This window comes from Xiphophorus couchianus, chromosome 10, assembly GCF_001444195.1.
Source record: "Xiphophorus couchianus chromosome 10, X_couchianus-1.0, whole genome shotgun sequence".
NCBI classification, from domain to species: Eukaryota; Metazoa; Chordata; class Actinopteri; order Cyprinodontiformes; family Poeciliidae; genus Xiphophorus; species Xiphophorus couchianus.
Genome location: NC_040237.1, coordinates 9,364,578 through 9,839,901, shown reverse-complemented (window position 1 = coordinate 9,839,901; position 475,324 = coordinate 9,364,578). Strand labels below are relative to the sequence as shown.

Sequence of the window (475,324 nt, the reverse complement as noted above, 5' to 3'; positions counted from 1 at the left end):
CAGCCACACTGGAAGGCTTTCAAGCATGAGTGGCCTGTTTAAGGTCACAGCAGCTTAATCGCAATCAACTTTGGCCTCTGACTATTCTACTTCACGGTCTGAATGATAATTTATTTTAGCCATTTGGAGCTGGACATGCTGGCGTGCTTTGGATCATTGGCCTGCTACAAAGGTCATTAAGGCATGAAGAAGTTTTTGTTTTTCCTTTTGACCTGTACAATCTATCACTGTTAAAGTATTCTTTTAAAAAATAACCACATTGCAACAAACATTTTGAGTTTCATAAATATTCACTAAATATTTTATGGTTTAGAGCTCACTATTCCAGTGAGAAAATTGGTGCGGTTTGCCATTTATTGCAGTGGAACACGTTTAAGGAGGTAAGGTGTTCTGGTAAAGTCATTAGGGAACTACAGCAAACAGCAGATGTTATCAGATGCAACAATTTTAAAAGCTATGTTGATGTAATTTAAATAATTAGTTCAATTTATTAAAGCTAAATAAGTAGTAATATGTAGAAACAACAGAAAAATACTAGGAGACTAACATTGTGGTCTTGAACAACATGATTCTATTCCTTTTGGCATCTAACTAAGCTTCGCCCTACAGAGGGCATTCCCCCGTGAACTCATTTCCTTCACATAACAGGTGAATGTGTATGTGTGTGCATGCAAGCATGCAAGCAGATAAAAGAGATAGAAGAAAGACACAGAATCATATATCCATATCAATATATATAGACTACTTATTATCTGCAATCATTTGCAGTTTATCCAAAGCAGAAAGACATGTTCTACCTAAATATTTAGTTGCTTATTGGAATTCATACAGTCATATTCAACGGCATTCATCAACTTCACCTGCCATATATCACATTGCACATTTTATTGATATTGTGCGCTCCTGTTTCCTTTCAGCATTTCCTGACAGAGAGCAGATTCTGGTCAGCCAAATAATGATCTGAACCAGTTTAGCACAGTTCTGGACAATCCCACCCTCTTCTCTATCTGTTACCAGCAGCATGAGGTATCCAGGCACCATGTCCTCCATGGATACCTCCTCTTCTTCCTCCCCCCAAAAGTTTTTAAAATTAAAACAAAGTATTGTTGCCAGGGTCCTGAACAAGAACACCAACCCCTGACATGCGGCCAGTCCAAATATCACATGTAAGTAATTGAGAATCCCATAATCATCAGAGAACTATTTACTAAGGAACTAAGCAAGGGAAGGCAGCATCTATTATTTATGCTTAAAAGTTGGGAGCTATTATCAGTTTTTTAAATCAGCTATTTTTGTGATACATTATCATTTTACTGCTTCTTTCGAGCCATGCTTGGATTATTTGTATATAAGTTTGCCTTGTGTATGAATGCTAGCATAGAAACAGGCTTGCCTGAAAACTGGTAGGCTTGTTATGCAAGAGCCATAACCAGTCAAGAGTGAAGTTTTCAAATCAGCCAAGCTGATCACATTTCCCTAATTCTGTGCTCTGTGTAGCACCAGTCCAGTTTTTATCCACTGCATTAGCTTTATCAGTTTTTACAATATGGCAACACCAGATAAATCAATTTAAATGCTGCACCCTCCTCAAAGATGGACTTGCATTTCAGCTTCACAGTAGCTTTACTAAATCTAATGTTTGTAAATGTAAATATGAAGTTTTACACTTATGTTTTTAGGGTGACTTTTTTGAAAAAGAGCCTTCTGTCTAATTGGGCATAAGAAATGTTAATATGCGTTGTCACTGTAAAAAACTAAATTCAAATTTCTACAAAGAAATTGGCTGCCAGCAGCTATGCTTCAGCTCATTAGACGAACGGCTGTTTGAGCAACAGATTTCTTTTAGGGGGGTATAAAATGGCTGAAACAGGAAAATGAACAATGCACCCTGATTGTAACCCAACTCTTCTGACATTATAAACTTTATCATTCTGTTTTTATCAAACTGTTTTGTGGGACTCTCCTGTATAACAGAAAACAAGGGATTATATTATTTGTTTTTCCCCATTTTTAATTCCATTAATCTTAATACATTAATTTCAATACATTATACTTTGAGGCAAAAATCTACTGTTTTCAGAGTGTCAGGGAGCCACATAGAGGCTCACTGCCTGTACCATGAGTAATAAAAAGGCACTGCTCATTTTGCTGTTTTGCCATTTCATTTGTACTCAATCACACATCAGTTTGTTCAGTCCAGCTGGACGTTTCTGACCCACTTTAATAATTGCTAATTTGAAGCTATCATTTTATTGATCTAATGTCTGCTTTATGGAAGTTATTTTTGTGTTGTTTTGATTTGATCAGGGTTCAGAATTGAATTACAGTACAGTACAGAGTGAAATATAAATTTTCATATACAGTCCAGAGATTAGTTGAAAACAGAACTTTGCCAGTCTTTAGGTGCACCATTAAACTTCCACTACAGTTTAACAATTGACCTTTAAATGAAAATATTTCCTGATATTCTAATATACTTAAAAAACAGACTAACACAAAATCAGTAAGTCCGTGCCTTAACCTTAACAGCACTTCATGTAGTTGATTGATGTCTAAGCCATAATGAATAAGATCATTAATATAGCACCAAATATAAACATTATATGAAATTATTGGATTAACTTTAATTTATCTTGAGTTCATATATATTTTTCAAGAGTTTTTCTCATATGTGTAATGCGTATATAGCCTAAATATCTATTCAAGTTGTCAAGCTTACAACCACTAGAGGGCAGCAAAATATCGGATGGATTTCTCACAAAAAACTTAAAATAGTCCTGGCAACACGAGCCCACAGCCTGGTTTAACCTAAAAGAAACTTTTTATTCTAACAGTGTAGTGACACTTTTTACAATAAGAAAATAAAAATATACAGAAGAAGAAAGAAAAGAAATTAGTAAACGCACTGATTGATTTTGGGTGTAGCTGTAAAATTTACCATGAGATTGTTTTTTATCTCTCGGTAGAAATGTAAACAGAGGCCACAGCGAATGACACCAAATCATCACGGAAGACTACGGGGTCAAGCTGCAGCAGAGTCTCAGCTTCAAAGAGCAAAGCTTGGGGTCACATTTCAAAGCTTAAATGTTGCAGATAGCGTATCACAGTAGGCCCCTCAAAGGAAAAACTATACCCTTTGCTTATTCTGATTTTCTACCAAGCCTTAACATTAAACAAGCTAAACACTTAAACAAAATAAATAAATAAATACATAAAATAAAAATAAGAACATGTGGGGATTTGTGTGGTGTACTGTAACAACAAAAGTTATAAACTCTGAAAGTGCATAGTTTAGTCATGTTTACACAACACTGGAGAACGTCTTAGGCACAACAGACAACTAGAGAAATAGCCACGTTTACAATACTTCGGGACATTTTGTAATATGTCTACATTTAAAAACATCTTTTACTGTTTTTTTGTTGTTTTTTTTGGTTACAATTGCATTTTTTTGTATTTTATGTGTTGAATAAAAATTATTTACAGCAGTACTTTACTCACAGTGTCTAAGATTTCTGCACAGAGACAAATGTTTGCAGTAAGACATTTGAAACTCAGTTAAGACTTACACAAGTGACATTTTCACATTAGGACAGACATGAGGACAGATCCTTTAAAGACACAGATAAGTACATAAAATTGTAGATTTGGGCTTAGTATGGCAAAAAGATCTGGAAAACTATTTATTGAGATCACTTTTTCAAAAATTATAAGAAAGTTTGTCCTTTTCATTTGAAGAAAAAACAAAGAACCAATAAAGGGAAGCTGAAGACCTTTGCTCAGATCTTAATTTTAGTGTTTCTAATATTTACATATATTTCTCTGTGGCTGTAATTTTTAACCAATGTATTCTTTTAATTTTAGAGTCAAAATTTGACTAAGCCAAACATTGACTGCATGTTTTGCATGAAAGGTTTCATAACTCTAAAAATATCAAGTTTTATAGACAAAGTCTGCAGCTGAGGGTATTTACAAATGTACAACAGATACTAAAGTATCTTCATAAAAGTATTGCTCATAAACACTGAATGGGTTTAAATGAATAGCAGTTTAAACACTGTGTAAACATAGCTAGCATCACAATTACAGACAGTTTCTAAACCTTTATCCTGCCATAAGTTCAATTGCTTTTTGGATAAGTACAGATCAAACAAAAGCAATACAGCATTTTATAAGACAGATGCATATGTCTGAAGAATTTAAGAAAACATTTTTCTTTTTAGTTTAAGACAACTGTAATAAGTTCAACATGTAAAGAATTTAAATAGTGCATAGCTTTTTTTCTTACATACTAATTTACAAATATACAAAAGAATTTGAGATTTTTTCTTGCAGATTTTGATGACCAGAAGCTTGTAAAATTAAAACTTCCAATCTGAAACAATGCAATAATCGCCTTTATTCTAAGCAGGAAAAACATGGATCTGTCAACTATTGGACATTAGCAGTTCTCACACTGAAGTTGTCTTGTGTTGTTTTAAGGCAAGAGTATGAACCTTAATAGTTGATGAATAGAAACTTAGAAAGTCTAAGGTTTCTAAAAGTTGAAAGTGGTGGGAATAAACATTAAGATTTAGGGGACCTAACCATTTCTGGATATGCAAGTATTGCAAAGAAGATAGGGGCATAAAGAAAAGCAAAACAGCCTTAATAACGATTGAATCATTTCATCCATTCATGACGGCAGTTTTAAACTTTCTGTGAAAGCATAATTTTAACAATCTTAGAGTTAAATTTGATATGGAAAACAATTGAGACCATACCATGGTGTACAATCCTGGTTATTTAGACAACAGCTTTTTAAGATTTAAAATTATTTAGTATAATTAAATGTGAGATTTATGGTCCAGACTGGTGTCACAGAGATAACTAAAAATATTTTAAGTCTAAAGGTAAAGATACATTTAATAAACTTGTTGATTTCCTTTAGAAGTTCAGAACTTAATTTTGAATGACTTTATTGTTCTCCTTCACTGATTATTGTCACAAGAAACTTCAGTTGTGTTTTTAACCTGAATAAGTCTTTAATAAACCAGAACCAGTATTTAAGTGGTAGGTAGCAGGAAGGTCTAAGCTGTTATAAGTATTTATAAAGTGGGAAATTTGTGAACATTTTTGTCAATATTGTTGCTTTGTTCATTGATATAAAATAGGGGGAAACACCTACTTCATCAGTTTGTCATACAAGCGGCTCTCTCAGATTTGCCTGTAAGGTTAAGGGATGTTGGTAGGGGGCAGAATGCAATAACTCCTCACTGGTTATTTCAGCAGGAACCACAATCATATTCTGCACAGGAGGCTCCTGAAGACAGTCTGTATTAAAAGGTTCTTGGCTTGTCAGAGTTTCTAAAGCCTCAAGCTCCATTTCATCAGCAAGGTCTATATTACTTCCATAGAGAACTCCTAGTCTTCGTACAAGCAGCCCCTCTTTTTCAGGTGGATCATCATTGTTGTAATTTCTACCAATTCTTTTCAATCTGTGCATGAAAGCAGCATGGCGTATGCAGCGCTTCAGAAGATGATTACGATAAGCTCGTTGAAGGACCACAGCAGCTTGTTGCTCTTCCTTGTGGCGTACCGTTGTGGTAATTGGTGCAAAGGAGTCTTTTGTGGGGTTGCTAAGAATGAACTTAGCCTCAATGCTATCCCGCATTGCTGCCATCTCCACTGTGTCTCCCAGTACCATCTGTGTAACAGCCATCAAAACATCCAAGCAGTGGATCCTATCCCCAATAACTAGGGGCAGATCCATTCCAATCAGACGAAGCCGATTGGGTTTGGCGACCCTGAGAGGCTCCTGCAAAGTGTCACAAAAATCTGAAAGTCGACTGTACTCAATAAACATTGTTCCATCCAAGTCAAACTTCTCCCAAGTTTCGTTGAACATCTCAAAGTCTTCCTCACAAAGTGGGTCACCGCTCTCTTCTTGAGCCACATTGAAGTTCTCCAGGATGATGGCAATGTACATGTTGACCACCACTAAGAACGAAACGATAATGTAGCTGCAGAAGAACATCATACCCATCCCCGGGTTTCCACAGTTACCCTTCACATCTGTGCCTGGATTCTCAAATTCAGGGTCACAGTCTGGAGGTTCCCTGTTCAGCATTGGAAGTAGAAGCCCATCCCAACCAGCAGAGGTTGTAATCTGAAACAAGCAGATAATGCTGCCACCAAAGGTCTCAAAGTTAAAAATGTCATCAATTCCAGCTTCTTTCTTGACATAGGCAAAATTTGACATGCCAAATATGGAAAAGATGAACATAATCAGGAAAAGCAGGAGACCAATGTTGAACAGGGCAGGAAGGGACATCATTAGGGCAAAGAGAAGTGTCCGAATACCCTTCGCTCCTTTAATGAGGCGCAGAATCCTGCCAATCCTGGCTAGTCTGATCACTCTGAAGAGAGTTGGGGATACAAAGTACTTCTCAATTATGTCTGAGAGCATTGTACCTGAAATCAGAAAAAAACAAATATGTAATATACTAGTACAAGTTTTTTTTTAGTAAAACAATTGTAAGACATTGTACCCACCAGCTATTGACAAGATGACCACAATGAAATCAAAAACATTCCATCCATTGGTGAAGAAGTACTGCCGCAACGCAAAGAGCTTCAATACACACTCTCCAGAGAAGACAACAATGAAGGCCACGTTTAATTTAAAGAGAAAGTCCTCTTTTTCTGGGCTTTGGTCATCTGTTTCCACCATCATGGTCACCATATTGAGGCAGATTAGAACCATAATGAAGATGTCAAAAAACTGCTGGCTGATGAAATCGAACACAATGCCCTGGACCGGATTCTGTCAGAGAGATACGGAGAAGGTCAGTGAACTTTTCCAAACCATGTAATGAAAATGTTGTTCTTTGGATACTAAGCTCCTCTGTCATAAATTAAACTCAGGCAATCTTCAAGCTAAGCTTTTAATAATCTCTAATAGCGGTTTTTGAAATCACTTTTTACTCAGGAAATTAGATTTTAAGAATGCATCGTCCTGCGAGCTTCTGTTTCCTATTATAACACAGTGACACCTACTGGCCCTATTAGGGTCTTACATATCCCTACAGAAAAAAAAGCCCTTTTTTGATAAATGTATTAGAATTTATTTCAACAGTTGTTTCCTGCTGACCATTAAAAACGGGTGGAATCCTCTTATGTTTGTTAAGGGTCCATGATTTTCATAAACTGCAAAATTAGTAACATACCGTTGGTCGTGGAATTGGCTTTTGTGGCTTCTTGGAACCGAGTTTCTTCATGGCCTCATAGTATTTTTTCTGTTCATCAGTCATAAAAATGTCTTGGTCTCCAAAGTGCACACATAAGACAAGACAAGAATTATTTGGTTGCTTAAAGTGCCAAATTGCTTTTTTTCTCAAGAAAACCATGAAATAAAATTTTATTTTTACAAACTGTTTTCTTGAAAGTACTTATCTTTTTCTTTTGTTGGTTGAAATTGTCAATAATGACACCGATGAAGAGGTTTAGGGTGAAGAAGGAACCAAAGATGATGAAGATCACAAAATATATGTACATGTAAAGATTGATTTCGTAGGATGGTTGCTCCTCAACCTAAATTGAAAAAACAGAAAATGTTGGCCTGAAACACAAACATTTTTTAAATCTAAATTCTTTCATTTAGTCTCATAGTAATGCCTTATTAAATTACCATCAATCTCTGAAATAAATCTCAGTCTACTCTCATATTTATTGAAAATACTACTAAAGGAGGAATTATTTGAATCAGCCAGTTAATCCTATTAATTTAAACAAGGACAGAGTGATTAAAATTGATAGATTTTTCAAAAATAATTTATTTTACATAAGACTGCACATAATCTAGTATTCTATGAGCTACTATTCCCACTAAAGTCTATAATATGTTATCAAATGAAGATTTTTTTGGCCCTCTTCTGAAAACCAAAATTAAGGGGCAAAATGTTCAGGGTTAAACAAACATTTTATCCCTCTACTTATGGATAGTTTTTATCATATTTGAAGGTGCCATTTTCAAAAGCTTACACTGGAAGCAACTGAAAAACATCAAATCTGAGGTGCACTTCCCATGTAAGCAAAAGAAACGGAGATGAATACCTCTCTTGAGTCCACGGCAGCATACATTATGTCCATCCAACCTTTAAAAGTTGCCTGTAATCATTAAGAATATTCTCAAAATATTGGCATCCAAAGAAAAAGACAATAACTAAATAAATAAATCAACTAAATATCTCAGCATACAATAAAAGGAATCCTCACCACTTGAAGCAGAGAGAGGTAGCCTGTCCCAACATTGTCATAGTTGATTTTGACGTTAATCCAGCGAGCCTCCTGTGTGGCTTCTTCAAGTGCCAAGCACTCAGTTCGATTGTTGACCTCAGTCATGGGGAATAGCTCCTCTGTGGTGGTGTTGATGCAACGGTAGAACTTCCCCGCAAACAAATTGACTCCCATGATGCTGAAGATGAGCCAGAAAATCAGACACACCAGCAGGACATTGAAGATGGAGGGAATCGCTCCAACAAGAGCATTCACCACCACCTGCCCAAAAGAAAGAATCCTATTTCAATTACCTAAAAATATACTGTAGATTGTTAAGACAGAAAAAAAAAAAATAATAATGTTTTGTTGATAAGGTCAAGAAAAAAAAATCTTTTAAATTGTTTCAAACTGACTTAAAATTACTTACTTCTACAATAGCAGACAGCCATGTTGTGAGTATGGAATCAACAAGCGAAAAGGGGCAGCCAATCAGTGCAGTCAATATAAAGTTATTTTTAGACATGCAAATAACTAAAATAGTACTGTTCAAAGGAAATGTACGTACCCTCATGCCTTCAAATCTTGATAGCGCTCGAAGAGGCCTCAGTGCTCTGAGGGTTCTCAACGACTTTATCGGACCAAGGTCAGAATAGCCCATCCAATTTGCAACTAAGCTAATCAAGGAAACCTGCCAGAAAATAACAAAATTTCCTATTCAGGGGTTAGCATAGACTTTAGCTAATGTAAGACATGTCAATCTGTCTTTTTCTGTTGCATATTGTGCAGGCCAGCTTTGGAACTTGACAGCTACACTTACATCCACAATGAAAAAGTCCAACCAACACCAAGCGTTGGTGAAGTAGGTCTTGAAACCATATGCAACCCATTTCAGGAGCATCTCAATGACAAAAATGTAGGTGAAAACCTTGTCTGCAAACTCAAGAATTATTTTGATGGTTCGTCGTCTTTCTATGTATATGTCTTCAAAGGCCTGCAAAAGAAAGAGGAAAAAAAAGTCAAATGTTTAAGAAACAATTTTGAATTAGTTGTAGTAATGACTGGCCTCACCAGAGCCCCACTGCTAAGGAGGATCATGAAAATGATGAAGGTTTCAAACCAGTCGTGTTCCACTATGGTGAAGCAAGTTTTTCTAAGATTCCACCATTTTTTGCCTTTGTCACTCGTGGTATCCACCGTCAAACATGGCCATTTGGTCACACAGTCTGCGAAAAAAGAGAAGGCACCCTTGGAATAATACACTTTGGCACTTTTAAGGTAATGCATAACAGTGAGGGATCATGTTAAATATATTTTCTGCATTTTTGTTAATACCATCAGTGAAGCAGGCCTCTGGTTCTTCAGGTTCCGGTTCCTCTTCTTCCTTCTTTTCTGGTTCAGGCTCAGGAGGCTGATAATCAGCTGTGCTGCATACTGAAGAATCCCCGTCATCATACTCATTTGTAATAAAATGAAATATAACCATAAAATTAGTATCGGCTTTGGGCTTCTGCTGAAAACACCAGTGAAAAGTGCTACTCATAAAGACTTACTCACTTTTACTTTCTCTGGGATACTACTTTCATCTTCAAGGTTTTTCTGGAAAGGTTTTTAAAAAAAAAAAGTTTTATGCTTGTGTAAGGGGTTATTTATCAGTTAGTGAGACTGTAATGTGTTTGTAATTGCATCACCAGCACAATATCCAATGCTGGTGGACTGATGGCAGGTCGCCAGTTTATTTTTCTCTAAATCAAGCTTGCTAGCCAGCTTATTGAGTTACCTAACAAGTATTAGGTAGATATCTACTTAGCTAATTTCTTGTGACACAGATCTTCACTTTTTTTTTTTTTACCGTGTTTTGTTCATCATCTCTCCGCAGTGCACTCTTTGGAAGTTCATTATCTTCTTCATCATCATCCTGCTCACCATCATCTTCATCATCTTCATCGTCAACATTATCACTCAGATTATCATAATCTGATTCTCCTTCAGCGATTGGGACTTTCAGATTGAGCTCTCCATCCACCGTGAATCCAGAGGGTTGGCTTTGCACCGGGCCATCTGAAATCCCATCTGCTACTTTAAGAGTCAGACAGGCGTCCAAATGATTCATTTCCATTTCCTCGGTTTTAGGCTTTCCATCGTCCGCCATGTCCTTATCCGGCTCTTCGGGCTTTTTACCAAGTATTTGCTGGATTCGCTGTATGAGAAATGCTTTTAACCAATTGATGCCTCGTGTGATTCTCCCAATAGCAATCTGCAGATTGTTCATGTCTCCATCGTCATCCCCTGCTGATAGGTTGTCTCCGCTGAATGAGCTGAGCAGCAACGCCAAGAAGAGGTTCAATACCTGAGTAAAAAGATTGACGGAGGTAATGCTTTAAATTATACTTTAAATATTTTACAGATGTGAAAAGCACAAAAATGAATATGATTTGGAGCTAATTAATTAGTTTTTATAGTCCCTGCTGCTATGCAAGTCCCTTTGAAGGGACTGAAGCAAATAGGAAACATGTCACATTAATAAACATTATGTTGACAGCCTGCTATTGCGTATGCAGCTATATTTAGATTCTTAAGTCTAGTGATCAATTTCTCACTTCCCGTTTGCCAGGTTTGGCCGGTTATCATGGTTACATCGACTAGTTGATCTCTCTCATTCTGGAACAAGAGCTGTGAATCAGTAAAGACAGCTAGCGGATAAACAGAGCTACACAAAGGCAGAACCAACAATAAAGGAGTAGAAAAGAACAGGCTATGATTAGAAGGACATACAAGTGAAGCACAAATTGATTTTCAAACTCACCACACACTGTTTTAGATACAAACACAATAATCAGACGACCTCAAGGCAACAACTTCAAGGGGGAAAAAAGGGAGGTGTGACTTTGGCCACGGGGTGGTTTAATAGTGTCAGACGGGTTTGTCTGAGTATTTCAAATGTCAGATATGAATGGGCCGACTTGTTCCAGATGCCAGGAATGCAACAGAAATTCAAATAACCATTTGTTACATGCGACATATGAGGAATACCATCTCTTAACGCTGCTGATGGTGTAGCGTTGGTGTGAGGGACTTGTTTTTGGGCCCACTTTCAGCATTGTTGAAACATCATAGCACTGTACACATCTTCTGATTGCTACACCACGATGATGCACCACGTTGCATCATCTCAAACCAGACTGTGTCAACTGGGATCAAGTTGTTGAGACAATGCAATGAAAATAAGGCGGTTCTGAAGACCCAAGGGTAGTTAAAACCAGCAATAGCAGGGTGTAATAAAGTGACCAATGAGTAAGAAGTAAGAATTCCACAAGCTTGTAAGAAATACTACAGAAAGGGGCGTGCTGTGGTGGCGCAGGGGGTTAGCACGCCCCACATTTGGAGGCCCTAGTCCTCGACGCGGACGTCGCAGGTTCGACTCCCGGTCCCGACGACCTTTACCGCTTGTCTTCCCCCCTCTCCTCACCCTCCTTCCTGTCTGCCTACTGTACAAAAAAAAAATACGAGCCACTAGCGCTGCAAAAACTCTTCGGAGAAATACTACAAAAATATTATGAAATCATTCATGTATTATTTCAATCTGATCCACTAATTTGACTCTTTTAAAGACATCAACTTAGCTCTTTTTCCTGCTCATGGGGGAGCATAATTTATCTCTGCATCAGTTACTATCAACTCTCCTATCAAATGACTTTCACTGTGCACCCGGTAAGTCTCTTTGCTACCTGAGCTTTGCTTGCTCAGCTGTCTGTGTTTCTTCCTGAAACAGTAGCTAGCTTACTAGAATCAGATCTAAGCACGCGTAGAGTCAAAACTTCTGTTTGCTGGTTTCACGTGATTTGATCCACATAGAAAACCTGTATTTACCAACATTATTTGCCTTAATTTCAATTTGCATTTTGTATTAAATCACCAGCTTTACGAGATTGTAGGATATAAGCAAACTACATTTAGCGTGACGTAGTTCACACAATATTTCAGTTAGGACTTAATGATGAGTCATTTCCCTTTTATTTCTATGAATAACCTGACAGGAAACCGTTTTGGCTCTTGCAATTAAATATGATCCTGAAATAATGTCTGTCAGTGATCCTCCATCAGGCCTTGTTCCCTAATGCAAATATAAAAGGTCATGGCTAGTATTTTTATGCTGTCAACATTCACAATACCTCTCAATGAATTACAAAGAACATCTTTTTTTACATAAATTAAATTTGAGTTTGACTGGCTGTTAGCTTACATACCTTCAATATGTTAAAATATGCAACTAAAGAACTATTTTATCAAATAAGGACTTTTGTGCACAAACTGTGTGTGTGTCCTGGCTGGCTGAGGGGTTAACTATACACCATAAAGACAAGCTGTTCACAAAATCTTGATCCTGACACCAATCAATTAGATAACTATATTAGGAAATGGATTAAATAATTTGATTAAACATTGTCTTATCCAATGAAAAAGTCAAATTGAAGGGTGAAACACACTTAAAGTCTTGTAAAATATCTGATTGATATTTTGTTCAAATTCCCCATCACTGCAGCATAAAAAGTAATTATTCCACTTGCAAATCTGAATATTTTAAACTTAAAACAGAATTAGAATTAGAATCAAGGACCTTTAAACTCACCACTAGATTTCCAATGACCATGACCATCATGAAGACGATTAAGCACATCGCAGGTCCAGCCACCTCCATGCAGTCCCACATCGTCTCGATCCACTCGCCACACAGAATGCGGAAAACGATGAGGAAGGAGTGGAAGAAGTCATTCATGTGCCACCGTGGCAGCTCACAGTCTGAGGAGATCTTGCATACGCAGTCCTTGTAGTTCTTTCCAAAGAGTTGCATGCCCACTACAGCGAAAATGAAGACGATGATGGCCAGCACCAAGGTCAGGTTCCCCAAAGCTCCCACTGAGTTACCAATAATCTTAATGAGCATGTTGAGTGTGGGCCAAGACTTTGCCAGTTTGAAGACACGAAGCTATCACCATCACAAAAGAGAGATAAAGACATGCCATGAAGAAAAACAGAGGAACTTTCAGGCAAGTAATTGTTTTTAATTTGAGGGGTGCTGAATAGTTATGAGCAGTTAACATTGTATCCACAGTAAACAGCAGTCAGCGACATCTCAGTTTGAACAATAAGAGAAACGTTATCAGCGTTGATTTAAAATAACGTTAAGCCAAACATGGCCCATTCAATTAAAACTTGAACTTAAACAACGCCGCTAGCTTCTAAAGGATGAACTAAGTCAATCATAATTATTTTCTCTCTCTTACCAACTACTTTTCCTTTATCTATTGTACAGATATCCTCTTCTCTCCTCAGCATAAACATGTTCCCTTAGGTTTTGTGAAACGAGTTGCAACTAATCTGGTTCCAAAAGAGTGAACAGCAGAGATGTTGACCAAAATTAAGATGCCTTTCACCATCTGAGGGCTGATTTGGTCTAACATTACAAGCTGTCAGAATGACCTGTTGGTTCTGAAACCGTTGGCTTAACTCTTTTTTGCTTCTAGTTTTCCCTTCTTGGATTTAAATAGGTTATGAAAGTCCAAATTAGACTAATTTCATACATTTTCTCTCAACATCTGAGACTGCAACAGATTCTTAATAACAGTTCATCAAGAAATAGCATGTTGCTAAAAACCACCAATTGTTTGTCTCAAGGCTCTTATTTTTTGGCTGTCTGGTTTTTACTCAATCAGCAGCAAATAGACAATGATTGATTAGTACTAGATGTGATTTTCAGTACTAATGAAAGTATTCAACACAACTTTACTTGAAAAAAACATAGCAATAATTTTTGATCAACATTGTTTCTTACCAAACGGAATGACCTTAGGACTGATAGACCCTGGACATTTGCCAGACCCAACTCCACCAAGCTGAGAGTTACAATAATGCTGTCGAAAATGTTCCATCCAACTTGGAAATAGTAATAGGGATCCATGGCGATAAGCTTGAAAAACATTTCAGCTGCAAAGATCCCAGTGAAAACCTAGAAAGCATAAATAAAACTCAAAAGGTCTGAGATCTTGGCACATTTCCCTGCTAGATTGAATGTAGTAAATACATACCAGATTTCCTACTGAGAGCATGTTGTCAAACTCTGGGGTCATGGGGTAGTGCTCCATTGCCATAAAAAGGGTGTTGAGCACAATGCATATGGTAATAGCGAGGTCAACAAAGGGATCCATGACCACAAAGTGCATCCACTTTTTAAAAACAATCCAGGTGGGGCAGCAATCCCACTTCAAAAACATGTCGGCAAATTTGTACCAGCAAGGTGGACAGGGTCTCTGAGCCTCCTCCAACTCTAGACAAAAACAAACAAGAGAAGAAGACATATTGTACTCCAACAATCTTTAACATGGTTATAATGCTAATCTTTGCATGTCTGTTGCAACATCCTTTGTGTGACAGATATGTTCATGTCATTGCTGTTTCACTTTGTTTACTAGGCTAAAATAGTCCAAGCTTAACACCACAAGGGCACGACATCAAATGTTGACAGGGATTTGCAAGGGATTCAGCATGATTAGCCTCACCGCGGGAAGCCAAAGAGAATGGTAATGTTCTCTTTAAATAAAATACTGGTCACTAATTGTATCTGGTTACTACTAAGGTGAGTGTAGAGATCTTAGGATGTCAAGTTAAATGTAATTGTTACAGAGGTAAAAACAGTAGTTGTAATGGATGAAATTGTGAAACTTTTAAGGCTGTTTTAATAGTCATTAAGTCCTTGTTAGTAGACTTGATTGTTAATATGTTTCAGTCAACATTGGTTATGATTCCAAATGTCTGGGACTGTTATTTTGTGGGTCAGCTCCAAGGTTAGAAAGGAACTTCAAATACTCCCACAGACTTACAACAAAGTCTGTGACTAATCTCACTCAAATTATTGACAGAAATTAAATATTATATTTAGGAATTGTGTGTGGCAGTTGTTAGTGGCACTCTACCTTCCATGGCAACTGCAGACAGCACTGTCGCAGCACTAGCAGATCTCTTTTTCAAGCCAGGTTCTTCCAGATGAAGTGTGCTGTGAATCGAGCCCAGTGACTTCTCTTTAACTTCATAATCTACAGCAGACTATGGGATACGTTTAGAAATTTTTTGAATGATGTGAAATAAACAATATTTTCGCAGACCACAATATGTCTTCTCCTTTTATGGGGTAAATGTAAGAGCAACCAACCTCCTGCATAGTGGGTGCTCGAATCATCAAGCGAGGAACAACTCTTCCATTGCAGTCATTCACAGCCTCACCCTGTTTGAGACCATGTCCATTATCTTCCGTCTCAGATAATGTGTGTTGACTCACAGACTTCTTACTGGTCAGGGTGGCTTGGCTTCCGTGAAATTGTGCCTGCCAATTAAAACATTGCAATGTTGACTGAAAATATGCTATTTAAATATGGGTATCCATCCTGTTCGTAATAAAAAGAACTATGCTTGTGTGAAGATAGAATTAAAACAAAGACCAGCCAGTATTTTTCTTGTCATGAGGTTTTGGACTTTGGTTTTGTGTTTTGCTTTATTTTGCTGTTTGTATTTGGCTCCTTTGTTCTCTGTGTTCTATCTAATCCATTTCCTAAGTTTAACGTTATATCCTTGCCTTATACTTCTATGTCAACTTGTTGCTCACACCAACATTTCCCTGTGGTTCTCTTGTGAAGTATTTATTAAGATGGGTTACCAGTGGATCTTAGCTTTTTTTCTAGGTTTTTAAATTAAAATTTTAAGGTAAAAGTGTTCATTTTGCCTGCCTGTCTTTGCAAGTTGAAAAAAACCAAGCTGGAAGACTTTAAATTAACTATTATTATCATTATTATTAATTATTATTATTAATAATAATAATCATCTTGTGACGTTTGTCTCATTAATCAAAAAAATTACGCCATGTTTGAAATCTTGAATGAGATCAAATAAAGTGTCCAAAAGAAATTTAGAAACAGTTTACTGGGAAATAGACATGTAATTGTATTGATCTACTTTCAATTTCATAAGAAAAGTCTTTTTAACTAAGAGTTTATAATTTATGGATGAATATGACTTGCTGTAATTACCTGCTCTTGATTTTTTAGTTGTTCTAAAAGCCGCTGGAATTCTTCCTCTTTTTCGATGGCCTCCAGTTGAGTTGCTTGATTCTGTTCATAATAAGCCATGGCTACCACAGCTAGGATCAGGTTGATGAGGTAGAAGGAGCCCAGGAAGATGACCACCACGAAGAACAGCATGTATGTCCTCCCAGCTGCTCGCAGAGTCTTTATAAGAGAAAAGAAGCTGCAAGAACTTAGGACAATTTTCTCACTATAAATGTACTCACCAAAACAGACAAATCACAAAGAAACACAGAAGAAATTAAGTTCCAACCAGCTGGAAAAGATTCTCCCAGAAGTCCTGTGTCATGAGCCTGAAAAGAGCAAGGAAGGCCCATCCAAAAGAGTCATAACTGGTGTAGCCAAAGTTAGGGTTCCTTCCAGCCTTCATACACGTGTATCCTTCTGGGCACTTTCTATCAGCAGGGGGAAAAAGTTAACTAACAACTATTGGCACCTTTCTTGAAGCACATCTGTCTTTAAATCACTTTAATCAAAGATTAAGTTTATTCTACAAAATATGCTGTAATTTTCGAAACAAACGGCAAGCAGCTAAATTACATTAGGAATGATTTTTGGTAAAACATACCCAGCATCAGAGCTGTTGCCACAAATCAGAGCATCTTTGCTGCCTTCTGTAAAATATTGATTTTCTGTAAGCAAAGAAGATAATGATATTAACTCTCCTGCGAAGAAATGTTGCCATGAAATAATGACTAAAGCAAAACTGGAAACATACCTGGATTTTCAATATATTCAGTAAAATCAAAAGAACTGTTGGAGTACATAGACTCATTTACAGCCATGGTAGTGTTGAAAACGTCATTCATCAGAATGGGCCATTGCACACATTTGTGACGCAGGTTTCCCATGAAAAGCTGGAGGCCAACGAGTGCAAAGACTGCAAGGGCAAAAACGGTCAGGACCATGACGTCCCCCATTTTCTTCACCGACTGGATCAAAGCCCCCACTATGGTCTTCAGGCCTATGAAACAGTCACTGGACATTAACCAACTAGAATAAAGCAACTGAAAATAAGCCTTTGTTGTTACATAAAGAACATTTAAAGACAAATTCAAAATGAAGGCGGTTACCAGGAATTACGGTAATTGTTTTCAGGGCTCGAAGTACACGAAATGTCCTGAGAGCTGACACATTGCCAAGGTCAACAAACTCAGTAATGTAGCTATGAAAGAATGAAAAGAATAAAAATTAAACACCAAAATAAAATGACAAAAAAGCATAACACCTAGTCATGCTTATAATATCGCTACTATAAGAAGTCTGTGAAATACAACAGAAATTGATACAGTAGACATTTTGGTGTGATTGGTTTAAAAATGACAGTAAGTCACAAAGTATGCACTGAGTAAACTGTTTAAAAACTTTAAGACATTTCTCATTTCATTCGATTTTCTTTTGATAGCATCAGAGCTTATAATCTCTAATATGGTCTGTGGATAATGTTCTCCAGATTTTCTCCATCACTCCATCCAAAAGTAGGCAGCTTTTCAAGCCCTTGTGTATAATCCTGGAGTAATGGGGAAAAAGTGGTTTTCATGTTAAATATTTCTTCTGAACTCGCTTTTTTGTCATATTTTTCATCAGACTTTATTGTCAGACAAAGATGACTTGAGTAAATATAAAAAACAGTTGTCAAATTATGATTTTATATATACAGACAAAAAAACCTATCTATATCAACTCTGCAATACCTAAAAAGTACTTTCCTTTTAACCAAATTACAGATTATGGCACCCTTGATAACTACAACTTCCGTCATGCATTTGCATGAATGGTCGTTGAGTTTTGTACATCAATATGTCTTCTTTGCAGACTTATTTGAATTCAGCCATATTGAAGGGTTTTCAAGCACAATCAGCCTGTTAATGATTCCAGTGTTCTATATGAATTGGATTTAAGTCTGAAATTTGACTAGACCACTATAACATCTTTCTTCCTTCTTTCTAGAGTCATTCAGAGTTGTACGTGTTCTTTTCTTAACCTGCTGCTTAGTCCAAGTGAGCATAAGATCACCAATGGATGGGTTGACATCAGAATCTTCTAGTATAGAACAGACTCTCTTCTCATTTAGTAAAATAAAAAGCAAAAACAAAAGGAATATGCACGAGTGCATGTTCCTGACATAAACTGCTATTGCACATGCTTTCCTCTCAAAAACAAATATTGTTTAATGGATGACATTTTACTTCATTTTTCTTATTTTGGTATTCATACACTACACAGTAGGTTGTTATGGTCTGGCACAAGAACAGGAAATAAAAAGGCTTCAGAAAGCCATAAATACTTCTACTTAAGATCACTAGTGAAGACTCCAAGAATAAAACTACTTTCAGATACTTACGCCATGCTGATCACCATGAAATCCAGCCAGTTCCATGGATCTCGAAGGAATGTAAAAGAACCAATACAGAAACCTCTTGATAACACTTTGACTGTAGCCTCAAAGGTATAAATTCCTGTAAAAACATATCTGAAAAAGACAATCTGTCATAAACGAGAAAAAGCCCCGGCACCAAAATGACCAAAAAAACAGTAAAATAAAACCACTTACTCCACAGTTTTACTCCATGCTGGTGGGTTGCTCATTGTCATGAACACACAGTTCGACAGAATGGTAATCATGATGAACATGCTAAATAATTTAAGTCAGGATTAAGGAAAGGTGCTTACAAATCTTTTGCTTTTATTCATCAAATTGAGTAAAAAAATAAAATAAAATAAAAACGTGGATGTTACATAGACAAAAGGATATGAATGTATGAGAATTTTGATGGATCCTCTCCTGATCACACTAAAGGGGCTGAGAATGTAACAAGCCGGCTCAGCGTTGAACCTGTAAATCGTGTTCCCTTTGCTGACCACGACAAATGTCTGAAAAACAAAGAAATGTACTCTGAAAACTAATTCCCATCTAAGCAACTTTGCAGCAAATCTTTAGTAATGACAAACGATAACTATTATAAAAAAATTGGCAGTTAATGCTTACAAAGAGAACTTAAATGTTGGATGAAGGATGCAGTTGTCATTGCAGACATGTAGGATGAGTAATACATGCTGTCACATTTTAACGTCCTGTCATATAGTGACAAAGTTGAACCTAAGCACTACATGTGGACAATTGTTGTGTGGCTCTGCTCAGATGGATTCAGACTGACATTCTGGGCTTTGTAGAAGGGGTCCAGGTCCTCCAGCGGCGTGTTGAGCAACTCTGGAGGAGGGTCTCCATATATTAGGGGTAGGCTCTTTCCAGCTTCCAGATCAGGGTGTGGCCCCACTGGTTCTCCCTCGCCATGGCCTTCTGCTTCTGCTGATTTCTTCCTTTCCTCCTCAAGCCTCTTGATTTCCGCCAGTGATTCCTGGGTAAACGGGCGGAAGACCGCAATGCCTGGGGGAGGGAGCAGGTTCGCCATCTTTGCATTGCGAAGGGAGATAACCACACCGGGTACTCCCTAGATTGAGCTGAATGAAAAATAGAAAGTAAGAACAAAATGCATCCCTGTCCGACGTGTCTCAAAAAGCATTTAGCCAATGTTCTTCAGTTAAACCCAGATTGAAATTGTATGCTTTTGTGATCATCCTTCACCAAAATAATGTGACATTATATTATTGCTGTTTAAAAAAAAAGAAGAAAACATGAAGATGTATTCATCCAATATGCTTGACATAACTGGTTTAAAACATTTATAAATCAGGAAATTTGATCAGTATGAATGTTACATGCTGTCATGCACACATCACCAGCCATACGTATTGAAACCAATGTTGAAGGTGTATGAAAAACCTGAAAGTAAATGTATCTACTCTGGTAACAGCAAAATTATTGTCATTATTCCCCCCCAAAAACCTTTTTAACACCATTAATTCAGTTATATATATATACAAAGAAAAGTTTTTTTTTTTTTTTGTTACTACCAAAATGTCATAACTCGGTGTCTAATTATTAGTAATCTATGCCTTGGCTCTGGGATACACCACACAGGAAAAAAAGGTGTGTCGATTTTCATAAGGAATATAACTAGTCATCTAAGCATGAATATTATTACAAACATTTTTTGACCCTCACAAAACAATGGTCAAACACTCTGCATCAAGATATTCTAGAGAGCAGCACTAATGGATCCATCAATTACAGCAAGTCATCCAGATTGTGAAACTGCAAATCAGTCACATTCTGGCACACTACCACCATCATGTTTGACAGTCTGTTTTTCTTTACCTGAAAGTCTCTGTCAGATGTAGCAGGATGCTCACTGTCCAAAAGGTTCAACTTTGTCTCATCAGTCCACCGCATATTTTCTTATAAGTCTTGGGGATAATCAAGATATGTGTTTTGTTTGGAGTGTTACTAGTGAAAATGGATAACTTTGTGAAGCTTTTTTCTGTTCTTAAGTTGATTCAATGATTAGGCTTTCTGCATTTTAACAAATTGTCTTTGCTCAACATTTAACTTTTCTCAAAGATTTAAAACATTTCAGTGTGGCATAAAAACAAAGGCCACTAAGTTGCCATAGCAACAATTTCTTCAAAGGCCTATCTATGAATCTTTATTAGAGGTCCCAATTATTGTGAAGGGTGTTGCAATTGTGTCAACATTTCTATTCAACAAATAGAACAAATACCCCTTTGTGCGCACTGTTCAGTCCAATGGCTAGGGGTAAAATGAAGGACTAACTGGAGATTTAATCATAACCTGTCAAAAAATGTTAAGAGAAAGTCACACTAATTGCTTTAGAGTATTCCAAATGCTGCATGTGGTTAAATCTTGTTTTCTTATAACAGCTTTTAAAAACACACTTACCTATTCAACATATAAAATCAGATCAAGTCTCCCGGAAAATACATTATAGACAAGGCATAGATCACAAAAAGTGTGCAAACAAACTAATTACACACTTTACAAAAATCAGTCAAAAATGATAAGACAAACCGATGTTCGGCTGAGTGCAGACATGAATGCATTGAAACATTTCTTTGAATCGTGCCACTTGAACACAGAATCATGCATCCTGTGCAGAGACGCACACGCTCGCAGAGATACGGTGGCTGCACAGCTGCTCCAGGCAATCAGGACGGAGCATCGTGTTTCAGAAGCCCGATGAGTCTGCTCATTCCTCCCTCGCTCTGCGTCTCACATCCCTCTGATAAACAGGACAGCATGCCAGCTTAGCTTACTGACTCTTCTCTGCTTCCTTCTAGTTTACACGGGAACCTGAACACACCAAGCCTCTGTGCCTCTGTCTCAACCCTCACAGGTGACACTAAAGGCCATCTTTCAAGCAGAAAAATTATTTTAACCCGATCCCTACTGAAAGCTGCCTCTCTTACCCAGCACACACCTGACTCTGGCCCTAGAGTTCCCCTCTTTTTTGTAGCCTGAAATAATCAGTAACAACAGAGATTAGGATGTTCAAAACCACCTTGCTACCTGTGCATTTTTATTCCTTTCCTGGGCCCTTCGCATCACTGCTTTTCAAAACTCCCATTCTGGGAGCTGTGGGCCCCACTTCTCCCAACAGTGAGCCAACCTTAAAATACACATCATGAAAGTAGATGTGTTTCTCATTGGCCTTATGGGGAACATTTCCTGATTACATTACATCAAGATGTAACTGCTGAAGCCATCAAATGTCCACTTTTAAAGATCTCAAAACTGAAAGCCTGCCAATGTCAAAAAAAAAAGAAGTCCTATCATTAGACTGTTGTCTTGTCCTATACAGGGGATGAAAATGAATGTTTTCTTCATAATCTGTACCAGTCACTCAAAAATCTTTGAAGCAAAGTCTATTTTTGCATGATCTGTTTCAGTTATAAAAGAAATCTGATCCAATGTAATTGCTATTTCTGCCAAAACTCTACTCTACTTTAATTATGTTTCTGTAGTCTAATGTTAGATTTATTTCCTAATCCCCAGTGTACTCTCCCTCACCCCCTGTGCCACTTTTTCTCTTCCTCCCCTCAATTTGCTTCCTGTTCTCCCCTCACACCTGCAATCTGTTTGTTCATCAGGCTAGTCTTTTGTCTACGTATGTTTTTTTCCCCATCTGTTCCCAGTTGTCTACTTTCCCGGATTTATGGTTTGTGTTTTCCTTGTGGTTTTTATAATAGTTTTTTGTTCTTCATTTTTATATTTAAATCTTCAACTACATTCGACAACTCTAGCCTGCTGCTTTTGGGTCCATCACAAAAAACACATCATGACAACACTGGGATTAAGAATCTCCTTTTGGCAGCGTCAGTGAACCATTAATGTGCATTTGGATAGAGCGGTCGAAATCCAGACCAAAATCCAACATTTAACTGAAAATCCATCACAAAACTTAAAAAATATTGTCAAATATTTTAGTCTACAGGTGGGCAAAATCGATATTCATATGCATGGGACATATTTCAGATTTTCTTACATAAATAGGAAAAAAATTTCAATTTTGCAGAATTATTTTATTGTACTCTCTGTGGCAAAAGGGGAAAAGGTTCAGAGCATATTAATTGTTTTTCCATGATAATGTCCATATCTATCTAAACTGTAAAAATGCAATAATTCTGTTTTAAAAATATTGCATTGGGGTACTACTTGTTTATAATTTAAGATATACTTGTGTTAATTTACTTTGGTATAACTTGACATAACCATTTTCTTTTGTCTCTCTTCAGTCTTTACTCCCTGCACGTTTGGTTTATGCATTATTTTTCTATTTGTGGAAAATACCTGCAACCTCTGAACTGGTTCATGCAGATGGTCACCCATCCTTTGCCTGGCTCTGCTGGTGTACTTTTTGTCACTTTACATGTCTGTAAACCAAATTAGGAATTGCTGGAAAATTGAGAAACCATTTTTCCAGCAATTTTTCCAGCATAGTCCTTTTTTCCCTCCAAGGACTATTGAGGGAAAAAAAACGTGACTTCAGAAACCTTCCCTGGTAGTAATACACATGTATCATTTTGCACGTTAGCAAAGACCAATATGACCTGTGACATTCTGGCTGAGGATATAGACGGGGTAATGTAGACACTTCTCTGTCACACTAGCCAACCATGGAATGTGAATGCCAATATTCGCCTCCGGAAACAAGCCCAACTAGCTTTTTGGCTTTTATCACAAGCCAGTGTTGGTTCGTAGGGGTGAGATAAGGGTTTCTGGGTGTTAGAGTGGGCTTACCTGACTTACGGCTAACATCCAAAGAACATCTTGTGTGACTCTATTGCAGATCTTTGGACATTTACAAATCCAAGCAAGAATTTGTAGAAACACTGTCTAAATGATGTTAGTTAACTGATAGATTTGGGCATTGAGGAAACAACATACCCACATTTTTTTTTCACATTATTACCACAAACACTGTATTTTGTGTTTGTGGTAACACAAACACAAAATATTTTTCGTAGGTTTACATTTCATTTCAATCCAGTTTTAGTCTTTTTAAGTATGTCTGTGCCATCTTTGCACATTTGCTCATTCACACATTCATATACAAAATAGCTCAAGCTTAGAGTACCTGTGAACACTGATTCCAAAGTCTTGCCAAAGATTCCCAACTGACTGTAGATCCAAGCTTTGACTGGGCCATTCTAACATATAAATATCCTTAACTTAAACCATTCAATAGTGGCTCTGGCTGTGTGATTAGAGTTGTTGTAAGATGAACCTTCATTCCAGTCTCAAGTCTTCTGTAGCCTCTAAAAGGTTTTCTTCAAGTACTGTTCTCTATTTGCTACCAGTTACAGTCTCAGTCTCTACTCTGACAAGCTTTAGCGTAACTGCTAGTTTTCTAACACAAGAACCTTTGTGTTTGTAGTCTAAATGTTTGCTCTATGAATACTTTTATTTTAGATATAAAATCCCTATACACAATTTCTCCTGTCTCAAACTGACCCATTTGGCCTTTGTACTGACTGAACAGACATTTGAGATTTGGAAGTGATATGGAGAATATCCCTTCCATCTCATGACGGACCGTGGGGAGCTATTAGCTCCAAAAAACACAGAAAACCAAAAGCAAGCTGCTTGTGTCTAAGTAATAGTAGTCAGATTTGAGTATGTAACTATATATGTAAAGAAATAGGTTTATTTATTAGGAGAGAGTTGCAGTTATGCTTAACCTTACTTCACCTTTTAAATGCGGAGTCCCAGCCAAGTAGTCACATGGGCTCACTTGGTGAAAGAAACTCAAAACCAACACGTTCTGAGTCCAAGTACATGTGATGTAAGATGAACAAACACTCCCAGGCAGAAGAAGACAACGGAAATGTGCACATTTACATACAATACCTGGAATAAGTGCTTAGGAAAAGCAGAAAAAAAACTAAGCTAAATATTTATGTCAAATCTCAGGAATCAATGCACATCAAGAGCCTAAAGATGTTCTCCATCTGGGGTGAAATTTGTATCAGCCCTACCGCTGGGCCTCCATGAGCCCATCCTGTAATATAAGAGTTTCAGGTTCTCTGTTGACAGGATCAAAAATGAACCCCAGCCTCTAAATCTCCACCATGTCCAAAGATCTGCTCTAACTGTGTGCCTGGAGGCAGGTTGCCTCCAGGCTCCAACATCACTGGTATGGGTAACATGGACTAACGGCAGAGAAATGGTTACTTATGAGCACCCACGGCATCAAGGGATATTGCCAATTTGCCATGAAGACATAGGCTAAAAATAACACTTTGCCTCTGTGGGATAAGGTATTAAAGGGTTGGGGGGAGGGGCACAGAAGATTTCAAAGTCTTACAACATTGTGTTTAAGGGAAGCTGATCATCCACCTGCCAGGTGACGACAAAAACCTGAGCATAACAACCTTTTTTCTACAATATTGTGCAATAAAATTATGATCTTCTTCACTGACAACATGCACATAAAAGCACTCCTTTAAATATTCCTGTTAGACTAAACGTTGCAGGTGTTGGAATAAAAGCACTCATACTCACAGAAACGAGACGGATTTTTGTTTTGCTCAGCTTTTTAAAATTAAAAGTGAAAGACACAATGTCCTTATAGTGCTCTGCTTCTAAATAAACTCTTTCAGACAGCAAAATATTATACAATTTGTAGAAAACTGTAACTTAATGGAGTAAAAATAGCAGCCCAACCATAATTAGAACAAAAAGATTACCCCCCTCACCATTCTGTTTTCTTCAGAGAAAATTAAACTTGGTAATATGTGACCAGATTTCCCAAAATTCAACTGAATTTCCAAGTCAAGGACCGTAAATCTGCAGCCTGACAACCAGCGAGTTCATGTACTATACCAGCATGAGTGTTGAGTGTTTTACCTTGCACAAATATTCCACCAAATCCTCAATCCCTGTGTATCATAAAAGTATCTCCTTAAGCCGCTTTTGAACGTTATTTCCCCCGCCTGCGGCAGCCGTGGCGGGTTACGGGCCAGCTGTTCTGACGCACTCAGGATTCCCGCAGTGAAACCGGAGGAGCTGCTCCAGGTGGGGTCAGATCAGACCTTTGACAACGTCCCGTTCCCACACAGCTGGTCGCTCAGGAACATGTTTCCCAGAACGGCCGCAAACTCAGTTCAAAGGAGGAATGCAGAGGTCTTGCAGAGTGGCTCCGTTCACCTGAATGAATGGCTACTTCTGATGATGCGCATGATACCCTCTGCTGCCTTCGCAGCCTTCAGGTGCACATAAGTAGACCTCAAATCACAAAGTGAAATTCATCAATGTAAATTTTTTGCACACAGATAGTTAAAGCGATTATTCCCCAATAACTGTGAATAACTAGGACTTACAGCCAATACGTCCCCAACATTTAATTGGACAAATACATAAATAAATAGTTAAATAAATAAACAAATATAAAAAAAAGAATTAAAGTACAATCGTAAGTACGGATTTAAAATGTAACCACTAGATGGCAGCAGAATGCTCACAATTGACGTTTCTGTGCATACTCACTATACACCATTATATAATGTAAGAGTGCTAAAATCTAAGAAAAAAGTAGAAGTATTTTCAAATTTTATATTTTTTGCCTAAACTTTTTTGACCCATATTTTTTTCATTCATTATTTAACTATTTTATAGTGCTACTTTGATATTTAAATCGCCATTTTACTTATTTGCTGCATTTACCAAGCGTGTCAGTTAAACCACCTTCACCCAAAAAAAAAAAAAAAAAAAACAGAGCAAAGAATTTAGCTGCAACAGAAAAGGCAAGTAAGAGGTCGGAACTGTTCGAGAAAGATTAAGAGGGAATCCAAAAAATGAGGCGCCGTTACTATGGAGACATAGCGCTACATTCGACGCGCAGCAACAAGGTTTTGTCTTCTGTTCCTGCTTAGTTGGAAACCAATATTGTAGTTGTTTCAGGTAGCTACAACTAAAATATTGTGAAACATTAAAGCTATTTTTTGGTATAACTATAAAAGCGTTACGTAGTTTAAAACCTACTATGTATTTCACCGTCGCTAACTGGACTTTTAATCACTTCTCTTATGTCCGTGTTGTTCATAGGATTATTTGTGTAATTATTCGTGTGGAGAGTGATAGTATGGACTCGGAGTACATAAAGAAACACCTGGGGGAGTGCCTGGCCGAGGGGCTAGCTGAAGTAGCCGAGCTGAGACCCGTTCACCCCATCCAGTATCTTGCTCACTGGCTTTACAAATACACGTCTAATGTTCAATTCGAGAAAGAGGTAAGCAGCAGTTTCTTTTATTGGCCAGCAGGAGACACCATACCACCCATGCCCTCCCCTAAAGTGTAGCTAAATGGTTTGCTATTAATATCTTTGTTTATGCAAGTGTTTGTGAAAACGTGTTGCAGTAAAAAAAATTAGTGCGCTATCTATGTGCTCCACTGCAAGTAAGGAAGTTATAACTTTGAGGTCCATTGTTGTTTGCCATCTTAAATCTTTTCTTTAAATTACAATTTTGAAAATATGCAAGTATTCATACCTTTTTTTCCCCACATTATGTCATAATTGCAAATGTCAACCCATTTTATTGTGTTTGGTCATGTGATAGACCAAACACAAATTAGTGGATGATTGTACTGGGAAAAGGATGAGTAGGTTTCAATTTTCCTTTGTAAATATAAGTATGCCTGCCCACTTATATCAACAGACACATATTGTTGAGCATTCTTCTTTGCAAAAAAAGCTCAAACTCAGGTTGAAAAAGATTGTACTAATCAGTTTTCAAGATTTATTTTATAGATTCTCTGTTGGATTTAAGTCCAAGCAGGGTGATTGGGCCGCCATGCTTGGATCTAAATCTTGGATCTTAATGCCTGACCACAAGCCACATAGCTTGATGCTACCACTATGTGCTCTGCGATGAGAATGGTATTTTGGCACAAAATATGTTGGCCATAAAGAAGCCATAAAGATCAAATTAAGTATTTTTACTATATATAATTATTGTCCTCAACTTTTAGAGCTGTTTAAATGTTTTAAATAAATTCTAAATGTATTTTTATGCTTTGCTTTAAAGCTTCCAGACTATATTTGGAAAAAAAATCTTATTAATACTTGTCCAGGCTTTCTGAAGGACTTCCCAAGTTTTTTCTTTGCAGTTTTGATGCTTTTTATATAGTGGAAATGTTAGGTAAACAACATAACCAAAACCCACCACAAGGTGATTGTTTTACTTCCAGTTCTGTGTCTCCCTCATCCTAAACCTCTACTATTGTTGCCATGTTAAAGATCTGATCTTTAAACGGGTTTGAAAGCTGTTCACGGATAACAGAGGCTTAGACAGTCTAAGCTCATCAGACTAAAAGATATGGCCGCCAAATCTCAACCACCTTTTACCTAGACATGAACAAGCCCACCAACAGACCCATGCAGAACAATGGTTTGGTTCTAAGAAATACGATTATTAGAAAATCTTCTAAGAAATAAGATTATAAATACTTAACATGCAATGACATAGTATAAACAAAGTCAGAAAAAGTTAAGATGTTAGTGTATCACATTATTTTTACAGAAAAAAGAGCAATTTGCTCTGCTGGAGGAAAAGATTGCTGAATATAACATACAGAAAGCGCTGAGAGAGGAGGAGGAGAGAGCTGCTAAGGCCCTGGAAGAACTTCTAAAAGTATGATGATCATTAATTTTGTCTTTACAATGTCTTTACAATCATTTACAAGTTGTTTTTTATTGCCAGAACTTACTTCCCAATTGTATCTGCTGGTTAAAATACTGTAATTACTTGAAGCACAACAGAAAAGGCTAATTGTCAACTTTTCAACAGGCGGCTGAGAAACCCATAGAGCCTGAAGTACCCATTGAAATCACTGCTGAAGTTGAGAAGCCTGCTGAAGATCAGAAACTGGTAAACATACAGTAACCCAGCTCATAGCTCAGGTGGAAAATATGTTTTCAGGACAGTTATTAGATATCCACTCCAGAAATCTGTTATTTCTGCATGACTGACAAGAAGAAAGTTACTGTTGGAACAAAGGCATTAGAAGTGCAGTTTGTCACAAGCAATGAGGGGAAAAAAGTAAACACATGGAAGATGGTACCTTGGACAGAAAGGATCACAGTTTTTGGCCAATGCTCAACCTTCAAACCTTTCCATGTTTTGTCACATGACAGGGACATGAAAAGGTTTGAAGGTTGAGTTGCATATGTCACAAGATCTCACTGCAACATTGCAAAAGATATTGCTTTTATCTGTCCTACAGGTGACTGGTCAATCTGAGTCTGGCAAAAATGAGAAACCAGAGCAGACTGACCAAATACAATCAACTCCCAGACAAGATGGCAGTGATTTAAAATCCAACATTACAGAGAATCTGCACAACAAACCTGAAACCTTTGACTTTCCAAATGCAGAGAAGGTGATGCAGAAAGAATGCAGTTTGCATGCTGGTGATCGTGGCTTGCTGCATGTATTCATATTGAGGAGAAGATCCAGTGCATGAAAAAAATGTGTGGCCAGGTGGACAGCGTGAGCTGAAGTATAGAACACAGATGAGGAAAGAGATTCTTCAGTCAGAACAAAGACAAGAATCAGGTTGAGATACAGGAGGATGACAAGAGTAGTTTTGTCACATTCAGTTCAACTTGCTTGTATCCTTTATTTCAAGGTGGATGAAGAAGAGAAGGATAAACCTGAAGACTCTTTCCATGTGGAGACAACCTCCACTTTGCAGAATGAGGAGCTCAAAATAGAGAAAACAGTCTCATTTGAAGAACAGGAAGAAGCCATGACAGACACCAAACAGGAGACTGAAGAGCCCAGTTCTGTTCCTCTTCAAAACCAGGTGGCTCATTGATCCTGTTTTTTACTCTTTTCTGCTGCTGCAGTGAGAAGTTCGAGAAAGATCAATTTGCTCAGAAATCAGAAACAGAAGAAAGAACAGAAGAGGGTTACTGAACTTTCCTCTCATGTCAGGAGGAAGTCAAGTCATGTGTGACACCACTGATTTGTTTTGGCTACAAGTCACATAGAGCAACAGTGAAGAGTCAGAGAATTGATTTAAGAAAGATTCCTCATAGAGTTGCATAAAAATAACTTACAAAATCATTAAAAAAACTCATTTATTTCACTGATTAGATCCAAAAAGTGAAACTCATAGTGTAATCTAGTTTTGCGTGTTGGATGTAGTGAATTGCTCCACAGATTCTGTATGAAATTCAGGCCAGGCCTGTTTCCTATAACATTTCTGTATAAGATTATTTTCATTGGTGTGATTGGTCTTATATAATAATCAGATTTTGTGAAAGTCCTCATGATAGACATTAAGACTTTCTTGAAATATATTGTTTTGTATGTGTTGAATCTGTACGAGTTTCGCTTTTTGAATTTGGATGATATTTTAAACCACTGAAATGCTGCTGTAGATGATCTACACTGAAAAAATATAAAACAGGTCTCAAAAAAGGAAGAGAGAACTTAAAGTAAGATGTCATGATAAAGCTTTGTCCTGCTTTTCATGAATAATCAAATAATAAATCGAAGGACGACGGTCTGTTCTACAGGTGATCGATCAGTCTGAGTCTGGCGGACATGAAGAACCAGAACAAACTGACCAACAGCAATCGACTCCCAGGCCAGATGACACTGATTTAATATCCAACAATACAGAGAACCTTCGCAGCAAACAAAATCCTGCTACCTTTGACTCTCAAAATGCAGAGAAGGTGATGCAGATAAAATGCTGTATTTATGTTGGGGAATGTGGTTCACATCATATAGACAGATTGAGGAGAAGCAGAGAAGATTCCTTGCATGAAAAATATTTGCCCAGGTGGACAGAGTGAGTTGAAGTAAAGGTTTAGAAGACTGACGAGGAAAAAGAGATCCTTAAAAGAGAACAAAGACAAGAATCAGGGTGTGTTCAACTTCTTTTCTCTCTAACTTAAAGGTTGATGGAGAGAATGATAAACTTGAAGACTCTCTCCAAGTGGAGGCGACATCCACTCCTCTACAGAGTGGGGAGCTCAAAACAGAGAAAACAGATCCAACTGAAGAAGAAGTCATGACAGACACCAAACAGGAGACTCAAGAGCCCAGTTCTCTTCCTCTTCAGAACCAGAACAAGGTGGCTCACTAATGAACATGTCCTAATTTTATACTCTTTGCTGCAGTGAGAAAGTTGAGGAAGATGAATTTGCTCAGAAAGCAGAAACAGGAGAAAGAACAGAACAGAGTTACTAAACGCTTAAGCAGGACTTTCCTCATATGTCAGGAGGCAGTCAAGAGTGCCACCATTGATGGTTTTGGCTACAAGTCACAGAGAGTAACAATAAAAAGTCAGAGACTGGAATTAAGGAACATTCCTCATACAGTTGCATAGAAGAGACATGGAATGTCATCAAAAAGTGCAGATTGTCTGGCCAGGTGGACAGAGTGAGAGGAAGTTTAGAAGACGGATGAGGAAAGAGATGCTTCAAAAAGGACAAAGACAAAAATATGACTGAGGTGCAGGAGGATGACAGGAATATCACTTTTTAAATTAATCCAGCAAAAATATAACATTGATTACATAAATAACAACATATGTAGCTTTTTTTAGTTTTCTTTCCCATCCTTCCCCACCTTGCTGCCAAACAACAAAACACACTGAAATGAAACAACTGTCATCCTGAATGATTATAAGCAATTTAAACGCATGAGATCAACACAGACGAGGAGAGTTGAAAAGGTCAGCACATTTTCAGTTCCGTGTGTTATTGATTTACCCTTCCCTGGGACTCCAAATATAACCATATCAGCACTGGGTTGGATAGTTCTACGAAAAGATTCAGATACATCTAGATATAGAATATCATAGACCAGAGGTTGTACGATTTGTGATTTGTTACAGGATCAGAATATATGAGTTAAATTTGCTTTATAGCTATATACTGATGGTAGAATAGCTCACTGAGAGTCTGGCTAGCCTATAATGTATTTGATGAAGAATCCTGAACTGAATTAGTCCAAGTCAATAACATGAGATTATACAGTACATTGTTTGTGTAATGCATTATCCCAGGTCTCATCGGAGATATTTATTCCAAGATGCTCTGATCCCATTGAGCATCAAAGGTAGCAAAGTTCTAATATGGCTGCCAGGAAAACATGGTTATCACATATGGGACTATGAAGTTTGTCAGATTGAAGTGTTGCCTAAATTATGATAACAGGAATATCACTTTAACATATTTAGTTTAGCTTCTTTTCTATCCTTCATTTCCAGGTTGATGAAGCAGAGAAAAAACCCGAGGACTCTGTTGAAGGGGATCTGCAGAGCAAGGATCTCAGCTCTCTTCAAGACCAGGACAAGGTGGCTCACTGATAAATATGTCTTGTTTTTAGCTCTTTGCGGCAGTGAGAGGTTTTAGAAGCTGCAAACTGTTCAGGAAAAAGCGACAGGGCCTGGTTATTCAATGCTCAACCAGCACTTTCCTCTTACGTCAGCTGGCTGACAGTCATACGAGTGATACCACTGATAGCTTTGGCTCCAGGTCACAGAGAGCAGCAGTGATAAGTCATGACATTTCTTACAACCCAACCAGGACAAAGCTGAGATCATATTCATCCCCGAAACACTGAAAGATTCAAATCTCTCTTGCTGTATGTTTTTCAACTGTTGTGTCTCTGATGTTTTTGTTTTCAGTGGGGTCGGTTTTAATCTTTTATAGCCTTTTGTGTAGCATTGAGTTGTACGAGAGCGGCTAAGCAAATAAAGTTTAAACGACTGATTGATTTGCTTAAAAACAAGACCGATAACAAGAAGATGGGACACAATTGTATGCAGAGATTTCTTCTGTTTTTGCTTTTTTTTGTCACTTACATGTTGCTGACTATGAGATGAGTTTTACTATCGGCCTAGGCTAACCTGAGTAAATGTAAAATACATTTTACATTTATTACAGTAAAGACGTTATCCAAACCAATCTGCTCGTATGTGTATAAAAATGATTGAGCCCCAGGCCAGAACAAAACCCAACACCCAAAACTCTTGGGAATCACCACGATGTTGCCTTTGGTAACCACTGCACAGCTTTTTAGTTCTTTTTGGTCAGCAGAGGTTTTCACTTTGGAACTTGGTTTTTGTCCAGTTTCTTTGTTACTCATGATTACTGACCTTAACAAAAGTGATGCCTGCAGGGCGTTAGTTGTTATTTCAGTTGTTTTCTGTCCTCCGTATGCAGATGATCCCCCTCACTGGTTTGCTACAATCACAGTCACTAAATCCCGTTATAATGAAATCATCAACTAGAAGCATTTGTTTTGCTCAAGTTATCTTTGACTGGTAGTAACATTTCTTTGATTATTTGAAACAGTTAAGGGTGGTAATACAGCAAACAGAAGCAAATATGTAAGGGGGCAAATACCTTTTTCATCACACTGCAGAGGTTTGTGTTGCTTCACAGGCAAGACAGGGAATATTACATTTCCATAATCTAACTTTGATCTGCATACATGCTTAGGATGAAGATGATAATAAATCTGAAGAATTCGCCCAACAAGAGGCAGATTCACCTCTACGGAGTGAAGAACTTGAACAAGAGGAGACATATACTGATCAAGAAAACATTCCTGATTCATGTTCCCCCACTCTTGAAGACCAGTCTGATTTACCTCAAAATGTAAATTGGTTATGCTTTTTATTCACCTGTGTTTGCAGATAAACAATTACAGTGTAAATGAGAAATGTTTGTAAGATGTTTAATGTTTATTTGTGATGTTTTTCGATGTGCAATCTTAGGGGACAGAGGGACCGCTCGGGAGTGATGACTTGACTCCTGCTGAAAGTGAATCCTCACCAGAATGATCACTGTGACTCAGCCAAGGCAGCCTGATGAATCTGTCAAAGACCGAAAACAGAGGTCGTATTTCTAGAGGCTGGCTCTTAAATGGTTTAAATCCTTCCAAACTAGTGATTTACACACACACACACGCACGCACGCACACACACACAAAAAAATAACAAAAACTGTTACCCAACAATAAACGTTACCTGGAGTAATTCTATTCAATCTGTTTGTTTTCTTTAAGTGTTTGTAAAAAAAAAAAATGCTACCTAGCATTGAGAAATAAATCAAGTCAGTCAAGATCATAAATTCGAATGAAAATATGCTAAAGGTTGTGGTTTAACATTACCTAACGAAAGGCACCAAGAGGTATTAATTATTTTGCAAACCATTTGGGAATTTGGTTCTGGACTTATATTCCCATGTGGTGCCCGGTAAGTAATGTCAATCATCTAACAATAATGCGCACGCCTGGGTCTATTTTGTTTTATAATATCTCTTTTTTGTTTTATAATATCAAAGCCGAAATCTGCCAGATTTCACAGCAGATTTGTGAAATCTAGCGTTTCACAAATGTGACTCTGCATTTTCTAACAACCTTTGAACTGGAGAAGGGTCAACTGCGTAACGATGACTGTTTCTTAATATCTTTTTTTTTTTTTTTTTTTCCTTTATCTTTTTTTCCCGGATGCGCAGTACTCCTGTGGATCGTTACATCGGAACGCAGCTGCAACTAATCTGACACTGATCGGTTTCTGGGTCCAACAGAAAGGGGGCTGGCTTTGGGCTGCACTGTAGAGGATCAAATCGAGCTGTACTTTAAATGCGCTCCCAGTCGTGGTCCGTTTAAAGTGGAGTAAATGCAGTGAGGGGGAAACAGGAAAATGGCTATGGGACTTATTGGAGACACAGTGGCCACCGTGGGTGGCCTCGTCACGGGAGTCTTGAACTTTTTCACGGACTTCTTTCTCACTCCACCCCTGAAAGCCACTCTGATGTTCTTGCAGGAAGCTGAGCTTAAAACCCTGAACGGAGGTAGGTCTGAACTGCGTATTAAACGTAAACAAACTTAAAAAGTCTCATCTCTTAACTTTAATGAACTATTGAAAGACACCATTGTGCTGCTGGACCGCATGACTTTTAATCTCTTGCTCAAGTCAAGCCCTTCAACCTCTTCTTTCCTCAGACATAAAGACGTTCAAGGCCAAAAAGCTGTGGGAAAAGTCGGGAGCGGTAGTCATGGCAGTGCGGCGACCCGGGTGATTTTTGTGCAGAGAGGTAATGTTACAATCTATCCAGGCAGCATCTATAATCCACAAACTGTTCACCCTGACACACAACGCCCATTTTTTAACTATTCCTCCCTTCCTGCCTCCCCTTTTCTTTCTTTTCAACCACAAATTTTCTCGGTATGTGCAGTGTGTATAGGTTACGCTGTTTTGTCATACACTGCAATACGTTCTTGGCCAAGAAAGTTAAAATTTTATTCAGGGCATCCTTAAACATTGTTCCCATTGTTTGTTTTCCTCTTGTGGAAAAGGAGATTAATTCAATCCCTGATCCCCAAACTGAGCCAAGAAAAATTCTAGGCTGCTTTTGCAACCTATTCCAAACTATAATCAGAGTATTTAAGAACGTTTTATAAATGTTCATTTTCTTCAAACATTTTTGAAGATTTTAAAAAAAATTATTTAAAAGATCCTGGGACACTAACTGCTTTAAAGTATAACCACTTTTTAATTTTTAAAATTTTCTCTTCACTGTTCCAACAGGAGGCTGCAGAGCTGTCCTCTCTGAAACCCCAGCTGGACAAGCTGGGGGTCCCTCTGTATGCTGTGGTGAAGGAGGACGTGGGAACCGAGGTTCAGAACTTCAGACCATACTTCAAGGGGGAGATTTTCTTGGATGAAAAGGTTGAGGCTTTTTATTTTCTCTTTTTTTTTTTTTTAAATGAATAAACTGACGCATTGTTTAGCCAGCTTGCCTTGGAGAGAAAAATGATCAGTGGAATCCTCCTTCAGACCAGACTCTGTCTTAACAGTGTGTTCTATAAACACTGAGCTCATTGAGTTTGTAATAAATCTTAAGTTTGCATGACTGACTGACTGAATCCTATTTTGCTTGCAGAGAAGGTTTTATGGGCCCCGTGAGCGGAAGATGGGACTTCTGGCTTTCATGCGTTTAGGAGTCTGGTTGAGCGGAGTGCGGGCCTTCAGAAAGGGCTTCATTGGAAATGTCTTAGGGGAAGGCTTTGTCCTTGGTGGGGTGTTTGTCATTGGCCGAGGCCAGCAGGTAAATCTTAATTTGATCAAGAATTGACATAAAATGCGTTTGTATAGATTTGATCTGTCAAACTTGTATTTTTTTTTCTCCTGCAGGGAATATTACTAGAGCACCGAGAGAAGGAGTTTGGGGACAAAGTCAACATTTCAGATGTCCTCCAAGCAGTCAGAAAAATACAACAGTAAAACAAAGCACAATTTTAGATATGTGAATCAAGGTTTGCCTCTGGGACATGAGGATTTCATTGTGTATGACTGCTCTTGAAACTTTGTGTGTTCATGATGGTCTGTTTTTAAACTCAACAGAGCAAGCAGACTTGATGTTTAACACCAAGTTCCGTGTATGTTGTACTGCAGAGCAACTCTGGGACCAGAGACTGACCTTTCAGAACAATAAAGCATCTTGTTATCCTCTGGTTTGGTTTGTCTCAATTTGTGTAAAGGTGTTCAAATTAAAAAGTCCCCCTGTTTTGAGGTTGCTACTATACCATAATTACTGTTAGTGTCGAAATCTCATAATTAGAAACATTGAATCTTCAGCACGTCTTACAGCAGAAGAACCTTTGGACTGGAATGTGCTTGACCTGATTGGGTGAAGTGTGAGAGTCTGAATCCTTTGCTCTGTTGTTTATACGGTTTGTTTCCATCCCCAAAGGTAAAGCGTGATTTTAGGTTCTTTTACTGGCTTAATTGTTTAAGCCTCGCATCACTATTAAAAATGTGCGCGATGGGGCTTACCTTGTGCACATTAGCATTTTTGAAAACGTTTTTTAATTGGTATTTCAATGTGATGCAGGCAAACTTGTAAGGAAGTGTCAATCGCAACGCCAGTCATCCAATCAGACACCTTTGTTTGCTAATAATCCAGCCAGTGACGGTCACTTCGATGTGGCGTTTCGTGAATTCGAGGTGAATAACGCGTTTCGCACAAACAAGTACGTAAACTGTTTGCGATAGTTTTGTTTTTCTCGGCCACTGTGGGATGATTTAAAGGACGTTTTTATTCATCTAGCTTATCAAATTGGATGAATACAGAACGGGAGAGACTTTTCCTGTATCGGTTTCGTTCTGCACTCGAAACGCAAATGTTTGGTAAGTTATAGTCTTCGTCTCAGAACTTTGCATACTTAGCGAGTAGTTTTTTTTAGTCATGTAGTCTACACGATATCTAGGAGATGCTTTTAAAAAACATAAAAACGGAATATAACCTATTTTTACAATAATGGATTAAATTTCGTTGGCGCAGCCGCAGTTTGAAGTTGCGCTGTCCAGGGTCCCGGAGTCTCTCCAGAGCTCCAGGGAACCCCAAAGTGACGAAGTGTGGACAGACTCTTACGTTTAGTGACACATAACCATGGAGACAGCATGTGACTTCCTAGCTGTAGGGGATCAAGTCTGCCTTAGATCACCCGATCAAATCCTATTTCTGAGCTCACCTGCTGCAGTTAAAACCCTCTGAGACTCAGTTTTGTAATGGGATGTGATCTGAGGAAGCTTGAGGACAGCAGGACTGATGGGGTGTGAGGTAAATGTGTTTGTTTTGTTGTTTGAAAATTCAGACAGGTGAGGGAGATGCAACATGGAGCAGAATGGACCGAAGTGTGACTCCAGAGGGACAAAGAGTCAAATATGTCAGAGAACAACCTACATGAGTGAGTGAAGAAATATCACAGAAAAACCTGGACAGGCATCTCAGTAGACTGAAGTGTTAGTATAAAATTAAAGTTATTCAAAAAGTGAGGCTCGTATTGTATAGTTTAGGTACCCAGAGTTGACATTCTTGTCTGCTGTGATGATTGTAGTTTACATATAGAGAACAATAAGTCTAGCAGTAAGTAAAGTAGAATACCAATCTATTTTAACAATAGATTTTAATACAGAAGTGTTATTGTAATTCATAAAATAGCAGCCTTTAAAACAGCAAAAAAACTGCCATTAAGAATTTGGCTGTTCAAAACACTGTATTCAATCATGTTAACGGAAAGTTTAGAGCAAAAACAAATAAAAGGGCAAAATCACCAGTGATAGCCACAGCTTTCACGTTATTGGCAAATGGCAATAAGTGTCACGTTATATATACAGTAAGTACAATATGTATATGTACAGACAAATTCAGAAATATCTTGCCTAAAGGGAAAAATACAGTAGATGGTCTACTGTTTATGGGTTCTAAGTCCTCTTTTCAGATGAATGGAAATGACAATGTTACAGAGTTATTGTGCTTGATTGGCCAGTAAGCTGTCCTAACCTGAATCACATAAAGAATCTATAGAGCATTGCCAAGATGATTAGGGACGCTAGAACCAACAATGTGGATGAGTTAAGACAATTATTAAAGTAATTGTGTGTTAGTATCTCGGCAAAGTCACAGGGTGATTGTGCCTCTATTTATTTAGTAATTCATGAAAAAGTACACCCAACCAAGTATTAGCTTTCTATATTGTGAAGTATATGAACATACCCTGTTTGTCTTATCTAACATTTTACTGTTCTCAGAAACAGAATTTAATCAGCAAAATTAACAGAAGTGAATCAGTTTAGGGAATCTAGAGATGAGTCTCACTTTTTTAAATTGAATTACTCTAATTGATTCCCTTTAGACTCGTTCACCTGGAGCTGACTGGCTGGGGGAGTGTGTGTGTGAAAGGAGAACCATCCAGCCCCCATGGCTTCCTCATCAGATCCGTCCCGCAGGGAAAAGGGTCCAGCCACACAAGGTTCGCACACGGCTACACGCGACCTCTTACGGAAGAAGGAACAGCGTCGCCGTGGAATCCGAGCCTCCTCGCCTATGGGTCGGGTCATCCTCATCAACTCTCCTGTAGATGGTAGGAAGCAGCTGCAAGTCACAGTGAGCCATAAACGCAGTGCTGCCTGATTCATAATGTGCTTTGGTATAACATCTACAATTGTTGTTAACATTCAAACCTAAAATCCCCATATTTGTATATCGTATTAAAATGTTCATCAAAATGCTTTAAATATAAATTGAAAATTGATGACAAATATTTTCAAGTCCCAAGTCTCCATTTATTTAGTGCCCTGCAAACTTAATTATGCCCCTCTAACTTTTCTATTTCTCATTATAATCAAAAATTTGGACAGTTTTTTTCTAAAACCTGTTACATATAAAAAATTTTAAAATATATTTAGTTCTCTCAAATAAATAATTGTGTGTCTACATCAACTGTGGACACGTGAAGACTGAAATTTCTGCTCCTTTTTCTTTGCAGAGCATCAATTTTCAAGTCTTTCCTTAATCAGACTTAGGTCTACACTTTGGACCACTCTATCACAGAAATATTCTTCATTTCTTTTTGCAGTAATGGTGTTCTTTACATTTTGAGATGAATGATTATTCTTTAGGTATCCCTTGTAGGAAGTTCACATTAATTCAAGCGAAATCAGCTAAGATTACAGATTTTGCCTTTGTATCTCAGATTCCTCCTGATGTGTTTTAGGTGGAGATGATAGTGAAGACCTCCACACATTCACAGTGGATAAGAGTGTGGACGGGAAGCTCGGCTTCAGTGTGCGTGGCGGCTCGGAGCACGGCCTCAGTATTTTCGTCAGTAAGGTGGAGGACGACAGCACGGCGCGTGAGTGGTGGTCTTATAAATACGGCCGCTGCTGTTGTGTTTTGTTACTACTTGATGTGCCTTAATCTTCCGTTTTTGCTTGTAGAGGAGGCGGGCCTACAGGTCGGAGATAAGCTGGTGGAGGTGAATGGCGTCAGCCTGGAGAGCATTACCATGAGCAGCGCCGTGAAGGTGCTGACGGGCAACAACAGGTTAAGGATGGTGGTGAGGCGAGTGGGGAAAGTTCCCGGCATCCGCTATTCTAAGGAGAAGACAACCTGGTGAATTTTACTATTAAAGTGAGTTTATGCTTTTCTGTTTTTCCTACTTCTGTTTTTAAAGTCATTTGGGTGCAATGCTCGTCTTCTAGGGTGGACCTGGTCCACAGGCGGATGGTGGTGGAGGAGAGCGGGCGGACACCTTCAGAAGCCAGTTCTGACAGCGCTCTGCAGAGGATCGTCCACCTTTATACCACCTCTGACGACTACTGTCTCGGCTTTAACATACGAGGGGGAAAGGAGTTTGGTCTCGGCATCTACGTCTCCAAGTAGGTTCAACATTTACTACATAGGAAGGAAAAAGACTCATACATCCCTCTTTATACACAAACCTATGATAGTGCATTGTTTTATGCAACATGAAATTGCATCTCAATAACTCAAAATATCATTTAAAACATTGTAATCATTAAATATTAACATTTGTTAACATATGCAGATTAATTCCTGGGGGTTTTGTTTAATTTGGGGATTATGGTTTTTAGTAGATGAAAATTCAATTTAAATTCCAAGTAAAATGTTATCAGAAAGTATGTCAATGCACCCTGACAGTTGAGACAAATATATATTTTTTTTTCATGTTTTTGGTTCTCACTATCACAATGTCTCAGACTAGATCCAGGCGGTTTGGCCGAGCAGAATGGGATTAAGATTGGAGACCAGATTCTGGCTGCCAATGGTGTGAGCTTTCAGGACATCAGCCACAGCAGTGCTGTGGAGGTGCTGAAGACACACACACACATCATGCTCACTATGAAGGTAACAATTTGTCTTTCTTTGAAGTTATTATTTCTACCTTACTTTAACCTGATGCTGAGATATATCTCGTTCATACATGCAATACTTTGTGTGGGTCTTTTACATGTAATTCCAATAGAACACTACAAATGTTGTAGTTGTATTGTGACAAAATGTGGAAACATCAAAAAGGGTAGTGATACCATAATGGTCTGCATGATCTATTATCTTTACAAAATATATGGCTTATAATTTTAAGATGACAGTAATTCTCTGGGCTACAAAAGCAAGTAATTTTATTTATTTTTAGGTTTTTTTGGTCACTACTGGCCTTTATTCATTAGTAGTTTGAGAAGAACAGAGAGAGAAGGAGAGGTCTTGCAATAAATGTTCATTATGCCATCACTGTCGAACAGTTCTCTACAGAAAGCTTAAATAGACTTAAAGGAAAGTTTACACAAATCATGTTCAGCCAATCATTGGTTGATCACATGAAAAATCCTCAGACCTTAACAAAACGAGCTAAGCATTTGATATTAAAGAGGAACGATGTAAAGAAAAATACATGTACTCTTCAGGGACAATTGCTGTTAAGCTGAAGAGGTTGGATTGTATTCCACCCTGAGTCTTCATTATTGGAAAGCACCCTGGCTCTTTCGTTGCCTCCACGCCTAACTGACCTGTATGCATTAACTTTCTGACCTACTGCCTGCCTCTCCTCTTTAATTCGCACACGAACAAACATGCTTCGCCTCTTCAGTGTGGTCATTCGGGCCTGTTTTGTGGGCCAAGGCTGACAGCTGGCATGCAGTCACAATATTCCTCCCTCACTTTGCTCGTTGGAGGTTGGGTTTCGCTCTGTGAACAAAAAAAAAGCCTGGCCCCGTGCATTATTCACCAAGCAGCCAGGATCAGGTGCTAATAAAAGCTTAGCCTGTGTTTTGTGTAACTTTTGTTGCTTTGGTCTGTGGAAGCTGTCTCTGTGGAATTAGAGAGCATCCCAGCTATCAGAGATTACTAGAAAGCTAGGAAAAATATATATATATATTATTTTTGTGGTTTTGTCTGAATTTTTACATTGATATCTCCACAGGAAGCAGGGAGGTACCCTGCTTATAAAGAAATGGTGGCAGAATACAGGTGGTTGAATAAATGTAGGTATTTTTATTTTTTTGTATTTTCTTTTTGTCTTGTCTAACATACATTTGTATACCTGTATTCAAAGTATTAGCACTCACTAAAACAATATCTCACTGTTTTGGTAGTTATTTTTCTACGTAGCAAATTATTCACCAGTAGGTTTAGTAGAGTAATAGAAAACCAGCAGACCCCGACAGTAACACATGCTGCAGATGTATTTGAATAAACAATTAAAATGGCAAAGCTTAAAATCAGATAAGCCCAACTCCTGAAATGTACATGAAGAAGTCCTTGTAATGCAATTTCAACAAGTCACTGACCTCCAACACACCAGTAGATGAGCAATTTCTACCAACACAATAAAGCAGGCGTAGTGGTCAGCCTGACGTCTGGGCTTTAGCTCAATGGGAAAGATTCCAGTTATTCAAAGAAAAGCAAAATTTTCAAAAGTTTATCATGTTACACAGTAAATGTTTATGGACAAATTCAGATTTTTGTCTTGTGCAGTGCAAAACCTTTACCTTTGTGTTGTGATTTGGAAAAGAATATGTGGCCCCAGAGCATTTGAGTGTGTGGAAATAAAAGTTATTACAACAAGGATGTGGTATAATAATTAAATAATAACACATACATAGTTTGAACAAAATTGTATGCTAAGTCACATAAATTGGATTTTTTTTTTTCCTTCAGTGGCCAATGGTACTCAGCCATCTTCCTCCCAGGCTTCAGACTCCAACTCTTCAACCTCCTCTCTGTCATCTGGGACCCCGGTCAGCTCCCTGAGTGGCCTGTCTCAAGTCATGTTTCCACACAGCCTGCCGTTCGGTTCAGACATGGTGGACGTTTGCATCTCTACAGAGGACTTGAGGTCAGACTAGCCTACTTTATTTTAATATGATAGCCAAATTTTTCTTTTAAAAATTGCAAACATTCCTCTTGCTCTTAGCTATTATCAACTTTGACATTTTACATAAAAATCTAAGATGTGTGGCCTGCATTTCACTCTGATAGCTCTACTTAAAAGTCACTGTTATCAACTTGCTTCAGGTTAATCACAATTAGAGAGTAAAGCATTGTTGGTCTGCTAGGGTTTTATATCACCTAGATAAGTTTGTTTAAAGTTCAATTAGCATACCAGTGGAGTTTTACTTTTCCTGAGCAGGAGCATGAAAACAAATAAAACTGGACTCAACACAGACCGTTGTGGAAGACCTTTATGGACTCTGGTGACAGTGGAGAACATTGATGAATATCACCTGTCGGATAGATATTATTTATTTCTACTGTCTTTAAGTGGCCAAAGCTTTTCACTGACAAAAATGGAAGTCGTTTTGATTTCGCATGACTTCTAAATGCATAGAGCTTAATAAAATAAGAGATGCTAATGGATATGGCCCAGTTTGTATTAGTTTTGCCTTGAGAAACTAGTAGGGAGCTATACTCAACGAAAAGGAGGGTACATGTCATGTCCATAAATGTAATTAGCAATATTAGTAACTGAAAGTATTTAAAACAATTTGAGACAAAGAGTCTCAAATTGGTAGTAATTAGTATTAAACTGAGTCTTAGAGTGTTTTAAAATGTATTTGAAAATGTTTACTTGTTTCCTTTTAGGAAGTCTGTTTCCACAGCAGCATTTATTTATAAAGTAATTTAAAGTAGTTTATAGACAAACTAAAATAAAAGAAAAAGGAAAAATTCTAAGAAAAGGAAAAGAAGGAAATTACTTTTACTTGCAGAGTCTACCAGGGAACAAGACAAAAATAACTGAACTATGTATTTCTTTATGCCTAGGTCTGAGTCTGAACTAACAGACTCCGCCATCCAGACAGATTTTTCCGCTCAGAGAATGGAAACGGACACCACCCGCAGCCTGGGACCAACCACACTGCTCAAAGACACGGCGATCCGTGGAGAGGAGAGCAGGAGGTGGAAGGAGTCTCCCAAAACAGCTGTGCTGCTGGCGCTTAGCAGACCAAGTCGACCAATCACCAGGTCGCAGAGCCAAGTCACTGTAGCAGGTTGGTCTGCATTAAAACAAAGGTTAAAAAGTTCCTACACAGATGTAGGACTTACAGAAATTTACAAAAAGTATTTATAACCCTCAGGATTTGTCATCTTTTGTCACTTTACAACCATGAACTTTAATGTATCTCATTGGTATTTCATGCAGTCAGCCAACACAAAGTAGTGCATAGTTTTGGAATGCAATAAAAATGATGCAAGGTTTTTTACAATTGAAAATCTTAAAAGTGTGGTGTGTACAGTATTTCCACTCATTTCCACTGAGTCAACACTAGAACTATGACTATCATCAAAGACTACACTTTATAAAATTATCTGTCACATATTATTCTGAAATACACCAAAGTTTGTGTATTTTAACTCGACAAATGTGGAAAGACCTTAAGGCACTGTAACAAAATTTCTGTTTGTGCTCCAATACAGAGATCAATCAGAAGAAAGACAAGAAGAAGCAGAAAGAGAAGCAAGCAGAGGAGAAAAGCACTCTGCAGCGCTCAAAGACCTTTGTTAACCTGCTGTTCAAAGGAGGGCGCAAGAGAGACGCCTCAGGTGGGCGCTCCAAATCACCATTCAGAGAAAGCAAAGGTAGCTCATCTTCCATGTATTTACATCTTTTTATTTTAACAAGAAAACGTCCCCGCTGGCTCGCCCTTGAAAGATGTTGCAAGGTCACACTCTACAACATGGCAGCTAAACACAGCTTGGCCAGGAGTTTTGATTTAAAATACATTGTCCTGGTAAATCAGAAGTCAATTTTGTTGTCTTTTAAAAACCGAGCTGATTGCTTGTTATTTCTGTAAAGTTTGGTCTCCTTTCTTATGTTTTAATTCTTTTTCTCAAACAAAATGAGCCGTGTTTTCTTTTGGACATGAGATAATCTTGGCCCTTACATTCAGTAAGTTAAACTTCGCATATACACTGATCTTCCTGAAAAGTCAGAAACTTTTGTTTCTAACTCTTCAGAAACAAAAGTTTCATATTACATAGTATGTTGTGTAATATTTTATTATGCATGAAATCTCTTCACTTCCAAATTAAATTACAATAATTATGTAAACTAAAATTCTAAATGTATTTATAATGCTTTAGACACTTTGAATTAATTTCTATATTTAATTCCAATGTAAAAAATAAAATAAAAATCTTGAAACCTAAAGAATAATCAAAACAAATAACCATATTTATTCCTTTATGGTAACATAAAGGAATAAAGATGGTAAAGATTCCAGTTATTAAAAGAAAAGCAAAATTTTCAAACGTTTATCATGTTACACAGTAAATGTTTATGGACAAATTCAGATTTCTGTCTTGTGCAGTGCAAAACCTTTACCTTTGTGATGTGATTTGGAAAAGAATGTGTCCCCAGTAACATAAAGGAATAAATAAATAAATAAATAAATAATAAGGCATAAAATCATTAAAATTTTGGGGCAGAATAAAATGCAGTACATAAAAGCATATAAATGTACCTCCCTGAATAGAGGGTGCCAAACATCCATTGACTGCATATTAATAAAAGCAATAAAAAACATATTTAATGCAGACAAACAAAGATAAGGAATATTTTATGTCTACCTTTTCTAGTGTTGCTCTGGAGAGCTCTGGGGAACTAGCCATGTGGCCCATATCAAAAACAGCATTGACCACAAATTTCATAGTCAGTCAGGAACTACATCATGTTGCACTTTATTTCTCTTTGTCATGGAAAAAAAACCCCTGAATATTGTCTGTCTTATATTCTGCTAAAGTCTCAAGTTAGGACTTAATGTCAAATTTTACTGTGCTGCATTTTAGAGGGACGAAATGTCAGTGTGATGCCAAACTCAGAGATGCTTGGCGTGGTGGAGGACATGGCGCGAAGGCTGCTGACGGAGGAGGAGGTGTCTGCTGTGATGACGGCATGCCGAATGGTGTGAGAGGCACTGAAACAGAAATATGGCATAAAGGCAATTAGCTGTTGTTGCAAGTAATGGTATAGCTAGTTAACATATCACTCTGCGTACAGCCTGCTTCTCTCTTTTGTAGTTTATCATCCTTGTCGAGGCCATAACACTGATGTAATATTCAAATTTTCAGAGGCTCTGTATTGGAGGGACTTCTTTGAAGTTTTGCTACAATCTTCAGAAATGCTTAAAATATATAATCCTGTTTGTTATAAACCTGAGTCTTTTTGAACTGAATAATAAATTTTATCCTTAAATACTACAGCTTATTGATGATAGTCTTACTTACCAATTCAAACTAAATACCTCACTGGTATTGCAAAAAAAAAAAAAACTAAACTAAATGTCAGATTTTGTTCACCCAGTATACAACAGAGAGGTCAGTGGAGAACTTGATACGCCACCTGCTGGTTGTGCTGGACCGACCTGAAAAGCTGCTGCTTCTGAGGGAAGTCAGGTACGGAAGAGGAATTGAGGGCATTTTTAGCCCTGGCAGCCTTGTGATTATCACATACTTCAACCAATTTATTTCTAAGTATATGAGATTTATTTGCTCAGAAAACTCTGAAATAAAATATCAATGAAGATTTATTTATGCTTAAGTCTATAAACTTAAATTCTCCTAAGATACAAGTGAATAAATCTGGCAAGAGAAATTATGTAAATTGGGGACTTTCTTGACAATCTTGATGTGTATCTTACACAATATTTAAAGATGATGTAGCCCATTACAGGAAGTGACACATTGTTTTTCCCATTTTGGTGTTCAGACTTGTGCTTTCGCCATCTGATCTGAGTGTTTTCAACAACATGGTGACCGCTGTTGAAGCTGAAGCCTACGATCTCCTCAAATATCGGTCAGGTGTGTATTTTAAATTACCAAAAGTAATTGGTTCAGTTCAGTTCAGTTCTGCATCTGAACTGCAGAGCTGTTCAGATGTTTTAGTTCACTTCAGTTTCTTTTATACCATTATCTGTTTCATAATGATCACAATCATGTAGTAACAAAATCCCATCCCGTCCCATTTTTTTAGTTTCTTATAAGACTAATTTAAATAATGAATTAGTCCAAATACGGCCTTATTTTTTGAGGTATACAGTGTCTTGCAAAAGTATTCATATCCCTTGAATTTCCTCATATATACCAGTGTAAATCCTACCATTCTCTGAAAGAGTCAAATCCTTTTTAGAGAACATCAGTGAACAAACAACATTATAAAGACCAAATACCTCAGCAGACAGGCTAAGGGTGAAATTATTAAGATGTTTATAAAGAGTTGTATTGTACTTATAGCCACACAAAAATACAGTGTTGTATAGTAACGAAGTAAAAATACTTCACTACTTTACTTAAGTATATTTTGGAGTACTTCATACTTTCCTGGAGTATGAAAATTTTTGATGACTTTCACTTTTACTTCACTATATTTCCGAACTTAATTGCGTACTTTTACTCCGATACATTTTCAATGTGTGGTTTAGTTACTCGTTACAAAAAAGCGAGAGAGAGAAACGCAAGTGTTTTGACCCCACCTACTGATTAGCAAGTAGCAAGCAGGCTACCGAACAAAGTCCGTAGCCTGCTTGCCTGGGCTTGTTCATCACCACCAATAGGATACACCTTCTTCTTCTTCTTTTCTATTATGGCGGATCACAAGCAACTTTAAGGTGCATACCGCCACCTACTGTACATGAGTGTGTAGAAGCATTACTTCACATCTATTAAATTCTATTTTTTAATTTTGTATTCTTAAGATAAATAAACAATGCTTTCCTTAATTTGTGAATATCTGTTATGTTTCCTTCATTTCCTAATATACCTTTAAGATTCCATTCATGCCCCATATTTCTAACTATTCTCTTTAATTCTTCCCTTTCGAGTTCATTTGACTTACAGTTCATCAAGATGTGTTCTACATTTTCTTTCTCTCCACATCTCTCACATTTATCATTATTTTTCCTCCCTATTTTATAAAGCATGTCATTTAAGTAGGTATGACCTAGTCTTAATCTACTAATTATTATTTCTTCTCTTCTGTTTCGTTCATTAATGCTTCGAATTCAAACTGACTTTTGTACTTCATATAATCTTCTTCCTTTCTTATCTTCATTCCACATTTTTTGCCATTTCTTGATTTCTTTACTTTTAATTAGGATACACCTGTTTCGCTTCTCCCATTAAACACAAAGCAAGTCTCGCAATCAGTAGCAGTCACATGGAAATTCTATCTTACAAAAACTCCCCGTCCAACTTGAAGAAACACATCGAGGTAACTTCTTATGAAATGGTTATAATCCTCCTGTTTCAGTAACTATAGCTTGGTCACTAGGCACTACTGTATTGTGAAACGTTGACCATAAATGAACTTTGTTTGGCATCGTTTCAGTTCCATACGTGGTGTATTTAGCTTAGGCCTAATGTTGACTGTAGCAGGCTACCTAGACTCCTCTGTTCAAGGGGGGACAGAAGCCATAGCAATAGCAATTTAGACTAAATTTAACGAATATAGGAAAGGCATGCAAGTTCAAAACTAGGTTTACAGATGCCAATAAGCTGCATTTCCCTCCCAATTCTTTTTTTCTTTTGCATAATGACCAGTTGTGTGCACCACCTACTGACTGTAGGATTGACTGATTCACTGATTTGTGAAGTAGAGTAATCGTAACAGCTCTTTTTCTTCATGTTGGCCGCATTTTCTGTACTATTTATTTTTCTCATTTTCAGCACTGACCTTACTTGAAGGGAAAACGTAAGGCTTACAAAAACTTTGTATTTTCTGTCCTGGAGGGTTTACTAAGAAGCTGGTTCAGTTGTAAAGCAGGTTAAGTTAACCTTGTGCTATAGGTAAAGCACCTAATTTTCTTAACTAAATGATGCCTGCAGGTATATCTATTAGCAGGTTTAATTTTGCCTGCACTTGGTTGGGTACATTATTTTAAGTGTATTTGACAAGTTTACCAAAATATAAAAAATGTCATTCAAACTGCATTTGCTTTGTTTTACTTTTTACTTGTACTTTTCATTACATTACTTGAGTACATCCATTTTTACAGTAATTTCCATACTTAAGTACAAGAAGTTTCAGATACTTTAAGACTTTAACTCAAGTAACATTTCAGTCAGTGACTTCGACTTTTACCAAAGTCATATTTTGGAGAGGTACTTGTACTTTTACTTGACTCTGAGATTTCAGTACTTTATACAACACTGCAAAAATAAAATTGTGCTGATGAGAAGTGAAGAGAAGAAAAATAGAAAAAACGTGGGTTAATCACAATATTGTAATGACAATTTTTAACACCACTTTGAGTTCAAGTGTTTGTCAACAGTAACAAAATTATTATAAATTTGATCCAACTGGCAAATATGTTTGTATTATTGGAAATACAGATAATGCGATGACTATAGACTATGCCATGCAGTTCTAGTTCAAAAGCAATACCCCAATCTTGGACCATCTGTTCAATCCATCATCCAAAAGTAGATTATGGCAAAAACAAACCTACCAAGTTATGGCCGTCCACCTAAACTGACTGGCTGGGCAAAAACTCCACTATTTGGAGAAGCAGCAAGGAAGTCCATGAATACTCTGGAAGAGCCAGAGATCCTTAGGCTCAAGTGGGCGAGTCTGGTAACAGGACAACTGTCAGTCATGCATTCACAAATCTGGTGTTTATAAGGACTTGACTTCAGGAAAGTGATTATTGAAAGAAGGTGAGGTAAGTCCTGTTTCCAGCTTTCTAAAGGTCATGAAGGAGACATTTAAACTTGAAGAGGAAGGTTCTCCGGTCAGACGGGCCGTCGATTGAACGTTTTGGCATACATGATTCAAAACACTGCCCACACCATCCTGACCATAAAACATGGTGATGGCAGCATAACTCTTTGGGGTTGCATCTGTTCAGCAGAGATGGGGAAAGCTAATCAAAATTGATTTATTTAGCTGAAATCAGGAAAACCCTGGAAGGAAGCTAGGAAATGTTGCAAATGATTTGAGACTACGTGTGACAATGACCCTAAACATATAGCCAGAGCTACAATAAGTCTGTTATTTTCATTATGAAGAAAGGCACGATCATGTATTTTTTATTTAGAATAGCCTTGATCAACAACTTTTCAAAGATCTCTTCTTTTCTCTGCATTGTAGTCCGAACTCCTCCTCTTCGCTCCCCCATTTCTGGTCGAGCCCCCAAACGGCGCCTCATCACACCCATCCCAGGTCAGTACCTGTACCTTGATATTTGTTTGTCTCTTTCTTTGCTTCTTTCTTTTATGAATAAATAAATACATTGTTGCCAGTTGTGGTGTTTTCTAAGAAACATCTGGTTTCAATCTCTTGCTTTTTATTTACTCTCAAGAGGCCTTAAAGTCCTTCTGTTTCTTCCATGTTATTTTTTTAAAGCTACTTCATATTGAAATATTCATATGAAATATTTACATTTTGGGATGTTTGGTAAGTATTTGTACCTATTCCCACATTTTTCTACATACTTGAATATCAGATCTGTTGGGTTTTCAAGTCTTTAAACGTTGTTTTTTTCTCTCTTTTTTTTAAGAAAACTCTTTTACGCACAGACGTTTTATCTCACACACTCATCATTATCCAGTATCACCAGCAATACATGTTTTTCACTCTAAGATCCTAGGTTTAAAGATGCTAGCTTTTGACAGGATGGCAGAAAAATGAACATATTAGAAATATGCACTCATGCTAATTCAGTATGATCAATTTTTGCTTGTTTGTATTGTACTTTGTCTCATTCATATTTTTTTTCTTGTTACAACTTAGTTGTTGCTCTTACTAATCTGTGAAACTAACATTTTCATGCTCTCTCCAGATTATAGGGGTGGCTTTGAGCTCCACAGTGCTGAGGAGGTGGAAAAAGAGAGCCACCTGCTGGAGGAGCTGGAGAAGCTCAGCCTGACTGGCTCTCAGGGATCCAGGGGGAGAATGAAGACCTCTAGTTCTTTCTCAGCTCTTCTGGACATACCTGTGGACGGATATAAGCCAGAGTCCAGAAACATCAGGTCCCGCTCTGCTGGTCCCTTGCTTCCCAACTGGCTGCTGGCCCACAGCAGTGACTCCCCACCTCCTCTCCGTACAGACATTGGCACCGTTCGCTCCGTCCACTTTGATGAGGCTTCTCTGCGCTCATCTTCAGATAAGGTGGAGACAAACTCTGAGAGGGGAAGGACTTTCTTCAGGAACAGCCACTCTCAAGGCAGGAGGGAGAGAAGTGCAGATAGGAGTAAGAACGGTGCGTTCACCATGCAAAGTGCGAACCGTAGGAGCCGACCCTTGCTGTCGCAGGTGTTTGGTACGAGTCAGGAGTGGCAGATGAACGGTCATCGGACTTCCTCAGAGAACAGGCTCAGCGGTACTGAGCCTGAACAGGAGCATCGACTGAAGACAGTCAGCATCTCCAAGACCAAACAGTCTCTGGGTAAATAACTTTCATTCTGTCTCAGTCAAAGCTTTTATGGGAGTATTTTCTTCTCGTTCAGCTTTTTATAATTGCTATATTCCTACTAATGAGGAAACTTAAAAGTGTATCTCAATAACTTGGAATATTCCATAGTCATTATTATGGCTCATATCTAATGAAAACCCAAAAAGTCAGTTTTTATTACATAAAACTAAAAAAAAAAAATTATACAGCCAGCTAAAAATTATATCCATGCACTGAAATATTATTGAAAATGACTTTTGCATGAATTACTGCATTAACACAACATAGCATGGAGGTGATCAGCCTGTGGGTCAGCTGAGATGTTCAGAAAGCCCACGTAGTTTTAACAGCGGCCTTTGGCTCGTCTGCATTGTTGGTTTTATTGTGTTTTTATTTCAGCTTTCCATTAATAAGCTTTAGCAATATTTTGTGGAAAATGTAAGTGAGGTATACATGAAAATTAAAATTTTCTTAGAAACTAAACTTGGGTTTTTAAATTAACTACGAGCCATAATTGTCGCATTTAAGAGCTTGCTCTGCATTTAGCAAATCTACATTATAGGTTTCATGTTTTGCATTTTAATTAATGAAATAAACTACCTTCTAATTTATCACACAATGTGTGCACCTGTGTACACACATTATGAAGCAACGCTATCATATGGTGTTTGCATGCCTGTCAGTGAGCTAAGCGTTGACCTTTTGTTTTCCTATTTAAATCAGTTGCTGTAAAAACACATCACTACAGCCACTAACTCCTACAGGCATCAGCATTTCTGGTGGGATCGAGTCAAAGGTACAGCCAACCGTGAAGATCGAGAAGATCTTTCCTGGAGGAGCCGCCTCCATGTGCGAGGTGCTTAAGGTAAAGAGACAAGAATTTTAGGATCGTCAAATCCTGTCACGGGCTGCACAGTGGCGCAGTTGGTAGCACTGTTGCCTTGCAGCAAGAAGGTCCTGGGTTCGATTCCCGACCCGGGGTCTTTCTGCATGGAGTTTGCATGTTCTCCCTGTGCATGCGTGGGTTCTCTCCAGGTACTCCGGCTTCCTCCCACAGTCCAAAACCTTGACTGTCAAGTTAATTGGTTTCTCTAAATTCTCCCTAGGTGAGAGCGTTTGTCCTGTATGTCTCTATGTTGCCCTGCAACAGATTGGCAACCTGTCCAGGGTGTACCCCGCCTCTCACCCGAAACGTTAGCTGGAGCTATCTCTAACACCAGCACCTCCTGACCCCACTAGGGACAAGGGGGTTAGAAAATGGATGGATGGAGGTCCTGTCCCCTTGATCATATTGTTTATAGTTTCAGTACTTTGCGGCAGAATACAAACATAAGTACTGATGCACTCAAATTTTTTTTTTCTTCCCAAATCTGCTTTTGCCAGTTATCTCATGGCTTGTGAACGCTTCACTGGTTGCTAAGTAAATGAGTAGTCACCAAGTAGTCTTGTAATGAGGGATGCAAAATAAATCGAGCAGTTGATGCAGATGTGCCTGATCTCTTTTCATCACATTCTAAAAGTTATCTATTGGGTTGAGACATGAAGAAACCAGACTATTAGAGCTTTGTAATAAGGCATTTTATCCTTATTACAACTATAAAGTTGACTATAAAGGGATGAACACAGTCAGCAATAATACCTGGATGTACCTCATTTAAGCTGGGATGCTTACATGACAGTTGATTGGTACTGAGGGGCCCAAAGTGTTCTAAGAAAATATCCTCCACACCATTTTATCTTCACCAGCCTGAATGATTAATACAGGGTCAGATGGAGTCGTGCTTTGATGCGAGTTCTACCACATTCTGGCCCTACAATCTGATCAGACTAGGCAATGTTTTTTCAGTCTGTAAATTGTAGGCTCGGGTTCCTGTTCTCGACAGGAGCAGCATCTGGTGTGATCTACTGCTAGGTCACCTGCTTCATAACTTGACATTCTGTGCATTTAGAGCAGGGGTGGGCAACTCCAGGCCTCGAGGGCCGGACTCCTGCAACTTTTAGATGCATCTCCACTTCAACACACCTGAGTCAAATAATGAGGTCATTAGCAGGACTCTGGAGAACCTGACTGCACTTGGGAGGTGATTCAGCTGCTGGATTCAAGTGTGTTGGACCAGGGAGACTTGCAAGAGTTGCAGGACACCGGCCCTCGAGGACCAGGATTGCCCACCCCTGATTTAGAGATTACATTCCAAGCATTTTGAGTATAATTTGGCAAGGGTTGCCTTGCTATCATCTCATACCAGCCTGCTTATTCTCCTCTGATAACGAGGTACTTTATCCAAACAACTGCTGCTCACTGGATTTTTTTTGACTATTTTCTATTAACCAGAGAGATTTGCATGTGAAAATCCTAGTAGATCAGCGGTTTCTAATAAACACTGAATGTGGCATATTTTTGGGGTTTTTTTTTTGTGCCAGGCAGGTAGATCTCACTTACCCAAATACAGCATACCTTTTGCATGACTGACTGACCTGGAGAAACTCACTTTGTTCCAGGCTGGAATGGAGTTGGTGTCTGTGGATGGAGTTTCCCTCCAAGGAGTGACCCACCAGCATGCCGTTGACATCATCCGCAAAGCCTTCAGCAACAAGGCCAAAGACCCCATGGTGTTTGTGGTCAAAGTTCCCATAAACCTCTAAAAAGACAAGTTTGAGCTTAATTAGTGAGAATTAAAGAAACACTGACTTGCAGAGCTGTAGGAACAGAGGTCAGGTATGTCATTTCACCACTAATTTCAAAGAGAGCAACATGCTGCGTATGATAAAACAAACAACCTTGATGATCATAGGAATTAAGGATTATGAAAAAACCATTGTAAAAAGTTTTGTTCTGATTTTGCAGCTACATTCATCCATTCGAAGAGTCATTTTGAAAAGTGGTGAAGAACATATCTGTATTTGTACAGTAAAGTCATTTGAGTGCCTTTTAAACTTTTATGACAGTCTATGCCTTTTTCAACCTGAAGAGGGCAGATATGAGCCATTTAAACAAAATCAAGTGTTACAGAAAAACTTTAAATGTCAACCAAAGTAGATCCTACACACCAGGCTGGAGATGGTTTCCCTGTCAAAACTTTTAAACATGCAGAATCTGAATAAAAAAACATTAAACACTGGAAACTTGATTTTAAATCACATTTTAATTAAAACCACATTGGTTTTGTTCAAGAAATGTACAGCATGAAAATATACATTTAATGTCTTCATACAAATATTGAAGGTTATAAAATTTGTAGTGAGGAAACGAACAAAAAATTCACACATGGTTAAACCAAGCTTTGCATCTGTTGGAGGAAAATAGACATGTTGGACATTGCTTTGGTCTATTCACAGTGGTTATGTATTTATTTATGGGGACAGGCAGACGCCTGTGGGAGCAAAAAGACAATATATAAACCCTATTTGCAGAAGATCTGATAAAATAAAAAAAAAAACATTTGGGTTTCTGGTTTATTGGAACTAAAATGTTAAAGATCAGTGGAGGCAAGTAGTCCAAATACATTCTTCAGTGCAAGAACTCTCCGTTTCAGGGATGTAATAAACAAATCTAATACGTCACAGCAAAAAGAGGAAATGACAACTTTTTCCTGATTAAAAGCCGAGGCTATCACTAATGTGGCTTAGTGCTGTAATATGCTTCTCTTCACTCTTGCTAGAGAACAATGAACCCTTCGCATCGCCAAGCAGAAGATTTACTGAACTTTGCTTACATTTTATCCCGTGCTTTACTGAAGACTTGACACCTCTACAACTTTTTCACATTTTGTCACGTTTCAACCACAAACTTTTATCCATTTTATTAGGATTTTTGGTGGTAGACGAGCACAATGTTGTGCATAAGTGGAAGGCATATGACACATGGTTTTAAACATGTTTTACACAATTATTTACGGACAGCTTTACTCTGATACCCCTAAAAATAATCCAGCGCAACAAATTGCCTTCAGATATCGCCTTAGTTGATGAATGCTGTTCAATTTGAGTTTGGTCTACAAGCCAAGCGGTGGATTCATGGTGGAGCACAAATGCCACACATCACCCAGAATACACAATCTCAATACCTAAAACTAGCTGGGAGCCTATAGCAAGACTTTAAAATGGAAGCTCTCCAACCAATCTGACTATGCTTGGGTTACTTTATAAAAAAATAAAAAATAGGCAAAAGTTTAAGTCACTATGTGCAAAGGTAGTAAATAGACCCCAAAAGGATTTGTAGCTGCAACTAAAGGGAATTTTGAAATCTATGCATCCTTTTCCATCTTTATGTTCGTCATTGACACAAAATCCCAATGAAGTCCAATGATGTCTGTGGTGATGACATGGCAAAATATGGAAGAGTGAACACTTTTGCAAAGCACTGCATCTGATGATGTATGATGTCCACTATAATTTCTGCTTGACTCTTTATCTGAACTGGTATTCACTCATATTTTCTCATCAGGAAGCATTTTAGCTTAGCTTGCATATTGGCTTTAAAGATCAAAACAAGCCTGAACAGATTAAACTCACGCTGACAGCTGCATATCTCGAGGCCACAACGGTAAATAGGGAGATTAAACAGGAACATGCATTGAAACTTGCTGCCAGGCTCGTCTACTGTAAAGCAGAGGTGTTATTTAGAACAGTGTGATTTATGCTGCGAAAAAGCCAAAAGAACTTTTGACCATTACCCAGAGGTAACTGGGTAATCTGTGGTTGAGATTATTTTTAAGTTGGTATGTAAAGGTGGAAAAGGGAAGCCAGTGTGTCTTTAATGGAAGGTGTCAATATCACTTACTGTAGGTTTTGTTTCATAATATAGTTCAGAACCTCAATACTAATTTGTTGCTACAGGGATAGTACAGACTCTTTTAGGGGATTTATGGTTGTCCATGATGTAGTTTAAGTAAAAGCAAAAATGATCTGAACTCTGCCATCATCCAGTTTCTCAAAGATATTAACACCTAAATCTTACCATGACACAATGAATCTGTGGTTGACACATCGACTGTATCAGTGAAACTGTGGACAGAGTGGGAGTGTAACGATAAACCCAGCAGGGATACTGCGGTCAGAACCAGGACAGGAGGAGGATGGTGGTGAACGTTGATCAAAGTTACTCACAAACTCCTAAAGGTGTGAAATATCACCAGGACTCGGCCGACTCATCAGTGCAATGGCAGCTTCTATAGTAGGAGCAGAGAGTTAGTGTGGTTAATGACATTTAAGGGTCAACAACTCTCAAGAGCGACAGTAGTCACAGCTGAAGTGTGGAGACACTTGTCTGGTTGTTAGTTACATAAAGAACACAAGAAATTGCTACAGGGGAAGGGAGGTGGGGCGTTAAATGTAGTGCAAATAAAATAAAAAAGGACATCCATGAGGATCAGATTTCTGTTGCAGCAATCTCATCAAAATTGATCTCGTTGCCGCTGCCCTCGTCCTCCTCTCTGCTCTCCAGTTCCAGGCTGAGCTCCTGCAGGAGCTGCTCCAGCTCTCTGTTCCTGCGATACATCTGCACATAGTTCTCCTGCAGCTGTTTTTGGTAGCGGATCACTTTGTCCTTCTCCTCCTGCCATATCCGCCTCTCCTCCTCAAAACCTCCTGCTTGCTGTTCGACCTTCTTGCGTTCGAAGGCCAAATCCGATTTCAACCCTTCCATCTGCGTCTTCATGCCCTGCAGCGCCTGAGCGCTGCTCTGCCGCTGGGCCTTCGCCTCGTCGCTTTCGTAGGCGAGCAGGTGCTCCTCGGCTTCCTGGAACACCTGACATTGTCTGTTTCCTGGCCCCTGATTGGCCAGGGTGTCCTTGAGGTGAGAAAGCTCTCCTTCCAAGCGCCCCACCTTTTCTCTGAGTAGTTCCGCCTCGCTCTTTCGACGTTGAAGCTCGTTCTCGCACACCTCCAGCTCCATGGTCCGTGTGCGCGTCGTGCCATGGGCCTCCTGAAGCAGCACCTGAGTGTTGGTGAGCTCGCCACGAGTCTCTCTGAGCTGACCTCGCAGAGAGACGATCTCGCCCACGCGCTGAGCCAACTCACTCTGCACCTCCTTCAGCTGCTGCTTCAGCAGGGAGATCTCCCCCGACTTCTGACATACCTGAGAGACGAAAATACAGTAATCTTGTGCAATCTTGTTTAAAGAAAACCTCAGTATCTCAGGAGTTAGAGATATTTTTCATTAAACGGTCAGATGAAAACTAACAATTTAGGGTGTTTTCACACCCAGCAGTCCAGTAGACTTCAATTGGGGACCAAAATTCCAACATTTGTTACATTTTTAGCCGGTGCAGTTCGCTTTCACACTGCTGGATTGTCACACTTACAATTGAAAAACCTGTTTTGCCTTCCTCCCACCTGTGCTGGTGCTGCACCAAAGGAAGTGACACAAAAACCTCAGAGGAAGACATGGGCGCAACTTAATCATTCACAAATTGTAAACAAACATGGAGTGGCATCAAGTTATCGAGGTTGTAGGATTTCTTTTTTGTCTGTGGTAAAAGACCACAAGCCATTTCTCCCTTTAGTGCTCAAACATGTCAGTTTTTGTTGTATTTACCCAAAATGCCTAGAGTTACAGTCTGCTTCCCACTTTTGGAGCAGTATTTGATCTGCTTGGCAGTTTCAACCGAACAGAGACCGAGGTTTTTAGACAAGCTAGAGTTTTGCAAAGGTCAGCTGCACATTCACACCTCCCCAAACAAACCAGACTCTCTAAGCAAACAAACTAGAGTTTGATCAAACAGGCCTGGTGTGAAAAGTGAAGACATTTTCAGCTTTAATACAATCAAAAGAAAACAAAAGTGATCATTGGTGCTTTGAATAAAAACAGCTTAGTTGCATTCATTTGATGGAAATGATTAGGGGTGTCAATAATTGTAGAATTAGTTACTTCTTTAATACGCAATTACTGATTTTTACCCCGCTGAATTAGCCTGCTATTTTTAACTTAGATGATGCTGCAGCTGCAATAACAAATTTATTTTCAGGTTTTCGATGCACCTTCACCCAGGACAACAATAAATCTGAAGGGTGCGCCCTATAAAAGAGTGACGTGTGCCCGGAAATCCACTCTTCATCTCCATTTCTTCATCATGTTTATTGAGCTCACCATGCGGTTGCATACCGACATGCTTTAATGAGCCTCATCTGCTCACCTCCCACTTGGTCTCCTCCAGCCGAGGCCCCAGCTGGATCTTCTCGTGTTCATAGGAGGTGCAGCGCTCCTCCAGCTGCTCCCTCTCCTTTAAGAGTTGAGCAAAGTCCTCCTGCAGCTTCTTCTTCTCCTGCTGGAGCTGATAAACCTAAATAGCATAAAATACACTTTTGAGTTTATATTTTGGAAAGAAAGATACAATATTAAAGAGTTCGTTTAGGAGGATTTTAGTAGTTTAAACGTACAGTCTCCCACTTTTAAACCTCACCTTTGTCATCCTATTAGGATGCTAAAGTTTTAATTTTTATAGTTAACATCAATGTTTATAGTCAAAACATTTGTATTTATCTGTTTTGGTTTCTCAAAGTAGCTACTCTGCACTGCAGACATTCAGTCCACATTCAATCCTTCCTGTACTTCTCCAGGGCTTTTTTTTAATACTGTGTTTTTATAGACAGAGACACTCTAACATTTGGGATGATTTGAAGTTTGGTGATGATAAATTGAGGGTTTCGATGCTCTGCAAGGTTTATTGGTTTAACTCTGAAGCACAGGTGTTTGTTCTAACCTGCAGTTGTAGCACCTGTTGAGCACGCTGGGCCTTCTGAGACGCCACCTGCATCCTGGTGGCACAGCTCTGTCTCAGCTCCTCCAGCTCCAACTCGAAGCGCTTCTGCTTCTCCTCATAAACCTAAAGCGCGACAAAGGATTGCACTGAAATTTGTTATCGGGACAAGGCCTCCTAGAAGAAGAGTTTTGATTCGAACAAACCTGACAAATAGCAGCTTCATTATCGTCCAGGTTGTCTTTGAGTTGCTGCAGCTCCAGATCCCTCTCCCTCAGTTTGTCCTCCAGGTCCCTCACCACGCCTTCGTAGCCCTCCACGGGGCCGGGGGAGCGTCCGCCGGACCCGCTGTCAGACTGATGCTGCCCCCGGCCACTTACAGAGCCAGAGCCCGTGCTCTTACTGGAGGATGAGCGGCCGCTGTCTGAGTTGGTGTGTCCGTGTGTGCCGACCGATGGGACGCTCCTTATGGGCTCCAGGTGACCTGCAGGGACCTCGGCTGAAGCAAGACTGTAGGTGGCACCGTTGAAAGGTGGCAGGCTAGAGAGGGAGTTGCGGCCCGAGTCGGACAACGAGCACGACTGGCTGCTGCCGCTGCTGGCGTTGCGTCCGCCGCTGTAGGAGCTGCGTTTCTCAGAGCAGGACGGGGACACCTCCCTGTGGGCGGGACTGAGCAGGTTCAGGTTGTTTTGGCCTTCAGGGGCACTGGCACCGTGGCGAGGGGAGAGATACTGCATGGCGGAGCGGCTCTTGGGAATGACAGGTTTGAAGGCAGTGGGCCGCAACACTGTTTTCTCCATGTTCTGATAGAATACAAAACAGCAAAAAGTGAAGAAAGTGAAGAATCAAAGAGTGACAATTTAATGAATTTAAATTTAAGTAACAGAGCAAACAATATTAGACATGATCCGGATATTTGTACTTTTGAAACATCCATCCATCCATCCATCCATCTTCTTCCGCTTATCCGAGGTCGGGTCGCGGGGGTAGCAGCTTCAGAAGGGAGGCCCAGACTTCCCTCTCCCCAGCCACTTCTTCCAGCTCCTCCGGGGGAATCCCGAGGCGTTCCCAGGCCAGCCGAGAGACATAGTCCCTCCAGCGTGTCCTGGGTCTTCCCCGGGGCCTCCTCCCGGTGGGACGTGCCCGGAACACCTCACCAGGGAGGCGTCCAGGAGGCATCCTGACCAGATGCCCAAGCCACCTCAACTGGCTCCTCTCGATGTGAAGGAGCAGCGGCTCTACTCTGAGTCCCTCCCGGATGACTGAGCTTCTCACCCTATCTCTAAGGGAGAGCCCAGCCACCCTACGGAGAAAACCCATTTCGGCCGCTTGTATCCGCGATCTCGTTCTTTCGGTCATGACCCAAAGCTCATGACCATAGATGAGGGTGGGAACGTAGATCGACCGGTAAATCGAGAGCTTCGCTTTTTGGCTCAGCTCTCTCTTCACCACGACGGACCGGTACAGCGCCCGCTTGACAGCAGACGCTGCGCCAATCCGCCTGTCGATCTCCCGCTCCCTTCTTCCCCCATTCGTGAACAAGATCCCGAGATACTTAAACTCCTCCACTTGGGGCAGGACACCCCCCCTGACCCGGAGAAGGCACTCTACCCTTTTCCGGCTCAAGACCATGGCCTCGGATTTGGAGGCACTGATCCCCATCCCGGCCGCTTCACACTCGGCTGCGAACCGATCCAGCGAGAGCTGCAGATCACGATCTGATGAAGCCAAAAGGACCACATCGTCTGCGAAAAGCAGAGATGAGATCCTGAGGCCACCAAATCGGATCCCCTCAACACCTTGGCTGCGCCTAGAAATTCTGTCCATGAAAGTGATGAACAGAATCGGTGACAAAGGGCAGCCCTGGCGGAGTCCAACTCTCACCGGAAACGAGCCCGACTTACTGCCGGCAATGCGGACCAGACTCTGACACCGGTCATACAGGGACCTGACAGCCCATATCAAAGGGCCCGGTACCCCATACTCCCGGAGAACCCCCCACAGGGCTCCCCGAGGGACACGGTCGAACGCCTTCTCCAAGTCCACAAAACACATGTAGACTGGTTGGGCGAACTCCCATGCACCCTCCAGGACCCTGCTGAGGGTGTAGAGCTGGTCCAGTGTTCCACGACCAGGACGAAAACCACACTGCTCTTCCTGAATCCGAGGTTCGACTATCCGACGGACCCTCCTCTCCAGGACCCCTGAATAGACCTTGCCAGGGAGGCTTAAGAGTGTGACCCCTCTATAATTGGAGCACACCCTCCGGTCCCCCTTTTTGAACAGGGGGACCACCACCCCAGTCTGCCAATCCAGGGGAACTGCCCCCGATGTCCATGCGATATTGCAGAGTCGCGTCAACCAACACAACCCTACAACATCCAGAGCCTTAAGGAACTCCGGGCGGATCTCATCCACCCCCGGGGCCTTGCCACCGAGGAGCTTTTTAACCACCTCGGCGACCTCGCCCCCAGAGATTGGAGAGCCCAACCCAGAGTCCCCAGGCTCCGCTTCCTCAGTGGAAGGCATGTTGGTGGGATTGAGGAGGTCTTCGAAGTACTCTGCCCACCGGCCCACAACGTCCCGAGTAGAGGTCAGCAGCACACCATCCCCACTATAAACAGTGTTGGTGCTGCACCGCTTCCCCCCCCTGAGACGCCGGATGGTGGACCAGAATCGCCTCGAAGCCGTGCGGAAGTCTTTCTCCATGGCCTCTCCAAACTCCTCCCACACCCGAGTTTTTGCCTCAGCAACCGCCCGAGCCGCATGCCGCTTCGCCCGCCGGTACCCATCAGCTGCTTCCGGAGTCCCACAGGCCAAAAAGGCTCGATAGGACTCCTTCTTCAGCCTGACGGCATCCCTCACCGAAGGTGTCCACCAACGGGTTCGAGGGTTGCCGCCGCGACAGGCACCGACAACCTTGCGGCCACAGCTCCGATCGGCCGCCTCGACAATGGAGGCACGGAACACGGTCCACTCAGACTCCATGTCCCCCACCTCCCCCGGGACGTGTTCGAAGTTTTGCCGGAGATGGGAGTTAAAGCTCCGTCTCACAGGGGATTCCGCCAGACGTTCCCAGCAGACCCTCACAACACGTTTGGGCCTGCCAGGTCTGACCGGCTTTCGCCCCCGCCACCGGAGCCAACTCACCACCAGGTAGTGGTCAGTGGACAGCTCCGCACCTCTCTTCACCCGAGTGTCCAAGACATACGGCCGCAGATCCGATGAAACGATGACAAAGTCGATCATCGAACTGCGGCCTAGGGTGTCCTAGTGCCAAGTGCACATATGGACACCCTTATGCTTGAACATGGTGTTCGTTATGGACAATCCATGGCGAGCACAGAAGTCCAGCAACAGAACACCGCTCGAGTTCAGGTCGGGTGGGCCGTTCCTCCCAACCACGCCCCTCCAGGTCTCACTGTCGTTGCCCACGTGAGCGTTGAAGTCCCCCAGCAGAACAAGGGAGTCCCCAGGAGGAGCACTCTCCAGTACCCCCTCTAAGGACTCCAAAAAGGGTGGGTAATCTGAACTGTCGTTCGGCCCGTAAGCACAAACGACAGTCAGAACCCGTCCCCCCACCCGTAGGCGGAGGGATCCTACCCTCTCGTTCACCGGGGTAAACCCCAACGTACAGGCGCCGAGATGGGGAGCAACAAGTATGCCCACTCCTGCCCGACGTCTCTCTCCCTGGGCAACTCCAGAGTGGAAGTATGTCCAGCCCCTCTCAAGGAGACTGGTTCCAGAACCATAGCCATGCGTCGAGGTGAGACCGACTATTTCTAGCCGGAACCTCTCGACCTCACGCACTAGCTCCGGCTCCTTCCCCACCAGAGAGGTGACATTCCACGTCCCAAGAGCCAGTTTCTGCAACCGAGGATCGGACCGCCAGGGTCCCCTCCCTTGGCCGCCACCCATCACACAGTGCACCCGACCCCTTTGGCCCCTCCCACGGGTGGTGGGCCCATGGGAGGGGGGGCCCATGTTTCCTCTTCGGGCTGAGCCCGGCCGGGCTCCATGGGTAAAAGCCCGGCCATCAGACGCTCGCCATCGTGCCCCCCCCTCCAGGCCTGGCTCCAGAGTGGGGCCCCGGTGACCCGCGTCCGGGCGAGGGAACACCAAGTCCAAGGTTTTCCTTCATCATTGGGGTCTTCGGGCTGCACTTTGTCTGGTCCCTCACCTAGGACCTGTCTGCCTTGGGTGACCCTACCAGGGGCATGAAGCCCCAGACAGCATAGCTCCTAGGATCATTGGGGCACTCAAACCCCTCCACCACGATAAGGTGGCAGCCCATGGAGGAGACTTTTGAAACAATACCCAGCAAAGTTTAAACAATACTGCCCCTGTTTCAGGGATCAAAAAAGTACATGATGAAAAAAATACATGATGGCTATGAAGTACATGAATGCATGCCACTTTAAATGACTTATCCTACCAAGTATTGCAGCAGTCAGTTGCCACAGAGACATTACACACTGATATTGCAATCACAATTGTAATTCGATATGTTGTGCAGTTCCAATCCAAGTCTTAATGCTGCAAAAAATATTTTTAAAAATCTACCATTAATTATTGTTTCAAGAATAACGCAGTCAAAAATATCTGTTAATGTATATTAGTGGTGTTCATGTGAACCTGCTTATCTAGCAAATTATTCAGAATAGTCTAAATGTTAACAGCACCTGCCTCATGGCAATAGGCTGCATCACCTTTAACACCTTGAGCACCTTGTGCAGAAACAACTACTGGGCTTCAGCTGATAGTTGACTGCTGACCACATGCCAGAGGTGTGGGATCTTTATTTTTTACTGCATGTCTCTTTACAGTGATAGGTGGCACTCCAGGCCAAAACTTGATTTTTCACAATTTTTCAAACAGCTAAATTAGCCTTTTTTTGTAAATGAGGTAAAAATGTTTCAGCCAGCTGACTGGCGGTGTCAGATGGGGAACTCTATACGTTAGGAACTTATCACTCAGAGGTTTAATGTTAGCATCTTGTTAGAGATCTTTAAATTTCTCATTACTACCTGTTACTTCCTGACTGTTGTGTTTCTACCAGTAAACTCTTACCTTTTCCAGTTTTCCTGACACTGGGATGAGCCTCGGAGGAGGTCCCCCCACATTCCCATTCAACCTGAGACCCTCTTTAGTCTCTTCCAGCTCGCTTTCCAGGCTCGGAGGTCTAATAAGGTTGTCGTTCCAGTCTCCCACATAGTCCTCATTTATATAAGTATAGTTCCCGTTCCGACACTCCTTCTCCAGTCCTCTGCCGGATGTTGTGGAGTTCTGTTTCTTCGGAGGTGGGACAGTTTGCAGCAGTGGGTCTCTGGGTGACTCGGAGCCTAAGCAGGAAGCCCCTGGCGTTGGCCGCCGACCTCTGCCCCCCAGCTCTGCAGCAGAGCGATGGTCCTGGTAGGGATTCTGACGTGTGGTGATGAGGCTACTGCCTGAGCCCATTGGATCCAGAGTGGGTGGTGGCAGGTTGATGGGGGGTGAAGGGCCAGACTGGTGTCGTCGGCGAGCTCCTCCACTGTGGATGGGGGCGTGGGGCTCAGCAGATATGGGCAGAGCCTGAACCAGGGCCATGGTGGCAGCTCGGAGGGGTCACTTGCACTAAGAGAAGAAAGAAAGTTGGAGATTGAGACAAAAAAAACAACAACATAAGAACTATAGACTCTTGTAGCTTCAGCATCAGTATGTTTGTCCTACTTTTCCTGAAGTAATATTCTGAAGTAACTAACTGACCTCAGAAGACATGCTGTGGATTCTGGTACCAAAAGGTTAGCAGCCAATCCTTTAAGTCATGTACATTGTTAGGTGTGTCCATTGATTGGACCCGTTTGTCCAGCGTATCCCTCATGATTGGATTGAGATGTGGGGAATTTGGAAAACCACAGCCATTCCAGAACCATTTCTGTGCTTGTGTAAGGGTGCATTATCTAGTTCAGGGGTCTGCTAATGCTAATGACCTAATTATTTGACTCAGGTGTGTTGCAGGACACCGGTCCTCGAGGTGTGGATTTGAAGATCTAGTTGAAAGAGGTCATCAAGGAGTCGCTTTTGCATGTAAAGTAAATGGTCAGCAAGAATGCTTAGGTAGGTGCTACCTACCAAAACAATTCACAAAAATGGTAGGACTCAAGGTGTCCCAGTACAGCATTGTCTAAATCAACACACTGCCTTCATTTGGAAAATGCCTTGATATTTTCCAAATGTCCTACTTTTATCTAGGAAATAAAATTTATACACTTTCTGTTTCTCAGTCGTCAACACTGTTTTTAGTTTACTGCAAACATTATGTAGTAAAGTAGAGCCTTAAAAAAATCCACACACAGAGAACCAGGACGGGCCATTCAGTAAATTCAGCCAAGCAGCACAAACTTGGCTGCAGCCACAAGGCTTCTGAGTCAACACGGGGAAGGGTTCGCCTGGTCCGAGATGTAAAACTTTGACCCACATGCTGGCAATTTTTGTTATAGCAGCAAACGCGACTGTCTCCAAACATCCAGTCAGTCGTGGTAGTAACTGAAAATTCACAGCTGTGGATCGTCCTCCAACGGTGCAGCACAGGAGAGAGGAGACAGGTTAAACCTGCCGGGATACTTTGACGGCCAAAATTCCTGAGCAAATCCATCTACATGCGCTTGCGGGAATAATGTGGGGGAAAAGTCAAACTCGCATGTTTATTCCTTCACCCTCACAAGGCTGAAGGTAAATACTGACATCATAAGGCTGACGACAGCAGTTTTTTTTTTTTTATGGGTGGCTGCTAAATTTTTGTTTGGAGAACAATGGTCAACGGGATACTTGGTAATGAAGTCATGCTGCGTTTATAAACAATGATGGAGCCTGTTATGTTTAAAAACATAAACAAGGTGAGTCAGAATATGAGGATATCCGACATGCGGGTGTGTCTTGTTCTAACATTTCAGAAAGATGACGGAATTAACTTTTTTTGTCATTTTACTTCCTCTGTAATGCTCTCATCCTGAGAAACCCTTTATGAATAAAGACCTGAAGTAATATTACAAACTAGCAAAGATGGTAAACTAGGTAGAAGAAAAGCTGACAGCTGGAATGCTGAACAGACGCATTTCTGGAGCAGAGCAGCAAAACAAGAGGCCAGACCAGGTACTTTTCCAATGTGCCAACTTTACAACACGCCTATAAGGCCACTTGTATGACTTGACTGATTAGCAAACGTTAATCAGCACCCTTTAAGCCTGGCTGATCCCTACTTCAACTCTGAAGTGACTGGGACAAATGTGGTTCCACAGTGTGTTATGATGCATGGAAAAAAACAGGATTAAATTATGTGATTGCATTCTTGGCTTGTTTTTCTGTTTTGATAAAATGATAAAGTATTCTTAATCAATGGAAGTATTATTAGCTGGGACATGTGGAGCTGTTAAGAGTTTCAAACAAATGTGCTTCAGAGATTAACCTGTGAAGACCAGCTACAGGCATGTGTTCAGTGGAGACAACAGGTTGAAAGAGGGGTTTTCAAAATGTCTCGGTGTCTCTTTAACCATTTGACATCTGGCCCTATTTTTCTATGCCTCCATAAGACCTTCAACATATATCCATATTTGATCTTGTTTTTCCAGCTCAACTTTCCCTACGTCTTATAATTTGTCTTTTACTTTAACATGCTGAGCCCAAAAATACACAATTAAATTCATGGTACTGTAGGCTAGCAGTAGAGAAGGTGCTCCACAAAGCGTTCAAGTTTGGAAGCGTTACTGTACATATTCCTCACTTTTCTTTATGCCCAGTTCTTGTTTAGACACTAGTGCTACACAGTCCCCAAAAAGCTTTAAAATTCGGCTTTCCAATATTATATTTGGGTGAACGTTCACTGTCCTTTACGCCCATACCCGATATAGATCTTAGTGACCCAGATCAGAAAGCTCGAGGAGTTTAACAAATACATCATTTTGCAGTTGTTTATATTGGATCATTCTTTCTGATCAAGAAGAGTCCATTACTGTTCAGAGAGAAATGAATGAGCTCTAATCCCTGAGGAAACTACGCAGGGCCCCTTATAAGCAAAGCAAAAGGGTCTCGACTGTTTTTAAAGCCTCTGTCCATGATCATGCAGTCCTGGTTTCCCTTTTGTTGTCATAGAGACGAGGGCCTCAAACATTAACGGAGGGAAAGTAAAGGGAAGGGGGGAGCGGTCAGAGGGCTGACAGGGAGGCCAGGACCCTCCTTAGCATCTTAAAAACTTTAATCATTTTATGGCTCTCGCAGTCGTCCAAATGAGTCTTAATGGAAAATAAATGGACATTTACAGCTAATGACTAAAAGATGGATGTTTGCTCTCTATTACAGAGAGGGCAAAACTCTAAACTTCAAGCAGAGCTCTAAGTTTACAATATGACAAAAAATATGGTTGTAAAATTAAGTAGGCAATTTACACCCATTGTTTTAAACAGTCAAAACCTATTGAAGCAATTACTGCAAATAGACCACATCTGACAGTAACAACAATAAACACAGTACAGCATGTAGGCGACATTTCAGCTACCCACATAAAGTCTACACTGTCAGCTGATTCTGACTGAGCAGACTGTTTTTGTCTGGGGAAAGCCTTTAAGGGGTTTTAATGCCTTTCAGTCACTCCTTTGACTGGAGGAATGTGTGCTGCTCCAGCTGAGGAGAGCAAACAGTTAACCTGAAATGTTTTCTTGTAATTATCACAACTAAAAGAAATGCAAAGAACCTCTACTGAATTTGTTGTAAGATTGATTAAAGTGAGCAGAACAAGGAACAACAACATGAACAGGAAGGAAAGACCATCCTGTTGACATCCAGTGGAACATTAACCATTATTAATGTCCTGCTAAGCCCGCTTCCCTGGTTAACTAGAACACTTCACAGGATGTCACACAAAATCCACTAGAGAAATAAATTGTAATAACACTGTTCCCTTTTAAAATGGACAGAGAAGGTCCAGATCCACTGGATGATGTGACTGGAAATATTCACAAACAGTTGAATTTGTAAGATCTTAAATGTAGTAGCCTTCTTTTAGCCAGCTGACCAGCAGTGTCACCAGCAACAGGAATTACAGCTGAAAAAAAAAATTTCTGGTTACAGATTCACTTTTTCAGGCTTCCAATTAAAAATGACTGAACTGTAACTTCAACTGCCTGTTGAAAAAATATTAGTGCTTCTTCACTTATGTTTAGTTTAACCTGACGCCAGTGACCAGGCTGTGCTTAGGTCTGTACATCTCTCATTTTTATCTAAAAGCAGATTTGAACTGGATTAGATAATTAGCAATTAGAAGAAAAAAAAAGAAAACATTCACAAGGTATATCTAACTCATCTTAGTCCTCGTGTTGAAATGATGCCTCAAAGCACAACATTGAGAAGTTTTTGCTGGGATTTCAGTTTGCAAATTCATACATTCACACCTAAAAATGTGAAACAGTCTGCAGTCTGCTCTAAAATAACTAAAGTATCTTACTACAGTCTGCCATCTAGTTAACACCAATCCACATACAGTAGGCCTTTATAAATGTATGCCATTTACTGGCAAGTAGAGTCACTTCCTGTCTGGCTACGGCTGAGACTGGTCATTACAGGCGTTACAAATATAAAAACTGGATTACAGGAGCAGTTTATATGAGCACAGTGTATACCTCAACTCCAACATCACACAAACCTGCATTGACCCAAACTGAAGGAGCTTAAGCTAAATCCCTCTTTATTTGAGCCACACCATAAACACATATCCTCAGAAGGTAAAAATATACCTCGCACCTGGTAAAATGTTCAATGTGTCCTAATTGAAAATGTCAGCCCTCAACTGGGGCTTCACCTTTTGAGAGACTCAAGAGGGACATTTTCTGGAAGAGTGAGCATCTTAAGTTTTCTGCAGGGAACGTCTGCATGCCTGGAGATCCCCTCCTCCACTCTCCTACCACTGAAACTTCTGAATCTCACTCTGTAGCCCCCTCTCCCACCTCTTTATCCTTCTCCCTCTCTTCAGAAAGTGGAACAGAGGGCAAAAGTGTGACAATGCTATTTTGGGTCCAACGACAACCCAGCTTTCCGCAGCCAGACACCTCACAGACCTGACAAAAACTGCAGCCACAATGAAAAATGTAAATATTCCCAAGTACAGCTGCTAACGATGCTGATGTGAACGCTAATTAGCTGCTGACAGGATGTCAAAACCATGCTTACTGCCATTTGTTGCATAATAATTATGCGGAAAGTTGCAACAGTTAATATATCTTTTTATATTTCTGTATCCAATAGAGCTATCTTCTTTGTATTTTCAATGTCATTTATTTTTCAGGCATATTCACCACACTTAACATGAATAAATGTGAATTTTTTCTTGTATCACCTTAAATACTACAGGAATTGCCAGCAAAGTAGCTTTGCATGCAAGCTGAAGTCTCTGACTACTCAGATGGTATTTTTCTTGCACTTCTTCCCTCCATTGCTGATTGGAATGATGGTCATGGGTTTAGTGGTAATGCAGGTGTATGCAGTGTTGGGATGACAGGCTTCTGTGGTCCATTTCTTTTCTCTCCAAAATCCAGGATTTTTTCTCACATGGACCTTAAATATTTTGCAGCAGCTGCACAAGAAATAACTAAACCATTGAAAGATGATCTTAAAAACGACGAATAAAGAAAAACAAGAAAACAGAAGTAAAAATGCTTCAAAAGAGTTCTGACCAGCTGCCTTACGTGATGTCAGATGTGCACGTGACAGTTTGGTTTTTCAGGAAGTTGAGTAAGTTTGTTAACTAAAAAAAAAATAGTTCTTAGTTTTAGTATCAAAACGGTTTCCATATGAATGTGACATATAAAATAGATATTTTTGTTTCTAAGGAGCTGAAACTGAATTTTAAAAAGCTCATTTGTGAAAGTAGCTTGTATTTTACACCAATACAAAATCTGAGCTTTTTTTTCTCCACAACTTTAAAAAGCCATTTTTAATGCAATAAACCAGAATGATTCCCAAGAACCAACTACACAAGTATAAAAATGAACCAGCCGTACAAACATCCTGTCTCTCTTGCTACAAAAGTAAATAAAGGCAACGTTCCATTTCTCCAACAGTCCAACCCTCAGAGTTTCTTACCCCAGTTTGTTCCTTGCATGGCTGCTTTGGTGTCAGACCAGCTCCTCCTGATAACCCAGCCTACACTACAACGTTTCTAAGACATAAGCTCGCTCCCTTGCTATGTTTCGTTTCTAAAACCCACCCTCCCTCAAAAAAAAAAAAAACTCCAAATCCCCCTCCAAAAAATAAAAGAAACAGCTCATTCTCAAGACAAATGCCACCAATGTGAATAAGAGCTCAGTCCCCTCCCCTTCCTCAGCTTTCATACGTTCCCTCCTCCTCTTCCTCACAAACAGCCCAGCCTCTCTCTGATACAGATACACCTCCTTCTCCCTGCTTCAGTCCTCTGCCATTTCCTCTAACCAAAGAAACATCAGCAAAGCCCGGAGCTCCCTTTGTTGGACAAGAAAATTAAGAGAAAGGAAAGAAATCAATAGCTGTGGAAAAAGCAGCTTTGAGTTAAAACCTATTTAGCTCTTTCCACTACTTTCAGTTCTTTAAAAAAACAACAAAAAAACATACAGGCACCAAGTATAAAGCCATCAAGCTGATGCAAGACAATTTCTCTTTCAGAACCAGATTATGAGAGTGTTCAAAATATTTCTTCCTAGGCTTTTTGTGTTGAGAGTGGTGAATGAAATATCTCTTTAAATACCCTTTTGCATCTCAGTGCTTTATTTGACTTTATTCTTACACACCTCACTGGAAATAGCTCATTTTCAGTCTTTTGATTTTATCAATCGTGGCTGAAACTTTATTGTAGTAACAGACTGTTCGGCTGGGAAGAACTGCAAGAATACTATCAACTAGAAACTGATAAAAATGTACATTTTTCATGAACTTGAAAAACTGACAAAGTTTGTTATTTGAACCATTTATTTTCTATTGGCTTTATGAGACATTCAGTAATTATCAATTTAAAATGACTAAACGGTTCATTAATTATAAATTCATGGGGCTCTGACTGTAAACACCGTCAGATGTACAGCCAGAAATACTTAATTGTAACTTTTGTTATTGTGACATCAATAAAAATAAATCGTTATAAAAGTTGAACTATCCATATTAAGAATTTCTTTTGAAACTGCAGCAAATAATGCCCACAAATACAGTGGTATCTCACAAATGTAAACATTTTCAAATTCAGTTGCTAAAATCTGAACAGCTGTATGCCTTAAATATACACCACTCAAAATACTTTTATTTTGTAAACCAGCATCTTCTCCAAATTTAGCAAAGAGATGGTGTAATCTGTGTAACTCTGATCAGCTCCAACAACAAGACTGGGGATAAAGTAGGGTAGAAGAAGTAGGCTAGGTCCTGCTACAGACTTGCACACAAATCTGTCCCTCATTTCTGCTCCCTCTCTGTGCTCCTAGAAATGGGTCACATTGGAGGAACAAAGTTTGTCCTTGAGCCCTGTGCAGGAGATGGAGTTCACGGTCATTCTTGGCGGCGACGTCTCAATGGGAGGTCTGCGTAGAACTGAATGTGCCACAAGCAAAGCCCCCATGGAGCTGCAGCTAAAGCAATATAAACCAGAGTTCAATACAGAACAACAAACATCAATCAGCCAGCCCAAGGCCACCAGTGCTGGCACAAAGAGGCAGGCTAGAAATCACCTCTGTGAATGCTACCATTAACATCACTTCTTTATAGGCCCGAGGAAGGGGTATATGTGGGGGGGGGGATAATGTGACTCAGCCCCCTTTGAGGGAGCGGATTTACATACCAGGGCAGAAAAGGAAAATAAATATTGCATGGAAATCTGCAAAAAATCCACGTTAACATTGCAATAACAAAACGAAAAAAACACCGTAGGTTTACACTACAGTAATGTTTTTCTCTTAAGGTCACATAAAATTTCCAGTATTCAGGAAAAACTGAAATTTTGAGGATTTAGAAGAATGATAACAATACTATGGAAGAGCATTAGGGCTACTGAAAAAAATAAAGAAAAAATTATTCTGAATTTAATCTCAGAATTCTGACTTTGAAAAGCAAATGGGCACCTCAGTGGAATCCTTTTGCTCTTTCATTAATGAAATGACAGTTTTGGGAACTCCTCGACTATGGAGAAACTGGCTTAAATCCAACATCTTCCTCCAGAAAGTCTGTTGTCCTCCTCCACAACTTGCATTCTGGTCATTGAAGGTTCCTCTCAGGTATCCATCTGACATAAAGTCAGAGTTCTGAGATTAAAGCCAGAATTCTTCTTCCCCCCCCAGATGCCCTAATTTTCTTCCGTACAATATAAAGCAAACCAAAAAAAATAAAATATCTGAATCCACTTTCATACTGTACATATTACTGTTTATAGTCAAAGTTTCACCACCATCTATCTAAACAAAAATCTCTGGCCTTGTTAAGAAGTATAAGCCCTGTCAATGAGGCAAATGTCACCAAATTTTACTGTGTGTGGTGTTCCTTAAGAAATACTCCAGTTTGTTTCGTGACAACTGTTCATTTTGGAAATGTGGCCTAAATGTCTAAGCTTGGTTTCATCAAGACATCACACATTCTAAAACAAAGTTTTAGGGAATCTTAACAGGCGATTTATATTTTGTTTTCACAAATAAAAAAAGGATTCCATCCTAAAACCCTACTCTACACACGGTGAATATAGAAGATCGCATATTTCACCTGTAGAAAAAATGAAACCTTGTAAGAAATCCCTGAGGCACCGTTAATGTATACCTGCATCTTGTTGGCCTTCTTCTCCAGCTTCAATCTATAACTTTTCATGTAATCTGTTACAGTATACTGTATATTGTAATGGATTTATTTTGAATCTTTTCCTGATACATTTGCACAATGATATACTTTTTATCTACTTTAACCTATTTTTAACCTGGATTATGTACAGATGTGAAAGAGCAAATGTCAGCAATTCATGTTAGATGTGAACTGAAGACTAAGTGAGGTAACTAAATCAAAAACTGATTAGACAGCGGGGGGGGGGGGGGGGGGTTTCACTCCAATCCAGTCAAATTGCGACGTCTTTTCTGTATTTTTCGTTTCATAATACATTACTTTATTTTTCTGATTCATACAGATTGTGCATGGTGCCAGGGATTTGCATACTTTGAGTAAGGCACAATCCAAATGGATGCTGAGAGGGGCTAAATCTCTAAGAACTTAGGCCACAATTCTGCTTCATCTCCATCTCTTGTGGATGCAATGCAGGTGATCATCCATCACAGGAGCAAATGTCATCTCTCTGCGGCCCATCAGCCTGCTTCCATCCATATTTTCATAACAAGGGCTCCAACGTGGGACTAGAAACTGGCAGAAAGCTAGGCCATCCATCAGTGTCTGCCCTGTCTCGGCATGGGGACATCATTCCCATTGGATGCTGCAGCTAAAACTGGCGCCGACCGGCTATCTCTCTTGGACCGCTTGTTTCCATAATAACCCACCAAGGCCCAAAGCATTACATGGACACCTCAAGATTAAAACAAATGAAAAATCTGAGCCAGTGTCATGGAGTGGTTCATCAGTCTCAGACCCAAATAAAGAGATTGAAATAAGCTCCCATAGTAAGTCCAGTCATAAATCCACACTGTAGCTGTTCCGAGTTGGCAGCCACTCGACTTAACCACAGTTCTGATTTACTGTATAATGTGCCAAAGAGATTAGATTTGCGCCTGGAGCTCTGGACTTACAGCAATACCCCATGCTTGATTAAGATCCGTTCTGCTGCACACTCACGCAGCAGAAATCTGTTAACGGCCACAAAGGATGAGCACTGCATGCCAAAACTATGCTAGTAAAATGTCCTGAAGTGCTGTTTTGGAATCAGCTGTTCAGAGCGAAGTCAGATTTTAACTAGAAGTCAGCGCTTACCTTTTAAAAACGACCTGTCTTCAGCTTCTGATGGCCTTAGACGGACACGTACACATCTGGTGAGCGTCGTGGTAACTCACACTGGTGAGAAACTTCATTTTTTTATTCCCCCACTTTGCCTTGATGTTCTCTCAGACTGAGGGGAGACGAAAAAGAATAAGCATATTATTCAACAGAAGCAAAGCAGTGAGGTAAACAGCGCTCTGGAGTGCTGGAAAACCTGAAATGTGACAACTGTGTTTATAGAAGTCAGCAAGAAAGAGGAAAATCTGAGTCAGAGTTGTAAAAAAAAAAAAAAAATAAGACGCTTCATATGCAGGAAGGTTAAGACTGAGGGGGAAATTCCATGTCCGCACGAGTGAAGACCAACACTAACACTGTAAAACCCTGTTCGCAAAACAAATGCCTGTTGTGTAAAGTCTAAATGTTAACAGCTGGAGGCAGCTTTTCAGTGTTTCTACACCGCTTTGTCACACTTTTGAATACATTTTTTTAAAGTTTCATTTCATTAAAAGAGATGAGGCCAATCAGTTCCAATATCCATGTGGCTTCTATTAAAAAGAGCCATGCCAAGATAGCACTGGTATAGATGATTACAAAAAACACACACACTACAGGCTCCCCACCCGCATTCAACATGTACAGATCTGTGTTGCGTTTCCCATATCAGAGTGGACCTTTTGACGGCTGGAGAAGTTAATTAGCCTCCCAAAGCTACTTAGCTACCAATATGAAGATGTTTTAACTTTCACGGGTTTGGCCTGATTTTGGGGTATTTTTCAGTCCTTCTAATTTTGTCTTTATAGAGTACACAAAAAACTTGATTGAAAAAAATTGAAACGCTTTCTCAGTTCGGGGGCATCTTGGTTCCTATGTCAATTTGAGTCAATTTGCCCCTTTGCCTATTCCTATACTCGATTTGATACCTCGTTATAAAGTCATATTTTGAAAAAAAAGAAGAAAAAAAACTGTGTTTATTCTTTTTAACATATTTTTATTATCGTTTTGAATTTAAAAAAATATGTTCTTTAACTTTTTTTTGCAATGTTGTCATAAGTGCCATTATAAGAATTGCTTTCTTGACATACCTTGATATACTTCTGAGGCCATACGGTGCATCCAATTAATGAGAAAATTTGTTTCTGTTTGGGGTTTTTTTTGTAAATGTGAGTAAGAAATTAAAATAAGTCTGACCAATACGTTGGCATATTTTGCCCCAACTCCAGGTTGATTAATTAAATTTTACAATTGAGATATCAGTAAAACTCAGCAGATAAAAGCAGACAGCATAGTATAGTTTGCTATAAACCAAAAATAAAACCTTACATTGCTGTAATACCACTCAAAAAGCATAAATGTGTTTTAATCCCTATTCCGTTGTTTTGGATTAAAAAAGGAAACTACTGTCAGAGGTGTGAAACAGAATGAGGAAGGTAGCATCTGGTCAGTGTGTATTCTGTTTATCAGCAGGATCAGGGGATGTTTGCTAAAACTAACGTTACCAACTGCCAACAGGGTTAGTGTAACTTAAGACCATCAGCTCCTCCATCTGTGGCTGACGCACTACAAATGTACGTTAAGAGGCAGATGGAAGTGCTGAGGACAGCGTGGCTGCCCACATGTAATGTGGTTCAACAGAAAGAAAGGCTTTAGGGCGTCTTTCTAAATGTTGCCTAAGAGGGCTGAGCGGCAGAATGAACTCGGCGCCCTGAAAAGTAATGCCCTGAAGCGTTTGTTTTAAATGTTGACAAACTGCTTTACATAGGAGAAACAGGTGTTTCCTCTAAGAGGGTCACACCCCTCACCTGCTTTTCTGAACAGACTGGGATAATCCTTATTCAAATGAGAGGCCTAACAGCAGAGAAAGAGGGACTTGTGGCAGAAAGTTTACTTGAAACGGGAGCTTTAAAAATTGTTTAACGTCATAAACCTGAAGTTTTAATCAAAAAGCAGATTCAACTTTAGCTAGGAACATAATTTAAAAGTGAGGGCATGCTGTACTTTCGTAGATAAACGCATCTCAACACTTCTCACTACATTGCCCTTCAATTTCATTGAGCACAGCTTCTAACTTCTGTTATAAACGGAGGCTCATCTTATTGAGAATCAGAATCTCCTTTCAGTGTCCCGCTCAAGTAAAAAAAAAAGTCAAGTTGCCACCAAATGAATGAAAAACAGCAGTTTACCACTGTGGCAAGAAGACTTTCAACAATTAAGCCCTAAATCAAAAGCTTGTAAGAGATCAGGATAAAGGACAGAATTTGGTCTAAAACCTGTCTCTGCTCATCCAAAGAGGGCAGACCGAGGGAAATGGGACACAGATTAGAACTTAATCTGGAGGCAAAAGGTTTACCAGTGCTCCAGCATGCGCACTCTACCAAAGAACTGTAAATAACAAAACAAAAAAGCAGAAAACATGAATACTAATTTCTGGCCTAAAAGTGTTGTAAAAATTATTTGCTCCAACAAACATTTCTGTTTTTTGCCTTTCTGGTTAATTTTGGTGTTGAACATAACCTGAATAAATACTTCATGCCTTTTTCAAGTAAGAATTTTCATTTATGAAACGTAAAAGTGATATCTCCAGATACTGTAGTGCAGCTGGACCCTCGAGTAAAACACAATGGTTACGTGGCGAGAAGAAAGACTTTCAGCTGCTTCCATTCACTACTTAATGTTTCTAGATAAAGAGTGCTATTCTGGACATTTGGGAGAAACATGTGCCCATGCCCATCAGAGTAACAGCGTTGGAAAGAACAAAAGAAGCAAGTCGCATCATCTAACTCAATGCCGAGAGGATTTTATGTAAACTGCAATTTGTCACAAATTGTCATTTACCACTGTGGAGAATTACAAGCAGACTAGGCTGGTCACAGAACTCTTAAATCCCTGAATAGGGTGCTTGGCTTGCTAGGTCTCCAAGTCACTACTCAGACAATTTTTCTACCAACTTCCTTCTAATCACTGAGACTTTACAATCATGATTTTCATCTTGGGCAACAAGTGTAATATTTATCGATGCCAAAGTTCAGCTGTCTGCACAAAACAGCCTTGGTAAAATATTGTGAATAATGGTCTGAAAAAACAATGGGGGGGGGGAAAAAAAGAGGAAATAAAAAAGTTAAAAATGAGGACATATGCCCTCTGGAATAGGGCGATTTCTGACTTCATCTCCTATCCAAGCTTGGAGCACTAAAGTTTATTGCTCTTCTACAGTTCAACCAAGTGACAATGGTTCCAGTCAAGTTAGCAAACTCAATGTGAATACATGGGACCATCACATCTGGATAGGGGCCAGCAAGGGGAAGTGGTGGAGCAAGAAGGACGGCATTGACAGCATGCTTGATATTTACATACTAGCTTGGGTTTAAGTGTGGCAAAGAACATGGCAACAGTGTAATAAGCACTCAGAAATCCTGCTACAACACAAATATTTATTTGAAAGAGGATAAACTGGGCAGAGGGTGGGAAGTCAGTCCACAGGGAAAACCAGCATGCCTGACAGCCCACATGGAAAACATTACATTCCATCTTAAACGGCTCAAAATCCTTGTATTTTCCGCAGACATCCTCATTTAGAATCACTCAAGCCAAACCTCAAACATCCTCCGACATCTCAGAAAACCAATGAGGGAAAACCGCTCTTATAGTTCAGGCTGACCATTAGGTGGTGCTTTTTTTTTCTCACCATACCTTTATAATAAGGTATAATAATATGGTAAAACGGAGATTAAATTTCCCATTCAGCTTTTTATTATACATAAAAAATGTAATCACTATTGCTAATCACTCTAACGCACCAACTACATTCTGGAAAACAGCCATCGAAGCAACTTTGATTAGCCTGCTAGGAACACGTGGATGGACTGCTGACAGCTCGAACAATAACCATCTCTCATTCCATCAGTGCTCCCAGATAGGACCAATGGCTCCCCACGCTCATTACTTCAGATCCACATCCCCTCTGCCTACGTATGTTCTTATATAACACTGTGACGCAGCTAACCGTGCTTCCCACCACCCACGTGGCTTATGATTCGCACCTCCAAACCACCCCTTCACCTTTCACTTGCTCATCCACCCACCTACTGGCCAGCCTCTCCATTCAAAAAAACAAATAAAATACATTCACTTACAGTACAGTGGAGGTGTGAATCTGTTGATATTTGCCGATATATTGTTATGTTTAATTTTCTTCCCCCTCCCCCATGTTTTGAAGTAGCAGTACACGTGTTAAATAAAGTGGAGCTGGATGTTGTCATCATGTGTTCTCTCAGCTGGAGAATAATCAGGCCAGAAATCATAGTGACACGGAGGAGAAATGTATTTAAAAATATCCAAAACAACCAACCTCAGGGAGGACTCGTCCCACTTATATAATGAAAGTCCAGTTGAACACCCCGTTTCGCCCAGTTACGAGAAAACTACATTGACAAGATGTTGGTACATAACACATGAACAGAATTTTTGAAGCGTTTAATTTTTAAGCAACATAAAGCCAGCTGAAAAACACAGTGAAGATGGGTGATAGATTAAGAATACAACTTTGCTGAGTGTGAAAAAATTCAAACAAGTAGAAGTGAATCCCACAGAAATGACAATAAGCAAAGGCCGTATTACCAGTATCAAAATACATCAAGGTTTTAAACTGCTACTGAAATTGCTAATAATTCCTGGAAAACGAACAGTGAATGGTTAAAGGGAACAGAGCAGCGATCCTGCATGAAACAGCCTCCCTCCCACCTGTTGCTGCACTGCTGGCCAGCTGGCCTAAGGAAGGCTTCTTTTCCCTCACCAACAAGAAATTTGAGAGTTTGGGAAGATTTTTACTGAAGATCCTGGTGAGAATATAAAAATCTAAATATAACCCTTTAATTAAAATAAAGGTGTTTAAAAAGTAAAAATAGCCATTCTCTGTTAAGCAACTGAAGACAAGTTGTGTCCCAGCAGATTAATATTTTACACTAAGCAAATTGTCTTGAAATTTACTAATAAATTGACTAGATTTTGATATTTTTGCTCAACTCTACATATACTAAACACTATCAACATTTAATATTTATACGTTTAGCAGCAACATATTTTTTTAATTAAAAGATTAATTTGCTCACGTTTAACTTGTTTGTGTTTAAATACCACTTTGTTGTAATTTTACCAGCCCACGTCAAGTCGAAAGAGACCCTGGAACCATAATGAAATGCACAACGGTTCTGTACTCAGTCAGGTTCTAGCAAAACAAGTAATATTTTTAAAGTGATGAGCCAGAACATTAAACAAAACTAACATTGTAATACAACTTGGGAATTAATTAGGTCTGCGAGTTGTGGAGTGGGCTTCCCACTGCAACAACAACAACAACAAAAAAAAACCTGGTAGCATCTTTATTTATTCATTTATTTTTTTTGCCAACTCCAGTATAAATTTGTTTTATTGGTATACATTTACTTCAATCTATGTAATGTTACAATAAAAATTAACACTATAAAAGAACTAAACGCATGAACAAAAACTAAAATTTCCTTTCATTTTTAAATTAGCGATTTGTTTTGTTTGCCAATTCTCATGTTCCTGGCCTTAATGAGAAACATTGTGGGCTTTGTTGTAGTCAGAGGTTACAGATGGATTACAGAAGGATGCCAAGCAGCTGACACATCTGAAGAGGAAATAAGCGATGACACTGATGGCAAGGATTGATGAGCAAAAATGTGAGAAAAAAAAAAAAAACAGGATAAACAACACAGAACTGGAAGTGAGATATTGTACCGCACAAGAGCACATATGGGCCTCTCCCTGCAGCAGCTGTGAAAGTCATGGTCACACTAACTACACCTCTAATCACAGCTGCTCCTGGGAAAAGGTCTTGTTGTTTATGCTTTTCTTTTTCCTTTCTTTTTTTTCAGAGCACATAATCATCCACGATTAAAAACAGATGATGCAACAAACTGAGTGGAATATCTTCCTGACGATTCTAACAGATCGGTGTAATCTCAAATGCGGGCACAGTTCCAAGTGTAACAATACTGGGACTAAATCTTCTTACAAACCCCGAAGACTGAGCTAATTAAATTCAACCAACTGAAAAACCGGTTGGGCTTTAAGAAAATGAAAAAAAATCAAATAAATAGACATCTACAGGAAGCAATGACACGAAAGCTAATGTCACTATGATAAAAACACAACTATTCCAATAGAAATCTGTGAAACTAGAGTACGAGCCTGCATCTGCTTGAAAAAAAAATATTCATAACTCTTGAAATTCCCCAAATATTACACCATAATATTTGGTGTAGCAGGGAAATAATTTCCCTGCTGGGATGAATAAAGTAATTCTATTCTATTCTATTCTAATAAGAAACGTCATTGTGATTTAAAGGTTTTTGGGATCGAACAGCACAAAACTGTACAAGTAAAAATCTAAAACTCACTGCAAGCAACTGTGTTCAGAGTCAGAGGTAATCTAATTAGTAAAGAGTGTCCCACAATTTTGCAGTTTGCAAAAAACAAACAAGAACAAAAAAAAAAAGAAAAACAAACAAATATATGAACACCGTTTATTCCTTCCTACCACTTCAAAACTACTTTCCACTTTGCTTAGGTCTATAACAAAATCCCCCCCCCCAAAAATATTGAAGTTTGTGGTTAAAATGAAAACGAGGGGGTTTGGATATTTTTCCAAAACACTATATATTATATTTTAAGTATGTAACTGAAACAGAAGCCACTGATCTAGGTTTAAGGTAAATGACAAGGTTATCTCGCATATAAGATACATTTTTGACAACATTACATCAAAGTTAGCTTCCTCCAAGGACACTTTGTCCAAACTATAGCTGATTTCTGTCACGCTTACTTCGCTGTGACCACAGCAGCCGGGCGTCTCATCTGAGCTGTATACAAAACTGTAATCTAATCATGACTGCAGCAGCTCTGTGAAACTCATTCACAAAGTGACTGCAGGAAAAGACGCACTGGAAAGAAGGGTCGAGTCAGAGGGAGAAGGGGAGGAAACATTTGGGAGTCATTAAGAAAATGAATGGGGCTATAGAGGTGGAGCAGTGATTGAGTATGGAGTGGCGGCACAGGTACACCCGCTTATAATTACTCTCAATGATCTATCTTTATAAGTATTTTTTCTTTTAAAGTCATAATATCGTACAGTATTTTTAAGGTTCTGTAGAAGTTTTCTATTACTTGAAATGATGACATGTTTGTGTAACATAAGTGAGTATTTCTATAGCTCAGCAGATTTTCTTTTGCGTGCATGTGTGTGTAAGTTTGTTTATTTATTTAGCACCAAGTCACAAAGCTCATCCCAAGGGCACTTTACAAAAAAAAACAACATGTCAGATTAATGACATGTTGCAAGAAGGCCCAAACAGAACCAGCCTCAGTGATTTTGGGGGTGGGAGGGGTTGAGGTGAAAAACATGATGATTTCTTAATCTTGTTTAGAGTTAGAAATTATGAAAAACAAAAATAAAAAATTAAGCTGAAACTCAAAAACGCCTGAATAAAATGGCTGAATTAACTCCACAGCAAGCACATACAGTAAGTTTTAAAGTCTTAATAATATGTCATTATTTACGGTAATATTTCTGAAGCATAGCAGTACAATGCAATTGCAATTAAGGTGTTCTCCTTAAAAAAAGCACTGGGAAAAGATGTGAAATATACAATGGTTTCTATGCTGGTCACCTGAAGCAAATAAAAAGAAATTAAAACACGTGTTCCTTAACCTGTAGGGAAATTACTGAAGTACTCTGAAACCAAAACATGCAACTTGTTCCTAGACTCAGGATTTTAAGGCCATGAAATATTCTGTAACGTGGCACAAACAGCTGTGCAGTCCAGCTGTGGATATATATAAAAAAAAAAAAAGAAATTCAGAGCCGGATAAGAATGCCAACCCAAATGTGGAGAGGTCACAACCTTTATGCCTCGATAAAGAGGAAAACCTTTTAAATCCTGACTGCCAATGGATGAAAGATATATTCTTAAACCTGAGTGAGCGGTCACTATAAAGTGGCATCTTTTATCATTACAAGAATATTAAAATAGTATTTTCTGAGGGCTAAAATTAACTGTTAAAGCTTTTATAAAACTTTACATACAAGTTAGCTAAAACGTCTGGGTATCAGAAACTGTGATACAAGACAAAAAGTTCAGAGTCTTACATTTCACATAAATTCAGGGACATTTAGTAGGCTGAGCTACTTTCAAGATGTAAAGGTTCAGGTTCCCCTTTTCACTTTTTTAAAATCTCATAATCCATCATTACAAGACGTACATAAATGCAGAGACAAAGTTATGCAAACACCGACTCCAGTCTCTCGAACGGCTTTGATTCACCGTTGTGAGGGCGACAAGAAGTGTGGCATCATTCCAGCACACAAAGGGTGTTTGCCTGGATAAAACTGGAATGTCAAGAATACTGATTTCAGAGTGGTCCTTTATGTTTTATTAAACCTGCAATAGAAGACAAGTTAAACATTCACAGTAAAGTTAATGTTTGTCTCACCAAGAAGGGAACGTATTTAAACAGTACTTAGTTACTGACACTATTCATAAAAAAATAAAAAAAACTTTTATTTTCTCAAAATCAACTCAATGTTTCTCAGAAGGCTGATCTATGCGATTTATGTTTATGTTCTGAGCTTTCTACACTTGTAGTCAATTCAGATTTCTTTGTGGCTGAAATGGACTGACATGAGAAGAGGAACAATTTTTGCCCCTCTAATTACAGCCACATTTAAAAAGAAAGGCTTGCTGCCTTCCTGAAGTACTCTAGCATTACTCTAGATTACATACAGGAAAGAGGATTTTATTACTGACAATTTCAATAAATCATTGCTTCATCCATTTTTAAATCAGACTCTTAAGACAAATTAAAAACTAGAAGTAGCAGCATTTCAGCCACCTTGGTTGACTCGGTTTAGCTGACAGAGTGCAATGCGGATTTTATCAAAAAGTGCTTTCTTTTAATAAATGTCAAGGTTATGGACACAGTCAAAAAGTAATTTATGTCCTGCTTCCAGGATAAAACTAATGTAGAGCATCACGGTGACACAATTGTTGGGAGAAAAGAAATGAGAGGGCTGACACCTGGGAGAATCAGAGTGAAAATGCTGGTCAGAACCGGAGCAGAAACTTCTAACTTCCTACCAAGTATTGACAGAAATGTTCACGTTATGGCAGATCCCAGTGTTTGAAATCTTAGTTATCACTCCTTTGCAACTTCCTACTCTGCTCTTAGCTGCCTTGTGCTCAATCATTTTCTTTCGATTTTGAACATGGAATAAATATGAGCAATCACAACCTCTGAACCTAAACACTGCTGTTAATGAGATGCAAGATGATGAAATACCCTTTAGGAATACAAAACATGTAAGCTTGAAACTTGTCCTACATTTTCTTATTTGGGAAAACCAAAATGAGTCAGTGTTGCAGTCGAAACCACCGTGGTGTGGGAAATCACCAATTACAGCTACCAGCCATCGACAGCAGAGTAATTTCCACACAATGAAGGACAGCCTAAACAAAGGAAGCCTGTAAATCCTCAAACAGCACTGCTCTTGATGTGATGGTCCCTCAGGAAAACTAAAACACAGCTTTCAAGTCGCCTGACAGCTCTCGCTGTGTTCCTATTGTTGACTTGTCTCCTAAAGTTTAGCTCTTTTTATTTGTTCAAGAGAAAAATTTGTGCAGCATAACCTTTATGTTACAGAGGAACTTGACCCTCAGTTTAATCAAGTCAAGGACAAAATTCAGAGCAGCAAAACAGAAGAAGGAGACTCCATAACTTGAGGTGAAGTGTTTTAAACTTAAAAGAAAGAAACGACATAACTTGGATCTAAAATCAGTCAGCTGTTTTCAAAAAAAAAAAGAGGAGAAAGCCACGCAACAAGTCAAAATGTCTAACTTAAAAGAAAAGCTACAACAGATTAAAATACAATTTTACAGCAAACAGAGAGCACATCTTGACTTGTATAGAGTTTTGAGACTGATATGCTAACTAAAACGACAGAAAGGGGGGAAGAGAAAAAAAGCAAAAAGAAATGATGAACGCATAAACACAAACATCCCACCTCCTTAAGGAAAACAGTTCACCTAAGAATCTGGCCTTGTTCTATGCTTAAGGTGCAGAAATGGAAATCCAACATCCTACAGTGTAGGAGTGTCGAGCTCTCCATGCTCACTTTGTTTGTTCGTCTTTCGGATGTTCTTATCTTGTTCCAACTATTTGGCAATAGTTTACAGATGAGGCAGCTGCTTACAAAAATAGCATAGATGCTTTTTTTAATCTCATTACTTACAGCAAATGAGCACTCCTGGGGATTTTTTTCTCTTGTAAACACTCCACTAGTGCTGCTGTGCACTTGTGCATGACAAAATCTGTTATCAAGTTCAGATTTTGGAAAACCCAGAGCTGTGTTTGTGTTTCCTGGATTTCTCTCTCCAGGCTTGTCATAGTAATAATGCTGCTCATCTGTATCATGTAAGGAGTGGCTATGCACTGCATTACAAGGGGAATGCCATTTATTTTAGGAATTCTCAGGCTATTGTTGTACCTAGAGGGCAAGTTAGTCCGAATAAGCAAAATAGTACTGGGCAACCTCTGCTTTGATGTAATAGAGAGCGTTTTAAGTTTTCATACAGTCGATGCTTATCTTGGCAAAAGTTGTTTTTTTAAAAAAGGATCTATGCAGCTAATAGCTGAAATTCTACAAAGTTGTTTATTCCTCTGAGGTTCTATGGATCTGGAGGTGGAGACATTTCAGGTGAGTCATATATACATCATGTTTGCAGATCTGGTAGAGAGGAGAGATTTTCCTCACTCAGATGGTTGAAACTCGTCACTCACTTCACTACGTCAGATTTTCTGCCCTATGAAATATTGGTCAATTTTGTCTAAATTAAGTTTCTCCACACTCTGCTTTTACTTTTCTGAAATTGACGCTTCGCAAAACACTATAAAATCAATGTATTATGTGTATTTCATGTGTGTTACATGACTTAAAACAAGGCTTACTTAGAAATCATGAATGGAGATATTAGTTAATTATCCAACAACAACAGTAGTGCCAATTCCACAATCTCCTCATTTCTTTGACTGCTTTCTTGATAGTTTGTCCTACTTTTTTTAAGCTTTATTTCACATTTGCATTAAGATTTTATGTGAATCAAATACAGTGGTATTTGCTATTCATGTATACTTAACGTATTTAAGGCTTTTTTGCAGTTTCAGGTAGTGGCTATAACAACAACCACAAAAATGGAAAAAGATGCTCAGGTCAAATGAAATCAAAATAAAATGTTCTGAATACAAATGCACTCTGCACTTCCAGATTTTTAAATTTTGAGAACTACCCTGTTTTCCCCACAGGTACTAGTTCTACTTTGCAGTGATCCATCACATAAAATCTCAATAAAATGCATCAAAGAATGTTGTAACGTAACAAAATGTAAAATAAAAAAAACAACATTTAAAGGGTAAATATACTGCACAAGACACTGTATGTGCCTTCAATGCACAAACTAAATGCATTGTACAATCTAAGTTTTGTAGGCATCCAGTAGAGTGTGACTCAGCAGAAACTGTCTAGGTCTATTTGTTTCTGAAGATATAAGATAAATGAAATTAGATTTATTGGAGATGATAAAGGTTACTATTGGATGTTCCTGATAAGGATCATTGTTGAAGCAGAGTCCTGGACTGAAACTATAATCTGAGCAGGAAACTAGTGCGATTACTCGACAGGAGCTTCTTTGTTTTGTCTGCATCCACCCAACCTGTCATGCCTGATTCATACATAGATTATTTTTTTTTAAAAATACTAAAAAGCAAAAAGAACAACTATCTGTAACACGTCAGAAAAGTGGTGTTGGCTTTAAGCAGGACTTTAAAAACAATAACTTCTTATTGGACTATTTCATGTCCGATTAATCAAACAAACTGCACCATGTGGAGCTAACCTTTACACCTGTCCACAGGTAATTAAAACTACAGTGCAGTAAACCCCTCCGAACAACAATTCAGTCATTAACAACTTACACAAACAAAGCTTTTACATATTTATAGCATAATCATTTGTAAACAGTTAAAGATAAAATAAAATAAAACTCGATAAAAACATACCAACAGTCAGTGTTTCCGATCGTCCAAAACTGTTTTGAGGAAAACCTGCATGCGACGTTGATTTTCTTCCTTTCTAAGCGCCTCATCCACAAACACGGAACAAAGTCAAGGCAAGTGTTGATCAAACAAAATGTTAAATGTCCTCCCTGCAGCTCGGAGGCGTCTCCTTCTTTCGCGTGAAGCGCGTTTGCTGGGTTGGACAGAAACCACACGAGTTTTAGACAGCGGGAGTAAGCTAGCTCGAAAAACTAGCAGCTACAGCCGGTTGAAACTTTCAAAATAAAAGTCCCTGTAAATTGTGTTATTATTACCACCATTTTATTGATAGATCAATATGTGAACTACTAAACAATTGTTAAACTATGACAATCTGCTTCTTAGAGCTCTTATTGTTAAGTTGTATTGCAGTTTTCTGCTGTTTAAGACCTAAAATATTCCACCTCTGTTCTGATTTGAATCTTTAGCACATTTCAGCTGTAAATCCACTTTGCAAGGATTTACAGCAAATTTTAATGTATTTCAGCATCATTTTACGTAATAGATCAATACAAATTAGTACAAAGTTTGCTGTACGAGATCATTCTATGCGGTTTGAATTAATTCTGTCCCTACAGATAGGCCAATGATTACATGCAAATGAATGCTATAGTATACTGTTTGAAATGCAAATACAAAACAGAGTAAAAACTAAATTGATTCGCTAATGTTGGTCTCGCCTGACCAAAGATCGTTCTTCAACAAGTTTGTTGTGTGTCCAACAAGTCTGTTTAGGCAAAGGGCTAAATTGCAAATGATTGCAAATGATCAGGAGGTGGATTTGACAGTACTCTTGGAGCTGTTTAAAGCTGCAGATACTGATCTAACCGGGATTTCAACTTCACCTAAAAATGTTGAAAGTATGTATTATTTTCCTATCATTTCACAGTTATTCACTTGGTTTATTAGTACATATCACAATTGAATGTTGAAATTTGCAGGATTAATGGCTTACGGCGTAAGAGTTCAATACGCTGATGTTGTATGAAAAAATTAGATGCACATTTCATGTTCAACATTTTACGTACAGATCAGCAATGACTCTTGGGTAATTCAAACTATTTTCTAACCTTAAAGTCTAAACCTTTGTTGATCATCAATGCTTTCTGGAATATGATTGAAACTGATGCTCAGTTTTGAACATTTGGGCTGTTGTGATGCACTTAAGGGTTTAAAGGGTCTTTATTTTTACTCTGATTATGCATATTAATTTCAAGGAATAGCTGGTCGAATAACATAAGGAAACTTTGTGAAATAAATATTGCCTTTCACAATATTGGCAGAGAAAAATTGTACTTTCTAATCAAGCATATTATAGCTACATCTGTTTCAGTCTGTAGTCTAGAAACAAGAGAAATAAAATATGTGTGCTTTTGTTTTGAAGAGCAAATGACAGTTTCCGATGTTTACTTTCTGAGAAGAGTAGATTTATATGTCCCTCTTACACACGCAGGCATACCAGCACACGCACGCAGGCTGTTTTACTTTTCACATTACCCCTTTGCCCCAAAGGCTAACCCCGTCCGAGCCGTTCCTTATACCAAATGGCCTTTTGGGTTTGAAGGAAATCATTTGTCCCCACAGGCACACAAACCTAAGGCTTTGTGTGGAATGAGTTCAAAATCCCATGAGGCTTGCATAAAAGATGTCTAGCTGAATTGTTGTTGTGTTAAGTAAATAAATCAAACTGCAAAATGACAGAGAAAATGATGCCTATAAGGAAGGCCGATTTGTTACCAGAAAAAATGGTTTATGAAGAAGATACCGTAGATTTAAAGTCTGTTTCTGAACAACCTGTCCTGTGCTCTAAAAATGTAAAATGAGGCCATATCAAAGAAAGCTCAGAGAAGTTTCCACAGCAGAGCAAAACGTCACATTAAAAAGTATGAATTCTGGAGAGATAGTTTATGATTTCTAAATCCACCACCACAACTCTGTATCATTTTGCACCCTGTCTAGACAACCCATGGTTTCTTCTTATACTTTGGATGTTTTTTTGTTTGTTTGTTTGTTTTTTTTACCTAGACATACATTTTCAACTAATTCCTCTCTGTATTGGACTTTAGCCAACAATTCTTGCAAATGAAGTATCACTACTCTTACTTGTGCAAAATGTCTTGCTACTCTACCCACTGCAGTCTGTGAGTAGTTTTACAAAAGAACAATTTAACCAAAGTTCATCAGGCACAGAAACAAACTTACAGTTTATGTAAAAATGAGATCTCTTGTTTGGTAACAAGCATTGTTCATTGTTGTAGTTGTATCTGATGAGCCTGCTGTGATATTCAGTGGAGAAAAAATCTACCGTGAACTTTAATTTATATATTTTTTAAAAAGGCTGTGGGACACTGTGAGTTGTTCGAAGACATTCATTTGGATCTGCACCAAAAGCTTTGATTTAAATAGTGAACTGTCAAAGCAATTCTAATTTTCATACTACGTGTTATTGCATGGAAAATCACCATTTCATTCAGTGCAAACCAAGCAAATATGTGCATTTTGAACATTCTCTCCTGAATGTCAGAGCCCTGCATTTCATTTAGTTTAATGTTTTATCCTCAGAGTTCTTTTCAGCTTTGGTCCCGTCATGCAGGAATGCAGATTCAGACTGTCCAGCTTTTCTCTGACCACGAGAGAAAGCAGTTACAGTAATGGATAATTGTGTGTGGGCTGAACGCTGCATGCCTGTCGACTCCCAAAATCAAAACTCTGAATCTGCTCTCTACCATGCAAGCATAAGGACTTTAGTTACTCCCTACTCCCAGCTGGGCCGGGTTGCATACAGTACATGCTGAGGATGCCTATCACCAAACAAATTACTCCCCTTCCTCCTGGTGGAACAGGAGGAAGTGGGGCCAGGAGGCCAGGAGGCCACTGCCAGTTAATTTCAATCAGACATGCGACGTAGACACGAGTTGTGAAGAGTAACTGATAAGTGACGCTGCAGCTCACGACGAGGAGCCCAGATCTCTGGTGTTTGAGAGCCGACTTCCTGAATGTGAAACAGCAGAACTTTCCATTGTGATGCATTAGGCACGTGCAAGAGGGGAAGTCTGGAAAAGACATTTCGTGTTCTCCCCAGGCACAGCATAAAAGCTTTTATGCACATTTATTATTCCCATTTGAGTCGTTTGGATTCGCTTTAGACAATGTGATATTTACAGTCGCGCACTTCTCTCATCATCGATAGTGCATGTTTGCATTTAAAAGATGGGAAGAAAAATAAAACATGGTTCGATCAGCTAAAGCAAAGAAAGAGTTGAAGCTAATGGATAAGTGTGACTCAAATCTCCAATAAGTAGTTGGATTCTAAGAGGCAAAACAGATGCTCACCAAGGAGGACAGCAGTTAAAATTTACAGCTACTGGAATGATGACCTGTCACCCTGATTTATATTGATCTTGTTACAAGGTTGGGAGTACAAGTGAAGAACAATAAAAACTTTGTACAACAAGTTGTCGTCCTTGTTTTCATTTCTTTAATTGGCTGGTAAATCAGAAGATTTTTAATAGGGAGCGGCAGTTGTTAATTAGGAGAAAAATGGGAAAAAGGTTAAAGTAGATAATAACCAAAGACAGGCAGGCTTTTGTACTGAATGCATGCTCTCTATTCATGGGAATAAGATTAAAGGATAAATTGGGCAATACTAGGACTACAAAGACTATGAGGTGTGAGGAAATAGTCTTGATAATTTAAAGCACTTTAAGACAAACACCAGCACCAAAGCTTTAATGTTTAATCCCTCTTCATCTTTTTCTGTTTTACAATTCTCTTCTAAAAGTATCTGCAGCAAAGCTTTAAGGATAAGAAAAAGTCTTCTTCTGTTGTACAACTCTGCACTTTGTATTGATTCACAAACTTACGTTTTAGTATAAAACCATAGACATTTTGTCACTTATAACATAAATACTTAATTGCAAAGTGTATTTGAGCAATAAATAGAAAAGGAAAAACTAACAGTACAAATAGATAAAAGCGGTGTATTTGCAGTTTGTGCTGTTTGTGTCATTCCTAAATAGAAATGCTTTCATACTCAACCTACAGATGAGGCCATGAGTTTATTTTCATTGTAATGAATTTCAAATCTCTTAACTTGGAAACAATAAAATTAGAAGAAAGACATAGGAAATCTCTTGAACTCTTGTTCTGTGTAAAAGAAAACAAAAAAAACAAGTGGAGTTTCAGAGATAAAATTAGTGGATTAAACTTCAGTGGACTGTCAGTTTTTACTGTGCTGTTGTGAGTCAGAAGCTGTAAAGTTAGTGAACCGCTAACTAAGACCATTTCTAAAGGACATTGGGCTTAACTGTTAAGAGTGCACAACAAGATTTTCTTTATTCCTCTAAACTATGTAATTTAGAATCAGCAAATGAAAAAAAACTGACATAAATTTATTAACTTTCCATGTTCTGAACTGCAAAATATTTTTTTTTTGGTTTGGCAAGTCCATCTAATTTTAAAGAAAACTGACCTCACTTCAACTTCAAAAGAAGTTGAAGTGAGGTCAGTTTTGATCATATCAAAAGTTAAATCCATTTGGATATTTCCGTCCCAGATGTTCCGCATCTGTTTTAAAATTAGACTGATGTAATTGCTAAAAAGTTCAGTTTCTGGTCAGCAAAAGTATCCAGGACCCTCTTCATGTTTAGATCCTCGCAAAAATATGAACGGTTCCCTGGGTTTTTTCTTACAAATGAAAATCTGAAAAGTGTAGAATCTATTTCTTAAAAATGGTGGCAGCAGCAATATGTGTAAGGGAATTTTGTTGCAGCAGTGACAGGGAAGCCAGTCTGTGTTGGTGAAAAGATGGATGAAGCTAAATGCTTTACAATCCAAAGAGGAGAACATTTCAGAGGCTGCAAAACACTGGGAGTAGAGATAAGTTTTTCAGATTTGTTTCGTTGTTGAGAAAACTTTTAAAGCCAAATATCATTTTCTTATCATCCTTGCGCTGCTTTGTGTTTGATTGCCCTATAAAACACCAATATATTTTTATTTTTGGACATTAAAGTCACTTAAATTCAAAGTTTTGTTTCACCACCTTACAGTATGGAAGTGACACAAACAAGCTGCTTATAAAATTCACTAGGTTCTGCAGTTCCAGCTGAAGCATTTGATAAAAGAAAACACACACACACACACACTATGTGACATTTAGCAAACAGAAGTTAAAGAACAGGAACATCCGCAGACAGCAAAGTTCAGTTTTCCAAACCAGCGTTGTTATTCTGCTTTTGTTGAGTGACTGGAAAGATTCCAACAGTACATCCATTGTTCTCTCTCTGCGCATATTTTGAGAGCAGAGGAATTTTACCACACACAGCACTGTTTACAAAAATGTTAGGAAAGACAAAAACAAAATGCAACGCAAGTTTACACAAAGATAGAAAGTAAAAAAGTTTGAATACAGAGATTTAGTTAAAGCTTTTTAAATGGTGTCTTTGTCATAGCCGTCTAACTTTACGTAGTATTTGTTATTTCCTCACAAGTTTAATTGGCTGACAGGTGTGAACTGCCAACTGGCTAGTTGAGTCTATTATTTTGCAGTCTGTGAACTACATGATTTGATATTTTCATCTGTGTGGCTCCAACACAACAATCAAAGTCAAATGAAGTGTAATTGTTTAGAACCACATAAAGCAAAACACTTGACAGAATGTGAGAACTACGAAAGTGAAAAAAAAATTAATGAAAATACAAATCAACACAATAAATCAGCCCAACATATTCTAATAAGTGTAACAATGGAATCAACAATCATCACTGAGTCTGAAAAACGAGTTTCCAGGCTGTTTTGGAAGGATGGTGAATAATGCTAAAGTTAGGTACAGTAATAGCTTTAATCTGCTCCAGACCAGATATCACTTCCTGCAGCCAGGATGCTGTTCATACACGATGCCTTGAATATGAATTTATATGCCTTCACATTACAGCCTCAAACAGTTTATTTTATTAATATTTAATTTTATAGAAATAGTGCAGATATGTGAAGTGAAAAGCAAGGAACAATGTTTTTTCATGTTTTTCTAAAAAGAAAATCAGAAAAGAGTGGTTTACATTCCTGTTCAGCCCATTGTACTCTGTCAACCTTAAATAAAACTTGCTCTACATGCAAAATGCCACCATGTGTGGCACAAAACAGGCTTTGCAGTTCACACACCGTCCCTTTCAGAAAACATGGTGGTGGCTGCATCATGCTAATAGGTTTGCTTTTCTTCTTCAGGGATTGGGAAGCTGCTCTGAATTGGTGGAGAATCTTGTTAAAAAAGACTGTGCTGTTGAGTTAATGACTTCTGACACAGGACCAGGAGAACCTTCCATAGAAAAGAAAATCAAATATAAAGGCAGCAAAGTTTTGCCCTTAGCTCCAGGACAAAGACGATTTGTTTCTTGTTTTCAAACGGTAAAACTAAACAGAGGTTTAGTGCAAAGAAGGCAAGAAAAGCACAAGATGTGCTCTCACTTGCTTGTGTCTGTCAGGAGTCAAGTTGCAATGTTATGGAAAAGCCGGGTAGAGCAGGTGTCAGTGTCCCATTGTTCTGTTCTTTTCAACGTAATTACACAGTGTTGTTTCACAACAAACTCCATCTCAAGCCACTTTGACAAGCAGGTTCAATTCATATTCAACTACACTGAATCCAGCCCCATCTAATACTGTCCAATCATAACAGCTTAATCCCAAAGGTACAGACCTGTACCAACTAAAACATCTCAGTTGATCACAGAAAGTAACTTTTCTGCCACTTGTCTTTGGAAAGTCACTTATTTTACAGAAGTTCAAACATATTCTGTGCTTTTTTCCCCAACTGAATATCTTTATTCCAAGTAAAATACTCAACCAGAAAGGAAGTAAATAATTTGCTAAAATGACAACAGATGGACAAATTATACTGCTATGAAAGCTGCAGAGTCAGACAATAAAGAGTTTTACATCGTCTGAAAGAGAACATATGGTTTTTTATGCGTCTAGGAATGGACCACAAGTTTTATATGGATCCCCTTCCACATATGCTCCAATGATCCAGTCAGTAACGATCTGCAGGTGGCCCCTTTCTTTTGTTTTCTTTCATCTTTTATTTTGAAATTTATGATTAACTAACTCCATCTGAAATGTAATAATCAGCATCTGCCACTTGATATTTATGTCGATACATTAGGCCGGCGTTCTTTTCTGGCTCCTGTCTGACTTTTTTTTAAAGCAATAATTCAGCTGCTGCTGTTGTCTAAAGCTTTGAGAAGCCAAAGGGTGATCTCAGCTGTCCAATACTGGACCGTGCACTAATTTTAGTTCTCACAACCAAACAATCTCCTTTTGTAATTCACAGCCTCGGCAAAATGTGCGTTGATCATATGCATTTCTTAGCTGATCGAAAAAGAAACATTTTTATGTAGATGATGGCTACAAACGGAACTCCTACATGGCCTGGGCCTGGCTTGATGGACGATAGCAAACTGATAATCAGCTTAACTAACTGTGCTTGTGCTGATAATTCTTCAGTTAACTGCTGTGGTTTTCTGCGCCCAGGAGCTTGTGAAGCAGACGGTTGTTGTGTGCACGCAGATTGAGCAGATTAGACAGAGAGGGGCCTCGTTTGAAGGTGCCCGCAGAGACGGCTAATGTGAGAGTGAATAGCAGTTTTCTTTGGCCCGGGTTTGAAGTGTACGCCTGGTTAGCTGTCCCTGTCTCGGGTTTTCTTTTCTTTTCTCGCCTTCAGAGTGAATTAAAAGAGGCTCGATGTGAGGAGCTGGAGTCCTGCCAGGTGCTTCCCTTGTGCCCAGAAGTATGGGACACCAATTCTAACCACTCGCTCAAAAGCAGTGGTTAGGCCGACCACTTGAGTAAAGTTTTCCCTATCAAAAACCCAACATTCACATCACTTTCCCTTATAATTAAGCTTTGATTATCAACCCACCTGCCCTCTTATTTCAACCTTTAAAGCATTCCAGCTTATGAAGGACTCCCATATGATCCTTTCCAATTTCTTTAGGGCTTCCTTTAGTGCCAGAGGAGATTAAACATCTCGGCTCTCTAGTTGGCCAGATTTCAGTTGTATAAACCTTGGAAATGATAATGTCCCTCAAAACCTTTTCCAGGCAGGACACGGTTAGCTGAGCAAACCGAGATGGCAGGTGTTTGCGGCACAGCTGTGTGGCTGGGGCGAATCAGGGTCCATGTCTAATGCAACATGACAGTTTAGCGTATGAGCACATGGTGTCCACAAGGGTGGCTGAACAGACAGAGGAGAATAATAAGGAGTTTTAAACAGGACAGCAATGGGAACTATATAATTGTCAATTGTAGTACTGGTGAGACTCAAAATCACTTACACATTAGCTCCCATTAGCAGAATTATTTTATACTTCAGTCTTCGTTTTGCAGCAGTGCAGAACAAGGAATACTTTTAGTGAAACAAGGGAATTACACATGGCAAATGGAAAACAGACTCTTCACTGACTCTATTCAGGAAATTGACACAGCTTGACATAAAAACACTGAGCCCAGCGTACTTTCTGTGTGACAGTACACTGCAGCATGAACAAAAGTTTAAGAAAACAATAATCCCATTAATGGCTGCGTCCACGTAGGAGACAGGTGTTTGCAGCACAGCTGTGTGGCGGGAGGAGCTCATGGTCATTGTGTAACACAGCATGACAGATTAGCATATGAGCCATGAAGACATGGCGTCCTCAGAGTGGTTGCAGGGACACACAGTTGGTTGGGGAGGGCTTCCAAACTGGAAAGGGACTGCCACCACAAAAAAAAAAAAAAAAGAATAAATCACTTGCAGCATTGTTGGCCCACGCTTAACTGTACTCAGCATTAATTTATATTCTGTAACATGATTTCTATTTTGATTCCAGTTCTTTTTTTTTCAGTGACTGTCAAAAATGAAATCATTCCTTCAGTTCTATCTTTTTGTTGTGTTCAATTCCTTTTTTTTACATAAAAGAACTCAATAACTGGGGGCTTGATAGAAATAGTCTCCAATTCTTCAGCGATGTGTTTAAACTATTGCTTCAAATTTAGAACCAACAATTTTCATGGGCATCTTTTTGTTGCTATTTCACTTTTGTTTTCAATCTCACTATTTTGAGAAGCCCCCTTTTAATATAGTTATGAACTTCTTCATACTGATTGCTTGTAATTTTTTCCTTCTGTTTGAATGGAAGGTGTAGTCTACAGAAACACAGATTTGATCTTTCTCATATTTTAACTACTTTACTCCAGGACCACCACCCAGCCCCCTGAAATTTCATTGTCCATAAGCATTTTCTCCTGGAATTTTTACAGCCCATAAATGTTCGAATCAAAGGAGTTAATGTTCAAACGCCTGTCATCGTATTTTATAGTTGTTTTACGTTCATTTTATTTTATGTGCTTGGCATTGCAGACAATAAAGCTGTTTAGCACAATAGACTGCTTGTAACAAAGTTCCCCCATTTCTCCTAATTTAGATGATTTATTTTTAATTTGCCAGGTGTTCAAATGAACACTTTAAATGATCTTTGGAAAGTCTGGGGATTTATAGCTCATGATCAATTTAGAAGATTACAAGAACTTAGGGAATGGGAAAATTAGGAGTGGTTCGAGACTTTTCCATGGTGCTGCATCACAGAGCATCACATCAGAAGCCAAAAATTAGAATTAGATGATTAATTCTAATTTCACAGAAAGCTTTAGATTAGGACATCCAGTAGCAGAACAAACTTGTGGTATATCTTCTTGCGCATTTTTTTATTTACCAACATTAGCGTACTAGCTTCACATAATGAGCTGAAACCTGAGCTGTGTCCTGGCCGAAGAGCACACAGAGGAGTATGCGGTTATTAATACACGCAGCAGAAGGCATAATGTGGGTCAAACGTGCCAGATGCCACGTGAGAGAGACAGAGCAAAAACCCACCTCCCTCATGTCCTGACATGTGGAAGGGCAATAGGGCTACTTCCATCAGCTGTGAGTCTGAAAAAAGGCCTCTGGAAAGTCTCCAGCGCAATGGGGCTGCTGCAGCGCCACACAGAAATGAACCTCAAAATTCATGTGGTCATGATGGGAATGAGGTTTTCTGAGGATTTTAGATTTACAATTTGCTAAACTAGTGTATTTCGTCAGCATGAATACTGCTGAATTATGTGATGTTGGTGTTTTTCCACATTTTCTACTTTATCATCAGGCTTTCTTAAATCATTTTTCTTATTTGTCTGTGGGCTTGAATTAAGGCTCATCACTTGTTATAGCACCGCATAGGGGCGTACACGTAATGAATGGCCAGGTGTCGTGTCATTTATGTCATATTTTATCACATTGGATGAGTTATTTTTTCTCCCGAGGAAGGCATCGAAAGCATGGCGGGAGCTGCAGCTTTAATTTGAAGGAGGTGGTGATATCTATTGCAAATCTGCTGCATAATAATGCCTTCAAGACTTTTGACGAAAAGATATGTTGTGACATAGAAAATAACATTCCGTGTAAATATTGACTGACATTTAAGTAGATTTTACAGAGTTGCATTTTTGTTTAAGGACTGCCTCATGTGTACATGTAACATCTTGAATAAAATATTTCTTTATACAAGAACACAATCAAATGCCTGGCTATCAGGCAGATCCTTCATTTTTATAAAGTACTTAATCATATCATATACAATATTTTATGTCATATCATATCACAAGACTGTCAGTAGCGCTGCAACTTTTTTCCATACTGACAAAAAATACACTTTTTTGTTTTGACTGCTCAGTACTAATGCAAATGGACTGATTCAGGATTACAGTGGGTTTATGTGTATGTATTTATTGAAAATTACATATCCATAGTTTTAAATTTAATATGAAGATACAAGAATGTTTTTTTATGTAACTCTTAGCTGGAAAACATTTATTATTCTCAAAAAAAAAAAAAACTACTTGCTCTGATTAAAAAGTTAATGGACTGAATTCATATGGTGCTTTTGTATAAATGCTTCCATAGATTGGTTGGCAAATTTGCACCTTCATACTTTGTACTGTAGCTCCAGTGCTTTCTATTTTTACCCTTACAAGAAATACCATCTGTCACTATATAAAAGAGGAGATCATGTCTCTGTGTGAACTCTGTATTAAAGTCCAGAGTCGACTGACTGATTGCAAATCCCTAAATTACCTCCAGACTTTGTTAAATATAGCTGTCTAAATGAAGGGTAGCTAATGAAGCGAAAAGCTATGCATGCATGTATCCATGCGTCCCACCATCAACACAGTTCAAAGCAGCCCTCATCTCCATCTTTTGTTCTTCGTCTAATACCATATAAGGCTTACATTTGTGTGCAAGCAGCTTACAAAAAAAACACAACAACCTAATTTGCTAGACACTATTTGTGTGTTTTGACATGATTTTTAGCTGATTTATGAGCAGATGAAACATTTTTTCTCTTTTTGTTGTACCACATCCTGCAGGATTTGATAAAGTGGGATTCTTTTGGTCTCCGCGCTATTTGTTTCCTCCGTGATTAAAAGCTGCGTTACTCAAATTGTTTCATCTGCTTTTCTCGCCAGATGGGATCTATTTGGATAGGCATGCAAAGCACAGATTAAACCAAACTTATCCAGAGCTCTAATTTGACAAAGGCATTTTATGATAGAACATTTAGGAAACATTTCTTTCATGCTATGAGTAATGACTAACAGGGCATGGCTATTTGGTAGCGTTTGTACTGATTTCCGTGGGTTTTTGCCTCTAGAAGAGCACTCAGGCGACAGGGCTGCCATCAACTCGATGCAGTAATGCCTGAAAACACAAAGAAGCCCATTCAGAAGCCCATGAATCCATATCCCACATCCACAAAGTCAAGAGGACACACAGACCCATCCAGCACACAGCCTGGAGTCAGTACAAAAGGCAGTGTGTGCTTACGCAGTAGTTAACAAAAAAGAATCTAGGAATCACTATACCCATCCACAGTCATATACAAAGATTTATGTGTGTAAAACATAGAGAGATATTTCTCATGGTTTACGTTACATTGAATGTTTTAGTGATCAAGTGCGCTTAGAGTTCCACGTCGTCTGTGTTGGCTGAGTTTGGAGCCACGGGCTTCTCTGGACTGGTCTGGGACGGACAGAGCCAGAAAAGAAATTAAAAGCAGACAGAGAGGCCCCAACATCGGCTGGTCCACACCAAGGCAAACAACACTGCAGAAACATTCAGGGTGGCTTGCAACAAGTTGTTTGACAAGCCTGCAGAACTGCCCAAGCTCGTGCATGACAGGAATCCAGCCTCTGCTTGTTCACATTATCCCAAATATTAAAGAGTCATGTTGATTGTTGACAGGACTTCATTCAGTCATATTTGGACATCTATCACACAACAGAGCAAAATAAGGATAAATACGATCAAAACGAGACAGAAATCAGAATTCAAACAAGCAATTCAGTCTGATTTAAATTTGGATCATTTTACTGTTTTGTACCGTATAAGCTCATCTACTCGTAGTCCACACCTCAAATTCTTGAAAGGTCTCTTCTTCCTAATCATTTGAATTTTGTGAGACTGGGTGAGTTACAGTAGGGGCACAGTTGTGAAGAGAAGGGATAATGACCCATGTTTCTCAGGATTTTTGTTACAAATTAAAAACCTACAAAGTGTCACAGTCATTCGTATTCGGCCCTCTCTATAGGTAAACATTACAAACCTTCAGAGGATACCTCCGAAGTTTGCTTGAGAGAATTAAGGAACAAAAAGCATCATGAAAACTGGACATATCATTAACACATTGAAGCTTCTCTGCACTTTTATCAGCAAATACAGAAAATCTAGTGTGAGGGAGGGAGCTAAATAGTGTGATAAGGGAGCTAAAACAGGGCAAGTGCACTGCCACAGTCTTCAGATTTCAATTTGAAAAACTTCTTTCCACTTCACAATTATGCACTACTTTTTGTTGGTCTTTATCATAACCCCCCACCCCCCAAAAAATACTCTTGAATTTGTAGCAGTAATTTAACAAAAATATTAGCGTTCAAGGTGCGTAATAACTTGCAAAGCACTGCACAATGATGCATATTGAATGTTGAATAAACAGCTTCCAGGTTGAAGGGAACCACGGAGAAGGTTAAAGGATGAAGTGATGAAGGACATGTAAAGGGTGTGACTGAAGAGAATAATTGGGTGAGATGAAAGCAGAGGATTATACAACAACTGAATAAACCAAATATAATTTCCTTTGTTTGGACTGTGAAGCCACAATAAAAACACAATTTTATGCTGCCAGTAGTTGAGTTGCAGTTTGGGTTACAGGATCCTGAAGGAACCCAAGTAGAAATTTTTTTTAAAGTTTAAAACTAATCAGATTAGATCAGGGGTGGGCAATCCTGGTCCTCGAGGGCCGGTGTCCTGCAACTCTTAGATGTCTCCCTGGTCCAACACACTTGAATCCAATAGCTGAATCACCTCCTAAGTGCAGTCAAGTTCTCCAGAGTCCTGCTAATGACCTCATTATTTGACTCAGGTGTGTTGAAGTGGAGATGCATCTAAAAGTTGCAGGAGACCGGCCCTCGAGGCCTGGAGTTGCCCACCCCTGGATTAGATGGTTTTGATCAACATTTCATACTATTGCAGGTGTATGAGTTTCTTAATCAAATTCCTGCAGGATTAACATCTTCCATATTCCACATTCATCACAGACGCCAAGATTGTAAATAATTAAAAACCTTGATATACAACATGCAATTAATTTTTTTGCCTTCACATCATCAATGTGGAATGTATTTGATTTGATGCGAGTGTGATGAGACCTAATCAATTCCACCTACAAGCAAAACCAGCTGAGCCAAGGTAGGACAGTTAATTTTACCTATTAAATATTCATGTGACGACGATTTGAAACGCGGTGCATTTATTAAGAGTCATCCTAAATAATAGATTGTGTAACATGATGCAGGAAGGGTTTAATGCTACACAGTGACAGGTAGGTGTGCTTAACCCTGTAGATGTGTATCTTTACGCATGCATAATCTGTAACTTTATTAAAGTTGCCAATATTTAAATGTTTGAGGGCAAGCAGTGGAAGCATAATCTAATAATTAGATGTGGTATATCTTCTTGCGCATTTTGAAACCACAAATGTGGATATTAATTAGATCCTAATTAATATCCACATTTGTGCTTTGTCATGCTGTAGTTATCTATAAAGCACCTTTAGGGAAATTCCTCCTTCTTTATGAAAACTATTGTTGCTGCTACTTTAGGCACAAGGAGTTTATTTATTGTTTTTTCCTTATCCCACACTGCCCCCTGCTGATCATGGTTAAAAGCACGTCAACAATGAGATCTTATGTAGAAAAAAAAGCTTTATTAATAAATCATGATACAAAGTATATGAAAAAGATAAGTAGAGTGAGAACACATTATGGTAATGAAAACACTGATAGTGTCAAACAAAATACAGTGGATCTTAGTTTCACAGTAAATTAAATACTTCTATGAAAAGCTTTAAACACTGCAACAAAATTCAAATTTTGACTAACATCATTCCTTGAACTTATGACTGACTAGACAGGCGTGACACTGTTGCATTATCTTCTGTAACTTTAGAGAATGATAATGTTTAAGTAGCTGATCACTCGTAATGTGATCCTCCAGTTAAAATAAAGAGTGTCGCACATTTTCTGGGCCATTCCAAGTCTTACAGCAGCATCGAAACATACAGGTAAAATGTCTACTACACATTTGCAGTGAACACTTGCAAGAAGTGCACGCAAGTGCAAAAAAAAAATAAAATTCCTCCAATGGCCTGAAAACAATAATGACTTTGAATTGTTCTCAATAGGTGGAATTTCTGGAATCCAAAACGGGAAATTGGATTTAAATGAGCCCCAGAAATCTGACAACCAAACTTTACAACCAGCAGTGAAACTCATCATATATAAATTCATTATACAAGAGTGACCTACATAAGATGCATTTATTTCTGTTAAACGTGGTGATGAGACTTTGTGAGAGACTCGATTTTAGGTGTTTTAGACACATGCCATGATCATCAAAATTAAATTTATTACACTGTAATAAATCTATATGTGTGTTTCTCCTTTTGAGTCGGATTACTAAACTAAATTAACTTTTCAATTAAATTCTAACTGATTGTGATGTAACTGTGTGGTGTGGGTTTGTAAATAACATATGCATGACATACATAGAAAAACGTGCTTAGTCACACTTCTGACAGCTTGCATCTTATTAAACCAGAAAAAGTCCAATTGTATTGGTCATCTTTTCCAGAGTTTCAACACATAAAATGTAGAGACCTTGTAGGACAGATCAGGGAATCAAATCATGTTTTAGCTCCATTACAAGCAGTATGTAAAATATTGTGCGATGACTCAAAACTTTTGCACAGTGCTGTAAATATTTTCAGCTTAGTCAAGTTTTGAGAGCTAACAATCTAGGGCTCACTTCATTCTCTAAACACTTTTTCGCATCACTGCTTTGCTTTCTCGTTTCTGTTAGCAGGGCGTTTAACCGCTTGTGATGCCTTCGCAGTTTTTGCCGCTTTTTCCTTCTTCCCTTCATCCTTCTTTACAGTTACCTCGTTCTCCTGGACCTCCTCCTCGTTTTCCGGCTTGGCGGCGACCTTCCTCAGCTTGTGCTTGCCCTTGATGGGCGTTGAAAAGGTGAGCGAAGACTTGATGAAGTCCAGGGGGAAGAGGCCCACGTCTCCATCGAACCGGTTTTTGGTGACCTGCAGGGATCTGCGGCCGGGACAAGTCACCAGCTTCTTCTCCTGCAGAATGAGGACGTTGTCGGCCTCTTGGCTTGCCTGGGGAGAGGTTAAAGGTCAGTACTCGTGCACTGGATGCGTCTTTTCTTTTTAACATTACAAGTATGTGTTCTTCTCTACTTGTTGTTCTTCCTATTCATTGGGTAAACCACGGTTTCTGCATGTTTCAATAAATTAAATTTACAGCACTTTAAACAAAATTAGTCCAATAGTGCATTAAAGACAAATATTTGTACCCTCGTAAATTTCTTCTTTGACACACTTAAAAGTTTTATTTCATTAAACTAGTGGAGAAAATGTTAAGATGTGAGTGAATTTAATTTGGGATATAGTAATAAATTATTCGGCCTTATTCAACTTAAGACCCTGCAGAACCCCCACTAGACCTTTTATGGGAGAGATTGGACAAAATATAGAAATTAAATACCTTAGCAGAACCGAAGATGGATGCAGTCTGCAATTCCTTGTCGTCCTCCTCTTTCCTGGGATGAATGATCAGAGTGACGTGGCAGCTGCTGTTGGTGGCAAACTTCCTGAACACCCCGATGATGTGGTCCTGGACGGCAAATCTGGATCATAAATTCATTTACATATTTTAATTCAAATGTGCTAATGATTAGAGCCTAACTAGACAGCTATTTTCAAATCTACTTTGTAAGAAATAGGTGTTCAAAGAACATTGTTAACACCTGCCAAGCATGGTGGTGGGGGTACTTGCCAGTTGGTCTACCTTAAGATGGACAGCTCAGGTAAGTGTTTTGTCTACCATCAGTAGGACTTTCAGTTGCCTTACTGATGTGACTATTAGCTGAAATGTTGTGTGTTTCAGTAAATCTGTTGCAGATGAATCTACAGGTTTTCATAAATTTACAGTTCTTGTACATTTGCCTGCTTACATTCTGGAACATTGAGCTCTGCCTGACACTGAATAAAAGTCTATGTTTCTACTCACTTATCTACTGAGAGGTTTTCTTGACCCATCATGAACTGCAGGTTATCAATGATGACATGGTTGATGTCATAGAGGTAGACGGCGTGTTGCATGGTGTCCAGTACTGTCCTGAAAACAGGTTCACAGAAGAGTTCCCAATTAAAAATGATGGTCGCATCAGCAAAACGTAAATAAATGCAAAGAGAAGGTAAAGGTAAAGTAAAAACCGACAGCCCTGATCAAACCCACTTGATGTTCTGCTGTCCATGGAACGTCATAAAGTAAAGCGGCAGCTCCTCAAATCTGTCAGCCCAGAAGTCGTACTGCTCTAGGTTCTCCTCCAGCCTCTGCATGGCGAACTGCGTCAGCATGATCTTAGCTAGACGCACATTGTTTATCTCAAAGCTGCCCCACAGTGTGTTGACACCCTGCATGCAGAGGTCCAGGGCGAACTCGCTGATGAAGGTGGTCTTCCCGCTTCCAGTTGGACCTGAATAGGAAACACATTGATAGAAAACTGGACAGACCCTTTCCTACTTCTATTTCACACCTTTAAACAAAGCATTTTATGCCCGCATAATAAAGTAGCAGTTCGGTTTTCTGTAAAGGAAAATGCACAGATCTGTAACATAATTACATTTAAATACGTACAATTCCTTCAAAAATGTTTCACTACATCGTCTTTCCGTTTATTTTGGACCTGATTTCAGTTTGGGCCAGTTTGTAAAGATTTCCATTTTTATCCACTATTTCTGCACCAGCTTTAAATAAAATTAAGTAGCCAAATGTCATATTACATAATAAACACAGATGAAACAGTATTATACCTTTAATCATGGAAGCATGACAGATTAGTACCTGTGAAAACAGTGAGCTCTCCCTTTCTGTGTCCCTTTAAGATCCGGTTGAGCTCTGGAAATCTGGTCCACTTAACTCCAGCCACCTGATCTGTGTTAATCAGCTCTCCGTAAACATCCTCTCTGAGCTGCTTGAAAGAGACAATGGACTTATGCGCCGCTGGGATGGAGGCTTTGACAATGCGGGACAAGTTTTTCCCTTGGGAGAGCGCCTCCAGTGGACAGGGCTGGAACTCCCCCGGTCGCACTAGGGTGCACCGCCGCATGCCCAGCTTACGCGAAAAGATCTTTGATGCCTCCCAGGAGCGAATGTCGCCCCCCAGCCACAGCGTCACCCTCTTGAACTGCTCCAGGTAGGGCAGCAGGGCCGGTGGAAGGCAGCTGACCCCGCGGGGCAGAGCCACGCTGGGGAGCCCTGTGCCTTGGCAAACGGCCAAAGTGTCCAACTCGGAGCCTGTCACCACCACCTCCGAGTCCATACGGCTCACCAGGGTGAGGCCAAACAAGTTAAAGTAGGAGCTGCACTTTGGAACTGTGGCTTCATTATAGGTGACTTTCTCTCCGTCTATCCCTTGGGCGGAGAGGAGTTTGATCCCCTTCAAGGAGGAGTCAGGACCACCAAACCAGGGGAAAACCAGACTCTTGGTGGGCTTAAAGAGCCTCACTCCAAACTTTTTCAAGGTTGCATTGGAGATCTTTGTGATCTGAAAAAGTAGAACAGTGATAAGCTTGTGAGGTAGTCCTCCTTTTATTAATTCATACACATTGTAAATCAGAACAAGCGCTTTAACAATCAGTACGGATAGCAGTTAATAAAGGTCTGCATTACGCAAAAGATTATTAACTCTAGCGTGTTGCTAGAGATGCAGATTTTCTTTTTATTGTAACACACACTTTAAAATCTTTGTTTAAATTCACCAACAATGATGTCGTGCAAAAGTATTCATACTTTTTGAACATTTTCACATTTGTCATATTAGACCCAGAAACTTCAGGCGTTTTACTGGGATTTGATGAGATAGATCAAGCGCATATTTGTGAAACGGAATGGAAACAATTCATGGTTTTCTGAGTCTTATACAAATACCAATCAGAAAGGTGTGGTGTACACTTGTATTGAGCGCCAGCACAACAATAATCCTAAATTAAATCAAAGGAAAACGACTTCCTTAAGAAATCACCTTGCTACTAAATAAATGACACCTGACAATTTCACTTTTCTGCAAATAAAATTGTTGAAGCTTGGCAAATAGTAAATAAAAAAAATCCTATCTGCTGACCAAATAAAGCCATATGTAAATCCAATATAAACATAATTCATAACTTTAATGCTTCAGTGTTTGACTGTAAACAGGAATACGTTTTTTAAAGATTGTGGAACAGCTTTTTAGAATCTTGCAGCATGCAGATTTAGTTGTAGCATTTCAGAAAACAGCGTGAAGATAACATAAACACAGGATGAAGTTCTTCTTAATCCTACCTGGAACATGGTTTTAACCAGCTGAGCTTCCTCGTCGTGGAGATCTGTGAAGAGCAACGAGCTGGACCAGATTTCCCGCACTTCCCTCTGCTCCCTCTCCCTCTCCTCCTGCTCCTCCAGGCTCTCCGGATACCCCAGCAGCACATGAGGGCTGAGGGAGTCCTGCACGTCCTTCTGCATCACCTCCAGACAGTCCTGGAGGTCCTCCCAGCTGCCCTCCACCAGCGTGTCCTTGCACAAAAACTGTCCCGTGGTTTTGTCAATGAACAGGGAGAAGCTGTCCTTCCTCGTGAACACGTCGATGAAGATGCTTGGGATGTGGAGGCAACTGTAGCCATCGTGGAAGGGAATGTCTTTGGAGCGTAAGTACTGCTTGATGTCTGTAACTGTGATGGGACTCAGAGGGAACTCTACAGTGGACTTGGCATCCTTTTTATAATTCCTGATCACGTTGTGGGATTGGAAGAAGTCTGTACTTCTAAGCCTCGGGATGCATGAGGTCTCTCGAAGTTTGTGAAGGAACCTATGGGTGAGAAGTCTGAAACACTGGGAGGAAGCATGTCTTTGATGGAGAAAGCTTTGGGCCGACACCTGCAGGAGACAGGTGGTGCCCTTTAGCAGCAGGCCTCTCCACATTGGCTATCTGCTTAGCTCAGTCAACCTACAAAAACACGCAACGAAGAAAAACGCATGCAAAACATTAGTTAGATGCATTAAAGCTACACAACTAACTTTATGAAATGATACAGAAATATACTAAGGCAGAGAGTCTTCTTTTTCACTCGAACTAACACAATTTACAGATTGGAAGTAGACAATGAAGCACCTTATAAAATCGGCTAAAACGTGCGCTACGTTAATAAAAACCATGATCTTCATAAAGACATTTTACCTGCTAAACGTCTGACCTCGTCTTGAACCATGCTCCATGCAGCCCGGGTTTTATTGGTACGCTTTCAAAACAAGTCCGTCTGAAACACACTTCGAAATCATAGAAGAAGAAACACCTCTTGCGCGTTCAGGTCCTTACGTCAATGTCGTTGCCATATTGTGAGTGGCATTTTGTTGCAAAGCATGCAAAAAAAAAAAAAAAACTTTGGTCGAGCTGGGGGATTGCGCCGTAAATGGAGGTTCGGTCCAGAAAGGATCTGGAATTTTAAATGCTGCAAGCCATTGACTCGATGAAATCTGCAGGGTTTTCTTGGAAACTACTTAAACTACTTTGAATATTTGTGATTGGAGTTATTGAAGTTATTATTTCTACGTAAAGAGCCACGAGACGACATTTGTGGTGAATTTGCACTATATAGATTAACTAAATTGAGTTAAATTGAACTACGGAGCTCCTGAAGGAACACAGAGGATTTCCCCCGTGGCAGTAAGTTTGCATTCCTTCGCACACTGTGGTAATGTTATTTTAAAACAGGAAAAGGAACTGCACATGAAAACTATTTCAGTCTAACTACCAACACGAAAAGCTTGCGTTGGTTTCCAAGGAGAACCCGACAACCTGCCACACACAATATGGCAGACGGCGCTCTGTTGTAGCAACCGCGCGAGGAAGCTATGAAACCTCAGTTCCGTGTATGTTTCACATCGGACCTTTCAAGCGACGGGCTGCGTTGTGTAGCTAGCGGTGAGGTTGTCCTCTGCGAGTTTAGGAATCGCAGTTTTTGTAAATTACCACATGTTAGCAGTGGTTTGTCTTTACTGAGTAGAAGATAAAGTTGAAGGTCAAAGGATGACCTCCAGAGGGACGCCCAGCCGCTTCCTGAAGAGCGTTCTTCAGAACGGTGTGGGCCGATACGTGTGTCAACTGAAACGGGTCTCCATCATCTTCTCCAAGAGGTCTCCGAGCGCATTGGGAGTCAGGTAATGTAGATTAAAAATATATATATACTACATTGGTATTGTACTCCTTTGCACATTTACATTTTGTCTCTGTACAACCGCAGACTTGAACGATTTATTAGAATTTTACGTGATAGACTGATAAAGTGGCCTCATAAAAGGACACTCTGTCCTTCAGAAGTCCCCTATTTAGTAAGTAGATTCCACCTGTGTGTAATTTAATCTCTATAAATCCAGAGGTTTGTTTACATGACAATGTATTTAAAGTTCCAGCTGGAACTGTCAAAGCCAGTGACCTTTTGCATTGTAAGAATTATTGTCAAATATCTACTGTTGCATGTTTACTTTATTTCTTAAAACATGCCTTATTTGTAGAACTGTCTACAAACTAATTCATCTTCTCCTCCTGCAGGGATTTCATTGAGGAGGGAGTGGTGGATTATGCCAATAAGAACCCTGGGACTGTTGTTTATATTTCTCCTCAGACCAGTAGTATCCCTAAAGTAGTTGCAGAGTACTGTAAGTACCCACAATATTGACGAAATATTGAATTGGTCTTCTCATGATGGTTTTATTTTATTGTTACTGTAGTTATGTGATCAATCATTGGTAGAAATGTCCGTATTGTTCCAAAGATCATCACAAAAATGAATAAGTGCAAAGCATTGTGTTCTCTTGAAAGCATTTTAAATTCTTACACATGGGGCTCCGGTAATTAATGTTTAGATAAAATATTTGAAAAAAGTACAATTTCAGACTCAGTTTTACACACCAAAACTTGAGTTAAGTTGAGTAAAATGTTGCCGATACATCTCCTAAAGTACCGCGTCTTGCTGTCTGTGTAAACATCATGTGGTCAGGCTTTCTCTTACCATGAAGGTCTCTTCAAACGTTTACATGCTCTCATAAATTGCTTGATTGCCATGTAATTCGGAAGCTTTTAAAATGATTTGACTAGATTTTAAGCCAATTAAGGAGTTTGTTCCATGTTTTTATTTTAAATAAGATCTGAGTTTCATTACAAAATCGATCTGTTTGTGATTTCAGATAGACTGCGGTGTTGCATTCCCATTACAAATTCAGACTTTTTCTGTTCCTTCATAGATGTGCAACAAAGAGTAACTTCTATGTAAATTTTGCACATTAAGATACAGTACCAAATAACATAGCAGGAACCAGAACAAAATTAATCAAAAAAGCAGTCATAAAGCAAAATGCAAATACCACATCACTGTGTAATAAATTAGTTTGTTATAAGAAAGCGTGAACTGTGATGTAACACTCCTAATGTACTGTAGGGGGCAATATGTTACCCCTTTTCCGAGATTCCTTCTCAGGAATAAGACATGGACGATGATCATGACATAGTTTCTGTCAGACTTGCATGTTTATCTTGTTCCCATTCGGTTTCTCACCACATGACACATTTATTCTCCCACCTTGCAGTAAATGGTAACACAAAGGAGGAGCTGCTTACCAACAAAACGTCGCAGCAGGTCTTAGAGGTTCTCACCAAACTGACCGACCAATCTGGCCAGGACATCATCCGCATCCGCAAGCCGTTTCACACCGACAGTCCCAGCATCCAGGGCCAGTGGCACCCGTTCACACACCGCCCCCCATCTGTCGGCCTCATCAGACCACAGAACCAACATGGAGAATAAAGACTTCCTAATGTTAATGTTGGGACAGTTTCCAGAAACTAATGAGGCTTGTCTTCAGGTTATATCCTGAGGGTCCTGCAGAGAAAACACAGTTCTGACGTGTGCTGTTATTATGTCCGCCATCCTCTTAGCTGGAAGCAAATGCGGTCTTCAGATACATTTGAAGCTAGCACTCTTAATGTTAATGTTTTTAAAAAAGCAAAATGTGTATATAATGCATTGTATTGAAATAAAAACAATTAAAATTAATTATATAGAGGCATTTCATATTTCATGGACTGAGCAGCTTTTTCTCAAAATGAGCTGAACAGAACAAAATTCTTAAACTTCTGGTTGATAACGGGGCTTAATAGCTTTGTGAACACATACGGTGCCTTGGCATATTTTTCATAGCCTTTAAATCTTTTGTCACATTATGTTAAAATATTTCCAATGTGTGTTGTGTGAACTTTATTTAATAGACCAATACAAAAGTGGTCCATCATTATGAATTGGAAGGCTAAAGACACATTGTTTTTAAAATTTCTTTTACAAATAATCGGAAGCGGCGGGCCTTCAGTGGATTTCATACGAACTTTGCACATCTGTAGACACATTTTTTTATACAACATGGCTTCTTCTGTCACATAAAATCCCAAGAAAATTTTATCAATAAATTCCAGTTCTAAGTTTACAAAAAGTTAGAAGAAAGATGAATGTTGCGAGGTAAATCACATGGAATGATTTTGCTGCTTAAGATTTGAAGGTGTTCCTTTTGCACATGCTGAAATGCCCCAAAGCTTGATGAAGATGACAGAAGGCTGTTTGATAGCTGGAGGGGCAACGGTCTTTTATCATCAGATCCTACTGTCCTCTATATAGTGACCTTTAACAGTAACCAGATACTTACTGCTGTAGCATGAGTTTTTTAAAAAAAAATTTTTTATCAAACCTAACCAGCCGTATATACAGGCTACTGATCCAGCTTTTTTTGCAAACCCCAACCCCTAATTCATCATTTCTGACAGGAAAAGCTGGCGATGACCTCAGTGATGTAAGCAGAGAATTAGCAGTCGATGGTTCCTCTTATACAAATAAGAGGATAATCTCGGAACGATCAGAGCCATCTCAGGAGTGAGTTACACCAATTTAACATTTTATTGAAAATGTACAAAACAACGCAACGGTTTCAAACCACCCTTGTGTCTTTGTGTTTACCTTTAGAGCAGGCAAACTTTCTTGTATTTTTTTAACCTTGCAACAGTTCTCCATGATTTCTGAAAAGTTTTTTTTTGTCAGCTGCTGGTCATTAGCCTGGATGAGGACCCATGTTGGTATCTAGAATGGGAAGAGAAAACCAAACTGCAGAAAGGTGTATCAACTTGGAGTCTGCATACAACAGTCATTAGATATTATCTACAGGTGCATCTCAATTACTCACAATATTGCTAAAATGTTAATTTAGTAATTCAAATAAAAATGTCATACCAATTTAATGGGACCTGAACTCTGTCCTTGAATGCACATTCACTTTCTCTCTCAGATCTGCATTCTTACATCATCACAATTGCATGTAAGTGAAAATCAGAGCTGTTCATTCAGAAAAAAAAAAGACAGAGCAAATGCTCTCAGCTGTTTTAGCTCTTTAAGAAAAGACTTGGGAATTGAAAAGGTGAAAATTCTTCTGATTCATTTTCACCTCCTTCCCTTTAATCTAACTGTTGCACCAATTAAAGGCATCACATCCGCTGCTCTCCCTGAGGCGAGCTGGCACAGCTTGACCCAAGCAAGGACATTAAAGGCTCTAAATAAGGTTGCTGTTGCTAAGCTACTGCTTTGAAAAATGGTAATTTTACCCCACCCCTCACCCCCCTTCTTCGTCTTCTCTGGGCTTATGCTTTACCTCTGCCCTGACATTTTCATGCAGAAATGTAAATGACTCTGGGACTCATTGTCCCACCGGAAAACACCGGCCTCTCCTCTTGCCACGAGCTGAAAACAAACAAGCCGTCTTGAGAGTAAGATTCAGTTTGAACATGTCTTACATGTAATTTCATGATTTCCCCCTTCAGGCTGTTGACACTCATTTCCTGTTTTTTTTTCTTCTCCAAGCTAAACATAACCCAAGTTATTGTTTTTATTATTCTCAGAAAAACCAGCGGCTGTTTAATGAGGTGAAATAAATAAGACATGAGACTCAAAAAAACATATATATATATATGTCAACACATTAGGGTAATTTACTATTTTACAATAAGAGTGGACATAAGTTCAGACTGAAAGGAAATACAGATTTATGTCAAATAGAAGAAAAACGGATGGAACGGGTCACTGTTTACAGGAGATTTTACATCATTTTTGAAATATACATTATTAAACAACGCAGATCATGGAAGCCATTAAATAAATCAAGTAACATTGCACTTCCACATATATCACAAAGTATAAATAAATGACAGTGACTTAAGCCAAAGATATAAGTTTGCATTGTAGTTTTCCACACAGTGCCATGTGCATATTTTAGTAACTGAATGTCCTAGTGAGAAACCAGTAACAAATAATAAAAAAAAAACTGTAGGTGTTTAGTTTTCATTTGAAATGACAAAATATTCTATTAAATGCAAATGTTAATGAAAACCTCGGTGTATTTCAATTTAATATTTTGCTCTTTAAACAGAAAATCCAGTGACCAAAAAATGTACGTATTGACTTCTTCACTCAAACTTCAAATAAACAAAACGAAGCAGCAGATGCTTAAGATTCAGTATGGACATGCATGAGATGTACATAAGAAAAACTGAGCACAATAATTTACTGTTTATCTAACACCAGAGGAAGCAGCGTTGTATCACTTTACATGTGCTACAAAATACAACTTTTTACAACTTTGATTTAAATAAAACTGTACCCTATAAATATATAGCATTATAGATTATAGAATATAAAAATATCCTTAATTATGTGCTAAGCATCAACATAGAAACTCGTTACCTCTTTCCTGCATCTGCAAAAACACAAACATGAGTGTTCTTGGAAATCTGACTCAAATTGATTAGCAATCATTCATAAACTCAACAGGGTCCTTGAGAGAGCGAAAGGAGGGACTGATGGATAAAAGTTTTATGTAGCGGTAATAGGATGAGGAAATTGTGGGGGCAGCAGAGATTTAATAAGAGTAAAAGTTTTTTTTTTTTTTTTAAGAAGTGTCTTGACAGAAAACAAGGATTAAAGCATGAAATACATCTGCTCTGGAAAAGGGTTTTTTCTGCAGAATCAAAAGCATCCTAAAGGCAAAGAAAGGGAAAAAACAAAATTTTTGCAACTTCTTTTTTAAGTATTATTAAAAATAGTATATACTGATATACAGATGTCACAGTTGACTTGAGAGCATTTTATTTGTTACTCAGTAAAAAACCAGCAGGATTTGCTAAATGCTGAGGCGTTAAGTACACTGAAGCGTACTTAGCCCCTCAGTACTTAGCGATTCAAATCACAAGGAAGCTTGTTTACAAATGGACATTTTACAGTGCTGTGTGTGCTGTTGGTTTAATGGGATGCAAACCGTCAGAAATAAAAATAAACAGTTTATACTTCCAACTCCCACTAGTCTCACATGTGCAGCATCTGTTTACATCTTGATAAACTGATAACAAGCAATGTACTGTGCAATCTTTTGAGTGTCTGAACCAAAAAAATAAATAAATAAACCCACTGGTTTTCCAGTTTGCAAATCAAACGCACTCAACACTGATATTATGATATTCCCAGTATGATTGATTCATGAGACTATGCACAATGTGAATCAGTTAGAAGTTGGTTGAGCAGTGGGATTTTCTGATGGTCAGGTTGTCCAAGTTTTAAATTGGAACAATAAAATGCTTTTGTTGAAAGTCAAAATCTGAAATGAATTTAGGGTTGGCTGTGAAAAACAAAAGATGTACTGTGAAAACCAGGATGAAACCCTTAATTTGTACTTCTGGTGGTTTATGTCTCACTAGGTCAGTGGTAAATACTGTATTTTGCAATTCTTACATCTGACCATGTTTCTTAAATGTTTGCACAAAAGGGAAAATAATATGTTGTCGTTGGTTTGTATTGGTTATAGTAATTAGCAATTCGACAAGTAGCTATCCCAAATAGTTTCCTGACTTGCAGCTGATTCAAGCCAAACTGGGTTGAGAGCTCATTTCCAGATCTGATTTCTGTGGCAAATCAAACATAGCATAACTGTACCCAGTCCAAACTAACTTCTACATTCAATACAGTTCAAAAATAGTATATTTCTTAGAATTTTATGTGCTCAAACTTTAAAAGAACATGAAGAACATGTTTGTACAGCGGACCATCAATTAGTGAGATACAAATTTTTAGAATTCAAATTACACAGTTTTGCTATATTTAGATCACTGTAAAGAATTGCTCAACGAATTTACTCAGATTTTATAGATAACGTTAAGAAATGCTCCAATGTTGTACAAAGCAACTGAGAGAGGCTTGAATTGACAAGCAAAGGAAATAAAATCTGTGCACAAAGACCAAATGGTCTTGTACCCTGAAAGGCTGCATCAGCCTGCAGAGATGGCAGGAACACAGGAAGCCTAAATGCTCCTGCCCTCTCTTTGTGAAGGTGAGCCACGCTGCGCTCCTCTGACTTATGCACTGCAAGCCACGAGAGAGGCCTGCTGCTGCTGAGCTACAAGAGCTGACTCGACACCTTTCTGGGAAGACAGACATTTGTTCACGAACGACCGTGACATGTTTACAAACTGCTCACAGATTCATTTCAGTCATCATATATTATACAGTCTCTATTTAATCACAGGGATGCTCACCTTGCCATGGAAATACTATGAGCTCTGCAGCTTTTGGTTGTTTTTTTTGGCATCACATTGCATGTCCAGTCTAAAATTTGCCACCTGCAGATTTTTTCTGTCTCTTTTTAATGCAGAGGACAAACTTACGTGCTAATACTCTATTTGTACTGATTTCATGATAAAACAGACATTCTTTAATTCTTAAACAGCCAAATAACTGTTTTCTTCTGTGATATCATTACATTTTACCTAAAAGACAAAGATGTCAGAGACATGGAGGACAAAAATTAAAGGGGTGGAGGCAATTGTAGAAATGATTACAATAGTGATAAACAGAACAAGACAAAAAGAAAAAAAATAGTAACTAAATTATAATTAAATATAAATTATCAATATTAACATGTAAAATTATTTCTCAGCTGACGATGCTCTTTGTGTATATATGTAATTGTGAGATTTCACCTGCTGCCTTGTGAATATTATGCTCTGTCTATTTATGAATGCTGGTATGTAAATGTGCAGAGAAATGGAGGCAAAAGTTGCCTGCAGTTTAAATGTGGGAGGAGTCATAATCATGTATAAGAAACTTATTTACGGTGTTTTATCTATTTTTCTTCAGGGTGCGCTGTGCTTTTTAAAAGCCACAAAGTCCGTCTGCAGTATTTAGATAAATCAGTTAATCCAGCTGAATTCTGACTCCTCTTGTCACACACGGCACATTTCCATAAATGTAGTATTTTTTTGTCCCCCACATGAATAGCAGAAAGCAGAAACAAGCAATAGCCCAGCTGCAGCTATTTTTACAGACACAATATATTGAGCCTGTAAAAGGAAGCAAGTGTTTAAACAAGAGAAAAAACAAAATAGTGTTTAAATGAACACACAGAAATATACTGTATGTTTCATACAAAGTTTCTCAAGTGATACTTCAAGCAAAATGCTAATTTCACAAAAACGTACTGTCCATTGTGGTTGTGTCACAGATTCGTCTTTGACTCCAAGCTTCCTTTCTTCCTCCATTCAGAGTGGGAAAACAAAGGTTCAATTCTTCCTGACAATAACTAAGAAGTAGTGTGAACTGACATCTACAGCAGGAAATATACTGGAAGACAATCACTTAAACTTTAGCGCTCCACAAAAGCTTTTGTGCTTTCCATCTATAATTTGAATTCAATTGCATATTTCTAAAATAACGGTGGTTTTAAAATATATGTACCGTTTTTCTTCAAATACTTTTTCGGTGGTGAATTATTGCAGCTTAATAAAATGTGGAAGTTCTAAAGTCTGAAAGAAACATATTAGTGACGATATCTGAACAAAATATAGTTTTTAAGAAATAAAGAGGGATTTTTTTATTTGCAGTTTTTATGTAGGGTGTACATGAAAAGAGAGTCCAGAGAGAAGAGAAAAGGTTAGTAAAAGCAGGACTGATGCAACAGTGATCAGTGGAGGCACACAAGGCCAATGAGTTTAACCAACCAGGGACAATAATTTAAAGTAATTTGTGTGTGCTGTTCACTATGGGGTGAAGTAGAAACGGTGGTGATCTGTGTCAAGTGTGGCAGAAGGGTGGAAACAAGACTCTCTGTAAGGATGGTTAGCAAAAGTATTCCCTCTTCTTTACTCTGATAGTGCTAGAATCCAGTGCTCTTGCATCAAAGTTCAGACAAAACTGATATTTTTGGCCCGGTATTGTGGTGGCAGCATCATACTGTAGGAATGCTTTTATTTAGCAGGGAGAAAGAGGCATTTTCAGACTTTAAATGGGAAGATTGGACGGAACTAAATACAGGGCAAGAGAAGAAAACATGTTAAAGGCTGCAAAACACTTGACACAGGAGCAAAGGTTCACTTTTCAGCTGGAAAGAAGAATAGTCAGTAGTTTCAGTCTTTTTCTAATACACTTTGGATGGAAAACCTGTCATTTTCCTTCTAATTCACAATGACTTCAATCTATATTGTGTAGATTCTAGCTATTGTATTGGTAAATAACAAAGATAATAGTTTGTGGTTGTACTGTAACAAATGAGTTTCAAAAACATCTTTCACCAAATTTCAGCCAAAAAGAAATACTGTTATCCCAAATCAGGAAAATTGAAACCTCTACTTTTACAAACAACCTCACTTCCTGCCATCCAGGCAGCCGAGACAGAAAAAAAAAAAACATATTGTACAACGGTCTCAGTTCTCAGGATTCAAACTTGTTAATTCTAGCAAAGACATTATGTTTCTAAACATCCATATGGAGAAGAGTATCTCTTTGTGCTACTCATAATAAATAATACACAATGTTTAAACTTCTCAAAAACCTCAAATGTTTTAAAAAAAAAAAAAAGTCCAGTGATTCATTGCAATGCAACTCCCATCGTCCCTAAACCTCCACAGAGTTTAATGAGGTGACATCGTCCCGCTCCCATTTGCTTTATTTTAGTGCAAATTCTTCACAGCTGCTAAGCTTGTTTCAGTCACTCTGGTTCTTTTGGTCCATCATAAAGAGAACTCATGGACGCCCTCCAGATGCAGGAGTTTCCATGTTTTGAATCAAGCTGCAACAAGTCCTACACCCTGGAGAGCAATGGCAACATTTCAGCTTTTCCCACAACCGAACATCTCCATTGGGTTAAAAATAAATAAGTTGGACAAAAATATTGACTGGAGCATCCTAGATGGAGCTCTCATCGGGATGCATGTCCAGCTGTGTGTGTTTCCTCTGCTCCAGGATCCGATTGAGCTCCTCCGTGAATGAGTGATAGAGCGGTGACATGCCCTCGGGGTCGGCCTGCCTCAGCAGCACGTAGCTATTTCCGTTCATCTTCCTCAGCACGCTGGGCAGCGTGGCCGACAGCCCATTGGCGTAGTCCATGTTCGGAAGCGGAGGCGGATTGGGAAGAGGGGGAGCTGGCGGCGGCGTTTTGGCCGGAAACATCTGGTCGTCGCAGGGAATTATCTGCAGGAAGCTGTCGTTAAAGTCCCCGAAGGTCGGCACTGAGATGGAGCGCCGACCCTGGCGTCCGTTGCAGTGGCTGGAGATGGTTTTGAGTTCCAGGTGGGAGCTCCTCTTTCTATCCGAGGCCCCAAGAACATGGAGGTTCTGATGGGAGAACTTCCGACTCCGACTTGCCCGTCTGGTGCAGAAGCTTACGTAAAGTAGCACCACAGTTAACACTAAGCAAAGCCCTCCCAGAACCGCCACCAAAGATATGTAGATGGCCTCCATGTGTCTGTAGGTCTGGAAATTGGCTCCTGGCGGCAGCGGTGCTGGTGGTGAGGGCAGAGGCTGCTCAGTGGGGCTGGCGGTGGAGAAAACCACCGGGCTGGAGACAGTAGTGGGTTCTGTGGAGTTGGTGGGCTCCACTGGGAAGTATGGATCTGTGTGAACCTTCACTGTGTAAAGATAAACCAGCACTGAGACTCCGTTCTCCACTGCAAAGCAGCGATACGAGCCACCTTGCTGGGTGCGAGCACCTATTATAAGGAGCCCGTCCGTCCCAACGCGGTAACCTGTGTTCAACCCGTATCCCTGGAGCTCCTTGCCATTTAGCGTCCAGCGTGGAGTTGCCAGGTTGGAGCGAAGCTCACACTGGAGCAACACATCGTCCCCCGACATCACAGCCCGTCTCCGATGGATCACTGAGTAAAAGAAAAGGACAGCAACGGGGACGGAGACGAACATCGGACAAGATGTCAGGTCACAGAAGTTGCACGTTTTAAAAGCGCAAGTGGAGTTAAGGCATCACTTTCTATCACATCTCACATGCTTCTTTAAATGTAGCGAGCCCCGCAGTGCAGCAGCAGGACCGCCTGACCTCCAGCAAGAGAGGAGCTGATTAAAATGTGTATGCTGGGACCTGGGGGATGGGTGAGGAACATGCACCTAATGAAATCCCTCCACAAATGCTAACAGCTTGGGCTTTTTCAGGCAGAATAAGAAGGACTCTTTTAACCCCTTAATCTGAGTGTGAAAAAATTTAGGAAAACTCATCAAAGAAGGGCGGGAGGCAAATTAAGTAATTGAACTTTTTAAAACTTAAAGGAGTCGGGGCTGTTGAATAATGGATTTATAATAATTGCAAGGGTGTGTGTGTGTGTGTGTGTGTGTGTGTGTTGTAAGACATACCATTTCCTGGATTCTCTTTACAGCCTCTGGTTCCTCTAGAGATGTCCTGCGTTAAGTTTGACCTAAAAAGTAAAGGTTTTAGAAAAATATGCATTTAGCTATATTAGAATGGAATAGACGTAATGAGATTTTAAGAAATGTTCCCAAATAGGTTTCTTGGTAGAAATAAGCAACGATAGGAAGTTAAAGACAGTATTTCCCATTCACACTGATTCACTACTTTAAGTTGGTCCATGAAATAAAATCCCAAGAAAAATATTTAGAAGTTTGTGCTTGGGACTTGATAAAATTTGAGAACTTTCTCAGGAGGTTCTTTATAAATTACAAGAGTACATCAATTTTATAGCATTCTACTGTAAAGAGTAGCTAGCTAAACCTGTTGTACCAGAGGAAAATAAGAATGTTTTTTCTTGTAAAAAAAGGGAAAAAAAACAAAAACAACTCACATATTAGAAAATTGTTTCCAATTAGTTAATATGTTGTTTTTTTTAAAGCAGTGATAGTTTGCAACATACAAAATACACTGCTACCAGTCAGTCACTATTAAACTTTTGTCCATGATGAAGATCCTACATAGCAGATGATTTCTTTAAATTCAGACTTATCTAAACCACATGTCCAACAGCAATATTTTGCAAGTATTTTCATGCTGCAGAACATTTTGCATTGCTTGAGCTCACTGCAATCTACGTACTGGCAGAGGGAGCCTCCGCACTTGGACGCTTTACTTGCTTTAATGAATAGTGGGTGAGAAAATCTCTTCCAGCACTATATCTGCTCTCCAACACCAAAGAACAGGCTGTTCCATACTCTTAGTCAAAGATTGGTTTTATATATCAGATGTGTACATTATGATTTGTGAGATGTTTCATTATTATTCTGCTCTTTGTGTTGCATTTTTCCCCCAGCAGCCATCATGAGTATAACAAATTCACAGAAGTGGCAGAAGTGTTTGCTGCAGTAATAGAGATTAAGATGTCTGCTGCTCACTGATGCAGAGTGAACGAGGAGAGACAGTCCCAAATGGAGGACTGAGCACACTGTATGTGTTTGTTTTAGACGGCTTTACACTTTGTGATTCTGCTGGTTTATGGCTGGCTGCACGGTGGAATAGCGGTTTACACGTTCTCCCCCTGCATGCATGGGTTCTCTCTGGATACTCTGGATACTTCTCACAGTCGAAAAATCTGGCTGTTGGGTTAATTGGTTCCTCCAAATTGCCCTGCTCTAAATTGTGCATCTGCATGTTTGCTTGTCTTCGTCTAATGGTTGTTGGAGGTAGGCACCAGCCCCCACATAGCACTCACCCCTCACACCTCTGCATGGATAAGTGGCTATTGATGATGGAAGGAAGGTATATGTGGCTGATCCACAGGTATTTAATAATGTAACATCAAAACAACTGAGGTTACACTTACAGAGATCCCCATAAACATAGGGTGACAAATGGCCGTGTCTGCCTTCAACAAGCTCCCTATACTAAGGCCCACGTGGAAATATTATTTTGAAACATAAATGTAAAAAAAACCCAAAAATAAACAAGTGATATACAACATCAAACATATTTGAACTAATTACTGTTCAAGTTTTGAATTTCTAAAACTAATTATATATTATTCCTAATTACATGCTCCGCCTACTGCATTCAGGCTCATAATCCATCCAAACTGTCAAAACCTTTTTCTGCTGAAGCTCCTGCTGAGTTTCACAGAAGTGATAAAAAACATAATCCAGGCCAGCCACAGTGTCTTAGACCTGTTTTCACAGAAACTGCTTTGGACGAGAAGAGGCTGTATAAATGATTAATCATGCTTTGATATTGCTGTTGGGACAGAGGGAGGACATACGGTGACATCCAGACCAAAGCACTGTAAATGTTGGAAATCTGTTAATAAGCTCAATGAATATGATTTAACCATATATTGATGCTTTTTCAGTTTATATTGAAAACTAAAAAGAGTTGGTGGAAATGTAAATGGTGTATAGAAAATAAAGGCGGTAGATTTATAATCTGTTTTTTTTTTCATGAGTGTGATCTCTGTTTTCTGTATCCACCTCTATGAAAAAACGCTGCGCATCTGTAGGTGCTTGCCTCACCTCTGTGAACGTGACGATATTTCCACACACACTCTCCCATCCCAGCCGCAGAATGGGTCTCTGGCAAATACGCAGTCATAACAGGAAGTGTATCTCGTACAGGTGGACATTGGTACCTGGATCACGCCAGAGTGGGAGCTGATGTAGATGCTTCTCTGTCAAACCAAAAAAAAAAAAACAGTTGATGAACTAAATTGCTTCAACTTTGGCTTGACTTGACAGCTGTTGTGCCTATACAATGACAACAGTGCAATGCACAGCTAGAAGATCTTTAAAAAGATCCTCAGAAAGCCTTATGCAACAGCAGATCATAATTGCTTTTAAATGCCAAAATAAATTTTGACAACTTGAGAGAAAAACAAGAGGGATGACTCATGGCACTGAATCTGTAAGTACCTGTACTGCAGATATCACCATGCTCTCTATTGGCTGTGGTTTGGCAAATATCTGCAGCTCCTCTATGATATGCATCTCTCCATCGACTTCCACAGCTCTGTGCAACCACCCATCATCTACAAGACAAGACACACACGTATTACACTAAGATGATGAAGATTAGAAACAGTCACTGTTGGGAGTTGACTGAACTTCACCTGTTCCCAGAAACAAGACAGTGTAAAGGTTTTCATCCAGCGCCGGCTCCTTGTGCACGGCGATCTTGACGTAGTTGACGCTCCTCTTGAACATAAGTGGCCGCAGGTCTACTGGGTGAACCTGCTTAGCCATCAGCGGGTGCCTCCTGGCAAATGTGAGCACGCTGTCTGGGAGGTCTCGAGAGGAGTTTATGCCCTGGGACCTGTGTACGTCTGTTATACACTGTAGGGAAAAACATAATCCAATTGTTTTACCTATTAAAGGTTGATAAAATCTTTCAGAGTTCAGAGAAGTAAGAGATGAAACTTACTGAACCAGGTCTTGGCTCCGGAACCTTTCCTGTATATTCCCTCCACTTCGAATCCTGCACCTCCATGTATGGTCCTTCAAACACTCTGCGCACATCTGAGAAAGTGTATTGGCAGATGGCGGATGCTTTGATATTCTTCCTGAAATATAATCCAACACCCCAAAGACATGTCCAGAAGACACCCGTTAGGATTGATGATGCAGACAGATCTAAGAAGAAGCTGCCGCCGAGATCCATTTTCAGACAGAGTACAGATCATCAGTGACAAGTCAAAGATCAGTAGGAAGTAGGAATTTATCCAGAAACTTGCAGCCAGGATGAAAGGCCTAATCTTTTAAGAAAATAGACAGGAGATGCAGGTTTCCCAGTTTGTTATCAGTATCTAGTCCCATCATCCACACCAAGAATAACCATTGGTTCTCTTCACCAAATTTGCAAAACTAAAATAACTCCCTCCCTCTGAGTCATAAGCAGAACTGATCTGTTTTTTTGTCCCAAACCTGTGAAAAGACAAGATCAGAAACTGGTAATCACAAACCAGGTGGCTCCTACTCTGGTGCCCTAAAGGTGAGATTAGTAAACTGAGGGGGTAAGAGAGGGAAATAAAGGGTGTGCGTCAGATTCTTAAATCCATTGTGTCCCCACGTCAGTCATCAAAGCATTCACCTGAGAAAAATGAGAACCAAGTGAAACCTGAGTCTTCAAGCCTCACAACTGGTGACCAGTATGGCTCAGGGGCTTAGTCATTCTTCCATGCTTGAGCTGATGTACATTGTAGGAAGAAGGAAAAGTAAGAAAGAGTAGAAATAAAGAATTTCCACAGCCATTTCATTGTAAATAATTTTGGGCTGTTTTTCAGTTCATAACTCCTTTTTTTTTTTTTTTAATTTGCACCATTTATTGCTTTTATCCAAAACTAATTTGGAAACTAATTATATCATATTAATGTATGTGGTACCTTTTTATATTCAGCTCTTATTGATTTGACAAGTGAAACATTTCCCAACAGACAAAATAAACTATTCCAGTTCCTTCTTTATTCAAACAGTAGGACTGTCTCACTTTCTATTATTTGAACTTACACACACACACACACATATATATATATATATATATATATATATATATATATATATATATATATATATATATATATATATATATATATATATATACTCTTACCATTCCAAGCCAAAAACGCCATAAAAGATGCTGCTTTGCACGTCTCTCCCCTGCAGGACAAACACATCACGCAGGATATTGAGGTGAAGCTCATACTCTGGGACTGAACACACCATTCTGGCCTTAAGGAAGGTGGTCCACTTCCGCTGCAGAGTCCTCTGGCCACCCCAGTCATTCTGCAGGCAGAGGAAGCAATGGACACATAGATTGAGTGGATATATTTTTGACTGTACAGTAACTACACAAACCCCACTTCAGATTAAGCTCAAGCAGAATATTTAATTAAGAAGTTAAACTCAAATATGTGGATTCTTTATAGACAGAATTATACATTTTGAGCTTTTTTCTGTTTTATTTGATACTAGTTTACAGTTTACAAAATGTGATTCTCAGAAAACATTACATGAGACAAATTTTTAAAATATTCATTTTAAAAAAATAGGCATGTTACCTTTACACTCATGCGGTATTCACAATCTGTTTGTTGTGGATCTGTATTACTTTAGTTTAGGGTTTTCCTCTATTTGTGGACTTATGTATGTTAGTATTTTCCCTTGTTCTACATTTCCGGTTATTTTTAGTGTCTACTCTTGTTTTGCTAGTACCTTCTTCTCAGAGCATCAGCTGCAGGAGTATCTGTACTCCTGCAGCTGTCTCTCACTTGTGTTATACTTCAGTAATCATCAGCCTCCCCAGCAGAAATAGCTCTGAGTTTTATCAATCAGCATGAGATCATCTGTTGCCCCAGTCTCCTGTTGCATTCAGCCTGGTTTCTAAATCTGTTATTAAATCTTTATAGCACCACGATCCCGTCTACGTCGTCTCTGCATTTGAGATCCATTACAACCAGAAGCCCTGGAAGCGGAAGACTGCTGACTTGACAGTTGTCCTCCATATGGTTCATTACACCCTCCGCAAGGCAGGTACCCGACAAACGCTATAGCAAGAGAAGCTGGTTGTTCAGAGGGCTAAATCCAAGTCTATTAACAGAAACCTGAGGGGAAGGAAAAAATGTGGTAGAGAAATAGACGCATAACTGTAGCCTTGAGAGGGTGGTGAAACAAAACCCATTCAAGACAAGAATTTGGGGGAGATTCACATGGCACAGCCTGTGCCTAGATTCAGAGTTTCAAGAATCTCCATATGTAGACATATCCTAGACATGGACCATAACGATTATATTCCTTGGTTTAAGCCACTTCTGACCCAGAGACTTCATCAAAAGCATCTTAACCAGGCCGAGGATTGAATGACCAGAACTACTGCTCCATGGTCCAAAAATAACTTTTCAGATGAAAGACGATTTTGCATTCTACCAGGGAAAAAAAATTCCCAGAGCTTAGAGAGAAAGAAATTGTGGCAAACAGAATCTAATATGCTTTAACAGTCAGTGATGATTTGAGACATCATGTCATCTGCTGGTGTTAGTCCGATGTGTTTTATCAATGGCAGACTGGCTAGAGCCGTAGTCTGGCAAGAAATGTTAGACTACTTCATGCCTTCACAGATTCAATGGATTATTGAATCTAACATCAATAAACATTGAATCTGTTATTAGATTATAACAGATAATTATGTCTGTTAGCCATAATTATCAAAATCACCAGACATATACTATTGAAATTTATAAATCTATCGTATGTGCAGTTAATGTAGATAATGAGTGGGTCTCATTTTCACTAAAATTAACTAATTTTGAATGATTTTCATATTTATTGAGATGCACCTATGCACACTATGGGAGATATATACATCTTGTAGATCAGACTGAAACAGCTGCATTTTCCCTAATTACATTTCATCCATAGTGTTAAAGGGTACTGCAGCAAAATTGTCCTTTAGTGCTGTTTGTTCAGAGGTAAATAAAGAGATAGACACTTATTTTTTGTGTGTCTGGAGATTTCAGCCTCATCTTTCCGTATTTGAGTTGTTGGGGGATGTCTGTCATACATCAGTCCGCACTGCCTGCCTCATCCTCCCACACCAAATGGCAAAGTGTTGAAAATCAACATACGACACACACACACACACCTTACATATTAAGACGCTTCCATCAACGCTAATAATGTTTCTTTGTAATAAAAAAGGGAAAAGATGAAGACAGTTTTTCACAAAATAAAATGTCACATGAGTTCCTAACAAAGCGTGGTCCTGGATAATCATGAGAAAATAAGCATTTTATCCAAAGATGATTCGAGGTTATTGTTGTGTACGGAGCTTAAGGGATGTACTGGCAGATTACAATTTCTGTCAATCAAAGCACAAGAAGGGAGGAATAGTCAAAAATTGCAGCAGAGCAATGTAATATATGCCTGTGGGAAAGATGATGTGCTCTGCACTGAACAGAAAAGACACTGAAAAAAAGATTTTTAGCTGCTTCTGAATATATGTGGAACATCCAAATGATCAGGGCATCATGATGACTTTGTTATGGCAGCGATTTCTGCTTTTGGATCAGTGTATGAACCCAAAATTTATGTATTGCACTCCAATTTTTTGTGAAAACAGGCAATGACTGGTAAGGAACTCGATGACAATAAGGAACACTGGTTAGACTCAGAAAAACAACTCCTCAGTGGTTACAGGCCAGAGGCAAATGTCTGTCTCCTCTATCTGTAGGTCTTCCTGCAACCAGCGTGTTGCCTGACTGGGGACTGGCTCGACATCTGCATGTGCTGCTGTGGCCTACTTCAGACTGAGTTATTACTTTCTCGACTGTTCTGACAACTACGCAGCTCTGATGAAGTGAGATGCAAAGGCCTTATTATGAAAAAAGACTCCTTTTGGACCCAGAACTGACCGCTAAATAAATATTTAAATTTTTTTTAGAAATCCTGTAAAAAAAATGCAAATAAAAAAAAAACTTTAAAAATATGCCAGCGGTTGTGTAATCAGTTTTACCCTAAAGATAAAGCTTGTGTTTTGCAAGTTTGGATTGCTTGGAGGGGCTGTCTCCGCCTCTCTGAGCAAGACTTTGCAAAACTGCACCCGAACGAAGCCAAAGGCTTTCAGAATAACATCATCGGGAGAAAGGAGACCAGTTGAGAGATGTTTAGCCTTACAACTATATTATGTAACATTTATATGTGTGTGTGTTTTTTACACACTTGTTAAAACTGTAACTATTTCGTGTCAGTGTGGTATGTGACCGATAAACTGCTGAAAAATCAAGCTCTTCCACCTCCTCCCAGTCCTATATGTATTTAATAAATTAAATCCTTTGATAACTTTATGTTTGCTCAGGTTATCTTTTTTTCTGTTAACTGATTAACAAAATGAGCAAAGTACAAAGAGTTGAAAGATGGTAGGCTATCTGTCCATGGGGCATGAATCACTGTAAAACTCAGAACCTATCTGTCTTGCAGTAGCTGCAAAGTTCATAATTGCAACTTTTACACTTGACAAGAAACCAAAGGAAATAAATTAACATATTCTAAGTTTTCTAGTTCTCCCCCAACTGGGTTCAGTTTGGTACTGATACAAAAATCTTTTGAATACTCTCCTGCTCTGAATGATTTGTGTCTTTTACTATAATTTGACGCTCCAAAGTCGCTATTTTTCCTGTTCAGTTCTGTTGCAAATTGTCCTTTCTACAGGTTTTAACAAAAAGAAATCAAGCTCCATCACCAGCTGAGTCTCTAAGTCACTTCTTTGATCAACGAAGCATGAATTTTAACATAAAAACACTCTAACTACACTCACACCAGCATGCAGAGCGAAAAAAAACCCCAAGAAAAATGTGGTGTTATGATGTCCCACTGCTGAGCACAAGTCAAATGAAGTGAGAGGAGGACATGTAGAGACAGGGATTTTGGGGGGGAAAAAGGAAAGGGTTTGCTTTTGAAGGTACAAGTTTGTAGGCTCGTGGGTGGCCTAGAAACAGCAGCACAAAGAGAGCTGCGGCAATTAGAGACGTCCAACTGCTACTTTATTCAGTGAGGACTTGACTGTCAGCAAAGAGTGGAAGCTCATTTCACCCTGAGTCACTGGTGTAACTGGGGAAATAATCCTGTGATTTTTGCTCTTTGATGGCTGGTGTTTTTCCTCTTCCTTTATGTCTCCCTGTGGCCCTACTAGTAAATAATGTTTTCTAGGGAGAGCATTAATAACATTAACATTAACATTTTCACTCAAGCTTTGCCCGGTGTGCTCTCTGACCTTGCAGACTCGAGCGACCCGAGACACCTTGGTCTGACTGGGATAAGCGATCTGCTCCTGGCTTCTCTCCGTGAAGAAGAAGTAGATCTTGTCATCGTCGCCTATGGAGCTGTTGATGCTCTCCTTCAGCAGCACAGAGCCCACGAAGTCTGCCTCTGTACACACAGATCCACATGTCCAAACACAAACCTATTAGCAGCCAGAAAGGGTCTCCTTGGAAACTGAAGACGGAGCGCTTTAGATATGATTGAATCACAACAAGAACATTTCAGCTGCAGTTCATCTTTTAGGTATATTGTTTTCAAGTCAAGTATTCTGGTTAACACTGAATGAATGAAGTACTGTACTTTGCAAAAGTATTCACACTCTTTTTTTTTTTTACATGGCAACCACATTTGTTTTAGTTTTTTTGTTAATGTAGTTTTGTAAACTGGAAGAAAATATATGGATGTCTTTTCATACACAAAACCCTGATATGTTTGTTGTGCATTAATAATTACCCCCCGTAAGTCAATACTTTGTAAAAACCAGTTTTTGCTTAGTCGTTTGGATTGCCAGTTCTGCACATATATTGACTGAAATATCTCTCCATTGTTCGTTACAGAACAGCTCAATCTCAGTCAGGTTAGATGGAAAGTGTTAGTGAACATCTATTTTCAAGTCTTGCCACAGAATTTCAGTTTGATTTAGTTCTGAAGTTTGACTAGGCCGTTCTAACACATGAATATACTTTGATCTAAATTTCCATTGTAGCTCTGGTTGAATGTCTAAGGCGACTGTGCTGCTGGATAGTGAACCATCCACTTATGCTCAGTTATTTGCAGCCACTATTTTTTTTCAGGTTTGCCTCACTGCATGATGCTGCCACTACCCCATATTTTATTTAAGGTTTTCAGGGTAATGGGGTGTAAATATACAAAATATATATATAAATATATTTTTAAAAAGTATATTATTGGCAATTTACTTAATTATGATGCATAAATTCAAGGAGTGTGATTATTTTTGAAAGGGACTTAATAGAAATTATTATCTTACCACAGATATTCAGCATACAAAAATAACATGTTGCATATTTATGGATTATTGTATATTCACCCAGAAGCCAGCGGGTTGGAGCCTCCTCTGTCCTGAGAGTGGGGAAGGGGAAATTCCTGCGGATGTCTGGTGAGCTCCGAAACTCATACTGGGAGGCTGTGAACATCTCACCATCTGAGTGACCCATCAAAAAAATTATTTGTAGGAAGATAATAAATATTAATGATATGCAAGTGAAAATAGTGGACAGCCTTACTTGTTGCCCACAATAAAGCAACTAATGTATATTAGCAATGATAAACATTAAAATAGTCTCTCTACTTATCAGGATTTCTCCTAGCTGCTTTGAATCCCATCCCACATCTGATTGCAAGCTGCAGAGACGTACCAATAAGGAGGCCAGTGAATCCCTTTGCTGGGTCATATGGACATCTGTCTCTTCCCTCCTCAAAACCAGATGAGAAGTTAAACCTTTCTGTATCCTGTAAAAGAGATGAGACAAAAAATATATATATATTTTCTCTTTTAAACTCAAATCTAAACTTTTCTTTTGCTTCCAAAGAGTCACATGTTCCAGTAATCCTTTAGACTTTCTTTCAGTTTGGGGTCCAGAAAAACATTTTTGTTTGTTCAACAGATGGCAGATAAAAATTCTGGTCTGCTAAATCTTTTTTTTTTTCTGATTTCTGAAATATATTTCAGATACTAGTCATTTAGGTCTGAAGAACTATGTGTACATCTCCGTACACATAGAATAGCAATAAATCAGAATAGCAATTACTTCAGTAATTCATTTCAGAAATAGAAACTCATGTACATTCGGTGATTTATTTTGAGCATTTATTTGAGTAGATTTTGATATGAGTTTATAGCTAACAAAAACCAAAAATTCAATTTCTCAGAATATCAAAATATTATAAAGATAAAAAAAATAATATTTTCCACAAAATGTTGTCATACAGAGCTAAAGGTAACTAAAGGTGACGTCTAATGAAGCTGGTTTTTAGCAGAACGCCACATGCAAGAATATTAATGGAAAATTAAGTGCAAGGAAAACATTGAAAAACTTTTCCTAGATTTAAACATTTTTGGGAATACATTAATATTGATCCAGGTCATTTGATTCTCAGTATACTGTAGACTGATTGGAAGCAAACTACAAAGAAATAAATGGTAGTTTAAAACTTGCACAGCATTGAACACTGCAGTTAAAGTGCAGTAAGTCTTACTATGTAAGCACAGAGAGGTCTGAAGGCATTTGTTCCACAGACATACAGGTGAGTTTCATTGAATCGCTGCAGGAAGCGGATGTGGTTGTAACATTCTGTCTGCAGAGAACAGAGAATAACTGGTTATTCATGCTTTCCAATACACAGACCACTTTATCAGGGTTTTTAGCAGAAAATAACGCTGACATAAGTTAATAGTAAAAGGCCAGGCTGCTGCTAAGTGCATGCAGATTTTAGAGAAAGAAAACTACAAAGCAGTTGGTGTCTAAAACATAAAAACCATATGAACAAACAGACCTCTTTGGAAAGAAAATGAAAGGAGTGTATGTATCGATGTAAGCATGTACCTGATTGTTTCTGCCTTTATTTAAACACTGCTTCTTCTGTTCGGGGCTGGCATTCCAATCAATCTGGAAACAATGGGGTGTAATAAGGATGATTCTGTTAAACCAGTAAATAAAAGGCATGGGAATTGATTATTAGGCTCTATAGACAGACAGAAACGTCACAGAAATAAATAATGGAAAACAAGGGTGTGAATGTGTCAGATAAACAGGAAGAAAAGCACAATAGACATTATTTTCTGACTGCTTCACTAAGTTCTAAATCCAGTAAAGCCTTAAATAAAGTCTTGGTGCATTTTAGCCAATGAGCATAAAATCCGGAGAAACACAACAGGATTTACTCAGACTGTTTGCTTAAGGCTATTATTAGTTGTTTTTTTCTTCTCTCATTAAATTAGTTTTGCTATTTTTTTTCAAACAAAGGAAATAAGTGGGCTTTATTTTGGCTTGCAGTACACACTTACAGTGAGGTTTGCAGATGTGGAGATGTTGGAGGTGTTCAGCGCATATAAAGCTCCTCTGCCTCCCACATAGAGACGCCCAGTCTCCTCCTCTAGCAGCAGGGTACTGTAGTTCTGGGATGAGCCCGTGAAGCCATTGCTGCTCAGCATTCCTGGAGGTATAACACACAGGTTGTGACAAGATTTACTTGCAGCTTCAGAAGTCTAAGATATATAAACAGGTCAGTATGTCATTTTTTCATTTACCAAGACTTAAACCTTGTTACGTTGATAAAACATTTAGAGCATATATTTCTATCAGCAGTTATTGGGTTTCAATTAAGGCAAGGTAATATTATTTCTAGAGCACATTTTCAGCAACAAGGTAATTCAAAATGCTTTACGTGATTAGAGGGAAAATGAAATAACAAGCAAGCAAAAAAAATATATTGTTTAGAAATTAGAATTAGAAATGAATATTGTGTGGGTTAAGGGTTCCAGGTTGTGTTAAAATAAATTACTCCAAATTGTCAAATGGCAAAATCCATTCAATAAGTATCCATGCATATTACTACGGCAACTTTTCACAAGACTGAAGCTTTCAAAGAAACTGTCATTCATAGATGATTTTTAGATTTTGAATCAAATTAGAGGCGTTTTATTATGATTTTGCTTTGATGCATCTGCATGAATATAACTCAAAACACTATACCTTCATTTATGATTTATGATGATTATATTTAGCTATTCCCCTCAAACATTTTCGTCTCATGTAGTTTTGAAAACATTGACAAACACTGGTGGAGGATCACAACAACATAAAAAACAGCAGACGCAGAGCTGACTCAGCTACCATCCTATTATGGCCTCTGATAAAAATCACATGCTGGTGTTTAAAAATGATAGTTCTTTTGTGTTTTTAATCATTTTATTAGAGCAGTTGTTTTTAAATCAGTTTGCTCTGTGAGGAACAGATCTAAAATAAGTTATAGTTGAAAGAGGAACATCCCATGTCACAGGGACCTCAATCCATCCAGCCAGCCAATCATTGTCTTCCTCTTATCCAGGACCAGGTTAACAGATCCAGGAGGGAAACCCAGGCATCATCCCTCTCCCCAGCAAAACTCGCTGGCTCATTCTAGGGATCCCGAGGCGTACCAAGCCCAGAAAAGATTTACAGTGCGGCCACTTCTGGGCATGTCCTGGATCGACGGCAGCGCCTCCCAGCATCCGTGTCTGGAAAACTTCCAAAGAGAGGCGCACCGGGATACATTTTTATCTACTTTTAATGTGGTGGAAGATCAGGTCTAATCCAATACCCTCTGCCCCTATAAACATGGACGACATAAGTGGACTCCCATAACCTCTTCAGCAACTCCACAAGGGCAAAAATCTGGTCCGCTGTTCCATAGCCAGGACAAATTCACTCTGATCCTCATGAGCCTGAAGTATCTTTAAATCCATTTGCTTCTATTTCTTTAAAGTAAATTTCGGTATTTATAAATGAAATTGTGGGCGGTTTGGCCTCCACATTTCTTTGCAAGTATTTCTATCGTAAACACTTAAATGAACATGCTTGGTGAGATGGTGGTAGTGGGGTGTTGACTGCGGGGAGAGGACACAGAGTGGGAATGGGGTGGCTCAGGGAAAACAACATTTCAGGGCATTCAGCAGGAATCATGCCCCAATACTGCCAAATCACATCAGCAGTGCTGCCAAGCCCATCATGACTTCTGTGCTCGAGGATGTGTGCGAGTGAATGAGGGTGAGGGGAATGATTCAAATAGTAAGTAGGACAAATAAGGGTTACTGTGCAGCCATGGAGCCTTACTGTCTTACTGAAGCTGTGCTGCTGGATGCTCTTTTTCCCAGACAAACCAATTTTTCATCCATTGCAAAATAAGTTGGCAGGGTGCACAAAGCTAAATATTTGAACACGCCCCAGTGCCGCACCCGAGAAATGGGGGCAGGTTGCGACTACCGCTGCGAGACAGAGAAAAGGAGGACATTGTTTTTTCTCCTCTGGGTGCAGAAGATCTCCATCTGTGCAAAAATAGGTTTACAGAGCTTTGATTTGCACTCAGAGTTGGCGATTAATGTCTGACTGAGTAAATCTGACATTCAGCAGGATAAATCTCCACACGCAGAAAGAGCAGCAGTCATTAGAAAACAAGAGAATGAAGGTATCAACCATGTTACGCTGAGGGATCCAAGTCAGCAGGGTGCAGATGGGAATATTAATCTCCACGGGTCCTCTCTATCGTCTCCCCCTCTTCTCTTTCTGTTAGGAAATTATAGTAATGTATCCAGCCTGTACTGTATAAGCCAATCGATTTATTCCTGTCACAATTAATCACCTACTGTTTTACTTTGCTTCAAGGAGTAAGCAATATACAGGAGGATCCTTCTTTAACTGCAGAAAACAGTGTAACCACAGCGAAAGCTGATTTATATCCTTATATTTTACGGCCTTCTTTTTTTATTATTATTAGGGTCATTGTCCTGCTGGAAGGGAAATCTCTTTTTGCAACCTCTAACAAGTATTCTTGAGAATTTTCATGTCTTAGCTCCATCCATCTTCCCTTCAACTCAGTCCAGATTCTCTGTCCCACCTGAAAATAATTATCCATACACTGTGATTCTGCCAGCATTTGGGTCTCTTTTTTTTGGCATTTGTGTGTCTACCTGATGTGTAAAGTTAGTTTTCTACTACATATGTATATTGTATTAAAGCCAAAATGTTCAGTTTTGGTCCCATCTGACCAAAACATGTTCTACCACATATTTACTATGTCTTCTACATTGCTTGTGGCAAATTGCAAGCTGAATTTTTTTTTTCTCCAGTATTTGGATTTCTTCATGCCAGTATTCCTTAAAGGTCAGAGTTATTGAGTCCATAAATAATAATAATAGTTTTCATGCCTACAGATTATCCCATCTGAACTCTGAATCTCTGCAGTTCCCCCAGGAGCCTCTTGGCTAATTTTCAGACTAATACTCTCCTTTTCCCGCCAGTCAGTTTAGTTAGACAGGCACATAGGTATAAAGTTGAGCTACACTCTGATTTTAAAGATGGAGTTTTATAACAACAAAATTTTGATTATTCTGAGAATAAATTGTCTCTATTTACTAATTAGTCGATGTCTGACAGGAGAATATTGCTTTAAGTTTAGGGGTAGCAGAATAAAGAGAGCTGAATACAAATACACACCTCACTTTTTAGATTTTACTTAATTTTCCTTCATAATTATACCTTACTTTGCGTTGGTCTATTGCATAAAATGACATCTATTGCATAAACCACACTAACAATTGTTGTACCGTGATAAATGTAAAAAAGTACAATGGGTGTGAATACTTTTACAGAGGGTGTGAACACTGTTACCTGTCGACTGCCTAACCAAGCCAAAAAATGGATGAAGTCAACCAAATAAACATTAAAACCAGTCATCGACTTCCTCCATCTCAGCTGCACTGTTACTGACGCCTCAGCGGCTTTGATTGGAAACAGCCGTGATGATAATGTTGAACGACAAGCTGATTTGATCTGAGATAATAAAACTCAATGAACACAATGAAAACGGTTTGGGGTTTCCACAGCGTCACATGGAGGGAGTTTTTTTGGGTCACATGACTGTCAGCTCGTCTTACTGTCACATGGAGACCGAGGGAGATGACAGTAGCAATTCAGAGTGAGTCAGATTGCCCATTCCTTGGCCAATAACCACAGCCTCTTCATATTAGATCAGATATTGAGAGACACCCACAGGAACAGCCTCACTGGTCAATATGTGGGTTATCATACTGGGCTCAGCCTACATAACAGAGTCAGGAATTAGTCTACAAATTTACAGTAGGTGAGGTTTCTCGTATAGCTCGTTTAAAATCCTTCCCAAGGCTTTTGCTTCATTCAAGGACTTTTTATTTCATATTGTCATATTGCAGGGGGACGTTCTGCTTCAGGTGTATTTCCTGTCACAGATAGCCTTACATATTCCTGACGCAACCTCTGAAAGCAGGCAAAATTTATTGTGCCATTATAATCCTGGGTCTTTGGTTCTACTGTGTTTATGTTCCTTATTATTTCCCAAATATATTGATTGGATGAACTTGCTTGGACGCTACTTGAAAAGTCCTCCAACTTGAAATTATTCCCAATTCTTTCCTTTATAAATCCCTTTCCAGACTCACGAATTGCTTCAATGTTTTTTTCTGAAGCCCTCAGATGACTCGTTTGATCTCAACTTGGTGTTCACTCTAAGGGTCAAAAGCACAACAAACTAGATGTCTGAGGTATAAAAAGGGCAAAGTTTCCAAATGCTTCATATTCATATACTGTGGGATCTGCCTTTATTGAATTTTAGCAATTTTGGGGGGGAATATATGTGAGACTGTCAAAATTAATTTTTACCCAGAAATGTTTTAAATTAGATTTTACAGAAAATGTTCAAATGTATTTTCTTAGTTTTATTGTTTACAGCTAATAAGATCCACATTTCTTATTATTGTTACAGGTCATATTAACTATTCATACATAAATATCCAAATATAAAAAATGTCACATAGCACACCTTTTTTTCACATCCAGCATAAATGATCACATCAACTCTTAAGAATGGCCAACTTTACCATATTATTTCTGAGACCTTCATCCCAGACTTCAGAGAACTAAGAACAGCTCCTAAACTCAAAGGTCAGTAAACACCAGGAGGGAATTTATCTGAAGGGTGGGTGGTAGCTCTTTTATGATGGGTTGGCGAGGGTGAATAATGCAGCAAAGTGTCCTCTCCACTATCCATCCATCCATCCATCCATTTTCTAACACCCTTGTCCCTAATGGGGTTGGGAGGGGTGCTGGTGCCTATCTCCAGCTAACGTTCCGGGCGAGAGACAGGGTACACTTTGGACAGGTCGCCAGTCTGTCGCAGATCCTCTCCACTATAAAGTATTCATTCACTGCACAATGTATAGTTTTAGGGAACTGAATGTGTGTCATTCTCATTACAACAGTGAAAATTTCCAGCTAAGATCATGTTCAGGAGATAGAGTTGTGCAACTCGTACGAAAGAGTTCTGCAACCCAAGGCAATGGAAAGAACACGTGGATTGTGCGTCATCCATGAGTGAGCAAAAGCCTTGGTTTCTGTCTTGTAAAAATAGTGGCAGTATGAAATAACAAACTCAGCACTGAAGAGAAGGGCTTCACTGACACAAAGTGTGGCTGGTCTCAAGGCAGCAGAGGCACAGCGTCCTTGGTCTCGGATCTTGGCACAGCTATGTGTTGTCTTATACTTCCTAAGCTTCAATGACATGACAACCAGATGCGCAATGGGAAAAAAAAGGACAAACTAATATACGTTTTTCAGCGCCTCAGTCTCAGTCGAATTAATGGGCTGTAATTAGAGTTTCTTTTAAACTGCCTCTCTGCTAGATGTGAACATTAAAAAGAGATTTTTCTGCCTGATTTGACTTTTAAGGTTTTACCTCACTGACGAGAAAACAAACTTTCAAAAAGTGGAGCTACAGAATGTATTATCAAAATAATTATCATATATGTGACTTTATTAGAAATTCCATGTACCCTTTTCTTCTAAATAACAATCTTCCCATGATTGCAACATTTTTGTATTATGGTAATCCTTTTTTATTGCTCTTATTTAATATTCAAATTAATTTGGAAAATTCATTTTGTTTTTCCATGTAGCTTACATTGATTAAATGTAAGCTACATTCATCAAAGTTACCTGAGGCAAATCATTAAAACCAGTCTGTGTGTATACTATATGTCATCATTTCTATACTATATGATTTTAGTTTACTTGAGTTTACTTGTTCATTTGAATTTCTGAAATAAATTAAGTTTTTGATGATATTCTAATTTAATGAAATACAATTGTACCTGTTTATTTTGGGTCATTTGCACCACATTATTAAACCTAAGATTCTGGGTTTCAAATGTTCACATTTTCGCTCATTTATATTTATTATGCAGCAGCCTTGGCCCTGGATAAGGTTAGATTTTTTTTTTTTTTTGCTTGTTTTTTGCATTGCAAACACTGAGCAAGTGCCACAGTGACTCACACCAAGTATTCATATTTTCGTGTAGAAAAAGCAGACATGCACTTGAGAAGGACTCGAGGTCAGTTCACCCCTTTGCAAATTCATACACTCATTTCTTGCCACTGTATTTGGTTATTGTTTCATTTTGTACCCCTAAGCAAACCATGTCTCATGTACTTAATGTATTGGTTATCAATACAAATAAAGAACCTGCACATGGATGGTGTGACTATGCCCCTATGTAGTGTCCTGAATTTCCTCACTATAGGAAAACAATAGATATTTCTAATTAAATAACAGACCCTCGCAGATGTTGGTCCTCTGGTCCCCTAAGCTAAGGTTTAATAAATACAACAGACACACATTGTACTTTGGGCTTTACCACAAAATCAATGTGAAAAGTCAACAGACCACTGAGGTGTGCCTGGAGCCATTTAGTTTTCAGGTTGCTTTCTGTTACTGTTGTCCTCTCATAGTATGTATGTATGCTCTTGTGACTGGTGTTTGTGAATCTGAATGGGTCAAAACAACTGCCCTGCATGAACATCTGTCAAGGTTCTTTTCTCTCGCACATACATGCTTCCATGACTCAGAAGATCTGAGGAGTGTTTAATGATGTTTTCTGCTCTGAGCTGTAACAGGTGGTGAAGCCAGAATGTGAAAACTCAGGCTCAGACACATTTGAAATCCTCCATGTGGGGTCCTGGATGATAGTAAATCCACTGTATGTTTGTACATGTGCCACAATCACTGAGACTGTGTGACTTTCTGTGTGACTCACTGCTCACAGGACGCACAGTGGTGAGCACATGACGCAAACACAACCACACACGTGCTCAGACATTTGAGGACAAAATGCTTTAAGGGAATATTAATTTCATTTCATTGGACACTGTCAGAACTGTCAGCTGTTGTCAAATTTATCCACATTACATAAGGATCTTCTTATTTCTTAACCAAGCTCAAGAGTTGGTGGACATAACTTTGGGTTGTGTTATGTAAAGAAATATACACAACTCTCTAAGAAAAGCACAAGTCCTTTAGGATGACAGAGAAGATTATTTTTGAATTTGCTCCAAGTTTAAAATTGAAATGTATCCTTTATAACATGGAGTGAGTTCCAATTTGATTACTTAACACAAGTATATTGTGTTTATTCTTGTTAAACTCTGTGTATATAGCTTAAAAAGCATAAATCAGGAGATAAATAATCTGAAAAGCAGCCAAGATGTCCATGGTAACACTGGAGGAACTGCAGAGATCGACCACTCAGGTGTAAGTTATGTCCTTCACAATTCATTGCTTTATTCAGGAGGGGCAAGAAGAAAGGTGAAAAGTCTAGCTTAAACTTAGCTGTACAATGTCGGACTAAAACCAAACATTTTGGCCTACACGGAAAACAATATATATCACCTCAAGCCCTTCATCCCTGCTGTGACATCATGCTATGTGAAGCGTTTCTTCAGAGTTGATGGAGCTAAATGCAAAGAAAATCTGTTAAAAGCTGTAAAAGACTTCAAACTGAGGAGGACAAAAACCTACTTAAAGTTCACATCTAAATCCTATAGAAAATCTGTGGAAATACTTGAAATTTGCCATTGGCAAATGCTCCCTAATTAACTTGATCTTGATGGAGTGCATCCTTATTTGACAAAGAAAAACATTAGGTCTAAAAAAGCAAATCTGGTAGGCATACGTGTATATGCTGCTATTCAGTTTTCTATTTGTTAAAAACAACTCAAACTTACATATGGACGGATAAATCTATTTGTTGTTTAGCTCTCCAGACAGCCTGTTCTCATAAAGTAAAATTATTCTAGTCTAGGGAATATTATTTATAACAAATATGAAATGAAAACCGCTGTCAGGTAGATATTATTCTGTGTCATGTCAGAGTTTACAACCCAGTTAAAAATGAAAGAAACACAAAATCTTTATTTTTAGCGCTTGTGTGAGAGCCAAGTCTTTTCCAGTACTTCTTCAGCCTGGGAGACTGCAGAATGAGATGAAAGACAGCCAAGTCTTTCATCTCAAATACCAAAAGTCAAACATAACCCATTTGTACAAGACACGGATAGTTTTGGTGTTGTTTCAGGGCTTCCAACCACGCTATCACTGAATCATCAATAAGTTCCAGCTAAAATCAAAGATCAGTGCTAGCAGGAAATCAAAACACGATAGATCTCTCAGTGGAGGTAAAACACCAAAGCATAAAAGCTTAACAGACAGAAGAGCTCAATGGGGAAAACGAAAGGTAGAGCAAACTTGACAAAAATGCTGATGGGAGTAAAATATCATTAGTATTTCAATAGCAGTGGGTGCAGCTAACACTGCACTTCTGTGAATATTAAATGTGTTCATCATCAGCGATCTGCTACCACAATAATCATGCTGGAGCTGTGAACACACCACAATAATAATATGAGTAAACCATATGGGAAGTTAGGACCTCTTCAGCATGCTACAGAACAACAATAGAGAAGGAAAGCGACAACATTTAGCTACACCCCTTGAGTGCCTATGCAAACAGGTAAGCTAGGAGCACTAGAGTTAAAAACACTGCAATTCTGTCCATTTAATTTGGACATACAGATATTTCATATCAATTTTGATAACTGATATACATAAACAATAGAAGTTAAAGAAAAAAAACATATTCTCAACAGAAGATGCATTATTCTCACATACTCCCATTTAAAATGGAAAAACATAAAAGCATCACATCAATTGAACATGATTAAAACACTGTTACACAGCATGTTCAAGCAGATTTCCCTGTGAAACCTCAAATATTGAGTTTGTTGCACTCCTGACTGTTTCTGAGGAAATTTTGAGTCCAGTAAATCCACCAGACTAGTTGTAGACTATGAAATACAAAGTCTTGTGGCAAATCAAAGTCCAGATCTTATCCTTTTGAATAAGCGACATGAAACATACAAAACCCTAATTTTACTCAGCTAGCAAAGACTTATTTATTGATGTATTTTGCTTATTGGGCAAGAAACAGTTAATATTTGTTGTTTAATTGCAATTAAATCACTTTCTTATCCAGAGGGACTTTTTATCAGTTGGACAGACACTTTTCTTTTATTTATTTTTAAATTACTGAATATTTGTCTTTAGTTCAAAAGTGTTTTTGAATTCAATGAGAGAGAACCGGACAAAGAGAAAATGCCAGTAGGAAACCAACACAATAAAGTCTGCCTAAAACTGCAGAGTCATCAGTGACTCTGCAGAGTTTGGAGTTTCGGTTACTCCAAACTCATTTGAGTTTGGAGTAACTGTTTAAAAATATATTTAATTTCACTTTTAATGCTGCTTTCTGCACAGAAATATTATATGATCTGTTTTCTCACTTACATGGGTTTGCTAATGCATTCATTTCTCAGAGTTCTATGTCCCATAAAGTCATCTTCTGAGATGTTGCAATACATATAATACATATATATCTGAGCTTCCACTGATACAGCAAGTTTTTGTCCTCCCACTGATCCAGGCCACCAGTAAAGCACACTGTAAATTAATGAGTAGCCCCTCATAGAAGCTCAAAATTATAGCAAATGCCCTTCCACAGATTTTCCCATCCATATTGATGCCCACATATCGCATATAGAAAAGTTGTCTCTCATCACCCATAATGTCATATGTCTCAGGAGACGCACACACAGTAGACGCACATAGTCGGACTTTACAAAATGTTTTTCCCGGGAGCATCACAGAAACAACACAGACCCTCAGATGGCATACACTGACAAGGATGACAGACATGCTGACACATATGCCCAGCCTGCACTACTGCGCGCCTTCCCTAACGATGAAAAAGTGGGTCAAGGGCAATTTTTTTATAAGCGCCAAGAGAAAAATAAGATTTGTAATGACTGACAGGCTTGAGCTGCAGAACAGAAAAGAGCCCACAAAAAATAGAGCGAGTATGGTCCATAATCCAAAGAAGGAGCAGAAATATGAAAGTGAAGACATGATAGTTTGGAGGGGATAGAATGAAGCAACAGCCTTTTTTTTTTTTATCTTGGATGAAGGAACAAACGTTCTCAGAGAGACTCAGGGAGTCTAATTTGATGAAGTTCTCCAAGTCCATGAAATTTTAATTTGTTTCATAATTCAACAATTCTATAGGGCTTCATTGCAACATAGAGTTTTGAAAAACAATTTCACAACAATAAATTGTAAATGTGGAGTCACTTCCTATGTGTTTTGGCAAGCCTTGTGACTTCACATGTTTTGGTTGCGAATCGCATTGTATTTGAATTATCAATCAGAATGACCAGGTGCATGTTAATTAACTGCTAAAAGCTTCAGCAGCTGAAAACGTTTGTTGTGGAAAGGAATCGCATTTCCACTGTATTTTTGTCCTGGCTCAAAATCATCAGCATGATGATTACAAAAGTATTCACACCTTGTTAAATTATGAATTTCAAGCCACAGAGATCTGATTTCTGCCAGACTAGTAGACTTAAAAAAATAATAATCTGAAAAAGCAAACATCATGCTCCAAATTCTGCAAAACCGTTTCAAATGAAGCTCCCTAAGTGCCATTATACACAAAAAGAGAAGGCGTGGAACAATGATCCTTCCTAGGAGTGTGTAGCCTACCAAAATTGCTCTAAAAGCTCAGCAAAAATTCATGGAGGAGGTCACAAAAGAACCCCCAAGAACATCAAATGCACTGCAGGCACCACATGCCTCACTTAATGTCAGTGTTCATGATTATGTAGACTGATGAGGCAAAAGTGGAATGTTTTAGAAGGTTCCTATTATATCTGGCATAAAATTACCACAGCATTTCATAACAAGGACATCACACTGACAAAGTCCAATGGAAAGGGTCTGGGATATTCCCAAACAGGTCATTCATCCTTGGAAAAAAAATTGTGGGAATAAAGAGGGCTAAAAGTCTTCTATAATATTTTGAAAATACTTATTGCAAGTTATTGCAAATCCTTGATGGCAGTTGTTACAAAATATAGTGGTAGAACCAGTTATTAGGTGTGCAGAGGTTTGGGTTTTTGTTTTTTGTTTTTTTTTACAGCAGACCAGGTTGGTTTGGACAAATCTTTCCCCTTAAATCACAGTTTGAAAACAACATTTTGTATTTACTCACTTTATATATGTGTGATTTTCAAACTTGTTTGATGGTATGAAACACTAAAATGTGACAAGAAAAAAAAAAAGCGAAACTCAGTAGTACTTCTAAAAACACGTCAGAGACCTGCAGATAAGACTGAGGAAAGGTGGAGTGGTACTTCAGTTTAAGTGCGCTGAAGTTCCCACCTTTCAGCAGCAGCAATAGTGGCCTCTTCCACAGTGATAGGAAGCCGGAAACACTAAAGCAGAGGATGAGGGGGTGGGCAGTAAGAGGGGTTGAACTAGAGATGCTGATGGTCTTTATAAATACCAACTCATCAACCAAGATCCCCTTATTCAGCAGCATTTTCTGCACAAACTCTAATCAGGTCCATGGAGCTCAGGTCTTCTTTTATGGAGGCCTCCTGTCTATTGTTTCATTAGAAGTGTTTGCTGAGCCGTGTGATCTAGGACAGGGCTTGAGAGAGGCGATTAATAACTCTGAGCATGAAGGAACCGTCTTCAGGGCCAACTTTAAAAACTGTGCCACTTTAACACGGAAGGGAGGAGGCAGCAGCAGCAGCAGCAACAAATAAGGACAGTCAGGTTGTTATTTAGTTGCTGTGTGCATTTGTGTTGTGATACCACAATATGTCTGTGGTTTATTTATATCAACAAGCAGTGTTCATAAAAACTAGTCACTAGCCAGGTGTTGTATTTCTTGGGACAAAGTTAAGTCAGAGAAAAAATGTCCAAACTCCAAGTTGGGCTTTTAAATCTGTGGTTGTGGGGATGAAAAATGCACTTTGCTGAATAATTTGTGTCTATTTATGGGAACCATTCCTAAGACAGTAATTTAGATCCAAATGCCATACATAATATTGTCATTTTATAGGAACTCTAAACTAATTACAACATAATTTGTTTTTCAAGCGTTTGCACACTTGGTCTCATATACTCCAGAGTAATTGATTGGGATTGAAAGTGACAGACCAGCACAAAGCAGGGCATAATTATCAAATGGAAAGAAGATTATACATTGTTTTGTATGGATTTGTATTCAGAATCCCATGAGACAATTCATTATAGAACCACCAATTAAGTCTTCTGGATATGTATCTATCAGCTTTGCTCATCTGGGGCTGAGATTGTTGCCCATTGTTTTATGCAATATGACTCAAGCTAGTCAAATTTGACAGAGAGCATATGTTAACACTGATTTTCAAGTCTTCCCACAGTTTTTCTGCTAGATTCAAGTCTGGACTTTAACTGGACACCACACTGAGTGCTTCTGGATGTTAAACCTCTGTCCTAGTCTCAAGTCTTTTTCTGGCTCCAGTAGGTTTTCCTTCCATGATTTTCACTTTATTTAGCTCCATCTGTATTCCCATAAACTTTGACCAGTTTCCATGTTTCTGCATGATGCTGCCAAAAGGTTCAAATTTTTCTCATCAGACCACAGCACTGTTTTCATATACAAGCAGAGTTCTTACATTCTCTCCTCTCTTAAAGACTAGAATTGTGGAGGGCAGACTTGTCTTACCTGAGCTGTGGATTTCTGCCACAATCTGGAAATCTTGGTGGCTACTCTGATTAATTCACTCCTTGCCCAGCCTGTCAGTTCAGTCTGAGAGCCAAGTCTTGCAGTGGTGCTATATACTCTTTCTATTTTCAGATGACGGATTGAACAGAGCTCTGCAAGATGTTCAGATATTATTTTATAGCCTAACCTTGCTGAGCATTTTCCACAGCTTTCTTTTCACTTATTAGGTGACTTCTGAGGGCAACTTATTGCACTATCTTTTATTTAGAGTTTCCAAATGAAAGAGGGCTAATGCTAATGTACATCAAGCAGTATGCTTGCTTGTACAAAAGCAAGAAGGTTCAGACTTACGCACTGCTTTGTCTGTTTGTCTATCACATAAAATACAAAGAAAAAACATTACATTTTGGGGGTTTAATTGACAAAATATGAGTATTTTTAATGGTCACTCTATAAACCGAATTCAACCCTATACGCCTCTCTAAAAAATAAGACAGAAACCAACATTTGACTCCCACCTTTGTGGAAAATAGTCGTCCTGGGAGTGACGTCCAGGTCCAGCGATGGGCTGAAGGGAAATGCCCACAGCTGAGACAGCCTGTTGAGGAGCATCAGCAGCAGGAGCAGGAAGGGCTGAATTGATTTCTGGTCCCCCATGTTTAACACACTGACCCGGGTCCAATGCAGCGCTCAATTTGTTGGATCCAAAAAAATGCAAGTGTCTGCAAAGTGTGTATCTTCTTATTCCAGCCTCAGACACACACTTTCATTATCCTCCAGTCAGTCCGTCTGTGCAGGGATAGAAAAGATGAATATGAATATTTAAATTGTGAATTCATGTAGCATCGTTAATTAGTTTTATTACAGAGCATTTAGGAAATAAATTATCATTTGCTGAGCAAAGAGTTTACCATCTGAGGGAAAATGCTGAGATGTATTCACTAATAACCCCTAAATATGCTTTTGGTTTTTTTTTCCAAGCATCATTATTTAATTAAAATGTGGAATTTTAAATATTGTAGTGCATTTAAGAGTGCATACAGTTAAAGTTAAAATGATACATATAAAACCTATAAAAATGAATCTTAAAGAGCTCACACTTATTTTTAAATGTTGCCCTGTCTTGTTTTTGTCAACTTTCTCAGTAAAAAAAAGTACGGTAAGTTTTAATCAACACTGGCAATGTGTATGAATACTTTACATAATACAGAATCAACACTTTAAACCATCTTTCATTTCTTTGCATGCTGTTCCTAAGCAGCAAAGACTTTCCTGTGATCTTCTCAAGGTTTTTCCAAGTGTTTCATTCACTTTCAGGCCAGTACTTCTACCTGACCATGAAAACATGTTGTGTCATATATACTTAAAAAATAGGACAATAAACAAGTGGGTGATAAAAAGGAAGTGTCACAGTGTCTAGAGATTTACAAGTTTTAAATGTTATTAATTTATGTACAGTAGCAGTAAGAAAGGTACACATTCATCATTATTAGTGTTTAATTAGTTTGAGACTTTTAATGAGTCATATCAACTATTTTTTATTAGGGTAAATTATACAGCAAACGACTTCAATGAGCTTTGAAAAGCAGAATTTCTGTCAGGATATTTAATTTTATTAGGGATGTCTCTCCTTTATCACTTATCAAAAAACATTTGTATAATTTGGACTACATTTAATTATCACTTTTTTCATCTTTGTTTCATCAGTAATGAGAATGTGAAATCTCTGATATGGATTACTGTAAACTTATGGTTAGGCTAATATAATTTTCAAACTTGTCACTTACAAACATAAATATTAATAAGAGTGCAGTTTATTTAGGCAAATTGGGGAAAGTCAAGTATGTGAGAAACAGGTAAAAATACATGAGCTGAGATATACATCATCCCTACTGTGGTGAGTCCTAAGCTAATAGTCTGTGAGAATCACCTTGTTGGTGCTAAAATATATTTTTTGTCAAACTGTGCTGTCTTTGGTATTTTTCTTAAATTAACATTTTAAAAAATGCCTAAATTTTCTCTTTCTGACTATAGCAACATCCCAATGGACACACCAAAAAGTGTTCTGTGCACAAAATAATTCATATTTTACTGTCAAGTTGCTTCACAAACAAAAAATTTAACATTCATCTGAAAATTATCAGATGCTGGACTGAAAAAGGTTGATGAAAAAGCAAGAAAAAGTTCAGAACAACTTTCAAGCACTGCAAAAAAAAAAAAAAAACTGATCAAGATTTGAAAAGGTCACAGAAAAGCCTGACTCATTGAAACAAAAGAAGAAGAAAAAACTGAAATGACTGAACACTTGCTCACAGTGCTGACTGCCATAAAATCAAGCTGGAAGAAGCTGAAAATACACCTGAAATTATATATCTTGCTTATTGTGTTGCTGTGTGGTAAAGTCACCATGAAATAATCGACAGGATTTCCAACCTGTAGAATTAAATCTAATGAAAAAATATTATGCATTAACATTCTTTCCTTAGTGACAGCACGAACTGCCAATTCCTTGCCGAGATGCATCATCACCCTGAGTACAGCCAATTATCCAACAGTGCTGTTATTATTCAAAACTAGTCGATAATTAAATAATGCTCTCCTGGAAATGTGATGCTGCAAATGCTGCAAAACAAAACTTCCTCTTTTAATTAGCTGTGTTTGCGGTGGAGCAGCATGACGGTTAATCTGAAGATTAGGCCACGAGCCATCAGCAAAATCACTGCCTGGCTGGATGTTCTCTGCTTCTGATCAAAGGGTCAACCATGTGAATCTTGTTCTGCCCAGGAGTGACACTGGCGACTGCCCAGATCAGTCTATCATGGCCTCTGCCATGTTGCTAATCGCACACAGCGTGGGGTACAATGAGGCTGGTGACCTTTCTGTTAGCAGCCTGGGTGCTAAGCTCTGAGACTAACAGGGGCAAGGACAGTCGACAGATGAGAAAGTGACGGGTTCTGATGAAAAGGATCAATGCGCCAAGGATTTAACTAAACTCAGTGAGCTGTGACAAATTCAAGGAAAATGTGTCTATGCAAAGAGTTTAAGTCATGACATGTCTCCAGAGTAACTTCATTACACCTTGTTCCTCAATCTCCAAATTGTATGAACTCTGCTAAGTGCATACAGCATCAGGGAGATGCTTCCAACAGGGTTGCCAATGGTTAATTTAAACACTGACAGTGCCACTTTCTGGGAAGAGTACCTAAATGTTGCACACTGTAGAACCTGAATATTTCTGAAGGATACAGAATTTCTAACTTCTAGAAAACAGTCAGAGATCATTTCCTAAAGATTTCTTGAGGGTTATTTTTAACTGAACTGTGCAAACGTTATCGAACATTCCCTAAAAGTACCACAGCAGAGTACATATTTTGTAAGCTTCAGGGAATGTTACCTAAATGTCTTCTTAAAGTTACAGATTGTCTGACTTTTAAAGAAACTTTAGGGAACATTCTGCTCTAAAGTATTTTAAATTGGCAATGCAAAGTGTAGGAAATATTAAGAGAAAAGGTCTCAAAGTCTTCACAGCTAGTAGCTTTTGTACCAAAATGTTCCCTAAAGGTCCCCAAAAAATTAATTCATTCGGTGCAAACGTCTGGTAATTAGCAAGAAGTGTTCTATGAAGATTCCCTATACATTATTTACAACTTGTACAATGTAAATTTCAGAGAACCTTCACAAGACACAACAACACCGAAGGGAAGATTTTCTCAAACTCAGAATAGTTTTATTTTACACACTGTACATATCGAGAAAGAGACTGAATTAAAATATTTAGCTATCAGTTCATCATGCAGATACGGGATTTGTGTGAGAATTCAAGCAGGAAAATGTTACTTTACTACATTACTACACTGAAGACGGAAGACGGAAAGATTTTAGCAGGATATTTTTCCTAGTAGAGGACTCTGGGTAAATGGGAAATTGCTGTGCGATATGAAAGGAATGAGGGAACGTTTGGGAGACATTTGCTCAATCTTAATGCAAAGTTTGTTGAACCCTTTGTTGGAGAGAAAAACAATCCTAGTAAAACATCTATGCCACATCCATCAAATGAACTTTGGTTCAATGTTGGGTGAAGATTTCATAACAACCAGGAAAAGACATTTGCTGAAGATTTTTCTTTATTTTCATATTTCCATCTGGAAGCTGCTAGATCTGACATTTCGGACATCTATCTGCACGAGCTCATGTTATCTAATTATACACACTCTAGATTTCTTTGCATCTTAAAATGGCTACTTCAAATTCAACTGGGAATATTTTTGTCTTTTATCTCCTTCATACACTTCCTTGTATCGCCAAAAACCTTTTCACACATGTGCATTACAGCTCTTCAAGACCTGTAAACACACTTTGATATGTAAAAGTCAGAGTTGCATTCCTTTGACATTGCATGCAAAATGAAACCAATGTGACTTTGATTTGATGACAAGGCCAAACGTTGAACCAGAGTCAGGAAAACCTGTGGTAACTAAACACTGATAGTAAGCTGTTTTCCTGTGGTTTTTCCCATCAGCTGCTCCAGCACACAACAAAATACACCAATTTCTCAACACTTCTGCATTGTGTGTTCTGTTGGCAAAGCGCCTGACAGCAGTGTGTTGCATGATAAAGCCACAAGGTAAAATGTAAACACATCTGCCTTTATGGAAACCACGCAAACAATGTGACGCGTATGGCGGCAGGCAAGAGTAATCAAACAAAAGCAGCGCAGGATGGCTCGAATGCATTCTACACAGTTTCTTCCTGTTTGCTAATTTGCAGCGCTGAACAGATCTACAGGGACTCTTTGACCTAATTTCAGTGATAGTTGGTCCCTTCTGTCTTATTTCCAGCAAATGCTCTAAAATAAATTGTCTTCAGAGCATGAGGAGTTGACAATGCTTTGGTGAAACCTCACTTCAAAAGCCACAGCAAGATGTTCTTCAGAACACATGACATTCCCATTGGAGATCAACAAAACAAGGGAGCTTATCTTGCACAAATGAAAAGCTCACCTGCAGACTTTTGTGCTTTTATTCAGCTATGTAGCGTGCAGTGTGGTAAATCCCACAAATGCGATTACTTCCACTATGACAGCAGAAAAAGTGGGTTCACTCTGTGGGCCACCAGCACTGTATTAAAGTTATAAACATAAACAGTTTGCTTTGCACAACTCAGTAACTAATAACATTATCAAAAAGCTATTTTAGGAGTTATATTAAAAAGGTGCAGTTTCTCAGAAAATTACAACATGTTCACAGTATATGCATAGGATCAATTAAAATCATGTGAGCCAACTGAAAAGTATGTCCAGGCACTCAATACATAGGATCATTTTGCTTGAACTACTGCATAAATGCAGCATATACTGTAAGTCCATGGCACTGCTAAAGTGTTAATGAAGCTCAGGCTGTTTTAGTGTGTTTGTTAAATTGAAAAATCCAGTTCCTCATGAATCCCGAGTTTTAACCGATCATTTATATCTGATGACAAATCTTTCTCAGCAGTAAAGATGAATGACCTTTTTCCTCTTGCGTCAACAATATTGTAATCAATATTTTTGGTTGGTTATTGTTAAAAATCTATTATTAGTATGAATATGTGACACTTTTTAGAGCTTACAGTAACTCTAACCAAATGTTTCGACATGAATCAGCACAAATCAACCTCTTATATGGAAGGATTTTAAATTTACAAAAGTTGAAAAGTTTAGACATCCTCCTGTTAAGAGTAGAGTCGATTCCGTATGATTTGCTTTCATCTTCTACTTATTTGCAAATTATACTAAGTTGAAAAACCCATCCTGCAATTTCAGAAAAAAATAAAACGTATATAGCCTACTCCCATTGCACACACTTCTCTCTTTGTGATAAAATAAATTTTATTTGAATAAAGTTATTCAAATTTTCAAATTTAGTTATTCAAATCCCTTTAGATTACTATGTATCATTGTTATTTAGTACTTCTGCTTACTTTAGTAAGCAGAAAAATTGCTTACTGAAGTAAGCAATACTTCTGTAAGCTGACTTACTGAAGTACTGCTTTCATTTTGTCATGTTACAGCCACATACTTCTGCATTGGGATTTCATGTGATTGAGCAACATCAATTACAACATAACTGTAAAGTGGAGTGGAATGATGAACAATTTTCAAAGTATTTTAGTAAAATACATCTGAACTTTGATGTGTGCATTTTAATCAGGGCCCCCTTGAGTTAGCATTAATTAACCACCGTTTGCTGCATTTTCAGCCGCAGGTCTTCTTGGGTATATATCTATGGGTTGAGATTTGTACATGTTCTTCTTTGCAACATGACTCAAGTTTCATCAAATCTGATAAAGTGCTTATGGTTACATCAGTTCTAAAGTATTCCCAAAGATTTCCAGTTGGCTGTAGGTCTGAACTTTGACTGAGCCTTCCTAACACAAATTCGTTTTGATCTAAACCACTCTACTGTAGCTTTGGCTCCTACTTGCTATGTTTAGGGTCATTGTCCTTCTGGAAGGTGGAACTGTCCCTCAGTTTTAACCCTCTAGTAGCTCCTACTAAATTTCTTTCAAGGGCTTACCTAAAATCAACCCCATCAATTTCCTCATGAGCTCTGACAAACTTCCATGCTAAAGAAAAATATCACCACATCATGATGCTGCCACCACCATGTTTCCTGACTGGAATGGAGTGTGCAAGGTGATTTGCTTTATTTTCACTTTATTTTGAGGGTTTTAGAGCAAAAGAGGTTGAATAAAATATGTCATGCTTAAGAATTTTATTAGCCATAAAAATAGCTAGAGACTGTATCCCACTTCACACTTATGCGTTAGTCTATATTTTGGTCATTCACACATAATAGGTACAGACCTTTATAGTTGTAACTTAAGGGCATTTTTAAACTATTGCAAGAGGTTGCTTTATGCAGATTAAAATGGCTGTTGTTCAACGTATATCTGCTGTTTTCTGCATAAATTTACCAAAGAAATACTATATATATATATATATATATATATATATATATATATATATATATATATATATATATATAACAGTATTTCAAAATTTCAAATACTTTGAAATACTGTACTGTTACAGTATTCAAAGAGATGAAATCCCGATTCGTCGTTTTTATTATATAAATGGATCAAATAACAAATAAAGTAGATTTTTTTATATAAGATCCAACTTATTTTAAAGTCATTCTTCTTTGTCTCCAATAACAACACCAAATTATTAACACATTCTATAGCTACTTAATAAATTTATATTACATGTTTGCTATTTAATTTAAATAGACGGTTGGCACGTTTCTCCAGCTGAACGTGTAGGCTGCACCAGAGTAGAAGCAGTTGTAAATATTAATTTACCTGTACGGGGGTGTTTTGCGCCACCTTTGACTGAACTTGTTAGTAGTTTTTGTTTGTTTGGACCGTCCAATCGCCTCGTTCTAACAAATCTGCTCCTAGATAACCGCTACATCCTATTTTGGAGCCACTCCGCTCCTGTCCGATCTGAACTGCGGCACCAAGAGAGGAGAGACGGGGCACCGCGCACAGTTCATTCACCTTCACCTGAGCGAGCCTGTATAACAGAGATGTCAGGAAACTACCGCATGGAGCTCAATGAGACGCTGCTGTCGGACACAAGGACGCAGTTAGGATGCACTCACCTGCCTTTGGTCCTTGTTTCGGTCTCAAACAAACAGAATCCTGATTTGTCCTCTTTGCGGTGAAACATCGAACTGCTGCTGCTGCTGCTGCAGTCATCAACTGCTCAAATATTACCACATGCTCTCTCTCTCTCTCCCCCTCTCTCTCTTTAACACACACTCTCTCACCCCCACACGCCGTCTGAAACTCACACAAACAGCTCTATTCACTTGCTATCAGTGTCGGGTTCTGATATGGGCTACACTGGCAGTTGCCCAGGGCGTGTATTAAAATGAGGGCGTACCAACAGCAGAATAATAATAATAAAAATCTTATCAGTTATATAACTTGCCCCTTATATAGCTTGAATGCATGTGCAGTCCATGGGGAGTTGGTGCCTCTTGCTTGCTGAGGAGAATAAGAAATTTATTTCACATGTTCTGATGAGACTGGATTTCTGTGCTGAAGTTTTACACGCTTTCACAGTCAAAACAGTCAAATGTTTGCTCAATCTAAATAGCATATAGTTAGGCTTCCAGTCCCTTCGCCAACACTCACCTATTTCTTACATTCTGAACTTTTTTCACGTTTATGCCACATTAAGAAACATCACTATATTTTACTGGGATTTTATGCGATACGCAAACATAAAGGAGTGTATAAGATGACATGGAAGGAGAGTGATCATAAGAATTAAAATAAAAAGAAAATAAAGGAAAGTGCATTTGTATTTAGCCCCTGTTACACTGATACCTTAAATAAAATCCATTTAAGAGGATGCTTTGGACTGAATAACATTGACCCAACTAAACCATGTTCCGACTTTTAAAAAATGGATCTAACAATTATTGAGCAACCAGCCTATGTACAATGCATTTTTGTTGTTGTTGTACAATCAAACACTGCAGCAACATGTTCACTCAAAGCACAACTGTAAAGGACTGAATTACATACAAATCATCAAATGCATAGATAAATAGTTTAATAGTTTTTTTTGTTTTGCTTTTGTTTTATTTGGCTAAGTCATTGGATTTGAGGTTGGGGTTGCTAAGAAGTAGTCCTTTCTCACTCAAAATTACAACTTTTGGGAAACTTTCTGTTCGTTGTCTCAAGCTTATTCTTGTAAAATTCAACCATTCTTCTGTGTGCCTTAAAAAGTAGTAGTTAATTAGATATTTTTTCCCAAAGTCATAATGTGCAGAAATATTTACAACCTGGTCTGAACCTCACAGATAATTTATGGAGTGTTATCAAGAAGAAAATCAGAGACACCAGAGCCAATAATTCAGACAGGCTTAAAGAAGACAACCTGGGCTTAATGAACACCTCAACAGAACCACAGGCTCCTCTTCACTGATGTAATTATTAAGTACTGAGTGCATACCCTGAGCAGTGCATGAACTTGCTTCTCAACTGGTTGATTAAAAACCCCTGTTTACTAGTTTAACGTTAAATCCTTATTTTCTTATTTTGATTTTTTTTATTATCATTAACTGTAGGTGGTAATCATCAAATTTATCAGAAAAAAATCCACTTGAAATATTTTACTCGGCTCTCTATATACATGTGTTTGGAGATGAATACCGAATACAGTACAGTACTAACTTTATTGTTTGTCGGGGGTTTGTGGTTGGGTTTTTTTGTTTTTTTTATCGAGTTGTGCCTGCAAATAAAGACAAGGCTTGTGAAACAGCACCATCTTGAGGATCTTTGACGTATTACACACAATACAGTTTTTATCTATTGTTATAATTAGTGCTTGCCAGATGGGGGCGCTGCGGATCCCTCCTGTTCGTCACTTAGGAAACCCCTTCAGTAATCCACTACAGTCGTCACTGGCGTGAGTAACCCACCCATCTGAGTGAGTAGTCAGTGACGTGGACTGTCTGGTTCTGCTTCCCCCGGTGTCGATACGAACTCAGTGTGTTCGGTCTGGATACCTGACAGCTTCTTTAGTCGGTACGCAACACGTATTTTCCTCATTTTTAGCACTGTTGGAGGCGGTGGTTGAGTTTACTTGCAGATAAGCTGCCTGGGTGATGTTAACTAGGTAGCTAATGCTAGCAGCTACTAATACAACTAGCTAGTGCTATCGATTAGCAGGACGGCCAACAAACTGATTATCGATAGCCTTACGGAACGAGTCAGCTGTTACTAACTTTTGAAGTAATGTGGTGGTTTCAGTATTAATCAGTTTAGTGTGAGAAGAACAGTGGAGTTAGTTAGTGAGCCAGACAGCTTGTTACTGTGTAATGTGTAGCTTTTCGAGAACAAAAGTGTTATAAGTGAATCTGGTTTCCTCTTTCAATGTAAGCGTTATTTTAGGCTACCTATAATGCTTTGTTTCCTTAAATTGTGGTTCCTTGCCTAATAATCTAGCAAAGGCAATTGTCGAAATGTTACAAAGAAAATCAAGTGTGTTAATGTAGCAGAGATATGGCGTTAAATAATATCTCCCTAATCTAGCACAAAAATAAGAAAATTATACATCAGAACGTGTCGCTTTTTATAACCAACTTTAAAGTACCACGTACTGACATGTGCAGTCTTGAAAGGTTTGCTTTGCTTTCATATCATTTTATATTTTATTCTTATTTTTTATTTTATCTACAACTACTACTCAGGGGTAGTTGTTATTGTGTCTTGTCTCTATGCTGTAACTGCGAAGTAATTTCCCTGCTGGGATGAATAAAGTACTTCTACTTTATTATTAATTACATACATTTTACTTGTATGTAATTCACATTTTTCAACAGTATTATTTTTATGTTGTAAATTTTAATTTACTGACGGTCTCATTTTTATTGTTCTGTTTTTATATTTTACCTCAGTTTGAATATTCATGCTTCAATTTGCATTGTTACTGTTTCCCACAGTGGGAGGACAAATGATATTAATGTTCTATTAAAGATCTGCGGTTACTGCCAGACAGCCCAGTCTTTACTTAGCAGTCCAAGAGTTATAGATTTTTTTTAATGGAGCTGGTATAATTTAGTTCAGATGCCAAACAAGCAGTAAAGTAAAAGCAAAAATTTGAAGCCAGTTTCAGAATTGCTTCTTTTTTTTCATGGTTTGAGAAATCAGGATTCAGACCCAAATGTTCTTTAGGCAGTTACATACAGCTCAATGTTATTTTTACAATTTGTATTTATAAAACTTCAGAGCTTTCTAAAAGCAGAAAATATGAGTTTGGAACGGTTTGCAAAGTGCAACATTACTTCTGGATTTTTTTTTTTCTCACAACGTTACAAATTAAATTCTTCTTGTTTAGTTGAAGAATGCAGTTTAAGATGCAATCAGATTTTCTCTTTACTACCAGATGTTCCTTAACTAAAACAAAAAAAAAGATTTTTTTTTACTGTGGGATTTGAAATGCACACCGTTTTTAAAAATCCCACAAAAAATACCCCGGCTAATTTAGCTTTGTGCTTATTTGGAGTGATGACATTATAGGAGGCACAAAAATCAGGCAGATTGGCTGAGGGTGTTATGCAACATAAGTAACCGCTTGTGAAGGAGGAATGTGAATATCAGTTCTCCCACTGGGTTGACATATTTCCCATCCAACAATTTGTCCATCCAATATATTCATCAAACCGTCAGTAAATCCTTCTGTCCCTCCTTACAGTCTGGGATTTTTAAAAAAAAGAAGCAAATATTTAAAGCCTGAGTTCAGATATTGGCTGTAAGTTGTAACTTGAAAAAGTCTGATGTTTGAAAATGTGGAGAACCTGTAGTTCAGAGATCAGGTCTCATCAGCTCCTGCTTCTTGGCGTTCAGAGTGAGCAGCAGGTGTATCTTTGCCGTCAAAATAAAGAGACCTGCACGCAGGTTAAAACATCTCCTACTGTGTTGCACTTCAGTGGGATGTTTGTAGATGTTGTCTTGTTTTGTGGTTTTTCTGCAGACCGATTTGATACGATGCAGCCATGTTTTAGACGTGATACGACCTAGCCGAGATCTGATAGGGCTAGGTTGTATCACGATAGGGGGAGTTTCTTCGTTCCCCTTGCAAAGTGTGTTATCGCCTCACTGTGATCTGAATCTAACGTTTCAGGGCTGTGCTTCAACACCATTCTGTTGCTTACCTAGACAGAATAAGCCACATCGCACATTGAAACACGGTTGCTTTCAACCGTCGAAGGGGTTTTGTGCTCGAGATTTGACGAGAGGTTTTCAGATGCAGACGTGTTTGCGCTTAAATGCGGGGTTAGAAGTAAACCTGCTGGTATTTATGTGAATTTTTTCTCTAAGAGTGAGAGAGCACCTTGAGTTGGCAAAGGGGAAGTGAAAAAGGTTCAGAAATAAACACAGCTGGACAGAACTTGCATTCATAATTTGGAATAAGGTTTCTCTTGCTTTCAGTGAAAGAAAGCGGTGACAAAAGTTGAGATGTAGCCCTTAACTGTTGCAGTAGCTGTTACTTTTTTATTGTGTTAAACGTTCATAGTTCAGTGTTAAATACGAGGCCTTCCTTGTCTGACAACAGTCATATGACTTCACTTTTATTTCTTCACCGGGAAGACGGCAGCTTTTTATAGAGCCTGTGGTTCAAAAATGAACTCAAGTGAAACACAGTGGGACGTGGATCTGCCTGGTGAGAAAGGAAAAGTTGTTCACTGCTAAACAAACTTTAATGAGTACTTGCAGTCCTGTTGCTTTGCCAACAGCGTTCCTGTAGTCTGAGCTTTTTGGGAAGACAGAGCCAGTAATATTATTGTTCATTTTATAATTTTATATGTAGCTGCTCTGAGGGGCTTTACTTTTTGTTTTTGGAGGGGTTGTATGTAGTGGTATGAGATTAAAAAGGGGAATGAATAGATATCACTTTATTTTCTACTTTTGAAATCATTAATAAAATCATTTTTCACTTCACATGAATATGCTCCTGATAGTGTGTTTACAGACCAAAAATGGTGGGATTTTTTTTTTGTTTGTTTAATTAATGCATTATTTTAAAAAAGCTATTTAGAGATTTCATTGTTTCTCCTGCTAATTACAGAACTGCAACAATAAAAAAAAATCTTAAGTGTATTCCCTTCACACTGGATTTGTTCTTGTTTTTGTTTTTTTTTTGTTTGTTTGTTTGTTTTTGTCAGGATATGTTTCTGTGAACGTGGGTCGTCCAGGCAATGATGATCACAGCTTACCTCAGAGAAAGGACCTGAGAGAAAAGGATGGGCAGGAGCGTCTGGGGCTTCTGGCAGAGTGTCTTCTCCACTGCAGTGCTCTATGGCTCACTGGCCCTTTTTACGTCCATTCTCCACAATGTGTTCCTGCTTTATTACGTGGAGACGTTTGTGTCCATCTACAAGATCGATAAAATCTCCTTCTGGGTGGGAGAGGTGAGTAAATGGACAAACCAGAGTCTGTTTGTGATTGAAAGTGAAGTTGACAGGAAATTGTTTAATTCAGGTTTTTTTTTTAAGTAGCACCAGCACATAGCAAATGTTGCCACAAAGAACTTTACAAAAGAAAAGTTCATTAAATGCAATTATGCAGAAAGATTCAAAGTCAAGCGCACGGATTCCACTAGATTTATTCTTCTTATTGACTTATGTAGTAAAGTTCAGTTTATTATACAAATTGCTTAAAAGGTTTTCTATATGAGGTTGTTTTGATCTGATGTCCATTTACTTTATGTCTTATTATCCTCTTGCTATTCTGCTCCACAGACTGTATTCCTTCTCTGGAACAGTCTGAATGACCCTCTCTTCGGCTGGCTGAGTGACCGCGCCTTCCTCAGCTCTCCTCAGTAAGCCTCTGCGTCTCTTTTTAAACATTCTTCCCCTGCAGAATATTTACCTTCCTATCTTCTTGTGACTCAACAGATCACAGCGAAAAAGAAATCTGACATAATTGTGTGTGTGTCTCTTTGTGATTTTTCATTTAAAGCAAAGTTTAAGCATTACTAATAGATTATTCTATCAGTTATTCTGATGATTAATCAGATAAAATAATTGGCACAGATTTTTTATTTACTCCCGTACGCATTTTTATACAATATTTGAAGTACATTAAGAGGAAAATAAAAGAATAACTCAATTCCCTTTTTAAACAAGGATTTCTTTTATGCCTAAAGTGCAACAATGTTGATAATTTGTAGCAAATAATATATTTGCAAACTACTTCTAAAATCAACATATGAAAAGTTTAGTCTTTTTCTGCTAGACTTGACATCAATTACGTGTAGCGCCAATCTGTTGATTGTTTTTGGATTAACGGAATAATAATCTGATAGCAAAATGTGCTTGATGTGAGGTTTTGATTTTTTTTTTTTTTCAGAATTTGCACCAGATAAAGCTAAAACGTTGCTTCTTGAGGAGTTCTGAGTTAAACATTTTCACAATGTTTTTTTTTCTGTCTTATGTTAGTCTACTGAGAACAGAACTGCTGGTAAAAGTTTAGGAAACATTGTTGCAAATCTGTGAAAGATCCTGAGATATTTGGAACAGACTGATTAGCAGTCAGCTACCCTGGAGTTTATGTATCAAAAGTGAGGTTACACATTTAATGATAGCTTCACAAAACCATAAAGTTACTTTAAAGAACACCCATAAACTAGATTTATTTTGTTTTGACAAATGTGGAAAGAAAAAGAGCATCACCCTAAAAAGTAAAATAAAATAAAATAATTTACATGAACAAAAGTAAATAAATAAAGCAGAATTAGCATTTTTCTGCTGTCTTGCCTGCATTGCTGGCGATTAACTAGCTTAAACATTAGTTTTCATTCTATAAGTTTGACAACAAAACAGTTGGAAACCCCAGGAAAATTATCACATTTTCTTTGAAAAATACTTAGATCTGAACTTGACTTTGTGTAAAATGATCACAAAATGTAGCAAGTCATCTTCTTCCTATATTTCCTGGTTTTCCTGAATTTCCAGTTTACCCAAAAATGTCACCACTTCCCACGCAGCCGAAGCCAACATCTGACTGTCAGATATGTAGCCTTGTCCGCTCTAATCCGCTGCCCACGGTGACAGGGAAACCAGTTGATCACGTCAAACAGTCTGTCACCTGTGTTTGTATTTCTGTCATACTGCAAACCAGTTATGTTTATTCAGTGAGTGGTGGAAAAAAAAAGTTTAAACAAGAGCGTGTACATTCTCCAGGATGTTCCGTATTTATTCTAGCTTTTATAAATATGTTATGTGTGCTGTTGGTGACAGACTTTATCTTATTCAAATCTTAAATGTTTTTGTAGGAAGGAGAGCGAGAATAGATCACAGCCCTTGTTTCTGCAGATTTCTCACACACTGTGTGTTTTCCACCCAGGTCAGGCTCTCAGATCACATCGCCAGAGGTGGTGCTGAAGCGCCTGAAGGCCCTTTCTACAAATGGCCCTCTCTTCGCCCTGTCCTTCCTGGCCTTCTGGGTGGCGTGGGCCAGGCCAGGCCTGCAGTTCCTGCTGTGCCTGTGTCTGTACGACGGCTTCCTCACCATGGTGGACCTCCACCACAGCGCCCTGCTGGCCGACCTCGCCGTGTCCGCCGCCGACCGCACGCGCCTCAACTTCCACTGCTCCGTGTTCAGCGCGTTGGGCTCCGTCTCTGTTTTCCTCTCCTACTCTGTCTGGGACAAGGAGGACTTCTACTCCTTCCGTCTGTTCTGCTTGACTCTGGCGGCTTTTTCCATTTTGGGCTTTTTCGTCGTGTCTCGGCTGCTGCAGCAGCGTTTCAACAAGGAAATCCGCTCAAAGCTAGATGAGGCGTCAACACTGAAGGAGTACGACATTTAAAGTGTCTTAAGTTTTGAACAATATTTTTGTTTTGGTTTGTCTTTTACAATAATATGTGTTCATGTGTCTGGATCTAGGCTGAGTGTTGGTTTTACTCAAATAGAGAAACCTATCACTATTGGCCAGTATCTGAAGCAGCTCTCCAAGCACAGAAACTTCATGTGGTTTGTGTCCATGAATCTTATCCAGGTAAGATGATAATAAAGGTAAAATTATCAAAATGATATATATGTATAACATTAGTTTTGTATGAAGATGTAAATATTTTTTTGGACTATTTAATCTATCAGCATAATAAATAAAATTCTGCAGTAGGGGAAAAAATACTGATTTTAATTTTTTTTATTGAAACACAAATTATTGTAAGGACTTTGTTCAAAATCATGTTAAATGTTTCTACATATTTTCAGTTCTACAGTATAAATGGAAAATAATGTTTACTTTCAAATCATATATATTTGATCTTTTTGTCTGTGTTTTTTCTGCAGGTGTTTCACTGCCACTTCAACAACAACTTCTTTCCTCTTTTCCTGGAACATCTCTTGTCTGATAACATTTCTGCCTCTACAGGTTCAATCCTGCTCGGTAGGATTTCACAGAAAAATCTTCCACACCAAGAGCATTAAAAAAAATCAGAAAACAGTAAACATGAATTCTCTTAAGGACATGACAAAAAATTAATGGACTCATCATGTCTATTTTTGTTATTTCGTCCTGTGTCTTGCAAATGTATTGGACACCCCCTGAACTATTTTTTTTTTTTTTTTTTACATGCAACAACCATAAAATGCATTGGTGGGTTTTATGTGTTAATCAACACAAAGTGGTTTATAAATGTGAAGAAGAAGGAAAATTCTGTTTTTAAAACTTTTTCATCTATACAGCTCTGGAAAAATATTAAGAAACCACTGCACTGAACCCCATTGAAAACCTCATAGTTATTCCATCAAATATTGGTTTCTGAACTCTTCCTGAGTTAAAACATTAGCATTGTTGTTTCTAAATGAATATGAACTTATTTTCTTTGCATTATTTGAGGTCTGAAATCACTGCTGATGGGAAAATGGTCACATTTAATGGGAAGATGGCCAAATATAGATAAATACAGTTAAGAGCAGTTATTTAAGAAAACTTGTTTAAGACTGAAGATTTCAGACTAGGATGGAGGTTCATCTTCCAGCAGGACAGCCACCCTAAACATACTGCCAGAGCTAGTTTAGATATAAAGCATATGTGTGGAGGCCTGTCACAATAAACAATAAGTCAATTAATCACATGATAAATTAAAAGAAACTCAATCATTTTCATTTGCTTGATTTATCGTTTTTCTCTTTTCTCTCTCTTTTTACCAAAAACTGAATGATAAAAGCTTTCAGTCTGATGCTTTGGTTTCAATTAGCCCTTTTTTGAAAGACAATTTGTGTTTACAGAGACTTCATAATTCATTTTATTTGTTGATTTTGTTGTTTTCTTTATTTATTTTGGATATTTAAAATGTCTTCAAGGTCCTGAGTTTAAATGTTTATTAGAATTTAAAGTTTATTGATCATTCAGAATGTGTTATTGTTCTTGCCATTATTACTATTATATTACTTGAAAATTGTTTTTTTTTAAAAAAACAATACAATCATTTATCGCAATAATTTCTGGGACAATTTATCGTCTAGCAAAATTTGTTATCGTGACAGGCCTATATGTGTGTGCTAGAATCTTCAGTGAAAGACCAAACCTAAAATCATCTGAGTTAAATCAAACTAAGGTCAGGTATTTTGCAAAAAAAAGAAAAGCTGGTGGAGACATGCCTCAAAGTACTTCCAGCTGCAGCAGTGGATGGTTCAAAGTATTTGCCCAGGTGCTGCTCAATATAAATGCACACTCTTGATTTTTATTTGTAAATTTCAGAGGAAAATCTTTCCCTCTTTTGATTATGAGCCACTTTGTGTTGGTCTGTCATATTAAAACCTATTAAAAATGTTGCATTTTTATTTCTCACTCGGCATGCCTATTTTAGTTGGTGCTGTTAGCTTTTACCTTTGCTGCGGTTGAAACCAAGCACATTATCATTTTTCCATTTCTTTGCACAGTTTGTATTTTCCTTTGATGCAGTTCTGCTTCTGCTCCCTCACAGGGATCTCTTACGTTGCCCCCCACCTCAACAACTTGTATTTCCTGACACTGTGCCAGCGTTACGGCGTTTACCAGGTTATCCGCTGGCTGTTTATGCTCAAACTGGGACTTAGTGTGGTTATGCTGCTTGCAGGGGCTGACCACATTTATCTACTGTGCATCTTCATTGCTAGGTATGGCCGACAGTTGATCGTTGACAGTTTCTGCTTTTTCTTTGCCCTGCTTGTTTTTGGTTTTAATACTTTTAAAGCTGCACACGCAAGGAAAGATTGACTTGTAGTGTTTGCACCTAAAGGATTCCTGCCAGGTTACTAACTGTTCGCCTCTTCGTTTCAGTAACCGGGTGTTCACAGAGGGCACCTGCAAGCTGCTGAAGCTGGTCATTTCTGATCTGGTCGATGAGGACTATGTGGTGAACAGACGTCAGCAGGCCGCCTCGGCTATCCTCTTTGGGATGGTCAACCTGTTGACCAAACCGGGCCAGACATTCGCCCCACTCATCGGCACCTGGCTGCTCTGCGTTTACACGGGTACACACGCTTCCTCGAAAGCATTTTACATGCAGCTTTGGGGAGAACCAGATTCATTTGGGACTTTTTATTTGATTACATTTTATTTTTTATTTGAACCAGTCTTTGTTCAAGGTGGAATATTTACTCAACAACTTAAAAAAATAAAGTCATAAAATTTGCAGAGGATAAAATTAAAAAAAATTATACATCCTGGCCAGATATTTACCATTTATTCTTGTTTTAGCAATTAGTAAGGTCAAATTGATCTGTAATCTTTTAATTGCTTTCTAAAATCCTGAATACAAGTAGCAATGGTGCAATAAAGAAGATGAATGTCATTAACTCTCTGATATTATTCAGCACATACTTACAGATGTTTAGAACTTTAGCAAGTCGGCTTTGTTAAAGTAAAACAAACATTTTCATTAAATACTTCTTACTTAAACCAGGATTCCAGTTAAACTATAATGCATCCATTTTGTTTGTTTTTCTTTCTTGTATTTTAAAAGATCTTTCCAGAATTTCTGAACATTCTCAGATTGAAATGTGCATTTTGTTGACAACAAAGGAATTGTTTTCCTCACTCTGGGTTTCTCCTCACCAGGTTATGATATTTTCCAGAGGACACCCATGAAGGATTCTGTGTCTGCATCCGACTCAGGGACTCCGCCTCTCCGTCTGGGCTGTTTCTACATGTTGGTGTTTGTGCCTATCACCTGTGCCCTGATCCAGCTGGCCACCTGGTCTCGCTTCACTCTTCACGGCCGAAAGCTACAGGGAATCAAGACTCTGCGTCAGGGGACCCAGCATGGTAGTCTCATCGATGTCAAGGCTATTTAAACTAGAAAAAAGAAAGCACAAAGACACTTTTTAAATAACCGTTTTTTATGTTTCTGTGATGTCTTAAGAAGCAAAAAGCTGCCACGTCTTCACTCTGCAGCCTTCATTGTGAAATTCTGAACATTTACAGAATTTTTTTTTTTTTTTTTTTTTGTACAGTAAAAAATTACATAAGGGAAGCATTTTTTACTGAAATATGCCTTATTTTTTATATTGGAATTCAGATTATATTTGTATTTAAATGGAAGACCAAATGCTAACATTAAGCCAATCAATCCTTCTGGGGTTTGTGGACCAAGATGAAGGTAATTTCCTATCCTCGCTGCTCAGTAATAATCCATAATATCAGCTTGTTAATCCAAATCAGGAGAACCTGTTTTACACTGGCTCTACAAGTGAAGTGTTGAAAAAACAGAGACCGGAATATAACTAGACTGAATTCAGAGTGTCATTGATACAGCATAAAACTAGCAATCCAACACAGCTAATTTAAAATGTTTACTACACAGAATGTCCTGCCAGAAACTTATTCTGTAAATTTTACTAGCACTGAATATGTTTAGCTTTGTCATCTGTGTAATGTAATGTTCAGTAGGTTATATTTAATTGTCTTTTTCATTTGTCACAAAACTGAAAATTAACCACACTTGTTTAGTTTCAGTCAGGGCTCCATGATATAGTGACACTTTGACTAGGCAAAGTAATAAAAAATGTTCTACACAAGAAGGTTTTTTTTTGGTCTGTTTGTATTTTGTCCATATAAATAATGTTCAGAGGCCCATTCTGTTTATCCAATATTACATCTGGTTAAAGGATTTACTCAGTTTAAGTAGTTTTATTTTTGTTCATTGTGTATTTTGCATTAAAAAGCAGTGTTAGGGGTATTTAATTTTGCATCTGTTAAATGATTTATACAGTAGATGGGGGGGGGAAAGGTTATCCATTCTGTTATTCTCACACATCTTGTTAAACAAACTACATGTCAATTATAGGTTTCTGTTTCACAGTTTGGTTTTTTCCAAATGAAACTAGTAAAAAATGGAAATGCAGAAATATGGGTGAAAATCCCCTCAAAAAGCTTAAGTAAAACCAAAAAAAGACCTCCCTAAAATGAGAAGCAGATGACTGAAATTCTGAGAGAACTTGCAGAGAGTGAGGTACAAGAAAGACAAAGGATAAATGAAGTTGCTCCTTAATGCATTTATTCTCTTTTATACCCTTATTCACTGACCATCCTAGATTTAGTTGAAATAACAGAGCAGAATCGTTTTTAAATCTTGAGTGAACATTTTTCTGCTGATGCTTCATCAGTACCAGAATATAGGTGTCAATCGAACGGGGAAAAAAAATTAACTTAAGAAGTATTAGAATTATAGTACATTGATATACTAGAATTTGAACTTCGTAGCTTGGCATTATTTTTCACACTTTTTTTCATACATGCACGACTCAAGGATTTCTTTCGTTTTTAATACGCGTCTATACGGCGCATGCGTTAAATTTAGAAACTGTCTATAAAGGTTTTCAATCATTTAAAATAAACGTTTTCTCAGTTTATTTTAATCGTCGTGTCCGCCTCTAGGTTTTCGAACAAGTCGCTGATTTTGCTTTATTAATGAGCTAGCCAAACTTTGCTAGGCATTATGTAGCTGTGACGAAAGCGGACTAATACCCATCAGGCACTGCGCGTTGTGTTGCACAGTTTATTTACGTTAATATTTAAGAAACAAACTCTTTTCTGGCGCATTATGTGGTGATATTAATATCCTTTAACGTTACTTTTCAGCCTCCTGTAATATGCTAAAGTTTAAAGTCTGATTTTTGTTGTTGGCTGTTTAGGTTAATCGCTACCGTCAGTGTGAGTTGTATGCTGCAGTATAAAGACTGGAGGAGCCCACTAACCGGCATGCACTCATGTTTCTCTTCAGATCGTATAAATCTTTCGCCTTTTACTAAAGATTTCCGTGGAGAGGAACAACATGAGTTTCACCTAATTTTTTGATGCCCTGCCAACGGCAGGGCTCCTCTTTCTGTCAAATGATAAAACAATTGTTAATCCAGTTTTCTGTTTCTTTCATCTTAAAGTACGAATTATCACCGCGGCCATAATGTGAGTGATGGCTGCTAATGTATGGATGAAAACTGGGTCAAACGCTAATGCTTTTATTTACTTTTAAGATTATTACTTTGTCAACCCTGGTTTTAAAGAACAAGCAAACTAAGGATATTGAAAGTCAAAATTTTTTAATTCCTTATGACAAAGAGTGACTAAATATAGATAGATAGATAGATAGCATTTATTGTCATTGAACAGAATTCAACGAAATTTCCATTGCAGCTCCCGTGCAAAAGGTCAAATATATACAGTATAAATAAGCAAACACACAATAATAATAATAATAACAATATATACAACTAAATTAACTAAAGGCACTCAACCACACCAAAGAAGTAGCAGCAGGTCCAATTATGGCAAAGTACAGATAATGTGACAGTGCAAAGTGCAGAACAATATGGCTGTGTGGGGGTGGGGGATATGTATGTGTGACTGCGAGGTTATGATATGTGTGGGAGGGGGGGGGGGCGGCAGGGAGTAATGGCTCTGACGGCTGTGGGGAAGAAACTGTTTCTCAGTCTATTTGTTGTAGTCCGTATATTCCTGTACCGCTTGCCTGATGGCAGCGGCACAAACAGTCTGTGGCCCAGGTGGCTGGAATCCATGGCTATGGATCCAGCTCTCTTCTTGACCCGGTCTGTGTAAATGGAGTCCAGGTCTGGGAGGGGGCATCCCACAATGCCTTGTGCTGTTCTCACCACCCGTGTCAGTTGTTTCCTCTCCAGTGCTGTGCAGCTACCATACCACACAGTCATGTTGAGGCAGAGGATGCTCTCGATCGTCGCCCTGTAAAAGTTCACGAGCAGCCGTGAGGAAAGTCCAGCCCGTCTCAGTTTCCTGAGGAAGAAGAACCTTTGTTGTGCTTTCTTCACCAGGTGGGAGGTGTTTGTGTTCCAGGAGAAGTCAGAAGTGATGTGGAGGCCCAGGAACTTGATGTTGTCCACACGTTCCACCACTTCTCCATCTATGAGAAGGGGAGTGTGATCCGTCCTCCTGGACCTTCTGTAGTCCACAATGACCTCCTTGGTCTTCCCTGTGTTCAGCACCAAGTTGTTGGCTGAACACCACTGAGTGAGCTGCAGAATCTCCTCTCTGTAGTGGGTCTCGTTGTTGTCTGAAATGAGACCCACTACTGTTGTGTCGTCTGCGTACTTCACGACTGTGTTGGTGGGGTGGATGGCCACGCAGTCGTGTGTAAACAGGGTGAAGAGAGCTGGGCTGAGCACACAGCCCTGCGGCGTGCCTGTGTTGAGGACCAGTGGGGACGATGTTGAGCCACTTATTCTCACCACCTGAGGCCTGTTGGTGAGGAAGTCTCTGATCCAGTGGCACAGTGAAGCGGGCAGCCCCACCTCGAGTAGCTTCAGCACCAGCTTGTCTGGGATGACGGTATTAAATGCTGAGCTGAAGTCTACAAATAGCATCCTGACGTAGGTGTTGGGATGCTGCAGATGGGTCAGGGCTGTGTGCAGAGTGATGGAGACAGCATCCTCTGTTGACCGGTTCGCTCTGTAGGCGAACTGAAGGCTGTCCAGGTTTGCGGGGATGAAGTCTCTGATGTACCTCAGAAGAATCCTCTCAAAGCACTTCATGATCACCGGGGTCAGAGCGACGGGCCGGTAATCGTTCAGGCTGGTGATGGACCTCTTCTTCGGTACAGGGATGATGGTGGAAGACTTGAGGCACTCAGGAACCATGGCGAGCTGCAGGGACAGATTGAAAATGTCCAGAAACACTCCTGTCAGCTGGTCGGCGCAGGTTTAACCCTAACCCTTCACTGGAGCTTTGTGGGTGTTGATCCTCCTCAGGGTGGACGTCACCTGATGCTTCTGTAAGACGAGGGGCTGGTGCTGCTCTTCCAGTTGGGGTAGATGTACGGCTTCTCTGCTGCCCGCCGTGTCAAAGCGGGCAAAGAAACTGTTTAAGGTGTCAGGCAGGGTGGGGTCGCAGCTGGTCAGCTGAGTGCTGTGTTTGTAGTCCGTCATGGTTCTAATGCCTCTCCACATGCTTCGGGGGTTGTTGTTGATGAAATGTTCCTCAATCTGCTGTTTGTACTGGAGCTTGGCCTGCTTAATACCTTTTTTCAGTTCCGACCGGAACTGAAAAAAAATATTATTTGGCTTTTTGTGTTAGGTTGCTGTACATATTAGTTAAACGCAATCTGAATAAAAGTAAATAAAAGCATTAGCTTTTTTATTTATTTGACATGTTTTGCTTTTATAATCAATAATTATATTTGTTCACGGCCTTGGATAGCTGTTCCCAGTGAACATTTAACACATAATCTATGTCTAATATGAAAATATGCCCATCAAAATTTTTTGACAAGAAAGCAAAATAAATTTCTAAGGGGGCAAACACTTAAGAGCACAGGATTTGATGGTGGACACTGATAGACATACAGTTCAATTGTGATATAAACAGATATGAATTGTTTTATGTGGTTTTCAGTGGTTTCTACCTTTTACATTTATGGTACCATTAGTTAGCAGTCTCACTAGTATATTCAGTTATGTTTCCCTTTTGGTGCTGCTTAATATTGTTATCTTGTTATTTAATCACAAGCTACGTTTTCACTCCTGTTTCAACTACCACAACAATTTTATGGCGACTGTTCTGTTAAAAAAAAAAAATGCTACTGTATTGCTATGTCACACTGACTCAACGGCATGCCGCTCAGTCCAAGTCAGCATGCTGCCGTAAAAAGAATTGACATGCCAACTATTCACTAGGAAGTGTGGGTAAAGTCAGACTTCCCATTTCGTGTGACTTTCAGAGCTCCGATGTTTCACAGTTGGTCTCTTTCGGTAAAGGCGCACAGTACAGGAAATCAGCCAGTCGAGCAGAAACAGTACTTGTGAGCAGCAGGTTCGAGCTCTACAACTCTACATCTCAGTTTGTTTGGACACAGAGGCTGTTTCCCTTCAGTGGCTCGTCTGATCAAGAGGAAACTTCAAGAAATCACAACTGCAGGCAAGTAGAAACAATTAGGCATGCAAGTAATCCTCAAGGCTTCAGGTTCCAGAATGTAACCTTTTTCTGTTTTATTCCACTTCACTGAAGCTACAACTGCTGAGGGACTCGATGTGTGAAACGATACTAATATATCAAACTGAGAAGGATTTTTTAGACAGAATTATCTTTGAAATCGAGTCAGAATCCTTAAAGTATCTGCTGTTCTGAATGTATCTTCTTTTTCGTATGGATTTTCACGCTATTTATATTTGTTGATTTTGTTTTTCACTCACAAAGTTATTTCTGCCTCTGTTTTTACTTCAGGAGGGGCTGTGAGCACCCCGAATATGTCGGGAGTTTAATGAATTAAATGCAGAGGGGAAAAAAGACAAACTGAGATTGCCAGATGACGTCGCACTGATGCCGAGCCAAGGTTGGTGCAGGCTTCCTGTTTTGTGGCCGAGCACTTTACAGTCTGCTGTTTTGTGTCTGTTGGTTGGTTTTGTTCAAGGTTGCATTTGCAGGCAACTTCCTGTGTATCTCCTGTGCATGGAGAGTGACTCTTCCATCTTGGCTTGCCTTGTTAATCAGCATTCTTTAGATTAAATCAAGCACCAAGGCAAGAAATGAATCCTTGAGCAATGCAAGGGAAAAAGAGACAAACCATCCAAAACGGTGGAACTATAAATTCAGAAACACGCAAAGCGAATTAAAACAACAGTATATATCCCTTATAAAGGAAAAATAGCTGCAGTTACAATGAAACATAGGCAGGAGTTATATTACATAATTCCTTATAAAGCCTTTAAGCAGAAACATTTCCCCTCAAATTGATGATACATCATCGGCTACAGTTTCACTATTTGTTGAGTGAACAAATAGGCCAAAATTAGAATTGCAGTAAAGAAATAAAACTGAATAATCTTCTGAGCCCCTATCAGTCTGTACCATCACTTCATGTGATGCCATGCAAAAGTATTTACACCTCATTGGATATGAATACAGTTGTCATGCTGAAAGTACAAACAAAGCATGGACTCAATGTATTTTGGGGACTTCTTTGTGCTAGGTCAACACCAAGTAGCGTATAATGTCATAGTAGAAGTAAAAGCGAACATGATTTGTTGTTTACAATATTGCAGCACTTCACTGAGGATTGCACACCTTTGTTTATGCACAGCTCTCTTAAGATGCCTCTCCTTTTCTGCTCCACTTAGACCTGTTCCTAATTTAAGTTCCTCCAAGCTTCGGTGGAAAGACAGATGGTTTCACATTTGGTTGTTGGTTTTGTTATACATAGAACTTTATGGATGATCATGTCCTGTGGCTACAGAAGAAGCTCAAATAATCACACTGTCACCGCCAAATTTGACGTTTGGGGGGGAAGTGTTTTTTTTTTTTTTTTTTTTTTTTTGCCGCACATATGCTTTGGTTGATTTTGAATAAACAAGGCTCTTTGTATTTTTTTGCCAAACTGTTCCTCTTTGCTCTCATCAGACCTTAGAGAAGTCTGTGAAAGCAGTCACATCCCTGCAACATTTTCTCCGACACCCCATATTTAACAGCATTGTGATAGACTAACTAACTACAGTATGTACTACTGAACCATATACTTGTTTGCATTGTTTTAAGCTGTTAAAATGAAAATTAAAAGCAATCTCTCTTTAGAGGCTGCACACTACAACAACTGTAGACTTACAGCCAGTGCTACAACAAGTGCCTCAGATGGAAACATATTTATCTGGTAGTATTTAAAGTGCCATTAAAACTAATTGAATTTTGTGGCTATAACTTGAAACAAACATGGAAAAGTTACAAAATATATTACTAGCCTGTTTTTAGTTTTACAAACTGGGTAAGTTTTGGGACATAAACAAACCGTAGAGTGTAGCTTGTGTGTTGTCCATGTTATCAGGTGAAAGCAGGGCAAAAACAGAAACTCGTTTTGGTAGGCGGAAGTGTGAGAGAGTGAGCCGTGTACTACTTGTTGACATTTTCATTCCGAAACTTATTCTAACATCACATTTCCTCTATTTTGCAGCTCCAACATGTTAGAGCTGCCACCAAAGTAAGTGCGCTTCCACAGGAGGGAGGAGGAGATGGCGTTCGTGTTGGTGGAGTTTGAGTTTGAGTACAAAGCGAAGGATGGCCGGCGCATCTGCATCAAACCTAACGAGAGGTACATCCTCGTCTCCAAGACCAACGATCATTGGTGGCATGTCTCCAAAGACCGAGACTCCAAACCCTTCTATATCCCAGCCGAGTACGTGAAGGAGGTCACTGCGCCTCCTGGAGCCTCTTCTGGCCCTAAAAAAACAGAATCACCAAAGAGTTTGACAAAACGTAAACCAGTGGATGTGACTGGGAAGAACAAAACAGTAAACATGACCAAGAAAACATCACCAGATACAAAACCAGTGACTCATCTACCTGTTCGGGATGATTCAAAAGAAACCTATCGCTTCTCCACGTTTGGTCTGTGGGTCAACTTGCCAAGTGAAACTTTGAAAGATGCACCAGCAGCCAGGAACCGCGCTCACAGTTTGGATGATAAAAATAAGCTCATGACTCCTAATTCACCACGCCGTGCATCAGTCACTCCAGAACCATTAACATCTGAAGATCAACAACTTTATGCTACACCTCAGCATGGAGATAAAAAGCAGCAGGGAAAAAACACAAACCAGGACAAGTCCATAGAGAAGTCTCAGGATTCTGCGAATGATAAAGATGTGGATTTACCTCCACATAATATATATGAAATGGATTTTCCTTTACCTCCACCACACTTCTATGACATGACTCCAGAAATAAGCGTAACTGACTATGACTACTTTCCTGAGCCTCCTGATCTCGCCGGGTCTTCACCCAAAGAATCAGCACCGCAGCAACAGAGTTCTGACCAGACAGCCGAACAGGCTTCTGTCACAACAGAGCAGGTAAAGCTTTTACACAATTATGACTCTGATTGTTTAGAAACATCATTTCTGGCAGGGTGAGGTAAAAAATTTGTTTTAACTTTACAACCACCAGATGGCGCAATTTTACTTGTCAATGTATCGGGACTACCACATTGTTTCTATTTGAAGAAAGTTTCGAAAGAAAAACAAAGAGGAAAAAAAACGCTCATCTAAATGTATTTGGAATCATCTTATTTGTGGTTGATAAACTTAAGGAAGTGTATAATTTAACAGGCTTAAAGCATTACTTCACTTTAGTAAGTCCTACAATTGATAATAAACACTGCAACTCAGAGAGAGGCTGTTTTAGTAGTCTGAATTTAACGACATTTATTTTCAATTTATGCAGAGGCTGTCGATCCCAATAGCTTCAAATAACTTATTATAAGAAACAAAAACTCCTCCTAATTAGTTGCATTTCATTGTATATTATTTGCAGGGAAATCGAAGCACCAGCTAGCTTTATTTCCTCTGGCTTTTAAAAATTATTAAATGAGTTCCTTTCATAAGGGAAAGTCACAGGACTTGCATGTACAGTGCAAGTAAATACTTTTTTCCTCTTGAACTTTCCTACCTTTTGTCACATTATGATCTCAACCTGCAATAACTTTTATTAGGGTTTTATGACAGACCAACACAAAGCACTCCACACTTGTGCAGAGGCAGGAAAACAATGCATGGTTTTCTCTTTTTGTTTGATTAATTCATTAATGTTTTACAAATTAGGAGTCTGGAAAGTGTGATATGTACATTTTATTTGCATGCATAACTGATTTTGATTTGAAAACATGTATCCACTCTGTGTTGGTTTGTCATATAAAATCACAGTAAAGTATTTTCAACCTTTGTGACTGTAAAATATGGATATGATGTGGAAAAGCCCAAAGGCTGTAAATAATCTGCAAAGGGCCAGTAGAAGCTGCTTCACTGTGGTGGTAAAGGAGGATCAATCCTATTCCTGAAGATGTTAGACGACTTACTGGTTAAAATAAGGCTAGATGACCAGAATAAAGGCTTTGGGTTATCCGCTTTATGTTGCTATAGCTTCAAATGAAAAGAAAAGTACAATAATTTAAATAAAAGCTACGACTTCATCTCAAGCTAACTTAATACAATGTTTGAATGAAGCATCTTTGATTTGTACACCTAAAACTTCTGGGTGTAGAACTGGCAGAATCAGAATATTAATGCAGAATTTAATTTTATTTTTTTTTTCAAAAGTAGAGTACAGAAATTCTACATTTTGCATCTTTAAATCGGGATATGAAATTCCGGTGTTCACGGAGACATTTTGCAACCAAGCGTAACCCGACAAATGTGTTATTGTGAAAACTACCAATCAATAGAAAATCTCAATGCACGCCTGATAACTGTTATCAGTACACTTTGTCCACCTCTGTCTGAGAGAGAGGTACAACTGAAATTTCATCCCACTTAGACATTTTATTTAACCCCGCATCATTTCACTTCCCACTCCGAGAAGCAGAAACAGAACTCAGTGGCATCCAAGTCTCAGTTTCACTATTTCATAATTAGGACGCTCTGTTAAATTCACTATTAATACAAGCAGATGATTTGTTTTGTTTGCTCTCTGATCTCTAAGGGGGAAAGAAAGTGATTTTGTCAACAGTTACACGAGTTGAAGGGAATTTTCTTGTACATATCTGGAAAAATGTCATTTAAATATAATTTGTTACAAGTTTTTTTGAAAGTAATGCTAAAAGTAATTTAAATTTATTTCAATTACTGAGACTCTTTTGGGGTAATGTAATGCATCATATTGTATCAATACCTATTTTACAAATATAGTTTATCTTATGGAAACTAACCAAAGTTTTCAGTAAATGTAGAATTAGTGGTTATTTCTTGAAACAGGTACATGGCATATCTTGACTACATTACTTCATTTCTTTGCCAACACTAGTGTCAGAATATGAGTTGACTAATAATACGACTAACTAGCAGCACCAGGTCCTGCTAGCAGAGTGGCTTGCAAAAGCATTAATATAGGCTCCTTGTACCTTTTCACACTTTCTCTCATTGCAACTTTTATCTTCAGTAGTGCATTTTATTTGGATTTTAACACAAAGCAGTGCCTAACTGTAAAGTAGAACAGTTAAACAGTTACAGAGTTTTGATCATGTGTATTTATTTTTACTACCAGAACCATCTTTCACTGCAGTTGCACCTGCAGATTTTGGGAGGCCTGTTGTCATCAGCTTTGCACGTCAAATGTTTGCCAGTTCCTCTTTGTAGAGAGGAGTCTGGGTTTAGATTGTAGAGCACCTGTGAATAGTTTTCTAGTGTTACCACAGATTCTCAATTTAATTTAGGTCTGGGCTTTGATTGGACCAACACGTGAATGTTCTTTGTTGAAAGCATTCACGGTTGAAGTTTTAGTTTTTTAATAATAATTTTTTTTAAAAAGTAAAGCTATTTTTCAATTGCACAATAATAAATTAAATAAAATCAGATTTTTTATGGGCCTCTCCATGGTGATGTCATAAATTTGTGATGTTATGTCCCCCATTTTTGTCTGCCCTTGAAAAAGCATGTAACTTAATAACCTAATAAGTGGATCCCCTACCGATACCGTGAGCCCAGTTTCCATCCAGCCGGAGCACCATACACATGGAGCCTACACACACAATATATCTAGTGAGATAAAATTTTAAAAAAGAATAAAAAAAGAAGCTTTAGATAGTTATTTTTTAGACCTGTCAACTGGCTCTGGTGTGTATTCTCTAATGTAAGAATGATCCGAATCTTGATGTGGTCAGATTTAGGGCTGAACCACCTCTCGCAGTTGGGTTTTGTTTTCAGCGCCAGCTCATTTGCATGTGAAAAGCTCACAAGTTCAATTAGGGTAGGGGGTTGAAAAAAAAAAAAAGGTCTTCCTGAAATTCTCCGGTAAAGGCAGCAGATTCGAGTTCACACTGTCTTCTCAGATTGTTTCTGTGAGGAATTGCCAGCATCCCGGTGCCTACTGGTTGCACTTTGATTTGATTTTCCTGCATTGTCGGCTGCGGATCTGAGGAGCGGGAGTGGCGGCCGTTCACTTCACGCCGTGCAGGAACAGGTTACAAACAGGTTGAGTGAGCTCGGTGAGGGAAGGGAAAGAGTTAAGTCCAGAAGGTGAGAGCCACTCCCAGACCTCCAGCTGTTACTGTACCTGCTTTTCCCCCCCACTGTAACACCGTCGATCCTGGGAATGAAATGATCAAACTCATGCAAGGAGGCACTGAAACAAGTACGAACACCGACTAACAGAACGAATTTGACTCATTTTTTTCCCCCCTCTTTGGATTTGATTTCTCCGAGAGTAAGCGTCGAAGACTCTCATTCGGGTAAGTTTCGCGTCTGTCTCTGTGTTTTGCACCTGTTGCAAAGGAAGGCTATGCTGTGGTTGAAACATCTTTCCAGCCTCTCCTAGTTTACCCAGTCAGTTTTGTGTGCGCGACGCTTTTAATTACACAAGTACAGTTTGTTGATTTAAGTCGAGAGAGGCCTCGCACGTTTCAGTTTGATTAAACAATCTGGCTAAATTCCTGTACTCAAAACCAAACATATTTAAAATCTGGGTTTTCTACATAGATGAATGAACAAAATAAATGAGCCCAGGATCCCTGAAGTCCATTCTCGCCCCGCAATGGATGGGCCTCTCCATGGTGATGTGGTGGGGGGGAATCTGGCCTGACTCCCAGGACGCAGATCTTTTGAGCTTTCAGATCTTTGCGGTTGGCCTGAGTGTGTGCATATGTAATAAACAGGACTTGCAATTAGCCCTAATGTAGGTCACTTGCTATGGAGGGCGTGTGTGTCGCGATGTGGTCTGTAAAGTATAGTAATTAAAGTTTGTGTCGTTCAATTTGCAAGTAGGCAAAAGAGAGTTGCAGAGTTTTGTATGAAACTTGTGAGTCTAAATGACTCATACGTGCTCCTTATCTTTTAAAGCTCAGAGACTTGTTGAGTCCAAGGTTTCATTGACTTTAGCAGCTGGGACTTAGTAAAAAATGCCTTGTCTGTTGCATGATTTGGTGTTTCAGGCCTCCAAATCCAGCCCTTGGGAGCTGGTTTCTGTCAGGGTGCATCACCTCAGAGAGACACTGCTGATACATCCTGTTCCTTAAAACAAGACAGAAATCAAATGCCAAGGAACTGCACCGACAGGTAGAGTGAGCATCTCGTCAGGCGTCTCCTTGCAGAGCTCACATATCAATCATTTATTTTAAGAACATGTGTATCTAGCTTCCTGGTACTCTTCATTTCTTTTGGGGGGGGTGAACTCTTCTTCTTGAGCTACAAATGACTTTTTCCCTCCCCACTGGAACAATCCAAATTATGTTTTTGAAATGGCACAGATCTGTCTAACCACTTAGAGGTGTAGTCATTATTGCCATTATGACAATTACTGTACCGCCTTGTAGTCTGATTGGAGGGAGCGTTCCAAAAACATACTGCAAATCAACATCAATCAGACAAGGAATCACATTTGGTGTCGTCAAAACATTATTGTCATATGTAGTACTTCCTTGTCATGTCTGCATTTTTTTTAAAACCTGAGGATATATGAAATGTTGAGTTTGGTCGTCTAATTACTTATATCTTAAAATTCAAACATGTCTGGACTGACTTTGTCCCGTCCAGCCAGTTTTTGTGCTTCAATGTTAATTTATGCCAAATTCTGAGCCTCAATCAGAGGTTTGTTTGACCAGGCAAAGCTTTTCAATCTTCAACAAGTTGTGTGCAAACTGTACTCTCAGCTTCTAGTGTTTGCTTTTTTTTATGGCGCTAGGGGCCTCTATTCAACACTAGTCAACAGAGAGGGAAGGGGAAGGCATTAATCCTATGGCTTGGGGCTGGGAATTGAACCTGGAAGAACCTCATTGAGGACGCCACAGTGCGCCTGCTCTACCACTGAGCAGTATGCTGCATCAGTTTCCAGTTCTCAGCTGACAGTAATATCACCCATTGTACTGTAGCTGATTTTCACTAAGACTTAATGTGTTGCGCATTCAGAAAGGGTATTCTGTTCACCTTGTTTACAAGTGATTAGCTCATTTTCTCTTGCTAGTGAGATCAACTAGGCACCTTCATCCACATGATTCCTGCTCACTGGATTATTTATTTATTTTTGTCCATTTTCTGTAAGATCAAAAAAAGATTAGTCACTTAAATCCCTTTCTTCCTCATTCTAATGATCAGGTTGAACTTTATTAAGACATCTTCACCAAGGCGGGGACCTGCCTAAAGGTATTTTTTTATTGGTTGATTTCCCATTTTTGTTAACAAGCGACTGAGCAGGTGTGACAAGAAAAAAAAGACCTGTGTGTTTAAGCTTATTCAGAATCAAATACTTACTTTGCAATGATTACATGGTTGCAGGTCCAAAATGAAAATGGTGAAATGTGAATGATATTATTCCATCCCGTCCTACTTATTTTTCAGTTCTTTTAAGATTTAGTCTCTTAACAGCAGCAGCATTTTTTTTTATTTTTTTTTTACATTTACTGTCGACTCTGACTCACCTGTAATGATCAGCAGCTTAGACACAAGTAGAGTTATGTCTCAAAAATATAATTACTATATATTTTAGACAGGGTTGTAAAGCATTGCTCACACTCTATAGTGATGAGAAAGATGACGTTTCCATGACTATCAGCAGTCATGGGAGACCCTGAGTCCACCTTTTAGCAGTAATTACTTGAAGTAACTGTTTTCTATATAATATTTTCAGGCTTTTATATTGTTGTTGAGGAATATTTCTAGAGTTCATTATATTCATTTCTGTCCAGCTGTCTTCGGGTCCAATTCAGTCTGATTATACAGAGGAATCCATGGTCACTGCAAAAGGCAGTAAAGATCCCAAATCATCACCTCTCCTTTACCATGCCTGATGATTCATTTTAGGGTTGGAGCTGAAATGATATGTTCAGTTGTTTACAAGTTACCCCCCCAATGACCGCTGGAGATAGGCATCCGGGCACCACCAGCCCCAATCCGCCTCCATGTTACTACGACCCAGCAAGGATAAGTGGGTACACTGTAAAACATTTGAGCCACAATTAGTTGTGCTTACTCTCTTCTACACTTTAAGTCAAATAAATTTAGCGAGTTCTAGATTTTGAACCTAAATGTGCGGGTTTGCGAAAGACAAACTCACAGTAGTAAGTCGGGTTAACTTTTTGTTGTTGAATAAACTAGAGATTTTAGGTTAGCACTTAAAAAAGCTGAAAGAAGAAAAAGCCAGAAGCAGGAACTATTTTCCAGTGTTCTTAGTGGCATGTTTATGTGACCTGCTTTGCATTGTGAGTGAGATGGAAGTGCGTTACATTGATCTGGCTCTTGTGTGATACTATAAGTGTTTATTTTAATGCAGCTGGCAGTTTACAAAGCTCGAGGATAACGTCCTGTTCACACTAAATGTTTCGGAGCATTTTTATTAAACTGTGATGTTTAATAAAATTCATCAATTGGCGTGAACTTTTGTTAATGCAATTTGAAACAAGAATTTTAATTATTCTAAAGTAAAATAACTTGATATCGTGGGTGAAAATAATAGAGAAATGTGTGCTCTATAACAAAGTCAGGGAAGTCTTTTCTTCCATATTGTGAAATAATTATTTGGTTTAAATTGCAGCAATTAGTTAAAACTCACAATTCCAGATTAATAAACTTAAAAAAAATAATGTTTGGACAACTTGTCTTTTGTTGTTAAATCAACTTCATGAACTTTAATTTCTGAGTCAAAACAAAAACTCAGACTTAAATTGCATTTTCAAGGCAGCAGGTGGACTTTCATGTTCAAATTAAACCACCTTCAAATGTCTCAGTGCATAGACAATGGATAGATTGATGGTTTTTACAAACTAAATACTATGCATTATGATGTCTGTTTCTACTTTTGTCTCATCGGTCTAAATAACATTGCCCTACATTGTGGTTCAATGTGGCAGAAAGTGAGAAGTGAGCTACCCTCAGACTGACAGGTAGCTACAAGAAATCAGTGAGTGCAAGATGAGTAAAATAAGGCTTATTGTAAACTAAGTTAGATTAAATTATTTTCCAGAGATAAGAAGGGGGATAGACAAATTCTATTTTTATTTTCAGATGCATAAATAAAGATAATCTTGTAAATCCTTTGTTTTTTTTTGGGGGGGGGGGCGTTCTCGTTGGAGTCAGAAGGAAAACATCTGTCAAAGAACCAGTTGCGTAATATTTTCTCTTGAATTTGTTACATTTGTGGTTGTTAATGAGGAAAAAAAATAAATAAGAAAGGATACGATCTAACCTCTGATCTTTCGATCCCTTTGTGATCATAAATCTGGCAGTAATCGGCTAAACAATTTGGTGAAAATATGCCAAAGAAAGCTTGAATGTTGTCATCAGATAGAGGATTAGTAATGTGCTCTAGAATCTCAAAGGTTTACAAAAACATAGTAAAGTTCTAGTGAGCTGCTTGATTGCAATATTCCTGTAGTTTAGTACATTTTACAGTGAACACAAAGGGATTTCTGTTTACTGTAATTATTACAGGTTCCAGGAAGCAGAAACCAGAATCTGTGGACAAACTGTTTCCTGTCCGTTTGCATACTGCCTGATCTTTTACTAGCAACCCAATCTACATACTCCAAAAGGAGTCATGTTTTCCTCTTAGCAGAGAGCTGTGCAGCACCAGGTACGGAAATGTTTCCCCTCCTACACAAATACATTCCATCTACAACTGTGGGAGAAGGTGAAATCTGTCATTAGTGAGTTTTGCACATCAGGATACAGGCCTGACCTGGAAAGCAAAGATAAGATGATGATAAGCGGCTGAGCCTTTTCAGGATCCTGGATTCCACACAGGGATGAGTGTGATGTAAGAAGGAAAGGAGCCAGTTTGATTCAATAGCCCAACTGTGTGCTGTGGCGTGATTTGGGCCCCAATTTGGGACCCCATTGTTAGACTGGATGGGTTCTAATGTGGTTAAGTAATCAGGCAGATTGCTGCTTCATGCTTTGCTCAGGGCACAGAGTTTAAGGTTCTGGACTGAAGGAATTTCGCCTCAAAACATGCCTTGAAAAATTACAAGTACTTTGCAAAGCTTTCCTGCAAATTCTTTAGCTTTGTAGTACAGAAAGTGTTCTTTTCCCCTTTTTTATGCAGTACTGTGGAAGAAGCTTGAGCCATCTCTCTTTTCTTAACATTTTCTCTCCAGGAAAATGATATTTTTTTAAATTCTTCAATCAATTTAAAAAAATATGGGGTTGGGGTTTGAAGGTTGTGCTGTCTTTGGCTCCTTTTTTAACAAATTTTTGCTCCAGTAATCACTCATGTTCAGAGGACATGTTTTTCATAATTGTTAAGGCACTTAGACCTTACCTTCAATTATTTAGCCATATAAAGACTCTTGTATCTAATTTGATCTTAAAAACACATTTTGTTCCCTAATTCTTTTGAGGAAGGTATAGAAGATAACAAAGACAGAAGAGTTTAAGAAGCATTTAGTCTAATTACTAAATGCAATTTCAGCTAAATTGCATTTAGATCAAATATGAAATACAAATCTAGACTGCTATTGCTTGTTGTATGTATCTATTTAACTATGGCCTTTATTGGGACAGACCAGACTAAAAAACAAATCCCAAGTGAAATACACATATCAAGTCTTAATGTGCCCTGCTGCATAGTGAAGTGTCGTACTGTGTCATGTAAAATTGTGTTGTGTTGGGTTTTGTTGCATTATGTTGCATACTATGTCGTGTTGAATTCAGGTTAACTGTAACTGTTTTATAAGTTAGTTAATGGGACAGCCCTGAATTTAAAAAACAAATCCCAAAAGGAAGGCTACATATGTACATATGTTGTGTTATGTTTTTTTTCTTGAATTTTACATATTTTCACTCGTTCATTATCTGGAATTGTCAAAAAAAAAAAGTCATACTTCTCCATGTCTCCTCAAACCTCATTTGAAACCAACTCTAACCCAGAAACCTCTAAAACATTGGCCGCAAGCTTCATGCTGGGTATTTTGCAATCTAACCAAAACTCAGCTTCCTGTTTGAAGTTTGAATTATGTAGTACTTTCAGATTGGCCCGGCCATGGCAGCTCCCCTCGTTATTGTAAGAAATTATTGCTTCCCCTTTCTCTCCATTATTGTCTGAGTCACCCACCCAAGGAAGGTTAAAGGCTCACCAAAAGCTGCCCTTTTTTCTCCCAAGTGTTTGGTGTCCTTCTTCAAAATCTTTATTTCCATTAGTGTCGTTTCTGTTTTACTTGTCATGTGTATACACAGACAGGAAGTAAGTTGAAGTGACCCGCAGAGCTCATGTTGTTCTGCCTACTAAAACCTTTTTTTTCCTTCCTGTCTACTTTTTACCGACTCTGTTTTTTTTTTTTTTTTTTTTTTTTTTTTAGCTCTGTCAGACAGTTACCCTCTACCCTCCTACCCTGTGCACAGGAATTTAAGCACACACAAACAGTGACACACACACACACCCCAGCGAGCCCTCACACAGTCCCTTCCTACTGCTTATTGTAACAGACCTCAGTTCTCTTTTCTATCTGGGCTGCAACTATCACAGCTGCTGCGAGAGAAGGCTGCATGCATGAGGAGGGTATTTAGGAGTCTAGCATAGCGCATGTCGACTGAAGGTTGTTGAATAGTTAGCTCGTTGGTTTTGAGTCTATCCATGTTTGGCTCTATGGATCGTGTTGCTAGAAACGGATAAACATGGTGGAGATGTACTCCAGGGTTTGGACAGGTCATCAAGCCCAACAGGGCTTGACTCTGCCGGTGGCTGCCCAGGTAAGAGATTACATCCACCACATTGTAAAATTTAAATTTCTAATTTTACTACTGGTTACTTTGTTCGAACACTTCGACAAGTGCGCTACTTCCTGTTTCAATGAACCGTGCCTCCTCTGCACTTGTCTTTTCCTGTACATGTTGAAGTGGTGTAAATATAAACTCACAACACTCTTATCTTTTCAGCTGTTGTCTTTAATCTGTAGCTCTTTTGCTCCTCTGGATGTGAGAGACACTTTGTAAGTGTGCTCAAATGTCATTGCAACAGTTTGCAGCGCACAGCTTTGGGTGAGATCTGAAGGCGAAGACGTTTGTTTGTGTCAGAGTACACTTCATGTGGGTTATAATTTCGGACTGTTCTTGAGGGGAAAAAAAGACAAGCGTCAGCTCAAAACGTTACAGTGGATCTTGCAGGCAGCGCTTGCTGGATCTTTAGCAAAACACAGAAAGGTAGTTAGAGGACAGATTTTCTTCAGGCATGCTGCAAAAATGGGGTCATTAGAACCCTGGTGCAATAAATTTTGATATTATCAGCTCACACAATAACTGCCGTCATGTACAATAACCAAAGCCTTTGCAGAAGTACTTAAACAACGAGAGACAACATCAAAGAGTCACATTTATCTGATGTTGTCCCATCAGATAGATGGGACTTGAACCATTTTAAATGACAGATTACATCATTGTCTGGCATGAAATCTGATGAAGGACTCACTTCTATATCAGGTGGATACAGCGGATTTTCCAAGTATTAATTAATCTCAAAGCTTCTCCTGTTTGTGTCACATTACAACCACTAAGATGATTGTATTTTATTGGGATTTCATGTGGTTAATAAACACAAAGACATTCAAAGATGAGCAATATGACATGTTTTTTAAATAAAAATCTGAAAAGTACGGCATAGGTTTCTATTCAGCCCTCTTTTCTTATTCACGCCTAATTAAAATCCAGTGCAAACAATTGTCCCTAGAAGTAAGATAACTAGCAAAAGGAGTCCACCTGTGTAAAATGGAACTACATAAGTCCAACTTACAGTTTGTCACATGAGAATAAAGCTGATATGTGAAGAATGTGCTCTAGTTAGAGGAAATCAAAACTGAACTTTCTGACCTACATGTAGAATGTAGGCTGGAGTTAAATACAGGGCAATACTGGAAGAAAACTAAACTTTTGTGGCTGCGAATGTTTGTAGAATATTTCAAAAAGAAAACCATGTATCCATTTCTTTGCATTTCACAGTTATGCACTACTTTGTGTTGGTCTAAAGCTGACATAATGCAAAAATAGTAACCAAATATATTATTTGGAAATTATTGTTCTTTGGGATCAACTCTTACATTTCCATGGTGTGTTTTGAAAGACTTCAAGCGTAATTTTTTTATGGATCAATGAGACAATCCTTTCATTTCCGCTTCGCATTGTTTGAAATCAATCCGTTTTGAGGTCAGTTGTCCGGGTATCCACATCGATTGGTTTGAGATTACATTTTGATCAGTGACTGAGGCAAAGTCTGTAATGTGATAGGACCAAAACAGATGGATCAAACCACAACATTAAGATAATGTATCCCCTGAAGAACCATCTCTTTGTCAGCTGTGCAGAAAGCTCCAAGCAGAAACACACAGTTAGCTGGATAACAAACTCTCAGTATTTTATATGCTGTAGGTGTTTTTCCCACTGTAAATAATCCATCCTGTTATTTGAGGGACAAAAACTAGCAGAACAAAGCTGATGTGCAGTTGTTTCCCACAGGTTAGCTTGAAACTGTGATCTGTTATGCTATGCTACGCTAAAGCACACAACATTCCATGCATCCTCACTCAGTCGGCTCCATCAGCTGCCTGCTTCCCTAATCATTGGGTATGCAGCTTTTCCTCCACAACAAGCCATCTGTTATAATCCAGAACCGGTTTGTAACAGATGGTTGTTATCGTTGGTGTCCTACACATAATTTTATTTGTTTTATTAAATAAAGAGCAGCAAATAAACTATGGAGATGACCTTGTTTCTCTGACTTGCTCTGTTTGAGATAGTACAAAGATTTTATGGCGACTCATCAGAGTTGGAATGAGGGTGGCTGCCAATTGTAATCTATTTATTGATAAGTTTGCAGCTAAATGAAATGTGTTTGATATCAGCACAGAGACAAGTAGCAGAAGTTAATAAAGTGTCACCTTTAAGAAAAAATAAGAATTTAACATTCTTGTGCTTGTCTCTTCAATGCCCCTAAATGTTGGCCAGTATTAGGTTTCTAGAGCAAGAGATGCATGCAGCCATTCTTGAACAATCCCAAAATATCTTAACACAACCTTTAGTCCAGACCTTCCTGTAAATTTGTAACTGTGTGCTCTACAAATGTTTAAATTTCCTTACAGAAAAGCAATATATCAATGCTCATTCAAACTAGAAGAGAATGCAAATGTTGGAAACATGCAAAAAACTTGAAGAGCCTGTAACATTATTTTGTTGACTATCGAGTCCCATTTTTGGAAGAGAGCACAATCCCAAGGCCTGTATTTCGTGTGGACTTTGCATGCCCTTTGATCAATCTTTCTTTCAAAAATAAAATGAAAACTAAAGCGGACCTAAAAACAGTAAATAAATATAGAAGGTGGCAGATGTTTCAGATTCTTAGGCATCCTTTCTCTTTTTTGAGTTCTGATACTCTACAACAAGTTATTTTTCTCTGTACTAACTTTTGCTACGCTTCTCTCTTTTTAGCATGCCGTGTTTATTCTAGTGGTCAGCATATACTGCGCAGAAACACACACGCAGGTTTTGGTAAATATAGCCCAAGAGTCTACAGTAGCTGTGACACAAGATCTAGATAAAGTTTAGTCTAGAATAGACATGTCACTGCTTTTGTTTGCGCTGTCTTCATGATGGCGAACGAAAGGGTGCGCAGGACCATAATTCCCAGGAGTTTTACTCAGAGAATTAAGCGCCTCACTGGAGCAAAGGTGAGAAAAAAAAAATCAGCTTACAGAGAAAAGTCATTGCTTTTGATGTTGCCAAGATGGTATTTTGATGGAAGCTACGACACATATGCATCAGGATGATCAGTTTCAGGAGCACAGAGACAGCCTTTCATCGCTCTCTGTCACTCTCATTGGTATTCTTTAAGCAAATTCGTTGTGAAGGCCGAGTCTACTTTACATGCCGTGTTCCTGCCATGTGGAGCTCTGTTTACATACAGCTTCCCTTTCTCATCTGGAAACTGAACGCCTAGTTTGTACGCAAGAAAAACACTGATGAGCTTTTGTACGTGAAAGGTAGCCGGATGAAAAACAGAAGTTAATGCGTGACTGTTACAGTGGAGCTTAACCCAGTTAGAGTCCACTGAAAATGCCCTGTGTTCACATGTTGGTTTTTGTGTGGCTGTTAAACTTTTATTCTCAATCCAGTACGTAATTAAACACAACCCAGATTACACAGTTGACGTTTTAATTTGAGCTTAATAGCTTACAGTGGTTCCCATCAGAAATGAAGTTTGGGTGCAACATTGCAAAATAAATGCAACGAGGCTCTATTATTGATTATTGGTACGCAGGAACGCCCCAGAGGTTTGTGGGTTTTTTTCAGTGTTAGACTTCCTGTGTTTCAGTTAGTTGCAGAACATAGATTTAGGGTGAACAACAGCTTAGCTTTAAGCGTGGGTGTGGTACTTCCTACAATAGTTTTTCCTGTTTAAACTTTATTTTAATTTACCTGGTATAACTTGTGTGTTTTCAGAAGAGTACATACAAGATACCCACAGGGATATCTACTGGGTAATTACAGTAAACCTATAGGGTACATGCAGGTAATGGGAGTTTAAGCTAGCCTGTTATGTAAATGATTCTAAAACTGTGCCTGCAGGATATCTAAAGAATATTTAAGAGGAAATCATGAGTACAGAATCTTATTCAGATGCCCACTTGGTATGACAGGATACCTACAAGGTATTTATAGGTTACCTGCGTTGGTTTTTATTTACGGCTTTATGTAAAAACTACAGCAAAACATACTAAGTACTACAATTTACTTTTACCTTTTGTTAACTACTCTAACTTATACTACTCATTAAAATGTTAAACTCTCTGTAGGTATCCTGTAAGTGACCCCTTGCCACCATGCAGTAAGTCTCATATCTTTCCCTTAGAAAAGTACCTTGTCTCAACAGGTAGAGGTGGATACAGGCCAGGGTTTCCTTATTCTACAATAGAAACACTAATAGATGTGTTCAGATGTCAGCAATTCTCTATTCTTATTGTATTGTTCTTTCTTATCTTCAGGTGCAGAATGAAAATCTCCGGTCAGGAGTGTACGTCAACGTAGCAGAGCTTCGCAAAAGCATCTCAGAATCTCCCCCGTCGGACCCTTCACCCTGCTCTCTTTCCTACCTAAAACAGGAGGGATGGGAGGTTCATGTTGACGAAGACAGTGGACAGGAATACTACTACCACTCTGACACGGGGCGCACCACCTGGGACAACCCCTTCCTAGACTCCCCCACAGACCCTGAGCAATTCCCTCCGGAGGTACCTTTCCCTCCACCATCCCCTCAATCCGATTGGGCCTCAGAGTGGGAGCAGTTGGTGGATGAGACCACTGGTCAGCCTTACTTCTATAACCACATGTCCGGGGAGACGTCCTGGGACCCTCCTGAGCAGCAGAGCCCTTACCCCTCTCCGATGGAGCCTATGAGCGTGCACAGGTTTCGCGATGATGAACCGGTAAGGACAGACAGCCTGGCTGCTCTACTTAGGCTTCCTCTGTCTCCTGTTTTAGCTTCACCCAGGGGGAACCTAAATTTAGTCTGCTCTTAATGGAATGAAATGTCCTGCACCTACATAACAGACATGACTTAATTCATTATCTCCGAACAGAATAGGCTCAGAGGTAGTCCCAAATAGTTCTCCTGAAAGAACATTTGCCCTCATTTGGATTTCAAAAAGGGACAGTGAGTATTAATTTTTTAAATAGCATGAGATTTCGCAGGAATTTTGTCATCACAGGGAAAAGTTTTACCCTATCAATAAACATATAAATTCACTTGTTTTGGGGTTTGTTTTTCTTTTACATTCCAAGAAGCAAGTGACTCAATTTTTGCCTTTCAGTGACTTCATATGACTTGCAAAAAGAGGAAGAGAACATGAAAGTCAGTGTAGCTTGCTTCTCTGGAAGTCAAAGACTTGACATGAAGATCGTAGTAGTAACTGAGGAAACTGACATTATTCAGTGACTCTGAATTAAGCTGGAACATTTCAACATGAAGTATGAACAAACAGTTTGTGTCACTTGCTGCAATTGAGGAGCGATAAATCGGAAAACTTACGTGTCTGTTGAAATTCCTGTTTAGAGGTCAAAAGTTTCCATTTTTAATCAGAAATTCCTAGATATACCTAAAAAAGAACAAATCTGTTTAAACTGCTCAGTAATCATTTATGACAAACTCTCATTTTGTTTGGATTAATGAAAACTAAAAATGTACAAAACATGTAGTAGAAAGACCATGAGGGTTACTGACTCACCTGTAGTACAGGCATGGGTGTGGCCATTACACACCATTCCTCCAGTAAAACGTGGTGTTGGCAGCATCACCACTGACAAGAAAGCTCGTCAGAGATAATGGGAGGATGAATAAAGAAAAGTACAAAGCATTCCTGTGTGAACATTCCTGTTTGAAGCTGAGAAAAGACTTGAGACTGTGGTGTAGGTAGAACAACAACCTTAAACACACAGTCAGAGCTGCATTGAAATGTTTTACATCAAAGCACATTCTGTGTCTATTGTCCGGTCAAGTCTTGACATAAATCTGAGAATCTGTGGCGAGATTTGGAAACTGACCATTACTGAGGCTAAAAATGGCTGAGCTTCTACTATGTCGCAAAGATCAATGGTTTATGGATCAAAGATTATTGGATTAAAAATTACCCTTATTCTTCTCCTTTCTCTTCATACTATACTACGTTATGTTGATCAATCTAAATGTAATACAGGCAGGTTTATGATTGCGGGTATGAACATTTTTAAAAGCATCTGACAAGTGTGTTTTTTCGACTAGATTTACTCCAGATTAATCCCATCTCTGATGATGTCCAACCTTTCTTCAACAGTTTGTTAAAATTTACCCTGCAGTGTAATTTTCACTAAAAAGACAAACAACTTCAAAATAAGCAATAAATTGTTTTAATTGTTTACACTGTTTTTGTTAGCCTCCCTTGCCTGTGGAGGACTACCCATCAGAGGATTACCCCGGTGCAGACCAAGCAGAATTTTATGAGGATATCCAGAACACGGGACCCCCCACTCTTCCAAAGGAGTACGCTCTTGGCCACGTGAGTCGGACCACCATCCCCCGGGCCAACCTGGACCGCAGTACCCCGCCTGGCTGGAACCTCACTGTGGAACCCAATGGGACATGGGTTTTCACCAGTGAAAACTCTCCAGATCAGGTATGGACAGAACCTCAATATAACCAAAGAACATTTGAATTATGTGTTTGAATACAAGAAAGGTCGATGTGTCAGTTGGCGTTTGGTGGATTTTAACATTAAATGTGCCAGCATTGCAGGACTTATTTTCAGCCCTGGCTGTTCCTCCTCCGATTTCAGTAGTTCTGCCAGTAGCATAACAAAGAATAGAGCTGGAGAGAAAATGTTAAGTGATGCTTTCCTTCACATCTAAGCACATCTTCTGAAGGGGTGGATAATGACAACAAACGTGGAAGTCTCACATTTTCTGCATTACATACCTACATCGTTTTCTCTATTTTATTCTGAGGAAACATTCTGTTATGCCACTAAAAAGGTAAAAGTGTCTGATTTCTCAGAAAAACTCATAATTTTTGCCTTAAAGTTTAAGCCAATACTACACCAGTTAGAATACTCAGACGGGCACTACAGCCAAAAGTTTTCTCTGCTAATTGGCTCAGACACTGAGGAACAAGCAACGTGACGGATAATTATCATGCAATGAAAGACATTTCTTACCTGGCACACTTTATTCTCACCATAAATAACAGTCTGCCTGCTGACTCTGCTTGAGCTATGACTGGTAACTCTGACACAAACTGTGTTCTCTCCTGTGTCCAGCCCCCTCCCCCAACCTTGGCTTGCACTCTCACCTAAATTCAAGACCCAATTTGTTGGATACTCCTGAGAGAAAAAGAGACTATTTTTGATGGATGAGGAGAAATTCATTTTCTTCATATCTTCATAACAATCCATGCTGTGATGATAAATGATAAATTTATAGACTCAACATTGTCATACATGCATGAGAGGGCCTTCCTGTTTAGTGGCTGTGACCTAAAAAAAGTTCATTCTTTCAGAAAAGTATGTTTTGAAAATCACGTCAGCTTTGAGAAATATCATTTGTTCATGTTTCGTCCTTTAAGAATCAGTTATGACATCTAAAATGTGATATATGCCCTTTAAAATCACATCCTGGTTTATTAAATGGCGCCTGTTTTTCATTATATTGTTGATCTGTTTTTTAAAGCCCTAAATATAATTTGTTGTGAGATTTAAGTCGTCAGGCAGCTCTGGTTGAAAAACTGCATTAGAAAAAGAAGTTCAGTTATTACTCTGAATTAAAAAGAGGCGATCAGTGGAAATGTGTGAAAACAGTTTATGTTGATGAGCACATGAAGTTTTTGAGTTACAAGAACTGACATTGTTTTGTCACCACGTTACTAAACATATGATTCAAATGAGAACATGTCTTTCTTTTTCTTTTTTTATAGAAAATATGTTATTCTGTAACTTTTTAGATTTTTTTATTTTGCTTTGTGGCTTAATAAGTTACAGAAAAATATGCCAAATAAAAATGTTTCTGTTGTCTAACAGTGGATCAAGTCTGTGGATGATCAGGGGCAAACCTATTACTACCTAAGAGATGGCACCAAGTCCGAGTGGAATCTACCTGAGGTAAAGACCCTTCTCTACTTTGCAGATTTTTCTGGCAAATTAAGTTAAGAATGTGGAATCTCAGTCATTTTTGTGGTGTGAAATTTCTTTCTTACTTTTGTTTTGTTTTTTTTGTCCTTGAAGGCCCCTGCAGCTCCTTCCCACCCCAATGTCCCGAACGGCTTCGAAAATGAAAATGTGCATGTCATCAAAAACTGGAGAGATTCGAGGGTACCTGCTCAATTCTCCACTGGCCAGGAAGATGGGGTACATGTATGTACACACTAACACCATCACAGACATGTGCTTGTACACACAGGTTGTGTGACACATCCAGGGTGTGTCCAACAGCTAAATATAAAGTTATGCAGTTGGCAAGTAGTGTGAGTAAGTCTGTGTTTATCCGCCAACACTGAAAAGGTTTAACCCTTATTTAGCAAGGCAAATCAACTGCATTGCTCTCTGATTGAGGGAGAGGCAACATTTGCACAAACGCCAGTGAGACGCCTGCGTACAAATACGGGCTTTTGCTTTTCCTTACTACAAACCTCGGGATCCAAAGGTTGAACATTTTCCCAATGGGTGCAGTGGAGATCACTTAAACAGAAAATATTGAATTAATAAATTCTTGTCATGTGGGATGACATAGGCAAGGTACTCACGGGCTACTTTTCGACATTAAAAGTAGTCTAATTGTAGAAAATCAATCACTTAAGATCAGAAAGATAAAACAGATTTTGCAGGTTTGCCTTAAAAGAAAGAAGGTTTCTGTTGTGGTCTTGAAAGAAAACATTGTGGTCCAGTTCTTGTAACATAAGAACTGGAGATGAGAAACTCTTTCTATGTGAACACTTCCTGTATTCAGCCAAGTTCAATACATGAGTGTTCCCAAATCTGCATTTGTGTGAAACTCGCAATGTCTCACTCTGAAACAATTGAAAAAAGTATTACAGCACATTGAAAATGAGTTTTAATCACTTGAGTCATTACTCTAACTCCTTGAGTTAAAAATAATCAATCTACCAAGTTCAGTTTGACTAATTCTGGTAAAATTACTGACTTGTAGGAGGAAGTTGCACCCACTGAAATCTACGACACACTTCAGTTTTTTCCTGCTTATTCTTCTGTCCCGTTTTGTCTTACAGTAGCATAATCAACACTAAGATTTTCATTTGTGCTCTGATTTTAGAGATTCACCCAGAGTCATCTGAGGAACACATCAGACCACAGCAGCGACAGCTCCAGTACGGGAAACTCTCCAGAGCATAATGTAAGTGGACTTTTTGCTCTTCCATTTGAGTTTTGTGACATCAATAATGTTGAACCATTAAGCCCTCCGATCTATCCCTACATCTGAATGGTGTTTTGTTCCTCTCCTTTAAGGCTGTTGGGTTTAGGCCCTGGAGAAATCCTTATTATTTGACCTCAAAGTGGCTGCGCTATAATGTGGGTTATTAGTTTAAGCACTCACCTGAGCTTTAGCCATAGATAGCAGGGTCTATCTATGATGGGCAGAAGGTGTGATATTAATAACTTGATAAGCATTTGTTTTTTTTATAATTTCCATAAAAAACTTTAGCCATTCCAATCACCCTGCCTCTCATTAGCAAACCATCTTTTCCCTGCAGCCATATAAAAAGCATCTCCCATGTGCATCATCACCATTGCAGATAAATATATTAATAAAGTAAAAGGTCTTGCCTTAGTACCAATCCAGGAATACAGTATGTTGTGTTTACTGAAAGAAAAGCAAAATTTCAATATGCTTGCATCTAGACGCTGATATGAGTTTAGCTGAACAAAATATATGAACAAAATAACTAAAGATTAGTTGATTATCTGTTGGAGTTTCAGATCTTTCACATCATTGTGATTTCCAGAACGAATCCAATTATTTCAACGTACTTTGTAAGTAATCCTAAGCAGATGTTTCTTCATCCTGCATGGTTGACAGAATATGGCCTTGTTTATGCCCTCAAAGCATCAAACTCTTAAAAGCTTCCCTAAGCCAAGTCTTATAATAACTGTGGATTAATAGTCTTGCACAGCTTCCCACCCCACTGCCTGACTTTTACTTCCTGCTGTTCTGCTTCGAGCTTCCACGGCAACAACCTAACTTATGACCTAGCTATTAATTCGCTAAGTATTGGACTTTTTCGGTTAAAAGACTGAAAGAATATTAATCGAAAAGCCAAGTTTCTTCTTAAGTGTTGAGAGATATCTAAGCGGCCTGCAAAGCTGTGCTTTACGTTTCACTTTCAGTCTGTGCTCTTTAATTTTGGTCAGTGAATCTCAGGCAGTCTTTTAGCTTCTACTGACTGTGTGACATTTGTTTCACAATGTAGCATTTATTGTAGTGTTCTTCTACTAAAAAAGGTCCTAATGCCAGGTGATCTTTATACACTCAGTCTGCAGAACAAAATGTCTCGTCCTTGTCTTGGTGTCTATTTGCAAACTTTAGATGCAGATTTTTGTGGTCAGGGTGCAGAGGGGTTTTTTTTGTCCTTTGCAGATGTCACTGCACTGTGGAATAATGCAAGAACACCCCAGAATCATTTTACACATTTCATTTTTTGTTTTATTTTCCTGTAGAACATCGCCTGCTCCATCTCATTTTTGCACAAACCAATCTTCAAAACAATGAAATACTGGCTTTTCTGATACAATTCCAGGTACAGAATTTGGAGAAAGCTGGAATTCTCAACAAAACAAAAATCAGTGAGAACGGAAAGAAAGTAAGGTAAGCCACATTGTTAATTTTTTAGACGTTTGTGTTTCATAGTTTATGTATATTTAGATTCTTACACAAGTTCATCTCAATAAACTATAACATTATTGGAAAATGTAGCCATTATTCAAAAAGTAAAGTAGCACGTGTTTCTGTTAAATTAATTATTGTGGCTTACATCCCATGAAAACCCAAAAGTCAGATCAATAAAAAGTGATTTTTAACCTAGACTTGTAGCCCTCCTGAAAAGTATATTTATCTACTGTAGTGCATATGCATTTGACACTTGGCAAGGACTCCTTTGAGGTGAATTACTGCATTGGCGCTATGCTGCTTATCCTGTGTTAAAGGTGGGTGAAAACGGTTTTAAAAGCGATTTAAAAACTAGAAGGATGGTAAAAAGCAAGATGTTCCAAATTGTTTTAAATTCTCTATCTCCTCTAAGCAGCCAAGAGCAAACTCTCTGCGAGGAAACGTGAAGCTCAACAGGTTCGACAGCAATTAGAGAGCTAAGCCATGTGGACATTTAAAAGTCACCACAAGTATTTTAAAATCTGTTCTCTGACACAGAGAGCCAAGGAAGAAAAAACAGAGGAGATGTCATTTGATCAGATTTCCTTGACGAAGATTAAAAGACAGGCAGCTGCGTTTTCACTTCTTGCAGACATGATAGTGAGGCATGACTAAGTCAACACAAAGTGCATTATGGTAATAAAAACTGCAAGCAATGATTGCTCAACACAGTTGATCAATCTCCCCCTACTGGAAATCATTGCTTGCTGATTGTTTTAGACATTCTTTCAGAGAATATGGGTTGATTGATGAGAATTTCAGCTCATCTCCTGAGTTGATTCTGGTGTCACATGTTTTCTCCTGCCAATATTCCAAAGGTTACGTCTGGAGTTGACCCAGATTGTTGCCAATCCAGCACAGTGATACAAGGGTCATTAAAGGGCCTGTGGTACTTTGTGAAAAAGGTGTGAAGTGAAAGTTTGCGAGCAGAGGCAAGCATTAAGTGCGCTAAAAATTCAGCTGCACTGACTTGGGACTTGAATAAGCACACAAGGGACCGTACCAGCAGATAGGATTAGTCATCAAATCAGTGTGAAAACTTCATACTATCCCTCAAACAGCTTGATTATATACCTCTGCACTATTCCTACTGATTCTGGGACCTTGATTTCCAAATAAAATTCAAACCTGCTTTCATCTGAAAACAGGAGTTGAAGACTTAGCAGCAGTCCAATTATTATTATTTTTTTGCCTTTTCAGCACAGGGTAAGACATTCTGACATTGTCTCTGGTTCAGGAGAGACTTAACATAAAAAGTGCAACAGTTGCAGTCCATGTCCTTCATAGGTATGTGTGGTGGCTTTTGAAGCTCCCACTCCAGCTGCAGTCCATGCCTTCTGAATCTCTTCCAAACTCTTGAACAGGCTTTGCTTCCTAATCCTCGTAAGGCTTCAGTTTTTCCTGTTGTCTGTGCAAACATTTTCCAACACAATTTTTTCTATTAACATTCTTGGATACAGAACTGTGTCAAACTCCAGCTCCATTGCCGATGGCATTTTGTGGCTTATACTCCTTGTGGAAAGTGTCACTGACTTTCTCCTTGTTAAGTCAGCAGTCAACTCTGTGATTGCAAAGAGGCAGCCTTTCTGTAGAAATCTGTTTTTACTGCAGTTAAGCCATATTTTTTTCACTTTTGGTTTTCATTAGTTGTAAGCCAGAATGATCAAAATGATCAGGTATAATCTCTTTGCTTTTAAAAACTTAATTATTAAAATCATTTTCAGTAATGTTATCAGTTTTTGAGATGCACCTAATTTATATGTGTCTTGTTTTTTTTTCCAGGAAAAACTGGGTTCCAACATGGACAGTTCTTCATGGAGGAGTCCTGACGTTCCACAAAGACCCCAAACCTTCCCCAGGCGCTGTGGTAGGGTCCTCACTTTATTAAAATAGGTGCTTTATGTAGAAAAAAAATAAGTTCTGGCACTTCTGTTATTGTCATACAAATATGGGCCAGGAATGTGTGTAGTATTTCTATATACTTTTGTTTATCAATCTATACATTAGCGGTTTTATTGTACTTGGAACCACTTTTAATAACTTCAAGCATGGACATGAAAAATAACTGAAAAAACAAAGAAATAAAGGAAAACTCCTAAAAAGCGCAAAGAAGTGACAAGTCACCCTTAGACTCAAGAGTTCAATAAGCTTATTACTATTACAGCCAGAAAAATATATTTCTTCTCAGTATTCGGCCTAGCCTCAACAAACCCGGGGCACAGATGAGTTGTTCAGTCATCAGTTGATCTGTTGAAAATCCCAAGTCGACTTTGCCAAAACAAAGATGCTTGTGCTTCCATGGTTGTTTGGATTTTTTGTTTAACTGTTTGATGGGGGTAATTTATGCGTCATAGTTTCTGCCATTTTAGCTCAATCCTTGAGGTTTATTTTCGAAGTTTATTTTTGTTTTCTCCTTTCTTAAAATGTATGTATTTTTTTTCCTGTCATTATCTAATGTGTTTTTAGTACAGCTCAGGACTTGCTATGTTCGATTCAACCCCTTGTATTAATTATTGCCCGTAAGGTCTTGTCATATAAATATATTCCTTTATATTTCGTTTCTTAGTTTATTCTTGCATATTGTTCTTTGCTATTCTGCTTCTTAAACTAGTTTTAGCCTTTCTTGATTTATTCTTATCTCCTTCTCATATTATTAGTCCACCTCCCGTTTCTCTTGCATTCACGCTCACCAGTAATCTTCACTCTTGTGATTCATCTGCGCTGCCTCTTCATGCCCAAACAAAACCCTAAACCGCAGCACTGCCTCGGCTGTTCTGTCACTTCTATCAGAATCGCTGGCATAGACGAGCTGGCAGTGACAGTCGCGTCTTTTGTTCAACTTCAGCTCACCTCCTGGAATGTGGTGCAGTCAGTTTGGTAATCAGCTGATATTTTTTTTTTTTCCCTTTTGTTTTTCAACAAGCAGAACAAGACCAATCAGATTGTTCCAGAGTTTACGGTGGAACTGAAGGGCGCTACGATTGGCTGGGCCACAAAGGACAAATCCAGTAAAAAGAATGTTTTAGAGGTGTGTTTGTTTGTTGACACTGAAAGCAATGTTAAGTGTTCTGCTGAGTGGATGAGTTTTACTTTAGAACATGGTCAGTTAAAAATATAATCATGTACATTAAAAAAATTTATTTGAATCATTAATAAAAACTTTGATTAAATCCCATTGATGTATTTTATTCCCAGCTCAAAGGGAAGAATGGTGTGGAGTTTCTTATCCAGTACGATACGGAAAGCATCATCTATGACTGGCACAAAATTTTAAAGGACACCATTCAACAGCTCGTAAGTCCTTACAGTGAACAGAACCATCAACAGGAAGTAGTTCAATGACAAAAAAAAAAAAAAAAAGCATCTCTTATGCAAATGTTTTGAATTTGCAAATTAGGATTGCTTGATCTTTCCAGGACACAAAGACTGATTTTATGTTTGGGTTTATTTTTAAACGTGAGCCCACAGGGAGAAAATGGTGAACTTTTCATAAAACCAGGAAATGGGAGGAACAACATATTATGGGTTTGGCTTAAGGTTAAAAAGATCCATTCTGTCATCAGCTAATCTCACTGAATACCTTAGATTCTGTTTTACATTTCTTCTGTCAGGTCAGAAAATGCCAAATGAAGTCTTGAATTGAAAGACCTTTACTTTAAGCCATTGAGGCTCTGACTGAGGAATTCAGGTGTTCCTACACTGAACCCTCCCTGCAAACCTGCAGAAATGCTTTACTGCTTATTGGCTTAAATTTCTATGTTTGTGTAAAGTTAAAACCTTCTTGTCGTGGCCATTCATTCCTGGGTCATTTCCAGGTTCTTTATGAAAGTAAATACTTAAAGAAATTTCTTTTTAAAATTGCCCTCTTTGATTTCAGTATTTGCTTTGGATCTACAAACAATAACATATTTGAATTACGTTATTAATCTTAGTCATAAATGTTTTGTGTCATAAGATTGTAAAAGGGCATCTAGTAGCTAGAATGCAAATGGCACCAACTGTACTTACCCAACTGCTTGGAATATTCATTGTTGCCACAATAAAAATCTAATAAATAAATAAAACTAGTCCTTAATATACTGTGCTCAGATTGAAACTAAATTAATCCATGTTCATGTTTCAACATCGCATTCATCTCTGTTCATCAGGACTACCAGGAGCATCATTCTGAGGAAGAGGACGGGGACCTGTATGAACAAATTGGCAATACAGACAAAGATGAGAAACCCGGCGCTGCTGTAGACAAGCGAAAACGTAGGTTAACTTAATTTTGGTGAAATGGTTTTGATAAACTGAGCTTGGTTGCCTTTGGCGACAAACAGCAGCTTGGTACAAGATGCCCAGAAGGACAATGTTCTGTATGGTTGAAGAATCTAAAAATCGTCTGTGGGAGTTTGGAGATTATGTGGAAAAGAACTTTTTTTTTTTTACCTCAGTGAAGTTCTAAATAATTTATCCTAACTGGGAAAGTTTATTTAGGTTGTTGAAGAGGCTCAGTACTGTTGTTGCTGAGGGGTCATGTGTGTTTGGTTGTCGGGTCTATTTGTGTTTTGTGGATCTGAAGAAGACTTGAAGTACTACATTAGTAAGTAGTACTGTGAATAATTTTAAAGGCTATATTGCTATACTTACATATCCAAAAACAGGAACTGGTTTCACATTCTCAGCACACAGTTGAGCTTGTTTACAGTGTATACTGGACCTTCCAGGGACGCTTTATGTCTTCAATCCTGTTTGTGATGAAAAACCTGAAGCTAAAAGAGTAGCCTCATGATCTCTGCCTTTACCTATGACCACGAAATATGGACTCACACTCTGTGTATCTTTTTTAGACCCAAGGCCAAGCATATCTCAGTCGCCCAGCAATGCAGGGGAAACTGACCCGAAGAAGGTTCGTACCAAGCTGATGAAGTTCCTCATGAAGCGCCCAACCCTGCAGTCAGTCAAAGAAAAAGGCTACATCAGAGGTCAGTTTGGCAAGGATTTCTAACCAATGATTTTATGGATGGCCGACGGAAATATTCATCCCTTTATTGTTTTAGATACATTTTACTCTTTTGGTTTTTATATTTTAAAAAAATAGGTAAAATTAAGAGCTTAAATGGATGACATTAGATTTCTTGTAGGTAATAATATAACTACGACAGATCAAAATAGCTGTACTTTGGTTAAAATTTAAAAAAAGAGTAAAGCTTGTTGCATAAATCTCATTCAATCTTGTGCTTTTTCTTGCGTCCCGATCTTTGTATTAAGAAGATTGTTAGTATCTTTGTTTTTCATGCCGTAAAAAATAATGATCTTATTTTGTGCAGAAAACGTGTTTGGTTGTCATCTGCACACACTGTGTGCCCTCGAGAGGACCACAGTTCCAAGTTTTGTGGAGAAGTGTATCAAAGCAGTAGAGAGGAGAGGTGAGTTAAATAAGTCAAATATTTAAATCCTTTTTTTCTTTTTATATTAAAGTAGTTAATCAAAAACTGCTGGTAATTTCCAGGTTTAGACATTGATGGGCTATACAGAGTCAGCGGGAACCTTGCAGTCATACAGAAGCTTCGTTTCAAGGCTGATCATGGTGAGGTCCATTTATGGTTTGTTTTAACTTTATACAGTAGCGCCCCCTGCTGGGTTTTAATGCTTTGTGCGCATGTCGTCTTAAAACAGAGGAGCTGGACCTGGAGGATGGTCAGTGGGAAGACGTTCACGTCATCACCGGAGCACTGAAATTATTTTTCCGAGAACTTCCTGAACCTCTTTTCCCATTCAGCCACTTTAATGACTTCATCGCAGCTATAAGTAACTACATTTTTCACTGCTTAGATATGTAATTTCGTGGAACAACTAGTAAAACTTTTGTTTGTTTGTCTTTTTTTAAATCTTATTTTGTTTTTATTGATTGCTCCATATTGATGCTGTATTTACTGGTTTTCTTTCATCTTTCTAGGAATTTCTGATTACAACACAAAACTTTCTCACATTTATGAACTGGTCAAATCACTTCCGACTGTAAACCATGACACTATGAAGCTGCTTTTTGGGCATTTACAAAGGTTTGAGTCATTTTTTCTGCTCTGATTGATTTTCTATTGCATTGCTTTGAAAATAATAGCATTTTATAGTGCCTTCTAAAGTTTTTAATACCACTTCAATGTTTCACCAAAAACATTTTTCATGTCATAGACCAACACAAATTAATGCAAAGTTGTGAAGTCGAGGGCAAATCATAAACGTTTTTAATATCTGATGACAAACACAACTCAAAAACGCGAGCCAAGCGTCTTTCAGCCCCCCTTACTCTGACACATCTAAATAATATCCATTGTGACCACTTTCCTTCAGAGGTCTCCTAAAGAGAAAATAATGACCACATCTGCCTAATGTAATCTCACTTTAAATACAACTGTTCTCCGAAGATTTTACAAGCTTGTTAGAAAACATTAGTGAATAATCAACATCAAGAAGATCTAGGAACACAGCAGGAGCCTGACAATCTAATTAATTGAAATATAAAAAGGAAAACAACTTAATTTTCCTGCTAAAAATAAAAGATTGTATTTCTGTCCATGGGTAAATTCCAGTTTACCCAGACTCACTGTTTCTTCTCTCTCTCTCTGTGAACGAAAGGGTAATTGAGTATGGAGAAGACAATCGCATGACCGTACAGAATGTTGCCATTGTGTTTGGCCCAACGCTTCTTCGGCCGGAGACGGAGACGGCGAACATCACCATGCACATGGTCTTCCAGAACCAGATTGTGGAGTTCATCCTGAATGAATACAGCCGTATCTTCCACTCTAGCTAAAGCAGTCGCTTGTGCACCCGGACAAAAGTACATAAAGTGCTTGACTCTTCTTTTTTTTTTATGGTTTCCCTTTGCATGTACATCAGCAGCTTGAATGCCACATGTAAAATTGAAGTTGTTTTCTGGAATAAGTTAAATGTGCCATTGCAATTAACCTGCCAAGATGAGGGATTTTCAGCTGTCGTTGCTCTGTATGGTTTTTTTTTTGTTTTGTTTTTTTTACCTGAGGACGCTTGCACTGTCAAACTGTCTGCGCCAGTATTTTAGGAATGTGTCTGAACCGCACAGGTTTGAATTTTCTTCAGTGAAAGAAGCACTGTATCACACTGCTTTCTCTCTTTGAGTCTCTAAATTGTCTAAACCTCACAAGCCACTTTCTCCTATTTTGACTCTTGCTTTTTTTGTTTTTAGTGGAAGTCAAAGTGTCAAAACAAAGCAGGGTACACCTAGAAAGCATTAATGCTGTCTTAAATTAGCTTTCATCTTTATTTTAAAACATTTGACATCTTTTTTTTTTTTTTACCTTTCGGATTTTATGCTACAGTATATCATTTAAGTCAATAACTGAGATTGTATTCTAATATTTTCCTTTTTTTCTCACCTTTGCCCTTGAATTTATTGTAATATAGACAACTGAAGTAATGCCACCATGTGCCAACGTGTTGGTCTGAAGTAGAAGATGAAATAGATATAGATTTTAAAAGACAGTAAGAGTATTTTTCAATTTTGCTGTTCTTAAAGAGATTGTAAAATAATGCCATGAAGATGAATAATGATTTAATGAGAGTTTGAAGTAAACAAAATCTAATAGTGAAATAGAAAAGTGAAAATTAGCATAACTGTATGTCCTGTAAATAGTAATAAATGGCATATTTATGCCGCAAGTTGGTGAAAAAAGCACAAGTTCTTTCTGTAATAAATTAACTTTTGAAAAAAAACCACAGAGGTTTCTTTTTTTTTTGCATCAAAATGTGTCAAATAGTTCACACTCATGTCATTTGGGGGCCCACACCAGCTATGTCCATCACAGGTTTGATGCTTTGTCCACAATGCTAAAATTCAATTACTTGTTGAATTTACAAACAAACTCCAGTTCAAAAATTACTGACAGAAAAGTTTTAGTTTTTAAACAATGACTGGTTTCCAATTGGTTTCCTTAAGAAAACGTTGAACATAGAAAAGTCAGTGTATGTCAGTAACTCAATTCAAAATTCAAATTCAAAAATACTTTATTGATCCCACAGGGAAAATAAATGTTGTAATTCAGATTCTTCAACGAGTTATTGTAGATAGTGATGGCTGTTGGCAGAAAAGATCTCTTGTTGCACTCTGTATTACAGTGAACTTGAAGAATCCTCTGACTGAAGATTCTGTTTTCCTTAGACAGTCTCATGAGGAGGATGGTCAGGGTTGTCCATAATTTCCTTGGTTTTATGATGAATCCTCTGTTGCATTGCCATCTCCAGAGGTTCCACAGTCATCCCCAGAACAGAACCAGCTGTCTTTATCAGGCTATTGAGACTTTTTAAGAGGGAAACTCATATAATTTCTTTGCAACATACATTTCAAGCATTTATTTGTTAATAAATAAGTTTATTTATTTGTAAAACAGGAGCACAATAAGAACGAGATGAGATGCAGGAGCCATAGTTCCTATTCACATTCTTATAGTCAATTCAGTTAATTTAAAATGACCCAATAATCTGTGTAAACATGTCTACATTTGCTGCACACCAAACAAGAGAAAAGATTCAGTGCTTCCTGATCCAAGATTTTCCAAGCTCACACAGCATGTACACGTTTTAGGTTTATAGGCATGCTGGTAAAGATGCCCTGTGCTTTACCAGTTGCCCTCAGCTTGACTGAATCGTTGGGCCTAGTGTCTCTCATCTTGTTCTTGACAATACTCCATACTTCCTCTGTGGAGTTTTTCAGTTTGAAACAGCAGATGTTAGACGTTGAACTTCACGCATAAAAAGTTGTGAAACAAATGAGCACATTTACAGACAACACTTTTGCAGCTTTATTCATCAGCATTAGAAGAAAGCTTTAAAATCTGTTTTTCTTTCTCACAGGCATGAAATTACCATGATAACTTTGACTAGATGTAGTTCCAAAGTCTATACAGAAATTCAAATAAAAATATGAACAAAATCAACAATTATTTCTACTGCTGCAAAAAAATCTAGTGTATCAATTATTATAACTATGATAATGTTGTTTATAACTTTTTTATAGTTAGATGTATGCAGAATATGCCAACTAAATTTAGTAGTTTGCAGGTGAATGTGCTCATTCTACTGGGGAATATGCACTTTCTGCTGGTCTTTAAGTTTATCTACATATACTGGCTGGGTAATTTGTCAGATTATCTGATTTATTATGACTGTACCTTTTAGTTTTCAATTTATATCCACGTAATATGCTAAAAAAAAAAAAAACTTCTTGACAAAGGAATCCCCCCCTCCTTCTACTGCTTCTGAGTAGCACAGCAACAAAAAAAAAGTGAAGAAGAAACCAATTCAGAACTTCTTACAGCCTAACAAATACTGATTACAAAGCTTAAAAAAATTCCAATAAATTCTGATAGACACTTTAATAATGTGTTTAGTCTGTTCGTTCACTCTGCTCTGTGTGCTCAGCCGGAACTATTTGTGTGGTCGGACGCTCTTCCGGACGCTGTCAGCTGTGAACACCGCATCAACTGCGATGAGTTTTGAGTGGCCCTGGCAGTACAATTTCCCTCCGTTTTTTACGTGAGTCATGTTTTTAACAATTACCGCATAAAAAGAGGGTTAAACGTGCTTATGAACTATTGTTTTATCCCTATAGCTGCTTGAAGAAGCGTTGATTTTTCAACCTAGCACTACGTTAGCTAGCTAGTTCCGGCTAAGATTGCTAAGGAAGTGAATTTACACTCAGGTTTTCTAAAGTTAAAAAATAGCTACTTATGGCTTGGTTTAATGATGGATTTACATGTAATGTTGATCAAATACCTGATCACATGTAAGTAGTGTTTCATTGTAGGCTTGTGTTGAGGGAAAATCTGTTTTATAGGATGTGTTTCCGCTGATGTTGACTCACTGCCACTAGTGACATCTCAGATTCGCAGTGCTTGGACTCTTTTTTTCTTTTCTTTTTTTGCCCTGTCGTTTATCTATCAGAATAACACATTTTGATAACGGGGTTTGCAGTTTTAGACATATCCAAACTATAGTACAGCTGAATTTGCTGAATCTATCTGCACTGCCTCTTCAGTATATATATATAATCTAAGGCAAATTGAACATTTTAATACAATAAAATCAATACTTTCATTCTGGGAGCTATTTTGTAAAACACCTGTCTGCTACTTTGTCTAGGCTTGCAACAAAGGTTGAATTTTTTAAAAGTAAATCCTTAAAATACTTATTTATCAAAAATATATTTTTTAAAATGATTAAGTATGTGTAGTGAATATGTGCTGTCAAAAAATATTTACTCGTTAAAAGGTTCTTTTCTGTAACCAAATTTGCAAGCTTCATCCTAATACTTGAACCTCTATGTTTTCTAAAATAACCTGAAGTACGTTGATAGCTGTTAAGCTATGAGTACGCCTTACATATCTCGGTTTGTTTGTTTTGTATTTTCGGACAGACTTCAGCCCAATGTTGACACCAGACAGAAACAGTTGGCAGCCTGGTGTTCCCTGGTTCTGTCCTACTGCCGGCATCACAAGCTCTACACTGTGGATGTCATGGAAGCGCAGGAAAGTCCCGTGTTCAACAACAAGAAGATAGAGAGTATCCTGAAAGCACACTTACACTATCTTTAATACAAGAGGTTTAAATTTACTCATTGGAGTTGTAATATTTATATAATTTGTGCCTGTAATGTTTTATATATATATATATATTTCTTTTTGCAATGTAGAATGGCTATGACAGGTACAACCTGTGATTTCTTTCTAAGTATGACAGTTTGACTTTATTAAGGATTTTCTTAAACTCGCAGAGAGGAAAAAAAGATGAAAACTGCCTCAAACATGTCCATAAACACCCACAAATATTTGGATGGCTTAAAAAGTTGAAGATTCAAAAAATCGCACACATTATTGTAGGCATACAACATGGAATTATTCTGATCTCTTTTAAAATGATAGGGGGGCAGGGGTTAAGCGTTTTGCAAATAGAGGTCGAGGCTTTTAGTAGGCCATTCCAGAAGTGTAACCTGCTTTATTCATTCCAGTCCCAGTTGTGATGTGTTTGTGGAACCCTTGCTCTGTTGGAAAACCTACTTGTGTGTTTTCCTCCAACTTATTAAAAGACAGTTAATTACATATAACTGGTTTGTTGGTTTATGTAAATTTAACCATTTTTTAAAACCGTGATAAGAGCTGTAGCTGCTGGAAAAAACATTTTAGCGTAAATTGCTAATGACAAGCTTATTGACTTTTTTTTTTTTCAGTCTTGCTGTTAATTCAAATGAGTGTCCTTTTTAGAGCAGTTCTGGTTTTCCCTTTTATGTTGCAATTTAAGCCTACCACATGAAATGTTTTTTTCTTTTGTCTTTTCCTCTATTGAGGTTTGTACCGTTTGATTTACATCTGCCTTTCTGAATGTTGGTTTGGTTCATCCTTAATGCAAGTCCAGGAAAACTCCCAGTGGAAGCAATTCAAGTTGTGTTTGAAGAGTTGAGGAAAAAAGGTAAACCCTCTTCTGTCTTCATGTTCTTGCTGTGTTGATGTTCCAGCGGTGTTAAACACGCCTGTTGTCTGCGACTTCTTCAGGCAACCTGGAATGGTTGGACAAAAATAAGTCGCGGTGTTTAGTCATGTGGAGACGACCAGAGGAATGGGGGAAGTTAATATACCAGTGGGTGAGTTACAAACTGTCCTCTGTTGTCTTGTCTGTGGGGGTGATAAAGTGAGAGAATCTGTTATTTATAGGACCGAGAGAAGAATGTTTCTCTAATCACATGTTCATTATGTCATGGAAACCTCTGAGATTATCAAAGCTCTAAACCAACCTGATCTTAACAACATTATTCTTATCCATGGACATGGAAACATTGAAATAATTGATTTAGCCAGTTAGTCAGCTGTAATCTTATTCCCCTCATGGTGTTCAAAAGGCATACGATGGAATTACTGTAATTACCGGCCCTCTTAATTACGAAGTTAAAAGACACGAGGAGAACACTTAACGTGGCATCAGAACAAGGAAACTGAAGAAACTGATTGATGGAAAGGTTACATTCTGTGCACCAATCTCATTCAAAATCTTTCCAAAAGCCCCAATTAGACAGCGCCTCCTACTTTAAAGTTGAAATTGTGCTGCTGAAAACGACGCTATTGGTGAACTTCAAACATCGTTGTTATTAAATACTGCCAGTCTAAAGTGAAGCAGTTATTTCCAGAAACCGAGTGGTTTTGTGGGGTTGCTGAAGGCTTGACACTCAATGTCATGATAGTCGTTCACTTATTGCCATTGTAAATCTTCATGTTATCTTCGAGATAAGGATGAGTCTGTGCAAATTCATAACTCGTTGAAACCAAACAAAGATATGGAGAAAGCGTGAGACTCTCCTCTCCGTCTTGTCTCTTAAGAGTCAGAATCCACACTGATTGTCTTTCCGTGGCAAAACTTGAAATATTAGAGATATGGGAACTGCTTATCTGAAACGGACTAACACACCCACTTATGCACTAGCTGACCTTAAACTCTGAGTTAGGCAGCTATGAAGATCACTAGGCATCACACATTTAATATATATTGAAACAAGAATGTATTAACACTACAAAAACAGATAAAGCAAGTATTTTCTAGCTTAAATGGATTGTGTGTCACTTTCTCTTTAAACTTGGGCAAAATTGTTATGTTTCTAATATGTTCTTAATATAGTTAATGTGTACACATCTTAGTTAATGTGCCAGTATTTTCTGTCATGAGGTATTTAAACAAGTAATTAACTTTTTAAAATATGTTTGTAAATATAGAATGTTTTTCAAATAATTTGACAGCTGTTGTTTTGCATCCGACTCCTGTATTTCCCATTTTTCTGGATTTAGGATTAGGACTGTAAAACATAATCCAGGTCTGGCTACAATCTCCTAAAATATGTTGGAGAATATGGACTGATCAAACCATAACTTGGACCTTGAGCACCATTTCCCACAGTGACACATGGTGGTGGTGGCAGCATCATTCTGCTGGCTTTGTTGCTTCTTCAGATTGAACTGGGGTTTTAGAACCAGTTTATTACATCTTTATAATGTGTTTTCCATTGAATCGCACAGGATAAATGCTACCTTTAAAGTGAACAAGGTTTTGAAACTGTTTATGATTGTGAGACTTTTTGTTCACATCACAAAAGCCTTGTTTTTTAGTTCTAGAATTTTTCTTTATGCATCATCAATGCCACCAGTTTCATTTTTCCAAAGGTGCTTGAACCAGGTAACAAAAAGAGTTGCCCTGTGTATGTCAAACTTTCTCTTTATACGCAGTAGCAGCTGAGGGCAGTGTGCATATAAACAAACCCGGTGACAATGAATCAACATCATTACCTGTATTTTGGCACCCTGGATTATGTAATTGTATACATTTCTAACAACAAAGGTGCTACGTCACACCATGTGGGTTTTTAGATGACATAAACAGCAGATGTACTTTTGCACTTTTTCACATTTTGTTTGCCAAAATGTACCGGTGGCACATTTTGCCACCAGTAATAATAGTGTTGATGTTCGCTCTCTTTTAAGTTGGCTGACCTATGATGAAAATGCTTGATGTCTCAGTGTCCATTGTGCAAAAAGGAGAACTGATTCTCTTTTTTTTTGAGATTTTGTGTAATTGTGTCAGCAGAAACCAATAGAATGATCAGAAATTTCACACTGATAATGTGGTGATTTCTTCTTAAAACTACATTTAAATCTTCTTTCCTTGTAACGGTGTTAAAATTTGTGTGAAATGGATCTGGAAATAAAGGTTTCAGTAAGAAGTATCAAAATTTCTACTAGAATGTCTTTTTAAATTTTTGGTTCACATTTAAATGTATCTCTGCAGATAGTTTTATCCTATTCTCTCTGTTCCTTTGTGCTTTCACTGCTATTTCCATGGTCTTGTTGCAGCATATGTTTTTAAAAGTTAAGTTGCAAAGTTCTTATGGATGAAAAGAAGTATGTAGAAGAAAGTATTTTTAGTTGAGAAGAATCTCAGTTTTAAACTGTGCGCTTATTCTTGTTTGTTTTTTTAAGAGCAAATTTAAGGATCAACAGTGTTTTATTTTCTCTGTTTTTTCAGGTGTCCAAAAATGGCATGAACAACTCTGTGTTTACACTTTACGAACTCTCCAATGGTGATGACACAGACGGTGAAGGTATGATATGGTCCTAATTGCTCGTATTTCACGACTCTAAAAGGAATCAGAACAATATCTGGAGAATTACTGTATGTACATTTACACTAAATACAATTTTGGTAATTTTTATCAGTATTTCTGTAATTCCCCAACGGCTGAGCTTCTAAGAGAAATAAACTGGTAATTAATGGTTCAGAGCATGTGTACATATTAGAAGTAGGCAGAGAGGAAATGGTCATTCATGGAAAGCTACTGTTGATGTACACATGAACCAAAACTTTATACCACAATCGTCACAAGGGGGTCGGTGATGTTTCTCCGTCAATGTTGAGCCTCGTCTATCGCATTGATTATGAGTGAATATTAGTTTCATATATTGCAGGGGTCTCAAACTCCAGTCCTCGAGGGCCGCAGTCCTGCAACTTTTAGATGTGCCTCTGCTGCACCACACCTGAAAAGAATAATTAGGTCATTAAGGCTCTGGAAAACTGATCTACACAAGGAGGAGGTCATTAAGTCATTTCATTCCAGTGTTTTGTACCTGTGGCACATCTAAAAACTGCAGGACTGCGGCCCTCGAGGCCTGGAGTTTGAGACCCCTGATCTATTGAATTGAATTGCTGAGTTTAAAATTAGACAAACATGGACAGACAAGATGAATAAATAAATAAAATAAGGCATCTACTGATGATCTTCATAGTTACAGAGCCGTAGCGCTCTGATAATACCATCAATTGATCGTGGTTCTTTTTTTATGCAGAGTTCCACGGTTTAGAGGACTGGATGCTGCAGCGCTCCCTGCAGGCTTTACAAACAGAAGGAAAAGCAGAGATCATCTCTATGGATGACGGAAAAGGTGTCAAATTTTTCTAAAGCGGTGCTGGAATCACGCTCATACACTCCGACCAGGAAGCAAGGCGGATCTTTAGGATGGGTCGCACCTCGATGCAGAGGCCGGTGGATGCTGGCCCTTTAAATGTTTTTGTAGTTGCCTTTTTGGTTCACGACCTTCTCTTTCTGGGAGAGAACCATTATTGTTTGCGGGCGGAAACAACAAAAAAAAAAAGAGCATCTGAGGTGACACTGTGTTTATAAAATTATCATTGGTGACATTTGTTGCCATTTAAAGATGCAATGAGTATCAGGGGACTAAACACTATCATGTCTGAATATTTTAGGGGAACATTTCCCCATTAGCTGTCACTCAACTTCTTCATTTAGATTTTAAATGCAACTAGTTCTATCTCCATTTACTCTATTAAGGAGTTTACTGTGTATGATTAGCGCTGGACCTTGGCTCGGCTGTCGTTCCTTGGTGCCCAGCCAGAATTCCCAAAGAAATCCCAGAACACAAGACCTGAGGGACTTTTTTAAATTTCTAAATAAATGCTTCCAGAGGAGGAACACCGCAGAGGCTCGAGGCAATCTTCATTCAACCTGACTGAGTGTGATAATATTGAACTTTGTGTACAGATTTCTGCCATCCTGTTGTTGTATTGTAGCTTCTGTGATGCTTCTGTTATCTTTCCCTCTGTTCTTTTTCATATCCTACAGAAAAAATAAATTAGGAATTTGTTAAATTTGCTTTATTCTCTTTTTTTTGTGTGTGTGTGTTTCAAATTCTGAGTCATTTCAAATGCTTCAGAGATGCAGTTCTTGCAAGGACACTACAAAGTGTCTTTGTAAGAATCTTGCTAAGACCAAGTGCAAAGTTTGGATGCAAAGAAAATCTTTGCATCCAAAACTGAAACCATTACAAGAAAGTGCCTGTTTGAAAGAAGATAGAAACAGAACTGCGCAGTGTTTAAGCCACTGCGCAGTTCTGTAAATGCCACAGGCAGAGCTCAGCAGAGTAAAACCTTTGTAATGGAGCTCTTTCTGGTTGCAGCTGTGATTAAGGACAGCACCCTGAAAGGTCCACTCACATGATGTGCTGTGAGGATGATACAGCTCCAAGGAGACGTGTATATGTGTGTATTTCCATATATTTGCTGATCAAACCCTGCAAACGCACTTGTGGCACAGGTGGAGCCCAGTGTGGCCTTTGGTGGTAGAGGTTTCATGTTCCAGAGGCCGCTGCTCCTCCGCCGTGTGGCTCCCCCTGCAGGTCAGCCACGCTGCTCTCCCATTCTCTTTCTCCGAGTGCCGCTTATCTCTCACATTCAGGCTAATAAAATGAGGTCAGATTTAAAGTGTAAGTAAAATGACTCATCGGTTGTGAATAAATTCAGCTCTTCGTAATCAGTGGAAATGTGGATGTGAATTTAACCCCAAAACATCAAAACTATAGGATTCCTGTGGCACCTGCTAACAAAATCACATTTCTATTTGATTTTATGTCAGTTTTAGACATCTTAAAATACATTTTATTTGTTATTAGCTATTAACTAAGTTTAACTTTTTTCGTTTTTGATCTAATTTAAGATCAGAACATATTACTTATGTTTTTGTTGCATTTCTATTTCTTATGTATTTGTATGTTTTTTATCATACCCTTTTATCAGCTTTATTTTTTTCCCTGAATTTATTTATGTAGCACATTTTCTTAAGGCAACAATGTATCAGTTCCCTCTGGATGGATTTCTCTGCGCGTCAGAAGCAGCGGTGGGCGGAGCTGGAGCGATCAGGGCGCACAGCCCACTGGAGCTTTGTTGATATTGGCTGCTCCGTCCTTTCACAGGAGGTTATATCTTCAAGTCTTTGGAAAGACAAGAGGTTGAAAAAGAAAGAAAGAAAAGGAAAACTAATGGAGACTTTAACTATGCGTTAAATTTGCGCCTCGCTTTTATGGGAGACGTCTTTACACCCACGAGTAAGTATAAAACATAAATTTGTGCATACTTCTCTCTTTTTTTTTCAATGAAGTTATATTTGCGTTGCTTTCAATTAGTCATTCATGTCTAATATTAAGCCATAGCTTGTGTTTTACCACTGAAACGTGACTTGAAACCTGAATGTACTAATTCAGCTTTGTCCAAATGTGCCAAATGTCATTTCCACATTTAGGCTCTAAATCTGGAAGGTGTTGCAGCGGCCACAATGTCTCACGCACAGGTTGAGATCCCAGGACGCGGCTTTCCAGGCCTCTCCGTGGACATGACGGACGACTGCTTGTCCCGCAACGTGCTCAGGACGCACGGCTTGAACGCGCGGAGGAACTCTTACTGCCTGCAGAAAATCACCATGGACATTGATTCTCCCCTATACAGCAGCGCCCTCTCCAAAGCACTGTCCTGGTCGGCTGAGAATATCCTGTCGCTCGCAGAGTCCAGAGTAGAGGAGGAAAAAGCGGACGAGTCCCCGCAGCAGCTGTGTCCCGTCTCCAGCCAGGACGCCAGCACCGAAGCGCCCTCAGGCAGCCAGGAGCCCGACGCGGTGGGAGGAAACTGGCCCTCGGAACGCAGATCCCAAGCTCACGATGCCAGCTCGGACTCTGACAACGAGCTTCAGAACAGACAAAACAAGGTCCTGTCCCGCATCACCTTTGACACCCAGTGGGAGCAGGAGGAGAAGGAGGACGTGGAGACCAAAGCGGTGGCAACCTCACCCGATGGAAGATATCTGAAATTCAACATAGAGATCGGAAGGGGTTCCTTCAAGACTGTGTATAAAGGCTTGGACACGGAGACAACGGTGGAGGTGGCATGGTGTGAGCTACAGGTAGGTGCGCCTATAGTTCACGATTTCACTTCAAACGATTAAAGTAATATTTATCTTTGTATTTATATTAAATAATGTGTAAGACCCCCATACCTAGACTTCAGAACCCAGCAATACACGCCCCCTCCTCATGCTACATGCTAGAGTAACAAACTTCAGTGTGGTTGCCTTGGATCTTAAAGGATCAACAGGAAGTAGTGCACAATAATAAAGTGAGCAAAAAAATAATACCACGTTTTATAAACTAAAATATGAAAATTGTGGCATGCGTTTGTATTCGAACTCCGAGAGTGAAATATGTCACAGGACCTCCACCAGCATTTTGTATCTAGAGACTGGAGGGTTTTTTTTGTTTTTTGTTTGTCAAGCTCAGTCCGATTGGATGGAGGTAATCTATGAAAATCAGTTTTGAGGTCTTTCCCAGCTTCTCAATTGGATTTTGGTCTGGACTTTGAAGAGGCTGCTGTGACACACCAAAATTATTTATTCTGAATCTTTTGTAGCTCTGATTGTGTATTTAATATCATCGTCCTGCAGCAAAGTGAACCTCCAGCAGAGTTTAACATTTTTGCAGCATCAAACAGCTTTTATTCCATGACTGACCAGGTTTAACTGTGGTCTCATCTGTCCAGAGAACCATATTCTTTATGTTTACAACACCTGTTACATGGCTTGTGGAAAGACACTTCCACAAAGGGCATTTGTGAAGTGTGTGACTTTCTCCATCATCAAATTTTCCCACCTGAGCTGTGGATCTCTCCTGCTCCTCCAGAGTCAGGGCAGGGACATCAGAATGAAGGGGAGTGAATGCAAATGCACATCCAAGATTTTCAGATTTTATTGCTGAGAAACTGAAATCCATGCATCACTTCCACTTTGCCATTATGCGCTGCTTTGTGTTCATACATCACTAGAAATTCCCATGCAGTACACTCGGTGTGTGGTTCTAAAGTGAATACATGTAAAGAAAAGTCCAAATCCTGAGAATATTTTTGCAAGACTTTGTGAGATTTTCCCCACTTTCCAGCTCACTCTGCTCCACTTCCTAACGTGAAGCAGCTAATCTGGTGTGTGTTATTCCTTACTGACCTTGTGTTTCCTCATGTAGAGGGCCTGACACGGTAACCCGGGTCATCCTGTTAACAGTCCGTTCCAACTGAACCACTCCTTATAGCATTATCCCCTCCTCTTTCTCTCTAATCCCTTTTTTTCTCATTCAGAACCTGTCGCCGAGGTCCACTTCACGTGGAGCATTTTATATGCAGCTCGGATGGTCTGTTGTGCGCTGTTTGCATGTGACAGATGAGCCGTTTGTTACGCTTCCATCTCGCGAGGTCTCGATTGTGTTTTCATGCTCTGTGGGCTGCTGGAGCAGGCAAACACAAACCGAGAAGGTAGGCCGGAGTAAAACGTGTAGAGGTGTTAAAGTTTAGCATGCAGGATCCAAAACAGCCTGGGCAACAGCTGCCTCTCCTCTTATTTAAATGGTGTGATAGCGCCGTGGTGGATTTAAGGGTTTAAGCTTTTAACTCCACCCTTAACATTTGCCTTTGTGCTTGACCCTGGCCAGTGTTGGTGTCTGGCAGACGTGTGAGCCTCGGTAGGCACGAACACTGAGTTAACTGCATGCTTTCGGCTATTGTTTGTTGTTTGAGAGCAGAGGCTGCAAGTTATTTTAGAATATCAAAAAGGCCTGGTGGTGGAGGTGGGATTTGTATTTTAACTGTGCAGAAGGTTGCTGGGTGCTCATTTTATGGGAGGGACATAAATCTACCCTAAAGCCCCAAGGTTTCACCTACAGGATCACAGAATATCTTTTAGGCTGTAAAGTCACTAGAAAATATTCTCTTCCTGCTCTGTTTCACTCATTCATTTGACTCTACACCTGTTATTCAAATAATGCACACGCCTAACTTTCCGTTTCTTAGTAGAGAAAACCCAAAGTTTTTATTTTGATCCATTGGCCACAAACCATTTTTTGCGACCAAGCTTTTTCGTTTCATCTCTTCACTCAAGACATGAGTCCAGTTAAGCTTCTTAATCACTGCTAATAAGCTTAGGGATTGCGGCTGTTGATATGGTTGCTGTTGTGATAAGTTAACCTCAAATAGATAGACTTTACCTGCGGTGGCGCTTCTTTACAGAAATTGCCGCCCCGTCCTGCGCCATGTGTGTCCCCCGATGCTTAAAGGGAAACGCGGCAAGCTCTGCTGTTGGTGGCTAAACACAGTCTCTCCCCTAATGTTGATGGGGCAGCAGTCAGAGATGCGTCATCACAACTCTGCTAGGAACGCCTTAAGCTCCTTTAAATATGTGCAACAGAGGCGGAGATCTAATCTGCAGGAAGTTCAGATCTGCTGTTTGGGTATTTAACGGGGCTTTAAATCGCATCTACTTTGCTTGATTCCCACTTACACAAAGTTATCTATGTTTTATATATATATATATATATATACAAAGATAATACACAGGTGTTCTTCAGTGTACTACCAACACAGTAAGATAGAATGCAGGTTTGTCTGGGCGGTGTCCACTTGAACGTTTTGTGCTGGCACACAATAAGTAAACAAAACATTTAGATTCTTCCGTGACGTGACACCCACAGCTGGGCTAGGACCGTATGTTGGATGCAGTTTCTTCTCACCGCTCGGGAATATAGAGCAAAACCTTACTATTATGATTGGAAAAAACCCGCCTACTGAAGGAAAGGCTCCTATAAGCTTTATTTAGCAGCATTCACACCCCCATAAAACCCTTATCAGGCCTATAAACAAAACATAGCCACTCTCTTTTATGTTAACTTAGAATTTATAACACTGTTTGGAATTATGAATTACAACCAAGGATACAATTAATCTGTTACTGTCTCTGCTTTCTATAATATCAATATAAATCAAATGTAAGCCACGCTGTCTGAATGAATCTCAATGATTTATTTTGGACATTGCATTCAAACGACACATTGCCTCTTAGAAGTCCTCATCATCTTTGAACCTTCTCACATTTCATTACTTTACAACCACCAACTTCAATTCTACCGCCATTTTATGTAACAAACCAGAAGCTTTCTCTCAGCACGGTGCTGCCACCACCATGCTTCACCGTAGACGTGGTGCGTTCAGGGCGATGTTCAGTGTCGGTCATGATTTTTGGTCTTGACCGATCAGATCACATTCCTCCACGTGTTTGTTTTGTCCTCAATGCTTATGTGAAACTAAAAGCAGGACTTTTTTGGGGTTATATTAACAATGGCTTTTTTCTTGGCATTCTCCTACGAAGGCCAGTTTTGTGAAGTGCAACAATGTCAATGGATGAGATGAGAATTTTGGATTCTCATCTAAAATTTGAAAGACAAGTTACAAAAGTGGGCAGACTTGCAAAAGGAAACCAACATACATTCAGACTAGTTAGATATTTTCTTCCCTTTTTTGCTAGAAACCGTTTTGCAGTATATGTTTCGATCCCATTTAGGTTACTGTGAAGCGACTTGATCTCAAGCAACATCAACAACCATTAAAGATGATATATAATTCAGCAAATAAAATTTTGGACAGAAAACCAGTTAGATTTAATCATTTCCATGTTCTCAAAAAACTGAATTTGATGAAATTTAAGAATACATTGTTTAATATATATCATTCATTTTAAAAATGTTTGAAAGTAAGTGATCTTGTGGTTCCTCTTCAGTAATTGCATGAACTGTAAGGTACTTTCTCGTAAAACGTTTTTTGGTCAAACACGAGTCGTTAATATGCATAGCGACTCATGTAGAGGACTGGAAACTGATTCAACGTTTATATTAAGACTGAAGCGATTTCTTAAAGAAGATCAGGCGTTCAGTCATGGTTAGTACCCAGCCCCTAACGGTTCCAAGATGACTCCTGTTTCATTGTGGTCTGCTTTAAGTTGTAACTTTAGGATTTATGTTATGTAAGACATTTTATTTTGCTACGATGTTTTATTGACTTTTAAACTGTTTAAGTTGTTAAAGGTCCCAGTGGGGATGTGCATTGCTAGTTAGTTAAGGCTATACATGTTATAGTGTTTTGTACTTAACACTTCTCCCTATGCAAATAAACATTAAAGAAAGAAGGATGTTTAAAGCTTGGGATGATACATTTTTCTAAACTTTTCCCCTGGCCTGTCCTCTGCGTTCCCTCGTCTTCATGATTATATGTGTTCACTAACGTTGTCTAACAAACCCCTAAGGCCTTCATAGTGCAGCTATATTAGACTGATATCAAATTACATATGTGAATGTTGTTTACTAATCAGGTGACCGCTAATGGCTGAGTTTGATTTTTTTTTCCTTTCAGTGTCTTTCTTTCTTTCGTTTTGTTAAGGGGTACCAAAGTAAATGGGACTTAATATATATGCACACTTTTCAGACTTTATAAAAAATAAAAATTTCTTCCCTTTCTGCACTAATTTGTGTTGGTCTGTCACATAAAATCACATACAAATGAAAAACTGTTTGTGATAGTGAAGTAACAAAATGTCTTGCATGTTTAAAGAGAATGTGTTGTCTATACTTAACATGTTTTCTCTACGCAGCAAGTTTTTGAGGAATGAATTAACTTTGTGTCAGAGGTCTTCAAAAGATGACAGCATAATGGGATTGACATACCTGTACTTGGATATGTTTAATTGTAAATGAGTCTGCAGTCCATCGCACTAGACTCCAGATATACAACCACTGCTTTTTATTAAGAAAATTTTATCTCCTATCTTCCTCATTCTGTACGCATGCCTTATCACTTTAAATCTTGATTTATTAACTCCGTTTAATATTCCCTCTACATTCTTCGCAACCTTTGCAGAGTATGTTGACATTGATGTAATATTTTCAGGTCAAACATTTTGCTATAATTTAGAAATCTATAACCATGAGGAAATTAAAAACCTGAGAACAAAGCCACATGAACACATAATTAGAGTCTGGTGCAGTTACCAAAAGAAATGAATGAAACAAAAAAAGAGGGATGATATGTCCATGTGGCAGGTTCCCAGGAACCGCCTCAGTGACATACTGACATAAAGGAAACCTAGTCCGAGCTTTTGAAGGAAGTGCAGAAGTGATAAAATATGAATGAGCTGTTGTTTGCTCCCTTTCTCTTCCACACGTGCATTCATTGGGTTGTGGTGCAAAAACTACCAGATTGCTGCTTTGATGTTCGCTTTAAACCAAGTTTAGTAAGCTGACTGCTGGTTCTTGATGAAACACAGAGCATAAAGCTCCTACGTGGTACCACTTTGATGACTGGATGCACCAGCCATATGAGCTGCTGAATAACCAATAAGAATGAGAGCATTCAAGCGCAAATCCTTGTTGGTGAGCCACTCTAAAGGGCATCAGTTGCACAATACCTGTTCTCATTCAAGGGCAGCGGCTTCCAGCGTGCTCCCCCACTTTGCACCAGACACTTGTGTCGTCTCAGGTTTCACTTTTAAGCCCATACCAACTCACATTCTTTAGTCAGGCTCCATCTTATCAAGCTTCACCATAGCCACCTGTAAGTTCAGCAGGATGAATAAGCAACCAACTTTGGGCAAGCGTCATTCAGAATTCTAAGGAAAAAACTGCAAAGCCGACATGAAACGTCAGCTGAAATACATTATTTAAGGCTTATTTTTGTGATAACATTAAGTTGCAAATGTTCAAGAGGACAATTGTTAAATTATTTGTAATTTCAGTTTGGAGAGATGCACTGTATAAAGGTTTTCACAAAACACAGAACTGACATTACATTTTGCTCCAGTTCAGAGTTACACCAAAAATGTAGAGGTACGCCATATTTCAAGTTTTGAAATAACTATTTACAAGCTCCAATAAAACATGAATAATAACTCAGTCAAATTAAATATTTGACTGGAATAAGCTTGTATTTGCTGCAAGTGTTATATTGTCTCGTTAATGTACAGGGGTCTTTAGGTGTTTTAGGGTTTGTGATAAGATGCATTGATATGTTTTGATAAGAGGGTTGATGCTACACGGTCAGAGAGAGCAGTCGATATTACAAAGCTCTGCAGTGAAGCTGGATTCCAACACTGATTAAGTCAAAAGAATTACATGATTTCATTTTAAAGGAGGTTAGAGTTAGAACCCCCAGAAGAAGAAAATACAAGATTACTATTTCAGTCAGAAGACGGTAAATCATACAAGGGTGATGATATAATAGTTTTTTAACAACTTTTATTAGCAGCTAACTCCATTCTCAAACTCTGAGAGTTTATTTTCTTGATTGTAAATATTAATATAATTCTGATTGATTCTAGCAACTGCTGACACTCTCAGATTTGTATTTTTTATTTCATTTGGGAAAAGAATAAATGGGAAAGAATAAAAAGTTCCAGAATTTCCCCCTCACTTTGCAAATTAACAGTCAAACGGGACTGGCACACTATGCAGTTATCCAGTATGACTTGCCGGTTATAAACACAAATTTACAATACACACAAGGCAAAAGGGTCTGGAATGCAAACAAGATCAGTTTTTATGGTAAACCTCAAAACTACTTTGGCTTGAATTTGATATGAGGTGGATTAAAACAATGAAATTTAATAACTCTGTTTTTGTGGTCACCATTTTTCAGTTACAACCAATGTGATGACATAAGTCATAATTTAATTAAGCTGTAATAAAAGTGACTTCTTGTCTATATTTTCCTTTCCATGTCTAAATGCCACTGGTTTCTAGGAAGCACTGTAGTCTGAGCACAAAATCAAAGCAGGGTGTTGCAGTAAAACATTTACACCAGTCCTGCTGCAGTCGTACAGCTGCAGCCATCTATGAAGCTGTAAAAGTGGAACTGGAAGCTGCTCTGTCTTCACTTCAAATCTGAAAACTCTTTGAAGTGTTACAGCTTTTCAAAGCTGTAACTTTGAAAAGCTTTATCTCGCTGCGTCTCAGTTTGTGCACAGAGTTATGAGCTCAAACAATGATAGCTAAAGCTAGTTTAACCCAAGCCCTTGATTTATGCTGCTTGTTTGTTTGCCAGCGTTTTAAAGCACAAACCGAACTGTGTATCCTTTATCTGAAAGTGGCCAGTGTTCACTCACAGGCATCCTATCAGCCTGACTGCAGCCAACATCACCACTGTCTTTCCTTCTAGGGCTCACAGAGCGGCAAGACTTTATCAGAGCCAAGTCATGCTCTCCAAGGTGCCGTTAAGAGGGCTCACAAACGATAGCCTACATCTGCACTTGGCAGCACGTCTCTTTGACCCAAAGCCTGTTTGTTTGGATTAGAACTGCTAGACTTAGAAAGAAGGCTGCATCGGGTCACCTATAAAACTGGTACTGTACTCCATATGCGCACACTGCAAGATACGACTTGTCAGTATCAATTCAAGTGTATTTGGTGCCGAGTTGTGATAGCAGTGCCTCATTGGCTGTCTTTGATAGTGTGTCAATGTCTGACTTTGGGTGGGTACTGAAGGAACAAGCACAGGCAGCTTGGTGGCTCCTTTGTTTTGGCCTGAAGGTATTTGGCGTGTTTGTAATGACAACTGAAGGTGTTGTTGGGTGCAGGTTTATGCTACGTCTCTGTAACATATGGTTTAGTGTTGCTTACTGCTGAGCAGTTAGCTCCTTATTAATTATTGTATGGATTTTTGTACCTCTTCTCAATTCTGCAGTACGATGTTTTAGTCTGTCACATAAAGCCCCAACGAAATGCATATATGTGTTGGCTCGACTATGACAATGTGAACAAACTAAAGGGGTTTGAACACTTTTGTGAGGTGTAACATGTGGACAAAATATTCTGTTTTGAAAAATCTGGAATATTAAATATGAACGCATTGCAAGTAAGACCCTGGCTTGTTTTTGTAGAGCTGGTGTGTGTTTCTGGATATATGGATACGTGGTCTGACCATGTCTAAAACGATTTCTGGTGCCAAAGGATCTGAGCCGAGTCACTGCTTTTATTTGGGTTCTCACAGTCAATCAATTTTTTATGCCAGAGAGATTTCCGTAAGCTGTCCATGTTTGTTGAGAGGTTTCCACCGCCTGCTGAGCTTTATGTTCTACAAATGGAAAAGCGTGTGTCTTGTTTCAAAGCTTATCCCTTTGGAGCCTTTTAAAATTGCATCTGGATCCATGTCTTTCTTTCTAATCACACTTGCTTTTTATCTGAGAGGAGCACACACACACTTGATCTGTTTTACATCTATGTTCAGTTCTCAGATGAGCTTTTCCAGCCAGGTTTTTATATGCATAACAAAACTGTTCTTTATACAGACCATCCCTAACACACTTTAAGTGCTTAACTGGAGGTTAACTGCATGTCCCCTTGTGAGAGACGAGACTTAAAATGTTAGCATGTCTAATTTAAGACTTTGGATGTGAGCATCACCTGGTTTGCTGTGGAACTATTTAACTGTACAAAGGACGTATATAATTTGCAAGTGTTTTATATTCCAGATTTCACCAAATGTATTAAAACTTAGAAACGAGAAACAGGGCCTTTAAGAGTCAATTTGAATTTTAAGAGTTGGAGTTACTTATCAAAATTTTCTTATATCATGCAGCCCTACCATGCGATTGATTTCAATATTTGCCTGGAAATGGAGCACTGTGGACATTTTTTTCCTCCGAACTTTGTTCTCTGTCTTGCTGTTCCATCCATCCACGTGTCCATCTGTCCATCTATGTATTTACTTGACTCCTCTTCCATCTTTTTGTCTGTTCATCCATCTGTCCAACTTGACTGGTTTTTGAAACAATTGCAGCAATTTAAGGTATAAACAAATATACCTGGTGTTTTAACTTGGGCTCTTGGATGCAGCAGCTGTGGTTTTCTCTGCCACATTAGAATGAATAGTTTTGATTTATTTGGGCGGTGAACTCATGTCCTGGTATATTCAATAACATTTTTTCTTTTGCAAGATTCCCTTTTTTTTGTTTCTGTGTTTACATAATATTGTACAATTTACTTAAATTCCACTTAAAGTGCTTTTTGTTATTGAAAATGTTTCCTCTCTGGAAACTGATATAAATTCAGTATTAGTTAGATGTAAACTGAAAGCATGATTTTTCTGTCATAATAACTAATTAGTTGTGCTACACAACACAAAATGCATTCAGATAATTTTCCCAGCAAACTTTAGAACATCTAGTTGTTTTTCATTGTCTTTAACTGTGTGTTGCTGTGCAGCCGTTAGTTTGGTGAAAGCATGTGGTCACACTGCAGCCCTGCTTCCTGAACAAACCAAAAGACCTCGAGCTTTAATAGCTTCCCAGGCTCTGTTGGTAAGGGGGGAAAGGGAGACCTTCATGCAGAGGTTACTTCTGGTCATTTCTGAAGCGACCGTGTGTGTCGAAGTGTGCAGGGCAGAGGTGTTAACAGAGTGAACGTGCTCAAAGGTACCATGTAAGATCCAGGGTGAAGAGTTTATTTAAAAATGGTTTGGTTCCCCTCATTAGCTATCTGCAAACACTGCTATGTGTTTTCTCTGTCAACAGAAAACAGATAAATTAGTGTACCCACCACCCTCTTTATAGCCTCCCTCCTCCCCCGCAAAAGTAAATGAAGCAGTTTTGGTTCACGTTCATTTTGCATTGCGGGTTTCTAAACTCGGTTCTCCCTTTTACAGCTTAAAAATACATTTTTAGTGAGAGTCTTTATTGAAAACAAACTGTTGAGTAAAGAGTTCAGGATTCATAAATCTTTCATGCTGTTGCCTTCCTGTGACATGACCACCACTCGAACGCCGTCAACTCGTAAACTATATCCGGTCCTGCTTGCCATTGGCACTCGATAGCATATCCTTGTTTGTCAGTGTAACATGAGGCTCCGTCCACCTCCTGCAGTCAGGGTTGAAGTGCACTGCAAATAAGATGTTGAACAGACTTTCTTTTTTTTTTTAGATGTGGAACATTTCAGTTTTCTTTGACGCTCATAAGAAATCAGAGTTCTCCTAGGGATTATTTGAAAGAATTTTAAATCATCCTCAGATCTTTTCTCACTTTGAACAAGAGAAAGTGATATGACAGGATATGACTGAGATGAAAGCTTCCTCACTTCTTTCTGGTTGCAGAGCCTGAGGCCAAAACAACTTTCAGGCCAAAACAACTCTGATGCTCTCACGGTCTGATCTCAGTCGAATGGCAGCTTTCTACAAAGCATAACGCAATCTGCCTGTTGAAGAAACAAAAACCGCAATCCAGGGGAAAAGTTATGTGATTAAACTGAATCGTTATTATTAATTCACAGATATTTTACTGAACCTACACGAGCCAGTGGCAAACAATCCGTTGAAGAAATATGCGACAAGAAAAAGACTAACAATCTCCTTGATGTTTATTGATTTAAACACTGTGGGCTTTAATTTGATCATTTTTGTTCCCAACAAGTTTATTATCCATTACTTGCACAAATTTTCCACGCCAAACTAAGTGAAAAACCTGTTCCCCTCCTCGCCTGTGTGTGGGGGGGGGCATGAGCCTTGAAAAATGAACAGGAACTATTGGATATTCAGTTTTGTTATAGTTTCTGCAATTTATTTATACAATGTCATGAAAAAGTTACATTTTAAACAGACATCTTTCAGATTATCAAACAATGTGTAAATACACAAAGCAACTTATTATTTTTATTAAGATCTAATCTATTAAAGCCAACCTGGCTCTGTGGAAAATACTACCCTCCTTGTTAAATTGTGTGCTTAAACTCATTTTTTGGTTCAGTTTCACAAGCTACACTGAGACCTCATTTAAAGGGAATTACTGTTGACCAAAAGAAAGCAAAGACCCATCTCAGATTTTCCAAAAATAGCTCTTGACAAACAAATACTTCAGAAAATACGTTATGAACTGATGAGACAGACAGTTGGGATAGTGTGCTTCCTTTCATAAAGCTAACTCATCATTTCTGAAAAAGAGCATGAGACCAGTGGGTGTTGGCTGTAGTGTGATGGTCTAGGGATACTTTTCGTCACCTGGATGTGGAAAACCTGCTGAAATTGATGGATCTGAATTCTGCTCTGTTGCCAGAAAAATATGAAAGAGAATGTCCAGCCATCAGGTCATGACCTTAAGTTGTTTGACGATGCTACCTTATAAAGAAACTGGTTCAGGTGGATATTTAGCTTTAGCTGTGTAGCATTTGTGGTCAAGTGGCCACTTTCTGCAGAGTTTAACTTTAATCCACCTCTTAATGAAACAAAACCCGAACCACACTGAAGAGGAAGATTGGATTGGGTTAACCTGATTAAATAATTGTTATTTAGAGTTTCATTTCAACTTAACCTTTATTTTGGTAAAGATCACCCTTTCCCAGCACATCCCATTAGGAGAAGGAACCAAGGCAGACCCAGAATTTTGAGGAGGGTTTGTGGATGCTTTGAGCTCCCCCAGATTAACCTGGAGAGTCACTAGGAGAGGGTTTTCTTCCTGGATCTGGTTCCTCCATGACCCGTTCTCTAATGAAAGAAAAGCAATGGTTGCCTGTGGAAACGTATTCCCATGGTTTTAACATAAATCCCAAATCTGTTTGTGTACACAAGACTGTTTAAAACTACAGCAACGACTGCATTTTTAAAATGACATGGGAAGTTGTGGGAACATTTGGCATCAATATGCTTCAACAATTCAAAACATGGTAATTCAAAATGCTTCTACATTGTCAAGTCTTTGTAAGGTTTCTAGTAACGAAAACCAGCCAGAAGACACATAGTTTTAAAACCAGATATGCATTTTCATGGACTTGCAGAGGCCTGTACTCTCCCAACAGTAGTTTGGGTGATTTAGCTCACAAACTGTTTAAAGTATTTAGGGTTGTGGGTTTCTGGATTCATCTGAAGCAGTTGGGACATGACAGTGTTTTATGTGTGGTGCAAAAATGCTTTAAAAAATTCTTTTGGACCTTTGTAATTGTTATTATGGTAAATGTGACACAAGAAAATATTTATTTAAAATTGCATCTTTTATTTTTACCAGAAATAATCTGTGTTGTAAACATTAGCTGTAAAAGTGTCCTGTTATAGTGGATATTATTATTGACCCTTTACAGATGGATCTGGTTTAAAAGTGCCCAGGTCCGGTTTGGGACTTTTACAGCTGCCTAAAAGTGACAAAACATGGCACCCTGGTCTATGATGCTGCTGTGCCATTTATTGAACATGAAACACTGTTTCCGCTAATGAACAATTAGTGGAAACGGTGTCTAAATCAGGGCTGATAATTTGTGGACGTGCAGGGATCTCACATGGCAGATTGTTGGTTATTGATTTGGTGCACTGCTGCTCCAGGAGAAGACATTTTGACATCAACTGAGAAATTCTTAGGTTTCAAGCAGGCACTTATTTTTTATTACATGCTTTTTTTAATTGTAGTGTTATAATAATGTGTTTTTAAACCATTCGGAATTTCTTTATAATTTGCTTTAAAAGAGACAACACATCTTGCAGCTTTTTCTAGTAGTCTTAATAATTAGTTTTTCAGGTTTTCTGATGGTCCGTTGAAGTTTTTCTTTGGTTTGTGGCTGCTTCACAAATACCTCGTCCATAAGTAACTACTAACAAAATGTAGTGCATTAAAAATTGTGTTAGATTACCAGAATCTCAGTTAAAGATGAACAGTAAATGCATCATGTTATTTTCAAATGATGATTTCAATAATTAACCATGAATTAATTGTGCTTAACCACATTTTCTGGTTAGCTAGCTTCAGATTCATGAGCCAGACAAAAGTCTCACGATTGCTGAACCTGCATATTTAAGAAATAACTTGGAGATAACCTGTCAGCACAAAGTAAGCTAAAAGATCTCAAGAAAAGTCTTGAAAGTATTATGAACGACTTTGTAAGTCCAATTAAACCACTATCCCACATTTTGGGGAAAAAAATGAAATAGTGGTGAACTTTCCCTGGAGTATCCAGCCTACCAAAATTACTCCATCAATGACTCATTCAGAAGAACATCTAAAGCACTGCAGGCTTCACTTAACAGTGTTCATAATTCAGCAATATGACATCTATGAGGGAGTTTTGAGCAGAAAACTACTGCTGCCAAAACAATAACACAGAGGCCTCTCTTACATCTGACAAAAAAAAAAAAAAAAATCTTGATAATCCCCGAGACCTTTGGAAAAGTTATCTGCGAACTGATAAGTTTAGACATGGAACGTTTTGGAATGCATGTGTCCCGTCACAACGGATGTAAAACAAACAGAAGAATGCAGTGACAGTCAGATGTGACGGCGGTAGGGGGGTTTGTCAGAGGGTTTGTTCATCTTGATAAATTTAGCGTTTTAGCAGAAAATCCCAAAGGATACTGTCCGACCAGTTGTTCCTCCTCTTAAGTTCAAGTGAACCTGAGTTATGCATCAGGTCCACCTCTGAATGTCTCAAAAGCAAAACAACATGAAGATTTCTGAGCGGCCTTGTCAAAGTCTGGAATAAAATCGGAATGAGATGCAGTGGCATCACCTTAAATGAGACATTCCTGCTAAAAAAACAACAACTTTAACATGGCTGAATTAAGACAATTCTGCAATAAAAGAGTGAGATAAAAGACTCAGTAGTTTTCGCAAATTCTATACAACATCAGTTTAGAGCCTAATTACTCTTCTGCATCTGGACAGAGTGATTATCCCCTTCACTCAGTGAGATTGTTTGAAAACTATATTTTGTAATTTGTTTTTTTTATGTCTGATAATAAGACTGGTTTGACTTGACCCATATAAGTTTCAGTAAAAAAAATAACAAGAAATAATCTTATTTAATAAAATCTAGATAATAGAGGAAAAGCATAGAGATTTTTTACAGTAGTCCATGTTATAGAGCCCATTGCTCACTTTTTGAAATAATCATTTTGAACTTCTACTTTTAAGACAATACTCCTACAAGCCATGTCCTTCAGGGATCTTGTGATCTTTCTGTGGTTCACTTAGCTTCCTGACTTGGACAGAGTGTTTGTTTCCATTCATGCTCCTCTCCTGAAATGCTCTTTGTACAAATAAAATAGTCACCATCCCTCTCAGTGCCCCTTGAATCTCAAAACTTGCCTCACTATTTGGGTAATACGATCAGACCAGATGAAGAATCTCTTCTGCATCTCTGTTTACGCTGGCCTGGGATTACTCAGACGTCAACAGAGTAGGTGTTTCGGGTCAAGCTGATTGTCACACCATTGCGTCAGTCAAGAAAGTTCTGGACGCATCATGGAATCTGATCAGCAACATCAGGCAATGCCACCTTTTGTTGTTTGTGGAGAATAACTGATGTCTTTGAGCTGCACTCCAACCATCGTTTGTCATCTGGAAAAAAAACTAATCACAAGACCCTCTCCAAGTAACAAAACAAAACAAAAAACCATGTCAGATTGCTTATAGATGGGAATGAATGAGATAAATCTGGCTTGCGGTGTGCAAGAAAACATGATCAGTTTCTGACATTACGCAACTCTGTGCTGAGCTTGAAAGGAAAGAGGATTACTGAAGATGAGATTCAGGGGGAAGAGGACAGTACTGTAAGTGCAAAGCAATTACAGGTCACTGCTAGGTTTTTAATGAGTTACTAAAAGCAGACACCAGACATGTTAGGACAAGTTACGAAGACCAGAGTAAACGGACAATATGAAACCTAGGAGCTCCCTGATAAATGTGCTGTAAAAAAAAATAGTGAGGCAACTCTTAAAAGAGGACGGCCTTGCACTTATGTAAATATAGCAGCCCTAGATAGATGAACCACATCTATCTAGCAAGTCTGCCTCAGACTTGCTATTCCATGTATTAATAGGATCAATATTAATACTATTAATAATAGGATTAATAGGATCATTTAGGATCAGAGAATGTATCTTAGTAAAACTGACCACAAAGGTTTTGTGCTTTAAATACACAAGATGCTGTGCAAAGCTGCAGGTTGATGGTAATTGGATATAAGCCACGAGTCATGTCAGGTTCTCTGAGTGAGAGCAGCAGTCAGGAACCTGGTTTGACTCCTCAGTCCTGATGAGATTAATGGCTAACCTCCCGCTCTGTAAATTCTGGTTTTGACCTGCAGAACTCTCCTCTGTCAGCTAACATGTCCATGTTAGCTGGTCATGTTATGTTAACATGACCAGCCACATAACGAAAAAATATTATTGTTAGAGATGTACCAATCAATTGGCCACATATTGGAACTGGACAGTTTTCCTGTGATTAGCTCTGACTAGTGATTGGCACAGACACCGAAAAATATTTTTATTCTTCTCTTTTTACTTGTATTTTCTAAATAAATCAAATTTTGTGCTTAAGGTTAAAAAATCTAATAAAGATTAGAGCCATAGGTCTATCAAGGATGTACCCCACCTCTTACCGAATGACTGCTGCAGGTTAAGCTGCTATAAACGATGGGTGGCTGGACAGATGGTTAGGGACATCTGCTTGGAAGGATAAATTAGTATATTCTTGTAATTCCTTCATTTCCTTTTAAATAAAAACTACAAATTCTGCGGAGGACCTCTTGTTTTTACATGAGTCACTCTATTATCCTTAGAATAACAATTAGGGAATAACAATATTCCCTAAATTTAAAGACACAACTGTTTGTTAAGCCTAATAAATGATTTAAAGTAACACATTTTAAAATTTATATTAATTAAAGTTAGATCTTAATTAACCCTCCTTCGTGGACCATTCTACATGCTTCATTGCATGGCTGAATTGTGGTAAATGTCTCAAACCTATAGCAAACCAAAAGCAGTCTTAGCACACAGAGCATAAAACCAAAAGGTTTCATGGTTCTATTTTATGTCACATCAAAGATTATCGATTGTCAAAGATCCTAAATAACTGCTCAGATAAAAATAATTGCTTGAAAGTGTACACTTAAGTAATAAAGATGTACATTAAATAGTCAAATGACCATGTTTTACTATGTGGCTTCTTTAATTCACAGTGCCTTCTGAAGAAGGCCTTAGAGAGTAAAAGCATTTCAAAATGCAACTTGCGAAATCACAAAAACAGGATGTAAACAAAACAATGTAGAAAAGTTGACTAAAAAATGAAACGCAAACAAAACCCAATTCTTTGCTATGACAGTTCATTTATCAGTGTTTACACTTGTGTCTGATACAGATGACTAAAAGCAATGCTAAACACTATCATTTTGAGACAAAAAAAACTTTGAACCTTTTGATTTAATTATCTCTTGCACAATGTTGCGCAAATATTATGGAGACCAAAGTGAAAGAAACACCCTCTCCAACCCTACATATTCATTTTTGCATGCTAGAAGTAGTGACAGGACTGATTTCTTTTTCTCCCCCCACTGGACCTATAAATACAGTATATATATACTGTATATATATATATATATATATATATATATATATTTGTTTTTTTCTTTTTCAGTATGAATTCCTACAGATACCACAATCTGTCCACTGGTTGTTGCACAAACCCAGTCCAGACTTACTATATCTGTGCGAACCTTAAAACCAGCACACTGTTGGATCTCGTTTTAAAACTTTTGAGTGTTCCCACATGGGTTGGAGCAAAAATTGGCTGCTATTTTGGTGTTTTGTGTTCCTGTCCTGGTTGTCATAATAGTGGCGCTGACCAGGACTTCTTCATACCAACGCCTCCCCGGCCATCAACACACCTTATGTAACTCCACTTACACGGCAACATGTCCAAGTGTTTCCATCGGTTACTAGACCACCAGCCCACTTTTCATTGGCTAAGAATAACTGAGACTGTCATTCTAAGATGCTGTAGCATATTTTAAAGAGAGAGGCAACTTGTCTGATGTTTAATTTAAAAAAAGTGTGAGACTTTGGAGTGTGTTTCTATAAATCCTAGTGACTTATGACAAATATTTCTTATTTTAGTTACAGTAGCTTGATAAAGTATTAATAACTTCACCTTTTTCACATACTTCTGATGATACAACTTCAAACTTTAATTTGTTTTGTCAGGATTTATGTGGGTTAACCTAACAGTCATGTTTTCGGACTGTGGGAGGAAGCCGGAGTACCCGGAGAGAACCCATGCATGCACAAAGAGAATATGCAAACTCCAAGCAAAAAGATCCCAGGCCGGGAATCAAACCCTGGACCTTTTTGCTGCAAGGCAACAGTGCTACCAACTGTGCCACTGTGCAGCTCATATGTAATTCCATGACAAAAAAATGATACATGGTTTCAAAACTAGTTTATAAATACATTTGGGATTCTAATAGAATCACCTTCTGTGTATTTTTTATTTTTGGAAATACATCTATCATTTTCCATCCCCTTCCAGTTATTTGCTACCCTAAGTTGGACTGTCGCATAAAATCACAACAAAATATGTTCCACTTTGTGGATGTAACTTGACAGAATGTGAAAAATGTCAAGGGATGTGAATACTTTTGCAAGTCTGTGTGAGGTAAAGTTACTTGCCTTACTGGAAGGATAGTATTTGATGTTTTCATAATATTAAAAGCTCCCTCTGTAATATGATTTCTGCTATTAGTCACAGCTTAATTTCCTGCATTCGCTGAGTAAGGTCAGCAATAACTTAATCATATGACTGCATGACAAGCTTAAATCATTTTATTGTTTTTGCATTTTTCCATCACTGCTTGATTTTGCAGTACATTTTCCACTTTTTGACTTTTCGAAAGAACATTGGCTGCTCTGAACATATGAAGGCTTCAGAAAGTCTCCTGGTGTTTTTGTAATCTGCAGCCATGCCATCCATCCATCCAGCGTGCCAAGCTGTGGTGTATCTTGGGGTTTTGGAAGTGCCAGGGTGTCATTTTTGTCTGAATCTTGTGCAACATTTTTATGCTGTAAACTGTCAATTCCTTTGCAGGAGACAAAGCTCACTATACAAGGGTTCTGATGGTATCACAGAGATCCACAAATATCCAGATGCAGATCAACCACAGAAACCCAGTGACTCGCTCATTCTGCAAACACCCATAAACACACACACACACACACCCATCCACCTTGTGGTTTATACCGTGTTGTGTGGGGTACCTTGTTTATTTATTTTTAGTCGGAGTGCACTGATCGATGGCAGTGGTAAACCACAGAGTCCACAAGCCTAAATTTAGTGCGTCTGGTAGAAATTAGCTTGAAACTGCTCTAAGTTATCTGGAAAATGTGTCTAAACTTGTCATTTTACTGCTTTTTGCAGTCTAGTCACATTTTAAACTTGTCAAGATCATTACTTTTCACCCTTAACCTGAGATACTCTGCTCTTTTGCTAATCATTCAGTTTTTCCGATAAAGACTTTAGAAATTGAGGATAAGCTTCAGTCCATGTTCACTTCATAAGCTTATTTCTATTGACCTGATTGTAATCCGTTTGGTCAGAGGTCGCCTCTGTGTCTTTGCTTCCCCTGCTGGGATTGTTGGTGTAAAATGGCATTTTGACAGGTGAATGACGTAGGCAGAGAATTTTTGTGACCTCATGATGTCGCTCACGTCTCTCAACGGCGTGCGCACGGTGTCGGTGATCGGAGTTAGTACTTGAAGAACTTCGTCCAAGGGAAAAGCAAAAAATAAGCCGTAGAGCTGATTGTAAACGTAAACACATGCAGAGCGTTTTTCCAAGAACTCTGCCTCAATGCAGGATTCATGGTCCTGTAGATTCCCAGGAGTTTTCCACTAGCCTCCCCACCGCAGTCAGAGTTACTCCACCGGCAGCTAAATCAGGTCATTCATCCTAGAGGAAGCACAAAAATGTCTTTGTTCGTTGAACTTGATTGGAGTGTTTAGTTTGAATTAACATGGCGCTTGGAGATCTCTTCCATAAATCTATAAAGTTGGTACTTCCTTTATTGGCTCTTAAATAAGGTTATGTAACTGGGGCTCACCCAGATGGACGTACCTGTGGTTTCCAATCTGACAGGGGACTCATTAGCTGAAGTAGCAGTGATTTATCCAGTTGCTTTCATTATATTGCTGCAAACTTATGCAATGATGCATGATTCTGAGAAAACCAGAGACCTCGTGCGTGTGCATGCGTGTGTATGTGTGTGTGCGTTAGGACTTCATACCACTGCCAAAGAAAAACATTTTTATGGTTGACAAACTAGTCTTACCTTGAGGTTCATTTAGTTACAGTTGTAGAGCTTTCAACATAATTTATGGTTTGTAAATGCAGTAAGTGCAGTTTAGACTTCCAACCTGGCTGGAATCTTTAAGGCCTTTTTGTTCATTTTGGCACAAAAACTAAACTAGTGATCAGTTCTTCGCACAGTCAGTCATAGGAAAAAATTACTCTTGTCTTTTATTTCTAGGGTTTCACATATGAGAACATAAAAAGATGATCTTGTCTAAACAGTTTTATTCCGCTTGTGTGTTTAGTACCGATTTACAATAAATGTCACCTCAATGCAAATTTATTTTCAATAGCCAGGCAGTAAACATTATTAGGACTGGGGTCTGCAACTTTTACAATGCAGAGAGCCACTTTTTCCCCCCTCCATCCAGTTCCATAAAATTTGTTTAGAGCTGGGCATGTTACATGACCTTTAAATAAACATCTCAGGACTTTTAAAGAGCCACTATTATTTTTATATTATTAGGCTTTAAAATATTGAAAAAGCGTAAATCCAGAATTGGTTGGACACATTTTCTTAAACTGCATATTGATATTTGTGAAAAATTGTTTTAAAAAACACATAATTTCCAACTTAAAGAAAAGAAAAAAACAATGGATTTAGAAATAGATAAAACTTAGTAGTGTATCTATATTTAAAAACATTTGTTTGTTTTCTCACTTTTAGTCAAAGTTAGTAGGAGTCGTTGTGCAAGGTCTAAGAAATCACATAGGCTTTAAGAAGGAAGTTTAACAACCTTTATAACCAGATCTGGGATGGAGCTTGCAAGTGTTAAGGATCAATTAGAAGGAGAATGAAAACGAGGCTGTGCAAATCTGTTTTCTTAATTGTTTTGTTTCACTTTATCCCTTTGTAGACGCGTAAGTTGACCAAAGCGGAGCGGCAGCGTTTCAGCGAGGAAGTGGAGATGCTGAAAGGGCTGCAGCACCCAAACATCGTACGTTTCCATGACTCCTGGAAGTCAACGGTGAAGGGCCACAAGTGCATCATCCTCGTGACTGAACTCATGACCTCAGGCACGCTCAAGACGTTAGTATCTGGAACCTCTTCTTTTCATTCCACATTTGCATTCTTTTTGACCCAGATTACAAAAGTTTTTATTCTATGTAACACTTGTGTATCCCAGGAATAAGTACAGCTGTGTCATGTCTGACAGCTTAATTTCCACTTTTAATCTTTTTGTACCACAGCCTCTTTTTTTGGAAATTTGAAATTTGACAAAATTAATTCCATATATCTCAGGAACTGCAAGGTTTATTTGACTGGTTCAGGTATCAAAATAAAGGTAATATTCCAGAGCATAGAGGTCTAAAAATCAACATTTGTACTACTGAGAACAAATACATATGGCACACAGTGAAAAAAAAAGCAAAATAAAAATAATAAATTCTAATAAAATACATTACGTAATGTGGATTTTCCTGAGTCGGAAAATCAGGAAAACTGGTTGGAAAAAAGTCGGAATTGAGTCGGAAAACCAAACCTACAGGGGAGATTTTCTGCCGCCCATTGGGTGATTGACACATCTAACAGCCAATAGAATCAGGGAGATTACAAAATCACGTAGCAACATCATTCACCAATCACAAACGAGCTAAAACGTATTTGCGTAAACGACCGGAAAGATCCAGCTGTGCGCTAACAAAGGAAGTCGTTTGAGTGTATAGGCGGTATCCATGGAGACGCAAAAGTTGAAAATAGTGAGAAATCACATCAGCGTGACACAAAAACAATAGATTATAGTACTTTAGTGGAAATATTTACTGTAACATGGATTATGACCACGAAACAGCAAAGGTAGGACTGAATTCATGTTTTTAGCTTCGTGAAATTAACTTTTTTTTCATCTTTTGCTGCTGGTTCAGTGAGTTTTGCATGTAGCCTGGTGAATCTAGTATTGATGGAAACGGCAGAGCGTCGGTTTTACTCAGATAGTTTGTGTTCATTGGGCCATGTTGCACTGTCATTGCTGCATGTTTTACCGGGTATGCCTCTTTAGCATCTAATTATTTTATTATTTATCAAGCTACTTAGTGTTGAAGCTGAGTGATGTTGAGGTAGAAAATATTGTTTCTGTCATTTAGATGAGCTTTTTCCCGATACGTGGATGTTCAATATGCCTATATTGGTAAATGTCATGTGTTTTTAATTGATTTTGTTGGGGCAAGTGCTGAGGCGCCAAATGTGGGTATTCATGTTAGTATAATGTTAAAGTAGTTGAAAATTACAGAGCAAAAAATAAATAAATTAAGAGTTCTACTTTCAAAATTCTTGGAGAAAATTCTGTAAACTTGCTAAGTTTAGAACTCCCTTTTGGCTGTGAGAATATAGGATGAACTACTTTATGGCTCTTAAAAGCTTCCGCTGCTCACTGTGTAATATCTGGGATATGTTTAGACCGATGTGTTGAATCATGCCTCTCTGTGTTTCAGGTATTTGAAGAGGTTCAAGGAGATGAAGCTAAAGCTGCTGCAACGCTGGAGTCGCCAGATCCTCAAGGGGCTTCACTTCCTTCACACACGCACTCCCCCCATCATCCACCGGGACCTCAAGTGTGACAACATCTTCATCACCGGCCCCACTGGCTCTGTTAAGATCGGAGATCTGGGGCTCGCCACTCTCAAAAGTGCCTCATTTGCTAAAAGTGTCATTGGTGAGTAATGCCTGGTGGTAACGGGACATCCGCAGAACACAGACAGCCTAGCATGTCGTGCGTTGTAATTGTTGGAAAATCGTTCAAAATGACACTCCTTTACTTGTTTGTTGTTCCTTCTCTCAAGCAATCATAGCCTCTGTTTAACTTTCTGCTGGATTTAAAAAGCTATTTAGTTCTCAGATTGGCTTTAATTAAGCTGGAAATTGCTCTATCAAGTTAATTTAGAAAGTTGCAGGAGTGAGTTTGAGAATGATTTGTTTGTTCCTTCACAGACGGCTGCTCAGATTTAGTTAAACAGGTTTAAGTGAAACACTTTACGGTCAAGCAAACTAAAAGGGGAAACAGCCTTTCACCACCAGCAGGACTCCGAGGCTTTTGGTTTAGTCAGTAATATGGCTTTAGTACTATTCATAATTATTAAACACATTGTCATGAGATGGCGACTACTGTTTTTGGTACTTTTTCATTTTTAAATCAAGATTTTTATGAGCATGTTTCTCAATGTTGGTGATGAATGGCTGTCTTGACACTTTTTATTTAGTGGCTAGGATGTTTCTGAAATTGCAGATGGGTTTCTTTTCCTATCATAGCTCGCATACTTCTGAATTAAATTTGAAGACTGCGTCCAGTTGCACCATAGACTTTGTAAATTTTTGTGGCTTGAAGAAGCAGCTTGTCGATTACTGTTGTTATTTTTAATTAGCAATTAAGATTCCACACTTTTTTTGTTGTGGTGTGCATTTTTTTTGTGTTACACACAATATTTTTACCGTAACGTCACTATAAACAAATGCCTCTTCCCTTAGAAAATAGACTTTTGAGCTTAAACGTTTTCCATTTCTTCTAAAGGTTGGTTCCGTGTTTCCTTTATACCAGATATCTACTATGTATCTTCAATATTATGTGGTCCCACTCAAAATATGTTACTCTGAGTTCACATGAACACCAACAGAGCGACTATTATCATCCAATGCTACTCCAAAGTCAAAAATACTATCACCCCAAATTAAATAACACATGATCACTTTTCTCTACAGCTCTCCATCTGCTGTTTCTGCTACTTTAAGCTATTTCTAATCCTGTGCAGTATTGACAAAAACTTGCTAGCTACAGGTGATAATAACTTCTGATTCTGCGAATGCTTTAGATCTTTTGTTGGTTAGAGCTTAGAGGGCCCATTTAGTCAGTAATAAAATAATAAGAAAGTATCATGTTTGTAAGATGCTGTAAACATATTGATCCAAATACTTTTGAATAAATCTAATGCCCTGTAATCCCTGGCAGGAACTCCGGAGTTCATGGCCCCAGAGATGTATGAGGAAAAGTACGACGAAGCAGTGGACGTCTACGCCTTGGGAATGTGCATCCTGGAGATGGCCACGTCCGAGTACCCGTACTATGAGTGCCAAAATGCTGCACAGATCTACCGCAAAGTCACCAGTGTAAGTAAAGACGGAAAGCCTCCCATCTATTTAGCATAATGGTCCCATGTGCTAGCTTTCTTTCATCTGGAATCTAACCAAGACTTCCTTAGTGATAATGTTTGACATCCTGAATAATTAGATAGCAGGGTCTGAAGAACTTTGTCATGTCTGATAAATGTTAGGAGCTTTGTACAGAACACTACCAGGACATTTCTGTTGCATTCACGTTATGATTAAGGTGCAACCATGCACATGCTTTACCCATTAAAGGTCTGTGTAAAGCTCCAGTTTGACTGGTTTTGCTTGTATCTTTCAAAGAAACTACCTTTACAGTGTAAAACAGGAATGTTTGAATAGAAAACTAAAGTGACAAATGTTTTGTTCCCTCCAAAACATTTGTTTTAAATGTTTTGGAGGGAACAGTTTAAAACAGAAGTGCAACTGTTTAAAGTGGAGTTGCATACATAAATGAATTTAATTTGGTTCAAAAATACATAATTCTTAAGGGAATTAAAGGTTGTGGTATCTTAAAATTTCTTAAGGGTTTTTACTGATGGTGTGAGCACAAAGTGTCTTCTGTAGCTGTTAACTATGTGGAGAAGCCTCTGAAGAGGATGTTAAGTGTTGTCCAGGTCATACTTCAATTTAGGAAGCATCCTTCTTTCTACAATCATCTCCAGTCCCTTGAATAGATCCAACCATATTTATCAGTTTTTTGAGCTTTTTTAGCCACTAATTATGATGCTGCTACTCCATCAGAAGATGGCAGAAAGACTGCTCTCTCTAAATCAGTGTGTAAAATATATACAGAAGGCAGGTTTTTATTCTTCTCCACTACCCGTCCTTCTCAGACTGTGCCACAAAAAACAGCACATTAGTAGCCTCTTAGTTTTTCTTGCTTTTCTTGAGTACTTATTGCTGCAATGATGGTGAGGCTGGGTGAGAGGAGGCGATGGCAGAATTACATGTTTTGGAAATTGTGTCTCACTTTTTACTCTACAAAAAGGCTGTTTCTTTCCCGTGTGTCGCAAATGAAAAGTAAACAAAGTCTGATGGAGGCTGGAAAGTGAGACTGCGACTACTGCCAATGAGCTCAAGCGCGTTTGGCTGCCTCACCAACGGAGCTATGATAATGTTCCCTGGACCGTCAGAGATGTGTAGCAGTTAATTTCTATACCTTTACATTTTTCCCACGATTAACTACAAACTAAAACCTGTGTAGTTCCCACCACTAATGGCTGGCGTCTGCTTGAAGAAGTTAGCTAATTAGACAATCATAAGTAATAAATGACCATAGTCTGAAAATATAAAACAACTGGAAGGAGAAATATACTTGGGTCCTGTCTGCAGACTCATTCAGGTTCATAATTTGCCTAAAGAACCGAAAAGGAGAGTGTGCTTGTTTCTGTTGGTGTATTTGTGTTTCAAAAATATTGCAGAAAACATACTGACTTGACGAAATTACATTTTGAGAATAGACGATGCATGCAATTTTAAGGAGGTTCTGTTTTGAATATTCTGAAATTAGGGAAAAACTGCTTCAAGACCCTTTTGCCAAATCAAAAATGCTTTTTACTTATTCCACTTAATGTGGAATAAGTACAACGCTTTAATATGTGGATGAATCCAGCCGTTACTCATGTTTCACTCATATGTCATAATTTGCTCTTCTCAGGACGTTATCCTAGAAATATGGCTGGATTTACACCAGTTTACATAAGAATGCCAGTAAATTCCAACACTAATGTTTTCTGATGAGGCCAAGCTTGCTATGGAAGCTTTATTTAGCGTCGTCACAGTCAGAGCTCATTGCTTCTTCATCAACAAACCAGGAAAACTGTTTGTGCATGGAGCTCCTTCTCTGAATGGGGGTTTTGTCACATTGCACTAAAGAGTGGCCAAAACCATTTGAAATTGAATTATTTTTAATACATTAGAATTTAATTTGTAATTGAATAGTATAAGGTCCTTCTTAGTGGATTAAGCTGAAAATGGCAAAATGTTTGGGTGGTTGTAGTTGGAAAATTTAAATGTACATTTTATTTAAGTAGAAAAGGACATTAAGGGACTTACGTTAGAAATGTGTGTCTAAATAAATCAAAAATCACAGAATATTTAACTTTATTCAGTAAATCAATTTAGAAAGCTAAACTCCTTTGTAGATTGTAGATTTATTTCTGTTAACTTTGCCTCTGTGAGTATAATGAATACCCAATAATTCAATTTCTTAGAAAATGTGCATTGCATAAGAATAATGAATAAAACAATACTTCCTTCATACTGACATGAGCAAAATGGACTAAAAATTGCACCCTAATTTGTTTTCAGAGATTATTAGAATAAATAAATAAACAAAGCAGCAAACAGAGTTGGGATGACACCAGCGTATTTCTCATGATCTTATCCAAACCTCTCTCACCACAGGAAAGGAGCAGAGTCACAAATTTGATTTAGATCAAGGAAGGGCTGATTTATCCTGAGGGGTCTCATTATGAGGCCAGCTTTAGAAAGAATCCAAAGCTCTCTGAAGCAAGGGACATTTTACAAGTTAAGTACCAGTTAGTAGTTTTTAGGTGTCCCCTGTTTGCATCTTTATTCTTTAAAAACTTTAACTGAATTACGTTGAAAGGTTGCCTTTATCTAAGCTATCCCTATCAGTCCTCTAAAGATAAAAAAAACCCCCAAAAACAAAGTGCACTTACGGGGGAAAGTAAACATCTTCATGTCATCTGCGCTTTGTCAAAGATCTGGTCTTTGTCTCTTTGAAACAGGAAGCTGGGAACATCTCTGATAAATTAAATGTGGTTATAGAACCCATCAGTCACTGCATAACATGGCCGTGTTTAGATGTGATAACGTGACGTAGGACTCTGCCTTTAACTGGTAAATAATTATGTTTGAGTGTTGGATCTAACATCTTCCGGATGCTTGCATACCTTTGTGCCATACGTCTTTCCCTGGTTTTTGCAGGGATTGTGACTCCTCTGTAATCTATCTGTGCTCTCTTAATAGCGTTCAGACAACCAGCTTGGCTTTCCCATTTGTTTTCTTTTGTGCTTCAGGTAAAAAGATATAGCAAAGACTGAATTCTGGGGATTTTTTTTTGTCCCATATTTTTATGATCTGCTGGTGTGATCGCTCACCCACATGTCATTCCAGCAAGTGACAGATGTCACAAAGCAGAGGACTGCAATGACATGCATTGAATTGGGGAAACGGCTTTTACTGGAGATATATGCAAGTGACAGCCTAAATAGTTTTGTTCTTCCTGAAGACAAATAGGCAACGAGTGAATGAGCTGATTTGTAAAAACGCGCTATGTGAAACTCTCGTTACGTTTTGTGTTCACAGGGCATCAAACCTGACAGTTTCTACAAAGTCAAAGTCCCAGAACTCAAGGAGATTATTGAGGGCTGCATTCGCATGATCAAAGATGAAAGGTGAAAACAAAAACATACATTGGCTTTTCATGTTCACACCTGTCAGGCTTTTCCACGGTTTGTCTGGTCACAATAGCCCTGTGTATGCTTTTTAGATATTTATGTGACACACTATCTCACAAAGGCATCTACCTATGAAGTACAAAGAAAAAGACATGTTGCTTTAATTTTTTAAACACATAATCATGTGGCATGCATTTATTTTTAGCCTTCCTGGATTTAGACCTGAACCTACGTCAGGTCTAAATTTTGACTGGGTCATTCTGACCTGTTGATATGCTTTCATCTAAACCATTATATTGTAGCTCTGGCTGCATAGTTTTCAGACGCACGCCAGCATCAAGTCTTTTGCAGCTTTAAACAACTGGTTTGTTTAAAGGTTTGTTTTAATGACTGCCCTGAGGTTAGCTCTGTTCGTCTTCCTGTTAACTGCAGCAGTTGATGTGCCAACTTCCCTATTGGCTCATCAACTATATATATGTAAATATATATATGTATTTATTTTTTTATGTGGCAAAACATAAAAGACTAGAATTTTATGACTAGTTTATCAAGGCAATGTATTTTTAGTAATGATTCAGAATCACCCTTGACCTATAAACATTTTTCCCCTAAACTTAAAATATCTTCAGGATTAAGTTACACAACATGAGTTGAAATAAACACAGTTGCTTGTATTTCAGGTATACCATTCAGGACCTTCTGGACCACCCCTTCTTCCAGGAGAACAACGGCGTTCACGTAGAACTGGCGGAGGAGGACGACATGGTGAAGTCTGGCCTGAAGCTGTGGCTGCGCATCGACGATATTAAGAAGCTTCACGGGAAGTACAAGGACAACAACGCCATCGAGTTCCTCTTCGAGCTCTACAAGGATGTGCCCGAGGAGGTGGCTCAGGAAATGGTAGGCTGGCCCACGGAGATTGGACGTCATTTTTTACAGCTCTGCTGTCCCAGTTTGAAGCAGCCTTTAGCGAGGAATTTTTTCGTAATTGGTTCCACATTAGAGTGGAACCGATCATGTAGATGTAGAAGCAGTATCAGTTAACCTAGAGACGTTTTCTGAGTTCTGGTCTTGATTGATGGAGTTGGTGCCTTTTAATGGGCTTTCAAAAAGGAAGCGATAGAAAGGAGTTCGCTAGGTTTCTGATGTATATAAAGCTAGACGCCTTGATGGATAAAGAGAGCATCTGTTGGTAATTTTTAGACACATTTGTGGTACTGTACATAAATTTTAAACCACTCCTTGTAAGCTTTCAATTGAGCCTTAGTCAATAGTTATCCAGACTTTCTGCATGTCTTGCAAAGCCTACCTTTCAACTTTGGCTGCTTTTTTTATCTGTTCAGTTTTTGTTCCAGAATAGCAGTTTGTGCAAAAAGGACAGTGGGCTAGTGGAGGTGCAGCCTGGATGTTTTATAATTGTAGTCTGCCTGTAGTTTTAGCAATGGCAGCATAGGAAGTGAATGCAACTGTTCAGTTAGTGTTTGCCACACTTCCAAATATTGGATTAACATTAACAGCCGCCTCGTTTGGGTCGGCACTTTTCTCTTTGCGGTGGAGGATGGTTGTTTACACTGCAGGCAATTTCTGGTAAGCTTCTTATAGCCAAACTGGCGCATTACGTACGTCATGGGGAAATGTTAGCGACTGGGTAAAATTTAAAACTTCAACAGAGTCCATGCGTCCAGGAAGCAATCTTTTCTCAACAGTTGAGAGACCAAACCTTCTGTACGAAGCAGAGTGTAGAACAAGGGGCTGGTTTTTACCAGGCTAGTGGTCAAAGATCTACTGATTGCAGGCGTTACCAGATTAAATAACCAGATTAAATAACCAACTAAAGTCAAAAGAATAATGTTCCTTCTTTCCTCCCTTCCCTCTTCCTTTCCTTTCTCTGTAGTTTATTCCTGACATTTTGAACTTATTCCTTAAAAACAAGCCCGTAAAATATCTGGAAAGTTTCAATGTGGAAAGTATGAATTTTGATCTTAAAATTAGTAGGAACCCTTGAAATGTAAAAGAAATAATTTTTTTAGAGTCAAGGTCACACCACAACATTTAATCATCACTGGCTGGAAATGTGAGCAAGCAACTCAGGAAGCGGCTGAGGTCATCCCTTTAATAATACAGCGACTCTTGTGCTCGTTGCGAAATAGGCCCCGATGTTCTCAAAGCAACCTTACCCCTCCACACCCCCCTTAGAGGTCACTTTTAATGAAAAAGCATGCCCACAATTCCTTAATTGTTTGCGCCTTTGTTAAAGATTTCATCAAGATCAAATTTGGTATCAGGAGGGGACATCTCGTCCGGCCGCTCTGCTGTAATCTGACTATGTGTTGAGAGGAAGAGCGAGCTACTCTGCTGGACTGAAGAGAACTCGAGAACCTGAAACGACCTAAAGAAGCAGACCGTGTGTCTTGTCGCAAAACAAATGTTGTTAGCACAAACGTTGTTAGCACAAATGTCAGTGCGTGCCTGATCCGGTCAGCAGACCTGCATAAATGTTGTACATATTGCATCAACACATGCGCATGCACACCATTTTAATGCACCGTAACCAATGTGTTATGTTTTTTTGTTTTTTTTCCCATTTATTTATTTATTTATTTTTGCAGGTTGTTCTCGGCTTTGTGTGCGAGGCAGACTTTAAAATCGTAGCCAAGGCCATACGGGACCGAGTGACTGCCATCAAGAGGCAGAGGGAGAAGCTGAGGCGGCAGGCGGAGGAGCGTAAAAAAAAGGAGGCACAGGAAGTAATAGAGGAAGAACCAGAGCCTCAGCCACCTTCACCTAAGGTCACTGATATTGTTGCAGCAGAGTCCCCCACCCCAGCCCTGTCACCTTTGGCCGCTGTTTCATCCCCCATCACCAGCTCTGCAGACTCTGGTGTCAGCTCCAGCTACCCTACAGAGCCAGAGGAGCCCGAGGCAGATCAGCACTTCCGTGTCCGCAACAACAGCCTGTCTTCTGCTAACTGTGAGCAGCCTGATGTTACAACCCAACATCATGAAACATGTTTTTTTTTTCTGAAAATAGGGACATGAATCGATTATTTAATGCTTACAAATTCCTTTCAGGTGTTAAGTGCCTGAAAGTTAAAGTCTAAAAACGTCCATTAACTTAAAATAAGAGATTTTTTAAAAGCAATTTTATAATAAAACATACAATGACAAAAAAAAGTATTTAAGGGTTTATCAGAAGATTGTTATGCAATTTTATTATTATTACTATTGTTAATAAAGCAACATCTGGAGTGCAAGAAAAAGTATTCACACCACCTGAACCTTTCCATAATTTGTGATGTTACAACTACAAGAATCAGTGCATTTAATTTGACTTTTTATGACAAACATAAAGTAGTTCACAATTGTTAAATGGAAGAAAAATGGTTTTAATTTTTTTTAGAATTAAAGAAAAAAAATACAACATGTTTTTATTTAACACTTTGATGTAAATAAAACCCACTGCTACAACTACCTGAAGAAGTTTCCTAATTATTAGATCCCACAAATAAATAAAGCTGTTCTGTGAAACCCTCCGAAGTTTGTTCCAGAACAAGCAACACAATGGAGACTAAGAAACGCAGGAGATAGGTCAGAGAGAAAGTTGTGGGGAGATTTAACGCAGAGTTAGATTATAAACAATATCCTAATCTTTGAACGTCTCACAGAGCACTGCTCAGTCCATCACTGGAAAATGCAAAGAGAGTGACACACCTGGTGTGGTAGTACACCCTTCAGTTAGACAAGCAGTCCTAAACATACCCAGGGAGAACTACGATGCAATGATTTAGATCACAGCGTATTCATATTTAAGAGTGGCCCGGCCAAAATTCAGAATTAAGCCAGATGGAAAATCTGTGGAAAGGGTTGAAACTTCACTTTCACAGATGTTCTCCATCCAACGTGTCTATGTTTGAGCTACTTTTCAGAGAAGAATCATGAAAAATCTCACTCTCTATATGTGCATCTCTGGTAGAGACATAAATAATACCGACAAGTATGAAGCAGAATATTGTTTTATTTATTAGAAAGAAATTGGATACTGTGTGTCATATTTGTTTCACTTCACAATTATGCAATACTTTATAATGAGTCTATTGAAGCTCTGTTAGTAGCATATACTACCGAAGCATGATCATTTTAAGATTAACTTTCGATACTGTAAATGAAGGTGCTGAGTTAAGTCTTTCAAACATCAAAATGAACTATAGAAATGTTTCCATTATATTAAATCTACAACTGCACAGAACAGAGATCATTCAGATCTCAATGTGTACTAGGCCAAAAGACAAAAGTGTGACACTGTAGATAACTGAATTATTCAACCCCTGTAGGTCTTATCTCATGGTGTGCGCGAGGGCTTTGCTGTAGTTACAAAAGATTCAGTGTCAACAACCTCTAATACATTCACAAACTAAGTTAATCTGATCTGATCTAAACGGACTATGAGTTTGTGTGCATGGTATATTGCTTTGAGGGTCATCAATTGCATGTTTGCATTCACAAATTAGGGTGAATGGTATAGTACAAGTAATTTCTTTTCAGGTCACAGCTGGTTACAGTCTAATTTTTTTTTGTTGTTGTTTTTTTTTTGCTTTGTTGAAACAGCTGACTGTGAAACGGACGGCGACCTGAGTTCCTCTGGCCTTCAGGATCCGCTGGAGGCCGGCGGCTTCAACGGGCCTGCGACCCCTCCGACTCCCTCGACTCCTCTGACCACACACTCCAACACCCCCGCTGTAAACGGCCTCGCCATTCCAGCACTTCGCTTCCCCTCGGTGAGCTGCCTCAGTAAAGAGCTTGTTGTCAAAGTGGAATGCTCAGGGGGGTGGCAGAACACACGTCTTTACAAAACCTCATTTCTTTGGGGATGATTGTCTGCACCTGTTGCAACCAAAGCTGACACACACTTCCATTAACAATATGATGTCTGAAAAAAGTCACTGCTCTTTAGTTATTTTGAAAGGAAAGTAGTGCAAAACGTTCATATTGGACTTTGAGCATCTTTGAACATCAGGTTTCAGGGTTATGACACATTCTTAATTGGATTTTAGGTTTGGGCTTTGGCTGTTGTGTCCCTTAAATGACACGTGGTGAGTTTCTCGTAGTTTTCCTTTATTAGTGGCATTCTTCTTGAAATTCTACCTTAAAAGCTTGTTTTGTGGAAACAAAATTAACAGTTTTTGCGTCAACTGTTTCTCCTGAGCTGTGTTTATATTTGCAGTTCCTCCAGTGCCACCATGTTGTGCTTGGTTTTCTCTCAGCACTGATTATGGTTCATCAATTTACTATTTAGCTCCATATCAATACCAATGTTTAAATAGCTAATTGGGTTGATATAAACAAAAATCTGGAGCAAAGAATTTCCCAAGCTGCCATCTTCATATAAAGCTAAACCAGTTTTCATTTGTTTTTACAGAGTATTGCAGTCTGCAGCAACACAGAACAAGGCAGCTCAGGTCCTCCAAGTGGGTTCAACTCTCCTGTGGACAGGTAAAGTTTATCATCTGTCTTCCTTCTACTGTCTGATCCTTATCATATTGCACAATAGAGCTTTGCTCTATCTTTAATATTTACATTAGAGACCTGAAAAATTAGCTTGGTATTTTAGGAAATGTAACTCCCCCTCCTTGCTCCACATCTGTGGGGCTGAAACAACAGGCCTGGGGCAATCGCGGGCTGCTCTGTGTTTTTGTTGAAGCGAGGCACGGTGGACCCTTGCAGCTTTCTGTTCGACTGTGTCTCAGATGTTGTGCAGAGCTGACTTTCCAAGTTAGAGAGATTGTGCAAAAAAGAAATGGGAAGAGATCATTTCGAGGTGTGGTATCATTTGAAAACATGACACTGCAGTGGTTTATCATTCAGCTTGGGAATTTGCTTTGCTCTTGAATAGTCCACATATCTTTCCCTTTTAAAAGAAAACAAGGCCTCATTCTTGTTTCTGTCAAAGGGAAGACTATGTCAAGAGAAAAAAACAAAAACACCTGCAGAGGATCTTGGTAACTATTATGTAATAAAAACAAGAAAGTCTTCTTGGCCTTTTGAAAGAAATGGGTGTGGCTGAAGTCTTTTACGCAGAAGTGTAATGAGAGTAATAATAACCAGAAACAATCTGACTCTGTCTTCAAATAAATCACCTTACAGTGTAATTTGTAACATCACCACCATGTTCTAGTGAGAATAGTAAACACATTCTGGCTCTTCCTCTGACACAGGTCCTGATTACCTCTGAACAGAACAGGACAAGTGTTTGCAGCATCACCACATAAGTTCACTCTTACTTTGTTTAGCTTATTCTCTGGAGGTGACAACAGGCTTCACTTTAAGCTGAAGTCCACCATGAGGTAGAGAACATTTAAACAGAGGCAGGTGAAGGCTGCCAAGCAATAGGCTGTTAAACGGTTGCAGCTTTCGTCGGGGAGGTGGATGGAGGGGAGTTTGTAACCGCAGTGATCTTAAAAGACCCAGGAGATGCAATTAGCTGAAACTATTTACTGAATGCTCTCCAGCCATCTGAAACCCCAAACCTACTCATAGCATGAATACATGGATGTGTGCTGCTTCCGTCAGACATTCGACAGCTTCCTGTAGACTTTGAAGAAACAGTTCAAACTGCAGTGGTTTGACTATAAAAACATCCAGGGAATAAACAAATGCAACGCATTATGCTTTATGTGATACTTAGGAGTGCTGTTTATAATTAGGGATGCTGAATTTTACACTTCATCTGTCGATGACAGCTGTCGATGACGATTTTTAAAGTTCATTTGTGCTGGCTGCCATTAGATTTGAGGTGACATTTAGGCTTCTGAGGATGTTTGCTTTTCAAACAAAGAGGCAACACCAATTTTTTGTTATCTTTTTATTTTTTGCAGCTACGCTTCGGATGTGACATCGGGCTTGAGCGATGGTTACGAAGGCCTATCTGAGAAGAGCGAGAAAACAGCTGCAAGGCGAACGGCTGCGAAGCTGTTCAGGCGAAGGGCGCGCTCGCGGCTTCGCATCACAGGGGTACCGTAAATTAAATAGACTGTCTTCACCTTCAAACAGGCACTTTTATTTTCCCTCACAAGATTAACTAATAAATCAACCTTGACTGAATTATTTCATTAGGCGTTTCTCTTTTTGAGCTTGTGGCCCGGCTCCACGCTGTTTATTTGACTTTGGATCAGCGTCTTTGCTCTTTGTTTTCCCCTTCTGACGACCACACATTATTGTTCTCTTCAGAACACTGTGTGATCATTTTAACGACCATGTTTTGGCTGAGTCTAGAATCACATGCAACAACACGCACGTACAGTTCGTCAGAGAGTATACATTATAACATGGGGTTGCTATGTGGTCTGGGTTTGGCCTTTTATGTATATATATTTTTTTGGATCTGGATGCAAAAAAACAACACAAGCATATTGTTTATATTTCTTTTTTACTTACTGACAGTAATAACCTACAGATAAATTGACTGTAATTATCAAGGTAAAGTAAGATTTTAAAAAGTTACTTTGCTAAAATTTCTTTTCCTACAGTTTAAAGTCCTTTTTTAATAAGGTGCCAAACAAATAGGTGGATTTACCTGAGTTTTTTGTTGCTGTCTCTCCCCCACCTATTCCTGTGCTCTGCCGGTCAGCTGGCTAAAGGAGGGCACCTAAGCTTTTACTCTCACTTAGTAGAAAGAGATTCCATCTGGAAAAAGTTCAAGTGGCAAAACATATGAACAGATACAGTTTGGAAACTATAGGAAATGTGAAAAATAAAAATTGAGTCGGGGAAAATGAAATAATTATGAAATGGAAAATGTTGACTTACTAATATAACACCAGACTCGTCTTTCTACAGTTAAATATGAATATTTTATTCTGTATTTATCTCTCAGCAACTAACAACATTACTGTTGATTCCCTCTGTCTCTGCAGCTTTCTGATAAAGTGGACCGGGTAGTCGAGTGTCAGCTTCAGACACACAATGACAAGATGGTGACCTTCAAGTTTGATTTGGATGGAGATAACCCAGAAGACATCGCTGCTGTCATGGTGAGTCACAAACCAAAGCAATGATAAGCCTATTCCTAAAGCTGTAAATTACTATTTCATACAGCATCTTTGGTCAACTTATCAGGGATAGTTAATAGTGACAGTAAGTTTTTCTGCTTTGACCCGAAACTCCAGAAGAGATGAGTATTGAAAAGTCTCAACACTGAGAATTTTCAGCTAATTGTATAATCAAAAGGTAATTGATTTTACAATTAGCTTTGTAAAATCAAGCCTAATTTGTTAAACTTTTGTTGGCTGGAGAAAGATAACAAAGCCAGTGTACGTTTATTATTTTTGAATGTGGACAGAATTTAGACTGACAGCAGCTTCTGTGCGCCTCAGGGTACATGACATGAGCATTTTTTAGGTAGATTAAATTAACATCACATTTGGAGACATGTCTGCCAGCCCAGCTGTTTTTTATGTCACAGGAGACAGGCAGTATACATATGTTAAAGGATTAAAAGCCGTCTTAAACCTTTATTAAGAAATGTAGAAATGAATTTTTCAGGACAGCTTTACAGCCACTTTACCTCGTCTGCAAATACACCTGATTCACCCTGTCAAAGTTAACAACTGACTGGCTGACTTTGTGTCAGGTTGTCAGGGCATCATGTAATGTCAGTAAGCAGTTGAACATGGTGCGATAGACTGGTGTTTTACAGCAGCACACTTCATTCACTCAGTTTGCTGCCTCTCTGACTCTAAAATACAGTGGCCTTTTGTTTACTGTGTCTGGGCACAGCAGGAAAACCTGGCATCACAAACAGCCCTGTGGTTCTCGGTACTGAGCTTTAAATGAGCTGAAATGTGCCATGCTGTCAAAAATAAAAAAAATAAAAAAATCACACACTAAAACAGCAGCTTTAAGCAAAGCATAAAATGGTACAACTTAGATTTTACATTAGATGTCTAAGTTATAATAATAAGCCTTAGGCAATTTTTTGTCAGATGCCTGTTTTCAAATGGAAAGGTCCTTTAGTTCATTCATTATTCCATTTTCTTTATTAAACCAGCAAGTCACTTGAGATCGTCATCTTTTTTCTGAGACATTTCTGACCATAAAAGATACATGTTCACAATCTAAAAATATATATATATATGGACATTAACATACATAGATAAAATAAAGTTAGTCAGAGTCAATATAGCCAGGTACAAAGTCCAGCTTAAGAGCAGCAGTTCAGCTCATTACTTACAAGAGATCTTAGACTTTTCATTCTTTCATAATATCTGAAGATTATTTTATGACATAGTGAAACATGGCACATTTATAATAATTTTATTTTGGCAAGATAATAAAATTGTTGATAAACTACACAGTTAGGGCTTTTCTATCAAATAGTTTCCAGTTTTTAGCTGGTTCTGTAATAGAACCGGTTTGTTTCTCCACCACCCAAAAGCCAAGTCGGAAAAGTTGGTGTAAAAAATGTATTGATGTAAAACTGAGACCCCATAATAATCCCGTTCATATGAGTTTGCAGGAGCCTTGCCTCTGGCAATAAAACAAGTTTCCCTCTAATGGCTTTGTTTCTGGTTTAGTTCATTGCCCCTCCATATGTTTCACATTTTTGGACAAGAAAGTAAACCCCCCAAAATATTTCCAGAGGCACCTATCTGCAATTTTGTGACCGAGAAATACAATTCAAACACTTTCCAAATCCAGCTTATTAGAAAGGTGCTATACAAATGGAGACCATTTATGATATACAGTATCTGTTGCAAGTTATCCAAGTACCAATGCATATGCAGTCTTTTGTAGGTCAAAGTCTTCACCTTGTGCTTAGATCATTAAAAGTAAAGTTATTCCTTTTTACATTTTCCAGAGGCGTTCTATGCTCACAGATCATTTTTCTGATGTCAGTGCTTTCCTGCTAGATTGGAGCATACTAATAATAGCTGCCAATTTATTAGCATTTATTTGCACCTTTGCTGTATAACTGTAAAACTGTATATTTAAACCTAGAAGGTGTGAGAATTGGCTAGTAATGAAGTAATAATTTTGAATAATGTGACTTCTCCCATTATCTTCTAGATTCGAAGTGAATTCATCCTGCCGTCTGAGAAGGAGGGCTTTATCCACCGAATGGGGGACATCATCAAACGGGCCGAGGCTCTGATGTCCAAAGACCCGTCGGTTCACAACAGCGGACATCGCCTCGCCCAGCTGGCTTCCAGTGGTGTGGCTAACTCATTGTCTTCTTCACAGGTTAGCAGCTTCTGTGCAGAAACTGGTAAACAAGGTCATACTAACCTGGCCCTTGTAAATTACGTCACATTGTGTCTGTGTTGGGCAGAGCTGTAAATTTAAATAGTAAAAAGTTAAAGGCAGTGCTGGATTTAAACAGTTTTTAAGACGGAAGATTAAGTGTCAGTGAAGCTGTTGATGGTACAGCTTTTATTTGGAACATTGTGTTACTAAAAGTACTAGTGATGTAAAACCATGTGATTTCTGGTTGATAAAAAGAAAAAAAAGCCACACATCCATCTTAAGCTTTTTTGCTCCCACAAGCACCAACTCTTTCCAGCTCTTAAGAAGCTTTCCAATGTACCTGCCAACACTAAGTGGGTAAAATAATTTATGTTCCGACGTATTAATCCCTGATGAATGAAGCTTCTGTGAAACTGTAAAAAGAAATACTTCTTTGGGGCAGTGCCATCCCAAAGCTATGACCTAATGGCTTATCAGATATGGTTTGTCCATTTAAGGGAAAGAAGTGCTCATTCTGTTGTGCTCTGTTTCACTTTGTGGAGGATAAAGAACAAAATATTCTGGTAACTTCAAGCAAAAGGATAAAGAGGAGTAAACATCTTTCCTTTCCTATTAGATAAGAGACACAAAAGAGATAAAATCCTTTAGTGCCATATTTTACTCCAACATAAGAAAAATGCTATAGATGTGTGATGCATTAGAGGAAAAATAAAGTATATATTATTAGTAGTAGTAAGCTCCAGAAAAAAACTGAAAGCCAGTTTGCAGGACCACCTGTCTGCAGGCTGTTTTATTCTTAGTTCATTCTTAGGTAGGCTACTATTTTTAAATTCTATTATTATTCGCTTTAAATAGATCTCAAATCCCTGGAAAGCTGTGCTTGTCTGGCTGCCACAACCTTCCTAAACAGTTTAAAGTCAATGTCAGCGTGACATATGATAACTTCCTATTGACACCGAAAACGGCTACAACTAAAACAGGAAAAACATTCTAACGGTAGTGGTGCATCGTCTTATAGAAATGAGTGTTCCAGATATTGTTAGGCTGTAGTATTTGGAAAATATTTGACGTTTTCTGTTTGTGCTGTATTGCTGGCTGTGGAAAGAAAAAGAAAAGCTTGAACATTCATCCATTTCCTGCATCTATTTAGTCCCGGATGGGCAAATCTGTGACATTTTGTGTAATAAATACACTCACTGTGAAGATCATTTTTCGAAATTGGTTTCTAAACACTTTTTATCAATATTTAATTTTTTTGAATGCACCCAGGAATGATGGTCGACTTTCTACTTCTACACATTACTGTGTGTCCGTGCTTACCTAACAATGAACTGTTAATATATTGCAATAAAATGCTTCCTGACTGACTGATTTTTATTGTTTGTGACTTTTTTTTACAGCCTAATCTGCACAGTCACTTTATGCCTCGAACACACTCATCTTCTTCTCTCCCCGGTAAGTCTCCTGTGTTTTAATAACTAAATCCACCACTAATGAGGAAATTAACCACTGATCTTCTGCTCTTAAAATTCAGATTTAAAGCCACTGAGACTCATTAAGTGTGCTGTCGTTCTCTCAGCCTGTCCTATTAACCTCCTGCATCTTTTTTTTTTTTACCATGCATGATCATCTTGTGTGTGCATGTGTGTCCGCAGTTTTGTGTGGCTCAAAGTCTTCTCATGCATGTGTGTGTCTTGTTGTAGACTACAGTATGGCTAACCCCAGTGTAGAAGCGCGCGGCTCCCCCCCTTATCCTAATGGCGATGTCCTGAGTTCAGATATTACTTCACCTGGGCGACCTCTTGTACGCTCACAGTCTTTCTACACCCCAGGTAAACAGCCCATGGCCCTCCCTCTGGTTCCCACCTAAAGAGACCCAGCATTGTTTACTGTTGCTGAAAAATCGTAATGGTCTTCTGGCAGCGAATAAGTCAAAGCTCGGTTCACCCAACTCACAAGCATCCCCTACAACCTCTCACCTCCCACCCCTTCCTTAGTATTGTTCAGAAATCCACATGGCGCCATCCGCCATCACTGCACCTCAAAGAGTCAGTCTGTGTCTGCTTTGCAGCAGGGCCTCTTGGGTAATTACCTCACCTGAAGGGAGCCTTCTGGCTTTCAGGGAGCTGTGAATGCTGTCGCTGTAAAGCATGAGGTCTCTGCTGTGTTGTGATAGTCAGCCACATCTGTTTGCCAGCACAAACTCCGGCCGAATTTCCAAGAATTTTCTCTCCTGGCCTCCAAGTCCTTCGTAAAACTCACAGCAGCAGCGACATTTGAAGTTACTCTAATAGCACACATGCTGCATTTGGCTCTAGTATCAGAACATCCTCATTTCTTCCTGTCCTGTGTCCTTTTTCTACTGGATGTCCATTTGCATGGCAGTTTTCGCAATGCTTTATGGCTACCCGCCACCATTTACAGTGTTGCCTAACTCATGTTTCCGTCAGCGTGGAAAAAGTAGAGGCTGGTTTGCATCATCACCGAGTGGAGCTGTGGTTTATAACTGTGCTCCCATTGTTGAGACATCCTAAACCATTCCTCAGGGATGATTTAGAGATCCTGACTTCTTTAATCAAACCCAATAAGTTGTGTATGCCCATACACACACACGCGCGCGCACGTTTTCCATTTAAACTGCTGAAACGTGAAAGCTTCACTTGCTCTGGTGATGCTAAATCCCCGCATAGCCATGCAAGCCTTGTGTGCAAATGTTCTGGCTTACAAATGCAATTACAGTCAGATGGAGCTTTAAACAAAAAGTCTTTGTTCAGCATGGAAACCCTCACTTTAATACACAAAAGATTTATGTGCTATAAGATGACAGAACCCTGTTCTTTATTAATAAAGTGTTCCACCACAACTCTTCAAGTCACTTTGATGGACAACTTAAACATATTAATCCTACTTCTTTTTTTCAACAAATTCATACTAGCAGTGTAAACAACACTCTATTTGACAATGACTGAAAAACCTAGGGAGCCTATACACATAAGAAGGGACTGAATTGATGAGAATAAGTAATGGAATGTGGAGCTGAATGACACTAGTGGAGAATGTTCTCGAAGGAACACATTACAGAAATAGCTTCTCTAATTTTTGACAATAAAGGATAATCTAATTTTCTAAGAAAATTCAGCATAAACTTGATTAGCTGAAAAACTTTTCAAGCTCTAGAAAATAAAGGGTTTTTTCCTACACAGTGAATTAATACAATTACTCCAAATATAAACTATAGCAAACAACTGCAACTTCAAAACAACCGAGGTACAAATACCCGGAGACAGTGATGAAGCATAGTAATCTAGTGTGAAAAAATAGCATCATATGCCTTCAATAAGGTGGTTAAACCCAGGGCCTCTGTTTAACCAGTTTATTGGTTAAACAGACGTTCTATTACGTCCCAAGTTCTGTTTTTCCCATTGTTTTTTTTTTTTTTGTTATGTTAAATTCTCCAAAATTGATTGGGATTTATTCAATGCTAAAATTTATTTTTGTAAAATAAAAATTTACATTCACTCAGCATTGTATAATTATTACATGGTCAGCAAGAGCATTGTAATTGAACTGTAACCATTTAACTTACTATTTACAATGTCCAGCTTCCCTTCCCTTACAGGTTTAACTGGGTTAACCCTGTTCCTTCTACATACTACTTGGAAAGCTGTAAATATTAAAGACTAGTCTTAAACCTAAGATAAGTTTACATGGCAATACGTATAACTGTTGTTTCCTCCTTTAGGATCTCCTCTTCATTATCATCAGCATCAACGACCTTCATCTCTCCTGTCCCACCAGCAGCACTACCATTTACCCTACATGGGCCAAACTCATTTTCCATTCCCACATCCAGGATCTCCAGGTTCTCCAAAGCCAGCAGGGCTGCATCCTCCCCTTACTCGGGTAGCCAGTTACCCTACTTTTCCCTCTGTTCCCTCACCAACACCCAGCTCACCCAGTCCAGTGAATGAGACCCCAAGTGCCACAGTGGAAAGTGTCACCATGTCCCCACCTGCACCACAGCCTCCCAACATGTGGCCCGCCCACTCTCAGCCGTTATTCTCTTTAGCTAATGTCATCTCCATGGCCATGAGTATGGCTCAGTCATTCATCCCCCCTCCAAACCTGCCCACTCAGGTGATGCCCTCGTATCCGGGCTTCCACCCCCACCTGCAAAGTCCCATCGCTCCTCCGTCAGGTTACCCATCCGTCTACCCTCACCATTACCAGACTCCACCACCGGTGGGCATCCCAGCTCTGAACATCTATCACAGTCCAGAGCATGCGCATCAGATGGATGGACTCGGGTTTTACCAGAACAATCATCCACAGTGGCAGCATCCTGTGTCTCCACCTTCTATGCCGTCCACTCCTCCGCTGGCCACCCTGGAGCCTCAGCAACAGGTCCGACTAAACAGTTCACCCATTCCACAAAAGCAGGATAGCAATATGGCCCCATACTTAGCCCAGATTTCACCACAGCTTCAAACTGGAACAGAAGTATCCATGTCACAGTCTTTATCAGAGGCTTCCCCATCTCCACCAGTGAGCCCAGAGAACACTGTGAGTTTCAATGAATTTCTTTTATTTTAGAAAGATATATGATTAGGGAGACTCTTTTCAATATTTTAAAGTTGGGGGGAAAAAAATCTGGGCGCTACCACAGGATCTCCTATCAGTCTAGCTCTCACCAAAACAATGAACATTTTTCTGATTATACTTGAACTGAATTGGCACCAGGTGCCAGTTCAGGGGGGGGTACTTTATATTTTCCAAAATTTTTATTTTAACATGTTCATCAAAGAAATGAAATATTTTACTTTTTTTTCACTTTGGACTTGTTTCAGTCGGCTGTGTTTATGCTTCTACAGGTTTCCTCCTTCAGCAATCAGTTGCACTCAGTAGGATCTGCAGCCAGGACCAGCAGCCCAAACCTGAAAACTTCTTCCACTGAATGTGGTAAGAGTTTCTGTGTACGTTCTCATGTTGCTAAAACAGATCTCTGCATCACTAACACCTGAAATAGGTTTTTATTTTTCACTAAAGGCTCTGAGACCTGGAACATGAAGTCCTGTACTACCTTTATATTTACACCCCAAATAAACCGAACAAATAAATGCCAAAGTCCAACTTGAGACATTTACTAGCTTTCTTACATTTTTATTTAGCACATCATGGACTTGGTTAAAAAAAAACGACTGACATGTCTTTAATAGACACTCTCCTGTTCTTTTCAGTCCCTTTTGTGTCTCTCTGTGGACGTTATTAGGGGTTGTTGCGTAACTGGGAGTCTGGATGTAATGTTCCATTCGATGTGAACTCAGACGTAGGTGTAATGGCTGCCCGACCCACTGGCGGTGACCAATCAGTCAACAGCTTAGCTCGTTACAGGCCTCTCCTCCCACGTCTACACCTGTCAGTATTTATACCCTCCCCAGAATCCCACAGTCAACAGAGCCCCTCTGTTTTACAGGGTACAAATACAGGCACTTTGTGTATTCACTGTAAGAAGGACCCACAGTGGGCAAACTGCAGCACTGCAGAACTTCAAAGTCTCTAATGGTGTGCAGATGTGAGCATAAATTGTTTTAATGTGGGTGACAACTTACTGCAAAAGAGAGAGAAAGAAATAAGGATTAAATTGATTTTTAGCTTTTGATAAACATCACCCAATCAGGTTTTTATGTTGGCCGTTTAATAGTGATATTTTGGCTTATAGATTAATCACACTCATTAACCTTTCCCACATTTTGTCACATTACAGCCACAAACTACAACGTATTTTATTAGGATTTATGTTGTTGCTTTCAAAAGCCATTGAGTGAAAAACAAAGTCCATCTGTGTTCAATATAATCTAAGTACAAATCTGGCTGTTCTTGGATTGTGTTCCTTGCTGTTCCTTCCTTGAACAAGGAACACAGCAGATGCTGGTCAGGTCATCAGTCCATCCTTGACCCAGTTAGATGTCTTTAACCAAGTAATTATTTTTGGAATGAATAATTTGAAAGAAAAATGTAAATTGATTATGCTGATCGCTTTTTTTTTTGATTGAATTGTAAAAATCATCAAATCAGTCCCATTTAATTACAAGACATGTTTACATAACATGTCCATGCTATTTATGCAGTTTAAGGATTTTCATGTTTTCTATGCAGTGTGAAGTAGTTTGTGTAAAGAGAATAGGTCATTCTGGCCTTGTAAATGACGCTTTAAGACTTTAAATGTGTGGTTGTTCCATTAATCCTATTAGCCTGCAACTTTAATCAAGCTAGTTAGAAGACCTTGACATGAGAGGTAAAGAAAGCATTCAAAAGTCAATCACAATTCCAGCTGCCTGCTGTTAAAGCACTTAAGTTTAGAAATGAGTGGAAATTTATCCAACAGATTCTCATCACTACATTATAGTGTGATCAGTAAGGCTTTTTGGGGCTCATCCTACAGATCTTTCAGAATCTTTTTGTTTACATTGCTAACATTTTTGTAACAATTCATTGTTTAGTGCAAATTCAATTCACATAACTCCTATTCAGTCTAATGCAATCTAATGATAGTCAGATTCAATTACATACATTCAAATTCAATTTATTTATTCATTACAAAAGCACTGTCAGATTGAGTTGTTGAATTGAAGCCCGGCATTGGGGATACTTTCTTTAGCAAAGAAAAACTGATGGTTTCATCAACAACATAAACAGCTAAACACTGAATCGCAAAGTCAGATGTACTTTCTATAAGGACAAAAAACCTCTACATTAGATAATGGAACAAGGAGAGGAAAAACTGCTCTAATTTGGAATCATCTCAGAGTCAATATTTAGTTGGATCAACTTCATGGCTGCCAGCTTTGCACATGTAGAGACTTCAATTTTTCTACGCATTCTCCTTTACAAGATAGCTTAGTAAAAAAATAATGTGGTGTAGATTTGAGAAGTCTGTTACTAATTTTATAATAGAGCTGATCTACCTTGGTTCAGATGCCATGAGGTCATTGAGATACGCCTTTTACAAATCTTTGAATTAATAACCGACTTCAGCATTGTCTTGTTTTGTGATTTGTGTTAATATGTAAATTATAAATATTATTATGTTAATAATATTTCCCAATGATATTTTTAGTATTTAAATGCTCACAGATTCTTAGAAGGTGTTATTCAACTAACTTTACAGAAGTTAAATTCTGTGTAGAGCACATCATTTTGAAACATACCTGTTTTTTGTCTTTTACCATCACAGAAGTGAAGTCAGCACCTGTGACGGTTGGGAGATTCCAGGTGACGCCCAGTGTTGACATTTTGGACCCGCCTGTCCCAGTGGTCGCTGCACCACAGCCAGCCAACAACAACAGGACCTCGTCAGAGAGCAGCACAGAGGAGGTGGGGGGTTCTGAAACCAGCCTCAACACCTCCCTCACCATGTCCCCTCCTCAGCCTCTTCCCCACAGAGGACCCACGGGGGTCCCCCAGAAGGTGGACAGGCCGGCGGGGTGGGCTGTGAGCCAGCAGCAACGTCAGCATCATAAAAGAGACGATGAAGAAGATGAGGAAGAGAGTGAGATTTTAGGGGAGCGATCGAGGGTGAGGAAGAGGGGTCGGAGGAGGACTTGCAGTCTCAGTCTGATGGGGACCTCTGCGGACAGCGGCCTCTCTGTGACGGCCGCTGAGATGGAGGGGAGGCTGTGGGATGGAGCAACGGGGAGCCCCCAGTACAGCAACGCCCTTCACAACCTGTGGTTGACGACTTATAACCGCAGCGCCCCCTATCTGAGCAGTGACGACTCGGACAGCGAGGACGAGGAGATGATGGAGGAACTTCAGGAACTCAGAGAAAAGCAAGTGATGCTTCGTCTCTGGACAGACACTGAAAATACAATGCAAACTACTGTAACTATATAGTAGGAAAGCAATCTCAAGGAAAGAAAAAAATGTCAGATTTTGTGCTTAGAAATAAAATGGGTTTTTTTGGTCTCTTCAAGGAACTTTTTTCAGAGACACTTAAACACTAGCTTGCCCTTTTTAGATGTACTTTTTGAGGATAAGCTTCTCTTTTTGCTCAACTTTGGCTGCGTTCAGTGTAGGCATTGGGTTATATGACATGAAAAAAATTGTTCATTCAGCTTAAGGCAAGGCAATTTATTCATGTTGTACATTTAAATAACAACTCCACATAAATTGCCCTGTAATTGCCTACAATTATTTTAGTAGAATTTAAATCCATTATTTTAACTTCCAAGAAATTAAGTAAATTCAACAAATTGCAGATTTTCAGAACCTTCTTTACGCATGCCCTCTCTTAACTTTTTTTTTTTTCATTTACAGACACCTATCAGAGGTTCAGGCTTTGGAGGCCGAACAGAAGAGAGAGATCGAGGAACTGTATGCGAGGATGGGGAAGGTTCCTCCGCCGGGCATCGTCTCTCCTGCAGCCATGCTGTGCAGCCGGCAGCGCCGCCTTTCCAAAGGGAATGGCTTTCCCTCATCGCGCAGGAACAGTCTGCAGCGTGTGGACATACTGCCTCTCCAAGGTAAGAAAGGACTTTTGTTTCCCTTATGACAACTTACTCTCTATGTAGATTTATTCAGAACTACTTTTTAACCAGGCATCATCAGGAGAAACTCTCTCGGAGGCAGCAGCAGCAGCGGCTCGCAGGATAAACCCAGTAAAGGCGTCACTTTTGCTACCGACATCAGTAGAATGGTGAGTAAGATGAGCATCAACTAAACTTCACCTGCCTCCTCGCTGCCCTCATCATTGTTTTCATTTCCTATTTCCAGTAAGAACCTGGGCCAAGAACTCTAAATATCCGGACTACCTCATCTGAAGTGTGACCGCAAGAGGTCAAAATCCTTCAACCCTTTCACTGGTGCACCATCCAACAATCTGCGCTTCTCTGTCAGTGATCATGTGGCTCCGCCAGCTGCTCATTTACCTCACTTGTACAGAAGCCGTTACTGACCAGGCTGGAGACAATACAGGACAATCCAGTTCTCAGTGTTGACTAGTCTGGTTCACTCCTACAGTACAAAGGTAAATCTGCCATAGCTCTCTGCTGATTATTCTCCCTGATAACAATGCAATGACGCAGTCAAGCGATGGTACCATGTGCTGCAGAAGCGTGGGGTCTACCATGAAGCTGACCCAGAATGAAATTGATGTTTTCCTGCTTGTCTGACTTGATGTTGTTCAGATTAACAGTAACAGGAGCCACTGTGAGGCTGACACACTTGCTGTACTTTATAATGAACTCACATCCTCTGCTGAATGAACAGTGAATATATTCTCATTCAGAAGAGCGGCAGTTACTTCCTTCCTTGAACTAATGCAAAGAATCTACCTGCATCATATTCTGATTTATTCAAATAGGTACTGTTAAGACAACTAATTTAATATCTGCATTCTGGGGGGACGAAAATGTGACATTTAATGTTTCTGTTGTGCAAGATTTTTCTCATTAAGGTACTATCAAGTGAGAAAGTTGGTGCAGAAAGCACATTATGTTAGGGATTCTCTAGCTGGGTTAAATTGTTTCAAAACTACTGGCTTTCCTGTTGACTGTACATTTGTATATAGCTGAGTGCATTTAATATAGATCATGTTTACAGTTTCAAAAGTAAACAAAAATATTTCTGGTACCATATAAAAATATAATTGTACTCAAATTATTTTAGTAATTCAGCTCAAAATGCTCAACTCTTTTTAGACTCATTACACACAGAGTGAATGTAGCTAATGAAACCCCAAAATTCAGGTTTTCTTAAAGTTTTAATGAAAAAAATTAATTAAAAATTCGAAAATTGAAATCTCCATTTGCTAAGGTTTATATGTGCAAAGGCTGGTTTTGCATAAATTATTGAATCGGCATTGCTTCACATTCGTTTCTTCCACAAAGGTTTCATTTTGCATAAATATGTCTGGATACAGCAGTATGACCAGAAGCTTTTTTAGCTATTGACCATTTCTGGCATACCTACATTGTAATGGGCTCTGACTGTCTGCAGGACAACGGTCAAATTGTCGTCTTATGCTTCATTATGCAAAATCTTCATAGCAAAATCTTCCACAAAAAAAAAAAGAGACAAACGTCACGCCATGTGTAATGAATCTGAATTTGTCTTTTTAACTGAAATGCTAAATAACTTTTAGATTGTATTCTAATTTGCATTTATGTGTATTATTTTATAGATCAAGCACCTTGTGCACTTTAGCAGATTCAATTATAATTCTCAGTCAGTCCAACAACTTGCTTGTGGTTTAAAAACTCAGTTGTCCTTCTGTCCTGCTTCGATTCGGACTGTGTTCAAGAGTCCAAGCTGTGAATCTGTAGCTGTTGCCTTATACACAGGATTTTCTGGCAGACAAACTCCTGAAATGCATTAAAGATGTTGAATGTAAATACATAATCATATTGCTCACTGAAGCTGCTGTCCTGCCAAGCTCAATCTGTGCCTTTCTCTTGCAATGTCTTACTTTATATTTTTATTCTAGATCAGATTGCATATATAAATAAATTTTGAACAAAATAAAAGCAATTGTAAATACTTTGGCTCTTGTCATTTTTACTCCGATGTACAACAACTCAAACAACTTGTAAAGATATATTGTTTTGAATTCAATACATTTATATAGTACAAACACATTTTATCAACATAAATAACATTTTATCAAGCTGATTCATGTGTCTTTTTACCAGTGTAGTAGTAGTTATTTTCATCCAAGGCCACTAGTATAAAATGTTCATAGCTAGCTTCTGTTGTGTTTCTCAAACATGGTGCAATTGCATGATTAGAAATGGAAGAGTCAGGCAGAAATACCATCAAGGCCTTCCACAGAGCACTGAAAGGCCATGTTGAGGTCAGTAGATTAAAATGTTGCGCTGACTGAAGTCTAATGACGCTCAAGACAAATCAATGATTGAAGCAAAACAACCACCCCTTAAATCTTTGTTATCAAAACAAAGCAAAGTCCTGCTCTGTCTCAAATAAAAAAAATTTAAAAAACACAGCCAGGTATGGAATATTACTCAGTGGCATCATCCATCCTCTCCTTATTAAGAGCAGGACAAAACACACAGTCCATAAAGAGACTAGCAGCCTGGTTTTCCTCAATTGGCTCCAGTCTTCGGTCCCTTCAGTCTGGCACGCTTGGCCTCCTCATCGATTTCGTCCATGATCCGCTCCTGGGAGACTGAATAAAACGTGTAGCCATCTGAATTAAGAGCGATGGGTCAAGGCAAATGTTTGAAATCAGAAGGGAAAAATGTGACGAATGAATCAAAAGATCTACTTAGTATAACATATGAAATGGGACAAAAGCACAAACAGATGTTTAAAATAAAAAATTCTTAGACATTCATCATCATTCTGAAATACAGCAGTATGTAAAATAATTAATTGAACTTTTCCATATTTTTTTATGTTCAAACATTAAATTCCAATACACTTCAGTGGGATTTTATGTGATAGATTAATACAAAACAGTGCAAAAACAGTAAAGTGGAAGGAAAAGGACCATTTTTTTTACAAAGATCTCAAGATTGTGTTTTTTTTTTTCTTTTTGTTCAGCCCTATTTATCCTTAAACTAAACTAACTTCTGAGAGCAAATAATTTCTCCTCAAGCAGAGTTCTGCTTGAGGAGCAATTATTGGCAGCATGCGGATATGGGGGCGATTTTCTTCTTTAACAATAAAAGGAAAGATTGATGGAGCGAAATTAACATTGTCCGCTAAATGTTAATTTCCGGAATTTTTAACTTGTCTATATTATGCTAATAAAAACATTGAAATGCAACATTGAGTGACATTCATTAGCAACATTAGTGAGTTAGCATACTACACTACAAAGTTAGACGTAAGCAAACCAAGAAATCTACGTAGTAAATGGAACAGTTAACTCAGTAAATTTAAAGACGGTTGATTATGATTAATGCATTAATTAGTACTAAAATTCAGTCAGTTTTAGAACTATTTATTTATTTAGTATTTTGTACACAGTAGAAGTAACATTAGCATGCTAAGCTAACGTTACGTAGTTCACCTTGCAGTTGACGTAAAGGATACAGATACCGAGCACGAGCGCTCCTATTGCGAGTCCCGTGACAACGTTCCGCGTTCGGAGCTTTGATGTGTTCTTCTTCCACTGTTCCAGCTCCGCCTGCCTGATGAAATGCATCTGATCCTGGGAAAGATTCTCTTTGGTCGGGTCTATCTTGGTGGCGAACGGAAAGTCAGACTTTGGAGGTTTCTTTTCAGCCATGTCTACGGTCAGTGGAGCGTCAGGGGGCGGTTCCAGACCACGCTACCGAGCTTTAAATCATCTGCTACTACGGAACTTAACGATGTCACGTGAATGCGTACTGCCTCGGCACATGATTGTCAGATCTTTTTTCCTCTTCCTTTTCATTGGTGGGTGGCAAATCACATTTCAGATGTAAGAGCAGGAACAGATTTAAAGACAGATATATGATTAATTTCTTAATCATATACTGTGTATTTTTATTAAGCGAATAGTTTTCAAAAGTGTTCCGTGGCTCTTTGGACCTTCCACATGACTTTTAATACCTTTGGCTAAAATGAAAAAGAACCAGCTATTGTTTTTAAATCTAAACATAAAAAAAAAACACTTTTAAAGTTTTTCTTAGAATACAATTAAAATTAATGACAAAAGTACCAGTTGTACTTTTAATTTCCCACAAATATACAAAACAAACAAACAACCAGAAATAAAATGGAAACACGTTATAGGAAGCGTATTTACTATATAACATAAAAAAACTATACAGTTTTGCTGGACTCATAGCAAACAAGGTATTTTGACTGTAAAGTTTGCTGACCCCTGCAATAGACAAATTACCAACCATTATTTTAATTCAAGTGAAACCAAATATGCCTATTTGTGTTGTAAATGCTGTTCACCGTGGATTACGGATTTACTTTAGAAATTTACTTAATTTACGTAATTTCCCCACGGAGATTTTCAGAATAAATGGGATTTTTGTTTTTACACAATTGGCTGCTATAATCATGTGCTTTACATTTCCACATATGAGCTTCACAGATTTTAACTGACTACCGAGCATACGTGAGAAAGATTCATCAACATTTATTGAATGCAAACCTTTGTGTTTGTATTAAATGGAGACCGCGATTTCCAATACTAGTCTACTTGTGTCGGATTTACGGACATGCTTGCCTTTCACAATATGGCGGATGCTTTGGCGTGTCCGGTGCGGAATAAAAATCGGGTACATTGGTTCCTATGTAAAAAGGTCCTAGAAAGGAGCTTTCTTAACAGTGCCATCTTGTGGTAGATATAATTCCCAGACGAGGGGTAATATTTGTATTTCGGAACAGAGTAAAATGTCAATTCTGTTTGTAATGTAACACTTAGTATCTAGGAGAACAGCACGTTAAACGTTAGGTTTGTCAAAGCAGCATGTCAAAAACGTTAGCTTATTTTCCGCGTCAATGTGGCGTCGCACGTCTACAGTTTGGCGAAACTCCATTCGACATTCTCAATGATTTCCTCAATAATTTAAACAACATTAACAAGGACTATCTTGATGGCTTACCGAAATGGAGCGGAACCTTTAAACAGAAAGGACTCGTTGGTAAGTAAAAAATGTTTTATAAAATTAAGCCATCTTTTTTTAATTATTGTTGACTATTAAAAAAGGACGGAAAATGTTTTTTGCACTTTAAGTCTTAAGTTTTGCTAAAAGAAAAAAAAAGTAAGAAAATTGTAATACTTTTTACTCGTATAACTAATTGTACCATTCTGTTGGATATACCATAACAGCCGTTAATTTTGTTCAGTAAAACAATTTTTAAGCAATGTTTCCCTCATGTATAGTCGCTCATAATTTAAGATTAAGAAAATATGCTTTCTATATTGTTTTATTCTATTTTTTCTCTACCTTAAATAAATAGAGTAATAGTATGTTACTCCAGTGTTACACCAGTGTTTTTTTTCTATAAAAAGTTACTTCTATAGAACATTAGAAAAAGAATGTATCTTGAGAATAATTTTTTTTTCTGCATGTTCCTGTAATGTTGAATTATTATTTCTATAAAACACAACAATACTTTTCCTTCACAGATGTTTGTTCTACATAAAATTAACTTGTCAATGTAACACAGAATTATTGAAACAAAAAACACCTCGGTTTTCTGAATTTATATACTTCCATCCTAAAGTCGTCCTGTTTCCTAGAATACATCTTCTTGATCACTCAAGAACTGAAACTTGATCCATCAGTAGGATACCATGCCATTGAACTGCTGCAGAGGTAAGAAGATTACATACCTCTTGCTTTCCTTTTCACATGTTATCCATTATTAATGCAGACAGTGTTTTTAATCTCTTCTAGGTTTATGGTAAAGCATGTTGCAGATACGCTTGCCAAAATCCCAATTCAAAGTGTAGCTATTAACAAGGCAAAGAGTTATGGGGATCTGATTTTTGACAATCTCAAAGATAAATTCCCTCTGATCCTCTTCTCTTGTGTGCAGCTTGCAAACAAACTGTTTTTGCATTGTCATGTAAGTGTTTTAGTGCAGTTGACTGATAATTGTCAGTATTTTCAAATAATAAAAAAAGATTTTACAGGACTTTTTCTTCATTGCAGATGATAGACGCCTCCACTGCTGTACAGTTCCTGTATTCTTTCGGCCTCAGTGTTTCCAAACAGACCCTCCTGGAATCAGAGCTGATGGTCTTTAAAGGCGTTGAATACAGACTTGATGTCATTAACTCTCTGACGTACGTGGAAGTCATTCTGGAGGTCCTTGGTAAGGTGTTTTGTTGACTAATTTACATTAGGAATGTACCGTTCCAGTCAAAGGTTTGCATACACTCATAATGGGATATAATAAATGTCATGTGAATTTTGATCTTTTAATTTGTGCACTTGAAATGTTTTCTTAGGGTGGATTTATGCAACAAACAACTTTAATTGATTTTTAAACACTACTGAAACCTATTATTCAGTAGGTAGATAAGTTTGAATTGATATTAGATCTTCTCTAATCCAGTAAATTATGTTATGTGTACTGGCTGTAATATATAAAGATATTCACTTAAATCTGTTTTAAATTAAACTGAAGGTTGTTAAAAAGCATTTTGCGTTCAAGGATGATTATATTCTCATAACTAACTGTGTAAACCTCTGACTGCCACTGTAAGAGGATTACAGTGAATTAAAATACATGTGATGTATATTTTGAATTTGATCGGTTCACTTTTGTAGGGCACAATGAGCCGTCCATGCCTGTAGAGCACCTTTATCAGCTCTGCCATAATGTCCTCCAGTACGTCACCCTGAACCAGACTACAATCTATGAGTCTCTGCTAAGAAGTGTCTCTCAGTGTCTCAGCCCGTCCAGGGAACAGAGGTATTACAATTGTCTAGCCACTGATGTTTTCCATCAAGTAGTTTATGTAACAATATTCTCTTAATTGATGTAGATCTCTGTTGCTCCAATAGCATTTTCAAAAAAAGTTGCTGCTCGGTCAGCAACATCTGTCCAGTGGCTTGCTTTCAATCTCTATAGTCACTAAATGCTCTACTGGCCAGTAGAGGGTGGTATCCTCAACAGCATCGGGTCATAGACACATTAGATCCACGATTTTGTTGTTGAACAGAAGAATGTCAGCTGTTAGCACTTGCAGCAAAGCCAGTTGGATTCAGATGTGTAACGATGAAGCCAAACATAAAATCACAGCAGTTTCCTACTTGTGTCAATAAATGCTGCGCTTGTATTTGTAGCTATACATCCATAAAGCTACAAATACATAAGAGGAAGACCATTAGAGGGAAAAGCAGCTGTGTGTTTGTTTTATAAGATGTCCCTGTCTTGCTATGTGGTCTTAATGTAAATGATTTTTTAACACCAGGGAAAATTTTGTGACAGTGACTGAGGATCGCATGCTTCTTGGAGTTTGTGTCATTGCAGTGGCAACATACATCCTCTGTTTCAAAAAATGGAGACAGGTGAAAAACATATTTTCTAAAAATACGTATCTTTTGTATTGTTAAAATAGCCCCATGCTTCTCTGTGTTATTCTTTCTATGATGCTTTCTGTCAACACAAAACAAACTGAGTGATTTCTCTTTCTGCGCTTATGCTACAGGTGGTTGATGAGCTGAGCCACATCACAGGAATCACCAGAAGAAACATTGCTAATTTTGCTCAAGTGGTAATAGAGCACATTCTTGAGACCAGTTCTTCAGCGGTGTAGACTAGGAAACTCACAGTAGTGACGCTGTTAGAAGTTCAACATATCTAGATGGAAAATGTCCAGCATGCAATTTAGGGGAACAATTTCTCCATCCCCGAAAACGAATTACAACTGTGTTCTAGGAATTTAATGTGTTTCGGGAAATTTCTGTAAATGTTATATTTATTTTGCTGATCAGAAAAAAAATGGGAAAGATTTGTAAATTATTTTTGGTCTCACTTTGTTGACATATTTCACAATAAATCTCATCCTGTTTCATCTGCCACATTGATCAACTCACCAGAATTGCTTTACTGTTTATTGCTTAGTTCCACAGAGATTAAGATGGACTTGGCTTCTTGATTAGGTATCAGGTGTGTGTGGACGAACATTTAGTATAACCTCCCATCCTATAGTTCTTAGCGGGCTCCCTATTCTGTTGAAATAAGTTGTGTACACCTGTAAAAAACAAAAAGAGAGAATTTTATAAAAACTTTACAGATTCCACTGCAAGTCCCTGGAGGTTGGAAATACAGATGCATGACTGATAAATTAGATTATCATCGAGAGATAATCTATTTTAGTCATTTTAAATCAGAAGGTTAACTTGCATACCTATTTATAACAAATCAAAAAGATACCATGTGGGGAAGGTCGCTGACACCCTTGACAAGAAGGTAAAGTCAAATGAGTATTTGTTAAAATAACTGGCTTGGGTGTGCCGTGGTGGCGTAGAGGATAGCGTGACCCATGTTTGGAGGCCTTGAGTCCTCGACGCGGGTTCGACTCCTGGACCCGACGATATTTGCCGCATGTCTTACCCCTCTTCTTCCCTCTTCCTGTCAGCCTACTTTCATATAAGGGACACTAGAGCCCACAAAAGACCCCCTGGAGGGGAAAAACAAAAAAACTGTCTGCTCACAATGCTATTTCCAAACATGTTCATGGAAGGCTAATAAAAGTGGACTGTTCTGTAGTCCAAAGTCTGCTTTTCAGGAGTAAGTAATTTTAAAAAATTTTTTATTTATTTATTTTTTCAGAAATCAAGATTCCGCACTGGAGGAAGAGTGGAGAGGTACAGAATCAATTTCCTTAAGTTCCAGTGTGAGGTTTTCACAATAAATAATCATTTGAAGATCGTTTCTTTTTTGGTTCATTGTGCTTTATCACGTCCAAAGTCAATATCGTCTCTCAAATGTCCAGCGGAACTTGACACCTGCCAATGTTATCATATTATTGCAAGATTTTGCAAAAATAACTGCACTAATGTATTAACTCGTGAAAAATGACTAACCCATTGTTGGATTGAAATACATTGACAGCCTTTTGTGTATTGAAAACCATTTATAATTATCCATACTATCGTTGTCCCTGCTACTTGTGCACCCTTTTTTTCCCAGGCTTTTTCCTTTTGCTTAATTTTCTAAGTACTTACGGTATTACATGAGTACTTAGCTTCTCCAGCAATCAACTTCTGTGACCTACTTTACCTTTGAGCAGTTCTAAAAACTGTTTGCTTGGTAACTCAAGACAGCTGTCTTCCCTATGATAGTATGCCATACCATTGTTGTATCAAAAAATATTTTGTTATCCTTGCTGAGTATTCTAAATTTCATAAGAAGTTTAATTTGGGTTTTTTGTTACCTTATACGCCATAATAATTGAAATTTACTGAATCAATCACATATGAATCTGTGTGTAACTAATCTTCAATTGAATTACTGAAATAAATAAATTCTTCACAGATTTTCTGATCTTTCTAACCTCACTTATTCAAACTTAACTGTTTAGTTGGGGCATTCTGGTTCCAATAAACTGGAACTATGTTTTGGAGGTCTTCCAATTCTGAGATTTTGGTAAACCTGTATTTCACATTGCAATAAACTCATTGAATACATAAAAGCAAGATTAAAGGATATTATGTTACCATAGGTGATAACCAAAGTACTTTGTTCATAAACAACGCAGTACTCAGGAGTTCCAGTTCCGACATCAGATGTTCCACTTCGAATATGAGTTCTTCGAAGTCATTCTGCTGAAAACGTTAGGACAGCATTTTTTCAAGAAATGCTTCTCTTAATAGCTGCTATTTTTTCTGTTCTACATTTTACTTTGTTCAATAAGAGGTCCTGTGAGTGTTTACCTCGGACTCTTGCTGGTTGTTGTCCACAGAGTAAAATGTTTTGGTGCAAATCTCACATCTTGTGGCAGCACCCAAGGTGGACCCTGTAAAAAGTGTTGGCAGGTTACCCAACAACATGATGGCAGACTCACTTTTATCACCTACTTTTCCGTAGCTGACCTGACTGTAGTCGGGTCCTGATCCATGTTCTCAGGCAACTGCAGTGAATATATGTCAGACTTCCTGAACACTGGCAGGGTGACAGGAGGGGGTCAGCATCTGAATGGTCTCCGTAGCAGATGCGGCACTGGTTGTCCTCATTATCATGTGCTATATCACCTGATGTACTGCTAAGACAAAGTGATCCAGTCAAGAGTGTGCAATATGACACCCAATAATTTCTGTACTTTGTAGAACTTCCTGTATGTTTTCATGAATTAGGTCAATACAAGAAATTATAAATGCAGTGTTTTGCTGTGCAGGAGTTACAGTTGAGATAGGCTAATAAATAAAAGAGTTGATCAGCTTTCATAACCAGCAGCACAAGGCTAATAATAGAAGCAAATAGTTGCTTCTAAGATGACATTTGCACCTTATTTACATATATTTTCCAAAATGCCATGTAAGACCACAGAAATCTTATTGAAAAGAGTTTGATATTTTAGGATAGTGTTATCACAGTACATCTTTACTGTTATTACACCAATTACATTCCTAAGGAGGCTATTTTTCAGTTGTTGTTTTTTTTTAAAGAAAATAACATCTTATTAGATTGCAAGAAATCAGTCTTGCAATTGATTTCGGTTGCAAGAAATCAAAAAGTTAAACCTTTTTTTGTTATTACCTCTCTTTGTGATCGCACGCAGCATCATTTTTTAAACTTTCTGGTGATTGAGCTGCTTCATCTGTAGCTGTGGTCCATTGACTCTGCTCTCTTGCTGACTCAGGTAATGGACTGTCCTCAGAGGTGTTGAAAGATAACTGAAAACGACCACCACAAAATGTCTTAGTTTATTAAAATGTCTTTAAAGATTTGACAGTTCTTGACATGTTTACACCTGTCTTACAGTTTATATTATACAGTTTCTATGGCTAATTAGAAGTCTGGCTTTAAGTGCATAACTATGCAGTGTTAACTTTCTACACTTCATGTACTGTAAGTACAGTCACTTCGTTAAATCCAGCTCGCCAAAAAACTTGAGACATTCCTATCAGGTTTTTAACATTTTAGATAAATAAGAGATCATAAATGTGTCATTACCCATTGACGAATACGTTTCCACAACTTGTTAAACATTTTTGAAGATCCTCTTCTTTGCTACTTAATTTAATCTGTAATACAAAAGGAGTTAAAGTCTTCTTTTTTTTTTTTACATAATTGTAACAGAGCAGATGGAGCTATAGTACCTTGTTTTATAAAAGTAATAATCACAATTCTGAGCAAAACAAAAGTATTTTTAACAGAACTTTAATTAAACAGGAAACGGGGTGAGGATTCCTGAAGTTGAATTTAATGAGAAATAGGTTGGAAACTTAACAACACTGTGATTGACCATGGTGACACACATGTAACATAATTTCAGTGCTGTGGAAAATTCCTCCTTGTGATGACATGATTTTTAAAACGTGTCTGATCAGCTGATGCGATAGAACCACATAAATTTGAATTGTATGTCTCAAAAGGTCAGATTTGTCTAATTTAGTTGTTACAAGACTATAAGAACATGTATTAAAACATATTACTAACAACTCACCTAAATGATCTTAAAGTTAGGAAGAATTGCTCCTCATTGCATTGGAACACAGACTCGCTTGCTAATTTTGGATATTTTTGAAAATAAACAACTCTTTGTTTACTTTATTTGAAATAGCAAAACAACTGAATCTGGACTTCATTTAAGTAGATGTTTTTTTTCTGAAAAGCTTAGACAAAAATGCCTTTGAAAATAATTTCAAAACAAATATTATTTACTCAGTATTGTTATAAAATTTATGTTCTGGTTATTTTTCAAGTTAAATACATTTTTACCACAAAAGCAAACAAAAAAATAAAATAAATAACATGACTATCCAATCAACTGAGCATTTTTTATTACATAAACAACTGGTCTGGGATTAAAATGTTTACTATACCTGGTCTTGCTATTCTACTCAATGTTCATCTAAGATCCACTGTAAATATGGAGATGCAAAATATGCCATCTTGTGGCTACATGGCTTAACAAGGATCTCATTGATGAAACTCAATCATGAAACCTGACTAATTTAATAGAGAGGACCTTCGGTGAGTAAAAGGAGCATGGGGCTTCAGGGAAATGGCAGAAATTATATAAATTCTCTACTTCATAAATCTTCAAAAGAAAATATTGACAGTTTTAGGTATAATAATTATGGACACAAACTGAGAATAAACAGTTGCACAGCAGTTTTACTTACTTTTCAAATGAACAGTTGTGGAGAGGTCAGCTTTCAGAGGGAGTTGTGGAGATTAATGCTTTAAATGAAATTGTCAGTGTTTTTTGTTTTTCAAATGATGTGTTTCTATGGAGATAAGAAAAGAAGCCTGAAATGTTGCACAGTGACCCAAAATATCTCTTTTCAGATCAGAACACATTTGTCAATTGCTTTTGGAAATCAAGTTTCCAAAGTCTGGAGGAAGAAGGGTGAGACATGGAATCCAAGTTATGTGTTGAGCCATGTCATCTACCGATGATGGTGCTCTGTGATTTTTCAAGTCCAGTCTTAGCACAGCTATCTAAAGATTTCATGTATCTGCTGACAAAATTCTATGGAGATGCTGATTTAATTTTTCAGCAGGAGAAACTACTTTCTCACATTCCCACTAGTACCAATACCTGCTTTAATGAGGAGGATGGTTTTGCTGCTCTTGATTGAGCAGCAACCTGGTCTGACCTAAACCCCTAAGAATCTTTGCAGTATTGTCATGAGAATGACCCAAGCCAATTATCCTGACAGGCTATAGGCCCTATTAAATCAACCTGGTCTTCTTTAACACCTTAGCTGGGCCACAGGCTGATCACTTCCACTCCATGCTGCATTTATGCAGAAGTTGGTTAAATCACATACTGATACTGTGTTGTGGCACATGGACATACTTTTCAGTAAGCTGACATTTCTGTATTCTAACTCCTTTTTACTGCTTGTTTGTCATATTTTCAGAGGAACTGAATATCTTGGTAATGTTCTTTGTATTAACAAGATTGTACCCAAATCAATAATTTAATGCATAACTAAGCACTTTAAGTAAAAGAAGAAGGTTGAACTGCTTACACAGAGAACCCAGCTGTAAACACTTACTTACAGTCAGATGGAGATTTTTGAGTTTTTGTCTGGTCACAAGAAGAGCAGCAAAGAAGCTATTTCTGTCTAACAAAAAAGATAAAAGACACGTGTTTTCAAAGAAGTACCATGTTTGGGCTGTTGAGACTTGATAAAGCTCTTTTCAGACTGGCTGAGACATCTACAAAAAAAGACTGTCTGAAAAAGAAAACTTGAAGGTTAACATGATATGTTTGACAAAGAGGCATCCAGAAACCATTCATGTGTGGGGTTGCCTCCAATCAAAGAGTGGTCTCACTCACAGTTTTGCCTAAAACAGTATAATAAAGAATGGAATGAAAACACACTTTAAGGAGCAAATTGATATTGAACCTTGTCTGACCTAATGCTTTGTTTCAGCATGTCATGAGGCAAAAGACATCAAAACATTTTGGTTTTGCCTCATTAGACAGCTACATTTTAGCTCTCAATCCCATTTAGAACCTGTTGATTTTTCTCCATTTACTTGAAGGCTAAGAACCTTTGAAACATGCAAACTATTTTTTAACCAAACTTTGCGATATTGCAGAAACAAAAAGAAGTAATAATACTGAAAACCAGATTTATTTCAGTTTAAAAATATTTTACCATAACTGTATTCATTCTTAATCCGCTCTGTTCTTGTCATTCCCAGTGGCTAGCTTGACAGGTTTAACTCTTAATTCATTTGATCTGTTCATGTAGTCATTTGAATTTTCATTTCTAACTTTTAAGGTTTAGATTCAGGTTCACAAACAGATTCAAGTTTTTTCGAGTCCCAAAGAGCAATTATTGTTACAGTAAATGAAAAAAACAGATGTAAAAATTAAGAGACATAAGTCAAGTTCTAAAAGTGAGGGACAATACAGTCTGCCAAAACAACATCGATAGCAGTCCATACAAGATAGAGCACCAACACTATATATCATCATCAGTAACACATGTGGAATAAATAAAACCAAAAAACTGCCTATCAAACCAACAATCAGATGCAAAGACCTAATATATAAACGGAGATCAAGATCAAAGTTTATCAAACTATGGTAGTAGCACATATTAGATTTTATTGTGATTGATAAACAAAATTTGAAATGGAAAGTAAGAGAATTATTTTATACATTTCAAAACGATTTTGTTCACGAACTCTTGTATAGTTCAGCATTGCTTATGTTTTTATGTTAGAAAAGTATGTTTTAAGTGTATTCTTCAATCAAGTTGAATCTTGAAATTATTCTGCACACTGTGAATCTGCCTTTTTCAATATTAAACAAAGCAATCCTTTGTCTTTTCTCGGTTACATCACCGAGCCATGTGCAACTTATAAAAGCAATAAAGACACAGACTGTAAATTCTTTATTCCTCATAGTGGCACCGCATCTAGTGAGCCAAAGTAGCCAAAGCTCCAGTAGATTAGCAGAAGACCCAGAGTCAGAAATGACTGAAACACCTCTATGGCTCCCCGTGACTGTGATGATCCTGTTTCAGGCCCCCTCATTAATCTTTTCTCCTCCTGCAGTCTGTTAGAGGAAGAGTGGACTCCACACTCACCTTCAGTGTTTTCTTTCTTTATATTCATGCGGAGAGGAAGATCTGGGAACTGCAGAGGCTGAGAAATCTCTGCAGGGATTGAGTCAAAGCCAGGACAAGCATATGTGTATCCAGAGGTGAGTGGAGGCTTAAACACTCTGCTATCTGTGACCACTTCATCCATCACTCCGACTGACACACAGGGTTCACATACACATAGTCTAGGACTGTACACACAAAAAAGCACGGTTTTTAGGCTCCTCTTTAAAAACAAAATACAAATGCTTATCATCTGGACCCTGTTCTGGCATGTATGCTATATGATCTTTCCTTCAATCTAACAAATATAGAAGAGCATTTCCTTAAAAATGATTTTGTGCAATAGGAACACAGCATTTTATATTATTAGAAATGACAAATATTTGTGTTCCAGGTGTACAACATAGGTGTCACTAGTAAACTGATTGTACTAGAAAAATGTCCCAGAATATTTATTCTTTGCCACAGTAAAATTTCTGATCACTGGCCAAATGCCACGAGAAGTGTATTTGACTGCTTGGAAGGAAAATACAAAGAAGCCTAAAAATCATTCACAGTAGCCTATCATTTGTACAAATGCAATAATGATATGCTGCGCTCATTCTTTATAAATTGACAATAAAAATTTGGAACATGAAAGAGATGTTGCAGATGCTTTGTCTGGTCATTATCTCAATTTCAACATTACCATTTTACAAAACAATTATTCTGTACCTGTCATAATCTCAAGAATTATTATGGCAAATATGCGGAGTCAGACTCAAACAGTTTGTAAAAGGTAAAATACTGTTTTTTTTTTACAAGACGGCAGGGATATGTGCAAAGAGGTGAGAGACTGGAGTTTTCCAGCAACATGGTTTGAGGAGAGGTTTTGGTGTGATGAGGGCAGAGCTGGATCCCTGGAGGCAAGACGTAGTGCAGACTGAGTTGTGTCTGTCTGACCTGGTTTTTCATCCTAAAGGGAGAGAAACTGTGGAGGATGACCCTGGAACACAGGAGATCCAGAGGAGAAGCAGAAGGAGGTGACTCTTGGTTAACAGGAAACAGAAAGCCAAGGGTAGCTCCATTTGGACAGGAATGGGGGAAACTTGTAAGCCTGAGAACACCACCCCATCTGTGAAGTACAGGAGTGGCAGCATGGTGTTTGGTGGGCGTTTTGCTGCAAGAGGGACTGGTGTACTTCTCAAAACGGCAGGCATCTTGTGGAAAAAACATCATGCAATAAAACTGAAGCAACATCTCAAGACAACACCCAGAAAGTCTCCTGCATAGACAATGACTCTAAGCACAATGCCAAATTAATTATAAAGAACAATGCCCAACAGAATCAATATTTTGGAATGGTCATCTCAAACCAATGACCTGTGTCATAGAAAATGGAAGGTTTTGTGTGAGTAAGCAAAGCTACAAACCTGTAGCCTTGTTTGTAGCTACAGGTTACAGATGATCTGTCAGATGGGCGAACTTGTGAGAAGCTGGGGTAAGGATACGTATGATGATAGGCTATAGTCAATCAATTAAAGGCAATGTTACAAACACTAAAGAACTGTTGTTTGTTCCCCATAATATTTTACCTCTCATAATCATGAAATGATTGTGGCAATGTGTTTTAATTTTGGCATATGGAATTTCAAAAAGTTATTGGTCAATATCTTCCAAACAGATCCGAGTGAAAATTAAACTGCAATAAAAAGAAGAGTGTGTAAAAAATTGTAAATTATTCCTGCATAGTGTAGAAATAACCTATATTCAATCTGGACTTTTTTTTTATTGCATGGAAATGTGGACGTACTTGGAAGTATGACTTTATGTGTGGCAATGCCTGTTTTCAACATTATTATCCTATAATACCATATTGGAATCTGTTTAAGTTTTGAGGGTGATTCATAATAACCAAGAATTAGCACTAATGTGATGGTAACTAAATAAGTAATTAAAATTAAGCACCACGTTTGTTCAATTCCCACAGTGTTTAAATGGTGCACTGCTCTCTTTGAAGTGACAGTTCAGCTAACAGGCTGCTTTATAGTTTAATTATGATGCATTCAGCCTTCACAGCATCCCTTATTCTTATTCTGGCAAATAGGCTTGTAATTTCTTTTGACTTATTGGACAACGGGGCCAGAATAATCTCCGACATTCGCCGTCGTCTTCCCCATTTATCATTTCAAAAGTCAGATACTGCGATCTGCAGGGGGACGAATTGAGTTTTGATTGACATGGACCTTGTTTCTCCAGAATAATTATGAATGATTGAGGTATTAGTGCCTGCTTTCATCATAAATAATTCATTAAACCTGCCTTCCTTCTGCCCCCCACTTAATGCTTGCTCCTCTGCTGTCTCTGCATAAATTTATTGTTGGTAAATGTGATACGTTTGGTCAAATATTATTGGGGTTCTAAACGTTGATTTATAAATAAATGATCTGGCAGTCAGCTGCACTGATGTTGAACACAGTGGACCAACACCAGCAGATGGCATCATTCTGAAATCATCCCAGACAGTGGAAACATCACTACTCTAGACTAGCAACTTGGATTCTGTTCCTTTACAGACTCCCTCTAGACTCAGGAACCTGTCTACATCGTGTGGCACTTACCTTCTGTCCTTATGGTTAGCATTTGAAGACATAAACAACATAGATTTTTAATTTTTTATAAGTCGTTGAATGGAGGCAGATTTCATCTCCAACCTGTTTAGAATAAGAACTGCATACTGAATACTGTATGCCTCAAAATAAAAATAAAATAAAAACCAAAGGGATCTTGTTTATTTCACTGTTCTGTGTAGGCGGCAGTTATCCATGTTTCTTTTGCACCTTTTTCTACCACACGTTTTCCTTCCACTTACTTTTCAATAATATTATCAGATACATACGAACAACCAGCTTCTTTAGCAGTAACATCTTGTGGCTTACCTTCCTTGTGGAGGGTGTCAATATCTGTCTGCTGAACAAACGTTAGGTCTGATCTTAGCATTTCTGTGTTGAAAATCAAGTTTTTTTTACTGGTCTCATAATTTTCAGGGGAAAAAAGAAAGAAAAACAAAAACATTTTGGGTTTTCATTAGCTGTAAACCGTAATAATCAAAACTAGCAGAAAATAAACGTTGACAACATATCTTTTTGATGACATTTGTAATTCATAGGGGACGCATGTGTTGTGTATATTCAGTCTGCAATAAGAATCGATTCCCATTCTTCAAGTTAAAGAACCGGCCAGTTGAGTCGGCTCGGCGTCGAGCAACACGTGAGGATTTCAGTGGCAGGGAAGGCGGCTCTCCATGTTGCGGCGCTGCGTGGCAGTGGGCACCGATCTGCCGCTGGCTGGCTGCACAACAAACGCACGCGTGGCTTTAGTCGTGAACGGCCTTAACGCCAGGCACTTACATTCGGCGAGAAGCAGCCGCGAGTCTCGGACGAAGCTACCTGCTGCCGAGCGACTTTGCGCTGCGTCCTACACCCAGGAGGACAAGGTGTGGGGGGGTCGTTCCTGTGACCGGGCTGAATGTGGTCGCTTTGATCGGTGCAGTTATTCCTAGAGTCAGTGGCTTGGGCTGTTTTGAAGCGATTGGACGCGGACAGGGAGAGCGGTGGACCGCAAGCAGCAACACAGGAGCCGTGAATGTGATGCCCGAGCTGGAAAGAAAACCCCAGCTTCAAGTCTAGAGAAGGTAAACTCTCTGTTGTATTCTGCGACTTTTGCCTCATCTCAGCAGTACCCGTTTGTTTCCCAAAATTTTTTGTTGTTGCTTTAAGCAGAAAGTTTCGACATATATTATTATTACATCAGTGCAGATATAATCTGTTCTGCCGGTATCTGGCGCCTGCACAAGCTAAGCCAATAAACAACCCCCAGTAGTGTTTTAATGAGATAGACTTAGCTGCTTCTTTGAACACAACGAGAAGCGTTTTCTTCTTATGGGTTAAATGCATCATGTGTGATGCTACCAAACTGCACAAGGCAACACACTGTGTTGATCTACTCTATAATCAAATGATCTTTATTCCCACTTTTAACCTCCCAGACTGAATGCAGAGCGATGCTGGATTTATTTAAGGTTCAGCCTATAAATCTAGATTTGCATTCTTCTAACCTATTTTCAGCAGTTTCTGTGTAAGAGGGACTGCCCACCCAGACAACAAACTGTCCATAAAATGAAGAGGTCTATATAGAAGAAGCTGTTTCTACTTGTTCACTCGCTCCAGGCCAGCATCTACCTCCCTGTGCACAGCCTATTATCTGACATCTGGTCCCTCTTTGACAGAGACTTATGTGGTAATAGTATGTTTCAGCAGAGGCACTTAATCTGTGTAATGCCTGTTGTTTGGAAGGGGAAAACACTTATTTCCCCTTTGTTCGCCATTTGGATCATCATACAGAAGAAATTGTACATAGATTTGGACATTAAAGCTGAATCCTGTTTTCCCCTTATTCGTAACCCGCCTCCCTAAGTCTGTAAGAAAGGTGAAGGCGAATTTAGCTGTTTTAAAATGGAGATTTGTAAGGGAACAGTTCTAAGCAAAGAACTCTGAGCTGTACTGTAAATACACTGAAATATTTTCCTAGTTAACTTATTTTGATGCAATAACTTCATCAAGAATAAATAAAAAAGCAAAAATATGTATACATTTTTATATGCTTTTCTGCTTACTCAAAGTTAAATTCAATTTATAGGAATATTACTGAAAAGTCATTTTATTTTAGTAACTCGGTTCACTAAGTGAAGCACATTGTGTAGATTAATAACTCACCAATGGGTTTTCAAATCTTTATTTTTGTTAATTATTGTGGTTTCCCACTTACTGCTAATTAAAACATCATCCCATTGGCAGTTTGTCCCCAAACATCCTTACATGTTTGTCCTCAAACATGTAAGAATGTCCTCCGATCAAATTAGACCAAAATGCTACTTTTTGGTGTAGATGCAGAATGCTATATGAGGTAGAAAACTAACACTGGGCATCTATATGGACACACAATCTCCAGATAATGGTCCAGTCAAATCCAACTGAGAATCTGTTGGAAGACTTGAAAATTGCCAGTAAAAGATACTCTCCATTCAGTCTAACTGAGCTTGAACTATTCTGCAAAACAAAAAAAAAAAAAAAGGAAAAATGCAACAAATTTAGTTTGATGTGTTATATCACATAAAATGCAGTGGATTTTAAGCACAACATGGTAGGTTTGCTTTTCAATAGGTTCAAATTGGTATGATTGTTCGTGTCCTTCTTTAACAATCATAAATACTGGCTAGATTTTGTAGGACACGTTCAGGCATATTAAGTCATTCTATGTGCATGCGGTAGGAAACAGTAATGATAATTCTTGTAGAAGTGTCCCATTTCTTAGCGGGATATTTTAACCACTATCTGAAATAATAATTGGGTCATGCAGAGGGGTAACCCTACGAAATGGCAGCTGAAACATAATGAAATGTTAAATTATTTAACTATGTTACAAACACAAAGTTATGCCTTTTCAGCGGCTGATTTTTTTTTCTTTCTTTTTTTTTTTAACAAAGCACTTATCACAAGAATATGAAGTGTGCTTCAGTTTTCATGGTTTCTGTGTGAGGCTTGAGATGACTGCTGCCTCGTTGTAGTTCTTTATTAAAGTTCTTGGTTGTCAGCTCTTCTCTGCACAGATGAAAGACACTCATCCTCAAAGCGTTCTCTCATCACACCACTGACATGCGCTGGTTTTGCCTCCCTGTCCTGACACACATCTGTGAGCTCACAGTGTGTATGTTTTCCATTGTGAGATCACCATGTTCTCCCTTTTTTTGTCGTTCAGGCCTAAACCTTTTCTCTTTTTTTGTCTTGTGCGGTGCTTATCTCTCCCTTCTCAGTGGGGGTAGTGACGAGTCCTGGTTTTTCCACAGTTTGAGCTAGTGCAGTCCTCGTTTTTTTTTCTTCTTCCCCTTCACAGCTCACTGACAGGCCAAAGGTCTGTACAAAAAAAGGATTCTGGTGCGGAAAATGGGTGATGGATTTCTCACAAAACTAAGCTGTCACAAAACACAGCCTTCAGTCTTTCTTTGTGCCACATGAATAAAACATTCCTCACATCTTTAAATCAAAACTGACCTCTCTAAACTCACAGTGTAAGTGTTGTTGCAAGTCAAATGGGGAGCTATTTTTCACCTATGATTAAGAATAAAGATCCCAGTTGGAGGCAATCAAAATAAATGCTCATATTTGCAGTTACGTTTCAGAAAACTGGAATATTTACTCCTTTTAATTCACAAAGTGAAATTCATTCATCACAGAATAAGTTACAAATGTAATTTTGATGATTATGGCTGACAGCTAACAATAGTCCAAAATTCAGTTTGTTTGAATGTTTGTATATGACATCAGAGCAATGCAGCAACAGAATTTCTAAATTTTACCCCTCAGAGTACCAAGACTTTTTTTCCCCAGTGTTCAGTATGTACAGGTTTTTTTTTTATGATGAAACATGGTGCGTCAGTCTGCTCTTCCCCATCAAAAGTTCACCTCAAGGAGCTTTTTTGAGCTCCTTGAGGTGAGGAGCTCAAAAAAGAGCTCCTCACCTCAGAATCCTCGCTCCCAGCCTGTAACCGGTGCACTCTGTTCTGTAGACAGTTAGTAATGAGAGGCATTAGTGAGAATTTTTTTTATAAACAAACAAAACGTACAAAACTGAGGGACAGGAAGAACGGTGCAAAGAACTCGATGGAAATCATAAAAACGGTGCCGAATAGTCACAAATCAACGGAGTGGCAGATCAAGGGACACGGGGATGATAAGGCAGTGACGGTGAATGGCAAGAGAAGAGCTCACTGCTGAGTTTGAATACAATAGAAACAAGAGGCAGACTAAAATCGTGAGAAGATAAACTTAGAGAGGCTAAGAGTAATATAAGGAAACTAAATAGAAATCCACAAAGCCACTTATTGAGGGTGGTAACATTAACTTGGGTTGCTGTCTGAATTTATTTGTCCCAGTTTCATTGGTTTTAAACTTTATTTAATTATTGCCCTGGCTCTTAAGTATGGGCAAGCTTAGGCGAACTGGAATTTTCTTGTTGCCATTTCCCGACTGAAGATCAACACAAATCTGCCCAACTTGATTACATGTTATCTTATTTTCTTTTTCCATTTTAAAGTAAGGCTACTTTATCTGTTTGAATTGTGTTACCTAATTTGGATAAAACAATTCTCTCTTAACCTGGGAGAGAATTGAACCCTCTCCATTGAGGGTGCTGTAAATTGTATAGTTAATAGTGTTCTAGACCTGCATGGCTGTACCAAGTCAAGCAGCAAGCCTCTCCTTTATTGACTCTGAGGAGGTCATGTTCATTTTACATCTGTTGGTGAGAAATGCCTGTTGGGTTACCGTCGCAACACCCGTAAAACTAGATAACCTTACAATTAAGATTTTCAATTAACAAGTAAGTTGTGAGTGGTGAAAAAAAAGTGCTGCAAAGTCTTAGGAAAACATGCAATATGTGGTAATATTGGTGAATCCTGCTATAACTTACTTGGAAAATTAAATGAGTTAACAGTAGAAATGTCAACCATAGAATCCCAGATAATGAGTAGTATATCCATCTACTGGAAAAATATTATTATCACTTCCATCGGAATTACAAGCTTTTATACAAAAGGTCCCAGGCATCTCCTGTTTAGCACTGAAATAGTTTAATTCTTCTGAAATATATTTTTCCTTTACGACTTTACTTTCAACCTCTTACCTTCTGGAATGATTCAGGTAACAGCCGTAGGAACTTTATGGCAGACGTGTTAAGGGATTTTAACACAAACTTTCCAAAATCTTACTTCTCAATACTGGCTAGTGGGAAATGCCTGTATGAGTCCATGGAAAAATAATTTCACTCCTGTTCTTTTCCTGCATCATTGATTATATCATAAATTGGGACAGCTGGAATCTTCAAGCACACCTTGATGAGCTTCTGTAGGTCAGTCTTGGAAATGTAGAGCATCATTGATTCAATCAGCTGCACACGTGTTAAGTTGAGGCCTGTTAAATTGAGGCACTTCTTCAGAATAATAATAACAAAACATTATGTATTCATTTTTGCAATCCAGATTTAGAGAAGTGTAAATTCAATTTATTGTCTAATTGTGCCCTCAATGGTAGCTGGAGTTAATTAAAAGGCATTTAAATGTCTTTGTTCTCTTTCAGAGATTAAAATGTTTTCAGTTTAGTTAGATAAAGCAGCTTTGCAGGGCAGATAGTCCTGGATGTTGCTCTCTGACTCTTATCAGCTGCAGAAATGCTAGAAAACATCATCCTCCTGGGGTTTTTGATCTATGTTCTCACCAGCGACACTTTTTGTACTTTCTTTATGTTTTTAAAACTGCATTCTGTGTAACCAGTAAGAGCCTACTGGGAAAAATGTTTGGCAGTATGTGCACATGCCTGTACAAATGGAGCATAATCATCAGTTTAGGAAAAATGCGAAGTGAAGGGAATTATAATTGATATTTTGGCCATAATTTATTTTCCTCTTGGTCAGTAACTCAGCTTATGCCCCAGAGTGGGGAGGGCAATCATCCAATGCCAATGATCCTGAGCAGTTTTGTTCATACTGCAGATTGTTAGTTTTCAAGCCTTGCCAAGTTTCTCTTTTTGGTTGAGGTCTGGACTTTGACTCGACAATTCTAATACATAACAAAATCTTAAGCATTTTTATTATTTCCTTCTAGGATTGTCCTGTATTTAGCTGTATCCATCTGCTCTTCAACTCTGACAAGTTTCCTTGTAATTGCAGAAGAAAAATACGCCGTCTCCACCTCTCAGCTTGATAATGCATTTTGCATGTTAGCAAGAATCTTCAGTTTTAGTTTTATTTGACCAGAACCTCTTCTCAGACATGTTTGCTTTGTTTCTATGTAAACAGCAGGGGGTTTCTTGGAGGATCGGGGGTTCTTTCATTCATTCCATCTGCCCATTCTTTCATAAAACCTAGATTTGTGTAGTACACAGCTAATATTTAAGAATGTCTCCCACCTGAGGTGTGGTTCTCTGCAGTTCCTCCAGAGTCATTATTGTTTTACCTAATCATGCTTTAAACCTTTCTTCAGCCTTGTCTTTGACATCTCTGGTGTGTTCCTAGATCTTCATTTGGGGCTGTTTGACCACTCAGGCTTTCACAGAACAACTCAGGTTAAATATCACACAAACGGGATGTTGTTAGTGATTTAGCAACAGCAGGTGGCTGTAGGTTTAAATTAGGAGTATCAGTGCAATGAGGGACTGAATGTGTGTTACACGTGTATCATATTTGGATGATACACATGTAACATGTCATGTCAACATGTAAATAAATCCACGAATGAAGATATTCCTGATCAGTCTCCAGTCAAACAGTGAAATTGCCTCATTTGGAAGAAACCTTGGTGCGTGACCTAACTTTCTTTCTTTCTTTCTTTCTTTCATTCTTTCTTAATGAGAGACAGATTCTCTTTCAGGCATGTCCTTCTTTTTCATTGTAGCATTTTGATTATGTAAGAGTGAGGAGGAGGAGGCGTGTTCTTAGCCATTCCTTCTTTTTGGTTACAGAGACATGACTTTTAGGGAAGCAGGATTGTTAAATCTTGGCATTCCTGATTCTCTGAGAAGAATGACCTTTTTTCATGTGGGAGCCATATATATATATATATATACACACACAGTACAGATCAAAAGTTTGGACACACTTTCTAATTGAATTCAATGAGAAGGTGTGTCCAAAGTTTTGGTCTGTACTATATATATATATATATATATATATATATATATATATATATATATCATGAGTGCACTCTGACTCCTCATTTATATTTTGGTTAGAGAAAGTTTTGTATCATGTAGTTTATATATACATATTTCACAGAAAAAGCACTTTGTCAAAAAAAAAAAAAAACTAACACAGCTGCAGTGTTTCTGGGAAAGATATTTTTGGTGTTAAAAGTATATTACCGTGCTGGTAATACTGTTGTGTTGCTTGTTGTCTGTTTCTCTTCAAAGGATTTTCCTATACACCTTAAACAGTAATCCAGCAGCTTTGTCTAAAATACATCAGCAGATCAAATAACTTTAGTGTTTTGGATTGCTACAACAGAAGGTTGTATAGGCTGTTGACCTAGTTACCGTTTCATAACAATAGAAGATAAAATAGCATCAGTCTGGTCGCATATTTTAGCTTAGGATCTGGAAGCACTTTGACAAGGCTGTTTTTAGCTTGACATGGTAGTAGTGATAAAATGATTTCCAAATTTATCTGTTACCAATATAGCATTTTTTTTCAAACAATCCGTTACTGTGCATCAAATGCAGCATCTCAGATGTGTCGTCTCAGACATGAGCAGAAATGAAAGTAAATCAACAAAGCGCGCCGAGTTTTTCGTGTAGCTGTTTTCGAGACTTTCTAACTGCACAGGTTAGACGTTTTGAAGATGTTTTTTCTACTCTCCGTTCAGAAGGAAACTCAGTTGTGTACCTTCAGCTGCCTCTCACTGCCTCATGGCTAATCCAATATAAATGAGCATTTGGCCAGATGTATGTGACCTTGAGAACGGCTTGGTTTAACTTGTTAACAGCTTGGAATACCGTTATTGTAGTAGCTGCTTTTACTTACCAGTCAAAATCCTAACACAAGGCTTGATGTCTTTTTGTCTTTGTCTTCATAATGTCAAAACAGGAAGTAGACGGGGAAGCAACTTCCTTCAAACCTTCACAATAAGAGCCCTAATCATTCTATATGCTGCAATCTTACCTTCATATTTGAAGCAAATAAAATATGCTTAGGTGTCATCTCAGCTTGTGAACACATATTACTCTGGAGGTTGAACATATGTTTCTAACATTAATCACCATTTATAAAATTATCTTGACACCAGATGCATCAAAATGAGCTATAGGCCACATTTTGTGATATTTGTTTAACTTAAGTTAGTAGTTTATATAAATTTCCTCCAATTTTGATGATTCTTTTTGATTAAATATTTTGTGGAAGACAAAATTGTAACTTTCTGGATAGTGTAACCTATCTTACATCTGGCGTAATACTAACAGCCTGTCAGAAAATAGTATAATAGTGACAGTCAGATAGTAGGATTATGTTTGTCTTACTGACTTTCTGTTTATGGCATTAACCTTCGGGAAATCACTGTAAGCATCCTTGTGGTCAGTGTTGTTTTTGTTTTTATTTCACTGTGTGCAGTCAAACCACAATCTGTAAATGGCTCTTTAAAACCTGAGACATGCTGACTTGTACCAACTTGCTCACTGATGCATTAGTGCAGACATTTGTTAAACTAGAAGCCTGAGTCACTGTCACTGAGCCTGGATGTGTGCGAAATCTTTTCTGCCACTTCCCCCCTCTGTGCACTGATATATATCTTGCTGGCAGTTACTGCCGAGCCTGAACACTTGGATCTCATTGCTGCATAGCAGCTTTAATGAAATCAAGTTAATCACTTGTCCTCAGACAAGCAAGAGTGTTATATGCATTCCTTCATGTCGCCTACCTCTTGGATTACATGGACATACCTGACTTTGCCAAGCCTTTGGATAAGACAGATTTGCTCTACGGCTGTATCAGATCACTCTGCCACTCAAACTTCCTTTCGGGGAAACAAAGATCCCCGTCAGCCCATTAGACAGCTTGCTTGAGCTGGCCCCAGCTGTTGTCGGCAGATGACTGGCAGGGTCCTCATTAGGTCTGCGGGCTTCGCCTCATGGCTGCAGCAACAACTACGGCAACCACATCCTCAGCTCTGCAGCTTAGACGGGAGCAGTCAGTGACCTTTGCTCTGTTCACCTTTGCCTAGTTTTACAACCGCCACATTGTTTCCTTACTCTGTGTCCTTCTGTCCTTCGTCTAAAGGCACAATCATTCAACTTTCTTGGCCTAGTCACTAACATCTGGTGTTACTATTGGGGTATAAAGAAAAATTTTGTTAGCTATCGTCAAAGCTGCATAGTTACCATCTTCAGTGATAGATAAACACCATAACGTGTGAACAGTAACACAGTCGTATCGGGAACTTTGACATGGGATCAGCGGGCTGGTCTGAGGTGTTACTGAGTGAAAGCTTCTTCAATCAAGACGGAGGCTCAGATGTCTTTTACTGAACATTTCTGTTCAGTTTTTATTGAGGAGAAAAACGGCGACAGCTGATAACGGCAACGGCTGTTCGTTACCTAGCAACCAAAATCAACAGAAGCAAGACAGTGACAAAAGACAGAACCAGATCCTGTTAGGCATTCTTCAAAATAAAACACTTTCTCTATTCAAATAAATCCTGCCTCGCACTTAAATATGTTTCACTTCAACTTTTGTAATTACATAATCACGTTAAATTCATTTAATAAGAATCCTCGTAAATTATGCTGAACATATAATTGTAAAGCAGTCACTTATCATGCAAATTATACTTAACAACAAATAAGTGTAAAGAAATCACAACATGAGGTCCTTATCGTTACACCAGTTCTTTCTCTCATTGTTCATTTTTTAAGTTATTCTCATTTGGCTTTAGAAGATGAGTTTAGATATGTAATGTGAAGCACCATTAATGGGTTAACTTCATCATTGCTTTCCAGGCGTTTGTAAAACACAGTGGATCTGTTGTTGTTAGTACAAATGCTTTCAGTGTCTAAAACTGGGAGTAGGAGTGAAGAGAAAAGGATTTAATGAAAGGTGGCATTGTTTTCACTTTGACACAGCTTTCCCTCCTTCATCAAACACTTCGTAATGAAGACGTTCTAAAATAAGTGTGTGTAAATGTAAATTCAAGTCTCAAAATGGGTTTGGAAAGAAGGACTCTGTTCATATGTACATTAACATAACATAACCTCGCAGTCATACATATATATCCCCCACCCCCACACAGTCATATTGTTCTGCACTTTGCACTGTCACATCATCTGTACTTTGCCATAATTGGACCTGCTGCTACTTCTTTGGTGTGGTTGAGTGCCTTTAGTTAATTTAGTTGTATATATTGTTATTATTATTATTGTGTGTTTGCTTATTTTTACTGTATATATTTGACCTTTGCACGGGAGCTGCAATGGAAATTTTGTTGAATTCTGTTCAATGACAATAAATGCTATCTATCTATGCTATCTATCTATCTATCTATTTTTCATAACAACTTGAAACTCGTCCTTAGGACACAACACTAAGAATCCTATACCCAAATCTGGCCATGTCCGTTTTTTCATAGCCGCAAATAGTATAACAGCATGGATCCATCTTGCTTTGTACAACTGAGATTGAAGGTGGTAAAACCTGAGACATGCAACCATGTGATGCTGTCACGTCAATATGGACTGAAATCTCAGAGGATAATTTTTTGACACTTTGAGTCTACGCATGAAGCAGTAAGGCAGTTCTGAAGATGAAAGAAGATTCAACTTGCCACAAGCAAACTGTACCTAATAAATTGTCTACTGTAAAACGAATAACCACAATGGCTTTAATTTTGTATGAATTAAAGCACATTAAATTCAAATATAAATTTTTTCGGAAATGGAAGATTTTATGCAAATCATGCTTCACTGAACATAAATGAACTTTTTGCCCACAAGCAAGAAATTCTGACTGAGCCAAAGCTAAAGGAAGTGGTTCTTGTTCTGCCTTCTGTCCGTTTCTGGCTTTCTGAAGCTATGGGTAGTCTATTATTAGAACTCTTTTTAACAAACCGTTGTAGTTTCCTCAGGGCTCACATGACTTTCTAAGACCAAACATGTATTGTGTGCATATATATTTCAAAGAGGATCGCACATATAGATAAAAAGATCTTTTTTCAGTTCAGCCAAAAGTCAGCATATTGAATACATAGCTCGCAGCTGCAATGGCTTATGAATTGACTGCACTTAGACTTCCCTGGGGGTATCATACAAAACTTCTTAGTCTTGAGATATTGTAAGCATAGAGCACTCAGTCTAACACTGAGATTTCCTGTATTTCTTTGTAAATGTGGCATATTTTGGATTATCCAGTTCTTAATCTTGTGAATAGATAAATGCCCTTCTTGACAGAGTGCAAACCTGGCAGGAGCAGAGCTTTACTGAGGCATGTTCCTTCAATAGACGCTTGTTTTCAGAGTGGAGGAGCGGTCTATGGCTTTAGGGTACGGCCACTAAAGTATGTCCTTGTTCAGGCATGAGAGTTCATTGTGTTAGCTGTCAGAACACAAAGTCCCCTCAGAGTCTGTCTAAAAATATTTCATACCACCTCTGCCCCAAACAACACAGCGAGGGGCATAAATATAGAGAAGCAGCATGAGTCTGGCTGAGCAAATTCTGAGCAGAAAAACAAAAAGCAAACTTCCCCACTGCAGACTTCACATCAGTAAAAACACAATATGAAGCTTAAGAAGTAAAATCTCTTAAAGAGGCAGAAGTGTGAAGATTTGATTACGTATATAACTATAAATTCTATTCAGAAATAAAATGCAGCATTCTAATAAACATGTTTATTGTTAACTAATACAGTCATGTTGTTTTGTATATAGAATTACCTATTGTAATAAATAATTTTGTTGTATGTGTTCATTTCGTGTTCTGGTGGCTTTGAAAAAGGTGGAAGGCACCCCCAAAGTCAGCAGATGTATAGAAGGCTGTTTACACAGGCTTGAGAACAGTAGCCACCTGCACCATGTGCCTCCCTGAAATCTCTGCAATGCCAAAGGACACAACCCATGGTTGTGGAAGACCGCAACCACTATCTACCAACAACCTCAAAACAGAACACACCACACCTAGCAAATGACCCTACAGAGCCCACAACTGGCCCATGTGGAAGTCCTAACATCAGATAGAATATCCTTACCATTATGATGTTAAAATAAATGTCATTCCATTTAAAGATTGTGGGCGACTGACTGTCCAGGGTTGAACGTCTGAAAACATGACAAACACAAAATGGTCATGTATAGTTAAAATTACATATCATAAACCACAAAAATACATATCTAAAGCAACAAGCAGACAACAGATGAACTTTTTGGGAGATTCGACGAGTGGCAGCAGATATGAACCAACATATAAAACCCCCGCACTGTAATGTACGGAGCCCTCTAGGGGACATGGGGATTTTTTTTTTCTTTTGCGTTCCCTCGCAAAACTTTTGCGTTCCCTCGCAAAACTTTTGCGTTCCCTCGCAAAACTTTTGCGTTCCCTCGCAAAACCTTTTGCGTTACCTCGCAAAACTGTACTGGTCAGTTATGCAGCATAATTGAATACTGCAAGCCTTTCCTACGGTGGGCGCCGTACTTTATGCTTTAATATAAGGTTATGTGAGGTATTTCCAAGAATTTTAGTATCTTTTTGTGAAATATCTGAAGTTTTATATCTTTCTTTAGGATAGAAAGGCACCACAAACCTACGATATAAACAGAAACCTTCCGTAAGTAGGAAAGAAATAAAAATACATTATAATTTGGACTATTTCTGAGTTATTATCGCGGGTAATAAATCATCTGACAGTTTTGATTGTGTCTCTGTTGTGTTCGTAGTCTGAATGGTTTAAAGAGCTGCTTTCAGTGCCGCTCCATCTTCGCCTTAACAGACATAAACATGCAGTAATAAATCGATTTTTAATCAGTGTTTTGCACCAAACAGTTTTTACTGTTAACAAGTTTTTATTAAAAACACGACAAACTAATGATGGTAAAGGGCTGCACTGGGTTAACTCTGGGAATCTCATCTGTCCGTTTATCAATCAACTCCAAACCTCTTCTTTGTTCTGTCACAATTATCGATTTATTCCATTTTGATGATCAGGCTCCAAACTTTGCAAGGACTGACCGCCCCGCTCACCGCTTCCTAATACACACAAAGATATTTCACAAAAAGATATTAAAATTCATGGAAATACCTCACATAACCTTATATTAAAGCATAAAGTACGGCGCCCACCGTAGGAAAGGCTTGCAGTATTCAATTATGCTGCATAACTGACCAGTACAGTATTGCGAGGTAACGCAAAAGTTTTGCGAGGGAACGCAAAAGAAAAAAAAATCCCCATGTCCCCTAGAGGGCTCCGTAGTAATGCATTTCTCAGCCTCTGTAGGTTTTATTTAGCTGTTTTATTTTACAAAACATTGTAAAATATAAAGCGTGCATCATGTTGTTCAGTAGAATGTTTAGAAAAAATTTATAGGCTCTTAGCAGATCTTCATAAAAGTTTTCTTTTGTAGGAAGAAGAAAGAAAAACTAGTATATGTGTTCAGTGGTTTTTAGTTGAAAATGGTCTCTCATTGTTCAGAAATTGCCTTTTTAAATGACTTTATAACTCAGCAGTATTTTCTCTTTAAGGCTAATGAAAGTTAAGGGGTTAAAAAGTTAAATTGAAATCTTGTTATTAGTGGTATCATTTATGTGGATACGTCTTCACCAGTCAAAGTTTTTAAAACGTCTTTAAGAATACAAATGAGCTGCTGATCAAAGTCATTGATTCATTTTCTTTAATTTGTCAAGTTATTTGTTTTGGTTTTATTTTGGTGAGTTTGAAGTGTGTCTTCAGAAATACAAGCTGCAAAGGGAGCATAATTAACACACTTGCTCCAAAAGCCCTTCTTCTCTATGGGCTCAAAAGAAGGAGCACACCAGGCTTTTCCTCGAGGTCAGGGTCAGCCACTTTCACAGCAGGCTACAGGAAGCCGGAGGGACTGCCGTCTCTAAGCGCCTAATGAGCCTCTAATTGATATCCAGCTGAAAAACCCCACAGAGTGTTAATGCCACTTCCAAGGAAACTATATTACGTCCTCTCTTCATTTAGCTAACAAGCCTCAGAATGCCCGGAAGCATACATTTTTAACACAGAGCCACAGTGGTGACACAGCAGTTGGTGTTTGAAATGATTTTCTGTTGGCTCAAGACAGATAACAAACAATTACACACTGATGCACATTCAGTACTTCTCCTTATTTTCCTGTTGGGCCGGCCGGAAAATTAACGATGACTGCCGAGTTGGAGAACTGCGGTCTTCCTCTGGTCAGACAGTTCTTATGGCTCCTCAGGCTGTGTGTTTTCGATCCAGATGTAAAGAAACAGCAACTTATTCCATTTGCGGTTCCACTTCAAGTTGCAACAACAACAACAACAACAACAAAAATAGTCTTATCTTAGTCGTTTCTTAGACAAAACCTCTGTAATAAGATAGAATTTAAGAAAGGGGCTAATCCTAGAAAATGCTTTTAACCAGCTTCCCTATGGTATCCCATTTGCTATGCTTTGAAAGCTCCAGCCCTCCTGCCAGGATAACTCTCTGGGTGTGTTGCTCAAAATGTTTCATGTTCACAGTAGCAGCTGTGGTAAAGTGCTTTCAGACTTTACATTTTAACCATATTCTGGAAAATGTGTTGTTTTATAGCTTGCTTTGTTTAAACCTGATCCCTGTTAACTTAAATATGTACCTGCCACAAAAAGCAGAGGCACCTGCCAAGCTATGTCTCAGATGTTCTATTTTAGCTTCGTATGGTTAGTAAGCACATTGGTGGGATGGCTTTCTGTCAGCTATAGTAGCATATGGAGACGCTTGTGGTGTGTAGCTGCCAGTGCTTATATCCGAAGCTTCTAAGCATGCAGAATCCTTTTTCATTTTGAGTAAACCAAGGCACTTCTCTGCCTCATAGAGTCGTCTTCCTCTGTGCCAATGTTGGCACAATCTTCTAATGAGCCAAGTTCTTTTCATACAAAACCTTTGCACCTGTGTGCTGTACATATGTCATAGATATATAAGTTTTTTGAGTACAGATTTATTTTTTAAAAAGTCTATTCAAATATCTAAGCTACAAAAAACACCAGCTAGACTTAGTACTTAGTATAAACATTACAGAGTATTCGAGGTATTGGGGTCATCACAGGCGATGCCATTTTCTTTTAGGAAGATGTTTGGGAAACTAGTCCAACTAAAGTAAGAAACTACCCCATGTTTTTGTTTTCAGAAAGAATAGAATAAAGGTTTTAAACATCACAAAATGGCAAAATATATTTTGTAGAATCTGTGATCAGTGTAGAATGTTTCAGTTATACTTTGACTGGACCAAATGCTATTGTTTTTTTGTTTTTTTCTGCCTGTCTAGTTCTAAAGTGCTAGTAATGCTCACAAAATATGCTTTTTGTTGTTTCGCAATAAAATAAAAGTTTCTCAAACCTTCAACTGCACTTTAATGAATAGTCTGGGAACAATTATCCTGTTAAGTTTTGATCAACCAAAGATTTTAGATTTTAAACTGAAGATGATTAAATCCTTCACTTTACCCACAACAGACAAATTGCTTCTTGTTTGTTTGCTTCTTCTTGTAAAAAGAACCCAACTTGCTGAAATTCAATTAATTTGAAAGTGTTTGTGGCTGCGACAGGGCGTTTGTAGCTAAGTTTTGTTATCCATCTGACTCCGTCAGTACAACAGTGCTGCAGCATAACCGGGGGGATACAAACTTCAAGAACAGTATGGCAGAAGGCTTTAGTGGTTGAATGGGTGTGGCTTTTTACAACTGCGGCATACTTCGAAACCAGATTCCCACCCATCTCTCTTGTCATTTTAAAGATTGCAAATTTTAAATGACCCGGGTTTATTTTAAAAGTAAGCAGAAAACTATCTCCCCAGCCTTGAGAATATCTGTGTGCTCTAAAAATAAATTTGCCTTGCCTGCGTTGTGCCACTTTGTTTGGCATTTGTATCACAAGGACAATGTTTTTCCGATTGGGAGAAGGATTAAGTGAGAGAGTCACACAACCCTATTTTTGTCTTTTACTGTTTTTTGGAAGTCATTCATACAGTGCAGCATATGTGGAAAAGTAGCATTAAGATATTACCATTTTACACCATATTGGACTTCAGTAAAATCTTACTTGTCTGTTCATGTATGTTGACTTCCAATTAGTGCCCATGGTTTGCTCCAAATCAGTTGGTCGGAGTACGCTTGGTAATGAGATTCATCCTTGAACTATCCTCTCATTCCATCAAGCGTTAAAGCATTTGATGCTCATAATCCACAGGGATCAAAAGCAAAGTTTGGCTCAATTGATCTTCTTAATAAGACAAGTTAATCGATTCTTAAACACAGTCTGAAGCTATAAAACACGGTGCCTCGTGTATTATTCAGGAGACATTTTGAACTCAGGGGTAATTTACTGCCCTTCTCTTCCATGTGAAAAACATAAGAATGAGCTTGCTGGCAGTAATAGTTCTGCGTGTTTGATGTCACCATTGAGAATGTTTGCTGTGGATGTTTGAAGTTCATTTTACATAACATTTTTTGGCCTGATAAGAGATGCTGCAGGGACTTCACATTGGAGGTTGATTTGTCTTTACAGCCAACCATAATCCCAAAAGCATTTTAAAATCTTTTACATTTTTACCCCTTATGTTTGCAAAGAAACTCAATGAGATGTTATGGAGAATGTCTATGGACATCGGTTTTTAACTTACAGATTTTTAATTGGCTTTAGGTTTCCTATTTGACTTGGCCATTCTAACATGTGTACATCTTTTGACCTAAACCATTCCTTTGCAGATCTGGCTGTATGTTTATGGTCACTGTCCTGCTGGAAGTTGAACCATTTATTTAGGGGTACCAGAATAAAACTGCTGAATACAGATGTACACCACATTTAAAAAAACATGTATTTCTTTAAAAAATAGGCAAAGTGTGGTTTGCCTATGTGCTCATACTCCCTTATTCTAATACTTCTAGATAAAACGTTTCTTTAAAAGTCACCTAATTAGTAAAATCCATCCTTTTAATTTTATTTTGGTTCCATTCCACACTTTGTATAACTTTGTGTATAACTTCGTCATAAAATCCGGGTAAAATTCTCTGTAGGATTAAATATATTAAAAAAATATTGACTCTTTGCTTTATATTTATTTACCTTTTGGAATAGATAAGTCATACGATATGGAAAATGTATCTACGCAGTTGGATTAAAGGTATTCACTTAATTGTTATTAGGACTAAAAAGCCTGCACTTTTGTTTCTCATCATTTTAATGTATGTTACATGTTATTCTCTTGTGTGCACTCTCCTCTTTTGTATGCTTTATGTATTTGGCTCTCCATGCCCTGAATTTCCAGACCTTCGGCATACATAAACCACGGTCAGGAGAGAAGAACCATATGTTCTGAGTATCTGTTTGCAACGTTGAATAGAGCAGCTAGTTCCTCACGGTGTGAAGCTTCAGTTTTACAAAAAGGCATTTGTAATGCATGAAAACGTAAACACTCCTGGTCCTCCAGAGGGAGATGAGTAGCAGAGCTTAAATGACTCATTAACACTGAAGTGGGAGGACTTAGTGTTGGACACATGTTTTTTTTTTTTTATCCTAATTCCTGCCTTTTCATTTAACGTCTACACCCAGTGGACAAATGAGAATCATGACAGATTATTAAAATCGTAGTTTTATGGACTCAGATTTCTGCGGGTGTTATTTTTGTGATGTGTGCCAGAGTTTTTCAGCTAAGAAAGATGAATTGTAGCCAACAGGACAAATATCCCTGGGAGGGGATGTGCTCCTTGTTCTCCTCTAATTATCATTTGTTTGATGGGAAAGCTGTTTGTTCAATGTGAACCCACTAAATTCAACTGGCAACAGAAGTGACTTTCGAAGTCATTTTTCCTTAACTTTGAACGTTTCATCTCATTTAAATTTAATTGAAATGTCATGGTAGCTGGTATTGCATTTGCACAAATTTCATCAACCAAACATATTGGATGATACAAATTTCTGAATGGCATTTTCTGAAAAGCTTCCTGAGATTGATGAAGCTATAATTTTCTCATTGTTTCTGTAGTTTTATTTTGACTCCCAGTGGCTGAACTAACGTAACCAAGGTGTTTGCTGCATGGTATAAAACCTAGATGGAGTCCTGCAAAGTCTTCCTTAGGGAGTACAATGTACCAGCTATAATTAGGAAGTGGAAAAAATATTCAGAGAATCCCTGGAGGAAACTTGATTGTTGAAGTTTTTTTTTTCTATAAATAACATCTTTGTGCATAAGTGACTTTCCGTTTTCATAATCCCAATTTCATGCCTATGATTGTAGCTAAAGTAACACCTGAGCAGAGGGAAAATTGAGACTTGAAAAGCCTTGCCTTCTGAAGCATGGACAAATTAAGTTACATTACACCAGAATTTTATTGTAATTTTTTAAGAACTGCCGCACCATTCCTCTCACAATCTTCTTGTAGACCAAATTACTTTCCAACGATAAAATGCGGATCATTGGGCACCGTATCACTATTGAAAATAAGTACCTACGCTGTAATGGTTAACATGTTCTAGTAAAGAACTGTGATGTAAAAAGTTGCATTTTCATGCAGCAAACCTAATAATAGAGTACAAGTCACAGAAAGGTTGTGATTTTGTTCTAATATTGACATTTGTTAAATTACTATTACTATACACTTTTTAAGGAGGAAGAAAAATCAAACATGCATTATTCCAGCTTTACATCTCTACACTTTAAGCTCATTTAGCTTTTATCACATGACTGCTTTCATCTCCCACACAGATATTTGAGCCCTGTTCTTTCCTGCCCATAACTGGCCTTCTAATGACATAATGATACATTTAGTCAGTAGGCTTGGAAGCTTGACATCACAACTCTGAAAGCAGCACTTCATTTCAGATCCTCCCACTGAAGAATAAAACAACTGTCCCAGTCTGTACTGTGACAAGAACTCCTTGTTGACCCACATAGTTTTTTGCATTGCCAGCCCCCTTTTGTAGTCTCTCTTGGAGAAACCATCAACAACAAGCTTCTACTCTATAGACTCCATAGATCTGAATGTCAGCCCTTTTTTTCTTGCGTTTTGGTCAATTTCACCTCACCTTAAATTTTTATTTCATGTTTTTCCCTTTGTAGAGAACAGTGGACTGTCTCTGCAGGATTGCGACTTTGGCTTAGCCCGGTGAAATGTAGTGCTTCGCTGCTCCCAAAGCTGGATTTATTGTCTACTCAAGGTGAGTCCTCTCTCAGGTTTCTTGGAGATTAAATTTTCAGTAGGATGCTAGAAAACATATCAGCTACCTAGCTGTTTTATGTGATTCAACAAACTATCTTTTGAATGGAACATTTCTTATTTTTAGAAACCAATTTCTTAGTATCAGGCATGGACCATTATTTTAGGAGCTTTTCACTGTATGATATTGAGTAAAAATAGCAGTTCCACTGTATTTACACAAAAATTTAGAATAACAATGTGTACCATCAAATAACCAAATGCATTTAAAGCAGAAAAGCAAAAATTTTATCTGCTGCTGTAAAAATAACATCACATTGAGGATACCGCACGTATTTACTAATAATGTAGATTTTAAAACTGAAACAAAAATCTAGATTAAAACATTTTTGTGTGACTTATTTATTTGTTTTTTTTTAAAAATGTACATCTAGAGAATATTTAAAACTAGGAATAACCTAATCACCGAGGCCTAGTTCCAGTTTTTTGGGGGATTTCACTGTATTTTGGTGGAGGTGATGTCATCTACCCATGAAGCTGTGGGCCAATCAATGGTGTTCCTCAGAATCTGGCCGACTGCTGATAAATGCGTCAGCTAAGAGCCGTTTCAATCACTCCTTGTCTAACCAGCCATGAGATGGTTGTTTGGATCTGAAATTGATCCAACGTTGGAACAAAGTCTTCTAAAGTTGCCAGAGACATTACATTTTCACTAACCTAATAAAATGAGGACATTTAGGGAATTTTGCTGCTCTAGTGCTACTTTTTAACCCTACACTACCACATGCATTATCTACTGCAAAGAGAAAAGGGCCAATCTGAACGAGGCTGTTCATGTTAATTCAATATTCAGAAGCGCGTCCAGCACAGATTGAACCGCTTTGATTATTTCCTCTGCTTCCATTGCTAAACTGCAGGTGGACAACAATTCTAAAACAACTTCGAAAATCAACGTCATTGTTCACAACTTCCCCTTCTCTTCACTGACTGACCCGGTAAAAATTCTACCGAAGAAATTCAAGTCAATGGGAGAGATCCACTTTGGGTTTCAGATCAAGACAGGCCTTTTATTGATTTCCTATGTATTGATTATATTGGTTTAGATCCTTTTTCTAATGCACAACACAAGCAAATTTAAGCTTAAGGGAACAACAGGTGTCGGGATGTTTTCCTTTAGGCTTTCCTGGTAGACAAAACCAGGAAAGCAGCAAAGCAGCTCCGGACCAGCACAGTTTAACCACAACATTTTACTGGCAAATCTTTTAACGAAATGTTAGAGTGAGGCATATTAGGATTCAACTTGATCGTGACTTGGAGAGCTACAGTGTTCTAAAAAAATCCCCTACCTCACACTCCATAGAGTTTGTATTGATTTTACCTCTGTAATTTAAATTATCACATGTACTTTGTATTTAATGAGGTCATTGATTTTTGTTTATCTTAAAGCAATAATGTGTGGCAAAAATCTTTGAGGGAGTGAATTCTGTCTGACTACTGTAAATGTATTTTACACATTCATTCAGACATTTTGAAAATGCATGGGGAAAACAAATGCATCTTTTTGGTTAAGATTATTACATGGCCCTCAAAGCAACACTTGCCAATTAAAGAAAGTTCCATAAATGTTTCTCTCTTATAAAAATCACCCAGTGACCAAGTCAGTTTCAGATGACATCTGAATTTTCGGACCATATTAGTTGCTTCAAATGCTTAACCTTGTGTCCTCTTGGCACGTCATGTCTGTGATACATTTGGTTTGTATACACAGCGTCAGGAGACGAACAACCTCTGTCAGCTGTTACGAGGAGCGCGGCTCCCAGGCTGCAGAGAGGTATGCAGGGTGACACGCTCGCTTCCCCACGTGCACACATCTGCGGCCCGTAAGATGCAAGCTGGCAAATGGAGTGGAAGAGAAGCCCCATTAAACCCTGACTCTCCTCTAAGAAGCAGGCCAGGGGCTCCGAATGCTGGCCTCTCGTTGCGCAGTAGAAAGTGCTGACGCAATTTTTTTTGTCTGGCTAAAATGCCTTCTGACCACATGACACTGGCTCTTTTCTTCCTCTGAGATTACCCTGGCCGTTAAAGCCGGAGCTGCACAAAGGAGAAGCAGTGTGCGACCGCTGTTCAGGAGGTGGCATAAATTATACCCGTGCCATAAAAACGCTGCAAAGGTCTGCATTGCTCACATTTTTAGATTGGGTGCATAGAATTTCTTTGTGTCCAGTGTTAATTGGGTTTAAAGTCATTTTATTTTAGTACTCATTACAGTTAAGATATTCTGGGATTTTTTAAAATTTGTTTTGGTCAGATAATTCATGCTTTTTGACATCTGTTCAGACACAAATCTTGTGATTTATAAAACTCTCTGGTCTGAGAAAAAGCTCCCTTGGCCTTTTTGCTTGCAGTGCAGATCTGTCAATTTGTGATGACCTGGAGTGGTGGCTCCTGTGCTGGTCAATGGTGCAGAGAAACAGAAATATTACATTGTCTCCAGGGCGGTAAAATATTGTCTTTGACTGTTGTAAGTTTGCATCAGATTTGACACACATTCTGGTGTTTTCTTGGATGGTTTTTCTCCCAGAGAAATCTGAGTTTCGTCTTTAAGCCTCTGGTTATTGTTACAGTCAAGCAGTTGCATTTATGTATTTCCTTTAATAGTATCAGTCATGCATGGGCCGACCAGATGCTGCAGGCTGTAAATTTCTGCTCGGTGCTTCAGGGAACGTTGCTGATGAGAAAGATCTGTGTTGTCAAAGCTGCTGAAGGGAATGTGAAGGAGACGGTTGTTCCCCAGTGGGGTGTGTGGGTGGGTGAGCTGCAGCCTACGGCTACTCAAAGGGAGCTGTGTTAAATCTGACACACTGAAACCCACAAATGGCAACTCTTGACAGCCAGTTGTGACAAAAAACAATTTAGGTGGCACAATAAATCCTGTTTGAGCTGCGAGGAAGAAGCTCTCTCTTTGGTTTAACCTTGTTTCTTTGATTTTTAAGCTCCCTTTGTGGTCGGGCTGGACTTTAAGAAAAGATGAGACAAGTTTATTTTCCCAAGTATCTCAGATGTTTAAGGAGTGAAGTGGCGGTTTTCGGCGCAGAATGGAAGAATTTTCAAACAAAATAAACCAAATTTTAGGAGCTCTCTGCATCCTGATTAGTCTGCACATAGTAATAATTTGAAGAATTCTTTATCGTATTGTATCATTCTATATTTATTTGTAGAATAAATATGTGACATTTATTACTACAACAGCAGTCTTTATGTACGTTCTAGAAAATGTAGAAGGCTGCTAATATTTGCATCCCATTGAAATCAAAGTTTGGCACTTAAAAAGCAACCTCCTTGTGTTCATTTCAGCCTTCCTGTTATGTTCTGAAAATCTTGCTCTCTCTGGCAGCTTATCTGACATTTCACATTTGTCAACTTGTTATTGAAAATACATTTCCCTTTGAAATAGCTGAAAAACAAACTTTCACACTAAAAATAACCAACACTTACTCTTCTTCACTCAGTGAAACCTTCCACACTGAAGACAGTTATTGAAGTGTTGTGCATTCACTGAGTTGAAAGGAAAAGGTATTTTTCAATTGAGAATTAGCTGATTTAGATCATAGGACTATTGTCGGTGTCTGTCTAGGCTCACACTTATTCAGATCATTTCGATGTTATGATATTCAACAAATTCCAAAGGACACACATTTCTATGCAGACCAAAATACAGCGAGCACAGTACTGGTGTATAATTTTGAGAAAACAGATTCAGTTACAGAGCAAAGGTTTGATTTAGATATTAAAATCTGAAACACAGACTAAGTAAGGTTCTGCTCCTATAGACCTGGACGTAGTTCCCGGTCTGCTTGATAATGGCTTCTGTCACAGTTCCCAGTTAACAATTTTATTATTTGAGGCTTCTTAAGGATCAATGTATTCTCCATGGGCTGCATAACGTGGGGCAAACATGGTCCAGGGAGAATACTATAAATTCACAGGGTAACCGCAACCTGCCCTTGAAGTGGCTTGTTGGCAGGAGAGTAGTGTATCATGTTTAGCCCAGAGACAGACAGACAAACAAACAACTGCAACTACCTTGCTGCCTGTGCTGCTGGTTGAAGAGCGAAGCCTCGGTGTTTACTGACTCGTATGTTTATAGCTACAAGCCGGCCCTAATTGTCATGCAGCTCATTAAGGCATGTTAGGCTGGCAGCTTTGAAGCTGGACACATTGAATATTTCTGGAATCATATGGTCTGGTTGAATGCAGCTGGGGAAACATTGGTAGCTTCTTTTTATTTTTTTTTATATTCTGTGAGGGTTTTCTTGTTTGTGTTTGGCTCCTGGTTCACAGCTTGAGTCCAAATCAGAGCATATAGCACACACAGTGTTACACAATACAAGTTACTCTATATAATTACTGGCACGCTAAAAGTGAGGGGCTTTTTAGAGAATTTGTAGGGAAAAGTTGAATTATTTCTCCATAGTGAGCACACTGTATGCTCAACCAGAAATGGGCGGTTATGTTGGATTTGAGGGATAATAAAGAGAAATCTGTATTGTGAGCTGACTGGACCCTACTTTAAAAATCCATAGAGGTCATTTTTAAGCGCTAATTTTGATGATTATGGCTTACAGTTAATGTAACCCCAAAATTCAGATTCTCTGAAAATTAGACTGTTATATTTAATACAGAAATGTATGAACACAAACTAAATCATTTGCAGCCAAAACTTTCAGTACTGTCCTTCTTCAAAACCCTATGAAGGATGTTGCCTTTGTCAGGGTTTCCCACAAAGTTTTTCTTCAACTCAACCTTCCAGTAATATGGATAAAAAATGGCACCCAAGAAGAAAAATCGATACAGATTAATCAAAAATTTGGATTTAATCACAACTAAAATCCGGATGGATAGCCTTATATGTACAGATTACACATTCTATTGCTCTAGTTGCTTTATTTCATAACATTTTCAGTGTTCTTGTTATTCAGGTTACTAATTCATGTTTTTTCTTTTTCATATTTTCCTTTCATTTAACTTCCTATACATATACTTGGAGATAGATCTCTGTATTAATTTGTAATATTCCAATATTATGAGTAAGGAAATTTGGGGTTTTCATTAGATTAGCTAGCTATGATCATAACAAAAAAAAAATGCTTGAGATGTATGAATCTACGTGTAATAAATCCTAACATCTTTAACATAAAAAAACCTTGTGAATTCACTGTTTTTGTCAGAACTGGTTCTGATTTTTTTTTTCGTGCTTTGAGAATGTTTTCTTTTGATCGAAATCTATCATTTCTTGCCGTGACCGTAATTTACCGCTTTGTGTTTAGACACAGTGCAACCAAACCACAAAAAATAAGGGCTTGTTGAGGAGGCAGAAAGTCTCTGAGAAAAAAAGAAAGAAATATATATATATATTAATTATCAGCACAGTTATTTACAAACCCTGCAAACCTTTTCTTGTCATATTAAATTCACCCAGCTCGATTGTGGTTTATGGTCACTGTACCATTTATCAGATTTAATCTTTTCCCACAATCGGCAGTATAAATCATATTTAAGGGTAAAGGGAAGCATAAAAAGTTATCCGAGTTTATGGGAGAACTCCTTTGGGACTGTGTTTGCACAGGTTTGTTCAAAATCATCTCCTCCCCTCCTGGTTCTGCCTGCCGCCATCAACAGCTGGACCCAACTAACAGCTGCTGCCCTTCCCCCAGAATCTAAAATCTAAAAAGCAACAACAGAAAGCCTGTCAGTTTTATGCTTTGTAGCTGTGCAAATTGTCTCGTAACTAGACTGTAAATCTGTGTGGTTCCCCTTGAACAAGGTCTCACTGTGTAGATTAATCTTTTTGAAAGGCGGGGATACTAGCCTAAAGAAGAGAAGTTTGAAGGATTTGTTAGTATTTGTCAGAATCATAATTGGCAGTGGTGACCAAAGCTGCCTTTCTATTTAGGTGTCTGAGACGTTGACAAACATGCCACCCACATAGACAGCGGACATGCATGTGGCTGCCATTACCAATTATTATGTGCAGACATGCCTGGTAGGGGTCCACAATGCTGTTCTTGGCAACATGCCTACACAAGGTTCAGAGTGTCAGTTTGCAACATTGGTTTTCTTATAGTACCCTTCCTTATGGCTGCATTGTCTCATAAATGTTTACTGTCCAGTTGTAAATACTTTACTGTTTTAACATTGTGTTTTCCATTCATCTGATTTGAAATATTGATTGTGTTCATTTTAGTTTGTTTTTTTTGTTGCTGTTGTACTGTGGCAATTCAAGTGTATTCTCAAGATTGTATACAAAAAACAAACAGATTCAAGTCGTATTCCTACTCAAATAATGAATCTAATAAATAAATAATCACTCTAATTCAGTCATGTTTTGAGCATACATTTAATAACATATTTTTCTATGATCCTAGTTTTAATGCAATGCAGTCAAATTCAAGTTACAGAGCCAACTGGTAAAAGGTTATGTGTCCAAGGAAGCCAAGCAGATTAAATCGTCAGCAATCTCTCATACTCCAAAAATATATGGTGACAGTGAACGGATGTTAAATACAGTAGCGTTAAAAGTTTATGCACCCTAAGTAAACTGAGACATATTTCCTGTATTCCACTAGAAAAAAATGACAAGGCTGCAATGAAATAATACAACCTTAATCTCCTACTTTAAAATTTTTTTTTTCCACTTTTGATTCATTTTCTCGCAAAAATTTTTTTTTTTCTTGTTCAGTATAAAAAGTTCAACTGAAAGAAGGGGGAAATCATCTGGGGACTGAAACTGTAAGGTGGAGTTTTGGAAAAATAGGCGGCACTTTGCTAGAGCGAAAGGTTTAAAGAAAATATGCATGAAAAAAATCTAAAGCAACGCATCATGTATGTTTTTGATGAAGGACATTATAACATGATGTAAAGCTCAGAAAAAGCTCATTTAACATAATCTACCCCTTTACATTTTCTCATTTGCATCCTTTAGCAAATACTTTTGCAGAGAGATTACAAAGGATCACAATGATCAAAATTGTAAAGATATTGTTAGTAGAAGCCAATAAAACTAACTGCTTTATTAGTAAAATACTCCAAATAGAAAAACCATAGTGTGCAGTTAGGAAACTATATATTTATTTTTTATGTAAAAACTATATTGGCACAGAGAGGTATGAATTTACGTAGCAGGTACGTAGAGGCGGTTGGCTTATCTCTGGATCATATATTTTAAGTCAAGTTTTAATTTGTATTTTATAATTTTGGTGTAGTTAATGCCCAGTAGTAATAAAGAAATGTAATTTAATTTTTAGTTTATTTTTATAAATTTATTTGATAGTGTTGAGTATGCATTGATATGATCTCAGTGTTTGCATGCTTTAGACAGGGGCCACCACTCTGCACTACAGTTTGCAATTTGTTTAAAAAAGAAGACGTCTATATGTTAAAGCACTCTACAGGACTTAAATGAATCATTGCTGAAACAACTCAAAGTCTTGTGAAGAGAAACAGCTCAAATGCGTTTTTGCAAAAGTAAAAAATAGCACAGGTCCTTTTAATGTGGATTTTTTTATTTTATTTTCAAGTTTCTTTGAAGCAATGTATACAGTGTGGGAACAGTATAGAAATAAACTGGAACCATGTTATTTTCCACCACCTAAATCCAATGATTGACGCACAGTGGGTTGATTGCTGAGATCCAACAGACATTTATTTGGTTGTCATCAAACTGCCATCAGAGGTCAGTTGCTTAGCTATCGTGCTAATTGGGTCTCATTTTCTCTTGGTTCTGTCTGCGCCTTCAATCAAACGTCAGTCGAGTCTGACAGCAGTGCAGTTGTGGGCTGAAGTTGGAGAGCAGGTAATTTAGGATGTTTTCTGTGCATCCCACACGTCCCTTCCCACACTATACTCTGATCTGGGTTCTGAGCTGCAAAACAGAAATCCTCAGGGTGTCATTGCCCTTTCCAGGCACAGTAATTTGATTACCATTTTGTTTGTGTGTAGATGGCGGTGGATTACAAAAATAAAAATGTTTTATACAGCATGAGATTCATGCTGGAGAACACACAGCATGGGCTGTATTTGGCATAACTGCGGAGGATATTTTTTGAAGTGCCCTGTAATGAGAGAGGCCATGATGGGCTAGAGCTTCTTATATTTGTGATTAACACAGTTAGCACAAGTAGCATTACTAAGACAGCATTTTCCATGTGCATTCTTTGGAGCATAGATTTTGCATGCATTCAACCTAATGCCACTGCTAACGATGTTCAAATGTTCAGCCGAAACTTTAATTGCATCAGAGACAACTATTACACATATAACTCCATCCTAGGAGCTTTTATGGAATTAAAATGACATAAAATAGCAACATATTTATAACAGTTTTAGTCACATTTATCATTAAAATGTATTTTTTTGCACATGTACAGCGTCCTGAATTTAACTATCCTCGTACATTTTTAACACATAAATCTTGCAGTTTTGCAACCTTAATGATGAGATGTATCTTACTTATAGTTTCCTTTTTAAACAGCTGGCTACTGATTTAACATGGCTTCTGATTTAATTTTAGACTCCTTTTGAAAAAAAATATATTTTAAGATTTTCTTCACTGAATGCAACCTCCACACCGAAGAATGTTGTTTTTGCCATATTTGAGTTTAATGCTTTAAGCCTAGCTTTTTTCACAGCATAAAAATAAAGAAGATAAAATATTTAAGGACATAAAAAAGAGTTCTACATGAATATGAAAATGGAATACTGTAATAAAAATGACACATAAAACCCACAACATAAACTGGAAAGCAACAAACATTGATTAAAATCTCTTTTTTTTTCACTCTTCTTCCACAGTGTGCTAAGATTTAAGTATGCTGGCTAAGCTGATGTGATGACTGCTTGAGGTGAATAAATAAATATTCTCTTTTTCAGAAAGATTTGACCGTATAAAAAAGCATAGCAGCTTTAGTTAATTTTTCTCTTACTGACCAGTTGCCACCTACCCAATTAGCTGCAAGGCTTTTTAGGGTGTTTTTTCCTAATTATATTTACATTTAATTAAAATGAGTTATATGATTTACATGTCAATCCATTTAATTTGCAAAGCTCGGCAACTTTTTTTTGTATTGCCACATTAAACTCTGATTGCATAAAGAATAAGGCTGAATTAATAGTAGTACTATTAATTTCTGGAACGTGTCATTGCTTTTCTTTCACTCTTGACTCATTTGCATGCTAAAGGCAGGCTTCTGCTGTACGAGCTGTCTGTGGACGAGATGAAAGGAGATTATAAGGGTGGCTGCTAATTCACGGTGGACAAAGAAGTTCTAGACTGAATCTGAACGTGTTGGCGGTGCACACACAGAAGTGGAACAATGCATAATTCATCAGGAAACAGATTCATCTACCATCTCGGTCGACGTGCGTCTGCTTCATTGAAAGCAGGTTGGTGTGTGGCGTGCCATCTTATTTCCCCAGATTGTGAGCAAAACAGAGGCTGTTGTCGACAATCGCTTTCGACGATTGAACCCGTTTTGTGACTGATGTAAGTGGGTGAGTGTAGTCGTTGGCAGAAACTCAATTTCCAGCTCAAAATGCCATCTTGAGCACCTATTCGACATACCTACAGTCTCTTTCTATCTCCCTCCTCCTGTGTGTTTGATGGAGGCTCCTCATTGATCTGTTCTATTCTCGTCCTGTGCTTTGAAACCATACCCTGACATGAAAACTTGACATTCTGTCTTCATCGGCCGTTTGATGGTCTTTTGCATTCACGACTCACACGAAATGGGCTGAACGAAATTAGGAAAACACGCAGTTGCATATAATTGTTGCGTTTTGTGATAAGGGTTTTAGGTGCAAAAAAAATGCTAGAAATGAACCCTTCAGATTAGTTTAAGAAGTAAGCGTGGATTTCAACATAAGTTTTACAAGCCAACATGTGAAGAAGACGAAGAAGAAGCCAGAGTATGACTGTTTCTCTCTGTCCAGTGCTGAGATTTTAGTTCATACTTTTACAGCTCATAGAAAAGATGACGTTAGCTCAATCCATTATGGCTACTTCAGAAATTGGTTGCTAAACCCCTGAAGTCACAGATGTTTAAAAAAATATTAGTAGGTGCTATTACTAGTTTTTAAAACTTTTAGTGGTCTTGGAGTTATTGGACAAAGCTGTTAACATCATTTGAAAACAAGGCAGCTCTGGAAGGAACATTGTGCACAAGCATTTTGCTAAATACTGCTTCAATGGATTAAATCCTATCCAATGCAGAGCTTCAAATATCTGTTTAGATTTTTAATTAAAGCATTATCCAGTACAACAACAGTGTTTTCTGCACTGACATTTTGTCTCTGATGAAGACAGCTATAACTCCGTCCATTCATGAAGCAATTTACTCAGTCCCCTTGCGGCTTTCCTCCTCTTTAGCAACCATACTAAGCCTATCAACCACTCTGCAGCAGTTCATACACAATAGCCCCAGGCAAAAGAAGTTCAACACTCTTATCTGGCTCTGCTTGCTTAGAGATATTAAGCAGCTACAAGACCTCATTGTTGGGCCTCTGGCAAAGTGACATGTAGCTCTGAGCATTTTCAGAAAGCCAATACAATGGTGATGTTGCTAAAAGAGGAATCATCAGGAACTCGAGTAAGTTTGTTGTGCTGCTCTTCCCTTTAAGTTGCTGGATTACCCAATTTGGATTCTATGGATAAGTCAGATTGCTTTGTCTCCATGTGGGATAACCAGCTGAGTCCATCCCAGCATGCACACGGCCAAAGCCGTGGTGTTGGTATGTAACCAAATATCATAAAAAAATGAGCACACATGTAAAATACAGTTTAGAGTAGTTCAGCAGGATCTGGAAAAACAAAACACTAAAAAAGCAAACTAAGAACACACCATCCATGTGATGAAACAGTGGTGGCAACATCAGGATGTGGGAATGTTTTTCTCAAATAATACATTTTAAAAAGTATGTTATGATTAATAGCCATTTCTTATTTTACTAAACTAAAGAAAAGCAACTTTACAGACATATTTACGTTTTGGCCAAGTATTTTCCTTCAATTGCAGTAACTTTTTGAATTAGTTGCTTGTAGATTAGTGTGTTTCAAGCTTTGCAGTGTTACAGATACCCATGAGCAGCAAACCATGTGTTTATGATTCACCTAATTCTGATTCATCTAAAGTTTTTACACAAATAAACCAACATTACTTTTTCGTGTTTGCCAAACTCTCCCATTGCTACTGTTGTCTCCCCTCATGAGATTCACAAAATTAAAATGTTTCTGACATTGTTTATTCTCAATGTCAGAATAAACTGCACCGTATTCTGAATGATTACAGTACATTCAGAATGCAAACTCCAAAACTACTTGCATGGGTTGGATATTTCTCCTAGGCTTTACACGGCCGGCTTGCTACTGTACTGCATGGAAATTGACAGATATCGGTGTTACTTGCTTTCGTCTCATGGAGTGTGACTCGGTTATTTACCTGATCGATCAAATGTCAAAAGAAGATCTCAATGTAATGTAAATATAAGCCAGAATTATCAACTGAATGGGGAAATGAAGTGAGTAAAGAGGGTGTAAAACCTCCGAGAATTAAATTTCAGCATTAACCTGGTCTAGAGACTCCATCTGATTGCAAATCCGTCAGTCTTCATGCAAATGTGCACTTCTGCCAAAGGTGATTACCTGCCGTTTTCAGCCTTCTCATGCCCTCACTCTATTTGCCCCTTTAAGCTGCCTGTCATCAAACTGATGTCGCTCCTGGAGCCCTGCTGTATTCACTTTAAAGGGATTGAGAGGCTGGAGGTGTACAGATTTATGCAAAACAAAATTGTCTCCATGATCGACATGTCGGGGTTGGGTTTCAAAGTCAATCATGTGTAATAGGCGATTTCTTATTTTGCAGTTATGAGCCATTCATTAATTTACGTGTGACAGCAGCTCTTCTAAATGACCAGCAGGTGTAGCTCTTTGAATAAAGAGGCAGCACACAGAAGGAGATAAAGTGGAGGAGAAGCAGCAGCAGTTGGGAAGATTGATTGAACCATCTTATTCAGTCATCTCCAGTGGGACGCTGCATTTAAGTCAGTGTTTGACCTTTTTCAGGGCATTACGCAGCTTTGTTTATCGATAAAGCTTTGAGAATTGCTTCTTATAAACCCAGTGGTTACTATGCATTTTAATGATACAGCATGGAGAACAAGTATTTTTTTACATTTAGTCTGCTATTGCTTTTTTTTAATCACACTTATATTAATCAAGCAATCTGTCAAATTTTAGTATATGGTACAATATAACAGCATGTTTCAAATTGGAATTTCTATCAAGGGAAAAACTGTCAAAATCAGTATGAAAGTATAATTACCCGCATTTTTAAACGCAGATTAACTACAGTTGTCCACATTTTTTTCGGTTCATTTTTACTAGTCACTTAAATAGCAACTGCCTGACAACATGAAGTGTGCTCAATGGTCATGACATTTTAGAACAGCTGAGACACAAAGTGTCAGACATTTATCAGTCTGTAAAAGTTCACATAGCTATTTGTAAGGCTTTGGGTGTGAGCTGTTTGCAAATGGAGAAAATCTGGCACAGTGGTGAACTTATCTCAGTTGAGGTCAGTGTGGATGATTCGGCAATAAGAAAGAGACTGGGGAAAATGGCGTCCATTGGAGAGTTTCAATGCAGCATCTACTGCTGACTGAAAAAGAAAGAAATAAGACCTACTTGGTTATTTTTTATATAATCCACGTCAGAATGTCTCAGTAAAAAAGAAAGGTTTTGAGTGGCCTACTCAAAATCTACACTTAAATGTGACTTAGATATGGCATGACTTCAATAGGTTTAGGGAAATTATTTCTGTTCTTAGGGCCAGGTAAGCTTAAACAACGTTTTCCCCATAATGAATTAAAACATCATTTGAAAAATTGCTTTTTGTCTCTACTCGTATTGTCTTTGTCTAATACTCAAATTTGTTTGTTGATGTAAAACTTTGAAGTGTGACCAAAAAAACAAAAATTTAAGAAGAAAACCTGTAAGTGGCTGAATACTTTTACACTGCCAAGTATCGGTTTCTTGACATCCCTACTTGGAAAATTCTTAGCAGCTATTTTCTTCTCCCTCACAGCTGCTTCTTAAGAAGTCTCTGCAACTCTTTGTTTGCTCCATGCAGCTTGCACACACAGTGCTGCATTTGTGTTGTTGTTCACAGGAGGCTGAAAGTAACGCACCCATAACCTAAAATCACAGCTATGTTGTCATTTTGTTGTCTGCAGGAGAAAATGCTTTTTCATAAATCACTTATGAACCACGCTGTCTGCTTTTAAACAGATTACAAAGAGAACATGCTGCAAAACTTGAGGAGGGTGGGGGGGAACTGTGGTTAGGTGGCTCTGAGAGAGAATACGTTCTGTGATTTATTTCTGCCTTCAGTCTGGTGGAGGAATTTTCTTCACCTACCTAAATGCCTACCAATATTTCATTCCATTATTTAGACTTATCCAGGCATCCTTTGTTTTTTTTAAAATGTAATGAATAAAAGGTCATGTTAGTGTCTTAGTACAACTCGACTTGGCTTTAGCTGGTATGGATTATAAAGGGAACGGCCCTGACCCATAACTTGTTGGTCCTGTTTAGGAGGACCTAAACAGGTCAGTGAAGCAGTGCAGCCAGGAATGCAAGAGAGTCCACATATCTGAACTAACCTACTAAAGAAATCTCTTCAAACTCAGGATGTCATTTTTTCATATTTAGCTACAAAAACTGAAGGCGTAACCAGATATCGGGACACTAAAAAATATTTTTCTTCAATGTGAGTAAAACTAATCAATTCCTCTTCACAATACGGTATAGGTTCTGTGCTTCGTTTAGATCGATCCAGTTTGCCGGCTGATCAAGGAAAGCAACACTGTGGTTATTAAAGCAGGTGTTGGCATTTTTTGAAGTGTGGGCAGGTGCCAACTCTTAATGAAAAATTCAATTCAATTAAGATTCAGGAATATGTTGTTGATCACAAAGAGAAATTAAATGCTGTAACTCGTATTATTCAAGGTTCTTTAAAGACTTGTAGAGTCTGATTAGCATGTTCGTAAATTTTGCCACCAGAGGGAAGCATATAGGGTTTTTAAAATGGCTGTGCTAATACTGGACTTTGAACCACCAGGTGACATGACTCCCCAAAACCATCACTGACAGTAGAAATGTCACACTTTCCCTCAAACATCATTCTGTTCCTTTTCACTCTTCCTCCACAGTCTGGTACCTTTGTAGCCAAAGGAAATACAAACTTTGCTTTCATCTCTAAGGAAGATTTGAAAGATGAGATCATCCAGCTTCTATAGCAATGACCTCTTGTGCCTTACACACATTGAGAATGGTGTCAATGACATCCTGGTAGGTCAATGTCAATTCAGCAGTCTTCCATGATTGTGTATGCTACAGTGGTAATAAAGTAACTTTTCTATTTTAATAACAGATTTTTTAATTAGTCTTCTGTAATATTACCATTTCATTACTATGTTATCATTTTCTAAGAAACTGAAAATGAACTGACTGTTAAAGAGCTGTGGCTTCTTTGGCAACAGTAGAACCATTGGAGAGAAAAAAAAAAAAAAAAAAAAATCTGAAAGTGTTGGAAAAAGCCATCAGCAGGTTATGGCAAATCCTAAAAGTAGTCTAGAACGATGAAGAGTTTTAACAGTTTAGTTTTTCCCTGCAGGAGGTTTGAAAACTGTCTCACCTGTGACTGATCACAGCCACGTTTGGTTCATTGTGATACAGATATCATCACCTTCCCCTCAGCAGCGGCACAGAATGAAAGGACATAAATCCATATTAATAAATAATCCATTGCGGGGCAGGAGTGAAACTTTGTTAGCAGCAACCCTGAGTGGTTTCTGCATTGCCTCGTGCAACTCAGACGGTGAGAGCCAGGCCCTGACACTTCCCGTTATTGATATCAGTGTGATTTATGGAGCTCTGTTCCCATGGCCATCTTCAAACTGGAGACTATGATTTATCCCTGTCTGATGGTGGGGAGTGTCTACCGCTGGGAAGATAAGGGAAGTTAGAATTTTGGGGTTTTTTCGTCTTCTTTTTAAATGCAGATGGTTGTTTCTTGATTTTACCGATGCGATGTTCCAGGAAGGTTCTGCTTTAATAATCAGGTCCATGTTTACTCCTCCCCCTCGAACTGAAGAAATGATTGGATTCTGGGCTACTCTGTCTCAACGAGACTGCCGTTATTAGATAAATAGTCAGAAATCCACTCCTCTCTGCCATTGTTCTTATTTGATTAAGGTTTGACATTTATGTTTCCTTGTCAGACTGACAGATTGCGCTGTAATTGCCTGAAGGAACGTGCATCCCTCTGGGCCCGCAGCATTAGTCTTCCAGTTTGTCGATGCTTCATTTATCTTGAGCTGCTCATTGTTTTTGATGGGGGACACCTAATTAGATATTTTTAAACAAATTTTTCTCCCATCTGTAGGAATAGCACAGTCATTTCTCTGTATTTACAGATTTCTTGATTTGTTCACATGTGGCCAGTTTATGCCTGAGACAGAATTCATTTTAATCTCTTTAAAGTCCTTTGTGTCTGTTGTGGCTTTTGTTTTAATGTTAATCACAGTAACAGCCCTCCTCTGGGAAATGTGTGTGTCCGCCCCTCTCTAATCGTATCATTGTGTCTGTGTGGTTTCCTTTCGGATGGGTTTTAATTCGAAGGCAGAAGGGTAAGATGAGATAAATCCAATTTGATGCCCTGTGACACTGGCCTTTGCCATCTCTGGCCCCATTAAAGGCTACTTCATTGATTGAAAATAAGCTTTGTAATTAATGGAGGGTCACAGCAGATCTTAGGCCAGACTCAGACTCAGAAGGGGGAGTGCATGCACCTTCTGCTAGCCAGATTTCTTTTGTGTTAAAAAATTTAGAGGCTGATTAAAATTTAACTTGTACATTATAAAGATGCAGTATAAGACATTTAAGGTAATGGTATTGTGTTAACTCAGATTTCTTAGTGTTATACCATGCGAGGGCTTTTTGTCAGGCATGTTTGAAGCCTCTGATTCTCCAAAAGATGTTTGAAATATTATATGTAGGGCAAAGAGGTTTGTTAGAGAACATTGGTTAACAAACAGCATCAGGAAGACCAAGGTAAAAAGGTCAAAGATAAAGATAATAACAAGTTTATAGTGGTGTTAAGTTATGAAAAAGCATCTATAAATGAAAAAGAAGGCTTATACGAAAATCTGTCACTTGCTGTTTGCTTATCTAATGAAAAGCAATTTAAAAAAAAAATTGTTTTTAGATCCTTTTTAAAAGGTCAACTGAGTCTGGAGATATCAAACTAAAGGGAAGAGAGTTTCAGAGTTCCTATGCTGCTGCTAAAAAGACTCTTACCTTTAGTTTTCAGCCTTGAATGTGGCACAACCAGCAGAGCCTGGTCATTTTACCTCAGGGGTCTGCTAGGGACAAATAGATGTAAATGTTTTGAGACCTCTGTTGGCGCTTGACCATTAGGTTCCTATAAGTAAGGACTAAGATCTTGTAATCTTCAGTGTACAGGAAGCCAGTGGAGCTGGATAGGGAGCGGTGTGACAGGTCAGAAGTCAAGCAGCATCCTTTTGTACAACCCCCAGACAGTCCAATGATGTTTTTAGACAGGTGAATAATTCGTTACTGTGATCCATTCTTGAAGAAACACATGCAGAAACAACAACTGCAAACTTGCTGGGACAATGCCGTCCACCTATGCTAACTGACTGGGCAAGTAGAGTATTGATAAATTAAGCAACCAAGAAGACCATATTATTGTCATAGTATCTCTAGAGGATCTGCAGCACAGGTCGCAGAATCTGTTGACAGGACAACTATTGGTAACGCTCCACAAACCTGGCCATTATGTGAAAACAAATAAAATGCAGGATGAAAATCCTTGCTGAATGCTACGAGTTTGCATTTTGCCCCCAACTGTGTAGGAGACGCCAAAAGTGGAGGAAAGAGCTCTGGTCCTATGAGACCTGAACTGAACTGTAGCCTCCTGTGGGGATGCCCTATAGAAAAAAACAGAAGTTCACAGGCACTCTCCATTTAATATGACTGAATGTAAGCTACTCTGCAAGGTACAATGGGCAAAAATGTTAATTTCAAAACATGAGAAACCTTCATGATACTTTTTTCTCTTTTTTTCTGTTTTATATTTATTACATCACACAAGATCCATTGATTTTGTGGCTATGATGTGAGAAAAATTCAGAGTGAGTGAATACTTTTGCAGAGCATTATGTTTTGGAGCATGTTTACAGTGCTTTATTTTTCCAGCAAAGCTTACAAGCGTCTCAAGCTGCTTGATTCATTTTTCATTAGAACAAACAAGTGTGCTGTTTTAGTCACATTAGCTGCTGAAAGCTGCTCATGCAAGCCTGGGGAATGTGCCTTTAAGTGGGTTTTAACACACAGAATGAGCATTAGGAGCAAGCTGTGGAGGATCCTGAGATGGGCTGCATCCGCTTGCGCACATTTTTGAATCTGTGAGAGCATGCTGCTTCTTGGCTTCCCTTCATAAAGGCCGGCACAGAGGGTCAGAGAGAGTGGGAATGGGAGAGGTGAACGCTTACACCCTCAGATGAAACGCTGTGTGTGAGCTTCTCTCTCTCTCATGCGAGCTCTCTGTCCTGTCCTGTTTAGATTTTAAACATTGATTCTCTCTTCCTGGAAACAGACAGCAACATCTCTTCTCATTTTCTGCTCTGGCAGCTTGTTAACGGCGAACTGTCGCTCCTGCTCTGCTCATGGTTAAACATATGGAAACACATTCACTGGGATAGATGAAGTCATCTTTGTTGTTTTTTTTTTTTTTAATTTCTCTGTAGCCCTTTTACTGTGAGGAGGAGCTGACAGAGTTAGAGTGGGTATTTACTGACTGAGTCATAGCTTTTTAAGATTTCTGGTTAGTATTATCACAGCTTAGCCTATGCCCTGCAGGCTATCCAAACCAGTCATAATGGGGTTGTTTGCTGCTCATGTTTCATATTGAGCTTGAGTATTGCTACATTGACTCTTACACTGCTTTGGAATATATTTTCAGATCTGACCTGTTGCCTCTTTACTCTCTTCATGTCTGTCTATAACAGAAAGGCATGTTAACTATATATATATATATAATATATATATATATATATATATATATATATATATATATATATATATATATATATATATTTATCTATCGTTTGGGTTCACAGCTGGGCCTTAACTGTGGGGGCTTTACCAAGTAACCGCCACTTAACGAAGAACATCTGCTGCCATGCTTTTTACTAAAAGAAGGGTTCTCATCAAAGATATGTGAGGTACTGTGGAGGAGGGTAAGGGTCGGAGGAAATCACTGACTCAGCTGTGAAAAAGAAAATATTGTCAGGATATTAACTTTACTTTTTGTTGTATGCTAGTGCAACATATTAAATGATTTATTGTTCTGCTTTCTTTTCTCAAACGCTTTACAGTGGATTCTATAAACTTGGAAATATAAATAATATACGTTTTTTTTTCTTGCTGGTGAATAAACCAAAACTGTAATGAAGAGCAAGGCTGAAAGGCAATCACTAACTGCTAAATACATCTGATGAGTTCTCGGGTGTTACAGATATGTCTTCTAACAATGAATAGGTCATAACAAACTATAGTGAATACCAGGAAGAATTAATCTAGACTTATAAGTGGTAAACAGGCTGAATTTTGTAGTGGTTTTTTACTCATACCACCAATTCAAAGGGCTTTTTATTTCTGCTTTTTTCATTGCTTAGTTGTGTTCTGTGTCTGTACTCGTTTTTGCCTTTTCCCTTCCATCTCCATATATGCTACTGAATTAGTTTGACTTTTAACAATTGTCATCCTTCACCTTACGCTACGGCTGACCGCACTCTGTTTACCAAATAAAAGTGAAGGCTGGGGGGATCTTTCTCCACGATGTGTTCTAAACCCACTTGTACTCCTTCTATTCTTCTCTAATTACAAGGAGGCACTTGATCTCGCACTTTGATGACGGAGATAAGATCAAGCATTCATGAAAGGGATTTCCCCCCTTCAGTTTTCTGATACATTAACTCCTTTTGAAGCTTCCCCTCTTCTCTCCTATCTGGAGAATTTAGCTTTGCAGCACTCTCTGATATCGCCGATAAAGCTTTTAACTGATTATTTCTACTGTTGACAGTCGGATTTCCATGCGGACATCCGGCCATACTAAAAGGCTCCATCAAAAAGATTAACGTATTTTCTTTGCTCTCTCCCACCAGGTTTCTTTCTGTAGTCGGATCTCCGCTGCTGCAGCCATGTTTAGGAACAGCTTGAAGATGCTACTGACGGGGGGGAAGGCCAACCGCAAGAGTCGCAGCAGTGGTGAGTGTGTCTTATGATTCCCGTCACAAACAATGACGCATCTGCCTGTCAGCTCCGGGAGGTGTCGACAAGGTTTCTCGGTTTATTTTTGGAAGCAGAAATAAACCGAAAATTCACAAACGTGAGCTAGTGGATTTGAATAAATTCCCTTTTAGAATTCATTCATACTAGGTTTTCAAACGTTTCACATAAATAAAAATCTACAAAGCTTGGAGGACATGACCCTGTGTTTAGAAGGTTAGATAACACTGGGAAACCCCCATTGCTCTATGTGAATGTGGAAACCATCAGACTGCACCTGTGCAGGAGGAGGAACGGGTGAACGGGATGGTAACACCACTATTATTTTCATCTTTTCTCTTTCAAGGCGTTCACTCCTGTTGTCAGAACTTAAATCCGGCTTCTCTGTGGTATTTAAAGAATGCTACGTGGAGCAGCACTGTGAATAGTCATTTTAAAAGCACAACAGGGAATTTCCAAGCCGGCCCTCATTTTTCAGGCTTTCAGTTAATGGTTTTCTATCTTGTTGTTTAAAACTTGACATTTTTTATTTATTGCATTGATTAAAGTTGTTAAATGACCCACTTCAGAGGTCTTAAGGTGTGATGGCTGAAAGGGAATTTATTTACTCTAATTTTGAAGTCAGAAGAAAACATTTTTTACAATTTTCAGTCAAATTTGACTGATTGAAAGACGGAACATACCACCTTCACAACACTTGGCATTTGCTGTTGAACTTTTTATTGACACTAGACTATAGTATTTTTTCATTGTTTTTGAGAAATCTGTAATGTAGTTGTGCATAATCACTAGATTAATGTAGATGTATGGGGAGTGATTAAACCTGGTTTAGATTAGATAAAACACAGCTAAACGCTAATAAAACATATCTTTAAAAATACAGAACTGTGTAGAAAAATCCATGCCAATTTTTTTTTCACCGAAAACCTACATTGCCTGAGTTAGATAAGACACTATCGGACCATCTATCCCTGTTTGTATTACTATTATTATAATTACTATCATTATAATTATTTTAATTTGGGATTAAATCAAAAATAAGAACCCAGCTTTCTCACTTCCATGTGGACTAATTTGTTACTACTTCAATTTAGTTGTGTTCATTTTAAAGCAACTGTCCTGTTAAAGTTTCAAAATATTTCTGTTCCCCCTAATTGGGGTTTTGCTTCTATCTCTTTAGGTGTTGTTCCTACTTTAGTAATATGTGCCAATTTGACAAGCAAATTATCACAAAATGCATCTTATGTCATCTATTTAACTTTATCAGACATAAAAAATTGTCTTTTCTTTCAAACTCTTAAATGAATGCAACCAAATGTCTTGAAACTCACCGAAGCAGAGGATTTCCCAGACTGCAACAACCCAGAACAGGTGGAACAACTTGAGTGTTGTGACGTCCTTGTCTGCAGGGCTTCAAGCTCGAAGAAAACTTGACGTTACCAAATATTGTGCCGTCTCTGCCTTTAGCATGTGCAGAGTGGTGCTGCGTGACGGGAGTATCCTCTGGTGTTTTGCTCTCTGTTGCAGTCATCTTGCAGGGAATTCACTCATCCCAGCAGACAGGATCTGTTCTTGCAATCTGTCTCCTGCTCTGCAACATCTGTATCATGCGTCTCTCTGCCTTTAAGACTGTGAACACTTTCTTAGAAAGCTTAATTAAGCTGCATTTAGGAGCAAAATCAAAACCAGACGTTCGTTGGTCTAATTCTTCCAGGGGCATAACAAGGCTGACTTATCTGTATCTGACAGGCAGGGAGCGCTGCTGCTGCTGCTACGGGAAAAAGAACTCGGCACAACGAATGGAGTTTTCTCTCAAACAGAGCTGCCGTACAGCATGCACAGACTGCTGAAAATCAGTTCAAAAGAAAGATTGTGAGATAAAATGACTGTCTGCTGCATTTGAAGCAGTTTGAAGACTTCTTCACACTTTGGGTTTGCTTCAGCCCACAGCAGGGAAATCCACCCGCTAATCTGAGCAGAGCGGAAAAAATGTCTTAGCCACTAGTTGCTACGATGGTGAGTGGCAGATTTAAAACTACAGAGATAATCTTTATTTGATGGGGTTGGGGTTAAGATTTATATAACTGTTTTTTTTTTTTTGAAAGACCATTTTCAGATACTAACAGATGGGAGTTTCTGTGATTTATATCTTGAAAGCGAAAAGCAATAATTCAAATTATACAACTTAAATTTGTTCCTTTTTGTCTCTGTGTTGTCATATCCGATGCATGGATAGAGCTGTTGTGTTTTAGCAAGGCTCTGAGTTATTTTTCCACCACCATCATTTTCATCCTCCCGTCAGAGGGGTGGAGAAGTGGCACTAGACTTGAAACAAAGTCAACAACCTGACACTGCAATTACAGTTATGGCATCGGCTGATTACAAAATGAGAAATGGGGTTGAAAGGTTGGTGTGTCTGGACAGGAAGATTTTGCATGACTAATGGGCTTTTAGAGGGATGGGATGAAGAACTGTGGTTAGAAAGTAAAAAAAAAAATAGATGAACTTGCACATATCTTGCTTGTCTAGGGTAAAACAAAATACTAGTTTCTAAACAATACTGAATAAAACATGCTGTTTTTTAAGAATCTAAGTTAATGTACTTAGAATTTAAGAATCTAAGTTAATGTACTTATATTTGCTTGGCAGAGCTATTCCACTAACAATTCTTTATTTAATCAGATACACTAGTAGACATGAAATGTGGGTTTAACAAATTTCAACAACTGTAATAGGCCATTTCACAGCCTGTTGCAGAACTTGATGAAAGCTTTTGGGGTTATTTTGGCTCGCTTTGTGATGGCAACTTAAACTGGACAAAAGTAAAACATTACAATAGCTTGAACATAGGCTTAGGCAAAATGAGAAATTGTATTATATTGTAATTGTTGCCTCTGACAAAGTAAGACAAGAACAAAATAAAATAAAAACAAAATAATATGGAGAAGGCTACCGCAGCTCTGCTTGTATCAGAACTCTCAAGTTATTAAACTCCACAGACACTGGCTTTTTTAGTATCAATTAGTATCAATTAGTATCCGAGTATCGATTTGTTTATGAACAGTTCCAGTTTCCTGCCAGTTCCAGTAACTCTAAAAGTCTGAAGGCAGCAGCTGTTTGACAGGAATCAAGTTGGCCCCCTCTAATTACAGGAGTCTTAATTGATGGCTCATTCTCCACAGTAGTTGAAAAATCTAATTAGAGATCATCAGATTAGCAAACATGCTTTGAGATTCAAAGCACAAGCAAGAAGTGACACAGCAAGCAGGGGCCTAATGCAGTCTAAATGTGGTTACTGTGCATTTCTGAACAACACGTAAAGCCCGGCTGCACCGACTACAAGTTCTCATAATGGTACCAGGCTTTGTCTTGTTGGTGTTGTCATGGTTGCTGGTTTAAAGTATTTCTGTTCTGCACAGTCAGTCCTTATTAATTGATTTTCTACATGGCGTCATTCAAGTCTCTCGTCACCACTTTCCTGCTCATTTATGGCTTTCTTAAAATCCCACAAAACTGCTCTAGTTTTCATTTCACTCTTTTCTCTTACTTCCACTTGATTATCAACGTAATAAATTAGCATGTGTTATCGGGACGTTTTTGCAACTCCACTCACAGTTTCTGTGACTAAACGTATTTAATAAAGTCTTGGAATTTAATGTTTTAATTTATGTGCAATCCTTCTGCAAACTCTGATCTATAGATCAACAATTATCCCCAGATCGGCTCATTTTCATATCATACATTTTTTAGTTTATTTTTGCCTTCGCTTAGACATTTCTAAACGTCTGCAGAGCGGTTGATGTATTTCAGAGTTGAATAAAGTCTGAATTTGCAAAACATTTATATGCAGATGTACATTTACATATATATTGCTTGCTCACATTCAAAACAAGCTATACAATATCCACCATTAAACATTAGGGGCTGGATTATACGCACTGAGATAAAAGGTTTGTCCCCGTGGAATATTATCTGATGTAAGAAACTCCCGGAGGAGGGGCAGCGGCTGAACAGGAGCCGATTCTGGCTGATCTCCACGGAGCGACAGATTGGCACCGACTGCTCCACAGAATGTTCCCTTCCTTCCTGTATTAATGAACCAAAGGAAAAGTGAATGGAACCAGATCCTGTTAACAGGCGGCATCGCCGTCCTCCTGCAGAGGGGAGTGGCTTACTGAATGTGGGACATTTGTTAGTCCCATTCACCACATATTTGAAAATAAAAAGCAAACGCGGCTGTTATTTTAGTTTTTAAGAATGTGTCTTTTAGTAGAATAATGATATTAAAAGAAAAAAAAACAGTTGATCGTTGATTAAGGTCAGTTTTGGATATCTTGATGAAAATAAATACTGTTGGTCAAAATGTGGTGCAGCATCTTCAAAGAATATATATAATTCAGTTAAATTACGTTTTTGATAATTATCTCCATAATTCATCTAAATACTTAACTAATGAGAAATTAAATAATTTGCTGTGTTTAGCTTCATGAATAAGAAATGATTTGTTTATAGTTATGAAAAAAGTAGGAGGGCTAAAATGGGAATGTGGTGGAAACAAATGGGGATATTATTGGTTGAATTAGTAAATCACTTGGACCTATTTTTCCTATGAGCAATGACTTGAATCATTTGTTTTATCATGAGCTTTATGAGAACTATGCTTTAAACACTATACCTTTGTGTGGTTTTAGAGCATTTTTTGTGAAGTTGCACCAAGAAATCATATTGTGCCGGAATCATCCCATTTTTAGCTTGACGAGGCACGACCAGTCACTGGCTGGTCGGACAGATCATAATTTTGCTTTTGTTTTCTAAAAATACTGACTTGTGGAACATTATTAATACTCTCTGATACACTGTGAGATGTTCAATCTTCTACTTAGTCATTTTTGACTGTTCAGTTCACAGCAGGCTGGGAAAAATAATTTGAATTCTATTCTTAGACATCCTTACCCTGTAGATTTTAAAAAGAAATAGTTGGTGGGATGGCATAGCTTTTGAAAATGCTGTAATTAGAAATTGCTGATTTAAAACGCTTGCAAAGTAGAGAACATTTTATAAACCTCATTCTTTATTATGCTGTGGCTCAATAACCTATTTGTAGCGCACGTCACACAAGGAGTCTGTCAGTATGGTTCATAGCTGTTGAAGGGGGAGCTTTGACCTTTTGGTTACTAAGAACAACAGACTAATGTCTATGACCTTCTTCAGCTTCTTCTGCAATGTCATTTAACTTTCACCCTTCAGCTGTTGACATCCTGAGGTGCCTTTATGCTGTGTTGCCTGGGCAACCGTGAGCCAACACAACTGTTCTATGAGAGTAATGGTGCCATGTTAATACACGGGTCCAAAAGGGAGTTGGTTGCATTGAGCAGTTTCTCACATCAAAGACAAAAATGTTTGCATATTTCTCAATAAGCTGATTTTTATCCTTGTTAGAGGATAGTTTTGCATGTTAGCAACCTTCCTGCAACACTAAAATAGATGAGGACAAGTCACTTCCTTAGTGGGGTCAGACATAATTTACCAGTCTATCAGGTGGATGGCTTGGATGCTAAAAACAGCTAACCTCATCAGCTGGCACCTGTGTCCTCGTCTAAGTAACTATGGTAATGAAAGCGGTGCCAAAGCGAAAGCACAAGGAAGGTCAAAGACCACTCAGACTGTCGACGGAGCGTTGTGGGGGCTGAGATAGACGACGTGACCGAAGTGTCAGAAGCGGCTTTCTGATGTCTTGTGGAGTGTGGGAGGCACTTATAGGCCCATCATTATGCTTCAACGGAGCTGCATGATGCACATACCACCCTTGTCTCAGCCGTCCATACGCTTTTACTAAAGGACCTTCTTTAAGTCCTTCAAGGTCAGGAATGTGACTCCCACCTTCCCAAAGACCCACTGCAATGTAAGGAATAACATAGTTTTTACTCTAAACAGTATATGAGATTTTTTAGATCATTTACAAGTACAATTCTTACTTCATGTCATGAGAAAATCTAATTTCTATCATGTGGATCTTTTTTCTTTTTTTTAGCAAGAAATATGTTTTGAAGGTTTTTAAATGCTGCAAGACTGCAGTGACAACACTCTTCTGTGTGGAAGATTTTACTGAGTAAAGAAGACTCAAGACTCAAACTTAGTTTTTAGTCTGGTTGATTCACGCTGTGCCAAACTGAAAGAACAAGATTTTCAGCAAAGGCACTCATCATTTTGAGCTTCTAACATTTCCGACACCAAAAAATAAAATTTTTTGAAATGTTAGCCTTGAGGAAACCTGAACGAAACTTCTAAAATGTTATTTAATGCATAGCTTCCACTGGTACATTTTGCAACACACTGAATAAATATACTCAAATTATACATTGGTGTTTTTTCAATGTAAAATAAAATTTCATGGCTTTTTGTACATCTCTGTCAGGGGTGCCAAAACATTTGCTCCCACCTCCAGCAGTGTTTCATCTCCTGCCTGGATGCTGCAAACCACCAACACAGAGATTGGATGAAGAAGGCCACTGGTGTAAGCACAGCTGCTGCATGCGAAAGTGAGCCAACAAATTTTTATGGCAGTTGTGTTGCATCCAATTACAACAGGTGAAGCCTCAGAGGATGAATCTGCCAGACTCACTAGTGTGTTAAAGAACCAACTCTCAGTGTTCTTAGTTTGGAAGTATGAGATACCTGCTTATATCAACACACTGTTTCAGTCCAAAGCACACTGCAAAGACACGATTCTCTTAAAGCCAACTGCAGAATAAAATAGAACAATGTGGTTGAGTGTATGATCTGCTGTAATAAGCCACACTCACTGCTGCTGATGGTACTCGGCTGCTTGTTGCTCCATTTGTATCACAATCGACAGTATAATCACAGTGAAGCAGGTCCTTGTCAGGGTTTTTGCATTTGTCGAGCCACAAGTCTGCCTTCGTCACTAAGTACTTCTGGTTCTGTCCCATGTTGTGCAAAAGATTTAAATCACCTCTAGTTTCTGTATATCAAAGACATAGTTGTGATCTCTTATGGTATCCTTTATGTACTGTATTTTTAAGGCTTTACACAATTTCTCCATGGACTTAAGCTTCAAGGTATTGACTATGGATTGGAATCTGTCATTTCTTTCTTTTACAACTGCCACATCCCTCATGTCAACCCACTTCTACAGCAGAGACGGCATCATAAAAGTCTTATCTGGACTAAGGACTAAGAAGGACTAAGACTAAAAAAAAGCAATGGTTTGCTGTCAATGGTAAAATTCTTCTTTTTATAAGTGAAGGTAAATTTAGCAATTTATTTGAAGTTGATTGGCCTGTAAACTGGCTTGACCTAAACATGAGAAGATCTTTGGAGTAGTAGCCAAAAAAAAGACCCAACAATACGGACACACTGAAGGCTGCTTAAAGCAACTGAGGCTTCCTTAACACTTTAGCCCAGGCTGTTGGCCTCCGTCCCATGGTAAAAGTATAAGGTGCCTATATTGAGCAGTGAATCAACACACTTTTCATTAGGCTGACATTTATGTTTAAAAATTAGATCAGCCAGCAAAATCTTGATGAGTCCATCTTTTGTTTTTATACCTAGGCAGCTAATATCCTTTGCTTAAACCAATCTCTTCACGATCCAGAAAGAATGTGAGGTATGAACTATATGCAATGACTCTAACCTGTGCCTACTCCTGTACAAACTCATATTTTTACTGATTATGGTAGGTTTAGGAGCCATTTTGTGGCTGAATATTTGGGTGTTGTGACCAAGAAACTGCCTATATCCAAAGAACTCAACAAAGCCTGGAGAATGATTCATTTAGACTTAGGGAAACAAAGTCTGCCTCCCCGTAAGCTAAATATAAAGAAATGTTTGACTTTCATATAAATCCTTTGCAGTTATTTGTGGGATTTCCCCCCCTCAACTCTGCGACTACCCTCTGCAGGGTCTTGAGTATCCCACTGACAGCAGTATGACGGCTGCTCTCACAGTCTTTCTGAGTGATTTCACTTGCTGTGTTGGAGCACAGTGACATTTAAATAGAGAGCTGCTCTGGAATCTGTAGGAGTCTCTCTCTCTCATGCTGCTCTTTTGTCATGGGAGCCGTACTTTTCAGCATTAGCGGTACGGAGTGGGCAGCATGACGCGTGGGTAAAGAAGCGTTCTTATAACCTCTCCTCCGTCTCTGATCACAACGTCAATAGTGGTAACTCGTGCATCTTTCCCTTCCCTCACCTCTTAGTCTATTTATTTTCTTGCTCTCCTTCTATGGCTCTTATCCTCAATTTTCCTTCATACATTCAAACAGGCTTTAATAAGAAAATCTTCAGGATTTAATTGTGTGTTTTGGGGTTTCGGATTTATATTGCCTTTCTTCAACTAAAGATGAAGGTATCTTAATGGAGATAAGAGTGTAAAGTATGACTTATATTTAGCAGCTCTTACTACCCTGACCTACATATTGTGTTGTTTCCTTTAATGGCTATTTTATTGGCATTAATGGTTGTAATGTACTTGAGAAGGGAGATAGTTAGGATCCCAGATTTTATTGAGGAAAACAATCTATGAAACCTGAAAACAAATTTTTCAAACAACTAGGCTGATAATTGTATTTGTTCATGAGAAAAACAAAAATTGTCTTTGAAAGGTGAAGAAATGCTACTTTTGGAAAAATAAAAATCAACCTGACTTTTTTTTTTTTTCCTTTTATGTTTAGGCAAAACCTCATGAGTTTTATAGCCTTGAAAATGTAAAACTTTGACCACACTTATTTACATATTTGGCAGAGTTAATTTAAATTGAAGGTTAATGTTGGCCTACTTTATCCATTCCAAACCCAGTTTTGATGTGTATTTTGGATCATTGTGTTCTTGGAACTCCCAACTTTGCCTGATTAAAGTAAGTGGCAGAATGGAAGAATTTAAAATATTCCCCCTCCTTCATTATTCCATTAACTTTGTGCACAACTATCACTGGGAGAATAAGAGCTCCACAGCATGATGCTTCCATGTCCATACTTGAGAGATGCTATGGTATTATTTGGCTCGAAACCCATTAAGTTGACTTGTGAACCTTAATCTTGTCATTTTGGAAAAAAATAAAATTTTGATCTTTGTCTCATCTGACCAGACGTACTTTTTCCAAAATGTAATTAGATTCTCCATCTTGGAAGCTGCAAATTTCAGCTGACCTGGAAAGTGTTGGTTTAGGATCATGGGGTTCTATTTCTGTTTACACCCTCCCAGTACAAAGTTATGAACAGTTGTCAAAAAATAAGTGTTAAAATAAACTTAAGATCAAAATGAGTTTGGGACCTATATTCCAATTTAATCCTATGTACATTTAAGTTACATTTGCTGTGTAACTCAAATGTCTAGAAGTGGAATGATTGAAAAACATGAATTAAAGGATACGGTCTGAAGTGAAAAAATCTGTAACCTCCTATAAATTCACATCATGCAAACAGCAGACAAATGTTAGCAAACAGAAAGCTGCTTGAAGTCGTTGCAAATTTAGCAGCTGGAGTGAAAAATTTCCCTCTGGATTTCATGCAAAACTAGATGCATAAACAAGAATCTGTTTGGCATCATGTTTGCCAGATCAAGTTTGCGTTTACATTTTGTTTCTCCTGCCCTGCCCCCAAGTGGCAAAAGGGAAGAGACTGCTGTGCTGTGGAAAGGTATTTGCTCCTGTTACTTGTTTCTTCTGCTTTTGCTTTTGTCGTGGCCATTTATGTAAAAGTTTTGTAGTTTATAATGTCTACCAGTTTTGTTTTGTTCTTTGTGTAGTGGGAATATATTTAAGTTAATTTAGATTCAAAATTTGTGGTTAATTTTTATATTTGGAATTATTTAGATTACGTTGTTAATTGTTAGACCCGCCCACCAATTTGAGCGATTAAGAACACACCAGGTGCTGGGTGCGGTGTGGATTGTTTGGTGGATTGTTTGGTGAATGTCTGGGGTGGATGGGAGGCTTTTGTAGAATGATTTTTTGACCACTTGAACATTTGACCACTTGAACATTTGAACACTTGAACATTAAATCGAGAGTATTTTTTATTTCAACTAAGTTACAAGACCTTTTATTTCAACTTTAACAATAAATGAATCAGTAAAAGAGCGTACAAATCCCAAGCCACCCGTTACCACCCACAGCCTTTATTGGAGTTTATTTTTGCGTTTTTGGAACCGAAGGCTGCGACAGCTTTTATGTAATGCATAACAATTTAACTAAATATTGATGTCAAACAAAGATGTGCTTAATATCTAGCCCTATGTAAAAATGCAATTTCCCCTAAACCCAATAACTGGTTCATCACTTTTGGTGGCAGCAGTTTGGTAGCACCAATTTTTGCAAAATGTATGAATTACAATAATTTTCTTTAAAGAATTCCTTTAATTCATCCATATTTGAAGGTTGTAAATCTTTGAGGGCTAGTTAATATCCAAAAATTGGTCAGACCAATGCTCCAGATGCTGTTGCATTTTGCAACTTGGCCACTCCAAATTCTGAATTGGACATGCTTGTGTGGCTTTGACCTCGTTGTTTTGTCCATTTGCATAATTCAAGTGTCAGTGATCTGCCAGAGTTCAGAATTCATGGTTACATCAAATGATGTAAAGTCAGTCCCAGCTTCTAAAGCAGCATAGCAGCCCTATGTCATTACTTCATCATTACCATGTCTGACTGTATAATGATGGAAATTATCTTTCTAGTCTAGCTTTAAGTTTTAAGACAGCTCTAACAGAAAACACCGCCCCTGAAGTTTACATTTTTTTTTAACAAAGCAATTTTTACAAAATATTTTGGGTGCATAAATAAGTTTTTGGCAAATATGCGACTGGCTGTTCTCTTAGTAGGCAGTGGTTTTTGCCTTGGAAATTTCCAACTGAGTCCATGTGAGGTGTAAATTGTCACTCTTAGTAATATTGGTTGGGAAACTGAACTGAGCTTACCCCTAAAATTCCAGTTAATCATAGTTGATTTGTGATTTAACACAGTTACGTTTCACCAAATTTAGATGACTTTTTGTCTTTTATCAAATATTGTTCAATCACAAAAAGTGTGATTGAACAACATGGCGAAACATTTTGGATTTAGAGATCTTTGGTTTTTAAATGGTTAAGGAATTCCACTCTGACTACAGAGTGAGCGGGAGGATGAGGAGAGTTATTGCTGCCAGAGAGTGAGAAGAAGAAGAGGAGGAGGAGGAGGAGGTGGGAAGCGAATGAGAGTGAGAGAGAGTTGCCTGTCTGCTCGGGTTTGTGGGTATGAGAGTACATGTGTGCACGCTCGGCTCGGCTCGGTGAGTGTATGCGTGCTGACACCTGGTGCTCGCCCTCCCTCGCTGCTCACATTGTGGAGAGCTCTCAGCCTGTCTGGACCGTTCTTTACCTCTCCCTCTTTTCCTTTTTATTCCATCCCTCTATCTTTTGTCCTCTCTCTGCCTTTCTCCCCTTTCGTTGTTTCCTGCTCCTCTCCGTGTCCCTACAGCCTCTTCCTTTTGTTCAGGACCTCCTCCACCATGCTGCGGGATTTTTATTGACTGGCCAGACATGCGCTCAACTGACTAAGGTGAGCCGGATGAATCGGGGCAGGAGGGCGGATGGACTGCATTGATGTTTTGAATTCAGTTCTGAATATAGGGAGTGGTAGGGACAGGCTACAGAGGAAAATTGGCACTATTCACCCTGTTATTTTTTTCTGTATATTTTTGTTTGCTTTAGCCTGCAAGTCTGAGCAGCAGTTGATGGGAAAAGCCTCTGTGTAGGTGTCTCAGCTTGTACTTTGAAAGGTGAGGGGTTCAGCTGTGGGATTGAAGAGTGTCTGTGTGTTGTTTGGTTTCTGACTGGTGTCAGCAGCTGGTGTTAAATCCCCACTTGATGATTTGTTTGTTCTGCACTGGCTCCTGCGCTTGGAGTCACCTTGACCCGGGCTTTCACAGCAATTTGTGTCTTAGCGGCATCGTGCCACACCTTAAGCATGAGGCGTGTGTGTGACAGTGTGTGTCACTGTTATAAAACACTAATGGTGGAAGAGAGTTACGGTGTCCTACTGAAAAGCAATCGGAAGAATAAATAAAAAACAAGTTATTGATGAGTATTAGAAGTCATGCTTTTAAGGTGATGCTTGTCATTCTTCATCTCTTCATAAATCCCTGCTTTGTTTTTTGTTCTATCCCTTTTCTTCATCAAATTATTGTATTTTATATTAAATGATCAACCATTCAGCTCTTCCTCGTTTAAACTGGAAATTAAAATCAATTTGCTTTACTTTTGTATCTTCATTTGCTAACAAACTTTCTGGAAATCTCTTTATAAAGCTCTTCTAATTTTGACAAATACGTCTTGCCCTAATTTAATCCCCTAAATGTGTATTATTTTCCTGAATTGTCACAATTATTTCAGTTCAATTACTTAATTTTATCCCCAAATCCTTTTTTGCTTGACTTCATTCAACAATCACATCTTGTATTTAGAAAGATAAACATTCCTAAATAACTAAAATGTCCTCTAACTCTCCCTTTTGAGAATTAAAACCAAAAGTAATTGAAAAGTTACTATATTTCAGGAATTCAACTCAAAATGTTGATTAGTATGTAGAGTTTGTTTTGTGGTATGGCCAACAGCTAATGAAAATTCATAATTTGGTTTTCTAATATTTGGTGAATGTTATAAAATACCCCCAAAATAAGCATTTTTAATGTGCTATAGAGGTAATTGGTCTGCAGCTCTACTCAATCTTGACTCTTGATGGGTATTACAATCCTCTCAAGCCTATGGTTATCCTGTACATCAAAAATATGTCAAAATATATAAAAAAAAAAAGTAACAAAATATGTATTGAAATGTAAATGTTGATGTAAACAAAGCTGGTCACTAAGGCCAAATTAAAAAGAACTACAAGGGAAGGGTCCTCCCAGCAGAACATTATGCTGAAGTTAAATCCAAATTGTGGCTTTTAAACTCTTAATGGCTGCAGTAAAAGATTTCTTCTGCATAATTGATTATTTTTTATTACTGTTTCCAGTATTCTTTGGTTTGTCAATAAACAGAAGCATCAAGGAAAAGAAGCATGGACGGTGGATGAGTTTAAGTGCGGGGGCCACCCATCTAAAACAACGTGCAGTTCACTAGAGGGGTGAAGAGGAGAGCATCAACAGAGCGGTGTCTGTCCTCAAATCTGAAATAGAAAGTTTAAAGTCTTTGAGGGGAGACAGCAGCACGGATAAAAAGGCTACAGGTCAAACCAAAGGCCAGAGATGGACTGATTTAAATTTTTTGACCTAAGCTTGGTTTCAGAGATCTGTAAATCGTTGCCCAGCTGACAACAATTTGGTAAGCTGTGTCTTGTCCCATTTTCTTTTAGTCTGTCCAATCTCATAAATAAAGTCAGGGTGCAATGTCTTTTCCCCATTTTTTCTAGAACAAATTTGCCAAATTTGTAGTCTTGTGCAATGAATTGGTAAAACATCTGAGTTTTTACTTTTTAACTTGAATTACTGAAATATATTCACTTCTTAATGATTTTCTAAGTTACTGAGATGAGCCTTTTTTTGTTTACTTTGCTTCAGACACCAGGCCTGTTCTCTGCTCCTCTCCATTCTTTGTCACACGTCTTCCTGTTTTCTGCCTCTCTGTCATCACTTGACTTGTAGTCCAACTCTCCTCTTCTTCCTCACACACTCTCTTCCACCCACTCAGATATTTCTGGAGAACAAAAGGAGAGGGGAGTGGGGGCGATAAAACACTAGAGCAGGGAAGACTTAATGTACCAGCCCTGCGTAGGCTAATGAGTCTTCACCACTTTGTTTCTCTTTCCCTCCCTCCCCTCTCTTTTCTGTTCCCTAAGTCCTTGTGCCTCCCAATTTATCCGCATCATCTCATAACCAAATGTCCACCTCATGCCCTCAGGGTGCTCCCACCTTCAAGTAATTTTCTCCTCCATCATTGTCTTCTCCTTTCAACTCGGCCACTTCTCTCCCTCTTCCTTCTTCATTTCTTTTTTGTCAATCTGTGCGCTGTAACATTTACATCACAGCTTCTTTTTCACATCCTTCCTGCTGCTTCTCTGTTCCTTTCATTCCTTCTGGAGTGGTTATTTCGTCCCTCCCCCTCATCTTCTTTTTGTCAAGTCCCACTCGTTCCGCTCGTTCATCATCCATTTATGCTCATAATTGCAGGTGCTAAAACACTTTTAAATCTAATTTGTAATCATCTTTTTGCTTCCTGGTGGACCTTACTGTCACTTATACAAATCTTTTATGGAGAAAACAGATAAAAGTAACTTTTTTTATTTGGTTAGATGGGACATAAATGAATTTATGTTTATAAAAGTAAATATATGTTTTTCAGTCCATATCAGACATATTTTTCCATCCACATCCTGTTATTTTTCCCAGGAAAGTATCTTTCATCGTGACTATTGATCTTATTATGGTTGCTCAATGTCGCAGACTTTTAAATAACAGGAAGTGCCATGGCTTACTTATCATGCCAATGTTACAGTGTTGGATTTTCAAACAGGAACAGGAAGAAGTATGAAAGTAGCATGGATTATGGAAAAAAACATTACTTTTTTTTTTTACCCATCGTCTGTCCGTTGAGCTAACCATTTATCCTGACATTCATCACTTTTGCTTTCAAATTATTTAAAGAGAAACAGAATGAGTACTTTGTGAATCTTAGTCTGTAAAACTTTAGGAATGTTCACAATAAACTGAGTCATAATCCTGCGAGTCGCTCTGTGCTGCATGGCACAGGCAGTAAGACGCACATTGCTGTGTTAGAAAAGGGGAGTGTTGGTTACGTTCACAAAAGCAGTAATTGCGAGAGCCACAACTGTGAGGCGTGGACTGCAAACCCATTGCTGCCATATGCACCTCCGCTGCTGTCTCTGTCTCATGGTATCTGTCTTCTCATCTTTCATTTAGAGCAAAATCTCCTCTGTCTGATGCCTCTGCTTTTCCTTCTCTCCAGTTTATGGACAGCGGAACTCTGAGTACTTCTGACTGACTAGATCAGCGAATCGGCTATCTTAAATCTGTTAGTTGTGCAAAATATATGGTGATTATTGCTGTATGAATTTATTATCATTATCCATTCTTTGGCCAGAATGAAAAGTACCTTGTTTTTTGTTAAATACCTTGTTCACACTAGCACAGATGCAAATCATTTTAACGTAATCCTCTCATCCAGAGGTAAACAGCAGTTATCTTTAGCAGCTCATTTTCAGTCTTGTGACTAAAATGTAATTATGTTTTAGCCCCAACTCAATCATCTGTAGCACAGATATTTAGAAATCTTTTTTTTTTCTTTCCATAACACAACTCCAGTCTCAATTCTTGGAGGGCAAATGCAAGTCCAGGCATTGAAATTAGACTGCTCTCACACCAGACGCATGCTGTCTGCTCTGCCTCAAACACAGAACTGCTCTAGATACAAATGCAAATTATTAGGAGATTTTATTAAAAATATTAACAATTTACATCATTGAACTCCAGTCCAACATGTAAAAATATAAACCGCAATAATTATGTAATGTAATGTTTAACCAACCTAAAATATGAATATATTTTCAGTGGGCGCGAACAGAAAGATGTAATTAGATACGCACAAGAAACTGGCAAATGTCAACTCTAAAATACTGAATCATAACTTGCACCATTTTCACTACTACAAGCGTATCTTAATATGTCTGAGAGTATGTACTGTGTTTTCATTAGTGTGTTTCTTGAAGTAACAGACTTGATTTTGGCTGGGGCTGAACCACAATTACATTTTAGTCAAACGTCTGAAAATCTCAATTAAAATGAGAAAGAAAATAAACCCTTTTTGGTCATAAACATGGCATAACATCATGAACATGAAGAAGTCTTCATGTTCATGACTGTTGCAATGAAGTGTCATTCGGTAAATAATGACGCTTAATGCAAAGTTGGCTCTCTTACTTGATTTTTAATGTAAGTTTTAATACAACTTTGCATAAAAAAAGTAATTATTTGCCAAATAATGCTAAGTTGACACTCTTAATGCAATTTTTAATGCACGTTTGCATTAAAAGTGTCATTATTTACTGAATGACACTTCATGACAACAGTCATAAACATTCATGAAGACTCCTTCATGTTCATAACAGGTGTTATGCCTTATGCACACCCCTTCAAATAAAGTTTTACCCAATTTTTCTTATTAGAAAGCTAAACATTGAGAGTAAAGTTAGTTTTTTGTGATGAAAGAAAAACTGCATAGATGTTCCTATCCAGAGTTATTATAATTACTCATGACGCAGCAACTGTGCAGCGCCAACAGAATATCTCGGAGGCACATGAGCAATGGAGTTTCATTTGCATTTGGCAGGAAAATATAATAATTCTTAAACTATGAGAATAAAACCAGGCCTTGCGTACATTACATATCCCTGACTTGCATGTTTCTTGTGCATGATGCAGTCTCAGAGTGTCGCTCATCAAGTAAAGACATTTCATTTCTAATTGAGAGGTCCTGAGTCCAAGCCTAGATGCTCCACTTTTGCTGGTCAGAAAAAAATTATTAACAATCAAATGTAGATTTAAAATACAAACTGTTCTCTTTTAAACCAAACATTTATCAGTTGCACTTCATCTGATCTGTGAATTATTTTGTGACTTCTTAAAGGTATTTTTCAACTAAAATATGCTCGCACGTATTTTTGTGGCTATGTTACAGGAAACCGGTGCTTCTGGTTCCAGTTTTTAGTGCAATAAAATCAGCTCTGGATAATAGTGCATGCACCCTAAACACAACAATAATGATGCAAAATTGTCATATTGTGACAGCCCCAAAATATGAGCTGCAGAATTGTAAAGATGAGTGAGAAATTGGACAGGAAATGATGGGAGAAAGTTGTTGACTGAAGTGATATTGTAATGCTTTGTTTGTGCCAGTTAATGGACGAACTGTTGCGTCACAAACACTTTGCAAATGCTGCCAGAGTGACTGATCTATCTCAACATCACATTAATTACAGTAAGAGAGGTGTTTGAAAAAAAATGGTGTGAAAAAAATCCAAGTATAAGTATTCATAAATAGGTGTGAAAAAATAGGATAAATCATAATCTTTCAGACATTGCTTATCCAGGGAATGCAGAATCAAACCTGCTTCTAATGAGTCTTCATTGATTTATTTATAAGAGCTCAGAGTGAAGTACAAACCATAACCTCTGTCGTTTCATTCTGTTCTTAGAAGTGTTTTAGAAGATTTCAATAATTTTTTAATTTAAAAATTGCCTCATTATATTGAGATTTCACTTGGGGGCAGGGATGAGACATTAAACTAACACATTTATTTTTTTGTTCTCCACTGTTTAAAGGAATAAAACCCATCACTTGATGTCCACTTGTCTCTTTAATGGTCTCCTGCCAAACAATATTAAGTGCCCAGCTGACGGCAAACCTTTATATAAAAAATTGATGCATAAGAGCAGGATCTGCCAAATCTAATAAGTGTCTCTTTCTTACAGACACACACTTATCCATAAACTAAACTGAACTTTATCTAAGCTTCACATCTTTTGCTGGACTTTTGTATTCAGGAAAGACTCAGCTATTCAGCAGTTTTTAAATGTATTATCTAAACTTAATCTTGCTTGTTTTATCAAGCATATCAGAAAATTTCCATCTTCTAACTTGTTACTGCTTTTTATGTGAATGGAGAAGAAGCTCTATTTTGATGTATGTGCATATATATTCTCACCTCTAAATATAGTCCGGTATATGGTGAGGCTGTCATATTGGTGACAAAAGATATGCAGCCGCAGACATTAGCCTACTTTCTCCACACCCTGTGGAAGTGTTGGTGTCTGCTGTGCCTCTGCAGCTTCCTTTTATTTTTAATGTCCATTTCATTATTCAGGCCTTCACGCTTGCAGTTACAGACTCGTCTGTTGCATTTCAAGTACTGTGTTGGCATTATCTGTGTGTATATAAGTACATGTGGTTTTTCTTCCACCTCCTGTCGTCACAGTGACACCGAACACAGAGTGAGTTATTGCATCACTGCGGGTGAGAATTGCAAAAGCGAGCACGCTCTTCCTTCATGCGTTATCCGTTAGTCGTTCTCCACCTCACTTTTTGTTTCTTCTCTGGGTTTACATTGGTCATTTTCAACTTCTGATTGTTAGTTCCCTGCAACTTCATAGCTTTCCTTTGCAGACTGAGGAGCAAAATTCAAAATGACATTTCACTCGTCTGCCCCTGGCCACCTTTTGTCGAACATGGTGCAGCGCCTTTACAGTTGTTGTTTTTCTTTGCCTCTGGTTGTGTGTGAGTCATTGCATGCTGTGTTTTATCTGCTACTCTTTTTTATATTCAGCTGGTATCTCTTGGGAAGCGGTATCTCTTGTGCAAATAAAAGCATAAGATGCTTTGAATCATTAAATAAATAAATAAGCTGAAAATGGCACCCTTTTATTTTGAAGTTTTTTAACCAAAATCAGTCTTCATTTTTGATCTGAGGCTGTTTTGTGTTGGTAAAAAGTAGCGTCCTCCTGTTATGGTGAATTCTATTAAATGATGACTAATTTCAGGGTTGCAGCTCTTTCAACATGAATATCATCAAGTAGCCATTCAACACAATGATTAGTCATACAGCCTGTAGACAGTCCATGGAAAGTAAAACTGACTTCTGCACAACTCCCTGAGAGAGGATTCGGTCTTTATATGTGTCGCCGTGCACAAATCCAACGCCTGGAGCTGTGACAGCAACACTGGATAGAGTTTAGTCTGTTTGTCTGAATGTTATTACATTTCTTGAACTTTATGCAGCCTGTTTATGTTAGACGACCTCTGTCATCTGTGGAGTTAAATGTGGTATGTAATTTAGAAAATTCGTTTTCATTTGTTCTTTGGCAGTTTCTTTTTCATTAAATCTAATAGTAGTCTTATCAACAGTCTGAAATAAACAGGAAAAATAATTAGTGCTGCAGGCAAGCCAGTGCGTAACAATGCAGCGAGTAATAACCACAGAGTGGTTCATAGGAAAGCAGTGAGACTTATTTTTGTTATGGGTCTTTGTTTAGGTTTTTGTATTTTGTTTTCAGCTCTTTGGGTGGCAGATAACTTTTAAAACACGCATTTCTTATATCACATAGAAACCAGTAGCTTGCATGCACTGCCTAGCACAATATCAGACTAAATGCAGTGTTTATTTATTTGTTTAGTCAATTAGAATGACCAGAATTGTTTGTATTTATTAAATGCTGCAATAATTACTGAGAGAAATTATTTATCTGAGGTTTACATGCAGGGCTATAAAACATATGTACTATCTTACGATCAATTTAAGCATTACTCAAAGATACGATCCTGGCACAGTAGGTCACTTGGATTTAAGTTCACACTTAAAACTATTTGTACAGACTTGTGTAAAATGTCTGTTGTCATTCTAAATCTTGATTCAGATTTTGAAAAATCGTTCACAGAAGTCTAGAGTTTTTTTTCTCCCATATTGTATGAATAGTTTCTTGGTAATTCCGTTCTAAAGGATTCATTTTACTCACCTGATGTAAGTAAAAGTTCCCACGTCTTCCAAAAAGCAAGATTTGAGTGTGTTACAAATTTCCGTTTTTAAGCTCACAAATTGTCATATTAATAGGAGAACCCTTTAAGCAACAGAAGCAAATTTTAAGCACTCCTCCAAAGGCGCTGTACGGTAATATTTCTCACAGTCATTAGGCAATTTAAAAGCCTGTAAAAATCATCCACAATAATGAATGAACTGTGACTGCAGCAGGAGCTCCTTTTCTTCCCAGCCTCTCTGTGTGAATTCATGAGGATTCCAAGTTTTTCTCATTAAACACTCTTCGCCAGTGCAGAGAGTAGCATCTGAAAACTTAGCAGGAGTTGAACATTCCCCTTCTCTTGCTGCAAACACCCTGAGGTCAAAGGGAACATGGGATGATGTTGCTCTAAATAAAGAAAAAATGCACCACTACGCCAGGTTTCAATTACAGCAGGCTTTCAAATCTTCTACATTTTACTTACAGCTCAACTCGTCCTGAAACAAATAATCAAAGCTTAATATGTTCCACAAAGCATTAAAAATACTTTTAGTCTCTGTTTTTCTGAATTTTTAGGCAGGACATAGTGTGGAATTTACAGGGACACCAACCACATTTAATGGGAAAAACACACTTTATTGTAGATCTGATTTTATGAGTGTCTCACCAGTTAACCAACCTTAACTGCATATTACTTTCTATAAAAAACTGGTTTGATTACCTTCTCTTACTCACTTCCTTTTTGACTGACTTCCTTGTGTAATCTTTTTAATAAATGACAAAGCAGAGATGCTAGCATGAGCACTGGCTAGCATTCTAGTGTAGAATGTTAGCATTAGTTAGAATGCTGGCAATATCGAGCATTCTAATTTTATTTGCATAACATTAGCTAATTCTAGTTAATGCTAGAATGCTAGCACAAGCATTCTAAAGTTATCAATTTCACTTGGTGAAAATTTATTTCTTTACTTTGTTTTTAGCTAGTAAAGAAAGTATCTCCTGAGTCCAGTCAGCTGCTTTAGGTTGATAGATAACAGATAAAGAAAGGCAACCTGAAAATATGCAACAACAAATTCTTCAGACCAGAAGCCATATCCAGTTTTTATTTCTCGTTTTGTCCTCTTTTTGTTTGTGATAGAGCACACAAAGCAGAATATGTATCGCACTTCCAATTCCGCTTGGTTATTTTTGCTGCATGCTTTTTCGTTTCTGTGCTCTGTGAGGTAACCCCAGTGGTGTTTCAGTCAGAAGGTAGGAGAGGCTTAATGTAGCCCCTCTCATTTTTTCCAGACTCTTATTCACCGCCTTTATTTTTATATGTTTTAAACAAATCCCACCCACTCAGTGCTGCAACATAGCTTTATTCAGCATCAAATGGCAGCGTAGGAGTTGGGGCATATCACTTCTATTTTTTTTTTCTGTTTCACTCGCTTTGTTGCACGCATACACACTCTCCATTTCTTCCTGCTTCCTCCATCATAACACCTCCATCCATCCAGGACACTGCTGAGACGTGGTGCTGTCAGCCAGAGCCTGACGCACTCAGCCATTCTCATATGCGTCACCTCTCTGGCCTGTTGCCGCCACCATGCTGTTTGCTGTCCTTCAGTTGTACAGAACCTCAGTGGCCAGGATAGGAGATGCTCCAGGCTTTTCTGTAGGGTCGGGGGAAGGTATAGTGTTCTTTCATGCCAAGACTACACTTTCTGTTCTGTGTTTTGGATGATTTAAGGCCAAATCTTTGGTTTAAAAAAATGGCCACTGCATCTTAATTAATTGTGATATCGAACAAAAATGTGTAGAATATTCTTGGACAGGGCTAATTTTGCGTGAATTATTTCTTTAATAGCGGCCCTCAGCTTGTCTGTGGGTCGATGGTTTAGATCAGGGCAATTTGACGGCAACCAAGCACAGTGATATCCTGAGCAGGTAAGCTGGGGAAACAGGGAAAACAAAATTTAAAAGTAGACGACTAACAAAACAGCAGCTGACATAGTTCCCTAAATAATGACTGACTGTGGAAACTTCACTCTGGACATCAAGCAGCTTGCACTCTGTTCCTTTCTGCTCTTCTTCCAAACTCTGGAACCAAATTGGATACTTTTTTTGTCATCTGAAAAGAAGATTTTCAACCATATTTTCACCCTTTACTCAACTTTCCATTACTAAGCCTAGAAGCAGTGCTCTCTAAGCAGACAGCTTCTGTAGCAATTATGTTTTATAGTGAATCCTGCTTGGAAAGGGCGTTGGCCGCTTTTTTGTCAGAAGTCATTCTCTTGATTCTGTAATTAAGAGAAAGACTTCATAAGAAAAAAATCCTCCACCAGATATCTATTTTTTTTAAAGTCAATCTTACATAAAATGTCTTTAAAATTAGATCTACAATATCAAGGTTGACATAAATCAATACTTGAAGTCTATGACTAGGTTATATATTGAATCTATATGATGAATCAGTTTACTTTCTGAACAAATGAATAAAATCATATTTTTTTTAATCTTCCAGTTGATATAGTTAGTTGCAGAGTTTATAATGACTGGAGTATAGAAAATGTGTCTAAAAATGTATGCAAATATATTCAAAGACTAGTTGTTTACTGCCCTTATATTAGGTGTTGTATATTTGAACCTGGACAACATAATTTTCTTTGATTTTGTTCTAATTATTATTACGCTGCCTACTTTAAATAGTCAGTACCCATTTCATATGAGTATGTCCCAATGCACTCAATCCATAAACCATTTTATAAACATGTAAGAACTTTTAAAAGCGTTTCCGAAAAAAATAAATAATGAAACTAAATGTAACAAAAACATAACCCAAACTGAGTAGGTTGAACAAAATAAAAAGCAGCAAAACTGTGGTAAAGTAAGAGCTTTTTTTATTATTATTATTATCTAAAACTGAAATTGTTCAAATGAAAAAATAAAATCAATTTATCAGTCACTCAACTTTAAACCAACTGAGGTATTTTAGTTTAGTTGGCCGAACTGGAAGAGAGCAAAGAAAGAGAGGTTAAAAAAAAACTAAACTAGCAGCTTTTATGGAGTTTAATCATTAAAAAATACAGTAAGATCTACCCTGGTATTTGTATTTTTATTTTAACTCTCCAGTTTAAAAAGAGAACAAAGAGACATAACCCTGTTGCACTTTGGGACTGCCTGGCATACGGAAATTTCTTCTTTTATTGCATCTGCTGCTGGTTGGTAAATTGGAAGATGCCACTGATTTACAGTTTTCTCTCTGCGGGTAAACCAATTTGCAGGCACAACAAGGAAGCAACAGCTTCGGCAACAAAGATTCATCTATATTATTTGCCCTGCTGGTACATTAGAAAGCACAATTTCTTTGTTTATGACCCTTTAAGAGGAAACTTTGAAAAACTGAAGGGGAAGTATGTTCACTCTTTTTTTTTACATTGCATTTATATCTATGACGCACAAAACGAGATTGTGAAAACCCATTTTGTGCACTCAGTGTTGTTTTTGTTGATTTTGTTGATTTGTTCTCTTCAACAGGAGGTGGGCCTCAGAAAATTTCATATCTGTTTACTACCCACATGGCACCCTGTTTTTGCTTGCTTGCATGGTGACTGGCCAGTTTTCTGTTCTGTAAAAGAGTAGGTCACACATTAATCAAAAATGATATAGACATTGTCCTAAATCCAGTTAACAGCTTGTGAAACTGCTGCCTGTGCATTTGCATTATACCATCCACACAGACTCACAACAACAATGGTCCATAACATAATGTTCTCTCTCCTGGGAGTCTTCATACCCACTGCAGCCTGTTCTCCCTCAATATCAGGCTTCTTAAGAGTTGACAGGATTGTCTTTTAGCTTGTCATTGCAGGTAATAGAGCCTGTGACAAACACTTCACACCCTCAGCCTTACAGATCCGTTTGGATCTGTAAGGCTGAGGGCCTTACAGTCTTAGGCAGTAGGCCTAAGACTTGACTGATTGTCAGACATGTGGCATTTTCTCCAATCGGTATGCAGTAAAACTACATAATAGAAGAAAGTACTATTTTGATCATGCCAAATTTAACATTCTTTTTTGTGAAACTTACAATCCTATAGTTCCCACTTTTAGCTAAGTTCATTTTACTCTGGTAGGAAACCTGCCAACATCTGTGTATTTCATGCAGCATGAATGCAGTCAATTCAGGCATTCAGTTTGGTATGTGGTACTGTACTTACATGAAGATGTGTTTGATGACTCAAACCAGAATCGTCTATTTGAAACTTAACTGATTGTGCCCCCTTGGTGTCAACAACTGCCATAAAGCATTTGTGATCATTTGCAATGATTCTTTCACATTGCTGAGATTGAATTTTTCCCAACTTTGTGGCTGAATTGGTGTAAATAGCCAGTTGGAGGTAATACCAGAAAACCTCAGTTGGATTGAAGCCTCAACCTTTGACTGACTAAGACAGTCCACAATCTTCCAGTTTTTTTCTTTGACAGATTTAGAAGTGGATTTGCTAGCACGCTTTGAATCGTTGTCCTGCTGCGTAACCCAAATGAGCAGTGAGCAGAATCCATGGTTCCATCAGTTGTCCCAAGTTGTCCAAGGTGTAAAGCAGCCCCAAATTATCGCTCTACCACCATATTTGACTGTCAGTATGATGTTTTTCTTCTGAAGAATTTCCTTTATTCCTTGCTCAGGCCCTAAACGTTTTAGGGATGACCAGAAGATTGTTTTGGCAGATGTGAGTTTGGTATTTGTGATATCTTTCGTCAGCTGTGGTTTTGACCTGGGAGCTCCCATTAATGTCAATGAGTCATTAGTATAATATTTTCAGTAGGCCAATAGCTCCTATTAAGGGTTATTTTCAGTCTTTATAACTCACAGCTTGGATTTTGGCCCATAAGATTATCATTGTCAAATTTCCAAGTACATTAAAAAGGTTTAAAATCCATAAACGTGCTTCACAACAGCCTGCAGAAAGCTATAGAGTCTTTGTGTAGCTGAATGCCACAGTATTGTGCTGATAGGTACTTGTAGTAGAAAATGTTACTCCAGTTTTCTGCTTGGAATACAAAACAGAGGGAAAACGCACTATTCTATAAATGTTAAACTTAATCCTCTTTTTTTTTTTGCTGTTTATCACCTGTTTATAAAATACTTATGCAAACACTATTTGGGGAAAAAGTAATCAGAGAGAAAACTTTGACAAACATTGTGTATCAGACTTGAATAAGCTGATTGCATTTCTGGCACACATTTTTAAATGATCTACAAAACCAATATGTATTGTCTTATTTTAGAGAAATGCCTAAAATTGCTGCTGAGTCTGTATTTTAACTTTTCTATTGTCATGATTATGCCATCCTGCTGCGTTTCAATCACCATTTGCCTCTTGAATTAGTCAAAACAAATGTCTGAGTTGCGGATCCCAAACCATAGCTGGTCTGAAATCATCTTTATACCCGAACCAAAAGAAGAACTACAATGTAATCCAGAGCACTACAGATTGAATGTCTGTTAGATATTTTTTCACGTAACTGCAGAAAAGATAGAAACATCAATATCTTGGTGTACTGCAACATAAATCCAAAAATGCAACTAGTGTAGCCATTATTTCTTCAATTCTAGGATCTTTGCTTCTCTCCTTGTTTATGTGTAGTGATTTGGATGAAAGTGGCTTCTTACTGTTGCACATTGGCAGGATGTGAGAACACACCCGCTCTCCTGTGGTGGATCAGGACCAGATCACGGCAGCGAAGGAGAATGGGCTCTTAACGAGCTCTCCAACAGAAGATGTGTGTGTGTGTTTATCTTTTGTATCCATGCAGACATTTTTGTGTTAGCTCACACTGAGGCTCGTACTAATGAAGACTTCTGCTAAGTTTAGAACAGAGCAGATGTCGACACAGTGTGATTCATTAAGGTGCTCCACTTTACAGTGAATCTGATTTTAATGCAGCTATAATGAAAATTAAATCTGATGAGGACAGAGTTTGTTTTGAGGCCTGCAGATGTTTTCACACAGGTAGATATGAATCAACATCATAGTGTCCAAGAAAGTGATTTCCAATAAAATATCAAGTTATTTTGCAGCTTCAGATTAAATTATACAGAAAATCATGATTCTTAATCACAATGCCATACAAAAGTATTCAAACGCCCCTTTAACTTTTTAGGCATTTTTGTCTGCACAACTACCGCTCTCATGAAACCAAGCAGTTTTTGTGCAAGGAAATCCCAACAGATCAGCAGTTTTCAAAAAAATTGGTTTTGGCATTCACAATCATGCCATCCATTCTTGAAGTCACAAGGCAAACTTGATTAGAATAATGCAGCGCAGAATAAAATAAAAAGCATTAAATGGAGCAATAACTACATTTTGTCTCGATAAAACTGTCAACTCACTGCAAAAAAACAATTTTTCAAACAAAGGCTTGCACTCATTCGTCTGTTGTCTCAAATTATTAGCGTTCATTTTCTCACTTTCCTTTGATGGTTGTTTCACATAGCTGTCTCAAGAAAACTGTCAAATCACTGACCACAGGTATTTGCTTCAATACACTGACATGTTTTGTTTATGTTTTTAAATTCTATTTCACAATTAGAACATAAGTCTTGATGAGGCTTACTTGTCAGATTGAAAGTACTTGAATATGCTTAATTTAGGAGTATGTGAAAAATCAGAATTATCAAAATCAAAAAGCCTGAAAACCTTAGTCTGTGTGTAATTTATCTATATAATATTCTTCACTTGGTGAATTGAGTTTCTGATCATTTCAATAATATTCTAATTTATTGATTATGTCTGTAAATATATTACATTCAGAATCTATGCCCTTAAACTCTGATAGGTGAACCCTCAAACATTGTGGAAGATGTGCTTAAAAAGATAACTAAGCCTTCATTTTAATTCTGCTGACTTAACTTAAACAATGTTAATATCTGTTTGCGGTTTAATCACCAAGTCTGTGAATGAAAAGGTCAAGGGGATATCCTGGAGGCTACTGTCAAATATTGCAGGCATTTTTATATGTAGTATGTTTACCAGTGCTCATTAGGACCAACAAGGCTACCAGGAATAATGCATGAAATTTACTTAGACTCTAGTGATTACTACTCGTGGGCATACTTTGTGTTATTTTGAAGAAGCGTAAGAAAAATGGGCCGTGACATGGTGAGCGACTGGGTTTTAATTAGTGTACTGCTTTTCTTCCTGCTGAGAAACTTTGAGACCTAGTTTTGTTTTGGGGGGCAATGTAACTTTAAGGTCCCAAAACGGCAATACACTACAGAAGAGCTGAGGTGCTGAACCAAACAGCTAAGTCGTGGGGGTCTCAGTGAGTGAATTTTTTAAGCTTAAGGATGCAAGTCTCTGGACTCATAAATTCTGGATTCTTTCACCGTTAAGCTACATTTTTTAGGCTCCTTCCAGTTTAGCTTTTTTTCCCCTTTATTTTTACTAGTCCATCTTCTAGTTCAGATGCTTACAGAACAGCTGGTGTGTGTAACCATTTAGTACAGACTGATCTCAAAAGGTTTCAGTTTACCCTTCTTTGATTAAACAATCGTGTTGCAATTATATCTGATGTTCCTGCACAAGTACAAACTGTTAGGTTCTTTTCACATCCTAGCCAAGAACTGTTGAGCTTCTGCCCAAACAGTGATATATGTGCCCTGATTAACTCCAGCAGAGCATAAACGTACAGAAACATTAAATTGCCATGCTTAACGTTTACATGCTATTTCTTAAAGAGTTTGCATTTCGGTGAAAGCATTTAAAATAATGTTTTTTTAAAAAGTTAGTTTTTTTTATTGTCTTCAGAACTATGACCTTCAAAGGTTACTGCATAAAACTGAAATTGAGAACTATCTTTAAAAAAAAGCAAAAGAAATTTTAAAATATTGATGAATTTAAACTTTGTGATTGATCAAATGTGAAAACTGAACAGTAAACCAATGTGGACTTTATTTTCAGACAGATGAGATTAGTGATTTTCAGTAGCAGAACGGTATATAAGATTAAAGGAGAGGACGCAAAGTTAGTGACATAAAAGGGAAGTCTCATTTTCGAGCCACATTAAGATGTGTTTGAGGTTCATTCAAGCTGCTTAAGAGGGAGAGAGAGCAGCACTCAGTAAATAATATTACACCCCATCACAATATAGTAAACTTGCTGTTTTATCACTTTAAGGTTTTAACTTCTGGCCATCATTGAATGTAGTTTAAATGAAGGTAGCCTTTAGGAAATTTGAGGTAAAATAGGGACCTACTGTACATTCTGTATGAAAACAGAGGCTGCTGCTAATCATGCTAATTAATAACACAAGCTGAGGGCAGTTTAAAATATCAACTTCTTAATTAATAATTTCATATTTGTTCTAAAATGTATAAAAACTCAACAATTGCACATCTTCCTATGTTGCCTCTGTTCTTTATATTAAAGATTAATGAAAGCTCAAGGCAGAAAGGTTAGGAAAAAGCTATATCAAATGCTGTTCTCATATAATTTCACATTATGTTTTTTAATGAGCAACCTGAACTGGAAAAAAAAAAAACTGCAACAGGGAGGTCCAACCAACGTAAACAGCAGTGATCAGAAACTGGCACACAAAACTCTGAACAGTATACCTCTAAAAAGTATGTTTTTGAAATTAGAAATTGAATTGAAATATTTTTATGACAAATATTGCTCTTAACGAAAAATTTTGGCCAAATCAAAACCGTTGAAACTATAAAAAATGAAATTAACATGGAGCTTAATCGAAACTGTTAACTAATAACCAATAGTATTTAATTATGGCACAAAAAGTTAATGTTTGATGGAAAGTACACTAGAAGATAAGTGATTGAAATTCAGTGCTAAAGAACATGTAATCATTGTTCTGTGATCAGTGATCACTGATAATTAGAGAGGAGCAGTATATGTATGTGAATAAAAATTATACTAAGCATAATAACAACTTGTAGTTCAGGTAATAAAAGGTGTTTCATTCTCTTCCAAAACCTATGTAGAAAGGTAGCATGAACTCATTTCTCACTGAGAAGGTTGGATGTGTTTCATTTCCAGCAGCAATTGTAACTTTTCAAGTGTAATTCAGCATGAGTGTAAATTTAAATGAGATTATATGTTCATAAATGAAGGCATTTACTTATTAATACTTCCTCAGATGTAAAATTTCAGTGTGACTCAGTTTTTTATTTTGTTTTTGGCTGCTCATCAAATGTGCCTCAAAGTGTTTAGTTTATTTTAATGGTGCCTTCCTTTCACCACCCTCTCTCTCTTTTTTTTTTTAATAAGCCTTCATGTAAATCTTTTCACATCTTCATGTATCTTTAAGGTATATTCCACTGATATAACAACATGATTTGGTTTATTAAATAATTTCCTTTTTCATTCGAAGATCTAAATTTGGCTCATTAGTCATGGGAAACGAATGAAAAATAATCTGCAGATAGCTACATGGATATTGTTCAAACTGGAAAACTCTGAAAAAGTCTGGATTTTGGATTTAGACATCTTCCAGTACAAGACAGTTGTGGAGAAAAGGAAACAGAATATGCAAAATATTTGTCACAAACATTATTCCTAAATTCATTGTCTAAAAGTGACATCCGCCCGTCATCCATCAGGATTAAAATCCCAGTGGTGTTCTTCACATGGATTAGGGCATAGTATAGCTTCACTCCTCTATATGCTCACTTACACTGATGAGTAGGTGTAACTCTGCAGTTGGTGTCGGTGTCGGGTCGACCCAGTTCTCACACAGTCAAGCCCCACAGCTTATTCTATCAGTTCATCGACGAGCTTGATCTTTCCACCAGTGAGCCAATCTAACCCACTGTGTGGCTGCTGGATAACATTGTGTAAATCTGTGAAGGCAGAGATAATACTGAAACATTTGTTTGGGTTTTATGAGTTGATGGTGTGATGTGTGATTGAAAGCAACATAAACAACATAAACTACTTCCTTTGCACTTTGCTCCCAATGAATTTATTTGAACCTTTTTACCCTGATCATTAGTTCTCCAGGTTTTTCAGTGTTGTTCTTTTACTCTGTCTGTATCCTTACCTGCAAATTATAAATGTGGTTGGTCAGTTTTTCTATTATTTTCCTGTGATCTGAAGTTACACTTCTCGCTTAACAATTTATTACGAAACAATCCACTGATTCTCTCTCGTTTGTAGCTTCATCTGCCTCTTTGCTCTGTTCGGCCTGATTGATCCAGCTATCATTCCCCTGACGTGTATCTATCCAGAGAAACGCCCACTTTTTTTAATGCTGATCCTCTTTTAGTGAACCATAAAGCCCATTGAGCTTTTTGACTGTAGCTTCATCACAGCTGCATGCAACGTCGACTGTAATTTAAGCAGTTTTCTTATCTAGAAGAGGCTTTAGTTGTTTTGTTTTTTTTTCTTTTTCGAAGTTTAACATGGGGAGCCAGAAAAAGTGGAGCATGGCACCCCGGTTCCCTTTTGCAACGATCAGGGGTCATTTGGGCCAGAGGAGGAAGGGTGCTGAGAGTTTGTGCGTGAGCAGCCTGCTGGGAGTTCTCCGATCACACACCTGGCTGATCGGAGACGAGGAAGTGGCCCTCCTGCTGGCTCGGACCTCCTCGCCCTGCTTTCCTCACCCTCGTGCTCACTCCCTGTCTTTCTCTGTCTGCTCCTCCTCTGCAGATGGTGGGAGCGACGATTTTGGAGACCCCCGCACACCCAGTTTGGACCCTCATCTGAGCCACATTGGACAAGGTAGACAATGGTTTCTTTCTGCATCCTTACTTCTTTATTTCCTCCTCTCCATTTTTTTCAGACTCCCTTAATATTGTTTTGCCCAGGGAGTCTATTGAGTTTTGGTTTAGTGGGCTGTATTTTACTCAGCTTTTTAGGAAAAGAGTTTACGACTGCTGGAAATGAAGTTATACTTACAGGGACAGAACTGTATGAATTTTATGTTCCTGTAATTCTATCTGTAAATCTAAGCTTCTTCCTTGGGAAACAGGCTGTTTATTGCAGAGGTCCAAATGTCTGGGCTTTGCAGGAAATTTTGTGAGCAACAAAAATCTGATGCTGTGTTGTTCGCCTCCCCTCCTCCTGTGCATGTTTTGAACTAAGCACCTTCATGAGTAGGTGTTTTTGTGCTAATTTCAAGACCTGGAGAGGCCCTCCTGCACATCTCTCATCCCAGTCTAAAATAAAACACAGTCATTTTGCCCTTCAGTTCTTAATTCTTTAGATTTCACTGCAGAAGTGTGGCTGGTGTCTCTCTCCAGCTGTATAATCTTTGCCCCAGATCAGGATGCTTTACAGCTTTCTAGTTCAACGTTTCTCATTTACTGACTGGTTGTGTGACTTTGTTTGGAAATAAAATGTATTGCTTTGTCCGGTGTTTTGCTTTTTTCTTAATTAGTGATGCATCAATTAAAGATTCTGTGGCTGATTTCTAATCATCAAGTCTTTGCAAAATTCCGATTACATTTCTTTTTTAAGAGACGCATATAACAAAATACTTTCCCTGCATAATCTAAACATCAAACTGTCTGAGTGCTGTATACTTGACTGTAAAATAATATAGTTTCCTTAAAAACAGCTCAATGTTAGAGAGGTGTCTGCAGTTTATTAAAGTCATAAACTGCAGTCAAATCCTTGAGGTGGTAATGAGAATTTTTAAAGGATAGTAAAATGTAGAAGTCACATCAGTTTTTTTTTTTACTGAAAGATCATCGTTATTGAAATAAGCAACATTTAACTTCTTAAGATTTGAAAGGACGTATTTGTGATTCACTATGAAGCAACATTTTTATAGATTTTAAGAAAAATTATATATATTTTTTTCATTCCTTCGTTTCTTCCTGGAAGTTGATGATTTTTGATGATGGCAAAAATCAGCAAAAAAGATGATTTTTGCCATCATCTTTACGTATTTTAACACAATTTGTGCTTCCTCTGATGAAACTTTTAAACATCTCATTGGTGCTGAAATTAACTGCATCCTGAGCTAACTGTTATCTGTCAGTGTGAACAGCCGACATGGCTGTGTTTCAGATAGTTTCTGATCAAATAGTTAAGTAGTTCTGCTTCCCTTTTCTTAACATTTAACAGTATTTCCTCAGTATTAACTTAGACACTGAAGAGTGGTCTGGTTAGTGGAAGCTGATAGCACTTTAATGGTGTATTCACTAACCAGACAAAAAGACTAACTTTTAGTTTTCACCGAACAGTCAATCCTAAAATCACCCAATTTCAGTTAGCCAACTCTGACTCTACTCTTTTACGACTTTGTTGTCTTTATAGTAACATGTTGGATTTTTTAGCCTTGTGGTTGCTAATTGGTTGATGATAGAATAACTGAGAGTTTTCTTCATTTTTTGGGGTTGGGTTGGAAAAGAATTGAGTTGGATCTGGACTACCAATAATTGCAACCAAAATACCAAGTTTCCTCTCTGGTTTTCCCTGCAGAGTCTGCATACATGTGGACAATTTCCATATTCTTGGAAGTAACCACGACTCTTGGCTGTTGTTTTCCAATTTTTTTCCCCCCTTTTCTTTTCCCAATGAATGACTGGAGCAAATCCAGAGCCACAAAGAGACGTGTGTGTGTTTGATATTCACACCAAATGTTTTCATACATGTGTATTCATTCTCGCAGCAGCAGCTTCTAACAGCCACCCAGACTTCCTCTGGGACTTGTTACAAACCGGTGTTTGATAATGACTTCTTGTCTCACTGTTGCAGCTGCTGCATGATGTGAAACTGTAGCTTGACCAGTTAGTTTTGCAAGCTTCTCTACAGGGAGCTAAAGCCACAAAGTAGTTCCTGTTGAAGGTGTTTTAAAACTGAATAATGTGAGTGTGTAATCTTTTAAGAATCCCGAATTGTTATAATTTATGCTTTTCGAAGCAGAGGAGAGTTGATTAAAGATAGCGAGTGGCTGGTTATACCCTGCAATTACTGCTCATTGTGAAAGCTTTCCTGTGAAACAGTCGCACGGTCATGACTGTGCTCTTTTTTTTAAAAAGAAAAATCTTTCTAAACACATTTCATGTGGTTAGAAAATGCCCCTTTATTATATATGAAATGTGGAGTATTGTTTTTCAGTGAGATTAGAGGTTGCATTGGCTGTTGTTTGTAAAAGCGAATGCAAGCTGCACATGTTGCCTGCAGGGCTATTTCTGCTTTTAGGTCATGTTAGCCTTTACACTCAATACAGATGATGCACTGATAGGATCCAGGGACAATCCAGTGGTGAAACACCCCATTTAAAGAGCATACACTTTATACAGCTGTTGAAGATATAAGGAGAAAACAATCAACGCAACTCGATAACACCCAAAAGAATTAACTGCTAATTGAACACTGCTAGAGTTAGAAGGATTTGGCAGAACATTAGTTTTAATCATTGGGAAAAAATCTGCTGCTTATACAAAAGTCAAAACATTTTTCAGCTTAGTCGCCTTAATTTATCTTGCTATTGCACAAAAATGACATGGACATCTCTCAAATAGTAATAAAACAGTAGATATTAATAATATATATAATATTTTTTAAAAAATTTATAGCAATGTTTTATATTATTCTGAATGGTATTAGAACAGTGAAAATTCTGAAATTCAGTGAGAAATTGCTGCAGAGTTAAAACGTTTTACCAGCTTGCATTATAAAGTGAATTTAAAGAAATTTTACTCTGTTTATATTGCTTGATTTGATTGTATATTTCTGGAAGAGACTTTTTTAGTTAGTGTGTATTCTGTCGTGTTGTTTTTTCTATTTTAAACAAGCCTGAGCTTATTAACCTTAGCTACTGTACCTGGTAAAATTCAAATGATGATATTCTTATACAATACACCATAAAAGTTAAACAGGGTGTACTTTCTTTACATCATTGCATATTTGTGTTTGCCTGTCCACCTTATTTTTTGTCATGTGATTAAACTGAAAACTTGCCTTAGAATTAAATGCCATTTTCTCAGTTAAATGTCATCTCTATGAATGTGTTCGTGACATTTCTTTGTTTTTATAGCAGATACTGATCCTGCATCTCTCCCAACAGCATCGCAGCGTTATGCATTTTTAATGCTCCATTCAAGACAAACATCTCTCACTCCCCTGTTCTGAAGGTGGCAGCATAGACAGCGACTGTGCCTTCGAGGGAGACTACGCCATTCCCCCGCTCTCCATGACCGAGGGCATGCAGCACATTCGCATCATGGAGGGCGTGTCGCGCTCTTTGCCCTCCTCCCCACTGCTCGCCCACCAGGCCATCGGTGTCAGGCTGCAGCCAGTGAAGAAACTCACAGGTACCGCTGGCGGGACAATTGCGGTCAACATGAATGTGGGCTAAGCTAAGTTCAGCTCGGTCTTCAATTCCTTTTCTGTAACTGTCCTCCTACAAAGTCCCATTATGCTATTTTTCCCTCCTCTAACCATACCACTCTGAGTACAGACCCCACCGCACTAATTCAGGTCAGATTTTGTGAGTTTTTAAGTGTCCAAGTGGGGAAAAAGGGTGTGTTGTTAATGAGCAGTAAACGTTTACTGGATCACTTATCCACTAATGCTGAGCAGAATAATAAAGCTTGTAGTAAACACTGCAATTTCCAATTCTTGTAATCACTGAAGCCCAATCTAATTGGCATCGTGAAGAACAGCTGATGGACTCCAAGCTGCGGTCAGCTCTGTCCTCCTTCATCTTCTTTATCCCCTCTCACTAATTGTTTCCTTCCACACTCATCTCTGACATTCAGAGAATGTGGAAAATTGCCTCCGCTCTGTCTCCCCATTAGCTGGAATATGAGACTGTGTCATGTTTGTTCTGCTATTATATTAGGGAGCGTTGTGGGTTTGGTACGACCAGGCAGCACAGCACATCTAAAGCCTAACATCAGATCAGATTTCACATTATGAAATGAAGTATCGACTGCCAGGCCTCGCCCAGTGCCAGCGGAGCCTCAAACATCTAGTGCCTCAAATATTTACTGATTTTACAACCACGATTTCTTTTCTGTCAGTGCTGAATAGTTGTGAAGTAGGAGGAAAGAAGCAAGAAGATCCTTGGTTTGAGTCCTGGCCTGTGGTCTTTCTGCATAGTTTGCATGTTCTCCCTGTGCATATCTGGGTTCTCTCTAGGTACTCCGTCTTCTTACCACAGTCCAAACAACTTGACTGTTAGGTTAACTGGTCTCTCTAAATTCTCCTTGGGAGTGAGTGTGTGTGTGCATGGTTGTTTGTCTGAGTGTTGGCCTGCAATGGACTGGTGACCTGTCCAGGGCGTACCCTGCCTCTTGCCCACTGGAGATAGGCATCAGCACCCCTCGCTGCCCTGCAAGGTTAAGTGTTCTAGATAATGGATGGATGAATTTTCAATTTGGATTTCCCAACTTAATTTTCCCTTAATGTTTCCACTACATTGTTTCCCACACAGGAGCTCTTATTGTCTTTCTTTTAGTGATTTATTTCCTCCAGAAAGGGCAGATTCGTAATGTCCACAACCCAATACTTGTCTTATCTATAGATTCTCCCACCTGAGCTGTGGATTTCTGCAGCTGCTCCAGAGTTACCAGGGGTCTCTTGGCTGCTTCTCTGGTCAATGATGTTATTGCCACGTCTGTCAGTTTTAATGTACAGTACAGTCATATCTAGGTAGGTTTTCAGTTGTACCAAACTCTCCATTTATATGATTGATTGAACAGTGCTCTTTGAGATGTTCAATGCTTGAACTATTGCTTTAAACCTTACCCAGCTGAAAACTTTACTTTCTTCCATCCATATCTGTTTGTTGTGCTCTTTGATCTTAACGAAGCTTTTTGTTCTCTAATGTTCTCTAGGCCTTTAAACGACTTGATTTATTCTGAGGTTAATTTACACACAAGTTGACTCTATTTACGAATGATCAAGGCAATTGGTTGCACCAGATCTTATTTGGTATCATCAGAGTAAAACGGGCTGAATAATGCTTGTCACAGTTTTTTAACTGATTTTTAATTGAAAAGATTTAAAATACGTCCATTTTTTTTCTTTAAACTTTACAATTACGAACATCTTTGTGTTGTCTTCACAGAGTCCCTCCATAGATCAGGAATGCTTTTGGGTGCCTCTGTGTTTTCATAGTGGGATTATAGAAGCTTGATTCAGGAGTCACCACTAGGGCGCACCAGACTCGCACCCTCTTTAGATCATTCTTAATATGCCACAGGGAGTGTGATTTTGACATCATACAGAATGGTTAATAGTCTCTTAAGAGACATGCAAGTTTAGAGGAAATGCAGCATCACTTTTCTTCATTTTAACAGTCAAACAGATTCAAAGAAAAGCTGCTTTTAAAGGGTTTGAGCTCAAAGATCTTAAATTCGGAACAAGTAAGTGTTAGCGGGTCAAATCCTGTTTTGTTTTTTTTCTCTCGCTCTCTCTCTTGGCTTGTCTGAGTTGTTTTCATTTTCTTGTCTGTAATGGTTCATGGCAGCCTGACTCCATAGCTCTGCTTTCATCTGTGGGAATAAAAGTGAATTTTTCAGAGCCACAGTGTGGGTGTGTGTGTATAAGCACCTGTGTATGTACCGGTGTCGTTGACAGCCAAGAATAGCCTGATTAATGATTTGCTGTGCTGTCTCATTTGTTCTATTCTTATTTCTGAGGCCGACACAGGGAGAGGTCTCTGCTGGACTGTCGCACATGGCATTGTCTGTCCTCAGATATTACACCAGGCAGGTGAAGCTCGTCTTAGGGGCCGTTTTTCATTTTTAAGTTTCAGATTAGGATTTGACGATTTTTCATATCTTAAAACTGACCTTCTGTTTCCACTGTTATGATTTTGTTCTTCATCTGTATACTTATTTGATCTACATGTATACTCTTAAAGGAAACATACCGGTACACATATTTTAGTGCTTTTCGTTTTACTTTGAACTTGCCTTAAAGGTATTATGCAATTTTAAGCTATTTGAATTCAATAAAAGATAATACCAAGTAGATTTATGCTTGTGAACAGCCTAAAACTTGTTTATTTTGTGGAAATTCTTCCTATGGAACAGATGTGTGTGTCACAAGCACTGGGCACTTTATTAGGTACATTATTCTGGTAATTAATTAGAAACCTCTTTCAGCTTAATTCTTTTTGGCATAGACTCACGAAGGTATTGTACACATTTCTCAAAAATGTTGCTTCGTATTAGTGTGAAAACTGCACATTTTTTGGTTTTACATCCTCCTGTTCCACCACATCCAAACGTTGTTTCATTAGATTGAGATCTGTTGACTGTGGAGGCTGTTGGAATATAGTGAACTCATTTTTATGGTCGTAAAAGCTTTGAAATGTTTTGAGTTTTGTGGAATGGTGCATTATTCTACTGGAAGTAGCCATATGGTATACTATGATCATAACGGGAGAGGCATTGTCAGTAGGAACACCTGGTTGGACTGAGGGGATAAAATGACACCTAACTGGTTCCAAGGTGACCAAGGTGTACCCCACATCATTATACTACCACCAACAGCCTAAACGATTGACACAAGGCAGGATGCATTCATGCTTTTTACATTACATTAGATTCTGACTCTACAAATTGAATGTAGCAGCGGGAATTAAGGCTAATCGGTCTAGGCTGTGCTTTTCCAATCTGTTATTGTCCAAATGAGTTGAATTTGTCGAAACGTAGATCCTCTAAGGTCCTCAAGCTCTCAACATTAAAACACCTTAAAGTTGAAAAATCTTATTGTAGCTTTATCAACATCTGAAGCCTTAAATCCATATTAATAATTAAAGGAGCAAGAATAATCAAATGATTCAACTGTCTAGCTCTCTCAATCAGAAAACAAACATAGTCTGTGTGGGTGACTCAGAGGGACTCCAGACTCCAGCTGGAAGCTTATAAAACCCCATCAAGGTCTTTACGCTTCCATGCACTGCATGACAGCAGAATGTTGGAGATGACGCCATGTTCACGTATAACAATAAGTCAAAATGTCACCTGTGGGCGGCATTTGCTACAATCAGAATATCACTAGGAAATCTAGCTGCCTGGAACTAAAACTTTAAGATTTAAGCAACTTTAAACTTTTTAAGATTTCTATATTGATGTGTTTGTAACATCACTATTTTTTGCTTTAATTAAGAAAGTCACATAAAAAAAATCATGTTTCATTGCATACATAACTAAATCAATGTTATTCTTCAACTAACAGACCCTATGACATCCATAGAGTCTGTACAGCAGTTAAAGGTGAATCAGCTCTTCCTTCACCGCATTTGACCAAATGACAACTTGCCTCTTGGTGCCCGCTGTGCTTCAAGTCCTCAAAGACCCGTCTGCTCTCGAGTGGCATTGAGGACCAGCTTGTGCTCAGACTCAAACACCTCGGCTTTCTCATCCTTTAATTAATTCAACTCAGCGCCATATCCGGCACAGCTCGACGGCATCAGCCTGAGCGTAGTGCTGGCGTCACATGCTGGAACACCTCCCATGGCAGAGGTGAGAGGAGCAGTGATGGCAGAGCAATGCACCAGAGAGCGAACTGCAGTGGGGCTGAAGGACGCCGCACGCTGATCATCCACAGTGGCTCCCCAACACACCGCAGCCCATCAGTGACTTCTTCTCTACGCAGCTCCTGATTGGCTGCAGGGAGGCAGAGCGGTGGACTGTTGAGGACTTACTATTCAAGGCTCTGATTGAATAAAAATGCAATGAAGGCGCTGACCTTTTAGGAGAATCATTGAGTTTCTGATTTAATCCCCTCTGGTGATGTGATGACTCTTGAGAGGGGCTTCAAATGCTTGAAGGGTCGACTTATGAAACTGATTCTTAAGGCTGGTATGAAACAGAGTGTTTATTTATATTTCACCATTTATGTTGATTTCGGTTTTTCTCTCCAGTTGTCTTTGTGGTGTTTTTCAAGAAAAAAAAACAGGTCCTTGTATTAAGTACCGCAAGTTAAAAAAAAAAAAGCCCACATTTGAAGACCGTACCCTTTTTAGGATTAAAAGAATCAGAATTATTTCTGTTTGCTAAATCTCTGAAAAGTAAGCGATATTTTCCAATACTTTCTATAGAGTGAACAATTTACATATCTTTATTTTGTATCTGGTCGAATTCTATTTTAAGCTGTATGACTTTTCAGGTTTTATTTCACAAGCTACTCACAACACTTTACTGGACCTTTTGCCCCTTCCTCTCAACAAAACTGGGTTTACTGAACCAAGCTTTCATAGGCCACGTTGCTTCTTGTCTTCTCTTAAATTTTTATAGGGTTTAAAAGACCTATTTTTGTCTAAACCTTAACTTTTTGAATGACCTCTAAATTGTCTCTTTGCTTGTATTTGCATCTACTTTGTGAATTTCTGTAGTCCCCCCTCTTTAAAACACCCTTACATCATGTTGCTACCACCCACATACTTCATATTTGGGATGATATACTTCATCTTGAAGGTTTAAAAGATAATCCCTTAAAATTTAGGATAACACCACACAACATGTCTTCAAAAATTAATACCTTTGTCTCTGAGTGCATTTCAAAGTTCTAAACTGGCATTTTATGTTGCTTTTGGAGTCATGGCGTATTCCTCTCTGAGTGGCCCATGGAGGGATGGCTAGCACCCTTTGACCAACACCAGTCAACATCTTCACTTAATCTCATGCTTTTGTTCTGAGGTGATTTTTGGATTTCTCACCACAAAATCTTATTCTCTAGATCAATACATACACTGTGCATCCAAAGCACAGAAAAAATGTACTCAATAGCTTTAGTTTTGACAGTTATAATAAAAATTGTAAGTTTGTAAGGATTATATTCATCATACTAGTCATGACAGAAGTTGACATTGTGGTAGTCTTTCCTGCTCACTCCCTCTGCAGTAACCATCTTGCTTTAGTTGTCAGTGCAGCACACTAATCTAAAATACAGAAGTCAGCCTCGCTGAAAATCCGGTCGTGTCACAGTTTTGTTTATATCCCAGAGCTGTGAGACGGTCAGAGATGGCAGATTATTCACTGCACCCTCACCATAGCGTCCAGAACGATCATGAATAACAGCATTTTAATGTTGTGTTTATTTTCATCAACAACTGTTCCTGTGATTCAGCTTGAGGTTAACAGATTTTAGGAGCGGCTGCTGAGACTAAAAGTGAGACAACCTAGTGAGAAATAAGGTGGTGAGATCACTTGACCAATCAGAAGCACTCCATGCCCCACTCTGAATGATCAGGATGACATCAGCAGTACTTCTTCCCTCTCTTTGCTGTTTTACGGGTAATTGATCCCACTCTAATCTTTGTGTTTTGCCTGTTTCCTGGAGGGTTAATACAGGGGATCAGGCAAAGAGCCCCTTAAAGTCTCTAGCTTGTGGAAAAAGTTCCACAGTTATAATACAACTAAAATAAAAGTCTCACTTTAAAACAAATACAACAAAACATATTGCTAAAATACTTATATTCTCATGAGATGTTTACAGTACCAATTATGTATATCTATCTATCTATCTATCTATCTATCTATCTATCTATCTATCTATCTATCTATCTATCTATCTATCTATCTATCTATCTATCTATCTATCGAGAGAGATGTATATATATGTATATGTATATGCATACATCTCTGTTTTACGATGTGTTGCCATTGTTAGGCACAAAGACAGAAAACTAGATCCAAAGCACTTAAACGCCCAAAAAGACCACTGAAAAGGTTTTTCAAAACTGAGATGAGTCATATAAAGAAATCTGGCTCTTTATATGAAAATAAATTAATAGTGTTTGAAAACTTTGACACAATGTATTTTTCTCGCATTAAAAAAACAACACTGGAGAGAAGGGAAATGAGTATTCTTGGTTTGCACTGGTTATTATGGGTTATAGTAATGGAATATTTTTTTCCACCACAGAAGACTCTAAATGTTGTAATAGTGAATCATCTGTGAAGAACTATAATCACACTCTATCTAGCCGTAATACAATTTCATGCTGTCTGGAAGATACCAAGTAAGTTAGCAACTACTGGAAACCTGTATGGACTGTGCAGTGGCTACACTTTTTTAATTGTTTCCAAAGATCTGCTGATGTAATGAATTAGAGACAATAAATTTCCTGTATGTTTTCCTATGCAATACATACACATTTGCATTGTTGCGTGTTTCATATTATACCGGTTCTTAATGTGTTTTTTTTTTATCCAGTGTTGTCTAATATAAATGAGTGCCTTGTTCTCACAGTGATATCTCACCGCCTGATTGTTATGAGCTGTAATCACTGATTACTTATTTGTTCGCAGTCAAGTGTCGGGCTCACCAGAGATTATCACCCCAGATGATTGATTGGCTCTGTTCCACTCTCAAACATTTAAAGGGAATTATTTCTACGTCTATCTGCAGATTACACTGCTCCTCTCTAATTAATGGTTGCAATCAATACAATTACAGTCTCCCCGTGGATTTTCATATAAAAGTGGGGAAAAAAACTGCATTAGAACCAGACCAAAGCTATGATCAATATTTCTCATACTTTTAATTTGCAGTCTTGTCAGTTGTGTGTTGGAAATTTAAAGTCTATGTTTTAAATTTTTAAAGATGTATCTTGTCTGAGTCACAGAGTAATATTTACCGTGGCAAGAACCTGGTATTCACTGATGTGGGCATCCAAATATTCGTCAGAAGGGTCAGGATTAACAGAGCACAGTGTACAGTACTGCTGAGTCAGATCTGATCACTATGTGGGTGGTCCTGCAGAACAGTGAACCAGGGTAAATTATCTACTTCTGATGAATGCTACATTTTTGAGTCAGTAGCTTTAATTGGTACTATTTGGATTTTACAAATCGAGATGACAGAAAAGTTTGCTCTAAAATCTTTTTAAAGACTTATTTTCCTTTGTGCAGATAAAAATCAAGTGTAAACAAGCCCGTTATCTCTCAGAGTCCTAGAGTTTGTTTTTGGAGAAAACAGCGTTTTTGGAGTACCTGGAAAGACCACATAAATGAGTATCATCTTCATAAATAGTTAAAGATCTATATTTCTAACATATTAGTGCATAAATCAGCTTTTCCATTGTTTTTCAGTACAAATAACTCACTTTTTTCGCACAAAAATTCCTTTGATTGCAGTAGATTTTTGTCTTCCATCAGCACAAAATGGCTGAAAATCCTTTTAATCAAAAATGGCTCTCTAGACGTTCCTCCTGTGTTTTTATATCCAATGATTAGCTTTGGCTCTGTCTGTTTTTCTTTCATTATGTCTGAGCCAAATGAACTAGAGTTATAAAGCTGCAGCTGTAGTTTCAATTGTACAATTATTTTAATTTCCATTTCGTCTACCATATGTGTGGATTAAGTGACTTGAAAGGCCAAATCATATGTTGTGGGTAAACTAACTGCAAGCAGATTTTTTTGTTTGTTTTTAAATTTTTTTTGTTGGGTATTTTTGCGGTGTAAAAGCGTTCCCTCAACAGAATGTTTTGATGATTACATTACTGCAATGTAGTTACACCCCCTTTTATACATATAAACATGGACTGAATGTGTGGATAAAAGGCATACTTGCATAAATTAGCGGGAGAGGAAATTATCTCTGAGGTGTTTGAGAGTCCTCTGGTCATGTATCACTTGGCTCACTTGCTTCTAAGCCACAGTGACCCTTGTCCAGGCGTCTTGATAGATGTTTCCACCTAATGAAGTCGGGAGTAGAAGGTTTTACTGCTGTTCTTCTCCTTAAACTCTTGGCTTTTAGTACAATGGTTTCACATGTTTATAGAGTGCATGCAAAACTTTGTGTTTGCTCTGTGGCTCTAAGGTCCCTTTTCCCCCTCATTAATTATTTTTATAGCACATTAAAACAACAGATGTTGACCAAAGTGCTGTACAATTCAATGAAATACAGCAAGATGACAACAAGAACAAGAAAAAAATACATATAAAAGTAAGGTTAAAGCAAAAATGCAAATATACCCCATACCTGTCATGGTAAAAGAACTCAAACTCTATTTGAGTCAAATGCCAAAGAATAAAAATAGGTCATTTATTCCAGCACTGGGATTAAGGAGCACTTGTGTGCATAGAGGAAGCATCTAGGATTGTGTCTGAAGTTCAGCATCTGTTGTGTCTATGCAAAGGATAAACGAGAGCAAAAGGCCTGAACCTTGGTTGGCGTGTAAAGTGATGTTAGGAATTGATGATATCTTAATGAGTCATATAACCATGCTTATGGTGTTGGGAACCATGAGGTGAACCCTATTATGTTTTCTAAGAAGCAAGTTTCATTTAGAGAGTCAACCCTTTTGACCTTTTAAAAATAAAAAATGTCCTGCATTGTTGAAATGTATATATATTTCGCCCCTCAATTAGACAGAAAAATATCATTTGAAACTGTTTGTAGTTAGTACGTACAGGTCAAAACATTTTGTACTGACATTGTATATAATATGACTGAATATGACTCTATATGTGCAAAGGTCTCTGTATCATTATTCTGACTTTCTCTTATTCTGAATATTCTCTAAATCCATCCAGCAGTATACTATGTCAGAGGATGTTATGATCTTTTCCCACACAATGTATTTTTGACACATACCCTGACATCTGGGACACCACGCTCTGGCCGGTCTCGTGTTTTAGGAGGCATTTGTGTCCTCTGCGACACTTTTGCAATGAACATTGACATTTTTGACATCTCCATCTCCACGCCTCCTTAGGCCAGCGCCGCACCTCGAGAAAATTGCTCTTCAATTATTGACATTATTTCCCTCTTTTGACAGTGACTGCCACTGTAGAATCATTTGTTCCGCTGAAAGGAAATGTGACATTTGCAGCTCCATTGTAGCAAGGTTAAGAGGAAAGAGGAGTGAAATCCAAGTAAGATGCCCTCAGGAGTAGCTGTATAAAACTGGCGATAAAACACTTAGGTTGTAGACACTAGACAATCTGAACATCTGAGAGATAAAATGTCCTGAAATGCAAATATCACTTTTTTTACCATCTTTAAAATATTGAAGGACCTTTTGTTTTATCTAAAAGGCACAACAGACTTGTTTGTTTTAGATTTACAGCACAAGTGATGAAATTATGAATTCACCATACTGGAACATCTGTTTGTTTCACCTGAGAGTTGTCTGTTAAAGTATAAACAAATCAATGTCAAACATTTGAATATATATATTTTTATTCATTAGAGAATTAAAGAATTAAATATGAAAAATCTTTGTCTATGCACTTTGATTTTGTACAATCCCTTGTCTTTATTGTAATCTTGGTCTCAGACCGATTAATTTATTATTTAAATCCTTATGAATAAACTTTTTTTTCTTTGGCAGTTTGAACTCAACTTGGCATTTGCTGCTTAGCAAAATTGATCTTACCTTTTATTTATGACATATAGAATTTCTAGATCTCGTTTTACATTTGAGAATACATAAAGATTAGAGGCCCTGTTTATGATTCTCGCTATGACTGCAACATACATGTCAACTGTTGCAATATGTTGATTCTTTATTCAACACCAAACAAATATTGATTCTGAAAATGTAGATAAGTTGCACTATGTTCATGCTAGAGTTAAATTCCTGCAAGTTCTCCCTCTACATGGATTTTCTTTATTTCCTTCTGTGTAAAGAGTTTTAAAAAAATAAGTAATAAGTTCAAACATGCAATAAGTTCAAGCAATAATTTCAAACATGTAGTCTAAAACTGAACAGTGAATTAGTTACTGTTGTAGTTTTCTGTAAAGTTATCTTACAAGTAAAGCAGAGTGACACAGATGGCCAACCCAAAGATAATAGTGTTTATCGTTTTTATAATTATTATTTAAATTAAAAAAAAAGCCAAATAAGTCAAACTTCCTGATTTGACTGATTGATATTTCTGATTTCTCAATTTAAGTTGTTTCTAATAGTTAAGTTGAAGATGCCTGTCTAAGTGAAATCGGTTGCATACTGTGTACCTCACATGCTCCTGTGTCTCAGTTGCATTGTATTTAATTAGTGGTACATTGTTGGAGCTTGACCTTTAACTGTGGAACCTCTTTAAGGCTCGTTGGTAACATTTTCAGGGTTCTGGAGATGTCACTCTGGGGGAATAACTGTCACTAAACGGGATTAATAAAACAGAACTGCAGCCACACAGCCTTACCGGTGTTAACTTTCAACAAAAGCGAGGGCAGTGCTCAATAAAGTGGCCACCCCCAGAAGATTTGAACCTCTAAGTAGCCATAAAACATGGCTGCAGCTGTTCAAATAGACTTTCAAGGGTGAAACAAGGACAGAGAAGATGTTTGAGCCCAAGAGGAAGCTCGAGTGAGTGTATTGAAATCCTTCGTTCTTGTTTTTTTTTGTTTGTTTGTTTTGTTTTTTTCTGCTCCTGATCCGATCTGTCCCCAAAGCTCCGTTCCTGAACAAGAAAACCGTGTCCCTTTAATAATGCCCTCCCCCTTTTTTATGCCATTTTCTTCCCTGCCTCAGCACCCACCCTTTTCCTCCCCCTCCTTTTTGCTCTGTGGTTGCTATGAGAACAGCAGCACTGCACCATTCATCTGCTGGAGACCTGGGCTCCTGCTCCTGTAGAGAGAGTGCACCCCTCACATCCATACATAACACAGTGAGCGCTAATGCAGTCACACAGCCATACGGGGAGCTCACCTTTCTCTAGAAACGCAGGAAATTTCACTTGTAGTTTTTCTTTCTTTTTTTTAACCTCAGATTTGTTTAGCAGTAGTGAAGATTTTTGTCACTTGACAGCTTTGGTACATGCTCCGCTAGCGGAGTTGTCACCTCCATGCCTCCCTCGTTCCCCAGTGGCACGGTGACTGCTGCACTTTTCCTTTCTCCTCATCCTTTCTTTCTTCCCTCCTCCTTCTCCTCCTCTCGTTCCTCTCGTCACTGCCAAAGCTGCCCGGCTCCGTATCATTTCCTGCGCCTGAGCTGAGCGGGCAGCATCGCCACTGAAACCTGTGGAGATTTCTTCAGAGGGGAGACAAGTGGAAGCGAGAGGGAGAGTTTCCTCTCCCCTTTCTACTCATCCCCCACGCTGCCTCACAGCAGCTGCTTTTTTTTTTTCTCCTTCCGATCTCTTCCATCATTTCTCCCCTACGTTTTTGATGAACTGGTCATCGCTCGGGGAGGAAGGATTGCTCGTGCCGCTGGAAGGAGGGGACCTGGTGCCGTACTCGAGCCTTCAGGAATGCGAGGTCTGGTTTGAAAATGGTGAGCCCGGCCACACCCTCCTTCGCTTGATTCATTCCTCCATATGTGCCTACAAATCCCCCACCCTCACCCCTCTCTCCCCGCCCTCCCATCTCTCCTCCCTCCCTGTCCACCAGCCCCTCTTTCACCTGCTGCTCCACCTTTGCTCAGCCAGTCTGTCTGCTGTCTTAGCTCACAGCTGGAGCATCTGTGTCGACCGCCGGTTCGAGTGACGCTTGTGCAGACTTGGGGCTAATGGGAGGAGAGTAAGAAAAGTAATTTTGCTCCGTGAATTGATGCATCTGTCAAAGGGCTGAACTAATCACAGTGTGGGCTCGAGGGCCTGTGAATCAACCCGAGTGTGATAATGTAAGTGTTTTTTTTTTTTTTTTCGTGGCAAGCTGGTCTGTTTCATGCGTCAGCGTGGGCGAGCATTCAATTGTCTTTCAGCGTGTGTATGTATATGTCTGTTGAATCGTGTGAGTGTGTGTCTAAGCACAAGCTGTGGGCAGCTAATGGTGCTTGCTCCTACTGATGTGTGTCTCACTTTTCCTTCTAGAGAGCAGCGTCATTTGTAGCATATGGTTGCGTAAACGCGTTGAAGTTGGTGGGGAGTTGTTTCCTCCATGTCGCTCTGCAGTCGGCAGCAGCTTGTTGTGGCACACCGGAGTCACCCCTGTCGTTATGCTGGGACGCGGTTCCTCCTTCTAGCTCCGGTGCTGCAGGCATCCCTGCCTCCCTGCCTGGTCCCGGGGGGCTGTTAGCTCATCTGTGAACAGAACAGAATGTCTCAATAACACTGTCTGCCAGAAAAACACCTCATCAGCAGCTGCTATTGCCGGTCTCAGGTGAATGCCTTTTGATGAGGCGCCTTCAGCCGTTTTCACACCACTTAGTACCACCACCTGGAGAGGGCTTTGATGAGCTTACTTTGTCAGCTGTCATTCAAAATGCAGAAGGCAATGATGCTAGGAATATTAAGATGAGTGCTGCTAAAAAGCCATGTTTATTGAGTCAGTGGTGGGTGAAGGTTTCCTCGCATTAGGATTCCTCATGGCATGGTTGAGCCTGATGGAGCCGGGCTGGGAAACGGACAGCATCTGCTCTCAGATCCAGTATTGCTTTTTGGTGGTTGAATATCATTGATGGACAGAGTCAGCGTTGTCTCATCCATTGATTTATTTACCACTTTAAGTACACAATCCATTAAAATATTACATCTTGAAACAGTAAACTCCCTAAGGATATGTTAGCTCATTGTGTAAATTTTCCAACAAAACATTTAGTTTTTCTAATTTCTAGCTTGTAATAAGTTAATGAGATTTCAAAACTATGACTAGGAGCAAAGATGAGACAAACACTGAACTGTTTGTGTCTACAATGTTTAGAATCACGTTTTGACAGCATCAGTCTGTTGGGTTGTTTTGCTGTCAGAACAACTGGTGCATTGCACAAACTAGATAGAATAATAAAGATGGAAGACAACCTCCTAGGTCTTAGCTTCACCTCAAATCAACAGCTTTGATAAAACATGGACATAACTCTGATGGTGAAAAACATTCAGTGAAAAGGTTCCTCAAGAGGAGATGGCTCAGCCCTGAACCACCAACTGAATACTGGATAAATGTTGTACAAGAGATTATACAATGGAAAAACTAAAAGTGCTGAGAGATACTTTCTACATCCCACGCCCCTAATTTCCAATGCTTTTGAAACAAAAAGTCAAAAACTGTGAAAGCAATGTAAATATTCCTACTAATGTAATATTCCATATGCTTTCCCAATGAAAGATTTAATAAGAAAAAGAACTTGGACTCGACTGAATGTTCTAACAGAAGAATGATCCCAGACACACCAGGCCTGCTTTTGGTATGAATGATTAAAACATACTGACATTAAGTTTTTGGAAAGCCCTCAACTCAATAACAAGTGTGAAATCAGATTTTACACTTGTCGTTTAGAATGTGGCCTCTTAGCTTAAACAAACGGCTAAAAAGTTAAGGTGCTGAGGTTATACTGTCTTGCTACTTAGGTTTTTTTTTTCTGTGCCCTTCATGTCAAATTTATCCATATGACAATTTGAACAGCTTTGAACAGTTCTTGTCCAAATTTACACCCACTTCTGTGAGTTAAAAAGCCGCGCTTCCTCGATACCAAATCAGGTTCATATTGATTTCCGTAATTGCTCAATATCTTTCCCGTGTCATCCTCTGAGCTTGTGTCAAATAAAAGTATCAATCGCCAAAGACAAGTCTTGACAAATCAAAGGCAGACAGAAGGTTAATGTCACATTTTTACTGTGTGATGTTTTTGAAATGGAGTATTATACTGTGCCTGTGTGGCTTTCAGATTCCTGATGCAGCTTCTGACCGCCTTTAACACTTGATTGCAGTGTTGATTACAGAAGCGGTCGTCATAGGCGGGTGGACACTGTCTCGCTTTGCCTGACAGCCTGGTCATATATCAGGCGTTGACAGCACTACTGTCTCCCCCTCCCCAAATGCATCACTTTGTTACTGACTGTGAAAGGTTAGGAGGGGAATTTAATTAAGTTGCATACGAGCCATGTGTTGTTGTAGCCTTTCGGTCACTCGTACTGAGTTTAATAACACTAATGAAAATCCTTTAAATTACTTTGCAGACAGAAATGCTCTTTTTTATTATTTGGAATCATTAGTTTAGAGATGCTGTATGTTTTAGGCTGTTCTACTGGAGGGTGAACCTTTGCAACCTCTAACCATTCTGTTTTTATTATTCATATATTTGATTCCAGCTTCACTATCCCTCCTGACAACAAGCTTCCCAATTTACATGTTCTACCATGGAGGTGGTATTTTCAGTGCTAGTTTTCTGCCACAGTTATTTTGCAAGTCCAAAGAGAAAGTTTTGGGCCCCTCTGACCAGTTCAACATTCTTTAAGTGTTTGCTGTATCACCTACAACATGATTATGGTATGGCGATATTGGAACAATATTTTTCTAATATTTTTCTTCTGGCAAAACATCCTTGAAGGTCATCCAGCGGCCCGTTGACAGGGAATTTGAAAATATCACTTGATAATTATGTGTCATTGGAAGACTGGAAGATTAAAATCTGAACACCAGCTTAAAAAATGCAAACATTTAAAAAAAATTAATAAATAAACAATGTGAAGCCTGGTGGGGGCACTAGTAAAGCCTGGTGGCCCACCAGGCTTATAATACTCTGGGGAAAAACCTGGAATTCCAGACAATTACATTGTATGATTTTTAAATAAGTATTTTTAGTTTTATTGCATCAGACAAGTATTTCAAATAACTATTGTAGTTTTTCTACTAACTTTGTTCACGATTAGAGAGTTCTGACATTTCTGGTAGTTCCTTACGGGGTTTGAAGACACTGCAGCAGAGTTTTCGTCCCATTCCACCATGTAGATCTTCTTCAGATCATTCATGTTTCAGGGCTGTTGCTGGGCAACGCAAAGTTTTAACTTCCTACAAGCATTTTCTGTCATGTTCAGGTCTGGGGAACGGCTAGGCAACTCCACAACTATAAAATACTTCTTGCAAAGTTTTTTTTGATTTACCTTGAAAGTTTGTTTTGGGCCATTGTGATGCTAGAATATTCGGGCCATGATCAATCCTCAGTACTCTGACTGAGGGAAGGAGATTGTTATTACGAAATCTCGCCATACATGGTTTCATCTGTCCTCTCTTTAATATAGTGTGATCATTCTGTCCCCTTTGCAGAAAAGCATCATATAGCACGATGTTTACACTTGCAAGCTTTAAGGTTGGGATAATGTTCTTATGATTTTATTAATCTTTTTAGAGTATTTTCTTTTCTTTATTATTATTCTATTATGTCTTAAGTAAAATCACAATAAAATTCATTGTCATTTGTTATTTGAATATGACAAATATAACCAACATTAAATCAGACTTAGTAATTTCTTCAGATCAACACATTTAGAGTTGCATCAAAATGCACAAATTTTACTTACACTAACATCTAATTGTGAAATTGTCATTTATTCTGTGTGTTTTAAATTTGAATACTTGAATAACTTTCCCTGAAGGGTTTTTTTTTTTTTTTTGCCTAAATATTTTTTTTTCTAGATATTTAGATTTTCTTTCTGGGAACATGAAAAGGCTGTGGAGTGGAGAAGAGAAACCCGCAGTGTGCTATTATTAGCAAAGATAAGAATTTGCTTACAAAACAGAGCAGTGGGTTACATATACCACCTCAGTGCTTTCTGCGAATCCTGCTGGTGGGGAGCTGAGCAAACGTTTCCCAGCGAGATACGGTCTCATAATGTTGTGTTTCCATGTAAATCCAACCAATTGCAGACCATTTCACCAAGATGGCATGATGACACCGTCCTCAGCGTTAACATTACATTGTTCGTCTGTCCGTTGTTGACGTCTTTACTCGGTCACTGCAGGGTCTGCTTTGAGGCGTTTGTTGGCGTCATGGTCCAAAGGGTTTCATAGTGGCAGCAGATGATTAGTTTTTATCAGATGTTAAAGATTTTTCATGGCCTCTGATGCTTTTTGTTTTGTGTTGCACAGATTCTCAAAAGCCTCTTAATCAGAGCAGCTGGAAATCAAAAGCCAGCATCAGCAAAGCACGTCTCTGCCGTTTTGTTTTTATTTTAAGAAAGTTCTTAATTAAATAACATCAGGCTGAACTAAACATCCTGCTGATGCTAATTTTCTCAATGACAAAGGGTGGAGTTCTCTAGTGGCATGTTATAAATATCTCCTCAAGGGGGTGAACTCCAGCTGGAATAAAGGTCACAGCAGCGCTGCTATTATTAGACCACCTTATCAAGTGGCTTCCTCGCCAATTATGATACTCTCCTAAAGCGATTTCACGGGTAACTTTACAACTCGCAGCCATATTCAAGAGTTTTCTCGTTGAGGGTTTTGAGAGGGAACGTTCACGGTCACTCTTGTGCGTCAACCCCTTACGCGCTGACGGAGGGAATCCATAAGGAAGGAAAGTTAACAGCGTCAGAAATGCTCTGCGTTAACAATAGCCGCTGTGCTTTTACAGCTGAGTCACGAAGCCACGCCGCATCGCAGATGAAGCGTTCGCAAACGAGACTGGACAGATGCTTAGAAAGCCCGCAGTAGGGACATTACTGGAATATAGGCGAAACTAAACCAAAACAGAAATTAGTACAAAGAGGTGTGGTGAATCTGTGCAACATAAGATGTATTAAAATATTTTAATAAAAACAATGCCAAGTTGAAGGTTTATGTTTAAACATCGGAAAAGACAGAGGTTTTTCATCATTTTAATACTCTTTAAAAATGATGAAAAACTTGAGATAAAAACTTTAACCGAAAGCCTGCTATAAAATCCAGAAAACAGACACATCCTCAGCTTCTAGCCGCTTTTCTTCCTGCATTTTCCTGTATTTGGTTCCATTCATCCATCTATCCATCAACCTGAGGAGATCCTCTAACCCTGCTGGAGAAATGCCTCCCCTGAGTGTGATGCTGCCATCACTTTGGGGATGGTGTGTTTAGTTTGATTTATAGAGTTCATTTTCCTCCAAATGGAGCTCTGCATCGAGTCAGAAAATCAGACAAAATATTTATCCCTTTTCTTCCACTTCACAATTCCGCACACATTTGTATTGGTCTAAATCCCAGCAAAACGTAATAAAGGTTGAGTTTGTAACATGTCAAACTGTGATGGGAGATCATCTGTCTCTCATCTGTGTAAAGCAAATGCAATTTTTATTTTTATTTTTTCACAAAGCTGGTCTATTTCCAAATATTTACTTTATGTAAATAAAGTGTTTATGATTATAAACTGCTTCTTGGATCAGAAATACCTTTAGGATCACTTTGTTTCCTGCCACAGCTCTAATCCAGGCCCAGCTAAGACTACGTGAAATGGTAAATTAGCAGCTTTTTGTGTTTGGGAGAGCTCTCTTAATAAGCATTCTTAGAAATCATACCCACTCCGTAGCCCTCTTAAAATTCTGGCTGCGCCTCACCCTGCTCTGCTAATCCTCCCTCGGCTGTAATAACGGATCTGTATGTGCACGTGCGCAGACAGCCTCGCGCTCAGACACACTCACGCACACCTGCATAAAATAGGAGGAAGAGGCATCTTGTCTAATGAACGTGCAGTCTGCGCTTACTGTCAGCGGCTTCTGCGTGCCTCAGCAACATCTGGTCTGCATTGTATTTGCTTGACAAGTCAACATGGACTGCACACAAACTCATATGTGGTCTCTGAGCCGGATTACTGATGAGCACACGGGGATCAAGTCTCTGGGTCAGATGTAAGGACTGCCTAACTGATCAACTCTCAAGTACTCCAGTTCTCGTCCTGTTGTGATTACAAGCCCTCCCGCTTCTGGTTTATACAGCTACGGTGTCAAATGACTTGAAAAACAAAGTAAAAATTTGTTATTTGTATAGTGACCTCTCTTTATGGTTAGTTGTTATTTTTCATGTTATTGGTCTATAATTAGTAAGATAGGTACTTGTTTGTGTCACTGCTTCTCCCATCTGTTTTGGGATTTTGTCAATTTAAGTCACCTTCTCAATGTCCACGCCTATTTCAGCATTGTTTATCATACTATTTTGCACAGTATGAGCAGATTTCTGGTAAACTTTCCTCCTGCTCCTTGTGTTCTCTTAATTTACTGCTACACAACATTTAACATCACAAAAGCCTTCCCAAAAGTAAATATGCCTGTTGTCCGACCTTTTGTGTACCTTGGATGTTTTCCCTCCTTACACAATCCAACCACAAATAGCAGTTTTTTTTTCCATCCCCCTCTGTATTTTTCCACTCTGTTTTCATCTGTTAACTATGCCAGTAGTTTTCTGAACATCTTTGAACGTCCTCTTCATCATCAACGCTTACAGAGGATACTTCTGATTGGCTGCAGAAGACACATCAGTGTAAGGGCCCAGGATGATTTCTCATAGTGTAACAACCTTGACGAAAAATATCACAGTACAACAATACTTGAACTATAGTTTCTGCCAGCATTCTTTAAATGAAAACCAACACTTACTCCTGCTTGCTACTGGTGCTAAATGAATGTAAGAGCTTGATTATTCAACTTAATTTTACCTATATCATGTATCAATTATTATTTTGGCTCTGTTTACAAGAAAGGTTAGTTTCAGATCATTTCAGACAAATTTCCTTAGGAGCAATATTAAAAGATTTTTTGTTTTGCTTATGACTATGAGTCAATCCTTAAGTACTTCTAGAGTATTAGTGTCACAAAATACTAGTATGCTAAATTTTTCTTTTTTACATATAAAGAATATTTTTCCAGTTGGGCAGCAGTGTACAGCAAAATGTTTTTTAGGTTGACAAGAAAAGTAACTGAGTCTATCATGAATTAGATTTTTTTTTGCCTTGCACATCAAATTACCACAGAATGCCTCTTTTAAGTAATAAACATGGTATAATTCCATACTTCAAGATTGGCAACCAGTGCTTCGCAACATATTGCAGTGATTGGGTCACTTTTGCAATGCAAATTACGGCTAAAATATGTTAGCAGTAACCTGACGTATTTGTTTTATTTGTGCAAATGCCTATAACAGACAATGTTGGACAGCATAATGGAGGGCGAATGCGAAAAACATCAGGAAAATGCTGACTAAATGTAATCAATATCATCATCACACTACTGGTGTGGACCGACCTCACGATGTCACCGCATCATTCCAACCTTTCAACTAGTAAAGAGTAACGAGTTGTGAAGTCAGGTGTAGGAATCACACAGCCTAGGAAACGCATCAGTTGATGGAACTAGTTGTCTTCATGGTTTGTGCCGTTTATGTGAGGAATACAAAAGCCTGATCCTGGAAAAGTCTGACATTTTGAAGAGGAAAATGTGCAGAAAATGTTTGAAACATTAGCATAAGCTTGACCTTTTCACATAGATAGAACAGTGATATGTTTTGTTTCACTTTAATCAAAACTTGCTAAATAATATTTTCATTGAAACAGCCTTAAATGCAATTTATAATGTAAAGAAACTGTCAGATCGTCCCTGTCTGACTCTGGGTAATAGCAGACTGGCTTGAACATAAAGGAGCAGAACCTCGGTCACTTAAGTCCTTAAAAGCCAAGCTGGTTGAATTGAGTTGAAAACAGGAAGAACTACTCCTGTAAATTGACTAAGATCAATCAAGACAAAGAGCTTCTTTGATTACATTTGAGCAAAGGCATCTTAGGCTTTTAGTGTCAATGAAGTTGGCCTCTCCATGTGTTACCACCACCTTCGAGAGGTGGACAACTCTCTCACCCCCCGTTTTGTTTTTTTTCCCCTGTTCTCTGCTGTTGCCATAGCGACTGGAGCCGCGTGTTGGGTTTCTGCAAAGCTCTGCTTGGGTTTGCAGACAGCGACCCAATGTATGCCCTCACCCACATCATCACTGCGTGTATGTTAATGCATGCGTGTGTAGGCGCCAGCGTTTTTGTCTGAGTGGTCGTATGTAATGGAGACGGTGGCAGAAATGGTAATTTATTGCTGTAGAAGGACTCCTGCATATTAGAATATTTCCAGAAGAAGTGAGGAAATGTGCGTTGCATACTTTAGCTTCTTGTTCTAATTCAGAGCTCGTGATCCATTTATTGAATACATGACTCAACTGTCATACTCAAGAACACTGATTTTGTTTTATTTTCTGTGAATCACTTAATCAAAAGCTAATAGTCTCAGGAATAGATATCGACTTGGAAACATTTCACACAGAGTTTTGTTGTGACAGTTGGTTTTTTTTTCTGCACCATTTCTTATCATAAGCTCACATGTGCACTTGCAACATGTCACATGCATATTCATATTCACACCCTCGCATGCATAGCGCGTAACAAATATCCATTTCACGGCCACGTGGATCTGCACATGCAAGACAAGATATATTTATTCATAAGCTCATTAGAGGAGTGGATTTGCCTGCTGCCATCCATCACACTGTCACCCTTCCTCAACCTGGCACGAGCTGACAACGGAGCTGCCGGAGAGGAGTCCATGGGATTTACTCCCCTGGAGCCAGTGATATAGGGAGGATTTACTCCAATAGAGTAGAGACTGAGTTTCTTCTTTGTAGAGGTGAGATCAGAGACACAGAAAACAAAGGACATGGTAATCTGCTGCTCACAAAAATGCATAATCCTGAGTGGCAAAAGTGTCTTTTAAAGTGTCAGATTGGCTGTTGCTACTGAAAGTGAAGCATTTGAAATTTTTTACAATTGTCTTTTGGGAGCGGGGGTTGTGTCACAAGAAAGCAAGAGTTATTAATTGTTTAGAAGTTGATTAAAAAATGTTGTGAAATTTAAGAGAATTTTAAATTAAAAAAATATGTCCTTGCAGACTTCAGACCAGTATTGCTTTGTTTAATAATGACGCAGGGCAAATATAGTGCCTTGAAAAAGCATTCACATACTCTGACTGGAAAGTAATAGAAATTCATTCATGGTTTTAAAAAAGTAAATAATTGTCTAAGACTTATTCTTGTATTCAATCCATCTATAATCTGACATCTGAGTCACCCAAGTGAACAGATTCCATCAGTTTTTCATTAAGTCCCAGTATAAACGCAGGTGTTCGGGTTTGTTAGAGAGCAAGTAGCATCATGGAGACAAAGGAACTTCGTCCACATTGTGACACATGGTATTGGCAGCATCATTCTGTGGGTTTTTCTTTTTTTAGATGGGACAATGAAGCTGGTCAGCGTTTATGTGAAAATAGATGGGGCTAATTTCAGGTTAATACTGGAGAAAAACCTGTTAGAAGTTGTAAAAGACTTCAAACCGGGTTAGAAATTCAGCTTCCACCGGACCAATGTTCCTAAAAATATAGCTACAATTTAATGGTTGAGAACAAAGCATATCCATGGGTTAGAATTGCCCAGTCAAAGTACGGATTTAGAGCCGAACCTTGAATATGTGGCAAGACTTGGAAATTGCTGTTCACAGATGTTCCTTATACGATCTGGCTATTTTTGACAAGAAGAATTGGCACCAATTTTATTCTGTAGATCAGTAAAGCTGGTAGAAGCATACCTCAGCTTGCAGTAAATTCTGGTTGTGTGAGTAATGCATCAGGGAGAGTAAAGGCACACCATATATGCATCGTATTTTTATTTGTACAATTGTACATTTGTAAAGTTGAAGTCTGAAGTTTTAATGTGGTTTTAAGCCAAACTATGGAGAAGTTAAAGTTCTTAATATGCAGCATAGGCACTGAATGCTTTTTACGTATTCTGTGCAAGCTTTTGGCTTAGGTTTGTGCTGCTTTGGTGGCACTCTCTGTCTACAGTTAAAATGTATGTCCAACTGCTTAATTGCCAGAAGCACAAACTGAAGACAGAAACTTTGCTGCAAATAAATGGACAAATGGACACAGTCATTTTGTGACCAGAAACTGGAATTTCAAACCAAGAAGAATGTTTTTGAACCAATACAAAATAAAACCCTTCGACAACTTTAAACTTTAAAGACAAGTGGCAAGGCACATGTTGAACAAAAGAACAAAACCATCATTTAATTACCTTCATAGAAAGCTTATACAGGTGTTAAAACTGACACCCCTGTTTCTGATACTAGCCAAAGAAATCAGCATGTAAATCGGTTGGACAGGCAGAAACGTCAAGCCTTTTTCAAGTGACAGTCACTGTGATGGCAGTCGATCTGGCCATGAAAAACCTGGATTCCCTCTTCTTCTTCCGCTGGCTGTCAGCTGTACTTTTTCTGTGGCATCTGTGCTGGCTCACTTCCTGGATGTAGTCAATTAACAGACTTCTCTCCAGTCCATAGCTGCACAGTATTAACACTTCAAGAATGGCAGAGAATGCTTCTTCACATAGATCTGGAGAGTTCACTCGGCCAGGAAGAAGCCGAGTTTATTTGTAAGGCCGGGAATTTACAGATTCGTCAAGATTTCTAAGCGTTTAAGTTTTTGTAAGAATAAGGAGTTATTTTTAACTTCTTAATTTGGTCTTAAAGTTTTACTGTGGGATGTTTCTTCTATTGAAGTTGGTTTAGATGGTTTCTGTCTTCAAATTTCTTAGTGGTTCTAATCTTGGTCTTAACTTTGTATTGGCCTATAACTTGATTTATGTTTATTTTGCTACAAATATTTTAAGTAGTCACAATCATTTTTGCAGCATCTCAACATGGTTTAAAGTTTCTGTCAATTAGAAATGTTTATATACCATATATTTTTTATTATTGCATTTTAAAATTTCAAACATTTTTGAGTAATCATGGATCACTTAAATGACCCCATATTTTCTCCTTCCAGAGTGCTGTAATTCTTAAATTTTAACTCGTGATGTTGGTATTTTCTTTGAAATCTTTATTGGATTTTTTTTTTTTTTTTTTTGTAAATAATCTGTTTCTAAAATCTTGGTACAAGATACAATAGCAGACACTCAGAGGCGTCTGCCTCAATGGGTCTGGGCTGTTTTTGCACCAAAAATGGAACCAATACACTACTAAACAGCTGCTTATATGTTTATGCATGAACAGTGTACATAATAAGGAATAAGGCTGAAAAAATCAACTAAATGTAGCAGGTCTCATAGTAGAATGCAGTTGCAGGATGGTTTTTTTTACCAGTTGAACATCATTATGGCAGCATCCTGATTGGAGGTTTTGTCACCTTGCCGATGTTTCTTGTGAGTACATCTGTGTCTATTCATGCCTCTTCAGAGCTTTTACTATGCCTGGAAGCTCTCTTGTTAAGATAAAATGAAGCATTCTTGGTAATGTCACCCAGTATAAATCTGACATATCTGCAAAGTTGAATTTGTAATGTCTTATAGTGAGACAGTGGGAGTCTGCAGCCTTGCTTTAATAGAAAGGATGATGGTAATAATAGTGGCATTTAGTAATAATATTTATTTCTTATAGAGCATGTACTCTGTGTGCATCAGTCTCTTCTGATTCAGCTTATATTTATAAAGAACGCCTGGCTCTCTATCCATTCACTACAGGCTGATACATTATCCTGACATTAAACATAACATGAAACCCAATTGTGAGTGTGGAGAAACTCATTCAAGTCGTGCAGTCATTGTTCATTGAGCATATGTTTAAGTTGCTGCTCATGGCTCTTTGCTCACTGCTGACTGGTTCAGCGCTGCGCTTCTCCGCCGGATTGCTTTGGACATGTGCGCTCACCCATAATGGTTAACAGTTGCAGAGTACAGTACATAATCTATCCTAAAACCCTTGTTTAACCAAATCAGTTGATTAAGAGTAAATTATGCTCAGTTGTTACCCATCTCAAACCTCCATGAGTACAGAGAGTAGAAAAGGTTGGAAATTAAAAAAAAGCCTCCCATCTAGGTTGGCCCCAATTCCAGAAAAAGAATCACAATTGACCTTTTCTCCTTCTTTGCAAATAGAATGAAAGTGTCATAGATTGCAAACGGTTTTAATAAATCTCAGTATTATTAAGTTTGGTCAATCTAAATCTTTTACATTTTGATGTCGAAGATCATCAAATGGAGGACAGATTAGTGGAAGTTGTTAATTGAATCTTCAGTGTTGTGTCTACTGTCTTACATTGCATTAAAATTGTCTTTTTTTGTGTATTTGCACAAATATAATAAATATTTAGCTTTAATGGTCTAATGGGCCATATCATCAATATACATATATAGCCTATTTATGCCAAGTACCTCAATGTGTCACGATGGGGATGTTGTGTTGGGTGTGATGTGCATTGATGGTTTTCCCCCACACAGTGCATTTTGCATTTAGACTAGAGTAGAGTCTCTTTTCACAGCTTTTTTATTGTCATTTTCTGACTTTTTTAAGCCTGAGGACCAAGATGTTGTAACACAAATGGTTTAAAACTAGTGAAGTACTCTTCAAGGAAAATTTAGCCCCAAAAACGTATACTAGCAGCAATTGGATACTGGTGTAGGAATTTATTTTCTTGAGATAAGAAGCACTGTGACATTTTAGTACGGTACTTTGAGATCTTGTGACATTCATATTGAAAAGGTTTTAACAGACTGATCAAATGTTATTGGACAATTACCAGTGTATGTTTTGACCTCCTTGTAGTGTTTTTTGGAAATTTCAATTTCCTCAGCATTCAAAATATTTTTTTTCTGGTCTTCCTGCTGTGAGCAGTCAGTAATTACTTACATTAGGAAACAGGTTGAGGTCATGTTGCGTGTATAGCAGTGATTCCAAAACAAAGTTTTACTGTTTCACAATAAAAATAAATTACAGAGTTAGCAGATCTTAAGCATATTATATTAGCAACTAAGGCAGCGATTAAGACGACAAATATTTCTTAAAGCCTTATGAGATTCTCATAATTTGTCAAATTTACCAAATCCAACATGTGCCATCCAACATGATGGAAGCTGAAAGCCTAAAAAGATTAAACTCAGCAACTTTGCTGAACTTGTTGAACCCTCGTTTTCTGCTGTAAGTCTTTCACTCCCATCCTGAATGAGCTGCAGACATTTTGTCAAAAGTAGTTTCCTCTGAGTTAACTTCTAGCATATTTTGTGTTTCATCTGACTTCATTTTATGCACCACAATGTAAACTGCTTACTTTGGGATCCTTCTTACTCACACCAAATAGTGTAGTTGTTTTTACATGGTATGATGAGTTCACTGATCAGACAAAGATCAGGTGTTTGAGTTTTCAACCATCCGGTCACTGATAATCAGACTGAAAACCGTCAGATTGTGGTGCATCTCTAAATCTTATCCTTGTTGAGTTGTTTTAAGAGAACAGGCCACGATTTTCACTTTGCCTCTGAAAAGTTGTTCCACACACTGAAAGGACGCACTGACTGAAGATTATGGCTGCCATTGTTTACACACAACCACTAACAACCCTGTCTTTGCAGCGAAGCTATTTTTTTTTGTGATTACATCACAACTGCCACCCACATCTTTTTCTACTGTAAATTTCCCATTTGACACTTCAGTTTTGCGCCGGTGGACGTCACTGACATTCTTGGTGTGATTATGGACCCAATGGACAAAACACACATACTCCTCTTTATCCATTAGGTACATCTTTCCTGGACCGTTTCTCTGTGTTGTGAGGTAAATGTTGGCCAGGGAACACGGTGTATGGAGGTATTTTTAGATTTCGTCAGTGGGCTGATGTTATGTGAGGGTGATGCTGGTTTCTTTTGCGCCCGTTTCCTGATTGCCCATGCGCCATGTTTACTCATGCTTGAGCTTTGTCAAACAAAGCTTCGTAGAAAAGCCTGCAGGATGTTGTCATTTTATTAGTGTGTTGCTCCAAGTTCATAAGCTCTCTGTCTCCCCCCTCTTTCTGTCTTGTCCCTGTCACTTCTCTCTTTCTTGTCCTCCACCATCTCCCTATTGAATGCGTGTGTGTCTGTGTGTGTTGTCTCCTTCTCTTTATCGATGTATATGTGTCTGCGTGTGTGTCTGCATGTGCTTTCTGCTCCCAGCCCCACTGCGGAAAGCAAAGTTTGTGGAGAGCCCTCGCATTCCACAATCAGAGCTTGGCTCCCCTACACACACCTCTGCTACTGCCAAGAATACAGACCTGGACACATACTGCCCTGGTAAGTTTTTTTTTTTTTTTTTGGCCAGCTCATCCTTCGTTTCGTTGTTTCTGCATGTTGTGTGACTACAGTACAATTGTAGAGGCACAAAATCAGACTGGAAAACTTATCTGTTTGACAGATTTTCTGCTGGAAGCTGTAAGATGAAAACATGGCTAAGATCATTAATCAGATAGCTTTGCCTGTGCCCACCCTCGCTGCCTCCTCCCACTTTGCCTCTTTAATCCTCCCTTGCTGCTTTCTCGGAGCTCATTTGAGTACCGCCGCCGTTTTCTGTTAACTTCACTGCCGGCTTTTTGCTCGTTAATCCCGCAGACGGTCCAGTTTCCTATCCACCCCCCCCCCCCCCCCCCCCCCACACACACACACACACACACACACATGCATATACACACACCCCCACTGCCATGGACAGCCCTGTCAAACCCAACGCTCTCCTCCCTTCCTTAATCAGGGCGGACATTAAAGCAGTTTACTTGAGGACAGCGCTCTAATATATATCTGCTTTCTCGTCTCGCGGTTTTGGCCCGCGCTCTTGTGTCTTGTTGGCTCAACCTTTGTTGGCTTTGTGGACCTCAGCACTTCGGGCCAGGACTTAATACGTGAGTGGAGCAACAATGGGGGGCCTCGGGGCTTACCTTGTGTGATTTAGGAAAAAATGGTTGAGAGAGCACTACCCGCCTTCTCCGTCTGTCGGCCCTTTCTGCTGAATTTCTGCCCAGTGGGAATTCTAAGTATGTGATTTACAATGGAACGTATTTCAATTTGATGTTAAACCTCTAGACAAATTTGCAGATTTGCAATCTTTGTTTGTTTTTTCATTATTTTTGTTTTTGCATGGCTTGTATAACTCTTGACCCTCTCTTTATTTTGCATCATTCCTGTGAAATAGACTGTGACATATGAGCTATGAGCTGCCAAGAGCTGCTGTAAGATGTGACATATCAGGGATGAAATGGTGCTCTGCGCTACAATCGACAGAGGAAGCGGTTGATTACATTCAGGAATTCTCTGTGTGTGTGGAGTAATAACTCAAGCTGAAAAGCAGCCGGGAGGACTGGGATGAGTTTTTTTCAAGGGTGAGTACTCATACCTCCCAGGTGGACAGATGGAGGTCTGAGCTCTTAACAAGGCCTCCCTGGCATGTGTAACAGCAGGGCGGTGACTTAAACACTTGATTGCTTGCCAGTCCACACTCTGCTGCAGCCGCTGCTGCTTCTGACATTGACTGTCGCCTGGAGGAGTGTAGGTGTCAGCTGATGTATTTTTTTTATTATTATTATTATTATTATTTATTCTTATGGCCTACAAAAAAAAAGACATTTGTGGGCTCATAAATATTGCGAATATTTTGCAAAATGGCTTGTGAAATTTGCCACAAGCAATCCATCATTTATAATGGATGGAAAGCGTTCATGATGATGTTGGCGAGAAGCTGTGCTCTAACAGTCTGGAACAGCCTCAGACTACAAATAAAATCCTCTGTTTCCTGTATGTTTTTATGTCATGTAGTGGCCTTGCTTTGAGCACAGTTCAGCCTCTAGAAACACTTCAGAAAACAACAATCATCTCAAAAAACTGTACAAAGCAATGAGTTAACTCATGTTCATGTTCAAGAAACCAGTTTGACGTGATTTGATTCCTTCTAACTACATTCATCTGCCAATTTATTAGGTACACCTTCGCAGTACCGGTTTAACACCCCTTTACTTTTAAAACCGCATCATTCAGTTGCTTAAATCATTGCTCTGAGGTTTTGGTCTGCATTCAGAAAATGTCTTCACGCAATTGCTGCATATTTGTTGGCTGCACATCCATAATGTTCCACCACATCCCAAATGTTCTCGGTTGGATTGAGATCTGATGACTATGGAGGCGTTTGGATATCAGTTAACTCATTTTCGTGTTCAAAAAACCAGTTAGAAGTGATCTGAGCTTTGTGATCTGACTTCTGCAATAACCAACTGAAAGTAACCATCAGGTAGCCCTGTGCTCATGAAGAAATTGATATGATGAGACACAACTTTCAGGCAGGCTGTGGCATTGAAATGATGTTTACTTGGTAGTAAGATCCAAAAGTGCTAAGAAGAATCCCCCACACCATTATACCACCACCGGCCTGATCCATTAACGCACAGGATGAATTCATGTTTTTATGTTGTTTACTCCATATCCCAGATCTACCCATCTGAATGTAGCAGCTCATCAAGACTCATTAGACCAACGAACAATTTCCCAGGCTGTTAGTGTTTCATTTTGTCTAACCTCTTTGAATTGTAGCCTAAGTTTCTTATTCTTTTTTCTTTCCTGCACTGTAGCATGTCTGTTTAAAGGGTCAAAGTGTTGTGTGTTCAAGAGTATTTTGCATACCTTGGCATTTTCTTCTACACAACTGCTTATTTTCTCTTTCTCTGTCCATTCTTTCTAAACCCCCCCAAAAAATGTTGTGCTTGAAAGTCCCAGCAGATAAGCAGTTTCTGAATTTCTCTGGCACCAACAGCCAGTTTAAAGTCACTTATATCCACTTTCTGGTTTGAGCTTTTGCAGTTTGCATTCCCCACTTCTATATAGATGCCTAAAGCATCTATATAAATGCTGCAGTGTGATGGACTGAGTCACTACTTATGTAAGCAAGCAATTTAACAGATGTACCTAATTAAGTGACCACTGATTATAGCAATGCAGTGGACAATAGACTATCAAAAAATGCCAATTGTTAAAAATTCGATCTAAATTCGGATCTGCTTTCTGAGTGATGTGACAGTAGAAAGGAGTAACTCCTTTTCAACATCATAACCAGCTACAGGGTTCCATGTGTAGAGATATAAAATTTGATAACATTAACTGGAAGCTCTGAAGCCACTGGAAAATGTCAGCGTTATTGCAGCTAAGGGTTAATGTATTCTTACAGTGCTAGTAATTGGTTGATATCTTCACTTTCACTCTGCTATGGTTTCTTTTCTCCACAGAAAACCCTAAATGCTGCCACATGAATGACTGGACATTTATGGAGGCTTCTTCAGTGCTAATGTAACCAATTGTTGCCTGCTTAGAGTCTTAAGTGTAGGTGCAGGGATCAAGCTTTAGGCTCTCAACTTTAAACCCATCACTCACAATAATACTGTAGATTAAGATTTCTCTTGTCACAAAGGGACATCATTTGTCAAGAGACAAACTTAACTTTTACATTTTTGATATTGTACTCCTACGGTGAAGAAATTCGTAAATTAATTAAATAATCTCAGGTAGAGATGTCCAGTAAATGTGGACAGTGTATTTGTCTGCACTTTTTGAGTTGGAGGAATTTTTCTCCATTTGATAGTTAGAGATGCACCATGAAACTGTCTGTGGACAGGAATTTGATTAATTCCAGCTTGATCTGCTCTGATTGACTGAAATCTGTAAAATCGTATCTTTTTCCAGTCCTTGACTGCACCACATTCAATCACTTGTGGGTCATGTTGACAACAACATACTATGATGGGTAGTAGAAGATTACTTGGACGGAGCTATTTACAAAATAGTTGAAGTGTTACATGAAGCAATAAGTTAGAGCACAGAGCTAATTAAAAGAAAACAGTTTTGTACAACAACATGTCCGAACATATCTACCGTATGACTGCAGAAAAGTGAAACTTCCAACATAAAACTGGAAGGCTGGCGGCAGTCCAAGGAAGTTTCTCTGTTTCGTCTGTCTTTGGTCATGCTGATTTTGGAAATGCCAACTGTCTTTTAGAAATGTCAGAGCTAAGATTGTAAACAATACATGGCACTTTAACAAAAGCACCTTTTATATATTCCTTAAAATTAAATATTAAAATTTTAAACAGTTATGCAGATGTATATTACATATTACTGGGAAAGCAATGCAGTTTATCCCAAAGAAACAAACGCGTTCTTCAGTATGGATAAAAACTCTCTAAAACTTTGGTGTCTGAACATATAATAGGTCTGCAATGCTTTGCTTATTGATTTGTAGCTTTGTCCAAAATAGTGTAAAGATTGAAGCCTAATCTCGTGATGAACGTCATTAGTTCACTGACACTTAAAGTCCTGGCTGCTGATTGCTTTTGTGCTTTTATTTATAAAACACCTGAAGTGGTGTTGCACAGATAAGATCTGATATTCGCTCAGCAGGAATGTGAATTTCCCTCATCTGATCTTGTGCTCCCTCTTCCATCACCTGGTTGTGAGGAATCCGTGCTTGTGTTGGGTTTTGTGCGTTATTTTTACCTTTTATTTCTGCATTTCTTGAGCTGTATTTACCCTGAAAGATTTTTTTTTTTACATCCAAGTGAAGTAAAATATATAGTTCAAGAGTTTAGATGAAATCAGAGCCGCCATTTATTTTCTTCTTTTTCCTTCCCCACCTGCTACCTGGGCCTATTAATACTCTCTCCTGTCCTGTCCAGTTCCCCCGCCTGCAGCACACATGCTTCTCTCTGACTTTTCTCCGTACGATGGGGAAGGAGGCGCGCCAGGTCTGTGCACGGCCGGACAGAAACAGATGCGCTCTTGCACCGAAATGCATTCCTAGCTGCGTGCAAAGATAGTTGCTATGGCAACCATCTGTCTCTTTTGCAGCTCTGGAATCCGATAGAGAGGAGAGAAGTGTGTATATGTTAGGTGGGCTGGTTCAAAAAAAAAAAAATAGCTGTTTTATGTTTAATGAATGTTTATTTTCTGCTTTGCATTTCTTGTCATTAGTCTCTGATGAGAAATGTCTGAATTCTTTTAAAATGCCTGTTCCATTCCAAGGTGCTGTCAACGCGCTTTGAAGTGGTGTAGATGCTTGTTGTCACAGGATTCAGTAAGAGGCAGTTCATATAATTGCAAATGGTATTTAAAGAGCAAAACATAGGCACTGGAAATAGAAAGAAATCAGCATACAACCCCTACATTATGGTAATGAATCGCTGTTGAAAGCAGCTCATTTGTATTAGTTTGAAGTAGGCTGTGTGACATGTGTGCGACATGTTTTTTTGTTTTGTTTTGTTTTTTCGTTTGCAGTCAGACGTGTTTTTGGTGTTGATTTGATGCGACGGCTCAGTGTTCGTGGAAAAACTGGGTCTCGACATATGTTTGCTACTGGTATTTTTGGAGGGTTAGAGTACGTACAAAGGGATTGCCTGTGTTTATCTTACTGGGAGTTGCTGTGAGCTCAGACACCCAGATTAGAGATTTCTCTCCCATATCAAACAGCACATAGACAAGGGGTCGGCCAGCAGCTGGCTGCGACGGAGATGCTGTGATAAGAAAACAGAAACTTTAACGGGAAGAGAAGTAAATGAAGCGACAGGCAGAAAGTCTGCAACATAGACTAAGTGGTAGGCATGCGGTGCACCTATAGAGGTGGAAAAGTTGGACAGAGCTGCTGTTTGATCTCGTTCAGAGCCACAAGCCCCCCAGGAGCAGTTGACTAATCACTGCTAATGTATTCAGTCCTCACGACTTGCATACTGTCAACTGGAAAGCCTTCCCTCCCTATGTGCAGACACTGGCATAAAGATACAGCAGCTATTGCATTAAAAATGTACAAGTATATTAGTATTGCTCCACAAGGATTAATGTCCTAAAAAGAGATGAAATGCAGGAGGTGATATATGGGGGGGAAAATGCATCTTTCAAAGCTTTTTTTTTTTTAAATATATGTTATTTTTGCAATTTAGGGATTGTTTTATTTTTATTTTACATTTTTCAGTCTCATATTCCAAGATAGGTTTGCGTTGTTCCAAGACATTTTGTCATCGCAATGCCTTTAATGGTCTTTATCTTTTTTTATCTGATTTTATTTGATTTAGAAAGAAATTATATATTATTTTATGTTTTATCTATATTTTTGCTATTCCAGACTTTTTATATTGTTATGTATTGTACCTTTTATGCTTATAATAATCTATTAGCTTAGAATTTTGTCAGTTTGATGGTTGATTGTATCCAAGTTTCTTTTTTAACATCTGCATCACCTCTTTGTGTTACCTTTGGTTATATTAGAAATATATTAATATATTAGAAATAAATAAAATATGATTGATTGGTTAATTCTTTGGTAAGAGTACGACTCTTGTTCAGATTGTTTTAGCATCACAGAACTTGACTGTTCACTGTTAATTTGACAGCAGAGGTCAGACAATTGGCCTTTTTTTTTTGCAGACATATTGTTTGAAGCTCAATGTGGCCGATGGTCAGTACCTTTCATTTTATTAAGCTATTTGGTTTGTTATTTAATTAGGGAAAAAAAAGACGTTGGCTCAGAATGTTGCCGGTTTCTTTCTAATGAAAAGTGCAGTAGTGGATTTAGGTGTCCTGGTGTTTTGTTATTTGTTTCTGGAGACATGTCATATGGCTCAATATTATTACTATTATTATTAGTAGTAGTAGTAGTTTTTTAGCTCTTATCATTAAAAAAATAAATTTTCACTCTCAGAGACAATTAAGCATTCAAAAGCAACATGTTTCTTTTTCAACAGCAGTATATACATACGAGAGGAGTATATAAATGTGACATTCTGCTACTGTCTCTCCTATGTTGTTATAGTTTTCTTAGACCAGTGTTTGCTCATGTTTGCTTACTGCACAAGCATAACCTCAGAGAGGAGAACCACATTAGCATGTGACGCTGCACAAAGCTAAGTTCACTTATTTTCCACAACATGTTAATTCACTTTTATTACTAACGTTGTATTTAAATTACTTGCTGTAAAATTTAATCAAGCTTTTCTATAATAAAGGTTCACCATGTTTATTTTTAGCAGCGAGTCTGTGAGCATCCATCAAGTGGAACGCAAACAAGAACAAGTGTATGAATGGTTTGTACATAACAGTAGTGTGTGTGTGCAAGGTGGAGCGCACATCTCGAGGAGAGCAAAACATACATGTTTAAACATGACAGTCCTGGCTGTTTCTCCAAAGAGTTATTAATTTTAAACCTCATAAACACTGAGCTTTGTAATAATTTTGCTCTGAGACCAGAAAATATTCCTAACTACAGCTAACTTGCAAAAGGCTACAAAGTGAAGCTTAAGGTTATGTAGGTCCTTTATTTTTTAAAACAAACTCCTGACATTGAACAAAATAAAAAGCCCTGTTAAAGTTAACGATGCAGGGCTTAACATTTTCCCAGATGTTTTTTTTTTTTCAGACTTTAGCACACGTACACTGAAGACAACTGTGCTCTAACATAATTCAGTTTAATAGACAGAAGCAGCGTGCTGCCCATGTTTCTTAGAAATGTTTTTGTACGTCTGATGTAATATTCTAATTAATGTCAGATTTTCATCAGCTGTTATGTGAAAATCATCATCACTAACAGCAGAAAGGAATGAAAGCGTCTGCATGTGTGTAGTTATTGCATATCATGTTTAATTTAGTGAACTGAGTTACTGAAATAAATAAACTTTGAATAATATTGTAATTTACTAAATATGGCTGTACTTGTTCTGGAGAAACCTATGTTTTTACTTAACCACTTTCTCTTTTGTGACTTTAATATAAATTAAAAATGTTACATTAAGTCTTTGGCTGGTCCAGTAGAAACCATTTGAAATTAGATCTAAAATGTTTGATTTCATGCCTTTTAAGGAGTTGGAAAACCTTGTAAGCTGTAACCATATCTCAAATTGTTCTTGATCATGCACAAGATAATCTCAGCACTGCAGCACAGCTGGGTGATGCAGGAAGTTAGCAGTGAATTAAAGTAAAATATAGTTGAACTATTGCCTACTAAGTTTGTAATTGTTTTTGATCTATTATTTTGCAATCTGGAAAATCCATGAGTTCAACAGAAAGTTGAAGTGGAAGCTGAATTTTGGCTTCTTTTTCTGTTTATACACAACTCAGCAGTGCAGTACAGCTAGTCACTGCTGGGAGTGAGAAAAGTAGCAGGTTTAAACAACTGACAGCAACTTTATTCAAAATTGTAGGATTGTTTCTATGCCTATTATTCATACAATTCATAAAAAGCAGGAAGTTGATGACTAAATCGAATTTTTGTCCCTGTTTATTCACCAGCAAGCATAACAGCTGCAGAGGAAGTAAAAATAGAATTAGTGTCAAACGTCGGTGAGCTGCTGCTTCATAAATCTTGCAAGTGTTTATGACCTCTTCTATATTTTGCCATATGGTGATCATTTAGCAGATAAAATGATTGCAATATATGTGCGCTGTGCCTTTCAGTCTGTTTTAATATTTGTGATTAATATACACCTTTCAAAAAGCTCCCTCGACTTTACAGACTCTCTGCCAGATTTCATAGTCTGAGCAACTCAGTAAAAAAATAAAACTCAAGCAAAATCCTTTCATTAACATCTAGCAGGACATTGGTGTTATGTCCTGGTAGTATTACAGCCTGTATCCATGTACATAGCTAAACAGCATCAAAGCTCATATGTGATTAGCCTATTTTGTACCTAATGTGTGCTGTGATTACCTCATTATTCGATGCTGCTGTGTGTTTTTATTGAAGCTCTGCAGCGTGTCATTCCCATTTGATTCAAAGGACTTTTTTTCCCCCCTCTCTCAGAAGGTCTCTGCCTCACTTACTTACTCGCTCAGAGGGACTCTGAGTCAATCTAATGAGGCTGCTGTCCATAAGGGAATGGACAGGGGAGCCCAGGCTTTAGATTGCCTGCCTGACTATGTGTCTTTGAGCTGATGAGTGAGAGACCACAGGCTTCAGGGGAGCTGTCTGCCTACAAAGAGGTGCTGCGGTGGCTTGGATTGTCTAACAGTTGTCAGTTAGAGTCTAATCTGGCTTCCTGTCTGTCCGGTTCGACCTGCTGTATGGTGAAAAGGGTTTAAAAAAAAACTGGTCCTGCCAGTTAGCTGTCTTTGTCTCAACTGCTGTTTATTTAAACACTGGCCACCCAGAGCTGTTGGCTTAAATGCCATTAATGTCTGAACCAATTCAGAGGTTCATACATCGAATTACAGGCCAATAGTTACTTTTTCTCCTGAGCAGGAAGGTAATTAACAAAACCTCCTCGCCTGAAAGCGACACTGCTGTGACGAGCGTTGAATTGAACTGAAGTCGATCCAGTCGGCTCCTCCAGGCACATTAGCCAGGTGTTACTGAAGAACATGATACTACAATGAGGGTTTGTTACGGTTGAAGAGTAACCAGGCAACCAGGTGACAAGATGAGGTCATTGAGAGATTTTTGCTTTGGTTAAAAGCTGGCAACCTCCCCCCATCCCCCAGTGCTCTGAATGTTTGTAGGTGGATTTACCATCATGCGGGCTCACCCCACAGTTTTTCTTTGCTTTGCTTAGCGCTTCCAGGCACCATAAATAGGACAGAGATGTGTGTGTGTGTGTGTGTGTGTGTGCGTACACACCCACTTTGGTTAGGAACGCCTCTCCGTCTCCCTCTCTCACTTACACACGCTCAGGTAAAGGGTGTTTCTCATTACGTCACTCACGCTGCAGTGGCAATGAGTGGTGCGGAAGCAGCTGTCGTCAGTTCGGAGGACTTTTTGCCATTCCGAGTGAAAAGAAGGTCTTTCAGTACAGCTGGAAACAATCCTTGTTGTGGCTGAAGGGATTTTTGGAGTTTATGTAAGTGGATTGTCCAAGCCAAGGCGTCCATTTGTTTTGAGGAATGTGTTTGTAATGCGCCGCTCTGAGCTACAGGAAAACTCAGGTGCGACAGGGTGTTTCATTTGTTTGCCTGAGTGCAGGTGCTGTGTATCCCCTGTCTGCTGTGTTTTATGGAGGACGGCTGTAGCGGATATATATTTTGTGTTCAGTTGTTTAAATCAGTCAGACATGAAACTAAAAGCTTTGTTTTAGGGTGAAATGAGCTGTCCCCTTAATTTTGCTCACCACTTGTGTTTCTCTGTTTTCTACCATTCCTCCTCCTCCTCTTTTTGTCTACCTACCTCTGCAGGGGAGTCGAGCCATGAGCTGGGGCCCCCTCCGTCGGTGGATGAGGCAGCCAACACATTGATGACGCGGCTGGGTTTCCTTCTGGGAGACAAAGTGAGTGAGGGGCCAGCTGGTACGCAGTACAGCATGGAGGAACCCGAAGCGAGACAGGTAATGTTTCTCCTTTATTCAAATCTACTGAGATAGGCTGACTGTGGGGCGATGGTTTTCTATTAAGAGAAGAAGATGTGTTTTGTTAACTTAGATTAAAGAGCATTTATCTTCCTCTACATCAAAATCTCAATAAACTAAACATAATGGAAAAGCATATTCATTTAAGCAATTTGTGTCAAATAGTGCCCGGTTCGATACATGTATTAAATATTGGGTGATGTTTTTAAATAATTATCTATTGTTAGCTTTTAAACTCTAAATCCAGAAATTTGAATAGCTCTGCAGGGAGGATAGGCCAGCAAAAATTGTTGCTAGAGAAGGTGGCTGTTCACAGAGTGCTGTATTCAAGCATATCAATAGAAAGTTGTCTGGAAGGAAAAATTCATAATCGAGGTGACAGCCGGAGTCTTGAGAAGATTCTGAGATGTCAGAAGATAAATACGTAGCATCACTAGCTTAGCATTGAGGAGGAAGACGAGTTGAAGTAAAAAAGTGTAGCGGCAGATATTTTAAACAATTTTCGAATAATCTGACTTAGTCTCAGTGTGATTGACTGACAATGATCAGTGAAAAAATGGACAGATTTAAATTTTCTGAGGATGAAACATTGATTACAGAGGAGAAGGTAGCATGGAACAAACCTTTTTGACAAAGCACTGTAACTGTCTTCTCTATACAGATTTGTGAATTTTACCATGTTCCCAGCACAGTTAAAGACTTCTGTAGGTTCATACTCAATGACAGTATCTGGCCAAATTATATCTCTTGGTACCACAGCTGCTACGTGTGTCATAACTAGCTATTTTTTGACACAGATCAAATCGATCTCCCCATTACACTGTAGGATATTCATATTTTCCCTATCAGCATGTACTGCACCACATTCAAGTTGCTTGCACATAGAAGCCAATATCCATTAGGTTTCTAGCAGGTGAAAAGCACACCCTCCTCCAAATTGCACCTAGGGTTGGTTGTGCTGTTACAAACTGCCTTTAAACACAAAATGTGTCTATCCCAGGAAGTAATTACTGAAGAGTCAATATGATTAGTGTGTAATGATGCGGCAGAAACACTGAGGTAGGATGGCCAGGAAAGCAGAATGTGAAAACCTGTCTTGTGAGTACCAAATTCAGATTTTGTCTCAATGCAGCCACATTCAAAGACTTGTTGTTTGAGGTGACCGTGGGGAACACATCAGAATCAAAGTGGTTCATTCAGATGGACAGTGCCTTGCCCAAGGACACCTCCACATTTGTAGTGGTGAAGCTAAGCATTGAATTGAGCCAGAGTTGGTGCGACTTGACGATTACTACTCTTTTACCTCTTTCTAGCTAGCTTGAAACATTTTTTTGTTTTTTCTTGTGACATTTTCAGATGAAATGCACTGCATTGTTGAAGTTGGTGCATTGTTTGGAATCAGTAAGCTAAAACATTGTTTAAATGTACACCTTATAATGTACCAACATGTTTCAGTCTCTGTATTCTACTTATTTTACACACAGAAGGCATAGTGACTGCTGCTATTTTTAAAAGCAAGAAACCTCCTCTAAAACCAGGACATCAACGACATTACAGACAGCATTTCTCATTTCTATTATGTTATCAAATTGCCTCTGTTTTCAATGTTTCTTTAAAGCTAATTAGAATGTATAGCTAAGAGCATGGCATTTCTTTGCCCTCCTCATTGAACAACGAAGACTTGTCAATTCTGTTCAAATTTAAAAAAAACCTAGAATGCCTTAGCGGTGATCAGATGTCCTTATCATCTCTTTCCCATTAAGGTGTTTTTGTGTCCCAGTGTTATAGTTGACACTCATTGTTTGCAGTGAAAAGAGTATTGTCTTGAACTGTTAAGTCACCACAGATTTGTTTTAGATTAAATGTTCTTCATACTTTACAGGTCAAATCTAAAAGCGTTGTAGTGTTTAGATTTCATTCACTTCCTTTTATGAGAAGTTGTGTTCAGGTGCTTGAGGAAATGCTTAATGTCGAAATCAATCTCTTGAGATTTATTTTCATTGCCGTTCTCCTTTTTGATTAGTTCTTACACATCTTTGATAACACATCCATATTTATTACAGACAGTCTAGTCAGACAGCTATCCATGAATGCTAACATGGGGAGATGTTAGCATTCAAACATCACCGGCATGATTTCCACATTAATTTTGGCCTCTTAATGAGGCATTTAAACTATTTTCAGATGGACTTATCCTTTTATAGGCATTAATAGATTTAAGACATCCACAGATTTGAATTTAGTATTGTTTCCTCTAATCAAAGTTATACATTCAGGTTCCATTGTATAAATAAAACCTCACTGAAATTTGATAGAATACTTTTTGTGTTGCAGAGAAACCACGCTTTGTAATGGTCAGCATGCTTCTGATTTGAATCTAGCTGGATACCTGACCCATCTTACTATCAGAAATGGCAGAGTTCATTTAATTAAAGTGGTTGGTTTCCAGGAGACTGACCCAAATTTCAAACTTACCCCATAAATTTTCAATAATATAGAGGTTGGGACCATTCCAGATGCTTGATCTTTAGCTGCTTTCTTTATTCCAAAATCAGTTTTGATCTGTGTTTGGGATAATTGTCTAGTTAGAAGCCCCAAATTTGATCAAAGATTAAAATATTCAACAAGAGCCCAGGGACCAGCAAGGCTGAAGGCTATCATGAAATGGAGACTGTTGGAACACTGTTTTGCTCTCCACCATGAAGCAAGTTTTAAATCATCATGAACTTAGATATAATCAAAAAAAAAAAAGAACCATCTGCCCCAAAATCAACAACTTCAAGCATGACAGAGATTTTCAGACACATGCCTTCCTAAGAAATGTTCTATGGTCAGGCAAAACATATATTATATTTGACCACATTCGGGTGGACTAAAGCTCAGAATTATGGGAAGGTCCAAATAACTCAGTGGACATTTCAACAGAATAATTGAGTGTCTACAGATGTTGGGAAAGTCTTTTGGAGCCATTTCTAAATAGCTGTAATATTTGATCATCACTTCAAACAATAGTACCCCAAGTACAAGTTATTCAAATGTGCCTCTACTTTGCCAACATCTGGAAGAGCCACCAATTTACATCTCTCAGATGAAAGACAGAAATTTTGGGGGAATATTTAGAAACAACTCGAGAACCGACGAGGCCCAAACCTGCCATGAACCATAACCTGATGGAACACCACGGTCACTGCCAGCAGTAAAACTAATTATACATCAATATTGACTAAGAGAAAGTAGATCCTGCTCCAAAATCAACCACTTGAAGTTTGACTGAAATTCCCAGCTGCTGGTGTGAACAAACCAGAAACTTCCTGGTTGGTAAAGATAAACACTGAGCTACTTGGCCAAAATGACAAGAAGTATATTTGAAGAAGTGAAATTGGGGTATAGATTGTCAATCAAAATGATGATTTGTAAAGGTTTTACTGGAAGTGATATACTACAAAGTGGGTGGAAAATCTTTAACATCATCGCAAACCGACAACCATATAGTTGAAACTTTGGTGTTCCAACAGAAGCGTGATCCAAAAAATACATTGGAACTGCTGTAGGGATGGATTATACATTGGCCTAATGACAGCCCTAACCTCAAGCCTTATTGAAAATGTGTTAATGCTTGAGGCTAATATGTGTCCGGATACCAACCAATTTAAAATGAGTATACCAGTTCTAAAAATAAGAAGGATCTTGATACCCAATCCCAAATTATACCAGAAGCTTGTCGATGGCTTGTGGTTTCGCTGCAGCTCGTTGAAGAATATGTAGCTAAATAATTAGCCTGTACGCATCTGAGTCTTCCTATAAAATTAACATTATATTTTGGTTAGAGAAAATATGCAGCTATAATTTCTTGGTTTAACATTGTTCAATAGTAGCAGGTATCCTCGGTTGATGCACCTCATGCTAAGTGTCTCATGGTTACATTTTTGCGCCATCACCTTTCTGCTTATGAATTTGACAGTTGTGCAACAAACATCTCCCGGCGCAGCGGGGCGGCTGCAGATGTCCTGGTTTCTCTATTTAAACCTGATTTGACAGGAATGAATTGTTCGCAGACTGTGGGAGGAAAACGGTTGCAGCTGAGAGACACAGAGGAGGTGAAATGGGGAGGAGCGGAAGAGGAGGGGGCGGTTAACCTGTTGCTGAAGTGTGTTATGCAGGCGTATGTATGGGTTTGCACTAAAACAGTGTGAATAAGCGATTAGGCTGATGGACCGCCTGTGCTCGATGTAAGCACTGTCAGACCAGTGGGGGTGTAGAAATTGAGAGAGGTTCATTCGAGCGGCTCGTTTTAGAGATGTGACTCATATCAGCTCTTCGCTGCATCGTGCGCACGGCACAAACTTATTGTTGTAGATGTCTGCCCCAAGTACTGTTTTCTGGATTATTATGATAAATTTAATTGGCAACAAAAGATGAGAAGATTGGCTTTAGCTTAAAACATATAAAGGCCACGTTTAATACATTTTAAACTGATGGCAAATATTATAATGCAAAAGTGTAGAGTCAATCCTTAGTTGTTTACATTTCTTCTTTAAAGTAATTTTTACATTTTTTATGCTTTCTGATGGTCTTAAATGTTTTAATTAGTTTGACTGGTTTTCCACTCTGCTTTAGTCAACAGACTCTCCTTTTCAATGGGAATGTTTCTAGTTTAAGGTAATTTTTCAAATATAAACAGAGACATCAATTAGATTATTAGACATCTCTTTCAACATGTTCAGTTAAAAAAAAGGATACGTTATTGACAAACAATTTCTTGCAAGGAGATAAAAAATAGGTCAGGCTCAGACAAATTGGGGATCAATTAGTGTTCCACCTAGATTTTGCCTCAACCTTTCGAACACATTCATGTTCTTTGATCTCAACCTTTCCCTTCTGGCTCTGGCTGTGTGTTTAGGGTCATTGTCCTACTATAAGTTTATCCACTGACCTCAAGACAAGGTTGGTCAGGTGCACAGTTTCTACTTAAAATGAATAAACAAGCAACCAATGTCTAAAATAAAACTTTGTAAAACCTTCAATTTTGTTATTTGTTCCTGGAAATGGTTTCAATATTTAAAAAAGGTCTGCGTATCACAAATGTTTGCTGCATAGCTTAGCACAATGCTGTGTAAAATTTTAATGCGTCTTCATTTTTTATGTATAGTAGAAATGATGCTTGTTGTGTGTTTGCAACTCTGTACCATTTTGTGGAAAAAAGCTGTAGTTAATAGACATACAAACCGTCCTCTAGGTTAAAGGGAATTCAGGAATAAATGTGCAAAAGTTGAGGCCTGCGATGCCTCACCATCTGGCAAAACAAGGTGACCTTAACATGCAGAGGGTTCAGTTAATTGCCTCTTATATTCTTGTGCTCTCGTTCCCTGAGTAGATGCCGTGTTACAAGTACTGACAATTCTCATGAGACATTTAAGGTCAGACCCTCACAAGTTTGGGGGTCAATAGCCTACTATACTTGGTGCAAGTCTTAGGCTTCCCATGTGTAAGTTTCACTACATTTGAGAGGCAGTCACTGCAGTGAAGATATCACAGAATTTAAGGCAGTGAGGTTTGATAAGTTATTACTGGGTTCATTATTTTAAGTTGGTCTCAGAGAAGCACAACACTGAAAGGTTAATTCCTGTTGCACTATAAGTGATGATGTGTGTCGACTAGAATTGAGGATCTGCGACTTTCGCAGATAAAACTTTATGAAACATTTTTGCTGTTCAGGGGTTTCCTGGATGGTATTGAGGTCATTTTCTTTAAGGTACGATCTCCCCATGCTACTTTTTTTTTCTTTTACTAAGGACAAGAGCAAGCAAAGGGAGAAAAAAATGGTTCAAGTTTGTCATTGAATCATGCAGAAAATGAAAAGATAACAAGAGCATCCACATTTATGCAATAAAGCATATTATCAAATTTTCATTAAACTCAAAATGCCATCAAGCTACATACCGTGGGAGTTCTCAGTTTTGCTGCATGTAATATTTGTAAAGGGAAAAAAAAGAAAAGATTTGTCAGTATTTGATTAGAGCCCCAAAGGTCTTGGGGCGATTGATTTTTGCATCTCTTATTTATATGTCTACATTTATAACAGATCAAAGAAATTATATATAATTCTTTCATTTCAAGTCTAGAAAATTAATAGTTTTAATGAAATAAAAAATATGTGGAAACCTTGATTTCACAAAACGTCTATTTGTTTTTAAGAAGTCTTGGCCGTTTTTAAACTGAATAGTTAAGATTTGGATTTTCTTAGTCACCTAAACATAAGAGTTGGTTATGCAATTTTATCATTTGCATTGTAGTCAATAAATCCAGGGCGACCAACTCATAGCACAAAGGGAGCTGAATGCAAAAATAACCACACTTTTCAGAAACTATTTTTTTTAAAACACTGGTAAAGCAATGTACCAGTTCACTTAAACTGTAGAAATATGCTCTACTTTGTGTTGGTCTGTCATGTAAAATCTTAATTAAGTAGATTGTGGTTGTGAAGTAAAAGAAAAATGTAATAAAATATATATTTTTAAACTTTTCACAAATAAAAATCCAAAAAGTATGCCTATATTTATTCACTGAGCATGTAAATATTCCTTGCCCCCTCACTCTCATGCTCTGGTGGGAGTGGCTTTCTGTTTGTAGAATAATGGGGTTTACTGTCTCTCTCTGAAGGACACCTTCACAATCTAGATGAATGAATCCAACCTAGAGATTCATTGACTGCCTATCTCCTCTCCAGATCCTCGAGAGGCCGTCAACCCGTAATTGACACATGAATCAATACAAGTAAATGTCTAGGAAATAACGACTTTCTGCACCAATACAAATTGACTGCTGGGATCCTTCAGTCTTCCTCTGACAAATTAATCTAGACTAAAATTTGCCTTGAGCATCACTTCTCCCCCACAACCTGGTCTAGTTGCGTTCATCCCACTCTTGATCCGATCTCATCAACAGCTCCAATAAGGAGAGACCTCCGAGTGTTTCTTTGTTGCAGTCAAATATAGCCACTTTATCTCTCACAGCATCCTGGCGTTTCTGTGGAAGCTGCATGTTTGTGTCTTTTGAGTTGGGGCAGCTGTGTGTTTTTACGTACGATGGAATCAGTGGGTGTTTACGGCAGCAGATTAGTTGCAACAGAGTGTTTTTATTTTTGTCCCCTGTGGTTGCTTGTCTCCTAACAAGAGTTGACATATAATAAGGTCCCTGCAGGGTGCCAAAAGAAAGCAAATACCAAAAAAACCTGATTATCATCTATTCAAGGGCATGATTTGATAATTTTATTGCATGATAGCTTTGTGTATAAACGCTGTGGATTTATAGTATTTCTGTATTTTCACAAAGACTTAAAACCAATTATATCCAAGGGTCTTATTCCAAATACTACATCATTCTATGGCTATTTAAGTTTGGCCATCTTGAACTCAGAAAAAATATACTGAACCGTATTGAATTTATTTACTTCACAGGTCTTGCTCAGATTTACCCTTGGTTGGCTTATTTCATCAACAAAGTCTAGAATAAACAAAAAATCTGGAATAAATATCCTCTAAATTTAGTAGAAGTTTAGTCAGCTGCTTTACAGACATGTTACAGGTTAGCTTAGCTTAGCACCATGGTAGTTTAGAAATGTATACAAGGAGCTGAGCTTAGCTGCCTTGTAAGCAAGTAAAAAGCTTAGGAGACTTTCACCAAAATGATCGTCAGTGGGCAGCAATAGGTGGGGATGAGTTCATGCTCCTTAAAGCTAGAACAAACTTCAGTCTCTCCAGCATCTCAGTGAAGTGACTATGAACTACTGGAAACTTATGAACTTATTACATATTTTTTAAACTTCTATACCAAAAGTTTTTAGAATCAAAATATGTTTTTCTTTTTTCAGAAAAGTTAAAACAGTGAGATTCATATGTTTATTCTTTTATTTGCATTTTCTTCTGGTAAAAAAGTCAACATAAAGTTAATCATTTGACAGCTGTAAACAGGAACTGGGTTTTGTTTCATTCCTTCCTGAACGACACACAAACACTAAACACAGTAAAATTCTCCATATTACTGGACTGAGATATTGTACAAATACAAGAAATTCTGCATATTTTCTTCTGACATCATCTTGAAATGACTTTATGCTGCTTACTCTTAAAGAGGAAGAAGCTGTTATTTATTTTTGTGTCGGATTTTAAGTCACCATTGAATTATCGTAACTATACAGGATCCTTAAGGAGCTTTTTGTGATTGGTCAGTTTTCATATTAGAACTAGAGGTGATGTCACACAATGTGAGAGAATCGGTGTACCAGAGCTTTGCAGCGTAATGGAATTATTTTTTCTTAAAGACAAAATGACTGTCTACTGTCTTTAGCATTTTACATAAATGATCTAGAATAACAGCATAGTTTGCTTGGTTAGCACAGTTAGCTTCTTGACTGTAAATATCAATCTGTGTGTATTACCCTCAGAGTAAGAGGTACCTCACCTTAAATGTGAGCTATAAAAAAGATGACTGCATCTTCTAATCCAGCACGTTAAGCGACAGAGTGTAACACTTGAAAATGATAAACTAGAGCACCTTCGCCGCATTATATTTAGCTTGCTGTTATCTGCTGACGTCATGCTCTTTTATAAGCAGCAGCCTGAACAAACAGCCAACATCCCTCCACAGAACATACAGCTTCCTTTCTAGTAGCTTTGTGCATCTCTGGCCTTCCTTTGACTTCAGTTTTAAACACGTCACTGATATTGAAATGAGTAAACAATCATTTTCACTTAGAACTTCCCCACATACGTTATCAGTGCAACCTGGTCATGTGTTCTCTGGTTGGAAAGACAAAAAAAGTGGTTTGCAACCACTAGATTGCTGATAGGTGCAGATTGAGCTAAAAAATAAGCATATTCAGTTCAACATCTTATTTACCAGTGCACTTTTGTAATGTTATCATTTCTTTTCGGCGCAGGACTTGTGCCTGCACACACGATCACAAATCCTTCTCTCTGCTTCCTCATGTTGATCAGATGGAGCTCTTTACTTGACATGTTGCTCCATTTTACTCCAAACATACCACTGCTATCACTGCCAGCTGCTTCAGCTTTTGACAGAAATGTATCAGGCTTGTTTGCAAACTTCTTTGCTACTCCAAACTCTCTGATGCCTTCCAGAAGGTCTCATGCAGTGGTTTGTGGGGGGTGTTCAATTTGCTTTTTATTATGCACAACAGGTTTGTTCTGAATGTTTTTGTCTTGTAAAGCAGAATTTGGCCTGCACCATCTGTGATAGTTTATCTTTCTTAACAAGTAGAGAAACTCTAAGTGGGGGGAAAGAAAAAAAAAAAACTGATCTTGAAAATGTTTCAGGGGATCAGTCTTTGTAATTGTACAATTTCTCAGCAGCTGATGGGTAATGATTACATGATTACATGAGCAATAGTTAGAAGTCAGAGGATTTAAAAGCTTTGACATTTGTTAGATTTTGATTTTCTAAATTATGAGTGTGGAAAAAACCTAAATCAACAACATGCCGGTTGATCTCTTTTTGTTTGTTTTTTTCTTGTTTTTTCTTTCTTAATAACATTTTTCAAATGAAAGCACCACAAATTCAGCTTATTGAAAATATTTTAACTAATATGAACTTGTTTTTTGTTAATCTTGTGTTAGTCTATACAAAACAGTGTAATATTGTTAGCAAAATCACTAGAAAGCTATGACAAAATTTAGCAGGTGGTTACTTTGCACTTTTGCTTTCACTTACGTATAAAAAAAATCAATAAATAGAGCAGATAGTGTTATTGTATCTGTAAAAAATTTGGGCAGTGAGCAGCACTGTTATTATGGTCTTTTTGTTTTTCTTTTTTATAATTGATTTTATCTTATGTATTATTTGTGTTTATTTTTTAGTGTTAATACAACAATGGTGTAAAATAGTGCTATTTTTGCTCTAGGTGAATCTGACAGCAGCCCATTGCTAATTTACACTTGATGATTAAAGATTGAAGATTTATTGCTGTTGTGACACAGCGTGCGTTTGCATACATGTTCGGGAAACAATCCAAAGAAAGCTGGACTTCAGATTGCAAAAGCAGCAGGGCGGCAAAGCTTTTGAAAACTGAAATGTTGAAATGACTTTTTCCTTCTGAATGTGTCAGATAATAAAAGTTCAAACATTGTCGTTTATTTTATTCATTCCCACTTTTTTGGGGGGAGCCAAAGAAAGCTTGAACAAAACCTGTTAATGTGTGTTTGTGGCAGGGCCAGAACCAGAGGATCAGCCCCTGCTCCACCCTGACCAGCAGCACTGCCTCTCCGCCTGCAGGCAGCCCCTGCTCCACCCTCCCCACAGCCATGTCGGGCCAGGCCGGCAACAAGGACTGTGCCTACGGTTCTGTCACCAGCCCCACCTCAACACTGGAGAGCAGAGACAGCGGGATTATAGGTGAGATATGCCAGCGTGCTTACATAGACTCTCCCAAGATAAATATTTGTGCTGTAATTTCACTCTGATCAGAAAGTCAAAACTTGGTACGTATTGGTGAAAAGCACATCAGCACTGGACTCAAGAGCTGTGGTGTTACGTTCTCCACAGTGAAGATTTAGACATCTGTGACTATAAATCTAATGCAAGACTCTGGGTTTAGCAATTGCTAGAAGAATGGTGATTGTCATTCTTCATTGGGTCAAGTGTAACGTTTGATGCACAAGGGAATATGTTTTTCAGGAGTTGTCTTCAGCTCCTGTCAGTGAAAGGAACTCTTAACGCTTCAGTAGGACGAGTCAATATTAGGAAAACATGCAATGAGATTGGGAAATAAACAAGTGTTTAAGCAAATAGTGTTAATACTTTTCTGCACTGGAGTCTATCTAGCTGCTGTAGAAAAGTACAATTTATTATTCCCATTTCAGCAACATTGATTAATTGAAAAAGCAGCATCAGAACAAACATGACTGGCATTGCTAGCCTGTATTGACCTCACAAATTACTTAAGAATGGGCCGTCACGTAGGTCCATATGTGTGTAAAGGCAAATGAGTGAATACTTTTGGTACCAGTAGTGTTTCTCTTAAAAGAATAATTACAACACATTGAAGCTGGATTTAAAACAATAAAATGTAAAGTTAAAATTATCCACTGTTTAATTTCTAAACAGTAATCTGCTTTACAAATGTGAAACATTTCTCTTTAGAGTAAAACCAGACCCGCTGGGATTGTTGAATGTGGTGTATAGTACAAGTACCTGGTTTGCTTTTCCCTTTGGAAACTAATTCAGGTACCCAATGTTGACTTCATCTGTAGCTTTTGTGCATTATTTAAGAGACAACAGGAGAGCTGAAATGCCTACCGATGTGAGGCACTTTTCAGATGTCAGAACAGGTGCCATCATTGTTTCCTGGCAACAATGGCAAACACCTGCAGTTTTAGATGGAAAAAGAAAAAAAACATTGGCACAACAATATTGATTCAGAGCAACAGTAAACAAATGTGAAATCAGACCTATAGGGAAGCGGATTTGTAAAGAAAGTGTGAGAAATGGCCTGAAACGTTTGATCGCTATCTGATTTTTTTTTTTTTTTTTTTTTTCCCCAGCTACTCTGACGAGCTACTCGGAGAACATGGAGCGAGGCGGCAAATACAGCGAGGGCTCGCGAGGGAACCTGAAGTTGTGGCAGTCCCAGAAATCAGGCATGGACTCGTTCCTATACAGGGTGGATGAAAACATGACCGCCTCCACCTTCAGCCTGAATAAAATCCCTGAGCGCAACCTGGAGAGCATGTCCTCCCATTCTGCTCACTCCATCCCTTTGTACCTCATGCCCCGTCCCAATTCTGTGGCCGGTGAGTCTCCTTCCTCTTCCCCTTTTCCTCCTGTTTAAAACCAAACAAACGGTGTGTGGCAAAGGTTTCTCCGAGCGGTGATTCACAAGGATTAAACGTGGTGTACACACCACTCCAGAGCAAATTATTTGTTCTAGAAAAATTGTGTTGAAGTGCTGCCGTTCAGTCACGTCTTGTCCTCTTGTTGACTCCTTCTGTGCTTCCTTTCCTTTCAACCCTGCTTGGTTTTTTGGTGAGAAGAGTCATTAATGCATTGATGAATTTCTTTGATGTCTTAGTTTAAAACACTTTAGATGTTTTAAACTAAGACTGTCAGTCAAACGTGTTTTTATTGCTTTAAAAGTTTAAATTGTCTGAAATTAATTTCTCACTAACTTGTCTCTGATTGGCTTGTGAATTTTTGAAAATAATTGTATATTAAGAACACTTTTTTGTTGCTATAATTAAGATGAAAAGTAGCAGTTCAATTTCTAATCTATTTTCATGTATTTGGGTCATACTGAGCGAGCTCTGGATCTGCCTGCTATTCTTAAAACCTCAATGTGTTTACATGATTCAGCTTCGGCCACAAGTTCACATGCATTCATCATGATTACACATGTAACTTGAGAAACTGGGTTCACAAGTTTAAATTTGTGGATCTCCTGGTATCCAAACAGGGCCAGACATATGCATACAAGCTCAAATATATTAATACACCCTGACTATTCCTTGATGCCATCAACAAGCTTTTTGCCTTGTTCTGATTGAATCAGAAGACTTACTTTTTGTTATTCAATTATTGGCTTTTCTTGTAAGCATACGCCATAAGATTTCTACAATTTTAAGGTCAGTGTGTTTTTCTTCTCACACCAAGCAGCTTTGAGGAACATGGATAAATCTTGGTTTAAAAATTGATGGGTTGATTAAAAAATATTGATGTCAGTGTCATTGATTACACCAACAAGTCATCCCAGCCCTAGTTTGAACCTGCTTGATGAAGAGTTTTGTTTTTCATTTGTGCAGAGAGTCTTTGCCTCAAAGAATTCAAGCTGTCAGAAATACAGAAGAGCTGCAACGAAGTAGTAATTGTTGTTTCGGTTTATGATCCCATTATTTTTCCTCTGCTTGATCTGAATAGAGATGTGCAATTAATTACAACAATGTCATTCATTGTTTGAGGTATAAAGCCAGAATGTTCAGCCATTAAATATGATATTTACAAAGTAAAACAACTAACCGACTCTCCTCCAAAGCTGGTTGGTTGTTTGTTTATGTAGTTTTTCAACATCTTTTCTTTCAAATTTGAAGTTTTAAACTGCTGTTGTGTTTAGCGTTTATACAGCGATGATGAAAATTCTGGGAAGTAGCAAATCCACAGTGACATTCTGTTTAAGCTCTCTCAGCCCTCTGGTGTAGATCGAAACCGCAGAGCTGAATAACACTGTCTGGGAAAACTGCTTCTGCAGAATTACATACTGCGGCTAGAGGAACATCACATAGCATAAAGCTGGCATTTGTTTTTCTAAAGGTCTCATTCATATGAGGTTCTTTCTGTAGCTGCTGTGAAAGAATCCCAAAAGTAACATATCAGAATAAAAAAAAAAAATTAGTTTCATAACACGGAGGCAGCCCTCATAATGGGTCTGATTGTTTTATTGTTCTAATCAGCAGAGACTCTGTTGCAGATGATGAGCTTTAATATGCACTCTACCCACTCCCAGTGGGATAAAAGCGTTTGTTTACACAGGGCTGTTGAAAAGTATTTGCTCCCCTACAGATTTCTTCTGTTTTCCCATTTTTAATGTCAAACCAATAATGACGTAGGTAAATGCAAATTATGATTTCATTTATTGAGGGCAAAAAGTATTTGCCACTTAAGCTTAACTGCAGCTTGCGCTACATTAGAGATATTAATGAGCATGAGTGGCTAGTTGAAGGTCAGGCCACAGCATCTAGGTGGAATTTATGTCCAGACTTTGTCTATGCCGCTCCAATTGTTGTTCTGCTCCATAACTTCAGTGTGCTTGAGCTGAAGGTCAAAGATTGATAGCCTAGCATTCTTTTTCAGGATTTTCTATTAGACAGCAGAGTTCATGTTTCCATCAACTAACCAAGTTTTCCAAGACCCAAAGCAGCAAATCATCGCGTGGCCCATAAACCACCAAAATTCCACATTTATTATTATGAGTATTTTCCCAAAAGTGTTGGGAATCGTGAGGCTGTTTTTGAGATGAGCCTTCTTATTGATTATTGTCAGCAGTGTTTATTTCCTTTGCAGTCACCAACGGATGCCATTTTTTTCCCCAGTCTCTTTCCTATTGTCAAATCCTGAACTCTGATCTTTACTAAAGCAAGTGAAACCTGCAGGACTTTAGATGTCGTCTTGAAGAGTCGTAGATGCTTTCTGGCAGTAATTTTGGTATCTCCCATCCACTCCTGGAAAGGTTCTCCACTGCTCAGTGTTCTCTGCCTTTGTGGATTGTGGCTCTCATTGTGGTTTGCTGGAGCCTCACAGCTCCGTGTGTTGCTTTTTGAGATATTATGCCCTACTTCATGCTGTCAGACAAGTACTAGTTAACTAGAGAAACTGAACTCAGTTTTCCAAAACAAAAAAACTTTTTTTCACATTTCGTGCCAAATTTAGAAGTCATTTTTCCCCTTAAATGTAATAATGATTTCACTGTATGTGTGAAAACTTGTACATTCTTCAGGTATGTCACTGGAGTGGTGACCCTGTCTGCATGCTGCTCATGTTCTGCTCTTTGACACTGACGTTCTTGCAGAGCAACCGGGGTTAAAGGATTCATCTTCGTTTTCATCTCTGCCCTCCGACACACGTCTTCAAATGGCACCGAATTAGCCTGCAACAGCTTTAAAATACACGCTGCTAGCTACAGATGATGAAAATAAAATAGAAATGAGGTTGTTAGGCAATTTGGTGAGGGGGGGAGGAAAAGATGTGATGATTTTTCAGAAGGCGTTTGTGTTTTTCAGAGGGACAGGAACTCCATATTTATGAGAGAGAGATGGATATATGTGGAAGAGGAGTGAAAGAGTGTTTCATAATCTCTTCTTTCTCACACTGCTGTCTCTCCTCCACAAAGAATTATTAGATGATGTAGGGATGGGAGGCGAGCGCGGGCCGAGGATTGGCTGAGCTCACCCAGCAGAGGAACATCAAAGCCCCAGGCATTAACCATTTCTATCCCCCAGAGTGACGGAGAGACTTTCTTTGATGTGCGGAGAGGGAGGGAGAGAAAAGCGAAGCCGGAGCAGAAGGCGACCAGGGAGGAATGAGGAGTGAGGGGGCTACTCTATTACCTAATGCAGGCATGTGCGTTGGTAGAGCTGAAAGATGGATATGGAGGAAGCAGAAACTAGGACCAAGTATGCTCATCGTACTTTCTCTCTGGATGGTGTTGCCAGAACATATTAGAGAGAGGAGTTGACTACAATTGTGAAAACGAGGGGAGAGATTTTAAAAGAAGGAATTGTCAATATTTAAGCAGCGAGAGTCGGGTGTCCTAGTTTGATTGAAGCTAAAAAAAAAAAAAGCAAGATCCTTCATGTCTTCTGGTGGAAGGTGTGCTATTTTTAGACATGGTTGGTCACCGGTAATAAGACGTGTTTAAAATGTTTCAAAACAACAAAACAGTGTTCTGTCATACAATTCCTGTGGTTTAAATTTCTGATAACGAGATGCCAGAAACATACTTCTAAGCTTGGAGCGTAGTGAAATACAATGCTCCCCCTAAAAGTAAATACAATTGCAAATAATTGCCAGCTGTTTTTGTCCTCTGGCTCAACCCGTGCGTTTAATTTAGGAATAAAAACTTTGTCTTGTTAGATTCTCTTCATTCAGACAGTGTACAGCTACGGATTAAAGTGGTCTAACAGGGGTTGGAGGTCTCTCAGTCAACTGAAATCAGATAAAATTCAGTAGAAAAAATTTTGCATGCTTTTGCACTGTCCAGGTGGAGGCTGTGGGCTGCTCAGACCTGCCACCCTGTAGCAGCGCCATGCAAGCACACACAGGTGTCGTCCAGTTTGTGTTTATGGCACAAACTGGTTTGTGGCAGTGAAGCTCCCCACCATTTGTAGAAACAACATCCCATCCTGTAAGATTGTTATTACACTAAACTTATCGGAGAACTCTCTCAATAACCTTACTGAATCACCGTACAGAGGAGACGGTGTAAAAATGGCAAAATGGGTTTTAAAGTAACATGTTTTTACAGATTTGTACTGTTTTATGACAGGATTAAGGAGCCATTTTTTTAAAAGGCAGAAAAAACTGACAGTTATTGTGTAAACATAAAAATAGCAACACCAATTACACGTCATAAGCTGTGAGGTGCCTGGTGAGCTTTTCTAAGTAAAAGAAAATAGGTCATCTTAAACATTGCCTTAAAATCTACATAATAGTGAACAGAACAGAAAAAGCATTCATTGTCCCACAAAGAGGAAATTCAGGAAATTCAAACTGGTATTTTCACTCTGAGTTATGACACCACAGGTATTGTATAGTGAAACCATGTCTACCTATTTTAGATTATGTTTTCACTTTCTGCTCGGCTAATTAAAAATGATCTTAATTACAATTAGATTTTTTTTTTATATATATATTTTTTTTTAGATTTTTTTTTAATATATATATATATATATATACACATATATATATTATATACACATATATTATATACACATATATATATGTGTATATAATCACTACACAATATGCTGATGTTCTCAGGTTAAATTTACCTGGAGTTTACTCTCCTTATGTATAAAAAGGTTAGGGTAGTTTAAAACATTTGCCCAATGTACTTGGAGGAGTAAATTTCTGATCTAAGATGGCTCCTGCAAAAGTCCAAATCACTTTGGCATTTTAATGTCAGTTGAGGAGTCTGAATGTTCATCTGTCTTTATATATTTAGAATGAAAAATTAAAAGCAATTGATCTTATCAGGTCTTTGCCGTTCAAACATCCAGGCCAATTTTCATCTGAATTCACTGACAGATCAGTAGTATTAATTGTCTGTCCTTATCCGATTTCCAACACAGACACAAAGAAGTTTTCATTCTTCCTGGCTGACTTGCATAAAATGTTAGCTCTCTGTCCCCCCCAAAAAATGGGACAGAGAAATGTATTTATATTATAGAGCTAATATTCACATTTTATTATAATCTTCCCCTGCCTAAAAATTACAGTGCTCACCACAACTTTCTGTTTGCTTTTGTCCCTTTGAGCCAGGCCACCACTTCCCAGTCTTATTAAAATGTAAAGATGAACTTTACAGCCAGTTCAGAAAATGTATTCTTTAACTTGTTGCTTGTTTTCTACATATAGATATTCCTCTGTACTGTTAGCATAAATGTCATATTTATGTCGGTGGACAAATGCACAAACACACACACACACACACACACTGCTATGTCAATGGGAAACTATTGATATAGCAGCTGAATAGTGTAAGGAACGAATATACAGCCTTGAGGTACACCAACGTCACAATGAACCATTTCAGAAACATTGTTCATTTTTGAAATTCTGTGTTTTCTGTTACTTAAATAGGTTTTTATCTAGCTCTCTGTGTTAGAAAAAATAAAACATTATTACTTGGAAGGAAGGACTTCATGTTTTATTGCACCAGACTTTCTCCAAGTCAAGATAGGAGGACACTACAGGACCTCTATTATCCACATTGAGGTGTGATGATAAATTCCTGTCAATCAGATTTAAAAAGAAAAAAAAAGAGCAAGGCACTTAAAGTGCCAGTAGCTAACCTTTATATGAAACAACTCCTTGTCCTGCCAGCTGATTCTGTAACTGGTGCTGGACGACAGCCCAGCTGTTGTTTGATTGAGTGTGTGTGCATGCATGCATTCTTGCTATCTGTCTGTCCTCTAAACAGGAAGTGCAGCTATCATTGCACTGAGCTTTCATCGACACAGTCAAATTTTTAATGCATACCTTCTATTCTTCTCCCTACTCCACTCTTTTCTGCCTTCCTACTTTATTTCTTTCCGCTCTGCGTGCAGTCTTAGCGCATTGGCACAGCGGCTGTGAATGCGATCCCCAGCAGCCTGCTGCATTGCAGATAGGAATGATGAGCACACAGATTTCAGTTCTCACATTCAAACACAGTTGAAAGAGAGAAGGAGAGAGAGGGGGGAAAAGACTTCCCAGCCCTGAAGCCCTGAGTCATTCTTCCTTGGTTTAGCTGCAGATTAATGCCTCCACACTTTCTGCTTTTAGCCCAGTTGAGCGACCAGTAACCCCCCTCCTTCTCCCTTTTCTATTCCCATCAGGGTTGAGCCTCTAACAACAACATTCCCAGCTGCCATTTTCCCTCCTATTTGAGAAACAAATGTAGCTCATTTTTTAAGGTTTGTCACTTGGGTGACTCAGACACCCAGCAACAAACTCATACAACTGAGCAGACGTGCTCAGTATTTTTCTAAGCTATACATGTAAAGCCTGTTTTTAGACACAGGACAGGACAGGCATCAGTGTTGTGGAGTCTAAGGTGAGAGAAGGCTTTCTTCTTGGAGAATCACAATGCCTTAGCTTCCTGTGCCTGCGAAAAGAGAAGGTGAGAGACAACAGATAATGATGATGGATTCCCACTGACGCCCCCTAAAAATTGACTGGATCTAGGAACTACCTCAGGTATCATGCAACATTTAAAAAGGAGTAAATTAATTATTAAAATTATTTATTTTTCTGCAGTTTTTTTTGTTCTTGCTGTCAAACATAATAACCATAACTGCTGTAACAGAATTGAGATACAAAAGCAGTCAGAAGAACAGGGAAATTTTAAAGTAACGTCAAGCCATTTAAAACTAGTGAAGATAATTGTAATAAAACTTTTTACTCAGTGTGCTCTAATACAGCAAAATGTTAAAACTTGTTCCTTCATAGAAAAACATGTATGGAATAAGAATGGTTTGGAAAAGGGAATATTAAGATTAAATAGAATATTAATCCATTTTAAAATTCACTTTTGGCCCCATTGGCTCCAAACGCTGCATATCTCGATCTCCGAGTGCTCCCTGCATGTTAATGCTCCTGTCTCGTGTTTTCTCATCTCTGAGTGAACTGTGCAGCTCAGGTGCGACGACGAGGCGGGTTGTTCACGTCCACTGGTCTCATTCAGCATTCAGCGGTTCTGAGTGTCGGCCTCGGAGACACAGTGTTGGTGTGAAACAATCATCAGCAGGCGTCAGACAGCGCCTGCTCCATGAATAAGACATTTGTCTGCTAAGCTAATTAATCCTGAGAGGAGCCGCATGGCATCTGCCTCCGTACTGCGTGACAGACACGGAGAGGAGGGAATTTGAGGGCTGAAGCAACGGCTCCATCTTTCCGCTTTCTCTGAAACCTTTGCCACGCTCTTTTGTATGTGTGCACACTATGAGTTTGTTGACAAGCATTCTGGCATTTGTATGTCTTTTTTTTTCTCTGTTTTCCTCCTCTGATATATCCTGCTGTTTCCCTTTCCCCGTCCCACACACGACGACAGCTACAAGTTCAGCCCACCTAGAGGACCTGGCGTACCTGGATGATCAGAGGCACACGCCATTACGCACCTCGCTGCGCATGCCGAGGCAGAGCACCACCTGCGGGCCGGGTCGCTCCGGGCAGGACCTGAGAGGTGAGTGCAAACACTCAGACACACTCTCAGGTGTATCTCACCACATTACAATATCATCAAAACATACATTTTATTACATTGCAATTCAACAAGTGAAACTGCTTTGTCATATAGAGTCATTCTGTGTAGTGGTATATTTCAAGCAAAACTATTATACAGATTCTCAGAAAGATATTTACTTTTTTTTTTTTTTACCAAAAACAGTAACTTTTGAATATGCATATATCCTGCATAATTATGAGGAATACTTCTTACTCGAGTCATATAAGAAGAAGCCGTTTTCACTCAGGAGGGTAAAACACAAAAGATCATTGCTAAATAAGCCACCTGCTCTCAGCGTGCTGTATGCAAACATATTAATGGAACGTTGAGTGGAAGAAGTCTTTTTTTTTTCTTCAGATGGAAGCTAGTTTTTCATTTAAGTCAAAAATTTAGGTTCCAGAATGTAAAGGAAGATTGGAGAGGCAATCTCCAATTGGTCCAAAGTTTCATCTGGTGGTTCTTGTCCGAAGTCAGGTTAGGTATCTACCAGGAAATCTCAGAGTGCTTCAAGCTTCCATCTTCTGACAAGCTGATGAAATGCTGATTTCATTTTCCAGCAGGACTTGGTATCAGCCCACACAAACAAAATTGCCAACAGCTGCTTTAATGATCATTGTATTACTGTTGCTGATTGGTCAGCAAACCTCATGGAGAATCTATGGCGAACTGACAAGAGGAAGAAAACAGGTACCAGAACCAACAATGCAGGCGAGCTGAAGGCCGCTATTAAAGCAACCTGGGCTTAATTATCATCTCAGCAGAGCTACAGGCTAATAGCATCAATGCAGTTATTAGTGTGAAAGAAGCCCTGACCAAGCATTGTGTAAATATTGCACAGCATGTGGGCATATGGTGACATTTTTGTGGTAAAATATTTAGCTCATTTCTTTTTGATTGAGAAAACTTTGAGAAATGTTGCTAATAATGACTTTAAAGCGTCACAAGGTAGTCTGACTTCTCAACCATAAAGTGAAAAGTAACTGTGACAGAAAACTTCTGCACAGTGTCATAAATCCCAAGAATTTAATCCAAGGATCCTTTTTAGGTATAATTGATAATATTAGCTTTGTATTTGCTGCAACTCCAATTGCACCCTCATATTTTTGCTGTCACCACACAGAAACTGTGCTTTAGTTTTTATAAAATGTTCTGTGAGGCCTTGATAAACCACCTGTGACTTTTTTTTCTTATGAATACAATACAGTTGAAGTATTTGGCTTGAAAAAATAACAACATGTTCCAATCTGTTCTGGATTTTTTTCTGGAGGTGAAGCTTGCTTCAGACTAGCTTCGAGTCCAACGGACAAATAATATGTGATGTGTCCCGATACCTGAAACCCGAACAGTGGTAAAAGGTACACTTTCTTTTTATTGTAGTTGTGTCGATCATAGGCTCCCTGTGGCTGACAGACTGCATACCAGGGTTGTCTTTTTTTTCTTTGTTTTTTTTTTTTTGCCTTTAAAGAGCCCTGCAGCCATAATGGATTTTCTCTTTAATTAAAAAATGGTGCTTTGTCTCAGGTTTGTTTGTGATTAGCCTGTTGTGTTGCCTTCTCCGCTGATCCTTTCAGCCCATCCTCAACAAGCAGCACAACTCAAAAGCATCTAAGGAGTGCGAGGCGAAGCAGTATGACGACCAAATCTTACTGAGCATTCAGAAGGAAATCCGAGGCGGTAGATTTGCAGTTGGGAGCGACTTGCATGTGTCTGTGAGGTATTAAGCCAGAGATGTGGTGGTTCGGTTGTTGAACGTTCTCAGCTGTTGTTTAGTTTCTTTCTTATTTCTGTGCAAAAAAAAGAAGAAGAAAAAAGCAGAAGAGGGAGAGAGCAGACAAAGAGCTTTTTGTCACGCCGTGTCACTACAAAGCTAAAATTTGTCTCAACAGCCACAGCTTGTGTCCGCTTCACTTCACACTGTTTTAATTCTAACGCACAGCAAGCACCTCCCTTTTTTTTAAAACAGCCAAATGTCACAACACTATCTGTCCTCTTGCCCTTCCTCCTCCTCCTCCGCTGTCGGATTGTAATGAGCGCCGTCATGGCTGCCCTCTGCCGCCCGAGCGAGTACAAATATGCATCTGTTTGTCTTTTCAAACACCTGTTAAGACCCTGCTCACCCGAGAAAGCATTCAGCCGAGGTTTGATGCGATTCCCCTGCTCGAGGGCAGCTGTCTGCAGGAAAGCGTGGAGTGAAGGAGTGTGGAAAAATGTAGGGCAGTGGATGGAGATGGACTCAGGGGGATGAGGTGGTCCCTCGTTTCTCTATTTTTTATTTTTTTTCCAAAGCTTTGCCGGGTTCTGCCAAAGCCACTTGTTTTAACTGACCCCCACTCTCAGGGCAGCCGAGTGTGTTTACAAGCCAAACGACTGCATCCCAGCATGCTTTCTGCCTCTTTAGATCAGTGTCAGAGCCTCCCTGAGTGCGCTGCTCCTGTGGCTTCTTGGTAGAGACAGAGGAAGAGGCACAGCTAGACGGGGCATGAGAGTGAATCGAAAATCCATGTTTTGCCCCCCAAGAAGAATGGGATGACAAAAGGTTTTTACTCAAGGTCATGCTTAGAGCTTGAAGTTACACACTCTCATTTTAGAGACAATTGATTGAACAGAAAAGTAGCTGTCATCTTGGCCTGATATCCCATGATATCTGAAGGTCTTATTTATTTGTAGTTCTGCAAAGGTTTGTTTATCCTCCTTCCACTCATCTAAATAGGCCCCCCTGTTCTCCACATTACCAAGCATCACAGCCATGGTTGTTAAGCAATGTAGCCACTAGAGGGGGTTCTGGGGTTTAGTTTTGGTTTGCAGGGCTGAAGGAAAGCCCCTGAAGCACATGTTGAGAACTTCAGTTAGTTTCCAATTTATGATGCGATAAAAAATGCAAGAAAATGGTTCATGGTGAGCCTATTGTATGTAACAATGGATTTGTTTGTCAGCTGAATGACACAAACGTAAGGTGAAAGCAGCAGGATACGGTGTTACCGCTGTCTCTCTCATACTGATCAATAAACATCTAAAAGTAGCAGCAAAGGTAAAGTAAGGGTTTTGGCCAAGAAAAAAGATATTAATTTATGTCACCAGAGCATCAAAGCTGCAATTTACTTGCCTGAAAAGGTACCGCAATTAAAGCCTTTCATAATTATAAAAACTAATTTGCTTCTAATCAATAAAAACAGCAGCATCTGTCAATGAGTCTGTCTTTTAAAGAAGAGGGGAAAAAAGCTGGTAGATTGTAAAGCCAACAAGATCAATCTGTCACTGTTTGAAATCTCACCAGCTTCGTTTTACTTTATATGATAAAAACTGAGAGATGCTGTTAGCTTGACTATTTTTTTTTTTTTAGCAGTCTGAACTTAGCTTATATAGTACTCACACCCTTAATGTTTCCTTTTTGTCCCTTTACAACCACAAACGTCAATGTATTTTTGGGAGATTTTATGTGATAGACCAACACAAAGTAGTGAGAACAATTTTTTTTTTAAAAGTTACAAATTGTGGCCTGCATTTGTAGGTTTTTCTACTAGGATTGCCCTGAATTTAGCTCCATTCATCTTTCCATCTTTGATGTGTAAGTTAATGTTGCCACCACCATGTTTTGCTATAAGGATGTTGTGTTTAGGGTGTTATTTTACCAACTTACATGTTGTTTTGCGTTACACTGGATTACTGATGGATTTTCCGCACTTCCCCCAAAAGAATTTAGCCTGGTGGATTTATTACATGACCTATAAAAACTGTTTCCTGCACTTCATTTCTTTAGGTTTAGCCTATCAGACAAATACTTGTCTCACTTATTTGTAAAAACAAAAAAAATGCACATTTGTTTTGCCTTATCATAAAATCCCAATACAATTCATTGTACATTGTGAGTGTATGACAAAAAGGTGAAAAAAGGAGTAAGAAATTTTTGGCAAAACTGTACAAATATGGAAATATGAAAGTTAATAAATGAAGCTATTATATGTAGAAGCTGAGCAGGAAGCTACTTCTTCTATACAGCAGTCTTGTGCCACACTGATAACTAATGTCCAGATTGCTGTGAAATTTGTCATAAGCTGGTCAAGCTACCGAAGAGTGAATCATGTTGTGATCTTCTCCGGACTTGTGTCGGCTGGCAGATCCAAATCAAAACTCTTTCTGGAAGAGCTTAAAATAAAATAATTGCTCTGTAGATCATATCCAACGATTTGATTGGTGCAGACTCGTACATGAATTAGCAGGGAGGAGGTTATCCACTGGTCAGGTGGTAGCCGGCTAGCAGATGCAGCTCTGTCTCTGTGGTTGATTTTGTCCGATCTTCCTTTGATGCCAGCCCCTGTGGAGGGGGGGGTAGGCCAAGCAGTGCTGCTGTTTTGAGCAGAGTGAGTCAGACTGTAATGGACTGTCTTGTGCTCCTGCCTGCCCACCTCTAAGATTTATCGCCCACCTTATCTATTCACTGCAAACTCCCTCACATAACTGTACACTGCACACACATTTTCCTCCTTCATTTATCTTCACTTTCACTCTTTTTTTGTGTTTGTTTTTGTTGCTCTCTCCTTCTGTCCATTGCTGTCTCTCTGCCTCTTGCTTATGGATGGAAATCCGACTTTGACTGAGGGCTTTTATGTATGAAAATAATTACACTTCCAGATGGTTTTGTTACTCCATGACAAGAGTGATGAGTAAATTATAACTCTGAGAAACTCGTCTGAGTGCTGTTACGGATGATACATTTAAGAAATAAGGCTTGAAAGATGCGCTGACTTCCTTACAGTTAACAAAACTCTCCTGCAAACAAGCATCACTTCTGTGTGATACCATGAAACATATTAATACTTCTTTAGCTTTCCCACATCCTGTCACATTACAACCACCGACTTGATTGCATTTCTTGGATATTTTATGTGGCAGATGAACAGGGAGATGGCTTTAAAGCTAAGTTAAGCTATAAAACAACACATCAAGCTATCCACATTTGCAACAAGCAGTATAGAGAAGTTAGCTAAGTTGTAAATGGTTCTGCAAGGTAAAACTTTCTAGCCCATATGCAAATACTGTGGCAGAAAATTAACACTGCCTTTTAAAATTGATCAGTAAATAAATATTCATCCCTGGTTTACATTCAAATCATGTACTTGCTACATTACACATTTAATAAAATATGACTAACATGTTTGTTTTTTTAAAGCCTAGCCTTGCATTAATATACTGTACTCAGAAAAGTACTTATGTACTAAGATTATTATTTTAAACTGAAATAACAAACTGGGAGTGGCTTGGCTGCTAAAAGTAAGCTTTTCCAAAAGTAAGTTTTAATCTATAGATTAAAATATATTCTGAAAATGGGAGTTTGCGCAAGCGCATTTAGATTTTAAATATTGCTTTAGGCCACAAATGATAAAGAGCTGAGCAGTATTAAAGGTGATAAAAACACAAATTGTTGGAAGTTTTACTTTTTCTTTTTTTTTTTTTTTTTTTTTGCTTTTTTGTTTCACAAAATAACTGCCAACATGCCCAGATTTAGTTGACCAAGCAGGTTCACACTGGAGCGCAGACTGCAAGATGCAAAAAGAAGTTTCCGAAACCCACTTGAAAAGTGTCTTCAGAGGACTCTTACTGCTGCTAACATGGAAGTTAATACCTACCTCTATGCAAGTAGGTAGGACACTACACAATTAGAAAGTGAGTGTAAAAGATTAACTTTTATAGATGGCATGCAAGCAGGAAACCTTTGCTCTCTGTGATAAACATGTTGGGCAAATAATTGTCAAGGGAACAATGTTGGATAATGTTCCTTTGACAGATGATTGTAAAATTGAATTATTTAGACACTTTAACAGATGACATGTTTGGCATGAAGGAAAAGAACCTCAACAGTGAAGCATAGAGGTGGTAGTGTCATGGTTTCGGGATGGGTGGATAAAACAAGACCTGGCTGGCTCGCCACTATAGAATGAGTTGCAGCACAACAATGGATATGGGGCGAGTGTTAGGTGTGGAGATGACCCCAGAAAGTATAATTAGGTTTTTCTATGACCATATGATCCCAATCATCACCCTCCCAAAACCCTTTTGCTACAAGCAGAATATCAGAATATCTATTCCACTGATTCTTCTCTTCAGTTTCTCCTCTTCCTCACTCTCAAGGCTGCCCTGCCACCGTGAGTCATCCTCACCTGGTGAATAATTAAAAAAGTCTGGGACTCTCACTCCGTCTGGCTGTGGAGAGGTTGCCGGTGGAGGAGGAGGAGGATAAGGGGGGAAATGGAGTGATACCTTCCTCTGCGTCGCCTGAGGGAGAGTGTTATGGGCAGGATTATGAGCAACCGCCATCCATCCATCCCTCACAAATACATTTGCTTTCAGCAGCCTTGAAACTACTCCCTCAGCCCCCGTTCACAACATGGCTGCCATGTTTTCCTGGAATGCCTGGCACAGTGGCGCAGCGGAGGCTGCATGGCTCAAATCGTATGAGGCGGGGTAATCATTTTAGGGGGATGGTGCCAGATAGCGCAACGTTGGGTTTGCTAATTCCACAAGTACGGGAGGAGATTTGCAGCCACGTTAGGCTTTCATTCACCCCCAGGATAATTGGATTAGCAACATTTAAAACAGAACAGCTCTGGGTGTTTAGCTCCTTCTTTCTGTGACCGCTGATGCTGGCAGCTTTGGGCAGTCTTTACACTTTTTATCACCAGTGTTACATCAGGTCATCATTCTTTCTGGGAGAATATTACATCAGTGTTGAGTTGGTTTTCTGCCTCTTTCCCTCTGACTACATGGGTTTTTGAGTTAGCACTAAAAAAATAATCTGACCTGGGAATATGGATGAAGCGTCTTTTATTACACTGAGCTGCAGCTGGCACACAGCTTAGTGCTGCCCATGCACTCCTTATAAACAGCTTTTCATGCAATTCTAGATATGTCGGATTGATCTTTTTCTCTCTTTTTCTGCTGATTTTATTGGTTGAAATATGCTCTCCGTGATCATCACATTTCTTTTCACCCTCATGGTAGCCTTCTTGGAAAAAAAAAAAAACATGGCTAAAAAAGCTCTTTGGGGAGCTGTTTGCTGCAGGACAACAAATTCTGTGTTACTCTTAGACGAAAAGGTGTCACATAGTGGCAAAACGAGGCGTCTCTTCAGGAAGCTGAATTTTCACTTATTTGTTTTGCATAAGCAGGTGTGAGGTGGGGTTCAAATGTTTGAGAAAAAATATGTTTTTGTGCAAAAACTGCAGCAACAAAAGCAACAAAAAAGAAGACGTTCCTCACAGTGCCTTGATCTCAGCATCGTCAAGTCTGTCGGTTTACATAAAAAGGCATGAGGATTCGAAGCAGTTTGCATCCACCGACTTATGTGATTCTCCAACCTTAAAACCAACGTCCTTTAAAAACTGTGTTCACGTTTGTCTGTTTTAAAAGCAAAAGTATGTTTACGCCAAATACTGAACATTTCATTTGAAAGCGTCCAGCATTTTTCCCACATTTTCTCTAATGCATTTCTGAAACCCTCTTATATTTGCCTCTGAACTTATGGTACAGTATAAAAATCCATGCCAACTCGCAAAATGCACTCTTTGTCCATATCGTGCTTGCTGTCTTGCAGAGTACATATTTTCTGCACCTCTGGTTCTCTGTATGCTTATTGCTGGTAGTCCGCAGAGTGTGAAATGAACTACCTCGCAGGCTGTCATCTGAGCAGCAGCTACCTCTCTCTGCAAGGATCTGATCACAACTCGCCTAACTGAAGGAAGCAAAAGAAAGACTCAACTGAAAATAGGATTTGGCACGTTGTCAGAGATGACTTATCGCTGTGGCTTGAAATTTGAGATTTGACACATGGCAGATGTTGATGGCTTCATATTAAAATGTTGCTAACAACCTACATGAAATAAAGCAGTGGATTCAAGGCCGGAGTCTGCCATTCCGAGTTGACTTGCTACCAGAAGTTCTCTCTGTTACTTTTATGGGAATTTATTGATCTTGTTAACAACAATTGAACTAGTTATATTCCCCAACATGCCCTGCAGACATGCTTAAAAATGTGCTCAGTGTTGATTCAAAGACTAGTAGCTAAATGACCTTAGTTTGGTTGTTTCTAACATCATAACATGCTGATGCTAGTGCTACTTTTTTCGTGTGCTCACTTCTTGTTCAACTGAGCTGCCCCTTGCTCTGTCCTCTGACACTGCTGCAGTTTTCATTTCTGTCCTCACTTGCTTTTTTTTCTTCTTCTTTCTCTCCTTACTTTCTGTCCTCTGCTTGCTGTCCGTCTCAGCTTCTGCAAATAACACCCATGCCTGGCAATCTCAGTCACGTAAGTTACTTTAAATTTCATTTGTCACATCAGGTTGTCAGTCTTTTCCCAAATCTCCTCACTGGCTACTAGTTACAGTGCCTTAGAAAGTGTTCATAACCGTTAAATTTTACATTTTATGAAATTGCAATCATAAACTTCTATGAATTTACAGACTAAACAATGTATATTTTTCACAGTCGACTAATTAAGCATTTACTTTGTGTAGGATTATTACATAAAGGCTCAGTAAAAACATTTAAAGTATTTATTTGTAAGACGATAAAAATGTCCCTGTTTGACAAATACAAACAAAAATCTCATTCAGTCTCAAGCAGACCTGCTAAAAATATAATATATAAATGAACGTCATAACTATTAAAAGCAGGGGATGCTTTAAGAGTTCAAAAGACGAGGCTCAGGAGATGATGCCCAGAGGCAGCGGGTTGAAGTTTACAGAGGTTTTTATCACACAGCTTTAGAACTGTGTACCAGATTCATTTTACCCTCATTAGTCTTTAATGGTCCATATGTTCTGCAGAGAACATGTCCAACCTTTGGGTGACTTTGGCTTATCGACTCCCCCTAGTGAGAAAAAGCAGCAGTCGGCAGCGACTGATGAAAGCAGTCACTGGATTTAGAAGAGTAATAATCACCTTCTTTGATCTTTGTAGTTACATTTTCTCCCTCTTGTGATTTATATAATGATGTTACTCCTTAGGTTATCGCCATCCCACCAATTCCTTTTATTTGTACTTATGAATACTTTCTTAGTGTTTTATGTTTAAACAACCCTTTCTGGACTACTGTTGCATTTTTTTTATTTGTAATTACCACTGCTAAATTTCTAAGCATTGAAATCATATCTGGTCTAATTAACTACGTTTTCTGCTGCCTGGTGTAGTGATACCAAACAGAAGGCTGCAAGCTGTCCACATAAACGTATTAGCAAACATGTAGGAGATATAGCAGGTATGCATCCATATGATGCACTTTTCTGTCTATTCATACCCACATCTGTCCGTCTGTCCATCCATACATTTGCGACGCCCTGCATCCAGCCATGGATCCGTCTGTCCATCAGTTTGTCTCAAAGTCCATCGAAACGGTTTGTTTATCCATGCATTCATTTATCCACCTGTCTGTCCGTCCATGACATCATCCATTAACATTTTTACGTCCATCCATCCATCCATCCATAAAATCGGACAGTTATATAATGTACATTTTGACGTCCAGCTAAAGGGAGCTAAAAAATCTTCAAATTTGATTTTAAAAAGAACTTTTTAAAATTAAGTAAAGTAGCTCTGGGTCCTCTAAACGTCCTCCATTTCCCTGCAACCCGCAGTGCGTTTTGCACCTTATCGGCCTCAGGACATCGCTCTCAAACCTCTGCTGTTCGAAGTACCCAGCATCACCATGGACTCTGTCTTCACGGGACGCGAGTGGCTCTTCCAAGAGATCGACGCCCACCTCAACAACCCCAACGGCGGAAGCAACCACGGCGTCGTGATCGTGGGCAACATCGGCTTCGGCAAGACGGCGATCATCTCCCGGCTGGTGGCGCTGAGCTGCCACGGCACCCGCATGAGGCAGATCGCCTCGGACAGCCCGCAGGCCTCACCCAAACGTGAGCTTCAATCTACTTTCAACTCTGTTTAAATTCTACCTTTTAGCACAACTTTAACATTTGATTGAAAAATAGCCGTTCAAAGTTACGATTAATGGTTTTTCGAGCTGGCCCTTAGCTTGTTCTTGTTGTCTTGTGTCCAGATGGAGAGGGGCTCCCTCTCACGCAGCCCCAACCCACGCACGGCACCCTAGGAGGAGGCAGCTGTCCTGGAACCCCTGAGATGAGGCGACGTCAGGAAGAGTCCATGAGGAGGCTGGCGTCACAAGTATGGAAAACACACAGCTATTCAAACAAACCTCTCCATTCAAAGATTAAGACTTTGTCTAATATTGAAGCTTATTGTGACAAAATTAGGTCAGCAAATCAACTGTCAACAAAACTATTATCTCGTTTTAAGCAAGGTAATCATTATCAAGATCCTATTATCTCAAGATAATAAAAACAACTTGTCTTTTTTTTTTTAAGAAAAATAAACTTCTTTGCTTGACATTTGAGGTTTTAGTTACTTATACCTACACATTTGAACAGGCTTTGTCTGTGCCCTCTGTTAATTTATTGGGGACATTGTTATCATAGCCCAAACTCTTAAAACAAAAATAGTTAAACCAATTAAATCAACGCATTTAAATGTTTGTACAAAGCTGTTGGTGTCTAAAAAATTACCTGAGATGTGTGAAAATCTGTCTTGAAATTTGAAACAGAAAGTGTGTTAATGTTGTTGTAGCTGGTAACTTTTTTTAAGATGAAAAGGGGACAATCATCTAAAAAGTTTAGAATCTGCTTTAAAATTTCTACTTTACTGTCTTGAACATATTTTGAGTCTTGAATGCGCAACCACATAAAGTGCGAACACCTGCCCACTTTCCCTGTGGTTCTTCCAGTCTGCTTGTGCACCTCGATCCCTCCTTTCCCTGCTGCTCGACCATCTGCATCCTCAGTCCCAGCCTCCTGCATTATGCAGATGTGTTTAAAAAAGAAAAAACAACTTTGCCAGGGAACCTTATAAAATATTTATATCTGAAGAAAGCCATTTCTAGCCAAGCTATTAGATCTTGTTAACTCTTGGCATTAATAATTGAACTCGTTCCCTTTTTCACCCCTTTTGTTTTAAAACCCCGTATTCCATTGTGACTAAAAAATTAGCATTTTATTTGATGAGTCTCTCTTCCCCCATCTCTCTACCCTCGGATGCTGCCATCACCTCTGAATATTCAACCTCTACGTCACACCTGCTGCCATAGTTTTATCTGAAAACCTCTCGGAAAATCCAGCACTATTTTCCATCACTGCAAACCCTTTGGAAGGTTTTTCTGAGTCCGTTCCCCCTTTCATCTGATCATGTTTCCAGTTCGTAGCTGTGAAATGTGACAGTTTAACACTTGACTCCGTCGTGCCACAGTCAGCTCGCACATGCGTGAGCTGACTAGGAATCAGCCTGCAGCTATGAATTATTAATAGCTAAAGCCTTACAGTGAAACAACAAGTATTATGTTTCATTATGCTGCGATCATCCACCATGAAGTTGACTCCATCCCAAATGACGGTGAAAAAAAGCGGACTCTGCACTCACACAGCTTTAAAAGCGGTTATTTTTCAAGGTGATGTTCTCCTCAGCACTGATCTTTAATAAGTTTTGTAACACGTAAATGCTAGTAAAGGTCCGGAGAGCTTGTGATGAATGCAGGATTCTTCATTAAGTGACCAGCAGTTTTTGCTCTGTACTCTATCACCCCCAGGTGGTGGCCTATCACTACTGCCAGGCAGATAACGCCTACACCTGCCTGGTGCCGGAGTTTGTGCACAACGTCGCAGCCTTATTGTGCCGCTCACCGCACCTGGTCGCCTACAGGGAGCAGCTTCTGAGGGAACCACACTTGCAGAGCGTCCTGAGTCTGCGCTCCTGTGTCCAGGACCCCTTGGCGTCCTTCAGAAGGGGGGTCCTGGAACCCCTGGATGCACTTTACAAAGGTGAGACCCTCGTTGCTGAACATTCTACCCAAATAATGAAAGCATTAAAATAACACAGCAATAACTCTTGCAGCATTTGTTGTTGTGAATTTTGAAGCATTTGTGTTTGAACATTGGTATTTTCTAGTAAAGTAAACTTTTAAAGTTTAGGTCTGTAGCCTGAACCCCGCCGGAACGCCGGTTGTTGTTGGTGGTCGGGTCGGGTTTGGTTTGGGCTTCTGTAGAATCTTTTTAATAAGCTTACAATACATGGAACATGGAGAAAACTCAAAAAATTTAAATTAGGTTTATAATCTGTGGCTAAGGTTCATATAGATAAACAGTTTCTCCCCACTGATTATTTTATAGAAAGAAAAATCAACTCTGAGGAGGACCTCATTATCCTCATCGACGGCCTCAATGAGGCCGAGTTCCACAAGCCGGACTACGGAGACACCGTTGTTTCCTTCCTCACCAAAACCATTCACAAGTTCCCTCCCTGGCTCAAACTAGTGGTGACGGTTAGAACAACACTACAGGTGAAAGAACTGAGAGCTTTTACATCACTGAACTTCCGCTTCTCATTTATTTCTGATTCCAGATTCGACTCGTCATTGATGCATTTAGCCTGAATATGCAAATGACCTGAAATCAAATGTTGCTTGCAGGAGATCACCAACGCGCTGCCGTTTCATCGCATCTCCCTGGACAGCCTGGAGGAGAACGACGCCATAGACCAGGACCTGCAGGGCTACATCCTGCACCGCATCCACAGCAGCCCCGAAATCCAGAACAACATTTCGCTTAACGGCAAGATGGACAACACCACCTTTGGCAAGCTCAGCGGCCACCTGAAGGCCCTGAGCCAGGGGTCCTACCTGTACCTCAAGCTCACCTTTGACCTCATTGAGAAGGGCTACCTTGTTCTCAAAAGTTCCAGCTATAAGGTGGGTGGTTCAGGTTTACATTTAAACTTTGAGCATTTGACGTCTACACAGTCTGGTAAACTACTGTACTTTTTCCCCATTCAGATTTCTTCTGCTTTTCCTTCTTTTTACTCCAAAAAAGATCACAGTCGCCTTCTCACATTTCCCCACAATGATCCCAAAGACTTTAGGAGTATTTTTTGTGGACTGAGAAGACAAAAATGCAACTCTTTCGAATGTGAAAGTCTGATTACATCCATCTTAAACCTCACAGTTTAAGAAAACAAAACATCATATGGGTGTGGTAGTGTGATGGCTTTGGGCTGCAAAGCCATCACAGGTCTTTGTGAGGACCTGCATGACTTGCATCAGTGATCAAACACACTCGGGAATCATAATTCAAAGTACAAGGCTTAGTGGCCTAGTGAAAATCAATACTTAAATCTGATTTTGATGGTGTGGTATGACTTTACATAGGCTGCTTTGCTTAAAAACTGTATTATGTAGATGACTTGGAGCGATTGCACCATGAAGAGTGCACCTTTATGTTTTTACAGTGATGTAAAAGCCTGAGTGTTCCAGCTTTCACAGATGGCAGTATTGGGTGGTTCAGCCAGTTATTAGGATTAGGAGGCAATTACTTTTTCACATAGAATCAAACTGGTTTAGGGAGAATTTTTCCCTTAGTACATTATATCCTTGCTTTTTGAAAATGGCATTTTCTGTATTCTGGTTATATCTGTATCATGCCAAAATGTGTTTAATCTCAAACTTTGAAGTCTGAGGGGAAAAAACAGCAAAAAATCAAAGAAATCTGCGAGGCGTGGAAATGCCTTCTCACAGGTCTGGTTGTGAGGATATAAAAATGTCCTAGTAATATAGAAATTTGATTCCAAAAAACTGAATTTTGACCAGTGGAAGTGTGGAAAAGAAAAAGGGAGTTTAGCCACTTGTTTATTCTGCCTCCCAGCACTGGGTGCTGTTCTGCCAGCTGTAGCTTTAATATGCAGATCATGAAGGTAATAATCAACCATCTGATGACCTGCCACCTGCCATCATCAAAATGCGTTCCCTTTGTAATAAAAATGGTAGAATAACTCGACTGAGGGATGTTATGCTTTTATATAGAGTTAATAAATGTTGTCCAGGTGTTGCATTTAGCATTTATAGAAAGTAAATGTAACTGTGTTGCAATTTATTTAATTATTCTTTAAAAACTTCCTAACCCAAAATAAATAAGTTACTAATTACCTCAGATAATACTTGGGAGAGTTTATTATTATTATTTATTATTATTATTTACCTGCATTGTAGTGTAACTAAAGCTTTTTTGAACAGCCAGGACCCAACACGTCCTTTGATTAATAATGCATTCGAAATGCTTCAGTGTGCCTTTCGTAATGAAATATTTTATCTCTCACCCCCAGACTCATTTAATTTCATGTATTCGGACGTGCTTCCAGACTCCATAAAGAAGTGACAAGTGATAAATTTACATTCTTCGCTCCGAGGAAGTCCGTGTGGAGCAGCAAAAGGCGCTCCGTGCAAACACGATGCATTATTCATGTTGTGTAGAAGGGATCCAAAGGAAATCAGCATTACCATTCAGATTCTCTGCTTCCTTCCTTTTTTTCCCTTCCTTCCTCAGGTGGTTCCAGTAAACCTGGCAGAGGTGTACCTGCTGCAGTGCAACATGCGCTTCCCCACACAGTCGTCGTTCGAGCGGGCGCTTCCCCTTCTCAACGTGGCCGTGGCGTCGCTCCATCCGCTGACGGACGAGCAGATATACCAGGCCATCAATGCTGGTTCGCTGCAGGTAATTTACCTGAAACAGCACGTTAGGCGAAGGAGACTTTATGACTACATTCACCTGCATACACAGTAACATCACACTTAGCCAGCCTGATCAGTATTTGACAATGTTGGGGCATATCGTGGGATTTTAAAGTTGTTAATCCAGCACATTAACAACTTAATCCTCATTATAGTCTAATGTAGTTGTTGTTTTTCTTCCTGCTTCCGAGTATCAGGATGTAGATTAGTGACGTTTGTCAAGTATCAGTGATGTACAGTACATTTCAGGCGAATGCGACTTGGCAGTACAGACACAGTTCATATTTGAAAAAATCAGATATGTATCAGATTTAGGACCACATACCCTTGGTGGCCTGGGTATTATTTGTGAAAATCTGATTAATGTTGTTCAGACTGTCATGAAAAGATCAGAAACCGGTCGCAAAAAAAAATGATTTGGGTCACTTTAGGCTGCAGTGTGAACATAGCCTATGTATACCATTGGTACAAAAACGCAACACTCATATGGTAGCAAAACAGACCCAAATCATCGGTCTGCTTCTGCCATACTGGACAGCATGATGTATTTATGCTTATAGGAATAGGGCAAAAAGTGCATGAAGCTTTGTCTTTAATTTCAGTACTGACCAGTATCGACTTCTTCCAGCTTTAACATGTGCATTGTATTTGGTGGCAGGGCACACTGGACTGGGAAGACTTTCAGCAGCGTGTCGACAACCTGTCAGTCTTCCTCGTGAAGAGGAGGGATGGCACCAGGATGTTTGTTCACCCTTCCTTCAGGGAGTGGCTGATCTGGAGAGAAGAGGGAGAAAAGACAAAGTTCCTCTGCGACCCAAGGTGAGCACAGATAAGCGAGGGAGCAGGTAAATAATGGACCAGTAAAATCTTGGATCAGAGACACCCTTAATAAAGACATGTACAAAGTAAAAAACTACCTAAAATTTAATTTTACAGTATTGTTTGTTCTGTAGTAAAGAATTAGTTGTGGATATTGGTGAACTCAACTTCACCAGCAGTGCTGTTAGCTTTAAAAAGTACAGGAAGCACTGACGGCGTGTGTTCATTGTCTCTGCAGGAGCGGACACACCCTGCTGGCCTTCTGGTTCTCTCGCCTGCAGAACAAGCTGAACAGACAGCAGACCATCGAACTGGGCCATCACATCCTCAAAGCACATATCTTTAAGGTGGAACATTATAACCAGGCAAACACACCCACACGCACAGCGGTGGTAAAGCATTGCACTGAAGAATGTTTACATTCTGTCTTCAAGGGTCTCAGCAAGAAAGTCGGCGTCTCATCGTCTATCTTGCAAGGTTTGTGGATATCTTACAGCACAGAGGGTCTTTCTGCAGCGCTCTCATCACTCAGAAATCTCTACACTCCCAACATCAAGGTACAGTGATCCATAAATGATGACTCTGTGTTTAATTATTACACACAGAAAGTACTTCTCAGATGAATTCTAACGCATTGCTCTTCGTGTGTATTTAGGTGAGTCGGCTTCTGATGCTGGGCGGTGCCAACGTGAACTACCGCACGGAGGTGCTGAATAACGCCCCCATCCTCTGCGTTCACTCCCATTTGGGCTACATGGACATGGTGGCTCTGCTGCTCGAGTTTGGTGCCTTCGTGGATGCCCAGTCTGAAAACGGCCTCACACCGCTTGCCTACGCTGCTGCCGGCGGACACATGGCCATCGTCACTGCACTTTGTCGCAAGAGAGCAAAGGTGTGTGGGGGGAACAATGAGGCACAACTCTTCCATTGGACCCTGGTTAATATTTGTGTTTTTGTGTAAAAGGTGGACCATCTGGACAAGAACGGCCAATGCGCCCTGGTTCACGCGGCCTTGAGGGGCCACATGGAGGTGGTGAAGTTCCTCATCCAGAGTGACTGGAACGTGGGCTCACAGCAGCAGCAACAACAGTCACCACAGGCACAGCAGCAGGCAGCCTTCACTAAGAGCCAAGCAGTCCAGCAGGCACTGGTTGCTGCAGCCAGCATGGGCTACACAGAGGTACGGCACATCTGCATTTGTCTATATTACCATGACATTTCACATTTCTCTGTGCCATATGGAATTTACCTTACAATGGTGATATTCACAACTTCCACCTCATGGAGACTGATATCCTGAAATATTTGGCATACTTTTTTTTTGCATCTTCCTGTAGTATATTCTGTATCTTCAGGAGTGTTGATCGAGCAAACTCAGAAAACCAGAAAATTAAATAAGAAAATCACGTTGAAGACAAATGCACACACTTTCCAGACTTTTATTTGTAAAAAAGGGGGGGAATGAAAGCCATGTGTCATTTTGCATCCACTTCACAATTGGTTGTTGTGAAGTGGAACATAAAATTCTGAATAAAATACATTGAAGTTTTTGAAACTTTTGCAGTACACTTTAAATGGATTCTGATGGAAAGAAACTCCATATTCCAAATATTCATACACCTAACACATGGAAGTTTAAGATTAGACTGACATCAAGACTGCACATAAAAGAGGGGAATCATGTGATTTAACAAAAAAAAAAATGAAGATATTAAAGAGAACTAGGATGTTAATGTGTGGCTTCTTTTGTGTTTTCTTCCATCAGATTGTTTCTTACCTGCTGGACCTGCCAGAGAAAGATGAAGAGGAAGTGGAGCGTGCTCAGATCAATAACTTTGACACCCTGTGGGGAGAGACAGGTGGGAATACCTTCAATACAACCGCATTACACACAAAACCCGCACAAAAATCAATCGCAAAAGATGTCTTGATGTGAAGTCCTTGGACAGCTGCAGGAGAACATCCTGGGGTCTCTCCAGACATGCACTGTTTTTCTTAGAGAGGGTGCTTCCTGAATGTCGCTGAGAGGCAGAGCGCTGCAGTGCGGATGTAAGCGATCTCTCTCGTTGTGTCTGCCTGCGCGCTGCTGCGTCAGAGGCTGGTGACGATGCAGTCAGAGGTGTCGCTCACAAGCAGGGGAAGAGTAGGGAGGAGAAGCAGTCGCTCCAGGGGGCTTTCAAATGACTAGTCTGATTGTACTGTGGCAGGGTGCTGAGAAATGTAATGCATCATTGTAACCTGCAGCTACAAAACCTCATTACAATCTTTCTTCCCCCAGCTGCGGCGTGGAAACGGCTGTTCACGAATGTCTGCTGAGGAGGGAACGTGCTCTCACTCAGTCACATATTTATCATTTGTAAAGGATCAGAAGGTCGACAGCTGCTCTGAGAGCGGGTTTTTAAAGAGCGATTCTGGGAAATATACCCAGCTACACACCTCATCTCAAAGGTGTTTTGCAGTAGAAAATAAATAAGCTGACTAAATAAGATAATAACAAGGTCATCCAAACAGGGCAGCAACCACTTTCAGTGTTAGAAAAAAGGTTATGCTTCTTAAAAATCCTAATTATCACTGAATAAGACAAATCTCTCCTCGATTATCAGGACATCTCAAATGTATTGGGGAAGATTGTGGTTTTTCTAATGCAGCATTAATGTTTTTTGAAGCATTTTAAGTTTAAAACAATTCATTTGAATATAATTCAAAAGCTAATTTATATTGGTAATTCTGTATAGCCAACTTGTGACAACCTGAAAGCAGGTCCTTTGGTGATTATAGCATTAAAATCCAATAAGAAAACAACTTTACATTCCAAAATACATCAGTGACTAGGCAGATGTCGAAAATACACCCTCTGTGAGAAGACGCATGACGTCTTTGCTAAAGAAGCTGGCTGTGCAATTTTCTGTATCCAAGCATAATAACGGAAAACTAAGTGGAAGGAAAACTGAGAGGATTGAGAAGCAAAACTCATTGGGGAAAATTCACAAGGAATCAACTGAACCCCAATCTTCACTAGATAAGATAATAAATGTTCACAAGTGTATAGACCTCGCATAAGGCAACTTTCCAAAAGTGTGTCAAACGTAGAAAACCAATCTTTGGAAAGAAGAATTTTAGATGGGTTGTGGAGGGTGAAGCATGTTGCCTTATCAAAGGCAAAAAAAAAAAAAAAGATTCATGAATTTCCAACATTACTCTCTTGTTTCTCGTTGGTCTGTGTATGTTTGCCATCAGCTCTGACGGCAGCCTCGGGTCGCGGGAAGCTGGAGGTTTGCCGCCTCTTATTGGAGCAGGGCGCCGCCGTGGCTCAGCCCAACAGACGAGGCATTGTTCCACTCTTCAGCGCCGTCAGACACGGACATTGGCAGGTCGGTGACAGCATTATCTCACTTTGAAAACTTCCATCTATTATCTGTGATCAAAGTTTCCAAAGTACCTAGTTTTGATTTTGGATTAGATTTCTCAATGATCCAGATTGCTGTCCATGCTGTTATCCTTATACGCAATCTTGCAAAAACAACAATATTTTCCCCTAAGAAAATAATATAATATAAAACAAAGACTGAACATTTAAATTTGAAATGTATTCATTTACTTGGTAGGGACAATGCAAAGTAATTAACAGAATTTTCTAATTGACTTTTTTCCATCAGCTGTGAAAAATGTGTCTTGCTAAAAAACAACAACAAAAGGTTCACTTTGACATTATTTTGTAAGGCTAAAGTGAACTATAAATGAACTATAAGTCATTTAGTTCAAAGTGTAGATTGTAAATTTGATGTATTTTTGTTTTTGCAGATTGTAGACCTCCTTCTCACTCATGGAGCCGACATCAACATGGCTGATAAGCAGGGTCGCACGCCTCTAATGATGGCCGCCTCAGAGGGACATCTGGGAACGGTTGAGTTTTTACTCTCCCAAGGTACGTAGTCCCAGTAAAACGTTAATGAACTGGAAGATGGCAGGAAAACATTAGCTTGATGATGCTAGTTTGCCTTTACTTTCACCGTTAGACGTTTAAAACAACTGAAAACTAGACAAATGTTTAAATACACAGCACGTTCTGTATGAGCTGAGTTGAAACAGCTCAAATTATGAAGAAGGTGGTCATGTCCCCCCCAAAAAATGTTTGAATAAGAGATAATTAATAGAAAAAAAACCATTCACCAGTGGTTAAAACTTCAGTGGAGAGTTGGCATGGCTTTGAAATTAGAAATGTTTAGTAGATCAGCATGTTTCCATCACTTTTTGTAAAACTATGCATCAATTAGAGAAACAGCTGAGCATAGTTTCAGTTAATATCAGTCAAATTAAATGTGTCCAAATATCAAAAGAGGAATCTGAAGGTGTAGCTGCTACTGTTACTTTTCCCAGGAGCTTCTCTGTCGCTAATGGATAAGGAGGGTCTGACTGCACTGAGTTGGGCCTGTCTGAAAGGACATTTATCTGTGGTCCGCTACCTAGTGGAGAGCGGCTCTGCCACTGACCACGCAGACAAGAACGGACGCACGCCCCTTGACCTAGCAGCCTTCTACGGCGACTCTGACGTGGTAGGAAAGATACAGAAATTACATTTTTAACTAATTTGCTCTCATATGTCTACTGTATTTTGTCAGTTACGTTGAAATCAGCTTTTTCCAGTGTATCAACTTTTTTTCCCAGGTCCAGTTCTTGGTCGACCATGGGGCCATGATAGAGCACGTCGACTACAGTGGCATGCGTCCTCTGGACCGAGCAGTGGGCTGTAGAAACACGTCGGTAGTGGTGGCCCTGCTCAAGAAAGGAGCCAAGATTGGTAAGAAAAGTTTGAGAGACTGAGGAGCCTTTTAATGAGGTGCACCATGGATGCAGCATCTTTGACATCATGAAGGGAATGTTTTAAGATAGAGTGCATTGGAGAAGTACTTACAGGCCTTGGAACTTTGAACATTTTGGCCCTTTACAAAAGCCGCTTTTGCACTGCAGAGACGGGGCCCACTCAGATCCGGGTCAACCTGGCCCCACTTAAAAGTTTTTAAATGATAATATTGACATGCTCAATATTCAATGACATGCATTTTATTTCCTTTCGGATTAAATAATATTCAGCAAGCTGAACGGAGGATTCACATCAAGCAGATAAATATGTGCAACTCTTTCCTGCAGTGAGAAAAAACAAACATACACTGACTGTGGCCCCAAAAACTGCACGTCTTGCGGTGCAAAAAGGCATAAGCACAGACCTCAACAAATTTTATGTGATAGACCAATTCCTCTTGTACATAATTATGAAGTAGAAAGACAAAGAAATTGTTTTTGTTTGTTTCTTTTTTCAAAGTAGTGAAGTTACTAAACTATCAATTGTGGTAGGAACGTTGCTATTGTTGAATGGAAGCCATCAGAAGAGCAGCTTAAGGTCACAATTCATGTAGGGGACATTGCACATGGAACTACTAGAACTACAATGAAATGGTTTAGATCGAAGCATATTCATGTATTAAAATGGCTAAGTCAAAGTCCTGTTCTAAATCCATTTGAAAATCTTTCAGAAAAATATCTGTGCCCACCCCCAGGCCACTCATCCATGCTTTTGGTCCAAATTCTTTAGATGTATAAAACTAGTAGGGACATACTTCATATTCGTTGCTCTTTCACATCTAATTCTCATACACTAAGTTTGTATTTGACAAACTTGAGAAAACATGAAAGAGTTCAAGGGGTATGAAACAAAAGTTGAAGTAGCATCTTGGTCAAACATTCTGCAGTGCAGTTGGAGAATGAGCTGCATGGAAAGGTTACAAAGGGTGAATCCATAGATGAAAGTCCTCCTGTTTTTCCTCTACATGCATCTTTCTCTTTGCTGTATTCTGTGGCAACAAGCCATGGACTCTACCCCCTGCTTACTGCTGCCTCTTCTCAGCTATCTATAGCTCTGATGTGTCTTTTTATTATTATTATACAACTGTACTGCTGTTTTTTTTTGGCTTTCCTCTTTTTATAATTTTCTCTCAGTGCCTCTGTTTGTCTCTGTCGCTCTTTTCTCTCTCAATCACATCTTCGTTCTCCATTCCTCTGCAGTTACTCAGAGACAGGTTGTTATTAGCGCCTGCGGTGTTTCTTTTCAGTATCTGTTTTTTTTTTTTTTGCTGAGGCACTTACCTCCTTCGCTTCTCACTGCTGCTTGTGTTCCTTTTCTCACCTCTCCTCCACAACATCCACCACCACCTCTTCCTCTCTTTCACCCACCTGCTCTCTCTCTTTCCTCTTACTCTTTTTGCACTCCCACGCCACTATTTTTCTCCGGCAATCCCACCCCCACCCACTCACCCTCTACCACCTCACTCTTGCCTCCACTCCAACCCCCTCCCTGCCTCTTTCACCGGCGCCAGGATGTCAGACGCTGCCCAGTCGGCCCCGAGGTAAAGCCAAGGCTGTCGACCTCTCACCCTACCAGGCATTTTGACAGCTCTATCTCCTCTCTCTGTGTTGTCTGTGTGGTCCTTAAGTGTCAGCAGGCGAGCTTAGCTACCAAAATCCGTCTCAAACTGACAAATAATAACATGCAAAAAGGTATTAGCAGTGACAGTGGCGAGCTCGGGATTGTCTAGAGGTAGATGCTAACGCCAAAGTGGTTTCATAAAAGCATGCCCGGCCTCCAGCCTGCGACATCATGCTGAAATATCCTCTCACCTCGCAAATGCATGACAGGAACAAGCATTACTGCTTATGTGGAAGTGATTTTCCCAAATGTGCATGTGTTTGTAGACTGCAATGGAAACCCACAGTCATCCTTCAGATGTTCCTTCTGTGTCAGCCTGGCTGTTTCGGCAGCATTTCTCCTTCAACCTGCAGATCAGTGGACAGTTAACATCTACAGATCCCTCTCACATCAACTCTGCTTGCCTTGTGCTGTTCACCACACCTGCACCATGTCTACTTGTGCAAGTTCTCATATAGTTTTCATCGGTTGGTGTGTGTATATGTGTGTGTCAAAAGCTGCTTCTGCACAGATACAACACACACACACTAGTTGGCAACAAATCTGTCCGCTGGGTTGTTTTTTTGTTGTTGTTTTTTGTTTGTTTTTTTCATGTGGAAACAAGCATTTTCTTACAGTGCTGTAAAAATATTTGCCCCCTTATGAATCTCCTCTATTGTGGCTGAAATACAAGATACGATTTCCAAATGATGATATCACTAATTCTGTTAGAAGTTTGCTTTAACCAAGTTCTGTTTGCAGATGTTTGATCCATTACATGACATGAAATATTTTTTTAAAACCGATTGGACTGTGTTTGTGATTGCTTTCAGGAGTTGTCTTCTAGATTAAAAATGGAGCATTTGCAAACAGTTTTTGACTGAAGCCTGAAGTTCCAAAGCGAGGTCACATTGAGGTTTTAGAGCAGATGTGTTTTATCTTTCCTCTGCATTTGATTGCCTGTTTTCTCTCTTCCATTCTCCATTTTTGACTGTTGTACTGATTCTTGTGGTCTTACTGTTGTTTGTGGTGCGTCTCCTAGTTAAACTTTCCTTCCTACACCTTTTGATTTTTATTTAACTACCTGTCTTTCTCACCACGTTTTTGCTGTTATCCTCTCCGTCCTGTGTTGTGCAGGTCCAGCCACGTGGGCCATGGCCACCTCAAAACCTGACATAATGATCATCTTACTCAGCAAGCTCATTGAGGAGGGGGACAGCTTCTACAAGGTTAGAGAACCACCGTTTCAGTCTAATGTGCATATTTCATTCTTTTTATTTTAATGGTTTTTCAGATGTATCTCTACACATTTGAATAATAATAAAAGTAAGGCATGGCATAGAAACATAGGATAGGACACAATATGATACTGTATATATGGAAGTTAAAAACTGTTTTTTTTTCTTCCAACAGAAGGGGAAGGTAAAGGAGGCTACTCAACGTTACCAATACGCTCTGAAAAAGTTTCCACGTGAAGGCTTTAGTGAGGACCTCAAGACATTCAGGGAACTCAAAGTATCACTGTTCCTCAACCTGTCCCGATGTCGGAGGAAAATGAATGTAAGTCTGCGATTACTCTGCTCTGAGTAATGGAGAAGTACCAAAATGACTGAGATAAAAAGCATAAAAAAGTCAACGTACTGGGATTTAACCTCATGCAAGGTTATTATGTATTAGTCATTTCATGTTTTTAATGCAGTTCATCACATTTTTTATCCATTTCAATCTTTGCAGGACTTTGGGATGGCTGAGGAATTTGCTACCAAGGCACTTGAACTGAAACCAAAATCGTATGAGGCCTATTATGCCAGAGCACGCGCCAAACGTAGCAGCAGGTACCTCCTTTTTATCCTTCTGAAAATCATGGGTTCACCCACTGTAACTCTCCACTACCTTTCTTAGCACCTGAGTCAGTTCACTCTTTCTCCAAATCATATTCCTGTCCTTTACCTATAGAGTGCCATTGTATCTCTCTGAAAATGTAGGTTCATTGCTCTCTTTTTGTGTCCTTTGCCTTGTCTGTACAAGGCAGCAACCTGTTCTCTAAGGTTTTAGGATAATTCTCTTCATCCTTCTAAGATCCAATGAAAGGTTGCTGTCGTTTGAAGTGTTTTCTCTCAGGCACAACTTATGCATCTAATAAAACTATTGATTGGTAACGTTGTGTGGACCTGAGACCATACTTATCGTTGAAAATTATCATAGAATTGTCTATTCGTAGTATAATTTATGTCAATTGTAAAGTAAAGCATATTATATTGTATATTAAATTATAATATGTTAACTTTGTAGTCAAGTCAAGTCAAAGTTTATTTATATAGCACATTTACAACAGCCTCAACTGATGATTGTTTGTTGTGCTTCACAACAAACAATTATCACAGGTAGATAGATGACAAAATAGAAATAAAATTAAGTTTAGTAAAACTAATGAGACAAATATAAAATTGGCAGATACCAAAAGCTAATAGTATGAATAAAAACCAAACAATTTTAAAATTTAGCTGAAGCTAAAACATTTTACCGTCTGTTCCGGTTTAATTAGCTTGTGATTGAATCAGTTGTTCAAAAACTACTTCAAATGATTGGCTCTCAAAAAATATTTCGCTGGCGGGTACAAAAAGGAAAACAGTGAAAATATTCATCACCATCTTCCTTTCTTTTATTATATTTTTTAGATGTACTCATACTCTGTGTGTGTTGCGGACCTTTTTTCTAAAAATTTTATTTTTGTCTTGTTTTCAGACAATTTCCTGAAGCCTTAGAGGACCTAAATGAAGCCATAAAACTATGTCCAAATAACAGAGAAATTCAGCGACTCCTCCAGAGGGTGGAGGAGGAATGTCATCAGCTCAACCAGGAAGAACACCAGCAGCAGGACATGGAGTTGGAGCCTCCACCCTCACCTCCCCCAACACCACCTCCAGAGGAGGAGGAGTCCCTGTCCCTGTCCATGCCTCTTCCCCCTCCACCTGAGCCCCGCCTGGAGGACATGGAGCCTGTCCAGGACCTGTTTGAGGATGAGGACTACTTAGAGCAGGAGCTGGAGGCCATGTCTTTGGCACTACCTCCTCCAGAATCTCTCACCAATCCGTCAAGTCTTCCCATCATACAAAGCCCACCTCTCTCCCCCACACACCCGGATCAGATTTATTTAGCTGGGGGTTCACCCATGGGCCAGCCTTATGAATACCTTCCAACCTCCTCCTCTATGTCCTCCCCAACTCGAGGGTCATACCAGCCCCCATCGCCCTCTCTCTCTCCGACTCATCAAAACTCCCACTACCGACACAGCCCTCCTCACACTTCCCCAGTGCACCAACAGTCCTACCGCTTCAGCCCACCTCCGATGGGCAGCGGGGGTCAGGGGATGGATCACCAGAGCCCACCGCCTTCTCCTTTACGTCGGGCTGCTCAGTACAGAGCTAGTCCGCCGTTGGAAAGTGTGTGCTTGTACAGATCGCAATCTGGGTCTCCGGTGCGCTACCAGACAGAGCAGCTCCCTGGACGACCCAAATCTCCCCTTTCCAAGATGAGCAGCCAGCGTTCATTCCAGCTGACCTCACAGCCATCGATAGCCTCCCAACATCACCAAGCCCAAGGTCTTCGCCTCCAACCGTCTATCGCTCAAATCGTCCGCACAAACCAGCCCAACGTCTTGGGCAACAGCTTTAGTGGTCCAATGGGCCACTCCATTGGCGGTCGCTATCAGGGGGGCTCAGTGGATGTGGAGAGCCGCCTGGTGTACCAGCCGTCCCTGGACGGGCGGTCCATGCCCCAGGTCCAGGCCAGCCTCAGCTCTGGGGCCCTCTGTCAGCACGGCGGCCGAGGAGGGGTCATGGAGTCAAACCTGTTGAAAGATGAGCTACCCCAGCGCCCCTCCTCTGCCTACCGCGCCAGCAGCGGGGGCCCAGGGGGCATCCGTTACAGCCAGACACCTCAGATAAGCCGCAGCCAGTCTGCAGCCTACTACCCAGTCTCTGAACACGTACTGGAGCGTGCAAACGCCATGCCTCCCTGTCAGCTGGGCTCTCCTGAGATCCCCCACATGGTGAGACGTCCCGTGAGTGCCAATACTACTGAGATGAAGCAGCATGTGCCCACCCCAAGGCCTCTCATCCATTCTCAGAGTGTAGGCTTGCGATTCTCCCCCTCTAGCAACAACATCTCAGCTGGGTCTACTTCCAACATAGCTCAGGCCTTTAGGCCCTCCGCTTCTATTCAGCAGATGGAGATCCCCTTGCAAGCCACATATGAGCGCACCTGTGACGACATCTCCCCGATCTCTCCCTCTCAGAGTGGCGGTCTATATCAGGGCGAAACCACCCGCTCCAGGAATACGCCTTTCATGGGGATCATAGACAAGACCGCTCGGACTCAACAGTACCTGCATCAGCCCGGACGGTCCAGGCCCATGACCTCCATGGATTCTGCTATTAGCCCAACCTCCCCTGGGCAGCTAGTCCAGCAGGGCTCCACCTACAGTCCCCCAGCATCTCTGGGCAACATCGCCTACTACAACAAGACCAACAATGCCCAAAATGGACACCTGTTGGAGGAGGACTACTACTCCCAGACCCAACCCTCCTCACTGGGAAAGCTGGCCAATGGATCTCGTGGCACTGGTGATATTCTGGAACGGGTCAGCCAGGTGCCCACCTACCCTGACGTGAAGGTGGCGAGGACTCTGCCAGTGGCACAGGCCTACCAGGACAACATGTACCGCCAGCTGTCACGTGACTCCCAGACCCAAGGCCCCACCTCCCCCATCAAACCAAAGAGACCATTTGTGGAGTCGAATGTGTGAGTGGACAGTTTGGACTTGGCGCGTCAGTGGAAGTGAGGGTGGAACAAGAATATTTATCTAAAATAAAAACAAACAAAAAAATGTGACATGTGATCTGTGTATGTGTCCTGGACAAACTCATGCAAAAGAACTCTTAAGAGACAACTCCAGTCAAAGAGAGAAAACCACATTTAGACTTTTAGACGCAATCCTATATGAAAAAAACATAACTGATACTGAAATGATCATTTCATCATCATCATCATAATCTGCACACAGGCTGAACAACAGAAAGTTTCTGAGTTCTCATTTCATTCTCTGACCAGTGCACTTCCAAGACTTAGAGTGGCACAACGCGACCACAAGTGACCACCCCAGATGGGACTGAAAGAGTGACCGTGCTCCTCATCAGACTCTGCTCGTGGACTCTCTGCTCATCTTAAGTTCTTTCAAAGTGTGCTCTTAACCAAGGTTGCTGTGTAGGCTCTATTCTATGTACTACAATATTATCTGTTCAATACTGTACATTGCTCCGAAAAAGCAAAAGGTTCTACGACTCAGTACTTAGAGAAAAATGACAATATTTATAATTAAGTTATATATTGTACATAGAAGATAAAGCAAAGAATAGTTTGCATTTTAAATTTTATTCTGTTAGCCCTGCTACTGTGTCACACTGCTAGTCATATGGAGGTGGGAAAATTGACCAATTCCGAAAAATGAGGGACAGGCAAGCTTTGATATATTATTGTTTCGAAAGATGCAAGCAACTGCTTCAAATCGCAAACTATTTAAGATTGAAGTTGTTGATTTATTCTTTGTGGAGGGGCCTAAATGATCAGGTATAGACCACATGTTTTACATTTCTGCTTCTTTTTTTTTTAACACAAAAAAACTAAACAAAGGATTGATAATATGTCCCAAAATGAAACTTTATTAGAACAGGTTGATAATTAAACTCTTACTCAGATGATCAAAAAATGGTCAGGCTGCAACTTCTGTGTGGATTTATGCATGCTGAAAACAAATCTAAATTTTATCTTTTAATTGGCAACACAACTGTTACAACGGGTGTAGAAAGGTATATTCATATATGTATATTCATTTCTACACCCGTCCTATATAACTGTTTGGATATTGTGACGTTAAAAAAAGTAGCCCATTTTCAAAGCTTCTGCATAATGAAATTAAAAACTAAATATATTTTAGGGACAATTATTTAAATAAAAAGATGCAATAACCTGGTTGCATATGTGTGAACACCTTTAAAGTAATTATTTGAGAATCTTTTTTTTTATGACTGTACAGTGTTCAGCATTCTTGGTATTAGTCCATTCTAAAAGTTCTCTAAATCTGTCAGATTGTGAGGACATCCCTGGTCCACAGCTCTCTTAAGATTTTATGTCTGATTTAGTTCTGGATTCTGGCTCAGCCGTTTCAAAACTTTACTTTTCATCAGGTGAAGTCATCCTTTTTCTTTGGACTCACTATGATATTGAAAATTGGAATGCGTCTTCATTTTAGCTACCAGATATCTGAAGATTCGAGGTCACGACTGACTGATTTATAATTTCATCCACATTCTCGAAGCATTTCCTTCTTAAGAGAAGCAACACCCTCGCAAAGGATGTGGCCCAAAAGCTGAGCTTTTTTTTTTTTTTCCATTAAAATACAATGTTTTGCCAATGGCTCTAATGTTTAAAGTTATCTCTTGATTTTACAAATTTTTTTCAGACTGGAAGTAGTAACATTTTGGAGTGGCCCAGCCAGAATCCCAACTTGTATCTAATGGAGTGAGCTAAGCATTAGGGTGATTGCAAAGAGAACCTTCCAACCTCAAAGCAGTTGCACATCACCAAAGATAAACCATGAAGATGCCAGTGGAAACATGCAAAAAGCTGCTGAGCAATTATAAAAAGACTTTATTTGCTTTATTGCCTATATAGAAATGTTTTCCCTTGCTAATCTTAAAGGGCCTTAATAATTTTTTATACATTTTGGAGTAAAATGTAAATAAATTTAGATAGTTGTTTCCCCAAGATGATACTCAATTTACTTTGTTTCTGCCAGGGCCAGGGATAATTTTGTACAGCGAGATCCTTTTATAGATTAGCTAAAGGATCCAAGTGTTAAATTCAACATAATTGATTGTGGAAGTGAATTCAATAACACTGAATCCTGAAATTGAAGAGTCCAAGAAAGCATTTGTCTAAAGCTGAACACACTTATGACACCAGGATTTTTTTTAGGTTTTTTATTTCCAAACAGATTAGTTTATTTTTCTGTTCAGTAGAGCAGGGACATGTGGCATTATACGCAGGAAATGTTTTGAAAAGAGACATTTTTTAACGTAATTAAAACCAGACTTTTCTAAAGAGTCATTATATATCCACTCAGCGATTTGGCTGCAGTATGTTAGCTATTCGTTATTAATTAGTGGCTCTAATTGTTGGAATTACATAACAGAAGTCAGCTTTGATTGCAATAAAACAGTTTTGTCTGAGTAAGTGATAAGTAACTAACTGGTTAACTAAGTTTAACATCGAAAGTACCATTGAAGTTTGGTTCTGTCCCTCCTTCGAAATAGTGACGGGTTAGTGCTCAAAGGTTACAAGCAAGCAAATGCATCTCCTTACCCATTTCTCCCTCTTCTGCTTTATTATTTTCATAATTTTTCCCCCCAGCCAGTTCTGCCCTATGAATACGTCTTACATTTTGAACTAAGGGTGCACTTTATATATTTTATCTACTTTGGTTGTTGCGCTTGGTGAATTTGGAGAGCGTGGGTCTGCGTCCGATGCGGCCAGACTGTCATAGATTCCATTACTGTATAATTTTTCAGCTTGGTGGTGAGTGACGGTATGAGGAGAGAACGACGTTTTTAAAACTGGCGAGGATGTATAGACTTTCTAGCACAAGCTGTATATAGTGGTTTAGATACTGCACTCGGTCCGGCTCGGATTTGTGGGTTCGTTTTGTTTTTTAAAGGCCAAATCATGTCTCACCTTGTTCCAAACAAACAAACAAAAGTCTATGTTAGAACAGCTTCTTAAATGCACAAATGTTGGAAATAATATAAATCTGCTGAAAGAGAATAGAATTATAGAATAATAATAATAAAGCTTGGTATTTTCTCCAGAAACTCCATATTTGGAGTCATCGTAATGTGGAATAACAAAAATAGTCAAGTTCTTGTTATATTTGACAAAAGTTATAGGCTTTTTGTCTGTAGCTTTTTACTTTGTGATGTCAGATAAAGATGATCAACAGAGAGATTTCCTCCTCGTCTCCTGTTTTAACAGCTACCAGAGAAATGAAGGTCAACTGTATCATACCTACCTTAAACAGGACTTGTTCAGTTGTGGGAGTCCAAGGGCGTTCGAGTTCGAGCTGTACGTGTATATTGGTTTGCTGTAAATAGTCCGATGCATGTTCTATTCTTTCCATGAAGCTCCAGCAGAAACATGTATAGCAGTGTGTGATAAGGTGTCGGGATTAAGATAAGGAGACTACTGCTGTCCCCGAACTGTCATCATTCTCCTTCAGCCTCACCAGACGAGTAAAAGATTTCCTTTATTTTAGTTTTTAACGTATTTGCTTGCTGAGCAGAGTTCTCTTGTCTGTAAATGTGAGCTTTCAGATCGCTGTGATAAAGTTTCATTAAAAATGTTAAAAAAGAATGTGTTTTTATCTCATGATAACTGATTGTAACATGTACAGTCCAAACTATGTATTAAAAAAAAGAACATATTTATAAATGGTTATAAACTGAAACACGTCATGCATGTCAGTCATTTATTTTTTTGACTTGTCGATTGCATAGATATGCTAAAAAGATGTTAATCTGCATGTGATAGAGTATCAAACTCATGAAACAACATGAAACCAAGATTTTGCACAATGTTAGCAATTTTTTCTTTCCATACCCTGGCAAAAAAAAAAAAATCTGGACTCAATCCTCTAAGGGCTCTTAAAATAGAATTTTTAATTTGTAGAAACAGAAATCAAAAATATTAGTATAAATTTGAATAACATTGACATGTTTCCTCAATTCAAAAATAAATCTTCCTATTAAGAAAGATTTAAGTGTTAAGACTTTGTGGATCTGGATTAATTAGCTACTTTATGAATATGTAGAAATTTGACAGGCAAGGAATGTTTTTTAGTTGGCTCTTCAAAGGATTTAACTAAATAGTCCAGAAAGGAAGCATAAAAAAAACAGGTGTCCAACTGCACAGTAAAATAGTTTTGTTTTTGTATTTTTTTTTTTCCCTTTTGCTGCAAAAGTAAATGACTCTAAAAAACTACAGTTTAAAATAGCATAGACTCAATATCTCGACCACCTGGGCCACCAATATCTTTACACCTGGGCCTGTAAAAAAAAAAAAAGTGATTTAAATCTAACGTTTGGCACATCTGGTATGTGTGAAAGTGCTGTTAACTTTAAACAATTTGACACAACGTTAAGTCGCCTTATATGCACGGGCCAGTGTAAGCTGCATTAAAGGATACTGAGGTTTTCAAATGTAATGGTCTTGAAACCTCAAACTATCCATGAAACATTTCCTACAAATTGAACTACTTTTAATGAGATGCCAGAGTACATACAGTAGTTCCTCCTCCTGTTGCTGTTCACTGCAGAAGAGACAATGCTACTTTTGGAAATATTTCTGTTTTTGTTCCAGAAACAGAGGAACAAAAAGGTCCCACAATTAGCTCCAGAAAATTGCTAAAGTGCATTGTCAAAGATACAAATATTTTGACAAACTAAAAATAAGTGACTTGATCACATCACTTATAAAAAGAAATGACCATAAATTTTTGGTTCCTGTTTAACACCATTAAATAGAGATGTATATCTGAAATATAACATTTAGAGTTGAAACATTCAGAAGTAAGAAGAGTAAAAGACTCAAGACAAGAGAACTTGGACTTGTGTGAAGAAGTGCCTCTCTAATCCTTTTTCATTTTGCGTGTGAAAACGTGAACCAGCCCAGGACTGACCACCATGACAATCAGAGGCACCAGGGTGAACTTGACGAAGACCAAGCAGTAAAAGAGGCCTTGTGATTTGTCAGGGAACGGCAGGATGTACATGAGGTAAAGCCCAACGGATGACACAGCCAGGGAAAGAGCGCGGTGATTGAACGACAGTCCGCCTTGCTTCCAGTACTGGGCCATCCCCAGGCCAAGAAGGGTCCCACAGTCCCGGGCTAGGGAGGACAATGGGACTGTGTCCAAGCGGATCCAATCAGCACGGCTGCACCATTTCTTTGCTAAAGCGACAGTCCTTTAAAATAAGCGAAATAAAACCACATGAGACAGGATGCCACTCGTAGAAGCATTGATTTATCTTCCATCAGCTTAAGATCCTCACCAGAAGAGGTCAATGCCAACCAGCTGCAGGCCAGCATTCAGAATCAGAGCACTGAACAGCATTCCTGCACTGAAGCTCACAAAGAACAATAGGGGGCGCCCTTCTGGCACTTTACGGACAAGAAAAATCCCCAGAAAGATACCTGGAAGCAATCAGTTCAAATAGGTATGAAAAATAATTAACAATAACCTCTGTCAGTGTTTTCAGATTCTTAAAGAGAAATTCAGATCCTTCTAGGGTTTCTATACATTTTCCATGCTCTTACATAATCAGTTTTCAAGCATTGTTTATAACATTCGAAATAATTCAGTGGAATTAGTTGACTTTTGTAATCAGAAATAAAACATTGTTGATAACTTCCCCACTACATGTGGCTGTACAGGAAGAATGAAGAATATGATGGAAATACCTAAGAATCATCTTCATGGGATTATAATTAAATAACAAAGTGTCTTGAGTCAGAGGCTTCTTCAGAACCTCTGTAATACAGACCAGCACTGAAGATCCTTCCTGCCTACAGCCATTATTATCTGCGGTTAAGACCAAAACTATTCATATTTTGCTGCTAGATTAACATCTTAAAGTTTCTTTTAATTGTACCTACATGTTTCTTCTCACTATAAGTAATATTAACACCCTGAAGTAGCCATTAAAAAAAGACCAGTAAAAAAAACAGTCAAGACATTTTTTTACATTGACATTTCTTTTAAACATGTTGTTGGTTTAAAACTTTTATCTTGGTATCTAAAAGCCAAAATAGCTATTGAAATAGGGATTTCATAGCTAAAAAAAATTGGATTGGATTTATATGTCAAGAAATCAAACACCAAAATTGTCAGATTTGGCAACAAAAAAAAGTATGGTTGTGGCAAATCAAAGGTCAAATAAAAACGATTTATTTCACACTCAATTCTCATTGATTCTAAACTTATCCAGACTTGTAAATTGATTCAAACTCCACATTTTAACACTGTGTTATTATTAATGAGGCCAGAGTAAGGAAGATGTAAATAAATCAATCTAAATGCCTTTAATTGTAGGGTTTCTACATCATAGGCAGATGGCATTGCTGTAAATATATCAAACGTGTAATAATTCTGTATTCAGACCTGCAATGATACCAGTAACAACCTGGTGAGGAAAATGAGCCAGGATAAAGATCCTGGATATTCCAACGGCACCCAGCAGCAGCCCGTAAATCAGATAGGGAGCAGCTGATATAACCCAACTGTGGACAAGAAAAGAGAAAACTAATTAAGACTTTCGTGCTTACTTTTCCTTTCGAACATACTTCGTTCATTTTGTTTACCAGTGAGTGTGGGAGTGCAGAAAGGAGCTGAGAGGGGGCACCACAACCCACCAGACTGCAGCAGTCACCATCGAGTGTCCTGACGGACTGCCTGAGAAACAAACACCAAATCTGGAACTCTGAACTCCAAATGAAGGGTGATAAATATGATTTGTGTGTGTTTAGTTTTTGCCTCACCTGGGCCAGTTTCACAGGTGCATGGAAACTGGGAGATGTTGGGCTTTGTGTTGACAAATAGTTGACATTCACCAACCCACCAGAATGGCCTTTCTCCAAACAGCACCCTTGGAGAGATCAAAAGGACAATGAAAACCAGAAATCCATTGGGATTTATGGTTGATCAAGAACAGACATGAAACAAAACAACTGGCCTCTTTTAGTCCAAAAAGAGTTACAAAGCTACATCTAGCTAACGTCTGCATACAAAAATTTCGATTTTTTTTTATTATCTCAAGTTTTTAAGGATTCTAGACTTCCACTTAAATGTTTGTTTTCATTCAGTTAAAAAAAGCTGGAAAACAAAAGCAACTGAAAGCTTTCAGAGTTGCTACAAGAATAATCAATCTAAACCCCACTAAATATTAGCTTGCACAACTATTATTTTAAATGTATTTAGCTGTTGTTTTTATTCCAGCCACTTGATACTTTTTTGTTTGTTTTTAAAATATTTATTTTGTACAATATCAACAGTTATTGAAAATGAATTGCAAGGAGAATTGCGTGTGTCTCAACCAAATGCCAATCACAACATGGAGTCGACACTGACGTACTTGCCGTACGTACGTGGCGTCAAGTGTCGTTCAAGGACTCTGGTGGAGTCTGTTCTCCTATATTTATGGTTCCACTACAGTCTGTTCCTCCACGGACAACATATAGAGTAGGAACTGCGGTGTTGTCCCGGAAGCTACAACGTCTTACTAAAGTAAAATACAAGAGAATCTCAAATTTTGTTAACCAAAATGTGGAGACATACGTGAGAGTAGAGAAATAAGTTATGCCGATTATTGTACAAGACGAAATTCAGATCCTACATATCCACGTAACTGTAGCTGTAAATCAAAAACAACATTTTGTTATTTCACCTGTTTCCGGTCTTACCATTTAAGCATCAGGTTTAACCACTCCGATAGCGCTGAGACCCACAGCACCGCAACTCCCAATCGATTACACACAAAATAAGTTAAAGGGAACACGAACAGAAATCCTACTTGAGGATCTCCAAAGTGAGTGATGGTGAGCCAGAACTGCTCTAGGTTCTTTGTCTGCTGCTGCAGATATTCTGCCATCCAAATACCCTTGGTGTGTATCACCTCCATTTCTACGGCGTCTTTTAAAGTATATTAGATCGGTAGAAATAATGACTGAAATTGAAATCCTCCGGATGTGTCGTTCGTGCCCGAGCCAGCTTGACTGGCTGTGCGAGCCAACGTGAAGAAACGGCATAAACGTTATGATGGTTTGTTCTAATGCGTCAAATTCTTTAACAGTTATATATTGGCCGGTGCTACTCTTTTGAAAAATACTTGCTTCTCTATGTGAATTAAAGTAAAATTGAACATCTACAAAAATACATCCTAATTATGCATAATTAGTTATGCAAAATCAAATACTTGTTATAACCCAAACAATTAGATTTTTAAAAAATATCAAGCTAGAAAAGGGAGTACAGGCCACTTAGATGATAGAGCCAAACTGGATGTAGTTAAACATCTAACACTTGGCAACAATTAAAATAAATAAATCCGATTTCTGGGAATTTGGTCTGCTAATCAAAGTTCTTATCCATTCAAGTGAGAATTGGCCTATTTCACCATCTGATTGGCAGTGATGGCATAGTTACTTTGAAAAAGTAACTTTAATCGGATTACTGATTATTCCTTGAAAAAGTAACTCAGATTACTGATTACTTGATTTGGAGAGTAACTAAGTTACATTAAAAGTAACTTTCAGCAGCTGCTGACAATTTCCACCATCTGTGAAAATTACATTGAGCTTTGCCAATACTTAATTGCTATTTTTTTTAAAATTAAAAACACTTTAAGGTTCCAAGATTTGGAGACTTGAAATCAAATTAATAAGTTGTGTGAAAATAAAGTTGCCCCAATGTTAAGCCTTAGCCACCAATGGTTATCGTTACGTCTGATGTTTAACATTCAGTGTTATCGTGGCTTTTTAATGCCATCCGGGATGTTTAACTTTATCTCTGATGTTTAGCATTTAATATCCAGGATATTTAACTTTGTCCTCGATTTTTTATTCTATCAAGGATAATGCCTAATGGTATCCTTGATTTTTAACATTATTGCCAATGTTTATCAGATATCAAATTTCATCTCCAGAAAAGTTACCTTTTGCGTTAAACATTAGAGATAAAGTAAAACATTCCAGATACAGTAAACATAGCAATAATGACCATTTAACCATATATCCTTAAACATCAAGGACAATGCTAAGCACTGGAGATAAAATTTTAAAAAATGGGGACAACATTAAACTTCCTGGACAACTTTAAACATTTGAGATAACACTGGGGATAACATTGTCCCCGGTGTTTAATATTGTCTCTTTTTTTGTCATCTCAAAGGATTCTTCATGTCGAATCTCCACATTCAAAAACAAACTCCCAGGATTTTCTGGTTTTATTCATTTTTATTTTAAGAGATAGCCAGAACGTCCCTGTAAAGAAATCAAAATGTTCACGTAATTCCCAGGAATGGAAGGGAACCAGGTTGGTTGGATGGATGTATGGACGTACGGACGGACAGACGGATGGATGGATGAATAGAACCAAGATGGATGGAGAGTGGGAACCATGATGGAAGGAACCAGGAATTGATGAATGAAGGCAACCAGGACAGATGAATGAAGGGAACCAGGAATGGATGGTGTTTATCTGGGTCTAAAAGCAGCTTCTCATCAGGACGGTATAGTTAAATCCTCATTTTCTTCTCTCAGATCTGCCCAGCAGGAGAAGCTCGCTGCATCTCCACTCTTCCAGTGTCCATCGGCTCAATGTGATGTAGCGACTCAAACTCAACAGTGAGGCCGTTTTCAGGCTGTTTGATCTCAAATCTCTTCCACCAATGGAGCCTCAAAGAAGCAAGTTGTAGCGACACAACGCCGACCTGTTCGGCTCATTGCTGATGGTACCGGAGTCCGATTCCATCAAGCTGCTGGTGGACACCTGATTGAACTCTCCCTGCTCAGACACAAATAAAACAGGAGAAATAAGAAATCAGAAATTATTTTCATCAATGTTTACCATGTTGTGATGGAAAATAAAAACCCAACTGAAAAGAAAGATGCTACTGAGTGGAGGACCTAAGGGAAGAAGTCCTCTTCATTCTCAAACTTTAAATTCTAATGAACACTTAACACTGGAACTGGTTCTTCTTCTCCACTGTCACCACATGCATACCCTGTATGAGGGGCTGCTGTAAAGTCAACGACTCAACACTGTTATTTATGCAACTAGAAGTCAACAGATCTTAATTAAATGTTCAGCCTGGATTTAATTTAAATGTAAATCGCGAACTTCTTGACGTTTTGATGTTTCTGAACTAAATAAACCTTATTTACTGGTCAGAATCCAGAGCTGTGCAGATTATTACCAACTTCAACTGTGATCTCTGCAGAAACAAAGACGATCGGCCTTCATCAAAACCACCAGTCAGATCCACTTTTCTGTCAAATAATTATCTAATTTCAACCATATTTATTATCTTTCAAGTCCCTTACTTAATGAACCATTTACTTAAAGAAAGTTGTAAAATTGCAAAATAAAAACAGAATTTTCTTCTACTTTCTAATTTTCTCTAATGTATTTTGAAGAAAAAAAAAGTCAACTGAACTTAAAATTCAGTAAAGCTGAACTGATCATTTGCAGAGGTTGCATAAAACAACATAGTGATCAAATTGTGTATTAACATGCAAGACAACAGCTCAGTGTGGCTACACCCCCTAAGAACTTTCTGTCAGCTGTCGGCTGTTATCCTGAATTATGTCAGGATAGCGTCATGGCAACTCCTATACATGGAGGGGGAAAAGTAGCAGTCTCTCAGTCCATTGAACAATACAAAATATAAGCAAGCAAAAAGCTTATTTATTATATTTTTATACCATCATAAACCACAAATAGTGTTAAACTGTAGATTTCCTGTGTGTAACTAATGTCATATGTTTTCTACATTATACTAAAACAATATCTATGGTTGGGTTTAATTCTCTTTCATGCTCAGTCTTTAGTGGAAGACAGTTCAGGACGCCCCCTTGTGGATTTAAATAATCCCTTCACTCCTTTCAGAGCCTGAGATTTATTGCTGGCGTGTTTTTCTGAGAATAAAGCATTCAAAACCCATTACATTACAGAAGTAAACTGTCATGTAAAAGAAGCATGTTTTTTGATTGCTGGTTCAATACAAGCACAAGTTTCAGGCAAAATGGGAAGATTTCCGAATTAAAAGCTCCCGTTCCATCAATTCCCCGCTCGTAAATCTGTAAATGTAATCATCAAAAGCCAAATAACAGACTCATATGGTATTTTAAAACTCAAAATGCACATTTCACTTTACTCTGTTGAATATAGTCATTTCCGACTATGAGCTCTCATTCATTTTGCAACATTTTCTGTTGGATAATAAATTAAAGAACCAAAAAAAATCTGAAGAGCCGCTTTGGAGCCGAAAGAACCGACTGTTTTTAGTGATCCGAGCCAAAAGAGACGGTTCTCTAAAAATAGCCAGAATTCCCACGCTACCGTGAACCCCTCAGAACTTCCCCGAGCTCAGACAGGAGGTCAGTCCCAGAGTAACCTGATTCAGAAAACCTCTCCTGCACACAGAGACCCCACCTTCAGGAATAAAAATGGAAACTGATCTTAAAGTTTTCGATTCCCAGATGAAACATTGGCTAAAACAAAAACAAATACGTGAAAACTGATTTATACTGACCTACATCGTTATGGAGAATTAGCTTTCTCTGATATACATTCTGATATACTGTACATGTTTATGTTTTTCTTGTTTATAGTCGAGGAAATTCAAGATACGTGTCTGTGTATATGACAGAAATTTTAAACTTCTGATATTACTGTCTTTAAATAAAGGTACAACCAAGAAATGAATTTTGTGCATGGGCTAGTAAATCTATGTACAAAACAACAGTTCCCCCACATGTAGCATTGTTCAATGTGCTGTCCTTTATTAAATAAATTTGAATTGAGCTGAACCACATTCTGTGTCCACGTTGGAAATGAATCAGGCATGCGCAAAGCTGCTTCTAGTCAGACTTTCCTACCGTAGTCCGGATAGATATCTATGTCTATCTGTCGGTGCTAGTGCTCAGGTAGGATGTATGGCATATCAGTCAATCTCCAGTCCTCAAGATGTGCCTCTGCTTCACCACACCTGAATAGAATAGGTAGGTCATTAGCAAGGCGCTGGAGAACTGATCTACACAAGAAGGAGGTAATTAAGCAATTTCGTTCCAGTGTTTTGTACCTGCGGCACATCTAAAAACTGCAGGAGAGCGGCCCTTGAGGACTGAAGTTTGACACCCCTGGTTTAAAGTCGAGTGACTGATAAATTGATCTTTGCAGTCAGCTTCTGCGTTCGGGAAAAAGCGGCTCGGTCATTTCCGGTTTATTGAAAACCGCACTTTATAGTAGGTGCTTGCAGGGCTTGCCCAAGGTAACAATTAATGATGTACATCGATCCGAAGCTCTAATAAGTAAGCTGAAGAGAGGTTTTAAGATGTACGCCTCGTTATACATTCACAAATACGAAGGTGAGTTTTACTTTCTTTAAACTTTGTGGCTAACATTAACTTTAGCTTATGCTAGTAGGCAATGTTCTCAGACATTTTTCTTATAAAAATGTGCTACTTAAGTATCTAAACATTTTAATCCATTTTAACCGACAATGTTTTTACCTTATTTTGTACTTATTTTCAAGTGTATTATGTGTGTTTATTGTCTTAGTGTCAAACAGAGACCGAGTAACGGGGAGATTACGGTTTGGGCATCTTCCTTCCGAAGCATGAGGAAACACAACAAGCCCCATAGCTTAAAAGTAGGGCAGCATTGATAGAGTTTGAGTACAGCTGACTGTTCAGATTCAAAGTTGTTGCTTTTAGAAAAATATGTCCGTGTTCCTTAAGATCTCCGTGTTATTTCGTTTTATTATTTTTGCATGCTTTTTGTGAAGAGCTCAAATAGGATGGTGTTTACAGGCGGATCAGTTTCTCGGCTGTCTGGTTCTGGTCTGCTCACTCGTTCCCATACACTTGCTCTTTCAGGCTGAATGCAGAAGTGATTCCATGATAATGACACCAGGACGGCTCCTTTATTTACCTTCTTCTTTAAGCTGAAGAAGCTGATCCGGAGTGAAGTGAGCCTTAGCTTTAGGTAGCAACGAATATTTACAAGCCACCGTCTTCTTAATTCAGGATCGCTTGGAAATTAAAGAAAACTTAAAAGCCCATTACATTAGGAAGACAAAAATGCTCAAGGTATTGCTTTATTTGCGTCTGAAATACGACTTTGTCTATTCTAGCTGTCGTGGAAACTCAAAGCGGGAACAAAAAAGCCACGTTTGCTCATGCGGATGTGACGTTAACGCCGTACGTGCGAAGAGCCCATGTGACGTAGCGTCGATGTGCGCATGCGCATTACCACAAGGTAGGACGGATGAATGGGTAGCACAGATGGTCAGAACACAGGAAATAAAATTACATTACAAAAGAAAATAGTAACGCACAGTGATTTGGGCGGGTGACTTTAATGTGATTACTGATTTGAAATAGTAACGCGTTAGATCACTCGTTACTAAAAAGAGTGATCTTTTTTACTGAAAAAGAAAAAAGTGGTCAGTAGCGTTACTGACATGACTGCTGATTGGTGCATGTCATCTTTTTCTCTTTTTGAAAGCTTTAAATCATGTTCTTTTTCAAAATGACTTAAGTAAATCTCAGAAACGTTGTTATTGCACTGTTTTAGCTTAACTTTTGACACACATGTCTCAACAGCTCAATAAGCACAATGTTATGTTGCAAGTCTAAATATTTTATTTCTGCTTAAATTGGAAGGGTATGGAATCTGTTTCTTTTTTTTTCTACCGTTTTCGTTTGTAAAAGCTGGATAAAGATATTTTGCTTTAACTCCAACAATCATATTTACCCCCCTCTCCTCTCCTCTCCTCTCCCTCCCGACCTCCTCCATGACCGTAAATCTGACGTACGACGACACGCCCAGATTTCGTCCTCCTACGACATCACGTTGCCTTACGTAAAGCAAGCGCTCCGGTTTCCTGGCGGAGAAGATGGCGGCTCCTGGACCGGGGGAGTATTTCAGTGTCGGGAGCCATGTCTCTTGCCTCACCTGTTTGGGCCAACAGCTACAGGGAGAAGTGGTCGCGTTTGACTACCAGTCCAAGATGTTAACCTTGAGTATCCTTTGTTTGTTCGGCGCCGCTGACGGCTGGTTGGCTGGCCTGCCTGGCTGCAAGGGCCTGTAGGGTAACCGAAAAGATGTCAAATAGTGATCCGCGCAGGCGTAATTGGTCTTGGCTGAGTTACACATCTTTGTTCGTTTTAGATTATTTTATACAAACTACCCACCTGTTCTCTTGTTATCTTCTAACGAGTCTGTTGTTGTTATTTTGGTTTTTTTTGTGCTAAATAACCTGCCCGGTCGTGCATGTGTTTTGAATTCACTCATTGTATTGCCTGCCCTCAACATGGATCACTATCTGGCAGCGAACCCTGGTAAGGCATCATGGCTCTCAACCGATGCTAGTTAGCGGGCTAACTGACACACAGCACACCCTGTTCTGACAGGTGTCCACGCGTTTATTTCTCTCAGTTACCCACTCCCATCGTCGGGGATGCAAACAGCCATTTTCAGGAGTCCGTTTATGAGTTTCACTGTCCTCCCCTCCATCCACGCTACATGGAAGCTGCTGCTAACTGGGCTAACATGCTAAGTTTCGGTCAAACCCAGATACTCCCAAACCGCCCTGTAGCTCCATAGCGGTTTTGGGGATTCTTGGCTCTATTGGTTTAGTTTTAGTCTTGAGGTGTCACCACAATCTTGGGTTTCTGGGTGAACTATGCTACAACTAATCGTGGGAACATCTTGAACTAATCACTAACCATGAACCTTAGCCTAGGCAAGCCTGTGAACTTGCCTATCTTCATTCCCTCATGAGTCTTGCATGAGAGTTGCTGAATGAGTCATGAGATTCATTCATATTCTTTTGAAATGCATTTACATGTGTGTTTTTGTTGTTGTTTTTAAATACCGTAACTTATTAACGAGGTTAACGTGAACGTGTCCAGCCTGACAATGAATGAATGAGTTTAGCAGAGGGCGTTTGCCAGTAAACGCTGAGTTGCATCTTCGCTCCTGTTGGAAATACCCGTCCAATTTCTTCCGTTTATTTATTTTCTCTCGCTTGAATCTTGTTAGTAAAAATAATAGCTGTACCCAGCTGAATTAAGACGTATATTTTTGGAAATGTAAGCACATTAATGAGCTCATAGAAAAGCTGAAAAACTAGTCAGGCCCAAGTTTTGGGGCTTTGCAAACATTATTAGTCTATCTTTATTATTTGAAGATGACAAATTATTGTCTCAATTATTTACTTTTATGGTAACAAATGTTAAAATAGATTCTCATCCTTAATATATCAGTGTGTGCAGTGTTGCAGTAGATATTTGGTTGGCTGTAGAGATGCCCAGTACATTAAATTGCAATTGTTTTTGCCTTATCTGTGTGTTAAATATTCCTGTTCGGAGGACATATTTGTGTCACCATATTATTTCTATGCCTTGCTTTCAATTTCTGCATGCCAATAATATAGTTAGCCAATTAGACTGTCAAATCCCTTGATGCCGAGTTCATATATATTTTTATGACTAAGAAGCTGAAGCTCACAGGGAGTTGTGGGGACTTCATAAAAAGAAATTAAAACATAATGAAAATGCAACCGATAGCTGGATGAACCAGTAATTGTAGTTTTATCAATCCGTTTTCTTTTAACAAGGCATAAAGGTTATAGTATTTTCATCAAAAAGTTTTCTAAATTTAAAGTTTAAATGTAGCACAATTGAATGTTTTAAGAGGTGGCCAATATAGAAATATTACATTGTAAAGAATTAGAAGGAACATTTAATTTGTGATTTAATAGCAGAGCTAGCTAAACACCAATTTAACGCTTCACAGACATTGCACTTTTTGATTAAACATCCTAATTATTTCATACTTTATTCAATTGCGCTAATGCCACAATGCTAGCATTTTCGCTGGCTGTCAGTCGCTGATCCTCATGAAAGTTTCTTCTGCAGTAGCCGGGAGCATCCACCATTGTGATTTATGCTTTCTGTGTTCGTACTGTCCTCTCTCCTCCTCCCTGCCTGTCCTGTGTGTCGATGGTGCTGCAGAAATCTTAAGCCCCCAATTTATTCTTCTAAAAACCATCTTTTGCTGATACAGGTCATGTTTCGTATCATTTGTTTCATGGAAATGTGGACCACACAGTTGGATGACACATTTCTTGGTGATGCATTTTACTTTGAACAGGCAGTTTTTCCAGACTTCCATGTCTGAATTGCCTAAGTTTTCTGAATGCAGCAGCCACACAGATTCAAGTTGGGCCCATTTATGGACCATGTTGAATCCTGATGGGCTCTGATGACTGTTGGGGCCCTGATTCCCTTCAATGGGCGTTATGTGGCTCCATAAATGAATGCTTTGTTCAACTGTGCAGAGATTTTTTTCTTTTTGCCATTAATAAGAACCTTGTAGATGCATTTGATCAATAAGCTATATCAGATAGATTGTGTCAGTGTCTGACACATTCTGCCTGTTTGTCTTCTGTGATCTTGCTCAGACTTCTCAGTTTGACTTTCTTTTCCTTAAGGTTGATGTTAATATATCAGCTGTGGTTGACACAAACTGATTCAAATGAAGGAGCTACATTTATATGCAGGGGATGCAAATATTCCCTGCATATAAATTTTCATCTGCCTTTACGAAGTTCCCAACTCTTTGTAGTATTGCGGCAACTCAAACAGGCTAAATATATTACCAGCATGTGGAGTTTAAATTCCTCTCACCAGAATCAAAATATAGTGCTCTAAACCAGTGTTTCCCCAACCCTGGTCCTCAAGGCACACTGCCCTGCATGTTTTAGAGGTTTCCTTGCTTGTGCAAGCCCCTAATGTGTCTGATTCAACTGATTGCAGTTCAACAAACACCTGCTAATCAGTTACCAATTGAAATCAGTTGGACTGAAGCAAGGACATACCTAAAACATGCAGGGCAGTGTGCCTTGAGGACCAGTGTTGGGGAAACACTACTCTAAACTGTTCTTTCTTATCTGCCCTCCAAAGACTTCATTTTGCACACACCAATATTAAAATATCATCCGTTGTTTGTTTGGTTTGTAGTTTTGACCATGTTTCAGGTTTGCTTGTAGATCATGTTTAAAACATTTCCTGAACTGAATAATGCCTTTAGTAGGCACATGCTGTAACTGGCACAACCTTTCACTGACACTGTGTTAGCCGTGGCGCTCTGCATCACAAGCTTCTCTGTCTCTATGGTGTTGAAGTTCTTTGTTGCTCAGCTGAGAGTTGTAATTTTTTTTCCAAGTCCCTGCTTTGAAATATTCTGCCTTAACCCGTCTCCCCCTTAAGAATGTGCTTCCTCCAGTGGTAAGCCGAACCTCAACGACGTAATCCTGATCAACTTAGCCTATGTATCTAAGGTGGACATAATACATGACCGTACTGAGACTCCACCTCCTCTAGCATCACTGAATGTTAGCAAGGTAAGGCCATCAGATTGGTAATGGTTTATGCCTAGATTGTCAGTATGATTTATTAAATGTTTCTTCTGATTTTTAAAGGAACTTGGATCCTCATTAGAAATGATTTGTACACAGAAACATGTTCAATTTTATCATCAGAAGTTTCCAAACTAATCTTCTTTCTGTTTTTAATTTAAAATCTGCTGGTAGAAATCTGTTAGTTGGTTAAAAAATGGAAAGCTTGTCTGAATCACCTCATCACTGACTTCTAAAAGTACTGTTGTATTTTGGTGATTCTTGTAAGCATTTAACAACCTTGTTTTCTAACCACCTTCTCACAAATAACTGTAGTTTGCAGATGCCGAGTAAATAAATTCAGTACATTTGTTTCAATCATAATAAATTTTTACACCACTGTGTGAAAAGCTGCTTTGCTCATTTGGTCATTCAAACACATGGAAACGTTTCACAAGACGAAAGCCATTTTAAATGTGCTTTATTTAGAGTCCAGTGCAAATGCTGATTGCTTAACATAAACAAAGTGCAACAACAGTTTTGGAAGTCAAAAAGAACAAATTTTGTTTGAATATAAATGCTTCATTTTTACGAGTAGTTTCCTAATTTTTCTGGTTAGTTGAAGTGAGCAAAAGATTAGTCTTTGGATATGAACAAAACAATGTTAAAGGTTCTTTATTCGTAACATTTCAGTTACAATTTCATTTCCTAACTGTTTCACGCAGTTCCTGCTTCAGTCTTCAGCTACAAACGGTGAAATAGAAATATCCGATTCTGAGTAGAGCTCACTGTATTTCTTTTTTTCACAGCTTGCCAATCGAGCACGGACAGAAAAGGAAGACAAGCTGTCCCAAGCCTATGCAATCAGTGCTGGGGTTTCTGTGGAGGGCCAGCAGCTATTCCAGACTATTCACAAAACGTAAGGACTTCCTGCTGTTGCTCAGTGAATGATAACCTGATCAGATTATCAATTAAAATCAGTTCATACTGGCTGACCAGAAAAAGATGCCCTTTTCTTGCAAAAGAAGACATTTTAATGGAAAGACTGTGTTCAAAGTAAATAAGAAATCTGAATAAACAAACCAGACAATCTGTCTGTTTTTTTCAGTAACGTATACCTTTTTTCTTCTTCTTTTTTTTTAAACCAGCTCAACTAAAAAGCAAATAGTCAGTAATTCACTTCCTGTGTATTTAGCACTTTTTTATATTGTATTTCTGTTCTAACAGTGAATTCTTGGCAAAAATTCTATAAAATTGATCATTGTTGCTGTAAAGCAACAGACAAGGACCATGTCAGCTGAGGTTGTGAAGTTGTAAAAGAGGGACAGGATAATGCCAGTTGGAGTGAGGAGGAGGAGAAAGATGGATGAAGAGGGACAGGAGGAAGAGCAGGAACCGCTAATAAAAAGTGAAGTGCCAGGTACATAGGGGTGGGCGATATGGACTTAAAGTTTTATCATGATATTTTGTGGTACTGTTGTGATAAAGATGAGCGACAATAAGAACTATTACTATTTTTTGTTTTTAGGTAACTGTATGACTGTGACTGCATGGCACAGCAATCATAGCCCCTCAAGCACAAATATTGCTCTTGAAAAATTTACCAAAGTGTAATGTGCTTCTTTAAGAGACCAGTCACATAAAACTACACACAGTAACTACATTTAATCATATTTTAAAATTTTATATTTATTAATGCTGTCATTTATCAAACAGTGGAGATTAAACTAGCAATCCCAACAATACGGACAGTTTTGAGGGCGTTTTTAAATGGCATTAGTTAAAATTTATGGTGAGAACGAATAAATCAAAATCCTTATAAGAAATTTCACCCCCTAAATGATAAACTATATGATAAATGCCCACCCTTACAGGGACAGGTTCAGGACTGGGTTGGCATTTCCTCAGGATTATATAAACCATTTAAAATCTAAATATTGCGATCCAAACCTTGGCTTTTGACATGTGAAAACAGTCTAAAAAATTACTAATTTCCCTTCAAATGTACTTAATTCTTTCTCCTGACAGATCTGTGAATTAATCTTAATTTACAGGGATGTGGGGGGCTGATGATGTAGTAGTAGGTTTGTTTTTTGTTCCCCAATATTTGCTTTGATCTTCTTTTCTTTTTTATTATTATGAGCTGCTTGTTTAATAAACTTCTGTATCAAGTTTGACATGTCAATATTCTGGCAACCCTACAATATATGCATCCAGCACTTTGGTTATGACTCATTTTGCATGAAACCCAGTTGGTTTTAATAGTGACCTTCAGATTGTCTTCATCTTTGGGTCTGGTGTCTCATCGTCTCGATTTTCAGGTTTGTTTCCCAACCCTGGTCCTCAAGGCACACTGCCCTGCATGTTTTAGGTGTTTCATTGCTTCAATTAACAGGTGTTTGCTGAACTGCAATCAGCTGAATGAGTCGAATTAAAGCAGGGAAACATCTAAAACATGCAGGGCCTTGAGGACCAGGGTTGGGAAACACTGCGTCTATGGGTTTATCTCTGAGTTTGATGCCATGGTTAATCAAGTTCCGCTGCTTTTGGCAAGACAGGGAGGTGCCGAGCCCTGCTCGTCTTCAGAAGAAAGAAAGTTGGATTGCTCAACCTTCCTTGTCGATGGTGGCACTGACTAGGAATTTTGACAAAATGCAGTGGTGCAATGGCATCAGATGACGCAGTTCCCCAAACCGAAATTCAGTTTTCATTTCCGTTCATTTATCTAGCCATCATCACAAAGTGTAGAGACTTCACTCAGGACCACAGCAAATAACTTAAAATAAGAGCCTCCCCGCTCTTTCTCCAAGCCCCTAATTTTCAAATAAGATTCAAACTCCATTTTCATCTAAAAAGATTATTTTAGACGACTGAGTCTTGTTAGGCCAGGTTAAGATGCTTCTGATGTTGTCCGTGGTTCAGGAGCGGCTTAACTCCACAAATGTAATGTCTGTGGCCCCTGTTCTGGATAAGTCAAGGTGGTTCTTGAAGCTCTTGAAATCCCTTTGTGTGTTTCTAAAATCTTTCACCGCTGTTGATTCCCACACTTGAGTGAGCTGCTAAAACTCACTGGAAGGTGTGGGAACATCATGCTGACGGAAAAGCAAAAGAAGTGGGTCAACTATCATTGTAACCATTGTATTCATGTTGCAATTACATGTATTTCATTGTGAATTTTCTGCTTTAAAAAAAAAAAAACATGAACAGTGAAAAATAATAATAATGTTTCTTTGCAGCATCAAAGACTGTAAATGGCAGGAGAAGAACATTATTGTGATGGACGACGTTGTAATCTCGCCGCCTTATCAGGTTGAGAACTGCAGAGGCAAAGAAGGAAGCGCTTTAAGTCACGTACGCAAAATAGTAAGTATGACTTGGAACCACGCAGTACGCTGCGAATCGGGACGTAATGAAAGTGATTTGATTTTTACCAGCTACTGCAGTTATGAACAACCCAGCTGATGCTACAGTTATTATTCAAAAAAAATGTAGAGAAAATGTATATGTGTGAGGATAAAGTACTCCATATTTAGTGGCTTGCAGAGCCACCTTTAGTAGTCAAATAACTTGGTGTAGTTTGTTCAGCCTGACTATCAATTTCACATCACTGTGGAAAAATGTAAGCCCACTCATCACAACACTGTTTCAGTTTTAGGTTTGCAGAGATTAATTTCTGTATGGCTCTCCTAATGTCCCACTGCTACACTTCATTTAGTTCCTTTTTTTTTTTTTTTTTTTTTAGTCATTTTGTTGTAGATTTGCTGCTGTGGCTCATTGTTCTGTTGATGACCCAGTTTGGTCCAAGGTCCATCTGTTGGACAGATGGCCTCGAGTTGAAATTTAGAATCCTGTATCGGCAATAATAATAAAAATAATAGATAACTTATACAGCAGAGTCTCTCGATATATTCCGTAGAGGATGTAGGTCTCACTTTGGTAGCATTTCACCGATTGGAAGGACCACTAACTGGATATTCAGCGAGTTAAGTCAACAGTCAGTTTCTCTGCTTGTCTTTATTTAACATACGGAGGCATGTAGAGTCTGAAATGCACTTAAAGCTTTGAATAGATATTGATCAATGTTGACAATTAAACACATTGGTCAGTATTGGTAATGTATTTCCTTCCCAACCTAAAAACTTTATGGTACCTAAGAGTACATGAAGCTGAAGCTCATATTTTATTGATGTTGAATTTGAACCTCAATCCAATAACTATATTAACGGTGATAAATATTAGTACATCAGCCCATGCTAGAAACAGGAGAGGCAGTTTTCCATCTCACAAACGGATCAAATTGTAACCATTCATCCATTTTCCTTGGACCTAAATATTGGTGCCTCATACTGATTTAATATATTTTTTGTTTTTGTAAATATTCTAACAGTTAAAGTTTTTCTATTTCAGCTTTCTATTAACTACTTGAGCAGTTAGTGGAGATGTGCACAAATAAGTTTTTGTATATTCATGTATCGCACTGGTGCAGTGCCCGTTTTCTTTTTTTGTGGTAGTTTTATTTAAAAGTTTAATTACACATTGACGCAAAAAGATCTTCAGGGAAAAAAGTGTGGGATTTGTTTGTCTGTATTCCTCCAGTCTCCTGTTTTGTTTCAGAAAGCAGAATATTGCCAGTGTTCTCAGAAACCCCAGTGGTGGCGTAACTGACAGATGGTTCCCTGATTAAATCTGTTTTTAGTCTCCATTTTTTTTGCACACTCAACAGGGCAGAGTGCAGAAGAAAACAGCTTTAAAATTCATTCATGAAGCAGACAGTCTCTGAGCTGAGCTACCAGTCTGACTGCAATGCAACATGTTTGGAGTTAGGGACTGGAAAACGTGCAGTGAATAGGAATCTGATCAGGGAGAGCCGAGTCCTTATGTATGAGAAATGCATCCATTTGCAAAGTTATTGTCGTAGAGCTGTTGTGCTAAGCTAACTGGGTTTACTGTTTGCGTCCTTCTCCTGATATTATTCCAACCTTATGACATTTTGGGTTATTCTCATAGATCATAGTACATTTATTTTCTAAAAGTACTATTTACACTTGCAGATGATTTTACTTTTACCTTTTTTTTGTGTAGTTTTAGTCAAAACAATAACAAATCTTGAAGCATCTCCTTGACCGAACTGTTCCCTCACATTTAAATCGAGAATATTTTTTCCTGGCAGTGTTGGAGATTAGTTCTAAATGTTTCTTTTTTTCTTTTTTTTTCTTCCTTTTTTTTCACTGTTGTTGCAGGTTGAGAAACATTTTAGAGACGTGGAAAGTCAGAAGTCCATGCAACGTTCACAAGCACAGCAAACACAGAAGGACTCCACTTTATCTTCTTGAGTTGGCAGTGCGGACCGGCCGGGGGAAGGCGACGCGGGTGGTTCTGTTCCCACTGCCAGACAAAGTCGGCATTCCTTGTCCTCAGTCCGAGACCACAAGGAGGAGCGCTGAGGGCCCTGGATCCTGAAGATCAAAATACCATTAAATGAAAAAGACAAAAAAAAGAGAGAGAAGAAAGATTAAATCTTAAATTAGACTTTATAAAGAATAATTTAAACATGATCCATAAAGCAAACCATAGTTTCCTTAACTAACTTGTCTCATCCTGCCCCGCCCTGCCTCCCTCCTCCATTCCCCCTTCCTCTTCTTGTCCTCTAAAACCTTTTTTTTTTCTTTTACTGCCCTCCTCCTTTTGCCTTCAGTTCCATTTCAAAGAGAAAACTAGAGCAGTCAGAAAGGCTTGTTAGCTTTATTTTCTGTCATTGTTTCCTTTTTTTCTGTATCCATGTTCTACTGTCTGTATTTTCTGTATTTTAAAACAAAATGTGACTTGAAATGCCACACTTTAAAGGACATTTTCTAAAATAAAAGTAACAAAAATTCTGACTGTAATATTGTAATTTTCAACAACTTTTTGAGCAGTTTGTAAAGATTGTGTGTGTGGGAGTTATGTGTTGATGGGAATTGATTCAGATTATGGAAGTACCTGTGAGATATGGATTAGGGTTGAGAGGAAATGAATACAGGCTGAAATTGTAGGTGAACATGTTTATAATCACCATAATTCACTATTCCCCAGATGCTCAGGTTATGCCTTTAACATGCAACTTGCAGTTTAACGTCCCGACCAAAATTACTTGCATTTTATCAGCCTGTAGTGATTCTATAGGTGAATTCTGGAGTTAGCACTTAAAAGAAAGTTATGGTGAGTTTAATAATCTGAAGTTGTGTACAAGAACTTTTTCTATTTTTTGTTGTGAGGATACTTAGTCAGTTGGATACACTTGCTTTTTGCACAAATATTGATTTATATTTTGCGACTTTTTGCTTTTAATATTTAGATATGACTTAAAAACTGTTGAACAGAAAATATTTGAAATGATACAGGTACGTACATGTCAACACAGGTATTATTACTTAGAAAAGTCTAATTCAGGTCAAAAATATATATATCTAGTGTGTTAGTTTTGATGATTATGGCTTTTAGGCTAATGAACTCAAAATTCCGTTTGCCTGAAAATTAGAATATTAAGAGAAGATCATTAAGGGTTTTTAAAACGGAACATGATGGCCAAGGTAATCATTGGTAATACTGATAATAGTGTAAGCCACAAAAAGGTTCTGCCAAAGTAGCGGACTGAACTGATCCCAAAGAACTGGTTTGTTCTGTCGTCCAAAGTTCTATTTTGAGATAAAAGTGAGTCTTGCATGTCAGTTTGAAACATGCAAACCAGATTCTGGAGGAAGACTGGAGAGCTAGAGAATCAAAGTTCCCACAGTCAGTGAGGATTTGGGGACGTGTCATCTGCTGTTGTTGCTCCTCTGTGTATTGTCAGAGCAGCTGTGTGCCACAGTATTCTAGGCCCAATACAGCCTAAAGTACCAGCGCTGCCAATCAGGATGTTACTGTGAATTGATTCGTCAGCAAACTGGACTGACCTAAACCTTACAGAAAATGTATGGAGTGTTGTGAAAAGTAAGAAGAGAGACAGTCAGAGCCACAAGCTGATCTTCTCCGTTACACGCTGCATTGATGCAGTACTTCGAGCAGAAGGAGCCCCGAACATGTAAGCGATGCTTATTTTGTACAGCAAATAGAAAATTGTTTCTGGATGTAGCCTAATGTGATTCTGAAAAGTAAAATTTTAAGTTTCCTTAACTGTAAGCCGTAATTAGAGAAAAGTAACATTTGAACTAAAATACTACAATAAAGTAACTTCTGGGTGATGTAATGTTGAAATCTGCCTGTTCGGAATTTACAAAAGACGCTCAGATTCAGTCCGGTCTGTCTGCATAGACCGGTCTATAGATAATCCACTCGTTATGTAACATAGAACTAAACAGGATAAACCGACTGCTATCATGCAACTGCGCTCGATGTATCCATATAGAGAAGCAGATGTAAATCCTTCATTTGGGAAAGGGTTCAAAACGGACTGCAGGTTCTCTCCCCAGATTTGGTTATGTGATCATCAGTTTAAGCCCATAATCCCGTCTAATCGGGAATATTCCATGCGTGTGCCTCGGGAGTTTGCTGAAATGACACATTTCTATGCAGTTTGCCGTGTTTCAGATGTGTCGCTCTGTGTACGCACAGAAGGGTCAGCCATGGCTTTCAACAGGAGAGTCTTCACTTTGAGCGCACAAAGATGCTCTGCTTGATTCCTCTGCTTCTGCTGCTGCCGCTTCCGAGCATAATGTCGGGCTTCAGGCAGTGTCCAAGCCCCTGCCTTTGCTACGAGTCCTCTGACCTGGTGGACTGCAGGTCTCAGGGCTTGGACCAGGTCCCCCCCGGTGTCTCCAGTGGCACTTGGCTGCTGGATCTCAGTGGGAACAGGGTGAGAGAGGTGCGCAGTGATTCGTTCGTGGGATTGTGGTCGTTGAAGTTCCTACTGATGTCCAACAACAGCATACATGCTGTGCATCCACAGGTATGGGAAAGCTTTTTTTAAAATTTATTTAAAATGGGGTTGAGTCTACATGTGTTTCTAAATTACTGTTTTAATTTTTAGTTTTGCGTAAAAGTGAAACAGTATTCTTCCAGAAAATGAAACGGTCATTTTAGAGAGATTCCTTACACTTAGAGTAAGGAATCTCTAAGTGTAGAGATTCCTTACTCTACAATTTGTCCAATTAATTGGACTAATTCATAATTTGTCCAATTATGAATTAGAGAACATTTGTAGGAAATTCCGAACTTCTGCTTCTAATAGTCGTTTTCAAAATTATTTAAGTTACATGTTTTATTAATCCACCCTGAAATGATTTATATGTCACCCCGGTTGATGAATTGTTGATGACTGAATGCAAATTCAAGCTGGGGCTTTGTATGTACTTGTGTTGAATATTTGCCAAACAGTTATTGTTTTTGAAAGAGACATCCAAATACCTATATGGGTTTTTTTTTCTTTCACGTTGAATCAAACTGAGCTACACAGAAAAGTAACGACGTTCTTGTCTGTAGAGCAGGGGTGTCAAACTCAATTTCACCAAGGACCACTTCAGCATATTGGCCACCCTCAACGGCCCACATTGACGGTATAAACCAGGAATGCCCAAGTGCAGTCCTCCAGACTGCAACTTTTAGATGTGTCCCTGCTAAAACATACACCAGACAAAAAGTTGACTTCCCTCATTAGCAGCAACTCAGTTCTGCAGAGGCCTATGAATGAGTCAATGATCCAGGTGTGTTAGAGAAAGAACACATCTAAAGTTGCAGAGTGATAGGTCTGGAAAACTAGACTTGGGCAACCCTAGCATAAATGTATGAAAATACAATGTTAAAAATAAATTAAACAACACCTTATATTGTTAAATAACTGATTTTATGTATTCAAGTTTTAAATATTACATTTGAGTTTGCATGGATGTAAAATTACTGCTCAGTTTAAAAATTACAATATTTTTAAACTGCTCAGCTAAACTTTGCTCTTTAGCTTGTTAGCTTGTCGATGTTTCAGTTTTATTCGCTGGGAAAATTAATCTTTGTCTGCTTTAAAGATAAGCAGACAAAGAATAAAAACAAGTTTTGATATTAACTCTCAACTTCATTCACAAAACTTTTTCGTCATTTATTACACAACGAACATGTATTTCACATAAGAACAAAACAATGAGGTGATGCTGCCTGTCCTTGAACACAAAGCTGATCCCTCTTCACCCTGTCACCAACTCACACATCCTCATTGTGTTGTGTTCTGTAAATAAACACAAAACACAAGCAAAATCAATAAACTATATACATATTCCAGTATACTGAGTTTTGGTTTTACATTCATTCTATTTAAATTTAGTTTGTTTGTGCTTACTAATGTTTTCTGGCCGGATGTCTGGCACCGTTTTCCCCTGGTCAGTTCGTCCATGTCCGGTTTTAGTTCTATTCTGTGGCAATCCGCAAAACGGCGTGTAGGTTTTCGTCAGTAATGCGCGATCTGTGCTTGGTCTTGTTTAAATTCATTATTGAAAACACAGATAGGTGCTTCCAAACATGGACAAAACACGAGCTGCGTGGAGTCGAAGCTGTGGCATCAAATCAGAGGGCAGTAGACGGTAAAAGTCCTCGATTGAAACATCACGGGACTTCGCTCTTTAGCTTGTTAGCTTGTCGATGTTTCAGTTTTATTCGCTGGGAAAATTAATAATCAGCTTGAGGTGACTCTGCTGCACTCTAGTGGCGAGAAGCCGTAATGTTGGCTGGTAAGAATCGGACGGCATTATGGGAGATGTAGTTTGTAGTCAATTCGTGCTCAAAACCTATTTTAAGTCAATCAATGGGGCTGTAAAACGGTGTTGGGGGGAGAGGGCCACATAAAATGACGTAGCGGGCCACATGTGGCCCGCGGGCCTTGAGTTTGACACATGTGCTGTAGAGGATCTGTACTAAAATATTTTTAGAATGGTCTGCTTTATTTATTTTGTCCAGCTTTCATTTTTATAAATAAGACAAGTATGCAACACATTAAAAGGGTCATTGACCCCTTTTTTAATGGAAATGGAAGAAAGTTCTCCAAATAATTCCAAATTGTTTTCCAGACTGAATTATTCTTTAAAATGTTCTGGAAATATTGAGCTTGATAACTATTCTGCTTTTCTTCACTTTTTCCATAGTTAATTGTTTCCATTCTAATCTGCAACATTTAACATATCGTATTAATTATAATAATTATAAAATATAATTGAATGATTAAATTATTCCAGTTACTTCAAAATTGTGAAACTCTATATTATGTTATTTAGATTCGCTAGACTTGGAGTGGATGGGATAATAAAAATGTAAAAAACAAAACAAAAAAATGTTTCTCAGAAAATTTGACTATTGCATGGGATCAAAAAATATTATTCAAAGCTTCAAGTGTATTGAATAGTATGTCCCTCTACTGTACAGTAAATGCACTCAGTTCTTGGCCAGGATTCCTTGTGCATAAATTACTCAATCAATGCAAAGTGGCATTTTTGTGATTGGTTTATAGGGTGTCACTATTGCCAACTTCAACTAACTTGTTTTTGTATAGTTACCATACAGAACATCACATATTAAGATTCCAGTTGGTGTTAGCAACCCTGTTTCTTGTACAGTCTTTTCTGCCACACTTCATCCTTCCACCCTTCCATCCTTCATTAAGGTTAGATACAGCATCTATCCACAATCGTTAGGCCAGGACATTACATTTCTGTTTAAAAACTGTTTACATTTTTGAATGTTATACCTATGATGGACTTGTACTCTGAATCTTTAAATGCTAAAGAAACAAAAGAAGAAAATGTACTTGCCAGTTCAGAGTGACCCTTTCTCACTGGCTGTCTGTGTTTCAGTCTCTTTCATCCCTACAGTTTCTGGAGAGGCTGGACCTGAGCTTCAACCGACTGCGCTGGCTGCCTCAGGACTTCACTCTCCATCTGACCTCCCTCCAGGTGCTGCGGCTGGACCACAACCTGATGCAGCACGTCGACTCCTCCTCCCTGAGAAACTGTGACAACCTGAGGAAGCTGGACCTGAGCTACAACCGCATCCGAACGATAGACACCAGGGCTTTCCACAGCCTCTCTCGACTGCGCCTCCTGCACTTGGAGGGAAACAGGCTGAACATGCTCAAAGACGGGCTGCTGAGCCGCCAGCAGAGCCTGGAGGTTCTCCTGCTCGGCCACAACAACATCTCAGCGATCGAGGCCGAAGCTCTGGCCCCTCTCCGCGGTCTGACCCTGCTGGGCCTCCGCGGAAATCAGCTGCAGCACATCAAGTTCAAGACCTTCCTGAAGCTGCAGACCATCAGCACCCACCTGCAGATGTCCCTCAACCCCTGGACCTGCGACTGCGACCTGCAGCGCGTCTTTGGTAAGATCCAGTACGTGCGACACCTGCATGTAGAGGACTACAAGGCCATCCTCTGCCACGCCCCTCCTCAGCAGGCTGGGAGCCCCCTCGCGTCCATGGACAGCCAGCTGTGCATGGCGGAGACAGCGTCGGTGCTGGTCATCACCATCACCGTGATGCTGGCAGTGATCGGTGCGCTGGTCAAAGCTGAGCGCAACCGCAAGAACAAACAAGCTGCGAGTGATGCAGAGTCTTCAGACAAGTGACTGGTTAAAGGATGGAGCTCTGACACACAGACAGCCAACTGCTGGACGCTACATGAAACAGCCACTGGAGAAAGACCAAGTGGGTGTTTTTTTTCATTTAGTTAGTGGAAAACAATCCAAAATGTTGTCATTATTTTCTGTCGGTTGATTAGTTTTACAAGAAGGCTTTCCACAATGTATAAATTGCTTGCAAAAATATTGAAACTTCAATACTTTTCATATTGAATCATGTCATCAGCATAAATGTAAACATATTCCACTGGGTTTTTTTTATTGGCTAGACTAATCCAATGTTGTGTTTTACTGTGGAATGGAAGGAAATCAATAGTTTTCTATTTTTTAATGAATAAAAATCAAAAAGGTTTGCTCTGATACCTCTCTAAAATAGTCCAATGCAACCACTTATTTCCAGAAGTCGCCCAAGTAGTGAAAAATTTTCATCTTGTGTTTAATGCAGTTTTGGAATAAATCCAGCTGATGCCATACCATAAATCTGCAGCAGTCTCTTTGGTTTTTGTTGCTGCAATTATACAATATTCTATGTGTCACATCTAGAATATTGCATAATTACAACACAAAAATAGAGATTGTTGCAGGTCTAAAGTATGGTGTCAAATACTTGCTCTGCTTTGGGTATGTAGGATAAGCAGACTTATCAAGCAGTCCCAGATATATGTAGGCAGGGAATTTGTCAGGTGTCATTTATTCTAACATAAACCATAAAAAGTGCAAAATACAAGAAATTACGAAAGTCTAACAACTGAAATTGGGTTGATTTTCAGCTTGACTAACTGCCTGACATCAGCAAGTCAAATACTGAGAAACTGGAAATTTTTCTCTATTTATTGAAAGCATCAGTACCAAGAAATCCCAGTTTCTTGCCTTTTATCGCATCAACCAGTAGGATTGTTTTCTTGATGCATAAGTTGGGTGAAACTTTTTCCATCCTTCAGTTTCTATTGGACTCAAAGCCAACACCTTTTATTAAAGAATCTACAAAATTGTTTCCTCTTTTATGCCTTATAATCTTTACAAGAAAAAGAAAAATCTCAACTGACAGATCAAAGAACATCTGGTGCATTTTTGTAACAAATGCTTGTATGTTTTGGTTGCAGTTAATCTTTCCAACACGGTAAGGCAGCAGATAATATTATCACTACATATAAATGATGTGCACAATATTTTTCAGTTGATATTCTTGTGTGCTTTAAATTTATTGAAAAACCGTTTTTGTACATCTTAAAAGCAACATACCATTATAGAACAGTTTTCATTTACTGGAAGAATTTAAAACATGAATTGTGATATTCAGGATTTCCCAGGGGAGTATTATGCAAATGCATAATACTCACTCATGTTGTAAAGTTTCAGAGCATAACAAAATGTAAACAAGAAACCAAATAAATAAAACCATTTGCTATTTAAAAAGTAAAAAAGGAAACGTGTTTTTCTTATAGAAGGAAAGCTGCCATCTGGTAGCTAATGATGAACCGTCTGAGCTCTCCCAAGCTGAGTGCTTTAAATCCTGAGGCGGGCAGCGGCTTCCGGCACAATCCAGCCACAACAATCTCATTTTGCACAGACGCCCCCGTTTGCAAAAACTGTCTTTAAAAGCCAGAGACGTCTACCCGTCAGTGGCCAAGATGAGCACAGCGCCGAAAATCCCAACATTGTGGCCGATCAGCTTCATCTGGTTCCAGAACTCCACCTTGCGGTTGTTGTGCCAGTATCCGAAGTTTCCGTCGATGAGCAGGATGACCAGAGGAAGGATGGTGGCCAGGATTTGAGCGGCCATCCGGATGTAGTACCCAGTGAGGAAGGCCAGCGCTAGAATGCCAAACAGCACTTCTATGAGCATCAGAGTGAGCTCTCCCCCTGCGATGTGGTTCAGGTAGGCCTGTCTGTCCTCGTCACTGTGCCGCAGCGAGTACACCTAGTGGAGAAAACGTGGAAATGCAGGTAAGGTAACAAAAATAAATGAAGAAAAAAGCCATGGAGCATATTCTTCTTCCAATCAGAGCCTCACCATGCAGATGAGATAGATACCCAGAAAGACCTGCCCAGTGGACTGCAGCGATCTGCTGCGAGCCTTCTGCCTGTAGACTTCCCCCGCTCCACTGGCCAGGACCAGGAAGCCCCCGATGACGGCTAGCGCCCTGGAGTACATCCGGACCTGCAGGACGACAAGGATCGGTGTTGTATATAGAAATGTTCCTACACGTTCTACAAGAAAATATTTAACAGTTTTCAAAACTCAGAGTATGCAGTCAATTTTTGAGCTCAAGATTAAATAGAGAACCTGCATGATGGGATCGTTAGACTGATGAAAGGTTAGAAGTATGGACAAAAGGATAAATGGACATACTGATGGATAGATTGTCTGCTTAATCAATGGCTGAACAGAAGTATCAATGACCAGATGCATGCATGGATGAATCGAAAAGATGAATGAGCAAATTAAATTACCAAAATAAAAAGCGCTTTGATTTAAACTACTTCTTTTACAAATTCAAAATATGATCAAAACAGAAAGTGTAACTCAGTACAAATATATTTATATCATTTTTATGCTGATATTCAGCTCTACTGTTCTTTTAAATCATTTGAAGCTGTATGTTTCATGTATTCTGTTTTCATAATTGCTTTAATGGTTTAATCTTGTCTTTTTTATGCTTGTTTTCAATGTAAAGGATGTTGACTCAACACTGTAAATCAAGGAGCTTCACTCACCTTTAGCCAGTCCCCATAATGCACCTGCTCTCCGATGTAGGATGCGTAAGTGCTGATGGCCAGCTGCATGGCGGCACCCAGAGCAAACCACCTCCTCTTCACTCCAAATGACATGAAACTAGCGCAGAGGACGGCTGCTCCCATGTCAATATACAGGTATGGTACATGGATGTCCGGTTTTCTGGAGAGAAAAGAGAATCAGAAGACTTAATGTCTTAATGTTATGCTGTTTATTAGGTTGCTTTATGACTTACTATTTCTTACATTATTATATAATGTGACTGCATATAACTGTATCTTTTACTTTTTAAAAGGCTACCCAGGGTTGGAACTGCAAATTAGCTTTCAAGTTACTAGAGAGGGGCAGCAATTGTTTTTTTCTGAATGTAGGCTTTGCGTGCTTTATGCCTTGTTCCTAATTAATGAAATTCTGTTTTTTGGTTTTTTAAAAGATTTTATTGGCTCTAGTGGCCTTTATTTGATAGTTAACTGACAGGAAAGTGGGTAATGAGAAAAGGAAAAAGACATGCGGCAAAGGTCGCCAGGCCGGGAGTCGAACCTGCGACAGCAGCGTCGAGGACCAAGTTCTCCATATGTGGGTTGTGCTTAACCCCTGCGCCACCACAGCACACCCAATTAATGAAATTCTGAATAATACCAATTATTCTAATAATGCTTTGGAAGTAGAGCAGCATTTACTCATTAAAATTCCCCCTTTTCTTGTAGTTATGAAATATACTAATGATAATAACTTTCTGACAGACTTAATTTGGAGTTTTCATTATCTATACAACATATATATGTTTTTCACTGTGTAAGGACTATATAATAAAGGAAGCTATTTTATTTTAAATAAATTAGATTTTTTTCAATTATACTCTAATTTATTAAGACATACTTTCAAAAAACTTTTAAGACTGAAGGAAGCTATAATGGAACTGTACTGATCATTGATAAGCTGACACCTGATAATCTAATGTAATTTACTCATGTAATTTTTTAATGTAATTTAAAAGAGTGTAAGAGTATAAAGTTAAAACTCTGCTTAGTACGAACATGGCCTCCATTATTGACTTCTTATAGCATATAATTACAGGAGAAGTTGGAGGGGTGTGGATGTGTTGGGTTTAAGGAACCCAACCACACAGAGAAATGAAAGCACAGTCAGCTGAGGTGGAAAGTTGTCCAAAGATATGTTGGGCTAAAAATTAAAGATTATTAAGTTAAATATAAACTGCTGTTTGAACTTAAAGAAACATGTAAAGTGAACTTTTCAATTGTGCAAATAAAATACAGCTCATTAAATACTCGGTGTGCCACAAACAACGGAAAAGAGACATAAAGTCGTGTCCTGAATGTTTTTCTCTCTTCTAATATTTATCAACCTGGCTTAGCGCCAGGTATTAATGAACAGTCATAAAGTTGCCTTGAACTGCCGTTAGCTCTCTCAGCTAAGGTTAGCTGGAAGCTCTGCGTCAAACTGCACGCTACTTTTACCTCTTTGAGTCCGCTCTTTCAGCGAACAGCATCAGCATACTGAAGCAATTCCAGAATCCGAACCGGGTCAGAATAAACGCCCCAAGTTGGCCGAGAAACCTTAACATCTGCTTCCTACTTGGACCTGCCATAGCTGCAGCTCATGTATCCCATCCGCCAGTCAGCCTACCAGATACTTGAGCTTCCGACCAATAAACACTTTTTGCATGTCAAATTAAAAGAATGTGGCTGTCCCACGTTGCTGCCAGAGAGCCAGCTGCCATTCAAAGGGATACAGGAAAGCTTTTATTTTGAAGAAGTATCCAGGTAAAGCTTTCTGATTGGCTAAGACTGTCTACATGTTGAGATGTATATTGTAAAAAGAGATCTTGTCTGCCATCTAGAGGACAAATTTAATTATTACATTTTTGACAACAGGTTAGTTATAGTTACTGACATCTGATACCTAGTAAATGAATTGAAAAAAATAATCTTGTTTAATAAATCAATCAATAAATGGATAACTATAAAGACTTTATAATTCATTCAAAAGATTCATTGTATCAAATAAATAAATTAGCAAACATTAATAAATCCAGGAATCCGTAAATCCAGGCAAATTCTGTAATCTGATAAATAAATAAATAAATAAATAAATATCTCCATGTATATATAGACATTGTGATACAAATGTTCAAAATAATCATATATGTGTATATTTGTTTAATAACTACAGAAATACAATAACAAAGAAAAGTTTCTTTTTGCAAGTTGCTGTTTCCCTTTATCTAGGTGCACAGTGACTGCCCACATTCATAAGAAGCATCTCCAACCCGATAATCCATGTGACGTGTGTGGGGTTAATCCTGAGTACTAACCCAGATCCTGAAAATGGCTTAGTGTGAGTTCTGCGGAAGGCTGAGCTGCTGATCACTGGCTTGTCATGTATCCCACATCAAATGTCATAAGAAGGTGATAGCAAGAGAGTACTGTAAGTAAAAAAGAACAACAATAAAACCCATTTCATGTTTATATATAGGACTTATGATTTTCTGAAGATGTGCATAAAACAGAAGGTGGTAAATGTGCAAAGTAATCAATATTTTTATCTGTTAAATCAAATCCTCACTTAATACAGTCATTTTTTAAAAATAGAACCTTAATTCAATAAGAACTAAAAGCAACTTCAAAACATTAAGAGACGATAGATCCTTCCTTCCTTCCTTCCTTCCTTCCTTCAATCCATCCAACCATCCATCCATCCATCCATCCATCCATCCATCCATGAATACATGCATACATCCATCCATTGTATACAGGAGGATTAGATACTCTTTATAACCATCTTTCACTGCAATTACACCTGCAACTTTTTCTGAGTCTACCTCTATCAAGTTTGGAGATTCCGAGAACAAAATTTTAGCTAATTCTACTTTGCAAAAGAAATGAGCATCCATTTCTTGGTAGATTTGTAATTTTTCATTCTTTATTGTTAGATGGTAGATTGAAAAGCACTCTCCTAGGTATTTCTGTCTGACAATTTAAGTGCAGATGATGCTGTGAATTCACTTTTTAAATGTCATATTCCCGCTTTCTGCGTGTAGCTGGTGAGAGTGCTCTTCCTGTTTCAGGAGTTAAGTTCCTTGATTGTTTAATCTCATCACTGGGGATTGGTGACATCAGGTCCTCCAATCTGGTGGCGACCTCAAACGAAAGCCGGTGACGGGGATCAGCTGTAAATGAGGAGCAGTGGGAGAGCACAGTTCAGTTAGTGGAGAGAGGCAGCCAGACGGCAGGAAGGCGCACAGCTCTTAGGAGCCAAAACATTTCTCTTAGTGTTGGGGATCCCGCCATTCGACAGGTAAACACTCAAGAAACATTCCTTTTGTTGCTTTTTTGATTTAGAAACTGAAAGATGAAAGGTTATATGGATGAATCTACAGATGTCACAAAAGAAAGCATTTAGGGAGTCGCTATTATCCTTGAAACCTTTTGAAGCCAGGATTTTGTTTTCTCTCTGCAGCCAGGATGGCTCGGGATATGTCGGATAAGGAAATCTTGAAAATGGAACTGGAGCAATTGAAAAAGGAAGTGAGCACACCAAGAACAGCAGTAAGTATCTAATTCTAACAACCTTGCTCTCGTATAGCTGCTAAAGCTCGCTCTGTCAATCCTGAAAACATCAAACAATTTATTATTATATTGTTTTTGGCAACATGTTGACAGAGTGTCTCATGTTTCCTCCTCAACAGGTGAGTGCAAATTGTGCTGACACAATTGCTTACGTTGAAGGACTCTTGCCAAACGATCCGCTGATTAAGGGAGTTCCAGATGACAAGAACCCTTACAAGGGAGACAAAGGAGGCTGCTCTATAACATAACACACAATCATCCAAGGAAGAATTTCTTTCTGTCAGAGTTGGTTTCTTTGTAGTGTTTATTTTTTTTTTCTGATTTAAATGTACAAATGAAAGAAACAGAAGGTGTGTATCAGTGTTTCTATCAGCACTGTAGTTGTCAGCGTGACAGTGGGTTAATTTGTAAATAAATAAAAATAGATTTAAATATCTTCTGTCTGCTTTTATCATTGATGCTCAGGTGTTTTTTTTTACCTATTCAGTTTATACAAAGCAGCAGTGAAAACATGTTTATTGGTCAGTGTTTCCTGACCCATGTTACTGTGCATAGCAATGCAAAACCTCCACAGCCTCCAATTGAATTTAATCTTAATAGGATTTTCTTTGGTTCAGCATGGCTGGTCAAGCCAGCCTGTTTACGCAGAGTGGCTTCCTGTTTCAAAGTTTTTAAGCCTTTTTCACTCTTCATTAGCTTCCAATCTGCTTACTTCATCCAATTAGTTTCAGCCTGAGCCCAATAAACTGAATTTCTCTTTCCTTTGTAACAAAAGAAATAATTTGTCTGTCTTTTAAGGACCATAACTAGAAGGATGATCAAAACTCAATGCATACAGGATCACACAGGTTTAGCTTAAATAGTTAGTTAAATTAAGTGAAAGTTTGTAACTTTATTCAGCATAATGCACTACTAAGTGTTCTATAAATAGAATAAAATTAATTATAGAATAGAATATTTACTTTAATAATCTTAAATACATACAATATTATAACATCAACATCATGACAGACGATAATTTGTGTCTAAAACCTTTATGTAATAAACTGAAACAGTAAGTTGAGTAAGACAGGTGGTGTGTAAAATATTGCAAATATTACAATAAAAAATAAAAATTTGGATAAAATAAAACAATTATTATCAGAAATGTCAATCTGTAGATGTGTAAAGTAAGCAACGACATTGCCCCAAAAAACCTGCAGCTGGGATTTGAACAAAAATTGGTGCTATAAAATACAAACCTAGTAGGACTGAATACAAAACCTCATCACAGTCCTCAAACTATTTATTTTCTGTGTTTCTGAAAATGATCCATTTCTTTGTTTTGTGCATTCAATTAAAATCTAAGTTGTGACAAAATGTAGAAAATTTTGAATACTTTTGTCTCTACAGTGAAATAACACTCTTACAAGTATGAAAGGATTACTTATGAATTGTGGTTTCTCAGTTTTCATAGGAGACATTTTCATTACCAAGTTATTCAGGGTAAAGTCTATGTGGGACATTACCTGGATTCTGAAACCCACTAACTTAATCAGCTGCACTGTTGTAATGACATGTATAAAGTCTACAAATATCTGTAGATTCAAATTATCTTAATTGCCTTATCAGATAAAAACAATTTCACAAGGATTTATCTAATCAATTCTGATTTCCTCCATGCTCTTTGAATTGTCCAGATATTCTTTGAAAATTAAGCTAACCAACAAATAAACTGGAAAGCATTAGCTTTAGTTATTTTACTGGTAAATGTGAATGTAAACATATGTTTGTTTTAAAAAAAAGCAAACACATGATTTGCTGCCCAGTTTGGGGAATGTGGGCAACACAAGTTGAAATGTTTGCATGTGATCCATCAAATACTTTATCAAAATGTGAGCAAGCCCAAGGACAATCTAATGAGAAACATTCAGAAAAACAGAGTAAACATTATTTTATATTGTTGTCTGCACAGTTATTACTGAAGATCTATATATGCTTTGTAATCATAAAAAAGTGGGTCTTTCTTCGCTTTATCGTTACTGCTCTTTGTAACACAGATAGTGTTTCATATCAGTCCCCAGACCTTTGGCTCTGGACTGCAGCATAATAAAAAGGAGACTTCTGAACGATTTGTTGTGCAGAACAGCTGAGGACACTGTCAGCGTATCTCATTTTATCCAAAAATGTGGCTGCTCATTCTTTTAGTATGGTTGGTTATATGGGCCGGTGGCACCTACTGGTACCTATTTGGGAAGCCCAGTCCGTTCTCCCTGGAGTCTGTGAGACCCCCGGCGCCCCGTGAGTTTGACCAGAAGAAGAGAGACAAAGTCATCAAACAAGGTAACGTTAAGGCAGATCCTGAATATGTCAGCATATTTCTCAGTAAATTTATTGTTAATAGTCCTACTGATGTAAAGTAAATTGTTATTTTATAAACCATGAGGGGGGCTGGTACCCATTTACAGTGGTCATAAACCACTGTCCATGCTATGTCCACGGACAGGTCACCAGTTCATCCCAGGGGCACACAGTACAAAAAATGCACATACTATGTGGGAACTTAGAGAGACAGTCATGATTTTTAATTATATGAAGAAGCCAAAGTGAATGGGAAGAACATGTAAACTCCATGCAGGCCCTTTTGCTGCAAGGGAACAGTTCTGCTCATTGCACCACTATGTATCCGTTTACTGAATAACTTTGTTATTACAGCTTCAAGAGATCTCCTGTTTTGAAAAAACAAGTCTCGTAAACTGTTCAGAAGTGATTTTAACTTTGTTTTACCAAACAAGCCGCCTTCAAACCAATCAGGAGCCTCAAATAGGAAGTCTGACCTTGATTTCTTTAAACAAATTATCAGCTATGTTCTAGCTGCATGATTTTCTTCCTCTGAAACCAACTGCAAACCCTAAAGTACTTTTAATCTGACAAACAAGTCTTAGATATTTTTATTTACTGAATATGACTTCTTCAGAAGTGTGACTATATCTATGGTGCTTAATTTATTCCCAATTGAAACATATATTATTTTCAGGAAATACTTTCTGTGAGTTTTATTTTTTCCTTTTATTTCTCCCGAAACTGTTCTACTTATGCTACGACCACTATGGGTTTGAACAAATGTAAGTGTATAAACACTTTCTTAGCATACCATATATTAGACTGGAGATCACATCTAAATTAGCAGACGTGTGACTGCATATTTATGGGTGTTTTATCTAAATCAGGTCGGAAATTGGACATTTTGATAACAGGCCAATATGCTGCCATTGTCACATCTTCAGTATTTATGACCTGAAAGACAACCTTTAGACTGTGCTCTGAAAAACTATTATGTAGCACGTACTGATGTGTCAATCTCAACACTTTTGTAAGTCTATAGAGTGGAACAAAACCTGATAACTAAAGGCATTCCTGTGTGTTGCTGTCCAGGTTTCAGTGTCGACAAAGTGCCCCAGAACCTGGATGTGATCGTGATCGGAAGTGGCATTGGTGGACTGTCAGCCGCAGCCACACTTGCTAAAGCAGGAAAGAAGGTTCTGGTCCTGGAACAGCATGACCAGGCTGGAGGCTGCTGCCACACGTACATAGAGAAGGGCTTTGAGTTTGATGTTGGTAAGGAATCTTTCCACATAATTTCAAAGGTATGATTGTGGTTGTCGATTAAAGGAAAGCCAGGTCACTATGCTCTCCAACTGTGTCTTAAAAAGAAGAATTAAACATATACAAAATGTCTCAAAAGCCACCTATATAGTTAATGTGTTTTATTGGAGTCTTGGTAAAATGCACTAAGGTTCCAGGTGACAGGACAAAACCAAATACAGAATTGTGAACCTAAACAAAAAACAGAATCTGGTTTTCAAACCTTTTCAGCCCACAAAATTTTCAAAGTGCAAAACATTAGTATTCAATCCCAATTTGTCAATACTTTGAGGTATGTCTACTACAAGTGCTTTGCATATCTAGAAACTGATGTTTAAAATTAGCTGAGGACCTCATCTGTCACTCTTTGTCTTCAGGTCTTCATTACATCGGTCAAGTCCATGAAAACAGTCTGCTTCGAATTGCCTTTGACCAGATCGCTGAGGGCCAGGTGGAGTTTCAGAAGCTGCAGCCGCATGTCGACACTGTCCAAATCGGCAGTGGTGTTGAGAGGCGGGAGTACAAGATTTTCACTGGAAAACATGAAATGAAAGCCCGCCTGACTGAGCAATTTCCAAACGAGACAGAGGCAATCGAGAAATTCTTCAAAATCATGAAGGTATTGATTATAGTAAATCAATCTAACACTTAGTGTATGGTTCATTTTTAAGAGTTTAATAAATGTCGTCCATGTTGCAACAGCTCTCAGCTAAGAAGACCCACTACCTGGCAAGCATGAAGCTGATTCCTCAGTGGGTCTCTTTGTTCCTGCTGAAGTCAGGCATCGCAGATCTCATCTCTCCAGTTTTCCATCTATCTGGCACACCAGCGACTGACTTTATAAACACCCTGACCAAAAACAAAGACCTCAAAGTCATCTTTTCTTACTTTTTCTATGGTGTGTCTCAAAGTTAGCATTTCAAGTTTATCAAAAGGGAGCATCAATAATTAGTTCCTGAAATTTACTTCCTAGAGTGCTATTCACGTCCCATTTAGGTGTGCCTCCAAAGGAATCCAGCATTCTGATCAACGCTCTCCTCATGCATCATTACAAACGAGGCGCTTACTACCCAAAAGGTGGAGCCAGTGAGATCGCCTTCCACATCATCAGAACTATTCAGAAATATGGAGGGAGCTGTCTGGTCAGAGCTCCTGTCTCTCAGATCCTGGTTGATGAAAATGGAGCAGCCTATGGTGAGAAGTGAAACCAGATTGTTTTCATGCAGTGAAGGTCAAGACTTTACATTTGGTGTATGTGTATTAGGTGTGAAGGTGAAGAAAGGCCAGGACGAAGTTGAGGTCCACGCACCTGTAGTGGTTTCAAACTGTGGCGTCTTTACCACTTTCCAAAAACTCCTACCACCTGAAATTCAGGTCAAACATGGTCAGTATACCGAGGAACTGCTTCAACCCAAATTAAAGGTGGGCTGCAAAAATGTCTTAAGTTGCTTATAAAGGTTCCACTTCATAGATATTCAGGAAAGACTGAGCATGATGAAACATGGGAGAGGATCATTTTTGATCTTTTCTGGCTTTGATGGAACTGCAGAGGACCTGGGTCTTGTCTCTACAAATTTCTGGCTCTTCAAAGACAACGACATGGATAAGTCGTGAGTAGAAGAAATTAAATAAGGCATAGAACTTGAAAGTATTTACCACAAGAGGGTGCTATTGCATAGAGAGAAGCTAGAAAACTTCCTCACCTAGAGTGCCTTGTGAAACTCGTTATACCCTTCACCCGTTAACTTTTTTTTCATTTTGTCACATACCACAAACTTTCATGTATTTTATTGGGATGTTCTGTATGACAGACTAACACAAAGTAGTGCATAATTGCAAAGTGGAAGAAAAAGAGACGTGGCTCTCAAGGTCTACAACAGAGTCTGAAAAGTTTGGCCTGCATTTTTATGCAGCCCCCTTGAGTGAGCAAGTAAAATAAACATCAAAAATGTTATTATCGATTTTGTAGGATGGAGGACTTTTTTGCGTTGAGCAAAGAGGAAGCGCCTGATAACATCCCTATGATGTTCATCACAGTACCATCTGCAAAAGATCCTGAAGCCAATATACGTCATCCAGGTAAATAAAGTTGCTTCTTTCCTGATTTTGACACCAACAATGGTGACAGGAATCTTTTTTCTGTTCTTAAATTTGACTCATAAATAACAAACATTTGTTGACTACCATGCTTTCAGGAAAGTCTTGCATGACAATACTGACCATGGTCAAGTATGAATGGTTTGAAGAGTGGAAGGATACTACTGTGCGAAAAAGAGGTGATGACTACTACAACTACAAAATGAGATTCACAAAGAACCTCTTTGACTGGGCCTGCACTGTGTTTCCTAAAATCAAAGAGAAGGTAAAATCTGTCAAAATATGTATAAGTGGAAACATTTTCCTTTTGGGTAATTAAACGTTCAAGTAATTTGAAAAAACATAATCATTTTGACATTCTTTTGGAAAAACTGCTCTTCAGCTTGTTTTCCAAGATGTGGCAACTCCGCTGACCAACATGCACTACCTGGGAGCTCAGCGTGGAGCCATGTACTCTGCCGAGCACAACGTGGAGCGTTTCTATGCTGAGGCTCTAGCCAGGAACAGAAGCAGCACTCCTGTTAAAAACCTTTACATCTCAGGTGTGGAAAATGTCACAACCTCTTACTCTGAGTATTTGTCACAGACAGAGAAACCTCTTTTTAAATTGTAGCATACTAAAATAGATAGTGTGTATGGGGTTTTGCTGTGTACTGACTTCATCAGTGAATGGTTTGCTGTTATGTTGGGCTTTGTTACGCACAAGCAAAACAGAAAAATGACGCGTCTTTTCTTCTTGCTTTCAGGTCAAGATGTGTTCAGCTGTGGGATTGCTGGCGCTCTGCATGGCGGACTCCTCTGCGCCTCCACTGTGTTGAATCACATCATCTACATCAACCTACTCATCCTCAAAAAGAAGCTGAAGAGAAAGAAAGCCAGAGAGCTGGCCCAGCTGGATAAGAAGAAACTGTAAGGAGAATGCTGCTCACTACTGCCCCTGCAGGATGATAATGAAAGTGAAAAAACTTGGTGCAGAAAGGCTTGCCAATAGGTTGATGTACAGTGTATGATTTCGAAGAGGCAAATGTGATTTCATATTTGTACTTGGTTTAATGTGATGAATTATTATTATTATTATTGATATGTAAACGCTCTCACTTTCTTAAGTGTGGAAATATTGATATGAAAAGATGGAGAATTGGATCAGCTAGACAGAAAATGTTATGAACTATCTGTTGTGATCTGGATCTTACCTGTAAACTATTATGATATCAAAGAGCTTGGACGTTGAATTATGTTTTATACCTGTTGGTATTATGCTTGTATTTTTTTCTGAACCTTAGGCTGGTTTTAATAGGGATGAAACTTTCTTTTAAAGTGATAGTTCAGATATTTTGAATAATAATTCTGAGAAGTGATGACCATATATTGAAATATTTTTGCCTGCAGAAGATAACTGTTAGCATCATCACTTTGATTAAACAGAGAATTCCAAACAATTTTTGTCTCTGTTCCTGTCAACTTAAAACAACAGCCTTCTAGAAAATGCAATAGCTGTTGATGGAAATGGCACTCTACCAACCGAGAATCCACAGTTAGATTTGCATTAGACAATTGTTTACCTAGAATACTTACATTATTCTTTGAACAGTAACAGAATGTTAGTGACACTGAGAGCAACTAGAACCAGAGTTTTAAAAAAATCAATCAATGAACTATTGATAATTTAAGCCAATATGTTTTCAGTTTTTCCCACGACATTTATCTACATAACGCCTGTGTTCTTTCCAAATGTAACAAAGTTGTCAACAACTTTGATTAATTGAACTATTAATTCTCCTTTCTGACTAGAAAATCCTAAACCATAACATTGAGCCCTCTGCTTGGGATTTTAAGTTCAGTTGCAATAGGGTTATGCAGAAGGATGATGATCAGTAAAACAGCAACAAAGTTATGGACCAGTTCGGTTTGGACAGCTGTTTTCCTTTGATAAAATAAAAATAAAATAAAATTCTCATCTGAAAACTTCTTTTGATGAACACATTTCTTTGTTGCAAATATCTTTTTTGTTACTTTTTTGTAAACACATGGCCTTTCCTCTGTATCTTGTACACATTAGTAGAAACAAAAATAGCATAACCACATTTTTAAAATAATTTAATCAGAAGCTCTCTGGCTAAAATTCAAAAGTCAAACTAAAATATTTGAAAAATTTTTATAATATTTCAGTCAAATTGGGCTAATAAATGTCTGATGCCATGCATGTCAGCAAATAATTACATTAAATACTACCTAAGTGAGCCTTTATAAGATTTAGCTAGTATTATAAATATCTGACACAGGTGAAGTGAGGTTTCACGGCTCCTTTGGGTTTAGTTCCCACACTTGTTTTTCTGACCTGACTCGTACCCCCGGTGTTGTTTGGGCAACCGCTGAAATCAAACGTGTGAAGTGAAACCTCAGATTTCCTGCACTAAGTGAACATTTCCTCAGCAAACGTTGGGCAGGTTGGCTGACAAATTGAGGTCCGTAGGGGATGACTGAGGGGACGGGCAGGAATGAACGGACCCTGTGTCCAGGCGAACGGTGGGATGCCGGTACCTCCAGCTCTATTGGCTTTCATCGCTCTGCTGTACAACCCAGGGAAAGCTAGCACTGACACTCAGAAAGCACATACAGGGGAGCATATTTCTTTAAAGTTGTGTTAATATGAAGAGTACAAAATTATAAAATGGTCAAATTAAAAATTGTAGCAAAGTGAGAAGAAGGAGTTAATGTTGCTGACTTTGCAGAGCTGGAAATTTGGTAGCTCATAACATCTAATTACTCTGGCATGATAAAAGGGTATTACTTGAGAAATAAACATGAAAGGTTGCTCCTACTTTCTTCAGGGAGGAAGAAAGTAGGAGCAACCCTTAGTTTCAGTAAGAGTCTGGGAGTCAGACTGTCGACTGGTAGTCGGACTATTTACTCACCTGAAACTAAAATATCTGAACAGCTCTAGTATTTATGTAATTGCATGATTTCCACAGTGTAATACTAACTCTGATTACCCATGGTCGCCCAACGAATTAACTCAAGACATTTTAAAGTAGCACTTTAGTTTATGCTAAATCCTACAGGCTGGTTTATCTTTCCATAAAGATAATAATCAAGAATTTGATTAACTTTTTATGACCAAGTCAAGGTTTTCTTTGCAGTTGTAGAATACTATATAAATAACAAAAGGTTTTTCTTTTCCTATTAACCTCCTGTTCAGCCAGAGGCTGGTGGTTCTCCCTGAAATAGTTAACAGACAGAGGCGGGGTACACCCAGGAAAGATTGCCAGTAGATCACAGGACTAACAGAGAGACACATGGCAGACAACCACACCTAACGGCAAACTGAAATCACTAATTAAAGGGATAAATCAGTGTTTTCAAGTTGAGGTTCGAGTAAAAACTGGCAGCACTGTCACCTTACTGCAGAAAGGTTTGTGGTTCAAATCCTGACATGGAGTTTGTGTGATATCTCTGTGCATGGGTGGGAACCTCTTCACCCGCAGTGAAAAACCATGACTGTTTAGTTAGATGGTCTGTCTAGCTCGCCCTCAGTAATGTGTGTGTGAATGCATGGTTGTTTGCCCTGTTGTGTCTTGAGCTTTAATCTTTTTCACTAACAGTCTCATTTTTTCCTCAAGTACCCTCTCTTAATAGATAGACTTCATAGTGGATGCTGTGATGGTGAGCTGGTCAGGTCCTGGTAAAGCAAAGTATCCCCAAACCATGACACTTCCTGCTCTATTCTCCCAGTTGGTGTAAGCTTATTTTCCTGTAACGTTCTACTTGATTTATGACTAACATCTGCTTTCTTCCGGTGACCAAATATTAAAATTTTAGACTCATATCTCTGAATATCATTATTTCAGAAGTCCTGAAATGTGTCTCTGGTAAACTTATTTTTCTTGGAGAGGAAAAATTTCCCCTTCCATGAGAATTAAACTAAAGCAGAATCTCTTTCTACAAAGGATGCACTTTCACACCAACAGTAGCGAGATCCTGCTGGAGGTCATCTGAAGATATTTTAAGGGTTTTCAATTTAAGAAAATTCATTTAGTATTTTGCCTTAAAAACCTTAAAATGTGAGCAGTTGCCTCGTATATTTTTCGCTTGTAGACTTTTTTACACGCAGTAATTTGATACATTTTTAATTATTACCTGTTTCAATCTTCTTTCCCAAAGTCCCCTGGCAGTATTTGTTTTGCTCCCACATTGATATCCAATCTTATTTAATCAGTTGACACCAAACTAAATTTCTCAAATTTAAACAGGGCGCACTTCCAAAAACATTGAGTAATAATGTGCTAACCTATCTAATTAAATAATATGAGATTAACAATTTTAGTGGAGAATGAATGTAGCATTATCATAATTTATTTTGCACTAGAAGTAGCTTTTTAAACCACACTTTACAGAAAATGTATAGTTTTTATTATTTATTTGTGTAGATTTCTCACTATGGTTCAGTGTAAATATATGTATCCAAATATGGCAGAAAAGCACACAGGCTTTTATATTAATTTACTTCCACTCCAGGTAAACAGAAAGCAATAAAAATAATAATTAAATGTTTAAATATGAACGAGAAAAAAAGCTCTAGTGACATTTTGTTTTATAGAACATATTGGGACTTTTTAACCTGGGATCAATGATTTTGTTTCTTACTATGATTTCTAAGTTTCCCCCATGTACATATTGTACATTCATCATTGGATTTTTCTAAAATATTCCTTGAGATTAGTTAGTAAAAGAATAATTCATTTTAACTTTTGCATAGAGCTTTTACCAAGGGCTAAAAAATATATTTCCTAACATAGGTTTAATACTGATAGCTTAGCAGGTAGGTCTTGTATGCAGAAGTGAGACTGGATTTAGGTACTTCCTGACCAGCAGACGCACAGACGTCTGAATCCCCTCCCCTTTTTTTCCTCCCACATTTAGACACACCCTTACATTAAGGGAGGCCCAGAGGGTTCAAATTCAACAAAAGCAGTTTTCCCTTTCAACCATAACTCTGTCATTTCTTCTCCATTTTGCACTTTTTAGGCAAAAGAAATGCTAGCTGAAGATTTAACTGTGCACCATTAAAACGTACTGTTTCTTTTTTCTATTTGCAGGGTAGAAACCCATGAAAAGTGTAACAGAAGAGTCTTTTTTTTTTTTGTCTTGGCGCTTTGGTCAGTTTTTCTTCTTTTCCAGATGCTGGAGCTCCTCCCTGCTGGCCTGCTGCAGCCTCCCACAGCTTGAAGCCAGCCAGCAGCCACAGCTGCCTCCAATCTGGAGAGACGGAAAAATTCAGATACCCAAGATGAGAGGAGGGCTGAGTCTGAAGATAGTTTTAAGGATTGGAGTGTGTTTCAAGGCATGAGCAGGTGACAAAAGGCAATACCTGCCTCTTAGGTTTATGATCTTTCAGTACTTCTTGATGTGTGCTAAATTTATGGAAATCTGCTTTAATTTGGTGCATTTTTATAGCATGATCAAAAAATAAAAAAACAAACAAGATTTATTTGTGAATTTTCTTTTGACTAAAACAAATACAATAGTTTTGTTGCTTTGCACAGGTCACACGACACTTCTACACTTTATGTAAAAAAGAGTAGGACCAGCTTTCCAGTGAGCCAAATGGAAAAGCTAAGGAGAATGTCAGCTTTCTCCAAACACTTGATTCTTTTTTATCTGCCTGAAAAGTTTCTCCACAGTCAAACGCAGGATCAGTCAAAATGTTTTTGCACTGATAGTCCAAGTCTAGTAAATTTAAATGCTGCTGTGAAGATGTCAAAAAGTCCAGATTTTCAGTTTCTTCTGCAAGTTTATTTTCTGACTGGTAAGTATTCTGGTCTTTTAAATAGTAAATTCAATTCCTTTTTTTAACATTACATTCCCTCTTGTAAGTTAAAGCAACATGTCCTTATGCGTATCCTTGTCACTAGTTTGTAATACCTTCTGTGCCACAAAAGGTGTCACAGGTGCTATTCTAGCTGTATCATATAAGGCCATGATAACTCAGAAACTACAATACTGACTGTTTCATTTCAAAATAAGATTCTAAATCAGCCATCAAGCTTTCATATTCAGGGCTCGGAACAATAGCTTGGACTGGAGAAGCAGTTTCTGGGACAGAATTTACTTTAACTAGAAATATCGTGTTTCCAAAAGAGATTGTTAGAGAACTGCAGCAAAGAGTGACATATTGGGATCACCAAAATCTTCACCCCAATATATAAATACTGCCCAGTGACGATCTGGTAGTGAATATGTAATGACACACAAAATAATGAACTTCTTTCCTACCACAAATAAGCCATTACTAAATGTTTACTAAGCACTTCTGGGACCATATGTTGCAGACAGATGAGACTAAATGAATCTGTGGTACTTCATACCCAATGTTTGGTATGGCATAGGATCTGAGATGTCAGTGTTCCTGGGAGCCTTGTTACAGTGCATAGCATCATGACCATTTAGAAATACCAGGACCTTTTAAAAAGAAGTCTGGTGACATTGACCTGAAAGATGAAAATGGGTCATTACAGGATTCTATGATTCTTAATACATAGAAAAATAATCCTTCAAGGCCCATCACAGTCTCCATACTTAAATATGTTCCATCAGAGGCCTTTCTCTATTCAACTAACATCTTATGCCAATAACATAAAAGACATTAACTACTTACAGCTAATGATTTTACAACTATCTACAACTTTATAGAAACCCACTTTAAAAAGATCCATCCGTCTATCCATTATCCATACCCTCCTGTCCTTGAAGGGTCACGTTTATATATAAACTATTATTTGAAAATGAGCAGAATCATACCGACTCTGAGGCAAACAGAAACCTAAACTAATAAACAAAACAAAACAAACAAAATCACAAAGTCATACTATGTTAAGTCACTTTAGCTTACTCTGCAGATTCACACTAAGGACAAGATGGTCTGGTTTGAGAGCTGATTGTGATGAAAGTCTGGTAATCAACCTGTGACAAAGTTTTTGAAAGAAAGAATTTCTCTTGGCTTTTTCACACCCATCTGTGTTCTGCTGGTGACGGCCCCTCCTGCTGCACACGATTCAGAAATATGGCTCACATTTCAACTTTTAGTCTTTTCTCCTCCGTGCCCTAAAATAAGCCCACCCTCCTTTACTCTTCCTCACCCCGATCCATCCGCATTCGTCATCACCACTTCGTCTGCTTTGTGTTTACATGTTGAGGCAACTTGTGCGAGCGGAATGAGTTCAATGCCTGAAACGCCACACACTAGAGGGGGCTCTGATGTGTGGGTGTGATCCAGGACAATCCACGGAAAATGACACTTAAACACGTGGCTAAGTAAAATTCAGCTATTTTTCTGTTCCTTTATGTTTTCTTGGACAATAAGTTTAGCCTAATAAGGTTCGTTGTTTCACAGGAAAGGAAGTGGAAATAAGATTATAAACCACAGGACACAGAAACATGGACATATTCAAAGGGCAAACTAAACTGGGAACACTGAAAACATTCCTCTCTGCATTTACTCTTCTCCTGACATGTTTCTTAGAGTTTGCTGAGTGATTCACAGCTTGCTGAGAGATATTCAGGACTTGATCTGTACACACACCAAGTATTTACTGTCCCACTTAGCACAAATGTGACAGACATTTTACTAGAAAGTAACTCACTCAGTTCTTTCTAGTAAAGAACTGAGTTGTGTTCAGGTGCATCTTCAGAGTTAATTTTCTGCCACATTGTGCACATTTGTAATGTTCTAATTATAAACATCTTTGGTGTGTCTCTTATGTAGATTGTGGTAAACACTAAGCAATCTCTTATGGGTTTCATTCAGCAATAGCTCAAGTCTTGTGATTGTTCCACAGAGCCCAGATTTGTGAAGTGCACGACCAATATAGTTGTCTATATTTTTACACCTCAGCTGGGGATCTCTGAAGTTCCATGTCTTGGTACGTTTGCAGTTGCACTATGCTGATACATTTTATGAATGGTGGATAGAACAGCAAAGGGAGACCTTCATTTTTTAAAAATTCACAACTTTATCTCTGACCTATCTGCAGTGTTTTAGGGCTTCATAAAACCGTTCACTAATCTTTCATTAATGAAAAGTAATTTCTTTCATAGGTGCATTCTGAAAGACATTAGTTGCACTGGATATTATTTAAAAGGGGGATGAGTACATGTACAACACACTTTTCAGATTTTTATTTGTAAAACCTTTTGAAAACCATGTATTATTTTCCTTCCACTTCATAATAGTGTACATAAAACCCTTATAAAGCAAATTAACATTTTTGGCGGTAACAAAACAAAGAATGAAGGTTAAGGTTACTTTTTCAAATAAATGTACCCCCTGGTCACAACTCTGAAGTGAAGACTAAATGACAAAAAAGATATTCCTCTGTGCTTTTTTAAATGTTCTTTTATTTTAGAAATGTTATAAACTGACAATTTTCAGAGCAATCTTTCTTTTATGACATGATAGGATATAAAGACTCAGAAAAAAGTTAGAAATCTGTCCCTCCTGTGGCTTCTGATTCACCAACCCTGGGTTTTTGGTCCTCTGGCAGACTCTATGATTAAGCTTCTCCAGTGAAATCACAGGCAAACATATCACAGGGACCACAACAAGGAACTCCACCTTTTGCTTGCTGCTCTGTGGAGTAAGTTGCCAGTCTAAACCTCAAAATCACCTATGGGATGACAGCTTGAGGAATCCCTTAATCAATTCTCAAACTTCATATTTGAAGAAACTGAGCATATTTACTATGAGCAAAAAAAGTGCTAAAAAGTGCTGATATTATTGAGGGTGGGGGTATTTAAAGTGTGTGTAAGTGGAATAAATGTGGCTAAAGGTGATTTAAAGAGGCAGCCTACCTGCTCTGGCTTGTACTGCCCTCAAGGTGCTAAAAGGAAGAGGCTGAACAGAGATCACAAAAAGCACTTTCACCCACAGACACTCAAGAATAGACACAGGAAGCAGTAAGTTAGGACTGGCTGTGGTAACCATGAGACAAGTATAAAATCACAGCAAGAATCATTGAAGGACAGATAATTACTATCTGCTGTGGTAATGTGTAGGCATGAAACATCTTATTTCCATCACACTGAACATAAAACATTGTGAAACATTTGGTGTAAATATATGGAATATCAATATGAAAAGCTCTGAAGAACAAGTGTCACTGCCAAAAAAAGGTTTACAAAAGCAGAATTAAATATCCAAGTCAAGTTTATTTCACTTTATTTGAGTTTATTTGACTTGCTGATTTCAGCAGCTAGTCAGATTAAAGTGTTTCAAGCAACAAAAAATATGGGAAAATAAGGTACAGTAGTAAAAAGTTGTAATCTAAACCAGCATTAATCTATTTCCCCAGTTATTATTAATCAAAGGCAGCTTTATGAAGCCACATTGAGAGAATATAAAAACAACAAAATAAATGTAAATGTATGTTTTAATAATACGGACATGCTTTGACACAATCTTGTACAACATTTGTGATTAAACATGTAATGTGACTCAATTTTTTATAAGTTTTGATACCTGTCTCTTTTTTATTAGACTAGATGTTTCCTTACTTCCTCTTCATTAATAATTATTTTACTTCTTCGTGTTTTAATTTCTTTATTTTTCTCAATCTTAATGACTGAGACGATCTCTGCATTGAGGAGGGCACACTGGCTTATTTTAGTGACCAATAAGGAAAAAGAAAACCCTGTGCCTGTTTGGATTTTTCCTCCTTGAGGTCTTTCTGAAAACTGAGGTCACACTGCAGAGCAGAGCGTAATGCTGCCAGAGCTGCAGCTTTAAGTGATTCCAGATGCTTTAAAAAAAAAAACTGAGCGCATGAGCTGGAACAGACAAAAAAATTTC

The 475,324-nt window shown here is 38.6% G+C and overlaps 22 protein-coding genes, 2 long non-coding RNA genes and 1 other non-coding gene across 42 annotated transcripts; 16 read left to right on the top strand and 9 right to left on the bottom strand.

The window, feature by feature from the left end:
* Positions 1 to 2,802: 2,802 nt before the first annotated feature.
* Positions 2,803 to 25,993, bottom strand: scn4aa (sodium channel, voltage-gated, type IV, alpha, a). The gene is made up of 27 exons (XM_028030269.1): positions 25,657 to 25,993; positions 19,547 to 19,850; positions 19,144 to 19,262; positions 18,943 to 19,032; positions 18,733 to 18,861; positions 17,462 to 17,553; positions 17,107 to 17,352; positions 16,957 to 17,020; positions 16,642 to 16,783; positions 16,335 to 16,532; positions 15,464 to 15,634; positions 15,228 to 15,357; positions 14,343 to 14,581; positions 14,090 to 14,263; positions 12,887 to 13,243; positions 10,109 to 10,606; positions 9,814 to 9,855; positions 9,592 to 9,712; positions 9,328 to 9,482; positions 9,077 to 9,250; positions 8,825 to 8,947; positions 8,257 to 8,538; positions 8,095 to 8,148; positions 7,435 to 7,572; positions 7,209 to 7,313; positions 6,535 to 6,805; positions 2,803 to 6,453 (listed from the first exon to the last, which is right to left on the bottom strand). The coding sequence occupies exons 2-27, from the start codon at positions 19,799 to 19,801 to the stop codon at positions 5,180 to 5,182; spliced, it is 5,643 nt and encodes a 1,880-aa protein (XP_027886070.1). The 5' UTR covers positions 19,802 to 19,850; positions 25,657 to 25,993; the 3' UTR covers positions 2,803 to 5,179.
* A 566-nt stretch (positions 25,994 to 26,559) lies between these two features.
* dydc2 (DPY30 domain containing 2) lies at positions 26,560 to 33,820 on the top strand. 3 transcript variants are annotated; one of them, XM_028030221.1, is made up of 11 exons: positions 26,560 to 26,709; positions 26,854 to 27,037; positions 28,329 to 28,439; positions 28,596 to 28,676; positions 29,032 to 29,187; positions 29,437 to 29,613; positions 30,332 to 30,493; positions 30,718 to 30,894; positions 32,035 to 32,121; positions 33,272 to 33,430; positions 33,550 to 33,820. In XM_028030221.1, the coding sequence occupies exons 2-11, from the start codon at positions 26,891 to 26,893 to the stop codon at positions 33,613 to 33,615; spliced, it is 1,323 nt and encodes a 440-aa protein (XP_027886022.1). In that variant the 5' UTR covers positions 26,560 to 26,709; positions 26,854 to 26,890; the 3' UTR covers positions 33,616 to 33,820. The 3 variants fall into 3 exon arrangements, with proteins under 3 accessions (XP_027886022.1, XP_027886023.1, XP_027886024.1); XM_028030222.1 differs by lacking the exon at positions 29,032 to 29,187; XM_028030223.1 differs by lacking the exon at positions 30,332 to 30,493.
* A 508-nt stretch (positions 33,821 to 34,328) lies between these two features.
* On the top strand, positions 34,329 to 36,293 carry LOC114152354 (peroxiredoxin-like 2A). The gene is made up of 5 exons (XM_028030224.1): positions 34,329 to 34,630; positions 34,782 to 34,873; positions 35,368 to 35,508; positions 35,723 to 35,887; positions 35,974 to 36,293. The coding sequence occupies exons 1-5, from the start codon at positions 34,480 to 34,482 to the stop codon at positions 36,061 to 36,063; spliced, it is 639 nt and encodes a 212-aa protein (XP_027886025.1). The 5' UTR covers positions 34,329 to 34,479; the 3' UTR covers positions 36,064 to 36,293.
* A 2,190-nt stretch (positions 36,294 to 38,483) lies between these two features.
* On the top strand, positions 38,484 to 53,673 carry LOC114152418 (PDZ domain-containing protein 7). The gene is made up of 17 exons (XM_028030323.1): positions 38,484 to 38,705; positions 39,339 to 39,476; positions 39,562 to 39,736; positions 39,826 to 40,002; positions 40,345 to 40,492; positions 41,565 to 41,625; positions 42,302 to 42,479; positions 43,406 to 43,703; positions 44,047 to 44,221; positions 45,431 to 45,546; positions 45,945 to 46,036; positions 46,350 to 46,441; positions 49,728 to 49,839; positions 49,939 to 49,948; positions 50,370 to 51,024; positions 51,795 to 51,895; positions 53,530 to 53,673. The coding sequence occupies exons 1-17, from the start codon at positions 38,543 to 38,545 to the stop codon at positions 53,671 to 53,673; spliced, it is 2,835 nt and encodes a 944-aa protein (XP_027886124.1). The 5' UTR covers positions 38,484 to 38,542.
* A 481-nt stretch (positions 53,674 to 54,154) lies between these two features.
* LOC114152085 (leucine zipper putative tumor suppressor 2 homolog) lies at positions 54,155 to 86,006 on the bottom strand. 2 transcript variants are annotated; one of them, XM_028029796.1, is made up of 7 exons: positions 85,800 to 86,006; positions 73,665 to 73,800; positions 63,798 to 64,340; positions 58,934 to 59,530; positions 58,731 to 58,853; positions 58,164 to 58,310; positions 54,155 to 57,106 (listed from the first exon to the last, which is right to left on the bottom strand). In XM_028029796.1, the coding sequence occupies exons 3-7, from the start codon at positions 64,311 to 64,313 to the stop codon at positions 56,399 to 56,401; spliced, it is 2,091 nt and encodes a 696-aa protein (XP_027885597.1). In that variant the 5' UTR covers positions 64,314 to 64,340; positions 73,665 to 73,800; positions 85,800 to 86,006; the 3' UTR covers positions 54,155 to 56,398. The 2 variants fall into 2 exon arrangements, with proteins under 2 accessions (XP_027885597.1, XP_027885598.1); XM_028029797.1 differs by lacking the exons at positions 73,665 to 73,800; positions 85,800 to 86,006 and adding an exon at positions 69,837 to 69,962.
* Positions 86,007 to 100,140: 14,134 nt separating this feature from the next.
* On the bottom strand, positions 100,141 to 105,823 carry twnk (twinkle mtDNA helicase). The gene is made up of 7 exons (XM_028030268.1): positions 105,746 to 105,823; positions 104,854 to 105,514; positions 103,375 to 104,077; positions 102,766 to 103,006; positions 102,538 to 102,645; positions 102,013 to 102,154; positions 100,141 to 101,624 (listed from the first exon to the last, which is right to left on the bottom strand). Exons 2-7 carry the CDS (start codon positions 105,487 to 105,489, stop codon positions 101,286 to 101,288), a joined length of 2,169 nt encoding a protein of 722 aa, XP_027886069.1. The 5' UTR covers positions 105,490 to 105,514; positions 105,746 to 105,823; the 3' UTR covers positions 100,141 to 101,285.
* Positions 105,824 to 106,439: 616 nt separating this feature from the next.
* On the top strand, positions 106,440 to 108,617 carry mrpl43 (mitochondrial ribosomal protein L43). The gene is made up of 3 exons (XM_028029827.1): positions 106,440 to 106,725; positions 107,117 to 107,223; positions 108,151 to 108,617. Exons 1-3 carry the CDS (start codon positions 106,595 to 106,597, stop codon positions 108,366 to 108,368), a joined length of 456 nt encoding a protein of 151 aa, XP_027885628.1. The 5' UTR covers positions 106,440 to 106,594; the 3' UTR covers positions 108,369 to 108,617.
* Positions 108,618 to 109,286: 669 nt separating this feature from the next.
* Positions 109,287 to 149,153, bottom strand: sema4gb (sema domain, immunoglobulin domain (Ig), transmembrane domain (TM) and short cytoplasmic domain, (semaphorin) 4Gb). The gene is made up of 15 exons (XM_028029826.1): positions 149,001 to 149,153; positions 141,873 to 142,143; positions 128,695 to 128,843; positions 128,234 to 128,296; positions 127,887 to 127,985; positions 127,046 to 127,139; positions 126,718 to 126,831; positions 125,620 to 125,774; positions 121,462 to 121,637; positions 120,280 to 120,418; positions 119,969 to 120,191; positions 119,772 to 119,887; positions 119,376 to 119,530; positions 117,279 to 117,340; positions 109,287 to 116,791 (listed from the first exon to the last, which is right to left on the bottom strand). Exons 2-15 carry the CDS (start codon positions 142,009 to 142,011, stop codon positions 115,824 to 115,826), a joined length of 2,652 nt encoding a protein of 883 aa, XP_027885627.1. The 5' UTR covers positions 142,012 to 142,143; positions 149,001 to 149,153; the 3' UTR covers positions 109,287 to 115,823.
* On the top strand, positions 128,806 to 134,948 carry LOC114152108 (uncharacterized). The gene is made up of 2 exons (XR_003597069.1): positions 128,806 to 128,912; positions 129,738 to 134,948. It is a non-coding gene; the product is annotated as an uncharacterized LOC114152108 (long non-coding RNA).
* A 1,637-nt stretch (positions 149,154 to 150,790) lies between the features above and the next one.
* mfsd13a (major facilitator superfamily domain containing 13A) lies at positions 150,791 to 160,929 on the top strand. The gene is made up of 9 exons (XM_028030079.1): positions 150,791 to 150,939; positions 154,080 to 154,325; positions 154,656 to 154,735; positions 156,262 to 156,711; positions 156,802 to 156,913; positions 157,213 to 157,309; positions 158,853 to 159,024; positions 159,188 to 159,381; positions 159,968 to 160,929. The coding sequence occupies exons 2-9, from the start codon at positions 154,158 to 154,160 to the stop codon at positions 160,201 to 160,203; spliced, it is 1,509 nt and encodes a 502-aa protein (XP_027885880.1). The 5' UTR covers positions 150,791 to 150,939; positions 154,080 to 154,157; the 3' UTR covers positions 160,204 to 160,929.
* A 1,183-nt stretch (positions 160,930 to 162,112) lies between these two features.
* Positions 162,113 to 162,226, top strand: LOC114152433 (U5 spliceosomal RNA). Its single transcript, XR_003597117.1, has one exon. It is a non-coding gene; the product is annotated as a U5 spliceosomal RNA (small nuclear RNA).
* A 3,369-nt stretch (positions 162,227 to 165,595) lies between these two features.
* Positions 165,596 to 196,458, top strand: arhgap27 (Rho GTPase activating protein 27). Of its 2 annotated transcripts, XM_028029741.1 has the most exons (19): positions 165,596 to 165,707; positions 167,316 to 168,213; positions 182,304 to 182,744; positions 184,227 to 184,466; positions 185,862 to 185,942; positions 186,066 to 186,194; positions 187,111 to 187,191; positions 187,305 to 187,367; positions 188,594 to 188,661; positions 190,504 to 190,588; positions 191,648 to 191,749; positions 191,917 to 192,015; positions 192,870 to 192,975; positions 193,554 to 193,688; positions 194,034 to 194,132; positions 194,216 to 194,293; positions 194,383 to 194,514; positions 194,663 to 194,768; positions 195,343 to 196,458. In XM_028029741.1, exons 2-19 carry the CDS (start codon positions 167,374 to 167,376, stop codon positions 195,518 to 195,520), a joined length of 3,063 nt encoding a protein of 1,020 aa, XP_027885542.1. In that variant the 5' UTR covers positions 165,596 to 165,707; positions 167,316 to 167,373; the 3' UTR covers positions 195,521 to 196,458. The 2 variants fall into 2 exon arrangements, with proteins under 2 accessions (XP_027885542.1, XP_027885543.1); XM_028029742.1 differs by lacking the exon at positions 187,305 to 187,367.
* A 1,693-nt stretch (positions 196,459 to 198,151) lies between these two features.
* Positions 198,152 to 204,442, top strand: vps25 (vacuolar protein sorting 25 homolog). The gene is made up of 6 exons (XM_028030150.1): positions 198,152 to 198,276; positions 199,157 to 199,302; positions 200,152 to 200,205; positions 200,289 to 200,377; positions 202,801 to 202,876; positions 203,619 to 204,442. Exons 1-6 carry the CDS (start codon positions 198,230 to 198,232, stop codon positions 203,729 to 203,731), a joined length of 525 nt encoding a protein of 174 aa, XP_027885951.1. The 5' UTR covers positions 198,152 to 198,229; the 3' UTR covers positions 203,732 to 204,442.
* A 1,078-nt stretch (positions 204,443 to 205,520) lies between these two features.
* On the top strand, positions 205,521 to 253,397 carry wnk4a (WNK lysine deficient protein kinase 4a). The gene is made up of 20 exons (XM_028029489.1): positions 205,521 to 205,670; positions 205,865 to 206,518; positions 226,423 to 226,595; positions 227,999 to 228,219; positions 229,507 to 229,664; positions 232,998 to 233,086; positions 233,770 to 233,989; positions 235,699 to 236,059; positions 237,694 to 237,863; positions 238,505 to 238,578; positions 239,961 to 240,096; positions 240,999 to 241,115; positions 243,151 to 243,324; positions 244,728 to 244,782; positions 247,070 to 247,890; positions 248,199 to 248,286; positions 250,562 to 251,156; positions 251,644 to 251,849; positions 251,925 to 252,022; positions 252,100 to 253,397. The coding sequence occupies exons 2-20, from the start codon at positions 205,898 to 205,900 to the stop codon at positions 252,100 to 252,102; spliced, it is 4,380 nt and encodes a 1,459-aa protein (XP_027885290.1). The 5' UTR covers positions 205,521 to 205,670; positions 205,865 to 205,897; the 3' UTR covers positions 252,103 to 253,397.
* Positions 253,398 to 253,906: 509 nt separating this feature from the next.
* On the bottom strand, positions 253,907 to 255,629 carry coa3a (cytochrome C oxidase assembly factor 3a). The gene is made up of 2 exons (XM_028029499.1): positions 255,382 to 255,629; positions 253,907 to 254,530 (listed from the first exon to the last, which is right to left on the bottom strand). The coding sequence occupies exons 1-2, from the start codon at positions 255,575 to 255,577 to the stop codon at positions 254,427 to 254,429; spliced, it is 300 nt and encodes a 99-aa protein (XP_027885300.1). The 5' UTR covers positions 255,578 to 255,629; the 3' UTR covers positions 253,907 to 254,426.
* Positions 255,630 to 255,980: 351 nt separating this feature from the next.
* On the top strand, positions 255,981 to 259,826 carry cntd1 (cyclin N-terminal domain containing 1). Its single transcript, XM_028029492.1, has 7 exons — positions 255,981 to 256,931; positions 257,534 to 257,609; positions 257,691 to 257,862; positions 257,949 to 258,111; positions 258,570 to 258,714; positions 259,217 to 259,313; positions 259,454 to 259,826. Exons 1-7 carry the CDS (start codon positions 256,757 to 256,759, stop codon positions 259,559 to 259,561), a joined length of 936 nt encoding a protein of 311 aa, XP_027885293.1. The 5' UTR covers positions 255,981 to 256,756; the 3' UTR covers positions 259,562 to 259,826.
* Positions 259,827 to 259,845: 19 nt separating this feature from the next.
* On the bottom strand, positions 259,846 to 264,228 carry LOC114151940 (E3 ubiquitin-protein ligase MARCH7-like). Of its 3 annotated transcripts, none has more exons than XM_028029494.1 (7): positions 264,099 to 264,228; positions 262,924 to 262,994; positions 262,507 to 262,643; positions 261,843 to 262,012; positions 261,684 to 261,766; positions 261,468 to 261,575; positions 259,846 to 259,999 (listed from the first exon to the last, which is right to left on the bottom strand). In XM_028029494.1, exons 2-7 carry the CDS (start codon positions 262,957 to 262,959, stop codon positions 259,904 to 259,906), a joined length of 630 nt encoding a protein of 209 aa, XP_027885295.1. In that variant the 5' UTR covers positions 262,960 to 262,994; positions 264,099 to 264,228; the 3' UTR covers positions 259,846 to 259,903. The 3 variants fall into 3 exon arrangements, with proteins under 3 accessions (XP_027885295.1, XP_027885297.1, XP_027885296.1); XM_028029496.1 differs by having other exon boundaries at positions 261,468 to 261,572; XM_028029495.1 differs by having other exon boundaries at positions 261,843 to 262,009.
* A 5,594-nt stretch (positions 264,229 to 269,822) lies between these two features.
* Positions 269,823 to 428,021, top strand: tanc2b (tetratricopeptide repeat, ankyrin repeat and coiled-coil containing 2b). 12 transcript variants are annotated; one of them, XM_028029476.1, is made up of 32 exons: positions 269,823 to 270,219; positions 288,405 to 288,502; positions 307,804 to 307,906; positions 338,095 to 338,166; positions 341,532 to 341,711; positions 367,999 to 368,115; positions 378,001 to 378,149; positions 388,397 to 388,580; positions 389,729 to 389,977; positions 397,486 to 397,617; positions 405,920 to 405,958; positions 407,286 to 407,567; positions 407,711 to 407,835; positions 409,307 to 409,538; positions 409,887 to 410,056; positions 410,186 to 410,464; positions 412,092 to 412,259; positions 412,935 to 413,095; positions 413,334 to 413,442; positions 413,530 to 413,652; positions 413,751 to 413,987; positions 414,060 to 414,275; positions 414,861 to 414,954; positions 416,333 to 416,466; positions 416,897 to 417,020; positions 417,473 to 417,648; positions 417,761 to 417,893; positions 419,467 to 419,496; positions 420,693 to 420,784; positions 420,969 to 421,115; positions 421,290 to 421,390; positions 422,301 to 428,021. In XM_028029476.1, the coding sequence occupies exons 3-32, from the start codon at positions 307,840 to 307,842 to the stop codon at positions 424,360 to 424,362; spliced, it is 6,384 nt and encodes a 2,127-aa protein (XP_027885277.1). In that variant the 5' UTR covers positions 269,823 to 270,219; positions 288,405 to 288,502; positions 307,804 to 307,839; the 3' UTR covers positions 424,363 to 428,021. The 12 variants fall into 12 exon arrangements, with proteins under 12 accessions (XP_027885277.1, XP_027885281.1, XP_027885279.1 ...); XM_028029480.1 differs by lacking the exon at positions 367,999 to 368,115; XM_028029478.1 differs by lacking the exon at positions 405,920 to 405,958.
* On the bottom strand, positions 272,157 to 273,154 carry LOC114151944 (uncharacterized). The gene is made up of 2 exons (XR_003597047.1): positions 273,103 to 273,154; positions 272,157 to 272,497 (listed from the first exon to the last, which is right to left on the bottom strand). It is a non-coding gene; the product is annotated as an uncharacterized LOC114151944 (long non-coding RNA).
* Positions 427,019 to 432,499, bottom strand: g6pc3 (glucose-6-phosphatase catalytic subunit 3). The gene is made up of 6 exons (XM_028029491.1): positions 432,126 to 432,499; positions 431,205 to 431,311; positions 431,028 to 431,118; positions 430,828 to 430,946; positions 429,719 to 429,860; positions 427,019 to 429,631 (listed from the first exon to the last, which is right to left on the bottom strand). Exons 1-6 carry the CDS (start codon positions 432,341 to 432,343, stop codon positions 429,295 to 429,297), a joined length of 1,014 nt encoding a protein of 337 aa, XP_027885292.1. The 5' UTR covers positions 432,344 to 432,499; the 3' UTR covers positions 427,019 to 429,294.
* A 5,777-nt stretch (positions 432,500 to 438,276) lies between these two features.
* Positions 438,277 to 447,735, top strand: lsm12b (LSM12 homolog b). Its single transcript, XM_028029498.1, has 5 exons — positions 438,277 to 438,470; positions 441,723 to 441,856; positions 442,660 to 442,769; positions 445,087 to 445,213; positions 447,091 to 447,735. Exons 1-5 carry the CDS (start codon positions 438,344 to 438,346, stop codon positions 447,181 to 447,183), a joined length of 591 nt encoding a protein of 196 aa, XP_027885299.1. The 5' UTR covers positions 438,277 to 438,343; the 3' UTR covers positions 447,184 to 447,735.
* A 728-nt stretch (positions 447,736 to 448,463) lies between these two features.
* LOC114151935 (leucine-rich repeat-containing protein 17) lies at positions 448,464 to 454,846 on the top strand. Its single transcript, XM_028029490.1, has 2 exons — positions 448,464 to 449,774; positions 452,656 to 454,846. Exons 1-2 carry the CDS (start codon positions 449,493 to 449,495, stop codon positions 453,418 to 453,420), a joined length of 1,047 nt encoding a protein of 348 aa, XP_027885291.1. The 5' UTR covers positions 448,464 to 449,492; the 3' UTR covers positions 453,421 to 454,846.
* On the bottom strand, positions 454,614 to 457,828 carry tmem101 (transmembrane protein 101). Its single transcript, XM_028029493.1, has 4 exons — positions 457,648 to 457,828; positions 456,151 to 456,331; positions 455,447 to 455,593; positions 454,614 to 455,353 (listed from the first exon to the last, which is right to left on the bottom strand). The coding sequence occupies exons 1-4, from the start codon at positions 457,776 to 457,778 to the stop codon at positions 455,045 to 455,047; spliced, it is 768 nt and encodes a 255-aa protein (XP_027885294.1). The 5' UTR covers positions 457,779 to 457,828; the 3' UTR covers positions 454,614 to 455,044.
* A 1,500-nt stretch (positions 457,829 to 459,328) lies between these two features.
* On the top strand, positions 459,329 to 460,195 carry gngt2b (guanine nucleotide binding protein (G protein), gamma transducing activity polypeptide 2b). Its single transcript, XM_028029955.1, has 3 exons — positions 459,329 to 459,487; positions 459,650 to 459,738; positions 459,879 to 460,195. Exons 2-3 carry the CDS (start codon positions 459,655 to 459,657, stop codon positions 460,005 to 460,007), a joined length of 213 nt encoding a protein of 70 aa, XP_027885756.1. The 5' UTR covers positions 459,329 to 459,487; positions 459,650 to 459,654; the 3' UTR covers positions 460,008 to 460,195.
* A 1,664-nt stretch (positions 460,196 to 461,859) lies between these two features.
* Positions 461,860 to 466,916, top strand: LOC114151763 (inactive all-trans-retinol 13,14-reductase). Its single transcript, XM_028029160.1, has 11 exons — positions 461,860 to 462,081; positions 463,174 to 463,356; positions 463,761 to 464,002; positions 464,086 to 464,281; positions 464,380 to 464,577; positions 464,648 to 464,767; positions 464,855 to 464,993; positions 465,353 to 465,462; positions 465,579 to 465,745; positions 465,863 to 466,022; positions 466,227 to 466,916. Exons 1-11 carry the CDS (start codon positions 461,925 to 461,927, stop codon positions 466,391 to 466,393), a joined length of 1,839 nt encoding a protein of 612 aa, XP_027884961.1. The 5' UTR covers positions 461,860 to 461,924; the 3' UTR covers positions 466,394 to 466,916.
* Positions 466,917 to 475,324: the final 8,408 nt, after the last annotated feature.

Excerpts from the sequence above, each read along its gene's own strand:
- scn4aa (XM_028030269.1), bottom strand. The coding sequence starts at position 19,801 with ATGGCGAACCTGCTCCCTCCCCCAGGCATTGCGGTCTTCCGCCCGTTT. Across the intron at positions 13,244-14,089 it reads TCCTAAGGTCATTCCGTTTG|CTTCGTGTCTTCAAACTGGC; the intron begins GTAAGAAACAAT and ends TGATGGTGATAG. Across the intron at positions 9,713-9,813 it reads GTATCCCAGAGAAAGTAAAA|TATGATGACGGGGATTCTTC; the intron begins GTGAGTAAGTCT and ends ATTACAAATGAG.
- LOC114151763 (XM_028029160.1), top strand. The coding sequence starts at position 461,925 with ATGTGGCTGCTCATTCTTTTAGTATGGTTGGTTATATGGGCCGGTGGC. Across the intron at positions 462,082-463,173 it reads AGACAAAGTCATCAAACAAG|GTTTCAGTGTCGACAAAGTG; the intron begins GTAACGTTAAGG and ends GTTGCTGTCCAG. Across the intron at positions 465,746-465,862 it reads TTCCTAAAATCAAAGAGAAG|CTTGTTTTCCAAGATGTGGC; the intron begins GTAAAATCTGTC and ends ACTGCTCTTCAG.
- cntd1 (XM_028029492.1), top strand. The coding sequence starts at position 256,757 with ATGTCAAAAACGTTAGCTTATTTTCCGCGTCAATGTGGCGTCGCACGT. Across the intron at positions 257,863-257,948 it reads AACTGTTTTTGCATTGTCAT|ATGATAGACGCCTCCACTGC; the intron begins GTAAGTGTTTTA and ends TCTTCATTGCAG. Across the intron at positions 259,314-259,453 it reads GTTTCAAAAAATGGAGACAG|GTGGTTGATGAGCTGAGCCA; the intron begins GTGAAAAACATA and ends CTTATGCTACAG.
- mrpl43 (XM_028029827.1), top strand. The coding sequence starts at position 106,595 with ATGACCTCCAGAGGGACGCCCAGCCGCTTCCTGAAGAGCGTTCTTCAG. Across the intron at positions 106,726-107,116 it reads CCGAGCGCATTGGGAGTCAG|GGATTTCATTGAGGAGGGAG; the intron begins GTAATGTAGATT and ends CTCCTCCTGCAG. Across the intron at positions 107,224-108,150 it reads TAAAGTAGTTGCAGAGTACT|TAAATGGTAACACAAAGGAG; the intron begins GTAAGTACCCAC and ends CCCACCTTGCAG.
- lsm12b (XM_028029498.1), top strand. The coding sequence starts at position 438,344 with ATGGCGGCTCCTGGACCGGGGGAGTATTTCAGTGTCGGGAGCCATGTC. Across the intron at positions 438,471-441,722 it reads GTCCAAGATGTTAACCTTGA|AATGTGCTTCCTCCAGTGGT; the intron begins GTATCCTTTGTT and ends CTCCCCCTTAAG. Across the intron at positions 445,214-447,090 it reads TAAGTCACGTACGCAAAATA|GTTGAGAAACATTTTAGAGA; the intron begins GTAAGTATGACT and ends CTGTTGTTGCAG.
- LOC114151940 (XM_028029494.1), bottom strand. The coding sequence starts at position 262,959 with ATGTTTAACAAGTTGTGGAAACGTATTCGTCAATGG. Across the intron at positions 262,013-262,506 it reads GCGTGCGATCACAAAGAGAG|CAGTACATCAGGTGATATAG; the intron begins GTAATAACAAAA and ends ACTTTGTCTTAG. Across the intron at positions 261,576-261,683 it reads ACAACCAGCAAGAGTCCGAG|CAGAATGACTTCGAAGAACT; the intron begins GTAAACACTCAC and ends TAACGTTTTCAG.
- LOC114151935 (XM_028029490.1), top strand. The coding sequence starts at position 449,493 with ATGCTCTGCTTGATTCCTCTGCTTCTGCTGCTGCCGCTTCCGAGCATA. Across the intron at positions 449,775-452,655 it reads TACATGCTGTGCATCCACAG|TCTCTTTCATCCCTACAGTT; the intron begins GTATGGGAAAGC and ends TCTGTGTTTCAG.
- gngt2b (XM_028029955.1), top strand. The coding sequence starts at position 459,655 with ATGGCTCGGGATATGTCGGATAAGGAAATCTTGAAAATGGAACTGGAG. Across the intron at positions 459,739-459,878 it reads TGAGCACACCAAGAACAGCA|GTGAGTGCAAATTGTGCTGA; the intron begins GTAAGTATCTAA and ends CCTCCTCAACAG.
- vps25 (XM_028030150.1), top strand. The coding sequence starts at position 198,230 with ATGAGTTTTGAGTGGCCCTGGCAGTACAATTTCCCTCCGTTTTTTAC. Across the intron at positions 200,206-200,288 it reads TGAAGAGTTGAGGAAAAAAG|GCAACCTGGAATGGTTGGAC; the intron begins GTAAACCCTCTT and ends CGACTTCTTCAG. Across the intron at positions 202,877-203,618 it reads TGATGACACAGACGGTGAAG|AGTTCCACGGTTTAGAGGAC; the intron begins GTATGATATGGT and ends TTTTTTATGCAG.
- mfsd13a (XM_028030079.1), top strand. The coding sequence starts at position 154,158 with ATGGGCAGGAGCGTCTGGGGCTTCTGGCAGAGTGTCTTCTCCACTGCA. Across the intron at positions 159,025-159,187 it reads CTGTGCATCTTCATTGCTAG|TAACCGGGTGTTCACAGAGG; the intron begins GTATGGCCGACA and ends TCTTCGTTTCAG. Across the intron at positions 159,382-159,967 it reads GCTGCTCTGCGTTTACACGG|GTTATGATATTTTCCAGAGG; the intron begins GTACACACGCTT and ends TCTCCTCACCAG.
- g6pc3 (XM_028029491.1), bottom strand. The coding sequence starts at position 432,343 with ATGGAGGTGATACACACCAAGGGTATTTGGATGGCAGAATATCTGCAG. Across the intron at positions 431,119-431,204 it reads CACCTGTGAAACTGGCCCAG|GCAGTCCGTCAGGACACTCG; the intron begins GTGAGGCAAAAA and ends TTTGTTTCTCAG. Across the intron at positions 429,861-430,827 it reads TGTTACTGGTATCATTGCAG|GTATCTTTCTGGGGATTTTT; the intron begins GTCTGAATACAG and ends GATTGCTTCCAG.
- dydc2 (XM_028030221.1), top strand. The coding sequence starts at position 26,891 with ATGGACTCGGAGTACATAAAGAAACACCTGGGGGAGTGCCTGGCCGAG. Across the intron at positions 28,677-29,031 it reads CTGCTGAAGATCAGAAACTG|GTGACTGGTCAATCTGAGTC; the intron begins GTAAACATACAG and ends TCTGTCCTACAG. Across the intron at positions 29,614-30,331 it reads CTGTTCCTCTTCAAAACCAG|GTGATCGATCAGTCTGAGTC; the intron begins GTGGCTCATTGA and ends TCTGTTCTACAG.
- LOC114152085 (XM_028029796.1), bottom strand. The coding sequence starts at position 64,313 with ATGGCCCTGGTTCAGGCTCTGCCCATATCTGCTGAGCCCCACGCCCCC. Across the intron at positions 58,311-58,730 it reads AACAGGTGCTACAACTGCAG|GTTTATCAGCTCCAGCAGGA; the intron begins GTTAGAACAAAC and ends TATGCTATTTAG. Across the intron at positions 57,107-58,163 it reads TGGAGGAGACCAAGTGGGAG|GTATGTCAGAAGTCGGGGGA; the intron begins GTGAGCAGATGA and ends TTCGTCTCTCAG.
- tanc2b (XM_028029476.1), top strand. The coding sequence starts at position 307,840 with ATGTTTAGGAACAGCTTGAAGATGCTACTGACGGGGGGGAAGGCCAAC. Across the intron at positions 388,581-389,728 it reads CAGAGACAGCGGGATTATAG|CTACTCTGACGAGCTACTCG; the intron begins GTGAGATATGCC and ends TTTTTTCCCCAG. Across the intron at positions 416,467-416,896 it reads TCAGACACGGACATTGGCAG|ATTGTAGACCTCCTTCTCAC; the intron begins GTCGGTGACAGC and ends TTGTTTTTGCAG.
- LOC114152418 (XM_028030323.1), top strand. The coding sequence starts at position 38,543 with ATGGCTTCCTCATCAGATCCGTCCCGCAGGGAAAAGGGTCCAGCCACA. Across the intron at positions 43,704-44,046 it reads TTACAGAAATTTACAAAAAG|TGCTCCAATACAGAGATCAA; the intron begins TATTTATAACCC and ends AATTTCTGTTTG. Across the intron at positions 46,442-49,727 it reads TCTCCTCAAATATCGGTCAG|TCCGAACTCCTCCTCTTCGC; the intron begins GTGTGTATTTTA and ends TCTGCATTGTAG.
- coa3a (XM_028029499.1), bottom strand. The coding sequence starts at position 255,577 with ATGGCTGAAAAGAAACCTCCAAAGTCTGACTTTCCGTTCGCCACCAAG. Across the intron at positions 254,531-255,381 it reads AGCGCTCGTGCTCGGTATCT|ATGGCTACACGTTTTATTCA; the intron begins GTATCCTTTACG and ends CTCTTAATTCAG.
- tmem101 (XM_028029493.1), bottom strand. The coding sequence starts at position 457,778 with ATGGCAGGTCCAAGTAGGAAGCAGATGTTAAGGTTTCTCGGCCAACTT. Across the intron at positions 456,332-457,647 it reads GAAAGAGCGGACTCAAAGAG|AAAACCGGACATCCATGTAC; the intron begins GTAAAAGTAGCG and ends TTTTCTCTCCAG. Across the intron at positions 455,594-456,150 it reads ATTATGGGGACTGGCTAAAG|GTCCGGATGTACTCCAGGGC; the intron begins GTGAGTGAAGCT and ends GTCGTCCTGCAG.
- arhgap27 (XM_028029741.1), top strand. The coding sequence starts at position 167,374 with ATGGCGTTCGTGTTGGTGGAGTTTGAGTTTGAGTACAAAGCGAAGGAT. Across the intron at positions 182,745-184,226 it reads GGTTTCGCGATGATGAACCG|CCTCCCTTGCCTGTGGAGGA; the intron begins GTAAGGACAGAC and ends TGTTTTTGTTAG. Across the intron at positions 194,769-195,342 it reads CTTTTTGGGCATTTACAAAG|GGTAATTGAGTATGGAGAAG; the intron begins GTTTGAGTCATT and ends TGTGAACGAAAG.
- wnk4a (XM_028029489.1), top strand. The coding sequence starts at position 205,898 with ATGTCTCACGCACAGGTTGAGATCCCAGGACGCGGCTTTCCAGGCCTC. Across the intron at positions 248,287-250,561 it reads AACTTCTTCCACTGAATGTG|AAGTGAAGTCAGCACCTGTG; the intron begins GTAAGAGTTTCT and ends TTACCATCACAG. Across the intron at positions 251,850-251,924 it reads GGACATACTGCCTCTCCAAG|GCATCATCAGGAGAAACTCT; the intron begins GTAAGAAAGGAC and ends CTTTTTAACCAG.
- sema4gb (XM_028029826.1), bottom strand. The coding sequence starts at position 142,011 with ATGGGGGACCAGAAATCAATTCAGCCCTTCCTGCTCCTGCTGCTGATG. Across the intron at positions 121,638-125,619 it reads GGGTCGCTCGAGTCTGCAAG|AATGACTGGGGTGGCCAGAG; the intron begins GTCAGAGAGCAC and ends CTCTGCCTGCAG. Across the intron at positions 116,792-117,278 it reads TAAAGAGAATCCAGGAAATG|TGATCCATCGGAGACGGGCT; the intron begins GTATGTCTTACA and ends TCTTTTACTCAG.
- twnk (XM_028030268.1), bottom strand. The coding sequence starts at position 105,489 with ATGTGGAGAGGCCTGCTGCTAAAGGGCACCACCTGTCTCCTGCAGGTG. Across the intron at positions 104,078-104,853 it reads TGGTTAAAACCATGTTCCAG|ATCACAAAGATCTCCAATGC; the intron begins GTAGGATTAAGA and ends CTACTTTTTCAG. Across the intron at positions 103,007-103,374 it reads AGAGCTCACTGTTTTCACAG|GTCCAACTGGAAGCGGGAAG; the intron begins GTACTAATCTGT and ends TTTCCTATTCAG.